At 42.3% G+C, this 576,716-nt stretch overlaps 8 protein-coding genes and 5 long non-coding RNA genes across 80 annotated transcripts in view; 8 read left to right on the top strand and 5 right to left on the bottom strand.

Moving 5' to 3' along the window:
- The window catches only part of MITF (melanocyte inducing transcription factor), a 226,002-nt gene extending 7,046 nt beyond the window's left edge, over positions 1-218,956 (bottom strand). Inside the window, exons 1-9 of one of the 12 annotated variants that reach the window (XM_045051859.1) lie at positions 218,662-218,956; positions 84,969-85,221; positions 27,326-27,385; positions 26,009-26,092; positions 23,689-23,784; positions 14,810-14,927; positions 11,769-11,843; positions 5,761-5,836; positions 2,266-2,413 (exon numbers count right to left, since the gene is read on the bottom strand). In XM_045051859.1, the coding sequence (XP_044907794.1) occupies positions 2,266-2,413; positions 5,761-5,836; positions 11,769-11,843; positions 14,810-14,927; positions 23,689-23,784; positions 26,009-26,092; positions 27,326-27,385; positions 84,969-85,221; positions 218,662-218,765 (1,014 nt within the window). In that variant the 5' untranslated portion in view covers positions 218,766-218,956. Of the gene's footprint in view, positions 1-2,265; positions 2,414-5,760; positions 5,837-11,768; positions 11,844-14,809; positions 14,928-23,688; positions 23,785-26,008; positions 26,093-27,157; positions 27,386-28,388; positions 28,617-84,968; positions 85,222-96,916; positions 97,720-197,650; positions 197,856-218,661 lie in introns of those variants that run through there. The other 11 variants (XM_045051853.1, XM_045051854.1, XM_045051855.1 and 8 more) reach the window with 11 other exon arrangements.
- Positions 218,957-296,634: 77,678 nt separating this feature from the next.
- LOC123384112 (extensin-like) lies at positions 296,635-536,151 on the top strand. Of its 20 annotated transcripts, none has more exons than XM_045053149.1 (33): positions 346,228-346,647; positions 349,332-349,463; positions 353,325-353,346; positions 354,289-354,377; positions 354,633-354,695; positions 355,435-355,501; positions 355,666-355,804; positions 357,560-357,661; positions 358,345-358,405; positions 358,512-358,547; positions 358,629-358,696; positions 358,821-358,915; positions 359,923-359,999; positions 361,452-361,593; positions 362,494-362,570; positions 364,028-364,169; positions 365,070-365,146; positions 366,604-366,745; positions 367,639-367,715; positions 369,173-369,314; positions 370,206-370,282; positions 371,740-371,881; positions 372,776-372,852; positions 374,310-374,451; positions 375,346-375,422; positions 376,880-377,021; positions 377,914-377,990; positions 379,448-379,589; positions 380,482-380,558; positions 533,679-533,817; positions 534,765-534,855; positions 535,350-535,425; positions 535,544-536,151. In XM_045053149.1, exons 1-32 carry the CDS (start codon positions 346,582-346,584, stop codon positions 535,387-535,389), a joined length of 3,039 nt encoding a protein of 1,012 aa, XP_044909084.1. In that variant the 5' UTR covers positions 346,228-346,581; the 3' UTR covers positions 535,390-535,425; positions 535,544-536,151. The 20 variants fall into 20 exon arrangements, with proteins under 20 accessions (XP_044909099.1, XP_044909098.1, XP_044909100.1 ...); XM_045053147.1 differs by lacking the exons at positions 533,679-533,817; positions 534,765-534,855 and adding exons at positions 382,098-382,236; positions 383,211-383,313; XM_045053164.1 differs by lacking the exons at positions 346,228-346,647; positions 533,679-533,817; positions 534,765-534,855; positions 535,544-536,151 and adding exons at positions 296,635-297,137; positions 382,098-382,236; positions 383,211-383,313 and having other exon boundaries at positions 353,329-353,346; positions 535,350-535,520.
- LOC123384118 lies at positions 338,229-422,079 on the bottom strand. Of its 3 annotated transcripts, XR_006594790.1 has the most exons (5): positions 422,018-422,079; positions 420,745-420,963; positions 405,591-405,653; positions 338,902-339,091; positions 338,229-338,603 (listed from the first exon to the last, which is right to left on the bottom strand). It is a non-coding gene; the product is annotated as an uncharacterized LOC123384118 (long non-coding RNA). The 3 variants fall into 3 exon arrangements; XR_006594788.1 differs by lacking the exon at positions 422,018-422,079 and having other exon boundaries at positions 420,745-421,969; XR_006594789.1 differs by lacking the exons at positions 338,229-338,603; positions 338,902-339,091; positions 422,018-422,079 and adding an exon at positions 396,539-398,214 and having other exon boundaries at positions 420,745-421,964.
- LOC123384117 lies at positions 384,615-387,759 on the top strand. The gene is made up of 4 exons (XR_006594787.1): positions 384,615-385,015; positions 386,567-386,830; positions 387,051-387,130; positions 387,275-387,759. It is a non-coding gene; the product is annotated as an uncharacterized LOC123384117 (long non-coding RNA).
- LOC105259725 (transport and Golgi organization protein 1 homolog) lies at positions 392,345-404,649 on the top strand. 18 transcript variants are annotated; one of them, XR_006594778.1, is made up of 13 exons: positions 392,349-392,372; positions 393,732-393,770; positions 396,046-396,197; positions 398,162-398,262; positions 398,925-398,985; positions 399,092-399,127; positions 399,210-399,277; positions 399,402-399,607; positions 400,978-401,060; positions 402,037-402,881; positions 403,082-403,243; positions 403,480-403,562; positions 404,488-404,649. XR_006594778.1 is itself a non-coding variant. In XM_045053183.1 (6 exons), exons 1-5 carry the CDS (start codon positions 398,240-398,242, stop codon positions 399,511-399,513), a joined length of 300 nt encoding a protein of 99 aa, XP_044909118.1. In that variant the 5' UTR covers positions 398,126-398,239; the 3' UTR covers positions 399,514-399,607; positions 400,075-400,112. The 18 variants fall into 18 exon arrangements, 1 of the variants encoding a protein (XP_044909118.1); XR_006594779.1 differs by having other exon boundaries at positions 393,732-394,201; XR_006594777.1 differs by lacking the exon at positions 393,732-393,770 and having other exon boundaries at positions 392,345-392,372.
- LOC123384113 (transport and Golgi organization protein 1 homolog) lies at positions 425,141-472,935 on the bottom strand. Of its 7 annotated transcripts, none has more exons than XM_045053170.1 (18): positions 472,680-472,935; positions 441,901-442,032; positions 438,024-438,045; positions 436,992-437,080; positions 436,675-436,737; positions 435,869-435,935; positions 435,567-435,705; positions 433,713-433,814; positions 432,952-433,012; positions 432,810-432,845; positions 432,662-432,729; positions 432,443-432,537; positions 431,358-431,434; positions 429,759-429,903; positions 428,580-428,656; positions 426,879-427,017; positions 425,806-425,908; positions 425,141-425,311 (listed from the first exon to the last, which is right to left on the bottom strand). In XM_045053170.1, exons 4-18 carry the CDS (start codon positions 437,004-437,006, stop codon positions 425,272-425,274), a joined length of 1,227 nt encoding a protein of 408 aa, XP_044909105.1. In that variant the 5' UTR covers positions 437,007-437,080; positions 438,024-438,045; positions 441,901-442,032; positions 472,680-472,935; the 3' UTR covers positions 425,141-425,271. The 7 variants fall into 7 exon arrangements, with proteins under 7 accessions (XP_044909105.1, XP_044909106.1, XP_044909101.1 ...); XM_045053171.1 differs by having other exon boundaries at positions 438,024-438,041; XM_045053166.1 differs by lacking the exon at positions 472,680-472,935 and adding an exon at positions 444,562-444,710.
- Positions 445,257-452,051, top strand: LOC123384119. The gene is made up of 2 exons (XR_006594791.1): positions 445,257-451,270; positions 451,524-452,051. It is a non-coding gene; the product is annotated as an uncharacterized LOC123384119 (long non-coding RNA).
- On the top strand, positions 473,232-485,207 carry LOC123384115. Of its 6 annotated transcripts, none has more exons than XM_045053176.1 (3): positions 473,232-474,053; positions 474,271-474,393; positions 484,199-485,207. In XM_045053176.1, the coding sequence occupies exon 1, from the start codon at positions 473,232-473,234 to the stop codon at positions 473,952-473,954; it is 723 nt and encodes a 240-aa protein (XP_044909111.1). In that variant the 3' UTR covers positions 473,955-474,053; positions 474,271-474,393; positions 484,199-485,207. The 6 variants fall into 6 exon arrangements, 4 of the variants coding, with proteins under 4 accessions (XP_044909111.1, XP_044909109.1, XP_044909110.1 ...); XM_045053174.1 differs by having other exon boundaries at positions 483,574-485,207; XM_045053175.1 differs by lacking the exon at positions 484,199-485,207 and adding an exon at positions 475,938-478,613.
- Positions 486,237-492,049, bottom strand: LOC123384116. The gene is made up of 2 exons (XR_006594786.1): positions 491,891-492,049; positions 486,237-491,672 (listed from the first exon to the last, which is right to left on the bottom strand). It is a non-coding gene; the product is annotated as an uncharacterized LOC123384116 (long non-coding RNA).
- On the top strand, positions 492,208-528,298 carry LOC123384114 (protein shisa-9A-like). The gene is given in 10 exon segments (XM_045053173.1): positions 492,208-492,664; positions 492,666-492,897; positions 523,858-523,946; positions 524,201-524,263; positions 525,005-525,071; positions 525,235-525,373; positions 527,129-527,230; positions 527,914-527,974; positions 528,081-528,116; positions 528,197-528,298. Coding segments are annotated over 10 exon segments (1,218 nt in total). The 5' UTR covers positions 492,208-492,322; the 3' UTR covers positions 528,284-528,298.
- Positions 536,152-542,320: 6,169 nt separating the features above from the next.
- LOC123384121 lies at positions 542,321-548,214 on the bottom strand. Its single transcript, XR_006594797.1, has 2 exons — positions 548,073-548,214; positions 542,321-543,407 (listed from the first exon to the last, which is right to left on the bottom strand). It is a non-coding gene; the product is annotated as an uncharacterized LOC123384121 (long non-coding RNA).
- LOC111559441 (transport and Golgi organization protein 1 homolog) lies at positions 545,073-570,579 on the top strand. 7 transcript variants are annotated; one of them, XM_045053179.1, is made up of 8 exons: positions 545,073-545,970; positions 547,806-547,957; positions 549,927-550,027; positions 550,693-550,753; positions 550,860-550,895; positions 550,978-551,045; positions 551,170-551,264; positions 552,540-553,130. In XM_045053179.1, the coding sequence occupies exons 3-8, from the start codon at positions 550,005-550,007 to the stop codon at positions 552,767-552,769; spliced, it is 513 nt and encodes a 170-aa protein (XP_044909114.1). In that variant the 5' UTR covers positions 545,073-545,970; positions 547,806-547,957; positions 549,927-550,004; the 3' UTR covers positions 552,770-553,130. The 7 variants fall into 7 exon arrangements, 5 of the variants coding, with proteins under 5 accessions (XP_044909114.1, XP_044909117.1, XP_044909116.1 ...); XR_006594766.1 differs by lacking the exons at positions 550,693-550,753; positions 552,540-553,130 and adding an exon at positions 553,137-553,185; XM_045053182.1 differs by lacking the exons at positions 545,073-545,970; positions 547,806-547,957; positions 549,927-550,027 and adding exons at positions 554,023-554,157; positions 570,325-570,579 and having other exon boundaries at positions 550,114-550,753; positions 552,540-552,622.
- A 4,541-nt stretch (positions 570,580-575,120) lies between these two features.
- Positions 575,121-576,716, top strand: part of FRMD4B (FERM domain containing 4B) — a 356,794-nt gene continuing 355,198 nt past the window's right edge. For both annotated transcript variants that reach the window (XM_045053138.1, XM_045053139.1), the window contains exon 1: positions 575,121-575,257. The gene's annotated coding sequence lies outside the window, so the exon portion shown is untranslated. The remainder of the gene's footprint in view (positions 575,258-576,716) is intronic.

Here is a 576,716-nt window from a genome sequence, read left to right as displayed (position 1 = left end):
TGATAAATCTCATCTGGAGACCTCAGGCTCACTGCATGGCGGTGCTTTCCTAATTAATAACGTTTTCCGTGATAGGCAAAAGTTCGAAAGGCTGCCTCACAGGGTCACTGGAAGAAACCCAAGACATCATCACTGTGGAATTTCCAATCCACACATTTCACAATATTCCATTCCACATGAAGAGACATGTTGGGAAGCTTAAAACAAAACCTAGCCTCTCTTTCAAAACAGTTCCTGTGTTTTAACATTTCTAGAAGGAAATAACACATTAGGAGGAGCTGTTTTTATAAAGGTGAATGTTAAGTTCAAGAGAAAAAGACGTATGGCTACAAACTGAAGAGATCGAACATGAAGCAAACAAAACCCAAAAAAAAAGATCATAAAAAAAGGTATCTTCAAATGACAAGCAATCTCTACTGCACTACGGACATTCTAAAATGCACCCCCTAGAGGAGAATCATCTTCTGCCACCCCAACCCAGGGCTGAAATGAAAGAAATGACATTCATGGAAATGTCAACAGTGCTGTGGGGCATTCAAAAGATCGGAGACTATTACTATAAATGAATTACTCTGTTAAAGCGGTTCAGTGTCCAGGATTGACACCACCAGCTGAAACACAACGCTGTCTGAAGGGTCAGGCTGTGCTTTGGTGTTCCACAAACAGTTGCGCTGGGCACCTGAAATAATGGTAAAAGGCGGGTCCATCTACTCAAGAAGAATGTGTTCTGTTAATTGCTTCTTACTGGTGGCCTGCACGCAGAGTCAGCAGGTAAATGAGAATCACTCCTGCAAACTCCTTTGGTCATTGGCAGAGCCCGTTGTTCTTTCTCTACTTCAAGACAGTTTCAGAGGAAGCTATGTTTACACTCAGCATGAGAGACCAAGGGCCTAAGAGAAGTACCAAGAGCTGATACTACAGAAAGACTGTCCCATCTCACACTTCACACTTGTACATACAGTCAATACACAGAATGACAGATGAATTCCACTCTTCATTAAAATCAGTATTTCTCTAAGAACGAATAGTGTAAGTTACAGACACATATAGTATAACTTCCCTATCTGTAACTATTTCTAAAATTTGTATCTTGAGGATAAGATCTTCTGGATGTCCTCAAGTTCCCTGCAAACATGGGCTTTGACCATAGACTATATAACTCCACCAACTCCTAAGGCATCTTGGCATTCAACAACTATGCTCAGTTCTCATTATTTGAGGTAACTATTGGGATAGACTGAATGCATCCCTCCCCTCCCGAAAACTCATTTGTTGAAATCTAATCCCTAATGTGATATGTCTGGAGGTAGGGCTTTGGACCGTGATTAGGTCATGAGGGTGGAGTCCTCATGAATGGGATTTGTGCCCTTATAAAAGAGACACCAGAGAGTTCCCTCTCTCCACTGCCATGTTAGCACCCAGTGAGACTACAGACTATAGCGGCCTATGAAACAGAAAGTGGGCTGTCATCAGACACCGAATCTACCTGCACCTTGATCTTGGACTCTGAGTCTCCAGAAGTTTGAGAAATAACCTTTGTTGTGAAAGTCACCCAGTCTATAGTATTTTTGTTACAGCAGCCCAAACAGACTAAGACAGTCACGTTCTATGAAGTCACTCTGAACCCTGATTTAGTAGATACCAAATGATTATTCCCAGAGGAAATACGGGGTTAGGTTTCTGTGAGTGTCCATCCACAACATTTTCATCAACTGATCCATAATGCAACCTTATTTTAGGTTTAAAGAGACCTTATTTAATATATAACGTTGATGCATTAACATCAAACTCACAGCCAACAGCGCTGCAAGTCACATATGAAGGAAACTTATCTCCATAAGACACAGCACGGCCTTCTCGTGCTTTGGACACCAGACAACTTCAGCACTACACTTGGGGGCCGTTTTAAGCAGCAAAATTCACCCATGAAACCCACAAAAATGTGAAAAAAGCATGGGACTAAGGACCACAAAAAGGATGCTTGTGTATAGTGTGAGCTGAAAGAAGACAGCAGGTCAATGCCTTGTTCAACCTTAACTCAAATCTGCCCCTCTGAGCATATCCATCAATAACCATGAAGGCACCCCAAACGTGGATCTTGGAGTTACAGCAAATTTTTAACGAGTAGGCAAATTCGCAAATTGGGAATCCACGAATAACGACTACCTACTGTACGAGTATCGTGTACATCAAGTCCCCCATGGCTTGTTAGACAGCCTCCCCCTCCCAACCTCCAAGTCAGTGGCACTTCGTACGTGCCCGTACCTGTATCCTGAGCAACAGGTGCCGGTTGGCATGCTCCAGTTTCTTCTGTCGGGTTTCAAGTTCCTTTGCACGTTGCTGTTCTCGTTGCAACTTTCGAATATAGTCCACAGAGGCTTTCAAAATGGTTCCCTTGTTCCAGCGCATGTCTCTGTAACCAAGACAGAAGAGAGCAGCCTTTCTCAGGACTGGAGGCACACTGAGGATCCGTGATGCAGTGCACTCCATCTCTAAAGGCCTGGTAACAACTGCAAGCTGATGACAGCTGTCATTCATCAAGTGCTTGCCATGTGCCAGATGCTGTCCACCCACTTCTTATGCGTGATCTTAACCCAAACAAGTGCCTTGAATGGGACGGACGTTGTGCACGTGTTGAAACAAGACACCCTTCCCCTTGCCCTTGGTCACAGAATTACTATAGGGTATAGCCAGGACTTCGATTTAGGTCTGTTGATTACAATAATCAGTATTCTTAGAAACTAGATTAAATAGTTAAAGGTTTCTAGGACTACCAATGTTAAATCATTCAGACAGACAGAATAAGCTACAGTTAAAAAAAAAAATTCCATGAGATCCTACTACTTGACTGTGTGAAGCATAAAAGATGTATCCTTGGATCTTCTCATGAATATTCATGGACAAGTTATCTAACCTCTCTCTGTGTCCCAGTTTCTTCATCTATAAAATGGTGATACTACACATGTATGAGCAGCCTCACAGGTATGTTATTAGAATATAAGGAAGCTTGTTACCTGAAGGTGCTATGAAAAGTTTAGAATGCGATTCAAATGATGGAGCAGGCATTGTGGTAAGGGCTCAACATGAGAATTATCATGGCTACCTTTAAATACCTTTTACTATGGGGGTACATTTTAAGGTGTTTTACAGCTCATTTCATCGTAACTACCTCAATGGCTAGGCACTGATATTATCCCCATTTTATGGATTGGGTAAAAAAGGCACAGAGAGGTAAAGGGCCCAAGGTCACACAGCTAGGTCACACAGTAGAGCCAGAAAGCCTAGAGAATCTGGCTCCAGACTTCCATGCACTAAACCACAATATCGTTCTTCTTATGTGGCTGAGGTCTTAGAACAAGCAGACTAGGTAGGAATATTCTGATCCAACCCCCCCACCCACCCCACCTTTTTTTTTTTTTTTTAACAGACGAGGAAAATCAAGTACAAGAATTCAAGCATCTTCCCCAAGATCACATATCTAGTAAGGGACTGTTTTGGAATTCAAACCCGGGCAGCCTGAGCTTGGTGCCTTTCAGTTTTTAATCACTGTAGCTGTAATGCACTCATATATAAGGAAATTAAGAACACCATTAAAATGTAGGTAAAAGTGAGCTGAAAAATTTAGAGCACTCTCAGAAAAATAATTAAGAATGAAATTATAATTACATAAATGGTATTTCTGTAGTACTTTAAATTAATCAGAGCTCTTTCACAGTGTTCATGATGATGATGACGAGGACAATGAAAAAAAAAAAAAATGACTTAATGTATGAAAACTCTCCTACCCCATAATCTATAGCTGCTCAAGGCAGATTGAAGTATCAGCTGGGATGTGTGAATGGAGAGCCATTAAAACAAGCCACCAAGTAATTGATCCTCATATGGATTAGATGAAGAACAAAACAGAAGTTCTCCCACGAGAGGCAGACTTATGGCCCCTAGAGAATTCCCTGAGGTTTATCCCTGGAGTCTGAGCACCAAAGATGGCTACCCAGGGAGGTGTGCTGAGATAGAGGGAGCACAGACTTGTTTAATATTCAGGGCTGAGGTCAAAGTAACCAACACTTGAGCAGCCAGAGAGGGATGTAACCGTAACGAAAGATGCCTCAACTAGACCGGTAGGTTGAAAAACCCACGTTGAAACACGTGAGCAGCGACTCAGTTTTTAAGAAGTGACTATTTCAACCAATTATCTCAGGTTTTGCTTCCTTGTGACATCCAATGAATCAGGCTTTTAGGCTTAAAGGAAGGGTTTTCAAACTTTTTTTTTCTTGTGATGAGAGCAACCCTTTTTCCACAAAGAACTGTATAAAGATTCCCAATATATAAATCAGCGAAAGCAGATCTGCTATAGGGGAGGAGAGCTTGTGGGGCTAAGACCCTGGTTCGCTAGATGGTGTCTCTGTAGCAGCCCCAGAGCCTGTTCCAGAAACCTGGTAGGGAAAAACTCCCATTAGAGATTATAGTCCATTTATCTTAAAACAATGCCTACAATTAAAGATCATTATCAGTTCAGATTATAAACACGTAAGTATTCTAATACAATAGAGAAAGAAGATATGCAAATAGAGGCTTTCACTGCAGCCCCATAATTTCATAATGTTGCTAAAGAGATTCACATGCTACAGTTTAAAAGAATATGCTAAAAAGTGAACGCTGATAAAGAACAGGAAAATGGGAATTCAATTTCAACTATCATGCAAGACTGACTATAGGAAATGAAGGTCGCAGCCCCTTAGTAGGATAAATTTGTGCGGCAGAACTGAGAATTTGAATGTTGTGAGTTTCAAAATGGCTTTTCCTTGAAACCTGGCAAAGCAAAATGTGGATGATGGAAATTGTGCTTGAACATTCATCAAAGCCACCTTACAATGGGCCATGATTTTATTTTATTTTGTCACAAATTCCCTGACAATAACGTGAATAGCAAATTTAATAAGGCTTGCATGAATAATGCTTGATTTCATCTTTACATTTTATTAGGTAGCTAAAAGGTTCTATTCAAAGGCTAATTTCAGACAACGCCACTGGGGGTCATTAAAACGTATACATCCTCCTGCCTCTTACATCAAACGGGTCACTTTCTAGTAGATAAAAATTGTGTACTTGTTGTCCTACTTGCTGACACAGTAGGAAAATTATCTTTACAACTGTTCTCCATCTGAAACGGAGAGGGGGGCGGTGCGGGTGGGAAGGTGGGCAGAGACTGGAAGCTGAAATCCAAATCTGCTGACCAGTACTTGAAAGAATTTTAAAAAATTATTTTTTTCTAGATCGGTAAAGCATATAAAGGGCATGCAAGTTAAAAAAAAATTTTTTTTGACCTTATGGCTGTTGAGTGTTAGACGTGGAGTCTCCCATACCAGCCCACAGATACTGTTGAGCTCTCCAGCAAATGGTCAACAGCTCTTGCTTGAACAGCTACTGAAATCTCTATCCTGCAACCATTAAAGAGAATTTTTCCAACAGCTTGGTGATCATTTGCCAAGGAGTCTCAGATTTCAGAAAGCCACCTCCTCGTATCCAAAGCTGAAGACCTTATGCCCAATAACCCTTTAATACAATTCAGTTCATTTCTCTCAAAATTTTAGTTTGGCCAGACTAACAAGGAAAGGGATAACTATACCAGACGTGGAACCAATGGTTCAGGGGGGTGCTTCCTGACTGTGGTTTTTAGAACTGTGCCCTTTCTGCAACATATGAATAAGCATTAAGGTCCCCAAAAATATACAACGCAGATTAACATGGAATTGTACTCACGGATCATTGGACTTGGGAATCAAAGTACCTAGTTCTTTAATGCGATCATTTATGTTAAATCGTCTTCTTCTTTCAACTTCAAGAAAAGAGGACAGGAAGGGACTGTCAGTAACAGCACCACATACACATGTAGCATATCTCGTTAAAGCCATGTACGCATTAGCCTGGCCAGCCCAAGGCTGTGTTTCCGGATCTGGGTTTCCAGATACTATCATGGTTTTGGGACTGAGGTTCAAGTGCTTCCAAACAAATGAGTTACCTTTGTACAGAACTTCATCATTTACAAAGTGATGAGACTGTAATTTCTCCTTTGATTCTATAACACCCTGACACTGGAGTTAAGTCTCCTCAATGATAAACGACAAAACTACTTTGGGGGATATTAGGGACTTGACAAGGGTACCCAGGAGCAAGTGAAAACAGCCTGAACTCAACCCTGACCATTCAGACTAGGGGCAACCAACATTTTCTACAGGGCCAGATAATGAGGACTTTGGGCTTTGAGGGCCAAACTGGCAAAACTGAGGATGTTATGTAGATACTTATGTAATGAAAGAGAAGATAAGTTCCTTTTGTTTATTGACAATATTCAAAATGTGACAATATTAACTGGATACTTTTTTTTTTTGCAATGCCAGTTGACTAATAAGAAGCGCTTGATGCCAGAAGTTGGATTTTATATAATTCTCACATATCACAAAACATTCCTCTTTTGATTTTTTTTAACCATTTAGAAACATAAGAAACATTCTTAGGGGCGTCTGGGTGGCTCAGTTGGTTAAGCCGCCGACTTCGGCTCAGGTCATGATCTTGCAGTCCGTGAGTTCAAGCCCCGCGTCGGGCTCTGTGCTGACAGCTCAGAGCCTGGAGCCTGTTTCAGATTCTGTGTCTCCCTCTCTCTGACCCTCCCCCGTTCATGCTCTGTCTCTCTCTGTCTCAAAAATAAATAAACGTTAAAAAAAAAATTAAAAAAAAAAAAAAAAAAGAAACATTCTTAGCCTACCGGCCGTACAAAACTCCCTGCCCTAGGCCCAGTGTTGCCCAACAGATATATACAATGTGAGTTACTTCCGTAATTTAAAATTTTCTAAGTAATCACATTGAAGAAGTAAAAAGAAAGAGGAAAAATTAATTTGAATATCTTGTTAAATCCAATATACCCATCCTTTCAACATGTAAGCTATATGAATTGTAACTAAATACTTAACATTCTTTTCTTTGTACTAAATTTTTGAAATCCAGTGTTTATTTTATAATTTTTAAAGGTTGCATTCATTTGGAGAGAGAGAGAGAGAGGGCATGAGCAGAGGAAAGGACAGAGAGAGAGGGGGAGAAAGAGAATCCCAAGCAGGCTCTGCACTGCCAGCACAGAGCCCGATGAGAGGCTCGAGCTCACAAACTGTTGAGATCATGACCTGAGCCGAAATCAAGAGTCTGACGCTTAACTGACTGAGCCACTCAGGCGCCCCGAAATCCAGTGTGTATTTTATACTTACAGCACATCACAATTTGAACTATAACGCATTTCAAGTGTTCAATAGGCAGATGCGTTGAGGGGCCACGGTGCTGGGTAACACATCCTAGAAGTTAAGTTAAGCTTGTTTGACTACACCATGCGTCCTAACAGCGTCCCTATTTTATCAATTCAGTTGCATGTGTCGCTAAATTATCATCTTCTTTCGGGAGGGTGAAACAGTAAAGCATATGGGTTAATAAATGTTTCTAATTTACCTACCCGGGCAAATAAATTCCAAATAACTTAAGGTCTAATAAATCAGATTAAAAAGTTAACATTTTACTTTAAACATAATATAACCTAATACACATTTATATTTGAGCTACTAGTAGTCCATACGTTTAGGTACATGATATACGCTACTTTCCCAACACATTCTGTATTTTTTCTTAGCAAAGGGATCCCTTGTCTGATTAAACCAGGCATTTAAAATACTGCCTTACCATTAAATTTTTATAAAACAGATACACTGATACTCACTGGTTCTAAAGAAGGAATTTTTGGACCTCTGATCTTGTAGCTAACCTCCTCCAAAACTAAAAGCATGACATGCTTTCTTACTTTTCCAAGCATATAACAATCAGAAAAATTCAAACAGCACTGAAATGCATAACGTGAAGTAAAAGTTTCCTGTGATCCAGATACGACCACTGTTAAGTTTCTTACATATCCTTTGTGATGATTTTTATTCTCTAACCAAGCTGCCTGCCCAGGGCACAGTTCTTGGAACTCTTCTTCATCCATATTCACTTACTCGTGATCTCATCTCGTCTCATGGTTTTCTACGCCACACAAACACTGATGACTCCCACAGTTGTATTTCCAACTTAGATAGGTCCCTGAAACTCCAGACTCGCATGTCCAACTGCTAGTTGTTTCCACAGGGAGGTCTAATGGGCAGCCCCAAGAGTCCAAACACAAGCTCCTGTTCTTCCATGCTCAAACGACTCCACCCACAGCCTTTCCCACCTCATTTACTGTAACTCCATTCCTCTAGTTACTTAGGCGAAAACCTTGGAATCAGTTCTACACCTCTGTTCCTCTCACATCCCACATCGGATCCATCATCAAAGTCTGTTGGCTCTATATTCAAAAGATCTACAGAATCCGCCCACTTTCAACCTCCACTGTTACCTGAGAGAAGCGACCATCATCTCTTGCCTAAGGATTACTGCAATTCTCCTAACTACCATCTGTCACCCACACCCACTGCTTCCTACCCACTCTGGTCTATTTAGACCACAACAGCCAGAGGGATCCTGTTAAAACCTAAGGCAGAGCATCCAACCCCTTGCTGAAAACCCGCCAATCATTTCCCACCTCACTGAGACAAAAGCCAGGTCCTCAAGGATCTGGTGGGCTCCCATCCTTGTGACCTCATGCTCTGCTCCTCTCCCTCTCTGACCACATCTTCTGTCGTGACTTACCGCTGTCCCACCTCCCGCTGGCCCCACTGGCTTCCTGCAATTCCTCAACCAAACGAGATCCACTTCCCACTTTAGGACTTCATACTGCTGTTCACCCCGAGTGGAACACCCTTCCCCAAATATCTGTATGATTCTGCCCTCACCAACCTCAGGCAGTGCCTCAGATTTACCTATAAGCCTTCTCTGACCACCCTATTTAAAACTGAACCACCACCTCGCATGCCTATCCTGACATTCTATCCTGTTGCCTGTACTTTGTCGCCTCATAGAACCTTCAACCATCTGCATATTTCATTCGTTTGCTTCTTATGTAATATATAATTTATGATAACATAACATAATATAATATTTTAATATAACAACACTATAATATAAACAAAATGTTTTATATTAAATGTTGCATATTATATGTTATGATATATATAAACAAATGAAATATGCAGATGATAGAAGGTTCTATGAGGAATACACACACACACACACACACACACACACTTAGTGTATTCTTTTTACATACTGAGATAATAATATGTATATTATCTGCCACTTAACTCTTCTCACTCAGTAATATATTGTGGCTATCCATGTAAATCAGGTAAAAAAGACCAACCCCATTCTTCTTAAGAGCCACTGAGTATCCTTTATAGGGATATACTGTAATTTATTTACAAACACTCCACTGATGAATATTTAGACTATGTCTAATTTCTACCTCTGTCAATGGTATATTGAATATTTTGGCCAGTGCTCACATACACATTTTATTCCTATCGTGGTTTTTGTTCTGTACTGAAAACACCACCTTAATGTATTCGTTTGCTCATCTATTGGGTCTGCCCTTGAGTCAAATGGAAGCTCATAAGTGAGAAGCCTATCTGTCTAGTTCACTTCTGTAGAAAAATGCCTCAGACATAATGAGGGCTCAGTAAATAGTTATGAGTAAACAAATGAATGTATTATTTTGCACATTTTGGCAACTACTTTTACAAGGTAAGTTCTTAGAAGAGGAAGAGCTATGTCAATGGACAATCTAACCTTGAGCACTCATTTCTTTTTTTTTTTTTTTTAATGTTTATTTTTGAGAGAGAGGGTGAGAGAGCACGCACACAAGCAGGAGAGGGACAGAGAGAGGGGGGACAGAGGATCTAAAGTGTGCTCTGCACTGAGAGCAGAGCCTGACGCCGGGCTCGAACTCTGGAGCTGTGAGATCTTGACCTGAGCCAAAGTCGGATGCTTAACCAACTGAGCCACCCATGCACCCCTTGAGTATTCATTTCTAATGGTTAGATGAGATTTTAAGATTTTTTTTATAGACCTCAGAGTATGACCTAATCATGTTTATATTTTACTGACAACCCTAAACTTGAGAGTTCAGGTGCCTACGTAAAGGTATTGTTTTTGACAAGATCCAGCTTCGTTTTCCACAGGTCAGTTAGGTGGAGTTTTGGGTAACGCCTGATGATCTTAATTCTAAGTTATATAGAAAGAACAAATGTCTTAGAGTACAATTACTTGGAAGCCAGAGGAGATCTTAGAAATATTACTCCCAATCTTTGGGTTAAAAGGAGCAGAGCTTCTCCCAGCTGAAATGGGAACTAGGAAGGACAGTATCTATTAAAAGAAGGAACCCATCCCCTCTGGGACCCAGCGATTCCTTTTCTCAGTACCTGACCTGGAGAAAGAAACTCCCCTGTACACAGACAGAGCGGCGCATGTGCAAATGCTCACTGTGGCATTGCTTAGAACAGGGAAAAACTGGGGGCACCTGGGTGGCTCAGTCGGTTAAGCATCCGACTTTGGCTCAGGTCATGATTTCACGGTTTGTGAGTTTAAGCTCCGTGTTGGGCTCTGTGCTGACAGCCCGGAGCCTGGAGCCTGTTTCTGATTTTGTGTCTCCCTCTCTCTCTGCCCCTTCTCCTCTCGTGCTCTGTAACTCTCTGTCTCTCAAAAATGAATAAACACTAAAAAAAAAAAAAAGTACAGGGAAAAGCTGGAAGTAATTTCAACACTTAGCAGTAGGAGAATCACTCAATTTCATACAGCCATGCTATGGAATACTATACAACAGTTTTTTAAAAGGAGACAGACCTACACTAACAACTGCAAAGGTTCTTCAGGAAAGGCTGCTGAGTATAAAAAAGCAAACAGCAACAAATATGGATAACATGATACTGCTTGTGTTAAAACAGACACCAAAAAGCCCACTATTTATTCTCGGTGTGCATGTGCACGTGTGTGTATTCTTAAACACATGGGCAGAGACTGGCAAGATCAACAACAAACTGGACAAAAAAAAAGAAAAACAAACCAACAATGATGACTTTTACGAATCAGAGGAGAATTCCAGCTTTATTCTATCATTTTAAATTCCGGTCTAATTCTATCATTTGTACCACAACAAAGTGTCTATACATAACTTATTACATTCTTAAAACTGAATTCAGGAAGAAGAGGACAGGAGGCCAAAAGATGAAAAATTCTTTTTAACTGTGCAGCCTCTTTTACTTTTGTTTATGAAACAAAAACCTTAAGTTCTCATAGGAAAAAGCTTAAAGATTTGATCAAGAGTAAATTAAACGTGTTTTTACATGGCAGGAGACTTTTCTTTTTTTTTTAAGTCACAAGTAAAGTCAGAAATTTGGGAGGGTACCTTACCCACTGACTCCCCTCCAGGTGTTTTTTTTTTTTCTTTCAAATCTCACTGGAGAAGGTGATCCCATCATCCCCTTTTGTTAATAAGTTCCAGTGTGAGCAACACTTATAATTGGGTAGTTAGGGATCACACACACACACACACACACACACACACACACACACACACACACCATTACTATAAACAAGTAAAGTAAATACTTTTCAGAATACTGGAGAAAATTCAATTTGATTGGAGATTAAATATGGGGAAAATATATGTTACTTTCTCTGAAAAACAATTTTTCTTCCATAAATTATATCTTCATAACAGCTATACGTATCAATTTCCTCCCCTGTAAGATTTCAAACAATTTTGATATAAGGGGGAACATCCACTCCAATCAAATATCATGAACATAAAACCAACTTACTCAAGTTGTGATTGTCCTTTTTTTGCCTCTCTTTGGCCAATGCTCTCGCTTCAGATTCTGTGGGAAAAATACACGCTGTGCACGTGAATGAAGTAATTAGAAACTGGAACGGTTCAAGGCACACAATGATGTCAACTACAAAACACCTCATTTTCTAAATATATAGAAGCTTATCTGACCAGATTCTAACAATCCAAAGAGGGTTTTTCAAATTATCATTCTTAAAAAGCTTGCATTTTTTCCAAAGCAATACTTACGAAATAAATGCAAAGACTTGGCTTCTACAAAATGGTAAAAGACCAGTAACAAAGATGTCTGACACACTACAAACATACAAGAGGAAAAATAAATAACCAGAGAACTAGGGAAATTTGCAGCTGATATTCTATTATCAGGAGTGAAATTTTGTTTTCATGCAACAGAACTTTGAGGTTATTTCTTCGAGGACTTTGTAACATTGACATAAAAAACTGGGTACAGAAGCTATCACATTGGCTCTCTAACTGACTGGTGGAAATGGACTCATTTTTTCAGAACTGGGAGCCAGGTTCTGTGGTCTGGGAGCCAACAGAACCTGCTGGAATGAAATTATGATCCTTAGGAGCAACTATTTTCCTAGTCTGGGTTTATGAAAACAAACAGAGGAATAGGGTACTAAAGCATTTGGAAGCAGCTCTATTGGAAAAGATGTATTTGCATAGCAACTCTTGTGAGTTCTCTGTGATGAGGGATTACTTTGCACCTTTCAGGACAGCAAACCAAGAGAGAAACAGTCCTTTGACTAATCCCGGGATTCTGGAACCTCTGTTATTTCCTTTTCAGAGGAGTTATCTGAAAGATTACACTACCTTAACTCAGAATCTTACCCCAAAATAGAAACCTTTTTAGCATAACTCATAGCCACTAAAGTATGTATGTATGTATGTATGTATGTATGTATGTATGTATGATGTATGTATTATTATGTACAAATAAATAATTCAGAAGCTAAATTATTTCAACTGGGAAGTTCAATCCAAATGATTTTCTATTTGTTTCTCACATGAGCATTACAGACAGCTTTTATTCATACACCCTCCACTTCACTATCTTTTGTTTTCTCACTTTATTTCTCCCTCCCTCCCTACCTTTTTTTTTCAGTTTGCCAGCCACACACTATGGTTTTCTGCCTTCCAACTTCAACCCACTAACTGTGGACCAGCTTTGGCCAAGGCAATCTGGTGAACTTCTCTACCAACTGGTAGCTTCACCCACATCCTCCCCAAGGGGGTGGACTCTTGGCCTGGGGGGGTGGGGGAGGTTCTTTCTCAAGCCTGGATACCCCCTGCAGCCTCAGGATCTTCTTTAACATATCAACCTAAGTAGCTGCTAGCCTGTATTTGGTTAACAATTCTATATTTTAAACCTCCACTGTTCAAATCACCATGTGGTCTCTGCTTCCTGACCAGAATCTAACACAGGTGGAAAAACCAAACTTAAGAAAGATAATTTTTTCCCTGTAGATCAGAACTGACTCCTAAGCTTTTGGCTACATCATACTCCTGCTCCAACTAGCATTGTTCAGAACCCTAATTCCTGTCTATTTCTCCTTTTCCTGCCTGGAATGGTCATTTTCTATGATAGAAAGTGATTCTGGAAGTGTATACTTCATTATATCTGCTTACTTTCTTTAAAAAGTCAACGTCTACCCCTTACCTATTTCTCTCATTCCCACCTGTTGCCTCTGTTGTTTTCTTTTGTTTTTGAAGAAGCAAACACATAATTCAAAACCCCACTTTGCACTTAAGTTGTAAGAATTCTGTTCATGTCATGCTAACCACATTTTATCATTACTTAGTATAGATCTCACCATTATTTTCTAAGAACTTCATGACACTGTTCCTTCCTGGTAGGGTTCCTACTTTTTTGTTGACTTCCAATGAGTTTTAATATTAATTAGTTTTATCCTTTATTTAAAAAAAATTTAATGTTTATTTATAGTAGAGAGAGACAGAGCACAAGTAGGTGAGGGGCAGAGAGAGAGAAAGACAAAGAATACGAAGCAGGCTTCAGGTTCTGAGTTGTCAGCACATAGCTGATGTGGGGCCTGAAGTCACGAACCGCGAGATCATGACCAGAGCCAAAGTCGGACACTTAACCGACTAAGCCACCCAGGTGTCCCAATTAATTATCTCTTTTAAAACAAATCAATGTTTATTTTTCCAACTGTCTTTCTCTTTCACTGTCTTCTGAAATATTTTTTTAAAAAAGACACCCTTGAACAAATAGGATTTTTTCGCACTGAATATATTTTCCGTATTTTCAGTGTGTTCACATAATCCTGCAAGATGCAAGGACCAAACATGAAAAAGGGGGATAAGGTGAGGGTCATAAAATTCAGCATGATAGAATGCCAGTTCTAATGTCGTTTCGTCATGTTTTAATGGCCAAATGCTCTCCCTAAAGCGTTAAACAAAATGGTGAAATAGGTAATTTCACACTTGCCCCAGGAACAAACAATATCCATTGCTCGGTTTTATAATCTATTTTTTTACTTCGTGTAATAAATCTTTTGCATGTGATTTAGCAAAAATAACAGGAGGCATCTGAAGATGTTAAGAAATTCATTCTTACCCTATCCTGACAACTGTGGGCTTGAATGTATGTCCAACAAAATATCTGCCCAGGGTTCTCAAACGCAAATGCTTCTAGGGGCTTAGCACAAACACCAGATGGGTTAGAGACATCTGATCATTAAAAATGTTGCCTAGTGCCCCCAGCCCAAAGGGGACAGCAGCCAAAGACACAATGAGGGGTGTCATGGAGTTCTAACAATGCCATGGAGTGACAGCAGCCCCAATTCCCAGTACCTCAAATACTGGAAATTTCCAAGTATAAATCTTCCATCTTAAAATATTGCTCAATGTTTTCACCACCGCATAGACCTAAAAAAAAGTATGTCTACGAATTGGCAAGAGTCTGGAGGTCACAATTTTGAGAACTGTGTTTGTCAGGAAATCAACAGAAAATCCCCAGTAAGAGGCACTCTTGCCAGGATTTACCTGTGAGCTCCCTTTTTATGTTGGGAAGGTTGGCTGGACAGGAGTTGCTGATGGTGAGGCCTGGGGGTGGCAGTCCTTGGTTGCCATAAAGATCAATCAGATTTCCAGAGACAGGTAACTAGAGAGAGAAAAACAGTGATAGAAACAAACTGTTGAATAGCTCCTCATTCAGCTAGAACCCGTATTGATTCCGGACTTTACTTAAAAGAAACGGTAGGATGCAAAAAGTCATTTTTTTAAAACAGGAAAGCACGACATGTTTACATTTTTTCACTCACTCAGAGACATGGTCACCTTAGCTCATTCCCTTTGAGAGAAGGAAGGACGCGGAATCTCCTACCCATAAGATGGCTATATTACCAGCTTATACGTACATTTTGAGCATGCAGACAATGGATAATGTGGCAAACTCACTATCTAGCACATCCAGGGGCATACGCTAAATGTTTAGTAAAGGTCGGCTATTACCGTAAAACAGGGTTCTGTGTGGCATGACTTTTTCACCAAAGCACGTTTTTCATCAAAGTCATTTTTTCCATCCCTCTCCTTTTTATCTCTCTTCACTATAAAGAGCACTTTTGCAGCGGAAAAGCACTGAGAAGTGTTTTCTATTGGCAAAGAAATGGTTTCCTCATTGCTAAAGAAAAGCTATTTTCCTTGAGAGTGAAATCTTTCGCAAAGCCACAAGAGGGAGCCCACTGACTTTAATAAAAGAACAAAACATACACTTAAAAAAAAAAAAAAAAAAAAAAAAGGAAAGTATTTAGCCTTCTCAACCTAGCTTAAGAGTGTTTTTCTCCAGTTCTGAGTTGAATCATTTGAAGTAGTGAACTTATTTCTGCCCCCAGTGCTGCTTTTCCTGTACTGAGTTCACTGGAAGAGTCTGATGTGCCCGTTTTTGGGCACAAGAGGGGCCCCGGACATTTCCTTTTCCCACCGGCTGAAATAAAGTTCTCAACTATCACTCTGGGGACACAGTTAAGTGACCTCACTTCTGCCACTGCAGAAACTCCCCATTCCCAGCTTAATTCAAACACTTCCTGTAAACTATTAACACCGTGTAAGAAATTGATCATTTAACCCTTCCTGTCCTTGACTATACACTCTAAGTTTTACTCCACGTCTGAGAAAAGTGAATGTTTACTGACCAAGGGGCTCCAATAAAGATGACATTGAAGATTTCACCTTTCATTTTCTCCAGTGGCTACTAACATACAGATAAAAATACCTCACAAAATAAAGATAGAAATGTGTTTCCCTTCGTCGGTAGCCTTCGACCATCTATCCACCATGGCCTCTAAGTATGTGCTCTATGAAATGAACCCCGAACTAAACCCCAAACGAAAGAGATGGGGGAGGCCTGTACTTTCTGGCAAGTAAACAAGGATACCAGCTCTAATATGACTGGGGCCTGAGGGCAGGGAGAACAGACAGATCAGCAGAACACCTCTCTCTCTTTTCCACTCAGTCTTTTGCTTCTTTTTGAAGGCAGGATGTATGTTATGTATATAAAATGTACTATATATATCCCATTATACAGATTCATATAAACAATGCGCTGTGATAACTTAAAATGTCCTTGAACCACAATTCAAGCCCTTCTAGCTAAGAACCTGATCAAAAGTGACTGTGATTATTAGCTGTCATTTTACTAAGTGGTTTTATTTGAAGTAGGTCACCTTCTTAGGGTCAGTCTCGTCTTGTGTGTGCTCAGTCGTACTCCTGTCCAACTTAAGACACCAGAAGGAAAGGGGTGCAAATCTCTCAGCACAGCACTGTAAACAGTTAGAGCATCAAAACTTCTAAAGCTGCTGTGACATCTCATAACCCCTCTGGATTCCTCCTATCTTTCCGGAGTTTCAGATTTTTGAGGAACTACTGAGTATTAATAAACTAAGGATGTGGCTTTAAAAATTCAATGCAACAAGGGGCGCCTGGGTGGCGCAGTTGGTTAAGCGTCCGACTTCAGCCAGGTCACTATCTCGCGGTCCGTGAGTTCGAGCCCCGCGTCGGGCTCTGGGCTGATGGCTCAGAGCCTGGAGCCTGCTTCCGATTCTGTGTCTCCCTCTCTCTCTGCCCCTCCCCCGTTCATGCTCTGTCTCTCTCTGTCCCAAAAATAAATAAAAAACATTGAAAAAAAGTTTAAAAAAAATTCAATGCAACAAGCTAAAAAAATATATTTCCATTCCTCTAGAAATACAAATCATATCTATTATATTTTCAAATGCAAACTGTAAGCAACACGTGCAATTGTGTTATGATGATGATTTGTTAGGGAAAATTAATAGACAAGACATACATAGAGAGCTTTAAAAAAAAAAAAACCTTTAAGTCACCAAAGGACTTACAGTGAACAGATATCTGATTATAAGCTTTTCCAGGACAAGAACATATTTTCTAAACATATTCTAAAGGAAAATGTGTGTACATATACCAAATAAATGCAGACTCACATGGAAGGGAGGGAGGGAGGGAGAGAGACAGAGACAGACAGACATGGAGCAAAAGAAACAAAAATTGGGAACGAGACAGAGACAAAGACTCAGAGTAGGGGTGGAAACAGGAAGAGAGAGACACATGTGCATACGGGGAGAGAGGCGGACAGACAGATGGAGAGACATGCAGGATGGCGGTGGGGAGAAAGAGCGCAAGACTGGGGGCCCCCGGAGAGAAATGGATTTGGGGGGGAGCTGAAAACTCCAGAAAAGCTGTGAATGGCAGGGAGTGACAGTGGGGCCCGCCAAGAAGGGAGATGAATTAACATCTCTAGAACGAGACGCCTTATCGGGTACTCCACTGAGGTCAGACATCATTACTTCCAGTCCCCAGAACGGCTCATAAGTGTCCACCTACTTCTCTGCAAGATTTCCTGCTCTAGCTCCTTTTCCAACACTTGCCGAACAGGAGCTGGCAGCATGTACCTTGCCGGAATAGTTTGCTGGGGACAGTTTTTTGTGTGGGGTCCTACTCTGGGCCAGCTACAGAACTAGAAAGGCACTCTGTGGATGTCATCTTAATGGCTTTTATGGCAGAAAAACCATGGGGCTAGCTATGTGTGAACAGAGCTTCGTGGTAGGAGATTCATATACTATATTAATAACAGTATTGGGGGAGGGGTAGTGTCAACCTGCTGATAAACCAATTAGAAAGTGCAATTTTCAAGTCATCTCCAACTGGATCTAAGCAAATAAAAACCTAGTTGCTCACTAGCCAAGTATGGATGCTCAAATTTACGCATTAGTAGTGCAGCCATTCACAGGCGGGCTTAGGAGCCAGAGAACTAGCTTAAAACCTGCCTGTGTTACTGACCTGCTGTGTGATATTAACCTCTCTGAGGCATGGTACCACCTCTGAAGAGTGGTGATCACATCACCCATCTCACAGGGTTGTGTAACAATTAGAGGTAACGGGGTGAAACACTGTATTTAAGTGATCAGTACACTGCCAGGTTTGGTAACATTATGATTTTCTACAAAGTACTGTATTCCCAACCCGCTCTAAACTTGGATCAATGACACCACATATGCCATGTTAATTACTATGTAGCCTGTCAACCACTGTACCAATTTTGCCAGGCTGCAGTGCAAATCTAAATATAGGAATCAAGGGAACTACAGGGCTGTATTAACGGCTCAGTGTTCAAATCGAGGCTTCTCCATTGGGGACCCCCTCCCCTTCTCCGAGGGGATCTGTCAACTTCTAGAGTCATTTTGGGGTGTGACAACTGGGGGGAGTGGAGGGTACCACTGGCATCTAATGGGTGGAGACTGGGGATGCTGCTAAAAACATCCTGTAATGAGCAGGACAGCCTCATAACAAAGAATTATCCATCTCGAATGTTAGTGGGGCTGAAGCTGAGAGACTCTGCCCCTAAATGGTGCCTTATGTTGTGTGTGTTAATGGCTGTCATTCGTTGAGACTACTAAGTGGAAGGTTGATTACACATCATTCTGGGGTGCCTGGTTGGTCAGTTAAGCATACAACTTCGGCTCAGGTCATGACCTTCCAGTTTGTGGGTTTGCACCCCACGTCAGGCTCTGTGCTGACAGCTGAGAGCCTGGAGCCTGCTTCGGATTCTGGGTGTTCCTCTCTCTCTGCCCCTCCCCCGCTCGTGCTCTGTCTCTCTTTCTCTCAAAAATAAGTGACACTAAAAAAAAGTTTTTTAGGGGTGCCTGGGTGACTCAGTCGGTTAAGCATCCGACTTTGGCTCAGGTCATGATCTCACAGTCCGTGAGCTCAAGCCCTGCGTCAGGCTCTGTGCTGACAGCTCAGAGCCTGGAACCTGCTTCGGATTCTGTATCTCCCTCTCTCTCTGCCCCTCCCCTGCTCATGCTCTGTCTCTCTCTGTATCAGAAATAAATAAAACACTAAAAAAATTTTTTTAAATTTTTTTTAAATAAATACAAAAATAAACATGGCTTTCTAATTACAAATTGGTCATGCATATTTAAGAAAGGATTCTGTGGTTCCCCTTCTGGGTTAGAAAAACTGCCCCATAAACATAGCCAACATTTATAATTAAGGCAAAATAATATCTTTGAAGCTAAGGAAGAGGAAGAGGCATCTTCTGTTAACATGGATATGTCGTGGGGCGCCTGGGGGGCTCAGTCGGTTACGCATCTGACTTCGGCTCAGGTCATGATCTCATGGCTCGTGAGTTCGAGCCCCGCATCGGGCTCTGTGCTGACAGCTCAGAGCCTGGAGCCTGCTTTGGATTCTGTGCCTCCCTCTCTCTCTGCCCCTCCCCTGCTCATGCTCTGTCTTTCTCCCTCTGTCTCAAAAATAAACATTAAAAAAATTAAACAAAAAAAATTTCACTTCCAGCATAGAAGAGTACAATGTCCAGATCGAAGCCACAGTCTGATAGGGACAAATAAAGAGGGGGTGAATGCCTACGGGTCTGTGCTCCAAACTTGGTCTGAATTGTGTTCTTCAATGCTCTGCTCCACCAAAATGAATATTTTTCCAAGTAAATGATCATTGTAAAATATTATTATTTTTTTCTTTCTGGATGTTCCCCTTCTCTGAATCTCAATTGAGCACTGTGAGCACAAGTAAACTGGGACTTTTATTCTTTGTTTGTAATGGTACAAGAGGGCCCTTGTGCTCTTAGAATAGTTATTTCTAGACTCCAATTCCCTTAGGATAGTTTCCTCTCTAAGTGTTCCTTCCACTTTACTTTTTTCTTCAAGAAGTTAACTTGAAATAAAGCATATCAAAGAATCAAATAAACGGAAAAGAAACGCCTAACATAAAGAATGTGAAGTTTAAACTCTACTGTCGGGGGAGAAATTAAAATGTGAGTGACGTGTGGTAGCTTTGTTGTTTCTTTTGACAACCCAAGCCCAAGTTTATCAAGAATAAGAACTAGGAACCAACATTTAGTAAGTGCGTATCAGAATCAAGACTCTTCTAAATGCTTTTTGTGGATTAGCTCTTGACATTTTCATATGAATTCTATTGTCTTAGATGCTCTTATTATTATTATTCCCATTTTCCAGACAAAGAAAGTGAGTCAGAGAGGTCAAATAACTCACTCAAGAGTATGCACTCAATTCAGCTGTCTGGCTCATGATCTGAGTTCCTAATCTCTATAGTACAGGGTCTCCACTAATAGCAAAATGCTGAACCACTTTGGTCATGGTCTGGTTCTGCTGGGGTTACCTTTAGACTTTTTCACTGTGCAAATATAGAAAAGTAATGAATGCCTGGATAGTAAGCGACATCTGAGGGTGCTACAGGTGACTCCAGCCCTGGCCGGGAATTAATTCAACGCTGCCCAGGGCATCTTTCCCACCCAGGAGCTCCCCTGAGATTGCGCCTCTGCTCCCGAACTACCCTCCTCTATTCAAGGTCTGACGCAGTCTCCTCTTTCCAGGCTGGGAAGCTCTATGAGCAGAGGTAGGAATGCTCACTCATCTTCATCCACAGCACTTCACTCAGGGCTGGTGACACAGTAGGTATTCAGTAAATGCTAATTCAATCATAAAGTTAGCTTAGGAGCAATCAGATAATCAAGAAATAAGGTTTCCATTCTAATGTAGAATGACTGAGGAGACATGGGTATTCAGTCTAAAGGTGAGAAGCAGGGGCGCCTGGGTGGCTTAGTTGGTTCAGTATCCAACTTCGGCCAGGTCATGATCTCTTGTGAGTTCGAGCCCCACGTTGGGCTCTGTGCTGACAGCTCAGAGCCTGGAGCCTGCTTCAGATTCTGTCTCCCTCTCTCGGCCCCTCCCCTGCTCATGCTGTCTCTCTCTCTCTCTCTCCCTCTCTAAGAATAAGCATTAAAAATAATAAAGGAGAGAAGCAAATGGGGGTCTTGAAAACTGTCTTCAAAAGGTTTGTCATGAGGGGGCACCTGGGTGGCTCAGTTGGTAAAGCTTCCAACTTCGGCTCATGTTTGTGGGTTCGAGCCCCGTGTCGGGCTCTGTGCTGACAGCTCAGAGCCTGAAGCCTGCTTCGGATTTTGTGTCTCCCTCTCTCTCTCCCCCTCCCCTGCTCAAACTCTGTCTCTTTCTCTCTCTCAAAAATAAACAAACATTAAAAAAAAAACAGAATACATTAAAAAAAGAAGAAGAAGAAGGATTGTTCTGAGGACAAGTTCTCCATGAAGCAAACTGGGACCCATGTCTAGAATTCATACAGAAACTCATTGTAACATCTGAATTATAATTATTAAGTATGACGTTATTTTAAAATAGAACTAGACACATTATAGATGCTCAAGGAATATCACCTGAATAAAATACGATCAAAATTACTTGATAGTATAAAAAATTACTTCATAATTTCGATGTTGTTAAGTACAACTTGCTTCCAATGCTGAATGCTACACATACTTTATGAGATGACCATGTGAGGCAGGTACAATTATCAGTCTGATTTTACAGATGGATAAATGCAGGACTTCAGGAAGCTACGTAACACGCAAGATGACAGAGGAAATGGAAGGCTTTGGATAGGAACCCAGATATGAGCACAAATCCCCAACTCTTAACCATTGTGTTTTCCTGTTTGTCTTGTGAGCTAGTGCATATCCTTCTTTAGAGGCTTTCAAGAAGATGCATGACTGATTCTATGTGTGTATGCGGGGGAAACGGAAGATATATAAGGGAAGGCTAATGCACAGAGTAATCGGTTGGCTCAGATGACTTCAAAGGTCCTCATTGTTGGAGAAAAAATTTTAAATGATTTATAAAAAAAAAATCATATTAAGTTTATAGTCTTCCTGAGTGCGCCCGGATACCACTCGACACCACTGGCAAAATGACCACCTTCATTAAGCAAAGTTCCTTTGGGCTGATTGGGCCATTGCTAAAAATCGCAGCGAGGGCATTGAAAACATTGTAAACATACCCATGTTTCCGAGTATATTTATACATTCCACAGTGCAAGCTCTCCCAAGTGTTTTGCTCACATTCATCCCAGGATTTCGACTGCTGACAAGGGTAGCCCTCCTCACAAGAGGCACAAAGTTAGAAGCAGAAGGGTTCCGACTGATGCCAACTAAGCGCTCCAAGAGGGTGGGGAGACTGTGGCATGGAAACATCTGTCAAGATGGCAGAACATCCAGATCTTTCAAAAACGGGGGGGGGGGTGAGTTTAAATGGGGAGGAAGTTGACAAAGACTGAGGATCCTAGAAAAGACTTTGGGGCTTCAAGGGGGGTTGTCACCCTTCAGGACTTCAGGTAAGTGAACTGAAAGAAGTGAAACAAGATGGAAAAGAAAAGAAAATGCTACCTATAAAACTTGAGTGTACTATAGTAAACTATTTTGGTGTAAATAAGCAAGGGCTATCATATTCCCTGGCCATGGGGATTTATTTATAGGAACTTATGCTCTAAAAAGATTTTCTATTGTGGTAAAAATTGCTATAACATAAAATTTAGCATCTTACCCATTTTGAAGTGTACAGCCCAGGAACGCTAAGTCTATTCACATCATTGTGAAACAGATCTCGAGGACTTCTTCATCTTACAAATCCCAAACTCTGTACCCATCAGAGAAGAACTCCTCTCACATCCCTCTCTCCTATGGAAATTAGCCTTTCAAATATAGGTTATTCAAGAATATGATAGCCCCGTGGCACTGATCTCAGAGGAAACAAAATAAGATTGGACAAGGCATTGCAAAGCCAATTGAAGAGTCTTGTCTCTGACACACCCAAGCTATGGAAATCTGTGCAAGACCAGAGAACCTTTCCTAATCCTAAAAACGAGGGTAATGATACTACCCCAACTTGACTCACAGAATTACTGCAAGGACTAGAGTCACAGAATTAGTACAAGGACTAAATAAGACCTACAGTAAGGCTTTGGCTAAGTGGTAACATAAGCCACCACTCTAAGGAGTGAAAAAAAAAAAAATACAGGCAAGGCTCCAAATTACAGAGAGAAGGAAATTTAATAAACCACTGCTTTATTAACTAAAATTGAATAGATTTAGATGAAGAAAGGTAACTCAAACGTCAGTCTATCATCTGTGAATAGAAAGGTACCACCTTTTACTTTAAAAGGTGCATTCATTTGTCATGCCAAGGAGAATGCTACTGTAAATAGTATACTCCATAGTATTGCCCCTGGCAGCGGGCACTATGTTGGTCACTAGATGTCCGGGGGAAGCCTGTTGTCCTAGTGACAGTGGACTTGGACGCCAGGGAACGTGGAGCTTTATCATGGGGTTACTGATAAACCCACGAGAAATTCTTAATTTCTGATGTCAAAGTCACTGATTTGTGATCCTGAGACAATTCCTTGGTTTAGTATTAATAAGTTTCTCAATCAGCCACTTGCAGACATAAACTAAAAGCTCAGGAAAAAAGGAGAGAACACTGGCAATAACTCAAGATATTCTTTAAAAAAAAAAAGGTCATCAATACCGTATTTGCCATCTGCAAAGCAGGATCCATCAAGCCCAGGATTTCTTCATTATAACTTGATTCTAGGCTAATGATGTCATCAATTACATCATCCATCTGTAGGAATAAAAGGGCAACGGAAGAGACAAATATAAGCAAAAACTGTACAAAGCAACCCAAAGAGAGATCCATGATTCTCTTCTTACCCTCAACACTGAATGCTCTTCACTTAGATTTCTAAGTTACCATCCCTTCCTGCCAAACAGGAACATCACTGAAGGTCACTGACACTAACCAGTGATAAGGATGACATCGGTAACCAGTGCTTAGTGAGGGATTACTAGGTGCCGGGCACCGGGCTCAGAGCTTTGGATGGGTTCAATCATTTCCCCCTGACAGTAGCCCCATCAGTGTAAGGGCTGTGAGTATATCCATTCTCCAGGTGAGATGAAGGAGAAGCACCTTGCCCAATGAAGAAGAGTTCGAGCCACAACTTGAACCCATTCTCTCAAGCGCTATGCTCAACTGCCACTCCTAGACAGGAAAGCTGGACTGGGAAACCTCATCTTCAAAGACAGCTGCGATTTCTTTTTTTTCTCTAAGGACTATACCCCATAGCCTTTGTAGACCCTCCTTGAAGTAAGAAAACGCGGGCGGTCACTCAGACCTTTGCTCTCCTACGGACTTGTGTGGGGGGTCACTGTGGCTCTCAGGCTACCGGCAAACCCTGCACCGATCTTTACAGTGACTTATATAAACTAAGCGTCTCCTTGTGCGGCTGCCAATGTGCACGGGGCTCCCCCAGGAGTACACCAGGACGGGGTTATCATTACAGTGGTGGAGCTGACAGTCCCTCTAGATCAATTTTATTCCTCAAGTACCAAAACATCAGTTATGATAATAAACAACAGTGATTACATGTGCCTTGCAGCAGTTGCAAAGACAAGGCTGTGAGAACATTTCGTTGTAAACACCTTATGTATTTGAGCTGGGTATGTGCCTGTGTGTCTGCGAGCATGCACTCAGGCTTGAATCTCAATAACGCTTCGCAAGTACACAGTGAGGTCTCAGAGCTCAGAGGAATGCTCTTCATGTCTTTTTGTCATTTCCAATGAAAGGGGACAGGCCCCAATGTCACAGGGCTTGTTGGAATCCTCATTCTCCCGCTTTCTGTAGTAAGGGCAACGCCCTCAATTTTTAAAGGCCTCAACAGGCCGATCTGGAAAATGGGGTTAATAATACTCGTCTTATTGGATTCTTGTGAGATCTCAGCATAAAGCATAAAAAGTGACTCAGAGTGCCATGGATATAGTAAGCACCCAAAAAAAGGAGAGTTATTAAGTGACCTCTGACAACGATAATTGCGGGTTGAACAACGTCCAGCACATCGTTTGTTTAGTTTCATTTCTAGATTGACCAGTTAGGTTTGTTTGCTTCTATGGGATGATTTTCTAATTGAGTCGAACAGTCAAATGGGCCAGGGGACTTATGCACAACCTCTCCTTGTAAATTTTTAGGGAAATAAAATTAGTGGGTTTTATTGATAGAATAAATAGAATTTTTATTTTTAATAAAATAGAATAGATAGAATTTTTTAAATCGTTTCTTTTCCTGATTTAAAAAACACTAAAGCAAGTTAATAATTGGAAATACAGAAAAGTAAAGAATTTTTCATTGCTTATTCTTCTTTCTCTCATATATCTACACACACATTGTAAAATATATAAATATGTTAATAAATGTTTGTGGTGTTATTTATACATCTATTAAACAGGATGTCACAGAAGAATCTCTAATCACTTGCAAAAAATCCATGAAATATTATTAAACTAATAAATTTCAAATGCATGTTTCATGAGAGTCCATTTTGTAAAACAATATATAGACCTTTCTCCCTCTCCCTCTCTCTCTCTCTCTCTCTCTCTCTCTCACACACACACACACACACACACACACACACACACACACACAAACACGCATATCTTAGTTTTACTAATAACCTATTGAAGTTGATATCCTATAAATTTGTGTAACACATTGATGACGGTACCTAAATGAGTACCGCATTTTACATTTTATGTCTCACAATTTATGGATTTCAAGCACTTTTTAATCACTTAAAGCAACTTAGGGAAAATGTATTTTAAGTTTAATTTCATTTAGTTATTTAATCATGCGCCACAATGAGGAAAATGGCCTTGCTCATAGCTTTCTCCATTTAAAAAAAAAAAAATCAATGAGGGGAAAAAAACCCTGAAGTCATCAGGAAGGCGTGATGAGCCACAAATATAGACTCTCATTACAAAGTGTCACATCCTCGGGCTGCCGAGTCATTCAGTACCTGCATGCATGACGCTCGTGAATGTGTGTTCATAGTTGGGCATTCGCTTTCCGCCCTGTTTTGCTCTTCAAACTTATAAAATCCCTGTAAAAACACAAGCAAAATCAGCCCATGACTTGGATTTGCAAATGACTTTTCAATGACATGTTCACACGAGGCTGATGGCGCAGCAACAAGATGAACTAATAAGCTTTCAAACAAAGTAAAAGTGACCAAGAAATAAAATAGTGCACAAAGAACTTCCATCAAATCAGCTTGATAGATGACAAATATGGACAGAGAAAAATAAGACAGTTGGTTTGGGCCCAGGGGAAAAAAGACTGAGTCCCTCTAGAAACTAGAATACAGAAACTTCAGAAAAGTCACCTCTGAAATCACATGAACATTTCAGAGCACTGTAAAACTCCATTAAAATGAGGCTTATCATCTCGTAATTTGGAAATAACAGGCATTGAATCACAACTCTCCTCTCAGGTATTTTTATGCTTCAAATTTTGATGCAACAATTAGCTTGAGGTGTGTTTTGAATCTTGTCTCCAATCCAGCCTTTACAAAAGCAGATTTCACGGCAGCGGCAATCTTATTATGAAACGGAATTTATCTAGCAATTAAACCTTTGCTTCTCTGTTAAATTCTCATGTGCTACATTATTCAAATCCATCCACGCACATTCTGTGCTCTTTTTTTTTTTTTCCTCTTCAACTCAGGGAGAAATAAAAATACTATTCCAGGCATTCACAACAAGCGGAACTTCTAAACCGCCTGTCCCACACCTTTTCTATTTTTGTTTTTCCTTCTCCACCTTGCCTTCTCCTCTCTCTGCATTTTCACTGCTTTGTAAATGGAAAGGCATTGAAGAGAAGAGAGCGCTCAGCTAACGGAGCGGAAACAGGGTGGGAGAGAAAGTGTCCTCACCTCCACGTCCCACTCGGGAGCGGCCAGGTGTCCCGTCCTGAGCCATAACCCAATAACCCGGTGATGGTGAGAAAGAAGCCGGAGAGCGGCAGCCACGTAGCAGAAACTGGGACAAAGGCCAGCGCGTGTGGCCCCGCAGACAGACTAGAGAGTCCACAGTCAAGTGTGGGAATAATATCCAACAGACATTCATTTAGTGTAAGAAGACAGGAGAGGGGAGGAGACATGAATTACCTCTTTTTCACAGTTGGAGTTAAGTGTGAGCATAGCCATGGGGCTGTTGGGTGCGCTGCTCCCCGGCACTGGTGGCATGACATGATCGCCAGGCTGGTTTGGACATGGCAAGCTCAGGACTTGGTTGGCATGTTTATTTGCTAAAGTGGTAGAAAGGTACTGCTTTACCTGCTGCCTTTGGGCTTGCTGTATGTGGTACTTGGTGGGGTTTTCGAGGTGGGTCTGCACCTGAACATAGCCACGGAGGGAAGAGAAGACAGCGCCGTTATTCGTGAGTTTCGGTCGGCTCTTTTCTCAGGCACAAACATGAGACTGGCCAGTCCACCAACAGAATAAATTATTAAGCCCCTGTTTATGTACCAGGCACTGTGCTAATGGATTTTGATATTACTGAAGTTTAAAGTCTAACTCTCAGGATTTGGGGTAATACTTTGCCCTGTTTTATTTCCCTGCTAATTAGCTGCACATCTCTTGGAAACCTTGTGCCCTCCTGCTCATGTCTAAGAATTTAAAATTTGCAACCATCTGTAGGGCAAAACTTTTCCCAACACAACTGGAAGGGCTTACTGAGATCAAAACAATCCAGAAAAAGGAGCATAACAATTTATTTTACTTTCCTTGGCAAAGAGAACAGCTTTCTGTTTAAAAACAACAACAAAAACCTCCTTAAGAACCAGCTGTAAAACGGTTGTAGAAAATAAACAGAAACATTCTGATGATTAAATCAACTAGTTGTAGATTAATTCCTCCCACTTTCATTTGGACATGATTATTCAACATTTTAATTAAGATCTTGAACTCAACATTAAGCAGTTTCTTTCAAACACCTCACACTTACATGTATGTGTTTTTAAAGGCATGGCTATTAAGGCACCAGGATATTTTTTCTCCTTTCTTATAAACAATACAGGATTAAAAATGGCTTTAAAAAAAAAATCAGTGATAGTCAATTTAAAGTTACTTTTTCCTTGAAATACAATTTGATCTTAGGAGCTCCGAACAGGAGCTGATGGAGAGAGCACAGCCAGGCACCAGGGGGGGGGAAAAAAACCCTACTAATATTTACTTTGTTCAAAACCACACTGAATTACTTCTTATAGTAACAAGCAGTAAATAGCATTAAACTAGCAGACTTGCACTTATTGGAAAGAGTACAATAAAACGAAAAGGTGAATTACTCAATTTATTGCACTGCATTTCAGACACTGAATATGAAAAGAGTAAAGCTCACCTGATAGTGATTATATTCTAGCATTTCCAGCATAACAACGCTTTAGGTGGCCCCAATCCAACGAGAAACGGTAGACTATTCACTCCCTCTACTTTCTGTAATGCCGATTCGAAGACTGACTGGCATAGAGAAGGCACTATAAACAAGGTATCCCGAGACACCACCGGAAACTTTATCACAGCAGCCCTGCTTATAATAACCTAAGCTAATTAGTTATGCGTGTAAAAAAAAAAAACCCCATTCGCACAAGGGGCTTTTTTTTTTCTTTTCTTTTCTTTCTTTCTTTCTTTTTTTTTTTTTTTTTTTGGAAGCTCAACGAGCTTGGTCTTCAATATTTATATCAATTTTTCCCCTGGCTTGACGTCATGCTTTTTTCATAAATATAAAAGAACCTTTTTAAGTGATGAGCTATCAAAGTCAAACTCACTGTCAGATCAAGGCCGATTCACTATTCATCTTTAGTTCCAGTAGTATTAATAGACAATGGTATTTCTCTTTCAGCAATAGGTTAAGAGCTGGATGCCCCCTTTGGAGAAGACACTGCCTAAAAGCTACTATTACACACGAGACTTTCTAATGGCCACATAACTCTCTAACTGGCAATTGCAGGAAGAGCGTCTCTGGAGGAGTCTCTGTGCTGCACTTTCAAGTTCAATGGCCTCATCCTATATCCTAGTCTCAGGGTGCATCTTATTCTTAGTTGCATGGAGATGTAACTCTCCTACTGACTTTAAAATCAGGAAGAAGGGAAACTACCCTAAGCAGAACAGGAAAAACATACACACACACGGGGCTGGATGTATATTTACGTAAAGAGTAAGAAATAAACGTCTCCCCAATTTCACCAAGGAGGGAAGCATGAAAGTGTTTAGCAAAACTCTTATTATAACTCTTAGGGATAGAGAAGAGTAAGAGTTATCATATACATGACCGATGCACTTATATCTTTACTCATTTATTTGCTCCATTATTTACTGTTATTATGTGCTAAACGCCGTGTGAGACACGGAATATACGTTGCGAACAAATAGATCTGACTGCCAGCTTCATGAAGCTTGTAGTCTGGGGTGAGACAAAAGAAGAAAAAGGCAAAGAAATAAATACCTAAAAATTGTGATACATGGTTAATATTAACTGCTGAAATGGGGAGATATTTAAAGCATAAAAATTTGAAATTCAGTAATGCTGTCCAAATGCCCAGGAAAATGGAAGTTCTTTACGTTGACAATCTCAGAGAGTTTTCAAATGACTGATCCAACATGCACATAGAGGTTCACAGAGACATTTTAAGTTTATGAAAGGGTCCAGACACGATAATGATGAGGACAACAGACATTACTAAAATAAACATAAAATGAGGGCAATGCGTGTAATGTGCTTATTTCACTATTACACTTAGACAAAGAAAGGGCTACACATTTAAAAATAAATGTTAATTCACTGGCAGATCCTTATTCTTTAATGAATTAGAATTTTATGCTTTAGTAAGAAAGGAAGCGACCTGCTCTCTATTCGGCATTGCCAGTAAGCTCTTTCCTAATACCCAGGTTGAGGTGATCGGAGTTGAATGTACTCTGTCCCTTCACGGTCAGCGTCATTTTAGTTTCCAAATAAGTTGAGAACAGATTAGCTATACACACTATGCAGGAAGCAGAACATCTCCAGCTGTCTCCAAACACTGGAAACAGGTAACATAAATGAGGAACATGAGCTCTAGGGTTAATAGGGAGTAGTGAGGTCTGTGCCTAACTGGAACACACACGTCTCATCTAAAAGAAATGGCTGACATGAAACGTGGTTGACGGTGGCCACATGGGTATATCAATCCAGTCGAGATCTTCCAATTCTGAGATGTAGCTAGGCAATGTAAACTTCTTTTTGAAGTTAAATCTCCCAGGTTAAAAAACTGACATCCAGTTGTTTGACTTTCACACTGCATAAGACAAGTTAAACACATCTGCGGGCTGGACTCAGTCCAGAAGCCACTAGAATGTGGTCTCTGCCTCACACCACCCTTAAGGATAATCTTCCTATCTACATTCCCTGGGGGTGGCCTAGGTTCTGAGGACAAGTTACTGTCGAAATCCAGGCGTTTCCTTGTGCTTCCCTGAGAGACAGCATGCCGAGCAGCACAGTTAAGAATTCGAAACCTGCATTCGAATTGTGGCTTTGCAACTTAACTGTTTAGATGACCCTCTGCAAGTCATGAATGTTTCCAGGCTCTCATCTCCCCATGTGCTCAATAGGGATGATACCAGAGCCTGCATGATAGAGGTATTTCCGCATTAAATGAACACACATGTCTGACGGTCTTAGCAACATAGCTGAAACATTGCAGTTCTCAAACGTTTTTTTGTCTTAAGACTCTTTCAAACCGTTCTAATCGGGAGTATTTATGTGAGTCCTAGCTATCGGTGCTTACCATATTAGGAATTAAAGCAAAAAAATCTTAAAACGCAAGATGACACGCTGCCGTACATTCCACTGGTCTTCAGAACAATGACATTTTAACACTCACGAAGCTTTTGTAAAACTCTTCTGTAAAATCGCAAGAGGGGCATGAAAAAAAAGGAAAATAATCTAGTATTATGAAGACAGTAGTTGTGACCTGGCAAAATCACTACAAGGGTCCTGGAGTCCCCCAGGGCTCTCTGATCAACTTTGAGACCTGCTGATCTAGAACACAGGTACCTGCTGATCTAGAACACAGGTTCATGAGTACCTGAACCCTCGAACCTTCTCACAACAATATTATTAGGCTCTAAAGTCCTGTGACAATTTTAAAAGCCATATAAATAAAACCATCCTAAATCATAGCTCCTCAGACTTCCCTTTTGTTAATTTTTCAATAGCCAATCAAGCAAGCATACAAATGAAAACATATACGCAGCAGTAAACATCTGTATGACTGCCTGATAATTTTTGCACGCTGGTGACCTTCAGACTAACCCTCCCCAAGTTAATGAATTTGGAGAGTCAAGTTAGGTATTGCTGAGCATTTGAAGCACAGACCACAGAATAAAGCTAGAATACTTTATACTCTCTCAAAAGATACTCTTTTGTCGATATAAGGGATGTTTCATATAAATAAAGGATGTTAGCTATCACGTTAAAGTGCAAAACTCCAAAGGCTTTGAAATTCTTCTTCTTGTTACTGCTACACTCTTTTTGTGCTTCTTCTGTTCTTCCTTCAGATCCTGAATTGATTCGAAGAGAGGTGGAATGGATCACCTTCTAACTGTCACACTTTTGCTGTGCCACTTCCTAGGTGACAATGACAGGTTATTTTCCACCAGTTTCATTTGAAAAAGATCGTGGAGCACATCAGCGTGAGATGGTACCTAGAGAAAACTACCATCTTGACCGACAAAAGACTTCACTGGAGGGAAAGAAACAATTCCCACTGGTCTTCTATTCCCTCTACGATTCGTAAACCAGAATGTAAATAATCAAGTTGAGGGAAGATTCCTGCAATCCTTTTAGTTCATAATCTATTTTTTTTCAACACGTGCAGATTCAACACACACTTTTTCAACACAAAGTGCAGATTTCTTATTTTATGTTTAGGGAGAAAATGTGCCCTGCTGCTTAGCGAGTTTAAGGAACAGTAAAGGGATTGTAACTCCATCAACTGCTATCCACTACTGCCTCCAAACCACCATTCTTTTATACTGGTTTTTAAAATGACAATTTATAGAGACGGTCAACTAAGCAGTCACCATCCCTGAAAAACATGGCAGAACTGACAAAGCTAGCTTTCTTAAATGACTTGGGAGAAGACTTGTCCAGGGTCACATTTGAAAGGCACACGGTTCTTTTCAGTCCCACAATTATACGAATTGTGCCAATTATGCCACGGAAGAGGACTCAAGCCCAAAATACACGTTCTCCAACACTCAGTCATCTATTCTGTACAGTCTGTACAAGGGGATTCTTCACAGAAAATAAACATGAGCATACGAATCCTGACCTAAGAGAGAAAAGAATCAAAATGAGATGCAAACAAGAAGCAAAAGCAAAGGCGGCTTCCGTAAAGGAGACAGACAAGGGACAAAGGCTGACGAGCCCAAGCCCCTTTCCCTAGCCCGGGAGTCTGCCCACCAAGCCAGCTGGGTCTGCTCCTTATTCTGGTCTGGCCTGTCAACTAAGAATACATTGTACATTTTTCCACGGTTGGAAAAGAAGCAGAAGAAGAAGTTTTCATGATACATGAAAATGATATGAAATCCAAATTTCAGTGTCCATAAATAAAGCTTTCTTGGCACACAGCCATGCCCATTCATTTGCATATTGCCCATGGCTGCTTTCACACTGCAGTGGCAGAGATGAGTAGTCACAACAGAGCCTGCCTGGCCCCCAAACCCTAAAATACCTACTCTCTGGATTTTTACGGAAAATGTCAACCTCTGCTCTGTTAAGAAAGTTTCATCTAACTGGAATTCAGCTTTTCTGATGAAATACAAGTTTTAAGAAGGAAAGAACGAGGGGAGTTTTGAAATACAGTACATGTATATACAATTTTGCGGTGGCTTCTCCAAATATCGTCTAAACTGGACAAGCAGCCGGGTAGGAACACCGGGTGCACTCAATGATTCCCCATTTTAAAGACAGACAGAAACTCTGAAAAGAAGGTTGTAAGACCTGCCAAGGCTGGACATTCAACCAAGGTCTTCCGCATTCTGTCGCCAGTGGCAAACCATACAAACACCCTTGGCTGTTGATGAATTTTAATCTAGGGCTTTAACTGAGCTAACAGGGGAGGATAAAACAATGTAAAACCCACACGCACTCACATACTCTGTGTGTACACGCTCAAATATGTACGAATTTATACCCAGTTTCTCTGGCCTCTATACGTCCACACCACTTCCCATCACATCACTTTGCAGGATCTAGGCTTCTGAATTCAGAGAAATGAGTTAGAATTGTCTACAAAAGGTTGGGGCGTCTGGGTGGCGCAGTCGGTTAAGCATCCGACTTCGGCTCAGGTTGTGATCTCACAGTTCTTGGATTCACACCCCGCGTCGGGCTCTGTGCTGACAGCTCAGAGCCTGGAGCCCGCTTCAGATTCTGTGTCTCCCTCTCTCTCTGCCCTTCCCCGCTCACACTCTGTCTCTCTCTCCTTCAAAAATAAATACACATTAAAAAAAAGTTTTTAAAGAAATGTGTACAAAAGGAGAAGACAGCAAATCTATTTTTCTAAAATGTTGATGTTTTAATAGAATAAACTAGACCAACTTTACCAAAAATGCCTAACAGGTCTTCCTCCCTTAGCTGATGACCTATAAAACAGTATGCTTATTATAAACCACAAGGTAGGCATGCTTTGGGGTTAGGACAAACAATATTTAGTAGCCCCAGGGGAAAAAATAGAGTATTTATAAGTAAACTCCTACTATATACATTGTTTTTTCTTCCCTCCCAGACTAAAACATGCCAAAGGTCTGAGTATAAAAAGAACATCAAGTTTTTATCTCAGCCAAATAGAAATATGAGATTTAAGACTGGTAGCCGACTGTCTGCAGAGTATTTATAACCCCAAAATAAAAACGCAACTTTTAGAATCAAAGTCCTATGAGAGAAGCAGCAAAGCCCAATAAACTTAATCCATTACTCACCTTCATACAAAACTATGCATTTACAGGTCCTGTACTATAAAGACTGTATCAGCCATTGTGCATGGATATGTCATACTAAATACCAAATTTTAAAACGTATACTGAACAGAATTAACATTCATTCACTCAAAAATCTCTACCCTGTAACCAGACACTGTGCATTTTATACTCACTCCAAGATGAGGCCATTTAAAAATAAAACTAAGAAGTCACTTGGATAACCACATTAAATATTCTTGAAAGCCTCTTCATGCAGTCTTTATAAAAAAAAAAAATCAGGGCGCCTGGGTGGCTCAGTCGGTTGAGTGTTCGACTTCAGCTCAGGGTCACGATCTCACAGCTCGTGAGTTCAAGCCCCACGTTGGGCTCTGTGCTGACAGCTTGGAGCCTGGAGCCTGCTTCCGATTCTGTCTCCTTCTCTCTCTGACCCTAACCCCCTTGCATTCTGTCTCTGTCTCTCTCAAAAATAAACATTAAAAAAAATTTTTTTAAAGATTTAAAATATAATAAGAAAAAAATAAATAAAAATCATATGATGGCAACTGATTGAATACAGAAACAACTACAGAAGAAACCTTATGTTGATAGTTTTAACCTTTTATTTTGGGTCATTGCTGTCTGAGATTATACCCAGTTGCCTTTGTGCTGTATACAGAAAGAACTAAATATAGGTTTGAGTGCAAACCTTAACGTGTACATAAATCACCCGGGATCTTGTTAAATGCAGTGTGACTCTGTAGGTCTGGGGTGGGACCCAAGATCCTGCATTTATAATAAGCTCCCAGGGGATGCCCACCCTACTGGTCCACGGACTATGCTACATACACCTGGAGTGCAAGGCTGTGATACGTGCTCACCTGGACTTCTGCTCCCAGGAAAGTTACATGTTCATGATTCATTCAATACATATTGCTTGAGTACCAACCAGATGCCAGACAACTGCCCTACTCTTACACAGGCTGTTCAGGGGAGGTTCTAGAGAGAAGGCGACAGTTAAGCACAGGCCTGAAGTTGGGGAGGAGATGAACCAGGCAGATTGGTGGGAAGAACATCCCAGCAAAGTGCAAAAGGCCTCAGGTATGAACAAGCCGGGCCTGCTCAAGGAACAGCAAGAGGCTCTTAATATACCTACTTCACTTGGCTTCTAATCTACCACATGCATCTGGTTTTCCTCTTACCTTTTTTCTTTTAAATGTTTATTTTTGAGAGAGAGAGAGAGAGAGAGAGAGAGAGAGAGAGAACGCACAAGTGGGGGAGGAGCAGAGACAGAGGGAGACAGAGGATCCCAAGTTGGCTGTGTGCTGACAGCAGAGAGTCTGACGCAGGGCTCAACTCACAAACCCTGAGCCCAAGTCGGATGTTTAACTGAGCCACCCAGGCACCCCTCCTCTTACCTCTTTTAATATTTCTTTTTAGTCTCCTTGGCCGGCTCTGTCTTCTCCTAAGTATCAGAGTGTCTCAATGCTCAGAGCTTGATTTTCTCTATGGAAAGGCACAGCCCTGGTGATCTACGTCAGTCTCCAGGTGTCCCTGAACTCCAGATTCACCTCCACCTGCCTACCCCACAGCCCCATCCGGAAGACTGCAGACATCTCAAACCTCCATGGTCATCATTTCCTCCAAACCAGCTCCTCCACAGTCTTCTCCACTTTAGTAGATGGCAACTCTATACTTCTAGAGTTGAAAACTCTATCCTTTAGGTTGAAACATAGGAAATTACCTTTTTTCCCCCTGTAGATCAAAAAAGTGGCCTTCATATGGTTCAATCTAGTTGTTCATTCAAAAACCTTGGTCATCTTTGACCCTGTTCTTCACACCCTCTATCCAATCTATAAAGAAGTACTGGCTCCCAGGGCACCTGGGTGGCTCAGTCAGTTAAGCATGTGACTCTTGGTGTGGGCTCAGGTCCTGATCCCACAGTTCATGGGTTCAAGCCCCGCATCAGTCTCTGCACTGGTAGTGCAGAGCCTGCTTGGGATTCTCTCTGTGCCCCTACCCCGCTCTATCATACACTCTCTTTCTCTCAAAAGAAATAAATAAATAAACTTAAAAAAAAAAAAAAAGAAGCATTGGCTCCTTTCTCAGAATATATCCAGAATTTAATTGATTTTCACCATGTGTATTGTTACCATCTGATCCATGCTATCATCATTTCTCACTTGGAATAGTGAGAGTCTCTTCTGGCTTCTGTCTATGCAAAGTGAATAGTCTTTGTCTATGCACTTTTAGTCTATGTTGAAGACACTGATTAGAGTGATCCTTGTAAAATATGTCAGATCATGTCACTACCCTGGGGGGTGGGGGGGTGGAGAAACAACTCTGGAATGGCTCCCTATTTATCTCTTGAGGGGGAAAAAAATGTTCTTACAATGGCCTACAATCCCTAACCAGTGCCATTCATCGTACTTGTTAGAAATTCAGTCTTGGGTCCCACCCCACACCTAATGAGTGTGACTCTTTCAGTGGGGACCAGAAATCCATGTTTTAACAAGCTAACCAGGTAGATTCTTATGCATGTCAAAGTCTGAAGATCCCTGCCCATTCCACCCTGGAATCATGACCTGTCTGCTCTTGTCTCCCACAACCATCCTAAGGGTTTATTTAAATTCTCAACCCATACCCTGCCAGTGCTCCTGACCCCCATACCCAGCTCTACTTTGTGCAGAACATGGCCTGGCACACAGTAGGGATTCAACAAGTATCTGGTCAATCGGTGAATAAACAGAGCCCATGGACGTTGGGGGGAAGAGGTGCTAAGGGCAAGGAGTCAGATTGTGTAGGGCACCACAGTGTCTGGAGGCTAGGATTCTGACAGCCTCCAGAAATGTCCTGAGGAAATGGAGAAGTGACAAGTGCTGGCTCTTCCTAATTCAGAAAGCTCTGGATGAACTATGTCACCAGGCCAGCATGTGATTCAGAGTCTGCCTCCCTACTCTGAGAGATAAAGTTAAAGCTCCCTTTTCTGTTCAGCATCTTCCCTGAGACTGCCAATTCTTATAGCTCTCATCTATGAGGCCTGGGGTCCTGAGAGTCTAGGAGAAATGGCCATGAGCCTGGATACCTGCCTCCATGTCTAAACTATAGACCCCACAATGAGTCACCATGAAAACAGAGATCCCCAAACAGGTGGCCCATGGGCACAGTCCACAGGTATGGCAAACCATTCTGTGCAGTCGGTTAATTAAAAGTTAGGAATTTTCAACCAAGTTTTGGATCTCTAGTTTCTCTGGATCAATCAGGAGATCTAGCGATGCTAAAGCACACGGGCCAGCACTGGACAGAGTTGAGTGGCAGCTTCCCTCTTGGGATGAGCTACGGGCTTTTCATTTGGCCACCATTCCACCACTCCTTGTACCCACACTGATGTGTGGCCTGCTCCGCTCACTCATCTACCTGACTTCTGAGGGCACGTGAACTGTGAGCCCTTTAAACACTTCACATTCCTGGGCGTTGTTCCAAATCAGATGAAATGGGTGGCATACGTGTGCTTACAGAGCCACATTAAATGAACAATCTTAAATGATGTGGGAGAGAATAAAAAGTCAATTGGTATAACCTTAATACATAAAATAAAATGATGTAAACTTTTAAAAGGTACATGCACATCCATCCAGTAATTAAACAAGCAAGCACTTTTCAACGGAAATCAACAGATATAAGCAAGATTTAAGATTAGGTTCAATGGATGTAACATCCATCAGAGCATTAACCATCATGGGAATGGTCAAATTACTACCTTAAAGCCCAATAGTCTGTGACAACAGTACTGTGGCACAATTGAGCAATAGACCTATGTCCCCCGAAACCTAGAATATTTCACCTGTGGTCCTTTATAGGAAGTTTGCCAACCTTACATCTAGTAAAACAAACAAACCAACAAGTAAAAGAAAACAAAAATCTAATAGCAGGCAATGGATTAAATTAATTACAAGGCGGCCACCTACGTTCAGGGTTCCCCCGACCTTGGCCCTGTTGACCCGAGGGCCAGACACTTCTCTGTTACAGGGCTGTCCTGTGCACTGTAGGACAATCAGCAGCATCCTTGGCCTCTACCCAACAGACGCCAGCAGCGCCTTCCCCGCAACACCCGTGGTGACAAGCAAATATGTCACCAGACTTTCCAGACATCCTCTGGGGGGCAAAACTGCCCCCAGTCGAGAACCACTGCACGCAGATGGATACAATGCAGTCATTAAAATCCCTGTTTTACACACCTATTTAATTAGAGGGGACGTTCAGAATGGCAAAGCAACTTAGAAACGCTACATACACCGTGATCCTACACCGGCTTCAAAATATTACTTATACATCTGCAGAGGCAAAAAAAGACCAATTACTGATCATTCAGCAAACTTAACAATAACTGTTCTGAGGTGATGAAATTGGAGGGAACTTTTACTTTATTGGTTCCCCCCCCACCCCCCATATTTTCTATATCATCTACATGACGCTAATTTTGTAATTAAAAAAAAAAAACCTACAGATTCCACAGAAACTCAATTCTGTGGGTCTGGACAAATAAAGATATATTCAGGCAGAATCCCTCTCCTGAAAACTTTGCAAACAATAAATAAACCCACAAAGCTGTTATATAAGGAATGAAATCTGCCTCACTCCAATTTTTCCTTTAAATACTTGATCAGATTAAGAGGACCCCGTTATTTATGACAGTTTTAGTCCAACATTCAAGCCCAGACCGTTTGAGTTTGTATGATATTTGACATATTTTTATGGTTTTGTAAAGGGCTGCGATTACGTGGTTCAATGGTCCCCTAATAATAGCCCATTGTAAGGACCGTCCACTTCTCCCCCTCCCAATGGGAGTTGTGAGAGCAGCACTCCACGTGCTAGAACTTTTCCATCTGCCCCAGTTTAGCACTGCCTCAGAACTGCAGACGCCTTTTTGTTTTAGTATTTCCCCCCCAAAATGCCCCCATTGTTTGCAGTTTATCGGGTATTAGAGATCATTATGGCACAGGCAGCAAAACTCCTTTTCATAAGGGCCGGCGCTCCTAAGAAACTGGCAGTGGTCAAGTTTGTCAGAGATGAAAACATTGCCCTGGGCTTAAGCAAAAGGTCAGTCAGAAATGAGAGCTGAAGGCTGCCGGTTTGAAGGTCAAGTCCACACGGGCTGAAAACTGGCAAAAAGTTGCCGCCTCGTAATAACACAGACTTCAGGGTCCGTATCATGAGACTCGACGGGTCTCCCGGTTTTTGAGGAGCTGCATTGTCTCGGGTAATTCCTGAGACTTGTCGCCTAGATTATGGGATGATGAAAACCCGGGTTGGAATGAACAACCCCCCCGCAGGAGCTCTCTCGAGCATGCCGGGCCCTGTGCTGAGTGCTTTGCAGGCCCCCCCTTTACCAACTTCACTTAACCAGCAGGTACACAGGCACTGAGCGTATGGAGAGCAGCAACTACAGCTGGGCTCCTGGACCCACGAAAGAGCCTGTTTAAGTTGGGGAAGCACAGACAAACGGGAAGGAAACAAATCAACAAAGGATTTCATACAGTGACGCAGTGCAATGCAAACAATAAAACAAAGTTATTTTGGAGTTATTTGGAGCAAACAATAAAACAAAGTTTCCGTGGTGCCGACATTCCAGCTGAAGAAGACTGAGGGATATGAAGAAGCCAGGATGTGGAGAACCCAGCAAGCTGGGACCCCAGCAAGTTGGGAAGCAGCTTGGCAGATGGGAGAAACAAGAACACCGGTAACAATAATCAGGACAGTGCTGTGACCAGGCAGGCCGCTCAGCGTGTAAACTGCGACAGCCAGCCGTGGCCAGGTGTATGAGGCCTTGTAGGCTCTGTAAGGAATGTGAGTTTTCTTCTCTGCTACTTAGAAGAATCCTTTCTTTGGAAGGTTCTAAGCAGAGAAGTGACATGATCTGACGAACGTTCGTAACACATCACTCTGGGGCTGATGTAGAGAGAAGCTAGGAACGGACACAGGGGAAACAGTTCGGAGGCTCCTGTGGCCACGTTTATGAGAAATGATGATGCCTTGGCCTCAAATATTAAGATGCAGTTGCATGGGAGATACGTGTTACTGGATCTTTTCTTTGGTTTCTCCTGGGCTTACATCAAATTTAAGAACAGCACATCTATTAACGAACTAACAAAAGCAGAAAATATCTTGCACAATGCTCTGAAAAGTCTCACGCCAACATCAAGAAGTTATTATCAACGATGCATACATCATAAAGCATCCCGTATAGACTTGGGGCCCATATGCTAAGTGTATGGCCAGCTGTCAGAGTACAGTGGAGAGAATTGATCTAGTACTGTTAATATTGAGCTGGGGAAAAAAAAATATTCAGCTGGAATTTCAGATAGACCTGAGTTAAAATCCTAGACAAGTGGCTTAGATGCTCTGAATCTTAGTTTTCTATTTGCAAAGGTGGGATCATGGATACCCACCGGGTAGTTGCTAAGATTGATTAGTTTAACTGACAAAAATGCCTAAAAAAATGCCTAGCACATAAGAAATCCTCAATAAATAAATAAATAAATAAATACTGTTCTCTATTATCGTTAGCCCTGGAATTTTTGCTTTCACATTCAAGTTGACCAGTGTTAGGTCATTTAGATGATACAGCTCAAAAAAAAAAAAAAAAAAAAGTAAAGGACACCTTGAAGGAGTAGAGAGGGCAGAGGAGAGCGGGGCTGGAGAGGATGTTCGGCCTCCTCCAGGCATCCTTTTCTCTTCTCTTTAGCTGACTCAGGTATCACAGATACTATGGATAAAAGTGGGTAAAAAACAATCTTAGTGCCTAGGGGCACTTGCTGGCAGGAGGTGTCTTCTGGAAGGCTTTTGTGAAATTCTCTCTCTCACTTCCAAAGGAGCTAACCCAGGCACTGATTCTTAAACGGGGCTTCAGGGAACCTGGACACTCCTGAAAAGTGCATGCAAACCTTCTGAGGATGCATTTTTCCTAGGTCTCACAAAAGAAAACAGTTGAAGAAGAAATTCTGTCTAGGATTTACAAGTGAGAGGGAGGTATGCACATGAAACAAGTTGAGCCCTGAGTTGTCACTGTTCAAGCTTGGTGATGAGGACTTGGGGGGCTCATTATATTATTCTCTCTGCTTTTATATGAGTTTGAAACAATCTATACACACATACAGCATACATGTTAATGTATTAGATATTTTCTTTATATTCATTTTTATCTTTCCTATAAGAAGGCAAGTCTGATGGCAACACATTTACTAAGCAAGCAGGTGGTTAATCCATCAACCTACCATAAGCATAAATGTCTGCTTTTTTTGCTTGTTATTCTGTACTTACGCCTGAACTTGCTTCTCAAAGAACTGATTTTATGTTTTGTGAACTGATTATGGATTCGATATGGTCCACGTCATTCCTCTGTGGTGGTGTCAGCCTGACCAACTCGAAGAGACACATTTTATGCACAAAGTAATTTGGGTCCCATGGAGTGTTCTCCCCAATCGAAGCAGGAATGTATATTTTAGCCATGAATGAAACATTTTTTATTTGTGCAGAGGGTATAAAAGTGAATTCATATTGACCTTTTCAGATCAAAAGCAGAACTACCTCTTTCAAACAAAATGGCCAATGATCTACATTTATGTCATATAAAAAAAAAAAACACAAACAACTGAAGCTTAAGTTTATAAAGACTTTTTTTTAAGTGCACTGTCAGCACAGAGCCTGATGTGGGGCTTGCTCACACGGACTGTGAGATCGTGACCTGAGCCAAAATCTAAGAGTCGGATGCTTAACCAACTGAGCCACCCAGGCACCCCATAAATATACTTAGGAGGAGTTTTGTTTTTATCCACTAAAAACACTTGCAAAAAAAAATAACTCATCACACTGTTCAAAGCAGACTCTCAGAGGGATTTTATTTACTTATTTTTTTTTTAATTTTTTTTTCAACGTTTATTTATTTTTGGGACAGAGAGAGACAGAGCATGAACGGGCGAGGGGCAGAGAGAGAGGGAGACACAGAATCGGAAACAGGCTCCAGGCTCTGAGCCATCAGCCCAGAGCCCGACGCGGGGCTCGAACTCACGGTCTGCAAGATCATGACCTGGCTGAAGTCGGACGCTTAACCGACTGCGCCACCCAGGCGCCCCATCAGAGGGATTTTAAATATGCTATAAATACATACAAATTTATAAGGGTAAGACATGCTATTGCAAAACCAAAAAATGGGATAGTCCCATTTGGATTTTTGTGTGTGACAAAACCAATGGATAAAAGGAGTAAAGATGAAAAAGACAAAATACTTCTTTGGGGAAGAAAGGTGAGAATTCTAAGAGATGTAAGAAAATGGGAATATACTGGGATTTCTTATAATAAGGATAAAGAATTAAAAAGTGGAAATGAAGTAATTACCAGCACTTACTATGTGCCAGGTAGTTCTAAAAGTTTTCAATGGACGTGGTCATGTCATCTTCACTACAACCCTAAAAGGTAGGAGCTGTCATTATTCCCATTTAAGGGATGAGAAAACTGAGGCTTGCTCCCAGCCACTATATTAAACACTGCCATGTTATAAGTGATCTCTAGAATTTACATTTCAACATAGGATTTCTGGTTTTGATTCTGTACAGAGAGCCTCTATAATAATTCTTTTGTGTATTTGTTTTCTTTCACACTTTTGTTATGAACAAGCCTCTCATTAATATTTGATCTTCACCTGGGTAGACACGGATCATTTAAACCAAAGCTCTACTCAATCCCTAAGTGAACAGAAACAGGCACTCAGGCCAGCAGTGGGTCAAAGAAGACAGGACTTTACAACAGAGAAACTTACAGTGAACATTTGTTATGGGAAAAATGCCTCAGGACATTGGGTAATTTAAGAGTTGATGGCTTTTTCTTACTTTTTCTTTTCTCTTTTTTTTTGGTGGGGGAGGGGTTGGGGGGGTTGGTGGGCAAACAGAGTCTTCCAGATTCAAAAGGAATTTTGTTAACCAAAAGCATCTAAGTATCATGGGGTTTTTAAAGGAAAGATTAAACTATTGTATGATATAGTCATTCTTTTATGAGAAAGAAAATAGGCCACTGTGTTATGGAAATGCCAGTTGCCATATACCTAATTATAAACCATTATCAAAATAGAGAAGAAGAGAAATGTGCAGATCACTCTTCTGTAAAAAGACCCAGTGCGCTATACAGTTAGGATAAAAACAAAAACAAAAAGCGATGGTTCAATCAGTCCCCAAAACTCTGTATATTACATGCAGTAGACAGAAAGAAAGCCCTCGATAGGAATGAAAATCCCTCACTCTTGTCCTCAAGGAGCTTACAGGTATAGGGTTAGGGTGAGTGTGTGAAGAAAGAAACCCACACATAAAACAGCAGTTCTCACCCAGGGGCGATTTTGTCCTGCACGGAACATTTTCTGGTTGTCACAGCTGGGGGGGGAGACGGGGGGGGGGCGGGGAGGGGGGGTTCTGGAGGGATGATGTTGCACATGGTACACAGCTCCGCACAAGAGAGAATTACCTGGCTCCCACATCCACAGTGAGAACATGTGGTGTCAATTGCCCACACCAAGCCTGCAGGGAGTAGTTTTAGAAAAAGGCAATGAAACCACTCAAGGCACAGGAAGGGCACAGATACCCCACGAACCATTGATGGGCTTCCTCCTTGTATCTGGGCTTCACAGTTAGGCAAGGGGTACTTCACATCCTGTCTTGACACGCAAAGGACACCTTCTTAGTTAACTGGGAGGAGGAGGAAATGTCATCACAGTCAATAGCTTAATTCAAAACCCTTCATATCGACTTGACTTCTGGAAAGTAACGTGGGAAGGAAAAGTTATGCTGGTAAATGGAGAATGATCAATTCAACACAACAATAAACTGTGCCCTAAAGTTACGCAGAACAAATGTGAATGATTCCAATTATTCTAAAGCACATTGGGAACCTGCTTTGGTGTTTCTGAACATGAACTCTGAGTGCACTGTCGATATCAGGGAGTGAGTGTCACTTACAAGTCCCCTCTGTCCAATAAAATACAGAACAAGTACTTGCAAATAAAGCCATTCACTAATGTTTAGTTTTGGAGTGCTTCACATCAATTCTCCTTCCTGTCCCAAAGTGTCAATAGCAAAACAAGCATAGTTCTTCATCTCTTCATTTTCTACCTTTTTTTTTTTTTTAAGAACGAGAGAGCATGCACACACGTGCACGAGCAGGGAAGAGGGGCAGAGGGAGCAAGAGGGATTCTTAAGCAGGCTCCATGCTCAGCACGGAGCCCGACACAGGGCTTGAACCCGCAACTGTGAGATCATGACCTGAGCTGAAATCAAGAGTCAGACACTCAACTGACTAAGCCACCCATGTGCCCCTCATTTTCCACATCTGAAGAGAGGAAATATCTTTTCCTTTTTCTTTTTTTCCTATTTTGTGAGGAGCGGGTGGAGTTTTTTAAGTATTTTTATTTGAGTGTAGTTGACACACAATGTTACATCAGTTTCAGGTGTACAACACAGTGATCAGACAAGTCTATATGTTCTACTACCCTCGCTGTAAGTGTAGCTACCCTCTGTCATCATACAACCCCTATGGTAATATCATTGATTATATTCCCGAGGCTGAGCCTTTTATACCTCTGACTCATTCACTGAAATACTTCAATCCTGTATCTCTCTCTACCCTTCACCCATTTTGCCCCTGTCCCCACTCCCTCCCTTCTCGCAAACACCAATTTGTTCTCTATTTAGACATCTGATTCTTTGGTTTGTTTATTCATCTGTTGTGTTTTTTAGATTCTACATATGGGCAAAACCGTACGATACCTGTCTTCCTCTCTCTGACTTATTTCACTTGGCATAATACCTTCTGGGTCCATCCGTGTTGTCACAATTGGCAAGATCTCACCCTTTTCCATGGCTGCATGTTATATTATACATCTTTTTCAATATATTTTAAGAACTTTGTACAGCCATTAATTTATCATTTTGCATATGATACAGACTTTATTTTCTTACTGCTTTTCAAAGTATAAAGGGAAGCAAAGCAATCCTGGTAACTGTTAAAGATGAAGAATGGAGGAGAAGGAGTCACACTGGATGATTCTTCCCAATATCATATATATTAGAAATTTTCCATAATAGTTATAAAAAAAAGAAAAGAGTATAAGTAGTTCTTAGACAACCACACATACACACACACAAATGTGGCCTTGTGTGTTTTCATAAAATAATCCTGATGACTTCAGTGACAAATTCTCCGCGGTCTTAAAGATTCTAGATCAACTTTTATTTTGCTATCTGCCTTCCCATCATTTATATTACAAAAAGAAATCTACAAACTACGCAGAAAAACAACAAAAAAACCCCCTAAAACTGTAGAAATAGCACTAATTAAACAATACTCTTCCCACAAAGTTTCAGTCTCAAGTGATGTCTACAACAGACAAATTGGGTGACCTAAATGACCTTAAAAGGATTCTTTCTTACAGCAAAATGACAAGTTTCAACTGCCAAACTGAAGCTTCTTTGTATTACATGTTTTATCTAATTAGCACTCTAGGAAATGCATTGCAGTGACCAAATGGGAGCGTTCCCTTCTCTTTCTGTTGGCCTTACAATATGGAGTGATGATGCAGTTAGTTACACCTTTAATATAAAATAGTATGTGTGTGCGAGAGAGAGTGTGCGTTCTCCAAAGAATAGAAATGATTAAAGAAAAGAGTGTAATAAAAGGACTGATGATACAATATTTTTGGCTTCTTTTCCTTTAGACAGAGCATGATTCTTGACTTAACAATAAGCAATATTATTTTCCATGTTCAACATGGTCATTGGAGGGTATGAGAACGAGTTATAATACAATGTTCACTCTCTGTTTAGAGAAAAGTAATTAGGGAAGGAAATTAACTTCTAATGAGCATTTCTTCTATAGCAGGCATAATACTCAGGCCTTTAAATACATTAATCTCATTTGATGTGCACAAGAGAGGTTAAGTGCTCTCACTCGTCTGGTCTCCAGATGAGGGAAACAAAAGCAGAGAGGTTAACTAACCAGTCCTATGTCACCTGCTTGCTCTCATATAGTGACTATCTAAACTTTAGTTTGTTGGGCTCCAAACCAACCAAAATATCCAGGGTGCATCAGAGCTTCACTACTCAGGAGTGATCAATGTCCTGCAACAAGTAATATGGCAAATACGCTTATTTAAAGACCACCAAAACTGCCACCATGAAAAGGAATGCACCAGAGAAAATTCACTGAGGGAATTTTATTAAATTTATTATCATTCTCAAGCCTAGGGACAGAACAAAAATGTTATGACTTTTCTTATTAAAAATGCAACGTATGTGGCTGAAGAAAATCTGAAGAATAAAGATGAGCAAAAGAAAGAAAAAGAAATCACAAATAATCTCATAGTGGGAGACAAATCCTGACAGCATTATGGTATTTATCTTTCTACCGGTCAAAGGAGAATTGTAATGTGGCCTCCAGGCAATGTTAGCAGAACTAGAGTGAAAGTTACCATGTTCAAAAAGTGGGATTTATACATGTCTCTAAAACAGAAGACATACTTGCTAACCTACCCACTAAGATCCTGCAAGATTACACTTAATTCAACCTGTGAAAGTCGAGCTCAGATTTGGATTATTGATTTAAATTACATTTTACTCCGGACTCTAATTACATGTTGTAGGATCCCCATTCAAGAACACTTGGAGCTACAATTAGCCCTTTGATAGGTACCAAGGGAGTAGAAACGGAATCATCAATGTGAGGAATACAAGGAATGTGCTATAAAGAGACACTTAAGGCTGAAAAGTCCTGTGCTTCCCCCCAATCTTTCTACTTTTGCTAATCCAATGTCTTTTCTATATCATACCATAAATGCAACCACCCTCCCCCAAGAGAGCATTACAACCTAGACTGGGTTCAAGGGTTAACAATGGTAAGAAAAGAAAGAAAAGAAAAGAAAAGAAAAGAAAAGAAAAGAAAAGAAAAGAAAAGAAAAGAAAAGAAAAGAAAAGAAAAGGAAAGGAAAGGAAAGGAAAGGAAAGGAAAGGAAAGGAAAGGAAAAGGAAAGGAAAAGAAAAGGAAAGGAAAAGAAAAGGAAACAAAGAAAAGAAAAAAAAAGAAGGGAAGGAAAAGGAAAAGAAACAAAAAGAAACAAAAAAATGTATCAAATCAAATATCCTATTTCAAAGGCAAGAATAGTGAATAATATCTGAGAATTTTTCAGACATGAGTTCTCAAACTATATACCCTAACCTACTTGAAGGAAGCCCCTTGAGAGCACAATAGACTTCCTTCTTGTTCTTGTACTCTAGTACTTAGCACAGTGTCTGACATGCATGAGACATGTAATAAACATATCCCAAATGAACAAACAGTGATAAAAGAAACTCACAAGAAAGAGCAAGTCTTCTAAAGATTGAAGATGGCAGTTTTGAAAGATTTACCAAGGAGGCTGGCTAATCAACTATGGTATCATTTTATGATAATACCGTTTAATTCGGCATTAAGGAGGGCACTTGTTGGAATAAGCACTGGGTGTTATGTGTAAGTGATGGATCACTGGGTTCTACTCCTGAAACCAACACTACATTTTATGTTAACTGACTTGAATTTAAATAAATGAATTTAAAAAATAAAGCAAAATAATCCACTTGTACATACTGTAATTGACTCAGAACATTCACGAAATAAGGAGAGCATCATTGCAACATATGTGATCCTGATGAAACTGAAAGGTTTTACTTTAAACAATATTGAGAGGCAAGTGTTTATAGTTGCAAGACACAATAAGCCACAGCTTATTACCATGCACATCAAATTACTTAGTCTAGATACAGGATATTTATTATTAGGTCATGTATTTGTAATCCTAATATTAAATTTAAAAGCAGTGCTATTTAGTAAATGTTTGCTTAACAAACATAGCTTGCCTATGTCTGGCTGGCTCACTCAGAAGGACATGAGACTCTTGATCTCGGGGTTGTGAGTTCAAGCCCCACACTAGGTGTAGAGATTACTAAAACAAATACATAAACTTAAAAAAAAAGTTTTAAAAGTTCAAACAGCCTCAAATTTAACTCAATCAATTGTGAACCTATAAAATTTCACACTGAAATACCTTATAAGATTTCTCTCTGGGTGCTTAACCCCCAACATCCAGATGACAGAACTTCAGCTATGAACACCTTTGCCAGTAGTTTTCATAATAAAAAAAATGTATTGGCAACTTCCAACATTAGAAAAAATGGCAAAGTAGGTACATTCATTTGAATTACTATGTAATTATTAACAATGATATATATGGAGAATATGCAGCAATATAAAAACATGGTATTAAAAATAAAATGCAGTAAAAGTATATAAGCTATGATCACAATGGCATAAAAACAAATTGGAAGGGCAGGAAAAGATTAAGAAAATTGTATTTGAATCTTTTTTGCTTTTATTTATTTATTTATTTATTTACTTACTTACTTACTTATTTATTAAGTTTTAATTTTAATTCCAGTTAATTAACATACAGTGTTATATTAGTTTCAAGAAAATTTTATTTTATTTTATTTTTATTTATTTTTGAGACAGAGAGACAGAGCATGAGCAGGGGAGGGGCAGAGAGAGGGGAAGCCACAGGATCCGAAACAGGCTCCAGGCTCTGAGCTGTAAGCACAGAGCCCGACGCGGGGCTCAAACTCACAGAGTGTGAGATCATGACCTGAGCTGAAGTGGGATGCTTAACAGACTGAGCCACCCAGGCGCCCCAAGAAAATTTTATTTTAAAAGAGCTTTATGTCAGAACAATGGAATATGATGACATTTTCACTTCTTCTCATTTCCAAAGTTTGTGATATGACCATTACAATAACAATTTGCCTATTTTATTTTATTTTATTTTATTTTATTTTATTTTAGCCTGCAGTCCTGGTCTCTAACTAATGAAGTGGGTAGGGTTAGGTCCTTCTTTTCTAACCTCCCTTGCGGCACAGCATGAACCCACGACTTAGGATCCACCAGTCAAATGTGCCTGCACTGGACTGAGGTGCTGGGAGAGAGGTAGCAGGCACAGCTGGGGATGGTCATGCTGTGAGAAGATGGGGCTCTTCGTGGAAGAGGAGGAATGCAGCAGCATCCAGCAGTCGCCCCCCAGACCAATTCTGTGGTAGGGTTTGAGGTTCTGGTCCTGTCCACACAGCTCCAAGCCTGGTTCTCCCACCTACCTCTGCAGGCATCCCGATATCTTGTCTATACATTTCTTTTCTTTTACAATTAACCAAGGTTGCTTACGACTGCTAGCTATTAAAAACTCTGATGTAAGATTTGATTTCTTTTATAAATACATATATATCAGTGTGTTATAAATATGTATTTATTATAAAATATTACACACTTAAATATATATGAATATATGCATTTGTATGTACAAATGTATTTCCATAGCTATAAAGGGGGAGTTATTCATTAATCTTCATGTACTAGGAACTTTTTATCCAAACAAGAACTATATGGTTGATTTTAGTTATGCCTGATTATGACTAATTTGTGTTTAAAGGAATACAAACTCTAGTTTAGAAAAGGAACCTGTGATATAAAAGAACTGCAAATGAATGGATTCTCTTAGATGTCTTCCCAATCGCAAGGAATGGAAAATAGCTGTTAACATTTCTCTCTGGGCTCTATGTTACAATTAAATGTTAGTATGTGGAAGCAGATGGCATCTTTACTTAACTTTAGAGGAAAGGGTGACTGATTATGTTTAACATCCACATTTGTATCTACGTATTGCACAGCGACCTACAGTGACCCACAGGATATAGGCGTTGTTTGTTACATAAAGAAGCACACCTGTTTAGGGTGTTTACATTTCATTAGAACCTACTAAACTAGGATTCATAGCTCCTCCTTTGCTTAATACGATACATTACTTATACAAGATGTTTAATAAATATCTGTTCAAATACCGAATTGATGTGAACTATCCTGAAGTGCTCATTATCTTTGAAGGTTAAGTACCCCCAGGAGGAGTCAAGCTCAGGGTCCCTCATCTCAGTCTCCTATGTAACAACCAGCCAACCGTTACAACCCACTCCCGTGCAGAGCAACCAGCCCCTAGCAATCACTTTCTTATCCCACCCTGTGCAATGATAACAATGACACAATGCTCTGTGGGGCAGGTGTCACTACTGCCACCTCACAGGTGGACGAATCATCCCTCAAGAGGAAGGAACAAAATGCACAAAGACAGACAATGACTACATGCTGGGAGTGTCAAGTTCACCCGCTAGAGAAGGTTCGATGCATGGCCCAAGTTAAATATCCTCTTCTGAAATGCAAAAGTGTCCTTTAAAAACAAAATTATTGGGGCGCCTGGGTGGCTCAGTCAGTTAAGCCTCCGACTTCGGCTCAGGTCATGATCTCATGATTCGTGAGTTCAAGCCCCATATCGGGCTCTGTGCTGACAGCTCAGAGCCTGGAGCCTGCTTCGGATTCTGTGCCTCCTTCTGTCTCTGTGCCTCCCCTGCTTGTACTCTTGTCTCTCTCTCTCTCTCAAAAATAAAGATTAAAAACAATTTTTAAACAAAACTGTTCAATTCTACTAGCAAGTATTGATGAGTATGAAGTGTGTGTGTGTGTGTGTGTGTGTGTGTGTGTGTGTGTGTGTGTGTGTGTATCTGTCTGTCTAATAAAGGGACAGGAGACGAGGGCAACCACAACAAAAACAAATGAAGAAGGCCATGAAAAGAACTTCTCCCGAGAGTAAGCGTTTTATTAATTCACGTTTCAAAAAGAGAGAATTCCTGTTCTCATTTAAAGTGCCATAATCCACAGTGTCACAGTTAATAAAAAGCGCAATATCAAACCTATACTCCATTCGTGAAAGCCAGTTACAGCTTTATGTCGTCCTGAATGTGGGAAGGTTGAGTAGGCACCACCACCAAAACAATCCAAGGGCCTTCGTTTTATCATGCTATTAACACGTTTGTTAGAACGATATAAAATCACTGGCTTAGTTTACACGCTGATGACACCCGTGGAACTGCCCGGCTGTGCCCTCCTGTCCAATGAGCTGTGCTATTATTTATATCTAAAAAGAATGGACTGTATTATCGTAAACGAAATGCAGTCCATCACCACGCATGGTGATCAAGTCTCTCAAGGGCTGAAATCTGAGTCACCTTCATGCAAACTCAGCGATGCGCTATTGTCACTGCTCCATTACCTCAGCTTTTTCTTTGGAACTGTAGAAAAACCTTACAGTGCAGATGCAGAGCAAATGAGAGCTCTCAAGGAAGAACTGACCTCCTAAAGAAAAATAATGGCATACAGCATGACATGCAACACACGACATGCTTCCTTCACATATTTAGACAGGAATGTCATCCAGACTTTGGCAATATGACCAGGTTGTTAATTACACAATGATAAAACAAGCTCATTTTAAAAATCTTAAAACAGTAAAGACAAAAATCTAGAACAAAAACCCGCCCTATCTCATTCTTCTCTTTTATTTCTACTCTCTAGAAGTAATCAATTTTAAAATTACACACATTTTCTATAGTTCTAGGCTAATTCAAATAGAATTACATAAAAATATAGTCACATATATATAATATATGCATTTAATATTTTTTTTCAACGTTTTTATTTTTTATTTTTGGGACAGAGAGAGACAGAGCATGAACGGGGGAGGGGCAGAGAGAGAGGGAGACACAGAATCGGAAACAGGCTCCAGGCTCTGAGCCATCATCAGCCCAGAGCCCCACGCGGGGCTCGAACTCCCGGACCGCGAGATCGTGACCTGGCTGAAGTCGGACGCTTAACCGACTGCGCCACCCAGGCGCCCCCAAATATATGCATTTAAAACAAACACCTGGTTGTGTGATGCATATGTTTCTGCAGTTTGCCTTTCTAAAATAATATATTAGACAGTTTTCCACATCAACACACCTAGATCTGCAGCTACAGCAGCTCTAAAGCAGCTACTCAGCTAAAGCAGCTACCTAGTATTCAACGCTATTAATATTTTTTTTTTACCATTCCCAGACTTAAGGACATTCAGGTGGTTCCCAATTTTCACTATTATAAGCAAGGCAAAAGTGTATATTCTTGCATACATGAATATTTTATGCCATTAGATGCACTTCGGAAGGGGTGGAATCTTTAAGGTAGAAGTCAGCTGGACAAGGAAAATGCCTATTTTACACTTTGATAGATGCTACCCAATTCCCTGCAAAAAGCCTATTTCACTGATACTCCCACCAACAGAGGATCCGCGTGCCCATTTACCCAATCCTTCCCCAGCAGGGACTCCAAAAGGTTTGAGAAGCTTTCTAACAATTTTTGTGTGCAGCTTAATGAATGAATGTCACATTTTCCTTAGGAAAAAGTTACGAAGTTTGACTTCGAAGAAATCGCAGGGAAATCTCCTGCCCCAAAGATAATTTCAGTATAAGGGAAAAATAGCAAAAAAAAAAAAAAAAAAAGACAACTTAAAAATATCCAAGACAGCACTCAGGGGAGCTCGCCAAGCACAAGAGCATGATACACTTCTGTGATAAATACTTCCGCGGTCTCTTGGTTGAGATGTTCCTCAATGCATTACTTTTTCTCCTTAAAGTGTTTAAAATTTTAAACAATTTTGGGGCGCCAGGGAGCCTCAGTCTAAGGTTCAGCATCTGACTCTTGATTTCGGCTCAGGTCACGATCTCACGGTTTGTGGGTTCGAGCCCCACACTGGGTTCTGTGCTGACAGGGCAGAGGCTGCTTGGGATTCTGTCTCCCTCTCTCTCTCCCCATTACAAAAGTAAATAAATCAATACATTCTAAAGTAAATAAATAAATAAATATATAATTTTTAAATGGCTTAAAAACTTAAAAATTTTTGTCGAGACATAATTGACATATAATATTATATTAGTTTCAGGTGTACAGCATGATTCAATAAATATATATATTGTGAAATGATCACTGCAATGGGTCTAGGTAACATCTATTACCACAGACAGTTATAACTTTTTTTTTTTACTTTTTAAATTTGTGCAGAATGATACGATAGCAATCCTCCTGGCCCCCCAGAACAAAAATAAATAAATTAATTAAATACTGCCTGTTGGCTTTAGATTAAATATTAGAAACAACAATAGGCCCCTCAGTTTCCCTTGCCCAGTCCCATTGCCTTCCCTCCCTCCCCAGGTGCAACTATTACCCAGGATTTGTTGTGTATCCATTCAGTTCAGGTCTTTGTGCACTTACAAGACAGTACCTATAAAATATGTTAATTTATGTGATTTTTCTTTAAAAAAATACATGTTGACCATACATGTATGACTGAACCAATTTGCTTTTATCACTAAGTGCTATACTTCTGAGATCTATCCATGATCATACATATGCACCTAATTCATTTATTTTCTCCACTTTATAATGTTCTGTGTAATCCAATCTCTTACTGATAGACATTTAGGTTAACTGCAATTTGTTACAATCACACACACACACACACACACACACACACACACAAATACTGCAGGGAACATCCCTGTGCATGTCCCCTTTACAGTTTCTTTACAGGAATTGCTACAGAGTAGGTTCCATGCATTAAAAACTTCATTAAATATTGCCAAATTGTTCCCAAGGTATTTGTACAAACTGTGCCCCCGCTAGCAACATATGAGGGTTGTGATTTCTCTGTTCTGTCCAAACATGATATTATCAGACTTTCTAATTTTGGCCAATCTGATTGTATTTGAAAGATTATATGGTTATTGATTAATTTGCAGTTCTCAGATCATAAATCATGTTGAGCTCTTGTGAATTGTCTCTGTATATTCTTTGTCCTTCCTTCTACCCCACTCTTACTGATATTCAGGAGTTCTTTATCTATTCTAGGTACTAATCCTGCACTTGTTATTTATGTTATCAACATTGTTTTCCTAATTATTGCTTACCCCAGCCTTATCAGGAAGAGATCTCCCATTGTCATTTGCTCCATTTGTACTGACTGCACTGTCATCAATCTCCCAAAGTGAAATTTAAAGAGTGTGAAAAAACAAACACTGCATTTAAATTATTTCCCCAAAATTATTTTTAATAATCCTATTAAGGAACTAATCTCAAAATATTATAATAAAGGTGTCACTCTATAAAATCTGGCTTAACATTGGAAAATCAGCTTTTTTAAAAAAACGCAAGCTTCTATGTGCAAATAGATTCACTATTTAAACACAATCACTCGCTACAATATTCAAATTTAAAAGATCAAAACCTTATATGATAACAAAGAATCCCCTCTGTTGCAACTCAATTTGCCTTTCAAGTTAGAACTCACACAATCATAGCATCAATGTCCCAACTTTTATAATACCATCTCCTGACAGTGTTTTTAAAAACACAGTTTAGTACGGGCGCCTGGGTGGCTCAGACAGTTGAGCATCCGACTTGGGCTCAGGTCAGGATCTCATGGTTTGTGGGTTCGAGCTCCGCGTCAGGCTCTATGCTGTCAGTTCAGAGCCTGAAGCCTGCTTCGGATTGTGTGTCTCCCTCTCTCTCCGCCCCTCCCCCACTCACGCTCTGTCTCTGTCTCTCAAAAAATGAACAAACGTTAAAAAAAAATTAAAAAAGGGGCGCCTGGGTGGCGCAGTCAGTTAAGCGTCCGACTTCAGCCAGGTCACGATCTCGCAGTCCGGGAGTTCGAGCCCCGCGTCAGGCTCTGGGCTGATGGCTCAGAGCCTGGAGCCTGTTTCCGATTCTGTGTCTCCCTCTCTGTCTGCCCCTCCCCCATTCATGCTCTGTCTCTCTCTGTCCCAAAAATAAATAAACGTTGAAAAAAAAAAATTAAAAACACAATTTACCAACTGGTAAAGAAACTGCCATATCCTATAACAATAAGCATTAAAGATAAATTTTCTAGGGATTTATTTCATGTTAAACATATTTTATTTACTTATTTTAATGTTTATTTATTTTTGAGAGACACAGAGTGAGCAGAGGAGGGGCAGACCAAGCGGAAGACACAGAATCAGAAGCAGGCTCCAGGCTACGAGCTGTCAGCACAGAGCCTGACGTGGGGCTCAAACCCACAACCAGTGAGATCAAGACCTGAGCCAAAGTCAGACGTTTAACTGACTGAGCCACTCAGGCACCCCTTTTAATTTTTTTTTAACATTAAACATTTAAAACACAAATAATCTCAACTTAAAAGCAGAACTGATACTACAAAGGAACTGATTCTGATACAATCTTCAGAAATTGTGTTTGCTCAAGTACAAACAGATACTCTCAGAGCGCTCTTTATTCCTTTCTCCAAAAGAGAAAAATAAATCCTAAGTGGAATTACCAGATAAAAGGATATCAACAAAACACTGAAGCTCTTGGTGCATTTTGCCAAATTTCCACCCCTCAAATTATACCAATTTACATTATTACAGGCAGTGTATGGAGTGTCCATTTCCCCACATCTTCATAAAACATTGAACTGCAGTGTCATAAACCCACCACAGATATACAAATAATTTTGTATGCAAAAAAGCTACTATTTCATTTTTATGTAATGCTATTTTACCTTTATGTAATATAAAATATAACATTATTGTTATTGTATAAACTTTTTAAGAATAATCATTGTGTTACATTTATTAAAGCGCCACTATTTTTTTTCATCTTTCATCGTTGAATTTTTTAAAAAATTCTTCCACCCAGTCATTTTTTTTTTTAAATGGGAAGGAAGTGATAAAGGGAAATGAGTCCATCTGGTAACTCATCCCAAATAAAGGAGTGACATAGGATTAAAAACAAAAGGGTTTTATTTTGTTTTGTTTTTAAAATTTCATCAGGTAAAGCAGAAAAATGGAAATCCTTCTTTGCTATTCAACTGCATTGGAGACAGGGAGAAGACATAACTATGCCCAAGGAGAGGAATACTCCTAGAACGTTTTCTTGCTATTTAAAATGCTACAAAATTGAGTCATACCTCCAGAGTTAACAGGTGGTCTAACCTACTGCTTTGACCACTTCTTAGTTATTTTTCCACCTCATGCATCCATCCTGGACACCAGAGCAAAACCAAAAGGCAAAGGGTGGGACAAGTGGAGTAAGACCTTATGCAAAAGAGTCTTAGAAGAAAAAGACCTGGATATTTTGGGTTATTTCCCTCACTCTTGAAATAAAACCATTAAGATGATACATAGATCATTTCCTTCTTCCTTTTAAAAGTTGTTTTTAATATTTGTTTTTTAATGTTTGTTTTCAAGCTTCTCCTGAGTCAACTTTGAGAAATTCTCTTTGAGCCCAACAGAAACGTTCTCTCTTGTGTTTATGCAAATGCTATTTATTCTAGAACAACAATTATTATATGTTTTGGGGGGGGCTGCACTCATACATTTGAAGAGCACAGGGAGAGATGAGTGGTCTTGCAGAAAACTCAATGCTAGAAAGTACAGCCAATGATCTCAGCTAAAATAAAGCAGATGGTCTACGAAACTACACAGAGCATTCGAAACTGCCAGGGACAGACAGGTTGGGTCTCCTGTCTGAAATCAAGGGTAATTTCAATACAAGTTTTGTCACCATACAGACCATTAGCCCGGGATCAGAGAAGGACACTGCATCCAGCTCCTAGAATAATTCACCTGTATTATCTCAAAATTGTTCATCATATGTCCCTTCCCAACAGAAAATAACCTTCATCAAAGAAGGACCTTTGTGTCTGTTTCTTTGTTTGTTTTGCTGCTGTATACTCAGTATCTCTACGTGCCTGCTATACAGATATCAGATTTGTGGTGAGTTACTCAATAAATAAATGATGTATTTATTTATTCAAGCAGTTTGACCCACAGGGCCCTATCTCTAAATACCATGAGACTTTTTCATCCAGTAGTTCAAAAGAAAACATTTTGGACATAGAAAGCAAGAATTCCAGAGATCAATGGTCTATTTAAGTTGTATTTCAAGTTTTGAATCCCTTTCATTCTTTCAGTGCAAAGGGTATTACAGCACAGTAGTTCGGAACAAAAGATTATTTGGGGAAGTGAGGAAAGGATCAAATACAGGATCCATCATTTCTAATTGTGTGGCCTCTGATAAGTTTCTTAACCTCTCTCCAAGTCAAAAAGGCACTGACAGAAGCTACCTACACAGACAATCTAAGTACCAAATACAACAATTTGTGTGAAATACTTAGCACAGTGACCAGAATATATTAAGCAGCCAATGAATAAAAGCTGCTGCTTTTATTATGTACATGTGGTCAAAGAAGTAGAAAAGGAAGTGTGTTGATAGTCCTGATTATAAATCACCCCCAAAAGTCTATGGGTCGCCAGGCTCCATTTTAGACTCTCTCCACTGGGGCACCTCGTAGAACAAGCAAACAAAAACCCAACCACAACCCTCCTGGACGGATTCTGCAATCCACTTTAGAATCTACCAGAGTTGGACGAGTCTTGCAACAAGCACTGTGAAGTTACTTTCTAAATGCTAAATAATTATATCATTAGATATTTTGCAAAATAACAGCAAAAACTAAAGAATACACAAATGGACTTGTACATAACTCATCTCTCAGCTATTTGGGGATATTCTGAAATGTCTCAGAAAAATAAAAAACAACAAATTATCTTGAGAGAAAGACATCTAGTAGAATGCCAGATCATGATAATTTATTAACCAGAGTGATAAAGCAAAGTTTCAGTTTTACTTCTCTAAAGGCTGATGTCATACACACACTATTAACCATTATATTCTGCTTAAAAAGTAACAACTGAAGAACAAACTGGAGGGCAGACACTACCTGACTTCAAAGCTTACTAGAACATTACAGTAACCAAGACAGTTTGTATCAGTGTCAAGGCAGACCAGTAGAAAAGACAAAATACAGAAATAGACCTATAGAGGGGTGACTAGGTGGCTCAGTCAGTTAAGCATCTGATTCTTGATTCTGGCTAAGGTCATGATCTCGTAGTTCGTGAGTTTGAGCCCCAAATCAGGCTCTGCACTGACAGCATGGACCTGCTTGGGATTCTCTCTCTCACTCTCTCCCTCTCTTTCTCTGCCCTGCTGTCTGTCTGTCTCTCTCTCTCTCTCAAAATAAATAAATAAACATTAAAAAAATAGACCTACACATATATGATCAACTGCTTTTTTGAACAAAGGCAACACCATACAGAAAAATATAGTCTTTTCAACAAATGTTGAAACAATTGGATGTGTGTATGTATGTGTTACTCACCTTAACCCATATCTTACAACATATACACTGATCAACTCAAACTTAATCATAAAACTTCAAACTGTAAAACTTCTAGAAGAAAATCTCTATGATCCAGCCTTAGGCAGAGAGTTCTTAGAAATAACACCAAAAACATGATTAATAAAGGAATGGAATGATAAGTTGGGCTGTGTCAAATTAAAAACTTCTGTTCTTCACAGACACTATTAACAATGAAAAGATAAACTAGAAACTGTGAGAAAATACTTGCCAAGCAGACATCTAAAATAGGACATCTCAGTCCAGAGCAAATAAAGAACCTTCACAATACAATTAAGACAAAGAACCCAAATAAGAAGTGAGCAAATGATCTGCGTAGCCATTTCACCAAAAGAAGATACACAGAGATAAAATTCTATACCAGAATATACCAGGTAACAAACAGATACATGAGAATATGCTCTACATCATTGGTCATTAAGGAGCTATGAATAAAAACCACAATGAGATAGCATTATACACCTACCAGTATACACACCTCTCAGATAATTAAAAAGACTGACCATACCAAGTGTTGGGGAAGACTTAAGGAAATGGAGCTCCCATGAACTGCTGGTTAGAATATAAAGTGGTACGACCATTTTGAAAAAAAAAAGTTTGGCAGCTTCTTAAAAAATTAAATATGTGTCTACTGTATGGTCCAGCTGGTCCCATACTGCTGGTCCCCCAAGTGTTGACCCAAGAGAAAAAAAAAGAATGCATTCATACAGACACCTACACACAACTGTTTATAGCAGCTTTATTTATAATATTCCAAGACTGAAAAACATCCCAAATGTCAAGAAAACAGGTAAATTTTTTAGGCCCTCATTTACATCTTGCCTCTTTTCTCTACCACAGTATTCCCAATGCCTAGTACTCTGCCGGCATATAATCAATACTAAATCAGAATTTGTGAGGTGAATAAAAACTCCAGAGAGGACAAAGAAGACAATAATTAAGAAACAATTACGAGTAGCACTGCTTTAAAACAATGACAAGCTCTCTCTAGAGTCTTAATTCAAAATTTGTAGTTAGTAATAGGGTTATAATACCAGCCATTAACATTTACTGAACACTTACTTTTTTGCATGTATAGGCAGTATTTTGTGTCTCCAACAACCTTACATCATTATTATTGACTTCTTGCCAATGGGAAAATAGAGGGTCTCAGAAGTTAAGTAATTTGGCTGCCAAGATCACACCCCTAGTATTTGAAAGAAGCAGAATTAAAACCTGGGTGATCTGATTCCAGCACTTTTGATCAGACATTCCCAAAACATATCCCACACCAAGGCAGAGTTAAAAGCTACACTTCCAGAAGGAAGTTGAGTTTCTGAATTCTAGTTTCAGTGGATACTGCAAAGGACCACTAAATATCAACTCGTGGCAGCTCAACAACACCACTCTGCTGACTACAGATTTTTAGAAAATTAAGAAAGAAGCCCCCAGTGATAAGGCTGCTGCTTGGCATAGTTAACAAAATGAGCTGGCTTTAGAGAAGATGACCACAGCCACCCCATCATCCAAGAGTTGGTCAGGGTCAGAAGCAGGTCTCAGGTCATAGAACAGAGCACAATCAATAGGCCAGCAGACAAATCACACCGATGACCTGGAACTCATTGATCCAATGTTCTAAAAAAGACTTTGCTTATCATCAGAAACAACTGGGGAATTTTTCCAAAAAAAATTTTTTTGAAAGATCACTTCCACATCCTAGACCTGAGCCCAGCTACCTTTATTTTTATTTTGTACTCTCCAGTATCCCAATGATTTGGTAGTTTGGAAATTATTCTCAACCACAAACTATACCCACATCCTAGGTAAAAAAAATAAAATAAAAAAATAAAATAAAACAAAACAACAACAACAAAACCCAACTATTCTTATGATACACATTGGATTTTTTTCTCTATGGTTTCATAATAATTTAAATGCATAAAGTGTTGCCAAATTAAAAGGGAAATCTAGTTCCTAAACTCTTTGAATATTCAGAGACCATAGCTTATAAACTCCATAAACAAAAGTGGAAATAATGAAACATTTTAGAAAATATCATTATTGCATTATTTTCATTATTATATCTTTTTGCAAAACAAAAGCAAAACAAAGTAACTTATTTTAAAATACAAAACAAATGCATTTGGATTTTCTTTGTTTTTATCTTTAAATAAAAAATACATATTAAAGTGTTCCATCCAGAGGCAATTCTAATGAAATGTCATGGACTGCCAATAACCAAGTCAAAAGGCAAAATCTCTAAAGACAAAGAATTGAATGTGTTACCATCTCACTGTTCCAGAGGTTATGAGAGTAACTAAAGACTGCACAGCAATTAAAAGTAGTATTTTTGTCAGAAGATCAAACTAGCGTCATATATTTAAAAAAAAAAAAAGCCTCAGGCTGGTTTTCAAAGGGGTCTATTCTATACCAGAATAACCTATGAGCTATCTGTTTAACTCTTCATTTGGAGGAAAACATAAATCATCCATACAAGTCCACTGGACAGCTAGGTCGCTCAAATATAAACATCAAGAGATGAAAAGTGAGTCGTGAATTCAAGCGTCATTCCACCCCATAAATACTTAGTAAGCCTATAGTATGTCTCAGTACTCTCTAGGTGCTGAGGCCCCAGCAATAAGGGAAGTAGACAAGACCCATGTTATCATGAAGCTAAAACCAAGCTTTAAGTGTAAATATGTTAAGTATGGAATGGTTATGAATGTATATAAATAGAAAAAAAGATGAAGCACAAGGATCCATCACTGGAGAAGCAAAAGAAAAAAATAAAGAAAGTAACAGCCACACAACATAAATACATTTATTTCTAGTAGATCTTATGATTCCAATGTCAAAGGTCTCAATTCCATTGAAGGTCCCCTCGCTATCTTTAGTTTCACCAAACAGGAGGCAAACAATCCAGAAGGAAGGTCCCCTTCTCTATTGCCAGTTGGAATGGGACCACCTCTCAATTTCTAGGGCAAAGCAAATCGAACTACTACCGTTTGCTCCCACCTTAACACACTGGACCAGGATTCCATCTGCCCTTATTATCCCTATGTGCTCATGGAGTGGATAGCTACCAGTTTGCACCCACAAGGTTGACATATTCTGGGTATAGATGGGTCAATTAACTGTCTCCACCATGTGAGCAATTAATGACATAGGGATGGGAAGCTGCACTCAGCATACAGCACATCTTGGAGGCTCCAAGTAATGCTGGATAGGTGAGGACATGTTCAAGGCCTATATTCAGAATTTACTATGATACTAATCAGTTTCTTCATCTGGTAACAATCTATGGGGAAGTGCGGAGGTACGCACAAGACAGGGCCAGTGGTCCTTCTCTCAAACTGACCGGGGGCCATGAGGAGAAAAAACAATTAAAAGTGATCACTCATGTCCATGGGCTCACACACTCTTCATTCTGAGTGTAGTCTGACAAAATCATCTTCAAGAAATACGAACTATGGTGGGTAGGAGAGGGACGGAGGGTGAGCAGAAGAGTAGCCAGTGGCATAATGGCTCAAAACTTGGGTTCCTAAATTGAAAACAAACGTGCTCAGACCCATAAAATTTATCTGAACCTTGGCAAAACAGCAATGGCAAAAACTGTTATTAAAAAATAATTTTAGGGGCGCCTGGGTGGCTCAGTCGGTTAAACGTCCGACTTCAGCTCGGGTCATGATCTCACGGTTCATAGGTTCGAGCCCTGCATCGGGCACTGTGCTGACAGCTCAGAGCCTGGAGCCTGCTTCGGATTCTGTGTCTTCCTCTCTCTCTGCCCCTCACCCGCTCACGCTCTGTCTCTGTCTCTCAAAAATAAATAAATGTTAAAAAAATTTTTAAATAAAAAGTAAAAAAATAATTTTAAAAAAAGAGCTGTAACACTTGCATTATTAATAACAAATTATTCACATTTAGGCTCTCAATGAAGCAAAGTACTAATTCTAACACAGACAGAGGCAAAGACTTAGTTAACATATATGAAATTTGGAAACATCACAGCAGTTCGTATGACTCTTAATTTAATTAAAAAGCAATCCCTTTTATCTAGCTGGCCTAGGAGCATGCTGCTTGAAATTACAACCCAAACCCAAGTCACAGATAAATAAAAGTTACACTGCAGCAACTTTCATCCAAAGAGCTCAGTATACTTCACACATATCTCATTCCATCCTCACACGTTTTTTTTTTTTTCCTTTTTAATTGAAATAACTTTTCTGGGGAGGTTTCAAAAGGTGGGGGGACTTCTGGTGTTTACCATACTGTAAGCCCCCTTTTCCTGTGTATGATTTTTCCAGGCAAATTCTTCTAATTTTAATAGGTAATAAATCAGTACTTTCACAAAGTGTTACCTTTTAAATAGACATTGTACATTCATTTTTTTTACTCTATCCATTGATCATATTTTCCTTTAGTGAGTGCTCCCCTACATCCTCTGTTTGCTACTTTTGTCCCTGAACAAATGATCTAGTCAAATATTCAAAATACAATTTCCTCTTAATATATTCACCCAAGCTGCTTCCTCCTTACTAAAGGAAGGGCTGGTGGTAGCGTCTGGGTGGCTCATACGGTTAAGAGTCTGACTCTCGATTTGGGCTCAGGTCATGATCTCACAGTTCATGGGTTCGAGCCCCGAGTCAGGCTCTGTGCTGACAGCTCGGAGCCTGGAGCCTGCTTGGGATTCTGCGTCTCCCTCTCTCTCTCTGCCCTTTCCTGCTCACCCTCTGTCTCTGTCTCTCAAAAATAAGTAAACGTTAAAAAAAAAAACTAAAAGAAAGAAAGAAAGAAAAAAAGAAAGAAAGAAAGAAAAGAAAAGAAAAGAAAAGAAAAAAGAAAAAAGAAAAGAAAAGAGAAAAGAAAAGAAAAGAAAAGAAAAGAAAAGAAAAGAAAAGAAAAGAAAAGAAAAGAAAAGAAAAGAAAAGAAAGGGCTGGCTGCAGGCTTCAAGCTCCCCTTTCCCCTCTTTTATCAGCTTTTGTCAACTTCAGCTGGAAAAGAAGGTCACTGGTTTGCCAAGTGTCAGCCTCCTGAGTCAATCAGGATGAGCATAGAGAACGAAGATGTGGGACGGGTTTGGTCAAATGGTGCCAGGAAGGATGAGAAGAAATTCAGGTAATTGTACCACACATATTTTTGCAAAACTAATTAAGAAGACACTGTTGGAAAAAGAGGGAGAAAGGGTTTAGAAACAGAACACAGGCACAAACAAGGCAGGGAAGTATCACGATGTTTTAATTCCATGGAGAAAGGCTATCAATGATGCAAAAATTAACCAGTTACAAGAGGGCTGGTTGAGGTGAGCCTTGACTGGGTGCAGAGAAAAGGCCACCCACTCACCTACTGTGATCAGAAGTGTGGCAGAGAGAGTCCTACTGAAGCTATCGTTTCTCCCTGGCCTGGCCATCCGGACCAACAGTATCCAACTTCTCTTAACATACTAAGATTTCTTGGGGCAAATCATGTAAGTGAGTTACTGTTCGCAGCTTTCTTGATTCATTAAATCTAAGAACAGGAATGCAGAAGTAAGGAGGTGCACGAACAGCTTTTTAAGAGAGAGGTCTCTAAAAACACTTGTCTGCTTTGCAGTCATGTCCCCACAGAAATCCACCCAAGGTAACTTGAGCCAGTGACCCAGAAAATGATTCTTTTTAGAAGTCACCTGCACTTTTTTTTTTCCATAAAATTGGTTGATCCAGAAATTCTAATGACCTAGTAAAACAGTGTAGAGTCAAGATGGATATCATTCTCCTCAAGAGTATCTTCTCCAAGTGATTTCAGGAGAAACTTTCACGCTGTTTGCAGGTTGGATGTGAGCTAGTGTTTCCCCTGAACAGCTCTGGAACACCCAGTCTCAGAGAAGGGAGTGACTTTCCCTGGAGAGGAGGATCCTTCTCGGGTTTGTCTGCTCACGTTGCTTCAGAAAGCCATAACAGCTTCACATTCCTGCGATAAATAGTAAGCTACACTTCCTAAAACTTAAAGTCAGTTAAGTCTGGTCATCCTGGTCAATCCCTTTCTACGGCTTCACACCACTCTTGGGATAACGCGAATCCTTAAGATGGTCTGTCTCCAAAGCCTTGGATACTCTGGCCCTTGCCCACCTTTTAGCCTTGCACTTCCTATACCATTCTTGCCCTCGCTCTCTGCACACAACCACCCTGATTTCACTTCTTCCTGTCTTCTGGAGCCGTCAAGCCCTCTGGCACAAAAGGCCTGGCCGCAAGCTTTTCTCTGCCCCCTGAAACGTTCCCTCACCACAGATGTCAGAGTTATCATCTATGCTTCCAGGATCACTGAGAGAATTCTTCCCTGCCCAGACTACTCTTTTTTCCTTTGCTACATACTCTCACAGAATCTTTTTTCTTCCCTTCAAAGCACTTCCTTCACTTTTTGGGTGGTGCTGGGAAGATCATTCGATGAAGTGTCCATTCCCCTTCATACCCTCCCCCCAACGGTAAGCCCCAGGAGAACAAAGACCCTGTCTGGTTTTGCTTAACACTGGATCCCTAACACACAGATGCTCAATAACTACTTGCTGAGTAAGCGAAAAAATATATACTTGGTTCCATTTCCTCTCTGCTTATTCATTTGACAGGTTGACAGGCTCTACCCTTCCCCCTCCACTGCCCAAAATGTACTCTTCCAAAGGTCACCGTGATCTCCCAATGGAACAACCCAATGCATACTTTTCAATCCTTGATTTCCTGGACGTATACGCCCCATCAACAACTGACCAGCTATACTAGATTCTCCAGGTTTTGTTCCTCTCCAGTTTTTTGGATCTCTTCTTTTCTCCATATGCTGTCCTTCCCTCTAATGTTGAGCTCCAGAGCTCTCAAGACCCACATCTTCTCTTACAACACTCTCTCTGGTAAACCCATACTCTCTCTGGGTTAAAATACTTTCTATACTACTGAGTCTCAAACTTGTAGCTCAAGTTCAGACTCGACCCTAGAAACAGATGGATTCCCTGATCCTGATCACAAGGGCGCTGCCTCTCTCTCCAGTCTCACCCCCCAGCATGGCTAGCCTTCTCTTTGTTGTTTGCCTGTTCTCACCTGCACAGGGCCTTTGCACATGGATCCACTTGATATACTCTTCCCATGTCCCTATGCCAAATTACAGTCAACTCACTCTTTAGACTGCAGGATGGGGGTGTCCGAAAAAGTCTTCTGACTTTTTATACTGGTCTTCCACCACAAACTCGCATAGCACTGTGCCCCCCTCTTTTCTGGTTGACCCTGCAACCATGCACTCACTTCCATGATCATCTGACGAACACTTGTCTCTTCTATTGGCGGTGAGCATCACAAGGACACGTTAAAACCCTCAAACCAAGAATACTGCCCTGCATGTTGGTGCCACTCGATACCCGTTTTATATAATAACTCCTGCTCAATAGCTTTATAAAAATTAGTCGACAATAAATGTAAATGGGCAGGCTGTAAATCAGGTAGTTTAACTTTGCTACTTTGCTCATTCATTCAATCATTCACACTCATTATTCATTAATCCACTTAGAGTTTATTTATATGGCCTTACTGCATATTGGACACAGTGTAAAATGCCCTTGGTCAGAGGTTTCTCCAGTCTCAAAGACTGGAAGCCCAGGTCCAACACTGACTAGCCATGTGCTGAGACCAGAGGTCAGCAAACTTTCTCTATAAAGATCCCAAAAGTAATTATTTTCTGCTGTGTGAGCCATGAGTCCTCTTTTGCACTACTCATCCCTCCTCTGTAGAGTGAAAGTAGCCAGAGACCACATGAAAATGACTGAGCATGGCTGCATTCTAATAAAACCGTACAGAAATAGGCAGAAGGCAGAAAATCCTGCAGACATTGTTTCCCAACCCCTGGTATAGACCAAAGTCTTCATCTCTACTATGCTCAGTTCTCTCCTCTGTAAAATGTATGGAGTATTATGCTGCCTTCCTCCTCCTTTCTATCTAACAAGGTTCCATTTACTTTAACCCATAAGGGTTTGGTTTTTTTTAAATATTTATTTATTTTTGAGAAAGACACAGAGACAGAGAGAGTGTGAACAGGGGAGGGGCAGAGAGAGGGACGGAGACGTCGAATCCCAAGAAGGCTCTAGGCTCCAAGCTGTCAGCACAGAACCTGACACGGGGCTTGAACCCACAAACTGTGAGATCATGACCTGAGCCGAAGTCAGATGCTCAACTGAATGAGCCATCCAGGTGCCCCAGGTTTTTGTGGTTTTCTTTTAACTACTGTTTTTTTTCCTCCTCCTCCCCCTCCTCCTCTTCTTCTTCCTCTTCCTCCTCTTCCCCCTCCTCTTCCCCCTCCTCCTCCTCCTTTTCTTCTTCTTCTTCTTCTTCTTCTTCTTCTTCTTCTTCCTTAATTACTGCTTTCTAAGACTTCTGGGTTCAATGTTTTCATAATTTGTTCCCCAAATTATTTTGATAGGCTCCCCACCTCCCATCACATTCCTCTGAAACCAACCCCCACCTCCCTCAGCCCCCAAAGGCATCTTTCTGAACATCTCTCTTTTCAAACATGAAAAATCAATGAACAAACCCACAGAAACAAACACAAACACATGCCGCCAGTGGCTACCCAACGCCTACGACATCAGATCCAAGCCGCGCAGGGTCACATACAGGCCCTTTGTTACCCGGCCCCTGCTCACCTGTACCGCTTCACCTCCGTTAGGTGACTTCACACTCAGTCCCTCCTTCTCCTGTCTTCCCCTTGACTGCTTCACACCAGGACCCAGAGCATGTGCTACTGACTTGCTCCTCTCCTCATGCCATGCTCCCCTTATCCCAGTCCTGCTGGTGTGGCCCGCCTTGTTCTCCAAGGTTCCACTCAACAGTAACCACCTCACCTTCGGGGGCTGAACCGCAGTCCCTCCGTGGGCTCATAGTACTTCGCCACCAGGCAGACCGACTGCCCGTGTTGCTGGAGAAGTAAGGGTTCAGGGTTAGAAGGCTCTACTAGTCCTGGCTAATATTTATTGAGAACTTTCCTAACTTGTTCTTCAGGACCCCACTCAAAGGCAACCACCTCACGACCGGTGCTACGTACTTTACATACATGAATTCATTAAATGACCACACCTCTGGAGTTGATTCAGGTGTTTCTGCTTGAGCTCCACCTGTACCGCCCTGAAAAAAATGCCCCGTTCCGCGAAATCGCACACTATAAACAACAGGGCAGATAGGAAAAGAGAAGGTTAGGGGCCGACCTCGCCAAACCGCTGGACCTTTGTAACCAGAGCGTGAATAACAACAATCAGTAAACCCTAATTCAACACGAGCTGGTTAAATTTCTACTGGCAGTTGCAGCCAGCTTCACAGACAGTTTTAAGCTCTGGGATTCCCGCTTCCTCCCCTCACAAGGTGGAGTACAGACGGTGAGGTGGTTCTGATGGAGATCATTTCTTTCAAAACTACAACCTGATCCCGGATAGAGCCTTCTTTGTGACTGACTGCATTGCCGTAAAGAGAAATGTCTCAGTACCTGCTTCTTCTGCACACACCCCTCCAGACGGCGGAGCGTGGTGGAAAAGGCAAGCGGTTGTGGAAGCCCAAATTCCACTAACCCTGCGGGAGGGGCAGATGCTCCGTACATATTTGGCCTATTTTAAAGTCTTCCTCAATGGCGAAGGCTTTCTCTTTAAATATGATAAAGCCTGTCCTTGACGGCTTCAAACGTTTACGTGTGTGGAAAACGAGTTCAAGAGGAATTCCATGCTACGCGAGCACGAGGGCCTCATTCACCGGTAACACTGGAGGTGCTCACATTAAAGAAACGCACTGCAACAGGATGGAGGGGGGGTGGGAACTGATACTGTGCCCATTTTCCGGATAAGGAAGCTAAGGTTCAGACTAGAGATTAGATCACCTGCCCAAGATTACTAATTATAGAGCCAGGGATTCTAGACAAGCCGTGTAATTCCAGATTTGTGCGTTTAAGGAAGAAGGAAGGAGGAGCTACGATTTCACTGAAAAAGGAAAGCCTTTGAGAAAATTTGCAAATACGCTCTCGCTCTCTCTCTCTCTCTCTCTCTCTCTCTCTCTCTCTCTCTCTCTCTCAAAAGAATTAAAGTCAGTATTTACAAGCCAAAGTAAAATGAATAAATCTAGAGAAAGGAATCATACGCTCCTGGTCTCACACTCACTGATAGATCGTAAACAAACATCCTGAGCCTCCACTCATTTTCTGCTTAGCGAAGAAGGGAAGAGAATAATAGCTATAGAACGTTCTGTGACCACAAATCACGTGAGAAATGAGTTTTCATGTTAGACACTCAGTAATCCTGAGAATTCACTACTTAAGATGGATTTTAAACAGTTTGTATACATGAACTCGTGGTAGCTTTGGGCCCACCCTCGTCATCTCATCCTATTATGCCCGTGCTCAGTCTCCACTTAGAAGGCTTCAGGAACATCTCAGAGATGCGGTTCACGACAGTCAGTAGGGACACTGTTGCTGTTATTATAGTAAGCACGACACATGTAGGCAAAACAACAGAATGTCTAAATGATAATACAAGAGGTTTTCCAACTCACTTTTTGCCACCCTCGAGGAGAAACTGGTCATTTACACTACAGTGGAACTGTGAGCCATATTGTACACTGAGAGATTCTCTGTCGTGACAACTGTTCTGTGTATCTCATCTTTAAACAGACCCAATGTTTCCTTCAAGGGCTTTCAAAGTCCTTTGTCGTCTTCATCTTACCACGATTTAAATTCCAGGGATGTGTAGGTGGGCCCTTCTCATGGAAGAAAGAAGAGACAGTTCATTGAATGTCAGTTTTAGGAGGCAAATCTGAAACCAGCTAGTCAGATGGGGAGGCTGAGGCCCAGGAAGGCAACTTCCCCAAGGTCGTCCGACTTGTGGATGGATACCATGTATGTATGTTTGATTTCAGCGCTGTGGTATTGATTATAAACTAGCAAACACTGTAATATCAGTTGAAGACAATGGTGTTTGGTCTTATCTTAAGATAATAGATACCAAAGAAATAAGATAAATGGCTTAATGGCAAAAATAAAGGTCAGCTAGTAAGCCAGTGTCATGTATAGAACACTGCAGGTAACACATGTTTCTGAAAGACAAAAAAACAAAAAGGCAAGACTAAAATTTTATATAAATTACAGGAGACAGTGCTGGGACAGCAGGATGTTAGATAAGGAAAAAAAAAAAAGATATATCATGTAAGGAACAAGTCAGGTAACCCCAGAGCATGTGAATCAAAATACTTGGATATGAGAAAAAATAATTATGCAATATGATTAGCGATGAAAATTTCTGAACATAGACAGTGGTTTCCATTAGCTGACCGGCTCTATAAATTGGGCCCTGGAACTCGTGGATGAGATGCTGTGATTAAATGTATTTGGAATCTCTACTTACCTAAAAACAATAATGCCTCCAAAAGTAAAAAGTTCATAAAATTATATATGGTCACTTATATTTAACCAGAGTTCGAGAAGCAAAATTGTTAACTTCTCAGATTGTAAGTGAAAGGTTAATTTCACAATCAGGGAGCATTTTGATGGCCTGACACCTATTAATGTTTTTTTTTTAATTTAGCCCCAATTCATACCACTTTCCCCACAATTTTTTCTAAATAAAGATTTTATCTTTATGGTCAATCATCAAAACAACTTCTAAAAATTTTAAGTAATGCGTGTAAAGCAATTTGGAGTGGGGGGGGCGGGGAGTTAAAACCTGTGCCAAGCATCCCACTATCTTTCCTCTCTTAAAAAAAAAAAAGTCACTCTTAAGGGAAACTTCAAAGTCAGATGATTTTTAGAAATAAAAATTCCTGGGGCACCTGGGTGGCTCAGTTAAGTGTCAGACTTCGGTTCAGGTCACGATCTCATGGTTCATGGGTTCGAGCCCCGCATCAGGCTCTCTGCTGACAGCTCAGAGCCAGGAGGCTGCTTTGGATTCTGTGTGTCCCTCTCTCCCTCCCCCTCCCTCACTTGTGCTCTCTCTCTCACTCTCTCAAAAGTAAATAAATATCAAAAAAATTTTTTTTTCAAGAATAAAAATTCCTTGCTGCTGAAATATAACTGAATAGTTACCAGTTAAAGAATATAGACCTCTGGAGAAATTAATTCCAGATCATATATAGAATCAACGTTCCCCACCTTTTGCCAAAGCACTACCCTTTTAATCATTTCTCAAGCACCCATTATGTGGCTGAGTCACTGTGGACTTGGTGTGTGTCCCTAGTTGAAACGCTGACGACAGTGATCCGCATTAATAATAAGTACTATGCCAGGTACAGAGCTAAGTGCTTTGCAAGCATCATGTCACAATGGCTTCTCACAGTAATGCTAGGAACTAGGGACTTCTATTATCCTTGTCACGCAGACAAGGGAACTGTGGTTCAGAAAAGATCTGGACAGGGGTGCCTGGGTGGCGCCATCGGTTAAGCGTCCAACTTCAGCCAGGTCACGATCTCGCGGTCCGTGAGTTTGAGCCCCGCGTCGGGCTCTGGGCTGATGGCTCAGAGCCTGGAGCCTGTTTCCGATTCTGTGTCTCCCTCTCTCTCTGCCCCTCCCCCGTTCATGCTCTGTCTCTCTCTGTCTCAAAAATAAATAAACGTTAAAAAAAAAAAAAAGGAAAAAAAAAAAGAAAAGATCTGGACATTGCCAATCTAACTCCGGGTCCCATGCCCTTCGGTGTATAGGGTGCGACCACAGAGCAGGCACAGCACAAAATCAAACACCCACCTTTGGGCAAGAGTTCTTTGAATGACCACTAATAGAAAAATGGTAACTCCACCACAAAGACAAAATTTCAGTGCAGAAATTAGCCAGGGGCATCTTAGGGCTATTTCTGATTTCCGCCTCTCAGTAGGAGAAGATAAGAATATAATCTCTATCTTCCAGTGGAAGAAAAGTACACTTGATGGCTCCTACGTGAGCCATGGCTCTTTGAAGGCTGGACTGAGGTCCACATGCTGGCTGTGCAAGTTAAGGACTCCAGCTTCAGAAAGAGTTGGTCTTTCCTGTGGAGCTTCCAAAAATGAACCTTTGTTTTACTCCAACCAGGGGGCAAGCTGGCCACATGCACTGGATATACTGCCTTCAGGCAGAACACGAATACTGAAAAAGAAAAAAGGAGGAAAAACACTTTCTGTTGATGTCAATGCCCCAGTGTAAAAGGCAAAGCCAAGACTACGGTCACGTCAGTAAAGACCTTTGATGTCACAGACTGACCATCAAGGGCCTGCTGCTTGTGAAATTATAGATGTTAGGGTCCCTCGGACTCTGAAAGGCCATTTTGTGTTACCATTTAACTAAATCCAATGTGGCAAAAGGAATGTAGTTTCGGAAAGCAGAATTTAAATAACACTTGATAGTTTAAAAAAAAAAAGTTTCTTAAAAAGAAGTAGCTCTTAACCTTTCTTTCAGGTCAAATACCTTAAGGCCCTATTTGATTAGGAGTTGTATTTTACATTTTCATTAAGAAAATGTATAAAAAAGGGGATCCTGGGTAGCTCAGTCGGGTGAGCGGCAGACTTCGGCTCAGGTCATGATCTCATGGCTCATGGGTTCGAGCCCCGCGTTGGGCTCTGTACTGACAGCCTGGAGCCTGCTTTGGATTCTGTGTCTCCCTCTCTCTGCCCCTCCCCCCTCATATTCTCTCTCTCTCTCTCCCTCTCTCTCTCTTTCTCTCTCTCTCTCTCCCTCTCTCTCTCTTTCTCTCTCTCTCTCTCCCTCTCTCTCTCTTTCTCTCAAAAATAAATAAATATTAAAATAGAAAATGTATAAAAATAAGGGAAAGCAATGAAATCCATGGCTTTTGTATCAGTTTGCACTTTTTTCATGACAGCAGCATCAACATTTATTTGAGAGACAGATGTATGGCATATATGTAAGTGAGGTATAAATTTAGTTGATAATATTTGTGGACAATGGATTCACGGACTCCTGAGAGCTCCTTCAAAGGTACGGTGGTTTCTATAGTTTAAAGCAGGAACCAATATGTGATTTTAGAGTTTCCTATTTCTCACCTGCCCAGGATTTTACAGGATTAATCTATTTCCATCAACTTTGCACAAGTATACGCATATAATGGGATGTACCCACGTCCAGGAGACTCTTAAGAGCCACTGGATATTCTGCAACCTCTAATGATCAACTTTACCTGAAAGCAACATCTACTTTGCTGGGCTTCCTCCTCCACTTTCTCCTCAAGCAAGTGCTTACCTACCGGCCCACGGCTGGAGACGTGCCACAGCTCTTCACATGTTTACCATAGGTCTAAGGAGCCCTACGGGAAAGAAACTTGCTTGGCTCCATTAGTACTGGCATTTCCCAATTTTCCTTATGTTTCTTACAAATTAACTTCCAGAATTCCACAGCAGTGATTTTCAAACATGAGCATGCATTAGAATCTTCCAGAGGGCTGGCTAAAATAGAGATCAATGGCCCTCCCCCCAGAGCTTCTGACTCAACAGGTTTGGGATTGACTCAAGGAATTTGTGTTTCTAAAAGAGCTCCCAGATAATGTAAGTGCTATAGGCCCCCCAACTGCACTTTGACAGCTGCTGAGTTACAGAATATTCTCCCAGAAACAGCATGTATGGTTAAACCCTACACACATTAGCTTCATGTCAAACTGAATAAAAAAGTTTACATCTAGATTAAATATCCTTCTAGAATGTTCTTGCTTTCCCCCCTGTCTATGAGATATTGGTGGTCCAAGTATCAATAAAAATGGGCAAAATTACCTAAACCTGAATTATAAATTCTATCAAGGTTATGCCAATTAACGAGTCAAAAAATTCTTGAGGTATATGATTTTAATATAAACCTGGAAACCTATTAGGAAAATTGAAATCAACTTTATAATGGCCTCTATGTTTATTAACTTACATTAAGATGATAATAAAATAAGTAATAAACATTGAGAAAATATAAAACTCCAAGCTAAGGAAATCATAAAATCTAACAACATAATGATTTTTCTTTCTGGAAATCATAGCATAGTTAATATTTTTGCTTTCTTGACTTTATTGCTGATTGTAATTAAACAAGAATGTTACTTTGTAGACTTTTAAAGTATTACATAAAGAACAAATTAAATCTCTCAAACACAGTTTAATTCCAATACAATAAATTCATTGCTTGCATTAGGAATAACAAGGTACCTAATAAAATATAAACTATCATTTTAGGTGAATTATTTCTGGCTTAATAGATGGTCAAAACTGGTAGCAAAACAGAAAACTTGAGTGCCCAATGAACAAGAAAAGGAAGAAAAATGGTTTCACTGAATTATCAGCTGTGCTGAAAATGCCTAAAAATATACTGCAAATTATCAGAGGAAAAAATTGCCCTAGCAACATGAGCACAGACATAAATAAATAAACAAACAAACAAATAAATAAATAAGCAAATAAATAAATAAATAAATGCACATATTTTAAAAAACCACCAAAAAAAAGTTTCCAATAACCTACACGTTAATTTAGCTACTAATGAATAAACAGTGCATTAGTTAATCCTGGGATTAACCAATCTCCTTTTCCTTCAATGTCTTTTTTTTTTTTTTTTTTTTTTGCATCAAGAACAACGACAAAATGCTTATATATTCCCAGGGTTTGAGACATCTCGAACACACTGGACAGGCACGAGGTAAGTGTGACATGTAGAGGTCTGAAAAGAAACTGGATCGAGAGTATGAACGAGACGTGTGACTAACAAGTCAAGAGCTGTTACCACAGTCGGGCCTGAATGGAAGGCTGTTGACAGAGACAGGTCCCTGCCACCTTAGGCAGGGGTATCCTTCACTGTGCTCTCCTGTGAGAGGCTGTTTTTGACAGGAAATATCAACCATACATGAGCCCAGCTAACCTGGGCTCCAAAGGGTTGTGAAAAGGAAAATAATGACTAATTTTTTTTTTTATGTTCTCTTTGGTGAGGAGGGAGGCAGCAGGGAACCCAGAGTACCAGGCAGGTGTAATGAAGGCATAGGAAGATGTCAACGTGGAGATGACATTAATTAGTATATTTAGGTTATAAGTCCAGTAACTAGGAATCATTCTATCATTCATTATCAACAACAATAAAGCAGAATCGCTGACTGAGCACTTTCAATCTACCCAGCAGTGTGCTAAATGCTTTGGGTCTGGGCTAACACAGAGGTCACAGGCCACGTGTGGCTACCATTAGTGTTGGAAATGCGGGCAACGTGACTGAGGCAATGAATTTTGTATTTTTACTTCATTTAAATCGAAAGTTAAAGACATATACTCAATTTAGTTACTAGAAATCTTTTAAATCTGTGTGAGACAACTGGAGTTATGAGTCACTTTTTCAACTCTAAAACCTCAAAAAAGCTAACACAGATCGAGTAGTTCTGGCGAAAATTTAAGGTCGAACTGAGATATACTTGCAGATGTAAAATACACACTCGGTTTTGAAGACTTGGAATGAAAAATGAAAAGAATGAAAATATCTTGCTAATAATCTTTACATTGATGACATGTCGAAATGATAATACTGGGGATATACTGGAGGAAATAAAGTATATTATTCATCTCATTTTTCCCTGTTTCTTTTCACTGCTTTTAATGTGACTACCAGAAAACTTAGCTTCCCACATGTGGCTCCCTCTCTACCAGGCAGCATTGCTTTGGGTGAACGATCCCATTTGGTCCTCACAAAAACTCCGGAGTAGGCACTGTGACCTCCATTTCACAGATGAGAACACTGAGGCCCAGAGAAGCCGGTGAACTTGCCCAAAGTCACCCAGTATATGTCCTGGAGTCAAGCTAATCCTGGCTTTTCAACGAGGAAGCGGATTGTGCTTGCATCCCAAAGCATAAAGAAGCACAACAGTGCATGAATGGAAATTTAGAATCCGAATAATATACCTGGCTGTGCGGAAACCAAGACTATGAGGCCGAAGTCATCAGGTTCTGTACTTCTCATAAATTCAATCTTTTAAGACGAACCTGCCTGTCATAAATATCACCAAACACATAAGAGTGCAGGAGGAGCAAAGGCCATTACTACAGCCTGTCTGACCAGACGAAGGATTCAAATTAAATTCCATCAAACCACACTGAGCCGATACACTTTGACAAGCACCTCACATCCAAAACCTCCAAGAGCCTGGAATTTTTTTTCTAATTTGCTCCCCCTTTCTCTTCAGCGAGAAACAAAAGAAAACCCAGTAAAATGCTGAATGAGGTAAAAATAATAATAATAATCATAATCATAATAATAACAACACAACAAAGTTAAGAGGGGCCTGTAAATGGCCCTTCAGAATTTGTAAAAACGCAAAAACAAGAGGGCGCGTTTCCATCACTGCACAATATCGCTTTTGTTGAAAAGCCAAGTCTCAGGCTTGAAACGTGTTGGAAATAAATCAGCAGGCATTATTTTAAATCAACTGGTTTTATGAAATAAGCCAAGAGTTGAAAGAGGCAGGACTAATTACCAACATTCCTTGATGAATTACTTAGCGGCGTGTGCTAAGTCAATGTGCGCCTACATCTTGATCCCCAATTTTATCCCATACTTATTTCCCAGGAGGTAAAAAGACCATGTGGCTAATTAAGGCACCGATCTCCACAGCCAGAAATCCTCAAGGTAAGATTTCTTTCGAAAAAAAAGAAAAGGTTCTTTGCCTGGTGCTTATTAATCTAATTTTTACTACCTCACTAGAAAAACAGAGCTAATCTTGTCACCTTTAGGCGGTCAGAACTACCATGCAGTGCTCAGAAAAAAATGTTACATATTTGTAATTTAGCCAATAAGAATTTCTTAAGCCCTTCCTAACCAGCAGGAATGTCTCTGGTTTGTCACTTCTAATTAAGTCTCAGCAAAATTTCTAGCTCCTAAATTTTAATTATACAAAACTCAGGGCCAACAGGGGAGATTACGACAAAGCCATGCCTGGTGGTAAGGGGGCAAAAACCTGAATTTTGCTTTTCATGTTGGGCCTCTTAACTACTTTCGAAAATTGTTCACAACAGGGTGATTCAAACCCTTTTCTTCATTTTTAAGTTTCAGGACCCGTCCACCTCGCTATCTTTCTGGCAGTCAAGGCCATGAGGGTTACATCATGTATGTAAGTCCAGTCAACTCACTGGGCAGAAGAACTGTGCCACTCAGAAAGTTGTGAGTGAAGACGACTCTGTCAAGACTCCTAAATAAAATGTACTGGAGACGCTCACTTTAATTACATTAAATATGAATGCGCACACTCTCCTATGAAAAACGATAAAATAAGGCCTTTGACACCTCCACCTCCAATACTCCAATTGTGGTTCATCTCACTTGTGCGAAGTTATAAACTGACACGCAAAAACATCTTACTTTATAAACAAGGTCGGAAAGACCCGCGTATTGTCAGGAGTTAAGTTTTCCTTAAAGTGCAGGCTGATACTCAAAGAAGTCAACAAGAAGAGACATATTCAGGACAAGAGCTAATATTCTAGCGCTGATTGCAGCCATAACCTTGTGCACAGCCACCGTGCTGATTTACATCTTTTCAAACACAGATCCCACCCACTGATGTTAGTAGGGCAATGGTAAAATTAGATTGTGCTTACACATGTCCACAATCTCTGTTGTTCAAGGACGTATTTACAGAAGGTGGTCTTTCGAATCCAAGTCCTTCCTTTCATTGTTGGGAATAAGTAGGTAACATTTGTGAAGAAGACCTCTGACCTTTCTGTGCAGTAATATAAGATTTATTACAGCCGACATTATTCACTTAAAAGCAAAGGGAAAAAGAATCAGAACTGAAGCTTCAGTTTGAAGGGCTCAAATACAGCAAAAGCTAGAATACTGCAGGGGGTGGGGAGGGGAAGAAGAACTCTAAATGCAACCATGATTTCAGGAGAAAATTCCTAATTAAAGGATGTAAAGATGTGTGTGAGTCCATCAAAATGAGTACTTCGAAAACAATTTAGTGCCATTACTGCATTACTAAAAGATACATGACTATAAAGGATATAAGTCGTGATAGCCTGAGCCAACAGGATCTTTAGAACACGAGTGATCCTGAGGTACAATTTTTGGATGTTGTCACAGCAACTTTCACTGCAGTGCTTTTTTGTTCAGTAATGACACTGTAACTAAACCATAAATTGCCCTTGTGGTCAGTGTGGCCAGGCAGTCTTTTTAATACAGTAAGAACACATCTAGACCTTTCATCTGGCATATCATGGAGACTGAGGGACCCACTCTAATTATTCAATATGGAGGGGCCCTTAAATAATTCCAAATGCTTAAGATCATGTATCCTTCCGATAAAACTCCTCTTTAGCTTCTCTCTGACTTCCCATTTGCCTCTAACATATTGTTATTAGTGATTCTTTAGAAAGGTATGTCCTTGAGTTTTGTGGAAAACACAGAGGCAGCAGGGAATGTGGTTCCAAGGAGACACAGGGTAGGGTGTGGAGCCTAACTGCCTGACCACAGTGACAAAATCTCTCTCTGCCTCAGTTTCCTCGCCTGGAAGATAGTGCTTATCCTACCTATCCCAGAGGATTGCTAGAGGAATACATCAGATAAAGAAGATCAAGCATTTAGCCTATAATCCAATACAGCCAATGATCCATATCTGTAGAGTCACTGCCATTCCTCCTCCAAGTTGCTTTAGGCCATACCACATTTACACCAGTAATTCCTATTTATTTATGTATTTATTTAATTAATTATCTATGTATTTATTTACATTTATTTTCTTATTAAGTTAGTTCTACAATGTGAGGCTCAAACTCATGAACCCAAGATCAAGAGCTACATGCTCTGCTGACTGAGCCAACCAGGCACCCCTAACACCAGGAATTCTTATTAAAATTTTAAGCTACGGCCTGAAGCTCTCTCATAAACATCTGCAGGCCCTAGGCTACCATGGCACTTGAGAGAGGAACCCTGCCACTTCTTCCTCCAGAAGTTTCTTGGACCATTTACTCTCCCGCGAATGAAATCTGAGCCACGGAGTCCACCTGAGGGGGTTCGAATCCTGACTGTACCACTTGCCCCCTCGACTTTAGATGAACTGCTTATCCTTTGCCTCAGTTCCCATATCTCTGACATGGGGATGCTAATACTAACTGCCCAGTGCTGGACATGCCAACCATGTCTACTGATATTCTAGCACCTCTCCTAGGGAGACACAGCCTGGCTGGAATGTCGGAATTGAGAATGTTCTCTAAACAAAAAGAGGAGTTCAGCAAAGTGCTAAGTATTCTACAGGAATGTTTCTCAAGGTTTTTTTTCATCATCACTCCCCTTGAGGAGTCTTTTTAGACATTTTCTCCCCAAACTGCCTCTTCTTAATCCCACGCCCATGAAATTTTAACAGGCACATAAACTGTTTATATACTAAGGCCCTTCAGAGGCCGAAACCACTCTGACGTCTACAACTTTGCGCCCTCCAAGGACCAATCTCTGCCCCCCCCCCGGGGGAAGGGGGGAATATCACCCTGGTTGAGGATGCATGCTCTACAGATCCCATCCCATTAAAAAGAAATTACCCTTCAGAGCCAAACAAAAAAAGATCCACTCTAGTTTTCGGTCCTTACTCCCAGGCCCCAGACCTTAATATTCTCTGTAAGATGTTACCCTGACCGCCACCAGAACTGAGTTATGAGAACCGTGTCGATGAACAGTGACACGTCTATCTGCGTGGCTTCTTTTCGCAGCAGAAAGCAAAGGAGCTGAGCAGCCACTCCCTCACATAAACCCCCAAGATGACTTTGGTGGTTGCAAAGTAGCCCAGTGACAAGGTGATAAAGATCCTTGTGCCTAAAGACAGAGTGTCCCTCCCAAACCTGCATGGTTCACGTGCCTACTGAGCACCCCTGGTCTATCTACTACCTAAGGAAATCAAATCACCCAGATTCTAGTGTACTCCTCGGCCACATAAAAATGGCCTTGTGGTCTCACAGGGAGAAATTATTTACATTTGGGGCTAACATTACCAGGTGAACAGGTGATCAGAGCTGATGTTTCAGTGTTTTCAGAAAAGCGGAATTAATTCATAGGCTCAGTTGTGTCAAGATTGAGTATTTTGTTTGAGATAGTTGCTCCCCATGGGCCTGCCCACTTAAGTGGACCAGGCCTAAAAATCTAAGCAAAAGTGACTCTCTTCAGTCAGCATTTCATTACTAGTTACAAGTCACTGAAAGCAGTGCAGACAGAAAACAATATCTAAAATTAATCAGTGTACATTTACAGAGATTCTTACACTACTTTAGCCTGTGTTAAGTTTGATTTCACCAACGTGAGACAAGTCTATGGAGCACCTGCCTATGCCAGCCCTGAGATTACTAAATCCTTACCCACGGAGGTTTGTAAGGCAGCATGGTGGGGAGGGGGGGTGGGGCAAATGGTCTGTCAATCAGTGCCCATGGAAGCTAGTACACACACTTGCAACCCCAAAATGATCCAACTGCTTTCAAAACACAGAGTAAGAAGTCCCCACTCTGCTTAAGGGAGAACAGTTTGAAGCAATATTCTCAAAAGTAGAGAGATTCCAGAAGTAGAAACTTTATTTCTTTTGTTCTATATGTAAATGTGAACACAGAGAAAGATAGGGTATATGTCTACCTGATCAAAACTGCCTAATGTATTTCTTCAGACCTTGCTCCCACCGAAGGCAACTGTAGGGCTGGAAAGCAGAGAGGTTAAGAAGCCTGCACCCTAAACTGCTAATAGCACCTCCTTCCAGGGACCTTGAGGGAGGGAGGGAGGGAGGGAGGAAGGGAGGGGGAGGCAGGAGGGAGTTTCCTGTTGGATTTTTCTTCCCCGCTATTAAAATAGATTCCATGTTAACAGACATTGTCTGTAAGTTTTAAAAATCAATAAAATGAGTTTTAAAGAGAAAAAAAAAATCACCTAATGTGTGACACTGAACACATCAAAGTGATACAACCAGGAGACTCAAAGACCCTATAGGGAAATGAGGTCTTCGGGAGGATGAAAAGCTCTTTGAATCTGGAATCTGTTTGTCCACCCCCCACCCCCGCCCCACCCGAAGAAGGATGTGGCCTTCCAGACAGAGTTTGATCCAAAAATGAAAGGACACCAACATTTATAAATAGTTCTGAAACTAAGGCTCACGGAATGTGTAGGTCACACTGTCTAGTGGCAAAAATATGTGATGGACCACAGATGAACAAGAATAAATATGTGGTGGCCCACAGACTATGGTATTAGAAGAATTCTCAGACATCCTTTCTTCTGGGGTCAGCACCTCTAGTAAGAGACCCCCTAACTAAGGGGAACAAGGCAAGCATGCTGAACCTGTTCCTGCTTCCTGTGGCCACCATGATGCTAATAAGGTTCTGTATTCCCAGCTAATAAATGAGGAACAAAATCTAAATGCACAGTGGATGGGCCCCCGGCGGGGGGGCTCAGTTGGTTAAGCAGGCAACTTCGGCTCAGGTCATGATCTCGAAGTTCACGAATTCAAGCCCTGCGTCAGGCTCTCTGCTGACAGCTGGGGGCCTAGAACCTGCTTCAGATTCTTGTCTCCCTCTCTCTGCCCCTCCCTCGCTTGCTCGCTCTCTGTCTTTCTCTAAAAATAAACATTAAAAAGATTAAAAAAAATAAGACATCTTAAATGCATAGCGGAGTGTGGAAATAGTCCCTTCTGCTGATCTATAACCCACCGGCCCACAGAACTCCACACACCCTTTCTCATGTTTCTGTATTCAAACCTTAAGAAGCAACACCTTGAAAACTCTACACCAGGTAGTTTTCAAAAGTTATGGACAAAGGCCAGCAATTCAGTCATCTACCCTTTCCCCTAATGAAATCTCAGGGAATACTGGGTGTAGAGATAGGTGACAAGGAAGCGGGACTTCCATCCTGACTTGCTAGAGTATCTAAATGGGGTACTACATTATTATACAACCCAATAAATGCCAAAGTAAATTCAGTTTGCCATGTAGCAGGCTCCGGCAAAATGTTTGTGCATTTCATGAACACAAGTGCCATTTCAAATTTTGTAGCAATCTGCCCAACTTCTTAGATTATCTGAGATCAAAAAAAGGAAAAAACAAAAATGTATAGTCTTGCAAACTACTTAATATATCCCAAAATTACAAAAAGGCATTGTTTCTCTTTTAAATTCATACAGCCTTTCTCCCAAGTAGAACAGAACATTTCAATGTACCATCCAGTCCAGACAGAACACTTAACTATTAAATTGTTAAATCCAAGGTGAAAGAAAGGAAGGGATGGAGGAAGGAAGGGAAAGAGCTGGCAATTCTCTACAAAATTCTGAACAGAGAAATGTCCTCAAACTACAAACATGCTTTCAAGCTATGAGCTGTTAGAGCCCATGCTATGGAAGGGAACGAAGGAAGAAATTCTGATGAACTTGCCAGTCTAAGATCGGAGCAACCAGTCACTCCTATAATCAGTCAGCATTATGATTACACTTGCCTGGTAAATGTGAAGAAGGTAACACACTACTTGGTGTTGTGATGTTTCTTCAGCTATGAGACCTGAAATGTGTCCACAGGGTCTATCCCTGGTTCCTCTGCTTTTGTTTGAAAGAAGCTAGATCAAACGGCAAACCTAAGGTTTGCATGACCTCCCAAGTCTACAAGACCCACCTGTAGAAGAAATGCTTCCATTAACGGTTCTTAGCGACTCTTTTCTTAATTCATAATTTGAAATATGAGATGTGTTCACTACTATAAAGCATTACGTACTCGAAGTAGGGGTTAACTTACAACAAAGAGGCATCCCTAAATTGCCAATGAGTTAGGTTGTTCTTAAGAAATCCAGATGATACATCTAATACTTTAATATAAAGCCATAAGACTAATCAGTCCATATCACCCAACATGAAAATCAATAAGAAGAATAAAGCCATAAAGTAATGAAATAAAGAAACCAGAAGCTAATCCTGCAAAACTTTGTGGATTTACGGACTGAATGGTGAAAATGTGAGGAATAAGTCGTAATGCAAACTTCCAACCTCTAATCCGGATTCCAAAGACTGGACCTAAGTTTACAGGAAGCTGTCAACAATTTTTAAACATGCTTTATAAAAGCTCCATTCTCTAAGCCTAACTCTGCCAAAGAAGGGAATTAACCTGAAAACACGAAGTTAGCTTTTCAAAAGCATTCAACCCACTGATAGTAAAATGTCGGTAACGAGTTTGCATGTGTGATCTTCTATCAAGTTCTTGAAAACCAGTGGGAGATGGGGAAATTTAACCAGCATTCTCTAGCACATGCTAGTACCTCTGACTGCACACATCTACCTAAATGAGAGGTAGGTATGTTCTGCTTTAGCAATTTAAATCTTTAAAAATTAAATGAAGAAGTGACTCAGGCTACTGTATGAAAAAATATTTGTTCGACATCATCTGTATCATAATGCACTCAATTACTATACTAGTACTCATTCCTTGAAAATGTATATTCATAGAAAAATGATCCAAGATTAAGCAAATTAAGTTTTTACTAGTGACCATTTAAATTTACCAAATTATGCTTCCGATTTAAAAACTGTACAAGGGAAAAGAAAAAAAGATCACAGTCTCTCGCTTACCTTTCTATAGTAAATACTTCAAAACAGTATTTTCATACATAAAAGTTCTGAAAATATGTAAACTCTTTTTAAGGACCAAGTTCTTAAAGATCTTAAGCCATCCCTTACATGCTACTCTCCTCCAAAATATTATTTTAATTTCTCAGGATGTCATTTTATAGGAAATTACGTGTTTTTATTTGGTGTTTTATCGAAGGGTACTACCATTTGTCTAAATAGCTATCAAACCAGTCTTCGTTGCTATGCCAACTATGCTTTTTTTTTATTTACATGACACACTTCGCTACTTTATATACTGACGAAATCAAGAATAAACTATATTCAGCATGAAAGATAAATTTACCAATTGCTCCTTTGTAGATTAGTACTCCCGGTTCTAATAACATCTGTGTGCTTTACTTTTGGACATTTTTCTGTAATAAGTAAATTGAAGGTTGTAGCTCAACTCACTGTTATCAGGACACAGCAACGTGTGAGGAAAAATGGGCATATTATTCAAACCATTCAGTCCAGATTTTCATGTTAAGCAATTCCAAAATAGCATTTTAAGGAATACAAACATTTAGGAATGATGTCCATTTTTAAGATGATGTGGAAATGGTATTTTAATGCATCTGCATGTGGGTGATTTCCACACCATCACATATAACTGCCTTAATAGAAGTAGTGATTGCAATTCATATACTTTAATACAATATGAAACATTACCTTTGAATTGGACATAAATCACCTACTAGCACAAATCCACGTCACCTCTTCTAAAATTTATCCTTCAGATTGAAAAGTAGACTATTACAGTGAATAAAATAGACATATTTCTCCACATTTTATTATCACTTAATTCACAGAACTTTAAAAGGCACAGACAAAACAAATGTGATTCCTGTGAACACCAGACAACGTAGATCTTAAATTTATAAAAACTTAGCGATTCCCAATTTTCACCCAAGCGGAACAGAGAGATGTAATATATAATCTATTTCTAAAAGAAAACCTGCCTTTATCGGGAGGTGGGGAGGATACAAAATATCCATTATTTGCGGCAATATCCAGAACTTCAATCACATCAGAGTAATGGTTTATGCTAAACTGTTTGGACCTCTTTTGCCCTTGCAAAATTCCTGTTTTTTCATGAAAGAGCTTCATTATCTCATCACTACGTTTTAAAGGGGTCTTTGCAAATAAAAAACAATGACTTTCAATTTGTTTTTAAAGAATCTTTTCGTACTTCCTGGTAAGAATCATATATTGCTTCCAGTTATAACACATCATCTCTCTATTTACTTTAATTGTAAACTTTAAATAGCGGGAGATGTTTTTCTCCTGAGCACATGAATGAATGCAAAGACCAACAATGAATCACCAGTGTGTAAAGTTCACATTGCTTAATGAACAGTAACACTTGGGATTCTTTACAATGAATCAATTAGGTGAATGGGTTAAAAAAATTTTCTTTTAAGTGAGGAAGTTCCCTCACTTTGCTTTTAGCTTTCCCTGCATCAGTCATATTTAAGAGTTGGAATGCTCATCTTTCAACAGGGAGGATGTCCCAGTGTGATGTGAAGGAACACATGTGTGAGATGGAATTCTATTCTCAGACTTGTTACAGTTTTCCCCAGTAATTAGGAAGCTATATGTCCCTGATAGAATGATGCTAACAAGCTCCTGCAGGTTCTACTCTAGCAAGAAATCAAAGGGGCCCCAAACAGACCACTTCAGTTAAAGGATTATGCATTTTGGTTATTAAAGTGAAGAAAGCTCTCCTACAGGTTTATCTCAGAAGGGACTTTCCCAAACGGTCAGATTCTATAGCCAGGATTACTTACTAAATAAAGAAGAAAATTAAAGAATGGCCGTGGAATGTTTGGAGGGAGGAAAAAAAAAATACATAAGTTATTAGCAGAGATCCATTTCTGAAACTTTCCTAAAGAAAAATGGAAAGATAGCGTTGCAACAGGCACCTGTCCCCACTGGCTGTTTCTCATAGAACATCAACACTCTTCCCCCACATAGTGAGGGCTACTACTAAATCCCCGGTTACTTTCCGTCCTTCCTTTAAAATGCAAAGCCAGGTAGCATGAGTAGAGTTGGCCTTGACAGACAGCATGCAGAGGGGTCAAGAGGACCAAAAACACAGTCAGAGAAAGAAAACACCTAGGAAATGGAAAATGCTGCTCTCAAAGAGGGCTTGGCCCAACCAACAAGAGCGACACTCACGTACCTTGAGGACTTCCATCGGCACCTGGGTGGCAGAGGGAAGGGTGGTGGTGGGCACGCTGACGTTTATGGCCGGGGTCTGACTCACTGGCACTCTCTGTTGCATGAACTGGGCCGCCTGCAGCTTCTGCTGCTGCTCCCTGCGCTCCTGCTCCTGCATTTGCTCACGCATGAGTTGCTGGCGTAGCAAGATGCGTGATGTCATACTGGAGGAGCTTATCGGAGGCTTGGAGGCCCCAGGATGCTCCTCGGAACTGCTGTGGGAGAACCAAAAAGGGAAAGAAAAAAAAAAAGGCACAACATTTAGTTTCTTAATGAGACCTTTCGTTTGCATTTTGGGGGGTATCCTAAATTGCGCCCAACTACGAAAATGATCCTGCGCGAAGATAAAATCAAGTTGCAGAAGGGTACTCCGCATAATTGAAAATCAAGAGGTGACAGGACTGAAGTCATTAGGAGTTGAATTAAAATAAGTCAGCTTGATTGCATCTAGGCATTTTTCTCATGCGGCTTAATTTTTTTTTTTTGAACATTTTATACCACATACTACTCATCACCACCAAATATAGCGCCGCCATATGAAGTGCCAAGAGGCACTGCGTCTTAATGGCACCCAGATTTCCACATGTAAAAATAAATTGCTTGATTTGCTTTTTCATAACTGAATCTCACCAAATACCTACTCCTACGCGCTATCTAAATTCCTTGAAGATGTCTAAGGTGTTTACTAACGGGGAATAATTTCAAGAATGGGTGAACTCTGTCATGGGGAAATTCTGCGAGGATATGGGAAGTAAAAACCATTGATGAAAGAAGCATTTGCACCAGAACGCTAACACCAGACTCGACTACAGGCTGCTGGGGGGGGGGGGGGGGGGGGGGGGAGGGGGCAGAGGACGAGCCGGTTTGACAACCCTATTCTCCATCTGGTTTTCTTTGTGCCGTCTTTTCTCCTGATTCATCTTGGCAAGCTCTCTCCTACATGTGTCTGCGAGTTCCCCATGCGGCCTACTTCTAATGGTTTTGGTGCTTGCTCTATCCAAAATTACAGAAAAAGCTTAAACACCAGTCCTATGTTAGGAAGAAAAGACTTCCTAATTTTCCTAAATATGGGTTGTGACTGCTTATCTTGCCAGCTCTATAGCATCAACAAGTTATTAAACCTCCCTCTGCCTTAGTTACCGTATCCGGAAAGGAGGGATAATAATAGTTTTTTACACACTTACTCATTTATCAAAGAGGGAGGTGTTTTTAAAACTTCTCTTACATCACTTACATTTTACGAGCCAACCTCTCAGGGATTTTGTGAGGATTAAATAATATAATACATAAAACAATACACATAAATTGTCTAGTATAATGAGTGCCATGTAGTGCTGCCTCAATAAAGCTTTGTCATGGCTATTATTATCAGCTAGAATTTTCGGTTGTTTATTTCCAGCAATATAGCATTCTTAAAAAAAAAAAAAGTCTCTGCTTAGGGCTAACAGTACAAAACCTTAGTACCTGGAAACAGGAAAAAAAGTGACATTTGAGAAAACAGTCACTCCCAAGGAAGTCTCTCTTCAAAAGAAGCATGACTAGTTTTAGCTTCCTTTCTTGAGTATAAATCCTAGTGTTTTCTTTACCTTCCAACAAAAGGCAAAATAAAGCCTTCAAGCCATTGGCAGATCTTATGAACTCCTTAAAAGATAGGAACCTTCAAACTCTGCACATGCTAACGGATGAAAAGATGTTTGTGCTTCTCCCTTGCACGGTTCCAGAAAGCTACATAATAAAAACTACACTCACCACAGGAAATTAGTACAGGAAATCATAACAGGTTCATGTAATGTAATACTATGCAGCCATTAAAAATGGTGAAGAAATAGATTTGTGACTGGAATAAAAACTACACAATATAACAAACTTACAGAAGGCAGCTACAAAAAAAGTATTCACAGTATGACCCAGTTAAAAAAATATTCACTACCAGAGAAAGTGTACTGACCATTTTAGTCTGAGCCACTGCGGATATGTATTATTACAATCCTTTAAGAAAACCATACTGAGAAGAGCATGAGTAAAACAGTATTATCAAAAAGCTGTAATACTGTTCATAGAATATGACTCAAAAATGACATCCATGGACAATTTTCCTAAGAACACAATTCAAAACGTGGAAAACCTGACATCACAAAGCTATTGACAAATTGCAAAATATTTCGAACCACCTAAAATTTTGCCTGAATATGGGAGTGATTACTTTATCACTAAATTGTAAGGAGAGATACTGGTCAAAAGGCACCAACTTTGAGGAATAAGATCAAGTTCTAGGGATTCAATGTTCATCATGGCGGCTAGAGTTAATAATACGGTATTGTACACTTGGAATGTGGTGGAGGAGTAGATCTTAAGTATTCTCACGGCAAAAAAGGAAAATAAACAGCAACGATGTGATGGATGTGTTAATTAGCTTGACTGTAATCATTTCACAACGTGTACATATACCAAGTCATCATGTTATGCCCCTCAAATGTATGCAATTTTTGTCAATTATGCTTCAGTAAAGTTGGGGGAAAAATAAAGCCATTTAAAATATTTAAGAGTAAAATAGGTTAAAAAACAAAATTATAATAGGTGAATATATATATATATATATATATATATCACATACTATTATTTTTTAAGAAACTGTACAACTACAGAGCAAAGTGAAAAATGTATATAACAAGAACAAAAGTAGGAAATAAAAGTGTATTTATGTTTTAGTCTAAAGTAAGTAAAGTGTGTTTATGTACACAAATACACATGCTTAGCGGGGATTGTATAAATGTCATCTTAGCTGCCAGATGGAAAGTGGAATTATAGATAAACTTCTTTCGTTTTTTTTTTTTTGTCCCCCCCCCCCCCAAATTATAATAAAGCCGTAACAGTCTTTTCAATGGCAGAATACATGTCACTAATTTAAGAGCAAGATGAACATGAACTAATCTGCAAACATGAAGGAATGACTTGAATAATCAAAGTCCCCCTTTGCCTGGAACAAAAGAGATGGGGTACATCGCAGACTGTATTTTGACAGTAGGAAGGGAAAGTGATGATGGTACCCAGGGCATTGGTTCTCTTGCATGTCTTGAGCATTCCAGAAGACTTAAACCCTTTTTCCTTCACAGTTTCCTACAGACGCACACAGATTGAACAACGTTAATATCCTGCTTATTATTTTAATATGAGGCACTCAAGCACACAGAAAAAATACCTAGACGTTACCCAAAATAATATATTTAGCAGGTAAGGCTCTGGAAAAGTGCATAAAAAGCGAATGTATTTTCCCGCTTTTGAGTATGTGTTCAAAGCTCAAATGTAGTTTTTTGAACCAAGAAAAGAAGGGGGGAGTAGCTATTAAAAAATAAATAAATAAACGGTCTTACTATTCAAAGCCTGTCAGGTTAAAACATTCCCAGAGAGACTGATCCTTTTGATAAAAACAGGAGCAAACCTTTGTGCTGTAGCAAATGCAGCTGTGGAATAATCGCACTAATTAGCTGCTCAAGACAAGCCATTGGCTGTGATACTGGGGGAAAAATCCTTTCAATTAACAGTAAAGCATTCTTGAGACATCTTAAATTAAAATTACTAGTTATCAACCACGCTAAGACTCCAGACATTAAGCCCCAACAATATCATTTAAGGCATTTATAGAAATATCCTATCGGGGGGAAAAATGTATATTTATACAGTATACCCATATAAATAAACTGAAACTCCAATAAAGAAAATGTAGCAGAGCTTGGCTAATTGAAATTATTTTCATAAATCTTCTCAAAAAAAATGCAAAAGGAAGACTGTAGTCACTTCACTGCACACACTCCCTGAGGGGTATTTCTACATTGTTAAAGATGACTCCCAGATCCTCAGCCTCTTAGAAGTAATTGAATCTGCAATCATCACCTTATAGACAAACAAAAATGAAGATATCTACCCCTCAAAAGGCTAGCAGGACAAATGAGCATCATGTTTTAAACTCTAAGTCGAAGTTTATGTGAGAACAATACGTGTGGCTACAAAACTTTTTTTTTTCAAAAGCTTATTTTTAAACTGAGGATCTGATGCTTAAGTCATTAGTGATAAGCATGGAGAGTCATCCAAATGAATTTAATTTTAAAAGCTAACTGAGCTCATCCAAGGCCCATGAAGCTCAATCTGCACTAGATAATCCTAATTCCGTGAGTCTGATTCCTTTTAATCAGATTATGGAAAGGTCATTTATTCAACAACTAGTCACTGAGTGCTTCCTCTGTGCCAGGTGCCGGGAATATCTGGCTCTAATCTCACAGCATCTAAAGCCACGGTCACAAAATTCTTCTGAGATGCTCCAAAATTAAGTCAGCTATCCAGATTATCTGACTCTTAAAGAGTTCCACATGGGAAGGTGTTCTCTCTGTAAGAAATTACCCTTTTACAGCCAAATGAAGGAAAGGCAAACGCCTTTACGAGCATTTCCCCAAAGCACTGAAGCTAGACGCACAACTTCCCCGAGAGCTGTGAATTTCTCAATAGTGATTCAAGCAGGAAGGCCATCAACCGGACACAAGTTCTAGTCATTGCTGAGCAGTCTGATCTTTAATGAGCCATTCAACCTCTCTGATCCTCTCCAAACCCCACCTCCTTAATGCCCGGCAGTGACTGAGTGAGTTAAGTAAGGTAAATTCGGAAACACAGCAGCTGTAAGACGCCAGGCAGCCACACCTGTCACCAGAGTCCCCCGCCCGCCCTCCATGGGTGAATTTGTATTTTAACTTCAAAGCCTCCTCCTTCTCTGAGATGGTACAGGTATGTGGGCATGTGCTCCGAGTATCCTGTCTATTCCTAAATCCAAACAGTGAATTCCACTGCTCCCATCAACCATTTAAATATATCAGAAATTCCATGAAATCCAGTCCCCTGCCATCCACACGACATCTGCCCAACCACCCCTCATCTTTGACAGTGATGCCAATATCCCTTTACTAGACCTTTTGAGTCAGTTTGGTCGCCCTCTCATGGTCACCCAAGGCAGGAAAGTGGTTGTCAGTTGAAACTTAGTCTCTGGGCTGAAGGAGCTAATACACTTTTTTCTTCATTTCTTCTCTTCAGTTCCTCAGGCCGAGGAACTGTTCCACCGAGAGGACTCGGTTCCACCGAGGACTCTCCACCGAGAGTCTAGTTCCACCACTTACTAACTTGTGACCGTGGCCAAGTTACTCAATCTCTTTGAGCTTCAGTTTTCCTTATTTATAAGGACTGCGTAATGCATCTGCCTATCAACATTGTCATGAGGATCAAAATCTGTAACAGATGTAAAAAAAAAAAAAAAGAAAGAAAAACCCACAATGGCACAGAGTCCAGAAAACTGGAACAGAATTCAAAAATTAGTAGTAAAATTAATGCTAAACCATAAACATGCTTCTTCTTTTTTGATGCCAGGAAGCAATTTTGTACAAGTCCACACGCAAGTTTGGACCACAGCAGATCTGTCGCTTAAGATTTAGGGAATCCCCATTTAATGCAGAGAATGTGACAAAGTTTTGCAGGAGTGGAGGGAGATTCTTAATCCTGCAATTCTCTCATGAAATATAAAGAAAAAAATCCTAGCATTTTTCTCCAGGGAAAATTAATCTTCATCATAATCATTAAGTCGATAGAGCTCAAAGCCTAGCATCAGCCTGCACTGGAGTATAATATAATTATGTCCAGAAAAGCACAAGGACTGAGGGTCAAATACACACTGGAGACACGGGAAGGCACAACACAGGTGAGAAAGCCATGTCATAGATAGGTTAAGCCACAGGAGTTTCCAAATTCAAGAGTGACTGCCACAAACTTAGCTGAGGACTGTGTCCCAGTCTCCCACCCTAGACATTCTGATTTCAGGTAAGGTGAAATAAGCTTGTCTGTAAAAATGTTGCAGCTGAATCCAATTGCCTAGCCATGCTCAAGGAGTTCAGCAGGGACTGGAACTCACATCTCTGATTCTTCGACAAGAACACTGTCTTCCACATCTGAGGAAACTCACATCCCGTCCACATCTCCATCAAGCCTTCCAAGAGCTCCAAAGAGTCTTTATTACACTGATTTCAACATGTGGAATGGAATGAAATGGGGACTAGAGGCCCTAAAACCAAACAAATGAAAAACATCTCTCCAGTAATGCCAATGGATCTTCATGGTTACAACACAACTACTTTATCATAAGAAAAAGGAACCAGCAGGCTGAATTTACAGAAACTTCCCCTCAAACCAGTTTGTTCTGTCAGCAAAAGGAAATTCTGAAGAATCTTCTACCAGTGCCTCCAAGTGCACAAATCACTGAAATGAGAGTTGGCAAATGGATCTATCTCTTCAAATGACAGTCTGTGTATCCAATATTTCCGGATGATCAGCCCTTCCATTATCTTCACCTTCCCATTCCTTCTTAAGTAATCACTTTGTAAATGTAAGGATGTCCTTTTCAACCGAGCACCGGTAAGAAAAGGCGTTGTTACTTGTACTGAAAACATCTAAGACTATATTTATATGGATTATAATCCACGTAAATGTGAAAGTACCAGATTTCACAGCTCGGCTTCAAAAATGGAGATCTTCTGAACTTCCGTCATGATCAACTCTGGGTTTTAGTGGTCAAGAAAAAAAATGAAAGCCTGCCAAAATTTTTCTGGTAACGTTACCGGCTCAAACAGTACACACTACAGGTTTCTGGCACAGAGTAAAGAAAAAGGATTGCAAAGTACAGCTTGTCTTTCTCCTCTCCTTTTCTTCCCCAAATATTTGGACGTTTTCCAAGGGACAGGTTCTGCCAGGAGTGAGGAAGATCACGGTGCCCTAAGTGGACGGTACTCCTGTCCTTTGAAGTTCTGTACCTTTCATTGTACCAAAGGAAGAAAACATTCTAAAAAGTAAGAACCACACCAAACATAGAAGTTAAAACCTGAAATCTCTACTTCTCAACAACACCTAGAGTCCAAATCATTGGTAAAAACTGAAGACTCTCTGCATCTATTCCGGATTAATATTCTTTTTTTTTTTTTTTAGTTTATTTATTTATTTTGAGAGAGAAAGAGTGGAGGGGCAGAGAGGGAGGCAGAGAGAGAATCCCAAGCTTCATGTTCAGCACAGAGCCCAACGCGAGGCTCCGTCCCATGAACCATGAGATCATGGCGTGAGCCGAAATAAGGGGTCAGACACCTAACCAATTGAGCCACCCAGGAGCCCCGGGATTAATAATTTTAAACTGGTATCAGCAAGAATAATCTCAGCAACTGATTAGATCAAAATTAAAGAGAACCCTAATAAGACCCCCAGTCTATCAATATTCTTCAAAAGAGGATACGAAATATGATATCTTGGGGCTCAGGAAGAAAAGATGAGTACATTTCTTTATAGGGGTGCCTGGATGGCTCAGTCAGTTAAGTGTTCGACTTTGGCTCAGGTCATGATCTCACAGTTCAGGGGTTCAAGTCCCGCATCATGCTCTGTGCTGACAGCTCAGAGCCTGCTTCAGAGTCTGTGTCTCCCTCTCTCTCTGCCCCTCCCCTACTCACAATCTCTCTCCGAAAAATAATAAACGTTAAAAAAATTTTTTTAAAGAACGTTTCTTTACATAAAAATTTTATCCTTCACCTTTATTTTCTCTTTTTGTACATGTTGTACAATGTAATACATATACCATTACAATATGGCACATGTAAATAATGTAATATAGTTATAATGTAAATAATGTGTTTAACATATAAACATTATTGACGTTTATAGTTTATAAATAAAATAAAAATATGTTGCAAGCCCTTGCCTGAAAAAAAAATTCTTTAAATAGGAAGGATTACCAAAAATGTTTAAGAGACTTCAGTAATATATGACCAGTGTTCTTCCAGGCAATTTCATCATCAGATTTTTTTTAAGTTGGTTATTTTCACCACTCGCAGAGTTTCTCACTTCAGTACACTCTGTAACTAAGGAGAATGTCAACTCTTACTAAACGATATTTTCAACCAGGGATACGAGGATGCCATTTCCTCATTTTATGACCACAACTGTTCTCCATCTTCCACAGATCCCACTATGGGCTGGCATACTCTTAGCCCTCAATTCCCTACAGGAAAGTGCCTCTGAGAGCCAGGCCATCAAAAGGTTATAAAACCTATAAAGTTAAGATGCTGCACAATGAAGCTCTCTGTCTTTCATATCAAGCTCCCTTCCACTAGGCCACACTCTACAATTCTTGCTTACTCTGTCCAACTGTGGAATCCCATTCGTGCCTAGCTGCCATGTTTTAAAATGCTCTGAACAGCTCATCCCCTGTAAGGTGCAAATAATTGAGATGGCATGACATGACACTCCACCTGCAGTATTTTAAAAGGAAGAACTTTCTTTATGCATGCCTAGGACATACCTTCCCAACATGGGAAGTCTGCAATACTGTGTGGAAATCCAGACCAAAGGACAAGTGATGGCCTCATGAGCAGCCCAGCATCTTGCCCACTTCTTTGGTGATGCACCCTGATTTCATCTTGAAGGACCAGCCTCCTCACTTTCAGTTCATGAGGTCATAACGCTGCTGCTGACTCCAGGTATAGAAACACAACCCAGGATTGGCCAATCAGCATATCCATCACATGGGCCTGTGCTCCAAAGTGGTCCAGCAAGAGTCAGTCCTATGCTTTGGACTATAACTACTGGGGTAAAAGAACTCTCTTTATGCAAAGATTTGGAAAGATGGTGAGATTAAGTCTGGAAGTTCCTGGACCAACTGAAAAGAAAGCCAAACTAGTTGAAACAGTAATGTGGCCTGAAGGAAGAAAGGACAGAGAAGAAGGAAATGCAAAGAAGGAGCCAGCATTGGATGACGCTGAGCAAATGAATCGAATGACCTGTGAAGCCCTGAAAACCCTGAACATTGGATACTCGTTTGCAAAGACCAACCTCCATTTTTGATTAAGCCCAGTTTGATGTGCCCTGCAGTACCACAGCTGGTGTTTGTGACATTTAGGAAATATCAGTCATTCTGGAAAAAATAAAGTTTTGGCCTAAAATCTATAACTCAAACAATCCAATATCCATTTTCCTATTTTCTCCTCGTTTTAGCTGGTACAGTGCCACTCACAACATTACCCAGCTTTCCAGGAACTTGGTTAGTTTAGCTTCACGTCTAAGTTCTGCCATCATGTCTCCTAGACTTTGGCTGTAATGGTTGGAGGTCCAGCAGTCACTCTGAACTGCAAAGATGAGGCCCAGACTTAAGAATGGAGCTGAAATGACCATAGTCCTTCATGACCCGGTCTCCATGAGGACAGGATTTTTGTTTTATGTTTTATTCATATAGAGATTCCCTAGCACCCAGAAGAATACTTGGCACACAGTAGGATCAAATAAATGCCTGTTTAGTGAATAAATGTGGTGGCTCTATCCTAACAAATACTCCACCTCTTAAAATCAGATAATATTAGAATCTTAGTGTCAGAAGACCTTTTAGTCAAACCATTTGCTTGAATCATCCAGTGACAGAGAATATATTTTTCCCAAGAGCTCTGACTCCTACTGCATTTCCTTAATTCTAAGCCAAACTTTCCTTCTACATTTTCAGATTTCTCAAGTCAGAACAGATCCTATAATTGATGTATATATTTTGTAGATCTCTTGCCCCAAATAGTTGCCTTATAATTATTATCAATAGTGAACTGGATACAAGGAAATACATTTGAAAGACAAATACTGTGGCACTAGACTAGGTATGTCCCCCCTCAAAAGCTCAAATGAGGAATGGCTGGAGTAATTCAGAAATCTGTGCGTTGCGGAAAACCACTCCGTAAAAAGGCAGAGGAGGAAATATCAATTCATTCAGTATCTTAAATGAAAATCCATAAAACATAACAGAAAAGAGCAGAAGTCCTGGAGCCAGCATACCTAAGGGTGAAAATGTGGCTCTATCATGTCTCAGTTACAGGACATGGGCAGGATTTTTCTCCTGTCCAAACCTCAATTTTCTCATCTGCAAAATGGAAGGAGAAAACAATACCTTAGGTAGAGAGCAATTATGAGAATCAAATGTGTTAATATGGGTTAGAATGGTGGCCAGCACACCACGTGGGCCATAAGTACAAGTTACACTATTCTATGTTTTAATTCTTGATTTGGTATCCTCAGCATCTTCTTAAAATCTCAAAACTAGTAAAAACTGACAAGTTATTTTCTAGGAAGCCAAAACTCTTAGAATGTTGCCTTCTGCTATGGTGTTCTTTTGCTTTCCTAGAGGAAAATACAAAAGAAACAATTAATTCACAGCATGTGCCCTCCCTAAAAGAACAGGCACAAAGAAGTTAATAGGCAACAGCTCAGTGAACAGTTTTGTCAAAGATGTGTGCTAAGAATTTCATTCTGAGAGTTTAGAAGGGAAGCATGCTCCTATGGTGAGTATTTTCTTTAACCAGAAAAAGAAATTCAAAATCAATTAAGCAAAAGCAGTTGTACGAATTAATTTTGGTGTAAATTCAAGGGTGACATCATCACTGTCCTTAGGCTGCATCAGAATGGCATGTTTTATCCTTTCATGTCATCTGTTAATTTGCATTAAATTAATATTAAAAAAAATTAGTAAGTTACAGAGTACATTCTTGTGGGGTATGAATCACAAAGAGCAGACATCATCTCCCTAACTATTATCTGCTTTGCAAGGAAGAAATTTATAACATTTCTAGCATAATGACATTTTAAATACATAATTAATATACATAAACTTTGTCCATAAAATGCTCATTTTTTTCAAAGAAATAAGTCATTAAACTGTTTTTATGACCTACAGAATGAAAAATACAAGTGAAAGCAAACTCAATACAGCAAAAATCACGCAAAAAAAAAATAGAAATCATTTTAAAAGCTACTATAAGAAATTCTAAAGATGTACCTACTAAACACAATGAACTCTAACTGCACTTCAATTTGTGGGGATTCATTTTTTAAGAATCAAATTCTAAAAATAGTTCTGCTACATTTAGTATTTTTCCACTATTCTTGTCGTCTTTAAACACACCTTCACAAGCTGCTGAACATAATGCTTTTCTGACTTAATCACAACCTCTCTCATGACCCAGGAACGTTCAGTAAATAATTATTAAGCTCCAAAGGTGGCTTTTGCATAAGTTGATTTGCTTGAATGCCTATTCACTTAGGGACACAGCTTTTAGTATTGTTTTCAAATCTTATCATCTAACATTGAAAGTAAATGTTAAAGGGGGGTGGGGGGGGCGCTATCATCTACTTAGTCTTTCTCTTTTTTAGTATTTGTTTGAAACTGCCCATTTCAAATTTGTTCTACACTTACACGCCAGGCAGATGACTCTGATGTTTGGATGTTTTGTTTTCCTCTCAAAGAGAAAAAGAAATCAATATACAGAAATGCAAACGAGATGTTTATAAATGCAACTGCTACTGTTCCACAGTAAGGTTTAAAAAAAAAAAAAAGGAGAAAGCAAAAAATCCAAAGGGTTTGCAATAAGGCAATTTTGACAAATGCTACTGCTAGGGACACTCGTTTTCCTGAAGAAAATCCTTTTTTATTCATGACGAAGCTGAGCTGCAACCTACCCCATAATCATAAATCAAGCTCTGTTCTCGGATTGTTCAAGCGGTCATTTTTTTTTTTTTTTTTGGCATTATTAATTGAAGACCGACATTCAATTTTAAACAAGACAAAGCTAATGGGCCAGCATTTCCACCCCCCCACCCACAAATTAGTTGTTATCCTTGTCCTGGCCGCGTATTAGAGGCTACAGCTGAAGCTGATTAAAGCCACAGTAACAAAGTAACAGTTCCAGTATTTTTAACTCCCAATAAAACCTTCCCGTTCTCTAGCCTCCCCCTTAAAAAAAAAAAAAAAAAAAAAAAAATCGCTCCTGTTAAGTGGTCCCGGGATTATTTCCAGAATAAAACTTCACTTACAGATACAAGCTTTCAAAGGAGCAAGGCATGAACATCTGAACTCTAAGCGCCTCCATCTTTTTTCCTTTAAGGTGCTCTTCGAGCCCTTGGCGAAGAGTGAAAGTCAAAGTTAGTTCTGGCACTGGCTGTGTCACTAGGGGTGGCTCCTGATAAGGCCCTGGAAACTCCAATCCAAACACAGCTCGTGCTAGAACGGTGCCTGGTGTCTGTCTTCAACAGCAGACCTGTTTAATCCAGTACCTACTGTACCTGCAGGACAAAAATGCTGCCTCACACTGCTGAAGGGGCGATGCAAGGACCCAGGCAGGCCAACACTTCCCCCAGCAGCCAGGCGAGCACCTCAGGATGCTCTCTCTTAGCCTTCCAGATTGCAGGTACCGGCTGAGGTTTGCAGCGGCTGCGCGTTAGTTAGTGGAGAACTTGAAAGGGAGGTAATTTCACATCCCGGGGAATTTTTAACACTTAACGGAGTCTCAGAATTTAGGAGGGCTGTAGGATTGCTTGCGTCCCTTCTCAGTTTGAGAGATCTCGAGCATTTTTGGAACTGGATCTGATAATCGCACATGCTCTCCTACTGGCAGGCCAGAGATCCAGACAGACTTCCTCACCCTCAGACCCCAAGCGGATGAGGGTTGTCCCTACCAAGTCCTGGTGGGAGCCAAACACAAGCTGCTTCTAATTGTGGACACCATCTTTTAGGACATACACATCTTCAGGCCATATATCTGTGTATTCTTAGACTGTCACCCAATTAATTCTGGAAGCATTGGTGTACAAGGAGAAATAAAAATAACAACACGCGTTCTCAAAAGACGTTCTTAAAATTCCAACATGACAACATCAATATTACCAAATATTAATGGAAATCCTACAGACTCAGCACACCAGAGGGCTGGAGAGTTATGAAAATATGTATGTTTCTCTCCACACACCATTCAAAGGTCAGAACGAAGACATGTGACACCAGTTAGCTGTGTGCCCTGGGCAAGTTACTTCACCTCTCTGTGCCTAAGAGTTTATCTCCAAAGTAAATGATGGGAAAACAATGCATTCTCTACAAGCCATAATCAAGCGTGAATTCCATGATGTAATGAAATTATCTTTGTTTTCACCTCCCTTTAATAATAGGAAAGCTCTAGTCGGGAGTCTCAGGCAGGCTACTGCTAGTTCTTTTTATTCTTTGCTCATTTGTTCATTCATTCACTCTTTTATTTAATAAATATTTAGGGGACACCTACTACGTCCCAGGCACTGTGTAAACTCTTGGAGTTTATGGGCTAGTGGGACACACATATTAAATAATCACACTGTCAGATAATGCTACATGTAATAACTTCTACAGGGAGCTGGAAAGGCTTAAAATGTAAGGGTCAGAAAAGACTTCTCTTGGGCAGGGACCTCTGTGCTGAGATCTCAGTAGGGGTAGCTCTCAGGGGGAAGGAGAGCGTGGAAGAAGAGTCTTCTGAGCAGTGGTAATAATATATACGTGCAAGAATCCTGAGGTGGGAATTACAAGAATGATCCACTATAGTTGGGAGGACAGAGAGGGAGGGAAAAGCATGGTGTCCATGAAACCAAAGCAATGACCTGGGCCAGACCACATGGGATCTGATAGGACAGGGAGAAGGAGTTGATTTTGATCCAAGATGAACAGGAAACCACGGAGAGACTATATGCAGAGGAGCAAAGGGCTCAGATTTGAGTTTTAGAAAGTTCCCTCTAGCTGCTATGTTGAGACTCAGCTAAAAGAGAGCCAAGATTGGCTACTGAAATGGTCCTAGTAGGACATGATGATAGTTCATGGGGGATGAGAGAGCACCGAGGGTAGAAAGGGTGAAGAGAATTTCAGAATAGTGAACAGAGTACTGACAAAACTAAAGACCAATAAAAAGACTTGGGGTAGGGTAGGGTAGGGAATCCAGGTCCCTAATGTAATATAATTGCATTCACTAACTATAGTTATTGAGTACTTCCTACACACCAGGTGTTGTGCTGGGTGCTGGGGTAAACAGAGGAGTAAGATTCTACACTATCCAACCCCCCCCCACACACACACACACACTAACCTACCCAACCTCTCTTCTCCCACCTCTGTCATAAAAATAAAGTACAAAGGTTCTGGTGTCAACTTATCCAGGCTGAAATTCCACCACTTATTAAGTCTGTGACCTTGTCCAAATTTACCAAACTTGCCATGCCCCAGATTCTTCCCCTGAGAAAGGCAAATGATAAGTGCCTATCCCACAGGATGCTGTTAGAACTGAAGAATATAATACAGTGATGTGTTAGTCTCTGACATATAGTAAGCTCTCAATTAAAAAACAGCTGTTATGGTTATGATGATGGTTAGGGCTGTTATCCTTGATTCACATTGACCGACCTAGAGAACCAAAGTAAAACGAACATAGTGAAAAAAAAAAAAAAAAAAAAAAACATAGAGAAAGTAGAAGATGAAGGAAAATAGAAAGGGTAGGAAATCACTGTATCTGGAACTTTAAGGGATAGCTAGATTATCTTTAAAAAGACTGAGCTGGACTCCCTCTTACTTCGGGCACTATTTGAAAGTGCATTAAGTTACAAGGTACCGGGTAAGTTTTAGAACTGAAACCCTGATTTATTACATGCTTACACACAGGGAAAATTTGTACCCTCCATGAGATCTCAAATGTTGACCATGAAACCAATGGTATCAATTCCAGCCATTCCATCAGGGACACAAAGTGGTGCCAAATGCTCCCCTGGCACGTTCAGCCAATGACATCGCTTGACCTTTCATCCCAGATAATCCACCACCCCCAAGACGGCTGTCCATTGACTGTTTACATAAGTATTTAAATAAAATTACTTTTAAGGGGCATGTGTTCAACTATTCATGGTACTTTAGAAAGATCTATATTACACCAGTGTTCTTGGCCACAGCATTGAAATACTCACCAGCAAATGGAGTAAAGTTTGACTTAAATGTGTACATATGCTGCCATGTACAAAATTTATGAAATATTACATACATTTCCCCAATACTAAAATACCTATCTGCTTCACACACACACACACACACACACACACACACACACACACCCCTGAATAAAAAAAGGGTCAGAGGTCTCGAATAAACGTTTTTCCAAAGAAGCCATGCAGATGGCCAACAGACACATAAGAGGCTCAACATCACTCCTCATCAGGAAAATGCAAATCAGAACCACAAAGAGATACCACCTCACACATGTCAGAACGGCTAGTATAAAGAAGACAAGAAATGACAAGTATTGGCAAGGATGTGAAAAAAACAGAAACCCTCAGGCACTGTTGGTGGGAATGTAAATTGGTACAGCCACTATGGAAAAGAGTATAAAGGTTCCTCAAAATATTAACAAGAGAACTGCTATATGATCCAGTAATTCCTCTCCTGGGTATCTACCGGAAGAAAACAAAACACCAATTCAAGATAGATGTCCCCCTACGTTTATTGCAGCATTATTTACAATAGCCAAGATATGAAACCCTAAGTGTCTAATGATAGATGAATGGATAAAGAAGAGGTGGTATATATACACACAATGGAGTATTACTCAGCCATAAAGAAAAATGAAATCTTGCCACTTGTGACAATATAGATGGACCTGAAGGGTATTATGCTAAGTGAAATAAGCAGGAGAAAGACAAATACCATATAATTTCACTTACATATGGAATCTGGAAGACAAACGAACAAACAAACACAAAGAAACAGACTCATAAATACAAGAAAACAAACTGGTGGTTGCCAGAGGGGAGACGGGTGGGAGGATAGGCAAAAGAGTTGAAGAGATTAAACCTCCAGTTATAAAATAAATAAGGCATGGGTACAGAAAGTGCAGCAGAGGGAATACGGTCAGTAACACTGTAATAACTTTGTCCAGTGACAGTAAGTACGCTTATCATGGTGAGTGTTCTGCAATGTATTTGTCATTTCACTATGTTGTACACCTGAAACTAATATAATACTGTATGTCACCTACACTTCAATTACAAATTTAAAAATAAAATAAAATACCAGTCCTCAAGGTGTCACCCCATTGTTCAACAAATGTCTCAGAGGAGCAGGAACCTTGTCTTTTTTGTTCACCATTGTATCCCTAGAACCTAGTGGAATATACTCGTCTGTGGTTGATGTTCAATAAATATCTTTAAAATGGGGGTCCGTGGCTGGCTCAGTCGGTTGAGCATCCCTCTCTTGATTTCAGCTTAGGTCATGATCCCAGGGCAATGGGATCAAACCCTGCGTTGGGCTCCGTGCTGAGATTCAATTCTGTGGCACCTACTTGAGATTCTCCCTCTCTCCCTCTACCCTTCTCTCCCACTCGCACTCTCTCTAAAACTAAATTTTTTTTTAAAAAGTTACTTTAAAAAAAATCCTTAAAATGCATTAATCTATAACATGAAAATAACTCTCTTGTGCACATCTGTATTATCCAGGTGAGTATCCCAACTGCATATACATATGTTTATGCATATATATACATATATATATTATATACACATACACACACACACACACACACACACACACACACACATAAACCCTAAATTTAAACACAAAGAAATGCAAGTGGAGAAAAAGGAAAAAGAATATTTAAAAAACACAAGACACCAAATGCAGAGTAAAAATATTACCTGTATTCCAGTGCATTTCAAATCTTAATTACTACTCCCTGCCCCAAATTTCAGCAAAAAAAACTAGAGTCATCAGAATTCTTACTGACCTTTACAAAGATGACCTTCACTAAAATGGAACTTAAAAGTATCAACCATCCAAGTGACAGTCAAATTTTCCTTTAGATGCTAAATTTGGGCCTTGGAATCTTTTTGGAAGGAAAAATCCAATCACCACTTTGAATGGGTGAGAGAAGAGATAAGAGGTTTTACTTGTTACCCTGTCCAAAACTCAGTGGAGGAAAAGTAGAACCCTTATCGCTGTCAGAATTCTTACTTTACTTGGATATCAAATGTTTTATTGCTCCCACAGCACACCATTTTCTTCTGTCTTTTCTTTTGATAGTCATTGCTGTTTTTAGGAAACTCACACTTCTACTACTCACTGGCCTCAGACAGTTAAGAGCTGAGGGATCATTGTGTGCCCAGCATTATACTGATGCATGAACTACCCCCCACAGCCAATTTAGGAAGCATGTACTTTCTCTTCAAATGTTTCAGTATGATCCCAGCCAATAGTTCCTGAGCCTGTAGTCCTATCACAAGCGCCTGGGGACTCTTCTCCCCCGCTATTCCCTCAACATCAACACAGGAGCATTTAATGTCAGGGATCTTTCCCGAAACAAATGACTGAATGAGACTCTAGCAGGTGAGTTTGGAATTCTGTGTGTTTAAAAAAAAAACTCTCATAAAAGTCCAATGTGAAGTCAGGCCCAGGAACCACTAATATATAATATATTATAACATATATACGTATAATATATTCTATGTAAACTATCGAAGAGTGGCAAGAAAATACCCCAGAAGGTGAGCACCCTTTGTTTGTTGAATAGAGAAGTTTCTACTTGTAGAGCTTACTCCTTTAAAACACTTGGAATTATGGACATACTTTGAACGAACGTTCAGTGAAAGCCTTATTATGAGGTAATTAAAGAGTACCGTGAGTGTGATGATGAAACTCAAAAATCTCTCAAGAGTAAAGAACACACGCCCCCTTCTCCCCACACATCATTATGCCCCATTCTGGGAAAAGTCCGAGGCACTGAAAGGCCCCTGCAGTGCAAACATTGACTGGCCCAGCATGTGCGAGGTGTCTTCTCAGGGCCGTGTGCAAGACAGCAGTGAGGAAGCCAGGGACTCTGTTCTTCAGGGGTTCACACCACAGAAACCCAAACTCCCATACCCGTGCTGTCGTAATACTGGGTTGAGGGGACGCATGCCAGGTGTTCTCCTCGGCCTCCTCCAGAGACTTCCCCCCCACCCCCCCCCCCCCCCCCGCTGGCTCCTCCTCACCTTCCAGAGGAGGGCTTTACAGGCGTGACATTTTTCCCTCAGAGAAGTCCCCCCCGCCACCCCCACCACCCCCCTCTCCAGATATGATCATTTTATTTGTCTAATTGTCTTCTGTCCTTGAAGGCAGGGTCCTTTGTATTTATTTTATTCTCAGTGCCTGGCACAGATTAAGTGTTCGATAAATATTTGCTAGCTGGATGGCTGGATGGGTGGAAAGAAGAATGGACAGACGAACAACAGCATTAAAAAAGATCAGTAACAAAGGCCCCTCCACAGAACAATCTCACAGCATTTAATTAATTAGAAAGGGTGCGTCAACAGGCATGAATGGGAAGCACAATTATATACTATGTTTGGAAACTTTAAGTTGCTGAACACAATTGACCTTCATGAGTAAGTACTGAGATACAAAGTGACAAGAAAGGGGTCCAGCAGTTCTAATTTGAAGTCCTCACAGCCTGACTGAAGGCAATTTTTAATGACCACCTATCTGCAGAAATAACTGTTCAGTACCATTCAATCACGATGATCTCTTTCATCCTGTTTCTATTTTCTTCTGCTACCAAGAACAGATCTCACTGTAAAAATGATGGTCCAGCATCTTCTGAAAGACGGCTCATTGTACCTGGCACACAAAGAAGCCTTTTAAGGTTGCAACAAGGAAAAGCAGACGGGACCAAGATGACCCCAGGTAAACTTGATTTAGGCTCACTCCGACATTATTAAAGAACCGTTTAAATGCTTATGCAAACATCTGGAACGAAAAATTAATTTTTTAAAGACCATTTAGAAAAACCTGTCCTGAGAATAAAAATATAATTGGCAAAGAGGCATCTCAAATGTTGTGTGAAGTCAGTTTTTAAGCAATTAACGAAGGGAGAGATACATGAAGTAACAGTTTGGCCTTTCATTGAATATAATAATCAATATAGCATATTAATTTTATATTGAGCTTTCTGAGATTCTCTTAGGGTTCACTTCAAAAGAAACACTGGTTCTTGCACTAACTGAGAGTCAGAGGCTGTTTCTTTGTTATTTGGGGTATTTTGCAATAAGCAGATCACAATCTACAATACAGGCCAAGTTCATGAGACAACAAGGAGCTGGAGAGACAAACACTGATGAGATTATGCCACTTTGATTGGCATTTCTTCAAACGAGAAATTTAGTAAAACTGCAATTTACTTTCCTTTATCTGGGGAAATAAACAGGAAAAGATAAGGCTGTCGTCATTGTGGGGGCCCAAAGTTATTTACGATGTGACTTCATGATAAATAAAATTTTCCACTTCAGGAGTTTAAGGCCATGGTATTTTTCTCTCACCGTAGTGTTTAACGCCTAACTCATTTAAAAAGAAAAATGTGGACTTCTCTTTTATTGTAGTCACTTTTTGGAAATAATTAAAGACTGGAGAGCAAATGAGCCCATAGGATGTCTTTGCCATCCTCTTAAGGGTGTTGAGGACTGAAGCAGGAATGCGTTAGCACAACCCCCATCATCCTCATCATCTAAGACTTCAGATTCTTTCTTCTTCACGGCAAGAGTCAAGACATTAAAATATTTTAAAGCAACAGAATCTATTAGAAATGGCCTCCACAGACCACTGCAGCTGCTGAAGTGAAGGAATCTATCCTTCCCAACCTACCATCTCTGAAAGAGGTATCAGGGCACGAACAACTCGAAGAACCACCTAAATCTCTTACGGTCCAAAGAGGAGCTGGAAAAGGGCACGAAGGTAAGAAAGGGATGGATATTTCTTCAGCTAAACTTTCTCATCTACTCATGTAATTTTAGTACTTGGATTCCAAAACCTGAGTTGAAGGCAGAGATAGACTGTTTCTTGTACACAATTACGCTATGGTGGAAGGTGGTATGGAAGTCAAGAGTGAGGTACAAAAACTCCCAATCTGTACAAGATGTGGTAAGGACCCAGAAAAGTGGTTTCAATCAGTAGGCAGCAAACCTCTGAGAGGCCACTATTTTATGAATGAACGAGTAGCTGAGATGTCTCCCCTAGAGGTACAAACAGAACCACTTTTCAATCAGAGACAAAATAGTGTAGTGGTGCATGTAAAGTGCACACACACACACACACACACACACACTGTGTTCATCTCATTATTTTACCTTGGGCAAGTCATTCAATTTCTGAGTCTCAAAATCTGCATCTGTAAAATGGGGCATGAATATTACCTCTTTGATGGATTAACGTGATAATTAAATGAAGTAAGGCAAATACTTAGCACAGTGCCTCAAAAAAACCAAAAAAAAAAAAAAAAAACGCACTCGGGTCACTTGGGTGGCTCAGTCAGTTTTGAGTGTCTGACTCTGGATTTTGGCTCAGGTCATGATTTCGTTGTTCGTGAGATCAAGTCCCATGTCAGGCTCTGTACTGACAGCACGAAGCCTGCTTGGGATTCTCTCTCTCTCCCTCTCTCTCTGCCCCTCCCCTGAGTGCTCGCTCGCTCTCTCTCTCTTTCACTCTCTCTCTCTCTATATATATAGGTACTTGATTTCAAAATACTATAGGGAATAAAAAGTTAGCCTTGAGAGCCTCAACACTATGGCAAATAAAAGTTACCATTTGGAGGCAATAGTGAAGATACTTTTGAAAACTGGTATTTGAAGAGGTTACACAGATCCTCAATATATATGAGGTCAGGAAAGGTCCAGAGGGATATTTGTGAATTATACATTCATAATAAAAAACCAAAAACTAAAAGTTGATAATCTGTAACTTGTGATAGTGGACAACTAACTATGCCTTTTCAGTGGCTGTCTTAGCTACAGGCAAAAAATTCTAGCCCAGGGAACCCTCTGCTCTGACGCAGTATGTCATTTATGTTTTTAACTTGTATTTTTACTATATAAATATACCCAGAGGTCAACTAGGAAATCATATATTTAAATAAGCAAAACTATACCAAACAACCTCTTTGTGTTCAATAGATCACCTTACGTTAAATTTGTGTTACTAGTCAAATTTCCCAAACTTCTAAAGCATCTCAGTACTGACTCTTATTCTAATGACATCCTGTTTCAGTTATGCTGAGCAAACAGGATTTAAAATGAGAAAAATAATATTTGCACATAAATCCTTCCTGTCTGTTGATTAAATCCAATCAATCATAATAAACTCGATACATATTAGCGTTCTGTACCTAATTTACACCCTAGGGAGTCTTGCCTATAATCAAAGTGTATATTTATGTGGATAGTAAAATGTTAAAATAACCAATATTTTAAATTAATGGCCTGTGTAATTTCAAGTAACACTGCCATAAACTAACAAAAAGGAAAAATTAAATCTTTGCTTTAAAATATTCAGCCATGTGTCCTTTAAAAAAGAGATAGTGCCAACAAAGCTACCTAACTTTAATATTTACTAAGTATTAATTACCTGCCAGGTATTACAGGCATAATGGCAAAGCAGATGCGGATAACAATAACCATTCTTATTCATGCTTATCTGGCTTCTAATATCAAATAATTTTTTTTTATTTTTAAGAGATGCAAACTAAATCATGAATAAAAAAAAAAATAAGAAAAATCAAAATATTCTCATTCAAGCTCACTCCTTCTAACAGGAATAAGCCTCAAGTAAAAAACAAGCACCTGGGACACTTTCTGTGGGCTGTTATTGTTAAACTAGGTCTCTCACAGAGCAGAACCAGGATGTGGCCAAGGATGCAGCCCCATATACATGCCAGACTTAAAGCAGAGGACCCAGGCTCCAAAAATCTCCAATGAGCTGCCTGACTTACCTGCCAATATGGACCAATCAGGATGAGGCCTTTCCAACCAATCAGGAGGAGGCACCACTTTTTTCCCTTTACCTCCTCAATCTATTGGACCAGAGCGGCACCCTGAGGGGTGCATTCTCGGTATAAGGGGGCCTCTCCTCTCTGTTCAGGGAGGCCAACCTGACTACTCTTTTGGGTGCTGTAATTCCCTTCAGCTCCAGCTGTAGCTCCAATAAAGCCTTGACTTTTGGATCTGTTCTCATTTCTATCTATGGGAGGCCCAGGAACTGGATTCTGGTAAAAATTCACCAAATATTTTTTTGAGCACCTTCTTTGTCCCAGGCACTGTTGGATATCCTTGACATAAAACACTGACATCAGGGACTGTACAGCCTGAAGAGAGAAATGTTTTGGAGTGCCTCTGAATGCTCAAATCACTTATTAATTTATTTTTTTAAATTTTTTTTTTCAACATTTATTTACTTTTGGGACAGAGAGAGGCAGAGCATGAATGGGGGAGGGGCAGAGAGAGAGGGAGACACAGAATCGGAAACAGGCTCCAGGCTCCAAGCCATCAGCCCAGAGCCGGACGCGGGGCTCGAACTCACGGACCGCGAGATCGTGACCTGGTCGAAGTCGGACGCTTAACCGACTGCGCCACCCAGGCGCCCCAAATCACTTATTAATTTAAACACAGTTTGAAAATTGTGTGGCTTTGCCATCTTTAAGCACTATCCACAATGATATTCCCATTAACAAGAATGCTTGCTTTCTAATGCTGGATGGAAGATCAATATATTTTCATTTTCAAGTGTGCCAGACAGGAAATTTGAATTATTTGGAAAAAAAAATGACATCGTGTTTCTATCTCATTTTTAAAAAGGGCAGGGAGGAGAGAGGATAGAATTTATCATATTGTCACAATGATAACTATACCTTGTATTTGCATATCACACCTTATGTGTATTTCATCGCTTTTAATTTAAATAAAGACACTAAAGGACAGGGAGAGAGGTGAGCAGCCTGCCCAAAGTAAGGGTGTTAATAAGGTATAGATGTGGGGTTTGAAACTCCAGGGCCCACATGCCTTCCTTTATGCTTCTCTGTTCCAAGTTTACGTGAGCTACCCAACAATCACAAAAGCAGACTAATTCTATAATTAGAAGCCTGCACTGCACTGGCCTTTTTAGTTGTCTCTGCCCCACCCCCCACACCAGATTCCGAATTCCATGAAGGCATAAAGCAGGTCTGTTAAGTTCACCTCCTCATTCTTAACCTGGCACCATTCCAGATCCAGAGATTGTGCCCCAAAACTAGTTGTCAATGAGCTAAATGATTAATTAATTGACCATGGTGATCTTTTGGACCACTTCTGACCATGATTTACCTTAAAAAAAAAAAAAAAGAAAAGAAAAAAAAGGAATGAAGCCTGCTTCCCTGCATATTTATGCCAAGCATGAATTAAATGAATGGTATTCGCTAGAAGGAAGCATAAACACACAATTTTTGTCCTCAAGTAACTTAATCTAGTTGGAAAAGAGAGTGAGAAAATGTGAGATATCAGCACAATTTATACTTGTTAATGGAAGAAGAAGGAAGGAAGTGCTCAGAAAAGAATTAGTCAAAAAAAATTATTCCCCTTTTTAGGGGAAACAAGTCCTTTGGGAAACGAGGAGGAAAATTATGAAGTTCCTTTGGCAAAGATGGTAAACTTGAGCAGTTTGCTCAAGTGTGGGACACAAGATGATCTCAAATGGAGACACACGACTCCACAATAAAGAACCACAGAATTACACAGTGAGAAAAGCCCTTTCAAATTTCTTTCATCCCAGGAAAAGTCTCTGTTTGATGCAAATATGTCTTCAAGCTCTCAACACTTGCCCTTTGTAAACCAAAAATGCTCAGACCTCAGGCTCAGACACTTTTAGACAATACACCTTTAAGAAACTAACAATTTTCTTTCAATTTTATTGCATTCATTTTATATGTACTTCCACTTGTGGTTGCCATTATATCATTTCCTTTGAAATACATTTTTATTTTTTTTAAGCCCCAGTAGTCAATGGGGGCAAAAGTCATGAAGCTAGCATGAGAATGGCTAAAATTTGGGGAACGCTGACTGAAAGAAGTGAAGAATGTGCCAGAATCTTTCAGAGGTAACAAGATCAAACACAACCTGGAAATAGGGACCTACTCTCTGCAGTGAAAAGCTCAGACAGCTACAAAGAATTTTAGTGGGATAAAGAAAATCATGTAGGGTTCCGAAAGCACTGGAAGTGGGCCTAGCCCCAACTGCGCAATGAACAGTCAAAAATGAGCATGACTCTCAGATATGGTTCCATACAGGAAGAGTGGGGACCTGGCCAAGTAGGACTGAGAATATCACAATGGAAGTGACACATCACGTGCCTGTAAACAAGACCTCCAGAAAGAAAAAAAGGGGGGGGGGGACGTGGTGGGTATGGGGGGGTGGGTAGTGGGCAGGGCAAGGCTGGGTTGGAACACAATGTCAGGCATGCTTGATGTTGATGCTTCAATATATAACGACTTCTCTCTCACTGTGAAGGTCACTTCTGCCTGTGTTACCTCCTAGGGCACAAATATAGCTTACAGTTCACTTTCGTTTTAATTCATTTTTTTTCTAATTTCATAATGAGGTGCCAAGAGATTTCCAGTACAGATTTTCCCCCCTAGCTGTATAATACTTTCACACACTAGATGGAGCCAACTTTATAATGCTTTGGGATTCATGGACAGGTTTGTGTTGTACTTAAAAAAAAAAAAAAAATTTCAGGCACAGATTTATGGGAATGCTGTGTACCACCAAAATATATTTTCACTTAAATTTCTCTGATTTTAATTTTAAAGATCAAAGGCCCCATCATTTTACCAATCTGCATATTTTCCATAATGCCTAAGCCCGAATCAGTATCAAACTATCGATAATGCTATAAAATGTGTGTTTAAAATAGGGGCATCTTTCAGTTTATTGACACTTTTAACTTTGACTTATTAATATATATTTATTATATTTTTTTCACGACAATCTCCAAATTACACGCTTTTTTGCTGGGAAGAAATGCAATAAGCATCTTATCAGGCCCATAAAGACTCCCTCAAGGAGCAGAGGGATTTGGGCAAAGAGAGAGGCAGGTAGATATAAAGTAGACTTCTGGTTCATGGGAATATGGAAAATAGTCACCAGCACTTGGCAGAGGAAATGGCTGACCTCCAGGACCAGGGAAGGTCCAGCACCAAAAGACAAGAACGTACCACTGTCCACAGTCACTAGCCTGGGGCTGGGAGGGTGCAGGATGGAAGTAAGGGAAGTTACATGATGGCTCTTCCCTGTCAGTCCTGGGAACTCAATGCCATTTCACTGAATCCTAACACTGGAGAGCAGTGGTTCTCAACTGGGGATGATTTTGTCCCCAGGGGGCACTTGACAAGGTCTGGAGATACTTTCAGCTGTTACAAATAGGCAAGTGCGTGCTACTGGCATTAAGTAAGCAGGGCACAGGGATGCTGCTAAACATCAGATAAGAGACAGTAAAACTATAATGAAAATCAAGAGAGAGATACCTGGGTGGCTCTGCTGGTTAAGGGTCTAACTTCAGCTCAGGTCATGATCCCACAGTTCACAAGATCTAGCCCCGTATCGGGCTCTCTGCTGTCAGCACAGAGCCCATTCGTATCCTCTGTCCACCACCACCACCCCCACCATCTTTCTGCCCCTCCCCTACTTGAGCATGCTGGCTCGCTCTCTCGCTCTCTCTCTCTCTCAAAAATAAACAAACAAAAAAAAGAAAGAAAGAAAATCAAGAGAGGGATTGGCCTAAAATTCAAGGTACCAGTTAGCTTGGTGGGGGGTAAAGGGAAGGCTGTAATTCAAAGATGAGACTTCTAGAATGCTCTGTGCCTTTAGATATAATGGGTACATGTTTATTCATTTTATTGCTCTTTACCAAACCAATAGGTTTTAGACATAGTAATGATTAGATGGAGTCAACAATTTGAAACAAAACATTAAAAAGTATGAAGTGTATGGGAAGTTAAGAAATAGAGACAGCAAATAGAGGTCCCTCACTAAGAAGGCTAATAGTGAATCTTGCCATAACTGGCTAACATACCACCAGGTCAGAGGTATCTTTTAGTCTTTACCCCCTTAACCCTCCACTGTCCAGCCACTTGCCACTTCTAACCCATCAGCCACCAAACTGCATCTCCTCTGCCCTCATGGTTATTCTGCCGTGATTCAGTTCTGGCCTGAACTGGTAAGTTATTCTCTCCACTCCACTCCAAGTACCCTACACCAACCTACTAGATAACGCTTCCTAAAGCGTGGCTTGCTATTTTTATGCAACTGTTCTAATAAAGCTAAAGTGTCATCAACACCGAATAAATGAAGTTCAATTTTCTAATGCAGGCAGGCAATCAAGGCCAACTTTACCTTTCTAGTCTCAACTACTGTAAGTATTCCAAGCAATATAAAATTTCCAAGCAAATAAAACATACTCATCCTCTAACCCTAGCTACATACTCTTGCTTGGGTTGTTCCTTTTGCCTAGACTACCCTTCATGCACCCATCATCCCTTTCTATGGAAAATCATATACATTCCTCAATAAAATGAAATAGAGATGCATTGCCAAATGTCGGTCCAGAAGGAAGCAAATGGAACATTCAGAAGAAGTGATGTATACATGCACACACATACACACACACACACATGCACACACACACACACACACACACGCACACTAGAATATTACACAGCCATAAAAAGGATGAAATCATACCAAGTGCAGCAACATGGAAGCACCTAGAGGGTATTTTGCTAAGTGAAATAAATCAAGTGAGAAAAAAATTACATATTTCACGCATATGTGGAATCTAAAAATGACAAATGAATAAACAAAAAGCAGAATCAAAAGTATAAGTATAGCAAAATGATGGTCTCTAGTGGGGCTGGGCATGGGGAGAGTATGCCAATGAGTGAAGAGGAGTGAGAGATACAGGATTTCAGGTATGGAATAGCTAAGTCACAGGAATAAAAGACAGCATACAGAATATAGTAACTGATACTCTGCTCGCGCTGTATGGTGACAGATGGTAGCTACACTTGTGGCAAGCACACCATAACATAGACAAGCTGAAGCACTATGTCGTACAGCTGAAACTAACACAACATTGTGCGTCAAATGCAATCAAAACTTTTAAGAAGACAACTGAACATATGCCTACCTTATAACCTGATAATTCCACCTCTTACTGCATACCAACCAGAAACGTCTATGTGTGTTCACCAAAACCATATAGCAATAATGTGCACGGCAGTGCCTCTCATAAGAACGCAGAAGTGTAGGCAACTCATCAACAGAAGAGTAAACAGTGACGTAATTAGATAGGGGAATACTGCATGGGAATGAAGGGCTGCCACATACAAGAGAGAGGAATCTCACATACACAATGTTGAGGAAAAGAACACAGACGTGAGAGTACATACTGCATGATTCCATTTGTATAAAGTTAAATAACATATAGACATTACTAATCAATGGTGTCAGAAGTCGGGATAGCGATTATGTTCCAGGGAAAACTTGCCTACCAGAAGGCACAAGAGTGCTACAATGGTCTCGTACACTGGGTGGAAAGTGATCAGGTGGTACACATAAGACGTCTAGACTTTTCAGTAGAAATGTTAGACTTCAATTAAAGGTTTATGGAAAAACATTTTCAAAATCTGCCCATTCAGTATTACTCCATCCATGATCCCAACTAGATGTATCTTCCTCGTCCATCTACATTTAATTCCCAAAAGGTCATTACGACCCTAAAATTTCCTTACGGTTTTTTGTGCGTGTCTATCAAAGTCCAATTGTTACGGCACTGAGCACCTAGGCAAGTATTCCTTTTATGATTTCCCATAAAGTACTGCATGATAGTAGCTCATCAGTGAATATTTATGAGATTAAATGACACATATTACCCCTTTCAAAGCAAGTCTACGTTCCTGAGGGTTGGGTAAATGCCGGTGTTCCCTTTTCGAAATTATTTTATTTTTATACACTAACATTCCCCATTTGGGCGTCCGGTTCTGCCAGTTCTGAAATATACAGACTGCTGTAACCACCACCACAACCAAGATACAGAGCCATTCTACCACCTCAACCACAGCCCCGGGCTGCCCCTCTGGGAGTCAAAACAGTGCCCACTCCCACCTCCTAGAAACCCGCTTCCGTTCGTACAGTTTTGTCCTACATGTAACTAGAATCAAATACCTGGCCTTTGAGTCTAGTTCCTGCCCCATAGCAAGAACACTTGAGATCTCTGCTGTTGTCAGAGGCGTCAGCAGCTCCTTCCTGTTCACTGCTACTTAGACTCCATCCTATGGAGGAACCGTGGCTGGCTTATCCTTCCTCCAGGGAGACGACAGTCGGGCTGGGTCCAGTTTGTGGTGATCGTGAAGAAAGCTGTGATCCACTTTAAAGATATTTTTTTTAATGGATACTTAGGAGTCACTCACTCAAGGTCATGCAGTTACCAGTGACAAAAAGAAACATTATATGCTTTTTTTTTTTTTTAATGACTGGGAAAAGTAGGAGTCGACAATATTTTCCCCTGATGTCAATGAACCCACCTCACAATACATTTTCTGTGAGGAGATTTTTGAGCTCCCTTTTCTATATTTAGTGCACATTAATGGGCCAGAGTTTGTAAGGATCCAACTAAAGCACTTTTCTAAAGGCGGCTTTTTGCCAATGTGACCCTATGGCTGTGCTATTAGAAATAATGTGTATGTCTTGATCTATGTACAGCTATTCATCAGTGCTATGTAAATAAGTGATGATGCCCTGCTGGCCTCTGTCTTTCATCTGACCTACTGGACTCACTTGCGATGCATAGAGGGGAGGCTAGTGACAGGCCTGGCACTCAAGGGCTCCAGGAACATGCGAGCAAATGGGCTACTGCAACGATTATGCACAGGGGTGGCTACAGTTGCACTTTTTTTCTGTTGATTTAAACACAAAAAGCATATGTCCAAATCCTCCGGGGCAGAGTGTCCACATCACAAAATTTCCATTAGCTGGCATTTCGAGGTGTCCGTCTGTGGAGCCTGAGCCACTGCATGACCAAGGTTGAGGCCAAAGGGAAAGGAAATGTCCAAGAACGACTTTCTGGTTGGTATCTGAACTGCACCTGACACCGTAGCCAGAGGAAGCATGTTAGTTCTGAGCCTTTAAAACTCAAGACTGACACGATTAACTCTTTTTGTGGTATCTCCATGACGGTCACTAGAAGAATCGTGAAAACCTCATCCTTTCCCCTTTGCGAAAGCTCTTAAGTAATAATAATAATAATAATAATAATAATAATAATAATAGCAACGAATTATGGAAAGTGTGCTATGCACTCTTGTACTAAGTACATTGGTACCTGTACATTTCCAGGAAGTGCCTTGTTTTAATCCTCAATAAAAACCCTCTAACTTAAATTCTACTATGCTGGCCCTTTTACCAACAAGGAGAATGAGGCTCAGAGAGATTTTATGACTTGCTGAAGGGTTTGCAGACAAGGAATTTCGGTCAAGGCAGTCTGAATCTGATCGCATGTTCTGAACCCAGATGCTGCACCACCCCATAGCCCAATCAGAAAATACATTCATTTATCCTGATACTCAAAACATATACTATTACACCCATCCAAGGAGACAAAAACAAATAAAATATGCTCCTCCCCTCTAGGTGGTCCTTACTTGGGGGGAGGGGGGAGAATCCTATAAACAATAATATCTTAACCTTTTTGATCAAATCCTTTCCTGAGACTCGTATGATAACTACTGGCTCTCCAGAAAAAGTCCATACTGGCAGACCCACAAAACTCGCTAAATGCTTGGGCCATATCCTAGGAATCCCCAGAACACTTAAATAAGCTAACTATTAGCTGCAAGAGGTTTTGGGTGGGTAAGAAAGAAACAAAGTGTTGGGTGAACTCAAAGGAGAAAGCCAAGGCACTGAAGTCCTGAAGACTGAGAGGAATCTACCAGACCAAGAAGGAAGGAAGAGGAACTTCTATGGAGGGGTACTTGCTTCAGAAAGCTGGCACCAGGAGAAAGATCTAACGACGAAAGAGGGGGAAGCAGGGAAGTGAGGAGCAGGATGCATAAACAGTCCGGGCAAGTTTCCTCTTTCTAGAAAGAATGTGGTAAGGATAAGCTATGAGCCTACGTTCTGAGGTCAGAAAAAACTAGGGTCAGAAGAAACCGGGTTCAAATCCAAGGTCATTCCTGTCTCATCAGTTGTGCACCCAGGGGAAAATCACTGCAACCCTCCAAGCTTCAGATTCCTTTTCTGTAAAACAGGGAGAAGAGCCCCAAAATCACGGGCTGTTGTGAGATAGCCCATGGAAAAAAGCATGGCAGGCACTTGGCACAAAACCTGAGAGGGTATGGGCACTCAGCACAGGGCAGCCGCTATTGTAACAACCTCATCACCACCACCACCATCAGGACCATGGCCTGATGCTAACACAGCCGCGCAGAAGGAAAACTCTTTGATAGGTGTTTGGGTCAGCCCACTACATTCTTAGCTGCATGAGGGGCTGCAGGAGGATCTTTGCCCAAATAAAATCAGTGCCAAAAGCCAGCCCTCAAAATACTCTCCTTGTACACTTACACCTTATTATTCTTATTAATCACATAAAGACATGAGAGGTATGTTCTAGAAAAGGGAGTTAAAAACCAGATATTATGAGAAATTATGGAATATCCGTGGTGGGCTTGTTTTGCATTTTTAACATCATCAGTGCCTGCTCTTTTCTTAAATGAGAATAGAGGTCATTATCAAGAGCTAAAGAGATGGTCCGTGCCGCTGTCGTTACTATCATGTCCATAACGAGAGTCAGAGAACATACATTCTTGCAAAGCCCTTCTGTACCCAATTCTTCTGTGTCACTATCCCTGCCATGGCATTACTACCCAAAAAGAAGAAAATGGTGCAAATATTCTACCCAGTTCTTCTTAGTCGGTATGTGTCCAGTAATACTTTATTTTAAATTCTTCATGTGGTCTAGGAACTAACATAAAAGTAATACGCTGGAACCCGTCCACAAATGCTCGAGGAAATGTAGAGAATATTTTGTTGTGATTCCTCAGCCATGGTAATAGACAGAACATTCATGAAACCCTTGCTCTTAAAAATGTTCCATGGCCAGTCAATATTTGCCGGAGTGATAGTGCCATATAGTCAGCACTGGAAAAATAAAGTCATGAGAAACACAACCATTCTCATCTTCCCCAAAAAGCTGGCCAGGATATCTGCTTCCCTCGGCTGTCTACGCTGACACCATCCACAAAAATCAAAATGTTCCCCTCACTTTAAAGCACACAAATGAAAGAAAAATGTAGAGATTCCAGGGATCTTTCCTGAGCCCAAGAGACTCTTACAAATTGACCAAGCTTCCTTTCAGCTTTAAGTTTGTTCTCCTGCAAAAGCACAGTAGTAAATAAATTCATCCTATCAAAAACAGAAATAAGCAATAGAAAACCCAATTGTCCTAGAGCAAGCAGAAGAATGTTGTATTCACGAGTTGGGGGCAGAAGGGAAGAATTGAGGCCAACAAAAAGATAGTATTTCTAGCACATCATTAAACGTGAATGTGATGGAAAGAGCTGATAGGCTGTGAAGCTTGTGGAATGTGATTATGACAGTTAGAAAATTCTTACCAGAACCAAAAGAAGATTCATGTTAGGAAAGGGCTCCCAAATGCCTTTTAGAAAATCTGATAAATTCTCAAGAAACAGAATTTGGAGCATAGACCAGAAAACAAGAGAAGTATGATTGACAAAGTAGATCTTTCTTTCTCTCCATCTAAAACCTATCATATGTGAAAGAAAATTCTATCACAGTAAGCATCACTAGTTACTAATGCCACAAGCACAGTCCATCTAGCCTAAGTGCATTTTTCCATACTCCTGTTTCTTTTTTTTTAATTTTTTAATGTTTATTTTATTTTTGACAGAAAAAGAGAGAGCGCAAGTTGGGGAGGGGCAGAGAGAGAGGGAGACACAGAATCTGAAGTAGGCTCCAGACTCCAAGCTGTCAGCACAGAGCCCGTCGTGGGGCTGGAACTCACAAACCATGAGATCATGACCTGAGCCAAAGTAGGACACATAAGTGACTGAACCACACAGACATCCCTGCATATTTGTATTTCTATAGTTGTTAGTGATACTTTCCTGTAAGCAACACCCTCTGGGGGTTAGGGACACAACCCCGGACTCAAACTACCTGACTTTGCCCTTTACTGGCTCTAAGCCTTCATTTCCCCATCTGCAAATGGGCTTAGTAACTAAATGAGTTAAAGCAAACAAGACATTAACACCTGACAGCCTTGTAGTCTTTTTGATCTTCTCTAGTTCCAGTGTATCTTTCTCGGGAAGGAAATAGAGAGAGTGCACAGTATGTTTCCATTGTGACTCCCACACTGCTTATAAAAGAGTTGAAAATGTATGCTGGTTTTGATTTATTCACTCTTTAACAGATATTTATATTAAGCTTCTACTATGAGCCCACAGCTACTATGCTATAAGTTGGGAGATACCAATGAGCAACAGATACAACAACAAGGACATAGTCCCTGCCCTCAGTCTACCTTCCTGTGCAGGGGTACCAATGTTAAGTTGAATCTGGGGAACTGGCCCTCTACTGCGTAGGCTTATGCCTTCAAAAGGAAACCTTCAAGGACTCCCAGGTTCCTTTCCTGGGTCCTAAGAGTTCCCACTGGTACTTTGTAGACATGTCTTGCTAAGCATAGAGAATACAGACTCACCATTAAAGAAAAATTCCTTGTACACGTGTCTCCCGGCTGGTCATGTCATTATTCTAGGGGACTGTGATATATACCTAGCTAAGACCCTGCTTTTGAAATGCTTTATATGCTTTTAAAACCATAAATGTATTCATCTGTTAATTGAACATCTATTTACTGAACATGTGCCAAGAGCTGAAGACCAGATGTGACCTTGGGTAGCGACTGGAGAGGGAGGCATGGTCTTTCTCCAGTGGAGAATCTTAGCATCTTAGAGGTGAGTTCACAGACGCGGTCCAGACATAGACGTGGTCCAGACGGCAAAAGCAACTGACCCTAACTCACACCGCCAGGGGAGGCAACACTGAAACAGAGGCTGTATCTAATGTCAAATCCGAGCATGTTCCCTTCTCAAGAATTCTGCTCTTGTTACTACTACCTGCTCAGCCTACAGTGCTCTTCTCCACACAGCTGCATGGCTCGCTTGTCACTTAGTTAATTCACATCTCTGTTCAAGAGGAACCTCCGAGGCGAGGTCCAATCTATCAGCTTCATTTGAAAGCGGCTTTATTCTCCTTCAGCTTTATTCCCAGCTTTATTCCCAGCTTTATTCTCCTTCACAGCACTTACCTCCGCTTACCAGAAAGTAAACTCCAGTAGGGCCCATATTTTTTGCCTGCTTTATTCACTGCTCTATCCCTAGCATAGGAACAGTACTGGGCACAGAGTCAGTGCTCCGTAAATACTGTTGCATGAATGAGTCCAGCGTCCTTTTTTCTACATCTCTATCTTTATGATACGCCTGCTGTGGCAGCTTACAACCCCGAGACTGGGGAGAAGAGAATCCAGTAAGAATCCAACTCATTAAACGTGAACGTTATGAAAAGAGCTGACAGACTGTGAAGCACATGGAATGCAACTATGGCAGGTAGAAAATATGCTGAAGTATGAGATACCCTTAGCCAGCAAAATGAATTGGGGTGGTACACCAACAGGGCATTAATAATAACAGGTTACACATGGAGGAAATGCAGAGATTCAGAGCGATGGCATTCAGCCTTAGTGTCATGGAGAGAACAGAGATGGGAGGATGTGGTGAACAAGACACTAACCCATCCCGGGGCGAATGCTGGCTCATTCTTAGCGGGTCTTCAGATTTGTCAAAGGAAAATGGACACCTGAATTGTATGAAAAATAATGCTTCTACATTAATTCAGAGCTGTTATCAACACCACGTGGGCTACCCTCACATCTAACAGCAAGATTCAGACACCTATGGTCTTCTCTGGCCACTTCCCCAGGCGCCACGGCAGGGCCAACTGTAGGGCACTGAATGATGACTTCTCATGGTCTTTGCGGTTGGCAAGTAACCTCCAAGGAGGTTCATGGTACCCTAATCCTCCCTCTTTATAACTGAATGAACAGCTATTCTGACATCCTTGGCTTTTCAGTTCTTAACGCAAGATCATGGAAAGTCAACCAATCTTTGCTACAAAACAATGTCTCTCAGAGTTTCTGTGAAGTATTACAAACAGACAGCAAATACTTATAGAGATCCTAACGGTAGAATCATGTAGACACTAAAATAAGTCAGAAAAAGACCTGAAATAATTTTAATTTTTTTAAAGTGTTTATTTGTTTTTGAGAGAGACAGAGCGCAAGCAGGAGAGGGCCAAAGAGAAAGGGAGACACGGGCTCTGAAGTGGGCTCCAGGCTCTGAGCTGTCTGCACAGAGCCCGATGTGGGGCTCGAAGTCGTGAACCGCAAGATCATGCCCTAAGCCGAAGTCGGATGCTTAACCGACTGAGCCACCCAGGTGTCCCAGCACTGAAATCATTTTAAACTCCTGCTGGACAAAAAGTTAAAAACAGGAGAGTAACTTCTTCCTTCTCTGATTATTTCACTTTTCATTTGTTTCTTCCCAAAAGGACTTAAAGGAGCTCATGTAAGAGCACACAGCATGAAGATGAAACAACAGAAAGTTAATGTGTGTGGATGAAGGTAGTAAGATGAAGGAAAGAGAATTCAAGAAAAAAATAAAATGAACCTAATAAGAGGCGCCTGGGTGGCTCAGTCGGTTAAGCGTCCAACTTCAGCTCAGGTTATGATCTCGCAGTTTGTAGGTTCAAGACCCGCATCGGGCTCTGGGCTGATAGCTCAGAGCCTGGAGCTTATTTCAGATTCTGTGTCTCTCTCTCTCTCTGCCCCCCCCCCCACTCACATGCTGTCTCTTTCTCAGAAATAAATAAACATTAAAAAAAATAAAATGAACTTAATAAAATTAGTATATAAAATGCAAACAGAGTCTGCATGTTTTTTACAGGTGGGTCACAAACTGCTTTCTAAGATGGGGACAGAGAGTCCAATGTCTATGGGGGCCAAGCAGTCAGAGTAAAGGTAGAAAAGCAACTGAAGAGTGCCTGTTTTATTTTAAGGAAAATGCCATAATATTACTGACTCCCATGGTTGCCATGGAGACATGTGAGTCCCATGTTACCAGATCTGATTTTTCAAGAAATGCCAGAAATTCAAACATGCTTGTGTGAAATCTTCCCATTTTCCAATGTTGGCAAACTAGTTTTTCTTTTGGTTAAAAAAAAACATGTGTGAGTTAAAGAAAACATGCGTGTGACCATAAAGAGGAAGAAGACATGATCAGTTACATGACTAACTATATCCATAAACTAACCCAAAGCTGCAAAGAAGTACAGTCATCTGTGGTATTGAAACCAGAGAGACACTTCTCCCAAGAGTCCAGAGGCCTCTAGAACATCCACAAGATAAGCACCCCATACATTCAAGATTTATAGGCCTCTATCTTATAATGACCTTCAAAAGAGGCTAAGGGCATCATACTAAGTATAATTTAGTAGAACGAAGGCAGGGTAGACAGGTGGCAAATTCTGAGATACAGAGATTTCTGCTGGTCTGATTTTACAGATTTCCCTTAACTAATTTTTAACCAATTGATTTTACAGATTTCCCTTAACTAATTTTTAACCAATTACCCTTTTTGATCAATATAAAATTCTCATGCTTTTCTTTAATGCTATTTCACAAACCAAAGCAAAAGCCACCTTGGAAAATAATTTTTCAAACAACATTCTCTCCTTCCCCCACCGTTTTAGAGTATCCAAAGGGATGGATGAACCTCCATCCTTCAAACTATAATCCCTAAATCTTGGTTTTTCACACCAGCATTTTAAAAATTTTTTTGCATGTTTATTCCTTTTTGAGAGACAGAGACACAAAGTGTGAGGGTGGAGACAGACAGAAAGGGAGACACAGAATCCAAAACAGGCTCCACGTTTTGGGCTGTTAACACAGAGCCCAACTTGAGGCTCGAACTCACAGACCACGAGATCATCACCTGAGCTGAAGTCAGACACTTAACCAACTGAGCCACCCAGGCACCCTTCACAGCAGGATTTGATTAAGTACTGAGTAGCACCATGTTCAAGATAGATTCCCTGACTAGGTCCCGGATGGAGGTATTCTATGGGGCCGATAAGTTCAAGGCCATTCACTTTAACGGACGGTCCATCTGGCAGTGGGGCTGAACTCTGTGAATGCTGAAGAATCTGGCACGCTTCCAGTCACTGGCCAAGGAAGGATACACACATAGGACCAAAAGTCTCAAGAGCATTGTTCTGTATCTGTTCCAGGTGACGAACAACAGGACAATCAAGTTCTACACCGCACAGCAATGCTTAATGGAATCCCTGGGGGGGGGGGGGGCGGTGATGATAGTGAGGGTGGATTCCAACCTGGTCTCTTGACATATGTAGGACTAGTGCAGCTTTATTTCATCTATCTCATGTCCATTCAGTTCTGCTATAACGCTTGTTTCTAAAATGCAAGTTTGTTCACAACTGATACATGGATTGCCACGTAAGAGACCAATTTGCACCTAACTCAAATGAATTTTGGTTTGCTACGCATTATGTTGTTTGCAAGGGCAGTGGGCAAACACAGAAAATGCACCCCACTGAATCGAGCCATGTAGGAACACACAAAATGCACACACCTCAAACAACTGCCACCTATCACAGTTCACCATGCACATTATGTACACCAATCCACTTCTAGAGCTATAACTTTCCATCAATTTCAGATAAGCTTCCTTCCACCCTCTCACTGTAATTTACAAGCTACTGTCCTTCTAACACTCACTTCCACAAGCAAACACCAGGTCTTTTCAAGGCAAACTACCAAGTTTATTGCTGTATTTATATATTGCTTAACCATTTAACAAGTATAACACTGTCTACTCTTTTAACTAGGTTCCTGTCTTTTCTTCTCTTAATATGTCAGTGATAAAGTTTTTGAGTATAGTACCTCTAACCCAATTTTTTCTAATAGACTCCATGGTATCTACTGCATGATTTTGCCTAGCCTGGTGATTTTTTTTAGAAATGCATATGTTGTGTTATAGCAGAAGTGACTCTCCTAGGACTCGACATAAAATAATTGGAAAGATGAATTTTGCTACAATGTAAGTTCTATTCAAAGCTACCATGCTCTGTACTCCGGACATCATTCACATCCTATTTGATGTGTATCCTTTTTATTATAAATTAATTAACCTGGTATTTAACAAATAATTATGTGAAGCCTAATATGTTTTACGGAAGTACTAAGTCCCAAAGAACGCAGCTGCTCAGGTTAGAAAATTAAAAGAAAGCCAAAAAAGGCATAAAAATAAATACCATCCGCAATCTTAAAATCCAAACATTTTTATGTTTCATTTTCAGTCTTTTGTCTTTGCATATGTAATACGACCATCCCTGCTATGCGTGTTACTTCATCTGACCTACTTATCTTAACTTGGCTTAAAAGTTAACCCGCCATTTCTAAGTCAAATATGCTTATTTTCCAGGGGGGGAGGGGGCAGGGGGGAAGTGTTGACAAACTGACTCAATCATTTAACATTAATGAGCACACACTATCTGCTTAGCACTATGCTCTGTGACATACAAATTAGAATACTCAATAGACTGTACTTAACCACCAAGAAAATTTCTTTAACTTTCCAAATTTGGCATAATTACAACATTTCTTGCCCTTAAGATTAATCACTATTTTCATTCTAGTTCTAAGATTTGTTAAAAATATAAATTATATAAATAGCACATGTGGAAAAGAAAATGGACTTGTACTATTACTTTCCTGCAAATTACAGCTTCAAGGACCACATTCTGCCCTTTTATCTGTCGCCTTTTCAAATATTGTACCACCAAAATTACCTATAGGAAACAAAGCTGCATTTGAATATTTCTAAGTAGTAAACACACACATTAAAGCATCAAGAAGACTGCCTACTAATTTTCCCTCTTTATTTTTTCCAGCAGAGTTATTTTAAGATTTGATTTTTTTATGAATACAGATTTAGGATTTTAGTAAATTACATACAAGATACAGATTAAGATATACAGATATACACATGTATATGTGTGTGGGATCAAATATATGTATATATTACATGGAAGATATAGACAGATATAAATATATGAATGTATTACATGGAAGATGGAGATACATTAAGTGCAAGATATAGTCACATATAGATATATACATAGATGCATATGTATCAATCAAAGATTGGGCTCAAATATAAATATTCTTTTTTTATTTTTTTAATGTTTTATTTTTGAGAGAGAGAGACAGAGAGACAGAGAGACAGAGAGTGAGTGGGGGAGGGGCAGAGAGAGACAAACACACACAGAATCCGAAGCAGGCTCCAGGCTCCACCCTGTCAGCAAAAATCCCGACACGGGGCTTGAACCCATGAACCGAGAGATAATGAACTGAGCTGAAGTCAGATGCTTAACCAACTGGGCCACCCAGGTGCAATGAGCCACCCAGATGACTCTCAAATATATATATTCTTAAATTTTCCTTCCTACTAAATGTGAAATATGTTTGCCATTCTCTCTGTTTAAGCTGAATTCCCTAACTAGCAACAACAACTAGGAATAAAAAGCTATTTGGTATTTCATCCACTCTTGCCATTTGATGAGATGCTAAAAAAGACCAAGATATAAGGGCAATAGGACAAAATCAAAAGAGGCTTGACAACCCATAATACATATAATGATCTTTTTGGAAATCATTGATAATTGATTTTACTCTACCCTTTACAGGGAAAGAAAAAAGAAAAAGAAAAAAAAAAAAGGTGCTTGTCTTAGTCATTGTGCAAGTTCCAAACCAGAAGAGAGGAAAAAACACTGGAAAAGGTCACTAGGTATCTTCAGGTACCAATCTCCACATTTCACTCTTCTCTCCCTCTCATTGAAAAAGACAATTGTTTCATTATTTTAAGACCTTCCAGAGGCTGGGGGGCAGTGGTGGTTAAGCCTTCAGTCCAAATCCCTCTCTGTGTGTGTGACATGATGGATTAAGTGTCCAGCTCCCCATGGGCTCTAACTTTCCTCAAACCTCACAACTTCACCTTGTTTTACAAACTCCTGGGAAGGCTGGGTTTGAGAAGGGGTGAAAGCGAACCCCCTAACTTTCCCACCACCACAAATCTCACAGCACAGCGCTCACATCCTTGCCCGGAGGGCTGAAAGCAAGGCCTGGGGGCAGTGTCTGAATCCACCATCAGTAAAGGAGACATCTCTTTGCAGCCTCAGATTTTATCTCAATTCTACTCCATGATATACTCTTGCTTTTATCAGCAGAAAAAAGTTCCTAAATAACCGACCAGTTGGATTACTGCAACCTTTGCTCCCCTTCTCCAAATATATACAAGAACTACCAATGCTCAAGAAAGAGGGCCCCCCCCCATTAACCACCTCCAACTGCCAAGGGAGCCCTTGGCAGAGAGGCTTCAGACTGTCTGGGCTCCAGATATTTCTAGGTGACACACACAGCACTAAGGACATGGGTGCTTCAATTTTTAAAGCCTATTTTATAGGCTCCTCATGTGAATGTTTTCACTTTTTAAAAAAAATCAACGGATATTCCCTTACCCAGTCTTTCCTGAGGTGGGACTCATCGACTGATTTAGAGCAAGATCAATGTGTCTCTTTCAGGAGTACTGAACAGTAATGAACAGAAATCTTGAGGTAAGGTCCCTTCTGAGCCCACAGAGATGTAAGCGCCATTCAGAGAAGGTATCAGCCACCGACATGGCCTGGCCTTCACATCACAGTGACCTCCGTCAGCCTGAGAGCTGGTGGGGAAGGGGGAAAGGGCAGTACCCCCAACCCATGGCTGGTGGAGGATGCAACTGGGCTCTTCCACACCCTCCAGCCCAGGATCCTCCGCACGCTCTTCCGTTTAGAGAGAGCTAGTCAGACCCCATTATTCATCAGAGTGTCCTAAGAAGATACAAGAAGATAAAGTCCTCGACTGTGCTAGATACCGGAAGGAAAAGAGCAGCCACAAAATGAAAACTGCCTTTTTTAGCTACGGTTAAACATTTTTTTAAAAATCACATGCTTTTGCTCCCCATACTATAGCTAATGAAAGGGGCATTTAATATCCAGTGGGAAAAGCAGGGGTTTTATAATTTCATCAGCAATTACTACAAAGCTCATTTGTAAGAGCTTGGCGAATCCTCATTTATTCCGACCTCGAGAACCAACATTCTTTGGGGTTAGAATCCAGGGACTTAATTCTAATCTTGAATGTTCTCCCCAGTCCCTTTAAGAGGAAAAAAAAAAAAATGAGCTTCACATCGACTGATGCATGACATTGTTCCAATCCAAAAAAAAAAAAAAAAAAAAAAGTGTGCAGGTTGAAATCATTATAACATGTCATAAAGCATCAGTAATGGCCACTCAGCAATAGCTAAACCATTTTTAAGGTCATAAACAAGCACATAAAGTGTGCTACACTAATTTATTGGAAACATCCTCTTTAAAAGAAAGGGTCACAAAGGGCTCGGGCTCAATCACATTGCTCTCCTCACGCCAGCCGCAGAACTTACATATGACCTTTGCAATTCCCCTTGCAAATTCTTTCAGCACTTGGGCATTCCACTTTCAAGCTTAGGGGGAGGTGAGGCAAAGCTATAAAAATCAGCAGCAGGAACACTGGAAAATGCTGGAATAAGATGAATGCCTTTCTCACAGAAGAAATGCAGGCACTATTAATTTACAGAATCCAGTGCAAAAAAAGGCAACTAGTCAGACCTCCTTTACCACTTATAGTTTAAACCCAGAAAAGCAAAATCAGACTTACCCTGGGAAGCCATCCTATAGGCTGACTCAGAAAAGCAGCCTGTTGACAAGCCAAAAACAGCTACAAACCAATGCTCCAAAAACTCGCTGGGTTTAATCCTCTCATCCACCTACTAACCCCTGCTACTACGTATGCATCTGGCTTTTGTTAAAGAACTTCTGCAAACGTACAGTGGATGAGTAATCATTCAGACTTCGTAAAACATGCCAAACCCATCACTAATAACACTAGTTTCATTTACTCATCACATTTTTGAGTCCTTTATTTTATTTTTCTAAGCAAAATTAGTGTTTTTTTGCTGATGCAAATTTCCTGCCACTACAGCGTGCACTTACTGTCCAAAAGGCAGCAGACTGCCTGGTGTGTACCTAATTTTCTGGGGGTCCTTGTCAGCAGTGGGTAATGTTGAAGTAATAAGTAAAGGCACAGACTGCTTGACAAAATATCTTTTAAAATTAATAGTACCAAAAAAATACTAATAATATCACCACTGCTTTCCCAAATAAATAAAACCTCCAGCCAATTCTTTCTTTTTTCATTGAAAAAGGCAATTGTTTTGCTATAAAAATTATTAGAAATACTGAAGAATAGGAAGGATAAATTGATCCCTCACTGTCTTCCCATCTAATCCCTGTTCTTAGAGCTAATCACTGGCCCAAAGCTTTTAATATGTCATTCCACAAATTTCTACTTACATACTATGCCTGTGTATTCACACACACACTTCAAAGAAACTCTTGGGGACTGGTAAGTCTTGGACACCAGAGTTTTCCAGATTTTATAAAGAGAACAGTACACACACAGTATAATATCCCCAGTGGGATAGGGCAATAGCTCATAATCAAGTGCATTAATATTTCTGCTGGAAACATATGAATATTAAACTGAGACAATAAAGATGATAAATAGCCTCATGTCATTTCAGGTCAGCTAATTCTGCCAAATGAAGTAAAATTTAAAAAAGAAAAAAAATGCTTCAATATTCAGAGATTTCTGGATTTCAGAATTGCGGATAAGGAAGTTCACGGGATTTCTCCCAGTTACCAAAGTTTGAAGACTTTCCTTTTTATTCCAAATGTTTGTGATAGGAAATTTAGAAAAATATACATAAATTTAAAGTCACCTGTAAAATCCCACCACACGAAGAACTGAGTTTTATTTACTAATGTATCAACTGCCTCCAGGGAGCACAGACTCGGTCCTTCATTGGGCAGATTAAAAAATTCAGCCAAATGTAATTCCTGTTTTCACACCAGGTAGAAAGTAATACCTGTTTTAAAAACTTAGAAGGCACTATGCTAACAAAGGTTGAAGCAGGTATCAGTTAGGTGGATGTGTATTATCTTTTAGGCTACTCAGCACCTTTTAAGACACTTCCTGGGTTTGGGGGAATTCCTCTTCTTATGAGTTCAGAGGGAGACAGAGACAACTTCCATGGTGAAAGCCAAGGGCTCACTTTCCCAGACTCCCTTGCAGCTAGGGTAAGACATGTGCCTTCCATTCCACCAATCAGACGTACCTGGGCCACACTGTGCAGACCTGTGCTCTGACAAAGAAAGAAACAGCTACATCTGGAAGGCATAGGGGTATAGGATTTGGCTGTATGGTTTAATGGTCTGCCTCAGTCAGGTCAATGTTGCAAGCTACAATGTGTGCACCCAAAGGTGCAAGGACATCAGTGTCCTTGTTCTATATAGTGTGCTGGGGCGTGGTTCCTCACTACTCAGCCTCAGGCTGCTGCAGTGGCCTCCCAAGGGTCCCAGGCTCCTGAATATTGTGTGTAATAAACTCTTTCTACTTAAACTGAACCAAGCTTAGCTGTCTGTTGATACAGTGAAGAAATGTGCTACAAGGAGGAAATCTCTTAACAAGGCAAGGCAACACAATGTAGTGGAAAGAAAACAGAGCTAACTAAAAGCCAAAGATAGCAGCTTTCAAAACTGGACTCATATCCCCATCCTATACCAACTATCTCTCGGAGCATGGGCAAGCTTACTATTTTCTTTGAACGTCAATTTCCCTATCTGTAAAATAATAATACCCACCTTGCAAAACTGTTCAGGAGAAAGAAATGAGCTTTTTCATTTATTCACTCATTCATTCATTCAAACACTTCACTGACCTTCGACTATGTGCTATATACACTATGCTCAAATATCAGGTACTAGAGTGCTCAGATGTAGCAAATAAAACTACCAGACATCAAACTGAACTTGAATTTCAAATAAACCACAAATAGTATCTAATATAAGCAAGTCCCACATCTGGGATATACTTATACTTTAAAATGTTCTATACTGGGGACATACTTACATTAAAATATTATGTTCTGCTCTGAAATTCAAATTTTTCTGGTGCCCTCTATTTCACCTCTCCTATCGTTCACCTCAGTAAAGAGTTGCGCACCCAAGAGACAGAGTCCTTGTAGTCATGGACCCTCAGTCTGCTACCAGGGAGTGGGGGGGGGAGGAAACCAGACAAGTAACAAACAAGCCAACAACTACACAGTATAAATAGAGAAAAGAGTTACAGAGGTAATAATTTGAGCAGTAAGATGGAAATAAAAAGGGAAGCATATTTAATTAGTAGGGTTGTTAAGGAAAGCCTTGTCTAGGAAGGTAACTCTGAAGGAAGGATCGTGCTGAAGTCAATTAAACACTTGCTATAATAGTAGAACACCCTGGACAAGGCCTAGGACACGGCAGGTGCTCAATAAATGTTTATTTCGATCCCTGGGAGAACCAGGATTCTACCTCTCTCGCTTACCCTGCACTGGCCCTATACCTTCGGGGCTCAGGAAGATGACAAGAAGGGGTAAAAACTGACCACCAAAGTCCGCCCCCTTCAGAAGGTATGGAAGCCACCATTTCTCTACAATGTCATGAGAGACCCCAAGCCACAGCTTCCCAGCCCAGTCCAGTCCTCCTGAATGCCTGGCTCACAGAGACCACAACAGATAAGAAAATGATAGTTGTGTTTTCCAATCACTGTATTTTCACAGCATTTGCTAGGCAGCAATAGTAACCAAGTGTTGGCAAGAACGGGGAGCTTCCAGACCTCACAGACACTGCTGGTAAACTGTCGTGGGAGACTGTCCAGCAGTGCTTAAGAAATCTGAAAATAGATGTACCCCATGTACCACCCAGGCTTCCACGGCCACTGGCACTGTTGCAGTTCTGACTGTTACCAATTCCTATGATATATCCTTCTCTCCCTTCTCTACTGGATTTACAACACCCCCCTCTACCAACTATGCACACAGTCCCCAGGTGAATCTTTCTAAAACCTGCCTTTCACCATGCCATTCTGCTGCTCAAAAAAAAAAAAAAAAAAGGTTTAATATATATACTTAATAAACCTTTGCTGATTGATCGATTGTAAGATTCAAATCTGGGGAGTTTTACTAACCTGTCACTGAGGGGAAAAAAGAAAAAAGAAAAAAACAAACAACTCATGCATTCAGAGGCTTACAGGGCAGCTCCTTGAAATGCCCTCCAAAAAAATAAAACCTTTGCCAGAAATCATGACGGTTGTTGCATACATGGGTGGAAATATGTCTCAGGGGAACATGCAAGTTTCCTACTGCTATCTGCTCAAAGAGAATGTGGCACAAAAGGCTGAATGCTGTATCATGGTGACAACCACCATGACACTGCACAGCACAGAGGGAGTTTCAGCCCTGAAAGGTCTTCCAAGGCTTGACAAGGGAGCAAGCACGGAAGAAGAAGAGGCAGAGGAAGAGGTGGAGGTTGAGGTCAAAGAAGGGACGGGAAGAGAAAGGAAGACAACGCTTACTCTCCTCTATGGTCTTCTGCTAACGCCTCAATCTTTGATGACTCTCTGGAACGGTATCATTAGTGGTGGTAATAAAGGGTTGGGAAAAAGCATAACAACTCCGACAAGTGCCATTTACTCTGTGCCTGCACATGCCACGCATGATGCTGAGCCATGACATGCTTGTATCTTTATCAGCATTACTGCAACCAATATTTCTGTCAGGTCCTGTCTAATCTACTTAACAAGCCTCATCTCATTTCACTCTCACAGCAACCTTGCAAGGTCATATATGTTATCACCCCCATTTTACAGATCAGGAAGCCAGGGGATAGAAAGGCCAGCTAACTTGCCTAAGGTACTGTCTATAAATGCTTAGAGAGTCTAGGGTCCAGTAAGATGACATAGACACCAAAACTGAGCAAGACAAAGATGGAATATTGGAAACTTGGAGAGAAAAGTAAAGAGATGCACTGAAAGCCAATTTACGGCAACATAAGAACTAAGATCCATGAAACCATAACCTATGGGAGGGAGTACACACAGAGCAACATGAGGGATCTCAGCTGAACTGGCCAAATTTAAGCTCCATGTGGTATACTCTGAAGGGGAGAGTCAGATCCCATATTCATTCATTTATTCATCAAATATTTAATGAACACCTACTATGTTTATTTCAGTCCTTGGGGGAGTCAGGATATCCACCTCTCTTGCTTACCCTACCCTACACTGGCCCTGTCCCTTTAGGGCGCAGAAAGATGACTGAGGGGTATAAACAGACCACCAAAGCCTTCCTCCTTCAGAAGGTATGGAAGCCACCATCTTTCTACTATGTGCCAGAAACTGTTCAAGGTGCTAAGGATATAGCAGTGAGCAAAGAGGCAAAAATCCCTGTAGAGTGTCCACGGACAACAAATTCAAGAAATAATTAAGCCACAAAATATGTTAAAGGAATACAAGTAAGGCAGAGAAAGAAGCATCAAAAGGACCAAGTCAGGGCCAGGAAAGAGATACAACTCTACATCCACCAGTCAGGGGAAGCCCAGAGGATGACATCTGCGCAAAGGTTTAAAGGAGGTGAGGAGATGAATTCTGTGCGTGGTTGGAGATGATACATTCCAGATGGGACTGTGCCTGGCACACGGGAGCAGCAGTGAGGAGACCAGTCGAGCCATTGCAGAAAAGCTCAAGGGAGGAAACAAGAGGAGATGAAACCAGATTAAATAATAGGGGCCGAACTATAAATTGCATGGGAGGCCCCTGTTCGCCAATGATTCGTTAGCTTTGGGGGTCATAAATCACTTACAGAAGCTGATGAAAGTTGGGTGACTTACCCCAGAAAAGTACACATCCACAAAATGCTGTCCTAATTTCAGAGGGTCAGTGCCTCCCCAGTGCTACACTCTAGACTATCGGGATTGGAACACAGTCCTGCAGAAGACCATAGTCCTTCCTGCTGAACCAAAGAAATGTACCCAATTGAACTCTACATTTAATGGCATCCCAAAAGGAGACAGCGATTCAGGACAGTGAACACCAAGTTCCTCCAGTCTCTGAGGCTTTATTTGTTCCACCGTCCTCACCAATATGGGGAAGCCACGCTCAAGCATCAGTGGCCCTAGGGGAAGCCACCTATATCTGTCACCTGGGGACTCTTACTTTGTCAACAATAGCATTCAGACACAAAACCACATCAACAGTGATCGTAATATCCAAGGAGAGGAAAATATGCATCAGACGGGCATAAGTGGAATTGGATGACACTTGGGATCAATCAACCACCTCATAGTTCATGTGTGTATGCATATTTGTGCCTGTATATACATGCATATTTATATGTTTTAATTCTTTTCATATAAGCTATGAGAGCAGGATTGTATACCTGTTTTGTTATTGCTGAACTCCCAATGCTTAGAACAGTACCCACCACACTGTTCTAAGAGATGCTCAGTAAATAATGGTTGAATGAATAAATAAATCCAAAGAATACTTCTTCACAAATCACTCCAGGAAACAAGAAGAGCAAAATGACACCGTTAAATGGAAAGAACAGTTATGCTGGAAAGGTTAGGGAATACGACTATACTAGGGATTAGTAAAGTGACAACATAAGCCACACTATTCCACATATGGAATGTCACATGAAATATTAAAAATTATACCACCTTTCTGCCACAGTAATGCAGGCTTCTCACCAATGCTTCCCAAATCAATCGTGTTACCAGTTTCGTTCTCTTCCCAAATCCATCATAGACCAATACTTTTGTAAAAAGTAAAATAAAAATGAATTCTTAGACAAATGGAAAGAAAAAAACAAAACACACACAAATATGCAAGCCCAAGTTTGTATCAGATTCAACAGACCTAAAATTACTCTGTTCAGTTGCTATAAACATCTCTAAACACTCTAAATTTCTGTTCTTATCTCACTGCAGACCAGCAACACAGCTCATGAACTAGTCCAACTCATGCGTCACACTTAGAATAGCATGAGTCTTAGATCACACATGCACGTGCGCGCGCACACACACACACACACACACACACACACACACTGGAAAGTCCAGTATTCAATGCAGATGCAAATATTTTTGCTCTCCATCTGATAATAAAAAAATTAAATTCTTCTACCTATTAAAATTCTGTCAAATACTTATTTTGACTTTCAAGTCTATCCATGATGCTCATAATATCAGACTCCAAAAATATGTTAATATATTGATTATGACTTCCTCCCAATCATCCCAAGATTTAAAAAGAGATACCAGGATCACAATGTTCATTTTATAATAGGTCCTACATTTAGGAAAATAATTATTGTAGGATTGGTTTTAGGAACCTAAGTACCATGGTGACTTTCATCCATTTCCAAAATGTAATCTTTATATATTTATCTTCTTTATTTATATATCTGTACCTTTATAGAAACACATTTATTGTATAAACTAGTAGGATGAGGTTTTAAAAATGCTAATAAAATGATGTTCACTTGAACCACAGTGTTTTCTAGGTTAGCTAACATTCTGTATTTGAAAATTATCCTATACAACCTAAATAAAATTTGATTAAATATAATTTATAAATTAAACTAATATACGACTTCCTAAGAAGAAAACAGGTTGCCCTTTTTTTCCCCATTAAAATAGCTCCAGGTTAATGAGGATGCTAGCTAATCTTCTTAAATTATCTTTCATCTAAAAAACAAAACATAATCTTTTTTTTTTTAACGTTTATTTATTTTTGAGACAGAGAGATACAGAGCACGAACGGGGGAGGGTCAGAGAGAGAGGGAGACACAGACTCCGAAACAGGCTCCAGACTCCGAGCCATCAGCCCAGAGCCTGACGCGGGGCTCGAACTCACGGACCGCGAGATCATGACCTGAGCTGAAGTCGGACGCTGAACCGACTGAGCCACCCAGGCGCCCCCATAATCTTTGAAACTATATAAACACAATCCTGAAAGCTCTAGTCATTCACAAAGCTTTCTTAAGTTGGAATGAGGTCATGATTTTCCTCAAAGGCCAACTAAACATCCATTCTGGAGAAAAGCATGCTTGAAGCCGTGCAAGCAGTCCATATGGACTGACTGACTAGTTAGCTAGTACTCATGCAAGTAATCCTAGTTTTAGGTCAACTATAAATAAAAACGAGACTATTTTTTAACGTTTTTATTTATTTTTGAGAGAGAGACAGAGTGCAAGCTGGAGAGGGGCAGAGAAAGAATGGGACACAGAATCCAAAGCGGGCTCCAGGCCCTGAGCTGTCGGCACAGAGCCTGACACGGGGCTCGCACGTGTGAACCATGAGATCATGGGAGGTTGGATGTTCAACTGACTAAGCCACCCAGGCACCCCAAAATGAGGGTATTCTTGATTGTATTTATAACATGAATTTCCTAGAAGGAGAACTCAAGACCACGGCCTTCAAGCTTCATAGAGCTTCTATCACATCATCTGGCAGAAATAGTAAATATGTACTGAATCCAAGGATGAAACTGAGATTCCTCATTTTTTATAGGCTGTTGAGGTCACTGATGCTCAGGCCGACCTTTGTAAGAAAGCTGAAAGTCACTGGGGAACCTGGGCCACTGACTTGCAGCCTACGTCTTCTGTACATCTTGGGCACTGCCTGTTTGCTGGCATAGAAGTACATAAACTGATGTGAAGGTTCCCCCCACCCACCCCCGGAAAAAAAAAAGAATAAAGCTGTTTAGTAAAGCTGACAATGGAAAAAAAAAAATTGGGAGCTATATATCCCAGAAACCCTATCTACTAAAGCGATGAAATGTTGAAAACCTGACTCCGCTGCCCCTTCTTGCCACGTCCCTTCCTACTGACTGCTCCTTCCAGGAGGAAGGTATTTCCCTCCCACTGGTACCAGGCTTGGCCACTGACGTGTTATGGCCAACGAGACGCGCATCCAACTGCCATGTGCCACTTCCCAGGGGGAGGTTCTTCTACGAGCCAGCGTGTGATTCCACCATTTCCCTTTTCCTTCCATTTGAGACAAATACGTTCCAAGTAGGTGCCGCTCTTTACGTCTTAGTTTGAGAAGGAAAGGGACACCGAGCACAGCCACTGCCAGGCTGAGATTGTTTTCTAAATCCCTAACATTTTGCAGTCCTTTGTCAATGCGGCAAAACTTGGCCTCTGCTGACTGACACAAGGACCTTCTCCTGGTGTGTATCCAGGTCTGTAGTGTTTGTTGAAGACTTCATGGTAAAGCTGAGTTTTCTCAAGTTCTTACTACAGGAACCAACTGACAGTGGCAGGGCTGGAGAAGGACCACGCCATCAACCGCAGGCGGCCTAGGTTAATTCGAAAGAGAGGCTGAAGAGGAGCCATATTGGCATTAAGAGCCTGGTGTGAGGTGAGGAGGATGTGAGCCAAGACTGTGGCAACAAGGAAGGACACCGGCAAAATTATACGACATAGGACTATTTGCTCAATTGTCTACCTCTATCCACAGGCCATGAATTCCAATAAGGGAGAACCCTGCTTAATGGAATGTTTTCAAAAGTGTAACATGCAGTGATGGCACATGAAATGTTTTTGATGGTAAAGAACCACTCTCGAAATACTGCCACAAACTCAAGGATCTTGCATCTTTGGACGAGGCAAAGTAAAAGAAAGTGAGCTGATTAAATGCAAAATCAGAAAAAAACGTAAGTAAATAGCAGTATAATGGTGAACCTATATGGCAAAAACTGAGAAGATTTAGGGATGAGTGAAGTCTGGTAAAAATTCTGTTCTTCAATCTCTGCCCCTATACCTGGATTATAACAGGCAGATAAAGAGTGGACTAGAGGAAGGGAGAGGGAAGAGAAAGAAGATTCAAACAAAGCCTGTGCACGTTCTAAAGAAAAAACAAGAGAGAAAAGAAAAAAGAAACATTATGTAAAAGCAATAGAATACAAAGAATAAATTGAATGGGTGCTTTGCTATAATTTACAAAAGTTTAATTTAAAAAAATAATAGTGGGGCGCCTGGGTGGCACAGTCGGTTGAGCGTCCAACTTTGGCTCAGGTCATGATTTCACGGTTTCTGAGTTCGAGCCCCGCGTCAGGCTCTGTGCTGACAGCTCGAACCCTGGAGCCTGCTACAGATTCTGTGTCTCCTTCTCTCTCTGCCCATCCCCACCTTGTGCTCTGTCTCTCAAAAATAAATAAATTAATTAATTAATTAATTAATTTAAAAAAGTAATAGCAACTTCCATTCTGTGAGTACTCATTTTATGTCAAGCGCTATGCAGATCATCCAGCATTTTATCCATTTCTTTCCAAAATCCTGCAAGACTGGAGTTCATATGCCCATTACAAATGAGGAGACACGCTCAAGAAGGTAAAAAAACTTGGCCAAGATCACACACGAGTAATAGTTTGTCCAATTCCAAGCTTGTGCCCTTAAGCTCATACCTGGCAGTCTTTTCATACCCAAACAATTAAAAAATAGTAACAGCAATGACAAATGTTCATAGCTGCAGTATTTGTAAATGCCCCAAACTAGAAAATGCCCATCGACAGTAGAATGAATAAATAAATCCCAAAACATTCATACAATTAAATACTATAGCACCAAAAACAATTGAACTACAACCAACCACAGCAACACGGATGAATTTCACAAACATAATCACGATTAATAAAGGCCAGGCACAGGTGAGTAGTTACTGTCTGACTATAGGATATTCCATTTCCAAAAAGTACAAAGCAGGCAAAATTAACCAATGCTGTTAAGAGCCAGGATGGTAGCTACCCTTGGGAGAGTTAGCGACCAAAGGGCACAAGAAGGGAGTATCAGGGGTACAAGGTAACGTTCTATGAATTAGACTGCATGCTGTAAACAGAAGGCCAACTTATACAAAATTCATCATGCTATACACTTATAGTAAGCGCACTTTTCTCTACATATGTTACACTTCAATAAAGTGTTTTTTTATTTTTTAGGTAATGTTTTGTTTTGTTTTGAGAGAGAGAGAGAGAGGAAAAAAAAAAGCATGAGCGGGGGAGGGGTAGAAAGAGAGGGAGACACAGAATCTGAAGCAGGCTCCAGGCTCTGAGCTGTCAGCACAGAGCCAGCCCCGAGGCTGGAACCCATGAAATGTGAGAACATGACCCCAAGCTGAAGTCGAACACTCAACCAAATGAGCCACCCAGGAGCCCCAACAAAATATTTTTTTTAATAAAAAAAAAATGATTCACATACTCAAGGCACTTTCTGGTTTGTCCTTTTCATGTATTTAGATTCAAATATTCTTTAGTAGAGTGCGTACTATATTTTCTCAAGCTTCATAAATCTTAAATAGGAAGAAAAAATACATTAGAAATTTAAAAGGTGGGAGTCAGGGAAAAACAACTGACTAGGGATCAAAAACTCTGTCTTAGGGTACTCTTTTATTCCCTACTAGGTGCCTACTCCAGAGCAAGGCATTCAGCCTCACCTGTGGTCAGTTTCCCCATTACAAAACTGAAGGGATCAGACCAGATGATCTTCATGGCACCTCATTCTGGTCTTTTCTTTTTCTCTGAGTCCTACACTTGCCATTATCACATTGCTGCAGCATTCACACAGAAAAGGGGAACAAAAGAGCAACCGCTTGCAAGCTTATCACATGATTCTAGGGAAGAAGGAAACAAACTTGACATGTACCTCTATCTCATCAACACTGGATTATCGATGTAGATATTAAGCGCTGCAGACAATCCCCAGAAACAGAATTACCACTCACCAAATGGGTCCTATCAGCACCCTTGTTCATATATTCTTTTTTTTTATCTTAAAGTAACGACTTTTATTTTTTTTTAACATTTATTTATTTTGAGAAAGAGGGAGAGAAACAAAGAGAGAGGCTGAGAGGGAGAGAGAGAATGTCAAATAGGCTGCACACTGGAGCTCAATGCAGGGCTTCAACTCATGAACTGTAAGATCATGAACTGAGTCAAAACCAACAGTTGGGCACTTAACCAATTAAGCCACCCAGGCGCCCCTTTATGTATTTATTTTTTAAGTTTATTTATTTTGAGAGAGAGAGCTTCTTCAACAGTCTAAAGCTCCCACGAAAAACAGAATGGCCAATTTATCAGACAAAATCTTTCGTGGGTATTTTATTCTAGAACCAAGAGAACTACTAACCTCCTCCTGTACTACAGATAATTACAAATTTCCAGAATTTTGTAAGATGCGTTCATTTGATCAAAAGAATGCAGAGAAATACACAGTAGCCTATGCACTCTTATTTCATGCTCCTTTGTATAAATCCAGTAGGCTCTCTTACCAACTTGTTTCTTGCATTACAAGCACAGAACCTAACACTATGAGATGAGACCCTGTATTAGACAGAGTCCAAACAGGAGAGAGAAACGGCACAGTAATTTCAACAGAGAAAGTTTCATGGAGGGAATTATGAGTTATAACGAGAAATTTATAGGAACAGAACCTTTAAGAATATAAGATACAAGGAGGAGCCACACCTCTAGGGCTGAGCCTCAGTGCCGAAGGGACAGCCTTCCTCCCCAGGGCTGAGATCCAGGTTCCACTGTGCTCCCGGCAGGGCGGGAAATTCGCCGTGGTGTTGCATGTGTGGAACTCACTGGAATCCATCCTCCAGCGTGCCAGGGAAAGCCGTTCCCCACAGAGGTGGCTCGCCAGAGGCACACCGCTCCAAAACTGCCCAAGTAGGGAGGTCAGAGGAAGCTGCAGGCTACTAGAGGCAGCCCTGGCCACCAGGGACTACAGGAGCCTGGCACTGGAGAAGCACCCTGCCATAGGGGCTGGGGGAAAGTAGAGGCACATGCAGTGCAGGAAACAAGCACTAGAGATGTCTCTCATGCCGCAGGAGCCAGGGGCTGGAAAAGCCAGCAAGGAAAACTCCTTCCTCCTACAATGTCTCTCCAGGACGCTCTCCGAACAGTGCTCCACATCATGCCAGCTGGCAAAGGAAGAACATTCACAGTCCATATCCATTGTCACAGAACAGACAATGGAGGATGACTCTGAACCTGAGAGACAATAAACTGACAACCAGCACAGACCCTACAGAAAGCAGTTACAGTAAGTTCTAATACCCCAATACCCCGCAGGCCTGCCACAGATGTTCACTTAATCCTGTGAGAACTACCCTAGCTACAGATGACACCACTGATAGACAGGGAGGAAAATTCTCGTGTCAATAGGCAAAAAACAAGTCTGACAGCACAGAGAATAGCACTACTTCTGGGTCAGGTGTGGGGTTTTGGTTTCCTGGGATACATCTCAATTGTCCCCTCCCCTGACTTGTACTAAGTCACTGTATAGACAGTCCTCAGCCTGGCACCGACGTTGATAATACCAGTATTCTAACAAAAGAGGACAGACTTTGAACAACAAATCGCTCACTGGGCCATAAATAATGTTGCTCATATTTTGACCTTTGCTTAGCCATTTACATGAATGTGGTCACTGTTTGTAACAAGATAATTTCAGGCCTGTGTATATGTCAGCCATGGCCTTTCGTCCAAGCTCTGGTCATTCTGCAACCAAAAATGCAGGCTGGAGGGCATATTTTAAACCAGAGAAGAAATCACTCAACTACTCATATGTTCAGGATCGTGGGGTTAACGATCAGGTAGAGTCACAAAGGATTCCAATAACAGGAAAGACCCAAGATGATGAGAATAAACATTTGCCAAAACTCACTTTGGCACAGATCAAAGATGCAGGGCCGGGGCGGGGGGAGCTTAGGATTTCTAAAGTTCAAAACCCAACTGTATGCTGCATATAAGCAGCGAACCTAAGGTAGAAGGACACAAAAGAGCTAACTGAAAAACAGAAGGATGGAAATAAAGAGAACTTGTGAGCACCCATCTAAAGGGTTCAAGAAGCCCAGGCTGAATAATTTCAGTTCGGGCCAAAGAGCGACTTTGGCAAAGAACTGAAACAGAAAATGAGGAAATCACAGGGAAAAGCAAATAAGTGTTTCTTCTGTTTGTGTGTGGGCGTGTGGGGGGTGAATTCAAAATCCGGGAAATAACTTAGTCACCACTTCACAGCACAGTCCATGGAAGGAATAACAGAGGACGAGACACACAAACTGCCTTTGGGATTTTTTTCTTTATCTCACACTCGGCTGCTTTGTCTCCCCCCGAATTCATTTTCTTATTTCCATTGGATCTGGTCAGGTTTGGTCTTTTTTTTTTTTCCTTGACAGGAAGGTAAAGCTCTTTTCTTTAACTTTATTTCCCCAGTTATCTAGAACAATGCTAGGAACAGAACAAATACTCATGAAATTTTTGTTGGGTGAATTTTTAAAAAATCCAAGAAAGGAACTTTTTATTCAATTATATGCCTAATATCAAGTGTCACAACAGCAAGCACATTCTAAACCAAGGGTCAGCAACTATTTAGGTAAAGGGCCGGGTAATATTAGCTTTTGGCTTGGTGGGCCACATATGGGCTCTAGTGCATGTTTCTTGTCTTGTTTTGTTTAAATGGTTGAAAGCAACTATTAATTATAAAACCATTTTTAGTTCTATGGCTATATATGGAACAGGTGGCAAGCGGGATGCCGATGATGATGGCTTACTAATTCCTACCGTACAGTATCATATACAAACTCAGAATGCACACACACATACACACACAATCAAGAAAAGCTGGCTTGTACTTTTGTCTTCATGGATAGATTTTTTTTTTTCTCCTATTCTAAGTGGGGAATTCAGGACCTAGAATTAGCTTTGATGATGACCTCCTTAGATTTTGTTTTAACTTTTTCCATCTATATCTAACTGGATGCTATTGAAGGAAAAAACTAAATGCAGGGTCCTGAAACAGGAAAATGCACAGTGAGCAGGTTACAGCACTGCCCTGGCGGAGGTGCCCGGAATCCAGGCTTCCACACGGTCTATGCCATCTCGCATTGTTTCCCGTACATCTTCCCAATTAGATTTTAAGTTTCAGTAGCCTCATTAGTTTTTCAGGCTTTATGACTCAAGCTTAGGGGTGGGGGAGAGGGCAGCGACTCACAAAACAAAGACTTCAATGTCTCCAGCAGCTGAGAAAATTCCAGCATTGTCAGGGTAGATACTATTTATAACCCGTGTAATGTGTATGCTCCTGAATGCATTTTCTACGGAGAATATCCGACTTACGCCTCTGAATTTCTGGCTTTAGCGATGGTGAAGAAGTCAAGCAACTAAGAGTCTGACGAATGAAGTGTGTGTGTGGGGGGGGGGGGAGAACTCCTTGCGATTGTTATTTTCTGACATCCGGCATCATGTGATAGAATTAAAAGGTTCCTGTTTTTGACTCACCTTTGACAAGACTCACTGCTATGAGTTTTGAGCCTAAGTTACTGGAAAAATATGGGGTCGGAAAATATCCTACAACTAGGCTGATAGAAAAAAAAGTTGTGGAAAACTCCATTTGACTTTTTTCCAGAAAAACACATACACACACACACATACACAAGAATCAATGCCAAGCAATGTTATTGAAGGTATATATACGTGGCCTATAATTATACACATATTCTGTGGGTATGTTTACTCTTTTCTTTTTTACACAAGAGTGGGGTTCTCTAGGAAGGTACCTTGACATGATGCTGCCCACAGTGCAGGGGGCTGGGCAGCCCAGCACCGCAGCAAAACTCTGCAAGGACTGATTACAATGGACTCTGCAAGCTTTGCTCATTACCTCCATTCCACTCATGGATCCCAACCAAATTAATTTTCTCCTGTGCCAATTCTATCACATCCCCTGGGTTTACAAAGAAGTTTTACCAGGCCATCAGAACCCAAAAGGGACTGAACATTTTTGTTCTGGAAGAAACTTGAAATAGAGCTTAAAAATAAAACAATGAGAATGAATTTTTAGCTTTGCAACGCTCTTTGTTTCTTGAAATTTCTTTTAAAACTAAAAAAAAAAAAAAAAATCCTACTCTTGCTTTTATTGCTACATTTAACCTGCAAGTTACTTAGAAACTCCAAGGGGTTTATTCCAAATTTGACCTGACGTATTTCAGAATACACAATCACATCGAAGTGTAAGTTGGACAAAGTTTATCAGGACACCCCTGGTAAAGATACTCCCTCAAACAACAATGTCCAATCAGAATATAAAGTGAGCCACATATATGTTTAAATTTTCTCATAACTGTTTCTAAGAAAAACAAAACAGGTGAAGTTAGTCCTATCTAATTTAACCTAAGGCGCCCAACATACTGTCTCAACATTAACCACTAGTAAAAACCAGTATTTTACATTCTTTTTCTTTATATATTAAACTTATGACATCTGATGTACATGTTACACTCACAGTGCATCGCAATTTGGACCAGTCACATTTAAGTGCTCAATAGCCACGTGTGGCTGGTGCTACCATATTGGACGGCAAAGCTCTAAAGGCTTCTTTTAAGCTTCTTTGAGTTTGCTCTTTCAACTCAGTTGCAACGACATGGCTATCATCAGAAGATATTCTGAGAAGTGTTTCAACTTCTTGGACAAGTTCACACTTGGGCTTCACTCTCTGGCATGTCCACACTTGGGGCCATCTGTTATAATGGAACAATGCCCACCCGAAAGAAGTTACCAGCTTCCAAAACCAGACATGCAACGACAGCAAGAAGATTCTCCTAGCTTAAGCAGTTTCAAATTCTGAACTTCTGAACTTCATTTTTCCCAGGTGCTGCATCTGGACATTTTAGCAGGGCTTAAATTAGTACCATTTTTGAGATACTGTCTTTGAAAGAGAAGGAAAAAAAAAAAAAAACCCCAAGGCTGAACCTTTTTTAGGATAGGCCTTTGAGGAAGAAGGTTACAGGAAACACAAGCTAACACTGGAGGAGACAGTGCACCCTTTATATGGCATTTTTAAAAAAACAAATCGTGACTTAAAAAGTCTCTTCAGTATGAACCTTCATTCCTATCCTACCTGCAACTGAACAACTATACCTGCTTTTCTTAAGCCACTACAACGTTCTAATATATAAATGTTTATTTTTTTCTTCTTGAAGGTGAATCTTCTCATTGAAATTTCAACCTATTAATCAGATAGAATTAAGGAAAAGTGGAGCTGAGAACTGCTGCTTTTTATTTGAAATATTCATTCCCCTTTGATTTTTTTGGCATACCATGTGCTACTTGTAAGAAATGTTTTGATTAATTTATTTGAAGAAAATTAGCCTATTAATGGATTCTAACAGTGCTTCCTTTATGAGTAAATACTTTACTTCTCTGACTTTAAAATACCTCTGACCCCAAATCCTTCTATGTTTTATGAAAGTATTCATAAAAATATTCATAAATGTTTAATTTAAATCTAGCACTTTCTATTAAAAATGATGAAATAGCTAATGAGAATATGTTCAGTCAAAAGCCCAAACTGTACTTCATTCATGTATTCACTTGATACATATTTATTTACTGCCTAAGTTATACTAGACACTAGACAGGTGCTATAGAGGTACTTGGGAAACGGAGACAAATATAGTCTCTCCTTGGTGAAGCACCAAATCTAAACTGAAAATATGGCCAAGTAAATAATATCAGTAAGGATATGACATTAACATGGGGGAACTGTACAATGTAAGTGGATGAATGGATGGATAGACAGACAGACAGACAGGGATAGTGAAGCTAAGACTTAATGGATGTACAGCCCAGAAAATTGAGGGAAGTGGGAGGGAAAAATCAATTGCACACAAGCTTGTTCAATTGAAAATCAATTGAAAATCAATTGCACACAAGCTTGTTCAATTGAACACAAGCGAGGGAATGAACAAGAAACCCACAGGAAACGAAAGAAGAAAAAGAAAGTAAGTCAAAGATGGGTGAATGACAGAAAGAAAGAAGAGAGGGTGGTGGGAGGCAACAAGGGAGAAAGGGGGTGGGCTTCACAGGTGCCCGGCTTCTACTGTCGTTCTGCCTCACTCTCCTCTTACTACCATGTAGTGTCCCTGCTACAGGCAGGGGGTGGCCCTTCACCCCGGCCCCCTCCCCCTTTCTGTCCTCTCCTGCTGACTGCTCCTGCTCCAGGCCCCAAACTCATCCCCATCTCCCTGGGTTGGGTCTGACTTCTTTCCCCAGGGCCAAGCCTCAGAGGGTAGGAGGGAAGGACTTTCTCTGAGAAGGGACCCCCTGCTCAGTGTGTCAGGTCCTGTCCTGTGAGGGCTGCTGAAGTGGGGCCCTTCTGTCCTGTGCAGCCTGTGCCCTCCCATCTGTACCGTGCGACTGTGGGGCCTGTGGTCTGATGAGTGTGCATGCCCCCGCCCCCCGTGGTCAGCAGGCACTCCCGGCACCCACACGAAGGTGGGGGTTGGTCCCCAGCTTCTCTGCTTCTGAGCTGCCATTTCATCCAGTGCCCTGAGTAGATGGAATGGAACACTGAAAAGAAAACGTCTTTCAAAAAGAAAAAATGGGGGGGTGGGGGGTTAGAGTGGGTGGTTCAGTTGATTAAGCGTCCAACTTTGGCTCAGGTCATGATCTCACCTTTCGTGAGTTCTAGCCCCACATCGGGCTCTGTGCTAACAGCTCAGAGCCTGGAGCCTGCTTTGGATTCTGTTGTCTCCCTCTCTCTCTGCCCCTCCCCCACTCATGCGCGTGCACGCACGCGCGCGCGCGCTCTCTCTCTCTCTCTCTCTCAAAAATGAATAAATATTAATAAAGGGGGGGTGTGAGGACTTTGTCCCCTCAATGAGGAGCCATCCCATGATTTTAAGATTTGAAAGGCTCAGAGGAGGTCAAGATGAGGTATAGAACACAATCGGGCCCAGGAAAAAGTTCCTGCAGTCTGGATTCCTAAAACTCAAACTTAGGTAGATCGTGCACCAAGTTTCACAGCTACTGCAGATACATACACAGGAGGAAAGGTGTTCTTGACCTCTGGTTTAACTTTGTACTATGAAGTTGTCCCAGGGTAAAACAGAAAGCAGAATCTTTTCATCACATGCAAACGTCCCAAAAAGCCTTGATAAAACATGAACCAAGTTACTAACGCAAAAAGTTTTAGTTCCAACTTGAAGACTAACGTTATTATATTTCTTTTACTATATTTCTTCTTAATGTTACATACTTTTATTTATATGTATATGTACCTCGCATACAACGAATTAACAAACACTCACATAAGTACCATCCAGGCCTTAAGATGCTATTCTGAATATCTGATTCTATTGTTTTTTTCAGAAATAAAACATCGTGGATTCAATTTAAGACTTTCTTGCATTCTTGCTTACTCTTTCTCCCATCCATTTCTCTCCTCACAAAGAAATTGCTTTCCTGAAGCTGATGTTTCTTTCCAAACCTCGTTTTTCACGCACACATACACACACACTTTCATTAAGGCTACACGGTAATGTTCTATATAAATTTTAAGTGCAACCTACCCTACCCATCATACTGCCACTTGTTTCTCTCAATATTTTTTTAAACATATTCATCAGGGGACACCTGAGTGGCTCAGTTGGTTAAGCAAGCCTCTGACTTTGGCTTAGGTCATGATTTCACAATTAGTGAGTTCGATTTTCACAATTAGTGAGTTCGAGTTTCACAATTAGTGAGTGAGCTCTGTGCTGACACCACAGAGCCTAGAACCCATCTCGAATTCTGTGTCTCCCTCTCTCTCTCTGTCCCACCCCTGCTTGCACTCTCTCTCTCTCTCTCAAAAATTAATAAACATTAAAAATAAATTTTAAAAATACATCAGGACTATGTGAGAGTCTAAGATAGGTGTTTTTTTTTTTATTATTATTATTAGTTTTCTTTATTTTTGAGAGGCAGAGAGAGACAGAGTGTGTGGCGGGGAGGGACAGAAAGAGAGAGGGAGACACCGAATCCGAAGCAGGCTCCAGGCTCTGGGCTGTCAGCACAGAGCCCTATGCGGGGCCTGAACTCACGAACCGTGAGATCATGACCTGAGCTGAAGTTGGACTCTCAACCGACTGAGCCACCAGGCGCCCCAGGTGTTTTTTTTAACTATGGAACATTTCAGGTGTACCCCCCAAAAAAGGAAACAAATATAATAACCACACTCACGACAGAGCTTAAGAAATAAAATATTAAAGACATAATCAAGTTGATTTTTAAAGGCATTCTTAATCAAGGCTTTTGGGGACGTTTATATGTGATAAAAACATTCTGCTTTCTGTTTTACCCTGGGACAGCTCCATAGTACAAAGTTAAGCTGTTCAGGAGTTGTGTGCCCTTAAAGGCTAAGGCAAAGATCAACTCTGCTGGCAATCATGCCTAGAAGTCATCAGTGAATTGTTGTGTATTTCTCTGACAGTTCTGTAGGCAGAGAAAAGGAAAAATTGTCTATGGTCTCCTTTATCCTATCCCACTTTGGTGACAATTAACAACCACAGATTTGCAGCAGCTTGACTTTCAAACTTTAAGAATAGCATTTTGGTGGCAGGGTGGCGGGGGCTAGGTGGGTCTGTCGGTTAAGCATCCGACTTCGGCTCAGGTCATCTTGCAGTCTGTGGGTTCAAGTCCCGCATCAGGCTCTGTGCTGACAGCTCAGAGCCTCCAACCTGCTTCAGATTCTGTGTTTCCCTCTCTCTCTGCCCCTCCCCCACTCCATTCTGTCTCTCTCTCTCTCTCTGTCTCTCTCAAAAATAATAAATAAAAAACATTTAAAAATAAAACAAAAGAATAGCATTTTTTCCATGTAATATCCTCACTTAAGGTACAAATACAGCCAAATACTATCAAAGTAAATATCAGTAGCATCATCATCACTGTCACCATCATCATCATCAAAAATGAGCTCTAGGGGCGCCTGGGTGGCGCAGTCAGTTAAGCGTCCGACTTCAGCCAGGTCACGATCTCACGGTCCATGGGTTCGAGCCCCGCGTCGGGCTCTGGGCTGATGGCTCAGAGCCTGGAGCCTATTTCCGATTCTGTGTCTCCCTCTCTCTCTGCCCCTCCCCCGTTCATGCTCTGTCTCTCTCTGTCCCAAAAATAAATAAACGTTGAAAAAAAAATTAAAAAAAAAAAAAAAATGAGCTCTAATATGTGACAGGAGCTATCCTAAGTGATTTACTTGGACTTTCACAAATAATGCTCATAAAACTCCATGAGGGGTTTTTACAGATGAAATAAGTAAGTCAGAGAGATGTTAACAAAATGCCAAAGATCAAGAGATGATAATGCCGGAATCTCATGGAACCACATATGTCTGATTCTCAAGCCCTGCTCTTAAATATTACATGAAAACTATGTTGGTGGGGGGGGGGGGGAATTCCACTTCCAGCGATACAGAGTAACTGATACCAGATGATCTCTCTCCTACTGTAATTAACTAGAAAAAAATTAATTAGACAAAATATATGAAACCACAGTTTTCGGTCATTAAAACAACAGGCATGTCATGACCGTGGTCTCTGAAGGAACAGAAACAAATGAAATAAGCATTATGACCAACCAAGCTTTCTGCCTAGAAGTACCTTCCAGAGTGTGAAGCAGAGAGGGGGTCACCTGAGCACAGCACGGCAATCTCAGTGAGTTGCGAGGAAAAGGGCTGGAAAACAGGGAGAACGAGGAGGTTGGGATACAGAGGCCAGAGCGAGAGAAAAGAAGGGACGACGCCAAAAAAAAAAAAAAAAAGAGAGAGAGAGAGAGAGAGAGAGAGACAGAGATCTAAAAATCTTCACAGGAGCCTCCTTGATTCCTATATCAAGATGTATATGCAGAGGGTGAGGCTCTACAAGGCTGAAGAAAGAACAGGTGTCAGAGAAAGAATGGCCACCAACAAAAAGCACCTATTGGGAAGCTATTACGTCGAACAACTTTCAGAGCCCACAAAGGTCTGGGAGACATCCAGTCCAACTCCTCACAGTGCAGAGACTTCGTTAAACACCTGCAGCATTCAACAGAGGCTCCAGAAAGTCCGTGACTTGGGAGTAAGGATAAACTAGCCATACAATAAAGCTACTCTGGTTTTAATCTCACAAAGATTAAAAACAACCTTAAAAAAAAAATCAGGGCGCCTGGATGGCTCAGTCAGGTGGGCGTCCGACTTCAGCGAGGTCATGATCCCACGGTTTGTGAGTTCGAGCCCTACGTCAGGCTCTGTGCTGACAGTGTGGAGCCTGGAGCCTGTTTCGGAGTCTGTGTCTCCCTCACTTTCTGCCCTCCCCTGCTCATGCTCTGTCTCTATCTCTCTCAAGATTAAATAAACGTTAAAAAAAAATTTTTTTTTAAATCAAGTTGACTTGGAGTAAATTAACTGCCTGCCAGAACAAAACTCAACACACAACAAAATCCAGAGACACAACAGCATGACATTCACAACTACCGGCAATAAAATACTGCTAGACATGTGGGCAATTGGGACTTAACTCAGCAGGCCTGGGTTGCTCAAACCCTGCACATTCCAAAGAAAAGTCTATCTTCAGGACTGGCCTTCATTGGCTCTGAGGAGATAACCTCTGAGCTCTTGGAATATTCTGCTTGATCAGAGTGTTTTGTATGCCTGAGGCCATGGGCCATGCTGTACTAGTGTACCAGAAAAGTTTATCCTAGAAAAATTTTCCTAACAATGTGATTCAGGGTGAACATCTGTTTTTTGCAGAATGTTACCTATTAATCCTGCAGTATTTTTGCATTTTGTTCACAACACCCATCATAAACAATGACAGTAACAACAACCAAAAAACCCAAAGAACAAAGGCACCCTCTGAAAACTACTGGTTGTCCCCTGAACTTAATTCTACAAACTTCAATCAGCTTGTCAGTAAGTTTTTTAAAAAGAACAGTACTGCATACTCCATTCATACTTGACTGGAAATAATAAACTTCACACCTTTTAAAGAAATCTTAAATATCAGCTAGGTAACTCCATAAAAGCTGCCGACAAAGAGACTTGTGTTTCAACGTCAGATCCACGAGCAGCATTTGATGAACTTCCTTTTCCACTAAAGTAATAGATAACAATTTGAAATGCAAGGAAAATGGCCTCGATCTTTCCAGCGGTAAAATCTGTCGAAATTCCTATACTTTTGCCTCTTACATCAATTGAATGTGTTAAGTGGCTCTGAGCAAGGGAATGATATGGATGCCCAAGTATACTGGGAAATGTAACAGCACTTCCAAAAGAGAAAATGATTCCACTTGTTGTAAATAAATGCATAAATGACTGGAAAGATTTTGTACATGTTCTACCTGCTGACTGAGCCAATCTTCCTTTTCATTTTACCTTAACTGTCTTAGTTACCCAACAATGTCAATGAAAATTTATCTTCCAGAATAATAGAGAAGGATGAGAAAATCTTGTCTGAGTCAGGCTTCGTGGTGTCCAAATGCTAAGCATGTTCACCGAGGGCCAATTTCCCTCAGTCCTGAACTCTTGACACCCTTACTACTCCAATTATAAGCCTTTCCCATTGTCTGCCCAACCCACTGAGTGGGAGACAACAAAATGATTTTACGATGTGCCAAGTGAGGACAAGAAGGAAACCAACCAACTATATCATTTGCATTCATGACCCAATTCCTGCTCTTCACTGAACCCAAAGAAAGAAAAATAATAACTTTAGCATGAACTCACAACACAAAAGAACCCTGTTATCCATATCTGCAGCAGAACCTCGTGGAAAAAAATGAACTATACCTAAAAATATATATTTCAAAGAATCCAAGAAACAATTAGGCAGCAAATAATTAGAAGCTCTGAGAAGGAAATAATAACCACTGGGGGGAAAATCACGCTATGGAAATTAAAAACGGACAGAAGTAGAGAAGTGTTCCGCTTAGGGTTAAATTCACACTTAAAAACTTGCTCCTTTAAGTCTATTTTATAACTCAGCTTATGTTCTCTACTATCTCCATCTCTGAGAGCAAACATCTCAAAACGCATTCTCCAAATACCTGTTGACAAGGCAGTCCCCTCGCTGAGGTGCCCCTTTACCTTTTCAAAGCATTTTGAAACGCTAACGGTATCTAATTGTTCACTACAGCATCCCTAGGAGACTGTACCGTTCCCATTTCAGACAAACCTGGGAGTGTCAAGCACCTTGGATAAGGTCACTGAGCTATTCTGGGACAGAGCTAAGACTATAACTTACTATCCTCATTCTTTCCACAACATTGCACGATTTTGCTTATTCTCCTTACCCTGTTTCTATTTTTATTATTGCCCCATTTGTTTCTCAAAAGTGTCTACCACCCTCATATCCTGCTCAAAGTACACAGGGTTGCAAAGGACAGAAACCCACTGAAGGGAGTACAAGGAAGGAAAAATATGAAGGAAATAGCAGATGACATGACAGCTGCCCAAGGACAAGAATTACATATGGCTGGGGCCCTGGGGATGAAGTCAAAGGCAAAGCTCTCCTTGGTATCACTCTCAGGGATCACCTAGAGGCTCTCTTGTGAAATCTATGCCTCTCCTCATACATCTACTCTATGGAGTCTCCCTTTGTGCACTTGGCCTCAGTTCACCTACGGTCCAAAGTGAACATCAAGGTCCCCCATCCTTTCCTCATGCTTCTATGCTTCCCAGACTAAAACAACATTGCAGCTTTACTCAAACTCTCTCCAGAGTGAGTTAGCTGTCTGTTGGCCCCACGAGGGCTGGCAGGCTCTGGTTAGGTGCCTACCATTGGTTTGGTTAGCTACGGGGAAGGGAGAGAACAAGGCAGGAGGCCAGGAAACCATTCCGGTAACAGGTAAACTATACACTGGGGCATTAAACCATTAAACCAATACATTATAGCACAGCAAAATCCTAGCACTGCCAGGCACCCTCACTGCATTTAACCAAATCCCTTATTTTGAACAGGAGAATACTAAGGTCTGAATGCTAAAATGACTTACCTAAAGTAACAGGTGCACTGTGGCAGTCAAAGTCGACAGTCCACATATCCTGGTTTTCTGAGGCCACGGATTTTATTCTGGAACCCATCACTGAAATTTTTCAATCCATAGCTAGTGGTATCGTTCCTCTCTCATATCAAGCTATCATCCTGATATATAAATAGCAAATCCATGATTACCCACAATGTGTAAATACTCATAAAATTTCCTACCTGTAAAGCAGTAACTCTCTACCACAGTCACCCATTAGAATCACCTTAGGAACGGTTTAAAAAATACCACTACTTGTGCCCCGCCCTAGACTAATTATGTCAGAATCGCTGAGGACAGCCTTCTGACACTGGTATTTTAGTTTAAACGCCCCCCATTTCATTCTAATGGGCAGTCAGAGTTAAAAATCGCTATTTCAAAACCTTAAAATTAATGTGCAAATCCACAGAAATTCTTCGGTGACCCTATTTTAATTCAAATTCAAAATAAAGTTCTCAAATAATTTGACACGTTTTGAACCGAAACTGTCAGAAAAATCTTCTATACTGACAGAGCTACCATTTATCGATCACCTATAATGTGTTTTACAAACATAAGGCAGAATATGAGCTCCATGAGGGCAAGACTTCGGTTTGTTTTTCTGTCATATTCCCAATGTCTATCTACCACGGTGCCTTGAACGTGGTAGATGCTTAAGACATATTTGTTGAATGAACAAACGAATGGTCTTACTTATCTCTCGCAGTGGCCCCTGTCACTAATGCAGATTTTTGCAGCTGAGAAAGACTCTCATAAACTTGAAGTAACACATATGCTCCACTGACTATACACATAATGTTGAAACGACATGTCGTTTCAGGGACTTAACCAAAACTGATCTTTTGATCAAAGGTCAAAAGTGTCTTGTTAAAAAAAGTTATTCTGAATACTAGCTCAATTTTTTTCATTTCAAGAGCCGAGAATATTGCCAGCAAAAAAAATCTTTGGACTGTTCAAGTTCATAGTGAACGATAATCCAGGAACAGAGTTTAAACTCAAGTCATACATCTAACTCAGTGTATGAGGTTTTAAGAAATGAATGGAAAAATTAACTACATTTAATCTACAATATGACTCCATGCTTACTAAAGTAATGAGTTGGCAAGCAGGAGTCAAAGCCACCTGAATTACCCCTGAACACTGGCCTTGGTCCTTCTCAGTGTTAAATGCTGCAGCAAGGTATCAAAATCTGTTCTAAGCTTTTGAAAAATAATATCCAATTCTTCTGGCCAGCCAACGCCAGGCTCAGGATGAAGGACTAAAGATAGATGAGCCTGCTTAAAATATTCGGCTTAGAAAAAATAAAATGAACCTGAAAAAGGGAAGAGACGAAAAATTAAAAGAAAATTAGAATTTTTAACAACATCCTTCCTCACCTCCAGTCACACAAAAATGACTTCTGATGGAAATTGTATCTCTGTGTCCCAACGGGGGTAGACATTTTGCAACTTTCCAAGCTAAAAGAGCTCCGCAAAAGAAGTGAAGAGGAACGTCTTCCTCTTACTTAATTGAAACAGTATTTTGGGAAGAACATTTAAGATACCATATTAAGAATCTGAGAATGCCATAAAACTGACATTTAATATCCAAGGAGTAAACGGAATTTTTCTTATGTTCACATAAATCTTGATGTTCTTAGCACAGCCTCTGAACTGAGTGCAGGAAGGCCCCAGAGACAGACCTGGTTTAACTGTCATTAAAAAAGTATGCACGCCATACCAGCGATAAAGGCAGAATGAATGAAAGAGGAATGCAGAGTCTAGGAGAAAGGCAGCCTACGATATTTCATCATTCAGCAAATATTTACATACTAAGGTTAGTCTGATGCTATGCCATTTGCAAAAGCAAAAGTCTTATACCCACGGCATTATGTCCTACAAAGAGATATACTTAGTTCACTGGTGTTAATACACACTCACGTGACTCTGTGGGTTTTTATTTTTAATTCATAAGCTCTATTACATCACACTTCAAGATGAGCAACAGCCTTATAAAAGAACCATGTGATAAACCAGTTGGCCCAAAGTCTAAGATGCACCCTGATCGCAGATGAAGCATCTGGGAATCCTTCCCTTAACCCCTTCAATGCACCAGGGGATTATTTAGAAAATTACTGTCCTGGCCTCCTAAATGATACCTTAGTCACATTGCCCTACAGGCTAGTTGAGAAGAGATCAGGGTGAGAAATCAATGACACAGCAATGCTGGCTGGGATCATACTATAAGTTCAGTTCTTGCATAAGAATGTAAAAAACGATACACTCCCCCCACGCCCCACTCAACTCATTCTTTGTGCTCTTCTTCTGCCACACACTACATGGCAGGCACCCTGGTGATACTGAAGAGTTAAAATATCTCTGAGTTTCCAGGGGTGGGTGCAGAGTCCCACTTTTAAATACAAAGGGGCTTTGAAGACATTCTTTTTCGTGTAGTGTCCCGGGCAGGCATTCACCAGACCCTGTGCTTTAACCTTATGCTAATACTTGCTTTAGCAATCACCTCTGTTATCCAAACGCAGCCCTCAGTATTTCAGGAGCAGATTTTTGTCTATCGCACGGAAAAGTGTCTATGGCACACTGTAACACAAACTTAAAAAGTCGGATGAACGATTACAGAAAAAGAAAGATATTTCTGCGTTTCAAACTTCTATCTCCAATCACTCAGGGACTATCTGAGAAGCCAGTGAAGCCAGCTCTACCTATCCTGTGGTTTCTGCTCAGTGCTTCCATTTTTAATTTACAAATCAGGCTGACCAGACACCTACAAAACAATTTTAAACACCCTTCATTCCCCCATAACACTCTGTTACCAAGTCCTTTTGAGTCCTATTTGTTCCTAAATACCTCTGAAATCCATCCACCTGTTCCAATTCCATTGTTAGTTACCACCCTGGTTGAAGTCACTGCAGCTTGGACAACGACCCTCCCCAGATTTACCCCTGCCCCTAGTCCTGCTTCCCTCCAGCCATCCCCACTCAGTCTCTTCTTCATTCTGCAGCCCAGATGATCCTCTCAAAAACCAAATCGGACCGTGTGACCTGCCCACCTACCTATATAACCCCCCACCCACTTTTTAAATTCAATAATGGCTTCCCATTTCAGTTAGGGTAAAAATCTCAATCCTGCCAGGGCAGTCAAGGTCCTGCATGGTATAGGCTCTACCAGACTTACCAGCCTCATCCCATCCTGTGCTCTGCTTGAGGTCTATGCTTGAGTCACTCCGGTCTTCTCGTAGTGTCCTACACACCCATACTCCCTTCCGACCCCAAAGACTTTTGCGTATTGTTTTTCCTTCTTAAAGACTCTACCCCTACCTTCTTCCACATCCCAACACATAATTTACCCCCCTAAAGAGGTCTTCCTTAACCCCAAGACCAGGTCAAATTCCCTTATTATATGGTATTTTTTAATGTTTTTTTACAGCCGTAAATTGGTATTTATTATCTGATTGTTGAATCAATCTCCATCTCTTCCACCAACTGCAGCTCCATGGGCCCACAGATCTTTGCCTCCTAAAGGTATTCAATTGCACTAAAACTTATACTGTTATCCTAGTTTTAGTTCACCACTGAATCCCCAGTAACCACTACTACAGGAACTCTCGAGTCAGTAGATAGTGACTGAATTATTAACGAGGATCAAGTCTAATTTTATATACATATATACTCATATTTTTTTAAAAAACATCTACCAAGTAGCTTTCCAACATAGGAAACTGCTAAACAGAGAGAACCATCCAATACATACCCAACTCTTAAGTCTCTGGCATTCAGAATCGCTAAGTTGAGTTACTAAATATGCAATACTTTAGATCCGCTCGAGAGAAGCACCTTTGTGTCCATATTACGCCAAAATAGGTCACTGGAAGATTAGCTGCTTCGATGAGGTCAGTACCTCAAAGACCGTGTAAAGAACACTCTGACGCAAACAAAGGTATCAAAGTGGTTTATCTACCACAGAAGTTCAATAAAAAGTGTTCCTCCTTAATTACTGCACCTAGTAAAACAAAACAAAGGTGTTGCCTGTATATACGTTACTGAGACTCACCAAATTCAACCATATGTGTGAAAGAAATTAGATTACCTTTCCATTTATTAATTGGCTTTAATCAATATAAAAGGCCTTTGTTGAACAACTGCCTTAGAGCAGGCCAATGTAAAACTAGGCACAGTTCACATATTTGCTTTGGGCACTAGCCAGTCTCTGATCACTAATTCCATGAAAGCAATAATGGTTCGGGTGAACCATCTCCTAATTCAGTTCTGAATTCCCCATTAACCAGAATGAAGAAGTTAGAGACCCATAAACTGCCCAAGGCAATAAAATAACATCCAAGCGTTCCTCAGGTCTGAGGTATACTGTGGCATCCCTAACACAGCTCCATAAGAGTTATCATGTACCGCAGGAATTTTAGATAAAAGGGAAGTCAGGCAATAAGAGCACCAACCAACATGCTGGGGGAAAATCATGTACAAGAGAATCTGGCCCAGCCAGGATTACTTTCTTGGGGCGGGGGGGGGGGGGGGGGGGGGGGCGGGGGCTCCAGCAAGAAAAGGCAGACCACTTCATTTTCCTCCATGTTGAAAATTCTGAACAATCTATGTAGCCAAGATAAGAATCAACAGAGAACTAGACAGGGATGAGTGTGTAAAACCCTCTTCAAAAGGAAGCTGTGCATCAGAATTTCCTTGCATTACTCATTTTACTGGCTTGTGTTTTTTTCCTGTCTTAATTACACATGGAACCAATCTAACAATAATTGTGGTTTTGATTACAAGTCTATAGGCTCACAGAGTTTTAAGTAAAAGAGCTCCATCTTTAACCTATCAGAGTTTTGTTCCTTATACAAAGCTTCAGAGACAAGAGCCTAAGTTCTCAACATATGGGTTCAAGGATCCCATATAAAGGTCCATAAACCTTACTGTTACATGTACAAATTTATAATAGGCTACCTATATTTTTCTAGGGAAAGAATTCTTAGCTTCAAATTATAAACTGGCTCTTGAGTTGAGCTTCTTTATTATTACATGAATTCCCCATTAAAAAAAAAAATCTCTCAGAATAGTAAAATGAATTCCTCAGCTTAAAAAAAAAGTATTGGGGCACCTGGGTGGCTCAGTCGGTTAAGCGGCCGACTTCGGCTCAGGTCATGATCTCGCAGTCCGTGAGTTCGAGCCCCGCGTTGGACTCTGTGCTGACCGCTCAGAGCCTGGAACCTGTTTCAGATTCTGTGTCTCCCTCTCTCTGCCCCTCCCCTGTTCATGCTCTGTCTCTCTCTGTCTCAAAAATAAATAAATGTTAAAAAAAATTTTTTTTTAATTTTAAAAAAGTACTGCAAACAGATAGCCAGCACCCAAAATTTGGTTCGCAAGATAGATTTTCACGTAAGTCTTACACACTAAATGGACTAAATTATAATAACTCTATATGTCTTTCCTCTGAAAACGCATTTCTTCACTCACCAAATATTATCTATTATAAATCGTGAATATTTTAGGTACTGAGTATAGTAAACAAAATTAACATTCTTCCTGCCCTTATAGCATGGAAGAGATGGCAATAAACAAACAAATAAGTAAATCATTAAAATACAGAATCACTAATATTCAGAATCACTATGAAAGAAACCAATAGGCAACCGTGATTAAGTATAACGTCAAGTGGTCAAGGAAGGCCTCACTCTCTTTCCCTTAACCCGAAGAAAAAAAAAATCTTTAAATAATTGGAGCTAGAGAGACCACAAAGAGCTTCTTGTTTTTAGCTGAGAGCACCTTTAAAATATCAAGTAACAAAAAAAAATTTTATTAAATTACAAATAAATAAGCAAATAAAATATCGAGTAACCATTAAAATTTTAAATAGTGAACCGTTGTTAAAATATCCATTACTTTAAAATTCTACCATCTAGCTAAGTAAGAACAAATGGGCAAGAAATGGTGAGGAGGTTAAGAAACATGTGGCAACAGATGAATTATTTTTCTAGTTTGAACTGGCTAGCTAAGAAAGCAAAATTGGAAATTATAAGGTCATAAAAAGCTGCAAGACAAAATGACCTCATCTTCTAGACTCAGTTTCTTGTTAGTTTAAATAGAACCTGCAGGAAAAGTCAGAGAACGATTCCTGTAACACCCGGCTCCACCATATATCCGGAAGATGACAAGCTTTATTTGAAAACAAGATGTAGAGTCATGAATGCTACATGTGTCCTAGAGATGTGTGAGCTCCGTGCACACCCTCATGTGGCTCCATTGTTCCAATGAGCAGAACCAAGTTGTTTCAGAGCTTTTCAAAATCAAGGGACAAAATCCCACATGGCGAAGTCTCGGGACTGCATCAGGCTGGCCTTCCACACGAGAGCCAACACTGTACGTCTTTCCTGCACTCACAGCTCGCTCGCTGAAGACAGTCTCTGCCTCTTCAGGGCCCCTCTGAGGGCCTTCAGAGGCTCTTGAAAAGCAAAACAAAAAGTGGCTGAAGGTACGCACATTAGGGCCAAATAAAAACTCGTGTCCTCGTTGGTCACAAAAGCAAGTGACATTTTCAAACTATCAACTCTAGTTGCACTTATGTACACGAGCTGTCCCAACTTCTAGCAACAAAAATAAACACAAGAATAATAACAAGTGCCAGTGTATATATTTTTTAAGAGATCTGACCATAAAAATTAGTAAGCGGTGGGCATGGAAGAATCATAGGGAAAAAAAGAAACAGGCAGTAAAGAACAGGAAAAGGGGAGGAAAAGCAGAATAGAAAGGAGCCCTTGACCCCAGACGTTGTGCAGAGGGTTCAAAGGAAATTAACTGTCGACAGGAGGAGAGGGGAGACAAACCAAACAGGCAAAAATTGATCAAGCAACAAAATATTATACCGTTCATCGTGACAAATGGTCATGCATTTGTAGAACTTCAGAAAGATTGTACAGTTGGCTGCCCCACAGTGAAAAAATTCAATTGCTCAGACAGTGCATGTTCATTTAAACTGTTTAAATGGTGCAGACTATGCAGGAATGACCAGAGAAACCGAGCTCTGTGGCACTGACTCAGTTCCTCCTTGCATATACCACAGGGTATGTCTGCCTCTCAGATTCTTTCTTCTCTTTAGTCAAGAACAGAAACACACATGCAGACACACACACGAAATATACGTATATTAGCCTAGCTCATCCATGATGGACATGCTTCTAAAAAAGGGACTTCCCAACACCAAGGAAACTATTCAACTCTCCCTCACTACGAGACAATTTGTGGTTAATAAAAAAAAATTTATTTTTTAAAACACAGTTCTTGTGTCACTGGAGTTCATATTAATAACAACAACGGTAGCAATTCTTGCTTCTTCACAGGAAAGAAGTCCACACTGCTGAGAATCAAGGCCTTTGATTTACCTTTTTGAGGTATGGGTGCACATACTTGCCTTCCATTAGTAAGGAAATTTCTATTCTAATAGACACACTGTAAAACATAGAATTGCTTTATTCCAATCCCATTCTCTGTTTTTTATAAGTCGAGCATTTACTTTTGTGAGGGAAATTAGGTATTTTATGATTTTGCCCACAAAACCCAGCAAAGTAGTTCATACTAAAATACTTATTAAAAGTAAACCACAGGGCTCAGTAAATATCCAAGGAAGAATCTTCCTTCCCTGAGTCTTAACCTCAATTCCAGAAGTCATCTGAAATCCAGACCAAACATCTCTTATTTCTGAAAAGATTTTTACTGGTAATGAGAATGATAAAACTGCAAATTCTTTTTGAGGACTATCTGAGGGTATCTGGAAAGATAAATGGAGGACAGATTTCCTTGAGTATACAGGGTCAGGACCTAACACAGTTCCTAGCAAGAAGATGCCAGGGCATCAATGTATTTCAGGTGTCAATGAAAAAACAAAGAGTAATGGGAGGGTTCCAACCAGACGACTTCATAAACTGGATTTTTGCACGCTGAATAATTTTTTTTCCTCTTATGTTACAATTCAGAAATATTCTCTCCCATTTTGGGGTGGGTGGCTGTCTGGCTAGCAGAAGAGAAGTGGCCTGAGAACAGAGACCATCAACTAGCACGGAGCTGATGCTAAGTGTTCAGAGAATTAATGATCAACACGTGAATCCATCCATGAATATCCAACCAATACAGGAATGAATGGTGAGGGAATAAATGAATGGCATTTCCCTCCAGTATCACCTTGGTTTCTCTGGACTTGGCTTGTCATCCTCCCCCGGAAGACATATCTGAGTCTCAAGCCATGAGATTATCTTAAAGGGACTTGCCGAAAACTTAATTTACTTGACTCCTTAGACTCTCATGAAGAAATGGAATGGTTTCAGGGGGAAAGTATAAACAGATGATTCAGAAAAGTTGGTTCAAATCCTATTCCTCTACCTAGAAGGCCCATGATTCTTGGCGAGGGTGTCTCAACCTTGGCATTACTGACATTTTAGGCTGGATTATTCTTTGTTAGTGGAGGCTGTACTGCGGGTGCAGAATGTTCAGCAGCATCCCTGGCCTCAACTCACTAGGTGATGTTATCACAGTGTACCCTCGGCCCTGTAGGCTCAGAACCCCACGTGGGGCTAGAACCAAAAGTGTTGCTGCAGACATTACCAGATGTTTCCTGGGGCTCAAAATCATCCTCAGACGAGAGCCACTTCTGTAGGCAAATTTCTTGATTATTTAATCTCCATTTTCTCACATGAAAAATGAGTGTAAAACAGTCCTCAAGTAATGCTGGAAATAATTCAATTATAAAATGACAGTAATTACAAACAATTCTGATGACAACAAGGCTAATATTAATTGGGTGATCATTATGTGTCAGATTGCGAACAGAGGAGTTACCTACAGTGATCCCTCCAGGCCTCACAATGACCATATAGTCTGTGAACACTCAAGAGCTGTCACAGCCAAGATTCAGTTAGAAGCCAAGCCCCGTAGCTCTTACCCTCCATACTCTTCCAGCATCGCTTGTCAGTCATAGGCCCTCAACAAATATTTGTCTCCTTCCAACATTTTTCTTAAGTTTCTCTTCCCCCAAACAAAAAGCTACATACAGAATTTTAGGAGGGGTTAAAACAGCTGAACTTCAATGGAAGCTGAGGAAAAAAAAAAAATTTTTTTTAACACTAAACTACATCTAATGAATGTGAGGAAAAGGAACCTGTAATTGTTTTCACTTCCTAATGCTGGGCCCTTGGCCATGATGTTTTATCCACGTAAAACAACAGAATAAAAAATGTGTAGAAAATCCTTTTCCACAGGTTTAAAGGATCTTATAAGATTCACGTTCAAATGAATAATCATCATGGTAACAGCATATGAAGAATAAGAATTTAAAGTTAAAAAAAAAAAGTTAAACAAGGGGGGGGAGCAAACCATAGACAGACATAAATTTTTATTACGCAAACTTCTTTTTTGACTTTTTTTCCCTATAATGATAGGTTTCTATAATTTATACATGAGAATATTTGCTTGAGGCTTATTTTGGTGAAATAAATCCTAATTTGTAGGCCATAACTGCCATTTTCTGGTTCAGTGACTTTCTCCAGGCATGTCCTTCCCAATCATAAAGCACTATTTCAAACACTGTTCAAGATTCCCTCAGTCCTAGAAAAGACCCATTTCTAAACCCAGGTCTAAAAAAATAGCAAGAACAAAATTGTTTGTTTCAAAGTTTATTTACTTATTTTAAAAGACAGTGAGAGTGTGAGAGAGCGAGCGAGGGCATGCAGGGGGTTGTGGGGGGGGGGGGGCGGTGGTGCAGAAGAGAGGGACAAAGAGAATCCCAAGCAGGCAGGTTCTGCGCTGTCAGCTCAGAACCCAACACAGGGCTAGAGCCCAAGACCGTGAGATGATGACCTGAGCCAAAACCAAGAATCAGATGCTTAACCCACTGAACCACCTAGGCACCACTAAGTGAAAAGGAGTCGGGGAGAGGGACCAATCACGGCCCACCAGAAACCATCATTGAAAGAGTCAGACACAACGACCACTCCACACACATCATTACAACATTAATCAAAACAGTGAAAGGAACAAGCGTTGCAAGAATATTGGGAAAACTGGAACTGGAACCAGTACACAGCTGGTGGAAATGTAAAATGGCACTGCTGTCGTCAAAATCAATCTCCAAGTTCCTCAAAAGGTGAACACAGAGTTTCCACAGGACCCAGCAACTCCACTCCAAGGTACACGTTCGAGAAGACCGAAAACATGTTCACACAGAAGCCTGTCCCAGAATATTCACAGCAGCATCATTCATAATAGCCAAAGAGCAGAAGCAACTCAAAGGTCCGTCAACTGAGGCCTGGATAAGCAAATTTAGCATATCCCTACAATGGAACATTCCTTGGCCATATCAAGGAATGAAGCAATGATCCATGCTACAGCAAGGCGGAAACTGGAAAATACTACACTCAAAGAAGCCAGACATAAAAGGCCACGTGTTGCATGATGCCATTTATAAGAAATATCCAGTAAGCCGGGCGCCTGGATGGCTCAGTCGGTTAAGCGTCCGACTTCAGCTCAGGTCCTGATCTCGCAGTCCGTTCCGTGAGTTCGAGCCCCGTGTCGGGCTCTGTGCTGACAGCTCAGAGCCTGGAGCCTGCTTTGGATTCTGTGTCCCCACCTCTCTCTGCCCCTCCCCCACCCATGCTCTGTCTCACTCTCTCTCAAAAATAAATAAATGTTTAAAACAAAAAAGAAAAAGAAACATGGAGTAAGCGAATTCATCCAGACAGAAAGTAGATCAGGGGTTGCCAGGGGATAGGGGGAGAAGGAAGTTGGGACTAAGTGCTAATTATTTCAGGCCTTCTTTCCTGAGGGATGGCGACACTCTAGAATTAGATAGTGGTGATGGCTGCACAGGAAACCACTGACATGAATACTTTAAAATGTTGGGGCGCCTGCGTGGCGCAGTCGGTTAAGCGTCCGACTTCAGCCAGGTCACGATCTCGCGGTCCGTGAGTTCGAGCCCCGCGTCGGGCTCTGGGCTGATGGCCCAGAGCCTGGAGCCTGTTTCCGATTCTGTGTCTCCCTCTCTCTCTGACCCTCCCCCGTTCATGCTCTGTCTCTCTCTGTCCCAAAAATAAATAAATGTTGAAAAAAAATTAAAAAAAAAAAAATAAAATGTTGAGTTTTGTGTTATGGGAATTATGTCTTCATGTAACATAACGGCCAAAGGAAAGGTCAGAGATGATAAAAGAAAAGCACTAAACTTAACAGATGTAGAGTTGTTTCCTCATGCTCTGCAATTACTCAGCACCTGACAGTGGTCTCTTCCCTGAAAAGTCTCCCTGTCCACTTAAGTGACAGAGACACTGGAGATGAGAAGTAAATGGTAAGGCTCTGAACAATGAGAAATGGTAAGGAGAGTGTGGTAAGGGTATTTAAGTCCATTTCGTTGTAGGGAACATAAATAAATTTATGATTAGTGTTCTGTATTTTTGAAAGAATAAGTAATAAGACAGTGAAAGAAACTAATACACGGGGGGGGGGGGGGAGGGGGGGTCCTAGGAAAGCAGAACACAATTAAAGGTTCCACCGCTTATTGTTTCTTTGCTCATTTTTGGTAGATAAGCCTGTCTGTGTAAATGAGTAGACAGGCCATCCTAGGGCATGAAAGTAAGTATTGTAAAACAGACTTAAAAAAAATAATAAAGGTGACAAATGTGTAAACCAGAAAAATAAGAGCTACAGCAGAGGAAATAAATGCACGATTTTCTATCAAGTCACTTCTCAGTTATTTCCCCTTTCCAATACTCTGCCACTCTTTCCTGCTAAGCTATTTCCTTCCTCCCCACATTCCTTCATTTCCAGGTTTTCCCTCCTGCATAAACACATCACTCGTCCTCCACAGTGGGCCAGACCTTTAGCTAATCTGCTTCTTGGGATGCATTCTCCCAGGGATGAACCTCACACTCCACAACCTCCTTGCTTCCCTCAAACGCTGCCCACATATTTTCTATTACCGGGTCAGTCATTCATCCACTTATTCACCCCCTGCCCCAGCAAACGAGTGTGGTAAGGAACTATAGGAAGATACAATGGTAATCCAAAGCTGACATTATCTCTGCTCCATCAGAACCTACAGTCTAGGGTGGGACAGCGAGTTCATTAAATGAGCACACAAAAAGTGTAAAATGACACTTGATTTAAACAACTAAGTACAAGGCAAAGGTTAAGGACAAGGACCTGCGAGGATACTTAATAAAGGAGCGGGCAAGGGATGTGAAGAGCTGGAGGGGGAAAGAGGTCACGCCTATTCCAAGGAGAAAAAGCCCCACATGCAAAGGCCCCCATGCAGAGAATTAGCAAAAAGCATTTGAAGAAATAAATGAAGTCCATAACCATAGGGAAGCAATGTTGGGAGAAGGACTGGGGAGAGTCGGGGTGGGGTGGCGGGGGAGGTGATAGACAAAGGCCTAATTATGCAGGCTCTTTTTACCAACAGAGGGACAAGGGTTAGAAAACTACTGCAACAATACAGGGAGAGAGGATAGTAGCTGGGCTATGGAAATGGCAACAAACCTTTTACCATCTGGATATACAGTTAAGCAATAATAAAAATGGTAACAGCAATCATAATAACAGGCCACAGGTGTCATTTGCTGAGTGTTTATTTCATGCCCAGATCCATGCTGTGTATTTTAAATATATTATCATTTTTCCTCACAACTCTCAACGGTAAATATTGTGATTCCCAGTTTGCAATCAAGGAAACTGAGACCCAGAGGAAGGTAAGTGACTTAAATCACCTGGCCCAGACCCCAGGCTATTTATTGGTATGTGATACGCAAGGAACTGAATGAAGTCTATCTGCCCAGCTTCCACTGACACAACATAGTTTCCTTATCATAAAAGGAATAAAAATATCAACCACTGTAGGGCCAGGAACTATGCTGTGAGGCTTAAAATCAGTTAGGTTTTCAATCCTCCCAACAATGGTGCCCCATGGACAGCAGCATCCCCACTGTATAGACAGGGAAACTGAGGCAGGACCAAGTCACTTGAGGGTAACATAAACGTTGTCACAGAGCCATAGAACAGGGAATTGCACGCTTTCACGACAATAAAGTTCTGGAGGGTTTTTCCTTCTCCATTAGGATGGCAATTAATTAAAAACTAAAACTCCGAGGCAGCACTTGATTGGGTTAAAGCCGTCTGTAAAACCTAAAGTGAGGCTGCTTCTGAAATCAACATTCCTGTTTTCATTGTAATCTCTGGCCCACAGCCCTGGGAGTCCCAGATTTGTATCACTACATGTGTCACCTCACCACTGACAGCGCCTACAGACAAAGATAATCGCGGTTATAGATGAAAAACATGGGAGTCTTTCCACCAAATCGGGCAGAAGAAGAAATGACTCTGACAATCAAGTCATCTCTGGGGAATCACATGATTTTCACCAAATGTGTAGTGAAAGTATCAACATTTCAAAATCAACACTGAAAACAAACATCGCTTACCACCAAAGAAGAATTTAGACTATGAGAAGTCAGAAAAACAGAAAAGAGTGAAAGAGACTCCCTGAATTCCTAATTACTCCATCATAATCTGCCCTCTCCCAAAACTCTAACGCTGCGGTAGGATATTTATTTATTTCTTTACTTACTTACTTATCTCACACCGAGTCCAACAAAACAGAAAATCCCTTCTGTTTGGTCAAAGAGAATCTTTTCTTTTTCCTATCATCTGTTCACTCCCAAAAATATTTAATAAATGATCTCTAGTATAATAATAGATACTGTAATAAATGTTCATTTATATGACTTGCAGATATTGCCAGCCAGCCAACCAACACCTCTGTGAATACATACAAAGTGAGAACGACGGTTAAAAAAAAAAAAAAAAAAAAGCTACTTAGAGAGATTGGTATTTCATGTTACCCTGAATCACCTTAACCTTCAGCTACTGTGACAGGTGTAATCCAGTTTTCTATTCACATGTGGCATTACACTGGTTTGGTGAAAGCCAAATAATTAGAGGTATACCTTTTGGACTAAAGTACAGTGCAAATTACAGCACGGTGCTATAAAAATATAATTTGTAAACTTAGAGCATAAAGCTCTCCCTTTGCTAAAGCATTTAGCTTATATTAGAGTCAGAAAACCTACAGTAAAAATCCCCTATTAAATGGGTACGGTTTCTGCAACCTTTATCATTTAAATGAGGTCTTGGTGCATCTGCTTAAACAATGTAACCCCTAGGCATCATTTGTTTGTGGCATTTGCCCAAGTATTTTGAAATGTTTACTTTATTGCCAAGGCAACAGATGAGGAATAAGTAACAAGTCAGTCCCGCCCAGTTTTGTTTCACAACTATCCTAAAAAGATGCTGCTTGTCAGCCTCTCAAACCACGTCGAATCCAAAAGGCATTAAAGGTTTTACTACCTGGAAAACTATTTCAAAAGATTCCTCATAAGCACTGAAAGAAAAGTTCCCGCCAGACTAGATCCTCTTTTTCCACCAAGAAGGATAATTGCCATATTTCTCAAAGGAATAACAAGGAAACACAAATCCTCAAAAATTGACAAGAGAAAATTAAAATTTTATTTCCTAACAAAAGACTTTACAATGAAAAACTGATTTCTAAACGATGAAAGAAAATTATCTTTTTAAACCAAAGGTGATCTTTTTCTCATACGAACAGTGATTACATAACTTTCTGTATTTTTTTTTTTTAGTGGAAGTGTTTTTTACCAGACGTTCTTAAAAAGAAAGCAAAGAACAAATATTGGTTGATTACATGAAGTTCAAAAACAGGTAAAACTAAGAGTGATAAGTCAGACAAGTGGGGGTTCTTTTGGAGGGTGGTTACTGGCAGAGAAGAGTACCTGAGAACCTTCTACATTGCTGGAAACTAATTCTTTTTTTTTTTTATGTGAATTTATTAATTTTGAGAGAATGAGACAGTATGCAGGGGAGGGGCAGAGAGAGAGGGAGACAGAATCCCAAGCAGGCTTCACTGTCAGCACAGAGCCTGATGTGGGGCTCAAACTCAAGAACTGTGAGATCATGACCCGGGCTGAAACCAAGAATTGGATGCTTAATGGCCTGAGCCACCCAGGCGCCCCCGAAAACTGTTGAATTCTTGATCTTGGTAGCAGCTACATGGGTATTGGGGGCGTGGGGGGTAATAAATAAATAAGTCACAAACACAAAGCAGCTTAGATAACATTCCATTTCTTAAATGCGTGTAAATTGTAATGTTTGCCTATTACCTTAACAATAAAGCTATCAGGGCTAAAAAGCGATCCAAACAGGACAACTGAGTCCCAACCATCTAAGCTCTCAGTTAAAGCCAAAGAAAGGATATGCAGATGGCTTATTCCCCAGCCCACAGACACATAAGTAATCTTTATAGTCACCTATCTTAATAAGGCATTAAGTCAAACCCACACAAGGCCGTCCAACTTTCTGTAATAAACAAACAAACAAACAAACAATGCTTTGATCAGGGGTCACATTTCTGATTAAGGGCTTGATGCCCAGTTTTGTTCAGATATGATAACACATACCCTATTAATTAAGCATACCATGCAAAAATTGTCATTTGCAAAATGTAAAGCTACTTAAATCATTACACAATGCATCTCTCCAGAAAAAAGTCATCCCAGAAAGTAGAGAGCCCCACAATGATACTCCCAAGTGGGGCTATTTCGCCCACGGCCAAAAGCTGGGGAGATCCAAGCTGCGGAGATCCCGTAGAAAAGAGATAAGGAGTGGTGGCAGGTGACTGGCTCCTGAGTGCCACTGCTTCCTACACACTGGAAATGTCCGGAGGGCCATGGGCAGGTCTACACGGACCACATGAAGGGCCTGAACCCCAGTCAGATAAAACCATGTACAACTCAATTCGCAATCCCAACTTCTTCCTACGGTTCTCTAATTTGAACAGGTATTGCCCAAACACAGACAAATAATAAACTGTTTGATGAATACAGCATTGCTTATAAGCGAGGACCCTGTTATATACATTATACATTATACATTACAGCAATGGTTCTCAACCAGGGGGATTTTGCCAGGAACACTGGCAGTGTCTAGAAAACCTTTGGGTCATTACAACTTTGATGTGGGGACTGGCATATTACCAGAATCTAGTGGGTAAACACCCACTGTTAAATATCCTACAGCCCCCAGGACAGCCCCCACAACACGAACCATCTGGCCCCAAATGATAATAGTGCCTAGGCTGAAAAGCCCTACAGAAACCAGTATGCAAAGACTACAAGAGGCAAATTAGCAAATTTAAAGACTTAAGCTCACAAAGCCAGATCAAAACATAAATAAATAAAAGCAAAGTGAAAAAATAAGCCCACTAACTTTCCTCTTCAATTAATGGCTTTTTCAAAAACATGAAAAATAAGCAGCACTATTTGCTTTGGGGGGGAGGGGGAAAGGGAATCTGTAAACAATCTGAATCAATGAATAGGGAGGGGATTACGTGAATAAATTATGATAACATCATACCATGACATCTTCTGTAGCCATTAAAAATAATGGTTTTTAGCTAAATGTACTGATTTGGCGAGACACCCATGAAACAGTGTCAGGAAAATAAATAAAGTTACAGAACACTGTAGACAGCATGAGTCTCCTTTTGTAAAAAGTTGAATAAATTTGTATATTTAGATGTATACAATGTAAAATATATACATATTATATAAATTATATTTATAAATTTATAAATATAAAATAATAAATATAATATGCATATATAAATAAATAAAATATAAAATATATAAACATAAGATATATATATATAGATAGATATAGATATAGATATAGATATAGATATAGATATAGATATAGATATAGATATAGATATAGATATAGATATATCTTGCATGAGCAAGAGAAGGATTGTTAATACAAACCAAACTGTTAATAATGATGTCTTTAGAAGGGCAGGATTAAAGATGGGGAGAAGGAAAATTAACAAGTTTTTCTTCAGATGTTATTATTCTTTTGGAATTACAAAAGCCATATCAAGGCCACGGGGCTCAGGGAAGCAGAGATGGAGCATGTAAAGGAAAGAGAAGAGCAGGGAAAGGGAAAGTGAGCATCACTAGGGCAGCCGATAGGGAAACCTGAATCTGCTGTTCCTGTTTTTACCAGTGAGTGTTGCTGTTGACCGATGTAATGGCTACAAGCAGTGAAATAAAAATGGGGAAAGCAACTCCAAACATCTGTCCCTTTGTTCACTATCAGGCCCCTGCAACCAGCAATGCAGTTTCATTCCACTGGCTTGTTTGGTCTGGTTTCTCGGAGCCACTGCCCATCTTCAAAAATTCTGTACCGCCTAGTGATGGAATCAACCATGGTCATATCTCTTCTCAAAAAGAGACACCGACTGTGCTAGATGGCAGCCTCACTTCTGGCAAGCATAGATAAGGATTCAGCACATCAGTCTCCTTTGAGGTGCAACTCAGGGCACAGGCACTTAATTACCCAAGTCTCATTACCAGAGAGTTCTTTGAATACCTCTATTCTACCAGTACTCAAAACTAAGGGCTCCTTTACTGCTGGTCACTATTATTCAAAGCATCAAACGATATCGGTCAAGTTCTACTGCACAAATGAAACAGACCCAGCATGAGCCACAGAGGCATTTCTAATAACGCCTCACTCACACATACCTACGTGCACGTATGAATGCCAAGCAATGTGTAACTTTGAAAAATGTACAACTGACACTTTCCCAGTGTTCTGTTCCCACTTGCAATGGACATCACTAGCCCCATCTTGAAAGCCAATATAATAAGATTTAAAAATACAAGATGGGGAGCCCTGGGTGGCTCAGGTTAACATCCGACTCCTGATTTTGGCTCAGGTAGTGATCTCACAGTTTGTGGGTTTAAACCCTGCATCGGGACAGTGCAGAGCCTACTTGGGATTCTCTCTCTCTTCTCCTTCTGCCCCTCCTTCTACCTGTCTATTAAATAAACATTAAAAAAATAAAAATAAAAGATACAAGATGAAAAGTTGTACCAGTGTGAACTTCTTATATTTTGCACAAGTAACCATTCTTAAGTTCCCATGACAGGTAGGCCCTGGGTCTCTGCATTTCTTTCTACTCACGGATAGCACATAAAGAATCAGAAAACGTGATTTGTTTTTGCTTGCAGAAATGATTTATTACTATACTATTAATCCGGTACTAGTAAAATGAACCAAGGAACAAGTATTTATCTTCTCCAAGTTATGACATTCAAAGAACCACCACACTGTTAAGAAGAAAAACAACTTGGAAAACTCTTGAGCGGTCGCTGAGCTTTCTTTCAACCCCAGAGTTGAATCACAGTTGCGGCAGGATTTCACAATCCCCCCAGGGTCTGTGAAGACACTGGCGCCAATCACAGCATTTCCCCTGATTAGCAAACTGGCTTCAGACCCATCAAAAACTTTCACATTTGAAATTTAACACATCTATATTTAGAACATGAGTTGTAGGGCAACATTTGCTGCAAGCAAAACAGCAAAGGAAACACACACACACACACACACACACACACACACACACACACGCACACACACTGCGGCTGTATTTGTTCCTATGGAAAGACAGATCCTAACTCCCCCGACCTAAATACAGAATATGCTACTTTAGAGCTGAGGCCCCCTAAGTATAGTTAGTGTAGCACTAGGAGAGCATCTACAGTGTATTATTATGAGAGGCACCTAGCATTAAGGAGTTTAGTGTGTTAGGGGCTCCTAGGTGGCTCAGTCAGTTGAGCGACCGACTTCAGCTCAGGTCATGATCTCACGGTTTGTGAGTTCGAGCCCCGCATCCGGCTCTGTGCTGATAGCTTGGGCCCTGGAGCCTGCTTCGGATTCTGTGTCTCCCTCTCTCTCTGCCCCTCCCCTGCTCATGCTCTCTCTGTCTCAGAAATAAACATTAAAAAAAAAAAAAGGAGTTTAGTATGTTAAACCTACAAATACCATGGCCAGGAAGTTAGTATACATCTGAGGACTTGAGTCTACTATAAGAAATTACAGAACAAGTGAAAGGTAGTCTGAATTTCCTGCCTAGTCTTAAAAGAGGTTGGACTACTCCTCAGCTCCAGCCACTTGGTGATCAGACAGACATGTGGTTCCAGACTTTCCAGATTTTCCAGTCTTCCAAGGGAAGTTATTTTTATGTGAAATTTCTTAATTTTTTAAAATGTTGACCACTAATTCATATTTTGTCAAGGACAGATTTACTGCTCCATCCGAATGTGTCTGCGGGCCACACTCAGCCTGTAGGCCTGGGGTTTGCAACTTTGAGTAAAATGTTCACATAACTCAAGCAGTTAAATTAGCAGCAGGAGACAAATGCAATTTTTTTTTTTAATTCTCGTTAAAACAAAACAAAACACACACACACACACAAAATTTACCACCTTTTAAGTGTACAGCCCAGTCTCCAAAACATTATCATCTTGCAAAACAGAAACAACACCCATTTCAAAAATCCCCTTTTCCCCTTCCCCAAACCCCTAGCAACAACCCTTCTACTTTCTGTTTCGATACATTTTACGAATCTAGGTACTTCGCATTAAGTGAAATCATACCGTATTTGTCTTTTTGTGATTGGCTTATTTCACATACTCTAATGTCCTCCAGGTTCATCTTTGTTGGAGCATTTAACAGATTCCCTTCCTTTTTAAGGCTCAATAATAGTCCAGAGACATTTGGGACGCTTTCACCTCTTAGCTATTGTAAATACCGTTGTTAAGAACAAACATATAAAAATATCTCTTTGATACCCTGCTTTCAATTCGTTTGGATATATGCCCAGCAGGAATTGCTGGGTCACATGGTAGTTCTTTTTTTAATTTTTTGAGGAACCACCACAAGTTTTCCACGGCGTGGGCACTATCTTACAATCCCTCTAACAGCACACACGCTTCCAGTTTCTCCACCTCTGTGTCAACACTTGACGCTTTCTGTTATTTTAATAAAAGCCATCCTAATAAGTGTGAGGTTTTTCCTCATTTGCGGTCTTCACTTGCATTTCCCTTATGATTTGTGATGTTGAGCATCTGCTCATATCCCTGTTTGTCATTTGTCTGCTTCAGAGAAAGGTCCTTTGCCCATTTTTAAATTGGGTTATTTGACTTTCTGTTGTTTCGTTACAGGACTTCTTTAGATATTCTCATATTGACCTCTTATCAGGTATATGATCTCCAAGTATTTTCTACCCTTCCATGGGTCACACCTCTTCGTTCTGCTGATTACGACCCTTGAGGCACAAAAGTTTTCTGAAGTTTGATGTAGTCTTACATTTAGATCATTCCCTTTTGTTGCCTGTGTTTCGGTTTTCCCATTGAAGAAATCATCGCTAAGTCCAAAGTCATGAAACTTTTCCCTGATGTGTTCCCTTAAGAATTTTACAGTTTGGGCTCTTACGTTTAGATCACGAATCCATTTTGAGTTATTTTTTTTTTACAGTGTAATATAAGGGTACAATTTCATTTTTTTGCAGGTGAATATCCCATTCTCCCAACACCACTGGTTAAAGAGACTGTCCTTTCCCCATTCTGTGGTCTTGGCACCCCTATTAAAGAGCATTTGGCCATAAACAGGTGCATTTATTTCTGAGCTCTACTCTATTCCATTGGCCTCTTTGTGTGTCTTTATGTCAATACCACACTGTTTTGATTACTGTGGCTTTGCAATATGCTTTCAAATCAGGAAATGTAAGCCCTCCAACCTTGTTCTTCTTTTTCAATATTCTTTTGGCTACTGGGGCAGATGCAAATTTTTCATGAAAGACTCCTGACTCCAGTTTTTCCAAGGCTCACACCGGTAAAAGCTCTCTTCCAATCCTCTATCACTACTAACATATAGATGTGTCTAACTTCAGAAGGACTTAAAGACATAACTTCCTAGGAATTCCAAACTTAACAAAAGATGCAGCATACTGGAAGAACCCTGCCTTTGCTGGTGAAAGAAACAGTGGTTAAGAGCACAAGCCCCAGAGTCAAAGAGATCTGTGTTTTGGCTCCACCATTTCCTGTCCAGGTGGCCTTGGCCATATTATTTAATCTCAGTTTCCCCATGTGTAAAATGGAAGTAAGGACAGCACCTCTTTCCCAGGGCTGCTGCGATAAACAAATAGAACGAGTCAAATAAGGTACTTAGTATAGTACTTTCCTGGCACACAGTGAGCACTCCATCCACTTCTGGCTACTAGCAGCCTTCCTGGAATTTAGGACTCTCGGTATTTAATGTTCTATTTTTATCAGTGGCGTAATTTTTATAGAATAAAACATAAAGTCAGGCACCTACAAGACCCAGGTGGAAACATATCTTTTACTTATTAAAAGCAAAAAGTTCAATGTCAGAAGCAAGGAGATCAATAGAAAGAAACAAACAAACAAAGTTAGGGTAATCTATACTACCTTAAGGAACCCTCAGATTCATTTGTCCAAAAGGTATTTGGCACAGAGAACCACGGGGCAGATACAGACTCAAACGTAATGCTTTACAAATCAATACTAAACAAGACTTTTCAACAATCTCAGTTTAGTCTGGTGTAGCCTGTACTACTAAGAATGTGAAACTAAAAGTTAAATCTCAAGGCGCCTAGGTGGCTCAGTCGGTTAAGCACCTGACTTCGGCTCAGGTCATGATCTTATAGTTCGTGAGTTCCAGCCTCGCATCGGGCTCTGTACTGACAAGCTCAGACCCTGGAGCCTGTTTCGGATTCTGTGTCTCCCCCTCTCTTTCTGCTCCTCTCCAGCTCATGCTGTCTCTCAAAAACAAATAAACGTTTAAAAAAAAAATGTTTTAAATAAATAAATAAATAAATAAATAAATAAATAAATAAATAAAAGTTAAATCTCAATCTAGGTACCTCTCAAAGGCACCATTCATTAACAGGGAAGTTTCACAAGTAACTGTTAAAATGAGTGTCTAACAGAAAACTATCAGATAAATTGTGTCCTGTGTCCCAACTGTTTATATCTACACTCATTCCTTACTTTGGAAAGTACCCTGATTTTCCTACAGGATCCATAGCTCCTTCAGCAAAGTTCACTTCACTGTGGTTTACGAATGGGAACACGACTTAATTATGGCCAATAAGAAAGATCTGATCTTCTTCCTTGCTATTCTGAAACAGCGTCCAGAAGTATGTCTCTCTTTCTCTCTCATTTGCGTTTTATTTCTCTCTCTCTCTCTTTCTCTCTCTCTCTCTCTCTCTCTCTCTCTCTCTCTCTCTCTCTCTCCTTCTCTGGATATGGAGAATAAGCAGGCCCAAGAGTACATGGTAGTCTCCTGACATGAAGTAGAACCAACAATTCACTAAAGGTGACATCACACCATAAAGGCAGAATGGACTGGATCAGAAACCAGACCCATGATAGTAATGCTAGGCCTCTTGGTCAAACCAACCCTGAAGTTCAACTCTGAAAGGACCTGGACTCTTCACCTAAATGAACCAATAAATTATATTTTTTTAAACATTTATTCATTTTTGAGAGACAGAGAGTGACAGAGAGTGAGTGGGGGAGGGACAGAGAGAGAAAGAGGGAGACACAGAATTTGAAGCACTCTCCAGGTTCCGAGCTGTGAGCACAGAGCCCGACACAGGGCTTGAACCCATGGGCCGCAAGATCATGATCTGAGCCAAAGTAGGACGCCCAACCAACTGAACCACCCAGGAACCCCTAATAAATCTTTTTTACTTGAGTTGCATTTAATGCCATTTACAAACTACATGAATTTTTACCTATACAAACTGTGATCAAACTCTAATGCTAAAACACACTTTGAAAAATATATGCCCAGTCATGTATTTGGGTCTCTGGCCTCAAATATTTGGACTTCAAAAGGATAAGACCATACAAACCCATAAGACTGGCTCTCACAGTCTTATGGGAAACTGAGTATTAATGTTACTCAATTGACTGTCCCCCATCATCTCAATGCCACCCTTAAGAACTTGAAGATTTAACTCATGAGAGCTGTAAACATTTTCCAGGTATATTTCCTTTCCCCTCCTCTGAGTAATCTAAGGCTAATTACTCTGTCATACTAGAATATACATTCATTTTTCAATGTTAACCAAAATGAAAGAACTGTGGAGATCTGATATGACATTATGAAGACCTTGGACATCAACAACTTCTTTCTTCTAAGGAGCCCAAAGAGCTTTATGCTCATTTACTGTCAACATTCCTATAAAAGAGATAGAAACAGGTATTCATGTGCCTGGGGGCAGAAAGATAAAGCTCTGATGAAGGTCACCAAGCACCAGGTAGTTACAGAACGAAGTCAGGCTCTCAGGGAGTCCCTACTCTATCTTGAAAATAAATCACGTCCCAAACATGTGTTTGAGGGGTCAGAATACAGTGATTCTCTTTTTTGGGATTTCCTAAAGTACACACTGGCAGATATTCTCCTTTCAATTCTCTTCCCTCTCCAAAAAACAGGCAGGAGAATTGTGTCATCAAGTAAATCTGAGAAATACCAGGCACAGATACACCAGTTTGTTGATCACCACACATTTCAGAACCTTTAATATGCTGATACACATTAGGATACTGGAGAAGGTTAAGTGAGTAAATGCAAATACATGTAAGAACACAGAAAAGGCCTGACGCATACATATGTGCTCAGCAGGTGTCACCAGAAGAGGCAACAGTAGACAGAAGTCCAGTATCTAGAACCAAACAGCCCTGGTTAGGATCCCAGCTCTACCACACAAAAACAGAATGACCTTTCTTCATCTGTGACATGGGGATTAAAATACAGTTGACCCTGGACAACTTGGGTTTGGACTAGTCTGGTTCACTTACACATGGATTTTTTTACAGTACAGTACTGTAAACGTACTTTCTCTTCTTTATGATTTTCTGAATAATGCTTTCTTTCCTCCAGCTTACTTTATTGTCAGAATTCAGCATGTAATGCAGATAACACAAAAAATATGTGTTAGTCCATTGTTTACATTATTGGTAAGGCTTCCATTAAATGGGAGGCTATTAGTAGTTAGGTTCTGGGGGAGTCAAAAGTTACACGTGGATTTTCATGTGTGCAAGGGGTGGGCGCCCCTTACCCCTGTGACATTCAAGGGTCAACGGCAACACCTACTTTACAGGACTGGTGCATATAAAGTGTTTAAAGGGCACACAGAGAGCAGTAAGTGTTAGCTGCTGTGGGTACTAATGTTGTTGTTCTTGTTCCCCAAATGGATGTTAGAGTGTATAGTTCCTCAAATTTACTTAATCACAGAATCTTTTGCTTTCGTTTTGTTTTCCATAAAACTGCCTTTGTCATTAATAATTATCTAGCTGATCTTTTTTTTTTAAGTAGTTGCTTTTCAATGTGTTTTGTTTTTTTGTTTTTTGAGAGAGGGAAAGAAAGAGACAGAGAGAGAAGGAGAGAAAGAGAGACAGACAGAGAGCAACCAGGGCAGGGGCAGAGAGACAGAGAATCCCAAGCTGGCTCTGCACTGTCAGTGCCTAGCCCGATGGGGGACTTGAACTCACGAACCATGAGATCATGACCTGAGCTGAAATCAAGAGTTGGATGTTTAACTGACTAAGCCACCCAGGCGCCCCTTTGGCTAACTTTTCAAGTCTGGTTTTCTTTTTAATTTTTTCAATGTTTACTTACTCTTTGAGAGAGAGAGAGATAAAGAGCACACACAAGCAGGGGAGGGGCAGAGAGAAGGAGACACAGAATCTCAAGCAGGCTCCAGGCCCTGAGCAGTCAGCACAGAGCTGATGCGGCGCTCAAACTCATGAACACAAGACCATGACCTGAGCCAAAGTCGGACGCTTAACCGACTGAGCCACCACCCAAGCGCCCCTCAAGTCTAGTTCTTAAATTCTATTTACTATCCCCCCTTCTTCTCTCTGAAAGGAGAAATCACCCCAGATGTGTCCACCTGCCTATCTCCTCTCTTACCGAACGCCCCCCAACCTTTCACCCCATAAGATTCCTTTTTTCCTTGACTATTCGGTAAATGGACATGGTTCCAGGAAGAAGGTCATGCCCAATTTCCCAAGGTTAAACTTTCTCAAGTCATATTGCCTCTCACTTAAAACCTGAACTCACTGAAAAACAAGAAGAGAGTATCTCCAGGTCCTTGGATTACTAAATCAAAATTACCAAGTCAACACTGATGATGATGTGATTTAAGAGGAGGTAGAGGGAAGCCAATAACAACGTGCAGTTCAGTAAAAGAGAGTATAGTGCTGTTGTGAAAGGCATGAGTTTGGGCATCCAAAAGATCAGGGTTGAAGTCCCACTTCTACTCCTTGCTAGTCATGTGACTTTGAGATGCTTATCTGTAACGTGGAGTTGAGAGGCGGAACTCGACTAATGGGATTGTTGCTAATGTAAATGAGATAATGCATGTGAGGCACTTAGCAGAGTGCCTGGCACAATTGGAAGCATCAATAAATGCTAGACTGGCTACTGCTATTAAAATGCCACCACTGCTGTTGTTATTTCAGGACACAACTGCCCCAGCACGCCATGACTCACTGCTCCACTCAGCTTGCCCTGCCTCAGCCCTCATGAGGAATGTTTGAGCCCCTCGCAGGATAACCCGAATTATATTCAGCACCATGACCGTCAGCCCAGCTCTGCAGCCAAGAGTTCTCTGCCAGTACAAAGCTTTCATGGAAGAGACACAGCAGGAACATAATAGATTTGTACCATTAAAAAAAAAAAAAAAATCCAACCGCAGCACTTTGACAAAGATCACAGACTCTCACTTGTATTAACCAGTCTGAACAAACAAGAGCCAAAGAGCTGCCAGAGCCCACAATCCAGGCCAATCTTTCCAGATTGGGATACAGAACCCTTGAGATTTATCTGGGGGTCTCCGATAGAAAAACGTACCTCGGATCTGCCACTTGAGAGAAAAGTCACAACAGTTTGTTAACTTTACAACACTTAAGTTATGATTGTCCTACATTATGAAGTCTTTAGGAAAGACCTGCCTCTGAAATCATCGTCTAGATTAATACACCTTTAGTATCCATTCAAATCATCTGAAAAATTCCTAACTTCTAGTAATCCAACTAGTTATATACTATGGATTAAAGGAGAGACTGATTTGCTAATTCAGCTTCTCAACAAAGGAACTTCTCTAATATGAGGGAAGGAGGGGAGGAAATTCACTTGTCTGGAATACTTTTACTTAAAAACTTCATATTTTAAAAAATCCACTGAAACAACTATTTCCAATGCTTAGCAATCTTAAAATCCTTAACACTAAACAGTAGGAATCATTATGATCTATTCCAAGATCCAAAAAAATCCTTCAAAATGACTTCTCAAAGAATTCTGATGCCCTTCTCTCACCCCCAAAAAGTAACTTTATAATCTTTAGAAATGTCTATAATAAACTCTGGGATTTATAAAAAGGAGGAATCATAAATTACTGAAAAGCATTGATTCTAACACCCACTAGGAAAGAAAGCCATGGTTCATCCTGAGAAAAGAACAAACAGCATGTTGTTCCTTCCTGGAGATCTGCTATAGAGAATAGTGGGTATTTAAAAAAAAAAAAAAAAAACCTCTTCCCCAATGGATCCTTTTATACAGATCACAAAGGAAAAGATGGAATTTTGATATTGCTAAAATTAACAAAAGCCTTTCATGAACAGTAAAAAAACATAAACAGTTAGAATAACTCTTAAAATAGTTTTCTTTAATGTATTTAAAGGAAGGGGAAGAGGAGAAGAGATAGGCAAGAGGAAAGTAAACCAAAAAAAGATAAAATTAACTTGAACCTATATTCTCATGCTGATACATTTAAGACTTTTGGTTCTCAAACGTGGTGTGGCAAGGAATCAGAGAGGGGCTGAGCAAAATACAGTGCTCCCAAAACCCTCAAATCAGTAGGATTAGAGTCCCAGGAATTCGTACTTTTTGATTCATTCCCAGATGATTTTGACACATGTGACCTTCAAACTATGTTTAGTGAAACACTGCTTTTAGACACAGAAAAATATATATATTCTGGGTAATTTAAAACATTTTTCATCAAAATGATGCAGGTAAGTATAATCAAGGGTCCCATAGCTCCTGGTAAATACTTTAGTTAGAATAAGAAAGTCCTCAGTCAATATCTGTAGTGCCGAAAGCAATATATCCCGACCTGGCATTTTAACAAAGGTGATATACATATACACATAGATACATGTATGTACATGCATGCATCTGTGTGTCTATGTATGCATCTACGTGTATATGTATATACTGGGCTAAGTCTACTGTAGTCAAGTAAAGCACCTGGTCTTTCTTTTCTACTTGCTCAACATAGACTGGTAGTCAAAAATAATCTGAACTTTAGGAAAGATGACTCTATCATATTGTTTGCAATTTTAATACTGTACAGATGGGAAAGTGAGACAAGCATCCAAGCAAACCAAATTTCCGGTATCTGAACTTCCCCATAATTCGTCAGAGATTACCCAGGTCTAGGCTTCCAAACCAGCATTGTTCTCGCACCTGGAAAAGAGCCTGTCTTTTCATATGCATAAGTTTAATTGACAGTCACTCTGATAGAGAAAGAGAATTCTAGTGCTGGCAAGAGGGAAGGCGGGGTGGGGGGGGGGGGGGGAACAGAGCATAAAGATATTTATCAAGGGAATGGTCTTCTCCTCTCACCACAGAGCACATTATACCAAAAGCAGTATAAATTAGATGAGACTAATTTTCCTTATCACTAGTAGGAAATTCTCTGGTGATGCGTAAGGCTCTATTCTCATCTCTGTCAAGGAAACGAGTTAATTTTAATGTTCTCTTAAGGATCTGTAAAACACACAGCTCGAATATAATCCCACTCACCATTTGCCATTTGTAATTTCAATTAACTCAGATTGCATATTCCTAGATTGACTTAAGTAGATACCAATAAAACCAACAGAAGGCCCGGTGGTTACTTTGAAAAGAGTTAAGAATCCTGAGAGACGTAAACGTGGATGGAGAATATTATTTAATCAAGGAATGATCTAGAAAGAAAGAAAACAGACCCCTAAGACCCCTGTCAGACCCCTGACAGACCAGGATTTGAATGGTGAAGTGTCATATGTAAGCATTCCTCTAAAAGTATAGTGCACACCCCACGCAATGGTGCTTGGGTTTAGAAATCCGACAGAAGTGGGATCAAATCACAGCTTGTCACGTAATTACCTACGTGACTAGGGGCAAGTCACACAACCACCCTTAATCTCAGTGTTCTTGTCTATTAAACAGAAGAATAACAGTAACTATCTAATAGAGTTGTTGTGAAGATAAAATTAGATAATGCAGGCAGAGTTCTTAGCACATAATAAGCATTCAATAAATGTTAGCTTATTATTACTCTATTATGAGGGTCAGGTGTGTGGGTGTGAAGGTAATTTGACCTTGGCATCCACTGATTGACAGGGAAGATAAAAAAACAAAAAACAAAAAACAAAACAAAACAAAAAAACCTCAAGAGATTATGATGCTACAAATCAGGAGCCCAAACAAGTAAATCAAAGTGGCTCATGTATTATAAAAATTCAGCTGCACAAACACCTCTTTAAATGGTCATATGAGGGGGCACCGGGGTGGCTCAGTAGGTTAAGCGTCCAACTTGGGCTCAGGTCATGACCTCGCAGTTCGTGGGTTCAAGCCCCACACAGGACTCTGTGCTGACAGATGCAGAGCCTGCTTGGGATTCTCTTTCCCTCTCCCTCTTTCTCTGCCCCTTCCCACACACTATCTCTCTCTCCCTCAAAAATAATTAATTAATTAAAACTATTTAAAAACTGGTTATAGGAGACTGAGATTCTTACAGGGCATGGCCACTTTGGTTGTGCATGGCACAATGCGAGGGGCTGCCATTCCCAGACCGTTGTCAGAACAGGCTCCTGCTACAGGTTGAGTTATGTGCCCTCAAGATTCATATGATCAAGTCCCGACCACCAATACCTCAGAATGTGACCTTATTTGGAAACCAGGTTATTGCAGATCTAATTTGTTAAGATGAAGTCGTACTGGAATAGTGTGAGCCCCAAATGAGTATGACTGATGTCCTTATAAAATGGGGATATCTGGACACAGACACCCACTCAAAGAGAAGCCATGTGAGGACTTGGAGTTACATTACCACATGCTAAGAACCATCCAAACACAGGAAACAGGCCTAGAACGTATCTCTCCCTAGCACTCACAGAGGGAGCATGTCCCTGCTGACCCCTTGATCCTGGACTCGCACCTCCAGAACCAGGAGACGATAAATGCAATGCGGCAGCCCTGTCTACAATCTACCAGCTACCTTCCAGAGATGTTGACCCCCATATCCCTAACACAATGAACTGTGCTAGTGTCTGTCCCAAACGAACATACATGCCCACCGGTGAGACAGGCGATCTATTCGGCATCCTTCAGAAACAGAGCTCGGTGCACAGAGAGAAAGTACATCCAGGCGACAACCTGTCAAACACTAAACAACAGGTGCTGTCCCTACTGCACTGGCACCACTGGAATTCTGGAAGACTGAACAGCAGGAAGCTCTAATACCTGCCTAATACCTGCCAAGACCAGTTGCTGTGGCCAGAAGGTATACTGTCTGCTTGGAAGAGAGGATTGTTTAAACACAAAGCTTCTACCTTTTCTGATTTGTCTAAGCAGTGTTTCAGAAACGTTTGGGGGTGTCAAAATCAACTGAGAATTTCATCACAGCCAAAAACCCTCTATTGGAAAAATATACTTTACCCCAACATTTGCCCACAGGTTCAAGAGTCTAAGCAGGGCCAGCCAGAGGGGCAGTCACTTATGTAATTGCACAGGGCTTGGGTTTGGTTAAATACCCTGCTGCTACTGTGTTGAAATTATTAATGTTTAAATAAGGGGTCCCACATTTCCATTTTGTACTGGGCCCCACAAATTATGTAGCTGGTTCTAGGTTTTAGGAATATAAAAGCACCAGGATAGTGGACCTTTGAGCTGTATCTATTCGGAGCAAGGAAAGATTTACAATTCTTCAACAGAGTTTATTTGAGAGCCCCTTTTCTGAAGGGCTACATTAGGGATGATTAGGGATGAAACATTAACAAGCTGGTCACATATGTGAAAAACACACCCTCATCAAAACCAGAATAGATCTGTCTAGTCACTTAATCGTATCATTTTTTAAAGGCTGGAATCCAAATTACTACAAATGATTTATGCATTCAAAGAAAGTCATTATATCAAAAACCAAATGTCTCTGTAATCACAATCACCATAAAAAAAAAAAAAAACTAAAAATTATGTTTGCTCCAAAAACTTCAGGGTGACATGAGCTGGCAAACAGAAGAATTTACCCTGTCTTCCCAACTTATCCTAATACACGACGTCACCACCATCTGGCCATCTTGACTTTAGCTGCAGGTAGTTTCCAATGATGGCTGTCAGTCAACTGAACCAGGCTGCCCAGTGTTCATATCCTTTTGTAGTTCCCCCCCACAGTGAATGTAGGCTGGCCCCTGACTTGTGTAACCAAGAGAATGTGGCAAGGGTGATGCTTTGGCAATTCTGGACCTAGCCATAAGGAGACTGGTAGCTTCCACTTACTTTCTCTTGGAACGTTCACTGTGGAGAGAAGCATGAGGCACCAGGCAAGGAATTCAGTGACCCTACTAGAGAGATTGCATAGAGAGGCCACAAGAGACCCTGAAATTATATGAGGAAAAGAAAGTTTCATTTGTCTCAGGGCCCAAGGCAGATCTCCAGATTTCTCCAGCCCTGGTCACCACCTAACTACGACTATAGAAAAGATCCCAAGCAAGACTAGCAGAAAAACTGCCCAGTTGAGCCCAGTTAACCTTCAAAACTGTGAAAGATAATAAAATCGTTACTGTTTTGAGCCACTTCGTTTGGGTCATTTGTTACACAAGAGTAGGTAATTGAAATAAGCTCTAAACATTCCACTGAGAAAACAGAGGGTAGGAACAGGGCATCCACGAGGTAAATTCAGCCCACAAATGAGTGCTAGTTAGCACTGGTTTGTTTGTGGTTTTTTTTTTTGTTTGTTTTGTTTTGTTTTTAATATTAGGTAACACTTAAAATTGGAAGACGTCAGATAAAAATCTAGATTTCTGGTTTCTGAGAAATCAGAGTAGCAGCACACTGGACCTCCAGACCATCACGGTAATAACCAGCAGCAGCAGGAGAGAATAGTTGTTGCCCCTCTACTAAGGGTTCATGGTCTTGTTGGGTCTGAGTTTCTGCCTGGCTTAGTCTCTGTCAGATCATCTCTTCACCCCTACTGTCCTTAGCAGAGTGACTGGAACACTAGTTGGTCCACACCTGATTGAGCGATTGCACTAAGTATCAACTGGTCTTTTTTTTTTTTTTTTTAAATTTTTTTTTTCAACTTTTTATTTGTTTTTGGGACAGAGAGAGAGAGAGCATGAACGGAGGAGGGGCAGAGAGAGAGGGAGACACAGAATCGGAAGCAGGCTCCAGGCTCTGAGCCATCAGCCCAGAGCCTGACGCGGGGCTCGAACTCACAGACCGCGAGATCGTGACCTGGCTGAAGTCGGACGCTTAACCGACTGCGCCACCCAGGCGCCCCAAGTATCAACTGGTCTTATTGTCGATCCCACGTGATTGCCAAATCCTATTGTTCCTACCTCAGTTATCCCCTCCTTTCCAATCCTATCACCACTGCCTTCATGCCCTCTCTTAGATCACTGCAAGAACCTCCTAAGGTTCTCTCCTAAGGGTCTCCTAGCCCCAATGCTGTACCTCCAATCCATTCCAATCCATCCCCATAGGACCACCCACTTCAAACACAGATCAGGTATATCATGGACTCCCCCCAAACGCCTTCAGTAGGTTTCCTGGTTGTGATACTGTACTAGATGTTACCAGTGGGGAAAAATGGGCAGGCACACGGGCTCTCTCAAGATAATTTCTTAAAATCATGTGTTTTGGGAATCTACAATTATCTCAAAATAAAAAGTTTAATTTTTAAATCTATGAATATGTTCAATGTACATATATTCTTGGACCCATATATTTTACTTCTTTCAAAATTAAATGTGTATGACATTTTTAAACGTCTTTGGTCGCTCCCCATCACCTACAGATCAAAGTCCAAACTCGTTCAAACAGACTTTCAAGGCTTTCCTCATTTTGTCCTTTATTGAAAACAATAAATCTCTGGAATCCTCAAATGCATCCTGCATGCTGTGTGCATTTGTCCAGCCTAGGGCCATCCTCCATTATCTTGTAAACCCTCTGCATTCTCCAACATGGAGTTTAAATTCCCTCTGCCACAAAGTCTTTTTAAAGTCTCCCAGAAGAAATTAATCTCTCCCTACCCTAGCCCCCTGTGTTTTGCTTGCACCCACAGTGTGCCCAGCCATCCTTGTGTCTGAGCCATTTCTGCATACATATATGGTAGGGACTGTAACACTATCTCCTGCTGTCATTGCAATCTATAGAATAAACCAATTCGGAGAGGTAAAATGATATCCCCAAGATCACACAGCAAAGCAGCACACTTGAGAAGCCTCTTTCCAAAACTCTCTGCTTTTATGCTATACCTCAAAAACTGGAAAATAATTTCTCCTCTGTTAGCTAAAACAGTCACTAACAGAATTCTGCATATATTGGGTGGGAAGACTTGCTTGAATTAAAAGAGTATTAGACAAATATTTGCATCTTATGACCCCTGAATAACGTTACCTTCAAAAAAAGTGAACAGACGTTTCCCCTCTCTGCTTATAAACGTGGCATAATTGTATCCTTCACAGACACAAAAGTCATAGTGAAGCGTATGACATTTACCATCATGCAATCCCTGCTTTCACTTGCACATCAGTAAGTGAATGTCAGATGGAATTGTTCTCATTTGCTTTAAACCCAAAGAGGTCCCCTGATAGGTTAGGGATAAGGAAACTTTGGAATAAATTTGAGAAAAATGTCTTTTTGGAGGCTGAGAATTTTATAATCAAACAAGACACAAGGTATGTTTAATATATTTTAAAGACAATTCTGAGTTCTATGTGTTTGAAGGTAACTAACAACTACATAGAACTTGGTAGTTTACATGCTAATGAGAAATTACAGCTTGGGGCCAAGTGCACAGTTGAGAGAAAAGTACCTGTGGATGGTCCTCCACTCCTTACCAGAAACCTGGGTGAGGCAAACTCGGCAGCTATTTGCAGATCTAAGTTCCACTTCCTTTGTTTCCTACTAATAGAACCAGAACTTGCTCAGGGAGGTAATGTGCCATGTAATACAGTTCCAGCCTTTGAGATGCAAGGGGGCATCTGCAGGGCAGGTGGAGCGGTTCTGGGAAAGCCTGTGTTTTTCCCTCGGTAGAGCTGCTATTCCTCCTCACGTTCCCCTTTTCTTTTTTTTTTTTTTTTTTTTAAATTTTTTTTTCAACGTCTATTTATTTTTGGGGACAGAGAGAGACAGAGCATGAACGGGGGAGGGGCAGAGAGAGAGGGAGACACAGAATCGGAAACAGGCTCCAGGCTCTGAGCCATCAACCCAGAGCCTGACGCGGGGCTCGAACTCCCGGACCGCGAGATCGTGACCTGGCTGAAGTCGGACGCCTAACCGACTGCGCCACCCAGGCGCCCCACGTTCCCCTTTTCTTAAAGCAGATGTGGCTCCTGCAGGGGTAGCAGCCATTTTGCAAACACAGAGTGAAATACACTAGGAGAACGCCAAGACAAATCACTGTGGATGGTTCTGACACCAGGGAGCCACTAAAAGAACGGCAGTGGTCACAGACATCTGGCTTCTTAAATGGGAGATAAATGAATCCCTAGTTGGTTCAACAGATGTTAATTGGCTATTGAGTTTCAGGCATGAACATGTAAACCTGATTGAAAGCCATTCTTCCTTCCTCACTCTCTTCCCATTTAAGTCACCCAGGCCTCTGCTTCTTCATCCCCCAGCATCTACTATTCCTACCCCCTTCTCTCCAATTCTCCAACCACCAGGCAAGTTCCAGCTAGCACCATCCCCTGCCTGAACTGCTTGCTCTTCATTGGTCTTCTTTGTCACCACCCTTTGTAATCCATTCTCTGTGGCATTGCCACAATGATCTCTCAAAAACATAAACAGAATCCCATAGTTCTCACTTAAAATTTTTCCATGCCTCCCTATTAACCTGTGAATAAAGCCCATCCTCCTAATTATGGATTAAAAAGTCATTCTATGGCCCCCATGACACTGAACTTGAATTAATTTCTTCTCCAGGTTTCAGCCTTCAAACCATTCCCATACTCTTGGCATTGTTTGCACATGTCCCAAGGACACTCTACCATGCACTTTTGGCTGAACCACTTTACCCATCCTTCCTGAACATATAATCTAGGAATTTTATCAACACTTCCACATTTTGACTTAAAAGTATCTAACTACCTAGGCTTAGTACAACCATTTGCACTTCTTTGTACATCCAACTGCCCAGTGCAAGCTTCTACCTTCCATTAAAACACAGGGGACTTTGGGGCCAAATGCTAGTCAAAGGCCTGCTTTTCTCAAAAGCCACTTATAGCTCCGTATTACAATCACTGTTTTTCCTTCCCTACCTAATATAAAAAAAAAAAAAAAGGAAGTTGAACTTAAAGATATATTGCAAAACAGCACAAAAGTTCAAATACAGATACTGTAGAAATAGTGACCTAAATGACTACAGTGGAAAATGTTACCAACACTGGAATCAGTGTTTATCCATTTCTGGTGACGCGTGGTTATTATGATGATGCATGGTTATCAGTCATGAGTGAGCTTCAACATCAGAAAATGTCAAAACTTTATGAATACAATCCCAGTGAAGATATGAAATACATACAAACTTGATTTGAACATGGTTTATGTACTAGCTTTTTATTTCTTTATTTTGGCAATTTTAGTTCCTAGTATTTCCTATGAGTCATTTTCCATGAATATAAAACTGCCCACCTAACACTGACCCTGACTAACTTCGATCTTCTGTGACCTATAAAAGCATAAATGCATAACTGTAAGAATTCTACTATTTTCAATTTCCTGAAATAACTCCATTTATATAAATACACCAACAGTAACAACAACCTCAATGTTATTTCCTACATATGAAACACGTTGATCTCCATGGAATACAATACATCTTAGAATACAAGTTCTACATAAGCCAGAGATATGCTAGCAATAGAATTAAAAATAATAGAAACAGGGGAGCCTGGGTGGCTTAAGCGGCCAACTTTGGGTCAGGTCATGATCTTGCGTTTCGTGGGTTCGAGCCCCAGCGTTGGGCTCTGTGCTGACAGCTCAGAGCCTGGAGCCTGCTTCAGATTCTGTGTCTCCCTCTCTCTCTGCCCCTCTCCCACTCATGCTCTGTCACTCTCACTCTCAAAAATAATAAACTATTAAAAAAAATTTTTTAAATAATAGTGGAAACATAATAGTAGAAACATACAATAGTAGAAATATAATAGTAGTAACAATTATAAGAAAAGTTTTCGCTGTAGTTATTTATTGAGTATTTTCCATGTTCCAATCCCTATGCTAAGCACTTTCCATACGCATTATTTCATTGATTTCTTGGCACTACAACTAGCATCATCCTCAAATGACAAAAAGAGGAAACCAAGTTGTCAAAGACGTTGACAACTCCGTGCTGGTACATCTGGTACATAATGGAACCTGACTTATGACCCTACATCATCTACCCGTAGGACAAGCCTTCTTAATCACAACCACAAACATGTACATAGCACTTAGCATGTACCAGGGGTTGACAAATAGCTTTCATAACAACCCTATGTAGCAGGTATTATTACTATACTCATTTTACATATGAGGAAATTCAAACATGCAAAGGTCAAGTTACTAGGTCAAGATGACCCAGCCAATAAGCTGCAGATCCAGGATTCAAACACAGGCCAGGATCTTCAGAGTCTGTGCCCTTAACTACCACCCTATTCACTGCACTATCCTCCAAGGAATAATTGAATCTAGGGCATTTATAATGTGCTGAGCATTGTGACACTTTCCATATATTATCTCATGAAATTCTCTGACAACTCTGAGGTAGGTGATATTTTTATTTCCACTCTACACATGGAAGTTCCGGGGCTCAGAGAAGTTAATTTGGTTTTCCAGGGTCACTTAACCAACAAGTGGCACAATGGGAAATATAAAGTAAGCAATGTTTGGGTTTCACTCCCCACCTCCCCAAGTTTTTTCCTGAGGCATGTATGTCTGGGAAACAGTATGCATCAGATTTTCCACCTCTTTAAAACTGTTCAGTTCATGTAATTTAGGGTGTGACTATTCATAGATACCTTTGAGCTAATCTTATGGGAGCCAGTGTAACCACAACGCACACTGCAGAACAATGCATGCTTTCTCTATAAATTAAACATGCCAGCCAGGCTTGGGAAAAGCCCATCTTTGTGATATGAACACTTAAGACAGTTTAGTTTTAGAAATAAAGAAAGCCCACTGCTGCTGTTGTGTTTCTTTTCCACACACAGTAGGAAAGTTTGCTCTTCCTTCTAGAGAAAGTACTACTCAGTTTTCTACTCCTACCGTCTTAAAAGTTCCATTATGTGAGCCAACATAATTCCCTCCAGAAAAGCATTATGAATCCTATTAAGAAAAAGCAAAAGTTTCTCTATTCATTTTCAATAAATTGGATGGAGGAGGATGTAAACAGAACTAAAGCTCATTTCTGGAAACAGAATTAAGGGATAAAAATGCAACTACAGCAAAATAAACTGATAAATCACAGCCCAACATGTCAAGCCTACACCAGTTACAGAGTGTTGATTTGTGAGTGTCGCTGAGTTTTGGTTTTTGCAGAGACAACTTTAATAAAATTCTGCAAGGCCACAGAGTTATGCTGGAGACAAAAATCACATCTTCAGCATCTTCAATAAAATGCAAAGTCAATAACAGTTGTTACCCTTCGCCAGGATAGACATAGACACTTAATATGACTAGACAAGACAAAATGCAAAATTTGCCTTTTAATCATTTTATTCCTTCACTTATGGACTCACTTGACAAATATTTATACAGTGCCTATCTGCGCCAGCCCTGGGCTAACCTCTGGGAATACAATAGTGAGTCGAATGACTGTGCTCCCTGGCCTCATGAAGTTGGGAGGCAGATACTGAACACACAGATAAAAACAGGATAATTACGGAAGTAATTAAGTATGTAAGTAAGTGGTATGAAGGAAAAGATCAGGAAACCATAAAGGAACAGCACCGCTAATGCAGGTGAGGGGGCAAGGAAGTGGGTCAAGAGGCAACCTTTAAGTTGAGACTGAAAGATGGGGAAGAGAGGAGGGTGATAGAAAAGTATTCCAGATGGCAGGAGGAAAGTGTGAAAAGGCCCAAGGTAGAAAAAAAAAAATAAAGGAAGCAGTGTGACATCAGAGTCAAGAGTTCTTGGCTCTGTTTCCAGCTTAGGTGCCAAAGGGCTGGCCTTGTCCATCTGAGAGTCTGGGTGCTCACAACCATGGTAGCTTGTCCTCAGCATCAAGGCCTCCACTGCCCCAGCAGATGTCAGGAGACAGCTGAAGGGCCAGTGTGGGCGAGCAGCAGCCCTCTTATCTCCTGGGGAGTTCTTCCCAAAATCATCAACCTGGAAACTTACAACATTTCATAGCTGCCCAAGATGAAGCCAGTTAATAGAACATGAGGCATAGATTGTCAGTGAGAGACATGACCGGGGGTCCGTCTGAGTCCTGGCAGAATGCACACTGAAGACCTGAAGGCAAGGCAAGGCTAGGGTAGTATTTTTCCACGGGGGAGATAAGTGAACTGACCAGCCGTTGCCTACCAGAAGCACCAGTCTATAAAGGCATTAAACTCTCACAGGAAGTGGAAGAAATATTCTGTTAGAAGGCAGAGACTTGAGATGCCCAAATTCTTGAGGAACAAAAGATGGTCCCTAAACTGCCTTAGAGACAGCTAATTGCACAACCTTGATGTGCTCAACGGCGAGATGCAAGTTTGGGGCAGAGCTAAACTGCTCAAAGCTGCAGAAGAGAAGCTACTGGCTCCCTAGCACCTCCCATGCTACATGGCACTAGGTCTAACTGGATGATGTAATACCAATGTGAAGGTGCATCTGAATATTAGTCTATGTGGGACTCCGACAGGCCTTCAGCTGGCCATGTTTCCTGCCCAATTTTTGCCATTAAGACTGCTTTGTGGAGCACTCCCTTAACCAGGATGGTCTCCTCTTGCTCAACTTCCTGAGGGGCAGAAGCTGTGTTTTGTTAATCACTCTATCTCAATTGAAAGCTCACTGTAACACTCAATAAATTATCTCTATCTTCTGTAACAATAATAATAATAATAATAGTATTGAGCCTATATGATAAAACTTTTAATCTGGGTTTACCCCTACCACTTAACTGGCAAGCAATCTTTAACATCAATATATAAAATTACTTCATGGTTTACAAGGTTTTCAATGTGAAATGTTTATGGAAAATTTCAAGATATAAAGTAAAGGGCAGTAAGATATGTCACACATTTGAGGTCCAGCTGTGCATACTCAAAGAGAAATGTAATAAGCCACAAACACAAAATGCTCACACACACGGAGATGAAGGTGGGGATCAATAAATGCAGAGACAGTATCACAATCTGCAAGGTCAATAAAAACTATCTAGTCCACCAGCTCTGCTCTATAAGGAGGAAAAACAATGGAAGCTCAGAATGCTGAGCAAATCTGTCCCTGTGTGATGACAAAACCACGACTTCAAAGGATCTCCAAATTCTCAGACAACTGTGTTCCTCACCATACTGAGGGGCCACCTGAACTAATCAGGTCATGTTACTCCTCCAGCTGGAAATCTGCAATGGCTCCCCATTCTCAGCGAGTAAAAGGGCAGTCTTTACAAACCCCTGTAGTGCCTGCCTCCATTTGGATCCCTTTCCTACCACTCTTCCCTTTGCTCAGCCCGTCCCAGCCACTGTGGCCCTCATGCTGGTCCGGAATTGGGCACACCCTATCCAGGGCCTACGTACTTATGCTTCCCTCTGTCTGCTAGGCTTCTCCTCCAAATGCTGGCATGACCCACTCTCTAACCCCCTCAAGACCTTTCTTCAAATGTCATTTTCTCAGGAGGGCTTTCCTTGACCACTCAGTTTTAAACTGCCCATCACCCTAAGCCCATCCAAGTTTTATCTCCTGTATAGGACTTATCACCCTTTACCATATTATACATTATACTCTTTATGTATGTATTTATTTCTACAGCCCTCCCTTCCCCCACATATAAGCTCCATGAGTAAGAGGATTTTCAAAAGTTGGGTTCATTGCCCTACTCCTCAAATTGAGGTGGGTGCCTGGCACATGGCATAACCTCAGTAAATATTAGCTGAATAACTGGTTATGTGGATTTATGGATGGAGTTCAAAAGTGGCCCAAATCCAGAGAATTCAAGAGCTGTGAAATGTCTGATAGTGTCTGGCAGCCCCTGGGAAGCAGCCTGGGGCCTGGGCGTCATCTACCATCACTATGCGCCCACTCTAGAACTGGCATTCACTGATACCTTGTGTGAAAGTTGGTAAACTAAGAAACGCAGCGATATAAAGACTTGTCAAAGCAGTCCCTTTGAGGCTGCATGACTCTGGGTTGAAGAGTGAACTAGCCAACCAATTTTTTTTTTTTAATCAGAAACAAGATGCTCTTACATGTACAGATACGGAAATCTCTTCTGAATTGCTTCCCCATGGCCTTCAGCTTAAGAGGAGAAAGGGGTGATTTGCTTAGATTGGACATCCCAAAGAGACCAGATTTCAAAAACTTTCTGGCATAAGCCAACATTTGCTATTAAGCCTGAATGGCTGGCACAGCTAAACCTCCATGCATCATTCTAAATATAAAACACCAAGCTTCAATTATAACTTAATGACAGATATATCAAGGAAGATATTAAGAGAGGCCAAAAATAAGGTGGTAGGAACCAAGGGTAGATACTAAAACTACAAAATATTTGGCCCAGCCATCAAGGAAAAAAAATAAATAAAAACATTCAGACAGACTCAAACTGACATAAGCAGTTCATGCTTTTTCATGGTTAAGAACCCCGTAAAGGTTTACATCCAGGCTTTATCTCACTCCACCAGTACCTAAAATAGCATAATATCCACAAAGCACTACCTGTCAGAACTTGAAAGACACTGGCTAATCCTAATTTACGAAAATAAAATACCAGGGATCACTAAATGCCTTGCTAATTTCCAGCCTAATTCAGAGCCTTACAGCCCAACACACATAGTGACTGAAGACTGGAGTCTTCCATTCCAAAGCCTGAGCAGTCTGTCTCAGGCACTGGGCACACTGCCAACCCACTGCTCTTCAGGACATGCCTTATTATCCCTTGACAACATGGACACCCTATCATAGTTTAATTCATTCACTGGAGAAGCTGGGTGATCTGAACAAATTCCGAATGCTGGGACCATTTTCAAATGGGATTCGTTTCACATGTAATCATTTCAAACAAACAAAAAAACAAACAAACAAACAAACAAAACCAAAGGTACTAGGAAAGAACTGTTAGAAAATAATTTAATATTTACTACAATGGTAATTCTTACTTTCTAGGATTCCAAATGTCCATAGGTAAATCTATTGGCAACAGCTCTTCCCTTTAATCTACTATGGCTGAAGCAGGTATGTGTGTTGCCCACCATTTACAGAAACCTCCCCATTTGGTAATGGCACCCTGCTGGAGAATCACTGGGGACCATTCGAAACCATTAAGGCTATTAACTCTGACTTGGGCCAAGTCTAATAGATAAGTGTCATCCCAACAGGAAATGAGTTCAGCTGGCCTTCAGAGTCATTTAAGCAAATGCCCAAAGTCAGACTGCCTCGTAAGACATCCTTGCTTTGTTTTTGCCCAATTTAAATGAAAGATCACTGGAAATGGGCATTTCAGGGAAAAAAAAATGTTCATTCCACTTAAAAATACTTAAAGAGAGTGACTTTCAGTTGGTTTTAAGTGACCACCTGACACAATGTCTAAACTTGCTCAAGTCTCTCTGGCCACTACATACATAGCAACAACAGGTCCATGATAAATATTTAAGAAACCAACATGGAACAAATCCAGCTCCACCTACAGAAAGTCAAGTTTCTGATCTGGAAATTCTAGACCAGAAACAGTGACACAGGAGAGAAGAGGTCACAGCCAGTTGTCGTGCTGGATATATTTTTGCTGAGTCTAAATAATATACATTTCAAAATGTGTCCACCTCTAGGTCTTTGTTAATGCTAAGCCTACAGCTCAAACAATTTATTTCCCAAAAGAAATCATTCCCATCTTTGAAAAGTTCTCTCAAATATGACCCTCTAGGAAAGTCATTCCTAATATATTATGTTCCTATTCTACTTATTCTTCAGAATTAATCACTTCCTACCTTCAACCATCTGCGACTTGGCTTTACTTGCCTTGGATCCTGACCTTATGTATTCTGTCTTTTACCATAATTGTTTCTGGCCTTGCTGCTCCATTTCACACTACGGTTTTTGAAGGTTTGAAGGCTGAAGCTAACCTTAAATTCCTCTCCACCCCTATGCAGTTGCTTTCTGCCCACTATACACTCTGTCAATACTGGTTGAAATGAAACGATCTCAGTCTCGGATTTAATTCTCTCAAAGTCTCCAAACAGTCTAATAGCTTAAGGACCAAACCTACCAAAAAATTAACTTTGACTGTAAGTAAAATAAAATTATTCTAAGTTATTAACCTAACCACTTGGTATGTTTATTTTCTTACCTGGAAAACCAGGCCAGCCATAGGAAATGACCCTCCCTACATCGGCGACTCAAAGAGTAATGAGGTAATTTCCTTCAAAGATGATTACGTTTTCAGGATTCTCTGGAATGCATACCTACCCATTAATGTGTCATTATTAGTAATTCCCTCTGGGTAGAACCAACACTAGAACATTTCAGAATTTTCAAGCAACTTCGTACTATATACACTCAGGTGTCAACATAATCTCAGTTTGATAGTCCCATTGCTTACATGAATCAGGAGACAGATTTACTAGAGATACTAGGGAATATGACATCAAGTCTGTGTCACTATTTCCATGCTCATGTTCCAAAGGTGTCATTCACTGTGCTTGTATAAGCATCCATATACATCTATCTGCATAAAAAAAATAGATGAGAACATGAAGGGGTAAGTTTTGCCCCCAAACTAGGGTTGCCAGATCTAGCAAATAAAAACATAGGATGCCCTGTAGCATTTGAAGTTAGATAAACAAAGACCAGTTTTCAGAACAAGTATCCCATGAAATATCTGGGGCATATTTATACTAAAAAAATTACTCTTTGTCTATGTGAAATTCAAATTTACCTGCACATCCAGAATTTAATCTGCCAACCCTACTCCAAACCTTAACATTGTATTGTGTCTTCAATTTTAAAACAGAAAAAAGGAAAGCACATGTGCAGCTTGTGAAGCCTTAATTTTCAAAAAGAATATAAGTCATCAAATAGCCTTACAGAATATTTTAGGAAGCTCAATGTAAGAAAAATAACTGAGGGCTAACCATGTACCAAGTACTATATACCATTCCCTTTGCGTGCATTATCTCATTTAATTCTAACTACATCCTTGTGAGGTGGCAATTATCATCATCACCATCATCATCATCATCATCATCATCATCATCATCATCATCACATTACTACTACTACTTCACCTGTAAAGAAAGCAAAATACTTGGAGCACCAGGGTGGCTCAGTCAATTGAGCATCGACTCTTGATTTCAGCTGAGGTCATGATCCCAGGGTCATGGGGTCAAATTCCACATTGGAATTTGAGATCCTCATTCTCTCTCTCTCTCTCTCTCTCTCCCTCTCTCTCTCTCTCTCTCCCCCCCCACCTCCCCCCCATCTCTCAGTGCTCTTGTCGCCCCTTCCTCTCTAAAATAAAAAAATTTTTTAACTAAGGCAAAAGACAAAGAGAATTGCCCAATGTCATGGAACAGGAGAGCAGAGATTCAAACAGGGGCAGGTTTAACAATAGGGCTTACAAGCTTAACCATGACCTCAATATACAGGTGAAGAAAAAGAGAGTCTTAGTGATTTACCCAATTCAGACAGCTGCTCATCAGTGCAGCTAGAATTCAAGCCTAGGACAGTCTGACTCCAGAGTTTTAGCATCTACAGTTTACCACCTGTACAAGCCAGGAAAAATGCAAAAGGAGCATTTCCCACATAAACCAGCTGCAATTACCATTGTAATGCTCTGTCTTCAAAGAACACTGTTTGAACCTCAAACGGCTTCCTAGGAATTTTTATCACATCCACTCAGCTAAACTTTGACTCCTCAGAATCAAGAGGTTATCCAGGGTTGCATGGGGAATGTAGAGATTTCTATTTGGGGGAAGAACTTCTTGTTGCTACCATTTCTGTACCAAAGCATCTCTTTAAAATAAGTCACTTATCTAATGTCAAACAGTCTTGCTTGCTGCCCTAAAGCAAATTCTTGCTCCTGCACATGAACCCCAAACATTGGAAGCAACCTGGAACACAGACGTGAAACCCAATTCAAAGCAGCCATTAAAACCAGCAAGGACCACAACAGCCAAGATGCTTCTTCTTGGATCTGGAACTCAACAGCCAGGATTATTCCACATAAAACAGGAGAGTTAGAAAATGTCAGAAGATATCCGGAACCTGGCACTTTACCTGGAGCAGACTTACCTTTAGGAAGTCTCGTATGTCTTATTCTAGGTGCTTGTTTACCTCTGGAGTAAAGACAGATGTCTTTAACCAGGGGTGTGTGTGTGTGTGTGTGTGTGTGTGTGTGTGTGTGTGTGTGTGTGTAAGCATGTGCCATACAAGGCGTATAAAATATAATGCTTATCTAACTTTATCCTCAAAACCCACTATAGGGATGAGAGAGCATGTCAGAGTACGAGTTAGCTGAAGGAAAAGAGGGGTGGGTCTGTTCACAGGATGGACACTTAGAATTCTTCTCATGTAACTTATAAAGAATATATAGTAATCTGTCATTGTCTACTTGACCACGTCTCCCGTTAGAATATAGGCTCCCTGAGGGGAGGGACCATTATGTTTTCCAGGTATGTGGTACAGAATAAGAATCCAACTATGTTTTATGAATAAATGAATGAGCACTCACTTTTGTCACTAATAAGCAGTGTGCACACAGTCTTACTTTTGCCTTCATGCCCTTAAAATCTGTGCCCACAGTTTGCATCCTCTCACAATCCCAATCGCTCTAAGGGCTGAACAGTGTGTATGTGCATCATCATTTTCACAGAGACTGTTAGGCTGGAACTATCCTAACTGGCCTCCATGACACCAGATCTGGCCATCCTCCAAACCTTTCTTCATTTGGCAGCCAGAGCGCTACTCCTCTGCTTCCATCCAACCATGCTCTCTGATGCTCTAGTCATGCTCAAAAGCTTACACTGCCCCAAAGGCACCATACTGGACTATACATCTGCATCTCCCATCTACCTGGAAAGCCCTCTTCTCATCTGGTTGGCAGTCAAATTTTGATAATGAAGTCAAACTTCATTTCTCCTGTAAGACTTTACTCTTCCCTCCTCCCCTCTCAGGAAGTGATCCCTGTATCCCCAAAGATACAATTACGAACCCAGGATAATACTCATGTCGCTGTAAGTTGTAAAACAGAGCCCATGCCTTATGGGCTGGCCATCTTACCACTAGCATAAAGTCTAGCATGTAGTAGGTGTTCAACAATCGTTTCCTAGATGGCTAAGTGAGGTTTAGAGAGTAAAAGTGAAAACCTTTGTTAATTTGATCAATTCTAGATATCTTACTCCACTGGAGACATAGGGTCTCTACCCATTCATTAAGTCTATCTTTATCTGCTAAATCTCCCAAAAAAAATTACTGAAAGGAGAGACAATGTTGTATGCTATTGTTATTGCATTGTTTGAGCGAACACATGCTAACCAAGAAACTTCATAGAATATTCCCTATCTGTAAGTGGGCTTGAGGTATCAAAAAGAAAATGACCCCAAATCAAGGGACCTCAGAGAGAAGGTACTTCCGAGATAACAAGTACGTTTCCCCTCTAGTATCCATGATGAGTTGTGAAAGCCTCGCGCACTGAATTCAGAAGGGCCTAAGGCTCCTCCCAGGTTCATCGGACAGAGCAAGGCGATCATCTACCATGGTGTAGCTGGGGGAAGGGGCCGCAGAGGAACACACAGCCACCCTGATCCAGTCCTTATCCGTCACTATACATAAGAGGAGACAGAGTTCCCATAAGTGGTTAGCTCAGGGTCACAGGATCAGTTAGTGGCACAACTGACCCTGAATCCAGGCCTCCCAAAACATTCATTCATTAAGCATGTATTCAGTAACTATTAGCTACTGCATGGTGCCATCTGTTGGGATAAAATGAACAAAAACATTCACAGTCATCAACCTAGTGAACTGTACCATACATTTGGCGCCTCATCCATAGATCCTCTTACTACCTCATGATATGTTTCCAATTCCCACCTCCCCTCGACTATTAAACTCCCATTTTCTTAGATGTAGTCATCTAAATAGATATAAAAACTCTTTTTAAAAAAATAATTCATTCCCAACAATTAAATCAATTCATAACTATTCTATCCTTCCTGACCTTTATTCTCTTTATCCAAGCTTTCTGAAACTCATATTTAACCAAAAGCTCTGTGGTGATATTTGAAATATTTTGCAGATAGCTATACCATTCTCATCTCAATTCAAAGAATTTAACATCACAATGTGGGAAGCAAGTGTTGGCTAAGAACATACAGATCTTACAGTGCACGTTTTCCAGAGGCTGAACACTCATAACTTATACTCAGGAACTCAAACCTGTGCTTAATAGTTCTTATAGTAAGGAAATTCTATATTTATTCCTAATCCAAACCTCACCACTAAAAGTTCAACTAGATTCACTCAATCCTCAAAGGCGACAGAAAAGTACACGTCATCATTTTCCATCCTCCATCAAATAGTATGGAACGTGTGATTTGTGTCCTATAATTCTTCTATTTAATCTCATTTTCTTTTTTAAAAATTAGAAAAAATTAATTAGTAGGAAAAATTCACCAGAAAGAGACTCCTCTGAAACCTTAAATAATTTAATCAAAAATTTTTTTTTCAAAGAAAGTGACCCAAAATGGAAATATTTAAGTACCTAGAATTTTCACTACAGAGTTTCCATTTTGACTCTGAAGTAAACATAATTTTTCAAATTCATGTTGTTTTGCAAAATCCCAAGTTACCAACTAGCACTTATTTCCATGAAGTAAAAAGACACATTCTGGTCTTATTCTAAACAGGACACCAGAAAACAAAACTAATACTGTGAACAAACAAATCTTAGCTAAAACTCATTGAAATAATCCAAATGGTTTCCATTCCAGGGAAAATAGTAAGTCAGCAGTTTGCATACGGCTGCCTTTTCCAAATACACAAAATAAGCAAAAACACCACCAGAGGAAAGTGCAAATGCTGAACCCTTTCTATTTCTGTTTCCACGGGACTGCAATTCGATCAATACCACAGCCATGCAGTGCTCAGCCACCATTTATACACACTTCCAGGTGGCCTCTGATATTCTGCCCTGAAGTCCAGAGAATTCCCAGGACAAGGTTTAGGGAGCCATCACTCACACCACAAACCGGGAACCAGAAAGCCTGGGTTCCGGGCTCCAACTCCTAGAACAAGGGCTAGAAGGTCAGAAAAATAAATGTTTGAGAGTGTCGAGCAAACAGAACTCTCGCAAAGAACATAGAAGATTCGAAACAAGAAAACAATGGGGAAAGAAGTCGGCGTTCCTTGAGAAACAAAAGGCTGTGGAAAAACATAACAAATGAATCACAACTCTCCACCTAATACCAGTAACTGTCTGGAGCTGGCAAAAGACTGTTGAGTAAAAATATTCTATATAAGGAAACTTACTTAAGGGAAGTATTCAAAACCCTTCACCCGGGATAGAAGACAACCGAGCATGCAAGGTCATGAGTGGGGAGAGTCTGTCGGGGTTATTAAAGGGCATATGCAAGTAGCATCCGTAACTCGAGATGATTTTTGAAAAACAAGATTTAACAGAAAAAAAGGAAAATGAAAATTGCTGTTCTGACTTGAGGACAGAGAACTTACTTCCAAATCCCCATCCTCCGACAGGACTTGAAAGGACAATAATTAGTCAAGAAGGGAGCAAAATGAGGAAGTGGTATTCTTTTACAATTTCTGTTAATCCCCACCAGCTGTAATTTAAGAAATTCGGTGACATCAGCATTTATATATAATCCAGCAAGAACGACAGAACTACAACTGCAGAATCATATGAGAGGGGAAAAGAAACTTGGGGGCGACTGGAAAACACATTTGAAAATGTGGAAAATTAATTCACTTTGCAGTGAATCACTTCAACAGCTTCAAACACCAACACTGCCAAAAATAACAAAAAAAAAAAAAAAGTGGAAAAGGAAGCTTAGGCACTCCAAACCTAATCCAATGATCCAGTGGAACGTCTGAAAAAAAGGTTCACTCAAACAAGCGAACTGAACATTTCTAAAAACAAACAGCAAGCGATCTAGCCATTGATGAACGATAAGAAGCCAAGACTCGATATTCTATTAAGTGCGCCACTCTCTTTTTTAAAAATCTGCTATAAAACAACCTGTGAACTGAGTTACCTTCGTTAGCACTTGCATTACCTTCTTGAAGGCAGGCAGGGGGTCAATTCCACGCTCTCCTTTTCCCAGGTAGAGAAAATAGCTCTTGGGGAAACCACCATAGTATTTTCAAGGTGTCCCATCTGAGTTCACAGGCAGACCAGGAGTAGGTCTGAATTCCCAACATAAACGCCAAGCATTAGCTTTTACTGAGGTCAGAGTCAAAGGGAGAAGAAAACCACCCCGAACTTGACCTACGAAACAACCTACAGAAGAGAGGTGAAAACACTCACCAGGGCCTCCGCGGCCCTTTGGCTGAACATTGAGTCCGCTGAACCGTCTCAGAAAGGAGATTACTACAAAGAAGATGTGATTGCAACTGCTCTGCCACACGCTTACATGCACCTTCTCTCAACACTAGTAAGGCTAAATTAGAGATAGAGTGATAATTAATAGGATCCTTGGCAGCAGGAGCCAGCTTCTTTAGTAAACCAGTAATTGCTGCCTACTTAAAATGACAGGGGATTGAGCCAGGAAGGAGGGAGGTGCTAAATGATGGGAATCATAAAAGGTAAAACAGACTTTACATCAACAGGTTCCTTGGCTCCCCTTCAACACTACCTTCTTAACTATAGATTCAGTTAATAAGCATAGCAATTACATTCAAAATCCTACACGGGAGGACCAGAGATCAATAGTCCTTCCAAAAATATCGCCACAAATGCAAGGAAACCTCGTGAAAATAGATCTCCCCTCCACGCACTCCACACACTCTCCAACCACAAAAATGGCCTCACTGCCTAACACGATCACGAAAATAATTATCCATTGGTAAAAGGTATCATACTAGGAAAAAATTGTTTCCTGCGTTTTTGTTTTTTTGTTGTTGTTTTTTTTTTTTAATTTGGACATCGTTTGATAACATCCAGTCTTGTTGAGAAGTTTTTATTAGCAGCCATAGACAGAGTTTAGGCCTTCTAATCCGATATTAATTTCCTTGTTTATAGCCTCTCTAGGAAAGAAAAGGTATTTAGCTCAGAAGTTATCTACTGGAATGACTGAAGACTGCCGGCAAGGTAAAGGAGAGTTAGCGCACAGTGTCACTGGTTTAAACCTCCCCAAGGAACAAGAGAGCACATCAACCTGTTAAATGGATTGTCACTCATCTAGGCAATATGCCATCAGAGAAGACCAGTACCTACTATACACATCCCAGCAAGAAGCAAACCAGGGCACCTCTAACATCTCTAGATGCCCAGAGACCTGGAGAGATGAGGACTCAATCTTCTGCCTCAGGGAGATGTTTACAGAGATAAACCAGGACAGCAGGTACATAGTTTCACAATGACTAATGCTGACCAAAACTCTCCATAAAATCAACTCCACGGGTAAAGAAACACCTTCTTTGCTCAGGAAGGCCCTGGCTCTCAGATGGTGCTGCAAGGGATGCCCTGATGGCTTTCTAAAAAAAAAGAAGACATCATTACAAAGCTAAGGGCTTTCCAGCAAGAGGCCTCCCAGGAGTACCTATGGTAACTATCTCATGGTCATCTCCAACATTTCTTGGGGTAGTTAATTAAAGATGCATGTGAGGAAGTAAATCGAGAGCAAAAGCATTGGAAAATCTGATGGCCTGCCTTCTTCTCAGTATGTAAGAGAATCAAGTGCTTTTTTCCTCTTGTTGATCTTTCTCCTCTCCCACTAATATGGAGTAAGAACGTTTTTATGTTCATTCTGTGAATCTCTAGCCCATCACTGATGGAACCCACTAAATATATAGCTCACCAGTAAAGTCACCAACTAGTATTTTTAAAACTCCTTCCTCTCTATTAGATCATTTTATCTTTTTATTGAAAATATTTAACTCAATACTTTGCAATGACTAATGCTCTTAACACCCACATGTCAAGGCAGAAGTTATGTTCATTACACAACATTATGATGTTTCAAGACCTTTGGCATTCAAAGATAAACAGTCCAGAATGGAATAAACTAGCTACAACTTTATGAAGACACACAGGAAAAGCAATTAACCAGTCAAGTTGAGGAGGGAGGGAGAGATAAGGAGAGAAAGAGAAGTGAAAAACATCAAGATGTTAGAAGCTCTATGTTCAGTGGCAGGCCTTAAGGACGGGTATGTAGACAAGACTTCTTGATGTCATCAGCAAGGAAAATCTGAAGATCTGGAATGAGGAATGAGGAACACCTACAACTTCCATACCATATCCTTGTGAATAATTAAGCGTCCACCATCCCGCCTTTTGCTACCTTTCTTGGAGTCCTCACAGCCTCACACCTTTCTTTCTTTAGAAACAGCTTTGAAAACAAAGGACTATCTTTAATAGATAGACCTATTTATCTTGGATACAGACGTCCAACCACACCCAGAGTCTGTCTTTGCTTCATCAGAAACCTAGTCCTCTTGCTATTCCAAAATCAACACGACTTGTCACCCCAGATCACTTCCTACCCTGCCTCCCTCTCTGCACCCCAATATATGCAGTAACACTGCAGTATGGCAGTTAGAGAGGGTGAGCTTTGAAGTCAAACAGTCCTCAGTTTAAGTCTTGCTTCCACCCTTATTTGAATGGCTTCAGGCAAGTGACTGAAATGAAGACGGCCAAGCTTAGTTTGTTCATCTATAAAATGGGATCCTACCTACCTCATATTAGAATTAAATTATAGGAGGCATTTCAAATGTTTCACACAGTGCCTGGTAGATAGGAGGTGTCTTAATATGTTTTTAATTCAACTAGATCTGAATTATTCATTCCTTCTCTTTTAGCATCTTGACTTTTCTAACACAGGAAAAATCTGGGGAAAAAAATGTACACAGGTACCTTCCTGGTCCCAGGACTTAGTTAGACACACACATGCACACATGTGCACACGCATACAAACTAAACAAGCTATTATTTTTATACTACACATAAGTACAGTAGGAAGATGCACAAGGTGGGTGACATATGAAAGGTAAAACTTTAATCCCAGCGAGTTTGTTTCCTCAAAGCATAAGAGATTAAAGAACCACTACAAGACACACACTGTAGTAAGGGCTTCAAAAATGGTAGGTGCTGGTGTTACTATCATTGGTGTTTGGGTTTCTTTGCTGTTGTTAAATTTGGTGATCTGTCTCCTAGGCAACCTGAAACTACTGGACCCACTGAAAACAATTCTTTTCTTCTCTCCTTTCTTAAAAGAATTTTAAGCACTCCCAACAAGTGCTCAGGTAATGTTTGTAACAATAACCATGCTGATCCTTATAATATGCTAATCTGCAATAGGAGAAGTCAAAATCATCACCATCGTCTTCTAGGCCATGAGTAAGATGAGCCCAGTTTCTTCATAAACTGCCTACACCAGAATTTCTATGTCATCAACAGTGGCCCCTGTAATATCTCTGGGCTCTTTTTCCAGGTCCTCACTCTCACACTCCACTTCCTAAAGAATGGTAGAAATATATCAAAATGAAAAGTAACATATCTGAACAATCCCACTCAACTTTAAAAATTTGGAAGTAATGGGCCATTTTTATTGGCAAATAAACATAAAAATTGAAGATGTGGTGCTTAGAAAAGCTTCATTAATGAGGTTTCATGTAGAACCTGCAACAAGGTTGGAGGAAAACAGTGTTTGAAAATGTTTTCCCAAATGGGTGTGTTTTAAGTTCTTCAGAGAAAGAACTGCTAGAGAAAGATTCAAGAAAACAATTTTTAATACAGTCAACCCTCATTGTGCATGGATTCGCTATTTGCAAATTCACCTACTTGCTTAAAGACCAGCACTGAAGTGTTATCTAGTGTTACTCTACATAAGAAGGCTGTGATGTGGCTTACCCAGAAAATACATGTGTTGGATAAGGTTCAATAAAGTGTGAATTACAGCGGTGTTCACCTTGAGTTCAATATTAATGAATCAATAATATAGGTTAAATAAAGTGTCTTTAAGCAGAAACACACATAAAACAACATTATGGATCAATCAGGTGACAAAAATGTAACCAGAGGCTCCTAGGAACCCAACTGTGCCCTTCCTCTAGGAGCAATGGCTCAGTGCTCCCTAAATGAATGGCTTTGTAAAACCTAACTGTCACAGATAACAAGGACAGACTGTATATTTATTTCATCTCTGAGCACCCATAGTAGCAACAACACTCATGGCCACTACTAGCCTAATCAGGTGTTTACATACACCGGGTGTGTTACACATTACCTTCTATCATCTTCACAGCTCTGCTAAGAAGGAATACGACCACTCCCATATTTTAAGGGAGAAAAATAAGCCTCAGAAAAACTTAAGGGCCCACAGCTAATAAGAAAAAAAGTCAAAATAACTTCTTGCACATTTTCCTTAAAGAGCTCAACCGACTTTCCAAGAGCTACTGACCCCTTCTTGCACACCAGAAACACCTCATCATTTTGGTCACTTTTATTCAGCAATTATTTCTTGAGCTCTTGCTATCCTGGATTCTGGAGATGTTCAGTGAACAAATTCCCCATTGTCACTGGGCCTCTTTCAAGTGAGAATTGACAGACAATAAAGTACCTACTTGTAGGCAGAAGATGCTTGATTTCTTAAAATACTCATTATCTGGGGCGCCTGGGTGGCTCAGTCGGTTAAGCGTCCGGCTTCAGCTCAGGTCATAATCTCATGGTTCGTGGGTTAGAGCCCTGTGTCGGGCCCTGTGCTGACAGCTCAGAGGCTGGATCCTTCTTCTGATTCTGTGTGTGTCTCTCTCCCTCTGCCCCTCCCCTGCTCGCGCTCTGTCTCTCTCTCTCAAAAACAAAAACATTTTTAAAAAATAAAATAAAATGAAATACTCATTATCTTTTAAATAAGAGCTTCAAGTGAAGTGACAGCTGAAGGCTCTCTTCAGCGAATATCTGTTTAAAATACATTTCTTTCAGAGGGTAACTGATGTGACCACCAAGTGGGCTCTTTTCCCGCTCCCAGAAAGAGTACACCCCTAGCCCTTGATGGCTTGATCTGGGTTGCATACCATCCCTCAGTGGCCACTCATTTGCCAAAGACGACAAAGGTATATGCTCAACATTATCCCCTGACTCCACAGTGGGCTCAACAAATACTTACTGAATATCATTTTACCTCAGAGGGCAAGGAACATTGGCCCAAAGATCCTGCCAATCATTCCCAAACCATGACTCTGAGAAAGTAAGAGTAAAGTGTCAGATCTCTTAACATCCACCTATTTAGATGCCCAAGAATTAAATCGACTCTGAAAACTTCCAAAACTGCCTTGTCCATGGCCAATGGTTGGCTCTTCCCCTAGTTATGGGTGTGCTAACTCTCAACTCTACCCTACGCACCTGATTCATCCTGCCCTCCCACAAAAATGCAGAGCTCAGAAGCCCTCAGACTGTGCACATCTGACAATCCTCAGACTTCATTCTCCCCTGTGTTTGTTACTTCTCACAGCACACTGGCTCTACTCAAAAGCATCTCCCTCTATGGACTTTTGCTTCCGTGTGTGCATGTGGCTGTGTGTGTGTGTGTGTGTGCGCGCGCGTTTCAATCACAGGGAAAGAGGAAAACTGTCATTTTCGCTGTTTCTTTATAAGACTCAGGACGGGAATTGTTTAGCCAAGAGTGAAGTTTTGATTAGTCATGGTAATACCAGAGAAAAGATGCAAACACTCTGAAAAACACTGCCTTGAGAATCCAGTATGTACCAGTATGAATGTGTGCATGGATTCTTCCAAAACATGTCTCCCATTAATTGGTAATCAAATTAGTTCCATTCCTCTGCACACAACAGCTGATAGCTGGGGGAAGTGGTCTGGCAGATTCCTGGGAGAAACATGAGTGCTAGTACAGGTCTGAAGACTTGCTGCATATATCCCCAATATCTGTAAATTGACTATATGGCTGGGGGTTTTAAGCTATGGAGAATCCAATAATTTATTTACTTAACAGTGACAACACAATGGTAGAGTCAAAGCCCTTGCCCAGATTAACCACTTCTTTGATTCGTATGTAAACCCCTAAATTCTAATGGCAATGACCAGCAATAGCACATGGGAGCTTGGCAAGCCGAGACAGACATAATGGTGGCACGGCAGGAATGGTAGGGCAATCGGGCACCGACAGAGAGCCGGCATCTACTGCCCCTTTCCTATAGAGAGTCCTCGTTACCTCACTGAATCTTCACAGAGATCTGATGAGGCAGGTGACCTCATTATCCATGTAACACATCAAAGCCGTAACAATGAAGGCAACCACTTATGTTTGCAGTATCAGGTGAATGTTTTTCCTGAGACAGATGGTCACTATTGGGGCTAACCCCCCTTTCTGCTTTCTGGTGACCAGTTTGGCCCTAGGTTTGAGGGGGAAACTTTCTGAGGCTCAAGAAAAGCAAGCTATCTTGTGGTGATCGTTCCACAACGTATACACACAGCAAAAAATCAAGCTGCACACCTTAAATATATATAATTCTTATTTGTCAACTATACCTTAATAAAGGGGAAAAAAACTAAAAGACAGTTAAGCTATCATACTGATGTGGGTACAACATTTAAGTTTTATCACAGGATCTGTTTAACCAGATGGAAACCCACTTGGTTCAATGAAGTGGCTCATACAAATGAGAGGGACTTTAGCAATCAAGTTTTCCAAAAGTTCAGAATGAAGGGTAAAAAGCAAGCATCAATTAAACAGTGTCTCTAAAAATAAATAAATAAATAAATAAATAAATAAATAAATAAATAAAACTTAGGGTCTAGTCTCAAAAATAGCTATACATGGCAACAAGGAGGGAAAAATCTTAAAACAATAAAAGATAACAAAGATTTTGAGGTTCAAGAACACAGGGCATTGTGGCTTACATTGGATAAAGACAACTAGATAGAGGCTGCCAAATTAAATGTGAAAAGATGAAGCAGGCACTCACTAGAGGCAAAGATGAAACATGACAGTTAGGAATGACAGATACCCGTGTCTCAAGCTCAATACAGACCAGCTGCTATACTGTTCAATGTTGTGACACCTCAATTAGTGCATCTTATTATTTATTCTTCCACCTAGCTACAGTCTGTAATTATGATGAAAGGAAACATGTTGATAAAGGCAAAGATTGTTCTGGCCACAAAAGTAACGCCTTACCTATAAACAGAAGGCACCATCTTTGAAAAACGCCCTGCTAGGCGCCCCACGCTTCACCACTACTTGATCTGCATCAACTCTCAAAGATCCTGATGCTGATTGTCCAGTTTACGAATCATTTAGGGCTCCCCCTTCGCTTCTTTGGACCCTCTTCTTTTCCTGCCTACTAAAATGTCATTGCAAGTCAAAACCTTTATTGACGCATGGATGCAAAGGGAACCAAAATGTGGGAACCAGGTATTAAGCAGCAAGAGCCAGGCTTTGGGCCCAGCACTGTACCCACCTATTTCTTTTTAATTCACACAATTACCCTATAGCCTAGATCATATTATCATCCATGAGCCCCATTTAGCCCTCTATTGAAACAGAAGCTACAAGCAAAACTTGCCCAACTATAAAAAAGCTAATAGATCATCATATTGGAATTTAAGTTAAAAATCTGTCTTATTCTGGAAGTTAAACCCAGAACTTCAGACTTTTTAGATGGGTTGGGCTTTTAACCAGTTCACAAAAAGAGGTGAGGGTCTTTTCTCTGGAGAAGATCAGCATGTAGGAAAGAAAAGGAAGAAAAGAAAAGAAAAGAAAAGAAAAGAAAAGAAAAGAAAAGAAAAGAAGAGAAAAAAGAGAAAAAAAGAGAAGAGAAGAGAAGAGAAGAGAAGAGAAGAGAAGAGAAAAGAAAAGAAAAGAAAAGAAAAGAAAAGAAAAGAAAAGAAAAGAAAAAAGAAAAGAAAAAGGAAGGAAGGAAGGAAGGAAGGAAGGAAGGAAGGAAGGAAGGAAGGAAGGAAAAGAAAAATGCTTGGGTCTAAATACATAAGGGTAGGTTGAGTTTCCTGCTAAAGTAAGGAGTCTGGAAATTTTCTATAGGCTCTATTTGTCTGACAACCTTGGCCTTGCCCTTCCCTGTTACGGTCTATACCTCTCCATCAGAGAAGTGAACAGCCAGGTGAGATTCAGAACAAGGGGAACAACTCTACGAAGTCACAACACCCCCACTGTGACAAGACAGAGGCTGGCAGGTCCCAGCCATTCTGTCCCTCTGTTTTGGAAGCTCCTACGCTCTGCAAACTGTCTGGAATTCATTAAGATGGGAAAACAGGCTGAAAGCCGTATTTCAAATTTTATTCAGCAGAAGTTTTGTGAAAAACAATTTGGTCATGTGGGCATGCTCAAAATCATCATCACCCTGTTTCTCAACCATATCTTTTCAGTCAAGTGACTGCAGCACGATTCAAGCTTCACACTCTGAGTCTAGATTACAACCCTCTTTTGAGATGTGGGCCAGGGCTCCTGATGGCAGTAAAGCTGGGTTAACTTCAAGTCACCCAAAGATCACATTTAGAAAACCAAGAATCCTACCTGTTTTCACTAATGTAGACCTGAAAGCTAACTTCCTAGAAGGCAAAGTTTTTGGTTTTTGGTTTTTAATCAGTGAGGAATTACTGTCAAGGATCACCTCTAGCCTGATCATAACAAGCAGCACCTCATTTTTTTACACAATGTATTCTAACCCAGGAAGTATTTCATTCCAAAACAGAAAGAGGGGAATAACTCAATATGGAGACAAAGGATTTATGGTGAAAGCACTGGGGTAGTGTTTCTCAAACATGAGGAAGTATCACCAACTGTGGTGGACTTGCTCAGACAAGTGGGTCCCACCACTGATTTCTGATTCAACAGGTCTGCAGTGGAATCTGAGAATTTGCATTCCTAACAAGCCTGAGGGTCACATTTTGAAAACTGCTGCACTCAGGTGGTAGTGGTGGTGGATGTCTTGCTTTGTGGGGAGGTGGGGTGGTGATTTTGCTCAATAAATGTGGAATAGGAAGCAGTGCGGAAAGGTGGGATTCAGCCAGTGCATAAGCTGGAGGTGGCAGAAGATCCAAACTAAATACATTTACTTAGAAAAGGAATTTATTGGTTAAATACCCAATTAATTGGAGAAGACTCCAAGGAGAGGCCTAACTTCACTCCTACCAGGATCATGGCAATGATAGCTAGCCATCCACCAAAATTGTATGCTCCTTTCTAGCACAGAGGTGTCGCTGTCCAGCTGGGGTCTGTTTTTCCCAGCTCCCACCCCTGTAACCAGAAAAAGACGTGAGTCTGGTCCTTGCCAATAGAATTTGAGCAAAAGCGATGCTTGTCATTTGTGGACCTTAGTTATGCCTTCTCTTCTTTTCCTTTCTACCACCAGACATAAAAGACTCCAGGGCCCTAGGCAACGGGAAAACCAGAAGATGGAAGGAGACTGAGTAGTTGGTTTGCCATGTGGAGGAAAGCTGCCTGTCAAGCTGCCCACTTGAGTGGGGGAGGGGGCAGAGGGAAAGACAGAATCTTTTTTTTTCAACGTTTTATTTATTTTTGAGAGAGAGAGAGCAGGTGCATGAGCAGGGGAAGGGGAGAGAGAGAGAGAGAGGGAGACACAGAATCCAAAGCGGACTCCAGACTCCAGCATCGGCACAGAACCTGATGCGGGGCCTGAACCCATGAACTGTGAGATCATGACCTGAGCCAAAGTCTGACATTTAACGGACTGAGCCACCCAGGTGCCCCAAGAGAGAGAGAGAGACTCTTTTTTTTTTTTTTAATTTTTTTTTCAACGTTTATTTATTTTTGGGACAGAGAGAGACAGAGCATGAACAGGCGAGGGGCAGAGAGAGAAGAAGACACAGAATCGGAAACAGGCTCCAGGCTCTGAGCCATCAGCCCAGAGCCCGATGCGGGGCTCGAACTCACGGACCGCGAGATCGTGACCTGGCTGAAGTCGTACGCTTAACCGACTGCGCCACCCAGGCGCCCCGAGAGAGAGAGACTCTTAAGCAAGCTCTACACCCAGTGCAGAGCCCAATGTGGGGCTTGATCCCATGACCCTCGGATCATGACCTGAGCCAAAATCAAGAGCCAGATGCTCCACCAACTGATCCACCCAGGTGTCACAAAGTTAACCTAATTTAAAAACTTGTTTTTTCTCTGTCTACAAGGTATGGTTTCATTCTAAACCTTGACATCTTCCCAAATTCAAGATCAATGAAAATAAAGGGAGAATCTCTTTCTGTTAGCACCCTAGCAAAACCCTGGGATTCATTTTCACTAGTCAACATGTACCTCCCCGAAACCAGTCTCCCTGAAAAAGAAACGTGGCCGGGCCTGTGGCAAATCCTCCACTCTCGGAGCCAGAAAACTGAAGTATGGGCTGAGCACGTGGGAAGGGATTGTTGCAAGAATTTGGAAAGGAGACTAAGGGCAGGCAGAAGAAGTGTCCCCTAGGGGAAGCACGTAAAGAAAGGGAAGTTGGCTGCCAGTGAGAAGTGATTAGAAAGATGTCATGTATATGAACCCAAGTGTGAGAAAGAGGGGTCCACTGGACCAGCAGAAATGACTGACTCCAGTCAGTACCACTGACTCCAAAAACAAACCCCAATTAATTGTCCTTGCCATTCAGCCTCCCACTGTTAAATCGTGCCTGTCGGTGATTATGAGGCTATGACCAAGCAAGAGCCATCAAACCTTCTTGTTCGTTTCTGAATCAACAAAGATTTAAAGCTTCCATACATAATCAGTGTCATTAAAGCTGCGTTCCATTATCCCATCATTTAGCACATACACACACAGCATTTACTTAGATAAAACATTATTAGTGTTTATCTACCCAAAGATGAGTGGACAAATGACTTTGCTAAATGATGCAAGGTATGGTTCCAAAAAGTCTGCACACACCAATCGTCCAATACACAAGCCAGTGCCAATCTCTCAAGTGACTCTCCAGGCATGCTTCCTTGCAGCAAATGGACAAACTATTATTTGGAATGTCACCAGGAATCGCACTAGTTGCTTATATTTTTAGAGGCTGTTTTACTAAGCTACCGCAAGCTCTTCCTTCAAAAATAAATAAAGGGAATTTTCAAGAACGCCTGGCTGGTGTCATCCTCTTCTCTTGAAAGTAAATGACCCTACCTGGCCAATACTATTTTCATGTTTATTCATAGCTATTCTCTGCCAAAAACATTATAAATTAGTTGCAAAGGGTTCTACTGGCCAAGGTGCCAATGTTCTAAATTTAGATGGGGCTGTTATGCAGGCTCAGTAATACAATAAAGCAAAGCTAACCCTGAAATAGTACCTTTCCATCTTTTATTGAAAAACTTCAAATGCTGAAAAATAAAGCAAAACTGTACCCAGTTCTTTTGATGGAGAAGGGATTGTTACAATATCTGTGTGTCTGTTCACAGACTCAATTTTAGAGTACTACCTCCAGCTGCTTGGGACAGATGCATGCAAGACGAACAGCACGGCCATATCTCATTGAGGTCCTCTGGTAGGCTCTGTGAGGACTGTGCTAGGTTCCAAGTTAATCAGGAAAATCATCTTTCCTTTTCTTTCCACCAACGTTCAAATCTCCAGTTAGAAAAATAAAAGGTATGTTCTGAAAAACATACTTCTTGAAACCAGTTAGTACCTAGGAACATTTTATAATAAAGGTACTGAAGTCAACATAGCAGTCCTATCTGTCAGCCCATAATTTCATATATAATGTCAGCCATCAGGATAAATGAATCCTCCCTGCTTCAAACCTTCTTCTCACTGACGCAAGTTAAGCCTCCTAGAGAGAAAACGTGTTCTACAAAAACAAGTTACCCATGCCCAACAGCGGCGACCACCACTTTTCCCATTCTGCCCTTGATCACATAGGAAAACAGACAAATGCATGTGAATGATTCAGCAAGTTATCCCACCATGGGGAAGGGGTGGGGGTGGAGAGGGTGAAGGCTACACATGCCTTCCTGAAGTTGCTCAACAACCCACAATTTTCTTATAGAAGAACAGGATTCTACCAGTTACTCCACAGACTTGTAAGTCGTTGCATTTGGATTTAAAATATTTGTTCTCACATGACCCAGGAGTTTTCCTTTTAAAAGTCACCACTCCATGGGTACTTGAATCAAAGAACGCAGCTACTGGAATTCAAAAGCTTTGAAGATTTTCATTTTAAGTTGCTGAATTAAAAACACACGCTATTGCCTGTAGATGTCAATACTGACCAAAGCTGCGAGGTGCTGTGTGGGAGGAGAGGCTTCTTGCACCTCAGTGTGGACAGGAAGCATGATCTAGGGGTCGAAACATAGGACTGCTAGTCAGGAATTCCAGAAGAGTTGGTTGTGGTACGCGTGTGTATTTTCTTAAATGAATCTTAAGCTCTGCGTTTTTCTCCAAGAGCCCTTGGACTTGTCCTATATACCAAATATTACTTCAAAACCCAGCCAGAAACTATTCCTATGTGAAAGCATGGTCAAACATGAATAATCTCAATGTGACAACAGTGAGAAGAGCAAGGGGACGACTCAAGTAAGACGATCCCGGAGGAAAAAAAAGGATAATAAAAAGAACAAGACCCATCTCCACTTTCAGTCTGAGGGTAGGTTTATAAAGACAACCATAAATCTCTGACTCACTCAACATTAGGAAAACACTTAAAACCAAGTTATAAACAGTTGCAGGGAAGATTAACGTCTGTATTTTTCTCCACTATTCAATTTATGACCTTAAACCCGTCGAATGCATCTCCCTGAGCACCTATAAGGTAAAGGCTAATGTTAGATGCTTTACAAGCGATACTTTTTATCTTCACAGCAGCCTTATAAGGTAGTTATTGCCCCATTTTACAAAAGAAGGAACTGAGATTCAAAGAAGTTGGGCAACTGGTCCAAAGTCATACAGCTGGGGAGGGGAAGCACCAAGATTTGCACACTTATTTCAGGCATTCAAGCCTTGCCTCAAAATCACCTCCTCCATGAGGTGATTCCTGATATCAGACCCATTCTAAAAAGCCCCTGTGTTTCCTAATCACACTATATCAATTACTCCCTCTTCAGCAACAAAAATTATATTGTGCATTTATTTGGCACATCATTAATTGTGTTCGCATCTCCAACATGGATGCACCATGGTAGTGGGAACCTTGCCTATCTGGTTCTACCTTTGATCCCCTCTGGCCAGCACAGAGCCTGACACACCAGAGGCGCTTAATAAATAACTGCTGTGAGAAGAGAGAGAAAGGAGGGAGGGAAGGGAGAAAGGAAAAAAAACACAAATAAATCCAGGTCCTTCTGACCCAAAGCTCTACTGCCCCTGCTAAAAGTGACCGAGGGATGTTTTCGATGCACCTTGGGGAGGATACCAGGGCCCTCATGATTCTGAGGTACCATTTACTTACTTCCCTACGGGTTTTTCTCTCACCTTTACTCCACTCCTCCCCCTGGCTCAACTTCCAACTCAGGTGGAAAACAGCCAATGGGTTACCATCTGCAACACACTCTGGGCAGTGCCCAGGGCTTGAGAACCCTGGGAATTTAGGCACTTGAAGACAAAAACCTCACGGTTCTGAATCTCAAGACAGATGTCTCGTGTGGACACCACAAAGGCGTACTCTATTCTCTGTGGCATGCATAGAGGGCCACAGGAGGCAATGATGTAGCAAAGAATTAAGGGAGCCACATTTAAGGAGCAACCTAGAGAAACGAGGAGCCCGGGCCTCTCCCCAAATCCTGAGGAACAGAGAGCGCAGGCAGGGGGGAAGGAACTGGAAAAGAGACCCAGACCTGCTTACACGGCTCCCTGCCCTCAGCCTCCATCTGCCTCCATCAAGACTCAGACTGCATGACTCCCTCTTGCCCTACCTCGAGTACACAATGTTCACTTGCCTCACAAAAACCTCCGTATAAACTGCAAACTTGACTTTACAATATCAAAAGCCTGTAGTAACAGCATTTAATATCTTTGACCCACCTTCTTGATTATTTTCTCCAAATTATGTGTATTTGGAGGGCAGTCAAACATATTTTTACAATTTACTTTGATGAGATGGACATAACAGCAAAGTACATTTTATACTTAAAACACGCAAACACACACACACACACACACACACACACACAAAACAAGTGAAATTCTTGCTTATTGTCCTTGAAAAATGACAAAAAAAAATAGCCGAGTGGGTTTTTTTTTCCCCATTATTTATCCTAATACTGCCAGTTCTGAAACAAAGCAGTTGGAGGGAGAAATTTAGTAACTTTGATTTGTCCCAAGATACATTTTTTTACACTGAGGTCCTATTCCTGACAGTAAGCACATGTGACCTGTTCTAAAAAAAGGATATTTTCCACTTCTTGCACAACTGGAGCAGATATAAACATCAGCCTGTGCAAACTGCACCGCAGAACTCAAAGGGAATTAAACACACACACACACACACACACACACACACACACACACACACACGCTTAAATAAATTCTATAAATAGGACTCAGGAAAGGGAAATCTCCAATAACACACAGAACCAACACTTAGAATCCACTTTAATCAAATTTTCCATCTAATCATACCACAAAACTAATTTGCATAAGAAGAGTTGAACATCTGCCAGCATGAGGCACCTCGATCTTGCCTCTTTTGCTTCGGAGATTGCCTCTTAGTTATTGTTACGAGGAAGGAAAAAATTACCGTGGTAAAGTAGAAAAGAAGGAGTTTTATTACTGATGTGTGCTAGGCACTCTGTAAAGCACTTTTACAGATTCTATTTCCAGTTCAAAACTTCTACCAATAGGGGTGCCTCAGTCAGTTAAGCATCCGACTTTGGCTCAGGTCCTGATCTCATGGTTCGTGAGTTCAAGACCTCTTCGGGCTCTGCACTGACAGCTCAGGGCCTGGAGACTGCTTCGGGTTCTGTGTCTCCCTCTCTCTCTGCCCCTCCTCTGCTCACACCTCTCAAGAATAAATAAACATTAAATTTTTTTTTTAAAAATTAAAACTTCTACCAATAGTATGTTGGCCCCATTTTACAGGTAAGGAAATTGAGGCTCCTCGAAGCTAAGTGTCTCAAGCACACACGTCACAGTTAAGTGACAGAGCCATGGGCACAGCACTTCAGGACGGCCCCCTCTGAACCTGTTCACGCGCATCCGGTCTCTGCCAGCACCAGGAGCTCCCAGACCGTGAGGAAGGTCTGAGAGTCTGCTTAAACATTTAAAAGGCAACCAAAACCCCCAGAAGTCTATTTTAGGATATGTCCTCCAGGGTGTCTAACATCTTATTTAATGTTATAGAGAAATATGCTTGAGTATTGCTTGAACTTCCAGGCCAAACTCATAGAGCCCTGCTCGTTCACATAACTGGCCTCCTATTTCCCGTCCTCTAGGAAATGGCCACTGTTGATGCTCACCTTCCCACGAGGTCACACTCTGTCTTGCATGGTTAGCTGGATCCATGTGTTCTTTCCTTCACCCACTGAGACTTTTTTTTTAAGTTAAGTTTATTTATTTGGAGAGAGAGAACAAGCCAGGGAAGGGCAGAGAGAGAGGGAGACAGAGGATCCGACGCAGGCCTGGTGCTGACAGCAGTGAGCCGGATGCAGGGCTCAAACTCATGAACTGTGAGATCATCACCTGAGCTGAAGCCAGACGCGTAACGGATGGAGCCCCCCAGGTGCTCCACCCACTGAGAGTTCTGGAGAAGATGCAGAATGATGTTCCTCTCCATTTCTGCTGTCGTGCACAGTGCCTTTTACACGGCGGTACAGGCTAGTGGACAAGAGCCTGGGGCTAGAACCAGATGGCCTCAGGTTAAACCTGGGCCCATCTACTTGTTATGCCTCGGTTTCTTCCTCTGGAAAATAAAAATAATAAAAGCACAGACACCCAGGGTGGATGTGAAAACTAACTGAATTAACACAAGTAAAATATTCAGACTCGGTCCTGGCAGGTAGTGAGCACTGCATTAAGAATTACCAGTTTTAAAAATATAATTAAGATCATTAATGTTGTTATTTATCATTATCATCTCTCGCAGGTGTGCAAATATTAAGTCCACACACATAAAAACACGTAGAATAGGCACTGACACGTGATGCATGCTCAATAGATGTTAGCTACGTTTACTGGTATTAATTTACACAAGCAATTTGCACAGGGCTCAACAGACACATGTTGAATATGAAGTTTTCTGTAGGTACTGATGCCACAATTGCTTTTTTTTTTTTAACCGGCATAAATTTTTATGGGTTGGATCAAAAATATAAAAAAAAAAAAAAAAAAATCTAAACATTAGGTGGCAGTAGTATTCATTAAGAGATCGGTTGTTGTTCACGAACAACCCTGGCCTTAAGGTAGAAAGCCAAGGACAACCACATGCAAATGCTTCATGGAATGTCAGGACTCACTGTTAAGTAATAAAGAAATAACACCAAGAACACCACTTGCTAACATTTTACTGAACCCTTGCTATGGGCCGGGCACCAGGCTAATACTCTTCCACAGTCAACATGACAGCGAATGTTCTTCAGACCCTTAGGACGCAGACCGCCATTTGCCAGATGAGGAAACTAAAGTTAGTTAGACCCAGCCTGCCTAAGGTCTCAGCTAGCTGGGGACAGTGATGCTAGAATAATGCTGGCAATTCCCTGCAGACTGGACTGGCAGAAAAATCAAGAAAACTCTCAGAAACCAGTAAAAGATTGACAGCTGTGTTTTGCCAAGAATGGATTATCATTTCATAAAAGAAAGGGTAGTTTTACTACGAAGACAGGAGAGAAACTCTCAGAATAAATCCAAGAAATGGCAGTGGCCTTATCCCGAAACACGTGTACGTGCACGTGTGACACAACAGTTGTTGTCTTTCTCATTCACCACAAACCTGTGAAAACTTCACACATGTCTCCAGGAATCAGCTTTCGGAAACCACCGCTGTATCCTGTCCTGCCATAATAAACCCAAGACTTGCCCTCATTCCCATTTCTGATTTGCAGGAAGTTAAACAACAGTTATCTGAAACATAACTAAAATTCTGACAGAAGAAACTGGAACTAGATTAGGCCGAGTCTGAAGTCTGTCCAGGAAAAGGGCATTAGCAAGTACAAAGCCACAGAATTGTGCACCCAGTCAATCGAATAAGAGGACCATAAACCTGACAGAGGCTAACATGTTTTAAAATGCTGTTTTCAGGGGCGCCTGGGTGGCTCAGTCAGTTAAGCGTCCGACTTCAGCTCAGGTCACGATCTCGTGGTCCGTGAGTTCGAGCCCCGCGTCGGGCTCTGGGCTGATGGCTCGGAGCCTGGAGCCTGCTTCCGATTCTGTGTCTCCCTCTCTCTCTGCCCCTCCCCCGTTCATGCTCTGTCTCTCTCTGTCTCAAAAATAAATAAACTTAAAAAAAATTTTTTTTAAATAAAAGAAAATGCTGTTTTCAGGTCCCAAAGACCTAGAGAGAGTGCCTACACTGATAGGAGCTCATTTAACAGCTCCACATTTGTTTCCCTGATGTGACTGCATCAGCGTGTGAATTCTGGGTTCACCCTTGAAATTCGGCACATTTCCCCTGCCGCCCACCATTCAGAGCTCATTCCCAGGAGAACACACAGAGGCTTCAAAAATCTTGCTGGGGGAACCACACTGCAAACAATTCTTCATTAGAACCTTTCCTCGTCGTGTGTCTTCCTCCACTGCAGATTTGCCAGTGACTATGACCAAAAGGAGGGTCACGTGATCTAATTCCAGCAGCCTCACACTCCTAAAGGCCAGGAGGTCTCGGTTAGGAATGAAAACGTGTCTTTCCTCATGAAACACCTGCACATCCGAGCTCAGCCCAAATGAAGAATATATAATCTCCACTTTGGAGAGACCCTGATGGATACCTACTTTAAAAGGCCGCCAGGTTGAAGGCAAAATCAGAACCAAGCACCCGTCCTGGGTGGACTCCTAAGGGAGAAAGCAACACCTGTTCAAACAACAAATCATTCCCGTGCCAGGCAATGTTCAAGGCCAATTGTTCTAAGCAGGCGTGACTGTACCCTTCAGGGACATTTGGCAGTGTCTAGAGACGTTTCTGGATGTCACAATTGGGAGTAGGGCGCTAGTGGCCTCTAGTAGACGGAGGCCAGGGGTGCTGGTCAACATCCTGCAATGGCCGGGACGGTGCCCACAACAAAGGGTAATCCAGCATGAAATGTCAATTGCACTGAGGTTGAGAAACTCTGCTCTAGACTCTAGGGACACAACAGTAAACAAGGAACAGACAGAAATCTCTGCTCCCTTGAAGCTGGCAGTCTAGCGTGGAGGAACCTATTATAAACATAGTAGAAATGAGAGTCGGTTATAATAGAAGTACAATGGAAAAAATAGTACAGGGCAAGGAAGATGAGAGTCTGGAGGGATAGTGACTCTACCTAGTGAGGTCAAGGTAGGCCTGCTAGGAATATTAAAAGACCTGAAGTTGGTGAGGTGGTGAGCCCTGTGGCTCTCTGGGCAAAGGATGGTCCAGGCAGAGGCGCCAGCCAAATACAACATACAAAGGCCTTACGGTGGAGGAGCCCGGAGTGTTCCGGGACAGCAAGGAAGCTGACAGGGAACTTGACCATACAGGCTGCCTTTTGCCATTTAAAGGATCTCGAGTGTTACTGAAACTAGGAGCCACTGGAGAGTTTTAAGCAGAGAACGACATGATGTGGCACGTTTTAAGCCACAGTTTCTCAGGCTCAGTGGTGACAGTTTAGGGCCAGATAATTCTCTGTTGCTACCTTGTCCATTACAGAAAGTTTAGCAGCATCTCAGGACTCTATGTACTAAAGACCAGTACCAACACCCTTCCATTCTGACAACCAAAAATCTCTCCAGACATTGTCAAATGACCCCTGGGGAGGGCAGCGATATCTATCCTGCCTGAGAACCAATTTTAACAGGAACATTGTGGCTGTCACATAGAAAATCCACCGGAAGGGGTAACAGTAGAAAGCAAGAGGCTACCGCAATAACCCTGGCACGGGCTGGTGAGGACTTGGACCAAAGTGGTAGCAGGGGACCTGCCGAGAGGTGGGCAGATTCTGAACATATTTTCAACTCCAAGAAACGATCTAGGGAATATAACTGAGAGACGAAATGGCTACAGCAGTCTTGACCTTTCAAATTCTACTTTTTCCAACCAAGACTTACAAGAAGGGAGATACCCTGGCAAAGACTTCAGACAAAAAGCCATGAGGAGGCCCCCAACAACATGTAGCCCTTTTAAAGTCACACAACAGATGCCGATGACAATAAGTTAGACAACTGTGGAAAACAGTATAGGGAAATTTTGCCAACCCCATATATTTATTCACAGATTTTATTTAACTGGTTTATTTCAAAGAGCATGTGTCTGCTCCACAGACAAGTTTTACAACAACTTTTTTAATTTAGCATTCCTCTCCATACCGGTTCTGTCCCGCACCTGTTTCTAGCTTCAACGTGTGAAGCCATTGCTTCCCACGTAGCCACATTTTTCCTTACACATGCTAGCTAGCTACCGAGGACGCTCACCCTTGCAAGTAATTTTTTGCCGACTCTGAAAAAGAACAGGCCCAAATCCTTCAACATGAGTTTCATGGCACTCATTTGGGTTTTTCCAGATGGTATTTTCCTCACTCTCTCAAACTCATTTAATGTTATGTATCAGCTCCCATCAAAAATGTTCCAAACAGTCCGGTTAATTCATTTCTTTCAGGACTACAGACACACACTCAAACACTCACTCCCTCATTCTGGCCATGTAAGCATTTGCTTATAGAAGCAAAAGCAGAGACTGCTCAGTAAAACACTGGTCCCTTCAGCCGAATGCACATAAAGCCCCAATGAGCATAACCAACAATACCCTTCACACAATATTACTCAAAACCCCCACCCCCAACACACACAATCTCCTCTCACACACAAAACAGCCATTATGAAGAGAAACCATCAACTAAAGGCTGCTTGTAGGCATCTAACTGCATTTCCTTCCAATCACTGTGAAGCGACTGCAAAGAGGCTGCTTCAGCAACCCCGGGAAGTGGATACGCCGCTCCCAGGTTTTCTTCCCCAACTTGGACTCAGAGTCCTGACGCAGCCCCGAAGGAAACAAACCAGGCTCTGCCTGCGGCTAGAGCAAACAGGAGCCCCGTGCACCCCAGAAGCAAAGACTGGACTATGTACTACTTCACCCCCCGGCCAGTTGTCCTTCTCTTCATTCACCCTGATTACTGAACCCTCCTCCCCCTCTGCCAGCCAGGTCCATTCACCCTGACTTTACCCACGTGAGGGGCAGGCAGGAAGGTTTGAGGTGGGTGTGCAGAAGCATTGCTTAACCCTCAAACTATAGCTTCACCTTATTTCAGAACTGAGAGGGGTGGACATAAACCCTTCTCTGCTATCACAACCTCCAATGACCATGTCCCTCTTCGTAAACACGGGAAATGTCTGGAGCGGCCCCCGGACAGAGAAAGAAAGATACCCAACCCGTTCCGACAGAACGGAGTGGGAACGGAGGTAGCATAAGAAATGGGCACTAGAGGTGGTGGGGCGCCAGACCAGCGGGTGTCTTCACTTCTCTCCAAAAAGTTTTTGAACTCCCCTGCAAATTAAACGCGTGTCGCTGCCAAGCAGGGGCCCTGCCAAGCAGGTCTGTCCCAATACCCTCCAGTTACGAGGCTTTTTTTTTTTTTTCCCTCCAGGGAAGGCCTGGATTTGAATGGGACTCTAGTGCCCGGGGAGTTGTTTCATCTGAACGAGGTGACACGCCCACCCGCTGCCCCCGACCCGCCCGCGCCGCCGTGCCCGGGTGGGCAAGGTGAGAGGCGGGGCTCCGGGAAACATCACCTGGAGGCGGCCAGGGGCGGACTTTCCCAGAGGAGCCCGACTCCGAGGAGGCGACACAAACGAATTAATTGCTTCCATCAACGCCGCGTTTCAATCCACCCCAAGCACTCCCTCTCCGAGTACTCAGCCCGCCGGGATCTTCAGAAAAGAGGTTCACCAGAAACTCTTTTTTTCTCCTTCCCACCGGGACAGCGTCCGGTTCCCGCGCTCCTCCTCCCCCACCTGCTCGCCCGGTCGCTCCCCTGCCCCCACCCGGTCTCAGCGGCCAGTATGCCGTGCCCAGGGACCCCTCACCTGGGCCGGCGGTGGTAGGCTGCCTGCAACGCCCCCGCAGCGCACTTGAACTGAGCCCCCGGAGGCGCACAGCCCGGGCGGACGCGGCCCCCCAACTGCGGGGGCAGTTCGCCCTCTGCCCCCGGGCAAGGACACGGGGTCCTTGTCCCAGAGCCCGGACGACCGGCTTTCCTCGCCCCACTGTGTGGGGCACGGGGCCCCCAGCCGCGCTCCGCGCCTCCCTCCAGCTGTCACCACTCACCTGCTCTTCAGAGGTTGACTTTTGAGTTCGTAATAGGTTTTGGGCTCTTCGTGAAACTCCTCCCCGACTTCGAAATCCGGCACGATCCCCGATTCCGACTGCATGGCTCCCGCTTCCCGTCCTTCCACTGCTCAAAAGTGAGAACAGAGCCTGGGGCGGAGGGAAGGTGGCGGGGCCTGGGTCCCCCGAGCGGTGTGCCCCCGCGCAGTGCCCAGCTCAGCCCGCTTGCCCGCGCGCGGCCACCCGCCCCCGCGCGGCGAGTTTACACTCGCACCCGGGAGGGAGGGGCGGGCGGCCGCGCGCAGCCTGGGATCTGTAGTTCGGTCCGGACGGGGCGTTCCCGGCTTTCCAGGGGAGCCGCTCCCGTGAAAACTACAACTCCCAGAAGGCCAGGCGGGGGCAGAGGCAACGTGGTGGACACCGCTATTGCAACTCCTGTTTGGATTCATTGTCAATGTCAGCAGCTCCTCTCCCTCCTCTCTCCTCTCTTGCTTCAAGGATACGGACGTGGCTATTTAATATTAATAAGAATGGCCTCAGCCTTGCTCTCCCACCGTCAGCCCTACTCCCTGTGCAGATATTTGCGAGGGCACGCCAAATACTTTAAAAAAAAAATTTTTTTTTTTTAATCGTGAAGGGTTTTGGCACTAGAAAGTTTTTGCCTTCAAGCCTGCCTTAAAATAAAAGGACCTAACTATCTATCAGCCTGTATGCTTTTCAGCGCCGCGGTGACATATTACCTTGTCCTCGGATTGGAATAGAGTGGAGGAATTTGCCTTCACTTTATAATTAAAACATTATCGTAAAAATTATTCTTGTGCGTTCCTTTTCTGTAACTCGGTCTGAGCTTTTACAATACTATCCATCCAGCTGAGTGGCTCTGCTCCCTTTATCCAATTAGCCACTTTTAATCTAAAGCAGCACTTGAAAGGTCCGGTTAATTTAAAAGGCACCAAGTTAACAAAACAGAGTCGTCACTGTCTGCTTTTAATTTCTCACTTGTCTGGGAGTTCAAACAAGATTGTCCTAACAATTCAGGAGTGAACTTGGGGGTGCGTAAACTGTATGAGTGTCATCCTCCCGCCTGAGCTTTCCATCACTCATTTAGGTAACAGAATAAAAAGCTCAGTTATGGCTCATGTTTACTTCCAGACCTTCCCTCTGATTACTTCCAGTAGAATGTGTTCTTTCTTCTAAAAAATGTCTTAAGGCATCAGGGAGGCAGTAGAGAGTTAGAGGGTGGTATTTAAAGTTATGAGACTCAGAGGTGAAATCCTGAAATCCTGTCTAAAGCACTGTGTAATCTTGGGCACGTCATTGATTCCTAGAAGCCTCAATTTCTTCATCTGTAAGAGAGGAGATTAGCAAACCTGTTTTAGAAGATGTTGCAAGGTCAAATGCAAGGGAAGGTGATTTGTAGTCTTTAAAAATGATGCTTCCTGGTCATTCTTTTATTTTTCTTTAAGGTAAATATCTTAAAAATAAATAATATCTTAAACATATTCCATTCAGACTAACATTTCATCTGTGAGTTTTCCTTCCAGAAGTATTAAACTGAATGATCATACTAGGATAAAATTCTAAGAAGTTTGGATTAATGATTGGGCATCTCCCAGAATTCCATTGACCCCTTAAAGGCTATCAAGAAGTTCATGTTAGAACTGCACTGTGTAACATCTTTAGAACTGAAATGGAATAGCCCATTATGGCACTCATATCAAATAGTGACCTACTAGACCAAAGGGACCAAACGTGAAGGGGAAAAAACTATCAAGAAAACCAAGAGCCCTGAACTTATCACCAGACAAGTGCACCTTCCAGAGGGATCTGTAGGCTACAGAGCTCTGAGCGGAGGTTGCCCTGAGGCACATACAGCTGCTATTTTTCCCCTGCACCTTTTCTTCTGGTCTCATCCTACTCTGAGTTGGGGAAAACTCCTCTTCCCTCACATGTGACACATTTGTCATTTAGAGCGCCATCTACCACCCAGTGAGAGTGGGTATGTGATTTAATCCTGACCAATGAATGACCCCTTTTCCTTAGCCACAGTGATTCCTTTAGGGATGGACACAGGACAGTAACAGGATTAAAAGTTCTCCTTTGAACCTTTCTACAGGGCAACAGGGAAAGACTGTCTGTTTTGTGGAAGCTTGGTGTTCAAAGATAGACAACCTAAAGCTAATTACTTATGGCCACATTGGAAAGCTGACCAAAAATGACACAGTGAGATAAGATCAACAATCAGAGAAGCAGATATCCTTAGAATTTCCAGAGATATGAATCCAAAACTCTTTTCTTTTTGCTGAAACTATTATGCTTTAGGTTTTTGTCAGTTGCAACCAAAAGACCTTTGAGTAATCACCCTAAACGCTTTTCACTCCTTTAAATAGATGGCCCATCTCGAGGGATGGCCATACCATTAATCCACATGATAAAAAGTTGGCCCCCTGGTAGATGGCCCTGTAATCCCTCTTTATGAATGAATTAAACCCTAGGAGTAGATACCTTTTCTTTAAAAAGGTGATGAAAGTCAATATCTTCATACATTTCAACCAGAGATTGGGTCTCTTCAGAGTACAAAAGCAAAAGAAGTACAGAAGATTATTATTGTCACACTTACCTACATTTATGTAATATTTTACTCTTGCTCATGCTTGTCACACGCACCTCTCATTTAAGCTTATAAAAATCCAACAGCAAGGATAAATGTGAAAGGGTCCTCACTCGAAGACACATTGTACATGCGCTGGTCATAAACAGAGCATAGTGTTAAGTAACCAGACTACAAGAATGTATTTGACTTCCTCTCTGCCCTCAAGGGACTCATACTCCAGGAGTTGAGTCAAGGCTTGTAACCCAGTGAGAAACCACACAGAAGGCAGCAAGTACTAAGCAGTTGATAGTTGATATATGATTTGGACTTTCATATCCATTTATCTCAACAACTATTTATGGAGCACCTACTCTGTGTCAGCCACATTATGTGCTAGATATGGAGAAAAATAGCAGTTCTGAGCCATACATGATCTCTGCACTCAGGACCTAGTCCTTGCCTTTTTAAGAATAGAAGTGAAAATGCTTTGATAGATAAATAAATAGATAGGTAAGTGCTACATGTGTCTGAGAAAGGAGCCACCACCGAGGGCAGAGGTGGAGATAAAGTGAAGAACTCTTGGAGGAGATGTGACTAAGCTAGATATTAAAAATAAATAAAGTGAAGAAAAATAAAGAAGAGAAAAATATAGGACATAAAACATGAAAACTGAATCTAATCAAGCCCCTAGATCTAACCACCAATTTAGGGGAGAAAAGGAGAGAGAGGAACATGTGAGGTTGCACTCAGACAAACCAAGAAATTGAGAAATTCTACAAGACATTGGGAAATACTTCAAAAAATAAATAGCATGAAATAAAGAGGAAGGAGGAACTGCTATAGATTTTTAAAGAAGTAAGAGACATACATAAGATCTATGTGAATTATATTTAATTTTGAAAACAAATTGGGAAAACAGACATATCATATCACCCACCCATACATTGTGTACATATTATGTGGAGTCTGATTGAAGAAACCAATTGTCAAAATTCATTTTGGAGAACACTAGAAGTGTAGGAACATGGACTGGAATTGGATGATATTAAAAAATTATTGTTGGGGTGCCTGGGTGGCTCAGTCTGTCGGGTGTCCGACTTCAGCTCAGGTCATGATCTCACAGGTCGTGAGTTTGAGCCCCACGTCAGGCTCTATGCTGACAGCTCAGAGCCTGAAGCCTCCTTCGGATTCTGTGTCTCCCTCTTTCTTTGCCCCTCGCTGGCTGGTGCTCTGTCTCTCTGTCTTTCCTTTCTCTCTCTCTCTCTCGCTCTCTCTCTCTCTCCTCTCAAAAACAAATAAACATAAAAAAGATTTTCTTAATTATTGTTAACTTTATTAGGTGTGATAGTGACATCGTGCTTATCTTATTTTCGAAGTTCCTATCTGATAGTCAGACATACATATAAGGTATTTATGGGTGAGATGATATGATGTCTGGGAATTGCCATAAAATACTCCATACAATACTATCCCCCCATAAAGTGGGAAAAGGAGAGCGGAAATGTGAATAAGATGGTAAAACTGGGTAATGTGCTTTGGAAGTTTACTATACCACTCTCTGTACCTTTGCGTACATTTTAACATCTCCATGTTAAAAAATAAACAGAAAAAAAGGGAACTGTCAGAATGATTTTTTAAATGGTATACCATTGCTGATAAAGTTAGATTTAAAAAACATGTCTTTGAAAAGGAGAAACGGGACATGAGGAAGATGTGGAAGCAAAGCTGCTCAAGGTATGTTTGGAGGAAACATCCAAGAGCAACAGGAGATGGTTGATTTCAGCAGAAAGCAATTCACTGAAAGTAGACTGAGTAGCCCCAGACCTTCTGGAAGGGCTGCAGGACTTGGCACAGAAGTTGTGCAACCAGGAACAACTCCAAAATCTATGCCACAGAACTGGGCTAGTGAAGCCACCACCACCGATAACACTGTGTCACGAAACATCACAGCTTGTGCCTTTGACACTGAACATGGCACACTGTCGAGATGCTGCCTCTGGGAAGTGGATATAGCCACAACTGCCCATCACCAGAAAAGATTAGGCTGAGTCCCAGCTGCTTCACCTAGGTGTTGTCCTGTCCAAGGTCAAGGCTTGATGCAATTGGCAGACCTAGGTTTTGTGCCCAAACTCTGACCTCTGACTGCAAGGATGCTAGCTACCTAAAGCCATTCCCTACCCTGTTTCTCTCTCACTACTTTAGAGACTTAAGGTAAAAACAACAATAACAACAACAACAAACAAACAAAGAAAACCCACCATTTTGCAGTCTCCCTAGGAGCAAAAAATTCGGTTATGTAGACAGAAACACATAAAGCTACCCCCCTTTTCAACTTGTGTTTCTCTTATTTGAAGCATATTTTAATAAGCACAGGATTGAACACTAATGAGGCTGTCAATTTACATAATTTTTGTTTATTTTTTAGAGAGACAGAGAGAGAGAGAGAGAGCACGGGAGAGAGGCAGAGAGACCAAGAGAGAGAATCTTCAGCAGACTCCAGGCTCAGTGTGGAGCTGACGCTCCATCCCACGAGGTTGGGATGATGACCTGAGCCCAAATCAAGAGTCAGACGCTCAATCAACTGAACCACTCAGGCTCAGTTACTTCAAAAGAAGAACCCAGTTCAATTACTTCAAAAAGAAGGTAAAAAAGGCCCAGAACAATATAAACGACAGAAAAATGCTAAGGAAAAGGATAATAGAGGAGAAGGGAATGAGGCATTCAACAGGAAAGTCTTCACCACTACCCCTCCAGTATATGTCCTTCCTACATCTGCCAAGGCAGTAGACTATGTGCCCAGACATGGGCGTGCTCCGAGAAAAACAATCTAAGCTATACAAAGCTCAGATGTGAAACATATCAAGAGGGAAGATAATTAATTTTCAAGGCATAAAACTGCTTCATGGCTTTGCAGGGTTAATGTTTGGATAGTGGATTTCTTTGAGAATCTGAAAGCTGTACTCTTTCTTACCAGAAAAGAGAGCATGCTCAAATACCATTGCAACTTCAGAGGTGCCACAGACCACCTTGTGGTCATTTATTGCTCCTCAGGAGTCTCTGGATCCTGGTCTTCTAAATATATTGTTTTTATGAGTACTGTCTACCATGGTTTTCCAGAGCCACTGGACAGGGGCCCAGGGAGAGGGAAGGGTGATATGCTGTGTAGACCAGGAGAGGAAAGTGGTGTGCTCTTCTCAAAGGGTTGTCTATGATCCATGTCCATCAGAATCGCTTGAGGTGCCATTACAATGCAGATATCCAAGCCCAGCAGCAGAACGACTAAATCAGGATATTGAAGGGGTAGAGATTGAGAACCTACATTTTTACCAAGTTTCTCTGCACTGTAAGCGTGGAGCCCAGGGTGGGGGCAGGGATAGGTGGAGTGTGCTCCAGGAGGGGCTCAAACTCATAACCATTAGATCACGATCTGAGCTGAAATCAAGAGCCAGTCACATAACCAACTGAGCAACCCACATGCCCCAGGAAAAGTTGGGATTTCTAGTCAAGAAGCAGAACATAGGTGGGGTAGACATAGAAGGTGGTGGGTGGGTATTAAAGGAGTAGCATAATTCTTTTATATATATATATATATTATATATATATATATATATATATATATATATATTATTGTCTAATTGGTTTCCGTACAACACCCAGTGCTCATCCCAAGAGGTGCCCTCCTCAATGCCCATCACCCACTTTCCCCTCTCCCCCACCCCCCATCAACCCTCAGTTTGTTCTCAGTATTTAAGAGTCTCTTATGGTTAGGCATAGCATAATTCTTTGCTAAACTGACCTAACAGGATTCTTCCTGAGGCAGGCAAGGGGAGGGATGGGAGATAAGGAAGGTGATCAGATATGGAGGATGGGGATGATGGCCAAACCATCTTGACAGGATTGTTGCTAAAATTGGTCAATGTAAATGCAAGCCCAAAAGTCAAGGTCTATTTGAGAAGAAGATTCAGATGAGGGTGGCTAAAATTTGATCAAGGAGAGACTCAAACCAAAAAAGTGCCTTTTGTAGCTAATAGACCCTAAAGACAAGCCAATGGCACCAAGTAGCTCTCACCTCACAAATACAACAGCAATGGTGGAAGAGTGATTTGACCCTGGTATGAACTTGGTGACTCCAAACCCAATACAGAACAATCATTAAAGGTCATGCTGTACATTCTCGTTCCAAGGTATCCGAAGTCACAGGAATTAGAGTAAGCAGTACAATACAAAATGTTCCAAAAGATGGAATACATACTCCAGAAAGGGCATTCCTGCTTTTTTTGTCTTCCTCTAAACAGCTACCAAAGTAGCCAAATGTTACTGGCTTCTATGTAAAATATTTTAAAGTTATCTTCTAATTTTTTTTAATGTTTATTTATTTTTGAGACAAAGAGAGAGAGAGAGCATGAGCGGGGAAGGGTCAGAGAGAGAGGGAGACACAGAATCTGAAACAGGTTCTAGGGTCTGAGCTGTCAGCACAGAGCCCGACGCGGGGCTCGAACTCACGGACCACGAGATCATGACCTGAGCTGAAGTCGGACGGTTAACCAACTGACCCACCCATGTGCCCCTAAAGTTATCTTCTTATTGGATAAATAAAAAGATTTATTATTTAAAACTTACAAAATGCAGATAAATACAAGAAAAACATTTTTGAATACCCATAATACCACTCTCCAGCGATACCCATACCTAAGTATATGTCACTCAATATTCAATATATTCATTATATAGATATATATGTATGTACAGTCTCAGTAAATATTCGAAAGGTAATACTGAATATACCACTTCTTGGTCACACCTTTCCTTTTCATGTATCATGAATAGCTTTCCTTGTCTACAACCTCATTTTAATGTTTCTAAAATACATTTGCCATTTTCTAAATTTATTACATTTATTTTTCTAATGTCTGCAGTGTTGAACCTTTTGACTATTTTCAATTGTTTACTATTAGAGATAAAGAGCATTTCACTTCTTTCTCAGTAGCTAAATCTTTACTCCCGTTCACACCAATTGCCTGGAGATTGAATTGCTACACCAAAAAGCACAGGTTTTTGAACTTTTGCCAAGAGAGATCTTTCTAGAACACAAACCTCATCTTGTCTTTTCCCTATTTTAAGCCATTTTAGGATCCCCACTGCAACAGATATGTAGACCAGGCTCTTTAATATTAGATACCCAGCTCTCCAGACCCTGGATTCTCCCAAGCCCTTTTCCTCCTCTCAAATCACTCTCTAACTTCCATATTAAGTAGCTTCACCAACCCCAAACTGTTCGGAGTTCCTGGAATAGGTCAGACTGTTTCTCTGTCCAGAGTGCCTTTCTCTTTCTCTTTTGCCCCAAACACATCTTTAACCTTAAGATACAGTTCAGATGTTACTTTCATCAGGAAGTATTGCTGTACCCTACCAACCCTCACCAGGCCCCCATATTGATTTAGAAGCCCCATCCCTAAGTTCCCCAAATACACTATTTGCAATATACCACATTATATTTATTTAACTTTTTATACAAATCCCCCCCCTCCAACCCTACTACCCCACTATCATCACCAACAGGTACACAGACCCAACACACCCCTGCCCTTGCCCAAACTGTGAGCCCCCTGAGGGCTGGGACCATGCCCACAATAGATACTCAATAACTGTTGAATAAACAAATGGATTAGCCATCAAGTAAAAGAAAATATGTTTTCTAGCAAATTTACACTGTTCCTTTTTATAATGATAGCAAAGATAATACAAATTAAAATGGAATTTTTAACTTAAGTTTTCCACAGTGTCCATTTGTACATCAGGAAATATTGATTGAACGAAATAACTTTCCATCACTAGGACTCTCTCCCAGTCTAAATTGATTTATCACAGTAGAATTTAGCCTATGTCCCAGAGGCATTGCTGATAAGGAGGCTGAGATTCCTTCATTAGAACAACAAGCAGACACGTTCAGACTTGCTAACGGGTGATTTGGAGAAATATCATGCCAGAAAATAACTGAATGAATCCTATTTAGCACTTGTTAAAGAAACTAAAAAGAGAAACTGAAATAAACCACGATGTATGCACATTTCCCGTCATGAAGTTTACAAGATAAACCTCAAGGGTTTTGATGTTCCCATCCACATTAACCCAAAAAGTTGTCAGAAAGTTTGACAAAACAAGGACTCGTTTGTTAGGTTACAGAAGGAAATACATTCATTTCCGCCCCCCCCCCCCAAATCCAGTAGGGGTAAGAGTTCAGCAGTACTGCTGTGGAATTGATTTGCAAAAGTAAGATGCTAAAATATCAAGCCCCAGGGGGCAAAAGTCAAGTACTTGGAAAAACAGAAAACTTCCAGCTTGCCTCAAGGCAAGTGAAGAAGGGAATATCCCCAGCGACTTACCTTTTAGAGATGAATTAGAGTGGACATCAGGGGACAGTTACAAAACAGTAAAAGAATTAATACTTGTAAGACACATAGACCATTAGCCAGGGCTTGCCACATAATGTGCTCCATACAAGATTTTTGCAAAATAAATAAATAAATAGAATAAATTAATCTTTAATTCTTTATTCACTTAGGAAACATCTGTTTCTTTTCATTTTTTTCTCTCATTTAAAAAAAATTTTTTTTGAAAGATAGAGTGCAAGCAGGAGAGGGACAGAGAGAAGGGGAGACCGAATTCTAAGCAGACTCCACACTGTCAACTCAAAGCCCAACACAGGGCTTGAACCCACAAACCTTGAGATCATGACTTAAGCCAAAATCAAGAGTCAGGCACTTAACTGACTGAGCCACCCAGGAACCCCACTCTCTCATTTTTTTTTAATTCAAGTATAGTTTATAGTACTTACTCCGTGCCAGTCGCATACTGGGACCGACTACTTGACTGATCCAGCTAAGGGTTTCCAAAGTTTGTTCAATCTAGGCAAAAAATAGAATTAAAATGTATACCAATGGTCTGACCTTCTTTTCTGCATCAGAAAGGCACAGTGGCTGGATTCAAACCCTACATCTACCACTTATTGCCTGGTCGGTAGGATGCCTAAATCACCCTAATTCTCAGTTTCCTAATTTACAAAAAAGGGGATAATCAAAAATAAGCTAGTTATTGTGGGGATTAAGCAAGGAAATCTGTATGAAGCATTTGCTTTTTATTTTCTGGAACACATGAGAACTGTTGGCTAATTGTAAGTGTTAATTGTTGCTATTGTTTTTTCCTTTTTTGGCCAGACTTTCAATTAGCCTTCAGGAATCCTATGTTTGAGACCTAAAAGACAAAAGAACACTTTTTGTTTCTCAAGTCCATTCTCTTTTGGTTTACTGTTTCTAAAGAGTATTTTCTTGTAATCATGAAACTTATTACTCTTTGGAAAAGTACATAAAACATAAATGTATTCTTTCACAATTGATCCTTACCCTCTCACAAATATTTCCCTTCAAAAGATGACCACTTTTATGGTGATCATTGCCCTTTTTCTTCTATAATTTTAACACATAAGCATGCCTCCCTAAGCAATATAGGGTTTTTCTGCCTATTTTTGAACTTCAGATAAATGAAATTATGGTCACCAGCTTCCAAGATGGCCCCCAATGATACAGGTCTCTTAATGGTCTCTTCCTATATTGAATCAGGGCTGGTCTAGTGTGACTAACTTCTAAGGCTGTCACAAAAGTTAACTGTGATTTTCTCCCAGTTTTCTCAGATTGTTCACTCTGAGGGGAGCATGAGGAGATTCAAGTGGTCCTTTGAAGAGGCCCTTGTGGACAGGAACTGAGGCCTCCCACCAGTGGCTACCGCCAACTTGCCAGCCTTGTGATTGAACCACCTTAGAAGTGGATCCTCAGCCCGAGTCCAGCCTTCCGATGCCTGCACCCCAAAAAAAGCATTCGACTGCAATCTCAACTTCAAGAGCAACCCAGAGGCAGAATTGCTCCAAGCCACTCCCAAATATCTGACACACAGAAAGCATATGCAATAATAAGTGATTTCTGTTGTATTAAACCCAGAAGATTTGGAGTAATTTGTTACACAACGGGAGATAATCAGAGATGACGCTGTACACATTCTTTTGTATCTTGATTCTTTGACTCAACATTTTTCAAAGATTCATCCATGACACTGTGTGGGGTTTGTTTGTTTTCATTATCATATAGAATTCTTCTTTCCACTGTCACAAAAGTCATCTGACAATCCTGAATGACAAACTTACTATCCCTCATCATGCCCCAAGCAGCCCCTGGACTTCTCTGCTTCTCAAATAAAAATGAGAAAAGAGGATGAGGTAGATACAGGCCCTCTCACCCGGGATGTATTTTCCTCTGACTGGCAATTAAACAAAAGCAAACATTTTGGCCGCTGCAGACTCAGGAGGTCATGTTTCCTTAACATTGAAGCTGTGTGGCCAAGCAGGAGTCCTGAGCACCTCCAATTAACAGGAAGCAGGACAGTTCAGTTGTTTGCCCTCTGCCACTGTTTCAGTAGGACCCACAGATTAACTAAGAAATGTGGGCGGCAAGGCAGGCACCTAATGAAAAATTAAGAGTAAGATTCCATTTCTAGAAATCTATGGGGCAAAACTACTCTCACAAAGGTTACACAGATGTATATACAAGAGTTTTCACTGCAATGTTTTTCATGACCTTGAAAAACTAGATCCATGGCACAGAGGCTATAGATAAATTAGGGTGTATCCTTACAGTTGAATTATATGTAAGTGTTAAAAATACTACAGAAGTGTGTTAAAAAAATAATGAGACTGAACTCTGTGAACAGACATAGAAAGATGCACAAAACAGATCTTACATGGGGAAAAAGAAGCATGCTGCAAATGATGTATGTCAATTCTATTTTCATTTAAGAAACAAATTGTGTGTGTGTGTGTGTGTGTGTGTGTGTGTGTGTGTGTGTATAATGTTGTACCTGGATTAAATCATTAACAGCTGTTACAGGAACTAAGGAATTATAAAGAAATTTGGCTTTCAAAATCACGCATGCTTGTAATATTTTATTTCGTTACAACGTATACATATTTCTTTTGAAAGCAGGGAGAGAAGCAGTAAATTTTTAATATGCCATTTGCGTCAATAATAAGAATGTCAATGATTGTGATGAGAAAGAGTGATAAATTACAGATTTAACCCTTCTGATTCTCTTGAGTACCTAATCTAGGATCTTCTCTTACCCATTTTTCCCAATGATTTCTACATCAAAGAGCTATGAGAACCACACAGCATAAAAAGTGAGCCATAAGTGATGAAAGCATGTATTTCCTTTATCACACTTTACTGTCTTTAAAATTTCATAAATAACTTGTGTGCATTTGAGAAGAATTGGAAAATACTACAGCAAACAAAAAGAAAAAAATTACCTGTCATTGACCCACCAGAGAGAAATGCTTTTAAGTATTTTCCTGACAACTGTCCAAACTTATTTCTAGTGTTATACACACACACACACACACACACACACACATGCATGCATATGTACATGCACACATGCACACAAACTACTCTCTTCCTTTCAAAGTAATGGGTAATATTCTATGCATTGTTTTCAATGCATAATTGTTTACATAATATATTTTGAACAACTTCTCATATTAAAAACATGCTCATATTGGGGCACCTGGGTGGCTCAGTTGGTTAAGTGTCCAACCTGAGCTCAGGTCATGATCTCATGGTTTGTGAGTTCAAGCCCCGCATCGGGCTCTGTGCTGATAGCTCAGAGCCTGGAGCCTGCTTCCAATTCTGTGTCACCCTCTCTCTGCCCCTCCCTCACTTGTACTCTGTCTCTCTGTCTCTCTCTTTCTCTCTGTGTCTCTCAAAAATGAATAAACATTAAAAAAAAATTAAAAAACTCATACTCCTATGATAATGATTAAACCTATGATTAAAACTATGATAATGATTAAACCATTACATCAGTAGCATACAAAATGGTTATAAAACACCTCTGGATTTATATGTAAACTTTTACTGGGTTTGCAAATATCCAAAACATCTAGGTTGCATGCAAAATAGATCTGCATCTTTCTAGAGAGAGAGCTCGTATCTCTACTCAGATTGTCTGAGGATTCCACAGCTTAAGAAGAAGAAAAAAAGAGTTGAGTCACTGGCTGATATGCCTGTGGAAGAGATGGCATAACTTATCTAACCAATCCCTTCCTGATTATTTTGTTTGTTTCCCATTTTCACTATTATAAACAGTGCCACAAATAAATTTAGGAATTTTCAGTTTTGCTGTTCAGGAAAACAAGGAAGGCACCAAGTACTGTGATATCATTGAGTCTCCTTATGTAAATGAATAGATGAATGTGCTATACCATTCAAGGATCTATCCAGAAGGCATTTTCTTAGAGCCATCAAAGAAGTTAGAAACCTCAGACACTGAAATCCCACCAGCACAATTAAACAAAGCCTAGCACTGGGTGCCAAACCTAAGACATCAATAGGCAGAACACAGCAGAAAATTGGGAAAATTCATAATACAAGGTAAGAGAGGGGCACCTGGGTGGCTCAGTCAGTTGAGTGTGGGCCTCTTGATTTCTGCTCAGATCATGATCTCATGATTGTCAGATCCAGCTGCGGGTCACACTCAGTGTGGAGCCTGCTTGAGATTCTCTCTCTCTCTCTCTCTCTCTCTCTCTCTCTCTCTCTCTCTCTCCCTTATGCCCCTGCCCTATTCGTGAGCATGCACACGCTCTCCTCTCTCTCTCTCTCTCTCCCCAAAAATAATTAAATAAATAAATAATAATTTAAAAAAGAAAGTAAGAGAGAAAAATAGGGACAGGATGAGGAAAAAGGAAGAAATTCATGCAGTGAACATCCGTTTTTGATTGTGTCTGCCTGCCTGTCTTCTTTCCTTCTCCTCCTAAGAGCACCTCCCTTTGCTTTTGGGGAACTGCCCAACCTCCATCCCAGGTGGTATCGGTACAAATGTCATTCAACAGTACCCCACTCCCTCTGGTCAGAGGAACATACTGCTGGCCCAAGCTAGAACAATAAGCTTTTCTCTCTTTCCGAAAGCTGAATCCTCTACAGAGAAACCCTGGGAGGGAAGGCTGTTGGAGCTGAGTCATCCAAGAACAGCAACCTTCGAAACCAACCCATGAGTTCCTGCTGCTGAGATTCCCCCAATGACCCCTTGTTTCTGCCCTTTCCCAGACATGATTGTTCAACTCTTCCTTCTGGTCTCTGAGCTACATAATATTCTTCCAATTAATTTCTTTCTTCTTGCTTTAGTTAGTGAAAGTCAGGATCTGTTGTTTACAGCAACAACACCACAAATCCTCATACAGTTAGAATTAGACCCATAGGTCCAGTGAGAACATCTGGCTCACACCTTGATTTCTGTTGTTGAAAAAAAGTCAAAAACACGCAGAAACAATAACATCAAGATGTTGACTAATGTCTCATAACTATTAGTGATAGAGGCAGGACCAGGTACAGATCTCTCCTTAGCAGAATATAGGACAGAGATGCTGTCTTGTTCAGGGGTGAGTACCCCATCCCTCAAACAGTGGAGGCATAACCCAGGTGATCAACAAATGATTGTTGTTAATGTTTTCTAGTAGTATTGGTGGTTATTGTTTTCTGACTTAAAAACAAGAAGTGTCCAAGAAAACACTGCTAAATAAAAAAAAAAAAAAGTTGCGAAAAAATGATCTTGAATGGTGTTGCCCACTCTACCTCTTGAGAATTGTTATCTCTAGCAGGAGAAAATAGATGGACAAATTGTTTTATGTCCCAGTGTTATCTGAATTTTTTGTAGTTTAAATATAATCTTTCTGTGATTAGAAAATGATCATTTAAATTAAGGAAAGAGGAGAAGGGAAAAGAAAAAAGGAGAGAAAAGTCAAAATGATATAAAGAAAGAAGGGAGTAAAAAGAAGGAATAGAAAAGGGGATCAGGAGGCAGAAAGGTTGTAACATTCCCTGGTGGCATTCTAGCAAAGATTCCTTATTATGGTGATCATTAGGGCTGTTCACCAACATTCCGTTTTCCTCCTTCCAGACACATGGTGAGATTCAACCTATCACACCCTTGAAGTTACAAGTGGCCATATGTCTTGCTTTTGCCAACAAAAGGTGAATGGAAGCAATGCATGTCACATCCAGATAGAAGTGTCTGAAAATCAGGGTGTGGGAGCAATCACAGTACTAGGTATTTACCCAAAGAATGCAAAAATACTAATTCAAAGAAATACATGCACCTGGATGTTTATAGCAGCATTGTCTGCTCAGCCATAAAAAAAGAATGAAATTTTGCCATTTGCACCAACATGGATGGAGCTAGAGAGTATTATACTAGATGAAATAAGTCACTCAGAAAAAGACAAATGCCATAGGATTTCACTCATGTGGAATTTAAGAAACGAAACAAATGAGCAAAGGGAAAAAAAGAGAGAGGAAAAGAGAGAGGCAAACCAAGATACAGACTCTTAACTATAGAAGACAAACAGTTACCAGAGGGGAGGTTGGTAGGGGATGGGTTAAACAGGTGATGGAGATTAAGGAGTGCATTTGTTGTGATGCACTTCCAGGTGTTGTATGAAAGTGTTGAATCGCTGTATTATACACTTGAAACTAATATTACACTGTATGTTAACTAACTGGAATTTTAATAAAAACTAAAATAAAAAATCGGTGTGTGATTTGTTACATTCTCTTCCCTTGTCTACAGCAAGAACTAATGGTAAAGACTCCTTATGCCCTGGATTCCTGAGGGAGGATAATAGGAACACAAACCCTGACAACCCATGATGGACATGAAGCATAAGTGAGAAATAAACACTTATTTAAGCTACTGAGATTTAGGGATATTTATTTTCATAACCTCAGCATATTAAGTCTATCATGGGGCAGGGCTGGAAAATAGAGGATTGTCTTCTAAGATCTCTGTTATGGACTGAATGTTTATGTCCTCCCTCTGAAAATTTCTACCTTGGTGCCATAACTCCATGTTGCATACCTGAAGATGGGGCCTTTGGAGGGTAATTAGGTTTAAATGAGGTTATAAGGTTGGGGATCTCATGATGGGATTAGTTCCCTTATGAGAAGAGACACCATCTCTCCCTACCATGTAACAATACAGTGAGACTGCGCTGACAGGGAGAAGCCTACTTGGGATTCTGTTTCCCTCTCTCTCTGCCCCTCCCCACTCATCCTCCTCTCTCTCTTTCTCTCTCTCTGTCTCTTTCTCTCTCTCTCTGTCTCTCTTTCTCTCTCTCTCCATCTCTTCTCTCTCTCTTTCTCTCCTTCAAAAATAAATAAATAAACATTAAAAAAAGACACAATGAGAAGGCAGCCTAGGAAGAAGCTAGGAAGAGAGTCCTCATCAGAATGCGATCATGATGGCTCCGTCATCTTGGACTTCCCAGCCCCCAGAACCATGGAAAATAAATTTCTGTTGTTTCAGTCATCCAGTCCATGGTATTTTTTTATGGCAGCCTGAGCAGACTAACACAACTTCCTACAGGAAATCAGTGCTGTGTCAGTTTTATCCCAAGAACCCAGAATTATTTCTCTAGCATTGCTCGTGCTACTCTCTCTTTTACCCCATGTACCACCCCCACCCCATTTGTTGAATCTGTACAACTCTTTTTTTTTTTTTTAACATTTATTCATTTTTGAGAGACAGAGACAGAGCATGGGTGGTGGAGGGACAGAGAGATAAGGAGACACAGAATCCAAAGCAGGCTCCAGGCCCTGAGCTGTCAGCACAGAGCCTGATGCAGGGCTTGAACCCACAGACTGCAAGATCATGACCTGAGCTGAAGTCAGACACGTAACCTCCTGAGCCACTTAGGCACCCCTAGCCTACACAATTCTACTAGAAGTTACTTGATTATTTTATGAAGCTACAGCTGTAGTTTTAACTCTCTTTGGCATGCAACTGGACTTTATTCTCTCTGAGAAGTCTTCTTAGACTATCCCATCCACCCACATATAAGTCGAACCCAGGGTTTGTCAGTTTGTACACTGTCTTTGGTTTTGCTTGTTTAATGCAGGGGAGGGGGTACTTGTTAAAATATTTTTTTACTTTTGAATAATTATAAATTTACAGAAAAATTACAAGGGTAATACAAAGGGTTTCCATATTTCATTCACCTTGCTTCCCCTTACTGTGACATAGCCACGGTACGTTGCCCAAACTATTATTTTGGTATTAATTAATTAAACCATAAATTTTATTTAGATTTCACCAGTTTTCCTACTTACATTCTTTTTCTGTTTTAGGATCTAATCCAAGACACCTCGTCGCATTTATTCACCAAGTTTCCTTAATCTCCTAAATTTGATGACAATTTCACAGGTTTTTTTTTTTTTTTTAAGTAAGCCTTAAACTTTTAAAGAGTACTGGTCAGGTATTTTGTATAATGTCCCTCAATTTGGATTTGTCTGCTGTTTTCTCAGAACTAGTCTGAGATTACAGATTTGAGGGAAGAATACCACAAGGTGAGATAATCTTCTCATTACATCATATCAGTAGTATATAAGATCAACATGACTTATCACTGGTGATGTCAACCTTGATTACTTTGTTAAGCGGGTATCTGCCATGTTTCTCCACTGGATGGTTACTATTTTTCCGTTTCCATGTTTTTGTCTTTGAAAGAGTCACTAAGTCAAGTACACACTCAAGAAGAGGAAAATTAAGCTCCACCATCTTGGTTGCTCTCTCTCTCTCTTTTTCTCTCAGGTGTAGAGAAAGGCAGCTGCTATGTAATTTAAGCAATGTAATAGAGAAAGTCATATGGCAAGGAACAGAATCCTCCTGGCAGAAGCCACATCAGTGACTTCAGAAGTTCACTCTCTAGCCAACCGACATGTTGACAGAATATTCTTGAGAGACTCTGAGCCACAAATACCCAGCTAAGCTGGTCCCAGATTTCTGATCCCCAGAAACTATGTAAACTAATAAATTTTGGTGGCTTTAAAATGCTATTTGGGGGGTAATTTGAGGTACAGCAATAGGTAATGAATTCAAGGCAATACTTTAACCTCTGTCTTTTCTCTCTTTGCATGTGATTCCTCTTGAACTTCATGCCCTTGGGTAGCCATGGTACATTGTCCCATATATCTTCCCATATAACATCTCCTTGGTTCAAGACACCAGCCCAGTCTGCATGGCATTCTCTCTGTTGTAAGTTCTAGAGATAGAGAAACTGCCCATGAATAGGTCATGCAATTGACCACTCAGGTCCAATTAATGTAGATAAAGTCAAGGTGCATAAACATGGCTGCCTGGAGACCAATCCCGCGTATGGAGAGGAGCGATTCTCAGGGGAGGTGAGTTACTTAATACGAACCTGGCAGATACCCCACCAGTATTCAGCTTTACATGCTTGCCACACTTAAAAGAGTGAAAAATGAAACATGAGTTTCCCAATGGATCCCATATTCAGGAACTGATAAATTGGGAAGTGTGCCAAGTTGGAGGACCTCCTTAGGATCTTCCATCTACATCCATGCAGCTGGATTGACTCCAGAAAGGATAATATTTTTACAAATAGGGGGTAACCTCAGAGAAAAATGTATGAAATGCCACAAGTTATGTTACAAACAATGAAGTTCACGGCTATGTAATCCCAATCTCCATGGACATCCAGGGGTATTTTCAGCCCAAGATCCAGTAAGTCTTTGATGTGTTTCTTGGTAAGGTGATAGTTCTTGCAAGGATTGGTTTAAAAATAAATACCCTATGGGTGAACTCCTTGAGGTGAAGCATGAACAAAAGAATAAGTGCCAGGGTGAGTTAATAGTAAGCATGGAAGGAGTTCCCTTAGGGTTTCCAGATGTTGAAGAAGCCTAGCTCACTTGACTAGTTGGTGTTCAGCAATAGCAGGATATTAATGGCCAATTTGTTGGAATCTACCTCTCTTCCATGAGGCAATGGAAATGACAAAATCTGTGTCACACAGTAACACTTTACAAGTGGATACAATTTCTGACACTGCATAGATGAACTAAAATTAGCTTTCACAATGTAAGAACTGCCTAGGAATTTCAATTGCTTTGATAATTTAATCAAGATGCAATTAAAACACTTGCACATGCACATATACACGTATAGATATATCAGAATGACTGGGAAGGTAATAAAGCAACACATAAAATCATAACATATTATCCCAAATTCAGAATTCATCACCAACATAGGTCATGTGCAAACATTTATTTCAATGCTATTTAAAATGTCCTTGAGATTAAGGATGCAGAATGCATCCTTTTCAAGTGTAACATTATCTAGTTCAGTTCACAGCTAGCCTCCTGCTAATCATTCCCTCCAGATCTGGGAGAGGGCTGATCACATTGATAATCAAGATTTGCTAAAACAAAACCAAAAAAAAAATCTTCTGAGTCATCAGGTTGTAGCTGAAAAACATTAGACATGAGCTATAGAGTTCTAGGAGTTTAAAAATATCCTTCTTACTTTTAAGCCTATTCTCTTGAATTTGACTATGGAATTTCAGTGCTTCTGTTCTCATAGCTCTTACCTTTAAAGAAAATCACACCCCAAAGAGAGGCAAAAATAAATGTTCACCAAAAGAATAATGTCTTTACTACCTACAAACAGGAAACACCTTGGAGAGGCCATAGATGACACTAAGCAGCTTATATGGTTGGGCCCTTGCCAGTCAGTGTCTTTTTAGTCTGGGCTCCATTCCTTAGGGAACAGCATTCCTCAGGTTCTGTTACCCTCTGCCTTTCAGATGGTTTGGCCAATGGGAGGCATCGCTACTAGACTGAAGGGCAAGAGGAGGACAGAGCTGGAATACTTCTCCACTCTCTTCTTCATGGAGTGCTTCTGACATAGCTGTATTTCCTTTGTAGCTCACTTTCTGCTGGAAAGCTCCCTTTCTTCCTGCTCCTAGTTGCCATCTGCCAGCCTATTATGATTCCAGCTTCCAGTATGCGACCCAAATCCTGGGCTTTAGTAACCTATCCTTTCTCTCTCCAGTCCCAGACCTAACTTCCTGCTATTGCTCGCCTTATGTGTCCTATTTCACTTTTCAGCTCTTCCAGTGACTGTATAACCAATTCCTTGTATTAAGTCTTCTCTGTTTGAGAAACATAAAACAATTGCAGTTTTCTTGCCTGGGCACTTAATAGTATAGGGACACAAAACCAACACACACGCATTCAAAGGTCAAAAGTAACAAAATTATGGGGCACCTGGGTGGCTTGGTTGTTTAAGTGTTGGACTCTTGGTTTCAGCGCAGGTCATGATCTCATGGTTTGTGAGTCCAAGCCCCACATCAGGCTGGCAGCACGGAGCCTTCCTGGTATTCTCTTTCTACTTCTCTCTCTCTCTTCCCCTCCCCGACTTATGCTGTCTCTGTCTCTCTCAAAATAAATAAACTTTACAAAAAGAATGAAAAAGTAACAAAACTATATGATTAAATGTGTATATCAGGTAGCACAATAAGTGTTCAAAAGAGGCAAAAATTACAGAAGCCTAGAAATTGAGCTTTCCTGTGCTTCATCCTCATTTCCAGTATGACCTTTCTTCTATATCTTGAAACTTTCAGCTTCAGTTTCTGCAAGTAATAACCTTTTCCTCTGAGTATTACCCAGTCACATTTCTGAGGATTTATTAAATTATGTCACTCCTGGCCTAGGGTGTTGGTTAGTCTATTCATTGGTTTTCCTTGCTTATGGTCCAGTCAACCCTGGCCCCAAAAGGACTGAACACAACAATAACGGTACTTGACGTTAACTGAGCATTAACTCTATAGTAGAGAACTTTTCATCAGTTTTCTCATTTGCTTTAGAAGACAACATCATACGTTAGGCCTTATTAAGGAATTTAAGGCTTAGAAATTAAATAGTCTGCCTTCAAATATGGTTGCCTACTGCTGTGTCTTCCATGAGGATTGCTTCTTCAGGATCCCTGTTGGACCAGGTTCTAGTAGATACTGAGGACAGAGAAGGATTTTGTTTTTTGGTCTTGTTTTTAATTGCACTTGTCCTATGTAAGGACCTCTAGGGCTTTGAGTGAGTCAGCAAAAAGCAAAATTGAACTCATGGTCCACAATCCCCCAACATGCATACACACACACACACGTACACACACTTACACAGGTGTATGCCTCGACGTGACTATCTTTTTGGAAGGCAGAAAATGCAAACTTGCACCTCTACCCAGGAATCTGTCCTGGAGAATGAAGGATGGAAGGAAAAATTTTAAAAATATGTCCCAATGAGCACAGGAGCCTCTTAACAACCCCCGCTGTGCAGAGACACAGGAGCCTAGTGAAGCAGATGAAGGAGGAGGAAGCTGTGTGGCCAGGCTACCGCTGACATTACCCCTTCCAGCTCCTTGGAGCAGAGTGTTTCTATAGAAGAATGGGCCACAGTTTGGAAAGCAGGAGATGCCACTTACAAATTGGATGTATATTTAAAAAACCCAAACAAACAAACAAACACACAAAAAACAGGAAAATGTATCTTTTGTTCCCCTGTAAATAGGAAGTCTCATCAAAGATTCAGGGCAATTTGAGCACCCTTGGTTTGGAATTTGAATGCAATAATATGCCATTTCCTATTGTGAGGAGGAATTCTGAGAAAAGGTAGAAGGTGCATTTGAATCTGGTTTAGTCACAAAATTGAAATCCATCTCCTAACTTCCAAAATTCACATTGTCATGAACAGAACTCTACCGGGAAATCCAGGTTTATCTCTAGCTCTGCAACCTTAGCACATTATTTGATCTCAGCTTATAAAATGGGCATAGTAGTGCCCATAGGCAGGAAAAATAGTGCTGGTATACAGAGAAAATTATTAGTCAGTTTGTGCTGGCCTGTGCCACCATGACTGTGCCAAATGTTCAAAAATGTACATATGTAGGCAGTGGTTAAACTGCATCCTTTGACCACATGTTTGATGACTGTCCCCTACCTGCTGCCCTAGCCATCCTGGCTCATTCTTTAGAATCCCATGGCCTTGACCTAGACCCCCCTACATACACCAGCTGAGGAATTGAAACTTGACCCTGCAGGAGACCCCTAAGACTCTGCTCTACTGCTAAGGCCAGTGTAGGTTCTGTTCTTGAATATCAGCTTTACAGGTTGGTTGTGGAGACGGAATGGCATCATGCCTCAGGACATGCTTCATAAGTTGTTCAACACTCTGTACATGTTGGTTACTGCCCTAGACAAAAGCTGCTTCTTGTGTAACCTCACACATAAGAGTATTTGCTGAGTCAGAAGAATAATTAGGAACTTCAACCTCAAGCCCAGTGGCATCTGTGGATTAAGGTATTTTCCATTCTGCAAGGTCAGATAAGACAAGTCCCTGCATTTAAAGAAACCTAGTCCAATCCAGAGACTAGTTTGGAGAGAGGACATATGGATAAATCTGTAAGAGTTCCCGATGAGCAAAGGGAAAAATCTGAGAAGTATAATAAATAATGGCACTATTGGATTATAACTCAAAGAATAAATATTTCTGTGTCCATACTGACATAAACAATGGATGAGGAGAAGAAACACATCATCCCTGAGGAAGAATTCCAAATATTGATACTTCCCCTGTCAATTAGCACCTCTCCACTAGATTTTACACTTTGGAGATCATTTTACACTTTGGAGATCGTTACCAGACTGTAGGGTCTGGTAACGGACAGTGGTTACTTGGGAGCAGTTGAGCATTCAGTCCCTCCCTCTCCCATTCCATCACACATTTCCTAGGTGGTATTTTGGGCTCCTCTTTAGAACAATGCTGCATTGTTTATAATCTTGGGGGTGGTGGAGAAGGATGACTATTCCCAGAAGCTACCTCTTACTACTGTTTCCTATAACAGAAACAGAGGAGGTCAAGTGTTGCCCTCACCCAACATATACATGACCACGAGGCCTATTTCACACTTTGAATATCACATGCATGATGCAAAGATAGAGGAAACCTTTGGATGCTGGAAATTTAGTGATATCTTGATAATAACTAAGCCACAGCTTCTGCTGCCAAGCCTCCGCGATTTCCTTGTTTTCTCTTTTTGAAGCCCATTTTCCTAGCCTGTTGTCAATTCCACAATTTCCTGATAGCCTTCCAATTGATTCCCTTTTTGCTTTAGATAGCTAGTGCCCATGTCTGTTGCTTGCAACCAAGAAACTGACAGATGAAGATGTTTTATTCATGTTTATCCACCCAGCTAGCACAGTTGTTTGCAAAGCTTTAACGTGTCTTAGAATCACTGGAAGTGCTTGTTAAAAATGCCCACTCCCAGAGAACTCATTCAATAGGTCTGAGTTGGTGCCCAGGAATCTGCATTTGAATAAACATTGAAAAGCACAATACAGTTACTTGCTGGTTTCTGTTCCTATGGTTTGAGCCCTATATATGGGATTCACAGACCTGTGCTCTTTGCCTAGAGCAGGGCCTAGTAGGATAGTAGGATCTCCGGAAAATACTTTCAGACACAACATGCATCCGCATTCCAACCAGTGTTCCCAGGTGAAGGCAAAAACACTTCCAATGCAAAGGCTGACGATCCCCTTCGCCCCATCTAAATGGTAAACAGTATAATCTCAGAATTCAAACCCCATTAGGCTACATCTTTAAGATATTATACACAAACTAATTTTCATGGTCAACTATGTTTGGAAAATGCTCTGTATCAGCATAGTCCAATAGAAATATAATACAAATGGGGCACCTGAGTGGCTCAGTGGATTAAGCGTTTGACTCTTGATTTCGGCTTAAGTCATGATCTCATGGTTTGTGAATTTGAGCCCCGTGTTTGACTCTGCTCTGACAGTGGGGAGCCTGCTTAGGATTCTATCTCTCTCCTCTCTCTGTGCTTCCCCCATACTTTCTCTCAAAAATAAATAAACTTTTTTTTTAAAAAAGAAATATAATACAAGCTACATATGTAATTTTAAGGTTTCTGGTAGTCTCATTAAAAAAGGTAGAAAGAATGGTGCCTGGGTGGTTCAGTTGGTTGAGCATCTGACTCTGGATTTCCACTCCAGTCATGATCCCAGGGTTGTGGGATCAAGCTTTATGTTGGGCTCTTTGCTGAGCATGAAGCCTGCTTAAGATTCTCTCATTCTCTCTCTCTCTCTCTCTCTCTCTCTCTCTCTCTCTCTCTCTCTCCTCCTCTGCTCCTCTCCCCTGCTCATGTTCACTCTCTTTGGAAATAAAATAATAAAATATAAAAAGTAAAAAAGTAAAAACAAACCAGTGAAATTAATTTTAAGAATATATTTATTTAATCCAATACACCTAAAATATTATCATTTCAAGATGTAATCAATAGAAAACATTTATTAATGAGTTTTTTTTACCCTTTGTTCTATAGCATATTGTGTATTTTATACTCAATAGCCATGTGACATGTTGCTTCTAATCAGACAGAGTAGTCCATATACAACATATTTCTATTAGGGTCCATAGAACATATTCATTCATTAAGGGCACTGAGTAATTCTTACCCTAAGAACACTTGCTTAACTTTTTTCAGAATTGCTTAAACCCATTTGGCCATGGAAAACACACACACACACACACACACACACACACACACACACACACACACTGATATTGAACTACCTATTCAAATACCACAGAATTAGTCCTCCTGAAAATATTTGTTTAAAAAACACTTTTTTGGGGTGTCTGGATGACTCAATCAGTTAAGCATCCAACTCTTGATTTCAGCTTAGGTCATGATTTCATGGTTGTGGGATCGAGCTCCTCATTGTGCTCTATACTGACAATGTGGAGCTTGCTTGGGCTTCTCTTTCTCCCTCTCTGTCTGCTCCTCCCTCTGCTCTCTCTCTTTCAAAAATAAATAAATAAACTTTTTTAAAAAAAAGTTTAAAATAACATTTTTTGGGCCCATTTAAAAGAAAATCAGTACTTAGATAGCAACATATGCAGTAGAAGCTAGATAACATGGTAAGGTGGTACAAATGAGGGAATGTATGTATGAGGGTGTATGAGTGTCGTCTGAGAGTATTTGTGGGTGTGAGGGTGTGCATGAGGGTGTGCAGGTTGTGCCTGACAGTATGCATGCATGCCAGAAACCGTCAACATAATTTTTGAAAAGCAAATTGAACTATGTGTTTTTTTCCCCTCATAATAGTCCCTATTTCCCGATTTTCTTCTGCTTTTGTCGCTGTGGTAAAATTAATACAGTTAAGGCTAGTGGGGAACATTCCAAGAGTTACACATTTGCCAAAAATAATAATTAAGAAGCATATTTTGAATTTCTTTATAGTTAATGGTTAGAATAATATAGTGTCTGGGACCTGAGTTTCCTGTAAATGTTCCTTTTTATTTTCAGAATTAATCAAGGCCCTACCACTTCTCAGACAAATCCTGAATCTCTTTCCCAAATGTAGCATGTTATTAACTCCACTGTTTGGTTTTTCTTTTACTACAATAGAGTTACGAATACACTCCAAACAAAACATGATGAAACTACTCTCAGGGAAGGGAAAATCTTTGAGTTTCCAATGTGGTGCATGCTCTTAGCTCACTGCTTACAATGGACACGTGGCCAAGCAGGTCCCTGAGATGTTCACTAACGCTAATGGAAGGTACACGGCCAAGGCACGTAATCGGTGTGCAGCTTTTGAAGTGTTAAGATTATTCAGGGAGGCCAGTTCGCATCTGAGTGATCACCACTTTCAGTATTTGTTTTTGGGAGACCTCTTTTTTTTTTTTCAAATAGTGGCTTCCCATCATTTTTAGTTGGTCTTCATACCACCTTTTTGAAAGCAGACCATTTCTCTACAGAGAGATAAGATGATAGATCCTCTCACTCTAATCACCAGGCTGGCAGAAGGAACGAAAAAGTCCTCAAAACTTGTCCTTATTCTTTTTCAATTCAGAAGATGGGTGTGATTTAAAAAATAATAAAACAAAACATGTTGTCATTAAATAACCAATGGCAGGGTTCATTTAGACGTGGCTTTAGAAATTCAACGACAAAGATGACTCTTCTGCCAAGTACTTCAATCACTATAGTCTAGATTTGGTGGAGACTGCTACTGGCAACATGAGGTTGGGCTAAATAAAACATATGATGGGACGATACAGTACAGATTAGGCTAAGTGTTCTTGTTCTGATAGGGCCTCATGACTCAAGGTGCAACTCAAATAACTTCTCTAACACAGCTTCCCTCTCTGTTCGATGGGTAATAAATTCATGCTTCACAGAATACTGAAACTGAAATAGTATACATAAGCCAAACCTAGAATCATCTTGGTGTTGTTTAATACTCAGATGTTCAGATTTGGAAGCAGGGAAAGACACAACTCACCACATCCTGAGTGAGAGGAGAGAGAATCTTAAGCAGTTGATAAGTACCTCAAACCAAGATGGCTGCTTATGGTATCGACTGACTTGTTTTGACAGTTGTGTCAATGACACTAGCCTTTAATGGACTCAATGACAACAGACACGTCTAAATGACCAATGTTTCACCTAACTAGAAAAAAAAATGATGGTTTTCAATAGCCTAAGTGGTTAGGCTTGTATAGGTCTATAGACATGAAGGCACAAACGAATTCAAAGAGAAGATTTTTATGTCATGAGTTTGGGGAAAACAGTAACTAGAATCTAAAAATATGTTATCTAACATTGGAAACAAATCTCTGGTTTTTTTTGATGGCACAGCAGATGAAGAAACTCACTTTTAAGGGCTACCTTGTACAAATGTCTCTCTTTGAAATAAAGGAGGTTCCTGTGTATGTGTGTGTGTGTGTGTGCACACGTGTGTGTGTGTGTGTGTGTGTGTTTGCAGCACTCACTGGTTGAATTTGCTCATGCTGCAACTCCACTGTAAGCACCCAGAGGTCAAGAACTGTGTTTACAGTACCCACTACATAGGAATAGGTACTTATTGGGCACTTACTAATGGTTTTTGTTGTTAGTGCCATGACTAATTGTAGGTCTAATGTAATTACTGATTAAAATTGCTTTGTCTCAGCCATTGAAGAGAGCAGAAATGTGTTGTGTCAGTGCTCTGGAGTACTTGACAAATATGTAGGAGGATTCTGATCCTGATCAAAATCCTCCCAGCTCTTGATTCTGATTTCTCCTACTCAATCTCATTGTCCAGATTCAGGCTAACAAAATTATTCTACTTTTCCTATCTACATCGAGCCAGTGGCCATTATGAACCTGTTGGGAGGAAGATACCAACAACCCAGCCTGACTGCTACTACCTAAAGCCTGGTCTTGCTCACACCCCAATTCCTCAGCCTTTCTCTTGTGACTCTATGGTCACACCTGTGTTTCAGGTATCTAGTTCCATAGGCCAGTCTGAAACCTGGTCAGTGATCTTGATTTCCCAAGGTGAAATGTGGCTACCATGGGAATGTTAACCATAGACCTCCAACTGCAGGGAGAATTATTGACTAAGCTCCAGCTGCTATGCTCTGATGTGCATCACTGTGCTTGTTCTGAGGCCATGCTTCTCATGGACAATGACTGAACATGGAAAGGATACAAAGGCATTTCTGGAAGGCAAAGGACAATTCTAATGGAAGACTTTGACTTGAGGACTTCCCAGTGATTGGGCCAAACTTTCCTTAGTAGTGCATTTCAAACTTCCTTCTTTCCTTTATTGGGGATAGATTTATAACATGGTCTGATGGTTCCCATTTTCTCTCACAGTCATTTCTCTCCATAAACATTAGTACATTCAATCCTGTGTTAGCATCTATTTCTAAAAGGGCCCAAACTAACATATGGAAGGTAGACTTTTATACTGGGAGTGGCAGGGGCACCTGGGTGGCTCAATCGGTTGAGCATCCGACTTCATCTCAGGTCATGATCTCACAGCTCTGTGAGTTAGACCCCTACATCGGGCTCTGTGCTGATGTCTCAGAGCCTGGAGCCTGCTTCAGATTCTGTGTCTCCCTCTCTTTCTGCCCCTAAACCACTTGCATTCTGTCTCTGTCTCTCTCAAAAGTAAATAAACATTAAAAAAATTTTATACTGGGCATGGCAAATTGTATATAGAGATGCCAATCCTATGAGGAGTTCTTGAACTGGAATGGCCTTTGGGAGTCATTTCACTGTCCCAACGACACAGCCCTTGGTCTTGTATTGAGAAGGATTCTGAAGCCACAAGCTGTGGAAAATGTGCTATCATTCCTCCTTTCTGTGCCCATGGTGGACATTGCTAATTGATCATGCCTATGTATGAGACACAGCAGTGCTGAATTAGCAATATTTGCCATGGGTCCCAGTGCTTATGTCTAACAGGTGCCAGGCATTTGTCATTATGTTTACAAACCTATCAGCAGAACCTAAAGGTAAAACTTGTATATCAAGATGGTTTGATTTGATGATTTGATATCAAGAGGAAGTTCACTCTTTTATAAGGATCCCTTTGCCAAGTTTTTCTAATAACTCCCAGGAAACGTTTGCATGTTCCATAGCCTTTGTTGGTTGATGCATGCCATCTCCTTCATCTTTGTATTCCCCACTTGTCACTATCATTACATCGCAGAACAGCTTCTATCATTTCTTTTTCATTAAATAGATGTATGCACATGGCTTTAGAAGTCCAACATAGGCAGTATTTAAGGGTTTATATTTTAAAAAGTCATTCCTTGCACTTTCCTTCAGTTTTCTCACCCAGAAGCAACCCCTCAACTTGTTGTACCTACATCCCCTAGTATTTACTTCCATATTTCTAAAATTTTGCATATATTACTATCTCATGGTTCATCAATGTAAGAAGGTACCCACTGAATTCATGACATTCTACTAAGTACTTAGTTCATCACCATGTCCTACCATTTTCTTTTTCCTCAACACTCCAACATAGTCATATGGTTTTACTAAGTCAATAGCCAATGTTTCTATTAATATGATTCTGTAAATAGCATTCAACTCACTAGAATTATGACTCTTTTGGGGTTCAAACATATATTTCTGCTGGACTTAATAGTTGTTGTTATTATTATTATTATTAGTTTTCTTCGTTCCTAGAGCATTCCCTTCTGGAGACCTCTGTTCTACTGATTCTATCTGGGCCAATTTTTCTTTTAGCTTGCTGCAAGTCTGCATTCCTAAGACTGTATCTTTGTCAGTCTTGGGGGTAATATCCCATATTTTCCTACCTCTTGTGTTCTTTTCTTTCTTGGTTTACTTTTTCATTTTGAAAAGCTGTCTATACTCAGTCTCTTGTTCTTCCTTCTTGTGTCATTTCCCTCCAATATTTTCTAAAGAGAGATTGAGTAAGATGTAGATTTCTTGAGTACTTGCCCATATGAAAATGTCTTTACGCCCTTCTTTCACTTAGTTATATATAAATAGGATAAAATCTATAGTCTAAGAGTAAAGGTAAATTCAGGATGAAAATATTCTCCCCTCATTATTTAAAAGGCATTTTTGTAGATTTCAATGCTGCTAATGAGAAATCTGACACCATTCCGTTCCCAGGTGCTTCACAGTTGATTGTTACCACCCCAACCCCCAAAGTTTTGGGAATCTTCTTTTTATCCTTCGACCTCTGAAATTTTACCACAATATGCCTCGGTATGAATTTAGCCTGGATTCAGATGCAAAGAATATTGTGCAGGAAGTTTATTGGAAACTGATCTTGAAAAAAACACTTATGAGTGGTCAGGAAAGCAGGATTAGGCAGAAGGAGACTTTGAACTGTGTTGCAGTTGGAACTGAGACTTTAGCAGCTAATCCTCCAGAGGGGTCTGGGGTTGGAATAGCACTTCATACTTGTCCCACCTGAGGCAGGTAAGCTGGGCCTTTATGTGCTTTTCTCCTGTTGACCAGTCATGGATGCGAGCCATTCCCAAGAAGGGACTGACCTTGAGTGAGTGGAGCCACTGCTAATTGCCTAAGGGAGAATCATCTGAGAACCATCAGCCACCAATATACTCAGGACCTCTGGAATGAGTGTCTCAGTCCTGTAGGGAAATGTGGGTGGCATGCAACAGTATCCGCTGTAACATGGGTCTTATTTGAATAATCGTGCTGAGCTCTTGCTAGATTTAGTCTAAAGAACTGTGTCCTTCAGTTTGGGGAAATCTTCTTATGTTCGTTCTTTGTTAATTTTCTCTCTTCCTTTTTCTTGTTACCTTCTTTTTTCTCCCCTATGGGTTATAGTTTGTTTCTACAGGATTGACCATCTAATCTTATCTCTCTTCTATCGATCATCTCCTGATCTTTTCAATTTATATCTGGATAGATTTCTTCAACTTTATTTTCCAATACACTCAGTATGGTCCTCTATTGACCTGGTGAGTCTGATCGCTATGAATGGGGCACCAACAGCATCTACTATATGGACTAATAACATGTTTAACTCTCTGGTGTCATTTTGTGGAATTTGGGTAGAAAGAATATAAAAACACAGGTGGTCTATTTGACATTTTGAACAAGAAAACAGCAACAATAGACTCTCTTTACTCAGTCTTCACCCCAAATGATCAAAGAGAAACTAGTCAACTCAAAGTGAGAACTGAGACCAGGCTGTAATGTTCAGTGAGACTTTATCAAAGATTTCAGAGTAATGGGAATGCATTGCCACACAGAGAAGTTTTAAGGCACCAGCTGGGTGTTTAATTAATCCTCACCTTGCCCCACATTTTGGGAAATAGCTAGCATCTCTTCTTAAGGGTCCTTGAGTACATCTCTTCTGCCTGTGTCTACAAAAATCAAAGAGATGGAAAAGGTGATCTTTTACCCCTAAAGGCTTTCCAACCCATTCTTATTTTTAACTTGAGATTTGTCTCTTCCCAGGATGACTGGTGGTAGGAATTTCCATTATCTCCATAGCTCTAGGGCCTTCAATGGGATCATGTTTTTCCAAGGTTTATCTCAGAAAGCCTTCCAGAGAAGTCCTGTCAGACATCAGCAGTTTAGTACAGGGATTCCACTGGTTCATTTTGACAATCAAGTCTATACATCTCTCTTGTTGTTTTATGTTCTTCACTTTCTTTCTCCATCAGGCAATTTTTTAAATAATAAAACACATTCATACACACACGCACACGTATGCATGCACACCCACACCCCTCCAAAACTAAGCAATAGTATATAGACATCACAAATCATAGCCTGCAGAAGTAAGGATTTACATTGGATACAATAGTCTTATACATTCTCCTGCAGAGCACTTAAATTCTTCAAACCACAGTTTCTCCAGAAAAGGGTCTTCCATGCCATTGATATAATCACTGCTTTCCCCTAACCAAGGGACATTTAGCGCCAAAGTAACTTCAAGCATCCATCTCCTGCTTACAGAAAATAGTTCCTTCTGGGAGATGTGTAATTACAGGATATGTTTTTTGTCTACTACCGTTTAAAATTTATAGTTGATGACGGTGAAGTCAATCAGTAATGGGTTCAAATCCCAGCTGTGTTACTTCCAGTGTGTCCTTGGAACAGCTCTTTAGTTTCCTATGATCTGCCTTCCTCATCTGTAAAATGGAAGTAGTTGTAAGAACCTACTTTGGAGTTATTGCCAAAATTAGGTGAGGAAATCCATGTAAAAAATCTACACACAGTGCTTAATGAAAAATAAATGTTCAATAAGTATTAACTACCATTATTATGAACTAGGAATGTGCTTGACTTTTCTGCTTCACAGTCACAATATGTGGAGTCATTGTTATGGATTAAGATGGGACACACACAATGTAAACTGGAAAATCCAGACTTATGTATGTTATATGAAGACTACCAATTAAAAAACCACAGATGTCAAAGTTCAGAGCAGATTTTTAGCCCCAGCTAGTAAGATGACTCCCTTACTTGGCTTGAATCCCCTCTTTCAATGAGTTCAAGAGAGAGGCCCCAAATTCTGCAGCTTTTTTTTCTCCTCTCCTCCTGACATGAGGGAGATACTTCAGGAATCCTTGGCCAATTTAAAGCTTGACCACTTTAAAGCTGACAATTGCCTGCCACTCTGCACTCTTCAAAAGATGAGTGATAATGAAGAGTCTCCTAATTACCAGGGTTTCAGGCTTGTCAGATTATAAATCTCCTTGTGAGATGTAGCTAATTCGTACTGTCAAGGAGAGAAATTTAGAAAGACCTAGATAATAAGCAGATATTGAATTCAGTTAGGATGACTATTTTTTATTGTTTCCGTTCATAGCCCTCTTACGTAATACATCTTTCATCTCTCTGTTCGTGTGTTGGAAGAAAGGGGGTGTTGTGTCCTTCCTCCTTCCACTTGAATGGTGCACTAGCAAGAAGAGAATTCTGTGGAATATTAGTCCTACTCTTCACTGGAGGGTTTTAAAAATGGAAACCTGAAATTATATAGATAACATCTCACTAGATTTGTTTTTAAGGCTCAATATCTTATCTTGTGAAATGAACCTGGACTATTAAAATGGAGGACAAATTTTAAATCCAACCCTGCTACTTACAATACATGGGAATGTGAGTGGCTTATTCACTACTCAGACACTCAGTTTCCTCACTGTACAAAAGGAAAAGATCATCTACTTCACAGAGGTTTAAATAAGGTCAATTAGGTAAAACCACAGACATAATGGCTGCCCATAGTAGTAATTTTTTTCTTGATATTAAAAAAAGTTGAACTCTTCTTATTAGATAGACTTTTTAAAAAAATTTACAGGCGCTTTTTTTCCCCCTATGCCTTGTGGCCACTCCTAATCTAGACAAATCAACCTGGAAAAAATGCTAAAGAAAATTCTTAATTCAGTTTTCCATTAAAGATCTATCAAATCCATTCCTCAGATATATTTGCAATTCGTGAGCAAACATTTACATCCAAGTGTGTCTGTGAGACACATACATACATACACATCACATTAGATATTAGTAACCTAACCATCCATCAATACAAATAATACTATGAAGGGATATTGTGAAGGAATATACTGTGCAGCAAATAAAACTTATTTGATAGTTCTGTATATTCAGAAGTCATATCTATGATCTCAAATATTGTTAAGTGAAAAAAATAGTGTTAATGTTAAGAGATTCAAAATGTTAAGCTTTAAAATGAGATCAAACATAAGTTGTTAGCAACTTAAAATAGACTGTTATAGATAATACGTTGTTATATGTAAACCTTATGGTAACCACAGAGCAAAACCATGTAGTAAATACATAAAAGATGAAGATAAAGGAATATACGCATACCACTGAAGAAAGTCATCAAACCACAAAGGAGGAGATCAAGATAAGAAGAAAGGAAAAGACAAACTATAAAAACAGTCAAAAAAACAAACAAACAAAATGACAACCATTAATCTTTTTAGTATCTTGATAGTTTTGTCTTTTTCAGAATGTCATGGAGTTGGAATCACACAGTTTGTATCCTTTTCAGATTGAATTCTTTCACTTAGTAATATGCATTTAAGATTCCTCCAAACCTTTTTCTGGCTTGAAATCTCATTTCTTTTTAGCACTCGATAATATTCAATTGTCTGGCTCTAGGGCAGTTTATTCATCAACCTACTGAAGGACATCTTTGTTTCTTCTAAATTTTGGCAATTATTAATAAAGTTACTATAAATATCTGTGTGCAGTTTTTTTTGTGTGTGTGTGTGTGTGGGCATATGTTTTCAACTTCTTTGGGCAAATACCAAGGAGTGCTATTGCTAGATAGTATCATAAGAGAATGTTTAGTTTTCTAAGAAACCTCCACACTGTCTTCCAAAGTTCAACTTCATATACTTTCATGTATCCTGAAATTCATCTTTTTGTTTCTTTTCTACCATTTAAAATGTAAAAAAAAAAAAAAATTCCTAACTTGTGTGACATATAAAAACAAGTGGTGGGCTGGATTTGGCCATCCTGTAGCAACTTGTCGACTGCTTCCCTATCATCTGGTTTAAATGACCTTGTTTTCTCTTCTACAACATAGGACAAAGTGATTTATCTCTCTTAGCTTCAGATTTCTCATCTTTAAAATGGAGTGCTTAGTGGACCCAATACAACAGAGCTGTTTGAGGATTATTTTGAAAGACACATGTTTAGTACTCTTCCTTCTCCGTGCACTAATATATTTATATTTTGTTAAAGTTTTGCTAGCCAAAAATTTTTCAGTTCCAAGTAATAAAAATACCAGCTCATATTGGCTTCAACAATAAAGTATATTTGTTAGCTAATACAGTCAGAAAGCTCAGGCATAGCTGCATCCAGAGATTTAGGCAATGTCATTGGGAAGAGATCTCTCTCCAGTCCTCCGTGCTGCTTTCTACCTTGTTGAGTGTATTCTCAGACAACTTCTCTCAGTGATGATGACTGTCAGCTCCAGGTTTACATCATCCCAAGTTTATGCTCAATAGAAAAGGTGCATATCTTTTTTAGGTGCTCAAGGAAAACATCAGAATTAGTTCTGATTGGACTGGCTTGGATTGGCTTAGGATAAATATCCATCTCTGAACCAATCACTGTGATTGCATGGATATAGTATTCTACTAACTAGGTCTTTGTTACACATCTACTCCTGGAATAGAGGGTAGAGGAGAGGAGAGATATGCTTCATCTAAACACATGAACTAAGAGTGGCAGAAAGATGTCCCCAGAGCAAAACCATGTTGCTCTTATCTTATAAGAATGGATAGTGGAAACCAAAACTCAAAAATGTAAAGTCCAGAATTCTTACCCATAAAATATTATTTCATTAAAATTCTGACCTTATTTTCATTAATATTCAAAATATATTAAAAAAACTTACACAACTCAACACCAAGAAAGCAAACAATCCAAATAAAAAATGGACAGAAGACCTGAAAAGACAGTTTTTTTCCAAAGAAGACATATACATGACCAAGAGACACAGGAAAAGATGTTAAAAATCCCTAATCATTAGGGAAATGCAAATAAAAAACCACCTCACGTCAGTTAGAATGGCTAAAATAAAAAAGACAAAAAATAATAAGTGTTGACAAAAATGTGGAGCAAAAGGAGCACATTGTTGGTGGGAATGTAAATTGGCACAGCCACCGTGGAAAACAGTGTGGAGGTTCCTGAAAAAATTAAAAATAGGAATACCATATGATCTAATAACCCCACTATCACGTATTTACACAAAGAAAACAAAAACTCTGATTTGAAAACATATAAGCACCCCCTATGTTTATTGCAGCATTATTTATAATAGCCAAGACATGGAAGCAACCTAATGTTTATCAATAGAGGAATGAATAAGTAAGATGTGAGATATATATATATGTGTGTGTGTGTGTGTGTGTGTGTGTGTGTGTATGCACATTTATATGCATTGGAATACTACACTGCTGTAACAAATTATGCCATTTGAGACAACTTGGATGTATCTAGATGGTATTATGCTAAGTGAAATAAGACAGATTGAGAAAAACAAATACCATATGGTTTCACTCATAAGTGGAAACTAAAAAAAAAAAAAGGCAAAAATCCCACACAAAAAACAAATGAATAAACGAGCAAAAAGCAGAATCAGACCCATTAACAAACAGGGTTGTCAGAGGGAAGAGCTGGGAGGAATGAGCCAAATGGGGTCCTGGGGGCAGATTCAGGCTTCCAGTTATTGAATGAGAAAGTCACTGAAATAAAAGGCACGGCATGGGGAACATAGTCAGTGATACTGTGATAATGTTGTGTGGTGACAGATGGTACCTACATTTGTGGTGAGCAGAGCATAATGAATAAACTTGTGGAATCACTATGTTGTACACCTGAAGCTGATGTAACATTGTGTGTCAACTATACTCAAAAAAACAAAACAACAACAGAAAACAGTCTGCCCTTATTTCTATCCAACTTCAGCCCAATTGCATAACTAATGGTTCTGTTTTTGTAGCTATTTGTTTCATTGTGTGTTTGACAATGTTTCAAAGACTGTGTCTTTCCAGTCTTTATGTTGAGAGAAATGACTTCAGAGAATTCGATTCTTGAGATTGAATCTCCCCAAAAGGCCAAATGCGAATAACGCTCCCCTTTCTGGTACCATTTCTTTATTCTCCGCAAATTCCTTCCTTCCAATGATTCTACAGGATACTGAAAGCCCAACCACATGATGTTTAACCTTACTTATTAACCACCAGGCCCTTGGTCGATGTTATAAAGAACCAAGAGACCCAGTTAGGATACAGTTAGATCACGCAAGATAGCCCAATGTTTTTCTTCAAAGGTTTCCTTACTGACAGTTCTGAATCAACTTCTGACATTTAATAAACACACAAATGCATGCTCCATAAACGACAACCACTAACGGTAGCAATGTTCATGTGCGTCTTTCTTAAAAATCTCTTCCCTTTTACAGCCAGTAAAATGCACCCAATCTGGTTTTTTTTCCTGGTGTTTCAGTTGGTCTGGTTCTCCTTCTTATCTCTTGCTGCTGCTTTCTAGCTCTCCCTGAATCTTTTTTTTTTCTTCAACTGCGCCCTTGCCCCTCCCCAGTCCCCTCGATCTTCCCTTTCTGCGCTTACCCTCAGCTGACTTCATTTGTGCTCACATTTCAACTTTCAATGATCATTCATCCTTAACAATAAAAGCTACGGTTTGTTGAGTGTCCACTGTATATTGGCTCTTCTCAGTGCCTTTGAAAGGCAGCTGACATTAGTCACAGTTCACATTAAGGACTGGTGACTTACTAAACGTCACACAGATAGCAATTGGGAGGGTTGGAGTTCAAGCCTGACCTCCATGATTCCCTCACTACATTTTATTCGTTTGTTTTATGATTCGGCACAGATCTCTTGACTATCTATCTGCTTTGAACCAGGCATAATATACTAGAAACTACAAAAGACCCAGTCCCTATCTTCAAAGAGCTCCCAGTCTACTGAGGGTGACAAGCAATCAATATAATTACAATGTAAGTACTACGACAGAAGCATGCATATATTCCAAAATTACATCTAAGGCTCAGATCCCTAGCGGGAGCTCTATACTGATATCACCAAGGACCTACTGAACATTTTCATTGGAATATTATTTTCATTATCTACTAGCGTCTAACAAATCAACCAAAACAGGTGGCTTAAAACAATGATTTATTATTTCTCATCAATTTTTGAAATGACTGAGCTCTGCTGAGTGGTTGTTCTGCTGAAGTCACTGCCATGCGTACGATCAGCTAGGAGTTTAGCCAGGGCTAGAATATGTGAAATGCACTCACACAGCCCTTCATCTCTCTGCCTATGACCTCTCATCATTCAGTGGTCTAGCCTGAGCTTCCTATGTCATGGTGGCTGGTTCCAAGAAGACAAGCCTCAATGCACAAACTCTCATCAAGCCTCTGCCTGCATCATGTTAAAGGCTCATTGGCCGAATAAGCCACATGGCCAAGCACAGAATCAATATAGGAGGGAAGGATGCAACTGCATGACTTCCGGAGCCATGGATCACCAGGGGTCATCAATAAGATGTCCACCTAGAGGTACAGTTTTTGCCTCCATATCTTAAACGGAAATCGCCATCTTCCTTCAAAAAGATCTCATGCTAATGTTTCTATTTCTGGTATCACCATTCTCAAACTTTAGGAGTTATTGTCCACTGAGAAATCTATACTAACTACATCTAATTCGTTCCCAATTCCTTTTAATTCCTTCTGTAAATTATCTCACATTCTTCCTTTTGCACACACATCACTGCCTGTTCATATACATCAGTATCATCACTACAGTCGGCTACTTTAGAGGATGCCAGCTGTGTGCTGATGCTCACAACGATGCTGTAAGGAGTACAGGTGTGAGGACCTGGTGATTGTCATTTGAGGATTTGGGACTGAATGCCTAGGGCAGCTGGAGTCTTTGGGCTGGTCACTCTGGGCCAGGAGCTACATTATTTGCCCCAGTGAGCCCTACATACATCATTTTCATTTGTGCCATAATATTAAAAAATTAGACCACGCTGTGCTACCTGAATCTCCTGACTTCTATCCATCCTTCTTACTATCACTGGGTTAATATTTCATACTATCACAGGGTTCGCAGCTTCCCATTTATGGAACCACTTCATAGTTTACTCTTCCCTCAAAAACATAGCTTGAGTATTACACACAGTCAAAACCGGCATCCCAAAATTTCTGCCATCTGACCTGAACCTGCTTTTCAGCTTTTTGCCCACAGCTTCACACACACACACACACACACACACACACACACACACACACACACATCAAACCATACTCTGTCAAACTGATCTGCTTAGCATCTCCTAAGAACACCTGATTATTTTCTTTTCTGTATCCCTGCAGGGATATCCAAATTCCAACAGTCTTCTGAATCCATTTCAAGGTCCTCATTCATGGTGAAGACTACCACATTATTCTGGCCTGTAAGTATGTCTCTGTTTTGCCTCTGACCTCTAAGAAGATATTGTTTATAATCCTATGTTGTCCATCATAATAGTTACTAGCCTCATGTAGCTGTATAAATTTAAATAAAACTGAAATTCGGTTTGGTTTCTCAGTCACACTAGCCCCATTTCTAGCGGTCGGAGCCCACAGTGACCAGGGGCTGCCAGTTTGGAGAGCACGAATATAGAGCATTTCCATCACTGCAGAAAATTCTATCGGAAAGCTATGTCTATGCTGCCTCGTTGGCAGTTAATCACTGTTTCTGACTTTGGGTTGGCTTTTCAGTAACCAGTTCCTAACTCTCTTACTTCTTTGTTGCTTCCTGTTATGGAACCTGAGAACCTGAGATATTTCTATTTCTAGACTCTCTTGCAGGCAGGCTTGTCCTTGTGGCCCAGATCCAGCCAATGCAATAAATACCCATGCTTGTTGGAAGTTTTTGGGCAAAAATATGAAAGAAGAGGGGCACCTGGGTGGTTTAGTCAGTTAAACGTCCGACTCATGGTTTCTGCTCAGGTCATGATCTCTTGGTTTCGTGAGTTCAGGCCCCGTGTCAGGCAGGCTCTGTGCTGGCAGAGCAGAGCCTGCTTGGGATTCTCTCTCTCTCTCTCTCTCTCTCTCTCTCTCTTCCTCTCTCTCTGCCCCTTCCCCACTCACGCTGTCTCTGGCTCTCTCAAAATAAATAAATAAACCATTTTTTTAATATGAAAGAAGAAAGAAGTGTGCATGGAGATCTTTCTTACTAGATACCCCTTTGCCTTCAGATATAGCCATGTGAGGATGTCTTACCTAAATGTGTAGCGGCCATCTTGTGCCCAAGAGGGAAATACCAGAACCAGCCCAGATATAGCTACACAGACCCCTGAAATGGTTAAACCGCTCGATCACCTCTAAGACCCTGTTAATCCTCAGACATCTTAGTATGCAGTTAGTTACATTATTTTACTATTTAAGCCTCTCGGTTTTAATATTAGTTATGAATGCTAATTCTTATGCACTAACTACACCATTAGGAAAATTGTCTGTATTTATGCCCTGCCTCTTCAACTATGTTGCAAATACAAGGAGGCAAGATCATCTTTATAACATCCTTTTGGCTGATCACAGCACATAGTAGGTACTCCAAGTCACATGAACAGGTTGATTTCTTACTGCTTTGGGAAATCAACAATGAGGGGCTCCGGGCTGGACCATGGTTTGTAAATTTCTCTTCTGAAACTAATCTTAGCCTGTGTGAAAAACTGTGTCATTTTAACAACAGCAACACTTCAATCTATATTTGTACCTGAAAGTTACACTAGAAAGGTGAGAGAGGGAGAAATACAGTTCTTCATTTTTACCTCCACAATACACCCATGACAGATCAATTTTAAAAATTAATGTGCTAGTGTGATGTCAGTGGCAATTTGAAAGGAAGCCCATGAGTCTCATTGAAAGCTCTGCCAGGTAATTCAGTCACACTGAGCTTCAAGAACTATTTCCACTGTGTGGTGTGTGTGGTGTAATGTCTGTGTGTGTGTGTGTGTGTGCGCGCGCGCGCGCGCGTGTGTGCACACATGTGTGTGTTTTCCTGAGTGGCTTATTATCAAAGACGTGTGAAGTGAAATAGGACATTAGTAACTTTGTGTTTCTTTATGCCTTTGGTTTTCCAACTTGTGCCAAAATTCTACCTCTCAAACTGATAGGAATTCTCATTTCATTCAATCTTTTAACATCCATCGTTGGGTACCCAGCAGACACCAAAGATCCAAAAGTGAAGAAGACACAAACTCTGCTTCATTAACATTATCATTGTGCTAGCATTTATTTATTCAGTTTTAATTTAAAAGTTTCTTTATTTATTTTGAGAGAGAGAGCATAAGCAGGGGAGGGGCAGAGATAGAGGGAGAGGGCGAAAATCTCCAGCAAGCTCTGGGCTGAGCCCAACACAGGGCTCAAACTCACAGCTGTGAGATCATGATCTGAAACGAAATCAAGAGTCAGACGCTGACCCAACTGAGTCATCCAGGTGCCCCTATAATGCTACCATTTACAAATTGTCCTTTAACCCATCCTCAAACTCTGGCATTATGCCCCGTGTATAGGACCACTTTTAAGGCTGGAGGCGACTTGGCCACAAGTGCACACTGAAGCCTATCAGGACAATTTCAGAATTCAAATTTTGATTTTCTAAACCCTGGTTTTCCCTCTGAGCCATGCTGGGAGGGAAAGGGTGTTATGACACTGGTGGTGGTATCAGAGTCAGGGTTCCCTATCTGCCATGTGCTAGGTATGACACTATTTCTCTAGGCCTCTGTTCCTTACCCTATAAAATGGATGTCATAATAGAACCTATTCTTGGGGCGCCTGGGTGGCGCAGTCGGTTAAGCGTCCGACTTCAGCCACGTCACGATCTCGCGGTCCGTGAGTTCGAGCCCCGCGTCGGGCTCTGGGCTGATGGCTCAGAGCCTGGAGCCTGTCTCCGATTCTGTGTCTCCCTCTCTCTCTGCCCCTCCCCCGTTCATGCTCTGTCTCTCTCTGTCCCAAAAATAAATAAATGTTGAAAAAAAATTAAAAAAAAGAACCTATTCCACAGGGTTAGTGGGTACTCAGTAATATAGTAAGTGCCCAAAAAGCAGTAAATTATATAGTAAACCATTTTAAAGCAATAGATAACATGAATCTAGATATGTGCAGAAATGAGCAAAAATGTCTGCAGGAAGTCCTGTGTATTCACTCCAGATTAAGTGGACAACAGGTTGGCTGGGATCAGGTCTGGGGAGCACCTTTCTTCTACAAGAAAGGGCCATACTGTAGCTCAGCATCTCATGGGACCAAGAACTCACTTTCCCCTATGAGAAAGATTGCGATCCCATAGGCTCCAAGGTCTCCAGGTACTGGGCAGCTGTTATCGACAGATAACTCCTGAAGAGCTGATTCTCAGATCCAGACTGCCTGGTACTATGGGTTCCCACTGGAGGAAATAAGGCAGAAAGCCCTGATCTGGTGCGGACTTTTGTGAAGTAACGAGACCAAGTAGGGCTCAAGCCTTCTCTTCTCTGGCTGATCTTGACCTATGGAAATTTCCCCTTTCTCCGACAAAAGCTATTCCTTAAACCACAGAGTTCGTCTTGAACTCTGATTCATAACAGATGGCTCACCGGGACCTTGTAGGTAACTTCACTCAACAGGATAGAAGGAATAGACCTTGTAGGTAACTTCACTCAATGATTCATAACAGATGGCTCACCGGGACCCACTTTGCCAAATAAGTAGGTGAAAGATAGATGCCCACTGACCAGATGGGAATCGGTCCATAAGACCTAGTGTATCTGCCCGAGAACCAAACAAGCTGTGACGGAAAGAACATCCAGAGAAGCCCAGTATAACCCCAAAGAAACATTATGAGTTCCGTGTAACTACTCATTTTGACACTGTAATTTTGTGTTTGTGATTATTATGCTCCTGGGTGGCTCAGTAGATTAAGCATCCAACTCTGGCTCAGGTCATGATCTCATGGCTCATGAATTTGAGCCCCACGTCAGGCTGTGCACTGACAGCTCAGAGCCTGGAGCCTGCTTCAGATTCTGTGTCTTCCTCTCTCTTTGCCCCTCCCCCCACTAATATCTATCTCTTTCTCAAAAATAAATAAACACTAAAAAATTTTTAAAAAGAAGTAACTAAATCTTGCTTGGCCCACAACCAGTGGTGATAAAAGAAACTTTAACCCCCTCCTCCTCATGTTTATTAGCAACCTTATTGAAGTAACCTGTCCAGCCGTTCTCCACTCACCCTTCTTCTCTCCTCCCCAAGAAACAGGCACCCTTTCTGAAGCAGCTGTGGGGAACAGTTATGTGTGAGGGCCCTAAAGCCAGACAGGGTTTAAAGTTCAAGTTCACCACTTGCTAGTAAAATCCATAAACTCCCTGTGCTTTAGTTTCCTCAGCTGCAAGAATGGAGATAGGGGTAACTGTACCTGTCTTATTCAGTCATTACAAGACTTAAACGAATTAATTCATGTAAGCATTTGGAACGTTGGCCAGCATACAGAAAGCAATAAATGTTGGAAGAAGGAAGGGAGCAGCATGCTGCTTGTCCCTTGTTTTCCTTCTGGTTCTGTACCTGCCTAGACTTCAGATGACATGGATATTTTAGGAACTGTTGCTACTTCCCGATAGGATGTAAGGGTTGAGCCCAGGACTCCTTTGAAGAATCATGTTCAGATGCTCATCTTTCTTCTTGTGTCTGAGGCAGAGGGTGAAACAGGGATTCCATGAATGTGAATTCTTGCTCCAGTGTGATGCACCAAAGTCTAGATTTGTGCAAGGTACTTATGAGGTCCAGAAGTGGCCGCAGGCCAGGCTGTTTTCTTCAATTGACTGTACCCACAAAACACCTGTGCTTTGGTCTTCTGTCTCATGTGAGGGTGTCTTTCATTCAGTTATGAATTGTGGGGGAGTGGGGTGGAGAAGGATAGTGCTAGTCCTTGGTTTCCTTCAAACCCCACAAAGAGATATGCAATATAATACTAATTTTGTAGACTGGGGTAAGGATACACTGCTACTCTGGGAATTGTGTAGACTTTGATGTCATTTATATTAGTAGCACATTCTCATAAGGGTTTTAAAACAGGGACTTAGGCAATATCCACGTTTATTTGTTAAGCTGGAGCAAATTATTCTCTACATATAATTAAGCATTTTTGAGAGTCCAGTAGGAAATGATAATTCACTAATAAATGGTAATCTTAGTAATTCAAGATAATTAAAAAAAAATCTTCCTCTGACTGATCCTCAGGGAGAGACAGCTGTTTCAAGCCGCTGGGGGTATTCTGTAAATCTCAGGTAATGTCATTCCTGTAATTCATTATTTATTTACACATAGGAAGGCGCTGACTCAACAGGCAGCAGTTGAGCCATTACTTAATTAACGTCTCGTTATTAATCTCATTACTTCCGGTATCTCTCTTCTGGTGACAGGTTCCCCAGATTTTCTGGGATGGCGCCAGTTTTAAAGATCCTATTGTGTTCTCCCTGCAATCATCAATCTCTCAAGGAAGTGCCACATCACCTTTCAGGTTGGATCTGGCACACAGAAGTAGCAGAGTCACCTGTTCCTTGTGTGTATGAATTTCGATTTGGAAAGCATCCCTCACCAAGCCCTGGAGATAGTTGAAGCAGTGAACTTGAGGGCACAACCATGAGAGGTGTCACCCTGTGTGAAGAGCCTGGGTTCTGGAAGCCGAGGGCCTGGGGTGAGATTCTCCCTTTGCCATTTAGCTATGGGACCATAGGAAAGTTGCCTCACTCAAGTTTTCTGTTTGGAAAACAAAGGTCTGTCGGCCCCTGCTGTTGTCTTCCTTCCACTTTATTTTTTAAAAGTTTATTTATTTATTTATTTTGAGAGACATAGCATATGAGTGGGGGAGGGCAGAGAGGAAGAGAGCGAGAATCCCAAGCAGGCTCCGCACAGCCAGCACAGAGCCTGATGCAGTGCTCGAACCTACAGACCGTGAGATCATGACCTGAGCTGAAGAGTCAGATGCTTAACCGACTGAGCCACCTAGGCATCCCTACCCTACCACTTTAAAGCAAAATATCCAGATTCTTCCATAGACCAGCAGTAAAAAACAAACACAAACGCAAAAACAAAATGCAGCGTTTGCATGTTAGACTGAGTCATAAGTTCTTTGTTAAGAAGGGGCTGATATTTATCTGCTATGTATTTCCCTTCTTGTCAGGCTAGCACGTATTCTGTCTGCTCATTCTCTGTACTGAATCTTAAGTATTTTGGCAATGTCCCTCTCCTCTCCTTTTCCATCCCTAATTAAGAGGATTAACTTCTGGGGTCAGAAAGACATGGGTCTGAGTCCTGACTCTATGCCCATCAGCTCTTTGATCATGGGCAAGTTATTTAATATTGCTTTACCTTTGTGCTCTGTCAAGTAGGGACACCAGTAGGCACTATGGAGTATTCAGCAAGCATCAAGCTCAGTGTTTAACATCATGCATAACGCCTAATAAACATTTGTTATTATCAGTATAGTGAAAGAAAGGACCTCAAAGTCTTCAGCTAGAAAATGGACATTAAAAACCTGTCCAATAACGAGGATTAAAGGAAAACCTCACACTTGCAGAGAAAACTCCCACTTGTAAAAAGAAAACTGTACCAAATAAAAAGTAGAAGAAATGTAACCAAAACTGACAATTTGCCTCATCAGTGGTTAATGTTCACTTAGTCCTATCAATGTAATTAGAGAATATCAATTTGACTGAATACATTGTAATAGATCTATCCTGGGAGGGTGAGAGAAGAGGAGGAGAGATTTAAGAGAGTTAAGTTCACATCTACCGTAAAAGGCAGTCAATAAATATTGCCAAAATTGATTAATCAAGAAAACACAGCCAAAAATAGACCATGTGGAAATGTGGATGCAAATATGGCAAGACACAGTGAAAAAGTAAAAAAATGTTGCACGTGGCTAGGGAGCTGTACAAGAGCCAAACAATGCTATTTTTTTCATTACAAGCCTTTTATCATTGTATTATTTAGGAATATATTAGGTTGCAAGGAGCAACAACAATAAAATGTATACAAACAGGAATAACTTAAATGTGAGAAAGTTTATCCCTTGCTCAGATTAAAGTCCACAGGGTGAAGCCAAGCCCTGGTATGGCAGCTCCATTCCACAAAAACCCAGCAGAGAATTCCTCCCTGGCTCACCACCTCAAGGAAATGGCTGTCTCCATAGCCCCAAACCACCCTCCTCTCAGTGATGTGGGGAAGAGACTAAAGAGAAGGCCAATCAGAATGGGACTAGAGAGTGTCTTTAGGAGAGCTCCATGAAGCAGTCACAACACTCCTTCTTGCATTCTATTGGCCAGAACTTATCCCATGCCCACTTTTAGCTACAAGGAAAGCTTGGAAGCATGGCGTTTATTTGGGATGGCCATATGTCCAGCTAACAGATTTCCTACTTTGGAAGAATGGGTGTTTGGATATAGGATCAACTAGCACTGTTTGACTTTTGGGTGACTTTAAAGTTCAGACACTTTAGTCAAAGTAAAATCTAAATGCAAACCAAATAGAACACCACCTATTATGTGGTGGTTATGAGCTTAATCTCTAGGTTCGGAGGCTGGGGGCTGAATTTTACATTATTTACCCAGTAACTTCATTTCCTTATGTGATATGGCTGTTAAAGCAGTTGATACTGAAACATGCTTACGATAGCAGTTGGCATATGGTAAGGACGCATTCAGTGTGTGTTTGTTGTGGGGGTGGTTGTTATAAACATTTTACAGCTATTAAAATAAATAAGTACCTAAACTTCAACTATCTGACAAAGACAAATAAACAAAAGGGACAAATTAACGAGTACAATTACATCCCTAGGAGACACTTAAGGAATCATTCAGGAAATAGAGAAAATTAACACATTTTAATAAATAACATTAAGGACATCCATAAAATACTATGTATAGCAAAGAAGAAATTAGTACATAAAAAGGGGGCAATGAGACAGTATTAGATACAGTTAACACAACTAACATACAGCCTCAGATTCTCTGAACCTCGCCAAGGTCACAGACACATAGTGGTGTCCTGGACCCCACCCACCTAACAGCACAGGAACTAAGACCAATCGGTTACTCTCCCTGTTTCTGGCCCTTGCCACCACTTCTGGAAATGGTGTACATTCTGGTTTGTCCCACAGGAGGTGGATGGTGTTACTCACATTGGGGCTAAATTAACTCCTATGGGGCAAACTTTTGACCAGTGAATGATAAGAGCCAGGAGGAAGCTGAGACCACAGGACATGGAATAAATGCAAGTGCACCAATTTTCTGATTTTTTTTTTTAGTATAAAAAAGCTAACAGACATGTTTGAAAATAGAAACGTATTATTCAAAGTTCCAAAACTAATCAGTAGAAAAAAAGCTGAAAAAGTACTAAACAAAAATCAGTACTAACAAGGAGCAAGAAGCAATTAATAACATTAATTGGCTGCATTAAGAATTAATGGCATAAATATATTATTTACAGTTATGATGTTAACTGCTGGGAGAAAAACCGTCATATACATTATTGGCAAATCTTTCTAAGTAGTAGGAGTAGGAAAGACATAATTTTCAAGCTATACCATTATACCCTATTGAATAAAAATTTTCACTGTTTAAATATCATGTTGGTATAGTTTCACATAGAATTACTTTTTTAATTGTGGAAGAACGCATACAGACTCTCGCATTGGTTGACATAGGAGAAGAGGTTTTATCTTGTTTTTGTTTCACATTATATAGCTTGGGGTTGTTGTAATAGTTATGTTGATCATGTGTGACATTTACAAATAAACTCTTTGGGGAGGGAAACTGATATATCAATACACACAATGCCTGGCATGGAGCACACGGTCAGTGACTTCTTGCCCTCATTGAACCAGTCAATCACAGTAGTTATGAATTAAAGGATGTATATATAAAGCACTGAGTACACTGCGTGGCATTTCTCAATGAACACTGATTATTACTATCATTTTGATATCGATGCTCTTCAAGTCTCTAGCCTTGAATTCAGTACTCGTATCCCACATAAAACAAGTGGATCTCACACACTGATCTAGAAAGTTTCCTTCTTGCAATCAACTCAGGGTTTAAAGATTTTCCACAGACTTTATGGCAAATCCTAGTTTCTGCCTTCACTTGAGTGAGATTCCGAGCATCAGCATTGTCATCTGAGAAATGAGGACAATAACAAGATCTAGCTCAGAGATTATAAATGCAACACATCAAGCGCATGGCACAGAGCAAAGTCCCAATACGTGAAAGCTCTATTACTGTTGCCCTTGTTACAAACAGCAGTGAACCCAAAGGCAACTAACACCTTGGATGAGGGACGGGAGAAATGCCTCAACAAGCACTCGGGCTTAAGACAGATTCCTTGAGACCCTCTGCAATTGGGAAGCACAAGGCATTCATTGGCCTGGTCATCACTAGGATCTGCTGCCTCCCTGTGGAATTTCACAGACACAGTCATGAGACAGGCAAATCTTCCAGGCCAGAATTTCATTGTGAAGCCAATCTTAGAAAGATATCCAGGGCTTCCTAAATGATTTGCTCATGAATCATTACTATTCAAGTCTTTATGCAATTGTCACCTTCTCAGTGAGTCCTGTGCAGTCTACTCCATTTAACAGAGCAACTCATAGCTCACCCGCTCTGAGTCTCACACTGCTCTGGTGTTTCCCTTTTTTGTTGCGTTTATCACCTTCTAATATACTGTATAACTTATTTATTCTCGTTCTCACTCTCACCATTGATTTTCTATCTTTTCCCTTTACTTCACAAGGACAGAGGTTTTTTGTTTGATTTTGGTTGGTTTTGTTTGGTCTCATTTTCTTCCAAGTGCCTAAGACAGTGTCTGATGCATAGAAGGAACACAGTATTTTTGAATGAATGAATGAATGAATGAATGCCTTCTCCTGTAACATGACATGAAATGCTTGGGAAGCTTAAAGGTATTGTGATTTTTGTTGCTCTTGGTGTTTCTGAACTGCGTATATGCATCGACGGCCACAGTCCAGGCTGCCAAATGTTGCTATCCTAATTCAGTTCCGATTCTGTAACAGGAATCACTTCGGCAACATGGTCTTTGATTCCTGTACATAGGATGCAAGCAAATATGCCCAGTACCGGATCAGCAATAGAAATTCAGTGGCACCTACGCGACTTTAGTCTGCACTGCCCTCAATAGACTGTGCTTAGTGTGTGTCTGTGTATGCGTGCATCCACGCATACGTGTAACCCACACAGGATCTTGAACATGCAAAACATGTGAAAGGAAGAACTAATTTCCTTTCTGATAATTAGAGGGTGAAAAGAGGGAAAATGGAATTTGATGAATCTTGAAGACTTTGATCTTACGAGGCACCTGGGTGGCTCAGTCCGTTAGGAGTCTGAGTTTTGATTTAGGCTCAGGTCATGATCCCAGTGTTGTGGGATCAAGCCCTAAATCAGGCTCTGTGCTGAGTGTGGAGCCTGATTGACTTTCTCTCTCTCTCCCCTTCTGCTTCTCTCTCCTGCTTGTGCTCTCTCTCTCTCTCTCTCAAATAAATAAATAAAAATTTAAAGACTTTTATCTTATACTTTCAGCCAATGAGAAAAACATTTTAAACCCAAGTTTTCAAAAGCACAGTCCAAAATGGGGTGGGCAAATCTGAGTGAGCTCTGAGTCCCTTTCTAGCCTAATATAAGCCAGGTGTACAATGCAAGGCTTCAAAATCAGGGCTGTGTTCAAATACCTGCCCTTGAAACCTCATTTTAACCCCACTGAGCCTCAACATCTTCATCCATCAAATGGGTATCACCATTTGAGAATTAAGCGGGATAGTGAATTTATAGTTCAACTCCTTGGTGTCCCCCAAACCCCCAAATTCAGCTCTTTGAGTCACTTTATAAAAACTTTTAGCTCAAGTCCTTCTTCCCATCTACACCATGAATACAGGAATACCTTGGGTAGTTTTCTGGTGGGCGATTACTTTTCCCTTAGTAGCTTCTTACTCCGATTTCCTCTTTCCTCTGAGTTGTGACTTATCTTTTCCTGATACTTTCTCTGCCCCATGTCAAAGGAAATGTGTAATATTTCATTACTCTCCCACCAAGAGTCTGGTAATACAGGCAATTATGTGGGGCTCATTCCTAATAAAAATTGGGGGCAGCAGAGAAGGCTTATCTCCCAGAACAATACAACAGTCAAGTAAACTTGCCTGTGGTTAAAGTTTTATTAAGCATTCCCTTGCGGACATCTGTCACTGGATGTGTTACGGCAGGACCCCTCCCCCTTGCCATACTCCCAGGCCTCACCCACTGTTCCTTTCTCATAGGTGCCTATACTCTCTTCCTACATTTTTGTGTTTTTAGCTCATCAGCCCCCACCCAAAATTAACATTGCAACTACTTCTGCATTTCTAAAAACCCAGGAAGGGACTGTGTCCTAGGAGTAGCCATTGCACAGACGACTGTCACCTTTCAGCATGGGAAAACCACAGAATCTATGACATACACCCTTTCTTGAACATGATTTTCAATAATCTCAGGTCTGGCTTATTCTTCCCCTTGCTCTCTGTATGAGGGAGGGGGAGGTAGCAATATTTGTCCCCACGCTGATGTGACTTATGCAAGTACCATTAGAAAAAAGGTTTTTTGCTGTTCTTATATCAGACCTGTTATCCCAATTTTTTTCCCTGTGCACATTGCCTGGTACATAGTACATGCTCAGTAAACAGGAGCACTTATTATGGTGCTTTTCTCCAGGTGAGATTTTTGCAGTTCTGAGAGTGGGAGGCAGAAGACAAAGCCATGCAGTGTCCTCACCTGAGACATTAAAAAGAGACAGTGTCTTAATTGGGTTTCCTCAAACCAGGACCTTAGATGAGAACTTGGGTGCAGGTAGTTTCTTGGAGAAGCCCAGAAGCTGAGGGAGGGGACAGGAAGAGTGAGATAGAAAAGGGAGAAAAGCTAGTAAGGGGTGTGGGGTCCATACCTACAGTTTAGTACTGAAATCAAAGGGATCCATTATCCTAGGGAACCTCAGAGGAACCGGGACAGGGGTGCTGGGGCCATTTTCCCACTGACTTCTGACCCTCATTGGTTGGGGTTGACTTGTAGGGCATACTAAACCCCCTCCCACCCTGAAGTTCCAGATTTGTCTTGTTGCAAGAGGAGTCATTTCCATGGTGTTGGAGAAAGTCCCAAGGTAGAGAGCAGAGACTTTCCAGCACTTGAATTGTGAGCTGTTGCACACTGGAGACCTTTTATCCCAAGCTGCAGGTGAACACACAGGTGGGCTGACCGAGGGGGAGTAGGCTGAGAAAAGCATATTGCTGGAAGGAAACAGAAGCACTGAACCTCAGTCCTGACATGACTACTAAATATTGTTTGACTTCAAGTAAGAACTTAAGTCTTCTGTGCCTTTAACCGTCTCTTCTCTATTACGAGAAAGGGGAAGGAGACTCTTTCATTGTGAGCCCATACTTTGGGCTAGACAAATCCCCTGGGGATTCCCAAGGATGATCTCTATCTTCCTAAGGACCAAGAGAAGTCATGTTTTTTAAAATGTTTATTTATTTTTTCTGAGAGAGAGAGAGAGTGAGCAGGGGAGGGGCAGAGAGAGAGAGAGGGAGACAGAATCCCAAACAGGCTCCACACCATCAGTGCAGAGCCTGATGTGGGGCTCGAACCCACGAACCACGAGATCATGAACTGAGCCAATATCAAGAGTCAGACACTTAACCAACTGAGCCACCCAGGTGCCCCAAGGGAAGTTGTATTTTTTTTCTCTATCTACAGACAGGAAAGCAAAGACCAAGAAAGCAAAAGGTATATGACCAAGTTCACTCAGCTACCAGTGAAAACATTGAGCTTTGAGTCCAGGCCCTTAAAATTCCCAAATCTTGACTCCTCCATCACACAGGATGAAACAGGATTCATCTTGTGAATCCCAGCCCAAGGATAAAGGGCAGCACTGCTTGCAGAACCCTCGTGAGCAAAAGTCCTCCCAAATGGTTAAAGGCTTGTTGCTGTGCTGAGAAATCCTGCCCGCCCTTCCTGGGAAATGGGAGTCAGCGAGGCTGGGAGTTGAGTAACTCATGTGCTAAGCTTTGGGCAGCTCCACATTGATCTTGTTTGGCTCTACACATGAGTGTGCGCGCGCGCACACACACACACACACCAGCCATCTGCCTCACCTTTCTAATCCAATGGCGTGAGCTGCACTAGAAGCAGACTTTGCAATTTGGTCCTGTGTCTGTGACTTGATAGACCACCAGACACCTCCTGCTGGCCCGGACCCCGAACTGGTAGAATTCACTTTATTTGGATGTTTCTTTGTTTTTCTGTTAACTTTTCTTTTAAGGGACATTTTTATGAGTCATATGCTGGCTCCTCTTCTCCTAAGTCATCTGATTTCCATTTAGCTTCTGCACGAGCTCAAGATGTGTTCTCTTTTTTAACAGTCATTGCAGTGGGACTTAATCGGTCTGGTACAGGCTCTCTCTGAAATTTTATGTTTCTGCTCATTTTAGGGGTGATGGATTTTTAAAATTCATTTGGCTTGGCCAGCTCCATATTTTCTTACATACTTTTTTACTTTTTACTCCTTTCCCTGCTATTGTTTTGCAACCAACTAACTTTAAACCTTCATGGATATTTCACTTGGCTTAGTTCTTCCTAGCTGAGTTTTACTGTTTTCTAAGTGTTTATTTCTCACAAGTTTCTCAATATACTTTGTTTGCTCCTCTCCTACTTTTGGATGCTGCTGAAGAGCGATAGGTTTTCAGCATCCTGGTAAGAAGTCCTACAAGTTAAGTGACGCTGTGTCCTCATTTGTCTTGGGCAGCCCCACTTTGTCCTGCTGTTCTGGCACCCAGTCCAAGTATCCTGAAAACGTCCTGCTTCCAGTGAGATGATGAATTTAATGGCCATCTTATCTAAAAGTGTGTTTGCAGGGCGCCAGGGTGGCTCAGCTGGTTAAGCATCTGACTCTTGGTTTTGGCTCAGGTAATGATTTCACAATTTGTAAGATCGAACCCTGTGTCAGGTTCTGTGCTGACAGACAGCACAGAGCCTGCTTGGAATTCTCTTTCTCCCTCTCTCTCTGCCCCACCACACTCTGTCCCTCCCTCCCTCCCTCCGACCCTCCCTCCCTCCCTCCCCCACCTCTCTCTCTCCTTTCTCCTTCTCTGCTCATGCTCTCTTTCCCTCTCAAAATAAATAAATAAACTAAAAAAAAGTATATTTGCCCCACTTCCCTCAACTGACGAGGGTTGAGGATACTTGTGTCCTATGGGTCCAAAGGCAGAAGACACATCCTACCCTATGTTATTGTCTGTGGGATTACCTACAGCTTGGGAAAGCTCCCTTTCTTTTCTATTGGGGAAAAGTTGTTAATTTACCTTGTGTTTAAATTTAAGCCCGTGATTGGACATCTATGCAGAGCATGTCCTTAGGAAAGGATGATAACTGATTGGAGTGTGAAGGAGGAAAAGGTAGAGGTACAGCATTATACTGATTGATTGATTTAGACTAATGTTATAACATAAAGGCTGCAATGTCCTAAGATCTGTTTCAATATTTTTTCATGAAAATAGGAAATCCTAGGGTCTCTCCTTCTACTCATGTTTTGGAAAGGGCTTTGGATGGTTGACATGGTTTTGCAGCCCAGCTTCATTCCGGACCAATGGTCCAGTCTTGGACAGATTACTAAATTGATCTAGGCTTCCTTCTGCCACTGGCACAGATTATGAACATTTGACCTTTCAGAATGTTGCGAGGATTAAATAAGAAAAGGTATACATGGAACTAGATAGACGAGTCAGTTGTACCAAATGTACAATGTACCAAATGCAAATATACTAAGTGCCACTGAATTGTAGACTTTCAAATGGTTAATTTTATGTTAACCATAAATGGGTAATTTATGTCCATTCCAACTGAATAAAAAATAAATTCAAAACAATGTATGCAAAAAGTTCTCATGCACAGCAAGTGCTCATGGCCCTTTCTCTGTCATTAGCAAAGGGTCAAGGAGCATCTCTGAGAGTTTTCAGTGGGACCCGATTGTCACAGGGCCAGTTTACCTTCCCATGCTGAGCACTGCTCAGCTCCAGCTGCTGCCATTTGCATTGTTGAATAAGTGAATGGGGCCCCCTGTTGTTGTGCTGTACCCTGGTCCAATTTGGATGGTTTGCATCAGAATTCCCTGGGTGGACTCATGAAAATGACAAATGCACGGGTTCCACTTTTGGAGAAAAATTCAATCATTCTGGAGTGGGGCTGTAGATTTTCACTTTTTCCCTGGGTGAATCTGATACATATGAAAATCATCAGCTTAGTCTCTCATCACCCTGTAATCTCTTCCTTTGAACCATACATCAATGATCACAGAAACACCTGCTGGCTGGTTCTTTGACCAGCCTGCCATATTATTTTATATTTGTATAATTAATCCAAGAGCTTTATACTTGCTTGGTCCTCCTAGGCATTCTCTCTACTTGACTGGGCAAGACTGACCGTCCTCATTCTCCTGATGTGGAAACTGAGGCAGAGCACTTCATCCATGGTCACACAGCTCTACAGGGGCAGAAGCAGAACTGGATGCCTTCCTGACATTCATCTACTGGGCCTTTCCTTCCTCTGGAAATAAAATAATTCTTATCATTGTTCCTGGTGCACCTTTTCTTCTTTGTTTCTTCTTCTTGGAGACTTTTTTTTCTTATTCATTCTTTTCTTTCTTTCTTTCTTTCTTTCTTTCTTTCTTTCTTTCTTTCTTTCTTCTTTCTTATTTCTTTTTTGTTCTTGAAGTGTTGACTTCTTCCTCAAATATCACCATTATTACTCTTTACTTATAATAATTTTTTCCCTCATTTTAACAAAGCATTCAGAGTGGATGGTTATACGAGCAACTGCACAACTTTACAATGAAAGCAGATCCAGTTATTCAAAGAAGTGGGAAGGGAAGGGGCTTCTTAATACATTGAGACATGAGAAAAGCAGGTCACAGAGATGACATGTCTGTGTCTGTGTGAACAAAGTTTTGAAAGCACATTTTATATATTCAGGCAAGATACAAAGTCAACTATTATTTTTCTTTTTTTTTAATATGAAATTTATTATCAAATTTATTTCTGTACAACACCCAGTGCTCATCCCAACAGGTGCCCTCCTCAATGCCCATCACCCACTTTCCCATCCCTCCCACCCCCATCAACCCTCAGTTTATTCTCAGTTTTTAAGAGTCTCTTATGGTTTGCCTCCCTCCCTCTCGAACATTTTTATCCCCCTTCCCCTCACCCATGGTCTTCTGTTAAGTTTCTTAGGATCCACATACGGGTAAAAACATATGGTATCTGTCTTTCTCTGTATGACTTATTTCACTTAGCACAACACCCTCCAGTTCCATCCACATTGCTGCAACTGGAATGATTTTATTCTTCCTCATCGCCAAGCAGTATTCCATTGTATATATAAACCACAACTTCTTTATCCATGCATCACTTGATGGACATTTAGGCTCTTTCCATAATTTGGCTATTATTGAAAGTGCTGCTATAAACATTGGGGTACAAGTGCCCCTATGCATCAGCACCCCTATATCCCTAGGGTAAATTCCTAGCAGTGCTGTTGCTGGGTCATAAGGTAGATCTATTTTTAATTTTTTGAGGAACCTCCACACTGCTTTCCAGAGCGGCTGCACCAGTTTGCATTCCCACCAACAGCGCAAGAGGGTTCCCATTTCTCCACATCCTTGCCAGCAACTATAGTCTCCTGATTTGTTCATTTTAGCCACTCTGACTGGCATGAGGTGCTACCTGAGTGTAGTTTTGATTTGTATTTCCCTGATGAGGAGTGACGTTGAGCATCTTTTCATGTGCCTGTTGGCCATCCGGATGTCTTCTTTAGAGAAGTGTCTATTCATGTCTTCTGCCCATTTCTTCACTGGATTATTTGTTTTTCGGGTGTGGAGTTTGGTGAGCTCTTTATAGATTTTGGATACTAGCCCTTTGTCCGATATGTGATTTGCAAATATCTTTTCCCATTCCATCAGTTGCCTTTTAGTTTTGTTGATTGTTTCCTGTGCAATGAAGAAGCTTTTTATCTTCATGAGGTCCCAATAGTTCATTTTTGCTTTTAATTCCTTTGCCTTTGGGAAAGTGTCAAGTAAGAAATTGCTGTGGCTGAGGTAAGAGAGGTTTTTTCCTGCTTTCTCCTCTAGGGTTTTAATGGTTTTGTGTGTCACATTCAGGTCCTTCATCCATTTTGAGTTTATTTTTGTGAATGGTGTAAGAAAGTGGCCTAGTTTCAACCTTCTGCATGTTGCTGTCCAGTTCTCCCAGCACCATTTGTTAATGAGACTTTGTTCCATTCGATATTCTTTCCTGCTTTGTCAAAGATTAGTTGGCCATACTTTTGTGGGTCTAATTCTGGAGTCTCTACTCTATTCCATTGGTCTATGTGTCTGTTTTTGTGCCAATACCATGTTGTCTTGATGATGACAGCTTTGTAGTAGAGGCTAAAGTTTGGGATTGTGATGCCTCCTGCTTTGTTTCTTCTTTAAGATTACTTTGGCTATTCGGGGTCTTTTGTGGTTCCATATGAATTTTAAGATTGCTCGTTCTAGCTTCGAGAAAAATGCTGGTGCAATTTTGATTGGGATTGCATTGAATGTGCAGATAGCTTTGGGTAGTATTGACATTTTAACAATATTTATTCTTCCAATCTATGAGCATGGAATGTTTTTCCATTTCTTTATATCTTCTTCAATTTCCTTCATAAGCTTTCTATAGTTTTCAGCATACAGATCTTTTACATCTTTGGTTAGGTTTATTCCTAGGTATTTTATGCTTCTTGGTGCAATTGTGAATGGGATCAGTTTCTTTATTTGTCTTTCTGTTGCTTCATTATTAGTGTATAAGAATGCAACTGATTTCTGTATGTTGATTTTGTATCCTATGACATTGTTGAATTCCTGTATCAGTTCTAGCAGACTTTTGGTGGAGTCTATCGGGTTTTCCATGTATAATATCATGTCATCTGCAAAAAGTGAAAGCTTGACTTCATCTTTGCCAATTTTGATGCCTTTGATTTCCTTTTGTTGTCTGATTGCTGATGCTAGAACTTCCAACACTATGTTAAACAACAGCGGTGAGAGTGGACATCCCTGTCGTGTTCCTGATCTTAGGGGGAAAGCTCTCAGTTTTTCCCCATTGAGGATGATATAAGCTGTGGGCTTTTCATGAATGGCTCTTATGATGTTTAAGTATGTTCCTTCTATCCCGACTTTCTTGAGGGTTTTTATTAAGAAAGAATGCTGAATTTTGTCAAATGCTTTTTCTGTATCGATAGACAGGATCTTATCTTTTCTTTTCTTTAATGTGATGTTCACATTGATTGATTTGGGAATACTGAACCAGCCCTGCAGCCCAGGAATGAATGCCATTTGATCATGGTGAATAATTCTTTTTATATGCTGTTGAATTCGATTTGCTAGTATCTTGTTGAGAATTTTTGCATCCATACTCATCTGTAATTCTCTTTTTTTGCTGGATCTCTGTCTGGTTTGCGAATCAAAGTAATGCTGGCTTCCTAGAATGAGTATGGAAGTTTTCCTCCCCTTTCTATTTTTTGGAACAGCTTGAGAAGGATAGGTATTATCTCTGCTTTAAATGTCTAGTAGAATTCCCCAGGGAAGCCATCTGGTCCTGGACTCTTATTTGTTGGGAGATTTTTCATAACCGATTCAATTTCTTCACTGGTTATGGGTCTGTTTCCTGTTGGAGTTTTGGAAGTGTGTGGGTGCTTAGGAATTTGTCCATTTCTTCCAGGTTGTCCAGTTTGTTGGCATATAATTTTTCATAGTATTCTCTGATAATTGCTTGTATTTCTGAGGAATTGGTTGTAATAATTCTATTTTTCATTCATGATTTTATCTATGTGGGTCACCTCCCTTTTCTTTTTGAGAAGTCTGGCTGGAGGATTATCAATTTTGTTTATTTTTTCCAGAAACCAACTCTTGGTTTCATTGATCTGCTTTACAGGTTTTTTTAGATTCTATATTGTTTATTTCTACTCTGATCTTTATTATTTCTCTTCTTCTGCTGGGTGTGGGGTGTCTTTGCTGTTCTGATTCTGTTTTCCTTAGGTGTGCTGTTAGATTTTGTATTTGGGATTTTTCTTGTTTCTTGAGATAGGCCTGGATTGCAATGTATTTTCCTCTCAGGACTGCCTTCGCTGCATCCCAAAGCATTTGGATTGTTGTCTTTTCATTTTCATTTGTTTCCATATATTTTTTTAATTTCTTCTCTAATTGCCTGGTTGACCCATTCATTCTTTAGTAGGGTGTTCTTTAACCTCCATGCTTTTGGAGGTTTTCCAGACTTTTCCTGTGGTTGATTTCAAGTTTCATAGCATTGTGGTCTGAAAGTGTGTGTGGTATGATTGCAATTCTTGTATACTTATGAAGGGATGTTTTGTGACCCAGTATGTGATCTATCTTGGAGAATGTTCCATGTGCACTCGAGAAGAAAGTATATTCTGTTGCTTTGGGATGCAGAGTTCTAAATATATCTGTCAAGTCCATCTGATCCAATGTATCATTGAGGGCCCTTGTTTCTTTGTTGATCATGTGTCTAGATGATCTATCCATTGTTGTAAGTGGAGTATTAAAGTCCCTCTGAAATTACCACATTCTTATAAATAAGGTTGCTTATGTTTGTGATGAATTGTTTTATATATTTGGGGGCTTCTGTATTCAGTGCATAGATATTTATTATTGTTAGCTCTTCCTGATGGATAGACCCTGTAATCATTATTTAATGCCCTTCTTCATCTCTTGTTACAGCCTTTACTTTAAAATCTACTTTGTCTGATATTGGTATGGCTACTCTAGCTTTCTTTTGACTTCCAGTAGCATGATAGATAGTTCTCCATCCCCTCACTTTCAATCTGAAGGTGTCCTCAGGTCTAAAATGAGTCTCTTGTAGGCAGAAAATAGATAGGTCTTGTGTTTTTTTTTTTATCTATTCTGATACCCTATGTCTTTTGGTTGGAGCATTTAGTCCGTTTACATTCAGTGTTATTATAGAAAGATATGGGTTTAGAGTCATTGTGATGCTTGTAGTGATGTCTCTGGTACTTTGTGGTCCTTGCAACATTTCAGTCACAGAATCCCCCTTAGGGTCTCTTGTAGGGCTGGTTTATTGTTGATGAATTCCTTCAGTTTTTTGTTTGTTTGGGAAAACCTTGATCTCTCCTATTATGAATGACAGACTTGCTGGATAAAGGATTCTTGGCTGCATAGTTTTTCTGTTCATCACATTGAAGTTTTCCTGCTATTCCTTTCTGGCCTGCCAAGTTTTAGTAGATAGGTCTGCTACTACCCTTGTGTGTCTACCTTTGTATGTTAGGGCCTGTTTATCCCTAGCTGTTTTCAGAATTCTCTTTTTATCTTTGCATTTTGCCAGTTTTGCTATGATATGTCATGCAGAAGATTGATTCAAGTTATGTCTGAAAGGAGTTCTATGTGCCTCTTGGATTTCAATGCTTGTTTCCTTCCCCCGATCAGGGAAGTTCTCAGCTATGATTTGTTCAAGTACACCTTCAGCCCCTTTCTCTCTCTTCTTCTTTTCTGGAATTCCTATGATTCTGATATTGCTTCATTTGATTGTATCACTTAGTTCTCTAATTCTCCCCTCATACTTCAGGATGTTTTTTATCTCTCTTTTTCTCAGCTTCCTCTTTTTCCATAATTTTATTCTAATTCACCTATTTTCTCTGCCTCTTCAATCCGAGCTGTGTTCACCTCCATTTTATTTTGCACCTCATTTATAGCATTTTTTAATTCATCATGACTATTTTTGAGTCCCTTGATCTCTGTAGCAATAGATTCCCTGCTGTCCTCTATGCTTTTTTCAAGCCGAGCGACTAATTTTATGACTATTATTCTAAATTTTTGTTCCATTATATTGCTTAAATCAGTTTTGATCAATTCATTAGCTGTCACTACTTCCTGGAGTTTCTTTTGAGGAGAATTCTTCCATTTTGTCATCTTGGGTAGTCCCTGCAGTAGCTCCAAACTGCAGGGAACTTCCCCTGTGCTGTCCAGGAAAACTTGTGTTGGCAGGTGGGGCTGCAGTCAAACCAGATGTCTGCCCCCATCCCACCGCTGGGGTCACAGCACAGTGACCTTATCTTCCCCTCTCCCAGAGGCAGGACTCACTGTGGAGTGGTGTGGCCCCTGTCTGGGCTGCTTGCACACTGCCAGGCTTGTGGTGCTGCTTCAATGGGATCTGGCCAAAGGCATATTAGCCACGGTGGATCTGCAAGGTGCACTGGGCAGGAGGGGCAGGCATAGCTCGCTTTGCCATCAGTGGTCCCCTGTGGGAGGGGCCCTGCAGCCTGGGGAGGGAGCAGGCCTGTCTGAGGGATGGATCCACAGAAGCACAGCATTGCGCATTTGAGTGGTGCAGGCAAGTTCGGTGACGGGAACTGGTTCCTTTTGGAATTTTGGCTGGGGGATGGGAAAGGACAATGGTACTGGCCAGCGCCTTTGTTCCCCTACTGAGCTCTGTTCTGGGGCTCAACAACTCTCCCTTCTGGCATCCTCTCACCTCCCTTGCTCTCCGAGAGCAGAGCTGTTGACTTTTAACATTCCAAATGTTAAGTTCTGCTGGATATCAGAACTCATGCAGTCTGGCCCCTCCACTTTTGCAAGCCAGACCTCGGGGGCTCTGTCTTGCCTGGTGAACTGCCCCTCCACTGACCTGGCTCCCTCCCACCAGTCTGTGTAGCACACACCACCTCTCCACCCTTCCTACCCTCTTCCATGGGCCTCCTGTCTACAATTGGCTCCGGAGAGTCTGTTCTGTTAGTCTTCTGGTGTTTTTCTGTGTTATTTAGGCAGATGTGGGTGAAATCTAAGTTATCAGCAGGATGAGGTGAGCCCAGCATCCTTTTACGTTGCCCTCAACAATTATTTTTCAAGGGCCCTCTGGGTAGGGTGAATAACCATCCCAGTGTACCAGTTCCTGGGAAACAAGACTTCGGTTTAAAATTTTTTTAATCTTTATTTATTTTTGAGAGAGTGAGAGCAGGGGAGGAACAGAGAGAGAGGGAGACACAGAATCCAAAGCAGGCTCCAGGTTCCAAGCTGTCAGCACAGAGCCCGGCGCAAGGCTCGAACCCACAAACTGTGAGATCATGCCCTGAGCCGAAGTCAGACACTTAACCGACTGAGCCACCCAGGCACACCAACAAGACTTTGGTTTTAAAGATTGGGAGAGTTCTAGGCAAAAAGAGACAGGTTGGCCACCTTAACTCTGGGCAGTGATGGGATTGGAGGTGGGATGGGTGAGGAGTGATGGGTGTAGAACTGCGGCCTTCTACTTTGCTCCTTAAACAATTTCTACCAACTTTGAATCCAACTACTTAGGTTACAGCAGAGCCTAGATGCTGAGTGATCTTACCCAAGGCAATTCCCAACTCAGGGCATCCATTGTTCCATGTGCTAAAACCAGTTTAGTAGGGGTGCCTGAGTGAATCAATCCGTTGAGCCTCAGACTCTTGATTTCAGCTCATGTCATGATCCCAGGGTCATGAGATCGAGCCCCACATTAGGCTCTGTGCTGACAGCAGAGAGCCTGTTTGGGATTCTTTCTCCCTCCCTCTCTGCCCCTCCCCCACTCATGTTCATGTGCACACTCACTCTCTCAAATGTAAATAAATAAATAAATAAATAAATAAATAAAGGGCTAGTAATAACAACCACCCCCACAGAGATCAGTGAATTGAAAAAATAAGTATTCTTAGTATGGTTTTTAGTTCACAGCAGGTACTCAAGGGTGCTAGGTGTCACATATCGAAGCTATTTGATTCTTTTCCACGTGACATGCATGAATTGTGTTATTTAAATCACAAAGTTGTGACTTTTTAATTTCAGGTAAATAACACTGTAGGAAAAAAAAGAAAAAGAAAAGCATTCTGATATCCTGGCACCCTTCTTGTGTCTATGCTGTAACTCTATCTGTGTGTGTGATCCTCTATGTATCATCTTCTAAACATTTTCCACAGATGTTCTTTTTTACTCTGTTATTAAATAAATATGTTTGACTTCAGTCTATCTCAATGCTCAAAATATAATGCAGAGCCTCTCTTTTGTCACACGCAGGAATGGGTCCAGTCTTCCACGTTCTCCTTATTTGCTTATTTAAATAGTGGTTGCTTCCTTCTTTATCCAGTGGTATGGGACATTTGGCCAGAGCAAGCAAATTTCACTGTATTTAATTGTCAGCTGGGACACTTGCTGTGTCCTAAAAACAGGTTCTCCCTTAGAGTGCATTAACCAAGACCCACAATGGAAGACAACTAACCCATTCATGCTTCTGGGTTGTGTTTATCTTTCCATTGTAAGGAAAAAGACCTGTTTGCTTGACCAGAGGTCCTTGAATTAAGCCTGTTAGCAAGAGATGCCAACTTGGAGATCACAAATATATGAGAATTCATAGGTTTCTTCAAAGATTCTCACCTCCAACTCTCTCAGTTTTCAGTGAGAGGAGGGATTTAAATTTAGGGAAGTATAGTTATTTATTCAAGCTAACAAACATTTATTCTTCTTAATAGGAGTGTCAACAGAACCTCATTTCATTGGCTTGCTAGTCCTTCATATGTTAAGGTACAACCTCTTATATATATATGGGGGCTCTTAAAAACAAGTCTTTTCTTTCCCTTTCTCTCTTTCTTTCTTTCTTTCTTTCTTTCTTTCTTTCTTTCTTTCCAATACCAATGCCACCTGTGAAAGTTTTTTTTCTTATGTTTTCATTAACTTATTTGTCACTGCTTTTAAGCAGAAGGCACTAGGGCCAAATGGCTGAAAATTCAGACTGCTTCAAATCATACCTTGACCTGACAACATTAGGCAAGTTCTTCCAAGTTTCTATTAAGTAGTTGCCTCATTTTTAACAAGAGCAATAGTTGATCTTACAGGAAATTTGTAAGAACAAATGATGTAATAAACATATATAGCTTAAAACTGGGCCAGGCACATAGTGAACCCAAAAGTGCTAACTTCCGCTGTGTATGTGTGTATATTTATGCCACAGAGATGGGATTTTGGAGCTCTCTGGGGCAGTGGTAGGCAACTGGGTGGCCGTCATTGTTTAGGACACCAAACTCCCTTACTCCTTTTTTTCTGGTAAGGACCTCATTCTTTGTGGGGACTGCTTCTGGTGGACCTGCCCACTCCAGAATCCTAAGAACAAGGGAGTTCATTGGCCTGCATCCGGCCAATCAAGTCCTTCCCCTGGATTTGGCAGATAGAGGCTTTGATAATGATGATGAAAGTGATGATCACAAGAGCCAGTCCTAACGAGCACTTGTTATGTGCCAGACCCAGTTCTAAGTATTTCACACATATTAACTCATTCAACCCTTGTGACAACCCAACGAGGTGGGTACTATAGTTATTCCGATTTTTCAGGTGAGGAATTGAAGTTCAAAGAGATTGAGTAGCTTGCTCAAGATCACACAGCTGATAATGTAGGAGTGCTAGGAGATCTTTCTTTTTACCACTGTCCAAGACTGGCCAGTTTAAGAGATTCCCTCTTTCACCTGAGGTCCCTCACCGGTGATGGTCACCTGGATCTCTGTGAGGCCATGTGCTGCTTTCTCCTCTTGCCACACTGTGGAAAAGCACATGTGTAGCAGGCCAACATTCAGGAGACAGAAAAGGTGAAAGAGAGAGGGAGGGAGGGAAACAGAGAAAGGAGAAGAGAGAAGACAGAATATTATTTTTTATTTGTAATTTGTTAATGTTTATTTATTTTTGAGAGAGAGACATACAATGAGTTCTAATGGGAGAGGGGCAGAGAGAGAGGGAGACGCAGAATCTGAAGCAGGCTCCAGCCTGTCAGCCCAGAGCCCAATGGGGGGCTCAAACTCACAAACTGTAAGATCATGACCTGAGCCAAAGTCGGACACATAACTGACTGAGGCAACCAGGTGTCACAAGAGAGAATGTTATCTGGATGGCAATGTCTGAGTTCTCTACCTTGGGCTTCTCAGTTTTGTAATATAATGAATTTTCTTCCCCATAATTCCTCTTTTTAAAACCAATTTGATTTGATCCAGTCCCTTTTGAACAAAAGGATCCTGACTTATTAAGGTAACAAAAATGGGTGTTGCTTCATTTTCTATTGTGAAAAAATACACGTAGCATACACTTTTCCATTAGTGATATTTAGTACACTCACAGTGTTGTAGAACTATCACATTATCTAGTTCCAGAACATTTCTTAAAATGTTTATTTGTTTTTGAAAGGGAGAGCACAAGCACAGGAAGGGCAGAGAGAGAAAGGGAGGCAGAGAATCCAAAGCAGGCTCCAGGTTCTGAGCTGTCAGCAAAAAGCCCAATGCAGGGCTTGAACCCATGAATCCCGAGATCATGACCCGAGATGAAGTCAGATGCTCAACTGACTGAGCCACCAAGGCACCCCTCCAGAACATTTTTATATAAGGGGCTGAAAAGAAACTCTGTATCTATTGAACAATCCATTTCCATTCCTCCCTCCCTCCAGTTTCTGACAACCACTAATCTACTTTGTGTCTCTAGGGATATGCCTATTCTGATTATTTCTTGTAAGTGGAATCATAGAATATGTGGTCTTCTTTCACTTAGCATAGTGTTTTCACTTAGCTTGTACCATTGCATCATTCCTTTTTATGCCTGAATAATATTCCATTGTATGGATATACCACATTTTGTTTATCTATGCATCAATTCATACACAACTGGGTTGTTTCCATCTTTTGGCTATCAGGTATAGTGCTATGAACATTTGTGTACAAGTATTTGTCTGAACACCTGCTTTCAGTTCTCTTGGGTATGTACCCAGAGGGGGAATGGCTGGGTTATATGGAAGTTGTATGTTTAACTTATTGAAGAACTGTCAAACTATTTTCCACACTGGTTGAACCATTTACCTTCCCACAAGCAATGCAGAAACATTGTTACTATTTAAACGTAAAGGAAAATAATAAATAAGTATTTTCATATTTATTGGTCTCATGTAAAGGCTTTGGGAGACCTCACAGTGCACACATATATGCACAATGCAGTGTTCAATGTTTAAGCATCTTCTTTCTACAAAGCTCTCACCCGGCTTTGCAGGTGGTACAGACGAGGAATGATATTCACTTTCAGTGCTCAAAAGGCTCATAAGAGAAGTTGTAGTTAAATTTCCACCGTTTGGGTCACAATTAGTATAGATAGCCCATTTCATACGATACAACCTAATACATAAGCAGTTACAAAAGGTAACTTGTGATTTCAAGCCTTTAGTGGAATGTTATTTTCATATAGTCTTACAGTCTAATACGTATACTTAATTAAGGACCCAGCCAATCAGCCAGCAAATATCTCTGGGTAGAGGTGCCCCAATTATGTGCTAAGTATGTTGCAAAGTGCTGAGAATACAGACCCTGATGAACTTAACCAGTCTAGCCCAGCCCCCAAGAATAGTCATTTAGTGACTAAAGGAAAATAAATATGCTGAAATGTTAAGCATCTCTGTCTAGTTATTGGATTGTGGGTCATTTTTGTCATTCTCTTCTTTTGACTCTCATACGTTTTCTTAATTTTCCTAAAATGAACATGCATTGCTCTACCAGTTAGAACAACGCACACACACACACACACACACACACACACGTCTGTGTGTGTGCATATATATATGTGTGTGCATATATATATATATATATATATATATATTCCCTTAGTCAAGCTATAGACAGCAAAAATCCAATTAATTTGTGGTATAGCTAAATAAGAAATTTTAAATATTACGAACATATTTCATAAGTAAGGGTGAATGTTTTAAGATATTTTGGTTTCTTTTGGCCAGCCTGAGTCGAATTGCTATGGTATTTTTTGTAACATTTAAAGGTCCTTGAAAGTGTCTCCTAGCTATGGCATTAATATGTCTTAGTTTCAAACATTTGTTTTTATTGTCCCCATATATTCATATTTTGGCCTCTTCTGATTCTTGTGAGATTATTGCTCTGAAGAATGTGGTGACTCTAATTAAAACTCTTAGAATAAGTTAAATAGTGTAGACCAAGGTTTTGTTAAAATAAACACCATTAATGAAAAATTTGCTTTGGGAAATGGGTGATTTATGTAGTTTCTCCAATTTCTATTCCTTGAGGGGGGAAAGCAGTTAAAAAGTTGAAGAAGTGCTTTTTGGGCATTGATTGTAGCATCAGTGCATTCGAACATACATGCTTTCTTCACAGAGCCAGCGCTATTTATTGAGGGATTCCTGTGTGCCAGGCAGCATACATTGGTTAATTCATGCAACCCTCATAATAATGTAACAAACCAGGATTTAATTCGCCCACTTCATAGATGAGAAAATGATGTCTTCAGCAATGTGTTAATTCCCTGAGGTTAAATGGCTGGTGCAATAAAGTGAAATTTAAAGTTTGATCTTTTAGATTCCGAAGCTGATGCTTTTCCCACTGTATTATACTTTTTTTCATAGAGTAATCAATAAAAAAAAACATAGTTGAGGGGCACGTGGGTGTGTCAGTCAGTTTAGTGTGTGACTCTCGATTTCAGCTTACGTCATGATGTCATAGTTCGTGAGATCAAGCCCCATGTCGGGCTCTGTGCTGACAGCATGGAGCCTGCTTGGGATTCTCTCTCTCTCCCTCTCTCTGCCCCTCTCCCCACCTCTCTCTAAAAATAAATAAATAAATAAATATTCAAGAAAAGAACATTTTATCCTTAAATTTAAATACATACATATATATATACATATATATATATGTATATATATATATATGTTTAAACTGGATAAGGATTTCTTGATGGGTGGTGTTGACATCTGGGGCCAGATAATTCATTTTTGTGAGGGCTTTCCTGTGCATTTAGGATAACTAGCAGTGTCTCTAGGCTCCACCTACTAGGTGCTAGTAGCAGATATTGCTAAACCCGCCTGAAGGAGAGAAATCATCCCTGGTGAAGAACCATATACTAGGAGCACCTGGGGGCTCAGTCCCTTTAGTGTTCGCCTCTTGGCTTGGGCTTAGGTCATGACCTCACTGTTCATGGGTCTGAACCCTGTGTAGGGCTTCACGCTGACAGCACAGAACCTGCTTGGGATTCTCTCTCTTCCTCTCCCTCTGCCCCTCCCCTGCTTGCATTCTCTCTTCCTCTCTCTCTCTCTCTCTTTCTCTCAAAACAAATAAATATGCTTAAAAAAAAAAAGAATAACCATGTATTAAATCCTGGTCTCATTATTCAGAGGAAACACAATCAGTTTTGAGTTTTCATAAAGACAGACTGAAAAGGAATTTCCTAAAACAAACTTGCTTGAAGGAGTCCGTAGTCACATTGACATGAAACAGGTGGAAGCAGATATTGGAGATTTGACAATAATTGGTCTCATGCAGACCACTCAGCGAGGTAATTTAGGCTCCAGAGCAGCCTCCTGCGAATTTAGCTCTTCACTCACTGCCCTGCCTCTGGGATATCAGCACTAATGGATAAGGGCTATGACATATTTATACAAGGAGAGAAGACTTTTCATTATAACATAAAGGATAGCCTGCTCCTTCAGAAACATTAAATCAAATGAGATAAAAACCTAGAAAGGCAGTCAGGCAGTTAACAACTCTTCAGAGACGCCAACTCCGTGATGGTCATTGTTCTAAACCCTGGGGATACCACAGGGAGAAAACACACAATAGCTTCTTTTACAAAGTTTGAAGTCCAGTAGGGAAGACAGACTTAGCAAAAAATTACACACGTGATTCATTAAGCGATTATACATATGCATGGGGCTGCGAAGGATAAATCCTTACTATGCTTCTTGATGCCGGGTCAAAAAGCACACGATCACTGTTTATGCTATGAACAAGCTCTTTGAGCTCCAAATCCATCTGGCTCTAGTATGTCTTCTGGTTCTGCACAAACTACATTTCCCATATGCCTTTGCCTGGTGGCTTCCTGTGAGATTCTGTTACCAGAAAGCAGAGAGGGAACTTAGGAGCCAGGAGGAAGTAAGGAGAAAGTAGGAGGTCCCGGAGAAAGGACTTCCTTCTCCCCTGTTTGCTCAATGTCTCTGGCAAAGTTGCCCCAGCAGTGCCCTTCAGCCCAGAGCAGCAGCTGGTTGCAGCCTCCAGTTCCTTCTGGCATTGCCAGGACCAGCCCCCTGCCCTCTGGAACCGCCAACGGTAGCCCGTCCTGCCCCTCCTCAGAGCCTTGCAGAGCTCCTTCTCCACTTTTGTTCCCGAAACCCTCCAACACCTGTGCGCTAATAACCTATACTAAGTCTCCTCCATTAGAACACTTCGTGTACTGTCTGTTTTCCTGACTAAACCCTGCCTGCCTCATGATTTTGAGTCAAGCTTCATCCACCAAGCAGAAGCACAGGTATTCTTCCTGTCAGCGGAGGCGAGGAGAAGATGGTGACTTGGAGTCTTCCCTGTTTAAAATTTTTTTTTTCAACGTTTATTTATTTTTGGGACAGAGAGAGACAGAGCATGAACGGGGGAGGGGCAGAGAGAGAGGGAGACACAGAATCGGAAACAGGCTCCAGGCTCCGAGCCATCAGCCCAGAGCCCGATGCGGGGCTCGAACTCATCGGACCGCGAGATCGTGACCTGGCTGAAGTCGGACGCTTAACCGACTGCGCCACCCAGGCGCCCCAAGTCTTCCCTGTTTAGGAGGGTGACTTCAAAAGACAGACTCGCTGGAAAACAGCAACACATGTCTGAGGACAGAGAAATGAACAAGACAAAGTCCCTGCCCCCAAGGAGCTCAGGATCTAGTGGGAAGAGCGAGGCAGCAAATGGGTAAGTCACAAACAAGTCACACAGTTTGGCAGGACACATTAGTTTTCCTAGGGCTACGGCAAAGTACCACAAGCTGGGTGGCTTACAACAGCAGAAATGTATTCTCTCACAATTTTTGGAGGCCATAAGTCCAAAATCAAGGAATCAAAAATCTACTCATGGGCATGGCCATGCTCCTTATGAAGTCTTTGTGGGAGGACCCTTCCTTGCCTATTCCAGCTTCTGCTGGTGCCAGGCATTCTTTGGCTTATGGTCGTGGATTCCAATCTCTGCCCCCATCTTCACCTTGCCTTATCCCCTCTGTGTATGTTTGCAAGAACAGTTGTCATTGGACTTAGAACCCCACCTGGATAATCTAGGAGGATTGCATCTCAAATCCTTGCCTTAATTATATTTGCAAAACTGCTTTCTCCATAATAAGTCGCATTCACAGATTCCAGGGATTAGAATGCGGACATCTTTTAGGGGGCCACCAGTCCATCGACTATACAAGGTAAGGAAGTAGAGAGGTGGGCAGTTTTAGGTAACACACTCAGGACAAGACCCCGGTGAGCAGAAGGAGCAGCCATGGACAGGTGAGAGAAGAGCTTTCCAGAAAGATGGAAGAACAGGTCTGAAGTGCCAGGTCTACCCCTCCCCTCCTTTCCCTCTGCTCCCTAAACACTTATTTCTGGGTGTCATGATCTTTCGATATTCTCTCTGCTTTGGACTCTTTCCCGACGTTCTCACATGGTTGGTCTTTGCTCATCATCTTTAAATTTTTCCTCCTGCAGGTGATGACTTCTGACTACTCTCTCTAAAATACCCCTGCCCCCATGTCGCAGAAGCCTACCATGCTCTGCTTTCCATCCCCCGGCCCACATCTGCCTTCAGCCTCAGCTGCAGAGGACCTGTCTGTGAACTCAGATTCTTCTTGTTCTTGCAACTTCCTGCCCCAAGCTCCCCGTCTCTCCTTCTTCTGTCTGCGTCTGGGCCACCTCTGACTGTGTGGGAGTCCCCTCAGCCAGTGTCTAAGCGCAGACCCAAAGTATGAGGAGTCCACACCCCTGGAGTCTGGAGCCAACTGATGAATGTTCCATATGTCTCAAGTGGACATTCTGGCAGGTATTTTATACACCTCTGTCCCTTCCCACAGGAGTGTAAGCACTAAGAGAGAAACCTTTTCTGACTTCACATACCCAATTATCATCCTTTGACTGACTCCTGTGTGCATTGGTTATTTCAGTGGCTCTTCACCACTCAGGGGTTCAAATCTCCATTTTATGAGAAACCACCTCAATTCAGTTTAACCTTTGCTGTTCTTGAATATATGAAAAGTGCTATCTACTACAGTTCATTCTAGAAAAATAAATAAGAATTTCAAGGTAAGTTGCTAGTAATTATATCTCATCCTAATCTTTAGCAACACAATACAGAGAAAAGTAGAAGACTAATGCTATTTCTACTAAATTGATTTCCTTTAAAAATAAAATCCTAAGATTAATGTAAAAATTTTTCATTTTACAGATGAAAAGCTGGAGTCCTGGGCAGTTTGTTAACTCTTCAACATCATAGCCCAAGATCATCTCCAAGAAGTGAAATTTAAAATCAATTCTTTCAGATTCCCAAATCAATGCCCTTTTCATACTATTACACTTGCTTTCACTGAGTAATGAAACGGAACTTCAGACAACACTGACCATCCAGTGAAACCACTGATTAATTCAATGGAGGATGAATTCCTTTCATTAAACTCTGTTTTTCCTAGATTAAATAGTGAGTGGAAACCAATGTTTATTAAGATTCTACCTCAGCATTATTTGATTTCCTCACTAATCACATAATGGGAGATGTTCTCTATAAACCCTTAGAGAGGAATCTGGAAACCCTTGATTTGACATAGAAGCACTTTTTTTCTCCTGATAATCTAGGAGTGCTAGTAAACAAAAATTGACCTCATCAAACGTCCCAACTCAGTTGCGTTTGGCCAAACCAGACCTAGTTGTGATAATGGTAATAACATCATCAGGCCAATTACAGGAGGTACCCTGTGGCCAGATAAGGAGAATGCCAGTAGTAATTTAGTGATTGAAATTTAGTTCACTAATCCAAATTACATTTCCTCTTCTTTTTTCTTTTTTAGTAATGGTCTTGATCCCTATTCTGATCTCCTCATCCAAAGTAACATTTACATGCACCAGATGCTCTGCCCGGGATTTTAACCTTTCCTAATCTATCCCCACAACAACCTGGTGAGTAGTATAATTAAAATCACCAATTAATGGCAGGATCATAGAAAGTCTTCACTGTTCAGAGGTGGAGAGAAGTTATAGGCTACTCTGAAAATCTGATGAAAACTTAGGAATGCTTTGGGAACAAAAATGCATATAATCAGAAGATACACACACACACACAAACACACAAACACGTATACTTTCCAGGGGTGTTCATATAAGTCCAAATATGAAGTTATATATGAACTTGGGTTAAGAAATTCTGAGTAGGAAACTCAGGCTTAGAAAGCCACCTGCAGCAGTAAGTTGCCTAAAGTACCCTAATAGTTAAGGGGCTAAAGTATGATGGGACTCACAACTGTTTAACCCCAGAGACTGCTTCAAAGCCAACACCATGTAGTTTCCTGAGAAATGGCAGTAAATTCAAACCCAAGCACATTTTGATTAAACTAGAAAGCACACTAGTGTCACGACTGCAAAATATTAACTTCAAGGAAGATCATCACGACCGTTAATAGAACTCCATTAACCTTGGGAAAGTGCACTTGTCTTCCAACTCAGGAAAGATCAGGCACTGGGAGCCCATTTGCCTTGGGCACATCCCAAGGCAGGACAGTCCACTTGGCCATTGAGCACATCCTGGCTTTGCCTGGTGAGACTGTGGACCCCGGCCTGGAACAGCCAACTCCCATTGCCCAGAGTCACTCAATTCCCCATGGCCTGAGTATCAGCTGAGCGCTGAGCTGCTGAAGTAGATGCAGAATAGGACACACTCAAGATGGTAGTTACCAATGGACTTCAGATTAGGCTGAGCAAAGATGAGTCTCCTGTGTTAGACGTGTCAGTTTTCATTACCTGCACATGAAATGAAGGAGGCATGCTGTGATGGGCACTTGATTAAGAAAATTAAACTAATTTAGCTGTAATCCTGTAGACACAGAGAGGCAAAGGCCCTGAGCTCTTTAATTTGCTGATTTGGCCCCACAAAAAAAGCTTAAATGGTAATGAAGATCTTTTTTTAATGAGAAATGTTTTTTAACATCCGAGATTGGCATTTCTTTGCCATTATGAGGGAAACATTCACTCAGTCGTTTTGATACTTGAAATTGTATTTATATCACATGAAAAATCCCATATAAGTCTAACTTGAATCTCAGGTTTTAAGTGAATTTGATTAACAGAGGAATTTGGAACACAGAATTTAATTTTTGAAGAGAAATATTTCTAAGGTTGCATTTTGTAAATTTACCAGGAGATGGCAGTGTCTGACAAAGGGTTTTGATATCCCTTCCACATCCCACCTCCATCTGCTCTCTCTCTAAAAGTTTTTTTTTTCTTTTTCAAAAGCCATGGCAAATAATTGCAGAAATATAGGCTATACTCAAACATTACAGGTGCGCACTGCAACTGAAACCAGTTGTTTCAATCCTTTGGAAAAGTAAAATATTTATTTTTAATCCTTCTCTATCCTAAATAATGGGTTCAATTTATCTCAATACATAAAACCATATTATGAGATTAATTTATGGTAATGCAAATAAATTTAAATCAATGAGAATTATTTCTGTAAATACTGACTCAGTGGGACTGTTCCATAATTTCTTTTTTATGTTATGACTTTCTAATAACTATGTCGTCAGATTTTGCTGTTTTTTTTCCAATTCAATTTACCATTAATGTGTGCTGGGCACTAAACTACAATCACTCTGTCAGACATATTGCCTTCCTGTAGGCGTCAAGAAATAATAAACAGAAAGATAATAGTTAAGGGTCAGGAGGAAGGAATTTGGAATTTAGAGTCTGCCAGTTCTGGTTCAAACCCTTGTTTTAATTAACCTGAAAATGGCATTTTACGATTACTCCTTTTTTTCATACTACTTTCTGTTTGTGCGTATGTCCACTTTCCACTGTATCTCAGGAACTGTGCTCTGAGTTTATATCTTCACACACACACACACCACACACACACACACACACACACACAATATTTTATTCAATAAGTAAGCCAAGTACTGTGCTAAGAACTGAGGCTGCAGTGGTAAATAAACTAGACAGTTCTTTCCTCTATGAAGCCTGCTTTCTGGGGAGCAGAGGCAAACAATAAAAATAAATATACAAATAATAGATGAGTTTCAGAAGGGATCATTGGTACAAAGTAAAATTAAGCCAGAAATGAAAAGTCTGCAGGTGTGGTGGAAGAGGACACCAGACGGGTCCTGGACATAGATGCCTGCCTCTCTGGAATGTGCTCCTTTATTAGACTGGCATTATTGCCATCAATCTTCTAGAATAGGATGCCTTGGCTTTCTGCATTTATAAACATGGGCAGTCACGTGTGGCGACCGTAGTCTCTCCTTGTGGCATCTGGTGGGACCTTGTGGGAGGGTAGAGATTTCCGGCACTGATGCTCTTTTCTCCTAGAACCTGTGAATGAACAAGGGGCCAGGTGCTGACACCTGCATCACTGGGTTTCCGCTCCTGTGGGCTTTCTGCTTCTGTCTGTCATACCAACATACCTGTCACTTCTGTTCTGTAGGTCCCTATGGATGCAAGAGGACCTCCTCTTTACCAGGTCCACCCTGCAGGTCCTTCCCCACAGCTCCCCTTTTATCGTTGTTCATGTGCTCTCTGAGCCGCCTCCAGCTCCTGGGTGTCCTCAGGGACAGGGCCCACCACCTCCTCCTCAACTATTTGTAAGATGATCTGAACAGTATGAGTGGATGTGTTCAGCACGTTCAGCTTCTGTCTTGTTGAGTCTTTGAGAAGACGTAGAGATGGCCTCACAGTCTTTGCAATGCAAGGGTGCTGCTGGCTGAGGACGCTGTTAAGCTTCCTCAGGTTTCTCCAAACATACATATGTTGGGCTGTGTCATTTTCCCTTACCGAGCTGGGCTGCAGGTGTCTCTTGTGGAGAAGAAAAGAGTCTTTTAGTAGAAAAGCAGGCATATCATTTCTGCAGATGTGCCTCGTACAGAGCCCATGTTCCTGGCTCTGTGAGAGATGAGGCACACCCCTACCATCAGGGGCTTCAGGTGTCCTAATGGAGAGAGAGTCACATGCATTAAATGACACGGAGCTTCTGCTCTACAATAGTGGAAGCACCAGTAATGGGTCCCTGAGTACAAGAGCGAGAGACGTGAATCTCATGGGAATGAATTGGAGGCTGTGGACGAGAAGGAAGAGAGGAGATGGTGCAGAGGGGAGGGTGTTGGACTCCATGAGACGGAGTTGGAGGTCCTTTCTGGCAGGGCCCACGACCTGGGCAGGGAGAGTGGGCGCAGCATGAGGTCCACACAGAGCTACAGCATGGGTTCAAGCCCGGTTCATGCAGTTATCATCTCTGAAATGTCACGGTGGCCAAAGTGCACCTAGTTCATTATCTAAATAAAGACTGTTGTTTCCCTTGGTTTTCTGAAGGTTCTGGATCTGTGTGAAAGAATGCCCTGGAGATTGGTGGTTCAACTTGGTTCTTATGGGATGCTTGTCTGCCTAAGTTTGTGTGCCTCTGTGAGACTAAATGCGATGAAAGGTTGTAGATCAGCTGTTTGGCTTCCTTGGCCTTCAGCCTGAGTCAGACTGTTAGGGGGAAATTCAGGGTTGACCAAGGAACCGCCCCTGCTGGACTGCTGTCATCGCACCCTTGCACTGCTGTCACCACGCTGCCTGAAGGTTTGCATCTCCAAAACTTCCCTCACGATTGCTTGAGGCTTTGCCTGTGTTCCTGCCGTCTCAGCCCTAATACCAGGTCTCAGTGGGGCCATCTCAGGGCCTCAACTTTGTAATCTGAGAAGCAGGGATAATGTTGGCCTCTGAGGTCAGTGCGATGAAGAGGTGGTTAAGCACATAAGAATCTGTAAAATGCATGGCATGAATGGACACTCACCCTTCTCAGGGTGGAAATGAATATATCTGCACACAGATCATCAACAGATGTTCACTCAGTTTCCTGAAACTAAGGGTATAATGCCTGAGGCTGGGAGATTGGCAATTCCTGTTTCAAAAGATGCAATAAAGACGGGCGCCTGGGTGGCGCAGTCGGTTAAGCGTCCGACTTCAGCCAGGTCACGATCTCGCGGTCCGTGAGTTCAAGCCCCGCGTCAGGCTCTGGGCTGATGGCTCGGAGCCTGGAGCCTGTTTCCGATTCTGTGTCTCCCTCTCTCTCTGCCCCTCCCCCGTTCATGCTCTGTCTCTCTCTGTCTCAAAAATAAATAAACGTTGAAAAAAAAAGATGCAATAAAGATGCCTGTGTGTTTTCTATTAAAATTCAGGTCCTACTTTACAAAGAAGGAAAATATAACTGTGAGGATGTGTACATTCAGGGATCTACCTCTAAGATCTGAAGATAATCATCTTCCATTGCAGGTAGACACACAAATGCAGCCACACAATTAAGTGCTCATCCCAGGCCGCACATATATCATAGAAGACAAAATACATAGAGGAGAACACAAGATCCCATTGCAATAACCCAAAATCTCGTTGCCTTACAGGACAATTTGAAGTTTGAAGAGGACCCTGAACTGTGACCAATAGGCTGTGGTGATGTGATATATTTAGAAAAGTTGTCTGATATGCGTATTTGAATGAATTCTTCCCCTGAACATTCCTATCCGCTCTATTTTGTCTTCCTCATTTCCCCTGACAAACCCATCACCGTTCTGTGTCTGTGTCAGTATCTGCTTCCAGGACGACCTACGGTCATTCTATGTTGATGTACACAGTGTGACTCCTGTATACACGGTCACAAACAGGTAGAATCTACAGTAATAGGGGCAGAAGATAAGTGACTGAATTGTATTGACTGCACATGCCGCTGGTTCCTTCTGGGGTGGTGGCCACAACCTTCCTCCAGATCTGGTGACAGTTGTGTTCACTCGTCAATAGATCCTCACAAGCACGTGGCACTTCCTACTCACCGTGGTGTGTGGTGATCAGCAGGGCAGCTATCAGCCCCCAGGACATGGCTGATTCATGATTGCAAGACATGGATGAGGGGTCAGCAGTGTCTCAGGTAGAACAGTGAGGAAACCCTGCATGAATCCACACGTTGTGGATTTCCCCACGTACCCGCTACCTCACGGTAGCACCAATCCAGGTGGGAGCTGAGGTAGACTCATGGTAGCAGTTGTGGGTGTGAGTCTTATAATGGCCCATATTCCTCTCAGTGTTTTCTGTTTTTATCTTTTATTTTGATGCAATGTTTATTTTTGAGTGAGAGAGAGACAGAGCACAATTGAGAGAGGGGCAGAGAGAGAGGGAGACACAGAATCCAAAGCAGACTCCAGGCTCTGAGCTGTCAGCACAGAGCCGGATGTGGGGCTCAAACTCACAAATCCTGAGATCATGACCTGAGCCAAAGTGGGACACTTAAGTGACTGAGCTACCAAGTCACCCCGCCCCCCACTGTTTCCTTTTTGAGGGCCGGGCAGGGCAGATGTCAATGACATGATACCCATTCCTTCCTCACCACCAAGGAGGAGTTGGGTGTAAGGAGGAGTTGACTCTTTCCAGGTCCTCAAAGCCCATGCGTTCTGCCCCAGAGCCCCTGACTCCTGCTTGGCCCTCCTTCCTCCCAGGTTATGGAGGCAACCAGCCTTCCATCCACGTTGGGGTCATGGCTGGGCCACCAAGGGCTCAAAATCTAGCTGTCCACATGCTTCCCTGTGGTGGCTGGGAACAGCCGTGCTCCAGTAAAGGTCAGCATGAGCAGCTTCTCTAAACACGATTCTCATCCACTGTGATCAGGGCCTGAGCTAAAACATGACAGGGGAGAGGGGGACACAGGAGATGTGGTGCCATTTCCTGGACAGGGCTGCACAGAGCAGAAGGCCAAGGGCTGCTAATCTCTGGATTCTGGATGGTAGGTGAGCAGTTTAAAATACCACAACCTTCTCTTACATCAGAAGAGAAACCCTAATCTTCACCCAGCCTTCCTCTGATATGAAGAGATGGCAATTATTATTTGAAGGCACAATTATCTACCTATGAGTCTGATGGAAATGATTTCATCCATCTTCATCCCTAAAGCACTTTTCATTGAAATTACCCATATAGAGGCAGGAAATTTATACCAGATGTGTAGCTCCCTCTAGATGCGCATTCTGACCTTGTCCCATTTGTGTCCTCAAAGACATTACTGACAACTTGAAAAATAAGCTCTCAACATCAAGATGGTGACAATAGAGAATGTGGTATAAATGGAATTTCATATGTTCTCAATTAGAAATAATTTTTAATGGTGAAGGAGAAATAAAAAATATTGTCATTTTTAATTGAAATATAGGAGACTCACCATGTTGTATTAGTTTCAGGCATATATCATGGTGATTCCGTGTGTATACATTACGCTCTCCAGGTACCTAAGGGTAGCTATATTGGGAAAGCATGCAACGCTTTCTTACAGGATTGACGCTATTCTATGGGCTATACCTTGGATCCCAATGGCTTATTCATTCCATAGCTGGAAGCCTGTATCTCTTTCTCAGAGGTGTCAACTTTTTTATTTACCCAAGCATTTTGGTGCTAAACACCATGACCTGTAGGTCAGCAGGTGTCAATTTGCAGTCTGTATTTCTGCGAATGCTGCTTAAAGCATTACACATGATATCACTACGTCAATAAATTCGGTTTCATTCTGCACTCAGTAAAAAGGAGAAGGAAAAGGTTTCTTTGTGTCCCAAGCAAGCCCTTCGGTAAGACCCTTGTGGATCAGGAGAACAGGCTTCACTGGACCAGCTGCACTCTCAGTACTTCTAGCTGTGAGCAGCCATGGCCTTGAGCATTGCAGGAATTCCCACGGCGGCCGGCAGAGGGTGCGCACGTACCACGCCCAGGGTGGGGCCGGGTCCCTGAGTGGGTAGTGCTGGCCTGAGAAGGCGCCCACTAGGCTTTTCTGATCCAGGGCGCCCCCGAGCTGGAAAGGCTTCCTTGCTTCAGAGGACCCAGTGCCTCTTAGTGTGGGCAAAGAGCCAGAGCTGCGTTTCCAGCAGGTTCCGTCCCCGGGCCTGGGGGAGACCCTGGAGGCTTCGCAGCCCCTTGGCGTCTCCTAGGTGGTGGGGCTGCGTCCCGAGGCGGGGGAGGCAGGGCCTGGGCGGCTTCCCCGGAAGCGCGGGTGGTGGGTTGGCGGCACAGTCCCTCGCTTTTTCTGGGCTGTTCCGTGGTGTGTTCCTCATTTCCCCTGCCGGTATTTCCCTGGAGGATCCGTGGATTCAGGGGGTCCCGTGACGCCACGTTAGAGAGGCTGGGGTTGGTTTGTTCCAGGTCAGGCTTGTTTCCGGGGAGAAATCCTGACACAAATTCGGAGGAACAGGAGCCGCATTCAGTTGGGAAGTGAAGCCGCCAAATGTTGACTCTCAGGACCTTCTAGAAGAATGAGCTAGGACCCAGCTCATTTTCATAATTTGAAAATATTAGCCAAGGTGCTTACGGTAAAGCCATAACAGATGTGTAGCTCCCTGTAAGTTGCATGCGACCTTGTCACATGTGTCCATCAAAGATATTATTAGTGACTTTTCAGAGAAGCTCTCAACATCAAGATGGTGATGTTAGAGAATGTGGGATAAACGGAATTTCAGAGTCTAAATTAGGCATGATTTTTTAAAAAAAATTTAATGTTTATTTTATTCTTTTTTTGAGAGAGTCCCAGCTGGGGAGGGCGGAGAGAGAGGGAGATGCCAAATCTGAGGTAGGCTCCAGGCTCTGAGCTGTCAGGCAGAGCCTGACGTGGGGCTCAAACTCATGGACTGCAAGATCATGAACTGAGTCGAGGTCAGACGCTTAACTGACTAAGCCACCCAGGCGCCCCAGGAATGATTTTTTAAGGGCAAAGAAGGAGAAATTAAAAATAGTGTAAAGGATGTCGATTATTTATTGAAATATTGTTCACACATTTGTTGTATTAGTTTTAGGCATAAAGTGTAGTCATTCCATATGTCTATAAATTATGTTGTACTTAACCACAAGTGTAGCTATCACGTGAAGGCATGCAACATTATTATTACAGGATTGACTCTATTCCATTGGCTGTACCCTGTAGCCCTAGGACTTATTCATTCCATAGCTGGAAGCTGGTATCTCTCTCTCAAACGTGTCAATTCTTTATCTAACCTAAGTATTTTGGTGGTAAACACAATTACCTCTTGTTCAGCATGTGTAAATAGGTGGGCTATTTTTCTGTGACACTTGCTGCAAGTGTTACAAATGATGTCATTACATAAATAAATGTGGTTTAAAATTCACTCACAAGAAAGGGGAAGGAAAAGATTTCTTAGTGTCCCAGGCCCTGTCACTAAGACGCCTCCCAATATGGAGAACAGGCTTATTTGCCCAGAACACCTTCAGTCCCTCAGCTGAGGGCCATGGCCTTCAACATTGCAGGAATTCCCATGGTGGCCAGCAGAGGGCGTGCGAGCACCACAAACCGGGAGGGGCGGGTTCCTCTCCATGCGCGGTGATAGCCGGCAGAGGGCGCCCCATGAGCTTTTCTGACCCAGGGCACCTCAGAGCAGGAAGGGCTTCTGTTGCTCCCAGAGCACTCAGGGCCTCTGCCCTTGCCTGAGGACAGAGACCAGAGCTGCGTTTCCAGCTGGTTCTGCCGCCCTCCCCAGGGGAGACCTTGGGAGCCTTGCAGCAACTTGGTGTCTCCTGAGTTGCCAAAGAGAAGCTGCCTTGTTGCACTGAGTGTTGAGGAGAGGGCCCTGGGTGGCTTCCCTGGGCACTGGCCAGTCGGTCAGCAGCACAGGCCCTTGCATTTTGTGGGCTGTTCCCATGTTTCATTCCTCACTTTCCCGGACAGTATTTGAACAAGACGTATTTTATTAAAAGACCCGTGGATCGAGGGGTCTCACGACATCACATCATGGATGTCGTGGATGGTTTGCTCCAGATTCAGGCTGGTTTCCAGGGAGAAATCCTGACAGAAATTCAGAAGACCGGGAGCTGCATTCAGTTAGGATGTGAAGACATGAAATATTCGTCTCAGGACCGTCTAGAAGAATGAGCTGGGACCCACTTTCCGAGTCCTGCTGGAACCAAAGACCGAGGTAAGGGCACAAACTGTCCCCCACATCTTACATGCTTTTACAAATTTTCATGGTTATGTTTCCAACCTAGTGAAATGATTGAAAACTACAGAAAATCTGGTAGGTAGGTGTCGTTAACCTTATGTTATATTTTAGTTTAAATTCCAGGTGGTAGAGTGTAATATTAGTTTCAGGTGTAAATATAGAGCAACACTTCCAGACGTCACTGGGTGCTCATCCCAGGTGCACGTCTTAATCCCCATCACCTGTTTCATCCATTCCCCCCTCCCGCCCGCCATCCCACTGTGGAAACCCTCAGTTTGTTGCCTAGTTAAGAGTTTGTTTGTCACAGTCTCCTTCCCCCAATCCCCCCAACTCCCACCCCCTTTGTTTTGTTTCATTTCCATGTGTTAGTGAAATCCTATGGTATTTGTCTTTGTCTGACAGGCTTATTTCACCCAGGATAACATTCTCTCGCTCCATCCACCTCCTGGCAAATGACAAGATTTCATGTTTTACAGCTAAATAATATTCCATTCCATATACTACATCTCAATTTATTTGTCAGTTGATGGAAACTTGGGCAGTTTCCGTAATTTGGCTGTTGTAGAAAATGCTGCTGTGTCCCTTTGAAGTATTATTTTTGTATTCTCTGTGTAAATATCGCATAGTGAAATTGCTGGATTGTAAGGTAGTTCTGTTTTCAATTTTTTGAGGAATCTCCATGATGTTTTCCAGAGTGGCTGCACCAGTTTGCATTCCTACCAACAGTGCAAGAGGTTTCCTCTTTCCCCACATCCTTGGCAACACATGTGGTTTCGTCATTCATTGATTTTAGTCATTCTGACAGATGTGATGAGTTATCTCATTGTACTTTTGAATTGTATTTCCCTGAAGATCAGTATTGTTGAGCATCTTTTCATGTGTCTCTTGGCTATCTGTATGTCTTCTTTGGGAAAATACCTATTCGTGCCCTCTGCCCATTTTCAGTTGGATTTCTCATTTTTTGGGTGTGTATAACTTTATATATTTTGGACACTAACCCTTCATCAGATGTCGTTAGCAAATATCATCATGCTGTAGGTTGTGTTTTAGTTTTGTTGATTATTTCCTTGGTGACAGAAGCTTTTAATTTTTATGAAGTCCCATTCTTTTTGCTTGTGTTTCCCTTACCTCAGGAGATATATCAACAAAGGCATGTGTACAGCCATTGTCAAAGAAGATACTGCCTGTGTTATCCTCTGGGATTTTTATGGTTTCGGGTTTCACACGTAGGTCTTTATCCGTGTTGGATTTATATTTGTGCATGTTGTAAGAAAGTGGTCTGTTGTTATTTTGTTTTGTTTTGCAAGATGCTGTCTAGTTTTTCTAAAAACATATTTTGAGACTTTTTTTAAGTGAATTTATTTTTTTTTTTTGAGAGAGAGAGAGAGCGCATGCAGAAGAGGGGCAGAGAGAAGTGGAGAGAGAGAATCCCATGCAGGCTCTACACTGTCAGTGCAGAGCCTGACACGGGTTTCAAACTGGTGAACGCTGAGATCATGACCTGAGCTGAATCCACAATTAGATGCTTCTGTGACTGAGCCACCCCTGTGTCCCCAGACTCTCTATTTTTCATTGGATATTCTTTCCTGCTTTGTTGAGGATTAATTGACCATGTAGATGTGAGTTCATCTCTGGGTTTCCATTCTATTGATTTATGTGTCTGTGTGTGTTTCCTTCCTTCCTTCCTTCCTTCCTTCCTTCCTTCCTTCCTTCCTTCCTTCCTTCCTTCCTTCCTTTCTGCCAGTACAGTGTTCTCATCACTACAGGTTTGTAATATAACCTCAAGTCTGGAATTGTGAGGTCTCCAGCTTTGCTTTTCTTCTTCAAGTTTGTTTTGGCTGTGTGGGGTCTTTTGTCTTTCCATACAAATTTGGGGATTACTTGTTCTAGTTCTGTGACAAATGTTTCATTAGGGTGATAGGGATTGCATTACATGTGTAGATTGTTTTGAGGATTGTAGACATTTAACAGTATTTGTTCTTCTCATCCATGAACATGAAATGTATTCTCATTTCTTTGTGTCCTCTTCCATTTTTTCATCAGTGTTTCATAGCCTTTCGAGTATAGGTCTTTCACCTCTTTGGTTGGGTTTATTCCTGGTATGTTGTGGTACTTGGTGCACCTGTCAATGGGATTGATTCCTTACTTTCTCTTTCTGTTAATCCATGATTCATCTATAGAAACGCAATAGATTTCTGTACATTGATTTCTGTATATTGTGACTTGTGAAACTCATGTATCACTTCCAGCAATTTTTATGGGGGTCTTTCATGTTTTTTATAGAGAGCATCATGTCAGTTACAAATAGCGAGCGTTCCACTACTTCCTTGCCGATTTGGTGCCTCTTATTTCTTTTTGTTGTCTGATTGCTGTGGCTAGGATTTCCAATACTATGTGGAGTAACAGTGGTGTGAGGGGTCATCCCTGCCTTGTTCCTGACCTTCGAGGAAAAGCTTTCAGTTTTTCCCCATTGAGGATGAGATTAGCTGTGGGTTTTTCACAGGTGGGCTTTAGTATGTGCAGGTAGGTTGAGTCTCAATCTACTTTGCTGAGGGTTTTTGTCATGAATGGATGTGACATTTTGTCAAATGCTTTTTCTGCATCTGTGGAAAGCATCATATTGTTCTTCTCCTTTCTTCTATTACTGTGGTGCATCGTGTTGATTGATCTGTGAATGTGGAGCCACCCTTGCAGCCCAGGAGTATATCCCACTTGATTATGGTCAGTGATTCTATTAATGTATTGCTGACTTTAGTTTGAATGTATTTTCCTGAGAATTTCTGCATACATACTCATCAGGCTATTGCTCTGCAGTTTTATTTTAAAAAATTTTTAAATATATTTTTAAATGTTTATTCATTTACTTAGAGTACATATAGGTGAGGGAGGGCAGAGGGATGGGAGAGAGAGAGAATCCTGAGCATGCTCCACACTGTTAGTGCAGGGTCCAACGTGGGACTCGAACCCAGGAACTGCACGATAATGACCTAATCCGAAGTTAAGAATTGGACAGTCAACTGATTGAGTCACCCAGGGGCCCCTGCAGTTTTCTGCTTTAGGGGAGTCTTTATCTGGTTTTGGTACCAGGGTAATGATGGCCTGATGACATGAATTGGTAAGTTTTCCTTTTTATTTTTTGTAATAATTCGAGAAGAATAGATATCCCCTCTTCTTTAAATGTTTGGTAGAATTCATCAGTGAAGCCAGCTGGCCCTGAACTCTTCTTGTGTTGGGGGAGATATTTTTTTTATTACTGATTCAGTTTCTTTCTGGTTTCAGATTTTATGTATCTTCCTGTTTCAGTTTTGGTAGTTTATGTGTTTCGAGGAATTTATCCATATTTCTCAGAGTGTCCAATTTGTTGCCTATCGTTTTCCCTAATATTATCTTCTAACTGTATTTCTGTGTTGTGGACTGTTATATCTCCTGTCTTATTTGTGATTTTATTTATTTGAGTCCTTTCTCTCTTCTTTGTGAAAAGTCTGCCTAGGAGGTTTTCAAGGTGATTACTGTTTTTAAAGAACCAGCCCCTGGTTTCACTGATTTGGTCTAGTGTTTTTCTAGTTTCTATTATCACTTATTTCTGCCTTAATCTTTATTATTTCCTTCTTTCTGCCGTCTTTAGGCTTGCATTGTCCTTTTTCTCATTCCTTTGGTTGTTAAGTTTCGATTGTTTGAGATTTTTCTTGCTCTGTAAGGTAGGCTTGTATTGCTATATATACTTCCATCTTAGACTGCTTTTGCCTCATTCCAAAGGTTTTTACCAGTGCATCTTTATTTTCATTTTCATTTGTTTCAGTGTATTTTCTCATTGATTTCCTGGGAGACCCATTTGTTTAGTAGCATGTTGTTTAGCCACCCTTTATTTGTGGCCTTTATTCATTCTTTCTTTCTTTCCTTCTTTCTTTCTTTCTTTCTTTTCTTTTTTTTTTTTTTTTTTTTTTTGTGGATGACTTCAAGTTTCCTAGTTTTGTGGTCAGAAAAGATGCTTGGTCTGATCTCTGTCTCTGGGTATCTGTTGAGGCCTGATTTGTGACCTAGAATGTGATCGATTCTGGAGAATGTCCCATGTGCACTTGAAAAGAATGTGTATTCTGCCATTTTAGTATGGAGTGTTCTGAATATATGTTAAACCCATGTGGTCCAGTGTGTCATTCAAAGCCATTGTTTCCTTGTTGATTTTCTGCTCAGAGGTTCTGTCTGTTGATGTGAGTGATGTGTTAAAGACCTCTACTATCCTTAAATTATTATAAATGAGTTTCTTTACATTTGTTGTTAATTGTTTTCTATATTCAGTGGTTGTATGTTGGGTGCATAAAAATTTACAATCGTTGGATCTTCTTGTTTTGTTTCCCCTTTATTATGAGATAGTGTCCGTCTTCATCTCTTGTTACAGCTTTATTTTTTTAATTTAAGCTTTAGGTGACATACAGTGCATGATTGGTTTTGGGAGTAGAATTTAGTGATTCATCAGTTACATACAACACCCAGTGCTCATCACAACAAGTGCCCTCCTTAGTATCCATCCCCCACCCATCTCCCTCCATCAACCCTCAGTTTTTGCTCTATCATTAAGAGACTCATATGGTTTGTTACCACTCTTCTCTTTTACTGCCCTCTTCCCATGTTGTCCTCTGTTTTGTTTCTTAAATTCCACAGGAATGAAATCATATATTTGTCTTTCTCTGATTGACATATGTCACTTAGCACAATACATTCTGGCTCTATTCACATCATTGCAATTGGCAACATTTCATTCTTTTTGATGGCCGACTAATATTCCATTTTGTGTATGTATGCATTATATATATGCATATGTACATATGCATATATGTATACATATACGTATATATGTATGTATGTGTATACATATATATACACACACACACACCTACCCCACACCTCCTTTATACCTTCATCGGTTGATGGACATTTGGGCTTTCTCCATAGTTTGGCTATTGTTGGTAATGCTGGTATAAATGTTTCGCTATTTCACTATTAGGTGTTTACCCAATTTCACTATTAGGTATTTACCCAAAGGGTACAAAAATACAGTCTTGTCCTAGAGTAATTACATAGTGATGAAGCAGCATTCTCCAGACAGGCAGGCATCTATGTCCCAGTTCACCTTATATCCCTCCTCTGCAGTGACTCCTGATGCTCTGTTTTTGGTATATTAGGAACACAACAAATTGAGTGCAAATAAATGGCTCATATTCTACTCGTGGAATCACAGCCACTCCTGGCAAAAAGTTCTGCAGCCGGATCCTCACTTTGTCTCCTCTGGTCCTCTCCCTGAAAAGAGTTCCCTCTTGAAGTGTTGTCAAAGGCCTCTGAGACCTCTGGGGAGTGGAGGATGCCTGGGATCTTGCAGGGGAATGACAGTCTTCTGTAAAGAACAAGTGACTTGTGGTGAATGTCTCCAAAGGTCAGATGTGTTCATCTTAATTCATAGGGAATTCTGACTTGAAGCATACTATAGGACACAGAGTAATTAAATCCTACAGAAAACAAGAGGTAAAAATTCACATGACAGAATTAATTCAAGTGTGTCTTGATTTCTGGTATAAAACTCATGGGATGTGTCATGAGACTGTATCAGCTCTAACAGTGACTGGGGACACAACCAGAAACTGCTCATATGAACACAATCAAAGGACACAATGTTCAGGTTATTTTTACCTAAGTTATAGCTGGAAGGATTCCAGACAACTCATTTACCAACAAAGACGGGAAGGTGATGAGTGATGATAATGACTTTGTCTAAGACCACTCTGAATCGCACAGGGCACAGGGACACCTGGGTGGCTCAGTTGGTTGAGTGACCGACTTCAGCTCAGGTCATGATCTCACGGTTTGTGAGTTCAAGCCCCACGTCAGGCTCTGTGCTGATAGGTTAGAGCCTGGAGCCTGCTTCTGATTCTGTGTCTCCCTCTCTCCCTGCTCCTTCCCCACTCATGCTCTGTCTCTCTCTGTCTCAGAAATAAAAAACATTAAAAAAATTTTTAAATTGCACAGGGCTCAAAATAAAAAGTTGGAGTAATGATGGGGTTTCGCATTTTTCAATTTTAAACAATATGGTAGACTTTCTAGCAGGTTAATCTCCTAGCCAGAATCAAGAAAGGAAGACACAGCAGCCACACTGTTCCCACAGAGTTGAGGTCTGGAAGGGGTGACCCAGGCCAGGAGACATCTGTTTGGAATGTGGGGTCATCCTCCTCTCGTTATTTCCAGAAACACATGGTAAAGTTTTAGGGTACTCAGCCTCTAAGCCCTTTGGGCTTCTAAACTTACCACAAAAAGATGACAGGCTGAAAATAGAGAAGCTTGTAGGCTCCTAGGTTAAGAGTGTGCATTTGGAAAACAAATAACAAGCAGACATATCACACAACACACAAAATGAGACTAGGCCAGGAGAGCGTGCTGTACAGAGAGATGAGGGTTTCCCGAAAGTGTTACGACTGAGAATGGTCCCAGGATTTACCTTGTCCATGTCTACATTCTTTGTACAGTCAGAGCTGGTGTAACTCCCAGAGGTTGCACCAGTTTCTGGATCTGCTAAGGACCCCAGAAGGGATAGAGGTTTATTCTATTTTAGTGGACTGTGTGAAATTAAAAGAAGCCCTCACCTCATTCCTCCAATATCTTAAACTGTTCCCCACACACAGGTCGTTGGCCAGAGGCAGAGGATATCCCACACGCCTCAGATAACCCTCAAGGATAAGGGGGACAATCCCATCACCTTGATAAAGACCTCACCGTGCCCAAGTTCATGGTTTTCGAATTAATCAAATAACTGTGGACAGGTCAGTCTCAACTAGCAATCTCGAAGTCATCACTTAAACAGAGGTTTCTCAGTATACATTATGGGAAATCACCATTTCATTACAGATTAAGAATAAAAATGAGGATGCCTGGGTGGCTCAGTCAGTTAATCATCTGACTCTTGATTTTGGCTCAGGTCATGATCTCACAGCTTGTGAGTTTGAGCCCTGCATCTGGCTCCACCCTGACGGTGTTGGGATTCTCTCTCCCCACCTCTCTCTCTGGTCCTCTCAGATGCGCTCACACACACTCTCTCTCTCTCTCTATCTCTGTCTCTCTCTCTGTCTCTCTCTCAAAATAAATGAGCTTAAAAAAAGGGTAAATGGAGAATACTGATTGGGGTACATCATTAGGGAATGCTCAACCTGGGTATGTTTCTTCAGGCTCCAGGTGGATTGTTCAGTCTTTTCGCTTATCTATAAGCTGCCTTCTACATGGAAAGTTATTATATAACTATATCTGAATAGAAATGTACTTACACTAATATACAAATGAGAAAAGGAAAACGATGGGTATTTAGTAGTGAAGCCGCAGACTTGCCTGATAACATCAGAGGGCGAATCTATAGGGAGCCTGAATTAAGAACGTAGGGCTATGGTTCAAGAAAAAAATAAAATAAAAATGACAACATTAAAAATAGTAACGGAATGAACTCCTGAAATAAAACTAAAATAAAGTCTTCACATTGTGTCAAGGTGGGAAGAAAGCTAAGGCCCATGTCCCGTCATCCCCTCCAGGATCCTCTCTTTAGCTAGGGGATGCTGGAGGAGGTGGGAGGGTCCGCAGTCAGGGGAGGGGCCTGAGCTCCACCAGTCACAGGGACAGGTGCTCCGCTGCCTGGGGCACCAGAGGAGAACAGAACACCCTTCTGTCACCCCTTCAGACCACCTGCTGTCCTTAGGTAGTAATTGTGGTTCTGTCCAGGACACACGATGATCACCCACAGGAAAAGGCTTTGCCGCAGAAATTAGGCTGCTGCACACACCACGTGTTCCTTACCTCTCCTCAGAGGGTTCTGCGTCTCTGGACTTCCAGGCATTGGTCTCCGCCTCCTGTATCCCTCAAGCAGCCTCTTTCCTTCCATCACATCCAGTCTTGGATACAGAAAAAGCATGGACTTCTATCAGAGTTGCAATGCCCCGTCCTCTGACTAGACACTAAATAGCACAGCTGTCATCCCTCAAAACACCCATAAAAACTCATGTCATGCTCCCACACCTGTGTTTCAAGCGGGCGACCTCCTGGCTCTGCTCTGCCATTTCCCCCTCCCAGATCCGAGGCTTGATCTGGGGGAGAAAAACACATCCACCTTCAGTCGTGCCAGACTGTGCACCAAAGAGGGAGAGGAGGAAAAATGGAAACACTTACCCAGTTGTCCTGAGCATTCTTCTCATGAACTGCGATCTGAAAAAGCAACAATGAAAAGTCCATATTTAGGAATTCCAAGGCCCACTACATTCACCTACATGAGGTACTAAGGGTTCAATATATCAGGCAGAACTCATGTTACCTGGTGTCTGAAATTGAGTTCTGCCTGCTGCAGCTGTTCTTGTCTTTGTTCATTTTTTTGCCTGTGAGTTATAGTTGCTTTTGTCAGATAAGGCCCAATATTGGGTATGATTTTCAATCTGCCCATGTTCTCATCATCCTCCTATGTGTCCCCTAATACAATTTTACACATGAGACACTTTTCACATGATTGTAAATGTACAATAGGATCAAAACTATTGTTCCATCCTTTCCTAACTCATTCCATGACCGTAGGGTTCAGAGTTCACATAATTCTTTCCCACTTTCAGCTGTGCCCTAATTCATCATGTGACAAATGTCTTTCATCATAAAGCTCTTTCCTCCTTTCACTTAGATCTTCCCCATGTTTTCTACACTTGCTAAGACCAGGGCAATGAAATGGCACTACCATGTTGATGGTATGATTCATTCTAAGACACGCTACTTTCCTACAGATTATGATACTTGACACCACCCCCAGGAACATTGGCATGGATGAAGTTTCCACACAGTCTGGCCATTGCTTAAAATCTGGAAATGTTGATGGAGTTAATTGTTTTGTTCTTTCTAAATCTTACCTTTTTTATCTGTTAATACTCTATGCATATGTCCTCTGAATTTTTGTTTACATTACTATGTTGAGTCTAAACATAGACTTTTAACCTTGTAAAAAGGTTAAAAACAAAAAAAATGAAGAGAGGTTTCATGAGCTGCTGGTAATTAGTAGCTGAACTCACTTGTACTTGTTTATTTCTTTCATAGCTATTTTCACATTTTCCCTGCAGCTGCCAGCTGATTCTTCCTTGCCCCCAGTTCGCACTGTGTCATTTTCAGCTTCCTAAGATGGGAATGACATATGCACGGTCCAGGAGCCAAGGTCCACAAATTCTGCCTTTGTACCTCCCAGCACTCTTGAAGGCCTAGATACAAATACCTTTCCCCCACCTCTCCCATATGCACAGACTGACAACACAGAGAAATGAACTGAACACCCCATTTAAGTTAAAGAAAATTCAACCTCTGTCTGCTGCCATGTCTCTACTCTCAGACCTGTTTCCTCTCCTTCATCATAAAGTCATCAAATAATATTGCACTTTGTGCCTTCCCAGAGCTGGACTTTGGTTTGAGATGGTGAAGGCTCATTTCAGTTCAGTGTCAAAAACCTTGTCTGACCACCCATACCCATTAGGATGAACCAAGGGATCATCACTAGTCTCACACCTCCGTGGGGAGCCCTGATTCTCAGTCCAGAAGTTATACCCTGACATGGACAATCACCCTGAAAGACGACCTTCCAGGATATGGCTTCCCCAACATTGCAGCTCACTCCCAGACATTGCTAGAGTCAGGAGTACAACCCCTACGTCCACCTTCACATATCCTGGTGGAGGAAAAGGCCAATCTTAGAGCAGCAACATCACCTGAGGTAGAACCTCATATGAACTGTCACACAGTCTGGGTTTATCTCCAGGAAACAGATTTCAGATGGAAAACTATCAACTTCATGGAGCCAATGTACTTGAAGAAGACTCAGTTCATTGACAGTGAAGGCAGCAAAGGGAAATGCTTAGAAAGGCTGGTTTGCTGTGTTGCCCTCAGACTATTTTGTTCATGGTGTTACTTTAAAGGGTTTCAACTTGGTACTGGATGTATTCAAGAGTCACATGCAAAATTGAAAGACTCCTAGAAACGGACACAAAACCTCTAGACAGAGAAAGGCACATGCATTTCCTTCCGGCATCTCAGGCAGTCCTTCAACAAATGCTTTCTGGAGTGGCTGGAATGTAGTGGTTCTGTTGTAAGGGATTGAAAATAGAAAGGTGGCCAGGGTGCTGTACATGCTCCCCAAAAGAGCTTAGAAATGATAAAAACAAGATGCCAGTGGACAGAGCAGGCTCCACCCCAGGTGTGGGAAGGACTAACAGAAGCTGAGTCTCCAGGGAAGAGAAGGAAGTATTTCCTTTTCAATGTGAATGAGGGACTCTAAAGGCCCTGATCTCCTCCTGAGAACAAAAGGAAATACTGTACAAAGGAGGAAACATGTGAGCGAATGCACCAAATTTCTAATGACCCCATGAAGACACATGTGACCAAGATGGAGAAGAAGGAAGCCCAGGACAAAGCCAGCCTGGCAGTGGGAACCAGTCTCCCCAGGACTCATCAATGAACTTGGGCACAGACAACTGAACTGCAAAATAGCTGAACAACTTTATGGGCACGGACTTAGAAGGAAACATGTGTAGTTCAGAGGCGGCCAGCAAAGATGAGCCCTAGTGAAGCTGCGGGCTTTGGTCAAGACTCAGAGGAGTTACACTTCAAAAATCGGGGGACAGGAAATAACTCAGCTTCCTTAGGGATTGGCCTGCTGTGAACAATCTCACTAGCAGAACTGATGCAGGGATCCAGTACTACTGGCACCCCTACCCCCTTTCCAGAAATAAATTTCTGTGGTTTCTGCAGCAAGATCATTGGTTTTTCCCCTACACATTCTTGACCCATGTGTGGTCCTGAACAAAAATGACCTAATTCCTGGATGACAAGACAACGTGATGGGACTGAAACCCATAGGCCAATGTAAATGGATCCCAAGCAGATCCAGACATCAATGTTATTAATGCTGATACCTTCCCTCTTCCACCCCAAATACATGACACAATGTGTGACAAGCACTTAGGACAGAAAGGAAAATGCGGGTAACAGAAAGCAAGGTAAGAAGGACAGGCACAATTCTGAGTGCATTTGGCAAAAAATTTGAAAAGAATTTTAGTTATCTCTACTGGCTGTCACATTCATTCATACAACAGTACTTGTGATAGTTCTCACCTGAACATTTTAGTCTTCTATAGCCACTTTTCTTTCTTCGTAGAATTCTTCAAGGATGCCTGCTTTGTCCTTCAGCTGTTTGACTTTTGCTTCTTTGGTTGCTTTCACAGACCTCAATGCATTACACTTGTCTTCCAGGGCCTTTTTATTTCTGTACAAACATGGATTTGCTTTCTAAGTGTGCACATGACCTGAGACTTGTTTTTGGTGAGATAGGAAAAGGGCAAGAACCGTGAAGGCAGGAAGGCACTCTTTCCCTTACCAATGCAAAGTCATTGTCACCAATATGGGGATTTCTCCCCAACAGACAGCATACTTTCCAGTTGACAGTTATTGGACCTCAAGACTCTCAACTCTACATGCTCGAATTCACCATTTTCATCTTGCGTTTTTAAGTAAGATAGATATGAGAAAACACTTTCCATAAGTAATGATCGCACAAAAATTTGAGTGCACCTAACACAACAGGATTGTGCATTGCAATAAACAAAGACCTTGAGGCATAAATATAACTAGGAGAAGATAAAGATGGTGGGAAATAGTTCATGTCAGGTAACTTATAAATGGTTTTCTTGTTGGAATATATATATATTTATATACATCTGTATATGTGTGTGTGTGCATACCCACACACAAACACACACGTTTTCCCCATTCATGTTGAAAATTCAATGTTCAACATTACAAGAGGAAGAGACTATGAGGCACCTGAGTGGTTCAGTCAGTTGAGTGTCAGACTCTTGATTTCGGGTCAGGTCATGATTCCAGGATCATGGGATCTAGCCCTGTGTTGGACTCCACGCTGAGTGTGGATCCTTCTTAAGATTCTCTCTTTCCCTCTGCCTCTCTCCCCCACTTGCATGCCCTCTCTCACTAAAAAAAAAATAATAATAATAATAATAAAGAATAATTTAAAAATAACTTCTTTAAAAAAGGAAGGGACTATACACTTTACATTTTCCCCATTATCTCTCAACTGTCTTTGAGAATTTTCTATATATCTTGGAGGGCAGAGCTGAATGATGTGATAATTAGTTGTGAACATAAAAGATAAATCCTAGTCCTGGAAATGGCAAAAGTCATCATGGTGGTCGTAGTGAAATTCCAGGTCCCTGGGCAGGAGGTTGGACTCCCAGAGGCCCGCTCTCTACTCTGGTAAATGGAAGCTAATATGCTGTGCTTACCTCACCCAATACCAATGAACAAAGCACAATGAACTAATACCAAGTCTTAGCACTTCCTGATTCTTCACATTCCTCTCTCTCTCTGAGATAGCAAGGCAGCATGTGCACTTTGAAGGGTGTCTTTTAAAATTTCATTAAAGTGCTCAACTTTTCTGATGTTCTCCTTTAACAAACCATGTTGAATGAGTAATAATAATTCGTTATTTTACTTGTGTTTTTAGAATGCAATCTAGGCAAAGAAGGGATTCTTACCTTCCATTTAAGAGCTTCATCAGAGAGAAACTTCCGTTCTCTCTAGTTTCCTGAAGATGTTTCTTTAATTCATTGTTTTACAAAACATGAAAAAGGAATCAGAATTCAAAAAAAAAAAAGCATAATGCTAGATAAATCTGTCTTCTAATGTTTGACTCCTTTCACAAATAGAGAGGTAGCTCTTTACATTTGTGAAGCTTGTCTTCAATTGGGACTGTTTATAGAACACATGAAATAGGTCAGTAGGATGCTCTACCAGAGTGGAAGTAACCAAAATGAAATCACACAAAATATTTGAAAGGGCAATGCTGCCTTCTGTTCCCAAGTGGATATATCTTCAGCAAGTTCTTTGTTTTCTTTCTTAAAATTATTGATCTTCGTGGTTGTTTGCTGTAAACTAACTAAAAGGAGATAAAAACAATTTCTGAGGTTGTTACCAAACCAGTTATATCGAAGAATCCCAGTGTTTTAGCGGCACAGACACATGATCTGACAGGTGGGTGTAACTAACATTTTAGCTTTCCCGTGTGTCTGAAGAAAGCAAGTTTCAGCAGCATTTTAAACCGAAGAAAGCCTATTTCAATGTGATCCCTATTTAAAATATTGTCCAAAATGGAGAAATGCAATAAAATATCTTCTGCTAATTTCTCTCTCATCTGGAAGCACCCTTCTTGGAAAATTCAGTCCCTCTAAATATTCACCACCAGAGATGAAACAGAAAAATCAAATCCTATCAACTTACGTTTCTCTCCTCCAATTATTAAGGTACACAGAGAGGTCCCAGCAAATAAAGGAACAAACAAAAACAAGGAAACATCATTTAGTCTGGATTTGAGCCACTCACACCCCCAGGTACTATTTGGAATTCCACACAAGGAAAGCTCAAACTGCTGCTGACTGACTGACTACTCGAAGGCCTTGGATGACTTCCTGCTGCTCACAGGTTGCCTTTCATGAACCCTAGGCCGGGGGCCCTGGAGGACAAGGTCTTTGGAATCAAACATACGGCTACCATCTCAGCTTTACACTTAGTGGCTGGAGGATCTGGATTAATGGCAGTTCCTAGAAGACAAACTTTTTTCATCCCGACATGCGAGTATTACCCTCCAACCTTAAAGGAATATTATTCAACACACACGAAGCACCCAATTACAGGTGGATAGCACACGTAAGCTCTAGAACAGACTCCTCTAACAGGGATTAATTCTCTCATCTGACCACAGAGTGCAAACTTCTATTGGCCGGCCCACTGTGAGAGCTCTCATGCCCTGAGATCACTCTTCTCCCCACCACCGCCACTGCATTCAAAGGGATGAACACCAGCCTTTGAGGGCTCGTTAAGTGTCGGGCAGCCACCCTGGCTCTCAACAGACAGCACCACAGGATCACCACAGTCTATGGAGCCCATGCAGAGTACATTTCCCCCATTTGTGTCACATTCACTTCTCATTCTCCCCTGGCATGGACGGCTCCCTGCACCTCAGACTCAAAACCTTGGTTTAAACCTCTCTTGTGACACACACCCTGCCTGGCAATATCTGGCTTCTTCTCTAAGCTTAGGCTTCTTGATAGACTCAAAAAGGGTTTTCTTATCTTCACATTTCAGCAAGAGCCGGCTCATGGCAAACTGCTCACTCCACACCTCAGGCTCATATCATCACGTATTTCCTAACCATTTCTATGTAAAATTACACTCCTTTCATTCCCTCTACTTTGGTGATGTGTTCCTCCTGATCTCTCATCTTAAGGGATGGCAACTCCCCTCCACATTGTCACTTAGGCCCCAAACAGGGAAGAGAAAGATTTTCAAGAGTTAACATGCCAATTAGACATCAGAAATCACCATATGTATCCCTAGTTGAATTAAAATGCACATCAAGGAGTGCCTGGGTGGCTCAGTTGGTTGAGTGTCCAGCTCTGGGTCAGGCCATGATCCCATGTTTTGTGGGTTCTACCCTCACATCGGGCTCTGTGGTGACAGCTGGGAGCCTGGAGCCCACCTCGGAGTCTGTCTCCCTCTTTCTGTCCCTCCCCCACTCGCACTTTGTCTCTCTTCCTCAAAAAGAAACAAACATGAAAAAAACCCACATCAAACACCAGTACTGAGAAAATATTACAAAGAAAACTAAAGCTTAAATTCTTACCTTGATATTCTTGAGGTTCTAAGAGAGGAAGAAACAAAATTAAGTTTGCTGTCAAAACATATTGTTAGTAAAAAACCCAGTGTTCATGATAAATACTAAAATAATACTCCAATGAAATTACAATAATCATATAATTTTGCATAATGAATTCACAGGATTAAAAAATAGGAAAAAATTAGAATTTCCTATTTAAGTCATGATACTTCACAAACATTTCCGTTAAAACGCACAATGTATATAGCTTATTTTTGACCCCCAAATCGATTTACATTTTCCTAAATGAACATTGAACCTATGCAATTTTGAAAATTGATAATGCAGACATTTTTAAAAAATGCACTAAGTCGTCATTTCCCTGACTTTTTCTTTAAACCCAGATTCCACATTGAAGTTTAGAACTGGGATTATTTTTAAATCCTGAAATAAAGAAAAAAGGAAGGAGGAAGGAAGGAAGGAAAGTAGGAAGGTAGGCAGGCAGGCACATTCTAATATTTTTCAAGTAGTTAACATAACTTAAGAATTTATAAACCAGGTTAAAATAGAAAAATCAGTAATATTAAACATAAGAAGTCAATGACTTCTGTTGTACATTCGTAAAGTATCTAAAGAAACTCCTTTGGAATATCTCCAAAAATATGCCCAAAATTTATGGAAGAATGGGAGAAAGTAACAATAAAAAATGTACTAGAGATACAACTGATAACGTTATATGGATAGATGTTTACAGATAGGGACTTAGAGGAGTAGTGACTATTATAAACATGGGATTGTTATTCCCCCCAAAATATACTTCTAGTTCACTTTCTAAAAACATTGAGGTTTTCTTTCAATGTTTACTTTGATTCTGAATCACAGCTCGAAGTGTCAGATTTCTGAAGTAAATAAAGATTTGCCTAATCAGGTGATCTTCTCTATGCTGATGACATCTAGGAGATTTTAAGTTCCTTGAACACAGCTCCAAGTACCAATGAAAGGAATTCACATTCCTATTTCACAGTATTGCACCTAAATCAGTCAATAAGAACTATGAAAATTATTTCTAAAAGAATGCTAAAGTCCTGGATATGGTCCCCAAAAGCACACATATCATTTTACAAAAACTAGACTAACCAGCACTGTAGGAGCAAATACACCCACAGTGCAATTCACACGAATTCACATACGAAGCTTTAATTTTGTGCAAATGAACCTCTCTAGAAAGTAGCCTCTAAAATGTGTAACATTTGTTTCTTCAGCTCTCAGAAGTGAGGTCACTAAAATGCGTGCTGGTGGGAACTGTACATGTCTTTGTGTGGCCACTGTCTGAAAGAGAGCAGGGTCTGTCAGCACAATGATCATGGGTATCAAACACACAAAAGACAAGCCATACTGGCATGAATGTAAACATCCTCAGTCCTGGGTATTCTTGAAACATCTGGCAACTGTCTGGCTGCTGATATTCATAGTTGACTCTTTTGTTTTTGAAATTATTGTCAAGTTAGCGAACATACAGTGTATATAGTGTGCTCTTTGTTTTGGGGGCGGATTCCATGATTCATCATTTACATACAACACCCAGTGCTCATCCCAACAAGTGCCCTCCTTGATGCCCATCACTCATTTCCCCCACCCCCGCATCAACCCTCAGTTCTCTGCATTCGAGTCTCTTATACTTTGCCTTCCCTTCTATTCGAAACTACATTTTCCCCTTCCCTCCCCCCATGGTCCTCCATTAAGTTTCTCAAGTTCCACATATGAGGGAAAACGTTTCATATCTGTCTTTTTCTGACTGACTTATTTCACTTGGCATAATACACTCCAGTTCCATCCACATTGTTACAAATGGCAGGATTTTATTCTTTGTCATTGCCAACTAGTATTCCATTGTATATATATACCACATCTTCTTTATCTATGCATCAGTTGATGGACATTTAGGCTCTTTCCATAATTTGTTGAAATTATTATTGAAAGTGCTGCTATACATGTGCCCCTATGAATAAGCACAGGGAGGAGAGCATTTTAAGAGAAATAGTTCATTAGCTTCTCTCCTGGGAGTGCTGGGACAACACCTAGATGGTTGAAGGCCCCAGGTGTTCTGGGCAGTGAGGGCCTAGCAGGTGGCCAGGGTCACCCCATTTATAAGTGGAGCAGAGAGCAGGGAAAGATGTAGCAGTGAACAGAGTTGGGGGCCTTGAAAAGGTGCGATGATTCATGGAGGCGAGGTAGCATCCCCAATGCCAGTGTCAGCTTCCCATCTGGGGAGCCCTTTGTGGCCCCTAGGGGCAGGACCAGGAGCCTAGAGTTTGAGATCCAGCTGTGCTGCTTACCAGCTGTGTGACCTAGACTGGTTTGCTTCAATAAAATGGTGTCCTTCCATGTACATGCCTGTGTCCATAACTGTGGTGAGGACAAGAGAAAGCCATGTACTGAGCACCTGTGCACATTAACATCACCAACTACGGGGGATGCACGATCATCAAGCCCAATGGTCAAGAATGAATTCTTGTTACGTTTTATGGTGCGAAGAGGTGTTTTCATTTCAGCATGGGGACAGGACCGGTTGGAAGGAAGAGCTGCACTGGGAAAGTGAGGAGCAATTAACTGTATACTTTTAAGTTTGGGGGTGGAGAAGCTAGAGGCAACCTATCTCTAAAGGGATTTGTGCATGTTATAGAAGACTCATGGGATCCTGGAGGTCTGGCTGTTGTGAAGACAGGGTTGCTTTCAGTCTCTAGTAAATCATCAATACTTAGTGCCATTAGTGCCTTGAGCAGGGTCTCACTCCGCATGTCTCAGAGATTTTTCAGTGGGCCGCAGATTGTGAGAGAATTTAATCTTGACTATGATCCTCTTGCCTTTGTGCTCCTCCTCATTTCCCCCATGAATAATTTTTTAAGTTTCTGTACTTTGAGAGAAATATAGAGTGAGCAGGGGAGGGGCAGAGAGGGAGGGAGAGAGAGAATCCCAAGCAGCATCCACTCTCATATTGCTGAGCCCGATGTGGGGTTGAACTCACAAGCCATGAGATCATGACCTCAGCTGAAATCAAGTGTCAGAGTCTTAACTGACTGAGAGACCCAGGCACCTCGCCCCCTGCCGCCCCCTGAACAATTCTGAACCTTAGATCTTTAAGGTTGTTGAAGGCAGGGGGAAGGCCTCATCTTCTGTAACTTTTTCTTGCTGAATAGAGATGTAGAGATGTCCCTACGTCATGGGTCAACATTGATTAGTCAGGAATGTATAGGGGATTTAGGAAAAGTGGAGGCAGCTCAGTCCAATGTGGATCCCAAAGAAGTATGTGTGTGGTGGTAGGGACCATTTGTCAACCTGAAGTTATTGTAGTGATGGAGTCTTGGCACCAAGCAGAGAAACTTTGGAAAAGGCAACGTATGAGTATTCATATGGCTATAAGAATGAGAAGTCCAACAAAGAGACCCTTTATAGTTGACCACAGTCGTCCCGAGAAGCAGGGCTTAACCAGTGTTTTAAAGAGAGGGAAGTATTTTTGTATAGCCTTAATTTGAGTACACATGTCAGTTGGTAACCCTGCCATAATTCTGGAGTAATATTTTTGGATAACCTGGAGTGCATACATAGCACTCTGCTTTAATGAAGCAAAGGTGCCTCCTTGGGCTGCAGTTAAGATATCAAGGGCCATTCGGTTTTTGGAGGGCCACTTTTTAAACTGAGCTGCGTCTGTTTATTTTTTACTTATTTTTTGTTGTTGTTGGTGTTTTCAGAATTCAGTCGACAACTCTCTTCTCATTTTATTCCATGTACTTGGACAATCTCATTCACTTTCATGACTCAATTAACCGCTCCATGATAAAATTCCCAAACTTCTATTTATAGCTCAAATATACCTTCTGAGCATCGGAAACATAAATCCACTACAGACTTCACTTGGATGTTTTTCTGCTCTTTAGTCTCCACTTGTTCCAAACTGAATTCATTATTTCTCCTCCCCAAATCAGCTACACCTCAATGTTCTCTATTTTAACAAGTAGCTCCACAGCAACATATTGTTAAAAATCTGAAAGCTGGTAGTCATTCTTGACAACCAGATCATTGACTCACAAGTTTAATTTTGTAATATTCCTTAAGCCTATCCCCTTGGCAAATGCAGCCACTACCCTCTTATAATCACTATTATTATTATTATTATTATTATTATTATTATTATTATTATGAGAGAGAGAGAGTGTGCAAGTGGGAGAGAGGCAAAGAGAAGGGGACAGAGGATCCAGAGTGGGCTCTGCACTGACAGCAGCGAGTCTGAGGTGGGGCTGGAACTCACGAATTGTGAGATCATGACCTGAGCCAAGGTCGGACATTCAACTGACCAAGCCACCCAGGTGCCTCTAATTGATTACTTCCTAACTTGTTTCTGGGTATCTCATCTTTTCCCACCTTTGTCTGGTTCTCCATATAAAGTAGAGAAATTTCTTTAAAAATACAAAGCAGATTATGCCACTGCCCTGTTTAAAGTCCTTAAAGGTTTCTCATTGCCCCTTCCAACCAATTTAAAGTGACTCCCAGGTCTCTGAGATCTGAACCCTGTCAACTCTTCAACTTAATCTCTAATCTTATGTTTTTATAATTCTATGCTCTGCTCTAATACATTTCCTTGTAAACATTTCTTTTGATCTGTAACTTTATTCAAAAACTTCAACTTCCTTGGAAATGTGCTTTTCCACCTATTTACCTGGTTAGCCCGAGAACCTCATTCTGCTTCCTTTGGGGAGACTTTTCTAGTTTGCTACACATGCTAATATTTCCTAGTGATGCTTCCACAGAGCCTTCCTATTCTATTGTAGTAGTCATATTTTATTGCAATTACTTAATTTATTTTTTACTTATTTGTGTTCTCCATTTGCTCTTTCTGTATTTTATATAGGTATAATGCCTTGATTTCTTCTATATCCTAGTTTCTTTTTTTTTATATATATGAAATTTATTGACAAATTGGTTTCCATACAACACCCAGTGCTCATCCCAAAAGGTGCCCTCTTCCATACCCATCACCCACCCTCTCCTCCCTCCCACCCCCCATCAACCCTCAGTTTGTTCTCAGTTTTTAACAGCCTCTTATGCTTTGGCTCTCTCCCACTCTAACCTCTTTTTTTTTTTCCTTCCCCTCCCCCATGGGTTCCTGTTAAGTTTCTCAGGATCCACATAAGAGTGAAACCATATGGTATCTGTCTTTCTCTGTATGGCTTATTTCACTTAGCATAACACTCTCCAGTTCCATCCACGTTGTTACAAAAGGCCATATTTCATTTTTTCTCATTGCCACGTAATATTCCATTGTGTATATAAACCACAATTTCTTTATCCATTCATCAGTGGATGGACATTTAGGCTCTTTCCATAATTTGGCTATTGTTGAGAGTACTGCTATGAACATTGGGGTACAAGTGGCCTTATGCATCAGTACTCCTGGATCCCTTGGGTAAATTCCTAGCAGTGCTATTTCTGGGTCATAGGGTAGGTCTATTTTTAATTTTCTGAGGAACCTCCACACTGCTTTCCAGAGCGGCTGCACCAATTTGCATTCCCACCAACAGTGCAAGAGGGTTCCCGTTTCTCCACATCCTCTCCAGCATCTATAGTCTCCTGATTTGTTCATTTTGGCCACTCTGACTGGCGTGAGGTGATACCTGAGTGTGGTTTTGATTTGTATTTCCCTGATAAGGAGCGACGCTGCACATCTTTTCATGTGCCTGTTGGCCATCCGGATGTCTTCTTTAGAGAAGTGTCTATTCATGTTTTCTGCCCATTTCTTCACTGGGTTATTTGTTTTTCGGGTGTGGAGTTTGGTGAGCTCTTTATAGATTTTGGACACTAGCCCTTTGTCCGATATGTCATTTGCGATTATCTTTTCCCATTCCGTTGGTTGCCTTTTAGTTTTGTTGGTTGTTTCCTTTGCTGTGCAGAAGCTTTTTATCTTCATAAGGTCCCAGTAATTCACTTTTGCTTTTAATTCCCTTGCCTTTGGGGATGTGTCGAGTAAGAGATTGCTACGGCTGAGGTCAGAGAGGTCTTTTCCTGCTTTCTCCTCTAAGGTTTGGATGGTTTCCTGTCTCACATTTAGGTCCTTTATCCATTTTGAGTTTATTTTTGTGAATGGTGTGAGAAAGTGGTCTAGTTTCAACCTTCTGCATGTTGCTGTCCAGTTCTCCCAGCACCATTTGTTAAAGAGGCTGTCTTTTTTCCATTGGATGTTCTTTCCTGCTTTGTCAAAGATGAGTTGGCCATCCATTTGTGGGTCTAGTTCTGGGGTTTCTATTCTATTCCATTGGTCTATGTGTCTGTTTTTGTGCCAATACCATGCTGTCTTGATGATGACAGCTTTGTAGTAGAGGCTAAAGTCTGGGATTGTGATGCCTCCTGCTTTGATCTTCTTCTTCAAAATTCCTTTGGCTATTCGGGGCCTTTTGTGGTTCCATATGAATTTTAGGATTGCTTGTTCTAGTTTCGAGAAGAATGCTCGTGCAATTTTGATTGGGATTGCATTGAATGTGTAGATAGCTTTGGGTAGTATTGACATTTTGACAAGATTTATTTTTCCAATCCATGAGCAGGGAATGTCTTTCCATTTCTTTAAATCTTCTTCAATTTCTTTCATAAGCTTTCTATAGTTTTCAGCATACAGATCCTTTACATCTTTGGTTAGATTTATTCCTAGGTATTTTATGCTTCTTGGTGCAATTGTGAATGGGATCAGTTTCTTTATTTGTCTTTCTGTTGCTTCATTGTTAGTGTATAAGAATGCAACTGATTTCTGTACATTGATTTTGTATCCTGCAACTTTGCTGAATTCCTGTATCACTTCTAGCAGACTTTTGGTGGAGTCTATCAGATTTTCCATGTATAATATCATGTCATCTGCAAAAAGCGAAAGCTTGACTTCACTTTGCCAATTTTGATGCCTTTGATTTCCTTTTGTTGTCTGTTTGCTGATGCTAGAACTTCCAGCACTATGTTAAACAACAGCGATGAGAGTGGGCATCCTTGTCGTGTTCCTGATCTCAGGGAAAAAGCTCTCAGTTTTTCCCCGTTGAGGATGATGTTAGCTGTGGGCTTTTCATAAATGGCTTTTATGATCTTGAAGTATGTTCCTTCTATCCCGACTTTCTCAAGGGTTTTTATTAAGAAAGGGTGCTGGATTTTGTCAAAGGCCTTTTCTGCATCGATTGACAGGATCATATGGTTCTTCTCTTTTTTTTTTTTTTTTTGTTAATGTGATGTATCACGTTGATTGATTTGCGAATGTTGAACCAGCCCTGCATCCCAGGAATGAGTCCCACTTGATCATGGTGAATAATTCTTTTTATATGCTGTTGAATTCAATTTGCTAGTATCTTATTGAGAATTTTTGCATCCATATTCATCAGGGATATTGGCCTGTAGTTCTCTTTTTTTACTGGGTCTCTGTCTGGTTTAGGAATCAAAGTAATACTGGCTTCATAGAATGAGTCTGGAAGTTGTCCCTCCCCTTCTATTTCTTGGAATATCTTGAGAAGGTTAGGTATTATCTCTGCTTTAAACGTCTGGTAGAACTCCCCTGGGAAGCCATCTGGTCCTGGACTCTTATTTGTTGGGAGATTTTTGATAACCGATTCAATTTCTTCGCTGGTTATGGGTCTGTTCAAGCTTTCTATTTCCTCCTGATTGAGTTTTGGAAGAGTGTGGGTGTTCAGGAATTTGTCCATTTCTTCCAGGTTGTCCAATTTGTTGGCATATAATTTTTCATAGTATTCCCTGATAATTGTTTGTATCTCTGAGGGATTGGTTGTAATAATTCCATTTTCATTCATGATTTGATCTATTTGGGTCATCCCCTTTTCTTTTTGAGAAGCCTGGCTAGAGGTTTGTCAATTTTGTTTATTTTTTCAAAAAACCAACTCTTGGTTTCGTTGATCTGCTCTACAGTTTTTTTAGATTCTATATTATTTATTTATGTTCTGATCTTTATTATTTCTCTTCTTCTGCTGGGTTGAGGCTGCCTTTGCTGTTCTGTTTCTATTTCCTTTAGGTGTGCTGTTAGATTTTGTATTTGGGATTTTTCTTGTTTCTTGAGATAGGCCTGGATTGCAATGTATTTTCCTCTCAGGACTGCCTTTGCTGCATCCCAAAGCGTTTGGATTGTTGTATTTTCATTTTCGTTTGTTTCCATATATTTTTTAATTTCTTCTCTAATTGCCTGGTTGACCTACTCATTCGTTAGTAGGGTGTTCTTTAACCTCCATGCTTTTGGAGGTTTTCCAGACTTTTTTCTGTGGTTGATTTCAAGCTTCATAGCATTGTGGTGTGAAAGTATGCATGGTATAATTTCAATTCTTGTAAACTTATGAAGGGCTGTTTTGTGACCCAGTATATGATCTATCTTGGAGAATGTTCCATGTGCACTCGAGAAGAAAGTATATTCTGTTGCTTTGGAATGCAGAGTTCTAAATATATCTGTCAAGCCCATCTGATCCAATGTCTCATTCAGGGCCCTTGTTTCTTTATTGACCGTGTGTCTAGATGATCTATCCATTTCTGTAAGTGGGGTGTTAAAGTCCCTTGCAATTACCACATTCTTATCAATAAGATTGCTTATGTTTATGAGTAATTGTTTTATATATTTGGGGGCTCCGGTATTCGGCACATAGACATTTATAATTGTTAGCTCTTCCTGATGGATAGACCCTGTAACTATTATATAATGTCCTTCTTCATCTCTTGTTACAGCCTTTAATTTAAAGTCTAGTTTGTCTGATATAAGTATGGCTACTCCAGCTTTCTTTTGGCTTCCAGTCGCATGATAAATAGTTCTCCATCCCCTCACTCTCAATCTAAAGGTGTCCTCAGGCCTAAAATGAGTCTCTTGTAGACAGCAAATAGATGGGTCTTGTTTTTTTATCCATTCTGATACCCTATGTCTTTTGGTTGGCGCATTTAATCCATTTACATTCAGTGTTATTATAGAAAGATATGGGTTTAGAGTCATTGTGATGTCTGTATGTTTTATGCTTGCAGTGATGTCTCTGGGACTTTGTCTCACAGGGTCCCCCTTAGGATCTCCTGTAGGGCTGATTTAGTGGTGACAAATTCCTTCAGTTTTTGTTTGTTTGGGAAGACCTTTATCTCTCCTTCTATTCTAAATGACAGACTTGCTGGATAAAGGATTCTTGGCTGCATATTTTTTTGTCTAGCACCCTGAAAATCTCGTGCCAATTCTTTCTGGCCTGCCAAGTTTCAAAAGAGAGATCAGTCAGGAGTCTTATAGGTCTCCCTTTATATGTGAGGGCACGTTTATCCCTTGCTGCTTTCAGAATTTTCTCTTTATCCTTGTATTTTGCCAGTTTCACTATGATATGTCGTGCAGAAGATCGATTCAAGTTACGTCTGAAGGGAGTTCTCTGTGCCTCTTGGATTTCAATGCCTTTTTCCTTCCCCAGTTCAGGGAAGTTCTCAGCTATTATTTCTTCAAGTACCCCTTCAGCACCTTTCCCTGTCTCTTCCTCCTCTGGGATACCAATTATGCATATATTATTTCTTTTTAGTGTATCACTTAGTTCTCTAATTTTCCCCTCATACTCCTGGATTTTTTTATCTCTCTTTTTCTCAGCTTCCTCTTTTTCCATAACTTTATCTTCTAGTTCACCTATTCTCTCCTCTGCCTCTTCAAGCCGAGCTGTGGTGGTTTCCATTTTGTTATGCATTTCGTTTAAAGCGTTTTTCAGCTCCTCGTGACTGTTCCTTAGTCCCTTGATCTCTGTAGCAAGAGATTCTCTGCTGTCCTGTATACTGTTTTCAAGCCCAGCGATTAATTTTATGACTATTATTCTAAATTCACTTTCTGTTATATTATTTAAATCCTTTTTGATCAGCTCATTAGCTGTTGTTATTTCCTGGAGATTCTTCTGAGGGGAATTCTTCTGCTTGGTCATTTTGGATAGTCCCTGGTGTGGTGAGGACCTGCAGGGCACTTCCCCTGTGCTGTGGTGTATAACTGGAGTTGGTGGGCGGGGCCACAGTCAGACCTGATGTCTGCCCCCAGCCCACCGCTGGGGCCACAGTCAGACTGGTGTGTGCCTTCTCTTCCCCTCTTCTAGGGGCGGGATTCACTGTGGGGTGGTGTGGCCCGTCTGGGCTACTTGCACACTGCCAGGCTTGTGATGCTGGGGATCTGGCGTATTAGCTGGGGTGGGTAGGCAAGGTGCACGGGGGCAGGAGGGGCAGGCTTAGATCGCTTCTCCTTAGGTGATCCTCTTCAGGAGGGGCCCTGTGGCAGCGGGAGGGAGTCAGATCCGCTGCTGGAGGTTTGGCTCCACAGAAGCACAGCGTTGGGTGTTTGCATGGAGCGAGCAAGTTCCCTGGCAGGAACTGGTTCTCTTTGGGATTTTGGCTGGGGGATGGGCGGGGGAGATGGCGCTGGCAAGCGCCTTTGTTCCCCACCAAACTGAGCTCTGTCGTCAGGGGGCTCAGCAGCTCTCCCTCCCTTTGTCCTCCAGCCTTCCCGCTTTCCGAGCAGAGCTGTTAACTTATGACCTCCCAGAGGCTAAGTCGCGCTTGTTGTGGGAACACAGTCCGTCAGGCCCCTCCGCTTTTGCAAGCCAGACTCGGGGGCTCTGCTTGGCCGGCGAGCCGCCCCTCCGCCCCGGCTCCCTCCCGCCAGTCCCTGGAGTGCGCACCGCCTCGCAGCCCTTCCTACCCTCTTCCGTGGACCTCTCGTCTGCGCTTGGCTCCGGCGACTCTGTTCTGCTAATACTCTGGCGGTTTTCTGGGTTATTTAGGCAGGTGTAGGTGGAATCTAAGTGATCAGCAGGACATGCGGTGAGCCCAGTGTCCTCCTAAGCCGCCATCTTGCAAACCTCTATGGAGCTGCGTCTGTTTAAAGATGAATAGTTTATGCTTGGCTAAAGCCTCTATTTGTAATTTTATATCAATAGAGGTGGCCCCTGGGGCATATATGGCTAAGGGATCAAGCCATCAAGAAGCCCTCTTTGTTTGATGTCTAACTTCAACAATATCCTAATTATGAGGAATCATGGGCAAGTGGGAGAAAACTTGTCCGAGCCAGGCCAGAAGCCAAGCCAAATACTTGCCATCAGACATGCGTGCAATACCTGTAGGTGTGGGTGAATTCCTCTTCTCAAGGTCCCCCAAATATCCTGAGGTCCCTGTACCTTCCAGGAAGTGATATTCCTGACTCTCCTGGTAAGGCTGCTGGGAAACCTGTAAGCAAGGTATCAGGCCAACAGTTCCAAAGGGCTTTCCTGGATTAATTTTTATTTCTTTAAATGTGTGTTTATTTTGGAGAGAGAAAGAGAGAGGGGGATGAGTGGGGGAGGGTCAGAGAGAGGGTGACAAAGGATCTTAGCAGGCTTTGTGTTATCAGTGCAGAGTCTGATATGGGGCTCGAACTCACGAACTATGAGGTCAGGACCTGAGCTGAAGTCAGACGCTTAACTGACTGTGCCATCCAGGCGTCCCCTGGCTTTATGTTTCATAAAGGCAACCTCAGTTCCTTAAAGCTGTATGGTCATATCTGAGTCGATATGTATGTCCCTGTGAAATATGACATTCCAGTCAAAGCTTTGGTAAAATAACCAATACTTTCAATAGTGTCCTGTTACAAGGAGAACAGATTCTTAGTGAACTTAGGAAAACAACTGTAATTACCTTGTAAGAAAGAACTTTTGAATTTCAGAGGGTTGAGGTAGGGAGGAAAGTTAGATGCATCAATTTGTTCACAAATGAATGTTTTACCATGTTTCTGTAAGTCATAGAGACTCATGTTAAGAGAGTTTCCTTAATCTGGCAGAGTAAACATCAGAGAACAAGTAACATTTCAACCAAGAGTCATGAAAATTGTAATCATTTTCTTCAGTTCATTTAGTTCCATGTTACTAATTCTTGCTCAGTTTGAATGTAGCTTTCGTTAGTTCTGGAAATTCTTACCCATTTCGGCTTTATGATTTTTTTAAGTTTATTTATTTGTTTGAGAGAGACAGAGGCAGCATGAGTGGGGAAGGGAGAGGGAGAAGGAGAATCCCAAGCAGGCTCCACACTGTCAGTGTAGAGCCCGACAAGGGGCTCAGTCTCATAAACCGTGAGATGGTGACCTGAGCCAAAATCAAGAGTCTGATGCTTAACTGAGTCACTCAGGTATCCCAGTTTTATGATTTTAAAGATATCAAAAACCTGCATTTGTTTAAAAATAAGTCCTTTGCATGAATTTGCTTGAAGATGAAACACATTTTGCAAATGACAAAAGACCATAATACAGCTGACAAGAATATTCAGTTATTTCTGTGACACAGAACACTTCGATAATCAGAATATCAAGTGATATTAAAACTTCAGGAATTTCATATCTATATCTGTCTCTATCTATCTTTCTCCCTATATGAACCGTTATAGCATTGACCCAAGCAATACAAGCTTAAGTTTATCATTATTTTTTGTGCATTCCAAGCATCTTAACATACCAAATAAACAAGCCTAGTTGGTCAAAAAAGACTTCATTTAAATCTATTTAAATCTTGGGAAAGTTTTAATGTTCATGCCTAAATAGGATTATGGATCATTATAAAACTTAAACTTATTTATTTAACCAAGGTGACAAGAGATTCCAAAGGCCAATAGATAGGGTACTATACTTGTTAGTAAAACTTAGCTCCTTTAACATTGTGAAGTTTTAACTTTCTTAACAAACCAAAGACCTGCTAAAGGCAAAACAGAGAACCTTTGGTTTTCTGGGCAAGCAAAACAAAAGAGAAAACAAGATTTATGTTTTCTTACCAAGTGCAAACTAACAACCCAAGAAAACGTCTTTTTTTAGCAGAGAGAAAGAAGAATTGTAATCTTCTAACAGTATACCTCTAGAATCTGTTCATTTTGGGGTGCCTGCGGAGCGCAGTTGCTTGAGCATCCCACTCTTGATTTTGGCTCAGGTCATGGGATCAAACCCCGAGTCAGGCTATGCGCTAAGCGTGGAGCCTGCTTGAGATGCTCTATCTCTGCCCCTCCCCCATGTGTGCACATACTGTCTCTCTCAAATACGAAATGAAGCAAGTCCATTCATTTCAATGTTAGTCTGTGCTGGTGACATATAAAATTATTGTCCAGAGACTACCCTTCACAAACTTTCTAAAACTTTCTTTCACACTCAGATTTTGTCCCAAGCCGTTTCTTTCCAAACAACCAATCTCATTTTAGGAGAAAATTACTTTCTTTTACCTCAACAAAAACGTATTCCCATTCATCACATCTTCCTTGCACATCTCTTCGGTTTTTTTTACATGCAGAGTTACTTTCCTTATTTCCATCAGTCTTATTTACGTTTAGCAGAAGAATTTTAACTCTTAGAAACCTTAGTCTCCAGTGAAAACTAAGTAGTAACCACTTGTGAACTCTTATACCAGAATTCTTCTAGATTTAAAATTCATAAAACTGCATTTTATAATTAAAAAACATGTTTTTCCATAGTACAATCTTTTAATAAAGCACAAAGCATATTTCCAACAGACCCAAATATCCTCAGCTTCTCTGTAATAAGAAGCCAAAAGTACAAATCTACATTCAGTAATCAATGCTACAGCACTCAGTCCTTTTTGGAAAAAGCCTAGATGGCCAATGGATTCAGTTCTATTTATCATTTAACCAAAAATTTCAAGTTAAAGACTTTGAAAGCTATCTTAACAATTATCCAAGAAAACTTTGAGACGGACAAAATTTAGAATCATTTTAAGTCCTCTTTTTGCTAACAAATTGCCATAGAAATAACACAAGCTTATTTGACTTTCTGCACACCTTGGTAGAATAAAAGTTTTATATTTGATGCTGACAACTCCAAAGACACGTCCATTTTGATTAAGCCAACAAATGTCGTTTAAATACCATGTATATTTCACCCGGGGCCACTAAAATGTCAATCAGTTTGTTCCCCATTGTCAATTTTTACCTGGGGCTGTGGCTGGAAATCTGAGGTGGGAGGGGTTAAGTCCAAGAGGGTACTCTTTGCTCCTTGACAGCAAGGGTAGGAGAAGGCGTCAGAGGTACTGAGGATGTATAGGAGTCTTTAGGGGTCTATGCGGGTACCACCGCACCCAGGTGGTACAGAAACAGGTGGAAGGGTCCTGGGGAGGCTCACCTGTCTCCCTCACTTGACCTGGCCCCATGCAACACCCCCACGCTAAGTGTACCCTGTCCCTACTCTGTGCTCCTGTCCCCATGGCCACACTACCCTGGCCACTCCCTGGAATCCAGGCCTGGACACAGCCTTCCATAAGCCACTGACGTGGGGTGCCCAGCACCGGGTTGGAACCAGGAAAACACCCCCTTCCATGACAACGTAGATGGGATGGGTCATGCCAGGGTCTGTGTATTCTGTCTGCCTGTGCTGGCCTCCAGTGGAGTGCCAGAGTTATGTGGAGTGTGCGTGTGTGTGCGTGTGTGTGTCTAAATTTACATTATGCACCTGTTCGTGTGAGTTCTGTTTCTGTGAGTCTATTGACTGTGGACATGAGTTTCTTGTTATTTGGTTGTTTTCATGTTTTTCACTTGGGTTTATTTGTATGTATGTGTATCTGTGTCTGTCTCTGAATGAGTATATATCCTCTGTGCAGACCTCTGTGTCTGTGACTGTATCATCTTTATCTTCCAGGGACACGTGTCCCTGTGGTGGGAGTGTCTGTGTGTATCTGTGTTTCATGTCTGTGTGTGTATTGGTTGTGCATGTGATTCTGAGGCCCCTTTGGGTGTTCTTGACCATACCTGTGTGTGTGTGTTTTCTGTGTGTGTGTTTAGCGTGTGCAGAGTTTGCTTTATGGGGCTGTTACATATGGCCCTGCGTGTGTGTATGGGTGAGTGTGCTCCCCTCAGGGTGTCACTGACTATGTCTGCAGCGTGGGTCTGTGTGTGAGCCTGTCCATGAGTCCCATACCCGAGTACCCAGATGAGGCTGCGGGTGATTCCATGCCCGTGTGTCTCTGTGCTTATGGTGTCTGTTTCTTTCTGTGAGTGTGTATGTCTGTACCCCTAGGAATGAGCAGCTGCAGAGGAGACCCTTCAAGGATGAATCCTGGGGTGGGTGAGCAGGAGACAATCTGTGCTGCCCTCAACCTCAGGCTCAGCTCCCTCTGTCCATTTTTCTCCTGTCCTCCAGTGTCCCCGCCTTGTGTTGCCACCTCAGTCCCCAAGGACGGATGGAGTGAAAGGTCAACTCACAGGACCACAGGCCAGCGGCTGGGAGGGCTCCAGGTGGAAGGAGGGCTTATTAAGTATGGGGAGGGCTCCTAGACCCTGGTGAGGGTAAGGGATTCCTGGGCCCTGGGAGAGGTGAGTGAGGGGGGGCCCCTAGGGAAGCCCGGGGAAACAGAGCTCCTGGGCCCCATGGAAGGAATGCAGGATTGGGCACCCCAGGAAAGAACTGGAGGAGTCCTACAGGACTCGTGAGTCCCCAAAGGGCAGATCCCTCACTCACCTGTGCTGGTACAGGCTGGGGCCGGGAAGCAGCAGCAACAGCATCCAGAGGCAGCAGGGGCAGCAGATTCCTGGGATGGTGGATGGAGCAGTGAGCCATGGTTTTGCAAGCAAGGAGAATCACCACGCGGGGCTGCCCTCGGCCCTTACCCCCTGCCCCAGCCACCTCACTGTCTCTTGCCCTGGCATCACCCTCCAGCAGGGCATGGGCAAGCCAGGCAGGGATGGGTACCTGGGGCCACAGGAGTGTCTCCCATGACCTCTGTGTCCTAGCTGTTGAATGGGCATAAGGAGTCACCCAGGGCCCCTGGAACCAGGAGGGAGAACCCAGCCCTGGAATCTTCTCTGATGGGACTTGGGGAGAATTATGGAGGGACAGCATTTAGGGCCAGTTCATTGTCAGGATAAAAGCACAACATGAGGTCACCTTGGAGGCCGATGTCAGTGTTTTCTTATGCAGGCCACATTCGGAGCACTCACCCAGGGATGTGGAGGAAGGAGAATAACTGATATTAATTTAAAAGAACAGAAATGCTGGACCATGGGCACTCCTGATGCTCTTACAAAACAACGCCCATCCCTCCGTCCTCATCCTCTCAATAGTGGAGAAACTGAGGCAGTCACGGATTTGGTCAAGATCACAGAGTGGTTTCTGGGTGTTTTGCTGATTACATGTGACCAAACTCCTTTTTCCAAAGTTCACTACTTTAATCTTGCCAGTGATGTTTTTGGGCAACTCTGGGACAAATTTCACCTGGTTGAGGATGAAGCAAACCCATCCCGAATGAGTCCTGCTGTCATTTCCTACCAATGACCCGTGCGTCGCCTTTGTCCCTGCCCAGTCCCCCAGACAGGTTGGTACCATGTGGTGGCCTCACTAGGCTCCACAAAGAATGTCACATTGTCCTGTGACCCGGTAAGCTGGATGCAGTCCTGTGACATGCTCCGACCAGTGAAACGTGAGTGGGAGCGAAGAGTGCCACCTCGAACACAACAGTTGGGAACAGCTGTGTCTGGCCACCTCTCTGTCCATCTCTTATGGCACCTGGTAGTTACCTATGGTGGGTGCTCTTTTATCCTGGTCCCAGGAGGACCATGGTGGACATGTGGCTTGAGCAAGGAAAAGATTTCCGTTATTACAAGCCATTAAGACTTCGGGGCCATTTGTTACGCACAATAGCATCTAGCCCATCCTAACTGGTATGCATCCCCCATTCTCTCTATGAGGCAGGCAGCACAGCCTAACATTGGAAGCATGATGTCTGTTGTCCGATACACGTGAATTTGAGTTCCAGCTCCATCCTTTTATTAACCCCTACCGCAGGCAATTACTTGGAGTCTCAGAGCCTCCATTTCTGCTCTGTAAGATGGGTGGTTACATGATCTGAGGTTTGAAGGGGATTAAATGAAATAATAAAACATGTAAATCTTTGAGTCCAGGGCCTGGCATGCACAGTGAATGCTCAGTCAATAGTAGCTGTATAGCTTTATGTCCTGATTGTAACATTCAGAAAAGCTGCAACTGGTTACAAGAGAAAAGAAGAAAGTGTTAATCCCTGTGGCCTATGTTTCCTTTCAAACTGTTTTTCAGCAAATAGGACAATATGTATATTCATTCATACCCTGCTTTTTTCTCTTAGTAAGACGTTGTTGTGATATTTTTATGTGACAAATAAAAGACCTGCATCTTCTTTTTAAATTATAGCACATTAGCAATCTTGACTTCCCTATTGCTGGACATTTCCATAGGTTGCCCATGGCACTGAAAACAAACGAAGCAGAATGAAAACTATCAGAATGTATTGTTTGCTAGAATAAATATTTGTTAACTTTTCTTTGCTCTGTATCTATGTACTAGGGTGCAATGTAGAATCTATTTCTTATTACAAATAATGTTTTAAAAGGTATGGAGTTGTTGATTTGAATTTTTTTTCAAATTTTGAAACATTACACATAATCTTTTTTTTTTTAATTTCAGGAATAGAACTTAGTGATTCATCACTTGTATATAGCACCTAGTGCTCATCCCAACAAGTGTCCTCCTTAATTCCCCTCACTCATGTAGCCCATCTTTTCACTCAACACCCAACCTGCAACCCTCCTTTTTTCCCTCTGTATTTAAGAGTTTCTTACAGTTTGTCTCCCTCTCTGTTTTAATATTATTTTTCTTTCCTTCCCTTCTGTTCATCTGTTTTGTTTCATAAATTCTGCATATGAGTGAAATCATGTGATATTTGTCTTTGTCTTCTTTGACTTAGCATAATACACTGTACTTCCAACCACTTTGTTGCAAATGGCAAGATTTCATTCTTTCTGATCACGGAATAATATTCCATTGTGTATATATACCACATCTTCTTTATCCATTCATCAGTCGGTGGATATTTGGGATCTTTTCATACTTTGCCTATTGTTGATAATGCTGCTATGAACATTGAGGTGTTGGTGACCCTTTGAATCAGCAGTCTTGTTGCCTTTGGATAAATACCTGGTAGTACAATTGCTGCGTCATAGGGTGGTTCTGTTTTTAATTTATTTTTTTTAGGATACTTCATACTGTTTTCAAGAGTGAGTGCACCAGTTTGCATTTCCACCTGCAATGCAAAAGGGTTCCTTTTCTATGCATGCTCACCAACATCATTTGTTGCCTGAGTTGTTAATTTTAGCCATTCTGACAGGTGTGAGGTGGTATCTCCTTGTGGTTTGGATTTGTATTTCTCTGATGATGAGTAATGTTGAGCATCTTTTTTTCTTTCTGTTAGCCGTCTGGATATCTTCTTTACAAAAGCGTCTATTCCTGTCTTTTGCCCATTTCTTCATTGCATTATTTGTTTGTTAGGTGTTGCGCTTTATAAGTTTTTATAGATGTTGGATACTCACCTTTTTATGTGATATGTCTTTTGTAAGTATCTTTTACCATTCTGTCAGTTGCCTTTTAGTGTTGTTGATTGTTTGTTTCCCTCGCCGTTCAAAAGTGTTTACCTCGATGATGTCCCAATAGTTCGTTTTTGCTTTTGTTTCCCTTGCCTCCAGAGACATGTTGAGTAAGAAGTTGCTGCGGCCAAGATCAAAGAGGTTTTTGCCTGCTTTCCCCTTGAGGATTTTGATGGCTTCCTGTCTTACATTAGGTCTTTCATGCATTTTGAGGTGATTTTTGTGTACGGTGTAAGAAAGTGGTGCAGGTTCATTCTTCTGCATGTCACTGTCCAGTTTTCCCAGCACCACTTGCTGAAGAGACTGTCTTCATTCCATTGGATATTCTTTCCTGCTTTGTTGAAGATTAGTTGGCCATACGTCTGTGGGTCCCTTTCTGAGTTCTCTAATTTGTTCCATTCTCTATTCTGTTCTTGGGCCAGTACCATAGTGTCTTGATGATTGCAGCTTTGTAATGCAGCTAGAAATCCAGAATTGTGATGCCTCTAGCTTTGGTTTTCTCTTTCAAGATTTCTTTGGCTATTCAGAGTTCCATACAAATTTTCTGGTTCCATACAAATTTTATGATTGTTCCAGCTTTGTGAAGAATGCTGGTGTCATTTTGATAAGGATTGCACTGAACGTGTAGATTGCTTTGAGTATTATTGACATTTTAACAACTGTTAAATTGTTCTTCCACTCCATGGGATGGTTTTCCATTTTCTTGTGTCTTCTTCAGTTTCTTTCCTAAGTTTCTGTAGTTTTCAGTGTATCCATTTTTCACCCCTTTGGTTAGGTTTATCCCTAGGTATTTTATCTTTTTTGGTGCAAGTTTAAGTGGGATCAATTCCTTGATTTCGCTTTCTGCTGCTTCATTGTTGGTGTATAGCAATGCAACTGATTTCTGTACGTTGATTTTATATCCTTCAACCTTGCTGAATTCATGTATAAGTTCTAACAGTTTTTTGATGGAGTCTTTTGGGTTTTCCACGTAGATTACCATGGTGTCTACAAAGAGTGAAATTTTGACTTCCTCCTTGCCGATTTGGATGCCTTTAATTTTTTTTCGTTGTCTGACTGCTGAGGCTAGGAATTCCAACCCTCTGTAATAACAGTGATGAGAATGGACCTCCTTGTGGAGTTCATGACTTTAGGGGAGAAAGCTCTCATTTTTTCCCCATTGAAGATGATATTAGCGGTGTGACCTTTATGATCTTGAGGTATGATCCTTCTATCCCTGCTTTCTGGAAAGTTTTTATTTAAAAAGGGTGCCATATTTTGTCACATGCTTTCGGGAACCTCTATTGAGAGGACCATGTGGTTCTTATCCTCTCTTTTATTAATGTCAGATATCACATTGATTAATTTGTGGATATTGAACCAGTCTTGCATCCCAGGATCAATCCCACTTGATTGTGGGGAATAATTATTTTAATGTGTTTTTGGATCTGGTTGGCTAGTATCTTGTTGAGAACTGTTGCAACCATGTTCATCAGGGAAACTGATTTGTAGTTCTCCTTTTAAGTGGGGTCTTTGTCCAGTTTTGGAATCAAGGTAATGCTGGCCTTGTAGAATTCGTTTGAAAGTTTTCCTTCCGTTTCTAGTTTTTGGAACACCTTCAAAGGAATAGGTGGTGACTCTTCTTTAAATGTTTGGTAGAATTCCTCTGGAAAGCCATCTGGCCCTGGACTCTTTGTTGGGAGATTTTTGATGACAGATTCAATTTCTTTCCTGGTGATGGGTCTGTTCAGGTTTTCTCTTTCTTCCTGTTTCAGTTTTGGTAGTTTTATGTTTCTAGGAATTTTTCCATTTCTTCCAGATTGCCCAATTTGTTGGCATATAATTGCTCACAGTATTCCCCCCTTATTGTTTGTATTTATGTGGTGTTTGTTGTGATATCTCCTCTTTCATTCATGATTTCATTTATCTGGGTCCTTTCCATTTTCTTTTTGATCAGTCTGGCTAGGGGTGTATCTATTTTGTTCATTCTTTCAAAGGACCCTCTTCCGGATTAGTTGATCGGTTCTACTTCTTTTTTTAAAATCAATATCATTGATTTCTGCCCTAATATTTATTATTTCCCTTCTTCAGCTGGTTTTGGGCTTTATTTGCTCTTCTTTCTCCAGCTCCTTTAGGTGTAAGGTTACATTGTGTATTTGAGACCGTTCTTCCTTCTTTAAGAAGGCCTGGATTGCTATATACTTGCTCTTATGCCTGCCTTTCTTGCATTCCAGAGGTTTGGGGCTGTCATGTTTTCATTTTCATTGGCTTCCATGTACTTTTATATTTCCTCTTTATTTTCTTGGTTAACCCGTTCATTCTATAGTAGGATGTTCTTTAATCTCCAGGTATCCATGGTCTTTCCAAATTTGTTCGTGTGGTTTCACAGATTTCTTGTCCAGTCCCCTGCAGGTGTTTTCACTTTGTCTCTCTTTCTCTCCAGCTACGTTCAGGGCAGTGCTTTTCTTGCACCATCCCCGTGGGCTGCACTCTCCCCCTTTCCTTTTCTCCGTCCTCTCTCTCCACAAACAGCTCCCTCCCCTCCCCGGCTTTTCTCTCCAGCAGTTCACCTATCCACACCACATACCTGCCATGTTCTGTGGCTCAAGTGATGCAGATTATTGTCTTAATGTTCAAATCTCTTTGCTAGCTGTTCAGAATGATTTGGTGCTGATCTAACTGCATTTCCAGGATGAGACAAGCTCAGGGTCTACATCTAGAGACCACATTTATAGCGTTCAAACTCAATTTTAGGCTTACCTGAGGGTGGATGTGGCATCATCCCATTATTCTAATAAGTATTTCTCCCACTTACTGGTGAGGATGAGTGTTCCTTGTTTTTAGTATGCTTCCTGATCCTTCATATTTTTATCAGCTCTTTATTGGTTGTCTCCCAGAAGGAATACTTAGGGATGAATCAGGAGATGTGACCTTCCACTCAGACTGAGAAGTAACAAGACAGTTCATAAATCTTGTGTAGGGGAGTACTCTGGATGCAGGATTAGAAATTGCTGTCCAGCTTCCCTGTCTCTCCTTTTACACCACCCAAGTTACATTAACACGTCTCACACATCATCGCATCTTCCAAAATAGACATTTTCTTTATTTCAGCATCTTGTTTTTAGTGCCCATTCAGTGAATCAACTCCTTGAAATTTAACCACCCATCATAGCTCTTATCTGATACCAAGAGATTGGTCTTCAAGGGGGCATAGTTGGACACAACAGGGTCCACAAGTGGGACCATAGCCTCATTGACTACCATGCCCTGGGACTTAGATGTGTATGATTGATAGAAAGTGTCCTTGACAGTCAGCTGAAGGGTTCCAGGCATAAAGGTGATTCCTGAAAATGGCAAAAAAGAAGACTTCAATCATATCTTTAAAGTAGATACCATTACTGTAACCATCCTGGCAGGCACATGAGATCTCTTTCAGTACTAGCCTTCTAGGCTATCACCTCTCCATTGGGCCAGCACCCAAATAGCAGCTTTGGTGGAAATGGACTCTGAGCCCTCTGAGCATTGTTGCCATTACCTTTTCCTCTCAAGCGGTCAATAATTCACATGGGTAGGTGTCAGATTAATTGCTATTTGAAAGACAGCCTGATTTTGAAACTGTGTGATGCAAGGGGGTTGTGGAAACTTCCTCTATGTTGGTGCCTCTTGTGTGAAAATAGCCATTGCTGTGGATTCCTGGATTTGCACTGGACACAAACATTCCTTCCTCTTTTCTTCTGGCTGTTCGATAGTGTTTCTTCCATCCATTTATCACATATTTGGGGACTATTATGTGACTGACACATGCAGGGTATATCTGTCTGCCGCAGGCTGCTCTATGATTATGTCAAGCAGAGGCTTCCCTTGATTTCACAAGCTTGGAGAATTAGAATATTTCTGGGAACAACTGATGATGACAATGTCTGTCTTGTACTAAAGCTTCCATACCCTATTACAGGCCTCTTGGTTTTGGAAAGCATCTGGTGTACCAGTGTGGGCCTTGGCCACACCTCCCACCTTTGTCTTTTGTGTCTCAGATGGAAATATCTTAAGGACAATAATAAAAAGTACCTGTTCAAAACTGATGGTTGCCAGAGCACAAGAAACAACGAGTGTTGGCAAGGGTGTAGAGAAAGAAGAACCCTCTTGCACTGTTGGTGGAAATGCAAACTGCTGCAGCCATTCTTGAAAACAGCATGGAGGGTCCTCAAAAAGTTAAAAGAGGAGCACCTGGGTGGCTCATTCAATTAAGCATTCAACTCTTGATTTCAGCTAAGGTCTTTATCTCATGGTTCATGAGATTGAGCCCTGCCTCAGGTTCCACGCTGACAGCATTGATCCTGCTTGGGATTCTCTCTCTCGCCCCTCTCTCTCTGCCCCTGCCCCCAATCACATACACACACTCATTGTCAAATGAACATTCTTAAAAAGTTAACAATAGAACTGCCCTACAATTCAGCAATTGCAGTACTAGGTATTCACCCAAAGAATACAAAAATACCAATTCAAAAGGATACATGCACCCTGATGTTTAAAGCAGCATTGCTTCAACAGCCAAAGTATGGGTGGAGCCCAAATGTCCATTGAACAATGAATGGATAATGAAGAATCGGTGTATATGTATATAATGGAGTATTACTCAGACTACAGAAAAAATGACATCTTGCCATTTGCAAAGACATGGATGGAAGTAGTTTATGAACTAGTTCATAAGTGAAATAAGTAAAATAAGTCAGTCAGAGAAAGACAAACATGATTTCACTCACTTGTGGAATATAAGAAACAAAACAGATGAACATAAGGGAAGGTAAGGAAAAATAAGATAAAAACAGCGAGGGAGGCAAACCCTGAGAGACTTCTAATTATAGAGAACAAACTGAGTATTGGTGGATGGGAAGTGGTTGGGGGGATGGGCTAAATGGCTGATGGGCATTAAGGAGTCCCCTTGTGATGACCGCTGGCTGTTATGTGTAAGTGCTGAATCACTAAATTCTACTCCTGCAATCAGTACTACACTACATGTTAACTAAGTTGGATTTAAATAAAATCTTAGAAGGAGGGGCGCCTGGGTGTCTCAGTCGGTTGAGCGTCCAACTTTGGCTCAGGTCACGAACTCGCAGTCTGTGAGTTCAAGCCCCGCGTCAGGCTCTGTATTGACAGCTCAGAGCCTGAAGCCTTCTTGGATTCTTTGTCTCCCTCTCTCTGCCTCTCTCTCTCTGCCCCTCCTCCGCTCATGCTGCTGTCTCCCTCTCTCTCTCTCTCTATCAAAATAAATAAACATTAAAGGAATTTTAAATAAAATCTTGGAAGGAAAAAACTCAACTTTGGCAAAGATGTAGAGAAATCAGAACTTTCAAACACTGCTTGTGGAAATGTGAAATGGTACGGCTACTCTGGAAAAGAGTTTGGCAATTTCTTAATAAGTTAAAAATGGAGTTGCCATATGGCACAGCAATTTCATTCCAAGGTATAAACCCAAGAGAATTGAAGACATGTATTCCCACAAAAACTTCTACATAAATGTTCATAGGAGCACTGTTCACAATTCCTGAAATGTGGAAACAACCCAGTTGTTCATCAACTGGTGACCAGATACATCAAAGGTGGTAAAACCGTACAAGGGGATATTGTCTAGTCATCAAAAGCCATGCAGTACTGTCACATGTGTAGATGAACTTCAAGAACATTGTGCTAAGTGAAAGAAGCAAAAGTCCATGTCTTGTATAATTCCATTTATATGAAATCTCCAGAACAGGCAGAACCAAGAGACATAAGTAGATTTAGTGGTTGCCAGGGAATTGGCGTGGGAGGAATTGGGATATGGGCTTTCTTCTCAGAATGATAATAATATTTTAGACTTAGTGGTAATAGTTGTGCAACATCAGGACTATAATAAAAGCCACTGGACTGTCCATTTTAAAATGGTCAGAATGACGGCTTTTAAGTGTTGTCAATTTCACCTTTTTTTAACATTTTTTAAATTTTTTAGTATGCTTTAAATATGAAATTTATTGTCAAATTGTTTTCCATACAACACCCAGCGCTCATCCCAACAGGTGCCCTCCTCAATGCCCACCACCCTCTTTCCCCTCCCTCCCACCCCCCATTGACCCTCAGTTTTTTCTCAGTTTTTAAGAGTCTCTTATGGTTTGGATCCTCCTTCTCTAATATTTTTTTAAAAAAATAAAAAATTGAAAGCTTCAAAAAATAAAAATAAAAATAACCAAAAAGGAACATTTCAAACATAAAGAACAAGAAAAACATGTCCCTGGTTTCCATAAGATTAAAGTCATACAGTCTTGCAGATACTAAGACATGAGATAAAGTCTGTAACTTTCTGGAATGTCATGGCCATGATGATTTATGATGCATCGTCAGAAAAAAACATATGTAATCCTGCACTGACTGTTCCTTCCTCAGAGAAGTCTCTTCTTTGTGAAGATTTTGTATCCTGGGTGGCTATCTTAACTTGGGCTTAAATGAAAGTCTTCTCCCTTCTCTCTAAAATTAAAAAAAAAACAACTTTTATTCACTTTGAATCAACATAGTTGTTTTGTAGTGTTGTTCAACTCTCCTATTACCTTGTTGATCTTTTGTGTAGTTGTTCTCTCCATGATTCAAAGTGGGATATTGAAATCTCATACTGGGAAGTATACTTTTGAATAAAAAAGGAAAGTTTAGAGTAATGACGCTGCTTTCCTTGGTGACCCTTTCCCAAAGTATCGTCCTAAACTATTTTTAAGCAGAAGCAATACAATGAAAACAAAGGTATAGTCCCCCAGAGTGGCTTCTTTGCAGTGGGAATATGCATGTTGTGCTACCTCCTTGCAGCATCCTTTCCTGATTTTCTAGCTGAAGGGAGTTTCTTTTCCTTCTGAACTCCTTGTCAATTTACCGAGGACCTTCCTGATTGCATTAAATTGCTCCTTCCTCGATCTCATCTCCCCTAGGAGTGTTTCAGCCCCTCTGCGGGTAGAACTTTGTCTCAGTCATCCTTAGCTCCAGCTTCTTGCTCAGTGATTTTCATTCTATGGACTTTTGATAACATTTCAGAATACACTTTCAGAAGAAACGTATCATTGCTATTTGCCCAAAGAGTGGTTTTAAACATGTATTATTTCACATGTGGTTTAGAGTATGGACTATGAAGCTGGGGTCAAGATGCCAGCAGGGGAGGATCCTGAACTCACCTCCCCCCATGAACACAAGAATTCAACAGCTGCTTATGGAACAATTCCCTCTGAAAAGGATCTGAAAGATAGCTTAGCTGTGTCTGTAAAATAAGGATAAAAGGACAAAATATATGGAAACAGGAGAGGCAGAGACACAGTCTCACAAGAAACCCCACTCCAGGTGTGGTGACCCACAGTCAGGAGGATCTCATAATACAGAAGTTGTCCCAGAGGACTGAGGGGTTTGTGAGCTACCTCAGGCACCCCAACTCTTGGGAACTACATGGCAAAGATGAGCCTCCAAGCATAGGGCCTTCAAAAAATAGGACTTACTTCCTGAAGTACTCAAGGGCTTCTGTTGAGCCATGGTGTGGCTCACTCCTGTCTTGTCTTCTTTGTGCCTCCCACACCTGGCATTCTCAAGGATACCTGCTCTTTGAATGTTCTTCAGGGTTTTTTGTTTTTTAACTACAAGCCTATTCTCAGGCAAAAGCAATAGGCTGAGCCATTTGTGGGAACTTATAATGGCAAACACTTCATGGGAAATCTCCAGGGAACATGTGCTTTGAGTTTCCTAGGAACCTCCTAATTCCACAAAATATTTATATTTTGGAGCCTCTCAGAGGCTAAAATTTCCTTGAGGTGATAAATGGCCTACAAGGTAGTTAAGCACTCTCTATGGATAATCTGTGTTTCATTTTCACAATAACACATAAGTCTGACTCTATTACTGTGCCCATTTCACAAATAAGGAAACTGAGGCTCAGAGAGGGATGATATTAAAAAAGTGGCAGTTTGTGGAACTGAGATGAAACCTTAGGCCTGTTTATAGACCCCCACACTATGGGAAGAATTCAGGCATCAGATGGACATCCTTTTACCATCTCTCCATTCTGTGAATGACTGAGACTGGAATCCCATAGGAGCCTCTGTCCCAGGGGCTCCTCTCCCATGTCTTACCCAGCCGCACCCAGGCCAGGCAGCTCCAGTAGGTTTCTGGTGCTGGGGGCAGGAATATCATCAGTTGGTCCCCATGGCTGAGGGCCCATGTACCAGAGAGGATGCTAGCCACTTTCTGGGAGAGATTAATCATTCTTCCAGAGCTCCATTTGTCTTCTTCTCCTTTGGCGTCATTGATTATCTCATCTAATCTCTGCAACAACACTAAGAAACGGGTACCATTAGCATCTCCATTTGACTGATAACAAAACTAAGGTTTTAGCTAAGCAGTTTCCTCAAGGACATTTGGTTTTAGTGACAAGGCCAAGATTTAAACACAAACCTGTTTGGCTGCCAAGCCTGTGTTTTTAGTCACTTGCTAGAATACCTCTCCTGTGAATTTGTACTTTCTAGGGCCAGGCATGGATGGGGTTTGAATCTCATGATCTTTGGTTATGAAACAGACACCTTACCAGGGGGTCTTTGCCAACATTTCAAAGTTGAAAAACTTTTTTGGTTTTACCTTTTCAAGTTGGGACCTTTGGTTTAGCACATCCTTTATCAAATTAAAGTGTGGAGAATTGTTTTGCCTTGGGTCTTGGAGTCAGAAAATTTGAAGGTCCAAGTAGCAGTTTTTCTCCTTGGTCCTCATCAGGCACACCAGGTCACAGAGAAGGTTTGAAACCAGCTCCACATTTGTCTCGGGGAACCACCTAGGCAAGTTGGAGAAAAGGCAGTGTGTCGGTACGTGTCTCAGAGAGATCATCTTTGAGGTCCTAGTGCTGCGAACGAATCCATAAGGTCAACAATTTCTTTATGAATACAAACAAGAGTCAGACTGCTGGAGAGAAAGAAATTGAACACAAATATCTACCGACTTCAACAACAGACTCTCTTAAGGGACTTGAGATATTGGGAGGATGGGGGAGCTGTTGTCTCTGTCTCCTCTGAGAACTGCTTACCTTTTGCAATTTCGATGCCAGCTCTGGGGCAGGAGGAACTTTCCCAGACTTGGAACAAACCAAGTACTGGATCACTTTCATTGGCTCCTAGGCCTAAAAGACAATCTCCTTTGCCTGTGGAAGGTGGGGCTTGGGGGCCGTGAGGCAAAATGAAACAATGAATATATCTTGACTTTTAATAGTATGTCAAGAGAAATAGGCCACAGACTATAGTGCCAGGTGTGGTAGACTTTAAGATAACAGACACAGAAGTTGAGTAAGATTTTATCACAAAGTCTTGCACTGATGAAAGAGATTGCTCATCAGTCACAAGAGCACTGAGCCCTGAACACTGAACCCACAAAAATGTCAGGGTTTCTTTTAAAAACTGTCACATTGAAAGTCCTCTAGATATTGTCCCATAAGACTGTCTCATAACAAAGTTTGTAGCATTTAGATCTGGAGAGGAGACCTTGTGATACTCAGCAGAAGAGGGAAAGGTAGACCTTAGAGTCTCGAGTTAGCAAAATCTAAGAAGGTTATTTCAAAGGAGGTATTGATAATATACATTTCAAAGCAGTCCCAGTATTTAACAAAATATTGAACATGTATCCTTTGTTGGAATTTTAACTTCATTTTTCTAACTGTGTGATGTGTAAATTTATCTGTTTCAGGTGGTTGGCCTTCTTCTTCCCAATTCCCATCCACGTTTGCAAACATAGAAAAGAGGAAACAATGACTGCTTTGGGTTATTGATAGATTTATTCAAGTTCTAGAAACTCAGGATTAGTGATTTTCATTTGATGATACTGGCATATCATCAATGTACTCAACATTAGAACAAAAATACTTGTAACAAATCATGAGAGTTCAAATGCTGTTATTAGCTTCCTACTGTCTACAATACGAACAAATTCTTTAGAGTAAGGTCTGGTTAGATATAGGTTCGGTTGCTTCAACAAACACACCCAGTAACTCATTCCTTCCTTCCTGAATAGTCTGAGCATATGCAGTCCATAGCTGGCTTAGCAGCTCCACCCTCTCAGGGACTCAGGTTCCTTCTGTGAAGGTGCTCCACCACCTCTAGGGTAGAACTGAGAGGACTCAGCATCATGTCCACATCCAGGAAGTGGGAAGTGAAGGTGGGAAAGGGGAGGACATGCCTCTAGCTTCAGAGAATAACCAGAAAGTTTTCCATATCACTTCTGTTCACATTTCATTGGTCTGAACTTAGTCGCCTGGCTGTACATAGCTTTGTGAGAGGCTGGGAAATGTGGTCTTTCCTTTTGAGTGGTTATGTGTTCAGACAGAAATAGGGCATTCCATTTCTATGAGAGAACTGAGGGCATAACTATTGAGTGACCACTAACAGTTTCTGTCAGGGTCTACCGCTTTGATTAAACAACTGTCCGCAAATACACACAGAGCATCATCCCCACGCATAGAACATTGTCATATTCAAGAAATATAACCCCCAGGTCTCCTAGAATGACTACATCTGGGTCAAAATTTAGTATCTCTTGTTACTCCTTTGTTCTCTCCATTCAGTAGGGATAGAATTCCTATCTGACAAACTACAAACTAAAGCATGAGTTATGTCTAGTCTCCAGACCAACCAATATCTATCCCTGGAGTAGGGTATTGCTATAAAAACTCCAATACTGGAAAGAGAAGAGTGAATAATGAGGTAACATAGGTCCCTAGCAATGATCCAACTCCCCTAGGCATGAATTATGACAGAACCATGTCCTGGCACTCTTTGGGGCCTCAGTCCATTCAGTAGGTCCTGATTCTGCTGTCTGGGAGGCGTTGCTTCCTCTGCTGTCATCTTTAGCTTTTGTCTTTCCCTCTGGAACATTCTTTCATGTTCATCATCCTCTGTGGACAAATCTGAGGTGGATGTTTGGAAGAATATACCCTTCTTGAGGACAGGATGGCTTTTGCAGCCCACTTCCTGCTGCGCAGAAAGGGGATCATAAGGATTGTATTAGAGGTCAAACTAGTCTATGCCTTGTTGACAATGGTGTTACAAGAAAGGATATGCTCTCTCCTCCCCATTTTCCTAGGCTATGGTTTCTTTTGCAAGCAAATTCCCTCAAACATTTAGGCTTCTGGTCTACTTTTATGTCTGTCAAATTCCATATGTAAATAGTCATCCTGAAATATTTTGTTCAGGCATAGTTTTGGGGGCTGAAAACTCTGGTCTTGTGTGTAGCTTGTTCTGGGATTTACCAAGTCTCCCTACTAAATCAATGACAGCTATTTTGCACTTAGCCAATTTACCTTGAGTCAGCCATATTGGGGAGGTGACTGAGAAAGGCTTGGGTGTCCTGTCCTGCTTAGGCTACCTATTGAAAGCCACTTGTAATTCCTTCAGTTTGGGGTGCAGAAGTTTTTGCCTCTCTCAGGCTTTGGAGGCACTAGTCACTCACGTTGCCGCCAAATTGGATTGTCATCTACAGGCAGAAAGAGCTTCCTTAGAAGAGCTGTATACCCTTGAATCAGTGCTGGCAGACTGGCTGACCCTAGCCTGAGATCTGTTTGTGGCAAGTTCCTGGTGAAAGTGGCAAAATGCATCCCACAGACACCACGTTCCAAATATTACGATTAATTTCTTCTTGAGTTTCAGGTTCTGATGGCATGTGATCCGCCATGAGAATGATCATAGACAACAGCTTAGTGTTTTGTCACAACATAAAAACTGTCACCAGACTTGCCACCAGACTGTAATACCTGTGCCGTCCCACCTACTGCCTGCCCACCAAACCTATGCCACTTATGTTGGGTTCTAACTATCAGCCACTCCCTTCTTGTATCAAATTCTGTAATAGTTTGGATATAGAGCGGGTTGCTCTAACAGGGGTATAAATAACCGTGGCTTCGACAAAATATGTATTTCTCTTTCATGTAACAGTCTAGGTATATGTTCAAACCCACAATGGTTACCCTATAGTGTCAGATACCCAGGTTTCTGTATGGTTGCTCTGTGGTTCCTTACTGACAAGGTCAAAGATGACTCAGCACAGCAGATCTGTTTGCAGCGAGCAGGCAAGGAAAATGGGGAGGGGAGAGCATATCCTTTCTTTTAACACCATTGCCCATAGCACACCTCACTTCCATTTGCATTCTGTTGACCATAACTTAACACTTCCCGGTAATGTAAAGGCTTAGTCTACAAAGCCATGTACCCAACTAAATATCAGGAATTCTCTCAATATGAGAGAAGGTGGGAATGGATGTTAGGTGGCAACAAGCAGTACTGTTGACAAGTCAATAATCTTGACTCCACTCTTCACTTCCCAGCCTCTCCTCAACATATGGTCATCTGGGTTCTGGCCTTCACCTCCCAGTTGTATCCTTCCCACCAAGGTCATCCTGTCGTAGCTCAATGCAAGTTGTCTCTTGCCCTTCTCCATCCCACTGTAGCAACTGACCCATTAGACCTCTCCCTCTCTCCCAACCCCAAAAGCTAATCATCAAGACCTCTCCCTTGTATGTCTGGAAACAATTGCCTCATCTTCCCACTACTTCCAGTCTTGCGCAACTAACATAGGCCAGGCCACCACCATCTCATGCGCAGCCTTAAAATTGGCCTGTTTACTTTTCCTGCCACCCACTTCCCTTTCACGTCAACCCATTCTCCATCTCCAATCAGAATGATCTTTTAACAATGAAAGCTCAGCAATCAGTCAGTGAATGATTGAAATTCTTCAATGGCTTCTCAGTACTTTCCGGAAAAAGCACAAAGTTCTTTACTGGTTTGCAAGGTCCTGCAGAAACAGGCTTTGGTTACTTCTCCAGCTTCATCTCTTAAAAGAAGCCTGTATTCTCTCCTCACCTTTTTGCTCCAGGTATACTGAAGTACCACGTATGTATCTATTTCCCAGGTCCTCTTGTATCTCTGGTGGCTGTTACTATGTTTCAGGCATTATCCAAAGTCATTTTCACACATTGGAATTTTGTTCATTTATCTCTTTATTTTGGTCTTTATTTGCTTACTTATTTATTATTTTTGATGAATAAAAATTTTATGTATTTGAGACTTACAATGTGATAGGTTGATATATGCATACACTGTGAAGTGATAACCACAATGAAACTAGTTAACATATCCATCACCACCCATAGCTACTTTGTTTTTGTGGTGTGGTTAGAATGCTTGAGATCTGCTCTCTTAGTCAATTTCAAGTATACGATATGGTATTGTTTTTTTGTTTTTTTTTTTGTTTTTTTTTTTAATTTTTTTTCAACGTTTATTTATTTTGGGGACAGAGAGAGACAGAGCATGAACGGGGGAGGGGCAGAGAGAGAGGGAGACACAGAATCGGAAACAGGCTCCAGGCTCCGAGCCATCAGCCCGGAGCCCGACGCGGGGCTGGAACCCATGGACCACGAGATCGTGACCTGGCTGAAGTCGGTCGCTCAACCGACTGCGCCACCCAGGCTCCCCATGATATGGTATTGTTAACTGTAGTCACCTACTGTACGTTAGGTCGCTAGAACTTGTGCATCTTACAATGGAAAGTTTGTACGTTTTGATCAGTATCTCCCCCTTTTGCCCATCCTCCAGCCTCTGGTAACTACCCTTCAACTCTCTGTCTCTACAAGTTTAACTTTTCTTTAGACGAAGAGTTCACACGTGCATGAGATTATACAATATCTGTCTGTTGTGTCTGACTAATTTCACTTAGAATCATGTCCTCTGGGTTCACCCACGTTGTCAGAAATGGTAGAACTTCCTTCTTTCTTCTGGCCAGATACTATTCCACTGAATGCACAGGCCATTTTTCTTTATTTTGATGGGCACTTAAAGTTGTTTCCATATCTTGGCTACTGAATAATATTGCAATGAACATGGGAGTAGAGATGTCTCATTAAGACAGTGATCTACACCCAGAAGTGGGATTGCTGGATCATTTGGTATTTCTATTTTTAACTTTTGAGAACCTCCAAACTGTTTTCCACAATGGCTGTACCAATTTACATTCCTGGAGATAGTGCTTAAGGGTTCACTTTTCCTCCACATCCTTGCCCACAGTTGTTATCTTTTGACTTTTGGAGAATAGGCATCCTAACAAACAGGTGTGAGGTAATAGCTCATTGTGGTTTTGGTTTGCATTTCCCTGACAATTAGCGATGTTGAGCATCTTTTCTTATACCGGTTAGCCTTTTGTATGTCTTCTTTGGAAAAAGTCTATTTGGGTCCTTGCCCACTTTTTCACCCTGTTATATGGTTTCTTTGCTGTTGACTTTGGGAAAATTGTAAGAGGAAACTTTATTTAAAATGGAAGTGTTGAATTACTCTATTGTATACCTGAAACGAATGCAACACTGTATGCTAATGAACTGGAAAGAAAATAAAACCTTAAAGAAAATGGAGTCAGGGGGCCAGAAGGGGGAAGCTCACAGGCTCTACCACGTGTCATTTCCTGCAGACCCACTGGAAGGAGACATATCTTGTAAGCTGACACTACTTCAGCTACTGCTATACTACCTCAGCAAGAGGAAGAAAGGTCTTTCTTCTTCCCCCATGATGGCCCAGCTGGTGACGGTCACAACTTAAGCAGTGAAAAGCCACTATACTTGGATCTCCCAGTTTACTCCAATGGACTTTTATATATCATAGCCCTCCCGATTTCTTCCTTTCCTCTACAAAAGTGTTCCTCTCCTTTGTTCTCCAGACTTGCTATAGCTTCCTTCTCCCAAGGGGCAGTTCTCTGCTATTCCTAAAGAAGCCATTTTCTTTTCCTGGTAACATAACTGGTAGTTTTATTTTTAAGGTTAACTATTCATGTGAACTCCTTATTTGTTTTGTATATTAACTCTTTCTTGGAGATGGTCTGCACATGTATTCTCGGATTCTGTAGGTTGCTTTTCCATTTTGTTGATGGTTTCCTTCCCTTTCCTTCCCTGTGCTTTTTAGTTTGATGTGGGCCCAATTGTTTAGTTTTACTTTTACTTCGTATGCTTTTGGTGCCAATCCCAAAATCTCATTGCCTAGAGCATAGTCAAGGAGCTTTCCTCTTTGATTTTTCCTAGACGTATGATGGTTTCAGGTGTTACATTTAAGTCTTTAAGCCATTTTAAGTAGATTTTTGTGTATCATGTAAGGGAAGGGTTCACTTTCATTCTTTTGCATGTAGATATACAGTTTTCCCAACAGAATCTAATGAAGAGATAGATTGTCTCATATTCATCCATTGCTGGGGGTCACCTTTGGGGAGTCCCTTTGAAATTTTTTTTCAACGTTTATTTTATTTTTGGGACAGAGAGAGACAGAGCATGAACGAGGGAGGAGCAGAGAGAGAGGGAGACACAGAATCGGAAACAGACTCCAGGCTCTGAGCCATCAGCCCAGAGCCTGACGCGGGGCGCGAACTCACGGACCGCGAGATCGTGACCTGGCTGAAGTCGGGCGCTTAACCGACTGCGCCACCCAGGCGCCCCTGGGGAGTCCCCTTTGTGGCAGCTCATTTCTGAGGTTCACAGACACCCATACTCACTAAGAAATAAACAGACACCACAAGCACAGAATCACACCCAGCCTCACCTGGGAACACAGGTATGGGGCTTATGAACAGATTCACACACAGACCCACACTGCAGACATGGCCAGTGACACCCCGAGGAGAACACACACACACACACACACACACACACACACACACACACCACACACGTAAGACCCAAGGGGCAGCAAATTCACACACATAACTAATATATACACGTACAAAACAGACATACATAGACACTCCCATACGGACACACATGCCCCCAGATATGTACATAATGAAAGGGGCTTTTGAAAGGCCATGGTCACGCGGGGTGTCCTTTGTGAGCTATCAGGGTTGAAGGCAGCTGATTGGTGGAGAGAGAGCATAAAGCGTCTGAATTGCTATGGCAATGCTCAAACAGGTGAAGACTTGGATGAAGAGAGATCTTCGTCTGCTCCACCTGCTACTGACAGTCTACTTAACTGGCTACTTGTAGCCTGCTCATCTAGTGATTTACTGACCTGCTGAGCTACTAACTTGTCTGAACCCTCCTCCCTCCCTTCTTGTACTTGATCTGATCCGGGTACTCTCCCTGACCCCCTTCTTCTCCTGCCACACCCCCCTCCCCAATCCCATCCCTATTTAAACCCCGCCCCCCCACCTCACCCCCTTTCCCACCCCGTCCCTTCCCCTCCCACCCCCACCACCTCCTCACCCCCATCTGCACCTCCTCTCTGGTGCCCAGGCGCCCCCTGAAAGGACCAGAATATGACGGTTCGGAAGCTATTTTTCTATATCCTCTTACTCGGGTATGCCGGTTACCCCAAGACAAATGTGAGTACACATCCGACATCAGTGACTTCTTCCTTTTGTATTTATTTATCTTTTTCAGACTGTGGTTAGAAAACCAGCTTTTTCATGGAGTCCTTGATGAGAACTCAGTTCTTTGGCAAAACCCATTGAGTCAGGGCAAGGTTTCTCGACCAGCATGTAGGGGTTCTGGCCACACCTGTCCACATGAAGTTGTGGATCCTGTCTGGGCCACTTGGTCCAAAAAGAGTAGTGTTGACAGGATGGAAACCTGAGCTTCATAATGTCAAGAAAGAAGAACATGGGAAGATACTAAAAGCCACTGAGATCTTTGTCTTAAATAAGGGGCTCGTATGATGTTTGAATTATACTTCCTTAAAATCATTTTTAAAAATGTCAGAAACTCGATTGAAAAAGAGCCATTTAATAGTATTAATAGTATTTTATACTATTAGATGACTCCTGGAAGGCCTGTCAAGATTCTTCTTCAAGCTTTGTAAGTTTAGAGTCCCCCTTATACATAGTTAGTTTTCCTATCAGCACGTTGTTCACGTTTGTGAAGTTTGGTAGCCCTGGGAACCGTGGTGTCTGAAGTGTTGGTGTTGGAAAGTGAAATGTGGTTTGTGCTCTGTGCTTCCTCGTTTGTTCGCTTTTGGGAACTTGTGCATCAGCCCTCTCCCTCTGGTCTTAGAGGCTGCCCCCAAGGACTCTGTGTCCAACCAGGTAGCTGAGAAGCTCAGCGTACATGAAGTGGCCTCAGCCTGCTTGGACATTTATAATAAGAAAATCACTAGGAGTGATGGGATCAGGAAGTGAATGCATTCTTGTCCTTTCTTTAGCCAACTATGTGCAGAGTGTTGATTTACCCAAAGCAAAAAGGGTCTTGAATGTCCTTAGGATTGTCCAACTATAAAGAAATACCTGGTTGCCAGTGTGAATGTTTCATTCTATCATTAAAAAGCAAAACCTGTACTCCCCAGAGCCTGAGACAGAGACACAGGGGACACCCATAGAGAAAAGTAGATTTCTTGAGATTGGCATGCACCAGATTCTTAGAGAGGGATCTGCAATGTCCCAAGTCAGGAACAACCTAAATTGAGGCAGAATCCTCTCACATGAATACCTCCAGGCACAACAGAATCTATTCTGTCTCTTTTGAGTCTACGAAGGAGGAAATTTCTTGGTTCTGTTTATTGCAATTTCCCCCTTCTACCTAGGCTGCATCTCATAGATCAGTTCAGCTCTCTCTCCCTCCCTCATTTCTGAATTCGTGCACAAACTAACTTCTCTTGCGTTTCCTACCTGCACCTGGTCATGACCATTGTCTGTGGGAACCAAGTGTTACTGGCTCCCTTGGATCTAATCTAGTTAACGGTAACTAATCAAATCAGCATACAGATAGCTGGCAGAGGTATCAAGAGTGCCCAGGACTTAGGATGTTTACCATTCATGTCAAGATGGCCTCTGTCTTTTGATCCCCATGATCACTGTGCTGACGGCCCCTGGTCTCTTGCAGACACTGGCCAAAGACAGTGTGCATTTCCCACCAGGATGCAATTTAGTGACCTCAGTTCTGAGAGCTGAAGATACAAATGGTACACATTTTGGAGGCTACTCTCTAGAGAGGTTTATTGGCACATTTTAAAGTTTGGTATGTGAGTTAGTATGAATTGCATTGTGAGTGTATTTTCTCCTAAAGGACTGATAAGTCTAGTTTTAGTAAAATGATATGTGTTCTGTTGTTTTGGTGACCATACCCAGGACTTTTGTGTTATTTAGGAAGTAATTTCCATAGTTGTTATTGATTGGTTTAGGTGCAACACTATGAAATAGGAACTTGAATTTATTGTATTGGCTATTTGGAGATGTGTGTTCAAGTAACTTAAAACATAGATTTCATCAAAATAGACAAGATCACCTGATTATGCAAATCTTTATTTAATTCAGAAATCTGACAATTTGGGCTGTGATTCAGATTCAAAGTAAACCTTGAACATAAAACCTTATGGGGAGCCTGGGTGGTTCAGTCAGTTAAGCATCTGACTCTTGATTTTGGCTCAGGTTTGTGAGTTTGAGCCCAGCATCAGGCTGTGTGCTAACAGCGTGGAGCCTGCTTTGGATTCTCTGTCTCCCTCTCTCTCGTTCCTCCCCCGCTCTCTCTACTTTCAAAAATAAATCAACATTAGAAAAAAGAAAACCTCAGTGTTTTTAGAAACTCAACAATAATGTAGAATTTATTTTTGCTGGAATAATCCCATATTCTTATAAGAGCAGCTGCACATCTCTCAGTTATATCCATATCTGTAAACATCTGTCTCTATAACAGTCTCATTTGAATCTCTAGTACATTTTCATTGTTACTTTCTCCCATCCTTCCGTAAATTTTGGGGTATTTTTGGAAATGTTCCAAAGGATTTTATCCAGGTACTTCATGAATGTACAACAGAAGTCATTTACTTCTTGTCTACTAAAAGGGTAAGGAACAATGAAGCCATCACCACAGTAAGATCGTAAACACAATCATCACTCCTACAGGTTTGCCCCTGCTCCTTGGTAAGCCTTCTGTCCTCCCTCTCCTTCAGGAGGAGGCATTGGAGAGGTGTGCTTATAACCTCCTGGAGGCTGGTTGAAGGTTTATAAAAATGATTCTTGGTGACAGATATTATAAATGTCTTTGCTATTCCTCATTATCTCAAATATTATTTCAGCTTGTCCATATTTTGGCTGACCATTTCCGTCTTGGCTCTCGTGTCTTCGGAACTCTGTGGAAGCTTGCCGTTATTACTGCCACCGTTGCAATTTGTGCATGTCTTATTTACCTCTGGAGAGTTGTCCTTGCTGTGAGTATACTAAAATACCTTACAGATAGGCTTTTAAGCATAAGTAAGCAGAAGTTTTTTGGTAAGCACAAATTTTTTACTAGACCATTTGTATGCACTCAGTACTTCAAATTTCCCTTTAAGCACGGCGTTCATTGCATCCCACAAATTGTAGTAATTCCAACATTCATTATCATTCAGATGGACATATTTTTACAATTCTGTGAAATGTCTCCTTGACCCTCTTCTTTTAGAATTTCTCTAGTCTATCTCTATTCTCTATCTTCTATTAGAATATCTCTCATATAATTTGTAGTTTTTCAGCTGTCTTTCTATTATTGATGTCTAGCTTACATATGTGTTCTGAGAACGTATTTTCTATGATTTTGTTGACTTCAAGTGAAGGTGTATTTTATGACCCTGAATATGGTCTGTGTCAGTGAATGTTCTATATGAGCTTGAGAAGAATGTGTATTTTTCTATTGTAGAAAGTGTTCTACAGATGGTCATGGATCTAGGTGATTGGTGATGCAGTTCAGTCCAACTGTGTTCTTATATTTGAATATCTTTATGCTCAATCTGTCAATGACTGATAGAGGGTGTTGAATTCTTTCAGCTCTAATAATGTATATGTCTACTTCTCCTATCAGTTGTATCAGTTTTTGCCTCATGTATTTTGGCACTCTGTTGTTAATGCATGTACATTAAGGATTATGTTTTCTTGGAGAATTAAGCCTTTATTATTGACCTCAGTATCTCCAATAATTTCCCTTATTTTGTACATGTTTTGAAGGACAATTTAATTGTTCACAGAATTCTAGGTGGATGGGTTCTTTTCTTTTAAGAGTATAAACATTTCATTCTTCTTGATTGCATCGTTTCTGAATTCTGAGTATTTTTTGTCCTGGTTCCTCTTGGGTAAGGTGTTATTTCTTCCATCTCCCTGCAACTCCAGCCCCCAACACTACCCCTTAGCTTCTTTCAAAATTCTTTGTTTTCAATTTTCTCTTGATTGAATAGTATATGTCTAGGGATAGTCTTGTGTTTTTTGGTTTTTTTTTGTTTTGTTTTGTTTTGTTTTTGGTTTGGTTTGGTTTTTTTGGAGGGGAGTATTTATCCTGCTTGAAATTCTTTGAGTTTCCTGAATCTGTGGTTTATGACTGTCATTAATTTTGGAAAATTCTCAGTCATTTTCACTTCAAAAGTATAAGTAGGTATTCCCATTTTGTGTATGTTACACCTTTTGTCATTGTCACACTGGTCTTGGATTTTCTCTGTTGTATTTTTAATTTTTTTGTGTGCGTTTCTGTTTTGGGTGTTTCTAGTTGACATTTCCTTCTGCTTGTTGAGTCTTTCCTCAGCTGTGTTGTGTGTGTTAATAAATCCAACAAAGGCATTCCTTATTTCTGTTATGATGTTTTGGATTTCTAGAAGTCCTTTTGGATCCTAGAGTTATCGTTTCTGTGCTCACATTCACCACCTCTTCTTGCATACTGACTACTTTTTCCATTAGAGTCATTATCCTATTAATCAGAGCGGTTTTACATTCCCAGCCTGATTATCCCACCATCTCTGCCATAGGAAGTGTGATTCAAATGCTTGCATTCTGTGTTCAAAATATGTGGTTTTTCCTTTTAGGGTACCTTGTTAAGTTTTTTGGGAAGCTTGGGGTCACGTCCCTGTTTTAAAAAACTGAGGTGAAGGCTTTTAGTGTAAAGTTTTGTCTTTACCTAGGTTTTAGGCTGAGTTTACTCCCCTATGAGACAGGAAGGAGGAAGAGCACTGTAGTTGAGTATTTCCCTTCATCTGTATTGCTTGTCTTCAGAAAAACCCCATTAGGCTTTGGAGAAATAGTTTCTCTGGAGGGCAGGCCTTCTTTTAAAAACAAATTTTTTTTTCCAACTTTTTTTATTTTTTTATTTTTGGGACAGACAGAGACAGAGCATGAACGGGGGAGGGGCAGAGAGAGAGGGAGACACAGAATCGGAAACAGGCTCCAGGCTCCGAGCCATCAGCCCTGAGCCTGACGCAGGGCTCGAACTCACGGGCCGGGAGATCCTGACCTGGCTGAAGTCTGAGGCTTAACCGACTGCGCCACCCAGGCGCCCCCTGGAGGGCAGGCCTTCTAAGCAAGAACAGAACAGCATGAGTTTATTTATAAGTGGCTGTTTTTCCTCTTTTCCTGCCAATTTAGAAATCTTTCCCTTCAAAAAGAAAATATGCATATTAAGTATTTGTAAGGCCATCTCTCTTTCCATTTCCCCTGCTTAGGAAAGGAAACATGTGACATTAAAGGACTATCCATGGTTTCCTGTTTGCCCTCCGTAGATACACTTTCCTATAACAACATTTTTATGACTCACTTTTTGATACCATGATGATATTCCAATATCCTGGCAAGATGTTGCGGCCTGCTTCAGCATCACATCATCATTCAAAACTTTCAAATAGGGATATACGTCCTACAGATCAAGAAAATGTGTCTTTCCCTTTTGTTAAAGTAGAGTCTTGCCTAGATTTTATTGAGCTCTAATTCATCAGGGGATGACTTGGGTCTGGGTGTTACTGGACCACCCAGACCAGGTTCTCCAGTCTCAGTGTCTTAGAAATGAACACTGATCGAAAGGGAAACAAAGCAGGTGGCGTTTATTAGAGATAGGTTGTATACAGCGGAGCCACCGAGAAAGAGGAATATCGCTCCCCCAAAGGGTGGTGTGCCAGGCTTATAAAGGCACTTTTCCAAAGGGTGAGGGGCTGGGAGTGGGGAAGCATCCTTCAGTCCCACAGTCATTATCTTATGGTTGTTACTTTTCAGTGGACACAAGACAATCACAGGATGTCTTTTTCCATGGTTGACGTGTTTTAGTGCTCCTAGAAAATAGAAATCCTAGTGCAGTCAGGCTTTAAATTGTTATTTCTACTTTTGCCCAGACAACCATTACTCCCTAATACCTGTTCTCTCTTTGGTTCACTTTTCCAGAAGTCTCCAGCATGGAAACTGTTAACCCTTGCCTTACACCAGTGCCTTTACAGGAATTAAGTTCCTCTTGCTTTTCTTATACCTTCTCAACGGGAGCCCTTTTTGCTTTGTTTTTGAAATGTTAGCCATCATTTCTTTTGGTGCCTGTGCTTTTGCCCTAGCCATGTTCCACTCTCTTTCTCATCTGATGATGTGTTTTGGGAAGACCCTCTGTTTTTAGTGATCTAGGAAAATCATAGCACCTGACATGTTGTAATTGTTTATTGATTCGGAAAGCAGCCAACCCTGTGTAACATTTCAGAAAGCTTTCTAGAGAATGAAAGAAGCGTGTCTTCATACAAAGGTTTCCTTTTCTTTCCTTGCCGCTTCCTTCCTCCTTCCCATCCCTTCCCTTTCCTTCTTGCCCCCCTACTGTCCCCCTCCATCTCTCTCTCTTTCTCTATCTCTCTCTCTGTCTGTCTCTTTCTTCCTGTCTCCCTTTCTTTTTTTCTTTTTTTGGCATTTCAAATGATCCTGGGTTCTGGACTTCAGTGTGGATGTTGGGTTTGACTACAAGAGAAAAAAAATCAGACAAATATTTTATTTATGTATTTTTAAAACTGTCCGCATTATGCACTGACAGAATTGAATATTTTGATATTTATTTAATATAATGTAAATCTACCTTTTGGTCAAAATAAGCTCTGAATCTTTATGCTTTTATCAGAAATGGTTTATAAAGAATCATGAACTAAATAGGAAATTCTACTTTTTTATTATATTAATGTTATGAATTCATTATGCTGACCAAAATGATCATTGTAATTTCATTGGATGACATTTCAGTATTTTATCAGGAAGAATAAGTTTTTACTATTACTATGTTTTGACCTCAAACTTAATTTTGTTTCTTCCTCTCTCAGACAGAGCCTCCAGTATATCCAGGTAAGATTTTAGGTTTGAGTAGTCTTTGTAATTTTTTTTCATTACTCGTGTTTGGTGTGGGTTTTAAGTTTTTAACTAGGGATAAATATGGTGACTTCTGATGTCTAATTGACTTGTTAACTCTTGAAAATCTTTCTCTTCCCTGTTAGAGGCTAAGGGACAATGTGGAGGGATTTGCCTCTCTTAAGACAAGAGGCCAGGGAAGGAAAACATCACAGGAGGAAGGAGAACAGAATGAGTGTAATTTTGCATAGAAATGATTAGGACAGAAGTGATGATATGAGCCAGAGGTGTGGAGTGAGTACTTTGCCATGACCTGGCTTTTGGTGAAATGTGAAGATGAGAAAACCCCCTTTGAGTCTGTCAAGAAGCCTAAGCTTAGAGAAGAAGCCAGGTATTGCCAGGCAGGGTGTGTGTCGCAGGAGAGGGTTAAACCAAGGTTTTGAGTCTGAGGTGGAGGGAGCCATTCATGCCAGGGGAAAAGTGAACTTGATGCAAATGGGGGGCAATCTTTCTGCACGACCCCATGGACTGTGGTGATTCTGTGGTGCTGTCTGTTGAGAGGCAAGGTGGCTACCTGACACTTAACAGGCCCTCAAAGACTGGTTGGTGTTCATCACTGTACATGCAGCGGTGGTGGTGATGAGAAGAGTGATCTCAGGGCATGAGAGCTCTCACATTGGGCCAATGTAAGAGGAGTTTGCACTTTGTGTCTGTTAGAGGAGTCAGTGTTCTAGAGCTTACATGTATAGGAATTTCAGTGAAATGAGGTTTCTTGGGTTTAAAATGCTGCTGAAACTTGCTTTCTTCAGGCACAATGAGAAAGCTAAAAAGTTAGTTACACCCATGTGTCAGATCATGTGTCTGTGCTGCTAACACAGTGGGATTATTTGATGTCACTGGTTTGGTGACAACCTTAAAAATTGTTTTATCTCCTTTTAGTTAATGTACAGCCAAAAACTGCAAAGAGCAACACGTTGGAGAAAGAAAACACAGAGCTGGCTGAAGCAATATCCATGTGGGAACAGAAGGTAGCATTGCCCTTTCAAATATTTCTTGTGACTTCATTTTGATTAGTTTTACCTCTTGTAGTTCATCCTACTGACCTATTTCATGTGTTCTATACATACTTCCAATTCAAGACAAGCTTCACAAATGTAATAAAAAACTACCTTTTTATTTGTGAAAGGAGTCACACATCAGACATAGGCTTATCTACCACGATGCTATTTTTTGAATTCTGATTCCTTTTTCACATGTTTTGTATATACATCAATGAATTAAAGATACATCTTCAAGAAGCTAAGAGAGAAAGTAACATTCACTCTGCTGAAGCTCTTAAGTTGAAAGTCAGAATCCTTTCTTTGCCTGGATTGCGTTCTAAAAACACAAGTAAAATTAAGGAATTGTTATGACTCATTCAACATGTTCTGTTGAAGGAGAACATCAGAAAAGTTGAGCACTTCAATAAAATTTTAAATGAAACCCTTCAAAGTGTACATGCTACCTTGCAATCAGAAAGAGAGAGAGAGAGGAATGTTAAGAATCAGGAAGTGCTAAGAGTTGGCTGATTTTACTGTAATTTGACTTTGGAGGCTTTTTGTTCATTGGGTGAGGTGAGCATAGCATATTCGCTTGCTGTTTACCATAGTAGAGAGTGGGCCTCTGGGAGACAAACCTCCATCTGCACAGCTGGCATTTCTCTAGGACCACCATGAGGAGTTTGCTATTTCAAGGACTAGGAAGTATCTTTTATTTTCACAACTAGGTCATTACCACATCATTCAGACCTGCCCTCCAAGATAGGGAGAAAATCCCCCAAGATAGTTGAGAGATGAAGGGCAATAGCAAATTGTATACTGCCTTCTTCTCTTAATGCTCAACAATGTTCAGTGTGGATAGAGGAATATTCTCCTAAGAAAGCCATTTGTGAGCCCTTTGACTGGAACTATTTTCCATGTTCTTTGCCTTCTCCTTGTTGTATTTATGCCCCAGGATCTTTCTTTGTTGCCATGCACAGTCCTGTTGCACTCACATTGTTGTGCGATCATTATTTCTTGAATGTATTTTCTCATATGTGTCCTAAAGTCAGAAGATGCAAACGGTCAATTGGAGGAACTGAGAGCCTGGAGGTCCAATATATGTGAACTGGAAGGTATGTTGTCTGTTGGGGAGAAATCCCCATATGGTGGCAATGACTTTGCATTGGGAAGGGAAAGAATGCCTTCTTGCCTTCACACTAGTTGCCCTTTTCCTGTCACCCCAAAACCAAGTCTCAGGTCATATGAACATGCACAAAATAACCATTTTTTTTTACAGCAATGAAAAAGGACCTGGAAGACATTCATAATGCTTTGAGTTCTACTAAAGCAATCAGGGAAGAAACAGCCAAAAGGCTGAAGGAGAGAGGAGACGTCCCTGATAAATTCTATGAAGAAAGAAAAATGGCTACAGCAAAGTAAGACGTTCATGTGATAATGGTCCCGAGTACTGTTGTATGAATGAATGAGGTGGCCGCTATAGATAAATATATTTCTTCTAGAATTGGATCCAGAGTATTTTTCCCAAATGCATTCAGGAGAATTGTGCCTGCCCTTCCTACCTTGCTTCCTATAACCTGCATTTTCCTTTCTGTCCTTAGTGCTTGTCACACATTCTTGTGTCATGTACTTGGGGTAGAAGAGGGAAGATACTGGCATTAAGCACACTGATAACAGGATCCCCTCTGGATCCATTTACATTGGCCTATAGGTTTCAATCCCATCCCATTGTCTTATCAGCCGGGAATTAGGTGATCTTTGTTCAGCACCAGACTTGGGTCAAAAATATTTAGGGAAAACATTGACTTATCTTGCTGCAGAAACCATGGGAGTTTCTTTCTAGACTGTGGGTTGGGATGGCATCAGTACTGCATCTCTTCATCCAGTCTGCAAGTGAGACTCGTATGAAGTGTGTCTTCATGGGTTCATTAGAAATTTGGTGCACCAGGTGCATGTTTCTTCTTTGGTCCAGTATTTCCTTTTGTTCTCAGGAGGAGGGCCTTTAGAGCCCCTCATTCACATTGAAAAGGAAATGCTTCCTTGTCTTCCCTGGAGACTCAGCTTCTGTTAGTCCTTTCCACACCCGGGGTGGAGCCTGCTCTGTCTCACTGGCATGTTGTTTTTGTTAATTTGTAAGCTCTTTGTGGGAGCAGGTAGAGCACCCTGACCACCTTTCTATCTTCACCCCCTTACAACAGAGCCTCTACATTACAGCCCCCCCAGAAAACATTTGCTGAAGGACTCCCTGAGAGGCCAGAAGGAAATGCATGTACCTTTCTCTGTCTAGTGCTTTTGTGTCCACTACTAACAGTCTTTCAGTTTTGCATGTGATTCTTGAGTACATCCAGTGCCAAGTTGAAACCCTTTAAAGCAACACCATGAACAAAATAGTCCGAGGGCAACACAGCAAACCAGCCTTTCTAAGCATTTCCCTTTGCTGCCTTCACTGTCAATGAACTGAGTCTTGTTAAATTAGACTGAGTCCATGAAGTTGGTAGTTTTCCATCTGAAATCTGTTTCCTGAAGACAACAGCCTGACTGTGGGACAGTTCACACCATGTTATATTTCAGCATATATTGCCACTCTAAGATTGACCTTTCCCTCCACCAGGATCTTTGAAAGAGTGGGCAGGGGTTGCACTCCTGAACCTTAGTGATGTGTGGGAGTGATTTGCAATGCTGGTGAAGCCATATCCTGGAAGGCTGTCTTTCATACTCAGTGTCTTTGTCAGGGTACAACTTCTGGACTGAGATTCAGTGCACTGCCCCATGGAGGTGTAAGGCAATGATGATCCCCTGCCTCATCCTAATGGGTACAGTTGGTCAGGCACAGGTTTTCACACTGACCTGAAATAGGCCTTCTCCATCTCAAACAAAAGACCAACTCTGGGAAGGCACAAGGTGCTATGTTATTTGATGACTTGACGATGAAGGAGTAGAAGCAGAGAACTAGAAAGGCGGCTCTGATTGTAGGCCACTTGGCAGCAGACGGAGGTTGAATGTTCTCTACCATTAAATGGGGTCTTCATTTCTCTGACTGTGTTGTCAGTCTGTGCATCGTTGGGGGAGGGGATAGGGATATGTGAATCTAGGCTTTAAGAGAGCTGAGAAGGAAAAAGGCAGAATTTCTGGACCTTGGCTACTGGACTATGTATATATCTTTCCCATCTTAGGAATCTGGATATGACAAACTGTGAACTAGTGGCAATGAAGAATCAGATGGCAACTGCAGAGGAAAATCTGAAAATAGCTACAAGGGACATAGATAAGTGCAAGTGAGTTCAGATACTAATTAGCAGCGGCTCATGAAACCCCTGTTCGTTTCTTAGTTCTAACCTTTGTACAATGGGTAGACTCCATGAATATAGTAATACAAACACAAATTCAGAGGACATATCCGTAGAGAATTAACAGATAGGAAAAGATAAGTATTAGAAAGAATAAAACAATTAAGCTACTAAACATTTCTGGGTCTCCAGCATTGACCTGCCCATGTAGAAACTTCATCCATGCCAACGTTCCTGAGGGGTGGTGTCAGTTGTCATAATCTAGAGGAAAGCAGTGTGTCATAGGATGAAATCCTATCCATCAACAAGGTAGTACCATCTGATGGTCCTGGTCTTTGCAACCCTAGGAAACCTGGTGAGTACACAAGTTAAAGGAGAATAGAACTTTATGTTGGCTTTATGATGAAAGTCACTTGTCACATGATGAATTAGGGCAAGATTGCAAATGGAAAAGAATTCTATGACCTCTAAACCCTACGGGCATGGAATAAGTAAGGAGAGGATGGAACAATAGCTTTGGTTCTGTACATTTATAATTGTGTGAAAAGTGTTTCATGTGAAAGGATAAATTGTATTGGTGGAAGATATGAGGATGACGGGAACATGAGCAGATTATTTATAATCCTACCTAATATTAGGCCTTATTTGACGAAAACAATTGTATCTCACAGACAGGAAATTGAACAAACACGAGAAGAGCTGCAGAAGGCAGAATTCACCTTCACACACCAGGTAACGTGAGTTCTGCCTGACATATTGAACCCTTAGTACCTCATGTGGTTGAGTGTAGTGGCCCTTGGAATTCCTAAACACGGACTTTTCATTGTTGCTTTTTCAGATCGCAGTTAATGAGAAGAATGCTCAGGACAACTGGGTAAGTGTTTTCTTTTTTCCTCCTCTCTCTCGTTGGTGCACAGTCTGGCACGACTGAAGGTGGATATGTTTTCTCCCCTAGATCAAGACTCGGATCTGGGAGAGGAAAATGGCGGAGCAGAGCCGAGAGGTCACCCGCTTGAAACACAGGTGTGGGAGCGTGACATGAGTTTTTATGGGTGTTTTGAGGGATGACAGCTGTGCTGTTTAGTGTCTAGTCAGAGGACGTGGCGTTGCAACCCTGATAGAAGTCCATTCTTTTTCTGTATCCAAGACTGGATGTGATGGAAGGAAAGAGGCTGCTTGAGGGATACAGGAGGTGGAGACCAATGCCTGGAAGTCCAGAGATGCAGAACCCTGCGAGGAGAGGTAAAAGTCATGTGGTGATGTGCAGCAGCCTAATTTCTGCGGCAAAGCCTTTTCCTGTGGGTGATCATTGTGTGTCCTGGACAGAACAGCAAACACTAAGGACAGCAGGTGGTCTGAAGGGGTGACAGAAGGGTGTTCTCCTCTGGTACTAGAAGCAGTGAGGCACTTGTCCCTGTGACTCGTGGAGCTCATGCCCCTCCTCTGACTGTGACCCTCCCACCTCCTCTAGCATCCCCCTGTCTGAAGAGCTTGGAAAGGATGACAGGACAGGGGCCTCATCCTTCTTCCCACCCGGACTCAATGTGAAGACTTTAGTTTATTTGAGGAGAAGGTCATTTATTGACTATTTTTAATGTTCCTTTATTTTTATTGTTGTGAACTGTAGACCTACATTCCTGAATCCAAGCTCCAAATAGCTTCACCCTCTGATGTTATCAGTGCACCTCTGCGGCTTCACTGCTAAACACCCATAGTTTTCCTTTACTCCTTAATATAATATCAGTCAAGTTCATTTCCATTCAGAAATAGTTACATAATACCGGCTCCCATGTGGAAGGCAGCTTATAGATAAGCTGAAAGACTGAACAATTGGTTGGAGTCAGAAGAAACACACCCATGCTCTTCTGTGGAGGGTTTTTTGATGTTATCCACCAACTGACGCTCTCATTTTAATTTTTATCTGAAATGAGATGGTGAGTTATTACCCCTCATGTGTATTGAGAAATGGCTGTTTTGGTGACGATTTCCTGATTTCTCTTTGAGCTGCCCTGTTGAAAGTTATTTGACTAATTATGAAGAACATGAGCCAGGACCCTATGGTTTCTTCATTAAGATATGATGGGATGGATCTCCCCCTTATCACTGGGGTCAACTGAGGCTTGTGGGTTACTCTCTGCCTCTCCTCCTGGTCCTGAGTGTGGGCAAGAGTTTAACACGTCACAAAATGTGGTGTTTGTGTGAATTCTGCACAGTCTACTAAAATCAGAGTAAACCTCTATCCCTTTCAGAGCCTTTAGTCGAAGCTGATGGCACTCCCATGAGTCACAACTACAAGCAGTCTACCAACAATGCCGAGAAGGACAAGGTAAATGCTGGGGCCATTTTCACTTGTAGGTCTGTCAGGAAACCCTCATTTGCGGAACAGCATGCTCTGCGGCCTGATCCCTGTTTTGTGTGTTGTGTGATATGTCTGCCTGTTTATATTTTCCAAATGCACAGCCTTCACCCAAGAGTATACAGTCTTCTGTCTTTTCAGCCCATCATCTTTTTTCTGGTCAGTTTAGTAGCCAAAGGAACTTAGAAGTTGACCACCTTATGGCTTTTCCCTTGTGTTCAAAATAACAACAACAGGAAGATACACTGCTCTCTATAGCAAAGTCTCTAAGCTTGTTGACTCCTAACACACTACCTCTCTGTGGGATCAGTGTTGTTGTTATTTTCCTCTTTCTGGTCACACTATTCATGTGTGAAGACTGTCTGTTAGTTGTAAACGTGAAAAGACGTCCCTCCATCTTTATATTGTGTGCCTTGTACAATTTATGATGGTTTTAGACAAAGTCATTGTCATAACTCACCACCTTCACGTCTTCATGGGTAAATGAAGTGTTTGGAATCCTTTCAAGCAGTATCTTAGGTAAAAGTATTCTGAACACAAGGTCCTTCAGTTTTATTCATATGAGCAGGTTCTCTTGTGTCTCCAGTCAGGGTTAGAGCTGATACCGTCGCTCATGACCCATCCCTGGAAATGTATACCAAAGTCAAAACACATTTGCATTAATTCTGTTTCATGAATGTCTGCCTCTTTTTTCCCATAGGATGTATTACTCTGTGTCTTGTAGTGTACACAAAACCAGAATTCCTTATGAATTCAGGTAAACACTTGGGCGCCTAGTACTCATTGATGTGTAATATGTTCCTCACAGCAAACATTTCCTCAGGTCCCCTACAAGACTCCAGGCATCCCCCACTCCCGAGTGGTTTCTTGGCCTTTGACAGCACTTGCAGAAAGTAGGAAGACCTCTTTCTCAGCCAGGGAAGCAGAGGGGGCCAAGAGTGGGGCCGGCAGGCAGAACTTGTCCCCAAGAGTAGCTGTGATTTCATGTGCAGAGAATGAGCTGTGTATTTGCAGTCCATTTTTCTGTGTTCGGAATAAGCCAAAAACAGAGCTTCTATCGTCACTGTAGTGGAGGGATGCAAAGTGATCCTGGACATGGATGTCTTCCTGTCTGGAATATGCTGCTTCATTAGTTTGGAATTACTTATTTTAATCCTGTAAGATGGGATCATTTTGTTCTAAATTCTCAGACCTGGGCAGGGACATGTGGTGACAGTAGTTTAACCGCCTGCGGTTAGTTGCCTAAGCTGTAGGTGGTACCCAGTGGCAGGGACAGAGTTTTCAGGTACTGATGCTACTCTCTTGGACCCTGGTGGCAGAGAAGGGGGCAGGTGCTGACCCGTACTTCTATGGCTTTCAGCTGCTTTGGGGATTGGTTCTCTTGTGTGGCATCTGCACATAGCTGTCACTTCTGTTCTGCAGGGCAGTGTGGATCCGTGGCGACCTCCTCCATCAACTGGAAGATTCTGCACACCCTACTATAGAGGCCACCCTTTGATCTGGGCACATCCACCTCCTGTACCAGGTTCGGGACCACCCCAAACCCCTCCACCTGCACCACTTGGTAAGATGATCTGGGCAGTATGAGTTGGCTTGCTAAGAACCTTCATCTAATTTTTGTTGTTGTTGAGTCTTTTTTAAAGAAATTTGTTAATGTTCATTTATTTTTGAGACAGACAGACAGAGACAGAGCATGAATGGGGGAGGGTCAGAGAGAGGGAGACACAGAATCTGAAGCAGGTTCCAGGCTCTGAGCTGTCAACACAGAGCCCGACGTGGGGCTGGAACTCACGCACTGTGAGATCATGACCTGAGCCGGAGTCGGATGCTTAACCGACTGAGCCACCCAGGCGCCCCGTTGTTGAGTCTTGTACAAGGTGCAGAGGTGGTACCACAGACCATTGCAACGCAAGGAAAATGCCTGCCATCATCACCACATTCCTTGAGTGTCTCACGATTGACTTATCATCCTTGTGTCATTTCCCCCACCTTGTGTTGGTACAGGTGTCTCTTGTGGAGATGGAATGGGGCTGTATGCAGAAAAGCAGGCATAGCGCTTCAGCAGATGTGTGCCATACACAGTCCATGTGCTGGGCGGTGGGAGGCATGAGGCGCAGCCTAACGTATATCCATCCAGCTGAGCCCCCAGTCATCCACAGTTGTTTGAGGAGTTATGAAAACACCTGAACCAGGGCTTTTATGGGTCTTCATCAGAGTTTAAAGAATGGCTCTCCCTTTACCTTGGGATCACCTGAAGCATCCGGGATACCCTGTGCATGTGATTTGGGATCTGACTGGGCCAAAGAGTTTAAGTTGCTTGAGGAATGAGGAGAGTGGTTTTTGTTTTTTGGGGGGTTTTTTTGTTTGTTTTTGTGGGTTGTTTTTGTTTTTGTTTTTGTTTTTGTTTTTGTTTTTTAATCCTGCACAATCTACTCAAAGCAGAATAAACCTCCATCCCTTCTAGGGCCTTTTTCAGATCCACATGTTGCTTCTGTGAGTAACAACAACACTGACTGTACCAAGAGGATCACGGAGGACAAGGTAAATGCTGTGGACATTTTCAGTTGTAACTCTTTGGCAAAACCCTCCTTTTTCTGTTCAGCGCTCTCTCCCGGCTTTGTGTCTCTTTTGTGTGTTGTAGGATATGTCTGCTTGTTTTTCTCATTTTCCAAATGCACAGCCTGAACCCAAGAGTCTACAGGCTTCTGTCTTTTCAGCCCATCATCTTTTTTCTGGTCAGTTTAGTAGCCAAAGGAACTTAGAAGTTGACCACCTTATGGCTTTTCCCTTGTGTTCAAAATAACAACAACAGGAAGATACACTGCACTCTATAGCAAAGTCTCTAAGCTTGTTGACTCCTAACACACTACCTCTCTGTGGGATCAGTGTTGTTGTTATTTTCCTCTTTCTGGTCACACTATTCATGTGTGAAGACTGTCTGTTAGTTGTAAACGTGAAAAGACGTCCCTCCATCTTTATATTGTGTGCCTTGTACAATTTATGATGGTTTTAGACAAAGTCATTGTCATAACTCACCACCTTCACGTCTTCATGGGTAAATGAAGTGTTTGGAATCCTTTCAAGCAGTATCTTAGGTAAAAGTATTCTGAACACAAGGTCCTTCAGTTTTATTCATATGAGCAGGTTCTCTTGTGTCTCCAGTCAGGGTTAGAGCTGATACCGTCGCTCATGACCCATCCCTGGAAATGTATACCAAAGTCAAAACACATTTGCATTAATTCTGTTTCATGAATGTCTGCCTCTTTTTTCCCATAGGATGTATTACTCTGTGTCTTGTAGTGTACACAAAACCAGAATTCCTTATGAATTCAGGTAAACACTTGGGCGCCTAGTACTCATTGATGTGTAATATGTTCCTCACAGCAAACATTTCCTCAGGTCCCCTACAAGACTCCAGGCATCCCCCACTCCCGAGTGGTTTCTTGGCCTTTGACAGCACTTGCAGAAAGTAGGAAGACCTCTTTCTCAGCCAGGGAAGCAGAGGGGGCCAAGAGTGGGGCCGGCAGGCAGAACTTGTCCCCAAGAGTAGCTGTGATTTCATGTGCAGAGAATGAGCTGTGTATTTGCAGTCCATTTTTCTGTGTTCGGAATAAGCCAAAAACAGAGCTTCTATCGTCACTGTAGTGGAGGGATGCAAAGTGATCCTGGACATGGATGTCTTCCTGTCTGGAATATGCTGCTTCATTAGTTTGGAATTACTTATTTTAATCCTGTAAGATGGGATCATTTTGTTCTAAATTCTCAGACCTGGGCAGGGACATGTGGTGACAGTAGTTTAACCGCCTGCGGTTAGTTGCCTAAGCTGTAGGTGGTACCCAGTGGCAGGGACAGAGTTTTCAGGTACTGATGCTACTCTCTTGGACCCTGGTGGCAGAGAAGGGGGCAGGTGCTGACCCGTACTTCTATGGCTTTCAGCTGCTTTGGGGATTGGTTCTCTTGTGTGGCATCTGCACATAGCTGTCACTTCTGTTCTGCAGGGCAGTGTGGATCCGTGGCGACCTCCTCCATCAACTGGAAGATTCTGCACACCCTACTATAGAGGCCACCCTTTGATCTGGGCACATCCACCTCCTGTACCAGGTTCGGGACCACCCCAAACCCCTCCACCTGCACCACTTGGTAAGATGATCTGGGCAGTATGAGTTGGCTTGCTAAGAACCTTCATCTAATTTTTGTTGTTGTTGAGTCTTTTTTAAAGAAATTTGTTAATGTTCATTTATTTTTGAGACAGACAGACAGAGACAGAGCATGAATGGGGGAGGGTCAGAGAGAGGGAGACACAGAATCTGAAGCAGGTTCCAGGCTCTGAGCTGTCAACACAGAGCCCGACGTGGGGCTGGAACTCACGCACTGTGAGATCATGACCTGAGCCGGAGTCGGATGCTTAACCGACTGAGCCACCCAGGCGCCCCGTTGTTGAGTCTTGTACAAGGTGCAGAGGTGGTACCACAGACCATTGCAACGCAAGGAAAATGCCTGCCATCATCACCACATTCCTTGAGTGTCTCACGATTGACTTACCATCCTTGTGTCATTTCCCCCACCTTGTGTTGGTACAGGTGTCTCTTGTGGAGATGGAATGGGGCTGTATGCAGAAAAGCAGGCATAGCGCTTCAGCAGATGTGTGCCATACACAGTCCATGTGCTGGGCGGTGGGAGGCATGAGGCGCAGCCTAACGTATATCCATCCAGCTGAGCCCCCAGTCATCCACAGTTGTTTGAGGAGTTATGAAAACACCTGAACCAGGGCTTTTATGGGTCTTCATCAGAGTTTAAAGAATGGCTCTCCCTTTACCTTGGGATCACCTGAAGCATCCGGGATACCCTGTGCATGTGATTTGGGATCTGACTGGGCCAAAGAGTTTAAGTTGCTTGAGGAATGAGGAGAGTGGTTTTTGTTTTTTGGGGGGTTTTTTTGTTTGTTTTTGTGGGTTGTTTTTGTTTTTGTTTTTGTTTTTGTTTTTGTTTTTTAATCCTGCACAATCTACTCAAAGCAGAATAAACCTCCATCCCTTCTAGGGCCTTTTTCAGATCCACATGTTGCTTCTGTGAGTAACAACAACACTGACTGTACCAAGAGGATCACGGAGGACAAGGTAAATGCTGTGGACATTTTCAGTTGTAACTCTTTGGCAAAACCCTCCTTTTTCTGTTCAGCGCTCTCTCCCGGCTTTGTGTCTCTTTTGTGTGTTGTAGGATATGTCTGCTTGTTTTTCTCATTTTCCAAATGCACAGCCTGAACCCAAGAGTCTACAGGCTTCTGTCTTTTCAGCCCATCATCTTTTTTCTGGTCAGTTTAGTAGCCAAAGGAACTTAGAAGTTGACCACCTTATGGCTTTTCCCTTGTGTTCAAAATAACAACAACAGGAAGATACACTGCACTCTATAGCAAAGTCTCTAAGCTTGTTGACTCCTAACACACTACCTCTCTGTGGGATCAGTGTTGTTGTTATTTTCCTCTTTCTGGTCACACTATTCATGTGTGAAGACTGTCTGTTAGTTGTAAACGTGAAAAGACGTCCCTCCATCTTTATATTGTGTGCCTTGTACAATTTATGATGGTTTTAGACAAAGTCATTGTCATAACTCACCACCTTCACGTCTTCATGGGTAAATGAAGTGTTTGGAATCCTTTCAAGCAGTATCTTAGGTAAAAGTATTCTGAACACAAGGTCCTTCAGTTTTATTCATATGAGCAGGTTCTCTTGTGTCTCCAGTCAGGGTTAGAGCTGATACCGTCGCTCATGACCCATCCCTGGAAATGTATACCAAAGTCAAAACACATTTGCATTAATTCTGTTTCATGAATGTCTGCCTCTTTTTTCCCATAGGATGTATTACTCTGTGTCTTGTAGTGTACACAAAACCAGAATTCCTTATGAATTCAGGTAAACACTTGGGCGCCTAGTACTCATTGATGTGTAATATGTTCCTCACAGCAAACATTTCCTCAGGTCCCCTACAAGACTCCAGGCATCCCCCACTCCCGAGTGGTTTCTTGGCCTTTGACAGCACTTGCAGAAAGTAGGAAGACCTCTTTCTCAGCCAGGGAAGCAGAGGGGGCCAAGAGTGGGGCCGGCAGGCAGAACTTGTCCCCAAGAGTAGCTGTGATTTCATGTGCAGAGAATGAGCTGTGTATTTGCAGTCCATTTTTCTGTGTTCGGAATAAGCCAAAAACAGAGCTTCTATCGTCACTGTAGTGGAGGGATGCAAAGTGATCCTGGACATGGATGTCTTCCTGTCTGGAATATGCTGCTTCATTAGTTTGGAATTACTTATTTTAATCCTGTAAGATGGGATCATTTTGTTCTAAATTCTCAGACCTGGGCAGGGACATGTGGTGACAGTAGTTTAACCGCCTGCGGTTAGTTGCCTAAGCTGTAGGTGGTACCCAGTGGCAGGGACAGAGTTTTCAGGTACTGATGCTACTCTCTTGGACCCTGGTGGCAGAGAAGGGGGCAGGTGCTGACCCGTACTTCTATGGCTTTCAGCTGCTTTGGGGATTGGTTCTCTTGTGTGGCATCTGCACATAGCTGTCACTTCTGTTCTGCAGGGCAGTGTGGATCCGTGGCGACCTCCTCCATCAACTGGAAGATTCTGCACACCCTACTATAGAGGCCACCCTTTGATCTGGGCACATCCACCTCCTGTACCAGGTTCGGGACCACCCCAAACCCCTCCACCTGCACCACTTGGTAAGATGATCTGGGCAGTATGAGTTGGCTTGCTAAGAACCTTCATCTAATTTTTGTTGTTGTTGAGTCTTTTTTAAAGAAATTTGTTAATGTTCATTTATTTTTGAGACAGACAGACAGAGACAGAGCATGAATGGGGGAGGGTCAGAGAGAGGGAGACACAGAATCTGAAGCAGGTTCCAGGCTCTGAGCTGTCAACACAGAGCCCGACGTGGGGCTGGAACTCACGCACTGTGAGATCATGACCTGAGCCGGAGTCGGATGCTTAACCGACTGAGCCACCCAGGCGCCCCGTTGTTGAGTCTTGTACAAGGTGCAGAGGTGGTACCACAGACCATTGCAACGCAAGGAAAATGCCTGCCATCATCACCACATTCCTTGAGTGTCTCACGATTGACTTACCATCCTTGTGTCATTTCCCCCACCTTGTGTTGGTACAGGTGTCTCTTGTGGAGATGGAATGGGGCTGTATGCAGAAAAGCAGGCATAGCGCTTCAGCAGATGTGTGCCATACACAGTCCATGTGCTGGGCGGTGGGAGGCATGAGGCGCAGCCTAACGTATATCCATCCAGCTGAGCCCCCAGTCATCCACAGTTGTTTGAGGAGTTATGAAAACACCTGAACCAGGGCTTTTATGGGTCTTCATCAGAGTTTAAAGAATGGCTCTCCCTTTACCTTGGGATCACCTGAAGCATGCGGGATACCCTGTGCATGTGATTTGGGATCTGACTGGGCCAAAGAGTTTAAGTTGCTTGAGGAATGAGGAGAGTGGTTTTTGTTTTTTGGGGTTTTTTTTTGTTTGTTTTTGTGGGTTTTTTTTGTTTTTGTTTTTGTTTTTGTTTTTAATCCTACACAATCTACTCAAAGCAGAATAAACCTCCATCCCTTCTAGGGCCTTTTTCAGATCCACATGTTGCTTCTGTGAGTAACAACAACACTGACTGTACCAAGAGGATCACGGAGGACAAGGTAAATGCTGTGGACATTTTCAGTTGTAACTCTTTGGCAAAACCCTCCTTTTTCTGTTCAGCGCTCTCTCCCGGCTTTGTGTCTCTTTTGTGTGTTGTAGGATATGTCTGCTTGTTTTTCTCATTTTCCAAATGCACAGCCTGAACCCAAGAGTCTACAGGCTTCTGTCTTTTCAGCCCATCATCTTTTTTCTGGTCAGTTTAGTAGCCAAAGGAACTTAGAAGTTGACCACCTTATGGCTTTTCCCTTGTGTTCAAAATAACAACAACAGGAAGATACACTGCACTCTATAGCAAAGTCTCTAAGCTTGTTGACTCCTAACACACTACCTCTCTGTGGGATCAGTGTTGTTGTTATTTTCCTCTTTCTGGTCACACTATTCATGTGTGAAGACTGTCTGTTAGTTGTAAACGTGAAAAGACGTCCCTCCATCTTTATATTGTGTGCCTTGTACAATTTATGATGGTTTTAGACAAAGTCATTGTCATAACTCACCACCTTCACGTCTTCATGGGTAAATGAAGTGTTTGGAATCCTTTCAAGCAGTATCTTAGGTAAAAGTATTCTGAACACAAGGTCCTTCAGTTTTATTCATATGAGCAGGTTCTCTTGTGTCTCCAGTCAGGGTTAGAGCTGATACCGTCGCTCATGACCCATCCCTGGAAATGTATACCAAAGTCAAAACACATTTGCATTAATTCTGTTTCATGAATGTCTGCCTCTTTTTTCCCATAGGATGTATTACTCTGTGTCTTGTAGTGTACAGAAAACCAGAATTCCTTATGAATTCAGGTAAACACTTGGGCGCCTAGTACTCATTGATGTGTAATATGTTCCTCACAGCAAACATTTCCTCAGGTCCCCTACAAGACTCCAGGCATCCCCCACTCCCGAGTGGTTTCTTGGCCTTTGACAGCACTTGCAGAAAGTAGGAAGACCTCTTTCTCAGCCAGGGAAGCAGAGGGGGCCAAGAGTGGGGCCGGCAGGCAGAACTTGTCCCCAAGAGTAGCTGTGATTTCATGTGCAGAGAATGAGCTGTGTATTTGCAGTCCATTTTTCTGTGTTCGGAATAAGCCAAAAACAGAGCTTCTATCGTCACTGTAGTGGAGGGATGCAAAGTGATCCTGGACATGGATGTCTTCCTGTCTGGAATATGCTGCTTCATTAGTTTGGAATTACTTATTTTAATCCTGTAAGATGGGATCATTTTGTTCTAAATTCTCAGACCTGGGCAGGGACATGTGGTGACAGTAGTTTAACCGCCTGCGGTTAGTTGCCTAAGCTGTAGGTGGTACCCAGTGGCAGGGACAGAGTTTTCAGGTACTGATGCTACTCTCTTGGACCCTGGTGGCAGAGAAGGGGGCAGGTGCTGACCCGTACTTCTATGGCTTTCAGCTGCTTTGGGGATTGGTTCTCTTGTGTGGCATCTGCACATAGCTGTCACTTCTGTTCTGCAGGGCAGTGTGGATCCGTGGCGACCTCCTCCATCAACTGGAAGATTCTGCACACCCTACTATAGAGGCCACCCTTTGATCTGGGCACATCCACCTCCTGTACCAGGTTCGGGACCACCCCAAACCCCTCCACCTGCACCACTTGGTAAGATGATCTGGGCAGTATGAGTTGGCTTGCTAAGAACCTTCATCTAATTTTTGTTGTTGTTGAGTCTTTTTTAAAGAAATTTGTTAATGTTCATTTATTTTTGAGACAGACAGACAGAGACAGAGCATGAATGGGGGAGGGTCAGAGAGAGGGAGACACAGAATCTGAAGCAGGTTCCAGGCTCTGAGCTGTCAACACAGAGCCCGACGTGGGGCTGGAACTCACGCACTGTGAGATCATGACCTGAGCCGGAGTCGGATGCTTAACCGACTGAGCCACCCAGGCGCCCCGTTGTTGAGTCTTGTACAAGGTGCAGAGGTGGTACCACAGACCATTGCAACGCAAGGAAAATGCCTGCCATCATCACCACATTCCTTGAGTGTCTCACGATTGACTTATCATCCTGGTGTCATTTCCCCCACCTTGTGTTGGTACAGGTGTCTCTTGTGGAGATGGAATGGGGCTGTATGCAGAAAAGCAGGCATAGCGCTTCAGCAGATGTGTGCCATACACAGTCCATGTGCTGGGCGGTGGGAGGCATGAGGCGCAGCCTAACGTATATCCATCCAGCTGAGCCCCCAGTCATCCACAGTTGTTTGAGGAGTTATGAAAACACCTGAACCAGGGCTTTTATGGGTCTTCATCAGAGTTTAAAGAATGGCTCTCCCTTTACCTTGGGATCACCTGAAGCATGCGGGATACCCTGTGCATGTGATTTGGGATCTGACTGGGCCAAAGAGTTTAAGTTGCTTGAGGAATGAGGAGAGTGGTTTTTGTTTTTTGGGGGGTTTTTTTGTTTGATTTGTGGGTTGTTTTTGTTTTTGTTTTTGTTTTTTTTTTAATCCTGCACAATCTACTCAAAGCAGAATAAACCTCCATCCCTTCTAGGGCCTTTTTCAGATCCACATGTTGCTTCTGTGAGTAACAACAACACTGACTGTACCAAGAGGATCACGGAGGACAAGGTAAATGCTGTGGACATTTTCAGTTGTAACTCTTTGGCAAAACCCTCCTTTTTCTGTTCAGCGCTCTCTCCCCGCTTTGTGTCTCTTTTGTGTGTTGTAGGATATGTCTGCTTGTTTTTCTCATTTTCCAAATGCACAGCCTGAACCCAAGAGTCTACAGGCTTCTGTCTTTTCAGCCCATCATCTTTTTTCTGGTCAGTTTAGTAGCCAAAGGAACTTAGAAGTTGACCACCTTATGGCTTTTCCCTTGTGTTCAAAATAACAACAACAGGAAGATACACTGCACTCTATAGCAAAGTCTCTAAGCTTGTTGACTCCTAACACACTACCTCTCTGTGGGATCAGTGTTGTTGTTATTTTCCTCTTTCTGGTCACACTATTCATGTGTGAAGACTGTCTGTTAGTTGTAAACGTGAAAAGACGTCCCTCCATCTTTATATTGTGTGCCTTGTACAATTTATGATGGTTTTAGACAAAGTCATTGTCATAACTCACCACCTTCACGTCTTCATGGGTAAATGAAGTGTTTGGAATCCTTTCAAGCAGTATCTTAGGTAAAAGTATTCTGAACACAAGGTCCTTCAGTTTTATTCATATGAGCAGGTTCTCTTGTGTCTCCAGTCAGGGTTAGAGCTGATACCGTCGCTCATGACCCATCCCTGGAAATGTATACCAAAGTCAAAACACATTTGCATTAATTCTGTTTCATGAATGTCTGCCTCTTTTTTCCCATAGGATGTATTACTCTGTGTCTTGTAGTGTACACAAAACCAGAATTCCTTATGAATTCAGGTAAACACTTGGGCGCCTAGTACTCATTGATGTGTAATATGTTCCTCACAGCAAACATTTCCTCAGGTCCCCTACAAGACTCCAGGCATCCCCCACTCCCGAGTGGTTTCTTGGCCTTTGACAGCACTTGCAGAAAGTAGGAAGACCTCTTTCTCAGCCAGGGAAGCAGAGGGGGCCAAGAGTGGGGCCGGCAGGCAGAACTTGTCCCCAAGAGTAGCTGTGATTTCATGTGCAGAGAATGAGCTGTGTATTTGCAGTCCATTTTTCTGTGTTCGGAATAAGCCAAAAACAGAGCTTCTATCGTCACTGTAGTGGAGGGATGCAAAGTGATCCTGGACATGGATGTCTTCCTGTCTGGAATATGCTGCTTCATTAGTTTGGAATTACTTATTTTAATCCTGTAAGATGGGATCATTTTGTTCTAAATTCTCAGACCTGGGCAGGGACATGTGGTGACAGTAGTTTAACCGCCTGCGGTTAGTTGCCTAAGCTGTAGGTGGTACCCAGTGGCAGGGACAGAGTTTTCAGGTACTGATGCTACTCTCTTGGACCCTGGTGGCAGAGAAGGGGGCAGGTGCTGACCCGTACTTCTATGGCTTTCAGCTGCTTTGGGGATTGGTTCTCTTGTGTGGCATCTGCACCTAGCTGTCACTTCTGTTCTGCAGGGCAGTGTGGATCCGTGGCGACCTCCTCCATCAACTGGAAGATTCTGCACACCCTACTATAGAGGCCACCCTTTGATCTGGGCACATCCACCTCCTGTACCAGGTTCGGGACCACCCCAAACCCCTCCACCTGCACCACTTGGTAAGATGATCTGGGCAGTATGAGTTGGCTTGCTAAGAACCTTCATCTAATTTTTGTTGTTGTTGAGTCTTTTTTAAAGAAATTTGTTAATGTTCATTTATTTTTGAGACAGACAGACAGAGACAGAGCATGAATGGGGGAGGGTCAGAGAGAGGGAGACACAGAATCTGAAGCAGGTTCCAGGCTCTGAGCTGTCAACACAGAGCCCGACGTGGGGCTGGAACTCACGCACTGTGAGATCATGACCTGAGCCGGAGTCGGATGCTTAACCGACTGAGCCACCCAGGCGCCCCGTTGTTGAGTCTTGTACAAGGTGCAGAGGTGGTACCACAGACCATTGCAACGCAAGGAAAATGCCTGCCATCATCACCACATTCCTTGAGTGTCTCACGATTGACTTACCATCCTTGTGTCATTTCCCCCACCTTGTGTTGGTACAGGTGTCTCTTGTGGAGATGGAATGGGGCTGTATGCAGAAAAGCAGGCATAGCGCTTCAGCAGATGTGTGCCATACACAGTCCATGTGCTGGGCGGTGGGAGGCATGAGGCGCAGCCTAACGTATATCCATCCAGCTGAGCCCCCAGTCATCCACAGTTGTTTGAGGAGTTATGAAAACACCTGAACCAGGGCTTTTATGGGTCTTCATCAGAGTTTAAAGAATGGCTCTCCCTTTACCTTGGGATCACCTGAAGCATGCGGGATACCCTGTGCATGTGATTTGGGATCTGACTGGGCCAAAGAGTTTAAGTTGCTTGAGGAATGAGGAGAGTGGTTTTTGTTTTTTGGGGGGTTTTTTTGTTTGTTTTTGTGGGTTGTTTTTGTTTTTGTTTTTGTTTTTGTTTTTTAATCCTGCACAATCTACTCAAAGCAGAATAAACCTCCATCCCTTCTAGGGCCTTTTTCAGATCCACATGTTGCTTCTGTGAGTAACAACAACACTGACTGTACCAAGAGGATCACGGAGGACAAGGTAAATGCTGTGGACATTTTCAGTTGTAACTCTTTGGCAAAACCCTCCTTTTTCTGTTCAGCGCTCTCTCCCCGCTTTGTGTCTCTTTTGTGTGTTGTAGGATATGTCTGCTTGTTTTTCTCATTTTCCAAATGCACAGCCTGAACCCAAGAGTCTACAGGCTTCTGTCTTTTCAGCCCATCATCTTTTTTCTGGTCAGTTTAGTAGCCAAAGGAACTTAGAAGTTGACCACCTTATGGCTTTTCCCTTGTGTTCAAAATAACAACAACAGGAAGATACACTGCACTCTATAGCAAAGTCTCTAAGCTTGTTGACTCCTAACACACTACCTCTCTGTGGGATCAGTGTTGTTGTTATTTTCCTCTTTCTGGTCACACTATTCATGTGTGAAGACTGTCTGTTAGTTGTAAACGTGAAAAGACGTCCCTCCATCTTTATATTGTGTGCCTTGTACAATTTATGATGGTTTTAGACAAAGTCATTGTCATAACTCACCACCTTCACGTCTTCATGGGTAAATGAAGTGTTTGGAATCCTTTCAAGCAGTATCTTAGGTAAAAGTATTCTGAACACAAGGTCCTTCAGTTTTATTCATATGAGCAGGTTCTCTTGTGTCTCCAGTCAGGGTTAGAGCTGATACCGTCGCTCATGACCCATCCCTGGAAATGTATACCAAAGTCAAAACACATTTGCATTAATTCTGTTTCATGAATGTCTGCCTCTTTTTTCCCATAGGATGTATTACTCTGTGTCTTGTAGTGTACACAAAACCAGAATTCCTTATGAATTCAGGTAAACACTTGGGCGCCTAGTACTCATTGATGTGTAATATGTTCCTCACAGCAAACATTTCCTCAGGTCCCCTACAAGACTCCAGGCATCCCCCACTCCCGAGTGGTTTCTTGGCCTTTGACAGCACTTGCAGAAAGTAGGAAGACCTCTTTCTCAGCCAGGGAAGCAGAGGGGGCCAAGTGTGGGGCCGGCAGGCAGAACTTGTCCCCAAGAGTAGCTGTGATTTCATGTGCAGAGAATGAGCTGTGTATTTGCAGTCCATTTTTCTGTGTTCGGAATAAGCCAAAAACAGAGCTTCTATCGTCACTGTAGTGGAGGGATGCAAAGTGATCCTGGACATGGATGTCTTCCTGTCTGGAATATGCTGCTTCATTAGTTTGGAATTACTTATTTTAATCCTGTAAGATGGGATCATTTTGTTCTAAATTCTCAGACCTGGGCAGGGACATGTGGTGACAGTAGTTTAACCGCCTGCGGTTAGTTGCCTAAGCTGTAGGTGGTACCCAGTGGCAGGGACAGAGTTTTCAGGTACTGATGCTACTCTCTTGGACCCTGGTGGCAGAGAAGGGGGCAGGTGCTGACCCGTACTTCTATGGCTTTCAGCTGCTTTGGGGATTGGTTCTCTTGTGTGGCATCTGCACATAGCTGTCACTTCTGTTCTGCAGGGCAGTGTGGATCCGTGGCGACCTCCTCCATCAACTGGAAGATTCTGCACACCCTACTATAGAGGCCACCCTTTGATCTGGGCACATCCACCTCCTGTACCAGGTTCGGGACCACCCCAAACCCCTCCACCTGCACCACTTGGTAAGATGATCTGGGCAGTATGAGTTGGCTTGCTAAGAACCTTCATCTAATTTTTGTTGTTGTTGAGTCTTTTTTAAAGAAATTTGTTAATGTTCATTTATTTTTGAGACAGACAGACAGAGACAGAGCATGAATGGGGGAGGGTCAGAGAGAGGGAGACACAGAATCTGAAGCAGGTTCCAGGCTCTGAGCTGTCAACACAGAGCCCGACGTGGGGCTGGAACTCACGCACTGTGAGATCATGACCTGAGCCGGAGTCGGATGCTTAACCGACTGAGCCACCCAGGCGCCCCGTTGTTGAGTCTTGTACAAGGTGCAGAGGTGGTACCACAGACCATTGCAACGCAAGGAAAATGCCTGCCATCATCACCACATTCCTTGAGTGTCTCACGATTGACTTACCATCCTTGTGTCATTTCCCCCACCTTGTGTTGGTACAGGTGTCTCTTGTGGAGATGGAATGGGGCTGTATGCAGAAAAGCAGGCATAGCGCTTCAGCAGATGTGTGCCATACACAGTCCATGTGCTGGGCGGTGGGAGGCATGAGGCGCAGCCTAACGTATATCCATCCAGCTGAGCCCCCAGTCATCCACAGTTGTTTGAGGAGTTATGAAAACACCTGAACCAGGGCTTTTATGGGTCTTCATCAGAGTTTAAAGAATGGCTCTCCCTTTACCTTGGGATCACCTGAAGCATGCGGGATACCCTGTGCATGTGATTTGGGATCTGACTGGGCCAAAGAGTTTAAGTTGCTTGAGGAATGAGGAGAGTGGTTTTTGTTTTTTGGGGGGTTTTTTTGTTTGTTTTTGTGGGTTGTTTTTGTTTTTGTTTTTGTTTTTGTTTTTTAATCCTGCACAATCTACTCAAAGCAGAATAAACCTCCATCCCTTCTAGGGCCTTTTTCAGATCCACATGTTGCTTCTGTGAGTAACAACAACACTGACTGTACCAAGAGGATCACGGAGGACAAGGTAAATGCTGTGGACATTTTCAGTTGTAACTCTTTGACAAAACCCTCCTTTTTCTGTTCAGCGCTCTCTCCCGGCTTTGTGTCTCTTTTGTGTGTTGTAGGATATGTCTGCTTGTTTTTCTCATTTTCCAAATGCAGAGCCTGAACCCAAGAGTCTACAGGCTTCTGTCTTTTCAGCCCATCATCTTTTTTCTGGTCAGTTTAGTAGCCAAAGGAACTTAGAAGTTGACCACCTTATGGCTTTTCCCTTGTGTTCAAAATAACAACAACAGGAAGATACACTGCACTCTATAGCAAAGTCTCTAAGCTTGTTGACTCCTAACACACTACCTCTCTGTGGGATCAGTGTTGTTGTTATTTTCCTCTTTCTGGTCACACTATTCATGTGTGAAGACTGTCTGTTAGTTGTAAACATGAAAAGACGTCCCTCCATCTTTATATTGTGTGCCTTGTACAATTTATGATGGTTTTAGACAAAGTCATTGTCATAACTCACCACCTTCACGTCTTCATGGGTAAATGAAGTGTTTGGAATCCTTTCAAGCAGTATCTTAGGTAAAAGTATTCTGAACACAAGGTCCTTCAGTTTTATTCATATGAGCAGGTTCTCTTGTGTCTCCAGTCAGGGTTAGAGCTGATACCGTCGCTCATGACCCATCCCTGGAAATGTATACCAAAGTCAAAACACATTTGCATTAATTCTGTTTCATGAATGTCTGCCTCTTTTTTCCCATAGGATGTATTACTCTGTGTCTTGTAGTGTACACAAAACCAGAATTCCTTATGAATTCAGGTAAACACTTGGGCGCCTAGTACTCATTGATGTGTAATATGTTCCTCACAGCAAACATTTCCTCAGGTCCCCTACAAGACTCCAGGCATCCCCCACTCCCGAGTGGTTTCTTGGCCTTTGACAGCACTTGCAGAAAGTAGGAAGACCTCTTTCTCAGCCAGGGAAGCAGAGGGGGCCAAGAGTGGGGCCGGCAGGCAGAACTTGTCCCCAAGAGTAGCTGTGATTTCATGTGCAGAGAATGAGCTGTGTATTTGCAGTCCATTTTTCTGTGTTCGGAATAAGCCAAAAACAGAGCTTCTATCGTCACTGTAGTGGAGGGATGCAAAGTGATCCTGGACATGGATGTCTTCCTGTCTGGAATATGCTGCTTCATTAGTTTGGAATTACTTATTTTAATCCTGTAAGATGGGATCATTTTGTTCTAAATTCTCAGACCTGGGCAGGGACATGTGGTGACAGTAGTTTAACCGCCTGCGGTTAGTTGCCTAAGCTGTAGGTGGTACCCAGTGGCAGGGACAGAGTTTTCAGGTACTGATGCTACTCTCTTGGACCCTGGTGGCAGAGAAGGGGGCAGGTGCTGACCCGTACTTCTATGGCTTTCAGCTGCTTTGGGGATTGGTTCTCTTGTGTGGCATCTGCACATAGCTGTCACTTCTGTTCTGCAGGGCAGTGTGGATCCGTGGCGACCTCCTCCCTCAACTGGAAGATTCTGCACACCCTACTATAGAGGCCACCCTTTGATCTGGGCACATCCACCTCCTGTACCAGGTTCGGGACCACCCCAAACCCCTCCACCTGCACCACTTGGTAAGATGATCTGGGCAGTATGAGTTGGCTTGCTAAGAACCTTCATCTAATTTTTGTTGTTGTTGAGTCTTTTTTAAAGAAATTTGTTAATGTTCATTTATTTTTGAGACAGACAGACAGAGACAGAGCATGAATGGGGGAGGGTCAGAGAGAGGGAGACACAGAATCTGAAGCAGGTTCCAGGCTCTGAGCTGTCAACACAGAGCCCGACGTGGGGCTGGAACTCACGCACTGTGAGATCATGACCTGAGCCGGAGTCGGATGCTTAACCGACTGAGCCACCCAGGCGCCCCGTTGTTGAGTCTTGTACAAGGTGCAGAGGTGGTACCACAGACCATTGCAACGCAAGGAAAATGCCTGCCATCATCACCACATTCCTTGAGTGTCTCACGATTGACTTACCATCCTTGTGTCATTTCCCCCACCTTGTGTTGGTACAGGTGTCTCTTGTGGAGATGGAATGGGGCTGTATGCAGAAAAGCAGGCATAGCGCTTCAGCAGATGTGTGCCATACACAGTCCATGTGCTGGGCGGTGGGAGGCATGAGGCGCAGCCTAACGTATATCCATCCAGCTGAGCCCCCAGTCATCCACAGTTGTTTGAGGAGTTATGAAAACACCTGAACCAGGGCTTTTATGGGTCTTCATCAGAGTTTAAAGAATGGCTCTCCCTTTACCTTGGGATCACCTGAAGCATGCGGGATACCCTGTGCATGTGATTTGGGATCTGTCTGGGCCAAAGAGTTTAAGTTGCTTGAGGAATGAGGAGAGTGGTTTTTGTTTTTTGGGGGGTTTTTTTGTTTGTTTTTGTGGGTTGTTTTTGTTTTTGTTTTTGTTTTTTTTTTAATCCTGCACAATCTACTCAAAGCAGAATAAACCTCCATCCCTTCTAGGGCCTTTTTCAGATCCACATGTTGCTTCTGTGAGTAACAACAACACTGACTGTACCAAGAGGATCACGGAGGACAAGGTAAATGCTGTGGACATTTTCAGTTGTAACTCTTTGGCAAAACCCTCCTTTTTCTGTTCAGCGCTCTCTCCCCGCTTTGTGTCTCTTTTGTGTGTTGTAGGATATGTCTGCTTGTTTTTCTCATTTTCCAAATGCACAGCCTGAACCCAAGAGTCTACAGGCTTCTGTCTTTTCAGCCCATCATCTTTTTTCTGGTCAGTTTAGTAGCCAAAGGAACTTAGAAGTTGACCACCTTATGGCTTTTCCCTTGTGTTCAAAATAACAACAACAGGAAGATACACTGCACTCTATAGCAAAGTCTCTAAGCTTGTTGACTCCTAACACACTACCTCTCTGTGGGATCAGTGTTGTTGTTATTTTCCTCTTTCTGGTCACACTATTCATGTGTGAAGACTGTCTGTTAGTTGTAAACGTGAAAAGACGTCCCTCCATCTTTATATTGTGTGCCTTGTACAATTTATGATGGTTTTAGACAAAGTCATTGTCATAACTCACCACCTTCACGTCTTCATGGGTAAATGAAGTGTTTGGAAGCCTTTCAAGCAGTATCTTAGGTAAAAGTATTCTGAACACAAGGTCCTTCAGTTTTATTCATATGAGCAGGTTCTCTTGTGTCTCCAGTCAGGGTTAGAGCTGATACCGTCGCTCATGACCCATCCCTGGAAATGTATACCAAAGTCAAAACACATTTGCATTAATTCTGTTTCATGAATGTCTGCCTCTTTTTTCCCATAGGATGTATTACTCTGTGTCTTGTAGTGTACACAAAACCAGAATTCCTTATGAATTCAGGTAAACACTTGGGCGCCTAGTACTCATTGATGTGTAATATGTTCCTCACAGCAAACATTTCCTCAGGTCCCCTACAAGACTCCAGGCATCCCCCACTCCCGAGTGGTTTCTTGGCCTTTGACAGCACTTGCAGAAAGTAGGAAGACCTCTTTCTCAGCCAGGGAAGCAGAGGGGGCCAAGAGTGGGGCCGGCAGGCAGAACTTGTCCCCAAGAGTAGCTGTGATTTCATGTGCAGAGAATGAGCTGTGTATTTGCAGTCCATTTTTCTGTGTTCGGAATAAGCCAAAAACAGAGCTTCTATCGTCACTGTAGTGGAGGGATGCAAAGTGATCCTGGACATGGATGTCTTCCTGTCTGGAATATGCTGCTTCATTAGTTTGGAATTACTTATTTTAATCCTGTAAGATGGGATCATTTTGTTCTAAATTCTCAGACCTGGGCAGGGACATGTGGTGACAGTAGTTTAACCGCCTGCGGTTAGTTGCCTAAGCTGTAGGTGGTACCCAGTGGCAGGGACAGAGTTTTCAGGTACTGATGCTACTCTCTTGGACCCTGGTGGCAGAGAAGGGGGCAGGTGCTGACCCGTACTTCTATGGCTTTCAGCTGCTTTGGGGATTGGTTCTCTTGTGTGGCATCTGCACATAGCTGTCACTTCTGTTCTGCAGGGCAGTGTGGATCCGTGGCGACCTCCTCCCTCAACTGGAAGATTCTGCACACCCTACTATAGAGGCCACCCTTTGATCTGGGCACATCCACCTCCTGTACCAGGTTCGGGACCACCCCAAACCCCTCCACCTGCACCACTTGGTAAGATGATCTGGGCAGTATGAGTTGGCTTGCTAAGAACCTTCATCTAATTTTTGTTGTTGTTGAGTCTTTTTTAAAGAAATTTGTTAATGTTCATTTATTTTTGAGACAGACAGACAGAGACAGAGCATGAATGGGGGAGGGTCAGAGAGAGGGAGACACAGAATCTGAAGCAGGTTCCAGGCTCTGAGCTGTCAACACAGAGCCCGACGTGGGGCTGGAACTCACGCACTGTGAGATCATGACCTGAGCCGGAGTCGGATGCTTAACCGACTGAGCCACCCAGGCGCCCCGTTGTTGAGTCTTGTACAAGGTGCAGAGGTGGTACCACAGACCATTGCAACGCAAGGAAAATGCCTGCCATCATCACCACATTCCTTGAGTGTCTCACGATTGACTTACCATCCTTGTGTCATTTCCCCCACCTTGTGTTGGTACAGGTGTCTCTTGTGGAGATGGAATGGGGCTGTATGCAGAAAAGCAGGCATAGCGCTTCAGCAGATGTGTGCCATACACAGTCCATGTGCTGGGCGGTGGGAGGCATGAGGCGCAGCCTAACGTATATCCATCCAGCTGAGCCCCCAGTCATCCACAGTTGTTTGAGGAGTTATGAAAACACCTGAACCAGGGCTTTTATGGGTCTTCATCAGAGTTTAAAGAATGGCTCTCCCTTTACCTTGGGATCACCTGAAGCATCCGGGATACCCTGTGCATGTGATTTGGGATCTGACTGGGCCAAAGAGTTTAAGTTGCTTGAGGAATGAGGAGAGTGGTTTTTGTTTTTTGGGGGGTTTTTTTGTTTGTTTTTGTGGGTTTTTTTTGTTTTTGTTTTTGTTTTTTTTTTAATCCTGCACAATCTACTCAAAGCAGAATAAACCTCCATCCCTTCTAGGGCCTTTTTCAGATCCACATGTTGCTTCTGTGAGTAACAACAACACTGACTCTACCAAAAGGACCACGAAGGACAAGGTAATTGCTGTGGACATTTTCAGTTGTAACTCTTTGGCAAAACCCTCCTTTTTCTGTTCAGCGCTCTCTCCCGGCTTTGTGTCTCTTTTGTGTGTTGTATGATATGTCTGCTTGTTTTTCTCATTTTCCAAATGCACGGCCTGAACCCAAGTCTATGGGGTTCTCTACTTTCTGCCTGTCACCTCCTTGTGGAAGGTGTATTACCAATCGTGCCTAGGGCTGAGCACCCAAGGGCTTTTCTGGTATATACCTGGAAATAACCCAGGGAGGAAGAGACCACACTCCACCTGCAAGTCTTTTGGCATGACTTATTTTTTCTGGACCTCCTCAGTGTGGAATCATTGCTCTTGCTGTTTCTTCCTGTTCTGTTTCTGTCTAGGGGATTAATGTGTTCATAAAATCGGCAGTTATCCTTATGTTTTGAAAATGCAAACTGCCTTAACTCCAACTTGTATTTTTGTATGTGTCATTTAGAGTGGTCTTAGACAAAGTAAATTTAATACCCGTCAACATTCAGCCTTTTTTTTTTTTTTTTTTTTTTTGTAAATGTGCTGTCTGGAATCTCCTCAGTTGTGCCCTGGGTATACATTTTCTCAACTCTGAGAGGTGACATATTTGTCCTAGAAAACACGCATTGCAACATGCGTGCTGAAGAGAGACAATCCATAATTACCTGCATTGTAATTGTCCACTGTGTCCTTTGTGTTCACATGAGCACGTTCTCTTGCGTCCTGTGTCACTGTTACAGGTGAAACATGGAGATGTACAGCAGAAACGAAAGTGTATTTGTGTTAATTCTATTATTTAGAATTTTAGCTCATCTTTTCAGCGAACAAAAGTACCCTGCGAGTTGTACTGTATTTAACTGAGAAGTACCACTGAATGAAAATAAATTAGCTAAGCCTACCTAACATGTATAGGTAACATGTTTCTCTAAGAACATGCTTTTCGAGGTTCTCTGCATGACCTCAGGATCCCCATCTCCCAACATGTCTCTGTGCCCATGGATAGCACTTGCAGAGAGTAAAAGACCTCATTGTCGGGAGAGAAGCAGATCGGGCACAAGCGGGGGCTTAGAGGCAGAGCTTTGAGCCACGAGGGCTATGATTCCATGTGTGCAGCCTGGGATTGTCATTCCTTCTCAATCTGTAGTTCTTCACATACAAATAAGCAGCCTCTGTGGTGGAGGCGGATGCGAGGTGGAAGGTGATTCTGGACTTAAATGCCTTCCTATCAGGAATATGCTATTTTATTAATTTGGTATTCATTCCATAAATCCTCTCAGACAAGAGCTTGCTGTTCTACATTTGCACACATGTGGGAACACTGGTTTGTCCCCATAGCATCCGTTCCCCACCCCCAAAGCTATAAGTGGAACGCAATGTATGGGTAGAGATTTTTGCGCTGATGCTGCCCTCTTCGAACCTGGTGGTGGGGAAGCTGGCAGGAGATGAGCACTGTTTCTTTGGGTTGCCAGTTTTTACTGGTGTTGGTGTTTTGCTCTGTCCTATGAACATAGCTTTCATTTCTGTTCGGCAGGCCATTATGTATGCAAGAGGGCCTGGTCCTTCCCCAGGATCACCTTGCAGGCTGTCCCCCATGGACCACCCTTCACCACCAGTCACGGGCGATGGGCCACCTCCACCTCCTCCACCAGCTCCTCCACGTACTAAATTTGGTAAGATGACCTGAACTGGATGAGTGACTGATAAAGCGTATTCATCTTCTTGGTGAAAGACTTGGTGGGAATGATGTAGGGATGCTTATGAGGGCTTGGCAATTCAACTGCAAACCTGCCTGAGGACAGTGTCACATATCTCAAGTTTCTCAGGACATAGTTTATAATGGGCTGTGTCATTTCCCTGTAATGAGGTCAGCTGTAGGTTTCTCTTGTCAAAAAGAAAGAGGATTTTTACACAAAGGCAGACGTATCAGGAGCACTGGTGCCTATCTGACAGACACAATGTTTTGAGCTCCGTGAAGGATGAGATGCACCCCTAAGTGTAGGTGCCTCAGGTGTCCCGTCTGAAAGGGGGCACATGCATTATATGACATAGACCTTGTCACCATAGTGGAAGTACCAGTGAAGGATCCAGTGCAAAACTGGGGGAAACTTGAATCACGCAGGAATAGAAGGGAAGTTGAGCACAGTAAGCAGAGTTTGAGGAGGTGCAGAGGGGAGGTCGTTGGGGTCAGTAGGATGGACTTGGAGGCCATTTCTGGCAGGGCCCACACACTGGGAAGGGAGCATGAGGACAGTGTGAAGTCTGCAAAGGACTGCTGCACGGGTTCAACCACAATGTAGAATGCAGTCATCATCTCTGAAATGTCAACGTTACCACAGTGCACCTAGTTCATAATCTAAATAAAGTTTGTTGTTTCCCTTGGTCTTCTGAAGGGTCTGGACATGTGTGAAAGAATGTTTTGGGACACTTGGGAAATTAAACTTAGTCTTAGGAAACGCTTGTCTGCCTAAGTTAGCGTGTCTCAGTGAGACTAAATGTGAAGGCAGGTTGTAGATCAGCTGTGCCGCTTCCTTGGCCTTCAGCCTGAGTCAGACTCTTGGTGGGGAACTCAAGGGTGAGGAGGAGCCGCCCCTGCTGAACTCTGGTCACCACACCCCTGCGTCTGCTGTCACCACCCTGCCTGCAGGTTTGCGTCTCCGAAAGTTCCCTCGCAATCTCCTGAGGTTTTGCCTGTGTTCCTGCTGTGTCAGCTCTAACACCAGCTCTCGGCGGTCATCTCAGAGCCTCAGGTTTGTAATCTGAGAAACAGGGACAATGTTGGTTTCTGAGGTCAGTACGATGAAGAGGTGAGAAGCACTTAAGGAATTTGTAAAATGTATGGGAGGAGTGGACACTCACCCTTCTCAGGGTGGAAATGAATGTATCTCCACACAGAAGGTCCTCAACAGATGTTCATTCAATTTCATGAAACTAAGAGTGTAATGCCTGAGGCTGAGAGGTTGGCAATCCCTGTTTCAAAAAATACGGCAAAGACCCCTGTGTTTTTTCTTTTAAAATTCAGGTCCTACTTTATGAAAAAGAAAAAGATAACTGTGATACTGTGTACATTCAGGGATCTATATCTAAGATTTGAAGACAGTCATAATCCCTTAGAGGTAGACACACAGATGCAGCCACACAATTAAGTGTTCATCCAAGGCCACAGATATATTGCTGAAGACAAAATACATAGAGGAGAACACAAGATCTCATTGCAATAACCCAAAATCTCATTGCCTTACAGGAGAATGTGAAGTTTGAAGAGGACCCTGAACTATGACCAATAGGCTGTGGTGATGTGATATATTTAGAAAAGTTGTCTGATATGCATATTTGACTGAATTCTTTCCCTGACCATTCCTGTCCCCTCTATTTTGTTTTTCCTCGTTTCCCTTAATAAACCCATCACAGTTCTGTATCTCTGTCATTATCTGCTTCCAGGAGGACCTATGGTCATTCTGTGTTGATGTACACAGTGTGACCCCTGTACACACGGTCACAAACAGGGAGAATCTACAGTAATAGGGGCAGAAGATAAGTGACTGTTTGAATTGTATTGACTGCACATGTCCCGCTGGTTCCTTCTGGGGTGGTGGCCACAAGCTTCCTCCAGATCTGGTGACAGTTGTGTTCACTTGTCAATAGATCCTCGCAAGCACGTGGCACTTCCTACTCACCGTGGTGTATGGTGATCAGCAGGGCAGCTATCAGCCCCCAGGACATGGCTGATTCGTGATTGCAAGACATGGATGAGGGGTCAGCAGTGTCTCGGGTAGAACAGTGAGGAAACCCTGCATGAATCCACACGTTGTGGATTTCCCCACGTACCCGCTACCTCACGGTAGCACCAATCCAGGTGGGAGCTGAGGTAGACTCATGGTAGCAGTTGTGGGTGTGAGTCTTATAATGGCCCATATTCCTTTCAGTGTTTTCTGTTTTTATCTTTTATTTTGATGCAATGTTTATTTTTGAGTGAGAGAGAGACAGAGCACAATTGAGAGAGGGGCAGAGAGAGAGGGAGACACAGAATCCAAAGCAGGATCCAGGCTCTGAGCTGTCAGCACAGAGCCGGATGTGGGGCTCAAACTCACAGATCCTGAGATCATGACCTGAGCCAAAGTTGGACACTTAAGTGACTGAGCCACCAAGTCGCCCCACCCCCCACTGTTTCCTTTTTGAGGGCCGGGCAGGGCAGAAGTCAATGACATGATACCCATTCCTTCCGCACCACCAAGGAGAGTTGGGTGTAAGCATGTGACTCTTTCCAGGTCCTCAAAGCCCATGCGTTCTGCCCCAGAGCCCCTGACTCCTGCTTGGCCCTCCTTCCTCCCAGGTTATGGAGGCAACCAGCCTTCCATCCACGTTGGGGTCATGGCTGGGCCACCAAGGGCTCAAAATCTCGCTGTCCACATGCTTCCCTGTGGTGTCTGGAACAGCCGTGCTCCAGTAAAGGTCAGCATGAGCAGCTTCTCTAAACAGGATTCTCATCCACTGTGATCAGGGCCTGAGCTAAAACATGACAGGGGAGAGGGGGACACAGGAGATGTGGTGCCGTTTCCTGGACAGGGCTGCACAGAGCAGAAGGCCGAGGGCTGCTAATCTCTGGATTCTGGATGGTAGGTGAGCAGTTTAAAACACCACAGCCTTCTCTTAGTTCAAAAGAGAAACCTATATCTTCACCCAGCCTTCCTCTGATATGAAGAGATGGCAATTATTATTTGAAGGGACAATTATCTACCTATGAGTCTGATGGAAATGATTTCATCCATCTTCGTCCCTAAAGCACTTTTCATTGAAATTACCCATATAGAGGCAGGAAATTTATACCAGATGTGTAGCTCCCTCTAGATGCACATTCTGACCTTGTCCCATTTGTGTCCTCAAAGACATTATTGACAAGAAAAATAAGCTCTCAACATCAAGATGTTGACGTTAGAGAATGTGGTATAAATGGAATTTCATATGTTCTCAATTAGAAATAATTTTTAATGGTGAAGGAGAAATTAAAAATTTTGTCATTTTTAATTGAAATATAGGAGACTCACCATGTTGTATCAGTTTCAGGCATATATCATGGTGATTCCGTGTGTATACATTACGCTCTCCAGGTACCTAAGGGTAGCTATATTGGGAAAGCATGCAACGCTTTCTTACAGGATTGATGCTATTCTATGGGCTGTACCTTGGATCCCAATGAGTTATTCATTCCATATCTGGAAGCCTGTATCTCTTTCTCAGAGGTGTCAACTTTTTTATTTAACCCAAGTATTATGGTGCTAAACACCATAACCTGTAGGTCAGCAGGTGTCTGTATTTCTGCAAAAGCCGCTAAAAGCATTACACATGATATCATTATGTCAATAAATTCGGTTTCATTCTGCACTCAGTAAAAAGGAGAAGGAAAAGGTTTCTTTGTGTCCCAAGCAAGCCCTTAGGTAAGACCCTTCCCGATCAGGAGAACAGGCTTCACTGGACCAGCTGCACTCTCAGTACTTCCAGCTGAGCAGCCATGGCCTTGAGCATTGCGGAATTCCCACCGCGGCCGGCAGAGGGCGCGCACGCACCACGCCCAGGGAGGGGCCGGGCCTCTGTGTGGCCAGTGATGGCCTGAGAAGGCGCCCACTAACCAGGCTTTTCTGATCCAGGGCGCCTCGGGGCTGGGAAGGCTTCCTTGCTTCTGAGGACCCAGTGCCTCTGAGTGTGGGCAAAGAGCCAGAGCTGCGTTTCCAGCAGGTTCCGCCCCCCGGCCTGGGGGAGACCCTGGTAGCTTCCCAGCCCCTTGGCGTCTCCTAGGTGGTGGGGCTGAGTCCCGAGGCGGGGGAGGCAGGGCCTGGGCGGCTTCCCCAGAAGCGCGGGTGGTGGGTTGGCGGCACAGTCCCTCGCTTTTTCTGGGCTGTTCTGTAGTGTGTTCCTCATTTCCCCTGCCGGTATTTCCCTGGAGGATCCGTGGATTCATGGGTCCCGTGACGCCATGTCAGAGAGGCTGGGGTTGGTTTGTTCCAGGTCAGGCTTGTTTCGGGGGAGAAAACCTGACACAAATTCGGAGGAACAGGAGCCGCATTCAGTTGGGAAGTGAAGCCGCCAAATGTTGACTCTCAGGACCTTCTAGAAGAAGGAGCTGAGACCCACTCTCCGAGTCCTGCCGGAACCAGAGCGAGAGATGAAAACACAATGTGCCCTCCACATCGCACATGCTTTTATGAAGTTTCAGTGGGGATTTTTTCCCAACAATGTTGTAGTCGTTGGAAACAACTGGAAACCTGACAGGTATGTTGTGTCGGGAGCCGCCCGTTTCTTGAATGTTCAATATTATTCCTGCAACAGAATTTGTTACAGTTATCCTCTCTTCTCTTCTTTGGAAGGAATCTCATCAATAATATCTTAAAAACATCCTCGTTACCTTATCCCCTTTTCAGGTGAGATTTGGCATGTTTTCTGATTTCTCATGAACTCGTGAACATCTGAAATACTTTTAAATTGATTGCAGTTTTACTAAAAGCAGATTCACGGCGTCCCTCCCAGACTGCTCATGGTCAAAGAACATACCAAGGCCACTTCTCAGTATGGGTAAGACTGTACCAAACAAACATCCTGAATCAATTTTAGAAGAAAAAGCCTGATGGTATTTTTTCTTTATGAAAATTGATGCTTAGATACCCTGTTCGATACATTTCCACTTTTTTTTTTTTCCTTTCTTTCTCATTTTCTCAGTCAGAGATTCACAGACCTGCCTGAGTTTTACATTCACCACACATACTTTCAAGGCTCCTTTCTGTCCCTGTAAGAAACAAGACAGACCTTCTGATGCGCAGGCAAGTTGCTGTAACTTCAAGATTTGTGGTGTACGTGTCTGTTAACTCCCCCCCCCAGTTGAAAATATCACCCCACCTTGAGTACTGCCATAAAAAATGTAACCTATGTTCACCAGTATGATTTCATTTCGTTAGAGTGGATTTCTTCATTTGATATTTTGTGTATATGCATACATTAGATGTTTTAGTCCTGAGAAAATCCCACATGTAGTTGAAAGAAAAATGTACATCCTATATGGAAAATTAGGAGATTGCACATTAAATTCATAAATGTAGAATTTTTTAATGTTTTTATTTATTTTATTTATTATTTTTTAACTATGCAATTCATTGTCAAATTGGATTCCAACAACACCCAGTGCTCATCCCAACAGGTGCCCTCCTCAATACCCATCACCCACCCTCCCCTTGCTCCAACCTCCATCAACCCTCAGTTTGTTCTCAGTTTTTAAGAGTCTCTTATGCTTTGGCTCCCTCCCTCTATAACCTCTTTTTTTTTTTCCTTTTCCTCCCCCATGGGTTTCTGTTAAGTTTCTCAGGATCCATATAAGAGTGAAAACATATGATATCTGTCTTTCGCTGTATGCATTTTTTCACTTAGCATCGCACTCTCCAGTTCCATCCATGTTGCTACAAAAGGCCATATTTCATTCTTTCTCATTGCCATGTAGTACTCCATTGTGTATATAAACCACGATTTCTTTATCCATTCATCAGTTGATGGACATTTAGGCTCTTTCCATAATTTGGCTCTTGTTGAAAGTGCTGCCATAAACACTGGGGTACAAGTGCCACTAGGCATCAGCACTCCTGTATCCCTTGGGTAAATTCCTAGCAGTGCTATTGCTGGGTCATAGGGTAGGTCTATTTTTAATTTTTTGAGGAACCTCCACACTGTTTTCCAGAGTGGCTGCACCAGTTTGCATTCCCACCAACAGTACAAGAGTGTTCCTGTTTCTCCACATCCTCGCCAGCATCTATAATCTCCTGATTTGTTCATTTTGGCCACGCTGACTGGCATGAGGTGATATCTGAGTGTGGTTTTGATTTGTATTTCCTTGATGAGGAGCGACATTGAGCATCTTCTCATGTGCCTGTGGGCCATCTGGATGTCTTCTTTAGAAGTGTCTATTCATGTTTCCTGCCCGTTTCTTCACTGGATTATTTGTTTTTTGGGTGTGGAGCTTGGTGAGCTCTTTATAGATTTTGGGTACTAGCCCTTTGTCCGATATGTCATTTGCAAATATCTTTTCCCATTCCGTTGGTTGCCTTTTAGTTTGGTTGATTGTTTCCTTTGCAGTGCAGAAGCTTTTGATCTTGATGAGGTCCCAATAGTTCATTTTGCTTTTAATTCCCTTGCCTTTGGGAAAGTGTCAAGTAAGAAATTGCTACGACTGAGATCAGAGAGGTCGTTTCCTGCTTTCTCCTCTAGGGTTTGGATGGTTTCCTGTCTCACATTCAGGTCCTTCATCCATTTTGAGTTTATTTTTGTGAATGGTGTGAGAAAGTGGTCTAATTTCAGCCTTCTGCATGTTGCTGTCCAGTTCTCCCAGCACCATTTGTTAAAGAGACTGTCTTTTTTCCATTGGATATTCCTTCCTGCTTTGTCAAAGATGAGTTGGCCATCCGTTTGTGGGTCTAGTTCTGGGGTTTCTATTCTATTCCATTGGTCTATGTGTCTGTTTTTGTGCCAATACCATGCTGTCTTGATGATGACAGCTTTGTAGTAGAGGCTAAAGTCTGGGATTGTGATGCCTCCTGCTTTGGTCTTCTGCTTCAAAATTACTTTGGCTATTCGGGGCCTTTTGTGGTTCCATATGAATTTTAGGATTGCTTGTTCTAACTTCGAGAAGAATGCTGGTGCAATTTTGATTGGGATTGCATTGAATGTGTAGATAGCTTTGGGTAGTATTGACATTTTAACAATATTTATTCTTCCAACCCATGAGCACTGAATGTTTTCCCATTGCTTTATATCTTCTTGAATTTCCTTCATAAGCTTTCTATAGTTTTCAGCATACAGATCTTGTACATCTTTGGTTAGATTTATTCCTAGGTATTTTATGCTTCTTGGTGCAATTGTGCATGGGATCAGTTTCTTTATTTGTCTTTCTGTTGCTTCATTATTGGTGTATAAGAATGCAACTGATTTCTGTACATTGGTTTTGTATCCCGCAACCTTGCTGAATTCATGTATCAGTTCTAGCAGACTTTTGGTGGAGTCTACCGGATTTTCCATGTATAGTATCATGTCATCTGCAATAAGTGAAAGCTTGACTTCATCTTTGCCAATCTTGATGCTTTGATTTCCTTTTGTTGTCTGATTGCTGATGCCAGCACTTCCAACACTATGTTAAACAACAGCGGTGAGAGTGGACATCCCTGTCGTGTTCCTGATCTCAAGGGGAAAGCTCTCAGTTTTTCCCCATTGAGGATGCTATTAGGTGTGGGCTTTTCATAAATGGCTTTTATGATGTGTAAGTATGTTCCTTCTATCCCGACTTGCTCAAGGGTTTTTATTAGGAAAGGATGCTGAATTTTGTCAAATGCTTTTTCTGCATCGATTGACAGGATCATATGGTTCTTATCTTTTCTTTTATGAATGTGACGTATCACATTGATTTGTGAATGTTGAACCAGCCCTGCATCCCAGGAATGAATCCCACTTGGTCATGGTGAATAATTCTTTTTATATGCTGTTGAATTCGATTTGCTAGTATCTTATTGAGAATTTTTGCGTCCATATTCATCAGGGATGTTGGCCTGTAGTTCTTTTTTCCTTGGTCTCTGTCTGGTTTAGGAATCAAAGTAATACTGGCTTCATAGAATGAGCCTGGAAGTTTTCCTTCCCTTTCAGTTTTTTGGAATGGCTTGAGAAGGATAGGTATTATCTCTGCTTTAAATGTCTGGTAGAATTCCCCTGGGAAGCCATCTGGTCCTGGACTCTTATTTGTTGGGAGATTTTTTGATAACCGATTCAATTTCTTCACTGGTATGGGTCTGTTCAAGCTTTCTGTTTCCTCCTGTTTGAGTTTTGGAAGTGTGTGGGTGTTTAGGAATTTGTCCATTTCTTCCAGGTTGCCCAGCTTGTTGGCATATAAGTTTTCATAGCATTCCCTGATAATTGCTTGTATTTCTGAGGGATTGGTTGTAACAATTCCACTTTCATTCATGATTTCATCTATTGGGGTCATCTCCCTTTTCTTTTTGAGAAGCATGGCTAGAGGTTTATCATTTTTTTTTATTTTTTCAAAAAAACAACTCTTGGTTTCATTGATCTGCTCTACAGTTGTTTTAGATTCTATATTGTTTATTTCTGTTCTGATCTTTATTATTTCTCTTCTTCTGCTGGGTTTGGGGTGTCTTTGCTGCTCTGCTTCTATTTCCTTTAGGTGTGCTGTTAGATTTTGGTTTTGGGATTTTTCTTGTTTCTTGAGATAGGCCTGGATTGCAATGTATTTTCCTCTCAGGACTGCCTTCGCTGCTTCTCAAATCACTTTAAAATCTTAGAGGTTCAGCTGTCTGCTTACATTCACCATCTCTTTTTACATGTTGTCCACTTTTTTCATCATCTGCATTATCATAGGAATGGAAGTGGTTTTAAGTTCCCAGGATGATAATTCCTACATCTCTGCCATAGGAAGTGTAATTCTAATGCTTGCTATCTGTGTTCAAACTGTGTGGTTTTTACTTTACTATGCCTTGTAAGTTGTGTTGAAAGGCAAATGTTATGTGCTGGTAAAGGAACTGAGGTAAATAGGACATGAGTGTGAGGTTTTTATATTTATCTGGCTAGGGGTTAGTCTGAATTGACTCCCAGGTGAGACAGGAAGGTGAGAGCCCTGGAGTTGAGTATTTTCCCTCACCTGTATTGCTTACTCTTTGGGAAATCCCCAGTTAGGCTCTTCGTTCCTCTTGAGGGCAGATCTTTTCTGGAAGAACAGAGTACTTTGGAATTTATTTCTAAATGAGTATTTGCCCCTCTCCCTGCCACTGGAGAAAACTTGCCTTCACACAGAAACACAAATATTAAGTATTTGGTGTGTTCATATTCCTTTTCACTTACCCGCCTGTGGGGCTGGGTGACAAGGGACAGGGAAGCTCAGAGGTTCCTAAGTGGCTTTTTGATAGCATGATGATATTCTAATATCCTGGCAAGAGTTTAGGGCTGGCCTCGGCCTCTCATCGTCCTTTCAAACTTTAGAATGGGGAAATATGTTAATGGTGTCAAAACCGGGTCATGCCTAGATTTGATGAGCTAGAATTTATCAGGAGAACTGAGGTCTGCAGAGCTCTTTTTGCTCTTTTTTTAAACATCAACTGTTATTTCTGTTGTTGCTTGTGCTTTAGCTCTAGCCGTGTTTTATTCTTTTTCTCATTTGGTGGCTTTTATTTTGTTTGTAGCAGTCTGGAAAAAATCATGGCACCTGAGGTGCCATAACTCTGTATGAATTCAGCAGATAGCCAACTCCATGTAGTATTTCAGAAGAGCTTTCTAGAGAATAAAAGAGGCATATCTTAGCTCAAAGGTTTTGCCCGCCCTTCCTCTGTCCCTCCCTCCCTCCCTTCCTTCCTGTTTCTTTATTTCAGGAATTCAAAATAATCCTAGTTCTAAACTTCAGTGTGGATACTGGATTTAAAAAAAAAATAAGCGAGGGAAATGACAATTTAAAGCATTTTTTAAATGTATTATCAATGGTCAAAATTGAATAGGCTGAATGTTCATTTAATATAAACAAATTTTCTGTTTAAAAAAAAAGCTATTTACATTGTGCTCTTTAACAGAAATTGTGAAGTAACATGACTTAAATAGGAAATTCTATTTTTTCTTATCTTTTAATCCTGTGAATTAATTATGCAAAATAAAATTACTGTAATTTCACTGGATTACTATTTTGCTATTTATCAGGAACTATAGGTTTTTACTAATAATATGTTTTGATACCAAATTTAATTTTGTTTTTTCCCCTCTTAGATGGAGCCTTGAGAATATCACGGTAAGAATTTAAGCTTTAGTTTTCTTGCAATATTTTCTCAGTACTGGTGTTTCATGTGGGTTTTTTTTTTTTTAATGTTTGAGTGAGAGACAAAGAGTGCAAGTGGGGGAGGGACAGAGAGGGAGAGACACACACAGAGTCCAAAGTGGGCACCAGGTCTTACCTGTCACCACAGAGCCCCATGGGAGGGTAGAACCCATGAAGAGTGAGATCATGCATGACCTGAGCCAAAGTCAGACACTCAACCGAGCCACCTAGGCGCCCCTTGATGTGCGTTTTGATTCACCTAAGGATAAATATGGGGACTTCTGATGTCTAATTGACTTTTTAACTCTTGAAATTCATCTTTCTCTTCCCTGTTTGGAGCCTAAGTGACAATGTGGAGGGAGTTGCCATCTCTTAAGACATCAGGAGGAGGAACACATCACCAGAGTAGAGGGAATGAAATTAGTGTAATTTTACATAGAAATGATTAGGAAACAAGTGATGATATGAGCCTGAGGTTTGGAGTGAGTACTTTGCCATGACCTGGCTCTTCGTGAAATGTGAAGATGAGAAAACTCTCTATCTACAAGCCCATCAAGAAGCCTGAGCTTAGAGACAAAGCCAGATATTGCCAGACAGGGTGTGTGTCACAAGAGAGGTTTAAACCATGGTTCTGAGTCTGAGGTGGAGGAAGCCGTTCATGCCAGGGGAGAATGAGTGGAGATGAGATTTTTGCAAATGCGGGTAATGTATTCTGCACAGGCTCCATAGACTGTGGTGATCCTGTGGCGCTGTCTGTTGAGAGCCAGGGTGGCTCCCTACACTTAACGAGCCCTCAAACGCTGGTTGTTCATCCCTTTGAATGCAGTGGCGGTGGTGGGGAGAAGAGTGATCTCAGGACATGAGAGCTCTCACACTGGGCCAACAAAAGAGAAGTTTGCACTTTCTGGTCAGATGACAGAATCAGTCCCTGTTGGAGGAGTCTGTTCTAGAGCTTACATGTGTTCCCTGTAATTGGGTGCTTCGTGTGTGTTGAATAATATTCCTTTAAGGTTGGAGGGTAACATTCTCACGTTGGGATGAAAAAAGTTTGTCTTCTAGGAATTGCCATTAATCCAGACCCTCCAGCCACTAAGTGTAAAGCTGAGATGGTACCCGTATGTTTGATTCCAAAGACCTTGTCCTCCAGGGCCCCCGCCCTAGGGTTCATGAAAGGCAACCTGTGAGCAGCAGGAAGTCATCCAAGGCCTTCGAGTAGTCAGTCAGTCAGCAGCAGTTTGAGCTTTCCTTGTGTGGAATTCCAAATAGCACCTGGGAGTGTGAGTGGCTCAAATCGAGACTAAATGATGGTTTTGTTTGCTCCATTATTTGCAGGGACCTATTTATGTACCTTAATAATTGGAGGAGAGAAATGTAAGTTGATAGGATTTGATTTTTGTTTCATCTCTGGTGGTGACATAAGTATTTGAAGTGATTGGATTTTCTAAGAAGGGTGCTTCCAGATGGGAGAGAAATGAGAAGATATTTTATTGTGTTTCTCCATTTTGGACAATATTTTAAATAGGAATCTCATTGAAATAAGGTTTTCTTAGGTTTAACATGCTGCTAAAACTTGATTTCTTCAGGCACAATGGGAAAGCTAAAATGTTAGTTACACCCACCTGTCAGATCATGTGTGCTGCTAATACACTGGGATTATTTGAGGTCACTGGTTTGGTAACAGCCTTAGAACATGTTTTGTCTCCTTTTAGTTAGTTTACAGTGAATAATTGAGAATATCAATACTTTTAAGAAAGAAAACAGAGAACTTCATTGCTGAAAAAATATCCATTTGGGAACAGAAGGTAGCATTGCCCTTTCAAATATTTTTTGTGATTTCATTTTGGTTACTGCCACTCTGGTAGAGCATCCTACTGACCTATTTCATGTGTTCTATAAACAATACCAATTCAACACAAGCTTCACAAATGTAAAGAGCTACCTCTTTATTTGTGAAAGGAGTCACACATTAGAAGATAGGTTTATCTAGCACTGTGCTTTTTTTTTTTTTTTTTTTAAATTCTGATTCCTTTTTCGTGTTTTATACAACAGTGAGTTAAGGAAATGTCTTCAGGAAACTATGAGAGAAAGTAAGTTTCTCTCTGATGAAGCTTTTAAACTGAATGTAAGAATCCCTTCTTTGCCTGGATTGCATTCTAAAAACACAAATAAAAGGAATGAATTATTATTACTCATTCAACATGTTTTGTTGAAGGAGAAGGTCAAAATAATAAGCACTTTAAAGAAATTAAAAAAATAGTGTTTATTAATTTTTTGAGAGACAGGGAGAGACAGAGCACAAGCAGGAGCAGGGGAGGAGTAGAGAGAGAGGGAGACACAGAATCCAAACCAGGCTCCAGGCTCTGAACTGTCAGCACAGAGTCTGACACAGGGCTCAAACTCACAAACCACGAGATGACGACCTGAGCTGAAGTGGGATGCTTAACTGACTGAGCCGCCCAGGAACCCACTTCAATGAAATTTTAAATGACACCCTTCAAAGTGCACTTGTTGCCTTGCAAACTCAGAGAGAGAGGAATGTGAAGAATCAGGAAGTGGTAAGAGTTGGCTGCTGAGTTGTACTGTAATTTGGCTTTGGAGGCTTTTATTCATTGGGTGAAGTGAACACAGCATATTTGCTTGCCATTTACCACAGTAGAGAGTGGGCCTCTGGGAGCCAAACCTCTTTCTGAACAATGAGCTAGAATTTCACTAGGACCACCAAGATGAGTTTTGCTATTTTAGGGACTAGGAGTTATCTTTTATTTTCACAACTAGGTAATTTATCACATCATTCAACTCTGCCCTCCAAGATATGGAGAAAATTCCCAAATATAGTTGAGAGACAAAGGGTGATAGCCACAGTGTATAATCCTTTCCTTTTAAAACAATATTTTTAAATTATTCTTTATGAATTTTTTGTTTCAATTTTAGTGAGAGAGGGCATGCGAGAGGGGCAGAGGGAAAGAGAGAGAATCTTAAGCAGGATCCACGCTCAGTGTGGAGCCCAACACAGGTCTGGATCGCACGATCCTAGAATCATGACCTGACCCCAAATCAAGAGTCTGATGCTCAACTGAGCGAGCCACCCAGGTGCTCCATAGTCTCTTTCTCTCTTAATGCTGAACAGTGAATTTTCAACGTGAATGGGGAAGAAGTGTGTGTTTGTGTGTGTGTATGCACACACACACACATATACAGATGTATATAAATATATATATATCCCAACAAGAAAACCATTTATAAGCTATCTGACATGAACTATTTCCCACCATCTTTATCTTCTCCTAGTTATATTTATGCCTCAAGGTCTTTGTTTATTGCAATGCACAATCCTGTTCTGTTAGGTGCACTCAAATTTTTGTGCAATCATTACTTATGGAAAGTGTTTTTCTCATATCTGTCTTAAAAACGCAAGATGAAAATGGTGAATTCGAGCATGTAGAGTTGAGAGTCTTGAGGTCCAATAACTGTCAACTGGAAAGTATGCTGTCTGTTGGGGAGAAATCCCCATATTGGTGACAATGACTTTGCATTGGTAAGGGAAAGAGGGCCTTCCTGCCTTCACGGTTCTTGCCCTTTTCCTATCTCACCAAAAACAAGTCTCAGGTCATGTGCACACTTAGAAAGCAAATCCATGTTTGTACAGAAAATAAAAAGGCCCTGGAAGACAAGTGTAATGCATTGAGGTCTGTGAAAGCAACCAAAGAAGCAAAAGTCAAACAGCTGAAGGACAAAGCAGGCATCCTTGAAGAATTCTGTGAAGAAAGAAAAGTGGCTATAGAAGACTAAAATGTTCAGGTGAGAACTATCACAAGTACTGTTGTATGAATGAATGTGACGGCCAGTAGAGATAACTAAAATTCTTTTCAAATTTTTTGCCAAATGCACTCAGAATTGTGCCTGTCCTTCTTACCTGGCTTTCTGTCACCCGCATTTTCCTTTCTGTCCTAAGTGCTTGTCACATATTGTGTCATGTATTTGGGGTGGAAGAGGGAAGGTATCAGCATTAATAACATTGATATCTGTATCTGCTTGGGATTCAGTCCCATCACGTTGTCTTGTCATCCAGGAATTAGGTCATTTTTGTTCAGGACCACACATGGGTCAAGAATGTGTAGGGGAAAAATCAATGATCTTGCTGCAGAAACCACAGAAATTTATTTCTGGAAAGGGGGTAGGGGTGCCAGTAGTACTGGATCCCTGCATCAGTTCTGCTAGTGAGATTGTTCACAGCAGGCCAATCCCTAAGGAAGCTATTTCCTGTCCCCTGATTTTTGAAGCGAAACTCCTCTGAGTCTTGACCAAAGCCCGCAGCTTCACTAGGGCTCATCTTTGCTGGCTGCCTCTGAACTAAACACATTTCCTTCTAAGTCTGTGCCCATAAAGTTGTTCAGCTATTTTGCAGTTCAGTTTTCTATCCCCAAGTTCATTGATGAGTCCTGGGGAGATTGGTTCCCACTGCCAGGCTGGCTTTGTCCTGGGCTTCCTTCTTCTCCATCTTGGTCACATGTGTCTTCATGGGGTCATTAGAAATTTGGTGCATTCGCTCACATGTTTCCTCCTTTGTACAGTATTTCCTTTTGTTCTCAGGAGGAGATCAGGGCCTTTAGAGTCCCTCATTCACATTGAAAAGGAAATACTTCCTTCTCTTCCCTGGAGACTCAGCTTCTGTTAGTCCTTCCCACACCTGGGGTGGAGCCTGCTCTGTCTCACTGGCATCTTGTTTTTATCATTTCTAAGCTCTTTTGGGGAGCATGTACAGCACCCTGGCCACCTTTCTATTTTCAATCCCTTACAACAGAACCACTACATTCCAGCCACTCCAGAAAGCATTTGTTGAAGGACTGCCTGAGATGCCGGAAGGAAATGCATGTGCCTTTCTCTGTCTAGAGGTTTTGTGTCCGTTTCTAGGAGTCTTTCAATTTTGCATGTGACTCTTGAATACATCCAGTACCAAGTTAAAACCCTTTAAAGCAACACCATGAACAAAATAGTCTGAGGGCAACACAGCAAACCAGCCTTTCTAAGCATTTCCCTTTGCTGCCTTCACTGTCAATGAACTGAGTCTTCTTCAAGTACATTGGCTCCATGAAGTTGATAGTTTTCCATCTGAAATCTGTTTCCTGGAGATAAACCCAGACTGTGTGACAGTTCATATCAGGTTCTACCTCAGGTGATGTTGCTGCTCTAAGATTGGCCTTTTCCTCCACCAGGATATGTGAAGGTGGACGCAGGGGTTGTACTCCTGACTCTAGCAATGTCTGGGAGTGAGCTGCAATGTTGGGGAAGCCATATCCTGGAAGGTCGTCTTTCAGCGTGATTGTCTGTGTCAGGGTATAACTTCTGGACTGAGAATCAGGGCTCCCCAAGGAGGTGTGAGACTAGTGATGATCCCTTGGTTCATCCTAATGGGTATGGGTGGTCAGACAAGGTTTTTGACACTGAACTGAAATGAGCCTTCACCATCTCAAACCAAAGTTCAGCTCTGGGAAGGCACAAAGTGCAATGTTATTTGATGACTTTATGATGAAGGAGAGGAAACAGGTCTGACAGCAGAGACATGGCAGCAGACAGAGGTTGAATTTTCTTTAACTTAAATGGGGTGTTCAGTTCATTTCTCTGACTGTGTTGTCAGTCTGTGCATTTATGGGAGAGGTGGGGGAAAGGTATTTGTATCTAGGCCTTCAAGAGTGCTGGGAGGTAAAAAGGCAGAATTTGTGGACCTTGGCTCCTGGACTGTGTATATGTCTTTCCCATCTTAGGAAGCTGAAAATGACACAGTGTGAACTGGCGGCAAAGAAGAATCAGCTGGCAGCTGCAGGGAAAATGTGAAAATAGCCATGAAAGAAATAAACAAGTACAAGTGAGTTCAGCTACTAATTACCAGCAGCTCATGAAACCTCTCTTCACTTTTTTTGTTTTTAACCTTTTTACGAGGTTAAAAGTCTATGTTTAGACTCAACATAGTAATATAAACAAAAATGCACAGGACATATGCATAGAGTATTAACAGATAAAAAAGGTAAGATTTAGAAAGAACAAAACAATTAACTTCATCAACATTTCCAGATTTCAAGCAATGGCCACGCTGTGTGGAAACTTCATCCATGCCAACGTTCCTGGGGGGTGGTGTCAAGTATCATAATCTGTAGGAAAGCAGTGTGTCTTAGAATGAATCATACCATCAACATGGTAGTGCCATTTCATGGCCCTGGTCTTTGCAACCCTAGGAAACATGGTGAAGATCTAAGTGAAAGGAGGGAAGAGCTTTATGATGAAAGACATTTGTCACATGATGAATTAGGGCACAATTGAAAGTGGGAAGGAATTATGTGAACTCTGAACCCTACGGTCATGGAATGAGTTAGGAAAGGATGGAACAACAGTTTTGATCCTATTGTACATTTACAATCATGTGGAAAGTGTTTCATGTGGGGACAGATAGGAGGATGACAACATGGGCAGATTATTGAAAATCATAGCCAATATTGGGCCTTATCTGACAAAAGCTACTATAACTCACAGGCAACAAAATGAAGAAAGACAAGAACAGCTGCAGCAGGCAGAACTCACCTTCAGACACCAGGTAACCTGAGTTCTGCCTGACACACTGAACCCTTAGTACCTCATGTGGGTGAAGGTAGTGGCCCTTGGAATTCCTAAATATGGACTTTTCATTGTTGCTTTTTCAGATCGCAGTTCATGAGAATAATGCTCAGGACAACTGGGTAAGTGTTTCCTTTTTTCCTCCTCTCCCTCTTTGGTGCACAGTCTGGCACGACTGAAGGTGGATGTGTTTTTCTCCCCCAGATCAAGCCTCAGATCTGGGAGAGGGAAATGGCAGAGCAGAGCCGAAAGGTCGCCCACTTGAAACACAGGTGTGGGAGCGTGACATGAGTTTTTATGGGTGTTTTGAGGGATGACAGTTGTGCTGTTTAGTGTCTAGTCAGAGGACGTGGTGTTGCAACTCTTATAGAAGTCCATTCTTTTTCTGTATCCAAGACTGGATGTGATGGAAGGAAAGAGGCTGCTTGAGGGATACAGGAGGCGGAGAACAATGCCTGGAAGTCCAGAGACACAGAACCCTCCGAGGAGAGTAAGCAGCATGTGGTGATGTGCAGCAGCCTAATTTCTGCGGCAAAGCGTTTTCCTGTGGGTGATCATCGTGTGTCCTGGACAGAACCACAATTACTACCTAAGGATAGCAGGTGGTCTGAAGGGGTGACAGGAGGGCGTTCTCCTCTGGTGCCCCAGGCAGCGGAGCACCTGTCCCTGTGACTGGTGGAGCTCAGGCCCCTCCCCTGACTGCGGACCCTCCCACCTCCTCCAGCATGCCCTAGCTAAAGAGAGGATCCTGGAGGGGATGACGGGACATGGGCCTTAGCTTTCTTCCCACCTTGACATAATGTGAAGACTTTATTTTAGTTTTATTTCAGGAGTTCATTTCGTTACTATTTTTAATGTTGTCATTTTTATTTTATTTTTTCTTGAACCATAGCCCTACGTTCCTAAATTCAGGCTCCATATAGCTTCGTCCTCTGATGTTATCAGGGCAAGTCTGCGGCTTCACTACTAAATATCCATCGTTTTCCTTTCCTCATTTGTATATTAGTGTAAGTACATTTCTTTTTTTTTTTTAATTTTTTTTTTCAACGTTTATTTATTTTTGGGACAGAGAGAGACAGAGCATGAACGGGGAAGGGGCAGAGAGAGAGGGAGACACAGAATCGGAAATAGGCTCCAGGCTCCGAGCCATCAGCCCAGAGCCTGACGCGGGGCTCGAACTCACGGACCGCGAGATCGTGACCTGGCTGAAGTCGGACACTTAACCGACTGCGCCACCCAGGCGCCCCAGTGTAAGTACATTTCTAATCAGATATAGTTATATAATAACTTCCCATGCAGAAGGCAGTTTATAGATAAACGAAAAGACTGAACAATCCACTTGGAGCCTGAAGAAACATACCCAGGTTGAGCATTCCCTGATGATATACCCCAATCAGTATGCTCCATTTACCTTTTTTAAGCTCGTTTATTTTGAGAGAGAGAGAGAGAGAGACAGTGTGTGTGTGTGCGCACGCGCACGTCTGGGAGCATGAGAGAGAGGTGGGGAGAGAGAATCGCAACACCGTCAGGGTGGAGCCGGATGCAGGGCTCGAACTCACAAGCTGTGAGATCATGACCTGAGCCAAAATCAAGAGTCAGATGATTAACTGACTGAGCCACCCAGGCATCCTCATTTTTATTCTTAATCTGTAATGAAATGGTGATTTCCCATAATGTATACTGAGAAACCTCTGTTTAAGTGATGACTTCAAGATTGCTAGTTGAGCCTGACCTGTCCACAGTTATTTGATTAATTACGAAAAACAAGAACTAGGGCACGGTGAGGTCTTTATCAAGGTGATGGGATTGTCCCCCTTATCCTTGGGGGTCACCTGAGGCATGTGGGATATCCTCTGCCTCTGGCCAAGGACCTGTGTGTAGGGAACAGTTTAAGATATTGGAGGAATGAGGTGAGGGTTTCTTTTAATTTCACACAGTCCACTAAAGTAGAATAAACCTCTATCCCTTCCAGGGTCCTTAGCAGATCCAGAAACTGGTGCAACCTCTGTGAGTTACAGCAGCTCTGACTGTACGAAGAATGCAGACAAGGACAAGGTAAATCCTGGGACCATTCTCAGTTGTAACACTTTCGGGAAACCCTCATCTGTCTGTACAGCACGCTCTCCTGGCCTAGTCTCGTTTTGTGTGTTGTGTGATATGCCTGCTTGTTTTTTGTTTTCCAAATGCACACTCTTAACCTAGGAGCCTACAAGCTTCTCTATTTTCAGCCTGTCATCTTTTTGTGGTACGTTTAGAAGCCCAAAGGGCTTAGAGGCTGAGTACCTTAAGACTTTACCATGTGTTTCTGGAAATAACGGGAGGAGGATGACCCCACATTCCAAACAGACGTCTCCTGGCCTGGGTCACCCCTTCCAGACCTCAACTCTGTGGGAACAGTGTGGCTGCTGTGTCTTCCTTTCTTGATTCTGCCTAGGAGATTAACCTGCTAGAAAGTCTACCATATTGTTTAAAATTGAAAAATGCGAAACCCCGTCATTACTCCAACTTTTTATTTTGTGCCCTGTGCAATTTAAAATTATTTTTTAATGTTTATTTATTTCTGAGACAGAGAGAGACAGAGCATGAGTGGGGAAGGGTCAGAGAGAGAAGGAGACAGAGAATCAGAAGCAGGCTCCAGGCTCTAACCTATCAGCACAGAGCCCGATGCAGGGCTTGAACTCACAAACCGTGAGATCATGACCTGAGCTGAAGTCGGTCACTCAACCGACTGAGCCACCCAGGCGTCCCTGTGCCCTGTGCAATTTAGAGTGGTCTTAGACAAAGTCATTATCATCACTCATCACCTTCCCGTCTTTGTTGGTAAATGAGTGGTCTGGAATCCTTCCAGCTATACCTTCGTAAAAATAACCTGAACATTGTGTCCTTCGATTGTGTTCATATGAGCAGTTTCTGGTTGTGTCGCCAGACACTGTTAGAGCTGATACAGTCTCATGACACATCCCAGGAGTTTTATACCAAAACACTTGCATTAAAGCTGTTATGTGAATGTTTACCTTTTTTGTTTCTGCAGGACTTAATTACTCTGTGTCCTGTAGTATGCTTCAAGTCAGAATTCCCTATGAATTAAGATGAACACATCTGAGCTTTGGAGACATTCACCACAAGTCACTTGTTCCTCACAGAAGACTTCCTCCAGGCATCCTTCACTCCCCAGAGGTCTCAGAGGCCTTTGACAACACTTCAAGAGGGAAGACTCCTTTCTCAGGGAGAGGAGCAGAGGAGGCAAAGTGAGGGTCCGGCTGCAGACCTTTTCGCCAGGAGTGGCTGTGATTCCACGAGCAGAATAGGAGCCATTTATTCCCACTCAATTTGTTGTGTTCCTAATATACCAAAATCAGAGCATCAGGAGTCACTGCAGAGGAGGCATGCAGGGTGAACTGGGACATAGATGCCTGCCTGTCTGGAGAATGCTGCTTCATCACTATGTAATTACTTCTGTTAACCCTCTAGGACAGGACCCTTGCCATTTTACTTCCGCAGACACGGGCAGTGATGTGTGGTGACAGCAGTTCCTCCTCTTGCATCTACCACCCCCAGCTGTAGGTGGTATCCAGTGGCAGGGACAGAGTTTTCAGGTACTGATGCTACGCTCTTGGATCCTGGTGGCAGAGAAGGTGGCAGGTGCTGGCACGTTCTTCTCTGGGTTACAGCTGCTTTTGGTATTGGTTCTCTTGTCTGCATAGGCACGTAGCTGTCACTTCTGTTCTGCAGGACAGTGTGGATCCATGGGGACCTCCTCGGTTAACTGGACGATTCTGCATGCCCTACCCTAGAGGCTCCCCACCCCCATGGACCATTAGGCACGTCCACCTCCTGAACCTTGGCGGCCCTGAACCCCTCCACCCGCAACACTTGGTAAGATGATCTGAGCACTAGAAGTTGACTTGTAAAACACACCCATCTTATTTTTGTCGCTGTTAGCTCTTTGGCCAAGGTGCAGAGGCCATACCACAGACCTTTGTGATGCAAGGGGAATGTGTCTGCTGCCATTACCACATTCCTCAAGTTTCTCATGATCCCATCTTTGTCATTCCCCCCACCATGTGTTGGTACAGGTGTCTCTCGTGGAGAAGGATTGGGGCTGTCTGCAGAAAAGCAGGCATAGCGCTTCAGCAGACATGCCCTGTACACATGCCACGTGCTGGGCCCTGTGAGGCATGAGGCACAGCCTAACGTGTGTCCATCCAGTTGCACCCCCAGCCATCCCTCGTTGTTCGGTGAGTGATGAACACATCTGAATCGGGGCTTTTAGGCGTCTTCATCCAGGTATAAGGGATGGTTCTTCAACTTCTTCTTGGGGATCACCTGAGGCATGTGGGATACCCTCTGCACGTGATTTGGGATCTGACTGGGGCAAAGAGTTTAAGTTGTTGGAAGAATGAGGGGAGGGTTTTTTTTGTTTTTGATCTCCAAACAGTCGACTCAAATCAGAATAAACCTCCATCCCTTCTAGGGCTTTTGGCAGATCCAGAAGCAGGCGACACTCCCAAGAGTGACATCAACCCTGGCTCTGCCAAAACTGCCAAGAAGCACAAGGTAAATGCTCTGGCCACTTTCAGTTCTGAGTCCTTACGGACAGCCACATCTTTCTGTGCAGCACACTCTCCTGTCATTGGCTCTGGTTTGTGTGTCGTGCGGTATGTCTGCTCTTTTGTTTTTGTCTTTGTTTCCAAATGCAAAACCTTTACCCCGAGTCTACGGGCTTCCCTGTTTTCCACCTGGCATCTCTTTGTGGTAACTTTAGAAGCTAAGCGTGCTTACGGGTGAGGACCTTTTCCAGTGTGTTCCTGGAATACATCAAGGAGGATGACACCACACTCCACTTGGAAGTCTCCTACCTTGCCTCATTCTTTCTGGACCTCCTCAATGTGGAATCATCTCCTCAGACTTCTCTCATAATATCCTGAGGCTTTGCCTGTGTTCCTGCTGGCTCAGCCCTAATACCAGTTCTCAGTGGGACCTACACAGAGCCTCAGCTGTGGTATCGGTGAAAACAGGGGTAATATTTGTTTCCAAGAACATTATAAAAGGAAGACATTAAATACGTAAAGCCTCTGCAAAATCTCTGGGAAGTGTCCACTCACCCTTCTCACAGTTTCAATTAAGATATCTCCACACAATGATCATCAAAAAAAGATGGTCACGGGAGTTTGTTAAACTAAGACTGTTAACACCTCAGCCCAGGGATTGGGAATCGCCGTTTTAAACAATAAGACAGGGTCCCTCATTTTTCTATTCAAATTCGGGCTCTACCAGACAAAGAAAGAAAAGATCATTATGAGAATGTGTACATTCACAGATCTAGATCTGAAGACAATCATTTTCCATTACGTATAGACTCACAGATGCAGCCACCCACTAAAGTGTTCATCTGAGGCCACAGATAAACTACAGAAGACAGAATGCACGTAGGAAAACATAAGATAAGACGGAAATAACCCTAAATTTCTTTCCCTTATAGGACAACTATTTTGAAATTTCAAGAGGACTGTGCGCGGTGACAGACAGTGATTATGTATCTATTTGAAGAAGGTGTCAGACCTGCCTGAATGCTTTCCCTGCCCATCCTGTCCCCTCCACTTTGTCCTTCCTACTGTCCCCTAATACACCTTTCACCATTCTGTGTCAGCGTCTGCTTCTAGGACCATCCACTCTCACTCCCCATTGAGTGCACACAGTGGGGTTCCTGTACACACAGGGAACAAGCTGGCAGAAATGGCGGCGACAGAGGATAGTAGCAACATCACCCTTTGTGCAAGAGAGCCTGAGGGAGTTTTCCAGGGTGGTGGGAACTTCCTGTGTCTAGATTTATGGGGCGTTTATGTTCATTTATTTTAGAAATATTCACTGACTCCCTGGTGCCTCAGAGTCAGATAGACAGGTATCTGCCCCTAGGAAATGGCGGAGTTCTAATGATGGGGAAGGATGAGGGACCAGCAGTGACTATGGGAGAGGAGTGAGGAGACCAACATGAAGTCAGACCCTCGCCCGGGATGCCAGGTCTCCCCAGACAGCACCATGTGTAGGAGGGCTCTGAGGAGCAGAGATTTCTTGATCAGACCCGTGAACGACATAATCCCCCTGCGGTTTCCTCGCTGAGGGATGGCCAGAGCAGAAGCCAGCAGCTGGAGGACGCCCTGATCATGGCTGGATTGGAGCAGTGGACCTGGGGGACTGAGTCAGACAAAGGGACGGGCAGAAGGTAGCGACAGGGAGTTTGAGAGACAAAGGGAAGAGAAGAGAAGGGACCTTTCTCTGCTGACTTCACCTACACTTCTGTGTGAACAAAAGGAGATTCTTGCCTCAAGGGTAGGGAAGAAGGCTGGCAAAAAGACAGAGTGACATTCTCAGCTCAAGTGCCCAGGATATCAGCCTTGCTCGTGAGTACCTACCACGGGAAGCCCGTGCTTTCTGTCATAATTGGAACGGCAGCTCATACCATTTAGTGAAAATCAATCCAATTATGAATCCCTCAACATTAAAGTACTGCAACAAAATTAAGTGAACAGACTGAAAGACACAACACAGGATAAAGTCCAAAGGTAGATCGACTGCAGTACTTACGGGAATCCAGTCCATCAGAAGAGGAGGTACCCCAGTGCAGGCATTCAGACACCTGGGCAATATCTGCAAATGTTAAAAAAAAAAATGTAGTCCTTACTTCAAGAACAACATTGGCATTAGACACAAAGGGATCATGACTTAAGGTTTAGAGAGAAACCATATGACTTCATGGTGCTGTACCCATGAGATCAAGTTGCATCAAATTATACCCTTTAACTTGAGGCTATTTGTTATATGTAAATCATACCTCATTAAAGAGAGTTTCAAAACATAAAATGCTAGGAGAAAATGTGGGAAAGTTCCTTTCTAATCCTGAAGTGCATGGGTGATAGGAGTCTGTCCGCCCATGTCTCAAAAATCCAAAAATGGAGGCATTTAAAAAAATTAGTAATAGCAGAGTAGGAGGACCCTGAGCTCACCCTGTCCCATGTTTTCAACTACATAACATCCACATCCAAGTCCATAAACCACAGAGGGATCCAGAGAGTGGCAGAACAAACTCCACCACTAAATAGAAGCTGTATCTGAAAGGTTAGGAAGGTCAGAAAGGTGGAGGGTGGCTGCCTGCAGAGAGGGCAGAGAAAGTGAGCCCTCACACCAGGGAGCTCACACAAACAAGACTAATCCCCAAAACAGTTGGCTTTAAAACCCAGAGAGGCTGAATTCCCTTGAGTTTGGATCCTGGAGCTTTGGAGGTCAGCTGACCCAGCACTGGGTGATCCAAGAGGATGAGTGAGAGCCAGGTCCCTGCCTGTGTAGAGAGGCAATGTAAACACGGCATTGTACACAATGCCAAGGCAACAGGAGACAGATCTGCTCATGCTGACTTCTGAGTGGTTGGGGGACTTTTCCAACAATGAGGGAGTTCACAGGCACCATTTTTCTCCCCCCCTCCCCCCAGATTAAGCACAGAGGCACCTACCAGGGAGTGGACCTGCAAGGACACTCGCTACCTAACGTGCTAGCTGTGTGCCAGTCCCAAGCGTTCTCTGGGGGGCTCACCCACTCCAAGCCTGCTGGCCTTGGCAAACTTTGTGCAAACCGCACGGGCACCCTGTGTGGCCAGCTGCAGGCAAAGCTGCCATTGCACACTGTGCACATCTGCACTGCACCCAGCTATGCACCCCTGGCTACCCTCACCGGTCTCACCCAGCCACATGTCTCCAGCCACTGATGTACTCTGTGCACAGCCTTGAGCCCCTGATTGCCCTGGTGCATAGCCCCCAGCCACCAAGGACAGCTACATATTTGTCAACAGAATCTTGGCAAGCCAGAAGGAAGTGACATGACATATTCAAAGTGCTGAATGGAAAAATCAGCAGCCAAGAATACACTATCCTGAAAGGCTATCATTCAGAACAGAAGGAGACATGGAATCTCCCCAACAAAAACTAAAAGAGTTTGTACCACTAAATCAGTCCAGCAAGAAATACTAAGAGGGACTCTGAGTGGAACAGAGAGACCAAAAGTGACAAAAGGGAGGGAGAAAACACAAATCCAGTGAAAATGAACATTTCTGTAAAAAATCAGTCGAACTCACAAAAATGGATATAAAATATAATAACGTACCAAAACATAGTAGGGAGGAGAAAATAATGGGTTCAAAGGTAAATGACCATCAACTGAATACAAACGGCTAAAAGCAAAGAAATTATGTAAAAAGTTAATGGTCACCATATATCAAAAACCACCCATAAATATTCAGAGAATAAGTAGAAAGAAAATATATCACTAAAGTAAATCAGGAAAACATGAAAGGAGAAAGACAAGAAAGGATCGAGAAAATCAGGAAAAAACACAACAAAACAGGGAATAAAATGGCAATACATACATACAAATCAATAATTACTTTGAATGGAAATGGAATGAATGCTCCAATAAAAAGACATAGGGTGTAAAAATGGATGAAAAAACAAAACAGATTTATATGCTGTCTACAAGTGACCCATTTTAGACCTCAAGACACCTACAGAATGAAAACGAGAGGATGTCAAGAAACGTCACGCAAATGAATGTCAAAAGAAAGCTGGGGTAGCAATGCTTGTATCAGAGGGAAAAAAACAGAATGGACTCAAATAAAATGACACATGATAGAGGAGAAATCATAACCAACACCTCAGAAATACAAACAACCATAAGATAATCTTATGAAAACTTGTAAGTCAAAACTTTGGACAATTTACAAGAAATAGATAAATTCCTAGAAACATAGAAGTTACATAACCTGAAGCAGAAATAGAAACATGAACAGAACAACAGCCAGCAAGCAAATTGAGTCAGAAATAAAAAAACTCTCAACAATCAAAAGTCTAGGACCAGATGACTTCACAGGTGAACTCTACCAAACAGTTAAAACAGGGTTAAGACCTCATCTTCTTAGCTATTCCAAAATATAAAAAATGATGGAAAACTTCCAAATTCATTCTATGAAGCCAGCATTACCCTGATACCAAAACCAGAACAAGAGCCCACTAAAAAAGAGAACTCCAGGCGCGCCTGGGTGGCTCAGTCAGTTAAGCAACTGACTTTGGCTCAGGTCATGACCTCACGGTTCGTGGGTTCAAGCCCCGCATCGGGCTCTGTGCTGACAGCTTGGAGCCTGGAGCCTGCTTCGGATTCTGTGTCTCCCCCTCTCTCGGCCCCTCCCCCACTTGTGCTCTGTCTCTCTCTCTCTCTCTCTCTCAAAAATAAATAAAATGTAAAACAAAAAAAAATTAAAAAAAAGAGAACTCCACACCAATATCCTTGATGAGCATGGATGCAAAAATTCTGAATCAAATACTACCAACCAAATTCAAAAATACCTTAAGAAAATAATTCACCACAATTAAGTGGATTTGTTCCCAAGCTGCAAGGTGGTTCCATGTTCACAAATCAATCACTGTGATGCATTACATAACTGGGAGAAAGGATAAGAACCATATGATCGGGGCTCCTGGGTGGCTCATTCCTTGAAGCGTCCGACATTGGCTCAAGTCATGACCATAGGGTTTATGATTCAAGCCCTGTGTTGGGCTCTCTGCTGACAGCTCAGAGCCTGGAGCCTGATTCAAATTCTGTGTTTCCCTCTCTCTCTGCCCCTACCCCACTCACATTCTGTCTCTGTCTTTCAAAAATGAATAAACATTTCAAAAAAACCCCCACACATACGGTCATATCAATACATGCAGAAAAAAAAGTACAACATCCATTCATGATTGTAACCCCCTCAAGTAGGTTTACAGGGAACATACCTCAATGTAATAAAAGTTACCTATGAAACCCCCGCAGTTAACATCATCCTTAGTGGGAAAAATCTGAGAGCTTCTCCTCTAAGGTCAGGAAGAAGACAAAGATGTTTACTCTCACCACTTTTCATAAATGTAGTACTGGAACTCCAAGCCACAGCAATCAGACAAAACAAAACAAAGCAAAACAAATCCAAATCCGGAAGAAGTGAAACTTTCACACTTGGCAGATTACATGACACTATATATAGAAAACCCTAAAGAGTCCACCGAATAACTGCCAGAACTGATCAATGAATTCAGCAATGTCAGAGGATACAAAATCATTGTACAGAAACCTGTTGCATTTCTAGACAACAATCATGAAGCAGTAGAAAGAGAAATTAAGAAAACAGTCCCATTTACAGTGCACACCAAATAATAAGACGTCTATGAATAAATCTAACCAAAGTGGTGAGTGACCTATACTCTGAAAACCATAAAACAGTGATGAAGGAAATTCAAGATGACACAAAGAAATGGAAGGACATTCCATGCTCATGGATTGGAAGTACAAATATTGTGAAAATGTCTATACTTCCCAAAGCAATGGACACAACTAATGCAATCTCCATCAAAATACCAACAGCATTTTTCACAGAACTCGAACAGTCCTAAAATGTGTATGGAACCACAAAAGACCCCAATCTTCAGAGTAAACATCCTTTAGGTGAAGTGATAATTAAGGATGGCATGATGCTTCTGGATCTTCTGCTCCAAAACACATTAACTCTGGCCTAAGCGTATGAACAAACGTTAGACGTATCCCACCCAAGGATCATTCTACAAAATACATTCTACAGACGTACCCTCAAAACTTTGCAGATTATGAAAAATATGGAAAATCTAAAAATCGTCACGACCAGGTGGAGCCTAAGGAGACAGGATGACTGAATGTAATGTGCCAGCTGGGATGAGTCTGGAACAGAAGAGGTTGAAACCGAAGAAATCTGAGCAAACATAAATTTTAGTTAATACTACCATATCTCGTCGGGAAATTGATTGTGATAATGTCCCAACTCATAGGCCATCAAGAGTCAGAAAACAGTCTGATGTATGTGGAGACTCAGTACTATCTTCCCAATTTTTTTGGTAACTAGAAACCCATCATAAATGAAAAGATTATTAGTAATCATGGTTTTATTTTTTCAACACATAATATTATAAAACTGGTTCTAGTATAAGTTACTAGTGATTGACATTTACCTATTCTTGTTGTTCTTACTATTGTTTAATTTAAATAATAGCATTCATGTTACAGAAAACCGAATGCACAATGATGTACAATTCATAGAAACATCTACTTTACATATTTTAAGATAACATATATACATATATATACCACTGTATCACGTGGTATGTAAATTAAGTGTTTTTCTGATCTTGAATGAGCATGCCATTGAGTAGCTTTCCATAAAGGTGGTTATCCTAGATAATAAATAATATTCAGATTTTACAGGATGTACTTCATATTATGCCTGAACATTTTCAAAAAAAAAAGTGTACAAACGGCCAGATGAATCATTGTGACTGGCTCACTTATTCTAAAAAATCCTTGCTTTAACATTTTCATGCATATTTTTAGCAAGGATACAACAGAATCAAATATTTCCAAATCAAAGAGATATTCAAAGCCTGGAAGAAAGATAGGGAGTTCAAGGGGTTTCAGAAGGAAAAGATGTGACCATGAAGTGGCAGTCACAGGCAAGCAGCTTTCTCTGGGCCACTTTGACAGGTTTGCATGAGGATATGTGACTTGCCAAAGGATAAGACCCAGAAGTACAAGAGGGAAAGACAACATTTAGGAAGAGGTGACTTGGAAAGGGTGCTTCTGTGCCTACGTGATGGCTCAGCAACCTGGCTGGGGGTCCCTGGGTCAAAGATTTCAAAAGTCCAGCAGTAACGTAGACTCACAAAGATCTTAGTAACGTATCAAAGTAACTTAAACCCACAAAGATCTTAGAGCCACAGAGTTGATCTTCATCTATGATTAGGAGATGGTCATAGTTTCCCAGGATATGAAAATCGGGCCGGCAGTAGGTGGCTAAATCTTATTTAGGGCTATATTTCTAACAAAAAATGGATGTGTAAAAATCTGGGTTTGGAATGTTAAGAAAAATCATAGTTCCATCATGGAGTTACTTACATTAAGGCCCCACATCACCAAACCTAGTGTCATCCCTGCAGGAATGTAACCTTTAACTAGTCAACATAATTGCCTGGTCAGTGCGAGAAATTTTACTGATAGATCCCTGCCATTCCCTCAGGGAGGCAATCTTGCTTCAATAAGGTATTCCATGCCACTAATTTTTTAATTTTTAATTTAAGTTTATTTATTTTGAGAGAAACAGCACATGCAAGGGAGGGACAGGGAGAGAGGGAGAGAGAGAATCCCATGACAACGAGTTTATGATCTGAGCCACTATCAAGAGTCAGACACTTACCCAAGCTATTCAAGCACCCCACGAATATGGGCTTTCAAAGGTTAGCAGTCTTGGCTGGGACACATCCCTAAGGGCACTGGCCTACTCCTGGAGAGAAGGCAGCAAAGTACTTGCAGGCAGATGGCATGGAAACAGTTATCTGTACAATGCCTGGTGCACACAGTGGGGAGATTATATACTCATCTTGGGGAGCATCCCTGAGAGGCAGTCGTCAAAAAAGGGGACAAAGGAGCTGGGACAGAGGAGCTGGGTGGTGCCATTTCCCTCCTCTGCCCCCCAGCATAAACACAGAGCCACCTGCTGGAAACAAGGCAATTCCCACACTGACTGCCTAACCTGCTTACACCAAGCCCCACCTTCCTGTGCTCTGGTGAGACTGGCCTTCTAGGTCAAGCTTGCCTCGGTCCCAGAGGAGCTGGCCCCTTCTCCAGAAGACCAGCAGAAGCCCCTGACCACACCCCCTCTCTTGACCAGACAGTTCTGCAGGGTTTCACTTCTAGTGGCAGTCGTTTCAAGTCTCATTTAACAAGCAGATCAGAGCAGACCTAGATAAAACTCACCACATTCTGGCCAAGGACCATACATTGCCTATACAACTGGCCTGAAGGATAGTGCAGGCAGAACACAAAACAGTGCACGCAACACACACCACAGACACTCCCTGATGTGCCCGGCCCTGGACACTAGATGACATCCTCTTCATAAAGCCATTTATCTCACAGGCAGGTAACATAAGGAGCTTTTGGAACACAGAGAAGGCAAATACTCAGCCAAAATGCCAAGACAAGAGGGATGCATCCCAAATGAAGGAACAAGATAAGGTTATGGCCAGAGAAATGGAAGGAACACTTCCAAACTCATTCTATGAGGCCAGCATGGCCTTGAGTCCAAACTGCACAAAGACCCCACTAAAAAGGAAAACTACAGACCAATTTCCCTGATGAACCTGGATGCAAAAATTCGCAACTAAATTAGCACACCGGATCCAACAATACATAAAAAGAATTAATCCCCACAATGAGGTGGGATTTATTCCTGGGATGCACAACTGATTCAATGTCTGCTAATCAACTGATGGGATACATCACATTGATAAAAGAAAGGATAAGAACCCCATGATCCTCTCAATAGATGCAGAAAAAGCATTTGACAAAATATAGAATCCTCTCTTGATGGGAAAAGAAAACCCTCATGAAAGGAGGCATAGAAGGATCGTGCCTCAACATCATAAAGTCCAGATACGAAAGTCCCACAGACAATATCATCTTCAATAGGGAAAAACTGAAAGCTTTACCCTAATGTTAGGAACATGACAGGGATGTCCACTCTGGCCACTGTTATTCAACATACTGTTGGAAGTCCTAGCCTCAGCAATCAGAAAACAAAAAGAATACAAGGTGTCCAAATTGGCAAGGAGGGGTCAAACTTTCCCTCCTCGCAGATGTCATACTCTCCGTGGAAAATCCACAAGACTCAACCAAGAAACTGCTAGGACTCCTACAGGAATTCAGGAAAGCCTCAGCATATAAAATCAATATACAGAATTGGGTTGCATTTCTATATGCCAATAATGAAGCAGCAGAAAGAGAAATCAAGGAATTGATCTCATTTACAATTGCACTGAAAACCATAAAATACCTAGGGATCAACCTAACCAAAGAGGTAAAAGACCAGTACACTGAAAACAATAGAGGGGTGCCTGGGTGGCTCAGTCGGTTAAGCACTGACGTCACCTCAGGTCATGATTCCCCAGTTTGTGGGTTCGAGCCTCACATTGGGTTCTGTGCGGACAGGTTGGAGCCCGGAGCCTGTTTCAGATTCTGTGTCTCCCTCTTCTCTCTACCCCTCCCCTGCTCAGGCACGTTCTCTCTCTCTCTCTCTCTCTCTCTCTCTCTCTCTCTCTTGCTCTCTCTCTCAAAAATAAACATTAACAAAATTAAAAGAAAAAACAACAGAACGTCTATGAAAGAAATTGAAGAGAGAAAAAGAAAATGGAAAGAAATGGAAAAACATTCCATGCTCATGGATTGGAAGAACAAATATTGATAAAATGTCAATACTACCCAAAGCTATCGACACATTCAATGCAATCCCAATCAAAATTGCACCAGCATGCTTCTCGAAGCTAGAACAAGCAATCCTAAAATTTGTATGGAACCACAAAAGACCCTGAATAGCCAAAGTAATCTTGAAGAAGAAGACCAAAGCGGGAGCCATCACAATTCTGGACTTTATCATGTATTACAAGTCTGTAATCATCAAGACAGTAGGGTACGGGCACAAAAACAGACACAGAGATCAATGGAACAGAATAGGGAACCCAGAAGTGGACCCTCAAACATATGGCCGACTCATCTTTGACAAAGCAGGGAAGAATATCCAATGGACAAAAAGAGTCTCTTCAGCAAATGGTACTGGGAAAGTGGACAGTGAGAAGAATGAACCTGGACCATGTTCTGAAACCAGACAAACACACAACCTCAAAATGGATGAAAGATCTAAATGTAAGACAGGAAACCATCCAAATCCTAGACGAGAAAACAGGCAACCTACCTCTTTGATCCTGGCCACAGCAACTTCTTGCTTGTCATGTCCCCAGAAGCAAGGGAAACAAAAACAAAAATGAACTATTGGGACCTCAAGATAAAAAGCTTCTGCACAGCAGAGGACACAATCAGCAAAACTAAAAGGCAGCTGAATGGGATGGGAGGAGATATTTGCAAGTGATATATCACATAAGGGGTTAATATCCAAAATCTATAAAGAATTATCAAACTCAACACCCAAAAACCAAATAATCCAATGAAGACATGGGCAAAAGACATGAAGAGACACTTTAACAAAGAAGACATCCAGATTGGTCACACATGAAAAGATGCTCAACCTCACTCATCATCACTGAAATACAAATCAAAACCACAAGGAGATATCCCCTCACACCTATCAGAATGGCTAAAATTAACACCTCAGGAAACAACACGTGCCGGCAAGGATGCAGAGAAAGGGAACCCTTTTGTAATGCTGGTGGGAATGCAAACTGGTGTAGCCACTCTGGACAATAGTATGGAGATTTATCACAAAAACTAAAAACAGAACTACACAATGACCCAGCAATTGCACTACTAGGTATTTATCGAAGGGATACACAAACGCTGACTCAAAGTGGCACATGCACTCCAATGTTTACAGAAGCATTACCAAAAAAAGCTAAATTATGCAAAGAGCCCAAATGACCATTGACTGATGAATGGATGAAGAAGATGTGGTATACTGATACAATGGAATATTACTCGGCGATCAAAAAGAATGAAATCTTGCTATTCGCAACAACATGGATGGAACCGGACTCTATTATGCTAAGCAAAATATGTCAGAGAAAGACACACATCATATGATTTCTCTCATCTGTAGAATTTAAGAAATAAAACTGATAAACATAGTGAAAGGAAAGCAGAAATAAGACACACACAAAGAGGGAGTCAAACGGTAAGAGACTCTTAAATATAGAGAACGAATGCAGGGTTCCTGGAGGGCTAGTGAATAGGGGAATGGGCTAAATGGGCGATGGGCATGAGGGGGGGCACTTGGGATGAGGACTGGGTATTTTTTGTACTTGATGGATCACTAAATTCTACTCCTGAAACTGTATTCCACTATAAGATAACTAACTTGGGCTTAAACTTAAAAATAAATAAATAAGTATTAAAAATAAATAAATAAATGTAATACCAGTCAAAAGAAAAGAATATTTAAATCAGACTCTTTGAGTGGAAATGAAAGACCAAAAGTCATACAGACAACAAAGGATCAGAGAAAACATCAAGGAACAATGGGAAAACAACTAATAAAATGGCACTAAATATTTATCTATCAATAATTACCCTGAATGTAAATGGATTAAATGCTCCAATCAAAAGACATTGGGTAGGGTGTCAGAATAGACAAGAGAAAAAAAAGCAAGCAAGCAAACAAACAAACAAACAAACAAACAACAAGACCTATCTAGATGCTGCCTACAAAGCCTTATTTGGACCTAAACTCACCTGCAGACTTAAAGGGAGGGAATGAAGAAATATTTCTCATGCCAATAATATCAAGAGAAAGACAGTAGCAATACTTCTATCAGGCAAAATAAACTCTAAAACCAAGACTGTATTTTTGTACCCTTTGGATAAATACCTAATAGTGAAATTGCACGCACCCAATATTTATACCAGCATTATCAACAATAGCCAAACTATGGAGAAAGCTCAAATGTCCATCAACCGATGAAGGTATAAAGGAGGTGTGGGGTAGGGCTGTGTGTGTGTATATATATGTATACACATACATATGTATATATGTATACACATACATATATATAATGCATACATACATAAAATGGAATATTACTCAGCCATCAAAAAGAATGAAATGTTGCCAATTGCAATGATGTGAATAGAGCCAGAATGTATTGTGCTAAGTGAAATATGTCAATCAGAGAAAGACAAATATATGATTTCACTCGTGTGGAATTTTATTTTAATTTTTTTAACGTTTATTTATTTTTGAGACAGAGAGAGACAAAGCATGAACGGGGGAGGGGCAGAGAGAGAGGGAGACACAGAATCGGAAGCAGGCTCCAGGCTCCGAGCCATCAACCCAGCGCCCGATGCGGGGCTCGAACTCACGGACCGCAAGATCGTGACCTGAGCTGAAGTTGGATGCTCAACCGACTGAGCCACCCAGGTGCCCCCTCACTCGTGTGGAATTTAAGAAACAAAACAGATGACAACATGGCAAGAGGGCAGTAAAAGAGAAGAGTGGTAACAAACCATATGAGTCTCTTAACGATAGAGCAAAAACTGAGGGTTGATGGAGGGAGATGGGTGGGGGATGGGTATTAAGGAGGGCACTTGTGATGAGCACTGGTCGTTGTATGTAACTGATGAATCACTGAATTCTACTCCCGAAACCAATCATGCATTGTACGTCAACTAAAGCTTAAATTTAAAAAAATAAAGCTGTAACAAGAGATGAAGATGGACACTATCTCATAATAAAGGGGACAACCAAACAAGAAGATCCAACGATTGTAAATTTTTATGCACCCAAGATACAATCACTGAATATACAAAACAATTAACAACAAATGTAAAGAAACTCATTTATAATAATTTAAGGATAGTAGAGGTCTTTAACACATCACTCACATCAACAGACAGAACCTCTGAGCAGAAAATCAACAAGGAAACAATGGCTTTGAATGACACACTGGACCACATGGGTTTAACATATATTCAGAACACTCCATACTAAAATGGCAGAATACACATTCTTTTCAAGTGCACATGGGACATTCTCCAGAATCGATCACATTCTAGGTCACAAATCAGGCCTCAACAGGTACCCAAAGACAGAGATCAGACCAAGCATCTTTTCTGACCACAAAACTAGGAAACTTGAAGTCATCCACAAAAAAAAAAAAAAAAAAAAAAAAAAAAAAAACACAGAAAAGAAAGAAAGAAAGAAAGAAAGAAAGAAAGAAAGAAAGAAAGAAAGAAAGAAATGAATAAAGGCCACAAATAAAGGGTGGTTAAACAACATGCTACTAAACGAATGGGTCACCCAGGAAATCAATGAGAAAATACACTGAAACAAATGAAAATGAAAATAAAGATGCACTGGTAAAAACCTTTGTAATGAGGCAAAAGCAGTCTAAGATGGAAGTATATATAGCAATACAAGCCTACCTGACAGAGCAAGAAAAATCTCAAACAATCGAAACTTAACACCCAAAGGAATGAGAAAAAGGACAATGCAAGCCTAAAGACGGCAGAAAGAAGGAAATAATAAACATTAAGGCAGACATAAGTGATAATAGAAACTAGAAAAACACTAGACCAAATCAGTGAAACCAGGGGCTGGTTCTTTAAAAACAGTAATCACCTTGAAAACCTCCTAGGCAGACTTTTCACAAAGAAGAAAGAAAGGACTCAAATAAATAAAATCACAAGTAAGACAGGAGATATAACAGTCCACAACACAGAAATACAGTTAGAAGATAATATTAGGGAACACCATAGGCAACAAATTGGACACTCTGAGAAATATGGATAAAATCCTCGAAACACATAAACTACCAAAACTGAAACAGGAAGATACATAAAATCTGAAACCAGAAAGAAACTGAATCAGTAATAAAAAAAACATCTCCCCCAACACAAGAAGAGTTCAGGGCCAGCTGGCTTCACTGATGAATTCTACCAAACATTTAAAGAAGAGGGGATATCTATTCTTCTCGAATTATTACAAAAAAATAAAAAAGGAAAACTTACCAATTCATGTCATCAAGCCATCATTACCCTGATGCCAAAACCAGATAAAGACTCCCCTAAAGCAGAAAACTACAGGGGCCTCTGGGTGACTCGGTCGGTTGACTGTCCAACTCTTAACTTCGGATTAGGTCATTATCGTGCAGTTCCTGGGTTCGAGTCCCACATTGGACCCTGCGCTGACAGTGTGGAGCATGCTCAGGATTCTCTCTCTCTCCCATCCCTCTGCCCTCCCTCACCTATAGGTACTCTAAGTAAATGAATAAACATTTAAAAATATATTTAGAATTTATTTTAAATAAAACTGCAGACCAATAGCCTGATGAGTATGTATGCAGAAATTCTCAGGAAAATACATTCAAACTAAAGTCAGCAATACATTAATAGAATCATTGACCATAATCAACTGGGATATACTCCTGGGCTGCAAGGGTGGTTCCACATTCACAGATCAATCAACATGATGCACCACAGTAATAGAAGAAAGGAGAAGAACAATATGATGCTTTCCACAGATGCGGGAAAAGCATTTGACAAAATGTCACATCCATTCATGACAAAAACCCTCAGCAAAGTAGATTGAGACTCAACTTACCTGCACATAGTAAAGCCCACCTGTGAAAAACCCACAGCTAATCTCATCCTCAATGGGGAAAAACTGAAAGCTTTTCCTCGAAGGTCAGGAACAAGGCAGGGATGACCCCTCACACCACTGTTACTCCACATAGTATTGGAAATTCTAGCCACAGCAATCAGGCAACAAAAATAAGAGGCACCAAGTCGGCAAGGAAGAAGTGGAACGCTCCGTATTTGTAACTGACATGATGCTCTCTATAAAAAACATGAAAGACCCCCATAAAAATTGCTGGAAGTGATACATGAGTTTCACAAGTCACAATATACAGAAATCAATGTACAGAAATCTATTGCGTTTCTATAGATGAATCATGGATTAACAGAAAGAGAAAGTAAGGAATCAATCCCATTGACAGGTGCACCAAGTACCACAACATACCAGGAATAAACCCAACCAAAGAGGTGAAAGACCTATACTCTAAAGGCTATGAAACACTGAGGAAAAAATGGAAGAGGACACAAAGAAATGAGAATACATTTCATGTTCATGGATGAGAAGAACAAATACTGTTAAAATGTCTACACTCCTCAAAACAATCTACACATGTAATGCAATCCCTATCACCCTAACAAAACATTTGTCACAGAACTAGAACAAGTAATCCCCAAATTTGTATGGAATGACAAAAGACTCCAGACAGCCAAAACAAACTTGAAGAAGAAAAGCAAAGCTGGAGACCTCACAATTCCAGACTTGAGGTTATATTAGAAACCTGTAGTGATGAGAACACTGTACTGGCAAAAAAAAAAAAAAAAAAAAAAAAAGGAAGGAAGGAAGGAAAAAAGAAAAACACACAGACACATAAATCAATAGAATGGAAACCCAGAGATAAACTCACATCTATATGGTCAATTAATTCTCAACAAAGCAGGAAAGAATATCCAATGAAAAAAAGAGAGTCTTGGGGCACAGGGGTGGCTCAGTCACGGAACCATCTAATTGTGGATTCAGCTCAGGTCATGATCTCAGCGTTTATCAGTTTGAAACCCGTGTCAGGCTCTGCACTGACAGTGTAGAGATTCCTACAGCGTGGGATTCTCTCTCTCCATTTCTCTCTGCCCCTCTTCTGCATGCTCTCTGTCTCTCAAAAATAAATAAACTCACTTAAAAAAAAGTCTCAAAATATGTTTTTAGAAAAATTAGACAGCATCTTGCAAAACAAAACAAAACAACAACAGACCACTTTCTTACAACATGCACAAATATAAATCCAACATGGATAAAGACCTACGTGTGAAACCCAAAACCATAAAAATCCCAGAGGACAACACAGGCAGTATCTTCTTTGACAATGGCTGTACACACGTCTTTGTTGATATATCTCCTGAGGTAAGGGAAACACAAGCAAAAAGAATGGGACTTCATAAAAATTAAAAGCTTCTGTCACCAAGGAAATAATCAACAAAACTAAAACACAACCTACAGCATGATGATATTTGCTAACGACATCTGATGAAGGGTTAGTGTCCAAAATATATAAAGTTATACACACCCAAAAAGTGAGAAATCCAACTGAAAATGGGCAGAGGACAGGAATAGATATTTTCCCAAAGAAGACATACAAATAGCCAAGAGACACATGAAAAGATGCTCAACAATACTGATATTCTGGGAAATACAATTCAAAAGTACAAGGAGATAACTCATCACATCTGTCAGAATGACTAAAATCAATGAATGACAAAACCACATGTGTTGCCAAGGGAACCATGTGGGGAAAGAGGAAACCTCTTGCACTGTTGGTAGGAATGCAAACTGGTGCAGCCACTCTGGAAAACATCATGGAGATTCCTCAAAAAATTGAAAACAGAACTACCTTACAATCCAGCAATTTCACTATGCGATATTTACACAGAGAATACAAAAATAATACTTCAAAGGGATATAGCAGCATTTTCTACAACAGCCAAATTAAGGAAACTGCCCAAGTTTCCATCAACTGACAAATAAATTGAGATGTAGTATATGGAATGGAATATTATTTAGTTGTAAAACATGAAATCTTGTCATTTGCCACAAGGTGAATGGAGCGAGAGAATGTTATGCTGGGTGAAATAAGCCTGTCAAAGACAAATACCATATGATTTCACTAACACATGGAAATGAAACAAAGCGAAGGGGGCGTGGTGGGGGGATGGAGGGAAGGAGACGGTGACAAACAAACAGACTCTTAACTAGGCAACAAACTGAGGGTTTCCACAGTGGGATGGCAGGGGGTGGGGGGGGGGGGATAGATGAAACAGGTGATGGGGATTAAGACGTGCACCTGGGATGAGCACCCAGTGACGAGTGGAAGTGTTGCTCTATATTTACACCTGAAACTAATATTACACTCTACCTTTACCAACTGGAATTTGAACTAAAAAATAACCTAAGGTTAATGACACCTACCTACCAGGTTTTCTGTAGTTTTCAACCACTTCACTAATTGGAGAAATAACCATGAAAATTTGTAAAAGCATGTAAGATGTGGGGGACAGTTTGTGCCCTTACCTCGGTCTTTGGTTCCAGCAGGACTCGGAAAGTGGGTCCCAGCTCATTCTTCTAGACGGTCCTGAGACGAATATTTCATGTCTTCACATCCTAACTGAATGCAGCTCCCGGTCTTCTGAATTTCTGTCAGGATTTCTCCCTGGAAACCAGCCTGAATCTGGAGCAAACCATCCACGGCATCCATGATGTGATGTCGTGAGACCCCTCGATCCACAGGTCCTTTAATAAAATACGTCTTGTTCAAATACTGTCCGGGAAAGTGAGGAATGAAACACGGGAACAGCCCACAAAATGCAAGGGCCTGTGCTGCTGACCGACTGGCCAGTGCCCAGGGAAGCCACCCAGGGCCCTCTCCTCAACACTCAGTGCAACAAGGCAGCTTCTCTCTGGCGACTCAGGAGACACCAAGTTACTGCAAGGCTCCCAAGGTCTCTCCTGGAGAGGGCAGCAGAACCAGCTGGAAACGCAGCTCTGGTCTCTGTCCTCAGGCAAGGGCAGAGGCCCTGAGTGCTCTGGGAGCAACAGAAGCCCTTCCTGCTCTGAGGTGCCCTGGGTCAGAAAAGCCGATGGGGCGCCCTCTGCCGGCAATTACCGTGCATAGAGAGGAGCCTGCCCCCAGGGTTTGTGGTGCTCGCACGCCGTCTGCTGGCCACCATGGGAATTCCTGCAATGTTGAAGGCCATGGCCCTCAGCTGAGGGACTGAAGGTGTTCTCGCAAATAAGCCTGTTCTCCACATTGGGAGGGGTCTTAGTGACAGGGCCTGGGACACTAAGAAATCTTTTCCTTCCCCTTTCTTGTGAGTGAAGAATTAAACCACATTTATTTATGTAATGACATCATTTGTAACGCTTGCAGCAAGTGTCACAGAAAAATAGCCCACCTATTTACACATGCTGAACAAGAGGTAATTGTGTTTACCTCCAAACTACTTAGGTTAGATAAAGAATTGACACGTTTGAGAGAGAGATACCAGCTTCCAGCTATGGAATGAATAAGTCCTAGGGCTACAAGGTACAGCCAATGAAATAGAGTCAATCCTGTAATAATAATGTTGCATGATTTCACATGATAGCTACACTTGTGGTTGAGTACAACATAATTTATAGATATATGAAATGACTACACTTTATGCCTAAAACTAATACAACAAATGTGTGAACAATATTTCAATAAATAATCGACATCCTTTACACTATGTTTAATTTCTCCTTCTTTGCCATTAAAAAATCATTTCTGGGGCGCCTGGGTGGCTTAGTCAGTTAAGCGTCTGACCTCGACTCAGTTCATGATCTTGCAGTCCATAAGTTTGAGCCCCACGTCACGCTCTGTCTGACAGCTCAGAGCCTGGAGCCTGCCTCAAATGTGGCGTCTCGCTCTCTCTCCCCTCTCCGTAGTTGGGGGTCTCTCAAAAAAAGAAAAAAAAAAATAAACATTAAAAAATTTTTAAAAATTCATTCCTAATTTAGACTCTGTCAAATTCCATTTATCCCACATTCTCTAACATCACCATCTTGATGTTGAGAGCTTATCTGAAAAGTCACTAATAACATCTTTGATGGACACTTGTGACAGGTCAGAATGCAACTTACAGGGAGCTACATGTCTGTTATGACTTTACCGTAAGCACCTTGGCTGATATTTTCAAATTATGAAAATGAGCTGGGTCCTAGCTCATTCTTCTAGAAGGTTCTGAGAGTCAACATTTGGCAGCTTCACTTCCCAACTGAATGCGGCTCCTGTTCCTCCGAATTTGGGTCAGGATTTCTCCCCCGAAACAAGCCTGACCTGGAACAAACCAACACCAGCCTCTCTAACGTGGCGTCACGGGACCCCATGAATCCACGGATCCTCCAGGGAAATACTGGCAGGGGAAATGAGGAACACACCACGGAACAGCCCAGAAAAAGCAAGGGACTGTGCCGCCAACCAACCACCCGCGCTTCCGGGGAAGCCGCCCAGGCCCTGCCTCCCCCCCCTCGGGACGCAGCCCCACCACCTAGGAGACGCCAAGGGGCTGCGAAGCCTCCAGGGTCTCCCCCAGGCCCGGGGGCGGAACCTGCTGGAAACGCAGCTCTGGCTCTTTGCCCACACTCAGAGGCACTGGGTCCTCTGAAGCAAAGAAGCCTTTCCAGCTCGGGGGCGCCCTGGATCAGAAAAGCCTAGTGGGCGCCTTCTCAGGCCAGCACTACCCACTCAGGGACCCGGCCCCACCCTGGGCGTGGTACGTGCGCGCCCTCTGCCGGCCGCCGTGGGAATTCCTGCAATGCTCAAGGCCATGGCTGCTCACAGCTAGAAGTACTGAGAGTGCAGGTGGTCCAGTGAAGCCTGTTCTCCTGATCCACAAGGGTCTTACCGAAGGGCTTGCTTGGGACACAAAGAAACCTTTTCCTTCTCCTTTTTACTGACTGCAGAATGAAACCGAATTTATTGACATAATGATATCACGTGTAATGCTTTAAGCAGCATTCGCAGAAATACAGACTGCAAATTGACACCTGCTGACCTACAGGTCATGGTGTTTAGTACCAAAATGCTTGGGTAAATAAAAAAGTTGACACCTCTGAGAAAGAGATACAGGCTTCCAGCTATGGAATGAATAAGCCATTGGGATCCAAGGTATAGCCCATAGAATAGCGTCAATCCTGTAAGAAAGCATTGCATGCTTTCCCAATATAGCTACCTTTCTATAGGTACCTGGAGAGCGTAATGTATACACACGGAATCACCATGATATATGCCTGAAACTAATACAACATGGTGAGTCTCCTATATTTCAATTAAAAATGACAATATTTTTAATTTCTCCTTCACCATTAAAAATTATTTCTAATTGAGAACATATGAAATTCCATTTATACCACATTCTCTAACGTCAACATCTTGATGTTGAGAGCTTGTTTTCCAAGTTGTCAATAATGTCTTTGAAGACACAAATGGGGCAAGGTCAGAATGTGCATCTAGAGGGAGCTACACATCTGGTATAAATTTCCTGCCTCTATATGGGTAATTTCAATGAAAAGTGCTTTAGGGACGAAGATGGATGAAATCATTTCCATCAGACTCATAGGTAGATAATTGTCCCTTCAAATAATAATTGCCATCTCTTCATATCAGAGGAAGGCTGGGTGAAGATATAGGTTTCTCTTTTGATCTAAGAGAAGGTTGTGGTGTTTTAAACTGCTCACCTACCATCCAGAATCCAGAGATTAGCAGCCCTCGGTCTTCTGCTCTGTGCAGCCCTGTCCAGGAAACGGCACCACATCTCCTGTGTCCCCCTCTCCCCTGTCATGTTTTAGCACAGGCCCTGATCACAGTGGATGAGAATCGTGTTTAGAGAAGCTGCTCATGCTGACCTTTACTGGAGCACGGCTGTTCCCAGCCACCACAGGGAAGCATGTGGACAGCCAGATTTTGAGCCCTTGGTGACCCAGCCATGACCCCAACGTGGATGGAAGGCTGGTTGCCTCCATAACTTGGGAGGAAGGAGGGCCTAGCAGGAGTCAGGGGCTCTGGGGCAGAATGCATGGGCTTTGAGGACCTGGAAAGAGTCACATACTTACACCCAACTCCTCCTTGGTGGTGCGGAAGGAATGGGTATCATGTCATTGACATCTGCCCTGCCCGGCCCTCAAAAAGGAAACAGTGGGGGGGGGGGGGGGGCAGGGCGACTTGGTGGCTCAGTCACTTAAGTGTCCAACTTTGGCTCAGGTCATGATCTCAGGATTTGTGAGTTTGAGCCCCGCGTCGGGCTCTGTGCTGACAGCTCAGAGCCTGGAGCCTGCTTTGGATTCTGTGTCTCCCTCTCTCTCTGCCCCTCTCTCAATTGTGCTCTCTCTCTCTCACTCAAAAATAAACATTGCATCAAAATAAAAGATAAAAACAGAAAACACTGAGAGGAATATGGGCCATTATAAGACTCACACCCACAACTGCTACCTTGAGTCTACCTCAGCTCCCACCTGGATTGGTGCTACCGTGAGGTAGCGGGTACGTGGGGAAATCCACAACGTGTGGATTCATGCAGGGTTTCCTCACTGTTCTACCCGAGACACTGCTGACCCCTCATCCATGTCTTGCAATCATGAATCAGCCATGTCCTGGGGGCTGATAGCTGCCCTGCTGATCACCATACACCACGGTGAGTAGGAAGTGCCACGTGCTTGCGAGGATCTATTGACGAGTGAACACAACTGTCACCAGATCTGGAGGAAGGTTGTGGTCACCACCCCAGAAGGAACCAGCAGGACATGTGCAGTCAATACAATTCAAACAGTCACTTATCTTCTGCCCCTATTACTGTAGATTCTACCTGTTTGTGAGCGTGTGTGAAGGGGTCACACTGTACATCAACACAGAATAACCATAGGTCCTCCTGGAAGCAGATAATGACAGAGATACAGAACTGTGATGGGTTTATTAGGGGAAACGAGGAAAAACAAAATAGAGGGGACAGGAATGGTCAGGGAAAGAATTCAGTCAAATATGCATATCAGACAACTTTTCTAAATATATCACATCACCACAGCCTATTGGTCATAGTTCAGGGTCCTCAAACTTCGCATTCTCCTGTAAGGCAACGAGATTTTGGGTTATTGCAATGGGATCTTGTGTTCTCCTCTATGTATTTTGTCTTCAACAATATATCTGTGGCCTTGGATGAACACTTAATTGTGTGGCTGCATCTGTGTGTCTACCTCTAAGGGATTAGGACTGTCTTCAAATCTTAGATATAGATCCCTGAATGTACACACTATCACAGTTATCTTTTCCTTTTTCGTAAAATAGGACCTGAATTTTAAAAGAAAAAACACAGGGGTCTTTGCCGTATTTTTTGAAACAGGCATTGCCAACCTCTCAGCCTCAGGCATTACACTCTTAGTTTCATGAAATTGAATGAACATCTGTTGAGGACCTTCTGTGTGGAGATACATTCATTTCCACCCTGAGAAGGGTGAGTGTCCACTCCTCCCATACATTTTACAAATTCCTTAAGTGCTTCTCACCTCTTCATCGTACTGACCTCAGAAACCAACATTGTCCCTGTTTCTCAGATTACAAACCTGAGGCTCTGAGGTGACCGCCGAGAGCTGGTGTTAGAGCTGACACAGCAGGAACACAGGCAAAACCTCAGGAGATTGCGAGGGAACTTTCGGAGACGCAAACCTGCAGGCAGGGTGGTGACAGCAGACGCAGGGGTGTGGTGACCAGAGTTCAGCAGGGGCGGCTCCTCCTCACCCCTGAGTTCCCCACCAAGAGTCTGACTCAGGCTGAAGGCCAAGGAAGCGGCACAGCTGATCTACAACCTGCCTTCACATTTAGTCTCACTGAGACACGCTAACTTAGGCAGACAAGCATTTCCTAAGTTTAATTTCCTAAATCTTCCAGAACATTCTTCAAACATGTCCAGACCCTTCAGAAGACCAAGGGAAACAACAAACTTTATTTAGATTATGAACTAGGTGCACTGTGGTAACGTTGACATTTCAGAGATGATGACTGCATTCTACATTGTGGTTGAACCCGTGCAGCAGTCCTTTGCAGACTTCACACTGTCCTCATGCTCCCTTCCCAGTGTGTGGGCCCTGCCAGAAATGGCCTCCAAGTCCATCCTACTGACCCCAACGCCCTCCCCTCTGCACCTCCTCAAACTCTGCTTACCGTGCTCAACTTCCCTTCTATTCCTGCGTGATTCAAGTTTCCCCCAGTTTTGCACTGGATCCTTCACTGGTACTTCCACTATGGTGACCACAAGGTCTGTGTCATATAATGCATGTGCCCCCTTTCAGACGGGACACCTGAGGCACCTACACTTAGGGGTGCATCTCATCCTTCACGGAGCTCAAAGCATTGTGTCTTTCAGACAGGCACCAGTACTCCTGATACATCTGCCTTTGTGTAAAACTCCTCTTTCTTGTAGACAAGAGAAACCTACAGCTGACCTCATTACAAGGAAATGACACAGCCCATTGTACACTATGTCCTGAGAAACTTGAGATATGTGACACTGTCCTCAGGCAGGTTTGCAGTTGAATTGCCAAGCCCTCACAAGCATCCCTACATCATTCCCACCAAGTCTTTCACCAAGAAGACGAATACGCTTTATCAGTCACTCATCCAGTTCAGGTCATCTTACCAAATTTAGTACGTGGAGGAGCTGGTGGAGGAGGCGGAGGTGGCCCATCGCCCATGACTGGTGGTGAAGGGTGGTCCATGGGGGACAGCCTGCAAGGCGATCCTGGGGAAGGACCAGGCCCTCTTGCATTCATAATGGCCTGCAGAACAGAAAAGAAAGCTATGTTCATAGGACAGAGCAAAGCACCAACACCAGCAAAAAGTGGCAACCCAAAGAAGCAGTGCTCATCTCCTGCCAGCTTCCCCACCACCAGGTTCCAAGAGGGCAGCATCAGCGCCAAAATCTCTACCCATACTTTGGGTTCCACTTATAGCTTTGGGGGTGGGGAACGGATGCTATGGGGACAAACCAGTGTTCCCACATGTGTGCAAATGTAGAACATCAAGCTCTTGTCCGAGAGGATTTATGGAATGAGGACCAAATTAATAAAATAGCATATTCCTGATAGGAAGGCATTTAAGTCCAGAATCGCCTTCCACCCCGCACATCCGCCTCCACCACAGAGGCTGCTTATTTGTACGTGAAGAACTACAGATTGAGAAGGAATGACAATCCCAGGCTCCACACATGGAATCATAGCCCTCGTGGCTCAAAGCTCTGCCTCTAAGCCCCCGCCTGTGCCCGATCTGCTTCTCTCCCGACAATGAGGTCTTCTCCTCTCTGCAAGTGCTATCCATGGGCACAGAGACATGTTGGGGGATGGGGATCCTGAGGTCATGCAGAGAACCTCGAAAAGCATGTTCTTAGAGAAACATGTTACCTATACATGTTAGGTAGGCTGAGCTAATTTATTTTCATTCAGTGGTACTTCTCAGTTAACTACAGTACAACTCGCAGGGTACTTTTGTTCTCTGAAAAAATAAGCTGAAATTCTAACTAACAGAATTAACACAAATACACTTTCGTTTTTGCTGTACATCTCCATGTTTCACCTGTAACAGTGACACAGGACACAAGAGAACGTGCTCATGTGAACACAAAGGACACAGTGGAGAATTACAATGCAGGTAATTACGGATTGTCTCTCTTCACCACCCATGTAGCAATGCGTGTTTTCTAGGACAAATATGTCACCTCTTGGAGTTCAGAATATGTATACCCAGGGCACAACTGAAGAGATTCCAGACAGCACATTTACAAAAAAAAAAAAGAAAAAAGAAAGAAAAAAAAAAGAAAAAAAGGCTGAATGTTGATGGGTATTAAATTTACTTTGTCTAAGACCACTCTAAATGACACATACAAAAATATAAGTTGGAGTGAAGGCAGTTTGCATTTTCAAAACATAAGGATAACTGCCGATTTTCTGAACACATTAATCCCCTAGAAAGAAACAGAACAGGAAGAAACAGCAAGAGCAATGATTCCACACTGAGGAGGTCCAGAAAAAATAAGTCATGCCAAAAGACTTCCAGGTGGAGTGTGGTCTCTTCCTCCCTGGGTTATTTCCAGGTATATACCAGAAAAGCCCTTGGGCGCTCAGCCCTAGGCACGATTGGTTCTAAACCTTCCACAAGGAGGTGACAGGCAGAAAGTAGAGAACCCCATAGACACTTGGGTTAAGGCTGTGCATTTGGAAAATGAGAAAAACAAGCAGACATATCCTACAACACACAAAACAGACACAAAGCCGGGAGAGAGCGCTGAACAGAAAAAGGAGGGTTTTGCCAAAGAGTTACAACTGAAAATGTCCACAGCAATTACCTTGTCCTTCGTGGTCCTTTTGGTAGAGTCAGTGTTGTTGTTACTCACAGAAGCAACATGTGGATCTGAAAAAGGCCCTAGAAGGGATGGAGGTTTATTCTGCTTTGAGTAGATTGTGCAGAGATTAAAAAAACAAAACATGGGGCGCCTTGGTGGCTCAGTCGGTTGAGTGTCTGACTTCAGCTCAGGTCACGATCTCACGGTCCGTGAGTTCGAACCCCGCGTCAGGCTCTGGGCCAATGGCCCAGAGCCTAGAGCCTGCTTCCGATTCTGTGTCTCCCTCTCTCTCTGCTCCTCCCCCATTCATGCTCTGTCTCTCTCTGTCTCAAAAATAAATAAATGTTAAAAAAAAAAAATTAAAACAAAACAAAAACACAAAAACAAACAAAAAAAAAACCCAAAAAACAAAAACCACTCTCCTCATTCCTCAAGCAACCTAAACTCTCTGGCCCAGTCAGATCCCAAATCACATGCATAGGGTATCCCGCATGCTTCAGGTGATCCCAAGGTAAAGGGAGAGCCATTCTTTAAACTCTGATGAAGACCCATAAAAGCCCTGGTTCAGGTGTTTTCATAATTCCTCAAACAACTGTGGATGACTGGGGGCTCAACTGGATGGATATACGTTAGGCTGCGCCTCATGCCTCCCACTGCCCAGCACATGGACTGTGTATGGCACACATCTGCTGAAGCGCTATGCCTGCTTTTCTGCATACAGCCCCATTCCATCTCCACAAGAGACACCTGTACCAACACAAGGTGGGGGAAATGACACCAGGATGATAAGTCAATCGTGAGACACTCAAGGAATGTGGTGATGATGGCAGGCATTTTCCTTGCGTTGCAATGGTCTGTGGTACCACCTCTGCACCTTGTACAAGACTCAACAACGGGGCGCCTGGGTGGCTCAGTCGGTTAAGCATCCGACTCCGGCTCAGGTCATGATCTCACACTGCGTGAGTTCCAGCCCCACGTCGGGCTCTGTGTTGACAGCTCAGAGCCTGGAACCTGCTTCAGATTCTGTGTCTCCCTCTCTCTGACCCTCCCCCATTCATGCTCTGTCTCTGTCTGTCTCAAAAATAAATAAACATTAACAAATTTCTTAAAAAAGATTCAACAACAACAAAAATTAGATGAAGGTTCTTTGCAAGCCAACTCATACTGCCCAGATCATCTTACCAAGTGGTGCAGGTGGAGGGTTTCGGGATGGTCCTGAACCTGGCACAGGAGGTGGATGTGCCCAGGAGATCATACGGTGGCCTCTAGGGTAGGTCGTGCAGAATCTTCCAGTTGATGGAGGAGGTCGCCACGGATCCACACTGCCCTGCAGAACAGAAGTGACAGCTATGTGCAGATGCCACACAAGAGAACCAATCCCCAAAGCAGCTGAAACCCATAGAAGTACGGGTCAGCACCTGCCCCCTTCTCTGCCACCAGGATTCAAGAGAGTAGCATCAGTACCTGAAAACTCTGTCCCTGCCACTGGGTACCACCTACAGCTTAGGCAACTAAACGCAGGCGGTTAAACTACTGTCACCACATGTCCCTGCCCAGGTCTGAGAATTTAGAACAAAATGATGCCATCTTACAGGATTAAATAAGTAATTCCAAACTAATGAAGCAGCATATTCCAGACAGGCAGACATCCATGTCCAGGATCACTTTGCATCCCTCCACTACAGGGACGGCAAAAGCTCTGTTTTTGGCTTATTCCGAACACAGAAAAATGGACTGCAAATACACAGCTCATTCTCTGCACATGAAATCACAGCTACTCTTGGGGACAAGTTCTGCCTGCCGGCCCCACACTTGGCCCCCTCTGCTTCCCTCGCTGAGAAAGAGGTCTTCCTACTTTCTGCAAGTGCTATCAAAGGCCAAGAAACCACTCGGGAGTTGGGGATGCCTGGAGTCTTGTAGGGGACCTGAGGAAATGTTTGCTGTGAGGAACATATTACACATCAATGAGTACTAGGCCCCCAAGTGTTCAACTGAATTCATAAGGAATTCTGGTTCTGTGTACACTACAAGACACAGAGTAATACATCGTATGGGAAAAAAGAGGCAGACATTCAGGAAACAGAATTAATGCAAATGTGTTTTGACTTTGGTATACACTTCCAGGGATGTGTCATGAGCGATGCTATCAGCTCTAACCCTGACTGGAGACACAAGAGAACCTGCTTATATGAATAAAACTGAAGGACCTTGTGTTCAGAATACTTTTATCTAAGATACTGCTTGAAAGGATTCCAAACACTTCATTTACCCATGAAGACGTGAAGGTGGTGAGTTATGACAATGACGTTGTCTAAAACCATCATAAATTGTACAAGGCACACAATATAAAGATGGAGGGAAGTCTTTTCACGTTTACAATGAACAGACAGTCTTCACACATGAATAGTGAGACCAGAAAGAGGAAAATAACAACAACACTGATCCCACAGAGAGGTAGTGTGTTAGGAGTCAACAAGCTTAGAGACTTTGCTATAGAGTGCAGTGTATCTTCCTGTTGTTGTTATTTTGAACACAAGGGAAAAAGCCATAAGGTGGTCAACTTCTAAGTTCCTTTGACTACTAAGCTGACCAGAAAAAAGATGACAGGCTGAAAAGAAAGCAGCCTGTAGACTCTTGGGTGAAGGCTGTGCATTTGGAAAATATACAGACAGGCAGACATATCACACAACACACAAAACAGGGATAAGGCCACAGAGCATGCTGTTCCGCAAATGAGGGTTTCCTGACAGACTTACAAGTGAAAATGACCCCAGCATTTACCTTGTCTTTCTCGGCATTGTTGGTAGACTGCTTGTAGTTGTGACTCATGGGAGTGACACAAGCTTCGGCTGAAGGCTCTAAAAGGGATAGAGGTTTACTCTGATTTTAGTAGACTGTGCAGAATTCACGCAAACACCACATTTTGTGTCGTGTTAAACTCTTGCCCACACTCAGGACCAGGAGGAGAGGCAGAGAGTAACCCACAAGCCTCAGTTGACCCCAGTGATAAGGGGGAGATCTATCCCATCATATCTTAATGAAGAAACCATAGGGTCCTGGCTCATGTTCTTCATAATTAGTCAAATAACTTTCAACAGGGCAGCTCAAAGAGAAATCAGGAAATCGTCACCAAAACAGCCATTTCTCAATACACATGAGGGGTAATAACTCAGCATCTCATTTCAGATAAAAATTAAAATGAGAGCGTCAGTTGGTGGATAACATCAAAAAACCCTCCACAGAAGAGCATGGGTGTGTTTCTTCTGACTCCAGGCAAATTGTTCAGTCTTTCAGCTTATCTATAAGCTGCCTTCCACGTGGGAGCCGGTATTATGTAACTATTTCTGAATGGAACTGAACTTGACTGATATTATATTAAGGAGTAAAGGAAAACTATGGATGTCTAGCAGTGAAGCCGCAGAGGTGCACTGATAACATCAGAGGGCGAAGCTATTTGGAGCTTGGATTCAGGAATGTAGGTCTACAGTTCACAACGATAAAAATAAAGGAACATTAAAAATAGTCAATAAATGACCTTCTCCTCAAATAAACTAAAGTCTTCACATTGAGTCCGGGTGGGAAGAAGGATGAGGCCCCTGTCCTATCATCCTTTCCAGGCTCTTCAGACAGGGGGATGCTAGAGGAGGTGGGAGGGTCACAGTCAGAGGAGGGGCATGAGCTCCAACAGTCCCAGGGACAAGTGCCTCACTGCTTGCAGTACCAGAGGAGAACACCCTTCTGTCACCCCTTCAGACCACCTGCTGTCCTTAGTGTTTGTGGTTCTCTCCAGGACACACGATGATCACCCACAGGAAAAGGCTCTGCCGCAGAAATTAGGCTGCTGCACATCACCACATGCTCCTTACCTCTCCTCGGAGCGTTCTGCATCTCTGGACCTCCAGGCATTGTTCTCCACCTCCTGTATCCCTCAACCAGCCTCTCTCCTTCCATCCCATCCAGTCTTGGATACAGAAAAAGAATGGACTTCCATAAGAGTTGCAATGCCACGTCCTCTGACTAGACACTAAACGGCACCGCTGTCATCCCTCAAAACACCCATAAAAACTCATGTCACGCTCCCACACCTGTGTTTCAAGCGGGCGACCTCCCGGCTCTGTCCCGCCATTTTTGTCTCCCCGATCTGACTCTTCATCTAGGGGAGAAAAACACATCCACCTTCAGTCGTGCCAGACTGTGCACCAAAGAGAGAGGAGGAAAAAGGAAAACACTTACCAAGTTTTCCGCAGCATTACGCTCATAAACTGCGACCTGAAAAAGCAACAATGAAAAGTCCGTGTTTAGGAATTCCAAGGGCCACTACACTCAACCACATGAGGTACTAAGGGTTCACTATGTCAGGCAGAACTCACGTTACCTGGTGTGTGAAGGTGAGTTCTGCCTTCTGCAGCTGTTCTCGTGTTTGTTCAATTTGCTGTCTGTGAGATACAATTGTTTTTGTCAAATAAGGCCTAATATTAGGTAGGATTATAAATAATCTGCTCATGTTCCCGTCATCCTCATATCTTCCCCCAATACAATTTATCCTTTCACATGAAACACTTTTCACACAATTATAAATGTACAGAACCAAAGCTATTGTTCCATCCTCTCCTTACTCATTATTCCATGCCCGTAGGGTTCAGAGGTCATAGAATTCTTTTCCATTTGCAATCTTGCCCTAATTCATCATGTGACAAGTGACTTTCATCATAAAGCCAACATAAAGTTCTATTCTCCTTTAACTTGTGAACTCACCAGGTTTCCTAGGGTTGCAAAGACCAGGACCATCAGATGGTACTACCTTGTTGATGGATAGGATTTCATCCTATGACACACTGCTTTCCTCTAGATTATGACAACTGACACCACCCCTCAGGAACGTTGGCATGGATGAAGTTTCTACATGGGCAGGAGACCCATGAAATGGATCTGCTGGAGACCCAGAAATGTTTAGTAGCTTAATTGTTTTATTCGTTCTAATACTTATCTTTTCCTATCTGTTAATTCTCTATGGATATGTCCTCTGAATTTGTGTTTGTATTACTATATTCATGGAGTCTACCCATTGTACAAAGGTTAGAACTAAGAAACGAACAGGGGTTTCATGAGCCGCTGCTAATTAGTATCTGAACTCACTTGCACTTGTGTATGTCCCTTGTAGCTATTTCCAGATTTTCCTCTGCAGTTGCCATCTGATTATTCATTGCCACTAGTTCACAGTTTGTCATATCCAGATTCCTAAGATGGGAAAGATATATACATAGTCCAGTAGCCAAGGTCCAGAAATTCTGCCTTTTTCCTTCTCAGCTCTCTTAAAGCCTAGATTCACATATCCCTATCCCCTCCCCCAACGATGCACAGACTGACAACACAGTCAGAGAAATGAAGACCCCATTTAATGGTAGAGAACATTCAACCTCCGTCTGCTGCCAAGTGGCCTACAATCAGAGCCGCCTTTCTAGTTCTCTTCTACTCCTTCATCGTCAAGTCATCAAATAACATTGCACCTTGTGCCTTCCCAGAGTTGGTCTTTTGTTTGAGATGGAGAAGGCCTATTTCAGGTCAGTGTGAAAACCTGTGCCTGACCAACTGTACCCATTAGGATGAGGCAGGGGATCATCATTGCCTTACACCTCCATGGGGCAGTGCACTGAATCTCAGTCCAGAAGTTGTACCCTGACACAGACACTGAGCATGAAAGACAGCCTTCCAGGATATGGCTTCACCAGCATTGCAAATCACTCCCATACACCACTAAGGTTCAGGAGTGCAACCCCTGCCCACTCTTTCAAAGATCCTGGTGGAGGGAAAGGCCAATCTTAGAGTGGCAATATATGCTGAAATATAACATGGTGTGAACTGTCCCACAGTCAGGCTGTTGTCTTCAGGAAACAGATTTCAGATGGAAAACTATCAACTTCATGGACTCAGTCTACTTTAACAAGACTCAGTTCATTGACAGTGAAGGCAGCAAAGGGAAATGCTTAGAAAGGCTGGTTTGCTGTGTTGCCCTCAGACTATTTTGTCCATGGTGTTGCTTTAAAGGGTTTCAACTTGGCACCGGATGTACTCAAGAATCACATGCAAAACTGAAAGACTGTTAGTAGTGGACACAAAAGCACTAGACAGAGAAAGGTACATGCATTTCCTTCTGGCCTCTCAGGGAGTCCTTCAGCAAATGTTTTCTGGGGGGGCTGTAATGTAGAGGCTCTGTTGTAAGGGGGTGAAGATAGAAAGGTGGTCAGGGTGCTCTACCTGCTCCCACAAAGAGCTTACAAATTAACAAAAACAACATGCCAGTGAGACAGAGCAGGCTCCACCCCGGGTGTGGAAAGGACTAACAGAAGCTGAGTCTCCAGGGAAGACAAGGAAGCATTTCCTTTTCAATGTGAATGAGGGGCTCTAAAGGCCCTCCTCCTGAGAACAAAAGGAAATACTGGACCAAAGAAGAAACATGCACCTGGTGCACCAAATTTCTAATGAACCCATGAAGACACATTTCATACGAGTCTCCCTTGCAGACTGGATGAAGAGATGCAGTACTGATGCCATCCCAACCCACAGTCTAGAAAGAAACTCCCATGGTTTCTGCAGCAAGATAAGTCAATGTTTTCCCTAAATATGTTTGACCCAAGTCTGGTGCTGAACAAAGATCACCTAATTCCCGGCTGATAAGACAATGGGATGGGATTGAAACCTATAGGCCAATGTAAATGGATCCAGAGGGGATCCTGTTATCAGTGTGCTTAATGCCAGTATCTTCCCTCTTCTACCCCAGGTACATGACACAAGAATGTGTGACAAGCACTAAGGACAGAAAGGAAAATGCAGGTTATGGGAAGCAAGGTAGGAAGGGCAGGCACAATTCTCCTGAATGCATTTGGCAAAAATACTCTGGATCCAATTCTAGAAGAAATATGTTTATCTATAGCGGCCACCACATTCATTCATACAACAGTACTCGGGACCATTATCACATGAACGGCTTACTTTGCTGTAGCCATTTTTCTTTCTTCATAGTATTTATGAAGGATGTCTCCTGTATCCTTCAGCCTTTTGGCTGTTTCTTCCCTGATTGCTTTAATAGACCTCAAATCATTATGAAGGTCTTCCGCGGCCTTTTTCCATGCTGTAAAAAAACTGGTTATTTTGTGCATGTGCATATGAGCTGAGACTTGGTTTTGGGGTGACAGGAAAAGGGCAACTAGTGTGAAGGCAAGAAGGCATTCTTTCCCTTCCCAATGCAAAGTCATTGCCACCATATGGGGATTTCTCCCCAACAGACAACATACCTTCCAGTGCACGTTTATTGGACCTCCAGGGTCTCAGTTCCTCCAACTGACCGTTTGCATCTTCTGACTTTAGGACACATATGAGAAAATACATTCAAGAAATAATGATCGCACAACAATGTGAGTGCAACAGGACTGTGCATGGCAACAAAGAAATATCCTGGGGCATAAATACAACAAGGAGAAGGCAAAGAACATGGAAAATAGTTCCAGTCAAAGGGCTCACAAATGGCTTTCTTAGGAGAATATTCCTCTATGCACACTGAACATTGTTGAGCATTAAGAGAAGAAGGCAGTATACAATTTGTTATTGCCCTTCATCTCTCAACTATCTTGGGGGATTTTCTCCCTATCTTGGAGGGCAGGTCTGAATGATGTGGTAATGACCTAGTTGTGAAAATAAAAGATACTTCCTAGTCCTTGAAATAGCAAACTCCTCATGGTGGTCCTAGTGAAATGCCAGCTGTGCAGATGGAGGTTTGTCTCCCAGAGGCCCACTCTCTACTATGGTAAACAGCAAGCGAATATGCTATGCTCACCTCACCCAATGAACAAAAAGCCTCCAAAGTCAAATTACAGTAAAAGCAGCCAACTCTTAGCACTCCCTGATTCTTGACATTCCTCTCTCTCTCTCTTTCTGATTGCAAGGTAGCATGTGCACTTTGAAGGGTGTCATTTAAAATTTTATTAAAGTGCTCAACTTTTCTGATGTTCTCCTTCAACAGAACATGTTGAATGAGTCATAACAATTCCTTAATTTTACTTGTGTTTTTAGAACGCAATCCAAGCAAAGAAAGGATTCTTACTTTCAACTTAAGAGCTTCAGCAGAGTGAATGTTACTTTCTCTCTTAGCTTCTTGAAGATGTATCTTTAATTCATTGATGTATATACAAAACAAATGAAAAAGGAATCAGAATTCAAAAATAGCATCGTGATAGATAAGCCTATGTCTGATGTGCGACTCCTTTCACAAATAAAAAGGTAGTTTTTTATTACATTTGTGAAGCTTGTCTTGAATTGGAAGTATGTATAGAACACATGAAATAGGTCAGTAGGATGAACTACAAGAGGTAAAACTAATCAAAATGAAGTCACAAGAAATATTTGAAAGGGCAATGCTACCTTCTGTTCCCACATGGATATTGCTTCAGCCAGCTCTGTGTTTTCTTTCTCCAACGTGTTGCTCTTTGCAGTTTTTGGCTGTACATTAACTAAAAGGAGATAAAACAATTTTTAAGGTTGTCACCAAACCAGTGACATCAAATAATCCCACTGTATTAGCAGCACAGACACATGATCTGACACATGGGTGTAACTAACTTTTTAGCTTTCTCATTGTGCCTGAAGAAAGCAAGTTTCAGCAGCATTTTAAACCCAAGAAACCTCATTTCACTGAAATTCCTATACATGTAAGCTCTAGAACACTGACTCCTCTAACAGACACAAAGTGCAAACTCCTCTTACATTGGCCCAATGTGAGAGCTCTCATGCCCCGAGATCACTCTTCTCATCACCACCACCGCTGCATTTACAGTGATAAACACCAACCAGTCTTTGAGGGCCTGTTAAGTGTCAGGTAGCCACCTTGCCTCTCAACAGACAGCACCACAGAATCACCACAGTCCATGGGTCCGTGCAGAATAGATTGCCCCCCATTTGCATCAAGTTCACTTTTCCCCTGGCATGAATGGCTCCCTCCACCTCAGACTCAAAACCTTGGTTTAACCCTCTCCTGCGACACACACCCTGCCTGGCAATACCTGGCTTCTTCTCTAAGCTTAGGCTTCTTGACAGACTCAAAGAGGGTTTTCTCATCTTCACATTTCACCAAAAGCCAGGTCATGGCAAAGTACTCACTCCACACCTCTGGCTCATATCATCACTTCTGTCCTAATCATTTCTATGCAAAATTACACTTATTCTGTTCTCCTTCCTCCTGTGATGTTTTCCTCCCCTGGTCTCTTGTCTTAAGAGAGGCAAATCCCTCCACATTGTCCCTTAGCCTCTAACAGGGAAGAGAAAGATTTTCAAGAGTTAACAAGTCAATTAGACATCAGAAGTCACCATATTTATCCCTAGTTAAAAAATTAAAACCCACACCAAACACGAGTAATGAAAAAAAATTACAAAGACTACTCAAACCTAAAATCTTACCTGGATATACTGGAGGCTCTGTCTGAGAGAGGAAGAAACAAAATTAAGTTTGAGGTCAAAACACAGTAATAGTAAAAACTTATTCTTCCTGATAAAATACTGAAATGTCATTCAATGAAATTACAATGATCATTTTGGTCAGCATAATGAATGCATAACATTAATATAATAAAAAAGTAGAATTTCATATTTAGTTCATGATTCTTTATAAACCATTTCTGATAAAAGCAGAAAGATTCAGAGCTTATTTTGGCCAAAAGATAGATTTACATTATATTAAATAAATATCAAAATATTCAATTCTGTCAGTGCATAAGGCGGACAGTTTTAAAAATACATAAATAAAATATTTGTCTGTTTTTTTTTTCTCTTGTAGTCAAACCCAACATCCACACTGAAGTCCAGAACCCAGGATCATTTGAAATGCCAAAAAAAGAAAAAAAGAAAGGGAGAGAGGAAGAAAGAGACAGACAGAGAGAGAGAGAGAGAGAGAGAGAGAGAGATGGAGGGGGACGAGAGGGAGGGCGAGAAGGAAAGGGAAGGGATGGGAAGGAGGAAGGAAGCGGCAAGGAAAGAAAAGGAAAACCTTTGTATGAAGACACGCTTCTTTCATTCTCTAGAAAGCTTTCTGAAATGTTACACAGGGTTGGCTGCTTTCCGAATCAATAAACAATTACAACATGTCAGGTGCTATGATTTTCCTAGATCACTAAAAACAGAGGGTCTTCCCAAAACACATCATCAGATGAGAAAGAGAGTGGAACATGGCTAGGGCAAAAGCACAGGCACCAAAAGAAATGATGGCTAACATTTCAAAAACAAAGCAAAAAGGGCTCCCGTTGAGAAGGTATAAGAAAAGCAAGAGGAACTTAATTCCTGTAAAGGCACTGGTCTAAGGCAAGGGTTAACAGTTTCCATGCTGGAGACTTCTGGAAAAGTGAACCAAAGAGAGAACAGGTAGTAGGGAGTAATGGTTGTCTGGGCAAAAGTAGACATAACAATTTAAAGCCTGACTGCACTAGGATTTCTATTTTCTAGGAGCACTAAAAGCACGTCAACCATGGAAAAAGACATCCTGTGATTGTCTTGTGTCCACTGAAAAGTAACAACCATAAGATAATGACTGTGGGACTGAAGGATGCTTCCCCACTCCCAGCCCCTCACCCTTTGGAAAAGTGCCTTTATAAGCCTGGCACACCACCCTTTGGGGGAGCGATATTCCTCTTTCTCGGTGGCTCCGCTGTATACAACCTATCTCTAATAAACGCCACCTGCTTTGTTTCCCTTTCGATCAGTGTTCATTACTAAGACACTGAGACTGGAGAACCTGGTCTGGGTGGTCCACTAACACCCAGACCCAAGTCATCCCCTGATGAATTAGAGCTCAATAAAATCTAGGCAAGACTCTACTTTAACAAAAGGGAAAGACACATTTTCTTGATCTGTAGGACGTATATCCCTATTTGAAAGTTCTGAATGATGATGTGATGCTGAAGCAGGCCGCAACATCTTGCCAGGATATTGGAATATCATCATGGTATCAAAAAGTGAGTCATAAAAATGTTGTTATAGGAAAGTGTATCTACGGAGGGCAAACAGGAAACCATGGATAGTCCTTTAATGTCACATGTTTCCTTTCCTAAGCAGGGGAAATGGAAAGAGAGATGGCCTTACAAATACTTAATATGCATATTTTCTTTTTGAAGGGAAAGATTTCTAAATTGGCAGGAAAAGAGGAAAAACAGCCACTTATAAATAAACTCATGCTGTTCTGTTCTTGCTTAGAAGGCCTGCCCTCCAGGGGGCGCCTGGGTGGCGCGGTCGGTTAAGCTTCCAACTTCAGGCAGGTCACGATCTCCCGGCCCGTGAGTTCGAGCCCTGCGTCAGGCTCTGGGCTGATGGCTCGGAGCCTGGAACCTGTTTCCGATTCTGTGTCTCCCTCTCTCTCTGCCCCTCCCCCGTTCATGCTCTGTCTCTGTCTGTCCCAAAAATAAAAAAATAAAAAAACGTTGGAAAAAAAACTTTTTTTTAAAAGAAGGCCTGCCCTCCAGAGAAACTATTTCTCCAAAGCCTAATGGGGTTTTTCTGAAGACAAGCAATACAGATGAAGGGAAATACTCAACTACAGTGCTCTTCCTCCTTCCTGTCTCATAGGGGAGTAAACTCAGCCTAAAACCTAGGTAAAGACAAAACTTTACACTAAAAGCCTTCACCTCAGTTTTTTTAGACACGGACGTGACCCCAAGCTTCCCAAAAAACTTAACAAGGTACCCTAAAAGGAAAAACCACATATTTTGAACACAGAATGCAAGCATTAGAATCACACTTCCTATGGCAGAGATGGTGGGATAATCAGGCTGGGAATGTAAAACCGCTCTGATTAATAGGATAATGACTCTAATGGAAGAAGTAGTCAGTATGCAAGAAGAGGTGGTGAATGTGAGCACAGAAATGATAACTCTAGGATCCAAAAGGACTTCTAGAAATCCAAAACATCATAACAGAAATAAGGAATGCCTTTGTTGGATTTATTAACACACACAACACAGCTGAGGAAAGACTCAACAAGCAGAAGGAAATGTCAACTAGAAACACCCAAAACAGAAACGCACACAAAAAAATTAAAAATACAACAGAGAAAATCCAAGACCAGTGTGACAATGACAAAAGGTGTAACATACACACAATGGGAATACCTACTTATACGTTTGAAGTGAAAATGACTGAGAATTTTCCAAAATTAATGATAGTCATAAACCACAGATTCAGGAAACTCAAAGAATTTCAAGCAGGATAAATACTCCCCTCCAAAAAAACCAAACCAAACCAAAAACAAAACAAAACAAACAAAAAACACAAGCCTATCCCTAGACATATACTATTCAATCAAGAGAAAATTGAAAACAAAGAATTTTGGAAGAAGCTAAGGGGTAGTGTTGGGGGCTGGAGTTGCAGGGAGATGGAAGAAATAACACCTTACCCAAGAGGAACCAGGACAAAAAATACTCAGAATTCAGAAACGATGCAATCAAGAAGAATGAAATGTTTATACTGTTAAAAGAAAAGAACCCATCCACCTAGAATTCTGTGAACAATTAAATTGTCCTTCAAAACATGTACAAAATAAGGGAAATTATTGGAGATACTGAGGTCAATAATAAAGGCTTAATTCTCCAAGAAAACATAATCCTTAATGTACATGCATTAACAACAGAGTGCCAAAATACATGAGGCAAAAACTGATACAACTGATAGGAGAAGTAGACATATACATTATTAGAGCTGAAAGAATTCAACACCCTCTATCAGTCATTGACAGATTGAGCATAAAGATATTCAAATATAAGAACACAGTTGGACTGAACTGCATCACCAATCACCTAGATCCATGACCATCTGTAGAACACTTTCTACAATAGAAAAATACACATTCTTCTCAAGCTCATATAGAACATTCACTGACACAGACCATATTCAGGGTCATAAAATACACCTTCACTTGAAGTCAACAAAATCATAGAAAATACGTTCTCAGAACACATATGTAAGCTAGACATCAATAATAGAAAGACAACTGAAAAGCTACAAAATATATGAGAGATATTCTAATAGAAGATAGAGAATAGAGATAGACTAGAGAAATTCTAAAAGAAGAGGGTCAAGGAGACATTTCACAGAATTGTAAAAATATGTCCATCTAAATGATAATGAATGTTGGAATTACTACAATTTGTGGGATGCAATGAATGCCGTGCTTAAAGGGAAATTTGAAGTACTGAGTGCATACAAATGGTCCAGTAAAAAATTTGTGCTTACCAAAAAACTTCTGCTTACTTATGCTTAAAAGCCTATCTGTAAGGTATTTTAGTATACTCACAGCAAGGACAACTCTCCAGAGGTAAATAAGACATGCACAAATTGCAACGGTGGCAGTAATAACGGCAAGCTTCCACAGAGTTCCGAAGACACGAGAGCCAAGAGGGAAATGGTCAGCCAAAATATGGACAAGCTGAAATAATATTTGAGATAATGAGGAATAGCAAAGACATTTATAATATCTGTCACCAAGAATCATTTTTATAAACCTTCAACCAGCCTCCAGGAGGTTATAAGCACACCTCTCCAATGCCTCCTCCTGAAGGAGAGGGAGGACAGAAGGCTTACCAAGGAGCAGGGGCAAACCTGTAGGAGTGATGATTGTGTTTACGATCTTACTGTGGTGATGGCTTCATTGTTCCTTACCCTTTTAGTAGACAAGAAGTAAATGACTTCTGTTGTACATTCATGAAGTACCTGGATAAAATCCTTTGGAACATTTCCAAAAATACCCCCAAATTTACGGAAGGATGGGAGAAAGTAACAATGAAAATGTACTAGAGATTCAAATGAGACTGTTATAGAGACCGATGTTTACAGATATGGATATAACTGAGAGATGTGCAGCTGCTCTTATAATAATATGGGATTATTCCAGCAAAAATAAATTCTACATTATTGTTGAGTTTCTAAAAACACTGAGGTTTTCTTTTTTCTAATGTTGATTTATTTTTGAAAGTAGAGAGAGCGGGGGAGGAACGAGAGAGAGGGAGACAGAGAATCCAAAGCAGGCTCCACGCTGTTAGCACACAGCCTGATGCTGGGCTCAAACTCACAAACCTGAGCCAAAATCAAGAGTCAGATGCTTAACTGACTGAACCACCCAGGCTCCCCATAAGGTTTTACGTTCAAGGTTTACTTTGAATCTGAATCACAGCCCAAATTGTCAGATTTCTGAATTAAATAAAGATTTGCATAATCAGGTGATCTTGTCTATTTTGATGAAATCTATGAGGTTTTAAGTTACTTGAACACACATCTCCAAATAGCCAATACAACCAATTCAAGTTCCTATTTCATAGTGTTGCACCTAAATCAATCAATTTTGTGCCAATAAACCTCTCTAGAAAGTAGCCTCCAAAATGTGTACCATTTGTATCTTCAGCTCTCAGAACTGAGGTCACTAAATTGCGTCCTGGTGGGAAATGCACACTGTCTTTGAGTGGCCAGTGTCTGCAAGAGACCAGGGGCCGTCAGCACAGTGATCATGGGGATCAAAAGACAGAGGCCATCTTGACATGAATGGTAAACATCCTAAGTCCTGGGCACTCTTGATACCTCTGCCAGCTATCTGTATGCTGATTTGATTAGTTACCGTTAACTAGATTAGATCCAAGGGAGCCAGTAACACTTGGTTTCCACAGACAATGGTCATGACCAGGTGGAGGTAGGAAATGCAAGACAAGTTAGTTTGTGCACGAATTCAGAAATGAGGGAGGGAGAGAGAGCTGAACTGATCTATGAGATGCAGCCTAGGTAGAAGGGGGAAATTGCAATAAACAGAACCAAGAAATTTCCTCCTTCGTAGACTCAAAAGAGACAGAATAGATTCTGTTGTGCCTGGAGGTATTCATGTGAGAGGATTCTGCCTCAATTTAGGTTGTTCCTGACTTGGGACATTGCAGATCCCTCTCTAAGAATCTGGTGCATGCGAATCTCAAGAAATCTACTTTTCTCTATGGGTGTCCCCTGTGTCTCTGTCTCAGGCTCTTGGGAGTACAGGTTTTGCTTTTTAATGATAGAACGAAACATTCACACTGGCAACCAGGTATTTCTTTATAGTTGGACAATCCTAAGGACATTCAAGACCCTTTTTGCTTTGGGTAAATCAACACTCTGCACATAGTTGGCTAAAGAAAGGACAAGAATGCATTCACTTCCTGATCACATCACTCCTAGTGATTTTCTTATTATAAATGTCCAAGCAGGCTGAGGCCACTTCATGTACGCTGAGCTTCTCAGCTACCTGGTTGGACACAGAGTCCTTGGGGGCAGCCTCTAAGACCAGAGGGAGAGGGCTGATGCACAAGTTTCCAAAAGCGAACAAACCAGGAAGCACAGAGCACAAACCACATTTCACTTTCCAACACCAACACTTCGGACACCACGGTTCCCAGGGCTACCAAACTTCACAAATGTGAACAACGTGCTGATAGGAAAAACTACGTATAAGAGGGACTCTAAACTTACAAAGCTTGAAGAAGAATGTTGACAGGCCTTCCAGGAGTCATCTAATAGTATAAAATACTATTAATACTATTAAATGGCTCGTATTCAATCGAGTTTCTGACATTTTTAAAAATGATTTTAAGGAAGTATAATTCAAACATCATACGAGCCCCTTATTTAAGACAAAGATCTCAGTGGCTTTTAGTATCTTCCCATGTCCTTCTTTCTTGACATTATGAAGCTCAGGTTTCCATCCTGTCAACACTACTCTTTTTGGACCAAGTGGCCCAGACAGGATCCACAACTTCATGTGGACAGGTGTGGCCAGAACCCCTACATGCTGGTCGAGAAACCTTGCCCTGACTCAATGGGTTTTCCAAAAGAACTGAGTTCTCATCAAGGACTCCATGAAAAAGCTGGTTTTTTAACCACAGTCTGAAAAAGATAAATAAATACAAAAGGAAGAAGTCACTGATGTCGGATGTGTACTCACATTTGTCTTGGGGTAACCGGCATACCCGAGTAAGAGGATATAGAAAAATAGCTTCCGAACCGTCATATTCTGGTCCTTTCAGGGGGCGCCTGGGCGCCAGAGAGGAGGTGCAGATGGGGGTGAGGAGGTGGTGGGGGTGGGAGGGGAAGGGACGGGGTGGGAAAGGGGGTGGGGGGGGGGCGGGGTTTAAATAGGGATGGGATTGGGGAGGGGGGTGTGGCAGGAGAAGAAGGGGGTCAGGGAGAGTACCCGGATCAGATCAAGTACAAGAAGGGAGGGAGGAGGGTTCAGAGAAGTTAGTAGCTCAGCAGGTCAGTAAATCACTAGATGAGCAGGCCACAGTAGCCAGTTAAGTAGACTGTCAGTAACAGGTGGAGCAGACGAAGATCTGTCTTCATCCAAGTCTTCACCTGTTTGAGCATTGCCATAGCAATTCAGACGCTTTATGCTCTCTCTCCACCAATCAGCTGCCTTCAACCCTGATAGCTCACAAAGGACGCCCCGCGTGACCATGGCTTTTCAAAAGCCCCTTCCATGGGGGCGCCTGGGTGGCGCAGTCGGTTAAGCGTCCGACTTCAGCCAGGTCACGATCTCGCGGTCCGTGAGTTCCAGCCCCGCGTAGGGCTCTGGGCTGATGGCTCAGAGCCTGGAGCCTGTTTCCGATTCTGTGTCTCCCTCTCTCTCTGCCCCTCCCCGTTCATGCTCTGTCTCTCTCTGTCCCAAAAATAAAATAAACGTTGAAAAAAAAAATTCAAAGGGACTCCCCAAAGGTGACCCCCAGCAATGGGTGAATATGAGACAATCTATCTCTTCATTAGATTCTGTTGGGAAACTGTATATCTACATGCAAAAGAATGAAAGTGAACCCTTCCCTTACGTGATACACAAAAATCTACTTAAAATGGCTTAAAGACTTAAATGTAACACCTGAAACCATCATACGTCTAGGAAAAATCAAAGAGGAAAGCTCCTTGACTATGCTCTAGGCAATGAGATTTTGGGATTGGCACCAAAAGCATACGAAGTAAAAGTAAAACTAAACAATTGGGCCCACATCAAACTAAAAAGCACAGGGAAGGAAAGGGAAGGAAACCATCAACAAAATGGAAAAGCAACCTACAGAATCGGAGAATACATGTGCAGACCATCTCCAAGAAAGAGTTAATATACAAAACAAATAAGGAGTTCACATGAATAGTTAACCTTAAAAATAAAACTACCAGTTATGTTACCAGGAAAAGAAAATGGCTTCTTTAGGAATAGCAGAGAACTGCCCCTTGGGAGAAGGAAGCTATAGCAAGTCTGGAGAACAAAGGAGAGGAACACTTTTGTAGAGGAAAGGAAGAAATCGGGAGGGCTATGATATAGTAAAAGTCCATTGGAGTAAACTGGGAGATCCAAGTATACTGGCTTTTCATTGCTTAAGTTGTGACCGTCATCAGCTGGGCCATCGTGAGGGAAGAAGAAAGACCTTTCTTCCTCTTGCTGAGGTAGCATAGCAGTAGCTGAAGTAGTGTCAGCTTACAAGATATGTCTCCTTCCAGTGGGTCTGCAGGAAATGACACGTGGTAGAGCCTGTGAGCTTCCCCCTTCTGGCCCCCTGACTCCATTTTCTTTAAGGTTTTATTTTCTTTCCAGTTCATTAGCATACAGTGTTGCATTCGTTTCAGGTATACAATAGAGTAATTCAACACTTCCATTTTAAATAAAGTTTCCTCCTACGATTTTCCCAAAGTCAACAGCAAAGAAACCATATAACAGGGTGAAAAAGTGGGCAAGGACCCAAATAGACTTTTTCCAAAGAAGACATACAAAAGGCTAACCGGTATAAGAAAAGATGCTCAACATCGCTAATTGTCAGGGAAATGCAAACCAAAACCACAATGAGCTATTACCTCACACCTGTTTGTTAGGATGGCTATTCTCCAAAAGTCAAAAGATAACAACTGTGGGCAAGGATGTGGAGGAAAAGTGAACCCTTCAGCACTATTTCCAGGAATGTAAATCGGTACAGCCATTGTGGAAAACAGTTTGGAGGTTCTCAAAAAGTTAAAAATAGAAATACCAAATGATCCAGCAATCCCACTTCTGGGTGTAGATCACTATCTCAATGAGACATCTGTGCTCCCATGTTCATTGCAATATTATTCAGTAGCCAAGATATGGAAACAACTTTAAGTGCCCATCAAAATAAAGAAAAATGGCCTGTGCATTCAGTGGAATAGTATCTGGCCAGAAGAAAGAAGGAAGTTCTACCATTTCTGACAACGTGGGTGAACCCAGAGGACATGATTCTAAGTGAAATTAGTCAGACGCACACAGACAGATATTGTATAATCTCATGCACGTGTGAACTCTTCGTCTAAAGCAAAGTTAAACTTGTAGAGACAGAGAGTTGAAGGGTAGTTACCAGAGGCTGGAGGATGGGCAAAAGGGGGAGATACTGATCAAAACGTACAAACTTTCCATTGTAAGATGCACAAGTTCTAGCGACCTAACGTACAGTACGTTGACTACAGTTAACAATAGCATATCGTATACTTGAAATTGACTAAGAGAGCAGATCTCAAGCATTCTAACCACACCACAAAAACAAAGTAGCTATGGGTGGTGATGGATATGTTAACCAGTTTCATTGTGGTTATCACTTCACAGTGTATGCATATATCAACCTATCACATTGTAAGTCTCAAATACATAAAATTTTTATTCATCAAAAATTATAAATAAGTAAGCAAATAAAGACCAAAATAAAGAGATAAATGAACAAAATTCCAATGTGTGAAAATGACTTTGGATAATGCCTGAAACAGAGTAACAGCCACCAGAGATACAAGAGGACCTGGGAAATAGATACATACGTGGTACTTCAGTATACCTGGAGCAAAAAGGTGAGGAGAGAATACAGGCTTCTTTTAAGAGATGAAGCTGGAGAAGTAACCAAAGCCTGTTTCTGCAGGGCCTTGCAAACCAGTAAAGAACTTTGTGCTTTTTCCGGAAAGTACTGAGAAGCCATTGAAGAATTTCAATCATTCACTGACTGATTGCTGAGCTTTCATTGTTAAAAGATCATTCTGATTGGAGATGGAGAATGGGTTGACGTGAAAGGGAAGTGGGTGGCAGGAAAAGTAAACAGGCCAATTTTAAGGCTGCGCATGAGATGGTGGTGGCCTGGCCTATGTTAGTTGCGCAAGACTGGAAGTAGTGGGAAGATGAGGCAATTGTTTCCAGACATACAAGTGAGAGGTCTTGATGATTAGCTTTTGGGGTTGGGAGAGAGGGAGAGGTCTAATGGGTCAGTTGCTACAGTGGGATCGAGAAGGGCAAGAGACAACTTGCATTGAGCTACGACAGGATGACCTTGGTGGGAAGGATACAACTGGGAGGTGAAGGCCAGAACCCAGATGACCATATGTTGAGGAGAGGCTGGGAAGTGAAGAGTGGAGTCAAGATTATTGACTTGTCAACAGTACTGCTTGTTGCCACCTAACATCCATTCCCACCTTCTCTCATATTGAGAGAATTCCTGATATTTAGTTGGGTACATGGCTTTGTAGACTAAGCCTTTACATTACCAGGAAGTGTTAAGTTATGGTCAACAGAATGCAAATGGAAGTGAGGTGTGCTATGGGCAATGGTGTTAAAAGAAAGGATATGCTCTCCCCTCCCCATTTTCCTTGCCTGCTCGCTGCAAACAGATCTGCTGTGCTGAGTCATCTTTGACCTTGTCAGTAAGGAACCACAGAGCAACCATACAGAATCCTGGGTATCTGACACTATAGGGTAACCATTGTGGGTTTGAACATATACCTAGACTGTTACATGAAAGAGAAATACATATTTTGTCGAAGCCACGGTTATTTATACCCCTGTTAGAGCAACCCGCTCTATATCCAAACTATTACAGAATTTGATACAAGAAGGGAGTGGCTGATAGTTTAGAACCCAACATAAGTGGCATAGGTTTGGTGGGCAGGCAGTAGGTGGGACGGCACAGGTATTACAGTCTGGTGGCAAGTCTGGTGACAGTTTTTATGTTGTGACAAAACACTAAGCTGTTGTCTATGATCATTCTCATGGCGGATCACATGCCATCAGAACCTGAAACTCAAGAAGAAATTAATCGTAATATTTGGAACGTGGTGTCTGTGGGATGCATTTTGCCACTTTCACCAGGAACTTGCCACAAACAGATCTCAGGCTAGGGTCAGCCAGTCTGCCAGCACTGATTCAAGGGTATACAGCTCTTCTAAGGAAGCTCTTTCTGCCTGTAGATGACAATCCAATTTGGCGGCAACGAGAGTGACTAGTGCCTCCAAAGCCTGAGAGAGGCAAAAACTTCTGCACCCCAAACTGAAGGAATTACAAGTGGCTTTCAATAGGTAGCCTAAGCAGGACAGGACACCCAAGCCTTTCTCCGTCACCTCCCCAATATGGCTGACTCAAGGTAAATTGGCTAAGTGCAAAATAGCTGTCATTGATTTAGTAGGGAGACTTGGTAAATCCCAGAACAAGCTACACAGAAGACCAGAGTTTTCAGGCCCCAAAACTATGCCTGAACAAAATATTTCAGGATGACTATTTACATATGGAATTTGACAGACATAAAAGTAGACCAGAAGCCTAAATGTTTGAGGGAATTTGCTTGCAAAAGAAACCATAGCCTAGGAAAATGGGGAGGAGAGAGCATATCCTTTCTTGTAACGCCATTGTCAATAAGGCATAGACTAGTTTGACCTCTAATACAATCCTCATGATCCCCTTTCTGCGCAGCAGGAAGTGGGCTGCAAAAGCCATCCTGTCCTCAAGAAGGGTATATTCTTCCAAACATCCACCTCAGATTTGTCCACAGAGGATGATGAACATGAAAGAATGTTCCAGAGGGAAAGACAAAAGCTAAAGATGACAGCAGAGGAAGCAACGCCTCCCAGACAGCAGAATCAGGACCTACTGAATGGACTGAGGCCCCAAAGAGTGCCAGGACAGGGTTCTGTCATAATTCATGCCTAGGGGAGTTGGATCATTGCTAGGGACCTATGTTACCTCATTATTCACTCTTCTCTTTCCAGTATTGGAGTTTTTATAGCAATACCCTACTCCAGGGATAGATATTGGTTGGTCTGGAGACTAGACATAACTCATGCTTTAGTTTATAGTTTGTCAGATAGGAATTCTATCCCTACTGAATGGAGAGAACCAAGGAGTAACAAGAGATACTAAATTTTGACCCAGATGTAGTCATTCTAGGAGACCTGGGGGTTATATTTCTTGAATATGACAATGTTCTATGTGTGGGGATGATGCTCTGTGTGTATTTGCGGACAGTTGTTTAATCAAAGGGGTAGACCCTGACAGAAACTGTTAGTGGTCACTCAATAGTCATGCCCTCAGTTCTCTCATAGAAATGGAATGCCCTATTTCTGTCTGAACACATAACCACTCAAAAAGAAAGACCACATTTCCCAGCCTCTCACGAAGCTATGTACAGCCAGGCGACTAAGTTCAGACCAATGAAATGTGAGCAGAAGTGATATGGAAAACTTTCTGGTTATTCTCTGAAGCTAGAGGCATGTCCTCCCCTTTCCCACCTTCACTTCCCACTTCCTGGATGTGGACATGATGCTGAGTCCTCTCAGTTCTACCCTAGAGGTGGTGGAGCACCTTCACAGAAGGAACCTGAGTCCCTGAGAGGGTGGAGCTGCTAAGCCAGCTATGGACTGCATATGCCCAGACTATTCAGGAAGGAAGGAATAAATTACTGGGAGTGTTTGTTGAAGCAACCGAACCTATATCTAACCAGACCTTACTCTAAAGAATTTGTTCGTATTGTAGACAGTAGGAAGCTAATAACAGCATTTGAACTCTCATGATTTGATACAAGTATTTTTGTTCTAATGTTGAGTACATTGATGATATGCCAGTATCATCAAATGAAAATCACTAATCCTGAGTTTCTAGAACTTGAATAAATCTATCAATAACCCAAAGCAGTCATTGTTTACTCTTTTCTATGTTTGCAAACGTGGATGGGAATTGGGAAGAAGAAGGCCAACCACCTGAAACAGATAAATTTACACATCACACAGTTAGAAAAATGAAGTTAAAATTCCAACAAAGGATACATGTTCGATATTTTGTTAAATACTGGGACTGCTTTGAAATGTATATTATCAATACCTCCTTTTAAATAACCTTCTTAGATTTTGCTAACTCGAGACTCGAAGGTCTACCTTTCCCTCTTCTGCTGAGTATCACAAGGTCTCCACTCACGATCTAAATGCTACAAACTTTGTTATGAGACAGTCTTATGGGACAATATCTAGAGGACTTTCAATGTGACAGTTTTTAAAAGAAACCCTGACATTTTTGTGGGTTCAGTGTTCAGGGCTCAGTGCTCTTGTGACTGATGAGCAATCTCTTTCATCAGTGCAAGACTTTGTGATAAAATCTTACTCAACTTCTGTGTCTGTTATCTTAAAGTCTACCACACCTGGCACTATAGTCTGTGGCCTATTTCTCTTGACATACTATTAAAAGTCAAGATATATTCATTGTTTCATTTTGCCTCACGGCCCCCAAGCCCCACCTTCCACAGGCAAAGGAGATTGTCTTTTAGGCCTAGGAGCCAATGAAAGTGATCCAGTACTTGGTTTGTTCCAAGTCTGGGAAAGTTCCTCCTGCCCCAGAGCTGGCATCGAAATTGCAAAAGGTAAGCAGTTCTCAGAGGAGACAGAGACAACAGCTCCCCCATCCTCCCAATATCTCAAGTCCCTTAAGAGAGTCTGTTGTTGAAGTCGGTAGATATTTGTGTTCAATTTCTTTCTCTCCAGCAGTCTGACTCTTGTTTGTATTCATAAAGAAATTGTTGACCTTATGGATTCGTTCGCAGCACTAGGACCTCAAAGATGATCTCTCTGAGACACGTACCGACACACTCACTGCCTTTTCTCCAACTTGCCTAGGTGGTTCCCCGAGACAAATGTGGAGCTGGTTTCAAATCTTCTCTGTGACCTGGTGTGCCTGATGAGGACCAAAGAGAAAAACTGCTACTTGGACCTTCAAATTTTCTGACTCCAAACCCGAGGCAAAACAATTCTCCACACTTTAATTTGATAAAGGATGTGCTAAACCAAAGGTCCCAACTTGAAAAGGTAAAACCAAAAAAGTTTTTCAACTTTGAAATGTTGGCAAAGACCCCCTGGTAAGGTGTCTGTTTCATAACCAAAGATCATGAGATTCAAACCCCATCCATGCCTGGCCCTAGAAAGTACAAATTCACAGGAGAGGTGTTCTAGCAAGTGACTAAAAACACAGGCTTGGCAGCCAAACAGGTTTGTGTTTAAATCCTGGCCTTGTCACTAAAACCAAATGTCCTTGAGGAAACTGCTTAGCTAAAACCTTAGTTTTGTTATCAGTCAAATGGAGATGTTAATGGTACCCGTTTCTTAGTGTTGTTGAAGAGATTAAATGAGATAATCAATGATGCCAAAGGAGAAGAAGACAAATGGAGCTCTGGAAGAATGATTAATCTCTCCCAGAAAGTGGCTAGCATCCTCTCTGATACATGGGCCCTCAGCCATGGGGACCAACTGATGATATTCCTGCCCCCAGCACCAGAAACCTACTGGAGCTGCCTGGCCTGGGTGCGACTGGGTAAGACATGGGAGAGGAGCCCCTGGGACAGAGGCTCCTATGGGATTCCAGTCTCAGTCATTCACAGAATGGAGAGATGGTAAAAGGATGTCCATCTGATGCCTGAATTCTTCCCATTGTGTGGGGGTCTATAAACAGGCCTAAGGTTTCATCTCAGCTCCACGAACTGCCACTTTTGTAATATCATCCCTCTCTGAGCCTCAGTTTCCTTATTTGTGAAATGGGCACAGTAATAGAGTCAGACTTATGTGTTATTGTGAAAATGAAACACAAATTATCCATAGAGAGTGCTTAACTACCTTGTAGGCCATTTATCACCGCAAGGAAATCTTAGCCTCTGAGAGGCTCCAAAATAGAAATATTTTGTGGAATTAGGAGGTTCCTAGGAAACTCAAAGCACATGTTCCCAGGAGGTTTCCCATGAAGTGTTTGCCATTATAAGTTCCCACAAATGGCTCAGCCTATTGCTTTTGCCTGAGAATAGGCTTGTAGTTAAAAAACAAAAAACCCTAAAGAGCATTCAAAGAGCAGGTATCCTTGAGAATGCCAGGTGTGGGAGGCACAAAGAAGACAAGACAGGAGTGAGCCACACCACGGCTCAACAGAAGCCCTTGAGTACTTCAGGAAGTAAGTCCTATTTTTTGAAGGCCCTATGCTTGGAGGCTCATCTTTGCCATGTAGTTCCCAAGAGTTGGGGTGCCTGAGGTAGCTCACAATCCCCTCAGTCCTCTGGGACAACTTCTGTATTATGAGATCCTCCTGACTGTGGGTCACCACACCTGGAGTGGGGTTTCTTGTGAGACTGTGTCTCTGCCTCTCCTGTTTCCATATATTTTATCCTTTTATCCGTTATTTTACAGACACTGTTAAGCTATCTTTCAGATCCTTTTCAGAGGGAATTGTTCCATAAGCAGCTGTTGAATTCTTGTGTTCATGGGAGGAGGTGAGTTCAGGCCCCTCCCATGCTGCCATCTTGACCCCAGCTCCACAGTCCATACTCTAAACCACATGTGAAATAATACATTTTTAAAACCACTCTTTGGGCAAATAGCAATGATACGTTTCTTCTGAACGTGTATTCTGAAATGTTATCAAAAGTCCATAGAATGAAAATCACTGAGCAAGAAGCTGGAGCTAAGGATGACTGAGACAAAGTTCGACCCTCAGAGGGGCTGAAACACTCCTAGGGGAGATGAGATCGAGGAAGGAGCAATTTAATGCAATCAGGAAGGTCCTCGGTAAATTGACAAGGAGTTCAGAAGGAAAAGAAACTCCCTTCAGCTAGAAAATCAGGAAAGGATGCTGCAAGGAGGTAGCACAACATGCATATTCCCACTGCAAAGAAGCCACTCTGGGGGACTATACCTTTGTTTTCATTGTATTGCTTCTGCTTACGGGGCACCTGGGTGGCGCAGTCGGTTAAGCGTCCGACTTCAGCCAGGTCACGATCTCGCGGTCTGGGAGTTCGAGCCCCGCGTCGGGCTCTGGGCTGATGATGGCTCAGAGCCTGGAGCCTGTTTCCGATTCTGTGTCTCCCTCTCTCTCTGCCCCTCCCCCGTTCATGCTCTGTCTCTCTCTGTCCCAAAAATAAATAAACGTTGAAAAAAAATTAAAAAAAAATAGTTTAGGACGATACTTTGGGAAAAGGTCACCAAGGAAAGCAGCGTCATTACTCTAAACTTTCCTTTTTTATTCAAAAGTATACTTCCCAGTATGAGATTTCAATATCCCACTTTGAATCATGGAGAGAACAACTACACAAAAGATCAACCAGGAAATAGGAGAGTTGAACAACACTACAAAACAACTATGTTGATTCAAAGTGAATAAAAGTTGTTTTTTTTTTTTTTTTTTTTAATTTTAGAGAGAAGGGAGAAGACTTTCATTTAAGCCCAAGTTAAAATAGCCACCCAGGATACAAAATCTTCACAAAGAACAGACTTCCCTGAGGAAGGAACAGTCAGTGCAGGACTACATATGTTTTTTCACATGAAGTGTCATAAATCATCATGGCCAATGACATTCCAGAAAGTTACAGACTTTATCTCATGTCTTAGTATCCGCAAGGCTGTATGACTTTAATCTTATGGAAACCAGGGACATGTTTTTCTTGTTCTTTATGTTTGAAATGCTCCTTTTTGGTTATTTTTATTTTTATTTTTTGAAGCTTTCAATTTTTTATTTTTTAAAAAAAATATTAGAGAAGGAGGAGCCAAACCATAAGAGACTCTTAAAAACTGAGAAAAAACTGAGGGTTGATGGGGGGTGGGAGGGAGGGAAAGTGGGTGGTGGGCATTGAGGAGGGCACCTGTTGGGATGAGCGCTGGGTGTTGTATGGAAACCAAGTTGACAATAAATTTCATATTTAAAACATACTAAAAAATGAAAAAAATGTAAAAAAAAAGGTGAAATTGACAACAGTTAAAAGCCGTCATTCTGACCATTTTAAAATGGACAATCCAGTGGCTTTTTTTATACTCCTGATGTTGCACAACTATTACCACTAAGTCTAAAATATTATTATCATTCTGAGAAGAAAGCCCATATCCCAATTCCTCCCACGCCAATTCCCTGGCAACCACTAAATCTACTTATGTCTCTTGGTTCTGCCTGTTCTGGAGGTTTCATATAAATGGAATTATACAAGACATGGACTTTTGCTTCTCTCACTTAGCACAATGTTCTTGAAGTTCATCTACACATGTGACAGTACTGCATGGCTTTTGATGACTAGACAATATCCCCTTGTACGGTTTTACCACCTTTGATGTATCTGGTCACCAGTTGATGAACAACTGGGTTGTTTCCACATTTCAGGAATTGTGAATAGTGCTCCTATGAACATTTATGTAGAAGTTTTTGTGGGAATACATGTCTTCAATTCTCTTGGGTTTATAGCTTGGAATTTTAACTTATTTAAGTTTTTAACTTATTAAGAAATTGCCAAACTGTTTTCCAGAGTAGCCGTACCATTTCACATTTCCACAAGCAGTGTTTGAAAGTTCTGATTTCTCTACATCTTTGCCAACGTTGATTTTTTTCCTTCCAGGATTTTATTTAAAATCCTTTAATGTTTATTTATTTTTGATAGAGAAAGAGAGAGAGAGACAGAGCATGAGCGGGGGAGGGGCAGAGAGAGAGGGAGACACAGAATCCCAAGCAGGCTCCAGGCTCCCAGCTGTCAACACAGAGCCTGACGCGGGGCTTGAACTCACAGCTTGCGAGTTCGTGACCTGAGCCAAAGTCGGACGCTCAACCGACTGAGCCACCCAGGCGCCCCTCCTTCCAAGATTTTCTTTAAATCCAACTTAGTTAACATGTAGTGTAGTACTGGTTGCAGGAGTAGAATTTAGTGATTCATCACTTACACATAACAGCCAGCGGTCATCACAAGTGGGCTCCTTAATGCCCATCAGCCATTTACCCCATCCCCCCAACCACTTCCCATCCACCAATACTCAGTTTGTTCTCTATAGTTAGAAGTCTCTCAGGGTTTGCCTCCCTCGCTGTTTTTATCTTATTTTTCCTTCCCTTCCCCTACGTTCATCTGTTTTATTTCTTATATTCCACATGTGAGTGAAATCATATATTTGTCTTTCTCTGACTGACTTATTTTACTTATGAACTAGTTCATAAACTACTTCCATCCATGTCTTTGCAAATGGCAAGATTTCATTCTTTCTGTAGTCTGAGTAATATTCCATTATATACATATACACCGATTCTTCATTATCCATTCATTGTTCAATGGACATTTGGGCTCCACCCATACTTTGGCTGTTGAGGCAATGCTGCTATAAACATCGGGGTGCATGTATCCTTTTGAATTGGTATTTTTGTATTCTTTGGGTGAATACCTAGTACTGCAATTGCTGAATTGTAGGGCAGTTCTATTTTTAACTTTTTAAAAATGTTCATTTGAGAATGAGTGTGTGTATGTGATTGGGGTGGGGGCAGGGGCAGAGAGAGGCGGGGGGAGACAGAGAATCCCAAGCAGGATCAATGCTGTCAGCGTGGAACCTGAGGCAGGGCTCAATCTCATGAACCATGAGATAAAGACCTTAGCTGAAATCAAGAGTTGAATGCTTAACTGAATGAGCCACCCAGGTGCTCCTATTTTAACTTTTTGAGGACCCTCCATGCTGTTTTCAAGAATGGCTGCAGCAGTTTGCATTTCCACCAACAGTGCAAGAGGGTTCTTCTTTCTCTACACCCTTGCCAACACTCGTTGTTTCTTGTGCTCTGGCAACCATCAGTTTTGAACAGGGACTCTTTTTATTGTCCTTAAGATATTTCCATCTGAGACACAAAAGACAAAGGGGGGAGGTGTGGCCAAGGCCCACACTGGTACACCAGATGCTTTTCCAAAACCAATAGGTCTGTAATAGGGTATGGAAGCTTTAGTATAAGACAGACATTGTCATCATCAGTTGCTCCCAGAAATATTCTAATTCTCCAAGCTTGTGAAATCAAGGGAAGCCTCTGCTTGACATAATCATAGAACAGCCTGGGGCAGACAGATGTACACTGCATGTGCCAGTCACATAATAGTCCCCAAATATGTGATAAATGGATGGAAGAAACACTATCGAACAGCCAGAAGAAAAGAGGAAGGAATTTTTGTGTTCAGTGCAAATCCAGGATCCACAGCAATGGCTATTTTCACACAAGAGGCACCAACATAGAGGAAGTTTCCACAACCCCCTTGCATCACACAGTTTCAAAATCAGGCTGCATTTCAAATAGCAATTAATCTGACACCTACCCATGTAAATTATTGACCGCTTGAGAGGAAAAGGTAATGGCAACAATGCTCAGAGGGCTCAGAGTCGATTTCTACCAAAGCTGCTATTTGGTTGCTGGCCCAACGGAGAGGTGATAGCCTAGAAGGCTAGTACTGAAAGAGATCTCATGTGCCTGCCAGGATGGTTAAGGTAATGGTATTTACTTTAAAGATATGATTGAAGCCTTCTCGTTTGCCATTTTCAGGAATCACCTTTATGCCTGGAACCCTTCAGCTGACTGTCAAGGACATTTTCTATCAATCATACACATCTAAGTCCCAGGGCATGGTAGTCAATGAGGCTATGGCCCCACTTGTGGATCTTGTTGTGTCCAACTATGCCCCCTTGAAGACCAATCTCTTGGTATCAGATAAGAGCTATGATGGGTGGTTAAATTTCAAGGAGTTGATTCACTGAATGGGCACTAAAAACAAGATGCTGAAATAAAGAAAATGTCTATTTTGGAAGATGCGATGATGTGTGAGACGTGTTAATGTAACTTGGGTGGTGTAAAAGGAGAGACAGGGAAGCTGGACAGCAATTTCTAATCCTGCATCCAGAGTACTCCCCTACACAAGATTTATGAACTGTCTTGTTACTTCTCAGTCTGAGTGGAAGGTCACATCTCCTGATTCATCCCTAAGTATTCCTTCTGGGAGACAACCAATAAAGAGCTGATAAAAATATGAAGGATCAGGAAGCATATTAAAAACAAGGAACACTCATCCTCACCAGTAAGTGGGAGAAATACTTATTAGAACAATGGGATGATGCCACATCCACCCTCAGGTAAGCCAAAAATTGAGTTTGAACGCTATAAGCTGTTTGTGGAGAGAGAGGACGGAGAAAAGGAAAGGGGGAGAGTGCAGCCCACGGGGATGGTGCAAGAAAAGCACTCCCCTGAACGTAGCTGGAGAGAAAGAGAGAGAAAGTGAAAACACCTGCAGGGGACTGGACAAGAAATCTGTGAAACCACACGAACAAATTTGGAAAGACCATGGATACCTGGAGATTAAAGAACATCCTACTATAGAATGAACGGGTTAACCAAGAAAATAAAGAGGAAATATAAAAGTACATGGAAGCCAATGAAAATGAAAACATGACAGCCCCAAACCTCTGGAATGCAAGAAAGGCAGTCATAAGAGCAAGTATATAGCAATCCAGGCCTTCTTAAAGAAGGAAGAACGGTCTCAAATACACAATGTAACCTTACACCTAAAGGAGCTGGAGAAAGAAGAGCAAATAAAGCCCAAAACCAGCTGAAGAAGGGAAATAATAAATATTAGGGCAGAAATCAATGATATTGATTTTAAAAAAAGAAGTAGAACCGATCAACTAATCCGGAAGAGGGTCCTTTGAAAGAATGAACAAAATAGATACACCCCTAGCCAGACTGATCAAAAAGAAAATGGAAAGGACCCAAATAAATGAAATCATGAATGAAAGAGGAGATATCACAACAAACACCACATAAATACAAACAATAAGGGGGGAATACTGTGAGCAATTATATGCCAACAAATTGGGCAATCTGGAAGAAATGGAAAAATTCCTAGAAACATAAAACTACCAAAACTGAAACAGGAAGAAAGAGAAAACCTGAACAGACCCATCACCAGGAAAGAAATTGAATCTGTAATCAAAAATCTCCCAACAAAGAGTCCAGGGCCAGATGGCTTTCCAGAGGAATTCTACCAAACATTTAAAGAAGAGTCACCACCTATTCCTTTGAAGGTGTTCCAAAAACTAGAAATGGAAGGAAAACTTTCAAACGAATTCTACAAGGCCAGCATTACCTTGATTCCAAAACTGGACAAAGACCCCACTTAAAAGGAGAACTACAAATCAGTTTCCCTGATGAACATGGTTGCAACAGTTCTCAACAAGATACTAGCCAACCAGATCCAAAAACACATTAAAATAATTATTCCCCACAATCAAGTGGGATTGATCCTGGGATGCAAGACTGGTTCAATATCCACAAATTAATCAATGTGATATCTGACATTAATAAAAGAGAGGATAAGAACCACATGGTCCTCTCAATAGAGGTTCCTGAAAGCATGTGACAAAATATGGCACCCTTTTTAAATAAAAACTTTCCAGAAAGCAGGGATAGAAGGATCATACCTCAAGATCATAAAGGTCACACCGCTAATATCATCTTCAATGGGGAAAAAATGAGAGCTTTCTCCCCTAAAGTCATGAACTCCACAAGGAGGTCCATTCTCATCACTGTTATTACAGAGGGTTGGAATTCCTAGCCTCAGCAGTCAGACAACGAAAAAAAATTAAAGGCATCCAAATCGGCAAGGAGGAAGTCAAAATTTCACTCTTTGTAGACACCATGGTAATCTACGTGGAAAACCCAAAAGACTCCATCAAAAAACTGTTAGAACTTATACATGAATTCAGCAAGGTTGAAGGATATAAAATCAACGTACAGAAATCAGTTGCATTGCTATACACCAACAATGAAGCAGCAGAAAGCGAAATCAAGGAATTGATCCCACTTAAACTTGCACCAAAAAAGATAAAATACCTAGGGATAAACCTAACCAAAGGGGTGAAAAATGGATACACTGAAAACTACAGAAACTTAGGAAAGAAACTGAAGAAGACACAAGAAAATGGAAAACCATCCCATGGAGTGGAAGAACAATTTAACAGTTGTTAAAATGTCAATAATACTCAAAGCAATCTACACGTTCAGTGCAATCCTTATCAAAATAACACCAGCAACAGAAATGGATAGATCATCTAGACACACGGTCAATAAAGAAACAAGGGCCCTGAATGATACATTGGATCAGATGGACTTGACAGATATATTTAGAACTCTGCATCCCAAAGCAACAGACTATACTTTCTTCTCGAGTGCACATGGAACATTCTCCAAGATAGATCACATACTGGGTCACAAAACAGCCCTTCATAAGTTTACAAGAATTGAAATTATACCATGCATACTTTCAGACCACAATGCTATGAAGCTTGAAATCAACCACAGGAAAAAGTCTGGAAAACCTCCAAAAGCATGGAGGTTAAAGAATACCCTACTGACGAATGAGTGGGTCAACCAGGCAATTAGAGAAGAAATTTAAAAATATATGGAAACAAACGAAAATGAAAATACAACAATCCAAACGCTTTGGGACGCAGCGAAGGCAGTCCTGAGAGGAAAATACATTGCAATCCAGGCCTATCTCAAGAAACAAGAAAAATCCCAAAACCAAAATCTAACAGCACACCTAAAGGAAATAGAAACAGAACAGCAAAGGCAGCCTCAACCCAGCAGAAGAAGAGAAATAATAAAGATCAGAGCAGAAATAAACAATATAGAATCTAACAAAACTGTAGAGCACATCAACAAAACCAAGAGTTGGTTTTTTGAAAAAATAAACAAAATTGACAAACCTCTAGCCAGGCTTCTCAAAAAGAAAAGAGAGATGAGCCAAATAGATCAAATCATGAATGAAAATGGAATTATTACAACCAATCCCTCAGAGAAACAAACAATTATCAGGGAATACTATGAAAAATTATATGCCAACAAATTGGACAACCTGGAAGAAATGGACAAATTCCTGAACACCCACACTCTTCCAAAACTCAATCAGGAGGAAATAGAAAGCTTGAACAGACCCATAACCAGCGAAGAAACTGAATCGGTTATCAAAAATCTCCCAACAAATAAGAGTCCAGGACCAGATGGCTTCCCAGGGGAGTTCTACCAGACGTTTAAAGCAGAGATAATACCTATCCTTCTCAAGCTATTCCAAGAAATAGAAGGGGAAGGAAAACTTCCAGACTCATTCTATGAAGCCAGTATTACTTTGATTCCTAAACCAGACAGAGACCCAGTAAAAAAAGACAACTACAGGCCAATATCCCTGATGAATATGGATGCAAAAATTCTCAATAAGATCCTAGCAAATCGAATTCAACGGCATATAAAAAGAATTATTCACCATGACCAAGTGGGATTCATTCCTGGGATGCAGGGCTGGTTCAACATTTGCAAATCAATCAACGTGATACATCACATTAACAAAAAAAAAGAGAAGAACCATATGATCCTGTCAATCGATGCAGAAAAGGCCTTTGACAAAATCCAGCACCCTTTCTTAATAAAAACCCTTGAGAAAGTCGGGATAGAAGGAACATACTTACACATCATAAAAGCCATTTATGAAAAGCCCACAGCTAACATCATCCTCAACGGGGAAAAACTGAGAGCTTTTTCCCTCAGATCAGGAACACGACAGGGATGCCCACTCTCACCGCTGTTGTTTAACATAGTGTTGGAAGTTCTAGCATCAGCAAGCAGACAACAAAAGGAAATCAAAGGCATCAAAACTGGCAAAGTGAAGTCAAGCTTTCGCTTTTTGCAGATGACATGATATTATACATGGAAAATCCGATAGACTCCACCAAAAGTCTGCTAGAACTGATACATGAATTCAGCAAAGTTGCAGGATACAAAATCAATGTACAGAAATCAGTTGCATTCTTATACACTAACAATGAAGCAACAGAAAGACAAATAAAGAAACTGATCCCATTCACAATTGCACCAAGAAGCATAAAATACCTAGGAATAAATCTAACCAAAGATGTAAAAGATCTGTATGCTGAAAACTATAGAAAACGTATGAAAGTAATTGAAGAAGATTTAAAGAAATGGAAAGACATTCCCTGCTCATGGATTGGAAGAATAAATCTTGTCAAAATGTCAATACTACCCAAAGCTATCTACACATTCAATGCAATCCCAATCAAAATTGCACGAGCATTCTTCTCAAAACTAGAACAAGCAATCCTAAAATTCATATGGAACCACAAAAGGCCCCGAATAGCCAAAGGAATTTTGAAGAAGAAGACCAAAGCAGGAGGCATCACAATCCCAGACTTTAGCCTCTACTACAAAGCTGTCATCATCAAGACAGCATGGTATTGGCACAAAAACAGACACATAGACCAATGGAATAGAATAGAAACCCCAGAACTAGACCCACAAACGTATGGCCAACTCATCTTTGACAAAGCAGGAAAGAACATCCAATGGAAAAAAGACAATCTCTTTAACAAATGGTGCTGGGAGAACTGGACAGCAACATGCAGAAGGTTGAAATTAGACCACTTTCTCACACCATTCACAAAAATAAACTCAAAATGGATAAAGGACCTGAATGTGAGACAGGAAACCATCAAAACCTTAGAGGAGAAAGCAGGAAAAGACCTCTCTGACCTCAGCCGTAGCAATCTCTTACTCGACACATCCCCAAAGGCAAGGGAATTAAAAGCAAAAGTGAATTACTGGGACCTTATGAAGATAAAAAGCTTCTGCACAGCAAAGGAAACAACCAACAAAACTAAAAGGCAACCAACGGAATGGGAAGAGATATTTGCAAATGACATATCGGACCAAGGGCTAGTATCCAAAATCTATAAAGAGCTCACCAAACTCCACACCCGAAAAACAAATAACCCAGTGAAGAAATGGGCAGAAAACATGAATAGACACTTCTCTAAAGAAGACATCCGGATGGCCAACAGGCACATGAAAAGATGCTCAACGTCGCTCCTCATCAGGGAAATACAAATCAAAACCACACTCAGATATCACCTCATGCCAGTCAGAGTGGCCAAAATGAACAAATCAGGAGACTATAAATGCGAGGATGTGGAGAAACGGGAAGCCTTTTGCACTGTTGGTGGGAATGCAAATTGGTGCAGCCACTCTGGAAAACAGTGTGGAGGTTCCTCAGAAAATTAAAAACAGACCTACCCTATGACCCAGCAATAGCACTGCTAGGAATTGACCCAAGGGATACAGGAGTACTGATGCATAGGGGCACTTGTACCCCAATGTTTATAGCAGCACTCTCAACAATAGCCAAATTGTGGAAAGAGCCTAAATGTCCATCAACTGATGAATGGATAAAGAAATTGTGGTTTATATACACAATGGAGTACTACGTGGCAATGAGAAAGAAGGAAATATGGCCCTTTGTAGCAACGTGGATGGAACTGGAGAGTGTGATGCTAAGTGAAATAAGCCATACAGAGAAAGACAGATACCATATGGTTTCACTCTTATGTGGATCCTGAGAAACTTAACAGAAACCCATGGGGGAGGGCAAGGAAAAAAAAAGAGGTTAGAGTGGAAGAGAGCCAAAGCATAAGAGACTCTTAAAAACTGAGAACAAACTGAGGGTTGATGGGGGGTGGGAGGGAGGGGAGGGTGGGTGATGGGTATTGAGGAGGACACCTTTTGGGATGAGCACTGGGTGTTGTATGGAAACCAATTTGACAATAAACTTCATATACTGAAAAAAAAAAAAGATTTCTTTCACTGGAACGTAAAAGATCCTGACACAGTCCAGGCATATAGCAAGATGCAGGCAAAATGGAAACCAGAGAGCAGGAGATAAGGATCAAAGCAGGTTTGAATTTGGTTGCGTTTGTTGGTCACCAAAGGTTAGGGTGATCAGTTACATCATTCTCTGTAGGTTTGCCATGAGATCATTCAAGCTCCTTAGGAGACCCCAAGCTTTTTCCTAGCACTGGCTTCTCAAAATAGAATGGACTTTGTAGAAGGAAATGCTCAGATACGGAGAGGACGCCCTCTTTGATGGACACCCTTCAGCAAATATAATCATGGGATTTGCAAAGCTGTTACCAAGACTCTTGTGGATGCTAAGGGACTCCCCCTCCTTACAGGGTTGGTCAGCTTGATTTTGTGGGAGCAAGAGAAAGGCAATGTGCTCCAACTCTGCACACTTCTGAAGGTTCTCTCCCCTGGTGAACATTCCTAGAGGTGGTTCTAGAACACTGTAGCCACTAACAGTACTCAGCCTGTTTTGCCCTTTCCTGCTTGGAAATCAGCTTACCTGTACCAGCTCCCCTAAAGAGAAGGGAAGCTCAGGAGAGTTAGAATCTCCTGTCCTTCAGCCCCAAGAAAGATGGCAGCGAGGTGCGTGGAGACGTTAGGGGGGCCACACTCAAGAGCCTCCCTTGTCCTCACCTCCTGTCTCCAGGATTAACACAAGCTATTAAGATCTCACATTACCAGCAGGCTGTCACTGCAGTGAGGATCTCAAATGGCTCCAACCCAAGTCACAGATTGTCCCAGAGTCTCTTTCCTTACAAAGAAAAAGGAGAAAAGCCACCGCGCCCCTAAACTTGTCTTGGAGCAGTATCGCTTTGATGAAGCCTAGTCTGACCATGTGCCTCACTAGAGTTCCACGGACAAAGGCAGGTTTGTAGCAGAGTATCACAACACGACACTAGGGGAGACAAGGTGTGTGTGTTTTGTTTGTTGTTGCTGCTGCCCTTGGAACTGTGTCAGTGGTTTTACAAGCGGTATTTCATTTACTGTACATGGCAATCCAAGGAATGAGATGGTAATACCACCACTTTCTATGGAAGGAGGGAGAGGATATGTACTTTGCCCAAGGTCACACCATTGGTACGAGGCAGAGCCCATGAGTGTGGACCCAAATCTACGGGACCTCCAAGTCCATGCTCTAGTCTCTGCCTCAGACCCTGACAGGTGGGTGCCGTGGAACCACAGTGGGCAGAAGAACCCCCTGCCCCTGGGGTTCATCCAACAAGAAATGCCTTCCTTATCAGAGCCATGTGTGAGCTCTCTGGGGTACGTTGCCCATATCACAGCTATGTGCCCCCCTAAAGGAAATATGCAGATACATTATCTAGGGATAGCGAGGCTAACCATCAGTAAGCAGGCACATGGCTTAAACCACCCCTCCCCACCCCATAACAAAACCGCAGGCTGAAGAAAATACTGATAGAGGAAGCACAAGAAAACAATTGCGTCGACTCTCCCCTTCTCTTCAACAGCTAGCTTGTCACAAGGTTAAAAACAATGATGTTCTATTCAGATCAAAGCAAAGTCAGCCAAGAATAATCAAAACTCTCATGAAAAATATTCAAAATATGGACTGTTTATTAATGGTAAGTTTCATCCTCAACATACATCATGCTTTGATGTTAGCTAATGATCGTATGACATCACCGTGCTTACCAACAAAATTTAAAATAATACTTACTGCACCTTCAGCTCAGCTTAAAATTCATTTTTATGTATGCCTTATAATGTACCTAATAACTGTTCACCGGTACACGCACATACTTATTAGTACAACAAATGTGTATGGATTAGGGTACATGCTAAAAAACATGTTAAAACATGTGTCCAAAAAGCTTCATAAATAAGACAGTGGAAATCACCAACTATGCACTATAAACCAAATTCCCAAGGATTTGCCATCTATTGGGGGCACATAGTTTGGGTGCTTCTCAAACAATGTGCATTCATGCTACCTAGGGGCCTTGATAAAATGCAGATTCTATTTCAATAAGTCTGTGGCAGGGCATGAGATTCTTCCGCTCAAGCTCCCAGGTCATGAAAATGAAGCTGCTCCACAGGACACACTCTGAGTAGTAAGTTCCTAAAAGAACTATAATGGTAACTTTTAAGTGTCCACTTGACTGGGCCACAGGGTGCCCAAATATTTGGTCAAAGGTCATTTTGGATGCATCTGAGAATGTGCGTTTGCATGAGATGACCACTGACAGTCAAGAGACTGAGTACATTGTGCTCCATCATTCGGGTGGGCCTCGTCTAATCAGTTGAAGGCATGTACAGACCAAAAGGCTGACCCTCTCTTGAGTAAAAGGGAATTTTCCTGCCTGACAGCCTTCAAACTGGGGTGTCAGTTCTGCTGATTTCAGACTTCCTAATGGCAAGTGCACATAATGTATCTCTCTCTCTCTATCTCTCTATATGTATATGTATATACCTAGATATAGATAGGTATAGATATAGATATAGATATCTCCTATAGGTCCTGTTTCTCTGGGGAACCCTAATACAGGTACCTCACTAAAGAAACTATACTTTTCCTTGCTATCACTTGTCCCAGTTCAGAACAATTAGGTTGAAACATTGCCATTTTTACCGTCAAAGATGATTGAATATTGACAATTTCATAAGGTTCCATTTAGTGTCAATTTCTTTCAAGATTTACTTGTGTGTTACTTGTCTCGAGCCATTTGAGTGTTAGTTCTTTGAGTGCAGGGATTGTGTCTGTACTGTCACTATTATAGCTCTCAAAACAGTGCTAGGTATGCCATAGGTGCTCAATAAATACCTATTAAATGAATATGTGAATGGGTGAATGAATGAATGAATGAATAAAGAGTGAATGAAAGAGATACTTTCTTTTGTAAACTGGGATGTCAGAAACCAGAATTCCTCTGTGCCAGATGCTGCTCTAGGCACTGTGGACAGTAATGTAAAGAGACAGATCATCAAGTAGCAAACCAGGAAATTAACAAGTTAATTTTAGGCTGTAATGTGAAATGAAGCAAGTAACACCAAGCGATGGGCTGGAGTGGGTGGGGGGGGGGGGGAGGCTGTGGTAACTGAGCCTGGGTCATCAGGGATGGCTTCTCAGAGAAGGCGACACTGGAGCGGAGACCTCAATGGCGAGGAAGCCAGCATGTGAGGTCTGGTGGAGGAGAATTCGAGCCAAGCCAATACGACAGCTCCAAGGTAGCAATGAGCTTGGCATATTTGAGGAACAAAAAGAGAATACGGCGTTCCTTCACTTTCCGATTACGGCGAGCAAATAAAAGACCCCAACATTCCCAAACAGAGCTCAGAACCTCCTCATCTTGCTTCAGAGCTTCCAGGAGTCCCGAGGTCTAAACTGTGTTCTGACATTTAAACACTTGACTAGGATTCCGGAGCATTTCCTCTTGTATCAGAAGCATCTTTTAGTCTTTCAAGAACGCAAGGGTTGTGGGAATGAGGTACCTTTCTGGAGCGGTGGTTACACAGGTACAGGCAAAGCTCCTCAAACCACACTTAAAACGTGTGCCTTTTATCGTGCAACGTATACCCCACTGAAGGTGACTGCTAAAATGCAAGGACTCCATTGCCCAAAGAGAAGTAACCTGCCATGAAAAACGATATAGAGAGACTACTCCATGGGCAACAAGATGTGCCTGCAAGGGTTTCTCCAAGCTGGGGAGCTGGTGAAAGCCAGAAGGTAACCACAGACATGCGGGATAAAGGGGAAGCAGAAAGAAGAGAGAAGAGGCAAAAGAAGGGAAGACATTTATCATTTGAGGCCACTTCTTTAAAAGAGACTCCAAACAAATAAAAATACAAAAAATAAATAGAAGGGACTCCGGCTCGTCTGAAGCATGTTTGAAAAGCACCCGGGACACTGTGCTGTGTAATGTGCCACTTGGATTTCTGATTCTGTTTGAAGGTGGGCAAAACAATGGCATGTGTTCCCTCCTGGCCTCAAGTGTATGGAGCTTCCTACAGGCATTCCTGCCCCCAAGGTCATTTCTCATCAATGCCTCCTCAAAGGGCACTGGCCCTGCCAGGGGCAGATGCAGGAAACACTCCTGGTCTTGATCTTCCAGCGGCTCCTTGAACTGGCCTCCCTGCATGTGTTGCCATTTGCAGAACCGTAAGCACTTCTTTGCGATCTGAGAGCATGTAAGTCCTGCACGTGTCCACTCAAAGGCCGTGCAGCCTAGTGGTCAAGGACCTGTGCTCTGGCCTCAGACTGTCCCGGTTGGAAGCCTGACTCCTCCACTCCCCAGGGCCTTGTTCATCCTCACGGAAAGCAATCCGTGCCTCTTCAAAGGCACACTGTCCTAAGGCCTGCCTCAGTGGGGCGGGACCTGAAATTAAAGGAGAATTTATACCCAAGCTCACGGCAAAATAGCAGGCTGGACAAGGGTTCTTTCATAACACCCAGGCCAACACTTTGCAAGGTATTCAATGTGGCCATACCTGGGTCTTCTCTCCTATTCTGAACCTGTCACCCTCCGCTGCTTAACCCTGAAGGACTTAGGAGCCTTGACCAATGTCACACAGCTAAAAACATATAACAGAGCCAGAGCTAGGTACCGAGTTTCAGACTACAACATTTACCCCTTTGGCAGGTCAGGGGTAGAAAATTCCAATCATAAGGGTGATGGCAAAGGGGTAAAAGTTGCTGAGCAGTGACCATAAAGAGGTCCTGTGCTAAGGGCCTCCCAAGCCCAGTCTCAGTGAAACCCTCGCACAAGCCTACGACATAGGGATCACCATGGTCGCAATTTACAGACAAGAACCTAAAACTCAGAGAGGTGAAGTCCCTTTCCCAAGGCCACACAACTCTTAAGTGGCCACGCTGGATGGAATCTCCGGCCATCTGACTCGGGGTGGGCCTGACTGCGTCTCCAGGCACTGCAGGGACCAGCACTAAGGGAACTGGGTGGGGGTGGAGACGGAGGAGAACCTGAGAGCTTCCTAAAGAGGGAAGTCACCCCCGGGAGGCAACCAACAGCTTCCTTGGGAAAATGCACGTCTGGTGTTGTCGGTTCTACCAATTTCTCAAGAGAAGTCAGCAATTGGGATTTCTATGTGAAATCTCCTTGGTTCTAAGTTGGGTTTCAAACACAATACATAACAGACACTGAAGAAATTTTACAGCCCAGACGCAGTGAGCCTTGACTGGATCCGAGTTTGGAAGCCCAAGCTCCAGAGGACATTTCTGGCATGACCAGGACAATGCTACCGTGATTGGCTATTTGATGGTATTAGAGTTTCTGTCCTGCTTCTTGAGTGCGATCCTGGGATTGTGTTGTGTGGGAGAATGTCCTTGCTCTTAGGCGATCCACGCTGAAGTATTTAGGGAGAAAGGGAGAGGGCAAAGGAAAATACAGAGTGGGTGCTAAAGCAGATATGACAAGATACTCATAATTGCGTGGCCTAGATTAGTAACTCTCAACTGGGGGTGATTCTACCCCCAGATGACATGTGGCTATGAATGAGGACATTTTTTTTTAACTCACAGCTGGGTTGTCAGGGGGGTGCTACTGGCACCTAGTGGGGGGAGTCGAAGCAGGCTGCCAGACACACTACGATGCACAGAACAGCCCCCCCAAACCGAGAATGAGCCGGCCCCAATGGCAGTCGTACCGGGAGTGAAAAACCCTAAAGACATTTTTATCCTTCTTTCAAGTTTTGTCTTTTGTATGTGTAAAATGTTTCACAGTAAAAAAAAAGAGAGAGAGAGAGAAAGAAACTTAAAATTAAGAATACATAAATAGTGGTGCCTGGGTGGCTCAGTTGGTTGGGCCTCTGACTTCAGCCTAGGTCATGATCTCTCCGTTCCCGGGATCGAGCCCTGTGTTGGGCTCTGTGCTGACAGCTCAGAGCCTGGAGCCTGTTTCAGATTCTGTGTCTCCCTCTGTCTCTCCCTCTGCCCCTCCCCTGCTCATGCTCTGTCTCTCTCTCTCTCTCTCAAAAATAAACATGCATTGGGGCGCCTGGGTGGCGCAGTCGGTTAAGCGTCCGACTTCAGCCAGGTCACGATCTCGCGGTCCATGAGTTCGAGCCCCGCGTCGGGCTCTGGGCTGATGGCTCAGAGCCTGGAGCCTGTTTCTGATTCTGTGTCTCCCTCTCTCTCTGCCCCTCCCCCGTTCATGCTCTGTCTCTCTCTGTCCCAAAAATAAATAAATGTTGAAAAAAAAATAAACATGCATTAAAAAAAAATACATATATAGCAATACCTTGCAGACCAAACCAGTAACCACAGCTGGTTACCCTGGGTAACCACAGCCAGCCACTGTTTGCAGTCACTTGTTCCCATACATAGTGGCAGAATATAAGGCTGCTGTGGCTGATGGATGAGGGTCTCTGAATATCTTCCTATGTCATGGGCAAGACCCCCGCATGCCCATGGATTTCACAGGTCCTGGAATTAGCAACTTTCCCATTTTCAAGTCCCAGTCAGCCCAAAAAGGAGCAGCCAACATGCCCACGATTCTGGGTCTGAAAACTGACATCACGAAGGCCTCTTCTGGGATACCACAATGCCACGGGTCACGAGGAGCAGTTGGTGACATGGGGCTGCTTTCCGATGAAATGAGAATGAACCCTTCATCTCAGTGACCCGCACAGCCCAAGACAAAATAAATTAAGAGGCTGTGGCCGAGATGGTAATTTCACCCGGAAGCTCTCAGGTAGCTGGGTGTATACCACCCGGGTACCCCCTGACCTGTGGCTGGGACTTGAAATGGTTAATCGCATACACAGAGCACCATGCATTTCGACGGTCCTGGGGGCAGCCCCCAGCACCACAAATACACAAATACACAAAGCAGAAATACGTGCAGAAAACACACAAACAAATGCACATAAGAGAGTGGCATTGGATTTAATGCATCCATCTCCAAGACTGTAAAATAGTCCCAAACTCAAGAACAGTCTTCCTTAAACATGTAGGCCACTTTTGAGGAGCCATTCAGGGAGGCTGCTACATGCGGATTTCTGGGGCTCATCCCAGACCTTTGCTGACCCGGAATCTTTCCCTTTCTGGACAGAACACAAGAATATGCATTCTAGGAAGCTGCCCACCCCCACCCAATGCTCACTCAAACTGAAAACACACTTGAAATCAGGGGGCTGGGGACTGCAGTTTTATAACTAACAGGGTGACCTCGGAGAAGCCACCCAACCTGAGCCATGATTTTGTCATCTATAAGTGGGAACTGATAGCACCTGTCTCCTAAGGTGCTCATGCACACTAAAGGAGTGTTTACACACACATGCACTCAAGTACACACACACACACACACACACACACACACACACACACACACACACCTCTCTCTCTAGTGCAGTGCCTGGCAAATGTTCTTTCCTTTTCAGTAATAGTAACTGGCCAGGCACTGGAAAGCCTAGAGACCTTAACAGAAGTACAAAGACTCAGCAACCCTAGAGATTGTGATCTAAATTGCCTAGGGCGGGCCCCTAGCAAGAGGGTTGTTTTGTTTTGTTTTTTAAAGCACTCCAGGTGGTCCTAAACAGCAGCTGGGGTTGAAAACCACACCTGGGAAACTGCCAATAAAATTCAACTATCCTTTCTCTTCAAGAGAATGTACTCCATGGCATTCTGGAATTTCCAAACTGTGTACCAGGAGAGTCTTGTGTCCAGGCTCTTTGAGAAGTGTGGATGCCCAGAGATTCCACATGCAACCAGCCCTTTGGTGGTCCCTGAAGAAGTGGCTGCAACCAACTAAGCTGGGGGGATTCTTTCTCCAGACAGAGCTGCAAGGTGGCAAGACAGGAATAAGATTCCCTCCTGAGCCCTCAGGTCTGCGGTGGAGCTCTGTCTCAACAGGAATACCCAGATCACACAGAGCCTGAAGATCACACATCACCTTCCCCCTCTGCAGGCCAAAGGGAGCCGCCCACCCTTAGCTCAGCTCCCACCTTCCCACCTCCCCTTCTCCCGCCTTTCCTACCCTCCTTCACCCCCCACCCAAACACCCAGGAGGGCTCCTGGAAGCGCTGGTTTGCAAGGGAAAGGCTCAGTGGATACTTCAGCAGAGGAATTAATATGAATCTGCAAGGCAGCCTACCTATGCCTGAGGGACTCTCTCCCTACCAAGGCCACACCCTTTGCCTGCCACAGTCCCGCCTCCCTAGTCTTCCTTCACCTTAACACAGACCCAGGGAACCTACAGGGACTGGCTGGGACTGCAGGAAGTGAAACTCCTGCCTGTGGGGCTGGGGACAGGGCATCTTGGAGGTGCAGGAGGTGGGCGGGGCCAGCGTGTTACTCTCTCAGTTGGTCAGAGTTTCCTGAATCCTCTCCAAGCTAACTTTTGTGCTTCAAGACCCCAACATCCACCCACACCTCCCTGCTGACCCAAACCAAGAGGAATTTCCTCACCTCTTGCCCCAAATCCCTCCCCTCTGGAGGGGAAAAAAAATCATCGGATACTCTGCGTATAAATAGAAAATAATTACTAGTGAGGTGGTCATGCTCCTCCGCCTATTTTGGGTGGGTCTCTTTGTTGAGGTTTTTTAGGCAGGCGCACCGAGTTCCTGCATCCACAGGAGCACACATGGGCCCCCGCCTGAGGTGTGGGGAGGGTGTGTGCCTGTGTGTAGGGGGTTGGGGGGGGCACATGGCGACCCCGTTGCCCACACTCGGCAAGATCCAGCTAGCTACCGCCCAGCCACCCAGCTGTTCCAAGACCGCCAGTCGCTCTCCAACCCTGCCCGCCCAGACCTCCTGCCAACCCTGGCCTGCATCGCGTCTGGGGGCTGCTTCCCAGTGGCTGCGCCCTCTGCCTCCAAAGTTACTGGGTTGTGCGAATCAACTTAGACACTTTTTAAAAGGCAAAGGAAAATCGCTCCATTAATCCCCAAATGCCTTCTCCCATCTGCTGCACTCTCAATCACTAGGACTTGCCTAATGCAAGTTGAGGGAAAGTTGAAGAATCAGTGGGGCAGGAGGGTGGCTCCCGCCCTTGGAGTCCTCGCCAACCCCTGCAAGGGGCGCAGCGCGGGGCGGAATCCCTGGCCCCCAGCAGGGAGAAGTGGCGACAGCGGAAAGCGGGCAGGGGTCCGGGTGGCGGGGAGGCAACCAAGGTCCCAATTCCAGGAACCTGGCAGCTCAGGGAGAGAGAGAAGAGGCCGCTCCAGGCAAGGCTTTTCTTCTCGTCCTCCCTCTCTCTCTCCACCTCCCTCGCTTCTTTTTCGCGACCCTTAGGAGTTGTAGGAGGCACACACTGCTTCCCTCCCTCACACGTGCCGCCCTTCCTTTTCGGGCCGCCTGCCCTGTTTACCTAGAAGCTGGCATCTGGAATCAGAGGGGTAGACCCCTCGCCAAAACCCAAGACTCCGGGGCCGTGGGCTCCCGGGCTGTGTGTGTCTCAGATCCGCTTGAATCCTAGGTGGGAAAGGGCAGCGAGACGGTGAGGGGTGGTGCAGAGACCACCCCCTACATACACACACGCGCTCAAGTCCACACCTGTGCGGAGCCCAGCGCCCCTTCTCTGCCCTTGGAGCCGAAATTGGCTGCCCAGGCGACCTCCGCCAGCGGAGATGGGGGTTGGGGGGGGAGCGCCATTGCCCAAGGAAAGGTGGAGAGGGAAGAGAAGGGAGAGCGGCGCCTGGAGGGGAGAAGGAGTTGGGTGGAGGGGAGGCAGCCTACCTGACTTGGCTTCCTTTGCCGCCGGTGCGCTTTCTCCAGCCCCAGCTTGGTGAAGATGCCTACAAGCATGACGGCCAGCACCCCGCACATGATGTAAAGGATCCGGTTGGTCTTGTCCTTCGTGGGGTGGTGCAGGGGGCCGTCCTTGCGCGCTGGAGGCTTGCGGGTGTTGAGCCACAGCGGAATGTCAGAGTTGGTGCAGGTGCTCTGGTTCAGTCGCCGCTTCTTAACACGTGCAGCAGAATCGCAAGTCACAAGTCCCTCAGCGGAAGATGAAGTCGCCCGAGGAACAATTGAACGGCTGGTCCCACTCGTCCCTGATACCGAAGTAGCCCCGGCAGAAGTTCGGCGTGGGCGCTCGGGTAGGGGACGCGTCCCAGACCCCCGCGCCCTCGCTGGCCTCTTCCGAGGCGGCCCCCAGAGCGGCTGCACGCCCCCCTCCCCGCGCCAGCACTACCACGCAGCCCAGCTGAGCCAGCTGCCCGTGCCCCGCTCGCTCCTGCACCCGGCACACGCGGGCGCACACCTCGGTGAGGAAGCTGCCGAGGAGCAGCCGGAGGACGCTACGAATCATGTCTCCCAGCCTGGGCTCCGCCGGCCGCCTCTCCAGGCGCGGACGAAGCTCCCGAGGCTGTTGCCGGGGGGCTGCGAGCCGCCGCCAGCCACACAGGAAGGGAGAGGCGAGGGGCGCTCGTGGTGGGCGGCCCCTGCGCTGGGCTCAGCCCGCTTTCACCTCCCGGATGCTGGCGTAGCGCGCCTAAGGGGAGGGGCCAGGTGGGGAGGAGCGCGCCTGGCCGGGCTGCGGGAGGACCAGCGGGGGCAAGCGCTGGGTGCAGGTCCGGCCCCCTACAGGGAGAAGCGGGGGCCGCAGAGCAGCGGAGAGTGGGTCGGTCCGTGCCTAGCCTAGGTCGGCGGCTCCGGACTAGCCGCCCTGCGCCCGCTCTCAGGATCCCTCTCAGCTCTCCAGCTTGCTAAGTCCCCAGGAGAGAGCCAAGCAACGCTTTTGGTATGAAGAGAGGGCAGGAGGAAAGGGGTGGGGGGGAGGGAAGGAGGGGTGGAAAGGTCGCGAGCTCCAAGGAGGCGGGGCGCGGAAGAGGTGAGTCGGCAGGGCTGGCGGGAGCGAGTTGGGGGGCGGGAGTGCAGAGCTGAACTAGGCTAGCGGGCGGGGAGAGGGGGGAGCGTGGGCAGCCACTGGGGCTGAAGGCAGCGCTCGGGTTTCCCAGCAGGTGGAGGATGGCTGCGGGACCTCCCGCGCCCTCTCTGGGAGGGAGACGCGGCTCAGACCTGTTCCTGGCGAAGAGGCGGCTCAGCCCCTGGCTTTTTCAGGCGTGTGCACAGGAGCTGAGGTTCGAATCTGCCCTCCAGGGAAGGGGGTATTCGCAGGGGTTAGGTAGGGACAGACTAAGTGGCTTCCACTCCAAGGCAAACTGAGACACAGTCTGATCAGGATCGCCCCTGCATGGTGCCCGGGCCATCTCGCCCTTCCCTTCCCCGACTGAGCCCTCTAGCCAGGCGCGCGTCCGGGGTGGTTCTACTCCCTGGGACTTGCCTAGGAACAAGACTGAGCTGGGAAGGCTGGATGGCAAGCCACAGGCCCCAGGGTAAAGACCCCTGGAGAGGGCCTTGGGAGGAACTGAAGTCAAAGAAGCCCAGGGGGTAGAAAGAGGCAGCAGACCAGGCCCAGGCGTCCCAGAAGGTCTTTCCATGGGATTCTCCCAGGCCCCAGGACCTGCCACTTGTGTCCTTCTAAGACCTCGCGGGGGCGTTCCCTGCGTTCTACAGGAGGGCACACAGCACGCCCAGATCCATGCAGCACAAGGCCTGGACACCTAGCTTCAGCCACCCTCCCGCATCTGGAACTCGGCCCGGGTCTCTGGAGTCCGCTGGCCCCTTGCTCACGGATCCCCCCAGACATCCTCACCCGCTGTGGTGCAGTCTGGCCTTGCTTCCTGGGCTTCCAGCCTCTGGTCCTTGCCCTTCAGCATTTCCAAATCTGCCCTCTCCACTCAGCTGATTCCAGCTGGAATCAGTTGGCCCTCTCTCATTTATCCCACTTGTTTCCTCTGCTTGAGTTTGACTCCAATAGCCCCCAAAACAGGATTTGCACCAAAGCTGCTACACTGAATTTAGATCTCCACACGCCCCTGTTTTGTTTTGTTTTGTTTTGTTTTGTTTTAATTGCATTAACTAAGTATACACCTTGCAGTCAGCTGGGCGGTTTGCAGGGAAATGATGTCTCCACCACCCTCCCCTCCACTGGGCTTCAGTCAGGGGCTTCTCCGGGCATTTTCAAAGCACCAAAAAGTTGGGCCACCAATAAAATGACATAGTGGGTTCTCTTTAACCGAAAAAGCATGGTGGGGAGGTGGTTACTGAACTCCTTTGCAAGTTTTCTCAAAATGACAGGGAGTTTGGCTCACTGTGCCTTCTCTTGGAAGAATGTCACCTCCTGTCTTCTGAAAGACTAGCATAGAATGACCCTGTTCCAGCAAAAAATGAACCAGGCCGACATTGACCCAGCATATCCAGGAGTATGCCAGCCCTCGGAGACTCACTGAATCGCGGGCTGTATTATGTCCCAAACCCACCTGGACAAGGTGTGAGATTGTTTAGTCTAAATGCATCAGAGCCATCGGAACGAGGTTCCCAAAATACAGCAGTGTGGCATGTGGGTCGACCCACCACCACTGTGTGAGCCTCTAAAACACAAGCATTGGTGTGTGAGAACTAATGATGGCTGACATCTGATGCCTACAATATACCCACTAAGCTTGTCTTTTCTAAAGTCACCTCCTCACAGATGCTCAAAGCATGCCTAGCATCTCGCAGACAATCTGGGAATAGTTGCTAAACCACTGGAGTGACTGATCTCCTGTAACTCTATCTCTAGGTGATACTAGGAGGCCCACACAACAGAGGGAGGGACTAAGGCCCAAAGCGATTAAACCAGATGCCCACAGTAGAGCACCAAGGGACGCTACACAGTTGGCATTTGACCCAAGAAATGTGACTCCTGGGTCTGTGTTGTAACCACTGCAGGTAGTGCCTGCCTAAAATAGGCCTCCAGACTCCCCGTCCATCTGATGTTACATGATGTATTTGGTTTTTGCCTATCTCCGCACATTGAACGGTAAACTCCAGGGCAGAAAGGGGCCTTGACTCATGCAGCATCTCCCAGCACCTACAGCAGCAAGAAGTATGAGAAACACCCAAAAACTATGTACAGGCTGTTTTGATGAACTTACTAAACTCTTACGCAAGACCTTTGGTGTGACACCAAGGGAGGAAAGAAATGCATACAACATGGACAGACAATGGAGTTTCTGCTGTCAGGACCACACAGAGGGATTGGGATATTTCTCGGCACTAAATCAGAATTGGAAAGGACCCTTCCAGCAGGCCTGCCGAGGTCCAAGAGGCTGAGGCTCAGAGAGGTTAAGGTCTTTGTCCCAAGGTCACATGGTCAGCAAATGGGAAAGCCAGGGCTGGGTGCAGAAATCCAGACTCCTAACCTCTGCTTTCCTGCCTGCCCACCCCCACTGCATCCCACCAAGGCACCTCCCAGCAAGCATCAGGGCTGGGAGCCTAGGACAAGGGCCTGGTAGGAGGATAGGTCACAGACACCTTCCTGCAAGAGTTGGGGTTGTTCAGACACATTTAAATTTGATTTTAAACAAGAGAGACAGAACAAAACAAACAGAAAAAAAACACCTTCGTGAAAAGAGACAAAATCTAGACAGAAAAGTCCATTTTAGAATCTATCTCCAGTCTCTGTAAAATATTGCCTGTCACCAGAATATTTGAGTCCAGTCCTCAGGGGAGATTCACTCTGGCTGCTATTCCAGGCTTTACTTAACAGAGACTGCCCCCTGTTTGTCACAAGGAGAGTGCAGGGAGCCTGCTTGGGAAAGAAGCCAACCTGATAGACCAACCCTTTGTGGCTTATTTGCCAGATCCCAAACTTTAAACCTGCTATCCCTGTGAACTTCAACCAAACCAAATTCCCTTGCTGTTCCCGCCTGGAACATTGCCCACACCCGTTTCCCAAGCCTTTGAAAAATAGGTACAAGAAGGGGGGAATCAGGTTCATTTTCCTCTCTAAAGGAAGAAAGCCACTTTCCTCTGGGTATGTCAACTCAGTAAATAGAGTCACTGCCTCCTAATAGAAGTGTGATTATTGACAACATGTCCCCATTTAGAACATGTGGTTGAGAAACCATTTCTGTAAGGGTTCCTGGTGGGGAGGGGTGCGGGGTGTGTGTGTGTGTGTGTGTAGGGATGGTGGTGGCTATTCACTTCCTAATTGAAACACTTGTCAAGTTCATAGAAGATGAAAATTATCATCAAAGACCACCCCCACCACTACCCAAATGAATTCCTCCAAATGTGTTGAAATTAACATGCAGCTCTGCAGGAAAGTGCTTTCTATGAAAGAGATGATGACATTATTATTTACAACACAGGCACTTTTAGTATCTAAGGAAGAATCTCGTTGGCTCTAGGCTTAATTATGTCAGTCTGCAGCACAATTTGCAAGGAACCTGCAACCATACTCCCCAATAATTAAGGGGAAGGAGCAATGTTACAAAGGAGGTTTGCTCACCAGGACTCGGAGCCCACATCAGTCTATATGCAACTCCACAAATTAGACTCTGTGTTGTGGCCCTCACCGGAAGGCATTGATTATTAATAGTCTTCATAGGGTGACTCTTAGGGTTTCAAAAAGGTTTCATAGCAACTGTTAGCCTTGCGAAAAAAGAAAAGAGATGACACACAAGCTGTTGGTTGGAAACCTTAAGAACTGCCTGGGGGCTGGGGGAGATCAAAACTGGACCCCCAAATACAGAGGGCAAGGAGAGACCAAAGGAGGAGGCAGATGTCTCCAGATGGGTGGATGGTGGGGGTAATAAGCAAGGGAACTTACAAGACCCGCCCTGGACCCTGCAAGGCAAGTGGATCTCTCCACCTGCCTGCCAGAAACTTACAAGTTTATATTACACACAACCCGCAATAGGGGTCAATAGTATATCGTCCAGATGGTCTCAGCAGCACTTTGCTCTCTCAAGGCTGCATCCTTGAAGCAGACTCCTCGTGCCAGAACAGTGTTTGGAATATACATTGCAAGGACAGGGGAGGAGGTGATGAGCCTCCGATTGCCCACCGCCAGCTCAGGGGTCAACTGAAGGTCATGTCCCCTCGATGACTTTCTCCAACAGAAGCCAAAATGTGGCCAGCACCTTGCCATGCTGGGGCAACACGCTGGTTTGATATATTTTATTCTCTTGTTCTGAAAAGAGAAAGGAAACTACAAGGGAAGTGAAGTGGGTCTAAATTTTGGTTCCCCCAGACTACAAGTAGTAGGTGAGATGATTTTTTGTGGTACCCAAACATGTTTTGTAAATAATTTTATATTTATTGTTAATGTGTGTCAGAAAAAATTAATGACACATCAAACACTTGGCTTCAGGGGAAAAACATTTAAGGTGCACATGAATTTAAAGTCCATTTAAGAAGAATAATAAATACATTATAGTATTTATTAATAAAGTAAACATGCAGAAAATAAGATGAAGTGTCTTGTGTTTAGGAAACGTGGGTTTTGGTATGAGGACAGGGTTTCTCAGCTTCAATGCTATCGACATTTTTTTTTAATGTTTATGTATTTTTGAGAGCGAGACAGAGCGTGAGCAGAGCAGGGACAGAGAGAGAGAGAGAGAGAGAGAGAGAGAGAGGACGACACGGAATCTGAAGCAGCCTCCAGCCTCTGAGCTGTCAGCCCTGACCCAGATGAGTGGCTCAGACTCGTGGACCGTGAGAACATGACCTGAGCCAAAGTCAGTAGCTTAACTGGCTGAGCCACCCAGGTACCCCAATGCTATTGACATTTTGGAGTGGATCATTCTGTGATGGGGGGAGCTGATGTGGGGGGCTGTCCTGTGCATCGTAGAAGGTTCAGGGGCATCTCTGGACTCTACCCACTAGATGCCAGTAGCACCTCCCAGTTGCCACAACCAAACACAGGTGATGAGCAGACATTGCGAAATCAGTTGAGAACCGCCCCATGTTTAAATCCTAGTTCTTTCTGTATGAGGTTTGTGACCTCAAATGAGTCGCTTAACCTCTCTAAGCCTCAGTTTCCCCACCTATAAGATGTGGATATGAATGGGTCTTTCCCGGGACACCTGGGTGACTCTTTCGGCTAAGCCTCTCTGACTCTTGACTTTAGCTCACATCATGATCTCATGGTTGGTGAGTTCAAGCCCCATGTTGGGCTCCACGCTGACACCGAGTAGCCTGCTTGGAATTCATTCTCTCTCTCTGCCCCTCCCCCATGCGCTTGCTTGCTCTCTCTGTCTCTCTCAATAAATAAATAAATAAATAAATAAATAAATAAATAAATACTTTTAAAAAAAGAATGGTGCTTTCCCCAGGAATATTACAAACACTCCATATCTTGCAGGGAGCGCTTAGCACAGTGAAATGGAACTTTGGCAGTGCTTAGTAAACAGTCCTTCTTAAGACAGGAAACCTGAAGGAGCCTAGCAGGTAGCAGGCGCTGCCCTGAGTCCTGGGGAGACAGAAGGCTGAGACAACATCCTTGCTCTCCAGAATCTCAGATCTCCAGGACAGGATAGAATATAGAGGCAGGGCAAGCTTCCTGGGCATGCAGTCTGGACAGCCTTACAGCAACCCATGCTCAGGAGGGCCCCATGCTTCGCCTGCTGCTCTGCCATTGTCGTGAAACTCTTAAATGATTTCTGAACACGGGGCCTCACCAATTCTGCAGCCAGTCCTCTATGTAGGGGATGCAACTCTGGCAAAATGAGAGGTCAAGCATTTGGGAACTTACAGGGCGATGTTTCACTCCGCCTACACAGGCAAAGGTGTCTCTTTAAAGTGTTGACATCAAATCAGTCCTAGCCTACATGTATGTAAGCATTCTCAGCATGTAGCAAGAAGAATTTTTTTTTAAGTAGGCTTTATGCCTAGTGTGGAGTCAAATGCTGGTCTTGAACTCACAACCCTGAGATCAAGACCTGAGCTGAGATCAAGTTTAACCAACAGAGCCACCCAGGCACCCTACCGCAGGAAGAATTTTGGGAGATTCTCTTTAAAAATAGTTCTAGAGGTGCCTGGGTGATTCAGTCGGTTAAATATCCAACTCCTGATCTCGGCTCAGGGTATGATCTCACAATTCCTGAGATCAAGCCTCACGTGGGGCTCTGAGCTGACAGTGTGGAGCCTGCTTGGGATTCTCTCTTTCCCTATCTTTCTGACCCCCCACCAAAATAAATAAATAAACTAAAAAAAAAAAAAAAACCCAGGTAGTTGTCAAATGTCAGTCCCAAGAATTATATTGAAGTTTTCCATAGTTAAGTTTCCACTGGTCCATAGAAAATTGAAAAAAAATTATGGTTGATGAAATAGATATTCTATAAGCAGCTCTTTTAAAGGTTGTATACTCTATTTGTGTAACAATCACTTTCTAAACTATGTTAGTCTTGGGTGTGTGTGTGTGTGTGTGTGTGTGTGTGTAAATATTTCTTACCAGGGTAAAATGGTAAACTTATCATGCCTAATTTTTGGTCATTTTACTATAGACGAATCCCAGAGTCTGGGATGACTAATGTAAGAACCTCACAGTAGGGTTTGTTCACAAGAAAAGTGGTAGTTTGAGGCAATTCTCTGAATAATGTAAGTCCCTCCAACTGTGCTGTGAAACCAAAATAGGTTTTAGGGTCATGCATTTTCCAGCTAGCTACATTGGCTAAAATGATGAGGTATATCCCCAGGAATTAGCTACGGCTGGATGCAAAGACACAACTCCCCGGACCCATGTCTCTCTGCTCCAACAAATGCCTATAAATACAGATTGTATCAGAGAGTTTTTTCCCTGTAACAAATCATCCCAACATTTAGTGGCTTAAATAACAACTGCTTATTTAACTAACAGTTCCATAGATTGGCAATTTAGGTTGGCCTCAACTGGATGGTCCCTCTGGTCTTGGTTGGACTCACTCATGCATTTGCTGCTAAACTGCCAGGTCACCAGGGTGCTGGTTGGTCTGGGACAGCCTTCATTTGGGACAGCTCCTCTCTGTCCCATGAGATTTCTCATAAGCCATCAGGGTAGCCAAGGCTTTTTCACATGACGCCTGGGCAGGGTTCCTAGTCACTAAAATAAAGCACGTGAGACTTATTGAGACCCCGGGTCAGCACAGGCACGTCATCACTGTGCCACATTCTGTTGGCACAAAACAAGCTACAACGGCAGTTTATATTCAAGGAGAATATGGAAGAGTGGCAAGGTTGCATTGCAAAGGGACATGCATGTGGTACCTGGGTGGCTCCGTCAGTTAAGCATCCGACTTTTGATGTCAGCTTGGGGTATGATCTCACAGTTTGTGAGTTTGAGCCCTGTGTCAGGCTCTGTGCTGACAGCGGGGAGCCCGCTTGGGATTCTGTCTCTCCCTCTCTCTGTTTCTTGACCACTTGCTCTCTCGCTTTCTCTCTCTCTCTGAAAAGAAAGAAAGAAAGAAAGAAAGAAAGAAAGAAAGAAAGAAAGAAAGAAAGAAAGAAGAAAGAAAGAAAAGAAAGGAAAAGGGACATGCATGCAGAATGTGTAAATCACTGTAGCTATTTTTTTTTATGTATATATATCGACCGTCTTAGTCCATTTAGGCTGCTGTAATAATATGTGATATACTGGGTGGTTTGTAAATAGTAGAGATCTATTTCTCACAGTTCTGGAAGCTGGAAAGATCAAGACACAAGCATGGACACATTCTGGTGACAGCCCTCTTCCTGGTTCATAGCTGGCACCTTTTCACTGTGTCCTCACATGGCGGAAGGGGTGATGGAGCTCTGTGGGGGCTCTTTTATAAGAAGCGTGATTCCATTCATGATGACACCACCCAAATGACCTAGCCATCTCCCACAGGTCCTTCCTTCTAATATCATCATATTGGTCATTAGGATTTCCTGATGGGAATTTTTAGAGAACACAAACATTTATTTAAAACATTTTTTAAAATATTTTTCTTTATTTTTGAGACAGAGAGAGACAGAGCATGAGCAGGGGAGGGGCAGAGAGAGAGGGAGACACAGAATCTGAAGCAGGCTCCAGGCTCTGAGCTGTCAGCATAGAGCCCGACCCAGGACTTGAACTCACAGACTTGCTCCAACTCACAGACCGTGAGATCATGACCTGAGCTGAAGTCCGAAGCTTAACCGACTGAGCCACCCAGGCACCCCTGAGAGGACACAAACATTTAGAGGATAGCTTCAACCTACCAAACAGTTCAAATGGCATTACTACCAACCACGGTAGAATGAAAATCCCCCTATCACCAAGACTGCCTCACCGACAGTATTCCAGGGCAAACTTATACACACGTTTCTACTGTCTGCAAAGAAGCAACAGTCACATAAAGTTATACAAGTTGTACTTTCACCTACATAATCAGAACAACCCCTGTACATTGGAAAGTTTGGTACCCAAACAGCCAGCCATGTGTCCAAACCAGTAAACCGGGAGGTCCTTGGTGCCTCCCTTTGTTTCAACTTCCGTATCCTGTCAGTCACCAAGTTCTGTCAATTCTCCCTCCTGAACAAACATCAGATCCTTCCTTCCTGTCATCCCCGTTCCTCCTGTTTCACTTCAGCCCTCATCATCTCTCATGGTGACGATGACACTTCTCCCTAATTTTGCCAACCCCCCTCATGTCCTCATCCTAAATCCAGTTGCCTTTCATTCACTTTACAAGCCTTTATTGAATGCTCACATCGTGCCAAGCACTCTGCTGGTGGTGGCAGATACAACAGGAAATAAGAGAGCCCCTAGTTTGGTAAAGGAAAGAAGCAAACAAGACTTAATTTATTCGTCAGGGCAGGTCATGGGCTGTACTGCAGAACCACAAAATCTCAGTGACTTAACCCAGTAAATGGTGATTTAGGAATCCAGGTCTCTCCCATCATGTAGCTCCACCATCACAAAATCCTTTACTTTGAGCCATGTGGGAGCCATGTGGAGGCCATACAGAGCCATAAAGGAAAGAGCAGAAGGAGGGAGTGAGGTAGTTTATGGCCATGCCTGGCAAGTGGCATCCATCATTCCCACCATATTCCATTGGCTGAACTCGGTCACATGGTCCCAACTTAAGCACAAAGGACTCTGGGAAATTTAGTGTTCCTACATGCTCAGAGCAGGAAAGAGAGCTGGTGAATGTATAACCAGTCCTTTCCTCAATGGATGATTGTCATGCATGTAACTGGGAAGTATGGCATCCTAAGGGAACCAGGGGCGGGTCTAATGTATTTACTATAGCCTTGGATTCAGGAAGGCAGGGTGGTGGGCTAAATAATGGTCCCCGAAGATATCCAAGTCCTAATCCCTGGAACCTCAAACCTACTACCTGGCAGAAAGGACTTTATACATGTGATTAAGTTAAGGATCTTGAGACAGAGAAATTGCTCTGGATTATCCAAGGGAGCCCTAACTGTAATCATGAGTGTTCTTCTAACAGGTAGATGGAGGGAGATTTGACCAGGGAAGAGAAAAGGGAGATGAGATGACAGAAGTAGAGACTGGAGTGATGTGCTTGAAGATGGAGGAAGGGTCCACAAGCCCCACAAGCTAAAAAGCTGGGAAAGGCAAGGAAGAGAATTATCTCTTGGAACCCCCAGAAGGAATCAGCCTGCCGACACCTTGATTTTAGGCTATTAAGGCTCACTTTGAACTTCTGGCCTCTGCAAGTATAAGAGAATAACGTTTTCTTGCTTTCAAATACTGAATTGGTGGTAATTTGTGACAACAACAAGAGGAAACTAGTACAAGCAGTTATGCCTACACTAAGTTCCAGATAAGGATCACGCATTAGTGAGCTAGGCAAAAAGACTGGAAGACAGGGCCAGAGGTGGAAGTTAAGGCTGAAGGGTAGCAAGGTCCAGATCCAACAGGATTTGCCAGGGAGGAGAGGGAGGGGAAGAGGGCAGTGAATTTAAGCCTGAGGGCACCAGAAAGCCATTGAAGGAGGAGTGACCTGACCAAGATCTACATTTTTGCACAATAACCCCACCTGTTCTGTGGAGAGCACATCAGGGGAACCAGTGCTGGTGACAGAAGACAGTTATTTATTTGCTTTATCCCAGGAGAAAAGTAGAAAGGCAATATTCCAGGGTCCTGGCAATATGTAGTGGAATCAACGGGACGTGGTGATGGCCCGCCTCTGATAAGAGACATCCACTCCATCAGCGACATCAGCTGCACCAACTCTGATGGTCGATGGTACCTGAAGAGGACGTAACCTGCTTAGCCACCTGTCCGGAATTGAGACAAACTAGGGAAGTCTAAAGGAACAGGCAAGGTGCCTGTGAAGACCGGGTGCCATCCATTGGATGCCTTCTTCCAAATCCTGTATTGCCAAGACCGTCATGTCCTTTGTAATTTGAGTAAAATAGTTAGAGCACCATCCCCATATACAGGGAAACCCAGCATTAACCTTCATCACCACCCACGCCACGATCAAGGGATTTCTATATCTCCGAATCGCTTCTGACTCTGATTTCCTGTTGCTGCTTGTACAGCTACCCAAACGATGGGTGAGCTGAGGCTGAAATCCAACATACACTGTCCTGGCTGAAGCATGTAATCTTCGTGTATACAGAAACTGATTTGATGCTTGGCACGGCCAGAACTTGGAGCTTTTGAGGAGAAAAGACTGGAAATAAAGGTCAAGTAGGGGGTCAGCTTAAAGTGTTTCAATGCCTTGCTAAGGGGCTCAAGACTGCTTCCTCTAATGATGGTACCTTATCCAACAATGTAAAACAAAGACAGACACATCCATTCAGATTTGCATCTTATGCAAATCATGTTGCCAGCCAATCTGGTCCTCATCAGCCTTCTGGGACCAAGAAAAAGCCAACGAGTCTGAGCTGAGAACGTCTATACCGAGTCCTGTGGGGAATCCCATTGGCCTCCATGCACAGACTGGATCAAACAGTGCTGGGAAACAGAAAGGGAAAATGGATGTGATTCTAGAGAGAAGCAGAAACAAGACAAAGAGAAACTTAACTACCTGGCTGATGGCTTTCTGGATCCTGAGATTTGGGGGTTCTGCGTGCTACTCCTAGATCTCCCAATAAAGTCCTCCTAACTTCCTCCTGTTTTTGCCCAAATTAATGCAAGTTGATTCCTGTTATAATTCTGGCCTGGATACTGTGTGTCCAGTTTCTGTCTTCCGGCCTTCGTCACATCACCACCAATTGTCACATTTTGTGTCTCTCCTCCCCGATGCCATGAGTTGGCCAGATGGAGAGGAGGAGGAGAGGTCAGGGGAAGGCAGGGGGTGGGGGGGGGGTGGGAAGAAGAGAGAAAGGTGTCATTGCATACATAGTCAAAGATGTAGAAAAGTGTTCATTATGGCATTGTCTGTAATAGCAAAGGACTGAAAACCACCTCCATCGGTGAGAGAACTGATAGTCTCCCAGAGAGATCTCTCCATAGGTGAGGTACTGACTAAATAACTCAGGGTACTTCCATATTGGAATACTATACAGCAGTTGAAAAGAATGATCAGTGAAAAAAAATTCTAGGGGTGCCTAGGTGGCTCAGTCAGTTGAGCATCCAACTCTTGATAACGGCTCAGGTCGTGATCTTGCCATTCATGGATCGAGCCCTGCGTAGGGGTCTGAGCTAACTGCTCAAAGACTGCTTGGGATTCTCTTTCCCTCTTTCTCTGCCCTTCCCCCACCTCTCTCTCAAAATAAATCAATAAAATAAAATAGAGAACTCAACTTAGGCATTACTGCCTTACTTACATATTTAGTAAATAAATATGTTTATAATCTAAACATGGTATAAATTATAATAAATTGTCATTCATATTATTATACATCTAACTGTATTTTAAAAATATATAATAAATATGCTGTCATTTATTTATTAAATATATAAATATATAAGTATATTTATTATATGAATGTATATAAATAACACAAATATTAAACTTAGAAGTAAATTTATATTGATAACATACATAACGTACACATATACAAATACATACTGTGTGTGTATATATATTAAATGATCTTCAGTGAAGATATCATTGTTTTTAAAAAGCAAGGCAGAAAAAAATTGAAATTAAAAAAATTAAAAAAAATAAAAAGTAAGGCGGAGATACAAGCACACTTCCTTTAAATTTTTTAATGTTTATTTAGTTTTGAGACAGAGAATGAGTGGGGGAGGGACAGAGAGAGGGAGACACAGAATCTGAAGCAGGCTCCCATGGAAGGAAGGAAGGATTGGACACCCTGGGAAAGAGTTGGAGGAGTTCTGCAGGCCTCGTGAGTCCCCAAAGGGCAGATCCCTCATTCACCTGTGCTGGTACAGGCTGGGGCCGGGAAGCAGCAGCAACAGCATCCAGAGGCAGCAGGGGCAGCAGATCCCTGGGATGGTGGATGGAGCAGTGAGCCATGGTCTTGCAAGCAAGGAGAATCACCATGCTGGGCTGCCCTCGGCCCTTACCCCCTGCCCCAGCCACCTCACTGTCTCTTGCCCTGGCATCACCCTCCAGCAGGGCATGGGCAAGCCAGGCAGGGATGGGCACCTGGGGCCACAGGAGTGTCCCCCATGACCTCTGTGTCCTAGTTATTGAACGGGCATAAGGAGTCACCCAGGGCCCTTGGAACCAGGAGGGAGAATCTTGCCCTGGAATCCTCTCTGATGCGGCTTGGGGAGAATTATGGAGGGACAGCATTTAGTGCCAGTTCATTCACAGGATAAAAGCACAACACAAGGTCACCTTGGCTGCTGCTGTCAGTGTTTTCTTACCCAGGCCCCATTTGAGCCCTTACCCAGGGATATGGAGAACTTTCATACACAAGAACTTAAAATTCAAAACTCTCAATAAATTTGGTATAAAAGGAATTTACTTCAACATAATTAAGGCCATATATGGCAAGCCCGCAGCAAATATCACATTCAGTAGTCAAAGGTGAAAGATTTTGCTATAAGATCCAGAGCAAAACAAGGGTGACAAGGGTGTCCACTCTCTCCACTTCTATTCAACGTAGTCTTGGAAGTCCTACCACAGCAATCAGGCAAGAAACAGAAATAAAAAGCTTCCAAATCAGGAAGCAAGATGTAAAATCACCCATTTGCAAAGAACATGATCTTAGTATACAGAGAAAACCCAAAGCCTCCACGAAAAAAGAAACAAACAAACAAACAAGCAAACAAACAAACGTAGCACATGCTGTTACTACATTTGCCAAGTCACTGTATTTTAAGGGCAAATCCTGGCAATAGCCAATCCATCCATTCCAAGGCTCCACAGTGACTGTACTTAATCTGCTGTATGTACTGCACAGTCAGTTGCTATACCTGGGCTTATACCCAGGGTAGGGATCAGCCTCGTGATTGTCAGGGGTGTGTCAGTGTCTTATGGCCTTGAAGGAGAGGGAGACCAGCAGCTTTAGGAACTTCACCTGATTGTGCAGGCCATACATGTAGGCAGGGGGAAGCAGCACTGTCAGGCATGAGGAGATAGACTGGGGCAGAATATGCCATACTAGGACCCCCATGTTCTTCCCTCTTTCAATGGGGTGTGCTCCATTCCAGGTATAGTGCATTTCTACAGGTCTGACTTTCAGCATGACAACAGGATCCCAGTAGAGATGGAGTAGATCCCTTTCACCCAGGGGCACAAAGTAACTCACTTATCCTAGGGGGCATCCCATGGCAAATTCCAGTAGACAACACCTTTTGGTGTTCTCAGCAGCATAGCATATGAATCCACAGTGAGAGTTGGGGCCATAGCGGTCTCCCTAGACTTCTATACCTTTATAGTGTTGGGTGCCTTAGCAGGGGTCCCCAGTCTGACATATGGGGCATATGTTTGATCATTCAAATGCATTAAAGCCTGTGACAGCACATTAGTACACCGGGACAAGGTCGTTTTCCCTGTTAATAATTTAATCTGCTTTAACATTCCATTTTTCCTTTCTACCAACCAGTGCTTTCTGAGCCAGGACATGGAAAACAGGGAGGATCACCTCAGGCTCTTGCAGGTGAGCCAGATGTCCTGATGCCATATCCCGATACCACAGGGCTTACTTATGATAATCTGCCCTTTGGCTTCCCAGTGTCTACATTCGAGGCGAATCTCTTTAGAACAGCCCACCTGTCAGTGCAAAGGATTAATGGCTAGAACTCATGAGTGATCACCAGTGAAACCCCTCTGAGTTCAGCCCAGTGGCTGCTTAGCTTGTTCCTGTTTCCATCCAGATGGTGTCAGTATTGGGTTGAGTAGCAACTTGAGTTCCTCTGCTTGGGTTTCCCCAACTAGACCTGTGTGTATATTAGGCATCAGAGGGAATTTCCCCCATTTCCTCTAGAGGCCACAGAGGCCACAACACGAAGAGGAGTGGGGGCATTTGAAGGATCTACATATTCTATAGGACCCAGTAGCACCCACATTTCTGGAGACAGTGGGCTGTACACGGAAAATTATAAAACTTTGATGAAAATTAAAACAGAAACAAATGAAAAGATATCCTATGCTCATGGATCAGAAGAATTAATATCACTGAAATGTCCATATTACCTAAAGTCATCTATAGGTCCATGCAATCTCTACCAAGATTCCAATGTCATTTTCACAGAAGTAGAAAAAAAAACCCTAAAATTTGTATGGAACCACAAAAGATTCCAAATAGCCAAAGCAATCTGAGGAAGTATATAAAGCTAGAGGCATCCTATTTCCGGATTGAAATTGTATCGCAAAGTTGCAGCAATCAAAATATTATGGTACGGGCATTAAAAAAAAGACACATAGGCCAAGAGAATAAAGAGTCCAAAAATAAACCCATGCATATGTGGTCAATTAATTTATAACATAGCAGGCAAGAATATACAATGGGTAAAGGACAGTCTCTTCCATAAATGGTGCTGGAAAAACTGGGTAGCTGCATGCAGAAGAATGAAATTAAACTCATATTTTATACTAGTCACAAAAATTAACTCAACATCCTTAAATATTGTACATGAATCTGTAAAACTCTAGAAGAAAACCAACAGGAAAAGCCCCTAAATATTGGTCTTGACAACATTGTTTGGATGTGACACCAAAAGCACAAGCAATAAAAACTAAAGAAACAAGTGGAACCACATGAAACTCAGAGGCATCTCACAGCAAAGGAAATCATCAACAAAATCAAATGTGAACCTACAGAACAAGAGAAAATATATCCAAAATATTTAAAGAACTCATATCACTCAATAGCAGAACCCACAAATAATCCAACTTTAAATTGGGGAAATAACTTAAATAGACATTTTCCCAAAGATTTTCCCAAAGACACACAATGGCGTACAGATACATGAAGGGGCTCCACGTCACTAACACCAGGAAAGTGCAAATCAAAATCATAATGAGATATTGTCTCATAGCTGTTAGGATTCTTATCATAAAAATATCATAGAAATATCCCAATCCCTCTGTGTGGTCCTGACAGCAGAAACTCCATTGTCTGTCCATGTTGTATGCATTTCTTTCCTCCCTTGGTGTCACACCAAAGGTCTTGCGTAAGAGTTTAGTAAGTTCATCAAAACAGCCTGTACATAGTTTTTGGGTGTTTCTCATACTTCTTGCTGCTGTAGGTGCTGGGAGATGCTGCATGAGTCAAGGCCCCTTTCTGCCCTGGAGTTTACCGTTCAATGTGCGGAGATAGGCAAAAACCAAATACATCATGTAACGTCAGATGGACGGGGAGTCTGGAGGCCTATTTTAGGCAGGCACTACCTGCAGTGGTTACAACACAGACCCAGGAGTCACATTTCTTGGGTCAAATGCCAACTGTGTAGCGTCCCTTGGTGCTCTACTGTGGGCATCTGGTTTAATCGCTTTGGGCCTTAGTCCCTCCCTCTGTTGTGTGGGCCTCGTAGTATCACCTAGAGATAGAGTTACAGGAGATCAGTCACTCCAGTGGTTTAGCAACTATTCCCAGATTGTCTGCGAGATGCTAGGCATGCTTTGAGCATCTGTGAGGAGGTGACTTTAGAAAAGACAAGCTTAGTGGGTATATTGTAGGCATCAGATGTCAGCCATCATTAGTTCTCACACACCAATGCTTGTGTTTTAGAGGCTCACACAGTGGTGGTGGGTGTGGGTCGACCCACATGCCACACTGCCGTATTTTGGGAACCTCGTTCCGATGGCTCTGATGCATTTAGACTAAACAATCTCACACCTTGTCCAGGTGGGTTTGGGACATAATACAGCCCGCGATTCAGTGAGTCTCCGAGGGCTGGCATACTCCTGGATATGCTGGGTCAATGTCGGCCTGGTTCATTTTTTGCTGGAACAGGGTCATTCTATGCTAGTCTTTCAGAAGACAGGAGGTGACATTCTTCCAAGAGAAGGCACAGTGAGCCAAACTCCCTGTCATTTTGAGAAAACTTGCAAAGGAGTTCAGTAACCACCTCCCCACCATGCTTTTTCGGTTAAAGAGAACCCACTATGTCATTTTATTGGTGGCCCAACTTTTTGGTGCTTTGAAAATGCCCGGAGAAGCCCCTGACTGAAACCCAGTGGAGGGGAGGGTGGTGGAGACATCATTTCCCTGCAAACCGCCCAGCTGACTGCAAGGTGTATACTTAGTTAATGCAATTAAAACAAAACAAAACAAAACAAAACAAAACAGGGGCGTGTGGAGATCTAAATTCAGTGTAGCAGCTTTGGTGCAAATCCTGTTTTGGGGGCTATTGGAGTCAAACTCAAGCAGAGGAAACAAGTGGGATAAATGAGAGAGGGCCAACTGATTCCAGCTGGAATCAGCTGAGTGGAGAGGGCAGATTTGGAAATGCTGAAGGGCAAGGACCAGAGGCTGGAAGCCCAGGAAGCAAGGCCAGACTGCACCACAGCGGGTGAGGATGTCTGGGGGGATCCGTGAGCAAGGGGCCAGCGGACTCCAGAGACCCGGGCGCGAGTTCCAGATGCGGGAGGGTGGCTGAAGCTAGGTGTCCAGGCCTTGTGCTGCATGGATCTGGGCGTGCTGTGTGCCCTCCTGTAGAACGCAGGGAACGCCCCCGCGAGGTCTTAGAAGGACACAAGTGGCAGGTCCTGGGGCCTGGGAGAATCCCATGGAAAGACCTTCTGGGACGCCTGGGCCTGGTCTGCTGCCTCTTTCTACCCCCTGGGCTTCTTTGACTTCAGTTCCTCCCAAGGCCCTCTCCAGGGGTCTTTACCCTGGGGCCTGTGGCTTGCCATCCAGCCTTCCCAGCTCAGTCTTGTTCCTAGGCAAGTCCCAGGGAGTAGAACCACCCCGGACGCGCGCCTGGCTAGAGGGCTCAGTCGAGGAAGGGAAGGGCGAGATGGCCAGGGCACCATGGAGGGGCGATCCTGATCAGACTGTGTCTCAGTTTGCCTTGGAGTGGAAGCCACTTAGTCTGTCCCTACCTAACCCCTGTGAATCCCCCCTTCCCTGGAGGGCAGATTCGAACCGCAGCTCCTGCGCACACGCCTGAAAAAGCCAGGGGCTGAGCCGCCTCTTCGCCAGGAACAGGTCTGAGCCGCGTCTCCCTCCCAGAGAGGGCGCGGGAGGTCCCGCAGCCATCCTCCACCTGCTGGGAAACCCGAGCGCTGCCTTCAGCCCCAGTGGCTGCCGACGCTCCCCCCTCTCCCCGCCCGCTAGCCTAGTTCAGCTCTGCACTCCCGCCCCCCAACTCGCTCCCGCCAGCCCTGCCGACTCACCTCTTCCGCGCCCCCGCCTCCTTGGAGCTCGCGACCTTTCCACCCCTCCTTCCCTCCCCCCCACCCCTTTCCTCCTGCCCTCTCTTCATACCAAAAGCGTTGCTTGGCTCTCTCCTGGGGACTTAGCAAGCTGGAGAGCTGAGAGGGATCCTGAGAGCGGGCGCAGGGCGGCTAGTCCGGAGCCGCCGACCTAGGCTAGGCACCAACCGACCCACTCTCCGCTGCTCTGCGGCCTCCGCTTCTCCCTGTAGGGGGCCGGACCTGCACCCAGCGCTTGCCCCCACTCGTCCTCCCCCAGCCCGGCCAGGCGCGCTCCTCCCCGCCTGGCCCCTCCCCTTAGGCGCGCTACGCGCAGCGTCCGGGAGGTGAAAGCGGGCTGAGCCCAGCGCAGGGGCCGCCCACCACGAGCGCCCCGCGCCTCTCCCTTCCTGTGCGGCTGGCGGCGGCTCGCAGCCCCCGGCAACAGCCTCGGGAGCTTCGTCCGCGCCTGGAGAGGCGGCCGGCCGAGCCCAGGCTGGGAGACATGATTCGTAGCGTCCTCCGGCTGCTTCTCGGCAGCTTCCTTACCGAGCTGTGCGCCCGCGTGTGCCGGGTGCAGGAGCGAGCGGCGCCCGGGCAGCTGGCTCAGCTGGGCTGCGTGGTAGTGCTGGCGCGGGGAGGGGGGCGTGCAGCCGCTCTGGGGGCCGCCTCGGAAGAGGCCAGCGAGGGCGCGGGGGTCTGGGACGCGTCCCCTACCCGAGCGCCCACGCCGAACTTCTGCCGGGGCTACTTCGATATCAGGGACGAGTGGGACCAGCCGTTCAATTGTTCCTCGGGCGACTTCATCTTCCGCTGAGGGACTTGTGACTTGCGATTCTGCTGCACGTGTTAAGAAGCGGCGACTGAACCAGAGCACCTGCACCAACTCTGACATTCCGCTGTGGCTCAACACCCGCAAGCCTCCAGCGCGCAAGGACGGCCCCCTGCACCACCCCACGAAGGACAAGACCAACCGGATCCTTTACATCATGTGCGGGGTGCTGGCCGTCATGCTTGTAGGCATCTTCACCAAGCTGGGGCTGGAGAAAGCGCACCGGCGGCAAAGGAAGCCAAGTCAGGGTAGGCTGCCTCCCCTCCACCCAACTCCTTCGCCTCCCCTCCAGGCGCCGCTCTCCCTTCTCTTCCCTCTCCACCTTTCCTTGGGCAATGGCGCTCCCCCCCCCCAACCCCCATCTCCGCTGGCGGAGGTCGCCTGGGCAGCCAATTTCGGCTCCAAGGGCAGAGAAGGGGCGCTGGGCTCCGCACAGGTGTGGACTTGAGCGCGTGTGTGTATGTAGGGGGTGGTCTCTGCACCACCCCTCACCGTCTCGCTGCCCTTTCCCACCTAGGATTCAAGCGGATCTGAGACACACACAGCCCGGGAGCCCACGGCCCCGGAGTCTTGGGTTTTGGCGAGGGGTCTACCCCTCTGATTCCAGATGCCAGCTTCTAGGTAAACAGGGCAGGCGGCCCGAAAAGGAAGGGCGGCACGTGTGAGGGAGGGAAGCAGTGTGTGCCTCCTACAACTCCTAAGGGTCGCGAAAAAGAAGCGAGGGAGGTGGAGAGAGAGAGGGAGGACGAGAAGAAAAGCCTTGCCTGGAGCGGCCTCTTCTCTCTCTCCCTGAGCTGCCAGGTTCCTGGAATTGGGACCTTGGTTGCCTCCCCGCCACCCGGACCCCTGCCCGCTTTCCGCTGTCGCCACTTCTCCCTGCTGGGGGCCAGGGATTCCTCCCCGCGCTGCGCCCCTTGCAGGGGTTGGCGAGGACTCCAAGGGCGGGAGCCACCCTCCTGCCCCACTGATTCTTCAACTTTCCCTCAACTTGCATTAGGCAAGTCCTAGTGATTGAGAGTGCAGCAGATGGGAGAAGGCATTTGGGGATTAATGGAGCGATTTTCCTTTGCCTTTTAAAAAGTGTCTAAGTTGATTCGCACAACCCAGTAACTTTGGAGGCAGAGGGCGCAGCCACTGGGAAGCAGCCCCCAGACGCGATGCAGGCCAGGGTTGGCAGGAGGTCTGGGCGGGCAGGGTTGGAGAGCGACTGGCGGTCTTGGAACAGCTGGGTGGCTGGGCGGTAGCTAGCTGGATCTTGCCGAGTGTGGGCAACGGGGTCGCCATGTGCCCCCCCCCAACCCCCTACACACAGGCACACACCCTCCCCACACCTCAGGCGGGGGCCCATGTGTGCTCCTGTGGATGCAGGAACTGGGTGCGCCTGCCTAAAAAACCTCAACAAAGAGACCCACCCAAAATAGGCGGAGGAGCATGACCACCTCACTAGTAATTATTTTCTATTTATACGCAGAGTATCCGATGATTTTTTTTCCCCTCCAGAGGGGAGGGATTTGGGGCAAGAGGTGAGGAAATTCCTCTTGGTTTGGGTCAGCAGGGAGGTGTGGGTGGATGTTGGGGTCTTGAAGCACAAAAGTTAGCTTGGAGAGGATTCAGGAAACTCTGACCAACTGAGAGAGTAACACGCTGGCCCCGCCCACCTCCTGCACCTCCAAGATGCCCTGTCCCCAGCCCCACAGGCAGGAGTTTCACTTCCTGCAGTCCCAGCCAGTCCCTGTAGGTTCCCTGGGTCTGTGTTAAGGTGAAGGAAGACTAGGGAGGCAGGACTGTGGCAGGCAAAGGGTGTGGCCTTGGTAGGGAGAGAGTCCCTCAGGCATAGGTAGGCTGCCTTGCAGATTCATATTAATTCCTCTGCTGAAGTATCCACTGAGCCTTTCCCTTGCAAACCAGCGCTTCCAGGAGCCCTCCTGGGTGTTTGGGTGGGGGGTGAAGGAGGGTAGGAAAGGCGGGAGAAGGGGAGGTGGGAAGGTGGGAGCTGAGCTAAGGGTGGGCGGCTCCCTTTGGCCTGCAGAGGGGGAAGGTGATGTGTGATCTTCAGGCTCTGTGTGATCTGGGTATTCCTGTTGAGACAGAGCTCCACCGCAGACCTGAGGGCTCAGGAGGGAATCTTATTCCTGTCTTGCCACCTTGCAGCTCTGTCTGGAGAAAGAATCCCCCCAGCTTAGTTGGTTGCAGCCACTTCTTCAGGGACCACCAAAGGGCTGGTTGCATGTGGAATCTCTGGGCATCCACACTTCTCAAAGAGCCTGGACACAAGACTCTCCTGGTACACAGTTTGGAAATTCCAGAATGCCATGGAGTACATTCTCTTGAAGAGAAAGGATAGTTGAATTTTATTGGCAGTTTCCCAGGTGTGGTTTTCAACCCCAGCTGCTGTTTAGGACCACCTGGAGTGCTTTAAAAAACAAAACAAAACAACCCTCTTGCTAGGGGCCCGCCCTAGGCAATTTAGATCACAATCTCTAGGGTTGCTGAGTCTTTGTACTTCTGTTAAGGTCTCTAGGCTTTCCAGTGCCTGGCCAGTTACTATTACTGAAAAGGAAAGAACATTTGCCAGGCACTGCACTAGAGAGAGGTGTGTGTGTGTGTGTGTGTGTGTGTGTGTGTGTGTGTGTGTGTGTGTGTGTGTACTTGATTGCATGTGTGTGTAAACACTCCTTTAGTGTGCATGAGCACCTTAGGAGACAGGTGCTATCAGTTCCCACTTATAGATGACAAAATCATGGCTCAGGTTGGGTGGCTTCTCCGAGGTCACCCTGTTAGTTATAAAACTGCAGTCCCCAGCCCCCTGATTTCAAGTGTGTTTTCAGTTTGAGTGAGCATTGGGTGGGGGTGGGCAGCTTCCTAGAATGCATATTCTTGTGTTCTGTCCAGAAAGGGAAAGATTCCGGGTCAGCAAAGGTCTGGGATGAGCCCCAGAAATCCGCATGTAGCAGCCTCCCTGAATGGCTCCTCAAAAGTGGCCTACATGTTTAAGGAAGACTGTTCTTGAGTTTGGGACTATTTTACAGTCTTGGAGATGGATGCATTAAATCCAATGTCACTCTCTTATGTGCATTTGTTTGTGTGTTTTCTGCACGTATTTCTGCTTTGTGTATTTGTGTTATTGTGGTGCTGGGGGCTGCCCCCAGGACCGTCGAAATGCATGGTGCTCTGTGTATGCAATTAACCATTTCAAGTCCCAGCCACAGGTCAGGGGGTACCCGGGTGGCATACACCCAGCTACCTGAGAGCTTCCGGGTGAAATTACCATCTCGGCCACAGCCTCTTAATTTATTTTGTCTTGGGCTATGCGGGTCACTGAGATGAAGGGTTCATTCTCATTTCATCGGAAAGCAGCCCCATGTCACCAGCTGCTCCTCGTGACCCGTGGCATTGTGGTATCCCAGAAGAGGCCTTCGTGATGTCAGTTTTCAGACCCAGAATCGTGGGCATGTTGGCTGCTCCTTTTTGGGCTGACTGGGACTTGAAAATGGGAAAGTTGCTAATTCCAGGACCTGTGAAATCCATGGGCATGCGGGGGTCTTGCCCATGACATAGGAAGATATTCAGAGACCCTCATCCATCAGCCACAGCAGCCTTATATTCTGCCACTATGTATGGGAACAAGTGACTGCAAACAGTGGCTGGCTGTGGTTACCCAGGGTAACCAGCTGTGGTTACTGGTTTGGTCTGCAAGGTATTGCTATATATGTATTTTTTTTTAATGCATGTTTATTTTTTTTTTCAACATTTATTTATTTTTGGGACAGAGAGAGACAGAGCATGAACGGGGGAGGGGCAGAGAGAGAGGGAGACACAGAATCGGAAACAGGCTCCAGGCTCTGAGCCATCAGCCCAGAGCCCGACGCGAGGCTCGAACTCACGGACCGCGAGATCGTGACCTGGCTGAAGTCGGACGCTTAACCGACTGCGCCACCCAGGCGCCCCAATGCATGTTTATTTTTGAGAGAGAGAGAGACAGAGCATGAGCAGGGGAGGGGCAGAGGGAGAGACAGAGGGAGACACAGAATCTGAAACAAGCTCCAGGCTCTGAGCTGTCAGCACAGAGCCCAACACAGGGCTCGATCCCGGGAACGGAGAGATCATGACCTAGGCTGAAGTCAGAGGCCCAACCAACTGAGCCACCCAGGCACCACTATTTATGTATTCTTAATTTTAAGTTTCTTTCTCTCTCTCTCTCTTTTTTTTTACTGTGAAACATTTTACACATACAAAAGACAAAACTTGAAAGAAGGATAAAAATGTCTTTAGGGTTTTTCACTCCCGGTACGACTGCCATTGGGGCCGGCTCATTCTCGGTTTGGGGGGGGCTGTTCTGTGCATCGTAGTGTGTCTGGCAGCCTGCTTCGACTCCCCCCACTAAGTGCCAGTAGCACCCCCCTGACAACCCAGCTGTGAGTTAAAAAAAAATGTCCTCATTCATAGCCACATGTCATCCGGGGGTAGAATCACCCCCAGTTGAGAGTTACTAATCTAGGCCACGCAATTATGAGTATCTTGTCATATCTGCTTTAGCACCCACTCTGTATTTTCCTTTGCCCTCTCCCTTTCTCCCTAAATACTTCAGCGTGGATCGCCTAAGAGCAAGGACATTCTCCCACACAACACAATCCCAGGATCGCACTCAAGAAGCAGGACAGAAACTCTAATACCATCAAATAGCCAATCACGGTAGCATTGTCCTGGTCATGCCAGAAATGTCCTCTGGAGCTTGGGCTTCCAAACTCGGATCCAGTCAAGGCTCACTGCGTCTGGGCTGTAAAATTTCTTCAGTGTCTGTTATGTATTGTGTTTGAAACCCAACTTAGAACCAAGGAGATTTCACATAGAAATCCCAATTGCTGACTTCTCTTGAGAAATTGGTAGAACCGACAACACCAGACGTGCATTTTCCCAAGGAAGCTGTTGGTTGCCTCCCGGGGGTGACTTCCCTCTTTAGGAAGCTCTCAGGTTCTCCTCCGTCTCCACCCCCACCCAGTTCCCTTAGTGCTGGTCCCTGCAGTGCCTGGAGACGCAGTCAGGCCCACCCCGAGTCAGATGGCCGGAGATTCCATCCAGCGTGGCCACTTAAGAGTTGTGTGGCCTTGGGAAAGGGACTTCACCTCTCTGAGTTTTAGGTTCTTGTCTGTAAATTGCGACCATGGTGATCCCTATGTCGTAGGCTTGTGCGAGGGTTTCACTGAGACTGGGCTTGGGAGGCCCTTAGCACAGGACCTCTTTATGGTCACTGCTCAGCAACTTTTACCCCTTTGCCATCACCCTTATGATTGGAATTTTCTACCCCTGACCTGCCAAAGGGGTAAATGTTGTAGTCTGAAACTCGGTACCTAGCTCTGGCTCTGTTATATGTTTTTAGCTGTGTGACATTGGTCAAGGCTCCTAAGTCCTTCAGGGTTAAGCAGCGGAGGGTGACAGGTTCAGAATAGGAGAGAAGACCCAGGTATGGCCACATTGAATACCTTGCAAAGTGTTGGCCTGGGTGTTATGAAAGAACCCTTGTCCAGCCTGCTATTTTGCTGTGAGCTTGGGTATAAATTCTCCTTTAATTTCAGGTCCTGCCCCACTGAGGCAGGCCTTAGGACAGTGTGCCTTTGAAGAGGCACGGATTGCTTTCCGTGAGGATGAACAAGGCCCTGGGGAGTGGAGGAGTCAGGCTTCCAACCGGGACAGTCTGAGGCCAGAGCACAGGTCCTTGACCACTAGGCTGCACGGCCTTTGAGTGGACACGTGCAGGACTTACATGCTCTCAGATCGCAAAGAAGTGCTTACGGTTCTGCAAATGGCAACACATGCAGGGAGGCCAGTTCAAGGAGCCGCTGGAAGATCAAGACCAGGAGTGTTTCCTGCATCTGCCCCTGGCAGGGCCAGTGCCCTTTGAGGAGGCATTGATGAGAAATGACCTTGGGGGCAGGAATGCCTGTAGGAAGCTCCATACACTCGAGGCCAGGAGGGAACACATGCCATTGTTTTGCCCACCTTCAAACAGAATCAGAAATCCAAGTGGCACATTACACAGCACAGTGTCCCGGGTGCTTTTCAAACATGCTTCAGACGAGCCGGAGTCCCTTCTATTTATTTTTTGTATTTTTATTTGTTTGGAGTCTCTTTTAAAGAAGTGGCCTCAAATGATAAATGTCTTCCCTTCTTTTGCCTCTTCTCTCTTCTTTCTGCTTCCCCTTTATCCCGCATGTCTGTGGTTACCTTCTGGCTTTCACCAGCTCCCCAGCTTGGAGAAACCCTTGCAGGCACATCTTGTTGCCCATGGAGTAGTCTCTCTATATCGTTTTTCATGGCAGGTTACTTCTCTTTGGGCAATGGAGTCCTTGCATTTTAGCAGTCACCTTCAGTGGGGTATACGTTGCACGATAAAAGGCACACGTTTTAAGTGTGGTTTGAGGAGCTTTGCCTGTACCTGTGTAACCACCGCTCCAGAAAGGTACCTCATTCCCACAACCCTTGCGTTCTTGAAAGACTAAAAGATGCTTCTGATACAAGAGGAAATGCTCCGGAATCCTAGTCAAGTGTTTAAATGTCAGAACACAGTTTAGACCTCGGGACTCCTGGAAGCTCTGAAGCAAGATGAGGAGGTTCTGAGCTCTGTTTGGGAATGTTGGGGTCTTTTATTTGCTCGCCGTAATCGGAAAGTGAAGGAACGCCGTATTCTCTTTTTGTTCCTCAAATATGCCAAGCTCATTGCTACCTTGGAGCTGTCGTATTGGCTTGGCTCGAATTCTCCTCCACCAGACCTCACATGCTGGCTTCCTCGCCATTGAGGTCTCCGCTCCAGTGTCGCCTTCTCTGAGAAGCCATCCCTGATGACCCAGGCTCAGTTACCACAGCCTCCCCCCCCCCCCCACCCACTCCAGCCCATCGCTTGGTGTTACTTGCTTCATTTCACATTACAGCCTAAAATTAACTTGTTAATTTCCTGGTTTGCTACTTGATGATCTGTCTCTTTACATTACTGTCCACAGTGCCTAGAGCAGCATCTGGCACAGAGGAATTCTGGTTTCTGACATCCCAGTTTACAAAAGAAAGTATCTCTTTCATTCACTCTTTATTCATTCATTCATTCATTCACCCATTCACATATTCATTTAATAGGTATTTATTGAGCACCTATGGCATACCTAGCACTGTTTTGAGAGCTATAATAGTGACAGTACAGACACAATCCCTGCACTCAAAGAACTAACACTCAAATGGCTCGAGACAAGTAACACACAAGTAAATCTTGAAAGAAATTGACACTAAATGGAACCTTATGAAATTGTCAATATTCAATCATCTTTGACGGTAAAAATGGCAATGTTTCAACCTAATTGTTCTGAACTGGGACGAGTGATAGCAAGGAAAAGTATAGTTTCTTTAGTGAGGTACCTGTATTAGGGTTCCCCAGAGAAACAGGACCTATAGGAGATATCTATATCTATATCTATACCTATCTATATCTAGGTATATACATATACATATAGAGAGATAGAGAGAGAGAGATACATTATGTGCACTTGCCATTAGGAAGTCTGAAATCAGCAGAACTGACACCCCAGTTTGAAGGCTGTCAGGCAGGAAAATTCCTTTTTACTCAAGAGAGGGTCAGCCTTTTGGTCTGTACATGCCTTCAACTGATTAGACGAGGCCCACCCGAATGATGGAGCACAATGTACTCAGTCTCTTGACTGTCAGTGGTCATCTCATGCAAACGCACATTCTCAGATGCATCCAAAATGACCTTTGACCAAATATTTGTCCATCCGTTTGTGGGTCTAGTTCTGGGGTTTCTATTCTATTCCATTGGTCTATGTGTCTGTTTTTGTGCCAATACCATGCTGTCTTGATGATGACAGCTTTGTAGTAGAGGCTAAAGTCTGGGATTGTGATGCCTCCTGCTTTGGTCTTCTTCAAAATTCCTTTGGCTATTCGGGGCCTTTTGTGGTTCCATATGAATTTTAGGATTGCTTGTTCTAGTTTTGAGAAGAATGCTGGTGCAATTTTGATTGGGATTGCATTGAATGTGTAGATAGCTTTGGGTAGTATTGACATTTTGACAAGATTTATTCTTCCAATCCATGAGCAGGGAATGTCTTTCCATTTCTTTAAATCTTCTTCAATTACCTTCATACGTTTTCTATAGTTTTCAGCATACAGATCTTTTACATCTTTGGTTAGATTTATTCCTAGATATTTTATGCTTCTTGGTGCAATTGTGAATGGGATCAGTTTCTTTATTTGTCTTTCTGTTGCTTCATTGTTAGTGTATAAGAATGCAACTGATTTCTGTACATTGATTTTGTATCCTGCAACTTTGCTGAATTCATGTATCAGTTCTAGCAGACTTTTGGTGGAGTCTATCGGATTTTCCATGTATAATATCATGTCATCTGCAAAAAGCGAAAGCTTGACTTCATCTTTGCCAGTTTTGATGCCTTTGATTTCCTTTTGTTGTCTGCTTGCTGATGCTAGAACTTCCAACACTATGTTAAACAACAGCGGTGAGAGTGGGCATCCCTGTCGTGTTCCTGATCTGAGGGAAAAAGCTCTCAGTTTTTCCCCGTTGAGGATGATGTTAGCTGTGGGCTTTTCATAAATGGCTTTTATGATGTGTAAGTATGTTCCTTCTATCCCGACTTTCTCAAGGGTTTTTATGAAGAAAGGGTGCTGGATTTTGTCAAAGGCCTTTTCTGCATCGATTGACAGGATCATATGGTTCTTCTCTTTTTTTTTGTTAATGTGATGTATCACGTTGATTGATTTGCAAATGTTGAACCAGCCCTGCATCCCAGGAATGAATCCCACTTGGTCATGGTGAATAATTCTTTTTATATGCCGTTGAATTCGATTTGCTAGGATCTTATTGAGAATTTTTGCATCCATATTCATCAGGGATGTTGGCCTGTAGTTCTCTTTTTTTACTGGGTCTCTGTCTGGTTTAGGAATCAAAGTAATACTGGCTTCATAGAATGAGTCTGGAAGTTTTCCTTCCCCTTCTATTTCTTGGAATAGCTTGAGAAGGATAGGTATTATCTCTGCTTTAAACGTCTGGTAGAACTCCCCTGGGAAGCCATCTGGTCCTGGACTCTTATTTGTTGGGAGATTTTTGATAACCGATTCAGTTTCTTCGCTGGTTATGGGTCTGTTCAAGCTTTCTATTTCCTCCTGATTGAGTTTTGGAAGAGTGTGGGTGTTCAGGAATTTGTCCATTTCTTCCAGGTTGTCCAATTTGTTGGCATATAATTTTTCATAGTATTCCCTGATAATTGTTTGTTTCTCTGAGGGATTGGTTGTAATAATTCCATTTTCATTCATGATTTGATCTATTTGGCTCATCTCTCTTTTCTTTTTGAGAAGCCTGGCTAGAGGTTTGTCAATTTTGTTTATTTTTTCAAAAAACCAACTCTTGGTTTTGTTGATGTGCTCTACAGTTTTGTTAGATTCTATATTGTTTATTTCTGCTCTGATCTTTATTATTTCTCTTCTTCTGCTGGGTTGAGGCTGCCTTTGCTGTTCTGTTTCTATTTCCTTTAGGTGTGCTGTTAGATTTTGGTTTTGGGATTTTTCTTGTTTCTTGAGATAGGCCTGGATTGCAATGTATTTTCCTCTCAGGACTGCCTTCGCTGCGTCCCAAAGCGTTTGGATTGTTGTATTTTCATTTTCGTTTGTTTCCATATATTTTTAAATTTCTTCTCTAATTGCCTGGTTGACCCACTCATTCGTCAGTAGGGTATTCTTTAACCTCCATGCTTTTGGAGGTTTTCCAGACTTTTTCCTGTGGTTGATTTCAAGCTTCATAGCATTGTGGTGTGAAAGTATGCATGGTATAATTTCAATTCTTGTAAACTTATGAAGGGCTGTTTTGTGACCCAGTATGTGATCTATCTTGGAGAATGTTCCATGTGCACTCGAGAAGAAAGTCTAGTCTGTTGCTTTGGGATGCAGAGTTCTAAATATATCTGTCAAGTCCATCTGATCCAATGTATCATTCAGGGCCCTTGTTTCTTTATTGACCGTGTGTCTAGATGATCTATCCATTTCTGTTGCTGGTGTTATTTTGATAAGGATTGCACTGAACGTGTAGATTGCTTTGAGTATTATTGACATTTTAACAACTGTTAAATTGTTCTTCCACTCCACGGGATGGTTTTCCATTTTCTTGTGTCTTCTTCAGTTTCTTTCCTAAGTTTCTGTAGTTTTCAGTGTATCCATTTTTCACCCCTTTGGTTAGGTTTATCCCTAGGTATTTTATCTTTTTTGGTGCAAGTTTAAGTGGGATCAATTCCTTGATTTCGCTTTCTGCTGCTTCATTGTTGGTGTATAGCAATGCAACTGATTTCTGTACGTTGATTTTATATCCTTCAACCTTGCTGAATTCATGTATAAGTTCTAACAGTTTTTTGATGGAGTCTTTCGGGTTTTCCACGTAGATTACCATGGTGTCTACAAAGAGTGAAATTTTGACTTCCTCCTTGCCGATTTGGATGCCTTTAATTTTTTTTCGTTGTCTGACTGCTGAGGCTAGGAATTCCAACCCTCTGTAATAACAGTGATGAGAATGGACCTCCTTGTGGAGTTCATGACTTTAGGGGAGAAAGCTCTCATTTTTTCCCCATTGAAGATGATATTAGCGGTGTGACCTTTATGATCTTGAGGTATGATCCTTCTATCCCTGCTTTCTGGAAAGTTTTTATTTAAAAAGGGTGCCATATTTTGTCACATGCTTTCAGGAACCTCTATTGAGAGGACCATGTGGTTCTTATCCTCTCTTTTATTAATGTCAGATATCACATTGATTAATTTGTGGATATTGAACCAGTCTTGCATCCCAGGATCAATCCCACTTGATTGTGGGGAATAATTATTTTAATGTGTTTTTGGATCTGGTTGGCTAGTATCTTGTTGAGAACTGTTGCAACCATGTTCATCAGGGAAACTGATTTGTAGTTCTCCTTTTAAGTGGGGTCTTTGTCCAGTTTTGGAATCAAGGTAATGCTGGCCTTGTAGAATTCGTTTGAAAGTTTTCCTTCCATTTCTAGTTTTTGGAACACCTTCAAAGGAATAGGTGGTGAGTCTTCTTTAAATGTTTGGTAGAATTCCTCTGGAAAGCCATCTGGCCCTGGACTCTTTGTTGGGAGATTTTTGATTACAGATTCAATTTCTTTCCTGGTGATGGGTCTGTTCAGGTTTTCTCTTTCTTCCTGTTTCAGTTTTGGTAGTTTTATGTTTCTAGGAATTTTTCCATTTCTTCCAGATTGCCCAATTTGTTGGCATATAATTGCTCACAGTATTCCCCCCTTATTGTTTGTATTTATGTGGTGTTTGTTGTGATATCTCCTCTTTCATTCATGATTTCATTTATTTGGGTCCTTTCCATTTTCTTTTTGATCAGTCTGGCTAGGGGTGTATCTATTTTGTTCATTCTTTCAAAGGACCCTCTTCCGGATTAGTTGATCGGTTCTACTTCTTTTTTTAAAATCAATATCATTGATTTCTGCCCTAATATTTATTATTTCCCTTCTTCAGCTGGTTTTGGGCTTTATTTGCTCTTCTTTCTCCAGCTCCTTTAGGTGTAAGGTTACATTGTGTATTTGAGACCGTTCTTCCTTCTTTAAGAAGGCCTGGATTGCTATATACTTGCTCTTATGACTGCCTTTCTTGCATTCCAGAGGTTTGGGGCTGTCATGTTTTCATTTTCATTGGCTTCCATGTACTTTTATATTTCCTCTTTATTTTCTTGGTTAACCCGTTCATTCTATAGTAGGATGTTCTTTAATCTCCAGGTATCCATGGTCTTTCCAAATTTGTTCGTGTGGTTTCACAGATTTCTTGTCCAGTCCCCTGCAGGTGTTTTCACTTTCTCTCTCTTTCTCTCCAGCTACGTTCAGGGGAGTGCTTTTCTTGCACCATCCCCGTGGGCTGCACTCTCCCCCTTTCCTTTTCTCCGTCCTCTCTCTCCACAAACAGCTCCCTCCCCTCCCCGGCTTTTCTCTCCAGCAGTTCACCTATCCACACCACATACCTGCCATGTTCTGTGGCTCAAGTGATGCAGATTATTGTCTTAATGTTCAAATCTCTTTGCTAGCTGTTCAGAATGATTTGGTGCTGATCTAACTGCATTTCCAGGATGAGACAAGCTCAGGGTCTACATCTAGAGACCACGCTTATAGCGTTCAAACTCAATTTTTGGCTTACCTGAGGGTGGATGTGGCATCATCCCATTGTTCTAATAAGTATTTCTCCCACTTACTGGTGAGGATGAGTGTTCCTTGTTTTTAATATGCTTCCTGATCCTTCATATTTTTATCAGCTCTTTATTGGTTGTCTCCCAGAAGGAATACTTAGGGATGAATCAGGAGATGTGACCTTCCACTCAGACTGAGAAGTAACAAGACAGTTCATAAATCTTGTGTAGGGGAGTACTCTGGATGCAGGATTAGAAATTGCTGTCCAGCTTCCCTGTCTCTCCTTTTACACCACCCAAGTTACATTAACACGTCTCACACATCATCTCATCTTCCAAAATAGACATTTTCTTTATTTCAGCATCTTGTTTTTAGTGCCCATTCAGTGAATCAACTCCTTGAAATTTAACCACCCATCATAGCTCTTATCTGATACCAAGAGATTGGTCTTCAAGGGGGCATAGTTGGACACAACAAGATCCACAAGTGGGGCCATAGCCTCATTGACTACCATGCCCTGGGACTTAGATGTGTATGATTGATAGAAAATGTCCTTGACAGTCAGCTGAAGGGTTCCAGGCATAAAGGTGATTCCTGAAAATGGCAAACGAGAAGGCTTCAATCATATCTTTAAAGTAAATACCATTACCTTAACCATCCTGGCAGGCACATGAGATCTCTTTCAGTACTAGCCTTCTAGGCTATCACCTCTCCGTTGGGCCAGCAACCAAATAGCAGCTTTGGTAGAAATCGACTCTGAGCCCTCTGAGCATTGTTGCCATTACCTTTTCCTCTCAAGCGGTCAATAATTTACATGGGTAGGTGTCAGATTAATTGCTATTTGAAATGCAGCCTGATTTTGAAACTGTGTGATGCAAGGGGGTTGTGGAAACTTCCTCTATGTTGGTGCCTCTTGTGTGAAAATAGCCATTGCTGTGGATCCTGGATTTGCACTGAACACAAAAATTCCTTCCTCTTTTCTTCTGGCTGTTCGATAGTGTTTCTTCCATCCATTTATCACATATTTGGGGACTATTATGTGACTGGCACATGCAGTGTACATCTGTCTGCCCCAGGCTGTTCTATGATTATGTCAAGCAGAGGCTTCCCTTGATTTCACAAGCTTGGAGAATTAGAATATTTCTGGGAGCAACTGATGATGACAATGTCTGTCTTATACTAAAGCTTCCATACCCTATTACAGACCTATTGGTTTTGGAAAAGCATCTGGTGTACCAGTGTGGGCCTTGGCCACACCTCCCCCCTTTGTCTTTTGTGTCTCAGATGGAAATATCTTAAGGACAATAAAAAGAGTCCCTGTTCAAAACTGATGGTTGCCAGAGCACAAGAAACAACGAGTGTTGGCAAGGGTGTAGAGAAAGAAGAACCCTCTTGCACTGTTGGTGGAAATGCAAACTGCTGCAGCCATTCTTGAAAACAGCATGGAGGGTCCTCAAAAAGTTAAAATAGGAGCACCTGGGTGGCTCATTCAGTTAAGCATTCAACTCTTGATTTCAGCTAAGGTCTTTATCTCATGGTTCATGAGATTGAGCCCTGCCTCAGGTTCCACGCTGACAGCATTGATCCTGCTTGGGATTCTCTGTCTCCCCCCGCCTCTCTCTGCCCCTGCCCCCACCCCCGATCACATACACACACTCATTCTCAAATGAACATTTTTAAAAAGTTAAAAATAGAACTGCCCTACAATTCAGCAATTGCAGTACTAGGTATTCACCCAAAGAATACAAAAATACCAATTCAAAAGGATACATGCACCCCGATGTTTATAGCAGCATTGCCTCAACAGCCAAAGTATGGGTGGAGCCCAAATGTCCATTGAACAATGAATGGATAATGAAGAATCGGTGTATATGTATATAATGGAATATTACTCAGACTACAGAAAGAATGAAATCTTGCCATTTGCAAAGACATGGATGGAAGTAGTTTATGAACTAGTTCATAAGTAAAATAAGTCAGTCAGAGAAAGACAAATATATGATTTCACTCACATGTGGAATATAAGAAATAAAACAGATGAACGTAGGGGAAGGGAAGGAAAAATAAGATAAAAACAGCGAGGGAGGCAAACCCTGAGAGACTTCTAACTATAGAGAACAAACTGAGTATTGGTGGATGGGAAGTGGTTGGGGGGATGGGCTAAATGGCTGATGGGCATTAAGGAGCCCACTTGTGATGACCGCTGGCTGTTATGTGTAAGTGATGAATCACTAAATTCTACTCCTGCAACCAGTACTACACTACATGTTAACTAAGTTGGATTTAAAGAAAATCTTGGAAGGAGGGGCGCCTGGGTGGCTCAGTCGGTTGAGCGTCCGACTTTGGCTCAGGTCACGAACTCGCAAGCTGTGAGTTCAAGCCCCGCGTCAGGCTCTGTGTTGACAGCTGGGAGCCTGGAGCCTGCTTGGGATTCTGTGTCTCCCTCTCTCTCTGCCCCTCCCCCGCTCATGCTCTGTCTCTCTCTCTCTTTCTCTATCAAAAATAAATAAACATTAAAGGATTTTAAATAAAATCCTGGAAGGAAAAAAATCAACGTTGGCAAAGATGTAGAGAAATCAGAACTTTCAAACACTGCTTGTGGAAATGTGAAATGGTACGGCTACTCTGGAAAACAGTTTGGCAATTTCTTAATAAGTTAAAAACTTAAATAAGTTAAAATTCCAAGCTATAAACCCAAGAGAATTGAAGACATGTATTCCCACAAAAACTTCTACATAAATGTTCATAGGAGCACTATTCACAATTCCTGAAATGTGGAAACAACCCAGTTGTTCATCAACTGGTGACCAGATACATCAAAGGTGGTAAAACCGTACAAGGGGATATTGTCTAGTCATCAAAAGCCATGCAGTACTGTCACATGTGTAGATGAACTTCAAGAACATTGTGCTAAGTGAGAGAAGCAAAAGTCCATGTCTTGTATAATTCCATTTATATGAAACCTCCAGAACAGGCAGAACCAAGAGACATAAGTAGATTTAGTGGTTGCCAGGGAATTGGCGTGGGAGGAATTGGGATATGGGCTTTCTTCTCAGAATGATAATAATATTTTAGACTTAGTGGTAATAGTTGTGCAACATCAGGAGTATAAAAAAAGCCACTGGATTGTCCATTTTAAAATGGTCAGAATGACGGCTTTTAACTGTTGTCAATTTCACCTTTTTTTTTACATTTTTTTCATTTTTTAGTATGTTTTAAATATGAAATTTATTGTCAACTTGGTTTCCATACAACACCCAGCGCTCATCCCAACAGGTGCCCTCCTCAATGCCCACCACCCACTTTCCCTCCCTCCCACCCCCCATCAACCCTCAGTTTTTTCTCAGTTTTTAAGAGTCTCTTATGGTTTGGCTCCTCCTTCTCTAATATTTTTTTTAAAAAATAAAAAATTGAAAGCTTCAAAAAATAAAAATAAAAATAACCAAAAAGGAGCATTTCAAACATAAAGAACAAGAAAAACATGTCCCTGGTTTCCATAAGATTAAAGTCATACAGCCTTGCGGATACTAAGACATGAGATAAAGTCTGTAACTTTCTGGAATGTCATTGGCCATGATGATTTATGACACTTCATGTGAAAAAAACATATGTAGTCCTGCACTGACTGTTCCTTCCTCAGGGAAGTCTCTTCTTTGTGAAGATTTTGTATCCTGGGTGGCTATTTTAACTTGGGCTTAAATGAAAGTCTTCTCCCTTCTCTCTAAAATTAAAAAAAAAAAAAAAAAAAAAACTTTTATTCACTTTGAATCAACATAGTTGTTTTGTAGTGTTGTTCAACTCTCCTATTTCCTGGTTGATCTTTTGTGTAGTTGTTCTATCCATGATTCAAAGTGGGATATTGAAATCTCATACTGGGAAGTATACTTTTGAATAAAAAAGGAAAGTTTAGAGTAATGACGCTGCTTTCCTTGGTGACCCTTTCCCAAAGTATCGTCCTAAACTATTTTTTTTTAATTTTTTTTCAACGTTTATTTATTTTTGGGACAGAGAGAGACAGAGCATGAACGGGGGAGGGGCAGAGAGAGAGGGAGACACAGAATCGGAAACAGGCTCCAGGCTCTGAGCCATCATCAGCCCAGAGCCCGACGCGGGGCTCGAACTCCCAGACCGCGAGATCGTGACCTGGCTGAAGTCGGACGCTTAACCGACTGCGCCACCCAGGTGCCCCGTAAGCAGAAGCAATACAATGAAAACAAAGGTATAGTCCCCCAGAGTGGCTTCTTTGCAGTGGGAATATGCATGTTGTGCTACCTCCTTGCAGCATCCTTTCCTGATTTTCTAGCTGAAGGGAGTTTCTTTTCCTTCTGAACTCCTTGTCAATTTACCGAGGACCTTCCTGATTGCATTAAATTGCTCCTTCCTCGATCGCATCTCCCCTAGGAGTGTTTCAGCCCCTCTGAGGGTCGAACTTTGTCTCAGTCATCCTTAGCTCCAGCTTCTTGCTCAGTGATTTTCATTCTATGGACTTTTGATAACATTTCAGAATACACGTTCAGAAGAAACGTATCATTGCTATTTGCCCAAAGAGTGGTTTTAAAAATGTATTATTTCACATGTGGTTTAGAGTATGGACTGTGGAGCTGGGGTCAAGATGGCAGCATGGGAGGGGCCTGAACTCACCTCCTCCCATGAACACAAGAATTCAACAGCTGCTTATGGAACAATTCCCTCTGAAAAGGATCTGAAAGATAGCTTAGCTGTGTCTGTAAAATAAGGATAAAAGGACAAAATATATGGAAACAGGAGAGGCAGAGACACAGTCTCACAAGAAACCCCACTCCAGGTGTGGTGACCCACAGTCAGGAGGATCTCATAATACAGAAGTTGTCCCAGAGGACTGAGGGGATTGTGAGCTACCTCAGGCACCCCAACTCTTGGGAACTACATGGCAAAGATGAGCCTCCAAGCATAGGGCCTTCAAAAAATAGGACTTACTTCCTGAAGTACTCAAGGGCTTCTGTTGAGCCGTGGTGTGGCTCACTCCTGTCTTGTCTTCTTTGTGCCTCCCACACCTGGCATTCTCAAGGATACCTGCTCTTTGAATGCTCTTTAGGGTTTTTTGTTTTTTAACTACAAGCCTATTCTCAGGCAAAAGCAATAGGCTGAGCCATTTGTGGGAACTTATAATGGCAAACACTTCATGGGAAACCTCCAGGGAACATGTGCTTTGAGTTTCCTAGGAACCTCCTAATTCCACAAAATATTTCTATTTTGGAGCCTCTCAGAGGCTAAGATTTCCTTGCGGTGATAAATGGCCTACAAGGTAGTTAAGCACTCTCTATGGATAATTTGTGTTTTAGTCTCACAAAAACACATATGTCTGACTCTATTACTGTGCCCATTTCACAAATAAGGAAACTGAGGCTCAGAGAGGGATGATATTACAAAAGTGGCAGTTCGTGGAGCTGAGATGAAACCTTAGGCCTGTTTATAGACCCCCACACAATGGGAAGAATTCAGGCATCAGATGGACATCCTTTTACCATCTCTCCATTCTGTGAATGACTGAGACTGGAATCCCATAGGAGCCTCTGTCCCAGGGGCTCCTCTCCCATGTCTTACCCAGTCGCACCCAGGCCAGGCAGCTCCAGTAGGTTTCTGGTGCTGGGGGCAGGAATATCATCAGTTGGTCCCCATGGCTGAGGGCCCATGTATCAGAGAGGATGCTAGCCACTTTCTGGGAGAGATTAATCATTCTTCCAGAGCTCCATTTGTCTTCTTCTCCTTTGGCATCATTGATTATCTCATTTAATCTCTTCAACAACACTAAGAAACGGGTACCATTAACATCTCCATTTGACTGATAACAAAACTAAGGTTTTAGCTAAGCAGTTTCCTCAAGGACATTTGATTTTAGTGACAAGGCCAGGATTTAAACACAAACCTGTTTGGCTGCCAAGCCTGTGTTTTTAGTCACTTGCTAGAACACCTCTCCTGTGAATTTGTACTTTCTAGGGCCAGGCATGGATGGGGTTTGAATCTCATGATCTTTGGTTATGAAACAGACACCTTACCAGGGGGTCTTTGCCAACATTTCAAAGTTGAAAAACTTTTTTGGTTTTACCTTTTCAAGTTGGGGCCTTTGGTTTAGCACATCCTTTATCAAATTAAAGTGTGGAGAATTGTTTTGCTTCGGGTTTGGAGTCAGAAAATTTGAAGGTCCAAGTAGCAGTTTTTCTCTTTGGTCCTCATCAGGCACACCAGGTCACAGAGAAGATTTGAAACCAGCTCCACATTTGTCTCGGGGAACCACCTAGGCAAGTTGGAGAAAAGGCAGTGTGTCGGTACGTGTCTCAGAGAGATCATCTTTGAGGTCCTAGTGCTGCGAACGAATCCATAAGGTCAACAATTTCTTTATGAATACAAACAAGAGTCAGACTGCTGGAGAGAAAGAAATTGAACACAAATATCTACCGACTTCAACAACAGACTCTCTTAAGGGACTTGAGATATTGGGAGGATGGGGGAGCTGTTGTCTCTGTCTCCTCTGAGAACTGCTTACCTTTTGCAATTTCGATGCCAGCTCTGGGGCAGGAGGAACTTTCCCAGACTTGGAACAAACCAAGTACTGGATCACTTTCATTGGCTCCTAGGCCTAAAAGACAATCTCCTTTGCCTGTGGAAGGTGGGGCTTGGGGGCCGTGAGGCAAAATGAAACAATGAATATATCTTGACTTTTAATAGTATGTCAAGAGAAATAGGCCACAGACTATAGTACCAGGTGTGGTAGACTTTAAGATAACAGACACAGAAGTTGAGTAAGATTTTATCACAAAGTCTTGCACTGATGAAAGAGATTGCTCATCAGTCACAAGAGCACTGAGCCCTGAACACTGAACCCACAAAAATGTCAGGGTTTCTTTTAAAAACTGTCACATTGAAAGTCCTCTAGATATTGTCCCATAAGACTGTCTCATAACAAAGTTTGTAGCATTTAGATCGTGAGTGGAGACCTTGTGATACTCAGCAGAAGAGGGAAAGGTAGACCTTCGAGTCTCGAGTTAGCAAAATCTAAGAAGGTTATTTAAAAGGAGGTATTGATAATATACATTTCAAAGCAGTCCCAGTATTTAACAAAATATCGAACATGTATCCTTTGTTGGAATTTTAACTTCATTTTTCTAACTGTGTGATGTGTAAATTTATCTGTTTCAGGTGGTTGGCCTTCTTCTTCCCAATTCCCATCCACGTTTGCAAACATAGAAAAGAGTAAACAATGACTGCTTTGGGTTATTGATAGATTTATTCAAGTTCTAGAAACTCAGGATTAGTGATTTTCATTTGATGATACTGGCATATCATCAATGTACTCAACATTAGAACAAAAATACTTGTATCAAATCATGAGAGTTCAAATGCTGTTATTAGCTTCCTACTGTCTACAATACGAACAAATTCTTTAGAGTAAGGTCTGGTTAGATATAGGTTCGGTTGCTTCAACAAACACTCCCAGTAATTTATTCCTTCCTTCCTGAATAGTCTGGGCATATGCAGTCCATAGCTGGCTTAGCAGCTCCACCCTCTCAGGGACTCAGGTTCCTTCTGTGAAGGTGCTCCACCACCTCTAGGGTAGAACTGAGAGGACTCAGCATCATGTCCACATCCAGGAAGTGGGAAGTGAAGGTGGGAAAGGGGAGGACATGCCTCTAGCTTCAGAGAATAACCAGAAAGTTTTCCATATCACTTCTGCTCACATTTCATTGGTCTGAACTTAGTCGCCTGGCTGTACATAGCTTTGTGAGAGGCTGGGAAATGTGGTCTTTCCTTTTGAGTGGTTATGTGTTCAGCCAGAAATAGGGCATTCCATTTCTATGAGAGAACTGAGGGCATGACTATTGAGTGACCACTAACAGTTTCTGTCAGGGTCTACCCCTTTGATTAAACAACTGTCCGCAAATACACACAGAGCATCATCCCCACACATAGAACATTGTCATATTCAAGAAATATAACCCCCAGGTCTCCTAGAATGACTACATCTGGGTCAAAATTTAGTATCTCTTGTTACTCCTTGGTTCTCTCCATTCAGTAGGGATAGAATTCCTATCTGACAAACTACAAACTAAAGCATGAGTTATGTCTAGTCTCCAGACCAACCAATATCTATCCCTGGAGTAGGGTATTGCTATAAAAACTCCAATACTGGAAAGAGAAGAGTGAATAATGAGGTAACATAGGTCCCTAGCAATGATCCAACTCCCCTAGGCATGAATTATGACAGAACCCTGTCCTGGCACTCTTTGGGGCCTCAGTCCATTCAGTAGGTCCTGATTCTGCTGTCTGGGAGGCGTTGCTTCCTCTGCTGTCATCTTTAGCTTTTGTCTTTCCCTCTGGAACATTCTTTCATGTTCATCATCCTCTGTGGACAAATCTGAGGTGGATGTTTGGAAGAATATACCCTTCTTGAGGACAGGATGGCTTTTGCAGCCCACTTCCTGCTGCGCAGAAAGGGGATCATAAGGATTGTATTAGAGGTCAAACTAGTCTATGCCTTATTGACAATGGCGTTACAAGAAAGGATATGCTCTCTCCTCCCCATTTTCCTAGGCTATGGTTTCTTTTGCAAGCAAATTCCCTCAAACATTTAGGCTTCTGGTCTACTTTTATGTCTGTCAAATTCCATATGTAAATAGTCATCCTGAAATATTTTGTTCAGGCATAGTTTTGGGGCCTGAAAACTCTGGTCTTCTGTGTAGCTTGTTCTGGGATTTACCAAGTCTCCCTACTAAATCAATGACAGCTATTTTGCACTTAGCCAATTTACCTTGAGTCAGCCATATTGGGGAGGTGACGGAGAAAGGCTTGGGTGTCCTGTCCTGCTTAGGCTACCTATTGAAAGCCACTTGTAATTCCTTCAGTTTGGGGTGCAGAAGTTTTTGCCTCTCTCAGGCTTTGGAGGCACTAGTCACTCTCGTTGCCGCCAAATTGGATTGTCATCTACAGGCAGAAAGAGCTTCCTTAGAAGAGCTGTATACCCTTGAATCAGTGCTGGCAGACTGGCTGACCCTAGCCTGAGATCTGTTTGTGGCAAGTTCCTGGTGAAAGTGGCAAAATGCATCCCACAGACACCACGTTCCAAATATTACGATTAATTTCTTCTTGAGTTTCAGGTTCTGATGGCATGTGATCCGCCATGAGAATGATCATAGACAACAGCTTAGTGTTTTGTCACAACATAAAAACTGTCACCAGACTTGCCACCAGACTGTAATACCTGTGCCTTCCCACCTACTGCCTGCCCACCAAACCTATGCCACTTATGTTGGGTTCTAAACTATCAGCCACTCCCTTCTTGTATCAAATTCTGTAATAGTTTGGATATAGAGCGGGTTGCTCTAACAGGGGTATAAATAACCGTGGCTTCGACAAAATATGTATTTCTCTTTCATGTAACAGTCTAGGTATATGTTCAAACCCACAATGGTTACCCTATAGTGTCAGATACCCAGGATTCTGTATGGTTGCTCTGTGGTTCCTTACTGACAAGGTCAAAGATGACTCAGCACAGCAGATCTGTTTGCAGCGAGCAGGCAAGGAAAATGGGGAGGGGAGAGCATATCCTTTCTTTTAACACCATTGCCCATAGCACACCTCACTTCCATTTGCATTCCGTTGACCATAACTTAACACTTCCTGGTAATGTAAAGGCTTAGTCTACAAAGCCATGTACCCAACTAAATATCAGGAATTCTCTCAATATGAGAGAAGGTGGGAATGGATGTTAGGTGGCAACAAGCAGTACTGTTGACAAGTCAATAATCTTGACTCCACTCTTCACTTCCCAGCCTCTCCTCAACATATGGTCATCTGGGTTCTGGCCTTCACCTCCCAGTTGTATCCTTCCCACCAAGGTCATCCTGTCGTAGCTCAATGCAAGTTGTCTCTTGCCCTTCTCGATCCCACTGTAGCAACTGACCCATTAGACCTCTCCCTCTCTCCCAACCCCAAAAGCTAATCATCAAGACCTCTCACTTGTATGTCTGGAAACAATTGCCTCATCTTCCCACTACTTCCAGTCTTGCGCAACTAACATAGGCCAGGCCACCACCATCTCATGCGCAGCCTTAAAATTGGCCTGTTTACTTTTCCTGCCACCCACTTCCCTTTCACACCCACTTCCCTTTCACGTCAACCCATTCTCCATCTCCAATCAGAATGATCTTTTAACAATGAAAGCTCAGCAATCAGTCAGTGAATGATTGAAATTCTTCAATGGCTTCTCAGTACTTTCCGGAAAAAGCACAGAGTTCTTTACTGGTTTGCAAGGTCCTGCAGAAACAGGCTTTGGTTACTTCTCCAGCTTCATCTCTTAAAAGAAGCCTGTATTCTCTCCTCACCTTTTTGCTCCAGGTATACTGAAGTACCACGTATGTATCTATTTCCCAGGTCCTCTTGTATCTCTGGTGGCTGTTACTCTGTTTCAGGCATTATCCAAAGTCATTTTCACACATTGGAATTTTGTTCATTTATCTCTTTATTTTGGTCTTTATTTGCTTACTTATTTATAATTTTTGATGAATAAAAATTTTATGTATTTGAGACTTACAATGTGATAGGTTGATATATGCATACACTGTGAAGTGATAACCACAATGAAACTGGTTAACATATCCATCACCACCCATAGCTACTTTGTTTTTGTGGTGTGGTTAGAATGCTTGAGATCTGCTCTCTTAGTCAATTTCAAGTATACGATATGCTATTGTTTTTTTGTTTGTTTGTTTGTTTGTTTTTTGTTTTTTTTTTAAATTTTTTTTCAACGTTTATTTATTTTGGGGACAGAGAGAGACAGAGCATGAACAGGGGAGGGGCAGAGAGAGAGGGAGACACAGAATCGGAAACAGGCTCCAGGCTCCGAGCCATCAGCCCAGAGCCCTACGCGGGGCTGGAACTCACGGACTGCGAGATCGTGACCTGGCTGAAGTCGGACGCTTAACAGACTGCGCCACCCAGGCGCCCCCATGGAAGGGGCTTTTGAAAAGCCATGGTCACGCGGGGCGTCCTTTGTGAGCTATCAGGGTTGAAGGCAGCTGATTGGTGGAGAGAGAGCATAAAGCGTCTGAATTGCTATGGCAATGCTCAAACAGGTGAAGACTTGGATGAAGAGAGATCTTCGTCTGCTCCACCTGTTACTGACAGTCTACTTAACTGGCTACTGTGGCCTGCTCATCTAGTGATTTACTGACCTGCTGAGCTACTAACTTGTCTGAACCCTCCTCCCTCCCTTCTTGTACTTGATCTGATCCGGGTACTCTCCCTGACCCCCTTCTTCTCCTGCCACACCCCCCTCCCCAATCCCATCCCTATTTAAACCCCGCCCCCCCACCTCACCCCCTTTCCCACCCCGTCCCTTCCCCTCCCACCCCCACCACCTCCTCACCCCCATCTGCACCTCCTCTCTGGTGCCCAGGCGCCCCCTGAAAGGACCAGAATATGACGGTTCGGAAGCTATTTTTCTATATCCTCTTACTCGGGTATCCCGGTTACCCCAAGACAAATGTGAGTACACATCCGACATCAGTGACTTCTTCCTTTTGTATTTATTTTCTTTTTCAGACTGTGGTTAAAAATCCAGCTTTTTCATGGAGTCCTTGATGAGAACTCAGTTCTTTGGCAAAACCCATTAAGTCAGGGCAAGGTTTCTCGACCAGCATGTAGGGGTTCTGGCCACACCTGTCCACATGAAGTTGTGGATCCTGTCTGGGCCACTTGGTCCAAAAAGAGTAGTGTTGACAGGATGGAAACCTGAGCTTCATAATGTCAAGAAAGAAGGACATGGGAAGATACTAAAAGCCACTGAGATCTTTGTCTTAAATAAGGGGCTCGTATGATGTTTGAATTATACTTCCTTAAAATCATTTTTAAAAATGTCAGAAACTCGATTGAAAAAGAGCCATTTAATAGTATTAATAGTATTTTATACTATTAGATGACTCCTGGAAGGCCTGTCAAGATTCTTCTTCAAGCTTTGTAAGTTTAGAGTCCCTCTTATACGTAGTTAGTTTTCCTATCAGCACGTTGTTCACGTTTGTGAAGTTTGGGAGCCCTGGGAACCGTGGTGTCCGAAGTGTTGGTGTTGGAAAGTGAAATGTGGTTTGTGCTCTGTGCTTCCTGGTTTGTTCGCTTTTGGGAACTTGTGCATCAGCCCTCTCCCTCTGGTCTTAGAGGCTGCCCCCAAGGACTCTGTGTCCAACCAGGTAGCTGACAAGCTCAGCGTACGTGAAGTGGCCTCAGCCTGCTTGGACATTTATAATAAGAAAATCACTAGGAGTGATGTGATCAGGAAGTGAATGCATTCTTGTCCTTTCTTTAGCCAACTATGTGCAGAGTGTTGATTTACCCAAAGCAAAAAGGGTCTTGAATGTCCTTAGGATTGTCCAACTATAAAGAAATACCTGGTTGCCAGTGTGAATGTTTCGTTCTATCATTAAAAAGCAAAACCTGTACTCCCAAGAGCCTGAGACAGAGACACAGGGGACACCCATAGAGAAAAGTAGCTTTCTTGAGATTGGCATGCACCAGATTCTCAGAGAGGGATCTGCAACGTCCCAAGTCAGGAACAACCTAAATTGAGGCAGAATCCTCTCACATGAATACCTCCAGGCACAACAGAATCTATTCTGTCTCTTTTGAGTCTACGAAGGAGGAAATTTCTTGGTTCTGTTTATTGCAATTTCCCCCTTCTACCTAGGCTGCATCTCATAGATCAGTTCAGCTCTCTCTCCCTCCCTCATTTCTGAATTCGTGCACAAACTAACTTGTCTTGCATTTCCTACCTCCACCTGGTCATGACCATTGTCTGTGGGAACCAAGTGTTACTGGCTCCCTTGGATCTAATCTAGTTAACGGTAACTAATCAAATCAGCATACAGATAGCTGGCAGAGGTATCAAGAGTGCCCAGGACTTAGGATGTTTACCATTCATGTCAAGATGGCCTCTGTCTTTTGATCCCCATGATCACTGTGCTGACGGCCCCTGGTCTCTTGCAGACACTGGCCACTCAAAGACAGTGTGCATTTCCCACCAGGACGCAATTTAGTGACCTCAGTTCTGAGAGCTGAAGATACAAATGGTACACATTTTGGAGGCTACTTTCTAGAGAGGTTTATTGGCACAAAATTGATTGATTTAGGTGCAACACTATGAAATAGGAACTTGAATTGGTTGTATTGGCTATTTGGAGATGTGTGTTCAAGTAACTTAAAACCTCATAGATTTCATCAAAATAGACAAGATCACCTGATTATGCAAATCTTTATTTAATTCAGAAATCTGACAATTTGGGCTGTGATTCAGATTCAAAGTAAACCTTGAACGTAAAACCTTATGGGGAGCCTGGGTGGTTCAGTCAGTTAAGCATCTGACTCTTGATTTTGGCTCAGGTTTGTGAGTTTGAGCCCAGCATCAGGCTGTGTGCTAACAGCGTGGAGCCTGCTTTGGATTCTCTGTCTCCCTCTCTCTCGTTCCTCCCCCGCTCTCTCTACTTTCAAAAATAAATCAACATTAGAAAAAAGAAAACCTCAGTGTTTTTAGAAACTCAACAATAATGTAGAATTTATTTTTGCTGGAATAATCCCATATTATTATAAGAGCAGCTGCACATCTCTCAGTTATATCCATATCTGTAAACATCGGTCTCTATAACAGTCTCATTTGAATCTCTAGTACATTTTCATTGTTACTTTCTCCCATCCTTCCGTAAATTTTGGGGTATTTTTGGAAATGTTCCAAAGGATTTTATCCAGGTACTTCATGAATGTACAACAGAAGTCATTTACTTCTTGTCTACTAAAAGGGTAAGGAACAATGAAGCCATCACCACAGTAAGATCGTAAACACAATCATCACTCCTACAGGTTTGCCCCTGCTCCTTGGTAAGCCTTCTGTCCTCCCTCTCCTTCAGGAGGAGGCATTGGAGAGGTGTGCTTATAACCTCCTGGAGGCTGGTTGAAGGTTTATAAAAATGATTCTTGGTGACAGATATTATAAATGTCTTTGCTATTCCTCATTATCTCAAATATTATTTCAGCTTGTCCATATTTTGGCTGACCATTTCCGTCTTGGCTCTCGTGTCTTCGGAACTCTGTGGAAGCTTGCCGTTATTACTGCCACCGTTGCAATTTGTGCATGTCTTATTTACCTCTGGAGAGTTGTCCTTGCTGTGAGTATACTAAAATACCTTACAGATAGGCTTTTAAGCATAAGTAAGCAGAAGTTTTTTGGTAAGCACAAATTTTTTACTAGACCATTTGTATGCACTCAGTACTTCAAATTTCCCTTTAAGCACGGCATTCATTGCATCCCACAAATTGTAGTAATTCCAACATTCATTATCATTTAGATGGACATATTTTTACAATTCTGTGAAATGTCTCCTTGACCCTCTTCTTTTAGAATTTCTCTAGTCTATCTCTATTCTCTATCTTCTATTAGAATATCTCTCATATATTTTGTAGCTTTTCAGTTGTCTTTCTATTATTGATGTCTAGCTTACATATGTGTTCTGAGAACGTATTTTCTATGATTTTGTTGACTTCAAGTGAAGGTGTATTTTATGACCCTGAATATGGTCTGTGTCAGTGAATGTTCTATATGAGCTTGAGAAGAATGTGTATTTTTCTATTGTAGAAAGTGTTCTACAGATGGTCATGGATCTAGGTGATTGGTGATGCACTTCAGTCCAACTGTGTTCTTATATTTGAATATCTTTATGCTCAATCTGTCAATGACTGATAGAGGGTGTTGAATTCTTTCAGCTCTAATAATGTATATGTCTACTTCTCCTATCAGTTGTATCAGTTTTTGCCTCATGTATTTTGGCACTCTGTTGTTAATGCATGTACATTAAGGATTATGTTTTCTTGGAGAATTAAGCCTTTATTATTGACCTCAGTATCTCCAATAATTTCCCTTATTTTGTACATGTTTTGAAGAACAATTTAATTGTTCACAGAATTCTAGGTGGATGGGTTCTTTTCTTTTAACAGTATAAACATTTCATTCTTCTTGATTGCATCGTTTCTGAATTCTGAGTATTTTTTGTCCTGGTTCCTCTTGGGTAAGGTGTTATTTCTTCCATCTCCCTGCAACTCCAGCCCCCAACACTACCCCTTAGCTTCTTCCAAAATTCTTTGTTTTCAATTTTCCCTTGATTGAATAGTATATGTCTAGGGATAGTCTTGTGTTTTTTGTTTTGTTTTGTTTTGTTTTGTTTTGTTTTTGGTTTGGTTTGTTTTTTTTTGGAGGGGGGTATTTATCCTGCTTGAAATTCTTTGAGTTTCCTGAATCTGTGGTTTATGACTATCATTAATTTTGGAAAATTCTCAGTCATTTTCACTTCAAACGTATAAGTAGGTATTCCCATTTTGTGTATGTTACACCTTTTGTCATTGTCACACTGGTCTTGGATTTTCTCTGTTGTATTTTTAATTTTTTTGTGTGCGTTTCTGTTTTGGGTGTTTCTAGTTGACATTTCCTTCTGCTTGTTGAGTCTTTCCTCAGCTGTGTTGTGTGTGTTAATAAATCCAACAAAGGCATTCCTTATTTCTGTTATGATGTTTTGGATTTCTAGAAGTCCTTTTGGATCCTAGAGTTATCGTTTCTGTGCTCACATTCACCACCTCTTCTTGCATACTGACTACTTCTTCCATTAGAGTCATTATCCTATTAATCAGAGCGGTTTTACATTCCCAGCCTGATTATCCCACCATCTCTGCCATAGGAAGTGTGATTCTAATGCTTGCATTCTGTGTTCAAAATATGTGGTTTTTCCTTTTAGGGTACCTTGTTAAGTTTTTTGGGAAGCTTGGGGTCACGTCCGTGTTTTAAAAAACTGAGGTGAAGGCTTTTAGTGTAAAGTTTTGTCTTTACCTAGGTTTTAGGCTGAGTTTACTCCCCTATGAGACAGGAAGGAGGAAGAGCACTGTAGTTGAGTATTTCCCTTCATCTGTATTGCTTGTCTTCAGAAAAACCCCATTAGGCTTTGGAGAAATAGTTTCTCTGGAGGGCAGGCCTTCTTTCAAAAAAAATTTTTTTTCCAACTTTTTTTATTTTTTTATTTTTGGGACAGACAGAGACAGAGCATGAACGGGGGAGGGGCAGAGAGAGAGGGAGACACAGAATCGGAAACAGGCTCCAGGCTCCGAGCCATCAGCCCTGAGCCTGACGCAGGGCTCGAACTCACGGGCCAGGAGATCCTGACCTGGCTGAAGTCGGACGCTTAACCGAATGCGCCACCCAGGCGCCCCCTGGAGGGCAGGCCTTCTAAGCAAGAACAGAACAGCATGAGTTTATTTATAAGTGGCTGTTTTTCCTCTTTTCCTGCCAATTTAGAAATCTTTCCCTTCAAAAAGAAAATATGCATATTAAGTACTTGTAAGGCCATCTCTCTTTCCATTTCCCCTGCTTAGGAAAGGAAACATGTGACATTAAAGGACTATCCATGGTTTCCTGTTTGCCCTCCGTAGATACACTTTCCTATAACAACATTTTTATGACTCACTTTTTGATACCATGATGATATTCCAATATCCTGGCAAGATGTTGCGGCCTGCTTCAGCATCACATCATCATTCAAAACTTTCAAATAGGGATATACGTCCTACAGATCAAGAAAATGTGTCTTTCCCTTTTGTTAAAGTAGAGTCTTGCCTAGATTTTATTGAGCTCTAATTCATCAGGGGATGACTTGGGTCTGGGTGTTACTGGACCACCCAGACCAGGTTCTCCAGTCTCAGTGTCTTACTAATGAACACTGATCGAAAGGGAAACAAAGCAGGTGGCGTTTATTAGAGATAGGTTGTATACAGCGGAGCCACCGAGAAAGAGGAATATCGCTCCCCCAAAGGGTGGTGTGCCAGGCTTATAAAGGCACTTTTCCAAAGGGTGAGGGGCTGGGAGTGGGGAAGCATCCTTCAGTCCCACAGTCATTATCTTAGGGTTGTTACTTTTCAGTGGACACAAGACAATCACAGGATGTCTTTTTCCATGGTTGACGTGCTTTTAGTGCTCCTAGAAAATAGAAATCCTAGTGCAGTCAGGCTTTAAATTGTTATGTCTACTTTTGCCCAGACAACCATTACTCCCTAATACCTGTTCTCTCTTTGGTTCACTTTTCCAGAAGTCTCCAGTATGGAAACTGTTAACCCTTGCCTTAGACCAGTGCCTTTACAAGAATTAAGTTCCTCTTGCTTTTCTTATACCTTCTCAACGGGAGCCCTTTTTGCTTTGTTTTTGAAATGTTAGCCATCATTTCTGTTGGTGCCTGTGCTTTTGCCCTAGCCATGTTCCACTCTCTTTCTCATCTGATGATGTGTTTTTGGAAGACCCTCTGTTTTTAGTGATCTAGGAAAATCATAGCACCTGACATGTTGTAATTGTTTATTGATTCGGAAAGCAGCCAACCCTGTGTAACATTTCAGAAAGCTTTCTAGAGAATGAAAGAAGCGTGTCTTCATACAAAGGTTTTCCTTTTCTTTCCTTGCCGCTTCCTTCCTCCTTCCCATCCCTTCCCTTTCCTTCTCGCCCTCCCTCTCGTCCCCCTCCATCTCTCTCTCTTTCTCTATGTCTCTCTCTGTCTGTCTCTTTCTTCCTCTCTCCCTTTCTTTTTTTCTTTTTTTGGCATTTCAAATGATCCTGGGTTCTGGACTTCATTGTGGATATTGGGTTTGACTACAAGAGAAAAAAAATCAGACAAATATTTTATTTATGTATTTGTAAAACTGTCCGCCTTATGCACTGACAGAATTGAATATTTTGATATTTATTTAATATAATGTAAATCTACCTTTTGGTCAAAATAAGCTCTGAATCTTTATGCTTTTATCAGACATGGTTTATAAAGAATCATGAACTAAATATGAAATTCTACTTTTTTATTATATTAATGTTATGAATTCATTATGCTGACCAAAATGATCATTGTAATTTCATTGGATGACATTTCAGTATTTTATCAGGAAGAATAAGTTTTTACTCTTACTATGTTTTGACCTCAAACTTAATTTTGTTTCTTCCTCTCTCAGACAGAGCCTCCAGTATATCCAGGTAAGATTTTAGGTTTGAGTAGTCTTTGTAATTTTTTTTCATTACTCGTGTTTGGTGTGGGTTTTAAGTTTTTAACTAGGGATAAATATGGTGACTTCTGATGTCTAATTGACTTGTTAACTCTTGAAAATCTTTCTCTTCCCTGTTAGAGGCTAAGGGACAATGTGGAGGGATTTGCCTCTCTTAAGACAAGAGACCAGGGGAGGAAAACAGCACAGGAGGAAGGAGAACAGAATGAGTGTAATTTTGCATAGAAATGATTAGGACAGAAGTGATGATATGAGCCAGAGGTGTGGAGTGAGTACTTTGCCATGACCTGGCTTTTGGTGAAATGTGAAGATGAGAAAACCCTCTTTGAGTCTGTCAAGAAGCCTAAGCTTAGAGAAGAAGCCAGGTATTGCCAGGCAGGGTGTGTGTCGCAGGAGAGGGTTAAACCAAGGTTTTGAGTCTGAGGTGGAGGGAGCCATTCATGCCAGGGGAAAAGTGAACTTGATGCAAATGGGGGACAATCTATTCTGCACGGACCCCATGGACTGTGGTGATTCTGTGGTGCTGTCTGTTGAGAGGCAAGGTGGCTACCTGACACTTAACAGGCCCTCAAAGACTGGTTGGTGTTTATCACTGTAAATGCAGCGGTGGTGGTGATGAGAAGAGTGATCTCGGGGCATGAGAGCTCTCACATTGGGCCAGTGTAAGAGGAGTTTGCACTTTGTGTCTGTTAGAGGAGTCAGTGTTCTAGAGCTTACATGTATAGGAATTTCAGTGAAATGAGGTTTCTTGGGTTTAAAATGCTGCTGAAACTTGCTTTCTTCAGGCACAATGAGAAAGCTAAAAAGTTAGTTACACCCATGTGTCAGATCATGTGTCTGTGCTGCTAATACAGTGGGATTATTTGATGTCACTGGTTTGGTAACAACCTTAAAAATTGTTTTATCTCCTTTTAGTTAATGTACAGCAAAAAACTGCAAAGAGCAACACGTTGGAGAAAGAAAACACAGAGCTGGCTGAAGCAATATCCATGCGGGAACAGAAGGTAGCATTGCCCTTTCAAATATTTCTTGTGACTTCATTTTGATTAGTTTTACCTCTTGTAGTTCATCCTACTGACCTATTTCATGTGTTCTATATATACTTCCAATTCAAGACAAGCTTCACAAATGTAATAAAAAACTACCTTTTTATTTGTGAAAGGAGTCACACATCAGACATAGGCTTATCTATCACGATGCTATTTTTGAATTCTGATTCCTTTTTCATTTGTTTTGTATATACATCAATGAATTAAAGATACATCTTCAAGAAGCTAAGAGAGAAAGTAACATTCACTCTGCTGAAGCTCTTAAGTTGAAAGTCAGAATCCTTTCTTTGCCTGGATTGCGTTCTAAAAACACAAGTAAAATTAAGGAATTGTTATGACTCATTCAACATGTTCTGTTGAAGGAGAACATCAGAAAAGTTGAGCACTTCAATAAAATTTTAAATGACACCCTTCAAAGTGCACATGCTACCTTGCAATCAGAAAGAGAGAGAGAGAGAGGAATGTCAAGAATCGGGGAGTGCTAAGAGTTGGCTGCTTTTACTGTAATTTGACTTTGGAGGCTTTTTGTTCATTGGGTGAGGTGAGCATAGCATATTCGCTTGCTGTTTACCATAGTAGAGAGTGGGCCTCTGGGAGACAAACCTCCATCTGCACAGCTGGCATTTCACTAGGACCACCATGAGGAGTTTGCTATTTCAAGGACTAGGAAGTATCTTTTATTTTCACAACTAGGTCATTACCACATCATTCAGACCTGCCCTCCAAGATAGGGAGAAAATCCCCCAAGATAGTTGAGAGATGAAGGGCAATAGCAAATTGTATACTGCCTTCTTCTCTTAATGCTCAACAACGTTCAGTGTGCATAGAGGAATATTCTCCTAAGAAAGCCATTTGTGAGCCCTTTGACTGGAACTATTTTCCATGTTCTTTGCCTTCTCCTTGTTGTATTTATGCCCCAGGATCTTTCTTTGTTGCCATGCACAGTCCTGTTGCACTCACATTGTTGTGCGATCATTATTTCTTGAATGTATTTTCTCATATGTGTCCTAAAGTCAGAAGATGCAAACGGTCAGTTGGAGGAACTGAGAGCCTGGAGGTCCAATAAACGTGCACTGGAAGGTATGTTGTCTGTTGGGGAGAAATCCCCATATGGTGGCAATGACTTTGCATTGGGAAGGGAAAGAATGCCTTCTTGCCTTCACACTAGTTGCCCTTTTCCTGTCACCCCAAAACCAAGTCTCAGGTCATATGCACATGCACAAAATAACCATTTTTTTTACAGCAAGGATAAAGGACGTGGAAGACATTCGTAATGCTTTGAGTTCTACTAAAGCAATCAGGGAAGAAACAGCCAAAAGCCTGAAGGAGAGAGGAGACGTCCTTGATGAATTCTATGAAGAAAGAAAAATGGCTACAGCAAAGTAAGACGTTCATGTGATAATGGTCCCGAGTACTGTTGTATGAATGAATGTGGTGGCCGCTATAGATAAATATATTTCTTCTAGAATTGGATCCAGAGTATTTTTGCCAAATGCATTCAGGAGAATTGTGCCTGCCCTTCCTACCTTGCTTCCTATAACCTGCATTTTCCTTTCTGTCCTTAGTGCTTGTCACACATTCTTGTGTCATGTACTTGGGGTAGAAGAGGGAAGATACTGGCATTAAGCACACTGATAACAGGATCCCCTCTGGATCCATTTACATTGGCCTATAGGTTTCAATCCCATCCCATTGTCTTATCAGCCGGGAATTAGGTGATCTTTGTTCAGCACCAGACTTGGGTCAAACATATTTAGGGAACACATTGACTTATCTTGCTGCAGAAACCATGGGAGTTTCTTTCTAGACTGTGGGTTGGGATGGCATCAGTACTGCATCTCTTCATCCAGTCTGCAAGGGAGACTCGTATGAAATGTGTCTTCATGGGTTCATTAGAAATTTGGTGCACCAGGTGCATGTTTCTTCTTTGGTCCAGTATTTCCTTTTGTTCTCAGGAGGAGGGCCTTTAGAGCCCCTCATTCACATTGAAAAGGAAATGCTTCCTTGTCTTCCCTGGAGACTCAGCTTCTGTTAGTCCTTTCCACACCCGGGGTGGAGCCTGCTCTGTCTCACTGGCATGTTGTTTTTGTTAATTTGTAAGCTCTTTGTGGGAGCAGGTAGAGCACCCTGACCACCTTTCTATCTTCACCCCCTTACAACAGAGCCTCTACATTACAGCCCCCCCAGAAAACATTTGCTGAAGGACTCCCTGAGAGGCCAGAAGGAAATGCATGTACCTTTCTCTGTCTAGTGCTTTTGTGTCCACTACTAACAGTCTTTCAGTTTTGCATGTGATTCTTGAGTACATCCGGTGCCAAGTTGAAACCCTTTAAAGCAACACCATGGACAAAATAGTCTGAGGGCAACACAGCAAACCAGCCTTTCTAAGCATTTCCCTTTGCTGCCTTCACTGTCAATGAACTGAGTCTTGTTAAATTAGACTGAGTCCATGAAGTTGATAGTTTTCCATCTGAAATCTGTTTCCTGAAGACAACAGCCTGACTGTGGGACAGTTCACACCATGTTCTATTTCAGCATATATTGCCACTCTAAGATTGGCCTTTCCCTCCACCAGGATCTTTGAAAGAGTGGGCAGGGGTTGCACTCCTGAACCTTAGTGGTGTATGGGAGTGATTTGCAATGCTGGTGAAGCCATATCCTGGAAGGCTGTCTTTCATGCTCAGTGTCTGTGTCAGGGTACAACTTCTGGACTGAGATTCAGTGCACTGCCCCATGGAGGTGTAAGGCAATGATGATCCCCTGCCTCATCCTAATGGGTACAGTTGGTCAGGCACAGGTTTTCACACTGACCTGAAATAGGCCTTCTCCATCTCAAACAAAAGACCAACTCTGGGAAGGCACAAGGTGCAATGTTATTTGATGACTTGACGATGAAGGAGTAGAAGCAGAGAACTAGAAAGGCGGCTCTGATTGTAGGCCACTTGGCAGCAGACGGAGGTTGAATGTTCTCTACCATTAAATGGGGTCTTCATTTCTCTGACTGTGTTGTCAGTCTGTGCATCGTTGGGGGAGGGGATAGGGATATGTGAATCTAGGCTTTAAGAGAGCTGAGAAGGAAAAAGGCAGAATTTCTGGACCTTGGCTACTGGACTATGTATGTATCTTTCCCATCGTAGGAATCTGGATATGACAAACTGTGAACTAGTGGCAATGAAGAATCAGATGGCAACTGCAGAGGAAAATCTGAAAATAGCTACAAGGGACATAGACAAGTGCAAGTGAGTTCAGATACTAATTAGCAGCGGCTCATGAAACCCCTGTTCGTTTCTTAGTTCTAACCTTTGTACAATGGGTAGACTCCATGAATATAGTAATACAAACACAAATTCAGAGGACGTATCCGTAGAGAATTAACAGATAGGAAAAGATAAGTATTAGAAAGAATAAAACAATTAAGCTACTAAACATTTCTGGGTCTCCAGCATTGACCTGCCCATGTAGAAACTTCATCCATGCCAACGTTCCTGAGGGGTGGTGTCAGTTGTCATAATCTAGAGGAAAGCAGTGTGTCATAGGATGAAATCCTATCCATCAACAAGGTAGTACCATCTGATGGTCCTGGTCTTTGCAACCCTAGGAAACCTGGTGAGTACACAAGTTAAAGGAGAATAGAACTTTATGTTGGCTTTATGATGAAAGTCACTTGTCACATGATGAATTAGGGCAAGATTGCAAATGGAAAAGAATTCTATGACCTCTGAACCCTACGGGCATGGAATAATGAGTAAGGAGATGGAACAATAGCTTTGGTTCTGTACATTTATAATTGTGTGAAAAGTGTTTCATGTGAAAGGATAAATTGTATTGGGGAAAGATATGAGGATGACGGGAACATGAGCAGATTATTTATAATCCTACCTAATATTAGGCCTTATTTGACGAAAACAATTGTATCTCACAGACAGGAAATTGAACAAACACGAGAACAGCTGCAGAAGGCAGAACTCACCTTCACACACCAGGTAACGTGAGTTCTGCCTGACATATTGAACCCTTAGTACCTCATGTGGTTGAGTGTAGTGGCCCTTGGAATTCCCAAACATGGACTTTTCATTGTTGCTTTTTCAGGTCGCAGTTTATGAGCGTAATGCTGCGGAAAACTGGGTAAGTGTTTTCCTTTTTCCTCCTCTCTCTTTGGTGCACAGTCTGGCACGACTGAAGGTGGATGTGTTTTTCTCCCCTAGATCAAGACTCAGATCTGGGAGACGAAAATGGCGGGACAGAGCCGGGAGATCGCCCGCTTGAAATACAGGTGTGGGAGCGTGACATGAGTTTTTATGGGTGTTTTGAGGGATGACAGCGGTGCCGTTTAGTGTGTAGTCAGAGGACGTGGCATTGCAACTCTTATGGAAGTCCATTCTTTTTCTGTATCCAAGACTGGTTGGGATGGAAGGAGAGAGGCTGGTTGAGGCATACAGGAGGTGGAGACCAATGCCTGGAAGTCCAGAGATGCAGAACGCTCCGAGGAGAGGTAAGGAGCACGTGGTGATGTGCAGCAGCCTAATTTCTGTGGCAGAGCCTTTTCCTGTGGGTGATCATCGTGTGTCCTGGAGAGAACCACAAACACTAAGGACAGCAGGTGGTCTGAAGGGGTGACAGAAGGGTGTTCTCCTCTGGTACTGCAAGCAGTGAGGCACTTGTCCCTGGGACTGTTGGAGCTCATGCCCCTCCTCTGACTGTGACCCTCCCACCTCCTCTAGCATCCCCCTGTCTGAAGAGCCTGGAAAGGATGATAGGACAGGGGCCTCATCCTTCTTCCCACCCGGACTCAATGTGAAGACTTTAGTTTATTTGAGGAGAAGGTCATTTATTGACTATTTTTAATGTTCCTTTATTTTTATTGTTGTGAACTGTAGACCTACATTCCTGAATCCAAGCTCCAAATGGCTTCGCCCTCTGATGTTATCAGTGCACCTCTGCGGCTTCACTGCTAAACATCCATAGTTTTCCTTTACTCCTTAATATAATATCAGTCAAGTTCAGTTCCATTCAGAAATAGTTACATAATACCGGCTCCCACGTGGAAGGCAGCTTATAGATAAGCTGAAAGACTGAACAATTTGCCTGGAGTCAGAAGAAACACACCCATGCTCTTCTGTGGAGGGTTTTTTGATGTTATCCACCAACTGACGCTCTCGTTTTAATTTTTATCTGAAATGAGATGCTGAGTTATTACCCCTCATGTGTATTGAGAAATGGCTGTTTTGGTGACGATTTCCTGATTTCTCTTTGAGCTGCCCTGTTGAAAGTTATTTGACTAATTATGAAGAACATGAGCCAGGACCCTATGGTTTCTTCATTAAGATATGATGGGATAGATCTCCCCCTTATCACTGGGGTCAACTGAGGCTTGTGGGTTACTCTCTGCCTCTCCTCCTGGTCCTGAGTGTGGGCAAGAGTTTAACACGACACAAAATGTGGTGTTTGTGTGAATTCTGCACAGTCTACTAAAATCAGAGTAAACCTCTATCCCTTTTAGAGCCTTCAGCCGAAGCTGGTGTCACTCCCATGAGTCACAACTACAAGCAGTCTACCAACAATGCCGAGAAGGACAAGGTAAATGCTGTGGACATTTTCAGTTGTAAGTCTGTCAGGAAACCCTCATTTGTGGAACAGCATGCTCTGCGGCCTTATCCCTGTTTTGTGTGTTGTGTGATATGTCTGCCTGTTTATATTTTCCAAATGCACAGCCTTCACCCAAGAGTCTACAGGCTGCTTTCTTTTCAGCCTGTCATCTTTTTTCTGGTCAGTTTAGTAGCCAAAGGAACTTAGAAGTTGACCACCTTTATGGCTTTTCCCTTGTGTTCAAAATAACAACAACAGGAAGATACACTGTACTCTATAGCAAAGTCTCTAAGCTTGTTGACTCCTAACACACTACCTCTCTGTGGGATCAGTGTTGTTGTTATTTTCCTCTTTCTGGTCTCACTATTCATGTGTGAAGACTGTCTGTTCATTGTAAACGTGAAAAGACTTCCCTCCATCTTTATATTGTGTGCCTTGTACAATTTATGATGGTTTTAGACAACGTCATTGTCATAACTCACCACCTTCACGTCTTCATGGGTAAATGAAGTGTTTGGAAGCCTTTCAAGCAGTATCTTAGGTAAAAGTATTCTGAACACAAGGTCCTTCAGTTTTATTCATATAAGCAGGTTCTCTTGTGTCTCCAGTCAGGGTTAGAGCTGATACCATCGCTCATGACACATCCCTGGAAGTGTATACCAAAGTCAAAACACATTTGCATTAATTCTGTTTCATGAATGTCTGCCTCTTTTTTCCCATAGGATGTATTACTCTGTGTCTTGTAGTGTACACAAAACCAGAATTCCTTATGAATTCAGGTGAACACTTGGGGGCCTAGTACTCATTGATGTGTAATATGTTCCGCACAGCAAACATTTCCTCAGGTCCCCTACAAGACTCCAGGCATCCCCAACTCCCGAGTGGTTTCTTGGCCTTTGACAGCACTTGCAGAAAGTAGGAAGACCTCTTTCTCAGCGAGGGAAGCAGAGGGGGCCAAGAGTGGGGCCGGCAGGCAGAACTTGTCCCCAAGAGTAGCTGTGATTTCATGTGCAGAGAATGAGCTGTGTATTTGCAGTCCATTTTTCTGTGTTCGGAATAAGCCAAAAACAGAGCTTTTGCCGTCCCTGTAGTGGAGGGATGCAAAGTGATCCTGGACATGGATGTCCGCCTGTCTGGAATATGCTGCTTCATTAGTTTGGAATTACTTATTTAATCCTGTAAGATGGCATCATTTTGTTCTAAATTCTCAGACCTGGGCAGGGACATGTGGTGACAGTAGTTTAACCGCCTGCGTTTAGTTGCCTAAGCTGTAGGTGGTACCCAGTGGCAGGGACAGAGTTTTCAGGTACTGATGCTACTCTCTCGGATCCTGGTGGCAGAGAAGGGGGCAGGTGCTGACCCGTACTTCTATGGGTTTCAGCTGCTTTGGGGATTGGTTCTCTTGTGTGGCATCTGCACATAGCTGTCACTTCTGTTCTGCAGGGCAGTGTGGATCCGTGGCGACCTCCTCCATCAACTGGAAGATTCTGCACACCCTACCCTAGAGGCCACCGTATGATCTCCTGTGCACATCCACCTCCTGTGCCAGGTTCGGGACCATCCCGAAACCCTCCACCTGCACCACTTGGTAAGATGATCTGGGCAGTATGAGTTGGCTTGCTAAGAACCTTCATCTAATTTTTGTTGTTGTTGAATCTTTTTTAAGAAATTTGTTAATGTTTATTTATTTTTGAGACAGACAGAGACTGAGCATGAATGGGGGAGGGTCAGAGAGAGGGAGACACAGAATCTGAAGCAGGTTCCAGGCTCTGAGCTGTCAACACAGAGCCCGACGTGGGGCTGGAACTCACGCACTGTGAGATCATGACCTGAGCCGGAGTCGGACGCTTAACCGACTGAGCCATCCAGGCGCCCCGTAGTTGAGTCTTGTACAAGGTGCAGAGGTGGTACCACAGACCATTGCAACGCAAGGAAAATGCCTGCCATCATCACCACATTCCTTGAGTGTCTCACGATTGACTTATCATCCTTGTGTCATTTCCCCCACCTTGTGTTGGTACAGGTGTCTCTTGTGGAGATGGAATGGGGCTGTATGCAGAAAAGCAGGCATAGCGCTTCAGCAGATGTGTGCCATACACAGTCCATGTGCTGGGCGGTGGGAGGCATGAGGCGCAGCCTAACGTATATCCATCCAGTTGAGCCCCAGTCATCCACAGTTGTTTGAGGAGTTATGAAAACACCTGAACCAGGGCTTTTATGGGTCTTCATCAGAGTTTAAAGAATGGCTCTCCCTTTACCTTGGGATCACCTGAAGCATGTGGGATACCCTGTGCATGTGATTTGGGATCTGACTGGGCCAAAGAGTTTAAGTTGCTTGAGGAATGAGGAGAGTGGTTTTTGTTTTTTGGGGTTTTTGTTTTGTTTGTTTTTGTGTTTTTGGTTTTTTTTTTTTTTAATCTCTGCACAATCTACTCAAAGCAGAATAAACCTCCATCCCTTCTAGGGCCTTTTTCAGATCCACATGTTGCTCCTGTGAGTAACAACAACACTGACTCTACCAAAAGGATCACGGAGGACAAGGTAAATGCTGTGGACATTTTCAGTTGTAACTCTTTGGCAAAACCCTCCTTTTTCTGTTCAGCGCTCTCTCCCGGCTTTGTGTCTGTTTTGTGTGTTGTATGATATGTCTGCTTGTTTTTCTCATTTTCCAAATGCACAGCCTTAACCCAAGTGTCTATGGGGTTCTCTACTTTCTGCCTGTCACCTCCTTGTGGAAGGTTTAGAACCAATCGTGCCTAGGGCTGAGCACCCAAGGGCTTTTCTGGTATATACCTGGAAATAACCCAGGGAGGAAGAGACCACACTCCACCTGGAAGTCTTTTGGCATGACTTATTTTTTCTGGACCTCCTCAGTGTGGAATCATTGCTCTTGCTGTTTCTTCCTGTTCTGTTTCTTTCTAGGGGATTAATGTGTTCAGAAAATCGGCAGTTATCCTTATGTTTTGAAAATGCAAACTGCCTTCACTCCAACTTATATTTTTGTATGTGTCATTTAGAGTGGTCTTAGACAAAGTAAATTTAATACCCATCAACATTCAGCCTTTTTTTCTTTTTTTTTTTCTTTTCTTTTTTTTTTTTTTTTTGTAAATGTGCTGTCTGGAATCTCTTCAGTTGTGCCCTGGGTATACATATTCTGAACTCCAAGAGGTGACATATTTGTCCTAGAAAACACGCATGGCTACATGGGTGGTGAAGAGAGACAATCCGTAATTACCTGCATTGTAATTCTCCACTGTGTCCTTTGTGTTCACATGAGCACGTTCTCTTGTGTCCTGTGTCACTGTTACAGGTGAAACATGGAGATGTACAGCAAAAACGAAAGTGTATTTGTGTTAATTCTGTTAGTTAGAATTTCAGCTTATTTTTTCAGAGAACAAAAGTACCCTGCGAGTTGTACTGTAGTTAACTGAGAAGTACCACTGAATGAAAATAAATTAGCTCAGCCTACCTAACATGTATAGGTAACATGTTTCTCTAAGAACATGCTTTTCGAGGTTCTCTGCATGACCTCAGGATCCCCATCCCCCAACATGTCTCTGTGCCCATGGATAGCACTTGCAGAGAGGAGAAGACCTCATTGTCGGGAGAGAAGCAGATCGGGCACAGGCGGGGGCTTAGAGGCAGAGCTTTGAGCCACGAGGGCTATGATTCCATGTGTGGAGCCTGGGATTGTCATTCCTTCTCAATCTGTAGTTCTTCACATACAAATAAGCAGCCTCTGTGGTGGAGGCGGATGCGGGGTGGAAGGCGATTCTGGACTTAAATGCCTTCCTATCAGGAATATGCTATTTTATTAATTTGGTACTCATTCCATAAATCCTCTCGGATAAGAGCTTGCTGTTCTACATTTGCACACATGTGGGAACACTGGTTTGTCCCCATAGCATCCGTTCCCCTCCCCCAAAGCTATAAGTGGAACTCAAAGTATGGGTAGAGATTTTGGCGCTGATGCTGCCCTCTTGGAACCTGGTGGTGGGCAAGCTGGCAGGAGATGAGCACTGCTTCTTTGGGTTGCCACTTTTTGCTGGTGTTGGTGCTTTGCTCTGTCCTATGAACATAGCTTTCTTTTCTGTTCTGCAGGCCATTATGAATGCAAGAGGGCCTGGTCCTTCCCCAGGATCGCCTTGCAGGCTGTCCCCCATGGACCACCCTTCACCACCAGTCACGGGCGATGGGCCACCTCCGCCTCCTCCCCCAGCTCCTCCACGTACTAAATTTGGTAAGATGACCTGAACTGGATGAGGGACTGATAAAGCGTATTCGTCTTCTTGGTGAAAGACTTGGTGGGAATGATGTAGGGATGCTTGTGAGGGCTTGGCAATTCAACTGCAAGCCTGCCTGAGGACAGTGTCACATATCTCAAGTTTCTCAGGACATAGTGTACAATGGGCTGTGTCATTTCCCTGTAATGAGGTCAGCTGTAGGTTTCTCTTGTCTACAAGAAAGAGGAGTTTTACACAAAGGCAGATGTATCAGGAGTACTGGTGCCTGTCTGAAAGACACAATGCTTTGAGCTCCGTGAAGGATGAGATGCACCCCTAAGTGTAGGTGCCTCAGGTGTCCCGTCTGAAAGGGGGCACATGCATTATATGACACAGACCTTGTGGTCACCATAGTGGAAGTACCAGTGAAGGATCCAGTGCAAAACTGGGGGAAACTTGAATCACGCAGGAATAGAAGGGAAGTTGAGCACAGCAAGCAGAGTTTGAGGAGGTGCAGAGGGGAGGGCGTTGGGGTCAGTAGGATGGACTTGGAGGCCATTTCTGGCAGGGCCCACACACTGGGAAGGGAGCATGAGGACAGTGTGAAGTCTGCAAAGGACTGCTGCACGGGTTCAACCACAATGTAGAATGCAGTCATCATCTCTGAAATGTCAACGTTACCACAGTGCACCTAGTTCATAATCTAAATAAAGTTTGTTGTTTCCCTTGGTCTTCTGAAGGGTCTGGACATGTTTGAAGAATGTTCTGGAAGATTTAGGAAATTAAACTTAGGAAATGCTTGTCTGCCTAAGTTAGCGTGTCTCAGTGAGACTAAATGTGAAGGCAGGTTGTAGATCAGCTGTGCCGCTTCCTTGGCCTTCAGCCTGAGTCAGACTCTTGGTGGGGAAGTCAGGGGTGAGGAGGAGCCGCCCCTGCTGAACTCTGGTCACCACCCTGCCTGCAGGTTTGCGTCTCCGAAAGTTCCCTCGCAATCTCCTGAGGTTTTGCCTGTGTTCCTGCTGTGTCAGCTCTAGGCGGTCATCTCAGAGCCTCAGGTTTGTAATCTGAGAAACAGGGACAATGTTGGTTTCTGAGGTCAGTACGATGAAGAGGTGAGAAGCACTTAAGGAATTTGTAAAATGTATGGGAGGAGTGGACACTCACCCTTCTCAGGGTGGAAATGAATGTATCTCCACACAGAAGGTCCTCAACAGATGTTCATTCAATTTCATGAAACTAAGAGTGTAATGCCTGAGGCTGAGAGGTTGGCAATCCCTGTTTCAAAAACTACGGCAAAGACCCCTGTGTTTTTTCTTTTAAAATTCAGGTCCTACTTTATGAAAAAGAAAAAGATAACTGTGATACTGTGTACATTCAGGGATCTATATCTAAGATTTGAAGACAGTCCTAATCCCTTAGAGGTACACACACAGATGCAGCCACACAATTAAGTGTTCATCCAAGGCCACAGATATATTGTTGAAGACAAAATACATAGAGGAGAACACAAGATCCCATTGCAATAACCCAAAATCTCGTTGCCTTACAGGAGAATGCGAACTTCGTGGACCCTGAACTATGACCAATAGGCTGTGGTGATGTGATATATTTAGAAAAGTTGTCTGGTATGCATATTTGACTGAATTCTTTCCCTGACCATTCCTGTCCCCTCTATTTTGTTTTTCCTCGTTTCCCTTAATAAACCCATCACAGTTCTGTATCTCTGTCATTATCTGCTTCCAGGAGGACCTACGGTCATTCTGTGTTGATGTACACAGTGTGACCCCTGTACACACGGTCACAAACAGGGAGAATCTACAGTAATAGGGGCAGAAGATAAGTGACTGTTTGAATTGTATTGACTGCACATGTCCCGCTGGTTCCTTCTGGGGTGGTGGCCACAAGCTTCCTCCAGATCTGGTGACAGTTGTGTTCACTCGTCAATAGATCCTCGCAAGCACGTGGCACTTCCTACTCACCGTGGTGTGTGGTGATCAGCAGGGCAGCTATCAGCCCCCAGGACATGGCTGATTCGTGATTGCAAGACATGGATGAGGGGTCAGCAGTGTCTCGGGTAGAACAGTGAGGAAACCCTGCATGAATCCACACGTTGTGGATTTCCCCACGTACCAGCTACCTCACGGTAGCACCAATCCAGGTGGGAGCTGAGGTAGACTCATGGTAGCAGTTGTGGGTGTGAGTCTTATAATGGCCCATATTCCTCTCAGTGTTTTCTGTTTTTATCTTTTATTTTGATGCAATGTTTATTTTTGAGTGAGAGAGAGACAGAGCACAATTGAGAGAGGGGCAGAGAGAGAGGGAGACACAGAATCCAAAGCAGGCTCCAGGCTCTGAGCTGTCAGCACAGAGCCCGACGTGGGGCTCAAACTCACAAATCCTGAGATCATGACCTGAGCCAAAGTGGGACACTTAAGTGACTGAGCTACCAAGTCGCCCCACCCCCTACTGTTTCCTTTTTGAGGGCCAGGCAGGGCAGAAGTCAATGACATGATACCCATTCCTTCCGCACCACCAAGGAGGAGTTGGGTGTAAGCATGTGACTCTTTCCGGGTCCTCAAAGCCCATGCGTTCTGCCCCAGAGCCCCTGACTCCTGCTTGGCCCTCCTTCCTCCCAGGTTATGGAGGCAACCAGCCTTCCATCCACGTTGGGGTCATGGCTGGGCCACCAAGGGCTCAAAATCTGGCTGTCCACATGCTTCCCTGCGGTGGCTGGGAACAGCCGTGCTCCAGTAAAGGTCAGCATGAGCAGCTTCTCTAAACAGGATTCTCATCCACTGTGATCAGGGCCTGAGCTAAAACATGACAGGGGAGAGGGGGACACAGGAGATGTGGTGCCGTTTCCTGGACAGGGCTGCACAGAGCAGAAGGCCGAGGGCTGCTAATCTCTGGATTCTGGATGGTAGGTGAGCAGTTTAAAACACCACAGCCTTCTCTTAGATCAAAAGAGAAACCTATATCTTCACCCAGCCTTCCTCTGATATGAAGAGATGGCAATTATTATTTGAAGGCACAATTATCTACCTATGAGTCTGATGGAAATGATTTCATCCATCTTCGTCCCTAAAGCACTTTTCATTGAAATTACCCATATAGAGGCAGGAAATTTATACCAGATGTGTAGCTCCCTCTAGATGCACATTCTGACCTTGTCCCATTTGTGTCCTCAAAGACATTACTGACAAGAAAAATAAGCTCTCAACATCAAGATGTTGACGTTAGAGAATGTGGTATAAATGGAATTTCATATGTTCTCAATTAGAAATAATTTTTGATGGTGAAGGAGAAATTAAAAATTTTGTCATTTTTAATTGAAATATAGGAGACTCACCATGTTGTATCAGTTTCAGGCATATATCATGGTGATTCCGTGTGTATACATTACGCTCTCCAGGTACCTAAGGGTAGCTATATTGCGAAAGCATGCAACGCTTTCTTACAGGATTGACGCTATTCTATGGGCTGTACCTTGGATCCCAATGAGTTATTCATTCCATAGCTGGAAGCCTGTATCTCTTTCTCAGAGGTGTCAACTTTTTTATTTAACCCAAGTATTATGGTGCTAAACACCATAATCTGTAGGTCAGCAGGTGTCTATTTCTGTGAATGCTGCTTAAAGCATTACACATGATATCATTACGTCAATAAATTCGGTTTCATTCTTCACTCAGTAAAAAGGAGAAGGAAAAGGTTTCTTCGTGTCCCAAGCAAGCCCTTCGGTAAGACCCTTCCCGATCAGGAGAACAGGCTTCACTGGACCAGCTGCACTCTCAGTACTTCCAGCTGAGCAGCCATGGCCTTGAGCATTGCGGAATTCCCATGGCGGCCGGCAGAGGGCGCGCACGCACCACGCCCAGGGAGGGGCCGGGCCTCTGCGTGGGCAGTGATGGCCTGAGAAGGCGCCCACTAACCAGGCTTTTCTGATCCAGGGCGCCTCGGGGCTGGGAAGGCTTCCTTGCTTCTGAGGACCCAGTGCCTCTGAGTGTGGGCAAAGAGCCAGAGCTGCGTTTCCAGCAGGTTCCGTCCCCGGGCCTGGGGGAGACCCTGGAGGCTTCGCAGCCCCTTGGCGTCTCCTAGGTGGTGGGGCTGAGTCCCGAGGCGGGGGAGGCAGGGCCTGGGCGGCTTCCCCGGAAGCGCGGGTGGTCGGTTGGCGGCACAGTCCCTCGCTTTTTCTGGGCTGTTCCGTGGTTTGTTCCTCATTTCCCCTGCCGGTATTTCCCTGGAGGATCCGTGGATTCATGGGATCCCGTGACGCCATGTCAGAGAGGCTGGGGTTGGTTTGTTCCAGGTCAGGCCTCTTTCGGGGGAGAAAGCCTGACCCAAATTCGGAGGAACAGGAGGCGCATTCAGTTGGGAAGTGAAGCCGCCAAATGTTGACTCTCAGGACCTTCTAGAAGAAGGAGCTGAGACCCACTCTCCGAGTCCTGCCGGAACCAGAGCGAGAGATGAAAACACAATGTGCCCTCCACATCGCACATGCTTTTATGAACTTTCAGTGGGGATTTTTTCCCAACAATGTTGTAGTCGTTGGAAACGACTGGAAACCTGACAGGTATGTTGTGTCGGGAACCGCCCGTTTCTTGAATGTTCAATAGTATTCCTGCAACAGAATTTGTTACAGTTATCCTCTCTTCTCTTCTTTGGAAGGAATCTCATCAATAATATCTTAAAAACATCCTCGTTACCTTATCCCCTTTTCAGTTGAGATTTGGCATGTTTTCTGATTTCTCATGAACTCGTGAACATCTGAAATACTTTTAAATTGATTGCAGTTTTACTAAAAGCAGATTCACGGCGTCCCTCCCAGACTGCTCATGGTCAAAGAACATACCAAGGCCACTTCTCAGTATGGGTAAGACTGTACCAAACAAACATCCTGAATCAATTTTAGAAGAAAAAGCCTGATGGTATTTTTTCTTTATGAAAATTGATGCTTAGATACCCTGTTCGATACATTTCCACTTTTTTTTCCCCTTTCTTTCTCATTTTCTCAGTCAGAGATTCACAGACCTGCCTGAGTTTTACATTCACCACACATACTTTCAAGGCTCCTTTCTGTCCCTGTAAGAAAGAAGACAGACCTTCTGATGCGCAGGCAAGTTGCTGTAACTTCAAGATTTGTGGTGTACGTGTCTGTTAACTCCCCCCCCCCCAGTTGAAAATATCACCCCACCTTGAGTACTGCCATAAAAAATGTAACCTATGTTCACCAGTATGATTTCATTTCGTTAGAGTGGATTTCTTCATTTGATATTTTGTGTATATGCATACATTAGATGTTTTAGTCCTGAGAAAATCCCACATGTAGTTGAAAGAAAAATGTACATCCTATATGGAAAATTAGGAGATTGCACATTAAATTCATAAATGTAGAATTTTTTAATGTTTTTATTTATTTTATTTATTATTTTTTAAATATGCAATTCATTGTCAAATTGGTTTCCAACAACACCCAGTGCTCATCCCAACAGGTGCCCTCTTCAGTACCCATCACCCACCCTCCCCTTGCTCCAACCTCCATCAACCCTCAGTTCTCAGTTTTTAAGAGTCTCTTATGCTTTGGCTCCCTCCCTCTATAACCTCTTTTTTTTTTCCTTTTCCTCCCCCATGGGTTTCTGTTAAGTTTCTCAGGATCCATATAAGAGTGAAAACATGATATCTGTCTTTCGCTGTATGCATTATTTCACTTAGCATCGCACTCTCCAGTTCCATCCATGTTGCTACAAAAGGCCATATTTCATTCTTTCTCATTGCCATGTAGTACTCCATTGTGTATATAAACCACAATTTCTTTCTCCATTCATCAGTTGATGGACATTTAGGCTCTTTCCATAATTTGGCTCTTGTTGAAAGTGCTGCCATAAACACTGGGGTACAAGTGCCACTAGGCATCAGCACTCCTGTATCCCTTGGGTAAATTCCTAGCAGTGCTATTGCTGGGTCATAGGGTAGGTCTATTTTTAATTTTTTGAGGAACCTCCACACTGTTTTCCAGAGTGGCTGCACCAGTTTGCATTCCCACCAACAGTACAAGAGTGTTCCTGTTTCTCCACATCCTCGCCAGCATCTATAATCTCCTGATTTGTTCATTTTGGCCACTCTGACTGGCATGAGGTGATATCTGAGTGTGGTTTTGATTTGTATTTCCTTGATGAGGAGCGACATTGAGCATCTTCTCATGTGCCTGTGGGCCATCTGGATGTCTTCTTTAGAAGTGTCTATTCATGTTTCCTGCCCGTTTCTTCACTGGATTATTTGTTTTTTGGGTGTGGAGCTTGGTGAGCTCTTTATAGATTTTGGATACTAGCCCTTTGTCCGATATGTCATTTGCAAATATCTTTTCCCATTCCTTTGGTTGCCTTTTAGTTTGGTTGATTGTTTCCTTTGCAGTGCAGAAGCTTTTGATCTTGATGAGGTCCCGATAGTTCATTTTTGCTTTTAATTCCCTTGCCTTTGGGAAAGTGTCAAGTAAGAAATTGCTACGACTGAGGTCAGAGAGGTCTTTTCCTGCTTTCTCCTCTAGGGTTTGGATGGTTTCCTGTCTCACATTCAGGTCCTTCATCCATTTTGAGTTTATTTTTGTGAATGGTGTGAGAAAGTGGTCTAGTTTCAATCTTCTGCATGTTGCTGTCCAGTTCTCCCAGCACCATTTGTTAAAGAGACTGTCTTTTTTCCATTGGATATTCCTTCCTGCTTTGTCAAAGATGAGTTGGCCATCCGTTTGTGGGTCTAGTTCTGGGGTTTCTATTCTATTCCATTGGTCTATGTGTCTGTTTTTGTGCCAATACCATGCTGTCTTGATGATGACAGCTTTGTAGTAGAGGCTAAAGTCTGGGATTGTGATGCCTCCTGCTTTGGTCTTCTGCTTCAAAATTACTTTGGCTATTTGGGGCCTTTTGTGGTTCCATATGAATTTTAGGATTGCTTGTTCTAACTTCGAGAAGAATGCTGGTGCAAGTTTGATTGGGATTGCATTGAATGTGTAGATAGCTTTGGGTAGTATTGACATTTTAACAATATTTATTCTTCCAACCCATGAGCACTGAATGTTTTCCCATTGCTTTATATCTTCTTCAATTTCCTTCATAAGCTTTCTATAGTTTTCAGCATACAGATCTTGTACATCTTTGGTTAGATTTATTCCTAGGTATTTTATGCTTCTTGGTGCAATTGTGCATGGGATCAGTTTCTTTATTTGTCTTTCTGTTGCTTCATTATTGGTGTATAAGAATGCAACTGATTTCTGTACATTGGTTTTGTATCCTGCAACCTTGCTGAATTCATGTATCAGTTCTAGCAGACTTTTGGTGGAGTCTACCGGATTTTCCATGTATAGTATCATGTCATCTGCAATAAGTGAAAGCTTGACTTCATCTTTGCCAATCTTGATGCTTTGATTTCCTTTTGTTGTCTGATTGCTGATGCCAGCACTTCCAACACTATGTTAAACAACAGCGGTGAGAGTGGGCATCCCTGTCGTGTTCCTGATCTCAAGGGGAAAGCTCTCAGTTTTTCCCCATTGAGGATGCTATTAGGTGTGGGCTTTTCATAAATGGCTTTTATGATGTGTAAGTATGTTCCTTCTATCCCGACTTGCTCAAGGGTTTTTATTAAGAAAGGATGCTGAATTTTGTCAAATGCTTTTTCTGCATCGATTGACAGGATCATATGGTTCTTATCTTTTCTTTTATTAATGTGACGTATCACATTGATTTGTGAATGTTGAACCAGCCCTGCATCCCAGGAATGAATCCCACTTGATCATGGTGAATAATTCTTTTTATATGCTGTTGAATTCGATTTGCTAGTATCTTATTGAGAATTTTTGCGTCCATATTCATCAGGGATGTTGGCCTGTAGTTCTCTTTTTTTCCTTGGTCTCTGTCTGGTTTAGGAATCAAAGTAATACTGGCTTCATAGAATGAGCCTGGAAGTTTTCCTTCCCTTTCTATTTTTTGGAATGGCTTGAGAAGGATAGGTATTATCTCTGCTTTAAATGTCTGGTAGAATTCCCCTGGGAAGCCATCTGGTCCTGGACTCTTATTTGTTGGGAGATTTTTGATAACCGATTCAATTTCTTCACTGGTATGGGTCTGTTCAAGCTTTCTGTTTCCTCCTGTTTGAGTTTTGGAAGTGTGTGGGTGTTTAGGAATTTGTCCATTTCTTCCAGGTTGCCCAGCTTGTTGGCATATAAGTTTTCATAGCATTCCCTGATAATTGCTTGTACTTCTGAGGGATTGGTTGTAACAATTCCACTTTCATTCATGATTTCATCTATTTGGGTCATCTCCCTTTTCTTTTTGAGAAGCATGGCTAGAGGTTTATCAATTTTTTTTTATTTTTTCAAAAAAACAACTCTTGGTTTCATTGATCTGCTCTACAGTTGTTTTAGATTCTATATTGTTTATTTCTGGTCTGATCTTTATTATTTCTCTTCTTCTGCTGGGTTTGGGGTGTCTTTGCTGCTCTGCTTCTATTTCCTTTAGGTGTGCTGTTAGATTGTGGTTTTGGGATTTTTCTTGTTTCCTGAGATAGGCCTGGATTGCAATGTATTTTCCTCTCAGGACTGCCTTCGCTGCTTCTCAAATCACTTTAAAATCTTAGAGGTTCAGCTGTCTGCTTACATTCACCATCTCTTTTTACATGTTGTCCACTTTTTTCATCATCTGCATTATCATAGGAATGGAAGTGGTTTTAAGTTCCCAGGATGATAATTCCTACATCTCTGCCATAGGAAGTGTAATTCTAATGCTTGCTATCTGTGTTCAAACTGTGTGGTTTTTACTTTACTATGCCTTGTAAGTTGTGTTGAAAGGCAAATGTTATGTGCTGGTAAAGGAACTGAGGTAAATAGGACATGAGTGTGAGGTTTTTATATTTATCTGGCTAGGGGTTAGTCTGAATTGACTCCCAGGTGAGACAGGAAGGTGAGAGCCCTGGAGTTGAGTATTTTCCCTCACCTGTATTGCTTACTCTTTGGGAAATCCCCAGTTAGGCTCTTCGTTCCTCTTGAGGGCAGATCTTTTCTGGAAGAACAGAGTACTTTGGAATTTATTTCTAAATGAGTATTTGCCCCTCTCCCTGCCACTGGAGAAAACTTGCCTTCACACAGAAACACAAATATTGAGTATTTGGTGTGTTCATATTCCTTTTCACTTACCCGCCTGTGGGGCTGGGTGACAAGGGACAGGGAAGCTCAGAGGTTCCTAAGTGGCTTTTTGATAGCATGATGATATTCTAATATCCTGGCAAGAGTTTAGGGCTGGCCTCGGCCTCTCATCGTCCTTTCAAACTTTAGAATGGGGAAATATGTTAATGGTGTCAAAACCGGGTCATGCCTAGATTTGATGAGCTAGAATTTATCAGGAGAACTGAGGTCTGCAGAGCTCTTTTTGCTCTTTTTTTAAACATCAACTGTTATTTCTGTTGTTGCTTGTGCTTTAGCTCTAGCCGTGTTTTATTCTTTTTCTCATTCGGTGGCTTTTATTTTGTTTGTAGCAGTCTGGAAAAAATCATGGCACCTGAGGTGCCATAACTCTGTATGAATTCAGCAGACAGCCAACTCCATGTAGTATTTCAGAAGAGCTTTCTAGAGAATAAAAGAGGCATGTCTTAGCTCAAAGGTTTTGCCCGCCCTTCCTCTGTCCCTCCCTCCCTCCCTTCCTTCCTGTTTCTTTATTTCAGGAATTCAAAATAATCCTAGTTCTAAACTTCAGTGTGGATACTGGATTTAAAAAAAAAAATAAGCGAGGGAAATGACAATTTAAAGCATTTTTTAAATGTATTATCAATGGTCAAAATTGAATAGGCTGAATGTTCATTTAATATAAACAAATTTTCTGTTTAAAAAAAAAGCTATTTACATTGTGCTCTTTAACAGAAATTGTGAAGTAACATGACTTAAATAGGAAATTCTATTTTTTCTTATCTTTTAATCCTGTGAATTAATTATGCAAAATAAAATTACTGTAATTTCACTGGATTACTATTTTGCTCTTATCAGGAACTATAGGTTTTTACTAATAATATGTTTTGACACCAAATTTAATTTTGTTTTTTCCCCTCTTAGATGGAGCCTTGAGAATATCACGGTAAGAATTTAAGCTTTAGTTTTCTTTGCAATATTTTCTCAGTACTGGTGTTTGATGTGGGTTGTTTTTTTTTAATGTTTGAGAGAGAAAGAGTGCAAGTGGGGGAGGGACAGAGAGGGAGAGACACACACAGAGTCCAAAGTGGGCACCAGGTCTTACCTGTCACCACAGAGCCCCATGGGAGGGTAGAACCCACGAAGAGTGAGATCATGCATGACCTGAGCCAAAGTCAGACACTCAACCAACTGAGCCACCTAGGCGCCCCTTGATGTGCGTTTTGATTCACCTAAGGATAAATATGGGGACTTCTGATGTCTAATTGACTTTTTAACTCTTGAAATTCATCTTTCTCTTCCCTGTTTGGAGCCTAAGTGACAATGTGGAGGGAGTTGCCATCTCTTAAGACATCAGGAGGAGGAACACATCACCAGAGTAGAGGGAATGAAATTAGTGTAATTTTACATAGAAATGATTAGGAAACAAGTGATGATATGAGCCTGAGGTTTGGAGTGAGTACTTTGCCATGACCTGGCTCTTCGTGAAATGTGAAGATGAGAAAACTCTCTATCTACAAGCCCATCAAGAAGCCTGAGCTTAGAGACAAAGCCAGATATTGCCAGGCAGGGTGTGTGTCACAAGAGAGGTTTAAACCATGGTTCTGAGTCTGAGGTGGAGGAAGCCGTTCATGCCAGGGGAGAATGAGTGGAGATGAGATTTTTGCAAATGCGGGTAATGTATTCTGCACAGGCTCCATAGACTGTGGTGATCCTGTGGCGCTGTCTGTTGAGAGCCAGGGTGGCTGCCTGACACTTAACGAGCCCTCAAAGGCTGGTTGTTCATCCCTTTGAATGCAGTGGCGGTGGTGGGGAGAAGAGTGATCTCAGGACATGAGAGCTCTCACACTGGGCCAACAAAAGAGAAGTTTGCACTTTCTGGTCAGATGACAGAATCAGTCCCTGTTAGAGGAGTCTGTTCTAGAGCTTACATGTGTTGCCTGTAATTGGGTCCTTCGTGTGTGTTGAATAATATTCCTTTAAGGTTGGAGGGTGGGGCGCCTGGGTGGCGCAGTCGGTTAAGCGTCCGACTTCAGCCAGGTCACGATCTCGCGGTCCGTGAGTTCGAGCCCCACGTCGGGCTCTGGGCTGATGGCTCAGAGCCTGGAGCCTGTTTCCAATTCTGTGTCTCCCTCTCTCTCTGCCCCTCCCCCGTTCATGCTCTGTCTCTCTCTGTCCCAAAAATAAATAAACGTTGAAAAAAAAAAATTTTAAGGTTGGAGGCTAACATTCTCACGTTGGGATGAAAAAAGTTTGTCTTCTAGGAATTGCCATTAATCCACATCCTCCAGCCACTAAGTGTAAAGCTGAGATGGTACCCGTATGTTTGATTCCAAAGACCTTGTCCTCCAGGGCCCCCGGCCTAGGGTTCACGAAGGGCAACCTGTGAGCAGCAGGAAGTCATCCAAGGCCTTCGAGTAGTCAGTCAGTCAGCAGCAGTTTGAGCTTTCCTTGTGTGGAATTCCAAATAGCACCTGGGAGTGTGAGTGGCTCAAATCGAGACTAAAGGATGGTTTTGTTTGTTCCATTATTTGCAGGGACCTATTTATGTACCTTAATAATTGGAGGAGAGAAATGTAAGTTGATAGGATTTGATTTTTGTTTCATCTCTGGTGGTGACATAAGTATTTGAAGTGATTGGATTTTCTAAGAAGGGTGCTTCCAGATGGGAGAGAAATGAGAAGATATTTTATTGTGTTTCTCCATTTTGGACAATATTTTAAATAGGAATCTCATTGAAATAAGGTTTTCTTAGGTTTAACATGCTGCTAAAACTTGATTTCTTCAGGCACAACGGGAAAGCTAAAATGTTAGTTACACCCACCTGTCAGATCATGTGTGCTGCTAATACACTGGGATTATTTGAGGTCACTGGTTTGGTAACAGCCTTAGAACATGTTTTGTCTCCTTTTAGTTAGTTTACAGTGAATAATTGAGAAGATCAATACTTTTAAGAAAGAAAACAGAGAACTTCATTGCTGAAAAAATATCCATTTGGGAACAGAAGGTAGCATTGCCCTTTCAAATATTTTTTTGTGATTTCATTTTGGTTACTGCCACTCTGGTAGAGCATCCTACTGACCTATTTCATGTGTTCTATAAACAAAACCAATTCAACACAAGCTTCACAAATGTAAAGAGCTACCTCTTTATTTGTGAAAGGAGTCACACATTAGAAGATAGGTTTATCTAGCACTGTGCTTTTTTTTTTTTTTTTTCTGATTCCTTTTTCGTGTTTTATACAACAGTGAGTTAAGGAAATGTCTTCAGGAAACTATGAGAGAAAGTAAGTTTCTCTCTGATGAAGCTTTTAAACTGAATGTAAGAATCCCTTCTTTGCCTGGATTGCATTCTAAAAACACAAATAAAAGGAATGAATTATTATTACTCATTCAACATGTTTTGTTGAAGGAGAACGTCAAAATAATAAGCACTTTAAAGAAATTAAAAAAATAGTGTTTATTAATTTTTTGAGAGACAGGGAGAGACAGAGCACAAGCAGGAGCAGGGGAGGAGTAGAGAGAGAGGGAGACACAGAATCCAAAACAGGCTCCAGGCTCTGAACTGTCAGCACAGAGTCTGACACAGGGCTCAAACTCACAAACCACGAGATGACGACCTGAGCTGAAGTGGGATGCTTAACTGACTGAGCCGCCCAGGAACCCACTTCAATGAAATTTTAAATGACACCCTTCAAAGTGCACTTGTTGCCTTGCAAACTCAGAGAGAGAGGAATGTGAAGAATCAGGAAGTGGTAAGAGTTGGCTGCTGAGTTTTACTGTAATTTGGCTTTGGAGGCTTTTATTCATTGGGTGAAGTGGGCACAGCATATTTGCTTGCCATTTCCCACAGTAGAGAGTGGGCCTCTGGGAGCCAAACCTCTTTCTGAACAATGAGCTAGAATTTCACCAGGACCACCAAGATGAGTTTTGCTATTTCAGGGACTAGGAGTTATCTTTTATTTTCACAACTAGGTAATTTATCACATCATTCAACTCTGCCCTCCAAGATATGTAGAAAATTCCCAAATATAGTTGAGAGACAAAGGGTGATAGCCACAGTGTATAATCCTTTCCTTTTAAAAAATATTTTTAAATTGTTCTTTATGAATTTTTTGTTTCAATTTTAGTGAGAGAGGGCATGCGAGAGGGGCAGAGGGAAAGAGAGAGAATCTTAAGCAGGATCCACGCTCAGTGTGGAGCCCAACACAGGTCTGGATCGCACGATCCTAGAATCATGACCTGACCCCAAATCAAGAGTCTGATGCTCAACTGAGCGAGCCACCCAGGTGCTCCATAGTCTCTTTCTCTCTTAATGCTGAACAGTGAATTTTCAACGTGAATGGGGAAGAAGTGTGTGTTTGTGTGTGTGTCTGCACACACACACATATACAGATGTATATAAATATATATATATCCCAACAAGAAAACCATTTATAAGCTATCTGACATGAACTATTTCCCACCATCTTTATCTTCTCCTAGTTATATTTATGCCTCAAGGTCTTTGTTTATTGCAATGCACAATCCTGTTCTGTTAGGTGCACTCAAATTTTTGTGCAATCATTACTTATGGAAAGTGTTTTTCTCATATCTGTCTTAAAAACGCAAGATGAAAATGGTGAATTCGAGCATGTAGAGTTGAGAGTCTTGAGGTCCAATAACTGTCAACTGGAAAGTATGCTGTCTGTTGCGGAGAAATCCCCATATTGGTGACAATGACTTTGCATTGGAAAGGGAAAGAGGGCCTTCCTGCCTTCACGGTTCTTGCCCTTTTCCTATCTCACCAAAAACAAGTCTCAGGTCATGTGCACACTTAGAAAGCAAATCCATGTTTGTACAGAAAATAAAAAGGCCCTGGAAGACAAGTGTAATGCATTGAGGTCTGTGAAAGCAACCAAAGAAGCAAAAGTCAAACAGCTGAAGGACAAAGCAGGCATCCTTGAAGAATTCTATGAAGAAAGAAAAGTGGCTATAGAAGACTAAAATGTTCAGGTGAGAACTATCACAAGTACTGTTGTATGAATGAATGTGACGGCCAGTAGAGATAACTAAAATTCTTTTCAAATGTTTTGCCAAATGCACTCAGAATTGTGCCTGTCCTTCTTACCTTGCTTTCTGTCACCCGCATTTTCCTTTCAGTCCTAAGTGCTTGTCACATATTGTGTCATGTATTTGGGGTGGAAGAGGGAAGGTATCAGCATTAATAACATTGATATCTGTATCTGCTTGGGATTCAGTCCCATCACGTTGTCTTGTCATCCAGGAATTAGGTCATTTTTGTTCAGGACCACACATGGGTCAAGAATGTGTAGGGGAAAAATCAATGATCTTGCTGCAGAAACCACAGAAATTTATTTCTGGAAAGGGGATAGGGGTGCCAGTAGTACTGGATCCCTGCATCAGTTCTGCTAGTGAGATTGTTCACAGCAGGCCAATCCCTAAGGAAGCTGAGTTATTTCCTGTCCCCTGATTTTTGAAGTGTAACTCCTCTGAGTCTTTACCAAAGCCCACAGCTTCACTAGGGCTCATCTTTGCTGGCCGCCTCTGAACTACACATGTTTCCTTCTAAGTCCGTGCCCATAAAGTTGTTCAGCTATTTTGCAGTTCAGTTTTCTATCCCCAAGTTCATTGATGAGTCCTGGGGAGATTGGTTCCCACTGCCAGGCTGGCTTTGTCCTGGGCTTCCTTCTTCTCCATCTTGGTCACATGTGTCTTCATGGGGTCATTAGAAATGTGGTGCATTCGCTCACATGTTTCCTCCTTTGTACAGTATTTCCTTTTGTTCTCAGGAGGAGATCAGGGCCTTTAGAGTCCCTCATTCACATTGAAAAGGAAATACTTCCTTCTCTTCCCTGGAGACTCAGCTTCTGTTAGTCCTTCCCACACCTGGGGTGGAGCCTGCTCTGTCTCACTGGCATCTTGTTTTTATCATTTCTAAGCTCTTTTGGGGAGCACATACAGCACCCTGGCCACGTTTCTATTTTCAATCCCTTACAACAGAACCACTACATTCCAGCCACTCCAGAAAGCATTTGTTGAAGGACTGCCTGAGATGCCGGAAGGAAATGCATGTGCCTTTCTCTGTCTAGAGGTTTTGTGTCCGTTTCTAGGAGTCTTTCAATTTTGCATGTGACTCTTGAATACATCCAGTACCAAGTTGAAACCCTTTAAAGTAACACCATGAACAAAATAGTCTGAGGGCAACACAGCAAACCAGCCTTTCTAAGCATTTCCCTTTGCTGCCTTCACTGTCAATGAACTGAGTCTTCTTCAAGTACATTGGCTCCATGAAGTTGATAGTTTTCCATCTGAAATCTGTTTCCTGGAGATAAACCCAGACTGTGTGACAGTTCATATCAGGTTCTACCTCAGGTGATGTTGCTGCTCTAAGATTGGCCTTTTCCTCCACCAGGATATGTGAAGGTGGACGCAGGGGTTGTGCTCCTGACTCTAGCAATGTCTGGGAGTGAGCTGCAATGTTGGGGAAGCCATATCCTGGAAGGTCGTCTTTTAGGGTGATTGTCTTTGTCAGGGTACAACTTCTGGACTGAGAATCAGGGCTCCCCAAGGAGGTGTGAGACTAGTGATGATCCCTTGGTTCATCCTAATGGGTATGGGTGGTCAGACAAGGTTTTTGACACTGAACTGAAATGAGCCTTCACCATCTCAAACCAAAGTTCAGCTCTGGGAAGGCACAAAGTGCAATGTTATTTGATGACTTTATGATGAAGGAGAGGAAACAGGTCTGACAGCAGAGACATGGCAGCAGACAGAGGTTGAATTTTCTTTAACTTAAATGGGGTGTTCAGTTCATTTCTCTGACTGTGTTGTCAGTCTGTGCATTTATGGGAGAGGTGGGGGAAAGGTATTTGTATCTAGGCCTTCAAGAGTGCTGGGAGGTAAAAAGGCAGAATTTGTGGACCTTGGCTCCTGGACTGTGTATATGTCTTTCCCATCTTAGGAAGCTGAAAATGACACAGTGTGAACTGGCGGCAAAGAAGAATCAGCTGGCAGCTGCAGGGAAAATGTGAAAATAGCTATGAAAGAAATAAACAAGTACAAGTGAGTTCAGCTACTAATTACCAGCAGCTCATGAAACCTCTCTTCACTTTTTTTGTTTTTAACCTTTTTACAAGGTTAAAAGTCTATGTTTAGACTCAACATAGTAATATAAACAAAAATGCACAGGACATATGCATAGAGTATTAACAGATAAAAAAGGTAAGATTTAGAAAGAACAAAACAATTAACTTCATCAACATTTCCAGATTTCAAGCAATGGCCAGACTGTGTGGAAACTTCATCCATGCCAACGTTCCTGGGGGGTGGTGTCAAGTATCATAATCTGTAGGAAAGCAGTGTGTCTTAGAATGAATCATACCATCAACATGGTAGTGCCATTTCATGGCCCTGGTCTTTGCAACCCTAGGAAACATGGTGAAGATCTAAGTGAAAGGAGGGAAGAGCTTTATGATGAAAGACATTTGTCACATGATGAATTAGGGCACAATTGAAAGTGGGAAGGAATTATGTGAACTCTGAACCCTACGGTCATGGAATGAGTTAGGAAAGGATGGAACAACAGTTTTGATCCTATTGTACATTTACAATCACGTGGAAAGTGTTTCATGTGGGGACAGATAGGAGGAGGATGACAACATGGGCAGATTATTGAAAATCATAGCCAATATTGGGCCTTATCTGACAAAAGCTACTATAACTCACAGGCAACAAAATGAAGAAAGACAAGAACAGCTGCAGCAGGCAGAACTCACCTTCAGACACCAGGGACCCTGAGCTCTGCCTGACACACTGAACCCTTAGTACCTCATGTGGGTGAATGTAGTGGCCCTTGGATTTCCTAAATATGGACTTTTCATTGTTGCTTTTTCAGATCGCAGTTCATGAGAATAATGCTCAGGACAACTGGGTAAGTGTTTCCTTTTTTCCTCCTCTCCCTCTTTGGTGCACAGTCTGGCACGACTGAAGGTGGATGTGTTTTTCTCCCCCAGGTCAAGCCTCAGATCTGGGAGAGGGAAATGGCAGAGCAGAGCCAGGAGGTCGCCCACTTGAAACACAGGTGTTGGAGCATGACATGAGTTTTTATGGGTGTTTTGAGGGATGACAGCTGTGCTGTTTAGTGTCTAGTCAGAGGATGTGGCATTGCAACTCTTATAGAAGTCCATTCTTTTTCTGTATCCAAGACTGGATGTGATGGAAGGAAAGAGGCTGCTTGAGGGATACAGGAGGCGGAGAACAATGCCTGGAAGTCCAGAGACGCAGAACCCTCTGAGGAGAGGTAAGGAGTACGTGGTGTGTGCAGCAGCCTAATTTCTGTGGCAAAGCCTTTTCCTGTGGGTGATCATCGTGTGTCCTGGACAGAACCACAATTACTACCTAAGGAGAGCAGGTGGTTTGAAGGGGTGACAGGAGGGCGTTCTCCTCTGGTGCCCCAGGCAGCGGAGCACCTGTCCCTGTGACTGGTGGAGCTCAGGCCCCTCCCCTGACTGCGGACCCTCCCACCTCCTCCAGCATGCCCTAGCTAAAGAGAGGAGCCTGGAGGGGATGATGGGACATGGGCCTTAGCTTTCTTCCCACCTTGACGCAATGTGAAGACTATTTTAGTTTTGTTTGAGGAGAAGTTCATTTCGTTACTATTTTTAACGTTGTCATTTTTATTTTATTTTTTTCTTGAACCATAGCCCTACGTTCCTAAATTCAGGCTCCATATAGCTTTGTCCTCTGATGTTATCAGGGCAAGTCTGCAGCTTCACTGCTAAATACCCATCGTTTTTCTTTTCTCGTTTATATATTAGTATAAGTACATTTCTATTCAGATATAGTTATATAATAACTTCCCATGTAGAAGGCAGCTTATAGATAAGCGAAAAGACTGAACAATCCACCTGGAGCCTGAAGAAACATACCCAGGTTGAGCATTCCCTGATGATACACCCCAATCAGTATTCTCCATTTACCCTTTTTTAAAGCTCATTTATTTTGAGAGAGAGAGAGAGAGAGAGTGTTTGTGTGTGTGTGTGTGTGTGTGTGTGTGTGTGTGTGTGTGTGTGTGCACGCGTCTGTGAGGAGCAGAGAGAGAGGTGGGGAGAGAGAATCCCAACACTGTCAGGGTGGAGCTGGATGCAGGGCTCGAACTCACAAGCTGTGAGATCATGACCTGAGCCAAAATCAAGAGTCAGATGATTAACTGAGTGAGCCACCCAGGAATCCTTATTTTTATTCTTAATCTGTAATGAAATGGTGATTTCCCATAATGTATACCCGAGAAACCTCTGTTTAGGTGATGACTTCTAGATTGCTAGTTGAGCCTGACCTGTCAATAGTTATTTGATTAATTACGAAAAACATGAACTAGGGCACGGTGAGGTCTTTATCAAGGTGATGGGATTGTCCCCCTTATCCTTGGGGGTCACCTGAGGCATGTGGGATATCCTCTGCCTCTGGCCAAGGACCTGTGTGTAGGGAACAGTTTAAGATATTGGAGGAATGAGGTGAGGGTTTCTTTTAATTTCACACAGTCCACTAAAGTAGAATAAACCTCTATCCCTTCCAGGGTCCTTAGCAGATCCAGAAACTGGTGCAACCTCTGTGAGTTACAGCAGCTCTGACTGTACGAAGAATGCAGACAAGGACAAGGTAAATCCTGGGACCATTCTCAGTCGTAACACTTTCGGGAAACCCTCATCTGTCTGTACAGCACGCTCTCCTGGCCTAGTCTCGTTTTGTGTGTTGTGTGATATGCCTGCTTGTTTTTTGTTTTCCAAATGCACACTCTTAACCTAGGAGCCTACAAGCTTCTCTATTTTCAGCCTGTCATCTTTTTGTGGTAAGTTTAGAAGCCCAAAGGGCTTAGAGGCTGAGTACCTTAAGACTTTACCATGTGTTTCTGGAAATAACGGGAGGAGGATGACCCCACATTCCAAACAGACGTCTCCTGGCCTGGGTCACCCCTTCCAGACCTCAACTCTGTGGGAACAGTGTGGCTGCTGTGTCTTCCTTTCTTGATTCTGGCTAGGAGATTAACCTGCTAGAAAGTCTACCATATTGTTTAAAATTGAAAAATGCGAAACCCCATCATTACTCCAACTTTTTATTTTGTGCCCTGTGCAATTTAAAATTATTTTTTAATGTTTATTTATTTTTGGGACAGAGAGAGACAGAGCATGAACGGGGGAGGGGCAGAGAGAGAGGGAGACACAGAATCGGAAACAGGCTCCAGGCTCTGAGCCATCAGCCCAGAGCCCGACGCGGGGCTCGAACTCACGGACCGCGAGATCGTGACCTGGCTGAAGTCGGACGCTTAACCGACTGCGCCACCCAGGCGCCCCTGGTTGTTTCCTTCTTAACAGACTAAAGGCAGAGCAAGTTCAGGTGGCCAAAACCTGATCTTTCCAACCTTTCATCAATTGGTTCATCTACTGAAGGCCTTTGACTGAATCAATTATTTTATTAGGGAGTACAAAATGATAATTTAAAAAATTCTCTCATTCTTTCCATATTTTTACCTAGAACGTTCCCATAAACCACAACTTTCACATACTGACCATAGCTATTTTGTTGCCCTGAAAGAGCATCTACACAGGAAACAGGAAAAATCCTTATTCTTTCTCTTAAGGTGCCAATAAATGGAATTGTCAATAATTTTTTCGAAGAGTTTTCTCTTGACTTGGGAAAATGTTCACAATATAATGTTGAGTAAGCAAAGCAGGATAAAACTATATTTAGTAAGACCATTCGTTTTCTCTGCTTTATGGGATTGTAGGTAGTTCTTATTTAAACTACACTTACTATATTTTCCTAGTTTCAATGACGAGCAATACTTACAAAATCTGTCCAAAAAAGTTATTATAAGTTTGCTGACTTATTCGATGGATGGCTGGATCAAGTTTTTTCAACATTTCCCATTTTCACAGCTGTTTGAGGCTGTGTAGTGCACATATTATAAAGGGGGTGAAGAGCATTGGACAGGGAAAAGGCAGAGGTTCCATTAAGCCAGCTCTTGAGTTTCTCCGATCTAATCCATTTTCTTCCTTTAGGTCCTGACATCTTTTAAGAAGAAGTGAGATAGAATGGGCTGGACTATAAATAAAACTGCTGCTGGCAAGGAGAAAACATGAGGGGTTGCTACCATAAAATCCCACCATGAAAACTTGAAAAGAAAAATGCCTCAGGTAAAAGTAAAAGGCCTATGTTCCTGCTTGTTGATAAGTAAAGATATTTAGAGACATAACATCACCTCTGATCTCTCTAATGTTTTTATAGCTCATGCTGATATTTAGGTATTTGGGATATGTCAAAATCCTATTCTGTTACACACTGAATCGGTCAACATGCTCCAAAGAGTGCCATTTACTGTTGTGTGTGTGCCTTTTAAGTGTTCAAATCTCTGCACCAAAATGAATTCCGCTTTATCAGAAAACAACTCAGTGAGGGATCTTTATGCGAGACAAATACTGATTGGAAAATATGGCTTCCTTTGATCCAGGCACCCAGGTCTTCCCTGGAGCCATGGCTTATTTATGGAAGTTGAAGGCTAGCATTTTCACCTTTAGCATTTGATTGTCAGAATCTCAGCCTGGCATACGAAAATCTGAACTCACAGTTTTTCCCCCTCTACAGGCTATTTGTTCTTTAGTGCAGCTTTCATTTCTCTTCGGACACATTCTCTTTGGCCGATTCGGCACCATTAGACTACAAAATGCCTCAAAGCATCAGATGATGTTTATTGAGATTGACAATCTCTGGGAAGCAGGCTTTCATTCTGGTTTGACTGAATCGAGTATTTCCCCCATGACAGTCACCCATGCAATTATTTGATCAGAGAGAGGCTTCATGCTGTTTACCAGCGTGGTGATCCCAGAAGTGAACATCATGAAAGGATTTCTCATTTTAGAGAAAGATACTGATATTTCAAGTGGCTACTATAAGCTAGACTTTTTTGTTGTGGCTATTTGTTTGTTTTCCTCCAGCAACCACATCCAGTTTTCCTCTAAAGAATGAGCACTCCACATTTGTAGTCATGAGGTTTAGGTATGACTGACTTCATCTTTCTGGGGATGGGCTTCCATAGCTTTCAAATAAATGTACTTCTTTTCTCTTACTATAGTGATTGATTTGAGAAGAGGCAGGTAAATAAAGCACACTGATTCCAGGTACTGAGAGAAGTTATCTCCTTCTTCCATGGAAACCACCAGAGGACAGAACTTTCTTTTGGCTAGACAGTAAAGCATGAGGATGTATGGCCTAGAACTTCCTCAGCAATTGTTGAAAGATGAGGTGAGCCATTCTGGGAACACGGTCAATGCCCAGAGGAGGCACACGACACAGAGGTAGATTACTCGTGACTCCATAAACTCTGGACCAAAGCTCCTCCGGAGGTTTTACAGTGAGTGAGCCATTAAATGTGTCTATATTTCTTAAGCTAAGTTGGATTGAGTTTCCTGTTGTTTGCAATCCAAGATTCTTAGCTAATGAGGAGAAGTCAGTCTAATGTTGGCTCCTTTGGCAAGGCCAACACAGGAGTTCAGGCTATTGATTCTGTTTATAAGGAGTTCAGAATCAGGAAAGACGAATACTTGGTGAAAGAGGTAAAACTATTAGTTACGTCTTGGGGAAAGGCACAAGGGAGCTTTCCGGGTGGCTGGAAATGCTCTGCATCTTGACCTGGAGAGTGGTTACACAGGTGTAGACGTATATAAATATTCATTAATCTGTACACTTAGCATTTGCACATAATATCACTGCATATCACTGCACATATATTATACCTCAACTTAAAAAAATCTTTAGCTAATTGAGAAAGAATATTTGACCAAAAATGGCGGCCAGACTGAATTGTTGCTGTAGCTTCCAATAGTACCAAGAAGCAAATTGCTTTATCAAACTTCAACAAAAAACCGTGTCATCAGATGCATCTCTGGCAGGAGGGTATCTGTAGATGCATGACATAATTTAGATGCACACACTTTGGGAAAAATCTCTGTATACACATCCATACATACATCCATACATACAATACACATCTTAGGTGCATATGTAGCCTGTATTATATATGTGCATGTATATGTATAAATGTACATTTTTGAATCTATATGCTCCTAGTATGTGTGTATGTGTGTACATATATATATATATATACACATATGTATATACACACATACACATACATTTTGAGGAATACACACACAAACACACATGTATAAACACACATACATAATACATTTGAGGAACATACAGAGTCAAACCAAGATGTAGTGACCAAAAAGAACTGTGCTATGAAATAATTTAGTGTTCACTCTTGAAATCATTTTTTTTTTTTTGGTCAAAGGGCAGGAGTAGATGTCATAACTTTGAGCTTGTATTGTTTCCAAAAGAAAGAAACAATGCAATTCACTGGCATACTCAGTTGCTTCCAAACAAGGCTCGCCTCTGACAGACAAGTGACTCACAAATTCATCTTTTTACATGAAATTTATGTTGCACTTAATTTTTCTCAGGGCCAAAGCTATAAATAGAAATCAGGTCATTGTATCATGACAATAAAATTATGATTATTTATGCACATTGGAGATGAGAAAGCGACTTGCCTTCATAAATTACCTTTTTTCCATGATTCATTGAATTCTTCCTGACCCATGAATAATGAGGTCCCTAATTTCCTACAAAGAATTGGAAAAATGAAGACAAATTGAGGGTGGGAGGAGCCTGGAGGAAAATTATTAAATTAGGGATTTACATTTTTACATAGTAAGTGTATGGAGAATGTTCCATGGCAGTCTGTACTAAATCGATGCTGCATAATGTGGAAAATAGCAGCCTGATGATTCTTTATTTCCCTTGACAAGTGTAAATGCTGTTATTCTAACAATGGCACCGAATACTTTTTTGGAGACTGCTTGTTATATTAAAAAAAAAAAAAGCCTCCTTTAAGAAGCTCTTATGTTAGTAGCATGTGCAATCCTACCAGCTTTCATACACCCTCACTCAGCAAAAGTCTGTTTTGCCTGTCACAGGCTCTCTTTGCTCCTGACTGCAAAATAAGCATTTAAAAATGGGGTTTTTATTAAAATCATGAAATGTTCAAATAAAATTGGACTGTGTGAAATGCAACATTCACCAATGGAAAAAGTCCATGAACAAGAATAGTCCAATGTTATTATATAACATCATGGAAAGAAGAAAGAAATGTTGACCATTTTTCTTAAACTAGGTACCAATAAATTCCTTAAAATGTAAGTTGCCGGAGTCATCCTCTGTCTCCTCTAGAGAATGAGAAATAAGGATGATAAGCATTAATAGAAGAGAAATGAGTAACACTATTATAAAATAATCTCACCATTTTCTTACGCCAATAAATTCTAAAAGTGTCATCATCATTTCCAATTTTATAGAAGGGCTGCAGTGTGATAAAATACAAAACAAATATGAGATTTCTTTCATTTTAAAAGTACGATTGGATCCACTATAGGTAGAATTTTATTTTTTTTCTCCAACAAAAGGAAAACAATAAGTGCAGTGAAATGGAGATCCTTGTTTAATTAAAAAAAAAAAAAAAGAGGATTTTCTGCTCTCACACTGTAAGATCTTTGCATTTCAGACTCTACTAACATGACATTCATCACCATTTGGGTAAGTGCTTAGTTAAAGTCTTCCCTTGTGGCTTCAGATTGAGAACAGCATCTGATCAGCAGCCTTGGTTTCACACTGGCACAACTTCTCATTAAAATACATATGAAGACGTGGTGCGAGATGAAAAATCAGGGCAATAACCCAAACTAGGACTGATGGTCAACCTAAGCCAATATTTTATATAAATTCCCACTTACTTAGTAATGCCTTTTTAATAGGATGTGAATGACCTTTATCTGTCAGACCTCTCTGAAATACCAGATTAGACATTTTAGTAAGCTAAACTATGTCCCCTGCCTCCACCCTACCGGTGTTCTTTTGGAAGCAGACATTGGTGGCATTCTCCTTCCGTTCTTTCTAACTCCCTCTCTACCCCAGTAAGGTCTCTCTCTTTGACATTGGGTAAGAGATGAAAGCTCCCAGCAATCAAATGGGAGAAGACAAAGGAAGTGCCCCCCTGGTACTAGCTGAAAATTGTACTTGTTCATTTATTTCATGAAACACTTGGCAGTGGTAATAGGCTAAGATCACATCGTGCTGCCAGAGATGCACTTGATGCAGGCATCGATAATGGAGCTGGAAGCTGTACGTGTGAATTTATTTTCCCAGGTTATATCTTAGTCCTTCATCAAGGCTATTCGCACAAAATAAGAGCCTCTAGTAAGACACTCATATGTTGAGGCACCTGGCTGGCTCAGTTGGTAGAGCATGTGACTCTTGATCTCAGGGTTCTTGATTTCAGGCGAGTTCGAGCCCCATGTTGGGTGAAGAGATTACTTAAAAATACAACCTTGAAAAAAGACCCTTGTATGTTTATAGCATACAACTAGGAGTATGGATTGAGTGGCAATCCCTACACCCTGGTGAATAGCAAACAAAAGATCAGATGGACTCTGTCATTCCTATAGGCAAAAAAACAGACAACCTCAAAACCCCCCAGGAATTTATGAAAAATATGGCAGGAAGGGAAAAGAAACCATTACCCTGGAAACTCAGAACTAGCCTCTGAAAAAAAAACCAAACAAACCATTGTCCCCAACTGTTCTGTATCTTCTGCTGCCATAACCATCACAACCCCTCCCTTGAATCCCAATGGTGGAGGGTTGATGCCAGCCCCAGCGGAGTGCCTTTAGGACCCTTCCGTTGTTCTGGGTACCCATAAACACCATTCATCTGGTAAGTTGAGAGTGGCAGGTTCCTTGGCCTATGTTTGTCCTTATTTCTGCCACTTTAAGACATCTCACCTCTGGAAACATTCTACACTGATGATGAAACCCATCATGCCCCACCTGGTCTCAACCCTCCAACCTAACAGGTCCCAAAAGCTTCCTGGTCCTCATTGCTACACGTGCTGGGAAAGGTATAAACGCCTCCCCAAAGGATGGTGTTCCCAGGAAATATTGCAATGTTGTCCTGGGCTTCAGGGAGGGAAGAGCCTACAAGTATTTGCTTAAAGGGTCACAAGTGAAACACATGTTTCCTATTCCTCCACTATATTTAGTTTCCAAAGTGTCAAAGAGGATGCCACCCACCTTGGTGCCTGTGCCAAGGACAATCTTCATGGCCAACCCTGGGCTCTAGACATCTCACCAAGCTAACTCATTCTCATCTTTCAAGTCTCAAACTCATTATGTTCTCCTCCATGATCATTTCTCCAGGCTGTTAGGTGTCTCTCCCACTGTGGGCTCGCCCCCTACTCCTGCACCACGCTGCCCTCACCTATTTGCTGTGCACATTTTATGTGCACCATTTATTTCCAGCTCACAGCACAGCTCATGGCACACAGTGGAGATTCAAAAGGTATTCACTGAATGAGTGACTGACAGAATGAAGGAAGATTCCAGATTCTATAAACTGTGTGTGCTGCAGTGCAAGTGGCAGGTCCCTATTCCCACCAGCGTCTCCTGCTTGACTCTTCACTCTTCCCACATGGGACTGTCTTCAGAGGAATGCCTTTGGGAACTGCAGCCCCTTCCCTGGAAAGTCAAAGGACGTGGGTATTTCTTCCCTCCACCCAAAGAAGCCAGTGACTGGTAAAAGTATAGAAGCAGCAACTCTTCCTCCCGGTGGGATAAGGTCTGAGGTACAATTTCTGTTCCATTACTCCTTGCATGGTCATGCAGGTTATGGGGCTGGACCTGAAATCTCACCTTTGTTCCCTTTCCTCCACTCTACCCCACTTCTTCAGCTCTGTCTAGAGGGAGAACATGATTCTTGGGGTGGGACTGCCTTTGGGAGAATCCACTGTGGGACAAATTGGCCAGTGATCGTTTATCAAGCACTTCCTGTACACAAAACACAATTATTGGGTAACACCAGGAAGTAGATTGACTGGTGCTTCATTCCCTTCGGCCCACATCTTTAGGGATAGTACAGTTCTAAAAATATTCAACCCTCAAGGATACCATTTCAGCCAGCACTTTGTTATTTTGGCATTTTTAAAATAAAAACTTACCCACAACAGTGGGTAGCCCATTTAAAAAAAATAAAGGATGCTAGAAAATCAATAGCTTTTACTCTAAAGTCGTAGAGAAGGTGCCAACTCCGGATTTTCTTGGATGATTCTTCCAGGGGAACTTGCACCGGCTATAATCACATGGTTTCCCCAGATACCAAAATAGAGGAGTTATTTTGAAAGGTCAGTAATGGAGTCTTGATGTTGGCAGTCTTGAGGAAATCATTGATTGCCCCATTAATATTTTAACCTGCATGAAAGATAAGTAAAGGCTAATCTTGTTTTAAAAATACTCTACTAAAACCCATCTATCAAACAGGTCCACATTTGATTCCATTAATGCTAGTGATAAAAATCATAGATCAGGGTTTCTAAACTTTGGCATTATGGACATTTTGGGCTAGATAATTCTTTGTTACGGGGGCTGTCTTGTACACTGTGGGATATTTAGGAGCGCCCCTAGCTTCTACCCACTAGATTCCAGGAGCACATCTCCATCCCCACCCTGGCCAGTTGTGACAACCAAAACATATTTCCAGGCATTGCCAAATGTTCCCTAAGGACAAACTTGTCCCTGGATAAGGACCACTGATCATAAGTGGTAAATTCCAGAGGTTTGAGGTTCAGGGGCGGGAGAGTGGGTGTCAAAAGAGAACTCTCATTTCTTTTCCTTTCCTTTGAGTGTAATTGTGAAGAATAAAAGATGTCATCTGGATCCTGGAGATTATAAATAGAACCCCCTATAAATGGGCACTGAAGTGAATAGTTGAGGTCGGCTTTAAGACTGATACAGAGCATTTTTACACAGTGTCCTTCTTTAGAAAAGAGGTTCACATAGTAAAGAAGATTGTTTAAAAATGTGTGTCATGATTTGTCTTGATGATTAAAAGACTATCTGGGAACTTGGTAGATCAAATCTAAGTACTGATTAAACAGATTTCTCCCTAACACTTTTGGGTCAGCTTTTCTTTCCCGCTTGAAAAAAAGCAGGTCGCAAACATCTGTTTTGAGTCCTTGGAAACTTGAAAAGATTAAAATCAAAAATAAGAAGAAAATAAACAAAGTTTCTGTTACCATCTGTCTCCTAACGGTCTCTCACTTCAAATTATTGTGGATGTAGAGAAGGGCAGACATTTTAAGTCTTTTGAATCCCTAAAGTAAGCCAATAAGGAGGCCTTTGTGGATAACTTTAAAGACAATGAGGATTACAGTAAATCTTTTTTTTTTCCTTTAAATCCAATTCAACGCATGTATTTCCAGTCTCTCGGTGATGTATCTGTTTGAATGAAGCACATTGTCAGCCAAACAGTCAATGCTACATCAAGCCTCCATCAACTTAGATAGACTCTGTTAGTGAAAAGTATCCAATCAAAAACTGAATCCTTGGATATTTTGAATACTTATTAAAAGCATTCTGTCAGATGGAGGGATGTTGTTTTATACATTTTATGCTTAGGTCCTTCTGGAGTCAATTTGCTTATCCCCTCATCAATACCCGAAGCCAAAGGTATGACATGTCTTACTTATAATAAAGCCACTGCAAAATTCTTTCATGTGTTCCTATGGTTGAACATTTTATATATTAACACTTGAGTACTTTCCAGTATTTGGCTTTTTGTATTTTGGAGTTTACTTCACACGCTCTGTTAGGCACAGTTAAATGGTTAAATATCTACTCTGCTGTGTTTCTACCAAAGAGAACTAATGTTTGGCTTCTTTCTAATATAATTCCTTATCAGCTCCATCTAGGAACTGGCAAAGTCAACAGCTAAGTGAGCTGCCTGGTGGTCCCAATTTTAAAGTGGCTGGATAAGGTTTCATGGGTTTTAAAACCTAAATTCTAGTCATTATTTTACAGTCTAGTAGGGGAGTCAGACATTAAGCAACGAGTTACACCAGTAAATGTAAAATTACCAATTTGTTTAAGGCAGCATTTCTCAACCTCAGTAGTATTGACATTTGGGGCTGGATAATTCCTTGTTGTTGAGGGGCTGACCTGTGTATTGTAGGATGTATAATAGCATCCCTGGCCTCTACACACCTGGAGAACCTCACACCCCCTCCCCTCCAATTGTGACCCCCCCCAAATGTCTCCAGACATTGCCATATGTCCTCTGGGGGACACAACCATCCCCAAACGAGAAGCAAGAAGGTACCAAGGGGACCGAGAAGTTCTTGGTATTATCCAGAGTGTACAGACAGTGATGTAGCACAGCCTGGATTTTCTGGAAAGACTTCTCTGAGGCTATGATGTCTGAGCTAAAATCTCAATGGTTAACAGGAGTTAACAAGGCAAAGTGGGGAAAGAAAGCATTTAATTCATTCGTTCATCCAAAGATACTTAGTCTTAAAAAAGTAAGACAAAGTTGGAGGAACCACACTACTTTGTGTTAAGATTTACCATAAAGCTGTAGCAATCAAGACAGCGTGATATTGGCTAAGGGATATACACATAGATGCATAGAACCACATGGAGAGTCCAGAAATACACAAAAATGGCCTGTGGAGTTTTCACAAAGGACAAAGACAACTCAAGTGAGAAATGCTAGCCTTTACGGTAAGTGTTATTAGAACAGTTAGACATTCAAATGTTTTAAAAAATTAACCTCTTGGGACACCTGGGTGGCTCAGTCGGTTAAGTATCCGACTTCAGTTCAGGTCATGATCTCACGGTTTGCGAGTTCAAGCCCCGCACCAGGCTCTGTGCTGACAGCTCAGAGCCTGGAGCCTGCTTCAGATTCTGTGTCTGCCTCTCCCTCTGCTCCTCCCCTGCTCATGCTCTGTCTGTCTGTCTCTCTCTCTCTCAAAAACAAATAAACATTAAAAAAAATTAACCTCTTACCTAAACCTCACACTTTATAAAAAAAATTAACTCAACATGAAATGAAAAACTATAAAACATTTAAAAGAAAACAGAGTCAAATTGGCATGACCTGGTGTTGGAAAAAGAGATCTTAAAGATTACACTAAAAGCATGAGAAGGAGGAGGAGGAGAAGGAGAAGAAGAAGAGGAAGAGGAAGAAGAGGAAGAAGAACTCCTTGAACGCCTGCTCTATGTCACTTCTGTTCTAGGTGCTGGCCACACAGCAATCAATGAATCAAAATAACATCCATGTTTTTCGAGCTTCTCTTGTAGTAGGGAAGACACTTAATAACCAGGCAAAACAAGAGACAGGTGTAGAGGACTATTTCATCTAGAGTGGGCAGGAAAATACTCTCTGACTAGGTGATCTTTTTGCTGGTTCCTGAGTAATGAGAATAAGTCAGCCAAACAAAGACCTGGGGGAAATGAATTCTAGGCAGAGATAGTAGCAGGTGCGTAGTGACCACAGGGGAGAGTCTGAGAATGTTTGGTACCAAATCTCCTTCCCACCCATTTGAAATCCTGACCATGAGATTAAGAAACTAAAACCCAGAGGTGTTTAATGGCTGGCTAAGCAGTTGCTTACATGATGACCTATTTCTGGAGTCCATTTAGGTACAAATAGACCAGATCACCATTGGCAGAGTAAAAATCAAAGATACATTGTTGGCAGAACCTGCGTTACTCTATTTTTCAGGACAATCCATCCAAGATCACATTGTTTGAGTGGTCAAGAGAAGCCATCATTGGCTGTATCCATTCTGTGGCTAAGAGAAAGAGCTCTTAATATGGCATTGGCTATAAATCTAGCCCCCTTTCCTGAAGACAAAATTTACAAGAGAGATAAACAGCCTCCAATTCCTGTTAATAGAGTCTACAAGATTGCTTTATAATGAGGAAGGCAATTGACAAGATCATTTAAAAAGAAGTGATGTGGCAAATGCACCCAGAGGCTATGTTTTCTAATAAAAAGGTTGCTTTCAATGACATACAATATTTAGCAGAGCACTTTCCTGTGTTTATTTTTCCCAAAATAGCAGCAGTTTCCAAATGCTAGTTCCCTACCCCATCCTGATAATTCCCCAAGGATTCAGATTCTCCAGGGATACTGTTGAATTTTAGAGCTATAACTATCTAACTATCCCATTTTACAAAGAAAGGAACTGAGGCCCAGAAGAACTGAATGAGTCGCCAAGGTCATAAAATAATTTGTAACATTGCCAAGAATATCCTTTTCTAAGTATTCCAGTCTATGTTTCTTGCCCTGCATGAACTAACGCCTTTATTTTGCATAGATTGCTCATTAAACGAAGTGTGTTATGAACTGAAATCCACACTTCCCTTTGTCATTGCTCATCACACTAAACCAGGGGTAGAGTTTGCCCTTCATGGGACATCTGGCAATGCCTGGAGACGCTCTGGTTATCACAACCTGTGACGAAGAGTCTACTAGCTTCTAGTGGGTAGAGGCCAAGGATGCTGCTAAACATCCTATAACGCATAGGAAAGCTTCCATAGCACAGAATTTTCTAACCAGATTGACCATAGTGACACATTTGAGAAGTGTCGCCCTAGGCTTTGCATACTGCCTTTCTTCAGTAAACTTTCAGGTCAGTGAGAACGGGCCTTTCCTCATTGACTCTTGTCTCTGCTTCTGGCAATCTGTCCGTGCTGCTGGCAGTAAATGCATTCTCAACACTTAAATGTTAAATTAAATTAAATTTAAGACGCAGTGAAAGGCAGCAATTCCTTCAAAAACTGCTGAGAGGCAGAGGAATTGCAGAAACCAACGATTACTTCCCATAGTTAGGAAACATTTAAAAATGACAGTTCTTCATCTTTTGGAGAGCACACATCTCTTTGAGAATCTCACAAGAGCCATGGATGCTTTCCTCATAAAACCACCATCCTTAACAAAATTTCCATACAACAGGACCAATGGACTCCCTGACATACTAGAGGGGTCAGAAGTTCTGGGTCTCGAAAATAGTATAGAATATTTTTTTACTTCTCCTCACCCTTTGGATAGGATAGTAAACCACTGGTTCAATACTGACTGTCATTCTTTCTTTCTTTTTTTTAATGTTTATTTATTTTTGAGAGAGAGAGAGAGAGACACAGAATCCAAAGCAGGTCCAGGCTCTGAGCCTTGTCATCACAGATCCCGACACATGCTCAAACTCAAGGAACCATGAGATCATGACCTGAGCCGGAGTTAGATGCTTAACCGACTGAGCCACCCAGGTGCCTCCCCAGGGTGACATTTTTTAAAGGAAAATTGGTTCCTACTTTAAATATTTTAAAATAAAATGATTCAAATATTAGAAATGGCCTAGACAACCATTCACTAAAAAGGACAAGTGAAATGTAGAATATCATACTGGATCCATACACCTCAACCTGGATAGACTTTGTAAAAAAGACTGGCTATTTAATAAAACACACAGGCTATGATAACTTATGTGTGGTCAGATATCACACATGTAAACTTTAAGACACAAATAAAACAACACTATGTAATATTCATAGATGCCTATATCTCTACGGAAATTTGGAAGGATTCATGCAAATTTCATAATAATAGTTACTCTTGTGGAGTTGGAGGTAAGAAAGAGTCTCCGGTTGGGGTGCCTGGCTGGCTCAGTCAGTGGAGCGTGAGACTCTGTATCTCAGGGTCGTGAGTTTGAAAGCCCCATGTTGGGTGCAGAGTTTACTTAAAAAAAAAAAAAAACACGATGGGGCGCCTGGGTGGCGCAGTCGGTTAAGCGTCCGACTTCAGCCAGGTCACGATCTCGCGGTCGGGGAGTTCGAGCCCCGCGTCAGGCCCTGGGCTGATGGCTCAGAGCCTGGAGCCTGTTTCCGATTCTGTGTCTCCCTCTCTCTCTGCCCCTCCCCCGTTCATGCTCTGTCTCTCTCTGTCCCAAAAATAAATAAACGTTGAAAAAAAAAAAAACGAAAAAACAGGGACTAGGAAACACAAGGAACTTCACTCTTCTGTAAAGTTCTATTTCTTCTGATTGAAAACAAAGGACAATGGACAAACGTGTTAAAACTTCCAATCCTGATGGGTAGCTTTAGGGATTTTTGTTATATTTTGAGATAGTCTGTATTTTGAAAACATTTCTGAAAAAGGAAAAAAAAATCTCAGATTTACAATGGAGGTTTCCAGTTTCTGAGACTCTTAGAAAAATTATCTCTACTCCTTCTCCAAAGTGTGCTAAGGTCCTTATAAGTTTACTGTGTATTTTGTTTGCTTTGGCAAAACAAGCAAACTGCGCCGACATGCTCTGTATGCATGGCTTAGTTTTTACAGTTGCCAATTCACAACTGTATTTTGCTTTTCCTGCCCAACTAGTTCTTATGCATGGTAGAGAAGTCCACAAGGTTCCTCTTAAATATTTTACTGTTTCTCTTTCCTTGGCCAAATTTAGTAAAGAGATGCAGGGAGAGAAAATGTAGAGGAGTGGAGATGCAGAAAGTTTCCTTAGTACATGAATGTAGTAGAATTATACTGGTCTTCTATAAATGTTAGAACCAATTTAGATTATATGATCATGTGACTGAAAAGCCATTTATTGGAGTACAGATTGTGTGCTCCAAAGACAGTGAGTATCATCTTCATTTGTTTAAACAACATACAGCATTTGAAATCATGTAATTAGGAACATCATTTAAATGTTAGCAAGAAAATAGAAGCAGATGTTTGTATTAGAAAAGTCCTAGGCCATAAGCCAAGCAGCCAAGATTCCACTTCCTGTTCCACTATTAAATGACCGCGTGTTCTTGGGCAAATCACCTTGACTGTCTGAGCCTCACTTTCCCGATCCGTGAAGTAAAAAGGCTGAAATGGATCAGGGGTCTCCAAGTGGTGGCCCTTGAGTCATATCAGGTCTACAGATACGTTTTGTTTGGCCAAGGGCTCAAATGGTTCCAAATTAGTCGTCAACATTTAATAATCAAGAGGTTTTCTAAAAATCCAGGACTCTGTCTTCTCTTAGAAAGAAAATCTGGTAACACTATTCCCAAAACATTATTACTGAGCAGTGAGGGCTACCACGGGACAGGGCGTATACTTTCCAAAGTGCCACAGTCTTGTAGAGAACAACCATTCTCCACTGTTAACACTTGAACAGTTGTGCTCATTTATCTTCTTGCCTGGCTCCTCTAGGCGTTTCAGTTTGTAACTCCTGGACCAGAAGTTCTCTAAGTTCCTTCAATTTTTATCATTTCTTGCTGCTAAGCAGAAAGGGGGTTGCCATGAGTCAACTAGGCACCCAAATCGAAACAGACATATGGAAAAATGAAACTGGATGAGCTTCTATTCATTACTGGGGTGGAGAGGAAAACTATGTTGAGCTAATGGAAATTTTGTTTCCTTGTTTTATTCATTTTTTAAAGAAATCATGAATTTTTAATGAAATAATCCTAGAAGCATGGAAAGGACGTAGACTTATTAGAGTGGCCAGTCTATGGGGGAAAAATTGTTACATCTAGAATAACACTTAGAAATATCCTTTTAGAAATACTGTATTAACATCAAATTGTACAGGCTGGATTTTGAATCTTTCCTGAAAATACACTCAGGTACACCCACACATGAATCCAGATGTTTATGTTAATATTTCCAACTTTTAACCTCCAGCAAGTCAGAAAACACCATGTCAGTTTGCAACCTCTCCAGTGAAAAAGAGTCCTTCCCAAAGTCACTACCAAAATAGCCCCTCTAACAAGACTGGGATCTTTGTGATTAGGTAACATGGCTACAAACTAACTATAAAACATGGGTTTTATCTCCCATGGAGTGTCCTTGCCCTTTGGAAGGAAAGACGATACTCCCTGAACACTTAGATTTAAGATTCCACTGGACTCACACTATTCACTAAGGGGTTGGACTACAACACTGGCCTCTTTCCAAGGTGTTTTAGTTCGTGACGTGCCAAAAGAACATTATTAAAAAGCATTTTCACGTATAAAAAAGCTTAGCGATATACCCTCAAAAGACAATTACGTACGTATCATCAGGAGGTTCCCATTCAATTACATTACTTCCGAAATCTGCAAGCAAGCACAGTTAGCCTAGTGACACAGATTCATGTTCACAGCTAATCATCAGCAACCGCTTCATTTGAGGCTGAACCCTATGAAACTGCCGATATTTGACCTTTAACCCCAGAAGGCAATTTCCTACGATTTAACTTAGTATCAACCTGTGTTGTATTTAAATGTAAGTACTTAAGTTTGTAGTTTGTTTGTTTGTTTGTTTCTAATTTCAGGACATCAAAACTAGCACACTTACAATAAGGCACTGATTTTTTAAAATTTTTTTTAATGTTTCTTTATTTTTGAAAGAGAAAGACAGAGCATGAGCAGAGGAGGGGCACAGAGAGAGGGAGTCAGAATCTGAAGCAGGCTCCAAGCTCTGTCAGCACAGAGCCTGAGATGGGCTTCCAACCGACAAGAGGCGAGATCATGACCTGAGCTGAAGTTGGTTGCCTAACCAACTGAGCCACCCAGGCACCCCAATAAAACACTGATTTATTGTTATTTACATCATGTGACATAGGCAAAGACTGAAGATAATATTCTAGTGCTTTTGCGCTACATTTGAGAATAAAAAAAACAGTAGTCTTGGTTGAGTGGTGAAAGAAAAGGCTTTTAATTTTTATCTCGATATATGTGCAAAGGCCATGGGGTTAAATGAAAAGGTGAGGCTTCAGTTATAATAAACATTCTCCATGGAAGCGTGAAGTCGCAGGTCACCCTGTTGTTCTTTATGTGTTAAGTGCTTTCGGGGTAGAGGTGTGTGTCTGGGGCTCACATAGAAATGGATAATGCTAAAAAAGAAAAAAAAAGAAAAAAAAGGAAAAAAAAAAAGAAATGGATAATGCTTTGGTACCCTTTAAAAAGGGGCAGACTGGGGCACCTGTGTGGCTAAGTGGGTTGAGCGTCTGACTTCAGCTCAGGTCATGATCTCACCGTTCATGAGTTCAAGCCCAACATGGGGCTCTGTGCTGACAGCTTGGAGCCTGGAGCCTGCTTCAGGTTCTGTCTCCCTCTCTCTCTCTGCCCCTCCCTGCTCACGCGCGCGCTCTCTCTCTCTCTCTCTCTCTCTCTCTCCAATAAACTTAAAAAAAAAAGGACAGAGTAACTTGGAGTGTATCAACAGCTGCCTGTGATTCTCATTAACAGTTCTTGGTTATCTAAAGTGTGCTTTAGAAAGAACACACAATTAACCTTGGACAACCAAGTACCTGCAACTATGGTTGTTGATTGGTCTAATGTTACTGTGATTTAATTTTAAAGTCCCTCTTAAGAACCCTGGAAATCAGTGCAATCTACCTAAGCCATTTTATTAATAACAAAAGTACCAAAAAAGCCTGGGCCTCCTGTATGGTGGATGAGGCTTCCATTCTCAGAGTCAGAAAGTCCTGGGATCAAATGTTAGCTCCTGACTTATTGGCCATATAACCTCAAGCAATTCATTTCCCCTCTCTGGGCCTCAGTTTCCTCACATGAGGAACAACAGGGCTTTGCTTCATCAAGTGACCAACTAAGTGAGACCTCAAACAGAAAGTGCTTAACAAACATGAGTATGTGTTCTTCTTATTACAAAATTAATGAACGTTTGCTCACTCACAAGCTTTTAGCTACGAAATATGCAAGCAGTATTTGTGTTCTTATCCCCAACCTGAGTTTTCAGTGGGAAATTATTAGGAAGCACAAACTCCTTTTTTTTTTTTAGTTTTTTTAAACATTTGTTTTGAGAGAGAGAAGTGGGGGAGGGGAAGAGAGAGAGAGGGAGACAGACTCCCAAGCAGGCTCTGTGCTGACAGTGCAGAACTGGATGCTTAACTGACTGAGCCACCCATGCACCCAAATGCACAAACTCGTTGAAGCTGTGAGGACCAGGATGCTGCAGGGATGGTGTGACTTCTTTTTAGATCTGGTTTTAAAATTGTAAATAAAGCCAAAAAAATCAAAGAAGCCCAACTGTTCACCAATACATCAATAGAGAATTGGGTGTTCTGAAGCGGGCTCTGCTCTGACAGCAGCAAGCCTGAGGTGGGCCTTGAACTCATGAACTCAAGATCATGACCTGAGCCGAAGTCAGACACTCAACCGACTGAGCCACCCAGATGCCCACCTGCGTGTACATGTTTAAAAGCCTAGGAGTATAAAAAGTTATAAAGGTGCTCATTTAGGGTGGTGAACTTATGGCTAATTTTCAATTTCTATTTTTTGTACTTTTTGGGTGGTCAAAAACTTGCCTAATGAATATATATCCATCTTTAGCTTAAGTAAATAAGTACATAGATAAATAAAGAAACCAATAAATAAATCTGTTTTAATTTGGAAATAAAATATTCCTGAAACATGTTCTTATTAATTCAGTAGCTGAATCTCATGGTGCGCATACTGAAACATCCTCCTTGGAACTGCACAGAACTGAGATAAAGAGCTAGAAGGTGGAGGTCCAAGCAATTCCTAGCACCATCGTGCATCAAAAATCTGGGGAGGCTGTCATTCGTCACCTGGAAATTCTCCATTTCAGGATAGAATTGTTTTCTCTTTTGCTGCTTGTTGCTTTCTTTTTGTTCATATGTATTTGTCTCATCTCACCAATTATTATGAGTTTCAGAAAGGCAAGACCCATTTCTTTTATTTCATTTGTTGCATGATTTCTGCACAGTGCCCAGCCCTGTGTTAAGTATTCACTAGTCATACGGAAAGTACAGGAATTGCTAGTCTCTGAGTGTGGTTCCTGTAGCCAAGCCCATGGTGGAGATGATAAATGTACAGTCCACGGGTGGACTTGACCTGCTGACATGTTTCATTTTGATCATAGGATATTTAAAAATGGTTAGTTGCTTGCCAAGGTGTTTTAAACATGGGGAGATTTCATGCCAAAATCCAGGTTTCCAGCTTTTCTTGGAAAATCAAAACATCGGATCAATCAGATCAATACTCCCACATGGCACAGTGTGCCAAGCACGACAGTGGCTGCCTCCTTTAGAAGGGGAGAATATATGGGGCACCTGGGTGGTGCAGTCGGTTAAGCGTCCGACTTCAGCCAGGTCACGATCTCGCGGTCCGTGAGTTCGAGCCCCGCGTCAGGCTCTGGGCTGATGGCTAAGAGCCTGGAGCCTGTTTCCCATTCCGTGTCTCCCTCTCTCTCTGCCCCTCCCCCGTTCATGCTCTGTCTCTCTCTGTCCCAAAAATAAATAAACGTTGAAAAAAAAAATTTAGAAGGGGAGAATATGTTCTCCATTTTGCCACAGTCCCTACCTGATTACTTCACATCTGTTCTACTCTACTCCTTAGTGTTACCTACCAGGCCCTTGAGTTGGACACTTTTGGGAAGTTCTCTGCTTGGTTCTTCCAACCTACAAATCTCTTGGGCTTCACTGCTTGGTCCATACTTTGTTCAGCCTTCTGACCATGCTCTCTTATAAATGGAGTGATTTCTTTCAGGAAAGCATTCTTTGTGAAGCTGCATTCTTTGTGAAGCCGTTTCCAGATTCCCTTTTCCAGATGGATCCTTTAAGCACTTGTGTATAGGTTAAGCACTTGTCACGGGTACATTGTACATTGTAAGCACCCCAAACACCTTAACCTTATTATTACACCTTTTTGTGTTCCCGTCTTTTCTTTTCTTTCTTTTCATAAACTCCTTGCTAGCATAAAGGGTGTCACTCATCTTTAGACCCGGTTGTAGCAATTGTACAAAATTGGTGCGTAATAAGTGTGCATTGAATTAGATAGGAATGCACGCACAGCACTGAATTCATCATGCGAGTGTAACAATTTAGGGTGGAAAAAAAAATCCTGGGTCAGTGAGGTTGGGTGGGCAACAAGGGATGTGGAGGGAAGAGCAAAGCAGTATTTCTCAGGTGGACCCTGAAGAATTTGTTAAAAATGCAGTTTTCTGATCCATGAGCCTTCTGGAGCTGGGGTCTTGGAATGTGAGGTTTTATCAACCCCAACCCCAGAGATTCTGATATAATTGTCTTAAGTATTAAAAGAAAAGTAAATCCTCCCTTCTAATATGTATCCAGAATTAGTAATTCTATACTACAGTAAGAATAAAGAAAACAAGTTTTGTTTCTTTGTTCCCTTGCATTGTGCTTTTTTATTTTGCTATTTTTGTATTTTATAAACATTTATCACAGATTGAAGTTGGAAACAAAGCTGTCCCTTCTCCTTTAATAATAATCACTAATATTTATTAAGCATTCACCATGTGCCCGACACTATTCCAAATGCTTTACAGGTGTTAACTAATTCAATCCTTACAACAACCCTATTGGGATGGCCTTGTTATTATCCCTATTTTAGGTTGAGTAATGGAAAAGTTGGGTTTCAAACCCACATATGACCGACCTGGAGCTCCCATTGTCAAGCAGGAGCCTCTTGGCTCCAAGAAAATGCAGTAAATATCCCACATCTTCCAGAAAACTCTCTAGACTACTCTGACTGACCACATCAACCTTAATGACAACGCTTACATTCCATTTTCCATATTGTGGTCTGCATCTAGTTCCCCCACCCCCCCCCCCCATATATACCAAGCACTTTTTGGATGGCCAGCCTTGTGCTATTCACTTCCCCTGCACTGTTCCACTTTGCTGTACATTCCTAGGATGTTCTCTAGTGCCTTTGGTATATGTATTGACTTTCTCTCCAAGGACATTACGTGCACTTATGAGGGCAGAGTAAGCCATTACTCTCTGCACTGCTGCCTTACCTGGGGCCCTTTGCTGCTGTCTACATGGAACAGACAGTATTGTGCAATGGTGAGGGAGTCTTCAGATCTGAGTTCAAAGACAGGTACAACCACCTCTAGTTTCATATTCTTGGGCAGGTCAATAAACCTCTCTGACCCTTAGGTTTCTCCTCTGCAAAATGCAAGTCCATTAAACTCAACAGGCATTGAACGAGCTACTGTTGTGTGGCACGGGCTGATCAAAGTCGGTGTAGACCCTGAGCTCATGGGGCTTCTAGTCTTCTCCCTTTTCTCCCAGGAGAACTAAATGGGATAATACCAAGTAAAGTGCTTACTCAGGTCAGGTCTTGGGGGCATGTAATAGTTGCTCAACAGATGTCAGTTATTCATTCAATACAGTCTATTTAATTAGAAGCAAGCAGTCCACTCAACACCAGAAGAAAATTTAATTACTTCACATCACACAGATGTAATATTATACACCACTCCATCTCAAGCCTTTACTATTCAGTTCTTGCTTTGCACTTTATGTCCATAGCAGCTATGCCAGGGCCTGGGAAAACAAGTGAGCTTTCCCTCCCCAACCCTGTCCTTCTTTTGTAGGCTGGTGATCTGTCAGAAGAAGAAGGAGAAGGAAAAGGAAAGGGAGGAGGAGGAGGAGGAGGAGGAGGAGGAGGAGGAGGAGGAGGAGGAGGAGGAGGAAGAGGAGAAGCAGGAGAAGGAATAGGAGGAGGAGGAGGAGGAGGAGGAGGAAGAGGAGAAGCAGGAGAAGGAATAGGAGGAGGAAGAGGAGGAGGAGGAGGAGGAGGAGGAGGAGGAGGAGGAGGAGGAGGAGGAGGAGGAGGAGGAGGAGGAGAAAGAAGAGGATGGGGGCACCTGGGTGGCTCAGTCAGTGAAGCCTCTGACCTCAGCTCAGTTTGATCTAGGAGCTGATGGGTTTGGTGGGTTGGAGCCCCCCCCCCTCCCCTCCACATGGGGCTCTGTGTTGACAGTTCAGAGCCTGCTTCGGATTCTGTGTCTCCCTCTCTCTCTGCCCCTCCCCTGCTCATATGTGCAATAAACATTTAAAATTTTTTAAAAAATAAAAGAAGAAAGAGGAGGAGGAAAAATGCCAAAACCAGGGTTAGGGAACTGGTCTCTTTCATATACTGACATTGATGTATCAACCAAACTTTCAGCAAAGTGCAGAGGTATGATATGATTGTGTAGTCTCAAGACAATTATTTAAAAAAATAGATTTAGCTTTAAAAATGAATTCATAGCATATAGAGAAGTGGTCCGGCAATAGGACGCACATGCAAGGGTGTTTGGGAACTATTTTTTCTCAGTGCCGACAGTGCATCTCCCCTCGGGTGCGCTACTCCTCAACTCATTTGGAGATGCTGTGACAATCCCAATAGCAGATCCTTCCCGAATGGTCCTCCCTTCCTCCTCCACCCTTCTCTCGTTTGCCACATCACACTCGGTATCAGATCAAGCTGCAATCTCTGTCTTGTCACTTAGCAGCTATTTTGAGTTAACCTCTGGAGTTTCTGCAGGAGTAGAGCAGAATAAAACTCTCCTGAATCAGGACCGTTCTGGAGGGAAAATGCCAGGCACGGAGTAGGCTTTTATTCTCTTTTTTACTCTACCCCCCCCCCCTTCTCCTTCCTTCTTACTCTTACTTCCCTCTCTCCCTTTTTCCTTCCTTCTTCCCTCCTCCCCTCCTTTCTCCTTTTCTCTCTTTCAAGAAAAGCCACCAGGTTCGCGGGAATCTCAGATGAAGTCCTTAGCCAGACCCACTCCCGTTCCAGATTAGATCCCCAGCTTCCCGCGGCCGCCCATGCCTCATCCCCTTTATTCTAAGGTCAGCGAGGGCTTGGGATGTTTGAAGCCTGGGAGGCGAACAGAGTCCCTCCCCGCGCTTTTCTGACTCAGAGCCAGAGATGGAGAGGCGCGGGCTCGCGCCCCCTCCCTTTCCCCCACTTTCGGCAGCGCCAGCCGCTCCGCGCCCCTTGGCACCAGCGCCTTTTCTCTGTCGGGGAAGGCGAGCCCAGCCCGCAGCCGCGCGGCGGGGGCCGAGGGCGCCTCCTCCCTTCCTCCCGCTCCCCTCCCCTTCCTCCCCTCCCGATACAATGACTGGGCCGGAACAGCGCAACAGCCGAGTCTCATTGGCAGCGGCCGCCCCAGCCCCCGGAGAGGCGGCGGGAGGGGGCAGCTGGGGAGAGAGGAGCCGGGAGCCGGGGCTGACAGCGAGGGCGGGCGGGCAGGACGGAAGGACGGGAGGACGCGAGGCAGGCGGCCGGGGCACAGCTGTTCAGTGTGGATCAAAGCGAGGACGCGCGGCGAGCGGCGGCTGGGGCGACGAGCGGCCCCGGGCCGGGGATGCGGCGGGAGCCGGCTCTCCAGCGAGCCCGGGAGTCGGGCCGCGCGGCTCACGTGCTGAGCAGGAGCTTGGGCCGAGAGGAGAAGGAAGAGGAAGGCAGGCGCCCGGGAAGGCGCTGCGCAGGGCGGAGTTGCTTGCACGGCTGGCTCCGAGCCGGTCTCCAGGTCCCGCGCGGTGAGCCACCGAGACAATAAAGTAGCGGTCGGCAGCCCCAGAGCGAGGAGGCAGCAGAGCAGGTAGGGGGGCGACTGCCAGGGGTGCCCAGCTTGCTGCGGGGGGTGGCGGGGGGGTGTGCGACCGCAAGCGGCGGCCACCTCAGGCGCTGAGCGTGCGCCTCGGGCGCAGCGCGCGTTCGGGGACCCCCAGCGGAGGTGCGGGGCTGCGGGGCTCCGGCGCTCGCGCGGGCAGGAAACCCCGCCCACGGCTCCTGGGCTCCGGCTGCCTCCGCTGGAGGCTCCGGGGCACGTGGCGCGGCGCTTTGAGCGCTTTGGTGGTGTGCGGACAGGAAGTTTGGCGGTTTCGAGGCGTTGGCGCTGGTGGGGTTTGTAAACGCGCCGCCAGGGACCACGTGCTTTGGTTGTTGCGCGTTCGTGGGAGGTGGGAGAAACGCTGATGAATCCCAGATACTTTCAAAAGGCAGAGAAAGGACTGGCGTTAGGAGAGGATACTTGGGGTTTGGTTTGTCTACCCCTTTTAACTAGGCGTGTCTGATCCTAGCCGCTTCTCTGTTGGAAAGGCTGTGTGCGTGTGGATCGCCCTCTATCAATTTTCTGGAGTATTTCACCTTTCACCTTCGTGTGTGTGTGTGTGTGTGTGTGTGTGTGTGTGTGTGTGTGTGTGTGTGTATGCGCGCGCGCGCGTCGGGGGAGGGGACAAAGATGATGTTTTTGGGAAATGCCATTCGGTTTGGACTGGAAGGTAAACTTCCTTTGCATTGAATGCCCTATGCTCTGAAAGAAACTGAGCAGTGGTTGGTGTTGTTGACAAAAGGGGTGAGAGCTGGTCTGAAATCTTCCCGAGCCTAAGAAAGCAGCCGCAGGAGGAGGTCTCTCGCGCTCTCGTTTGTGTGGACGCTTCCTTCCAGATGTGAGAGGGTTGGGCTGGGCGCTCCTGGGTGGGGTAATAATTATCCCGAACATTCCTGCGATCTGCTAGGACTTGTAAACATACCAGAGCCAACTCCTCTGAACTTTTGCAAACCAACTTGGTCTGCTTGCCGGTGCCCAGACGGCTGCGTCTGGAAGGTGGCCCCTTCAGAAGAAAGACTGCGGAGTGCTGACAGCAGCAGGCTTTCCGGAAAGCTGGTGGATCCACAAAGGTTAGCTAGTGTTTGCCCCAGAAATTGACCAACCAATTTGGAGGATGTGTGCAAGGCTTTAACGCAATCCCTGACATGCTGCCTCCCGTCCTCAAGAGAATGCATCTGTGGAGCTTCCAAATCAAATATCTGGAGGAGAAGAAAAGCAGCTTCACCTTACTTAACCTCCTCGGGCGGCACTTTCATGTGCCATACACATGCTGTTAAGAATGGTGGTTGACAGCTTATTGTGTGTCGGGCATCCCAGTGGGCACGTTTGGGGCATTATAAATAGTCCATGGAGTGGTAAGCTGAGCGCAGAGGGAGGTTAAGTAGCTTGCTGTAAGTCACACTGGTAATTTGGAGTTTACAAGACATCTGATTCCAGATGCTGGGCT

This window comes from Felis catus, chromosome A2 (genome assembly GCF_018350175.1).
Source record: "Felis catus isolate Fca126 chromosome A2, F.catus_Fca126_mat1.0, whole genome shotgun sequence".
Taxonomy (NCBI): Eukaryota; Metazoa; Chordata; class Mammalia; order Carnivora; family Felidae; genus Felis; species Felis catus.
This window is presented reverse-complemented; position numbering and strand designations above follow the sequence as displayed.

Coding starts and splice junctions, on each gene's coding strand:
- LOC123384113 (XM_045053166.1), bottom strand. CDS start 444,627: ATGACGGTTCGGAAGCTATTTTTCTATATCCTCTTACTCGGGTATGCC. Junction 437,081..438,023: donor AGAGCCTCCAGTATATCCAG/GTAAGATTTTAG, acceptor ATCTCCTTTTAG/TTAATGTACAGCCAAAAACT. Junction 429,904..431,357: donor ACAATGCCGAGAAAGACAAG/GTAAATGCTGGG, acceptor TCTGTTCTGCAG/GGCAGTGTGGATCCGTGGCG.
- LOC105259725 (XM_045053183.1), top strand. CDS start 398,240: ATGAAAGAAATAAACAAGTACAA. Junction 398,263..398,924: donor AAAGAAATAAACAAGTACAA/GTGAGTTCAGCT, acceptor TATAACTCACAG/GCAACAAAATGAAGAAAGAC. Junction 399,128..399,209: donor ATAATGCTCAGGACAACTGG/GTAAGTGTTTCC, acceptor TTTCTCCCCCAG/ATCAAGCCTCAGATCTGGGA.
- LOC111559441 (XM_045053178.1), top strand. CDS start 550,625: ATGGGCAGATTATTGAAAATCATAGCCAATATTGGGCCTTATCTGACA. Junction 550,896..550,977: donor ATAATGCTCAGGACAACTGG/GTAAGTGTTTCC, acceptor TTTCTCCCCCAG/GTCAAGCCTCAGATCTGGGA. Junction 551,046..551,169: donor GTCGCCCACTTGAAACACAG/GTGTTGGAGCAT, acceptor TCTGTATCCAAG/ACTGGATGTGATGGAAGGAA.
- LOC123384115 (XM_045053177.1), top strand. CDS start 473,232: ATGTCAGAGTTGGTGCAGGTGCTCTGGTTCAGTCGCCGCTTCTTAACA.
- LOC123384112 (XM_045053147.1), top strand. CDS start 346,582: ATGACGGTTCGGAAGCTATTTTTCTATATCCTCTTACTCGGGTATGCC. Junction 361,594..362,493: donor CCCTCCACCTGCACCACTTG/GTAAGATGATCT, acceptor CATCCCTTCTAG/GGCCTTTTTCAGATCCACAT. Junction 367,716..369,172: donor AGAGGATCACGGAGGACAAG/GTAAATGCTGTG, acceptor TCTGTTCTGCAG/GGCAGTGTGGATCCGTGGCG.